General features: G+C 38.1%; 20 protein-coding genes and 1 non-coding gene across 36 annotated transcripts; 11 read left to right on the forward strand and 10 right to left on the reverse strand.

Annotated features, from left to right (window-relative positions):
• Positions 1–20,476: 20,476 nt before the first annotated feature.
• Positions 20,477–29,935, reverse strand: LOC126372449 (protein arginine N-methyltransferase 7). 2 transcript variants are annotated; one of them, XM_050018217.1, is made up of 9 exons: positions 29,827–29,935; positions 29,483–29,718; positions 28,865–29,110; positions 27,276–27,454; positions 25,064–25,289; positions 23,580–24,367; positions 22,985–23,133; positions 22,120–22,276; positions 20,477–20,983 (listed from the first exon to the last, which is right to left on the reverse strand). In XM_050018217.1, exons 2-9 carry the CDS (start codon positions 29,694–29,696, stop codon positions 20,798–20,800), a joined length of 2,145 nt encoding a protein of 714 aa, XP_049874174.1. In that variant the 5' UTR covers positions 29,697–29,718; positions 29,827–29,935; the 3' UTR covers positions 20,477–20,797. The 2 variants fall into 2 exon arrangements, with proteins under 2 accessions (XP_049874174.1, XP_049874173.1); XM_050018216.1 differs by having other exon boundaries at positions 29,792–29,928.
• Positions 29,936–30,302: 367 nt separating this feature from the next.
• Positions 30,303–39,414, forward strand: LOC126372535 (cytochrome c1, heme protein, mitochondrial). The gene is made up of 7 exons (XM_050018352.1): positions 30,303–30,451; positions 30,761–30,811; positions 31,509–31,657; positions 36,833–36,959; positions 37,335–37,452; positions 38,108–38,289; positions 38,829–39,414. The coding sequence occupies exons 1-7, from the start codon at positions 30,383–30,385 to the stop codon at positions 39,057–39,059; spliced, it is 927 nt and encodes a 308-aa protein (XP_049874309.1). The 5' UTR covers positions 30,303–30,382; the 3' UTR covers positions 39,060–39,414.
• Positions 39,415–40,240: 826 nt separating this feature from the next.
• LOC126372498 (folliculin) lies at positions 40,241–43,744 on the forward strand. The gene is made up of 7 exons (XM_050018296.1): positions 40,241–40,654; positions 40,780–40,965; positions 41,455–41,590; positions 41,848–42,107; positions 42,418–42,625; positions 43,354–43,456; positions 43,565–43,744. The coding sequence occupies exons 1-7, from the start codon at positions 40,388–40,390 to the stop codon at positions 43,701–43,703; spliced, it is 1,299 nt and encodes a 432-aa protein (XP_049874253.1). The 5' UTR covers positions 40,241–40,387; the 3' UTR covers positions 43,704–43,744.
• A 1,419-nt stretch (positions 43,745–45,163) lies between these two features.
• On the reverse strand, positions 45,164–46,572 carry LOC126372565 (60S ribosomal protein L18). Its single transcript, XM_050018391.1, has 4 exons — positions 46,533–46,572; positions 46,318–46,404; positions 45,936–46,197; positions 45,164–45,389 (listed from the first exon to the last, which is right to left on the reverse strand). The coding sequence occupies exons 1-4, from the start codon at positions 46,533–46,535 to the stop codon at positions 45,190–45,192; spliced, it is 552 nt and encodes a 183-aa protein (XP_049874348.1). The 5' UTR covers positions 46,536–46,572; the 3' UTR covers positions 45,164–45,189.
• A 600-nt stretch (positions 46,573–47,172) lies between these two features.
• LOC126372466 (kelch-like protein 10) lies at positions 47,173–51,705 on the forward strand. The gene is made up of 7 exons (XM_050018243.1): positions 47,173–48,015; positions 48,092–48,273; positions 48,612–48,823; positions 49,513–49,661; positions 50,205–50,391; positions 50,966–51,088; positions 51,515–51,705. Exons 1-7 carry the CDS (start codon positions 47,173–47,175, stop codon positions 51,703–51,705), a joined length of 1,887 nt encoding a protein of 628 aa, XP_049874200.1.
• A 993-nt stretch (positions 51,706–52,698) lies between these two features.
• LOC126372549 (15-hydroxyprostaglandin dehydrogenase [NAD(+)]-like) lies at positions 52,699–402,178 on the forward strand. Of its 2 annotated transcripts, XR_007567169.1 has the most exons (7): positions 52,699–52,863; positions 53,642–53,765; positions 54,349–54,455; positions 54,782–54,955; positions 55,456–55,610; positions 55,987–57,925; positions 402,005–402,178. XR_007567169.1 is itself a non-coding variant. In XM_050018370.1 (6 exons), exons 1-6 carry the CDS (start codon positions 52,771–52,773, stop codon positions 56,090–56,092), a joined length of 759 nt encoding a protein of 252 aa, XP_049874327.1. In that variant the 5' UTR covers positions 52,699–52,770; the 3' UTR covers positions 56,093–58,851. The 2 variants fall into 2 exon arrangements, 1 of the variants encoding a protein (XP_049874327.1); XM_050018370.1 differs by lacking the exon at positions 402,005–402,178 and having other exon boundaries at positions 55,987–58,851.
• On the reverse strand, positions 58,907–70,547 carry LOC126372476 (protein LSM14 homolog B-like). 6 transcript variants are annotated; one of them, XM_050018263.1, is made up of 10 exons: positions 70,286–70,547; positions 69,443–69,859; positions 68,199–68,308; positions 67,298–67,534; positions 65,832–65,883; positions 64,835–65,037; positions 63,175–63,335; positions 62,266–62,400; positions 61,497–61,676; positions 58,907–60,313 (listed from the first exon to the last, which is right to left on the reverse strand). In XM_050018263.1, exons 1-10 carry the CDS (start codon positions 70,404–70,406, stop codon positions 60,289–60,291), a joined length of 1,641 nt encoding a protein of 546 aa, XP_049874220.1. In that variant the 5' UTR covers positions 70,407–70,547; the 3' UTR covers positions 58,907–60,288. The 6 variants fall into 6 exon arrangements, with proteins under 6 accessions (XP_049874220.1, XP_049874221.1, XP_049874219.1 ...); XM_050018264.1 differs by having other exon boundaries at positions 61,525–61,676; positions 64,835–65,049; XM_050018262.1 differs by having other exon boundaries at positions 64,835–65,049; positions 67,298–67,531; positions 70,286–70,546.
• On the forward strand, positions 71,485–79,826 carry LOC126372453 (condensin complex subunit 2). Its single transcript, XM_050018221.1, has 12 exons — positions 71,485–71,771; positions 72,380–72,541; positions 72,922–73,122; positions 73,446–73,611; positions 74,177–74,285; positions 74,807–74,980; positions 75,184–75,308; positions 75,826–76,035; positions 76,883–77,126; positions 77,402–77,579; positions 78,105–78,215; positions 78,962–79,826. The coding sequence occupies exons 1-12, from the start codon at positions 71,646–71,648 to the stop codon at positions 79,262–79,264; spliced, it is 2,109 nt and encodes a 702-aa protein (XP_049874178.1). The 5' UTR covers positions 71,485–71,645; the 3' UTR covers positions 79,265–79,826.
• On the reverse strand, positions 79,878–99,771 carry LOC126372428 (maternal protein tudor-like). 3 transcript variants are annotated; one of them, XM_050018171.1, is made up of 12 exons: positions 97,708–99,771; positions 96,562–96,762; positions 95,054–95,247; positions 90,172–90,276; positions 89,542–89,658; positions 88,140–88,307; positions 86,289–87,307; positions 85,919–86,067; positions 85,342–85,503; positions 84,547–84,713; positions 83,897–84,132; positions 79,878–83,721 (listed from the first exon to the last, which is right to left on the reverse strand). In XM_050018171.1, the coding sequence occupies exons 1-12, from the start codon at positions 99,601–99,603 to the stop codon at positions 80,741–80,743; spliced, it is 7,395 nt and encodes a 2,464-aa protein (XP_049874128.1). In that variant the 5' UTR covers positions 99,604–99,771; the 3' UTR covers positions 79,878–80,740. The 3 variants fall into 3 exon arrangements, with proteins under 3 accessions (XP_049874128.1, XP_049874127.1, XP_049874129.1); XM_050018170.1 differs by having other exon boundaries at positions 85,919–86,079; XM_050018172.1 differs by lacking the exon at positions 88,140–88,307 and having other exon boundaries at positions 85,919–86,079.
• LOC126372571 (protein JTB) lies at positions 100,210–101,671 on the forward strand. The gene is made up of 4 exons (XM_050018398.1): positions 100,210–100,490; positions 100,580–100,731; positions 100,981–101,074; positions 101,248–101,671. Exons 1-4 carry the CDS (start codon positions 100,435–100,437, stop codon positions 101,411–101,413), a joined length of 468 nt encoding a protein of 155 aa, XP_049874355.1. The 5' UTR covers positions 100,210–100,434; the 3' UTR covers positions 101,414–101,671.
• LOC126372526 (tRNA (cytosine(38)-C(5))-methyltransferase) lies at positions 101,641–103,083 on the reverse strand. The gene is made up of 3 exons (XM_050018335.1): positions 102,753–103,083; positions 102,200–102,678; positions 101,641–102,103 (listed from the first exon to the last, which is right to left on the reverse strand). Exons 1-3 carry the CDS (start codon positions 102,811–102,813, stop codon positions 101,642–101,644), a joined length of 1,002 nt encoding a protein of 333 aa, XP_049874292.1. The 5' UTR covers positions 102,814–103,083; the 3' UTR covers position 101,641.
• Positions 103,302–114,981, forward strand: LOC126372470 (sphingosine kinase 1-like). Its single transcript, XM_050018250.1, has 3 exons — positions 103,302–104,176; positions 111,631–111,730; positions 112,481–114,981. Exons 1-3 carry the CDS (start codon positions 103,302–103,304, stop codon positions 113,327–113,329), a joined length of 1,824 nt encoding a protein of 607 aa, XP_049874207.1. The 3' UTR covers positions 113,330–114,981.
• Positions 115,126–116,370, reverse strand: LOC126372548 (ankyrin repeat domain-containing protein 54). The gene has a single exon (XM_050018369.1). The coding sequence runs from the start codon at positions 116,206–116,208 to the stop codon at positions 115,414–115,416; it is 795 nt and encodes a 264-aa protein (XP_049874326.1). The 5' UTR covers positions 116,209–116,370; the 3' UTR covers positions 115,126–115,413.
• LOC126372459 (armadillo repeat-containing protein 8-like) lies at positions 116,577–143,019 on the forward strand. The gene is made up of 14 exons (XM_050018229.1): positions 116,577–116,684; positions 116,791–117,004; positions 121,555–121,761; positions 122,567–122,810; positions 123,182–123,316; positions 124,269–124,371; positions 125,690–125,905; positions 127,763–127,834; positions 128,752–128,887; positions 130,080–130,171; positions 132,247–132,426; positions 133,130–133,276; positions 134,075–134,244; positions 140,966–143,019. Exons 1-14 carry the CDS (start codon positions 116,661–116,663, stop codon positions 141,003–141,005), a joined length of 1,980 nt encoding a protein of 659 aa, XP_049874186.1. The 5' UTR covers positions 116,577–116,660; the 3' UTR covers positions 141,006–143,019.
• Positions 134,614–140,616, reverse strand: LOC126372431 (uncharacterized). The gene is made up of 2 exons (XM_050018177.1): positions 140,104–140,616; positions 134,614–140,027 (listed from the first exon to the last, which is right to left on the reverse strand). The coding sequence occupies exon 2, from the start codon at positions 139,909–139,911 to the stop codon at positions 135,085–135,087; it is 4,827 nt and encodes a 1,608-aa protein (XP_049874134.1). The 5' UTR covers positions 139,912–140,027; positions 140,104–140,616; the 3' UTR covers positions 134,614–135,084.
• LOC126372434 (uncharacterized) lies at positions 186,828–190,680 on the forward strand. The gene is made up of 2 exons (XM_050018185.1): positions 186,828–187,758; positions 190,545–190,680. The coding sequence occupies exons 1-2, from the start codon at positions 186,951–186,953 to the stop codon at positions 190,556–190,558; spliced, it is 822 nt and encodes a 273-aa protein (XP_049874142.1). The 5' UTR covers positions 186,828–186,950; the 3' UTR covers positions 190,559–190,680.
• Trnal-caa (transfer RNA leucine (anticodon CAA)) lies at positions 250,191–250,262 on the reverse strand. Its single transcript has one exon. It is a non-coding gene; the product is annotated as a tRNA-Leu (tRNA).
• Positions 317,753–395,470, reverse strand: LOC126372482 (cyclin-dependent kinase 14). Of its 3 annotated transcripts, none has more exons than XM_050018275.1 (11): positions 395,254–395,470; positions 364,741–364,827; positions 350,194–350,352; positions 340,298–340,500; positions 333,433–333,524; positions 330,798–330,972; positions 328,887–329,011; positions 327,196–327,332; positions 324,549–324,688; positions 322,932–323,193; positions 317,753–322,188 (listed from the first exon to the last, which is right to left on the reverse strand). In XM_050018275.1, the coding sequence occupies exons 1-11, from the start codon at positions 395,336–395,338 to the stop codon at positions 322,121–322,123; spliced, it is 1,533 nt and encodes a 510-aa protein (XP_049874232.1). In that variant the 5' UTR covers positions 395,339–395,470; the 3' UTR covers positions 317,753–322,120. The 3 variants fall into 3 exon arrangements, with proteins under 3 accessions (XP_049874232.1, XP_049874234.1, XP_049874233.1); XM_050018277.1 differs by lacking the exon at positions 395,254–395,470 and adding an exon at positions 385,750–386,283; XM_050018276.1 differs by lacking the exon at positions 395,254–395,470 and adding an exon at positions 381,615–382,086.
• LOC126372501 (islet cell autoantigen 1) lies at positions 396,080–400,661 on the forward strand. Its single transcript, XM_050018299.1, has 4 exons — positions 396,080–396,748; positions 397,452–397,700; positions 398,205–398,468; positions 398,861–400,661. The coding sequence occupies exons 1-4, from the start codon at positions 396,179–396,181 to the stop codon at positions 399,071–399,073; spliced, it is 1,296 nt and encodes a 431-aa protein (XP_049874256.1). The 5' UTR covers positions 396,080–396,178; the 3' UTR covers positions 399,074–400,661.
• Positions 402,179–404,879: 2,701 nt separating the features above from the next.
• Positions 404,880–482,234, forward strand: LOC126372446 (85/88 kDa calcium-independent phospholipase A2). 3 transcript variants are annotated; one of them, XR_007567164.1, is made up of 16 exons: positions 404,880–405,013; positions 405,109–405,319; positions 405,779–405,869; positions 407,227–407,394; positions 411,797–411,928; positions 413,151–413,319; positions 414,024–414,465; positions 415,089–415,262; positions 415,820–416,088; positions 416,649–416,792; positions 417,337–417,469; positions 417,923–418,068; positions 420,051–420,166; positions 420,927–421,147; positions 421,983–422,049; positions 482,216–482,234. XR_007567164.1 is itself a non-coding variant. In XM_050018212.1 (15 exons), the coding sequence occupies exons 1-15, from the start codon at positions 405,001–405,003 to the stop codon at positions 421,984–421,986; spliced, it is 2,433 nt and encodes an 810-aa protein (XP_049874169.1). In that variant the 5' UTR covers positions 404,880–405,000; the 3' UTR covers positions 421,987–425,266. The 3 variants fall into 3 exon arrangements, 1 of the variants encoding a protein (XP_049874169.1); XR_007567163.1 differs by lacking the exon at positions 482,216–482,234 and adding an exon at positions 468,664–468,682; XM_050018212.1 differs by lacking the exon at positions 482,216–482,234 and having other exon boundaries at positions 421,983–425,266.
• LOC126372473 (protein cueball) lies at positions 426,443–465,359 on the reverse strand. Of its 3 annotated transcripts, XM_050018255.1 has the most exons (8): positions 465,166–465,359; positions 436,927–437,323; positions 436,102–436,764; positions 435,818–436,018; positions 435,340–435,543; positions 433,451–433,559; positions 430,823–430,874; positions 426,443–429,789 (listed from the first exon to the last, which is right to left on the reverse strand). In XM_050018255.1, the coding sequence occupies exons 1-7, from the start codon at positions 465,227–465,229 to the stop codon at positions 430,839–430,841; spliced, it is 1,674 nt and encodes a 557-aa protein (XP_049874212.1). In that variant the 5' UTR covers positions 465,230–465,359; the 3' UTR covers positions 426,443–429,789; positions 430,823–430,838. The 3 variants fall into 3 exon arrangements, with proteins under 3 accessions (XP_049874212.1, XP_049874211.1, XP_049874213.1); XM_050018254.1 differs by lacking the exon at positions 430,823–430,874 and having other exon boundaries at positions 465,166–465,358; XM_050018256.1 differs by lacking the exons at positions 430,823–430,874; positions 465,166–465,359 and adding an exon at positions 437,412–437,496.
• Positions 482,235–484,792: the final 2,558 nt, after the last annotated feature.

The following is a 484,792-nucleotide window of genomic DNA, read 5'->3' on the forward strand; positions in this document are numbered from 1 at the left end:
ATAGAGGCGGCCGATCAGCTCGCGACAACTAACACTTCAAGACCCCGATACCGACCCCGCCGGCGTAGTCGACTATTTCCCTCAATCAGCGCTTATCGTCGATTAATTCTAGGGTCGATTAATTCTTTCAAATATTATTCATCTCAGACGACGCCCTTAGCCGAGGTTCGCACCCAACTGGGCACCCTCAGGGCTGTTGTCTTAAACGTTGTACCGGGTGAGCGCATTTAGCGCTCCCCATTTGTCCGGCCAAGTAGTTAATGCCATCTGCGGCAAATCTACAATAAGTCACGTCAAGAAAAATAAAAAAAATCGATGCGGTAATATACGTCCATCGGAGTCCACAACTCGGAATCCCGTTTAGAATTATAGTTATTGTAGAAAAAGCGAGAGAATGTTAAATGATCGCCGCTCCGAGTGTTAGCCCCATCAATAATTGCCTTATAAGGATAATTGAGAAATACGACGATTTAACGAGCCCCGGGCAAAAAGCGTATTTAGCTTCCTCCGACGGATCTACTTTGGTTTGTTTTGGTTTGGAAAGCTGATTATTTATTATACGTACCTATACAAGCTCTCATCTCACCTGTGGCTTGTTATAGCACCAGTGGCATGTTTTAAAAGAACATCTAGGGCCCTGTGCCGAGGTTTTCCTTGCAGCTTTTTTTCCCCGGCTACACAGGTTGTGAGCAGCAGTAGTTTTAGGCGGATGAGACGTTGTTTATGTAAAAATGACGATTCAAAGTGTAACTATGTTACCTACTGAATAAAGATATTTTTGAATTTGACAGATACCCGTATATCGCGCGATCAATAAACCGAGTACTTATCGCGTCGCGCGTGATACACAGGTTGCGTGTAACGGCTACTGTAGTAGAACAATATGAGATTGACATAAGCTAACAAATTGTCACGTAATTCGCTTATTTCAATCCAATACATTCATTCTATATCCCCGTATGTCATAAATCATAATAAGTACATGTTTTAGGACTTCAAAACCGATGTGTGGCTGCATGACTGACTACACTGACCTGAAAACACAAAAAAATCCTTAATAATATCATCAAAAAGTTAGATGATCCGTGCTTTGGAAGTCACGTTAAGCCGTTGCTCCAAGTTACTACTTACTGATGTAAGTAAGTAATCGTTACATGAGCCATGTTAGGGGCCGTTGGCGGCTCAATAATAACCCTGACACCAGGGTTGATGAGGATGGTAATTCACCTCACAACCCACGCGACAGAAGAAGATGTCATAAACAGCACTAATGGGGTGGGCAGAGCTACAAGTAATAAAAAACTTGCAGCCACTGTTGGTACGAAGTCCTAAGATAGATATGATGAACCTTATGGTGACAAAGGATCAGCCTATCGCCCATAACAATAACAATTGTCCATCATGGCATACTACTACTGTGTTATTGCAACAACAAAATTCACATCTGGAATGACGATCGCATAAGAGGTCAATTCAGTGTGGAAGATCCGTGGAGGCTGGAGTGGAACATATTCGACGGCACAAATTCGGAACTTATTCGGGATCCTGCGCGGAGGAACCCTGGCTTTGACTCCAAACGAAAAATCTGGACCCGACTGAACCGGTGTAGGACCAACCATGGAAAGTCGAACCATCACCTACATAAATAGGGCTTGAAGGAGTCACCATAATTAAAGCACACAATAACGGGTTCTTAAAAAAAAAATGGGGTTATGAGACTCCCGATATTTCGACACTGTTGCAAGTGCCATGATCACGGGATGACTATGATGAGATTGATACTGTGAATATGGTCACCCGGATCGAACCCTATCTCACATAGTGAACGAGTGCCCTCTACACCGGTTCCCAGGTGGCATAGCCGAGCTGCATTATGTGACAGATACGGCAGAGACTTGGCTAGGGGATCTTAAGCTGGATTAATGATCCACGCAGGATATTTTATTTTTGTCTGCCATACACAATCTTCTTCTATCGTGTGGGTTGTGAGGTGGAGTACCAACCTCATCAACCCTGGTGTCAGGGTTACTATTGAGCCGCCAAAGGCCCCTGACATGGCTCATGTAACGACTACTTACTTACTTCAGTAAGTAGTAACCGGGACCAACGGCTTAACGTGCCTTCCGAAGCACGGATCTTTTTACTTTATGGACAATCGGGTGATCAGCCTGTAATGTCCTAACCAAACTAGGGATCACAATGTGATTTTTGTGATTTGTCCCCACCGGGATTCGAACCCGGGACCTCCGGATCGTGAGCACAACGCTCAACCACTGGACCACGGAGGCCATACGCAATAATAACAAAATTCACAAATCGACTCTGTTGAATGGATCACACAAAGCAAAACACCAATATTGCATAATTAATATACCTGTCTACCCAATTTGCGAATGTTCTCGATCAGAGACAGGAACTAATAACAGGCATATTTAGCCATAACTCTTGCTTGTACTGCGGTGTACGCATTCATAATCACACCAGTACCAATTCAGTATTATATCAAAAATGAAGAACTTTCCAGGCTTCGTTCCTCAAAAACATTATAGATGGCGTTTCACAGATTTTCCTAAGATTAACCTTCTAATTTCATGCATAACAGACATATGCATCTTTTTATTCTGATCAAAATAAAGAGAAGCATTATAGGTAGCGATATAATTCTATACATCATGTATTGTGTTCCAAATATCAAGCAACAATTATTTTTATATAAATATGCTTTTGCCATTACATAGTACTAGTTTTCACACTACTACTATAAATTTCTGTCCTGCTGTCTTTGTGCTAGTCAGAGGCACATCCATCGCACCCACGCTTCACCTGAACTTCACGTTGGTCTTACAGAAGCTCAGGTGAATTTTGTAGAATGTACCTAAGTAAATAAAATAACTCGGAGGAGCTCGGTGGCGCAGCGGTAAACGCGCTCGGTCTGCGATTGTTGAAGTTAAGCAACTTTCGCAAAGGCCAGTCATAGGATGGGTGACCACAAAAAAAAGTTTTCATCTCGAGCTCCTCCGTGCTTCGGAAGGCACGTTAAGCCGTTGGTCCCGGCTGCATTAGCAGTCGTTAATAACCATCAATCCGCACTGGGCCCGCGTGATGGTTTAAGGCCCGATCTCCCTATGCATCCATAGGGAAGGCCCGTGCCCCAGCAGTGGGGACGTTAGTGGGCTGATGATGATGATGAAATAAAATAACATTATTCATCTTTTATTCATGTTTAAGTTCTATACAAATACATATCTTATCGTTTGTATGAACCCACAAGTGCCCACTAGGTGTGGATACTTTGTCTAACTGGCCTTCTACACAATGTTGCCAGCTCATTACTATAAAACTTAACGATCCAAATAAACTCAACGTTGTAAAAGCTGCTTATCAGAAAAACAGCTAGAGCAAATGTCAATACGCTGCTATTATCATTGCTAACAAGAAACTAACAAACATTAACAAATAAACAAGCTCGTAACTCCACATTGTTAGAATTGAAATGGCCGATGTATGTGATTACTCAGCCACAACTAAAGCTCAGTGTTGCCATAGTCATTACTTCAAGATTTAAGCTCTCATATCAATATTTCAAGTAGATTAGACTGCGCTATAAATAGTGGGCTGAAAGGTCAGGTGGCGATTTATGTTGTGCGCAGGCGCAAGTATGAAGTGATAACAGTAAATTAGTTTGATAGAGGGGAACTGTTAGTAGAGCTGGGTAATCTAACTCGTGGGGGGCTATTCGGAGGTCGATCGGGGAAGTAATAGAAAATTTTATTACAATCAAGTATTTAGAATGGGACATGATAAAGTCATGTGTGATTTAATTCGATTTTAGGGTCATATCTCACCAGGACACCATAGTGGCACCACTACTGTCGCGCCACGAACAAAATGTATGCAGTTGACTCCTGGAGTCTTGTTGGTTGCGCAACCTTTCGCTTAACACTTTGCTGGTGCGCGATCGTGGTTACGCCATCATAGCGTCCTAGTGATTTAAGGCTCTTATTCCCTATTCCCTGCTGATTCATTCCAATTTCAGATTAAGGACTCTACTAGGTCAGAACCTAAGGCATCTTAGGCCACTCATCAACCAGTAGTCATAAGATAAACATAAATACTACATGAGTAAACTTTAGAGGTCGTCAACACAAATCTTTCCAAAAATAACATAACAAAGAGCCTATCCGTCCCTCTGATGGGCACAGCCCCCCCCCCCCCCTCCCCCCTCAATCAACTGTATTCCAAAAATAAATCTCTAATAAAAACAACGGTGTCGTTAATGAGAACCTTAATATATCACAAGCCGCAAATAACTTATATCTCTGCCAAAATGTAATGGTTTGAGTCAATATCTGACAGGTTTGACTCTATCAGTTACAGTCAAATCATTAACCTGAGCTAACCTCATATATTTTAACCAAAGGTCCCAGAGGTCAACAATGATAGATCTTTTATGGTGTTCTTAGTTATTTTCTCATTGCTGTAAAAGGGTTATTAATTTTATGTCTCAATTACTTTTAAAATGTAATTTATGGCTTGGATACTATACGGTTTTCTACTCTCTTGTTTAATTTAGTTATAGGAACTAAATATACGTGGGTCCATTACTCTGGAATATATTGTAAAATAATATTCATGCGTTAATAAAGAAAGAAAGAAACATTTATTACATTTAATACCTAGTATAAGGTGTTAGTAGATTAGTAGCATATTAGTAGAATACTGAGAGGGATTTATTCATGCCTTGATTCTGAGTTAATGTCAAGTAGAATTTTCCAAGTGTAATATTTTTTTGTTTTTTAATTTATTTTCAATTTTATACTTTTGCGATGGAAAATTCCACTGATACCCAGAATAATGAGCTGAATCATCAAGTATTCGTTACGATGTCACTTACACTCCGTACAAGTAGTTAGGTATGGGTGTTAGTGACACCGTAACGAATACTGAGGTGGATGATTCAGACCATGATTCTGAGTTGATATCAAGTGGAATTTCCTCTCGGAAAATTCATGAAAATTTTAGTGTTTTTTTAATTATTTTAAGAATAAGAATAAAATAAATTTATTGCCAGTAACATACTTTTGCGACCGAAAAACTGAATCCCCCTCAAAGTTTTCGTCATCAAAAATCTCTCACCGAGTGATGTTTGTACCAAATATGATAATATATTTCAGTTTCGTCCGACGCACGTCCTGGTCTTGGCGCCCGGATTCTCAAGTAGCCCTTTCAAGGGAAATCTACAAACGTCACGCGCCCTCAAAAATCAAGGAAAAAATAAATCAAATCAAATCTTGTAACAACCAATTATCCAAGCAAATAAAATTATTCTATTCTATTCTATCGTAGATGCTAGATCTATTTATTCACTGCGATAATTCAAATTCCAAAGGATTATGACAAGCCAGGAGCAAGTAGATCGAATGATTTAAAGAATATATCCCCAATTTACGGTGATCTGGTTAAAAGCGATACATAATCGAGTGGTTGTCATAAAGTTAAGCACGTCAACCTGCCATCGAGTGGCTCAAGTAAGTGAGTGCTTACACCTCGGTACAAGCCAGAGTTATGGCTAAGTAGGCCTGGTATTATAGTTCCTGTATCTGAATGACATCACAGCAGTGTGGTGCAATCATAACTTTATTATAAGCTCCTAAGCACATAAAGCAGCGTCTGTAATTCCTAATGAGGTAGCCCTTGACGTGTGTAGTGTGTAGTGTACGTAGTTTAGCAGGCCAGTGGACATAGAAATTCGTTCCAAATGGATAATAGTATACAGGGTGGCCCAGAAGTTCAGGTTCAAAATGAAAAATTAGAAAGAGGGGCTCATTAGCTACCAGAAACACCCCCATGTATGTTCAGCAATTATTTACGGTTTAGGAGATATGACCCATTTTGTACCTTTTTCTAGATTTTCTACCTTACTTCAGAAATAATCATTTTGTCGCTATCCTTTTCTTAATAATTATTTTATTTTACTTTACAACTATGCCTAAGTCTGTGTACCGCTCAATCAAAGATAAATCAAAGTGAAATCAAAGATAAAAAAAAAGTTATCGGAAATCAAAGTGAGAATTCGACCAAAATTGTTACAGTTGTTAAAATTTCGCCGAAGAATAATAAACACATGAAATTGTCATGGACACTGAAAGTATTTCTAAAAACTGCTCCATTTAATAGGCTTTTAGAAACATTAATAAAAAGTACCCTTAATACGGGCAAAAAACTAAGTAATTAGCCCTCAAAGATTGCAAGACAGACAGATTTGAAGGAAAATTTGTCATTCTCATACAATGTAGCTGCTACTTTCTAACGTTGTTAAAGGTGCTCAAAGACACATTTACAATTAAAAGTAAATAAAAATCACGCTTATAATCGCTAACAGGGTAGACATAGCAACAATCCGAAGACAAAACTTGCAGTCACTTTTGGTATTCATAGTATTCAATAGTATGAATCACCAACAGTGTTTGGGGATAACTTTTTCCTTGAAATCAAATTTATAAAGTTAATAATGTAATTAATAACTTTATAAAAGAGTAACACGTTTTAAGTTAACGTAAGTTTAGTTTTAAGTTAATGTTATAGCGCTCTCCAATTTCTTCTAATTTCCTTTATTGCGGTGCCCTTATCAGGTGTCACGTGCATTCATGTAAGTGCTTATACCTACAGGGTGTTCGTGACATCGTAACAAATACTGACGGGGATGTTTCAGACCGTGAATCTGAGTCAATATCAAGTGGAATTTTCCGTAGCAAAATTTATGTATTTTTTTGTGTTTCATTAAATTATTTTCAATTCTCAAAGTGTTCGTTACGATGTCACTAACACCCTGTATTGTAGCAACTGTAATACCATGTGACTTGCAAAATAAATAAATCAATCAATGGTAATTTGAAAGGTAAAGGTTTGATAACCTAACATGATGGTAACAGGGCTGATTCCCAACGCCCAAATAGAAAACTTCATCGTTTTAAAAAAATATTTTACAACCACACTTGGATTTCCCCACAGTCCTCCAATGGCAGAACTCTTTAAGAAGAAAAGACTATTGAATCCATTCCTATTCACAATGACGCGCGGGCGCAGGTCACACGGAGTGAAGGGCCAACTGTATCTAATCGATTCATCTGCAGTCGTGATTGCTTATAAATCTATTTATCAATTGAATCAATGTTCCATTCATGTAAGATGTATTAAGATTTGCCGTCGTACGGTTACGGTTGTTTGTAATTGCAAATAACCAGATATGTACCAATCTTCTTCTATCGTGTGGGTTATGAGGTGAATTACCAACCTCATCAACCCTAGTGTCAGGATTATTATTGAGCCGCCAAAGGCCCCTAACATGGCTCATGTAACGATTACTCACTTACATCAGTAAGTAGTAACCTGGTCCAACGGCTTAACGTGCCTTCCGAAGTACGGATCATCTTACTTTCGGTCAATCGGATGATCAGCCTGTAATGTCTTAACCAAACTAGGTATCACAGGGTTTTTTGTGCTATGTCCTCACCGGGATTTCACCTCGGGATCTCCGGATCGTGAGCCTCAACGCTCAACCCCTGGACCACAGAGGCCGTTATGTACCAATAGATACGTGTGTATGTATTTATGGGTGGAAACCGTGATATCCCAGTTGAGACAATACGTGGGTTACGTCATAATGCTACCAGTTCGTACCTTCTTCCTTAGCGGGACTTTTCGTTGGCGCAAATGGCATTAACTACCACTGAATCCGAGTTTGTTTTCGAATTCGTGTTTGGATCACCCCTTAAGTTGAACTACGCGTGAGTGGCGTATAAGTACGTTAAAACTAAACAACTTCCAAGGTAAAATATATTTTAGAATTAATGGTTCCATAGCCAACTGATCACCTCAGGCATGTTAAAAAAACTGACTTCAGAGTCATGTCGTGTCTGAGCATGACAGGCATCTTGAAGGGCAAGACAATCTCTCTCATAATAATATGATGATTGCGCCATCACCGGGAAACAAATTGGTTGTGCTACCGCATACATTTTGTTGGTACCCACCTTATTCTTACCGTGTGCCGGCCAAGAGCAAATCCAGGGGGAGGGTCAACACACCCCCCCCAAAACCCTGAGCGACAGGATGGGTCATGTGTAGCCACTGCAATTTTATCTACTTAATTCTCTTAACGGAGATGGGTTGTCTGCGACCTGGTAAACCCATGACATAAAAGCTGGATCCGTTTTTGGTGCCGCCTTACCGCGGCGTAAGTGCGAGCGACGCAGAAAGTCCTCGCGTTACTCCTTAGGGCTTACGATCATTTCAACTAAAGTAAGACCCAGAGGTGGTGAGGTAAATTTAACTCAGCGCCTGATACGAATTGGTGCGGGGCGGAGAATTGTCGTTCTATACGTATTATTCTTTATTCTATAACGGCACCATGGTGTCCTCGTGAGATAGCACCCTTACATGTGACGGATTGGTAACCTGTCACTCTACAGATCATTATTTTATATGGCAACATTTACCCTTTATAAGAAATCCATTACCCTATCATAATTCCATAAGATAGAAACTTTAGTGGCGCTGTAAAATCGACGATTTTATCACGATGTTATCTCCATTATAACTAAATACCGTTATTAATCGAATCAATTGACCTTTTGTGCAATACGATACTATCGTTTTGCAACACGTGGGTGACTTTGTATACTTTATGGCTTTATGCTGTACTAGTGAACGCCGGTGGCTTCGTACGTGTAAATATAGGCTGTAATACAATGAAAAAGGATGTGGCGTTAGACTGATAACCATACACACTTGATATCACACCAAATACCCCTTTAGGTACGCAGAGGTCCTCGAATTATACTTGCTACTCTCTGCACTCATCAGTCCTCTATAAAATTTACTTTTTTGTTAAGGAAGTATACAGCATTATTTACAAAATAAATTACTTATAATAAACTAGCGACCCGCCCCAGCTTCGCTCGAGTGCAATGCTGAGGAAAAAATAAATTATTTACTACATCGCATTGAAAACCTCAAAAATAACAGTATATCTCCATTATTTAATGGATGTTATTATACATATAAACCTTCCTCATGAATCACTCTATCTATTAAAAAAACCGCATCAAAATCCGTTGCGTAGTTTTAAAGATTTAAGCGTACATAGGGATATAGGGACAGAAAAACCGACTTTGTTTTATACTATGTAGTGATGATGACAAGTAAAGGCTGATTGCAAACAAATTTAAGTCATTAAAATTTTGATATGCTTACCGGTATATAGGTACAATTCTCTTGACTTGAGCTTCCTTTAAAATATCCTGAAGTAGAGATCAGAAATCCGACTCCACCTTACTTACATTCGACTCATAGATCTGTTTACTTGATGAATCAAACAAACAAATCCGTCTACACAAATGAAACGAATTCAACGTAATTATCATGAGTAAACTTATTGATAGTCAATTTTACTTTCTTTGAAATTTACGTCATTTCCCAAGGCATGGCCATAGAGATGAGGAGAAGAAATTACAAGAAACTTTTAAATCAATACATTGATTATTATACATTACAAGTTATTTAATACTTAGAGGAACATACCTTACAATAAGTTTTTTTTATATAGTGAGTTTGTTAGTGACATCGTAACGAAAACTTTGAGGGATGATTCAGACCATGATTCTGGGTTGTTATCAAGTGGAATTTTACGTCGCTAAAGCGTGGAACTGAAAATAATTAAAAAAAAACACAAAAATCTTTATGTATTTTTTGACAGGAAATTCCACTTGATTTAAACTCAGAATTATGGTCTGAATCATCCCCCTCAGTATTCGTTACGATGTGACTAACAATGTATCCTGGCCTCTATATCTGTACCTAAACCTACCTAACTCTATATGAACAAATTGACCTTAGTTTTTTATCATAGTACCTTTTTATATCTATGTATATAATATAAAATAGACTTGACTTTAAAATTAAAATATTCTTCGTTAAAATTGTAAATTACTTAGTTAATTATACAGAGCAGTGTTTAATAATGCCAATCGATCATAGTGCGTAAGATAATATCAAATAATAAATAGCTATTGAAGTATTTATTCTGTTTTAATAGCTTCATAAAGACTTGATATTTATAAAAAAGACTAGCTGTAAGTATAAAATGTTTTTCATTTATGGGTCACTTGTTAGGCTGTAAGAATCAACCTAATAGAAACAGGAGATACCTACACACTATGTTTTTATTTTTCTTAATACGCAGTAGGATACGGTAGTTTCCAACTAGTCAAATCAGTTACTTTTTACTAAACGTCAAAACACAAATGTTACTAAGATGGAATTTGTATGAAAAAGCACACTGTGACGTCATAGATAAACGAGATAAAATGTCGGACTTATTAAACTTATGATTATATTTTTCTTGATTAAAATTCATAAATAAATTAAATAGAAAAAAGAAAATATTTTTCGTTAAGACAGATCTGTCTTTATTTAGTACTAATCAGAATTTCATAATTTATCTTGACCCTAGTACACGAGCCAATTAGAAAAACTGAACATAGGCCTCCTCCAAGGCTCGCAATGACCATCAACACGAGATTTCCAGATCAGATCGATGACAAGAGCCTAGTCCAAAATACGGTACCATAATAGTAGATATTACATTAAAGATAAAATCGACCATTCAAAAAGCATCGTTAATTTTATCCCAGTTAAATATCTAAATATCACCTGAGGCCGCGAGATATTCAATTTATAATATCAGAGATAAATAAGGTTCTTCGCCGGAGGCTGTGGCAGAGGTTAACTCGGGTTCGGTCTAAACCCATCAGCTGTGACCTCCGATGTCGACATACTGGCGCATTGGGCAACCTGCTTAGGCTGCTCGCATACGAGAACTTCGCCAACAAACTTCTCAGAGAAATGAGGGCCTTTTTAGGCTACGGTCTTCAACAATATAGCACTGTAAAGATTTTCCTTCTTTAAAGCTTCTAATTTAATGGATAACAGACAGATCGCCCTTGAACTCTCATTAATTTTCTGATTCCTTCACTGCACTTTCAAGTCTCATATAAGTAATGTAATAATAATAATCATCGTATCAGTCAGTTTAGTTTGTCAGTTTTATTACATTGTAACTATACCTACAAATTAATACACGCACCTACCACATAGTGATAAGTCAGTCATATAATTAGTCGCCGTTTAAATTTTTATGTTATTTTAAATTATACCTGTCATGTCAATTGAATAAGACCATCGAAAAGAAAAGGGACGGGACATTGACAGGCCTAAAATTTAAGGAACACACGCCAATTCTAAGCACAAACATAAAACAACCCTTTAACATATCCCGACAAAAAATAAGATGACAGCACACGTTTTCACGTTACATAGGTATCTCACCTATTTAATTTGCCCGGGCTATTCACTCATTCAATCATTATTTTTAAAATTAATAGCTGTCAATCATCCGTCCCATGACAGGTATAACTTAAAATAAAATTAGGAGGCGTCTGCAGGAATCGGGGCAATTATTGAAGCAAAGTAGAGTACCCATGCATAGCTACTGGTCCATACCTATATCTTAACTTTTTATAAGGAAATATAATTATTGGAACTCAAATAATATCTACCTATGTGCTATTTAAATAAAGTCCTTATCTATTGCAGCGCATCAAGACAATTTATATAATAACCATTGTCGCATGTCGCAGCGTCACGCAGCACCGTGTAAGGTAACCTTACAGGGCAACTACACTAAAGTTTATGGTCGATAATGTTGCTTTTCTCACCTTTGCATGTAGCGGGCCTTTTAGTGTATAAATTCTGTGCTTTTAGTGTAACAAGTGAACCTTTAAACAGGTCCAGTGGTGTATCTATTGTCCAACTTTCGCAAGAAAACTACACGTGATTCTCGACAGCGGATGTAAATCTTTGAGGAATACAAATTCACGTTATTTCACAATGTTACAGTGCTATTTCCTTAACATTAGCTCTCGACTATATCCCGATCGGGGTAGTCAGAAGTACATTCATCGTAAGATGAACAAAGTACCCACACCTCACCCAGCCTTCTGTTAACAACGTCATAGGTTGAAGAGTCGTATCGCCGTCAATAATGGTCAGCCAACTGCGTTAGTATTAACTGCACTTAATAAATTAATAACTCATAGGTGCAAGTATGGTGCGGCACGCGAGTCCCTCTCAAATTCACCGTCTACAGGTAATACACAATCGTTTCATGCGGAAAGCCACGGGAGCTCCGTGGTTCCTTCGCAATGAAAATCTGCACATTGACCTAGGTCTGCCAACCATTGCCCAATGGCTCGAATTAGCTTCCAAACGTTTTTTCGATTCTGCTCCGCACCACCCAAAATCCCCTGGTAGTTGCGGCTTCCGAGTACATTCCGCTTAGGGACGGTACTGAAAAGTATCGGCGTCCGAAGGACGTAATATACGATCCCGACGACCCGATTACTCTAGCCATAGAGGCAGCCAATCAGCTCGCGACACCAAATACTTCAGGTCCCCGATACCGACCCCGCCGGCGTGGTCGACGATTTCCCTCATTCAGCGCTTATCGCTATCGACCCACTAGGGTCGATTAATTCTTTCAAATATTTTTCCTCTCAGACGACGCCCTGAGCCGAGGTTCGCACCCAACTGGGCACCCTCAGGCCTGTTGTCTTAAACGTTGTACCGGGTGAGAGCCTTCAGCGCTCCCCATTTGTCCGGCCAAGTAGTTAATGCCATCTGCGGTAAATCTACAATAAGTCACGTCAAAAAAAAGCTTCTAAAAAATCCTACGAGTATTTCAATCACAACAATATTATACCTACTGATGTCTACTGAAATCAAATCTGCAATAAGTCACGTCAAAAAAAGAAGGGATTTTGAACCGGCGCGCCGCGGCGCTTCCTGATTGACAGCCCGTGAGCCACAGGACCACTGACTTAGTGTAACTAGTGAACTGTAGGTATGGTTATCTATTGTCCAACTTTCGCAAGAAAACTGTACAATACATGTTCCTCGACAGCTGATGTAAATCTCTAAGGAATATCTTCCCGAAGCTACTGTACTAATATTTCAAATAACATTGAATTTATACTGTAAGATGTTATTTTTAACGCCAAAACCAATATGGACTACAAACACGATGGCTACAAAAAGACGCTATGTGTCGTCTTTCTTTAAACCTGGAACAAAATTATTTTGCGTCATTTAGCTGGTTAGCATAAAATGCAGACGCTCTTTCAATAGCTACAGCGGGCCGTATTCCAATCATTGACATGTTTGGTCAACTATTACACGTGCATACCTTGTACAGTCACAGGAAATAACATTCTAACATATTCCACAATATTATCATAACACTAGTACCTAAAGAATGCGTTTAGCTCATTGATATACAATTATCCTATATACAGTGCATCATACCAACTTGTATATCACCCGATCGACGATTACGATCCTGACAACCCAGTTTCTCTACCCATAGAGGCTGCCAATCAGCTCGCGATAACAAATACTTCAGGACCCCGATACTGACTTCGCGGCGTGGTCGACACTTTCTCTAATTCAGCGCTAAATGCAAATAAATAGTGTGAGAGTGAGAAACAGTGTGATAAGAGAGAGATGTGGTGTAAAACACGAATAGTGACTAAGATTGAGAAGGGAATATTGAGTTTGTTTGGACGCGTAGAGCGGATGAAGGATAATAGGATTACGTAAGCAGTATGTAAAGCGAAGTTTGGTGGTAGGGCTGGCAGAGGAATACTTAGAAGGACGTACATTGACCAAATTGGAGTTCAGTATGATATAGGTACTCTGAACCGGCGTCGTATGAAACTATTGATGAATGTGGAGGAAGCAAGAGAAGTGTGTCAGAATCGAAGGAAATAGAATTACATAGTCTCTGCTTACCTCGGTGGGAAATAGGAGTTTATGTATGTATGTAAATGTAAGTAAATGATTGACTACATTTTCTTCCTACCGACTGTACATTGCAGCATGCGCCGTTGAGGTGAAGCCATCGGAAGTCTAAAAACGGCGCTGCTATTCCAAAAAAAAAAATATATACGGTCGAATTGAGAACCTCCTCCTTTTCTGAAGTCGGTAAAAACGTCTGTCATCTTACCGCTACGAGCTAAAATCACGAAATACTTTAAACGATTATGTACAGACTATCCTACCGAATGAAAAATCGACCATATCTGTTCTGTGGTCGACCATGTAAATCGGTTTGGGACTCGCCATGCCTGCTTCCGTACCAAAAATGTACAGTAAATACTTATCGATATCGTAATCTACCTATGAACATTCCGCTTTACGTACCTACGCTCCGTGGTCTGGTGGTTACAGCGTTGGTCTTTCGATGCAGAGGTCCCGGTTACGATTCCCGGTAGGGGCACTAAAATAACTCTGTGGTCCCTAGTTTGATTAGGACACATTGCAGGTTGATCACCTGATTGTCCGAAAGTGTGATGATCCGTGCTTCGTGCACCAGAGTTGGTGAGATCGGTCATTCACCTCACAAACTACACGACAGCAAAAGAAGAATGTCCTATTCAACATATATATAATCTTGGAACAAATATCAGGAGTGGCTGCAGCAGACTTGTGGCTCTGCCCACCCCCGTAGAAATACGCGACTATAATATGTATGTATGTTGATTTAATCCGGGATAACAAGCATACCTACGTGTTTTAGTCTCGGATATTTGTTCAAGACATGTAATTTATTTTTTGTCCCGGCAACCCTGTCCCTACATAGTATTCTTGACCAGTCGTCACATCGGCATGCGAGGTGCGCAAGCGCTGCATTATTCACAACTACCGTACGAACCTTACACCGCACAAGGCGTGCCGGAAAAACACAGAACGAACGAACATGACAAATTGCGACTATTAGCAGACTCCTGGCTAATTATGGATACGTTATTTATTGCGCCTGCCGTCGGCTTTTTAGCTCAAAGCGCTTGGTTTAAGCTGAGAGTCCAATGGATGTTTTGTTTTGGAAATCTATATCTTACACGAGTACCTAAACTTACTTATTGTAGTGTTTATACCATATCTGGGATTGGTTTACATAAGACAGTAGATGGTTTTTAGACTTCATATTAAGGCGAAGTATTCCAGCAAGGCGTTTTTGAGTTTTTCATAACCATCTCAGACATAAAATATAATGTTTTATATTCTGAAAACAAGATATATATTAGTTAAGGATCTACTCTAATCAAAGTTAATCATAGCTCAACTACTGTTTTTTTTTTCCATGACGTATGTAACGCTGACTTCAAAAAAAAGCGCAGGAAGTGCAAAACTCGATGGCGTCCCCCACACCTCACCCACTAAAATCATGTCTCTCGTTGAAATACCTGGCCTTAACTAGTCACGGTGTGGTTCATCATATCCATCCTCCCACCTGAGACGTATTTCTTCATATTTCTGCCTTCTTCACATCACGAATCTTCAGGACCCCGATAGCGACCCCGCCGGCGTGGTCGACGATTTTCTTCAGTCAGCGATTATTGCCACTAGAGTCGATTAATTCTTTCAAATATTTTTCCTCTCAGACGACGTCCTGAGCCGAGGTTCCCGCATAACTGAGCATCCTCAGGCCTATTGTCTTAAACGTTGTACCGGGTAAAGCCTTTAGCGCTCACTAATATAAGAGCCACGCTCTTGTCGGTGTAGCATTTTCCATGCTACTTTTTAGGGAGAAATATGGCAGTGGTTTCCCTCTTGCCTTCTGCCCCGCAGTACTCTGTCTAACGCGAGTGGGATGGCGCCCAGAATAGTCTATTTCAAAGCCGTACTAGGACTCCTGACCTCTGCCTTCTTAAACATTTAATTTTTATATGGTAAGTTACTCACGTCGAAATAAAAATAAAAAGCAACGCACTAAAGTCGAAGATGTTTGCATACGAATCTCTAGACTTAAGTGGAAATCGCAGGATACTTGGCAAGACGGGAAGACAACAGATGGACATGCGATATCGAGGCAAACCGCCAGCCCGATGGTCGGATGACATTGTGAAGTACGCCGGAAAGCAATGGATGAGACTTGCACAGGACCGGAAAGAATGGCGTGAAAGAGAGGAAGCCTATACCCAGCAGTGGGTGGATACACCACAGGCTGAGGAGATAGATCAGTCATAATTAAAACACATAATAACGGATTCTTACCGCGTTCAAAGCAGGAATATGAGACTCCCGATATTTCGACACTGTTGCAAGTGCCATGAACGCTATTATTATTTGTTTTAATTATGATAATAACCGCGTAAACTTAAAACAATGGATAGATCAGTCATATGCACGTGTAAAAGCGCAAATCGAGTCCATTGTATGAAGTATCCGCCCTGTGCCTATAGTAAGCATAAAACAACCCAAGCACAAACTACGTTGTAGATTATCTACTATATCCTCACTTCACCAGCTCGAAGGTACCAGTTGTCGTAAGTTGAACAAATAATCTTACATTACACATCTTGAAGTCTCCGCCTAAAGGTCTTCCTTTCTTGAAATAGTCCTAACGACATTACAAATCTGACAAAAACATGACTTTATCTCCCGTATCTACTTAGGAAACACAGGTTTTGTACACCTCACCTTGCGAGAAACACTGCCGAGACATTTCTGCCTTTGAAATAGATGTTTGCGATTGTGAATTTCATTGTGTGAAGCTGTGTGGTATGTTGTAAGTTGGATATGCATGTCGTGTTCTACACTAATGGAACAAAGTAGGCATTCGTTCTCATCAAGGCCAAAAAGGGGTATTTAGGGGGGCTAGTTAGTGGACATTATAAGGATTTATTGGACAAACTCAAGATTGAAACAGACCTCGCAACATAGTAACTATTACCTACCATCTTGTGTATTTTGCCGCTATTGTATTTGTAAGCTCGTAATGAGTTGGACATAAGTTATTTTCTGTAGTTCAGTATTCAACAAGAAAGAGCAATAAAGTCCTATTATTCTGTAGTTGTTTATGTAACTACACATGAGTCGTAAGTTAGTGTTATTCCATTGAAGTAAACATACTTAGGTAGTACCTATGACATTAACTGATAGTTCGCACTTCCTATTGAATTTACACTAAAATTTTCCACACACAGGGGCTAGGTGGACAGCATTGAGTCGCAAGAGTTTAAATATATATTACATGAAGCTCGTGTACACATAGGTAATCTAACATTCATTGACAAAAAAAAATAAAAGTTTAAAAACTAAAACCCGATTACGGAATAATCGCGCTCTGAAAAGTATGAAACAAGAAATAGGTATTTTTATGACATTGTCCGAATAGTGATGTTTAGGAGATAGCCGTGGTCGTATGCCGTGATAAAACTCATAGAACAAATTGAAAAAAATACCCTTGAAAAAGAAATTTTTCGTTCTCAGTTTATGTCCTCTAAAGGGCGCCACATTGATTTTTATGCAACGTCACTAAGCCTATAACCACCGGACGATCAAAATCAAAACGCTTCTAATGCCACCTCATTTTTTTAAATTATGACACGTGCTTTAGAAGTTAGGTAGTAACAGACATACATACTTAGCGGTCGAACACTTAACCCTCCATTTTGCTTCGCCGCAGTCGGGTAAAAATGAATAATAACCATAACATTTATTTGTCTGACCTAGTACTTAAAAGTAACGTAAGTAAGTACCTAGAAGTAAAAAATGGTGTCCGAAGCAAATCGAAACCAAAAAAGCAGCTTGCCTTCTGGTAAGAAAAAAGTACTACGTAAAAAAATATCATATAAAAAGTTGTAGATATTTTCACAAAAACTGAGAGCCGAGCCAATTGTAATCAATCAATCGATGCAGAAACAACTCTGTCAGACAGTCTGTCGCACACTTTCATCAGAATTTTTCTTACTGCTAAAACGGGCCTTTATACTTGCAAATGATATGGATAGTTCTCATAACTCCTCACGGAATGGTTCATCAAGTATCGCCATAGCAACTAACTACAAATCACCGCGTTTACTGCGAACTATAAAGTAATACTTAGGTAATAACCATACAAATACCGGCAGGCTAGTAGCTTAAATGGAAACAGACTAAAGATTCAATATAGGTATTCACGCTCAGAGATCGCTCCCGAACGGAACAGCTAACACATACATAATAATCACGTCAGTATCCCCATCGGGGTAGGCAGTACCACCCACCATTACTGCACAGAGCCGGGAAAGCGAGACAAGTGAAATTTAGTGTAAAACCGGAAACTTTAAAAAAGTAAGAACAAAACATTATAAACATTATGTAGTATGAGCAATATAATGTACCGACTTAAGGACTCTGTCGCACTAACATATTTGACATTTAGAGAGACTTACAGTTCAATTTGTCAAAAAAGTTAATGTGACATGGTACCAAAGTGTATACATATTAATGCTCGTGACTGAACCTACGTACTATCACCATTAGGTTTATCGTATCTATCGAAGGACTTCAATATTTCCGAGACTTCTCTTTCTGTCTATAAGTAGCCAAACTGCTCATATACAACGCGAACCAACTAAAAAACCACCACCTATAGTTAGTCTGATAATAGATGGTATCTAACACAGATACGATTGGCCAGTGATTTTCTAATAGTCGATAAATAATTAATTAGCGGTCATGGAGAATGCGTAATTCTAAGATTGCGTGAAACGGAGGGCAAAAAGCGTGCTGGCCGTACGACAGAGGAATTACAAAGTTGTCATTAAGTTTTTAGTTGTGTATGCGGTAGGTAGGGGCAGGATCGTCGCGACGAGAAGTGGATACCAGTAGGTCTATCATGCGCAACGTGATATAATTTTGTCACGGTCATTTTATCGATTCTGGCGATATAATTAAGTACTTATGTCGTGTAGTCGTTTGACGCTAACGTGTGAACCCAAATAAGTCATGTTCTGTCAAAATACGAACAAAATCACCTCGTCTTGCCTATGGATGGATAGGGAGATCGGGCTTTAAACTATCACGCGGGCCCAGTGCGGATTGATGGTTATTAACGACTGCTAATGCAGCCGGGACCAACGGCTTAACTTACCTTCCGAAGCACAGAGGAGCTCGAGATGAAAACTTTTTTTGTCACAGTTGTGGTGGTTTGGTAGATGTAGGTACCCGGCACATAATGTGATACAACAGTGAAAAGGTCACGAACTCAGCATTGGGTCCATTTCTAGAGAAATTGACACTGTTTTTCAGTTGCTTAAACATACATAACTACATACGATCACGTTTATTTCCCTTTGGGGCAGGCAGAGATCACGGAATTCCACTTATTTAATTGATAAACTTTACTTTAGACTAGAAAACGTTAACGGCCTCTGTGGTCCAGTGGTTGAGCGTTGGGCTCACGATCCGGAAGTCCGGGATCAAATCCCGGTGGGGACATACCACAAAAATCACTTTGTAATTCCTAGTTTGGTTAGGACATTACAGGCTGATCACCTGATTGTCCGAAAAGTAAGATGATCCGTGCTTGGGAAGGCAAGTTAAACCGTTGGTCCCGGTTACTATTTACTGATGTAAGTGAGTAATCGTTACATGAGCCATGTCAGGGCCTATGGCAGCTCAATAATAACCCTGACACCAGGGTTGCTGAGGTTGGTAATTCACCTCACAACCCACACGATAGAAGAACGTTTATTTTAGGTGGTGGCGCCATCATGGTGTCCCAGCGAGATGCCCTTACAAGTTTGGACTAGTCTTGCCATATTCGAAAACCATTAGGTTATATTTACAACACTTGCACACGCGCCAGTACATACTATGTTAAATAAATCGCCACTGGTTTCCACGAAGGTTGTCCGGAAGAAGGCTGATTTATTCCCATACTCGTCACTCAATGAGTGAGTTAAAGGAGGTACTGGTGCAAATTACTATGTGGGAGTGAGCAGCGTGGGACTTAGATCTGTAACTAAGTACTTACTATGTTAGACCAACGGCAGTGGTCATAATACAAGAATAAATTGACTTCCATCACATCACTAATATAAGAGCCACGCTCTTGTCAGTGTAGCATTCACCATGCTACTTCTTCTTTCGTGTGGATTGTGAGGTGGATTACCAAGCCCATTAACCCTGTTGTCAGGGATATTATTGAGCCGCCATAGGCTGACATGACTCATGCAACGACTACGTACTTACATCAGTAAGTAGTTTCCACTGACGCGGAGATGAGCAGAGATGAGCGGATATGTGCAGGAATCGACCAATCACCGTGAGGGAGAGTGTCAGAGCGTCTTCGTTTTCCGCTCTCTCGAACGCTGTGATTGGTCAAATCCGCACATCTCCGCTCTTCTCCGCCCGTCTCCGCGTCAGTGGAAACCCGGGCTAGATGGCCGTAAACCACTAAGAAGTAAAGGGGAGCGCGCGCGGACTGTCTGTCTCTCTCGCACTTACGCGGCAAAACGGCACACGGTCAGAATGACATTTTCGTATGTAGTGCACGGGCTGTGCTAAATGATAAATAAAAGACAAATAGTATATAAGTCACTAATAATTTAATTGTGTATGTAAAATTGAATACATAATTATTAAATGCATTTCATATTCACTATAAAACTATAGATCGTGCGTTCTGTGCATTATACCACTGTATAATAAGGCCGCGATCCTGCCTGCAAATAAAACCTGCACAACACACAAATAAAAAAATAGACACCTACAATTAGGTGGCGCATTTCTTGTATATTTTTCTAAAGTGTTAGCTACATATAAGGACCACATAGAACAGTCAATTTGACCGGCAAAAATAGGTAGACGTGTACACTTTAAAAGATAAACACATCAACCAAAATGCAGTTTAAAAATATGTCCGGGAGCTGGTTAACCGAGTGACACTAGATGTGGTAGACATCTTGCCTAACTTGGAGATAGGTTTGTGGTTGGCTCCCACCAGGTCGATACTCATGTTGAACTGCCCTGAGGATAAGTCACAGGCCACCTGGAACTTCCACATATCCGAACACTTCACTATAAAAGTGTTTTTCTGTAACAAAATAATTATAAAAATATTATTTAAAACTTGAATTGGTTAGATGCATAGACGAAAAGAAAATCTGCCCTGATTCCTGCAGACACCTCCTAATTTTAACCTAACATAACAAATACTTTATTGCACAAACAGGAAAAAACAAACATATGATTATTATTTATTTTATGTTATATCACCGAAAAGGAACGAGACGGATGATTGACAGCTATTCATTTTAAAATAAAATAGTGAATGAATAACTCCGGCGAACCAAACAGGCATCTTGCTGATTCTTAACCCGTTTAGCGTGTGCTGTTGTCAACTTAATTCTGTCAGGTTATTGGCCAATATAAAATTTTGAGAGGTTTCTGTCTAAAATTGACGTATGTTCCTTAAATTGTATGCCTGTCCTTTTCTTTTTCGCATAACCAATAAAATAAAATTGTGTCGTTCTATTTTCTAGGTTCAATCTGCACCATTGGACTATCCACAGATTATTTAAATTTAACCGATAAAAAATATATTTTAATGATTAGTATTTTCTTTTGAACCTTGACGTTGGCAGAATCATTGTTTCTGAACGATGCAGCCATAAACATGAAAAGTTGAAGAAATATAAACGGGGCTTTTTGGCGGGAAACGGGAACGGGACAGTTGCTTTCTTCATTGAATAATCTAAATAATTAATACAAAGTGGTGTTTTGCGGTTAATGATCGCATTAAGTTAGTCGGAAGACATTCGCGAGTGTTGTTATGTCGGAGTATTCAATAAACAAAGTGTATCTGCCTATTTTCGCTTCGTGCCAGGAAGCCGCTTCATAACTCGAAAGTTTATGCGGACTTTTGAGTTAATTCGTTTGGGGTTCGGAGTAGGAGTCTACTCCGAGGGTAGGGGCTTAGGTTTCATCATCATCACCTTTCATCATTTCATTAATCATCAAGAAAAAAAATACGTAAGACATGGCTGTATGGGCATAGTTCCCTTTGCCTTACCCTTCGGGGAAAACCAAAAAAAAAATGTAAACGGTGTGTAGGACCACTAAACTATTTTCATTCTTCGTTTTTCTTCCGAAACAACTTCATCTTTACGTTAAAATATTCAGGCACTTGCCAACAAAAGTAATTTAAAAAGTAATCTGTGTTTGACTTACAAGTATTTTAACGGCCTGTCTTGTATGGGGGTCCCATTTGATACGGTCGCCGACCTTGGGGGCCTCAGTGGGCCCCGTGCTGTGCTGCTTGTCCCCGATGGTCCACACCGTCCATATCGCGAACCCGTTCACTACTTGTTCACCGTCTTCCGGTTGCCTGTGGGTACACAATAAAATTAAAAAGAACTATACTGTAGACGAATTTTTAAATGATAAGTTTTAATTTTAATACACATTTACTCTCTTCCCTTCAACGTTGCTGTGCCCTACAGGGTCCATGTTATAGTTCTTATGCCTATGTAACACCCCATTGTACTACATGATTCCATGTAGTACAATAAATAATTGAGTATTGAGTATCTATTAAGATATAAAAAAAATAATTGCTGTTCGTTAGTCTTGCTAAAATTCGGAAACGGCTGAACCGATTTGGCTAATTTTAGTCTTGAAATATTCGTGGAAGTCCAGGGAGGTTAAACGTTGAGCAAATATGGAAAAGGGTGATACGAAGTTCCAGGCGAACTTCTAAAAGTCATCTAGTAATAAATTAATCAAATGAAAATGAGATATACAGTTCTCATACAAAAAAATAGAAGTTTATGTTTTGTCTTAACGTTTTTAGTAACCGGGACCAACGGCTTAACATGCCTTCCGAAGCACGGAATCATTTTATTTTTCGGAGAATGAGGTGATTTCAGCCTGCAATATCCTGGCCAAACTATGGTGTCTCAAAGTATTATTTCGTTAAACTTTTCCGCATCGGAAGTCCAATGCTTAACCACTGGACTATGGAAGCCTTTACATCTTTAATGCACAGATAAAAAAGAAGGAAATAGAAATAAGAAGAATAATAACCAATACTCACGCGAGTTTAAAAGATTCGTTATTGGCGTAGGTAGCCTGCAGATCTAGCATATCGATTTCCAACAGCTTGCGCGGTACACCGCGAGAGAAGCACGGGTACTCCCAGAGTGGCTGCGCTTCTAATTCCGCGTCGCTGATCTGACGGGACGACTGCAAGGAATACTTGGTTATTAACACGTAGTAACGGCCTCCGTGGTACAGTGGTTGAGCGTCGGGCTCACGATCCTGAGTTCCCGGGTGTAGATATTGCCCACCATATTTTCGATTCTCGCTAGAGAGCTCGGAATATAAAACTACTTTTGGCAATCTGTTGTCATCAAATTCAAAAATATCTTTATTCAGTAACTAACATAGTTACAATTTGAATCGTCAATTTTTACATAACGAACGTCTCATCCGCCTAAAACTACTGCAGCTTCTCACAACCTGTATAGCCGGGGAAAAGAAGTAGCAAGAAAAACTTCGGCACAGGGCCCCAGACGTTCTTTAAAAAAAAATCCTTTCGCAAGACGTGACCGCATCATCTCGTAAAGCAACAACTGAGATCAATGTAGAAAATATATGTATAAAAGAAGAATAAATATTCAGACACATACCTCAACTAGGTCGTCAAAAATCTTCATGTCAATCCCTTCACATTTCCCTAGCGGTATCCTTATTTTGTGCAGATCCAAAAATTCTACTGGCATTGTGAAGAACTCGCATTTCTCCGGTATTATCACTATGTCGTGCCTTAATTTGTTTTTGAATTGGTATAGAATGTGGGCCATTCTTAAGTTCTCCCACGGGAGAATCGCACTGGTAAAGTTCGGGTCACAAACCACCATTGAAACGTCTCTCAAAATATCGTCATCAACATCCTTTTCAGAAATAAACTTCACATTATTAATTTTATTCTCTCTCACATACGCTTCCAAAATGCCCAAAAACAGACTATTTGTTTCTATAATGTACACTGATTTGGCACCAATTTGAGCTGTAGCCAGACCCATTAAACTAGTCCCATTTAAATCCAAAACAACCGGATTCATAATCTCCTTCATTTGCTTCTTTATTTCTTTCAAGTACATTTTACATCTATCCTGGTTATTCAAATATCCAACGTGGGTTCTTGATAATGCTACATGCACTCCACATTCACAATTTGGTCTTTGATAATTATCTGGTTTGCTTTTCCCGTCTTCCAAGAAGAACCAGAAAGAATATTCATCTTGGCAACAGACTAAGGTATATTCTGTATCGTATTTGACAGGTAGTGGTTGGGCGAAGTAGTATATGGCTTGCATCCAGTGGTCTCGCCAAGGTATGGTGTCTTCGGGGTGCTCTGTCGCTATGTTCGCCGCCGGATGCGACCACCACGGAGCACAGCTTAGGACTATCTTTCCTGAAAATACATACATAAAGTCACGCCCGTAATCCCTAATGGGCAGAGCCACAAGTAATCAAAGACAACTTGCAGCCACTGTTGATACGATGTCATAAGCTGGATATGATGAACCTTATGGTGATAAGGGATCAGCCTATCGCCCATAACATTAGTTCATCATGTTAACTAGAGAACATAATCCCTCTGACGGATTTTACGACACGGCCGGGAAGCGTGTTCTATATTTTTTATTTGCTCCCAGAACATCATAGAAGCAAGAGAATAAAAACGTAAGTTTTGATTTGACAAGTTTACAGAGACTATTAGAGATAATATTAGATATTGATAATGACAAAAAATAAACCAGAAATCCACATTTCTCCTATAATCCAATAAACATAACTTCATCAAGTTCTGTTAGAAATGTCTTGTCTCTTTCGCACTAGTAGTAGTTTAGACTACGTACTATATCTCTTTCCTGCTGTCAGTCTAATTATTATACGTTTATTGGCCTCGAACCTGCAGGTTGCAATCGAGAGATTGGCTGCAATGCTGCAGGTTCACTCCTGAGCTAATTACACAAACATAAGATTGGTAAATAAAATATGTTTACTGCACACAGAAAATCACAATGATCGGCCTTATTGCTAAATAGCAATCTCTTCCAGGCAACATTTTTGGTATATGAGATATTGAATAATACAATTTCCGTACCTTCAGTATCCATATTGAGGTCCCACCATACAAACACCATCTGCCCAGTCCCCGAGGTGGTCGCCGTGAACTTCTGATGGACAGTGCGTTTCATGTCTATGGGGGTGCGACCCGACCAATCGTAGTAGAATATAGCTAATTGTTCTGATAACTCCGTGAATGTACGTCGAGGCAGTTGGGAGAGTTGCAGGTCATGGACTGACGCTATACCTGAGCAGTCTTTTATCTAGAACAAAATTAAGCTAAAGTTGGTAAAGGCGGCCTTATAGCTCAAAATTTCTTTTCAAATTGTAGTGCCACACCCCGGACCAATCAGTTGAATTGAATGATCAATTAATTTTTATTGATGCAGTAATATACACTTCTCATCAAAAAAATCGAAACACCTTGCAAGTTTACGTTTTGTCAGGATTATCAGAAAAATGTGTACATTTAGGAATAAATGTTAAATGTCGTTTAATAGTGAGTAATATGAGCTTATCAAATCTTAATGTTAATGTTCTAAATTTAAATGAATTTTTCATAGGTTTCGTATTTTGTTAAATGAGTCATTTTTATTCCGTATGGAGTATAAAGGAAATGGATAAAACAACACACGTAAATGAAAAAAAAAGCTAAAAAACGTTTATTTAATAACTTGTATTCCCTCCCCGAGCTCTAATTACTGCTTCCATACGGTTCTTCATCGATCGGATGAGAGTCACGATCACATGCTGTGGTATATTGTCCCATTCCTCTTGGATTGCATCTTGCAGTTGGCTAAGTGTTTCTGGGGCAGGATCTCTTGCTCGAATTCGTCTCTTTAATTCATCCCACAGATGTTCAATGGGATTCATGTCCGGGCTTCTTGCTGGTCATTCCATAATAGAGATATCGACTTCGTTAAGATAATCTCGTACGACGCCCGCGGTGTGAGCCCTAGCATTGTCGTGCATGAATATGAAGCCGTTGCCAATAAAATGTGCATAGGGCATCACATGAGGCTCGAGACACTCTTCGACGTACCGATGACAGTTTAGTGCAGGCCGACGTGGCCCAGACACGAAAGCAAGCTCTGTCTTACCGTCGGCGCTAATTCCTCCCCAAACCGTCCACGAACCGCCACCATAGCTGACCTTTTCTTCAATGCAGCATTGTGCATAGCGTTCTCCGTCTCTTCTGTAGACCTTGTTCCTTCCGTCGTTACCATACAGCATAATTTTACACTCATCAGAAAAGAGAACTTTGCTCCACTGTAGGTATGACCAATTTAGGTGCTCACGTGCAAAGTTAAGGCGCGCTCTTCGATGGTCTGCAGTTAATTTCGGCCCATTTGCTGGCTTATGCGGTACCAGTCCACGATCCTTCAACCTTCTTCTAATTGTAGAGTCACTTACAGCCACCCTTCGTACAACACGAAGCCGCTGCTGCAGTTGAAAAGCGTTAAGGCGTCGATTTCTTAAAGAAGTTGTTACAATAAATCGATCATCTCGCTCAGAAGTGACCCGATTCCTGCCAGATCCTGAACGGCGCGTGAACAAACCAGTCTCCCGATAACGTTTATAGACTCTATGAACAGATGACAGGCTTAGATGCAGTCTTGCAGCCACAACACGCTGACTAAGGCCAGAATCCAGCAATGCCACAACTTGGGCGGCTTCTGTGGGCGAAGTATCCATACGTTTTAGAAAAAAAACCTTTTTTCAGACGTCCCAAAGTCACAGTATTGAAATAAAAAACAAAAAGTTTAAGGATAGGCGCCAATTTTTAGTTTTTAAACGCTAAATGTACTCCAACCCTAAACACACATTTGTCTCAAAACAGTGATTCATTTCGTTTATAAGATAAACAAATGAAATTCTAATTTTGAATTTAGAATTTTCGCTTATTACTGTAATGGCCAAACTGCCAGCTATACATTTATGTATTTTTTTTCATCGTATGAATTCTTTTTTGTGTTAAATTCGGACAGAAACAATGAAAACGGAAGTGTTTCGATTTTTTTGATGAGAAGTGTAGTTGAGTACTGTTTGTTTAACCAGCAACACTACGCGAATGGGGGTTTCATCTCTTTGTTTGTGTCTGTCTGACTGCGCCATCGTAGCTCCAGAACGGATGGTCTGATTTTAATGTGATTTTCTCTTTCGTTCCATCCAGGATCTGAATAATGATAGGACCACAACAGTAAAAAGAAGCAAGTTTGGGCTTGTCTGAATTATTTTAAGTGACTTACATTCTGAGGAGTTTTGAGGTGTAAGTTCAAGATCTCGTCATTTATGTCTTGCAGCTTATGCCATTTCTCCATAGTAGGACAGTCCACCACTTGAGCGTACACCACAGCTGAATCAGGCACCACTATACAGTCTTCTTCTAGAAGATATTTGTGTGCATGGGAAAATGTTGAAAGGGCTCCTGAAAATTTAAGAAAATAAAATCATATTTTGTGAGAATGGTATGATCTAGCTAGTCAAATAATCTGTACAAAAGTGCTGCAAAAAAAGAATTCAAGAAAGTTATCACTATTTATGTTTTTAAATGTTAATTTCAATTATTCTTATAAAAGAGTTAAATTGTAAACTTTAGCTTCTGTTATTATTATACTCAGTACTGTATGTATTATGTATATTTTATATTGTGTTTGAGTGTACCGCTGTTGAGCCACATAATAAATAAATTAATAAATAATTCTTGATAGACTAAATGAGATATTGTCCCCTAATGAATATCAGTTAATATAACATGTTCATTTACAGTGTGACATTTGACTGTAGATCTTATACTGGAATATGTTAAAAAGAAACCTCTTGGAATTAGGTCATAACATAACTCATATCATAAAAAAGAAATCTCTGAGGAATTAGTTCATAACTCATATCATAAAAAAGAAACCTCTGAGAATTAGGTCAAAACTCATATTACAAAAAAGAAACCTAGGATTTGGTCATAATTCATATCATAAAAACAGAAATTTCTGAGAATTAGGTCATAACTCATATCATAAAAAAGAAACCTCTGAGGATTAGGTCATAAATCATATCAAAGAAAAGAAACCTCTGAGAATTAGGTCATAACTCATATCATAAAAAGAAACCTCTGAGGATTATGTCATAATTCATATCATAAAAAAGAAACCTCTGGAAATGAGGTCATAGCTCATATCATATAAAAGAAACCTCTGAGAATTAGGTCATAACTCATTTCATAAAAAAGAAACTTCTGAGAATTAGGTCATACATAACTCATATCATAAAAAAGAAACCTCAGAGAATTAGGTCAAAACTCATATTACAAAAAAGAAACCTGGGATTTGGTCATAATTCATATCATAAAAACAGAAACTTCTGAGAATTAGGTCATAACTCATATCATAAAAAAGAAACCTCTGAGGATTAGGTCATAAATCATATCAAAGAAAAGAAACCTCTGAGAATTAGGTCATAACTCATATCATAAAAAAGAAACCTCTGGAAATTAGGTCATAACTCATATCATAAAAAAGAAACCTCTGGAAATTAGATCATAACTCATATCATATAAAAGAAACCTCTGAGAATTAGGTCATAACTCATTTCATAAAAAAGAAACTTCTGAGAATTAGGTCATACATAACTCATATCATAAAAAAGAAACCTCTGAGGATTAGGTCATAATTCATATCATAAAAAAGAAACCTCTGAGGATTAGGTCATAACTCATATCATAAAAAAGAAACCTCTGAGGATTGGGTCATAACTCATATCATAAAAAAGAAACCTCGGAGAAATAGGTCATAACTCATATCATAAGCTACAATGCAAATGGTTACAAACATTTTAAGATTACCTTCACCAATCAGCTCAGTGTCAAAGACCTCTGTCACTAAGATATTAGCTTTCTGTTTCATATCTCCATCTTCACCCACTGTCAGGTCAGTGGACCTCTTGGGTATGAGGGTGATTTTATTGGCGACACCGTTTTGTTCCAGAATCTTACGGCAACATTCTGCCATAGGCTTGAAAGCTTCGCAGGCTACGATGGAGTCGGCACCAGCTCTCGCTGCCATGATAGAAAGTAGACCTGTGCCAGTGCCTGGAAAAAAGATAAAAGATTTTTAAGAATTTCATGATTCCAAAATATCTTAGGGTCCAGTGTGACTTAGATGATTATCTACTCAAGTAATTTTTATAAATTATCAACCCAACTCATCTGCTTATAGTCAATGAGACAGATTGCAAGATAAAAACATAAAAAACTACACATTACAAGAATAAAAAAAGAAAAGTATTGGATTCTATAATTAATTACTTTATATATTTTTATATGTAAGTGCTTTAGTTCAATAGCAACTGAAACCTCATTGTGATTTATCTTTTGCCATGGTTTATAATTATTATTCAAGACTGGACTCAAACACCACCTCAACCACCAAATTATGTTTTTATTACAAATAACCAGAAATACCTATGTCTAAAACGTTAGCTGGTTTTCCAGCTTCGTGCATTTTCTCTATAGCTAGCTGCAGCGCCCTATGGTACTTCTTGTTTCTCTCAGTATCATGAAGCATGTCGGCAAATGCGGACCTTGCTATCTCCTGATGATAATCATAGTCCTCATGTTGCATGTCCCATTCCGTAGCCCCGGTTATAGGATTCCTCTTCTGGGTAAACACGTTCATCTTCACATCGACAGATTTAAACCTAAAAAATAAACAAAACTTCACAAAACATGGTCACCGCAACAAAACCCAAACAACACTTAAAACGGTTTTACCGTTTAAATGAATTAACTACAAAAACACTACACACTTTATGTATTATACTAATGCTCATTTATTTGCTAGCGCTAAGAAATATTCGCCGGAAAACCAAAATAACCTAAAAAGTAAAAATCTATCTGTGTGACATTTGTTTTTGCGTTTAGGAATTTACTTACGGAACGACTCGGAACGAGCACACGTGTGTTTACTACCACCATGTAAAAAAATAAATTACCATTACATTTTATGCATCACAAAACATATAAAATCCAACTAGACATATAAAAGCCTTGTATTGTACAAAAAATACCTCAAAAATACCATAATAGCCAACACAAATATTGAAGAAAATCGACTGTAAGGAGGTAAGAAAAAGGCTGTTCAATGCAATCTTACCTTTTTCAGCCAGCTACATGTTATGATTGACGGGATATGTCACAGTAACCTGTCATTTGGAAATCGGGAGATTAATTATTGTATAAAAAACATTTTAAATAATTTAGTTAGATTACCCCAAAATTAAAACCACTCAAAGCATTTTTTATAAATGGCAGTAGTTGCGTAGATGTCACTATATTCGCTCTCCACTGCGACATTATACTATCATGGCGGCCGCCGTAGGCAGGATTTGTGGGACACGACTTTTGAGAAGTTATGGCCTCGGTGCCCCTCAGGTACTGAAAATCATTATAAGTATTAAGCTCCACTAATAGGTCTATCGGTGTTGCGCTTTGGAGGTGTCTACAAGTTATGAAACACGAAGAAACAGTAGTTTCGATCATAGCGGAAAACCAGTGTATTTTATTAATTTACTGCCTTTATGGGGAGTTATGACGTGATTTAGACCTTGATGAGGATGTCCTGAACTAAGAGAACATGAATATTCATCAGTGATTCGTTAAAAAAAATAACTACCAAGTGATAACCTATTCAACATTATGTAACAAGTACATAGAAAATTTAATGAAGATCATCCATTGCAGGTTTGTCAGCTGTCCACCAGAACCCAAGGATGGACAAAAAGCAGAAAACTGGTGAGTACACTTGGTTTAACGTGGCTTTGGAACTTCTGTCACAAATACATTTCTATTTGTTAACATAGGTAGCCTGAATTTTCTGCTTGTGTAATATTATCAAATCGCCTTGTCAGCATTCTAAGGGCCGATACCATCACAATTCTATTTAAAAAGACTATTGACGAAGTTTTTATTTATATTATTCTTATTTATTTAAAGAATGTGTTTGTTTTTTTTTACTATGCCATTGATATAATGATGTATTATAAGTAAATACTGAGATTTACGTAAAAAGATACAACCCTTGGTTGCACAACAAATTCTGCAGAAAACACTTAATTAGAATTAGACTTAAATATTGCCTCAATTGCTGCAATTAATAATGAATTGAATAGAAATTAAGAAAACCATTTGTTCTTTTCTGAATTGTGAAATAACCTTGCCAGAGTATCTTGGAAGGAAGCTAACCAGAGAGGCAAAAATCCTGGGAGGGACACACCCTCGGGCTTATTAAGGAGTTAAAGGTCAAATCATTCTTCACACCTTTTTTTACTGGACTTTCTTTGCACTTCTTTGAACACACATAACTCAGAATTTATTGAAATAATAGTCTCTTTTCTCCAACTTCTTTAATTATTCTTTTATTGTAGCCAAAACTTCATAATATATATAATATGTGCAACTGTATTTTAGTAATGTGACATTATATGTGCAGTTACTGTCAACACTTGGGGTGGTAGGAGGCGGGGTGGGCGCACTTCTGTTTGCATTGGAGCAGTCAGTTCAAGCATCTGGTGGGGAAGCACACCCCTACCACCAGCCGTGGAGTCATGATGGATGGTTCTCTGCACTTGACCATGCCAGGTAATGTAATGTTTTATTTTTATTTTTTTTTATTTTATTTGGGACAACAACAGTCTTATATCTAATTGTACAATGTATGATTTCATTTACAATATGTAAGACCAATTACAGCTATCCACATAATTACATACCTAGTAAAAATATAAAGAGGATGCCAAAGGAAAAAAAAAAAAAAAAAAGAAGAGTTAGTGTGTGTGTGTTTATGTGTGTGTGTGTGTGTGTGTGTGTCTGTGTGTGTGTGTGTTTATGTCAATACAATTTATGTCAATACCACACAACAGTCCTTCACTTTATAATTTAAAAATGTCTTAATATGATAGTAAATAGAAAAGTAATTCAGTTAAGTACTTCAATTAAATATAGTACATTTAATATTACGTAAAAAAATTCGTTTACTATCCGTAAATAAATCAATTTCACCGAACCGTGCATTATATGTATGGACTAATCTCGTAAATACAGAATTTCGTCCGTAATTAGTAGAGTGTAGGGGAACATGGAACAAGGCAGTGTGTCTTGTGCGGCGACGGGGTACATTGAACCGAAAACGCTCCAGCATCTCAGGGCAGTCAAGACGACCACGCAAAACATCGTACAGAAGACCCACATCCAGTATTACTCTTCGATCTTCGAGAGTTAACATTTTGTTGTTGCGGCAATTTTTTTGATAACTGCTGACAGGGACAGAGGTGCGACATTTGTAATTAAGATGCTTTATGAATTTCTTTTGGATCCTTTCTAGTTGGCTGACATATACGCCATAAACGGGTGACCATACTGGGGCGGCATATTCCAGAATACTACGAACGTAGCTGTAGTAAATAACTTTTAAGCTCATGGGACATTGGAACGCTTTACAGGTACGAAATACAAAGCCAAGATTTCTGTATGCCCTGTTAGTGATGTTATCAATGTGGTAAGAAAGGAGCATCTTGCTGTCAAAATACACGCCAAGGTCTCGTACTACATTGACCCGCTCTATGACATTATTATTGAAATTGTATGGATAAATAATGGGGTTCCTTTTTCGGGTAAAGCTAATGCACTGACATTTACCGATGCTGACTGTGATTCTATTACGTTCGTAATATTTATAAAGTTCATCAAGATCATCTTGCAGAAGTTTACAATCAGTGACGGATCGGATTCGCATAAAAACTTTTTTATCGTCCGCATAAAGTAGATGTTTAGCGTTTGTTACGCACGCATTTATGTCGTAGATATACGCATTGTAAAACAATGGCCCCAGATGCGACCCTTGGGGTACACCAGAACAAATACTAACAAAGTCAGATCTATAGCCGCCAAGTATAACAGCCTGTGAGCGATTTAAAAGATAAGAGGCGATCCAACGTAACAGGTCCCCATGAATCCCTAAGACTTGAAGTTTGTTGAGAAGGATGTTGTGATCCACTCGATCGAATGCTTTTTCGAAGTCAGTGTAGATCACGTCCACCTGCCCTCCGCCCTCCATTTGCTCTAGAACTGTATCAACAAATAGAGAAAGATTAGATGTTGTAGACCGCCCTTTTAAAAAACCGTGCTGTGTTGATGGAATGCCTCTAGTTATTAACGGATAGATGTCGTTATATACGAGCTTCTCGAAAACTTTACTTATAGAATTTAGAATGGAGATGGGGCGGTAATTACGTATATTACTCTTCGAACCCTTTTTGTGGATCGGAATAATTTGGGCTTTTTTCCATAGAGTGGGGAAAATACCTTCTTTCAATGACCTACGAAAGAGAATAGTAACGGGCAAAGCTAGACTGTCGGCGCAAGCAAATAAAAATACCGGAGGGATCCCGTCCGTCCCAGCTCCTTTATTTACATCAAGGGATTTTAATAACTTCTTAACTACATCCTCAGTACACGACACATATGATAAGGTGTCGCCGCTAGAATAATTATAAGATGCTGTAGCATGTGAAGTACTATTTGATTTTAATATATGATTATTCGAATTCAAAAATATTTATTCATTAGGTAACATCTGATTATTTCCGAACACTGGGAAACCGATTCGTGACTGGTGGAGATTGGAATGCCAAACATACCTTTTGGGGCTCTAGGCTCACTACTACTAAAGGTAGGCAATTGAAGCTTAGCACTGAGATGAATAATTTAAATATTTTGTCAACTCCTAATCCTACATATTGGCCAACGGATCCTAATAGAATTCCAGATGTGGTGGATTTCTTTATAATAAAAGGACTGAGTAGACACTACTTCAAGCCAGAACACTGCCTAGATGGATCATCGGACCACTCCCCAATATTACTAACAATGAGCACACAAATTATAGACAGTGAACCTCGTGTGACATTATATAACAAACATACTAACTGGGATTCTTTTGGGGAATATATTGAGGATGCTATCGAGTTAAAAGTAGCCCTTAAATCTCCTGAAGATATAGAGAACGCAACGAAATACATCACCTCCCTAATCCAGGAAGCCTGTTGGGAAAATACTCCCACACCAAGCTGTGTTAAGAAAGTTTCCAATTATCCTCTGGAAATAAAAAAAGCCATCCTGGAAAAAAGACGGCTACGTAGAAATTGGCATCTTAGTAGACATCGCTTGGATAAAACAGCATTCAACAATGCTGCATTACGCCTGAAGCACATGCTGCAAAATTGGCAAAACAACACACTCAAGGAAAAACTACATTCTCTCACTGCAACAGCTTCCACCAATTACTCTCTGTGGAAATTTACAAAAAGCTACAATAGACCCGTAGAAGCCAAGCATCCAATCAAAACAGGAGGAACCATATGGGCTAGAACAGCACAAGAAAAAGCGAATATCTTTGCCTCACATTTGTCACAAGTCTTTACAGCTAATGAAACAATGGACGGGATATTCGATAAAACAGTTGACGACATTTTAGAACAAGATCTGCAGCTTTCAACCCCTCCAAAACCGGTAACAACACGGGAGGTCTGGAATACCATCAAATATCTAAAAGACAGAAAAGCACCTGGCTTTGATCTCATTACCAAAGAAGTGCTGATACAACTACCTAAAAAAGCTGTAGTGTTTCTGACCATGCTCTTTAACGGAATTTTCAGAGTACAATATGTCCCACAAGTGTGGAAGGTGTCACAAATACTGATGGTGCACAAAGCTGGCAAACCAGCTAATGAAGTCACTTCCTACAGACCTATCAGCTTATTACCAATTTTGTCTAAAATCTTAGAAAAATTACTTTTAAGAAGAATCCAGCCAATCCTAGAAGAAAATAATACAATACCTAATCACCAGTTTGGGTTCAGGCAAGGTCATTCTACAGTAGAACAAGTGCACAGAGTATGCGACACTATAAGAAATACCCTAGAACAAAAGGAGTACTGCTCATCTGCATTCCTGGATATTCAGCAAGCTTTTGATAAAGTCTGGCATAAGGGCCTACTCTGCAAGCTGAAAACTAATCTCCCACATAGCTATTTCGGGATCTTCAAATCGTACTTGTCAGAAAGGCTTTTCCAAATAAAATATGATGACGCGACATCCTCTCTGTGTGAAGTTAACGCTGGGGTGCCACAGGGCTCTGTCCTCGGCCCGATACTCTACACAATCTATACTGCCGACTTGCCACAGGTTGAAGGTGTAACGACTGCTACGTTTGCCGACGATACAGCAATTCTCTCCAGTGATAAAGATCCTGTAAAGGCAACACAAAAGCTACAGAGAAGCCTTAACCAAATCACAAAGTGGCTGCAAAATTGGAGGATAAAAGCTAGTGCAACGAAATCTGTGCAATGCACCTTCACTTTACGGAAAGGCAACTGCCCGCCGGTAACCTTAGAAAATACCATGTTACCCCATTCAGAGAGTGTAAAATACCTCGGCCTTCACCTTGACCGACGATTGACCTGGAAACAACATATTAAAACAAAAAGAGAACAACTAAATATAAGATTTAAATCTCTACACTGGCTTTTAAAACGTAACAGCAAACTGTCGACTGATAACAAACTTCTCATCTATAAAATTATCCTGAAACCAGTCTGGATGTACGGTATCCAACTATGGGGAAGTGCCTGCAACTCAAACATCTCAATTATACAGAGAATGCAAAACATGATCCTGAGAACCATTTGCAACGCTCCTTGGTTCATAACAAATGCAGAAATTCATGACAACCTGAAAATGAATACAGTGAAGGATGAAATTAGGGGTTCAGTCCTAAACTACCAAGCAAGGCTGAAAAAACATCCCAATGAATTGGCAATCCAGCTTACCAGTCAAACTTATAGGAAGCGACTCAAGAGAAAAGATATACTGGAGCATTCAGAAGAATGAGTGGTCATAGATTAGCTAATTATGAGTAGCTGTCTTCGCTGGAAGACACAATCTACCTGACAATTCACTTATACCAAATCTGCTCATAGTAAACAAAAAAAAAAAAAGATACTGATTGCAGATATAGCCAGGAAAAAAAAAAAAAAAAAAATTAGGTAACATAGGTAGTTACTCTTTGAATCGTCAATTTTTACATTATAAAGGTCTCATCTGCCTAAAACTACTGCAGCTTATTAACATTACATGATAGGTCATGTTATGATTAGATAATATTTATTATGTTAGATGTTAGCCATTGTTTGGAGTCTTAGTCTGATTTGAAGTCCAATTGTCATACTATTTATGACAGTACAAACCTTTCTGGTTTTTGTTACACTTTTTTGTTTGTGTTTTTGTATATGTTTGCATTTTTTAACCTTTGCCCGAAGGCACACAGATTGGTTACCTTAGATTAAGGAAAATCTTTAAAATGTAGCTTCTATGTCTGATAAAAGGCTATAAGTAAATAAAAAAAAAATGTCAATCATAAATTATAAATAAATAAAAAAAAGCTGGGTATATCTTTTATAATTTATATTGGTGACTTACTTCATATAATCAAATACTCCTACCAATTAATGTAGTTAGTGTCCCTCATTAATGTAATGTTCGGATCTGTAATGTTTTACAGGCAAACGCTCATGGTGAAGGAACACCTTTATACACTTCCATATTTAAATTTTCCCTTTCGCCTGCAGTCACCTAAAGAATCAATGTAAATTTTCTGTGTTTGCATACATACATAAATTCACGCCTATTTCTCACTGGGGTAAGCAGAGACTATGACAACTATCAGGTTATAATGAATAATTAATTCTTTTGTTACAGCATTCGGCGAGGCTACGAGGTATACAAACAAGTGTGTAAGGCGTGTCACTCGTTGAATTTCGTCGCGTACCGAAACCTGGTCGGTGTCTCCCACAGTACGGAAGAAGCTAAACTTGAAGCAGCTGATGTTAGTATTTGATTTGGCTACTTTTATACAGGGTATTAGTGGCACCCTACCGAATACTGAAGGGGTGAAGGGGCTTGGGGATGATTCAGCTCATGATTCCGAGTTGATCCAGTTGAATGTGAGTGAATTTTCATTTCCATACTTTTTAAAATTTCCCAAAAAGTATGGAGATGAAAATTCAAAACAAAAAAAGACATGACTTTTATTTTAAAAATTATACTGACATAAATTGTGTACCACCATGCTACCAGGAGAATTCTTTAATAATTAGCTCATAGATCGCCCTAGTAGTAGTAGTTTAGAAACAAAAAGGTGAACTCTGAAGATTTCTCCAATAAAACAATAAGCATGAATTTATTTTTTGTTTTATTGCAGGTGATGGTCAAAGATGGACCGGATGAGGAAGGCAACTACTTCGAGAGGCCTGGCAAACTGACGGACTATTTCCCCGCGCCCTACCCCAACGAAAATGCGGCTAGGGCTGCAAACAATGGTTTCTATTTATAATATATTATGTATTCATATTACACACTTATAAACTAACGCCTATGAATGCATACGAGTTGCAGCAGAATGGGCATAGATCTTCAAACAATGGGGATCGCTCTTGAGAACGCCACAGGAGGCTTCTGAGGTTCTGGAAGGAGCTAGGTTGGCTAGCATACCTACGAATAATTACACGGATTATTGAATACGGAATATAAAACCCTCTACCATACCACAGCATACAAACTAATGCCTGTGATCTCTAATCGGGCAGAGCCACAAGTTATCAGCAAAGGACTAATATCCACTTTAAAATGGAGTCTCAATATGGATGTTATTAGATTAGATGTCGAGTCAATTATGTTTGCAAACCGTTTCGCCACCGGATTGATATCTGTAATGCCAAGAATGATGGAACTTTTAGCTTTTTCACGTTTGTATATCGCAGATAATTTTTTTTTACAACACGAAATCATCCTTTTCCGTTCTGTGAATATAATGAACCGTTATGGTGAACGGTGATAAGTAGTACTTACTATTTTTCTATTTATGTGTGTTTGCAGTAGTAAAGCAATCCAAGAGCAGCGCACAATGTACTAGAATTTAAATCTAGTTAAAAACTAAGAAAAATAAGTTATGAAATCAATTTTTTTTTTCTCCAGGCGCGTACCCGCCGGACCTTTCGTACATCGTCTCCGGGCGCAAGGGTGGCGAGGACTACATATTCTCCCTACTCACTGGCTACATGGAAGCGCCGGCGGGAGTAGTTCTGCGCGAGGGGCAAAACTACAACCCCTACTTCCCCGGTGGTGCTATCTCAATGGCACAAGTACTTTTTGATGAGGTCAGTAGCTTGTTTTAAAATATCTTTATTCAGTAGGTAACATAGTTACACTTTGGATCGTCAATTTTTACATTAGGAATTTTTAATACAATGATGCTGTCATTAAATTAGTTCATCTTTTTCTTTGCTAATTCCCATTTGAGTTACGTTCGGTTCTTCTGTTCTTTGCACCAAGTCAGTCTGTCTAGAGTTGACGGGTCGGATACATTTTCGGTTTCAATTTTCGGTTTTCGGAAACAACTTATAGTTTTTGATACTTGTCAAATTCTATGACCAAGTCACGATTTGCCTTTTTAAAAAGCTTACTGTCTGTGTGTCTTCTGTTCAGCCATAACAAGTTTCGAAGCAGTGTTAAATAATACAAATATAACAGAATTTTGGTTTTCAATAGGTGTCAACCCTACATTGAAAATATACATTTATAAAAATTCAAATTCTAAAATATCTTTATTCAGTAGGTAACATAGTTACACTTTGAATCGTCAATAAATATATATAAATAAATAACAAAATTGAATGCTTGTGGTTGGTGTTTGCAGGCGGCGGAATACTCGGACGGCACGAAGGCGACGGCGTCGCAGATGGCCAAGGACGTGGCGACGTTCCTGCGGTGGTGCTCGGAGCCGGAACTGGACGACCGCCGGCTCATGACCATCAAGGCCATGGGCATCTTCGCCTTCCTCACCGCCATCTTGTACTACGGCAAACGACACAAGTGGTCCTCCCTCAAGTCTAGAAAGCTAGCCTATAAACCTGTCTCTAAGAAATAAAACGCCAGCATAGAGAGTACAATGTTTTAGACAATTTTTCGATAGGCACAGTAACACGTTTCATTGTATTAAATTAATTTATTTTATATCATATTTTTGATTTCTCCTTGTTTTCGAACTGTTTGTCTGCTGTTTAGAGACGGGCTACGTTCAAGTTGCGCATCGCCTCGCCCGGGGCTGTTACTTATTGTAATAATGTAATTTTATTGATAGAGCATTTCGTCATCGTGCGTCTGTTGTAGCACAGTCAAATTAATTAATTTAGTTAGTTGACTAATATATATGTGCTGGTGATGTACCGTGAAAGATTATAACTGTGAATCAGTGTACAGTTGAATAAATGAGTTATTCAAAATCGGTCTTTCAATGCAAATAATATTTGTGTAAGTTTCTTATTACTTTCAAACAATGTTTTATTTCCTCTTGTAAAGTCAAGTAAAGTGTAGGGCGTAGCCAACGCGTATCAAAATATTCCATCACTTTATTGACGTGCCATAAAAACGAAGCGATACTTTTTGAAATATATTGTGTCTCGGTAGCACATTCAAATATGTTACTAGGCACATTCTTTGATTCTCTTTCAAATATCCTATAAACGTATTCGTATAGTACGTATTCTAAAAACTGGCAAGAAATGGGTGTTATTATGCTATTATATACCTTGCCTACCCCTTCAGGAGTACAGGCGTGATGCTATGTTATGTGTATTCGTAGTGTGTGATTCTCGCTAGAAAACTTAATGATTCCAAGCCATATGTAATGCAATTTCTTTCATTTAAATCGTTATTCTTCTAATCGGAATCTCAACTTCATAACGAGGGACTTCCATTGCACAGAGTAATGGTGGTGCTTCTCTTTATTATGGGCAGAACATAACATAGGGCAAAGGACCTCCACGATCAGAATAATAATGGGTGGAAAATGTGTTGGGCCTGCATGTAATAACAAGGGTCATAATTTATACCCAAAAACAAAGATAAAATATTCATTATGACAGTTATCCATGAAATTAGGCGGTCAAATGAAGGCAACTCTATACAGCGCCATCTATGTTCTTTTTAGGGAACGTAGCCTGGAATATCCCTCATTTCTTGTTTTGGCCCAATATTCTTGTTACCAGACCAGTAAAGTAAAAAAAATACACCTTTTGACAACTTTGACATTTTTTTTTATTTGTCCAAATGAAAAAACCAGAAAAAACAAATAGACTCGAAACGGACGTTACTCTTTGCTCGAAACTCATTTGAGTCACTCAAATAGTTTTATTCATGTTTAATTAAACGAATTCTATTTGAATAATATTCATTGAAAATAAGTGATAAATTAAAATGAACGCTATAGTCGCGCTGTGCCATTTCTGCGAAGCCCATGGGCCAAGACCACTATTTTGTACATTTACTACAGACGACGAGAAACATACAACGGAATCATCTAAGTCTTGTGTCCAGTGCAGCGGTTGCTCTTCCCTGGGCCCGGAGACAGTGTTCGTGTCAAGAGATGACGATGGCACGGTATATTGCAGCAGAGAATCCGTACCAAATGCCGACGTCACTGCTTTTTTAAGACAGGCAGCTATTAGAAGTATAACTTGTGAAGTAAGTCATTATTCAGCTTAGTTGTTTTTACTGTCTCTTCCCGATTATAATGGTGTTTCACAAATTGAACATATTACCTAATACTTTAAAAAAATAATCTATTGTATTTTTTCCTTAATCTTTAGGTGAGTTGGAGCAAGGAAGGTGGTGTGGTTTACTTCAGTGATACATGGGGTCATGTACTCAGCTTGATGTTCCAACTGGCAGACACAAGAGCCCGAGGACTGAAGCGATGGTTCTCCATTATAGTCCTTATGAAAGACAAGATGCTCCTGCTAAATATTACACCTTTGCTTTCTGAACATATGCAAGTAAATATTGTTATTATCATACCAGGTACAGCAGTTAGCTGTTTTTTATTGAAAATATTTATTAAATGATTATTTAACATGAGATACTTGGAAGAATATGGGGGAGGCCTTTGCTCAGCAGTGGGATCATATAGGCTAATAATAATAATATTTAACATGAGATGATTCTGTGCTTCGGAGGGCACGTTAAGCCATTAGTCCCAGCTAATAGCCGTTAAAACATCTCCAACCCACAGTGGAGCAGCATGCTCCATACCCCCTCTGGTTGATTGAGGGAAGGCCTGTGATTGAGGGAACATATAGGTATGGGCTGTTTATGTGATTATTTAACAGATTTTGCCAGTCCCTTTTCAAGGTATCTTATCAAAATTATACAAAAGCTATAACCACAAGCATAATAAACCAATATTACTTGTGTTTTACACAGTTTCACCATAAATGATCATAAATAAAAAAATATATATAATTTAATTTAATTCTATGTTTTAGAAAATAGCAAAAGAACTACAGAGCCTTGGTGAAGTTGTCTTCAATGAGGAACAGAAAGTGTGTTCACAAAGAGCCCTCAGGCTGAGGACTGGAAGGAATGACTTTGGTCCCTCAAGATCTTTACTCCAGTTAACAGGTATTCTTATTAATTCATTAATAAGTAAAAGTCTGCTTTGTAAAAAATATAAAATTATCTTATTCATATTCAGTCATTTACTGCAAAGTCACAGTTTAGCTGTTACATGGTAGTAGGTACATGTGACGCCCTAAAAGGGCACATCAATATAAGAGGTAACACCAACTGCTTCCATTTTTACTATACATTATTCTAGATCAACTGTCCAATATTAGGGATAATATTTTTCTCTAAATTTTGGTATGATCTTTTTTCAGGAAATGAAGACATCTTCAAAAAGCTTCACTCACATTTCATATGGATGTTAAAAGCTGGTAGTCTGAATTACACAGAAACACTTTACACAAGCCAGAATTTGCTCCAGAAACTGGATCCACAGGCCAACAAAGGAATATTTGAAGAAAATGCATGCTCCATGTCCAGTGAAGAGGAGTGCATGTCTTTAAGAGCTTTAGAAAACCTAGTCAGCAAAAATACATTCAGGATATTATTGTACTGCACATTAACAGGCATTGATGTAAGTATAAAATCCACATTGTCATTTCATTGCTAGGAGCCATAGATGATAAGATGCTAATTATTATAATATCGAGAAAAGAATTATAATATCGAGCCCTCAATATAATTCGCGCCGCGCGCGGTGTGGCTGCCGGGCCGCGAGGGCAGTTATGAAAAAAAAAATAGTTTATATTATATTTATGTAAAAATTCAAAGTGCAACTATGTTTCCTAATGAATAAAATTTTTTTTTGAGTTTATAAGTATTAATTTCGGTTTAGAATTTAGAAATATTATTTAGTATTTAATAGTAGCACATAATATTTTCAGATAATAATAAAAACAAGACAAACCGACTCCACAGCTATATTGAAAGGACTCTCTCGACTTCAACCAGTATCAAGCTTTGATAAGTGTTCCCATATGAGAGCAATGAGTCACAATGACCAAGTCATGTCTTGTACTAGTGTTTGTGTGCTTGAAGAAACAGAGAACAGCAACTTCTGTTGCCAATGGCCTGGTGTTTTACCACCAAAATGTAAGTGTAATCTTTAGTTCTTCAATGAGGGACTATTCAGGCTAAGTTTCCCCAAAAAAAATAGATGGCGCTTTATAACTCCAATGGTATAATTTTCTCATTGCTTGGGTACATAGGTACTTATTCAGAAATAAAGTGGCAGAGGCACATAAAAATAAATGTTTGATATTTGGATCAATTTGTATAGAATTATATATATATATTATTATGTTGTTACCTATATTACTTCTCTTTATTTTGATTACAATAAAAATGGTTGGAAGAGGTATTAGTCTGGGTCATGATTTAATACTCAAAAACAAATATTAAAGATGTCTGAAATCCATGAAACTAGAAGGTTAGATGAAGCCAATGTTGTATAGCTCTATCTATATTTTTATTATGGAATGTGGCCTAGAAAGTCCCTCGCAGCTCCATTAAGTTTTATCATAGTATATTAGTTTCTTTAACCTCTCATATGCCGAGATACCAGACACAATAGATTTTACATTGTGTCTGGTCGAGATCCGCGTTCCGGCGTTCGAAAGATTAATTAATATTTATAGGGTTGAAATTTATTTTTTGTTGAAAATTTGCAGCAGTATTATAATATTTATGGTTGTGATCTTCAAAAGCTCATTAAGGTGCAGCCTCATACTTAAATTTAACGAGTCGTTCATACTCGCGGGGCGTCAAGCGGCCTAAGAAACAAATGTATAAATGGAATGTCGTCATTTTTTGTATTACAGGTCCAACTGTAATGAACAGGATAGAAAGTGCAATGTCTAATCCTAAATTCAATGATGCTGTCCTTCATCAGCATGTGAAGTCCTTGCTTCTGGAATGGTTGGGGTAAGTTAACTACTTCCTAATTCAATCAAATATAAGTTCCCAATTTCCTTTTTTGAAATTGAAATCATATTGATTCTAGCAAAGGTAATGTGTAATATTTTTTTACAGAATAGCAAAGGCAATAAAATCTGCAGTGACATCATCTGGACCTAAATCAGATGCTGTTGTGAAGTTGTCCCAAGTCCTAGGAGTTACACCTCAAGATGACTTGCTTGTTAACTATTGGATAAGTGCTTTTTGTAAATAGTATATTGTAATTAGTTATTTTGTAAATAGTTTATTTTAGAAGCTTAACCCCTTAAATGCCGGAACACGGATCTCGACCAGACACAATGTAAAATCTATTGTGTCTGGTATCTCATGTCCGTATACACAACAGGACCCTTCGTCTGATTCGATCGACAACCAGAGTTTCACTTTCGTAATATTTAGTACCTTCCGAGTAGTGTAAGAAAAATAATAGTACCTTTACAGTTAAACAAAAAACTTGAATTAATTTCCAGCAGGACCCTCCGTGGTTTGAAGGTCTTCAGACCATTGGTGTATATCCCTGTATAGCGGTGCATTAGTACCTTCAGATTATCTTCGTTTTCTTTTAAAACAAATATTAGTTTATAAGAAATAAATCTACAAAATTTTTATACTGCCAGCAGGACCCTTTTTTGTTTTGGTGCTTTCAGTCCAGACATTCATATTTCCTAGCAGCAGTATATTAGTACTTTTCAAAAAAATATCGCTTAATTAAAAAAAAATGTATTAAAAAGTAATAAGACTGATTCTTTATCAGAGAAAATATTCTAACACTTTTATTTATGTGATGCAACCAATGATCTACTATGATCTTTATTAACCCACGCTGAACAACGTTTGATTGATAATTTCTATTGGTAATTGTAATTTTGATTGGTAATTGTAATTTTGATTGATAATTCCTAATGTAAATTTTTGTAAATATAATTTATTTTTTGTTATAATTTTCATTGTGTTTTCCTTTTTGACGATATTAAACTACGTACCTACCTAATATAACATGAAAACTGATTTTTATTTCATTGGTTGCATCACATAAATAAAAGTGTTAGAATATTTTCTCTGATAAAGAATCAGTCTTATTACTTTTTAATACATTTTTTTTTAATTAAGCGATATTTTTTTGAAAAGTACTAATATACTGCTGCTAGGAAATATGAATGTCTGGACTGAAAGCACCAAAACAAAAAAGGGTCCTGCTGGCAGTATAAAAATTTTGTAGATTTATTTCTTATAAACTAATATTTGTTTTAAAAGAAAACGAAGATAATCTGAAGGTACTAATGCACCGCTATACAGGGATATACACCAATGGTCTGAAGACGTTCAAACCACGGAGGGTCCTGCTGGAAATTAATTCAAGTTTTTTGTTTAACTGTAAAGGTACTATTATTTTTCTTACACTACTCGGAAGGTACTAAATATTACGAAAGTGAAACTCTGGTTGTCGATCCAATCAGACGAAGGGTCCTGTTGTGTATACGGACATTGGTATCTCGGCATATGAGAGGTTAAGGCAATGCTGTGATAAGAATATTGAAAATTATATTGTGTAAAAAATAACAAAACGGAAAATGTGTATCTTTTAGTTCTCCATCCTATTGTTTGTGAGCAAACAACACCATGTTATTTTTTAATAAGTATTTGGATTTAACTAAATAAAATAAAACCACAAAATAGGCTGTAGTCCTTATATTAAGAAATTACACGTTGGAGCGACGGCTGGGCCGTGCCTTCTCGTGTCCCTTAGTGCGCACGTAGGGCTTGGTGTGTGAGCGTGGTGCACCAGGGGCGGGGCCGAAGTGACGCACAGCCTCACGGGCGTTGCGACGACCTTGGATCAGCACGGTCTTGCGACCGGTGGGGGCACGGAGGGCCAGCTGATCGAATGTTAGGATCTCTCCTGGAAAATAAGATGTTTTGTATTACTAAAAATATAGATTTAAATGTAATTTTAAGGGAATTTCGTATGTTCAGTGATAGGCACAATATGGATAACCATATTGTGCCTATCACTAATCATCTCATGTCAGATGTAAGACTTATGACCTTGAACAGTCCAGGCTTCAGTTAATATTGAACTGCCACAGGCTTCTGGATGTGGCTCATTTATAAATAATGCAAGTTAACAATATTGGAGAAATATAAGTTATTACCATAACTGAAGTTCAAAACTGTCTAGTAATAGCATATTGTAAGCACTGGCTCGATTTTGCCTATTCAGTTTATAGACGATTGTGAACTGTTATTGTTGATACTTTACATGTGTGAGTGATGGTTCTAAGACAACAAAGCCTCACTGTACACAGTTGAGTATTACAGGTCTAATATGTTAGAATTCATTTATAGCCATAACGATTCTGTTTCACAAGTCTACAGTTCCACCTCACTACAATCTAACCTAAAAATATCGCTCACACTGCACTAGCATAATAAACACTGAACTAACCTCCAGCAGCCAAGATACGGGCACGAGCCTTCTCTGTGACGTGGAGAGCGGCCACTGTCATCTTGGGGACCGTGTACAGCCTCACATCATTGGTGATTGTACCAACCACCACGGCGATCAGACCTTCGCGTCCGGCCTTCTTCATGTGGCGGGACACACGGGACAGCGAGATCGGAGGCCGGTTGATGCGGCTCATAAACAGCCGGCGTAGGATGATCTGGTTGAACTTGGCATTTGTACGCCTGGCCAAGTATCTGTATAGCTGTCAACAACAATAAAGGTTAGGTTATGTATGCCAGTTTTTTCGAATGTTTTTGTGAAAACTTTCTCCTGCAACTTCAACACGAGCTAGGGACAGCAATAAGTTACTCATTCTACTTACTTTGACCAACAATCTCAGGTAGACATCCTGAGATTTCACTTCAGTACGCCTAACTTTCCTGTCGTGTTTATGGTTGATGTCGATACCCTGAAATAAAGAGAGGAACACATGTTGATCTCACTAATATAGTTATAAAACACTGAAAACTTTCACTTATCACTTTATTCACTGTGATTTTTATAGATTTTAATTATTTTTCTCGCAACGAAACTCACCATCTTGACAACCGGAAGAAAAAGAGACTATAGACAAAAAACTATTTTGACAGCTGAGAGTAATGTTGCCACTATCAAATATGTTTTTTTTTTTTTTGGAATTTTTTGGCCTGGTTACATAGATTTTTAGGCCACGTCTTAATTTTGGAGCTGGTTCCAGCAAATACCCCCCGCCGCCTTAAAGATTTATTAAAACATGTGAAGTGTTTCCAACCCATTTATCATTACAACATTCAGTCATTACGAAAACATTTCAAAAAATATAAGTGCATATTTCTGTGTCAAATATGTTCAGGAATTTGAACCATAAACAAAAACGGATATTTTTCGTAAAATAGAAAGCGCGAATTTTCAAAATAGTTTAAAAGTTTTGTTTTAGTTTTGAAATATATCATCATCGTGTGAAGGTTATTAGATTAGATTTATAAAAAATGCTATAAAGAGTTGCTCAATAATCAATGATCTTCATTTTAACATAGCAGTTTTCATATGTCATAGGTTACAGGCAGCAAATCATAGCTATGGAAGCCACGAAGATTTGAATTTTTATGCCATAGGGAAATAAACAATTGAAAATACCTGTCGCGTAGTCTGTCATCGCGACAGATAACAAGTTTCGACCGCCGTTTTTTCGAAAGGGATGGAATTTAATTCGAAACATCGAAAATTATCCAAAACTAAAAATTCTGTTCGTACTCCTTCATCCTCGAAACCCCGTTTGACTAAAAAGAAGGTAGTGACTCGAAAACGAAAATGTGTGTGCCTTCCTGAAAATTATTCGGTAGTAGAGTTTCCAGCAATATGGAATGAACTGCGACAGAATGGCCAGCTTTGCGATGGCACAATTGTCTGTAGGGATATGAAATCAATACGAGTGCACAGGGCGATATTGTCAGCCGTTAGTCCTTACTTCAAAGCAATATTTATAAACTCATTGAAGAAGGGAGAGCCAGAGGAGACGGAGATTTTCGTCGATGTTCCCAGTTATTACATGAGTTTGATCCTTGATTATGCGTATACTGGGACATGCACGGTGACGGCTGAGACTGTGGAGTTTTTATTGCCATACGCGGATCAGTTCGACGTGGTCGGTGTTATACAGCTATGCTGCCAGTTCCTCTTATTAGAGCTGAGGCCACACAACTGTCTTGGAATATTTAAATTCGCTAGGTGTTATTTCTGTGGGGAGTTAGAAAAGAAAGGAAAATTGTATATAAGACAGAATTTTAGCCGAATACTAAAAGAATGCAGCGAATTCAAATCACTGTCTTATGAAGAATTAGAAGACGTGCTAAGAGATGATGAGTTAAACGTTCGAAATGAAGAGATAGTATTCCAAGCAGTAAAAACGTGGGTAGAGCACGATTTGGAAAACAGAAGGAAATATATTCCATCGCTGTTATCTTGCGTGCGATTCGGCCACATTAGCTATAAATATTTTAAATCAAAAATATTACAATGGCAGCCCGTTGTAGAAGACGAGGTAATATTTTTAATTTTCTTTTAATACGAAATTTTTTTCAACTTGCTTAAATGTTTGTACATTTATCTCTTTTCAGAAATGCCAAGAATCATTGTATCCAGCGGTGGTATTTTTAACATTGTTGGATTCAAGACCTGGCACAGAGGCAGACCTTAACGATCCGCTAGCGAGGCCTCGAATACCATACGAAATACTCTTCGCTGTGGGTGGTTGGAGTGCCGGCAGCCCTACGAGTTTTGTCGAAACTTATGACACGAGGTATTTGCAATTAAATTATTATTATTATGATAGCAATCCACAGGACAGGAATTTGAACAATGGATGATACACCTATGTCTTTTTTAAAAACTATTAAATATAAATCGGCAGTGAGAGCGAGCAATATTAAACATTATAATACATAACATATCTCACGAAAAAGAGAACGAAGAGTAGCAGACGATAATCTTAAAAAAGGCTTTTATAAAATAATTAAAAATCTACTCGTATAATTATTATTACGTACCTTACTTTTATGGCAACATTAAGATTAAAAAAATGTGAGTTTGGGCGGCATTTTGTCGGATTACCTACGATTTTACGAACAATAATTTCAGGGCTGACCGCTGGTTCCTCTCAATCCACATGGATCTGACCCCGCGTGCGTACCACGGTCTGTGCACTCTGAATAACTTGATTTACATGATTGGCGGGTTTGACGGCAGCGATCACTTCAATACGGTACGGTGTTACGATCCCGTCGGGAATACTTGGCACGAGCGCGCCTGTATGTATCAGGCGAGGTGCTACGTCAGCGTTGTGGCTCATGGTGAGATTTTACGTTATTAAATGGTACTTAATAATGGTATTAAACTTTCATCGAGTCTGATGCCTAGGGCAGCAGCGGTTAAATTATTGAGATTGTGGCACCCCTTGCCACATGATGACTATGTTGGACATGGGTAATGACTAATGAATGAAGGACATGGGATTTGACTTTGCTTGTCCCAGAAAAGAAAAAATTGGGAGATGTCCCAGAAAAGAAAAAAATGGGAGATGTCCCAGACAAGCAAAGTCAAATTGTTGCACGAAACCTTTGGAATTCATGTTGCGTTCTTCCCACGAGAAAGTCAGGATATGGCGACCTATCCGATTTATCATAGCACTTAAGTACCTACTTAGTATTCCTGGTTTTATAATAACAAAATACAAAGATACTTTTTATTGCATATAAAATACAACAATTACAAATGGTCAAAAGAACCACCATAGAATTTGATCCGCTACCACGGTTAGGCGCCCCAGAGCGCGATCTCTTTCATCGTACAAACTCACAAACATCTTCCTCATCAGATGGATTAATCTACGCATTAATTTAGCTTAATGTGATCCATGACGATAAAAAGGTCAGTTTATGATGGCTGCAGATAATTCTTACCGGTTTAGTAGTTAGGATTGGCTGCCGCAGCCAGGTCTGCTGCACGGTCTTTCTCATCCCACAAACATCTTACCCGCCAGACGGACTAATCTACGCGTTAGGGGGCTACAATGGGCGTACTCGGATGTCGTCTGTGGAGCGCTACTACCCGGACAAGAACCAGTGGGAGATGACCACGCCTATGAACAAGCAGCGCTCGGATGCCAGCGCCGCATCTCTGGCCGGGAAGGTAACCTGCGACACTTCACTTTTTATTATAGTGGCTTTTCCATATTTCAGGACTATGGCATCCCAGACTTGAAAAGCATGTGGCGGGCCCAAGCCGACTCGGAGGCCCTTTAAAACACTTTAATCTAAAGATAATTTTGACAGAAACCAACTGCGACCACTCCTCCTGTGCATAACATAAGCTCACGACAATATTCCCAATAAGCAGATGACTGGGTCAAAAATAAATTACAAAATGCTAATCAAGAATTGAAGCCATAGTAGCCATATGTCTTAGAAAAAAAGGGCTACCTACTTAGGCTAGGTTAGAAACTCCCTTGACCCACCAAAAGGGGCAGGCAGAAACACTGTTGGGTTTTAGTCCTTAGGTGGAAACTTCCGGTGTCCCACATACCTCCGTATAGTTACCCCCATAACGGCTGGTATGCATAACTGCATTTGCCAACGATTAAAATGATTGGAAATTCTTATTTATCACCCCAAGCGACCCAGCGCTTGAGGGGAATAACATTTCTGGGAATAAAACCAGTTCCAATCCCAACAGATTTACATAGTAGGCGGATTCAACGGCCAAGAAGTGTTAAGTTCAGCAGAAGTGTTTGACCCTGAGACGAAGCAGTGGAGTTTCATCAGGTCAATGCTGTCACCGCGGTCGGGCGTCAGTCTCATAGCGTATCGGGAGTGCTTGTACGCCCTCGGAGGGTTCAACGGATATAGCCGGTTGAATACAGGTAAGTACCTGAACACAGAGCATTACATTGTAAGTACATGAACATTTACAACATCATCATGAATCTTCAAAGCATTTACTACGGAAGCTTGCAACCTCAGACCATATCCTCACTTACCATCGGGTGAGATCCTAGTCAAAAGCCAACCAGTTTGTTTTGATATGTCTTTTTAATACTTTTGTAGAGCGTAAATTGCAAGGGGATTTTGATGGTGTTCGCTCACAGTCATGGCGTCAGCAAGCGAAGAGAATCCGCAAACGAATCAGCTCTTGGGACATGTCTGTCAAGTCGCAAGACCGATATCTCTATGTCGGTCTACAACCCCTGGGACATCCGATTCCGATGCATTCTTTTGAAATAGATGCTTACGACCTTTGCGCTTTCAAGGCCTTTCTTCATCATTTCCTGAAAAGAAACTGATTTACCGTTACTGCTACACTATCAGATCTGATACTTATCCGCAGACAGATCTGGACCCTGAAAGGAAACCTTGGGCTTGTATTTCCGTTCATCATTATTGCAACGAGTTTACGTTAGTATTCAGTACGATAACTTTAATGCTATTTCTACAAAGGCGAGAGATTCAACCCGAACCGCGGCGGGGACTGGCAGGAGGTGACGGAGATGTTCAGCGCTCGCAGCAACTTTGCCACTGTACTGCTCGACGACATGATCTTCGTTATCGGAGGATTTAATGGTAGGGGGTTCATTAATAATTACACGCAAGGGCACCTAAGTCTTCTAACGGCCTCTGTGGTCCAGTGGTTGAGCGTTGAGCTCACAATCCGGAGCTCCCGGGTTCGAATCCCGGTGGGGACATATCACAAAAATCACTTTGTGATTTTTAACCCTACTTTGGTTAGGACTCTACAGGCTGATCATCTGATTGTCCGAAAGTAAGATGATTCGTGCTTCGGAAGGCACGTGAAGCCGTTTTTCACGGTTACTACTTACTGATGTAAGTAAGTAGTCGTTACATGAGCCATGTCACGGGCCTTTGGCGGCACAATAATAAGCCTGACATCAAGGTTGATGAGGTTGGTCATTCACGTCACAAACCATACAATAGAAGATTGGAATGTTCATGACTAGTCAACTGAACTGACGCGTCCGTATGTCGCAGGGTCGACAACGATCCCGCACGTGGAATGCTACGACGGCGACACGCTGGAGTGGTACGACGCGGCGCCCATGAACCTCAACCGGTCCGCGCTGAGCGCGTGCGTGATCGCGGGCCTGCCCAACGCGCGCTCGTTCTCGTACCTGGCCAAGGCCGTGCCCGCCGCCGGCGCCGACCAGGCGCACCACTCCTAGCAGCTAGCACTACCAATCTAACCAACCAAACCCCCACACTGGCGCCCACAATCCTTCGCTACAAACATTGCCGCGTCAAAGAATCTTCATTTTTGGATTCTCGATTCAAATTCTCGCCAGTCAATTAGTCACGGGAATTGGCCCGACTAAGTTAACGTGATAGAACTGTGATATTTTAAATGTACATAGCTTTTTATGTATTCTATTTTATGTACTTCTCTATCAGAAATCATGGTGGAAATCGGTGTATATTATTATTGTACATGTACAGATCGTGTCAGACTTATTTTGTATTTATTCTTTTATGCCCCGATGTAAATATAACATACAAAAGGGAAAAGCCCTAAAATGGTTTTAGATAATGTTTTAACAGCGAGGGATTTGTTGTAAATTTTCCAGTTTTTGTATTGTGTAGTTTGTGATAAATTTTATTTTGGTATTTTTGTGTACAGTTCGCGTCCGTCCAAATCAGAGTGGTCGCGTTTTGGATGTGTGTACGATATTGCGGTGGGAGAACCTTCGTGATATTGTTATATCTGTGATATTTTCACTGATCTTAAAAGAGAAAATTCAAAAAAATGAAAAATTGTTTTTTTATTGTGAAAAATTTATTGTACTCACTGAAATATTGAGAAATTCACAAATAAAGAAAAACAATACTAGTACATAACTAAGTTGTTTCAATTGTAAATTGTTTCTTAGTTTAAACAGTAAGTAAGTACGTAAAAAGCTTACTACGTTCCACTAAGACAGACAGGATACCCCCACGATGCACCCCCAACAAAAAAATAAGTACCTACCTACCTACTCGATTCTGCAATCGGACGCATACCATGTCACGACATAGGTACTTTGTCATACAAGTGGACAGCCCATACGTATCCATACTGAGGTGAATCAACGTATACAGATAGCGAGAGTGCCGTTCATGCGTATATTTACTACCGGAGGGGAATATGGGGGGAGGCGGACACCCCGCCTCCCCTGTTCCCGACCGATCGAACCACAGCCGGGGCGTAGTTACCGCGCCGCTTCCGAACCAACAGTTTATCAACACACGACACGATGGAATTAAAAGGAAAGGTGGCTCTCATCACTGGAGCGGCCGCTGGAATAGGCCTGGCTTACAGCGAAGAACTACTCAAACAAGGAGCGAAGGTTAGTGCTTTTAATACACTCTGTAAACAAAACGCATGGCCTAGTATTACGAAGTAGGTAATCTTGAGTTCAAGGTAAAATAACTGTTGAATGGAGTGCCCTGGAGTGAGGCCAAAATATCTGAAGCTTTCGGTAGTAGTTCCTTTAACATGAGCTGGGAAGTAGCGGTTAGTTCCTACCGGCATGTTGTATTGATTTTCGCCGGCGCCACCACTCATTGGCGAGATTACGTACTTTTCCTTTTAAGTTTCTTTGTGTATTGTTATAGATACGAAGTAGGCTATACACATAGGTAAGATATCTTCATTGCTTTCGTACGAAAACTCTATTTCTGAAATACAATCGATGTTACGAAGGTAAAAGATGATCTTCAGATCTTTACGTTTACAATAATTCTAATGAATGAATTTGCGCACTGAATATGCAACATACAATGTATTTTTTAGCTATTAATTATCACTGACTCTAGGTATAAGCATAAGAAGCAGGTAGGTAGGTTACGTAGGTAATTTAATTATTACTCACAGATAAGAACTTACGAACTGAGAAAATCAAATCAAAAATCTACTTCACCAATTATCTATTGCCAGAAAGCTGTCAGCTCTGAATTATATTTCGCCCAAACGAGGACTTTCCAAAATTAAAAAAAAACTTAAACAAGGAAAGCAGGGTTCTTTTCCCTCGTATTCGCTGACTAGACATAATATTTCACCCCTTCCGCATAATTAACACGAACCACCGAACTACTGAACTGTGCATAACATGTAAACCCTTATAGGTTTCCCTTTGCGATATCGATTCGGACCTCGGCGAACAAATATCTGATGAGCTGGGCGCCAAGTATGGCCGGAAGAACGTACTCTTCTGTCAGTGTGACGTCACTGACTACCCGCAATATGAAGGTGAGTACTAAGTAGCTACAGTAATATAATTTCTAGAAAAAATCTCATTACGAACGAGTTACTTATTAGGTATTGGTTTCTTCAATTGTATATAATTAATTTGACTGATTATTAGCCAAGAAATTCGAAACTGTTGGCTAGAGGATATCCCTTTTAGATTTATATTTTATGGCCTTATAGTTTTACCTATTTGTATATGTACAGTTGGCACCCAAATTAGGCTCAATTCGTTAATGGACATTTTTAAACATTTACGAAAATACCATGACCTGTCGGATAACGCCGAACAGAGTAATGTCCTCACGAACCCTTTTTAGAAATCCGAGATAGGATTGGTAGGATCTATTTCGGAAACGGAAAAGGGTTGACTTTGAAGGATTTTCTAATGGAATCTTTAAATATAACGGAAATGTGAGCGTTAGTCCAGCTCAAATTGAGAGCTTAAACCTGTCTATCTTAATTTCATGTTTTACGGACGGTTCCGTTACACATTGGTCCGATCGAAACATTGGCAAATTAGTCACCCCCACGTTGATATATTTTCATCTCTGGTGTAATAACTAGCAAAAAAATGTAATTACAGAGGCGTTCGAGATGACGATGAAGGTATTCAACCGACTGGACATCGTCATCAACAATGCAGGAGTCATGAACGACCGGTTCTGGGAGCTCGAAGTCGATGTTAATTTGGTAAGTTATTACTTTTTCACATGACAAAAGTAATCTGTTCTTCGGATTAGAAAGTCAGATCATTTCAAAAACGAACTTTTCTGAGTGGTTGTCTTAGAACAGTTTGATGGAGCATGCATGCTCCGTATATCCAAACCCAATCAATATGCAGGGTTGTGCCCAGGAATGGGTTTTACAGGGCCACAAATCATAAGACAGCCTAAGACAGGATTTTCTACCAACATGCTTATGATACTGAACAACATTGTTCAAGGAACAAATTGTCGAGCTTTAACAAAGTTTCTTTCAACCAAGCATTAAATACGTAAAAACGTGTGCATTTTCAGAATGGCGTGATCCGCGGCACGCTGCTCGCGTACCGGTTCATGGGCAAGGACCGCGGCGGGCAGGGCGGCACCATCGTCAACACGGCGTCTACCGCCTTCGCGCGCCCTCAGGTCTCCACGCCCATCTACACCGCCACCAACTACGCCGTCGTTGGTCTTACTAGGGCTTATGGGGTAAGTGTCTCCAGCGTTGCCATTTCACAGGGTCCGCTTGTAACCTGAAGATTTGACAGGTCGGTCGAATCGACCGCCAATTTTACCTTCCAACCTGAAGGGAACACTAGCCCAGTAGTCCCAGTACATAAATTAGGCCTGTAAGAAGTAAGGAGGGGATACAAATTCAAATATATCTTTATTTATTCAGTAGGTAACATAGTTACACTTTGAATCGTCAATTTTTACACAACGAACGTCTCATCCGCCTAAAACTACTGCAGCTTCTCACAACCTGTATAGCCGCCGATATTGGTATGGAGTGTTCGGGGTGTGTCCATGATATTGAAGATGCAAGGCACTTTCCACAGGTTCATAACACGCCATCGACACGAGGAGTAATACTAAATCGCATCATAAGTCAAAATTGCCAGCTGACAATCTGTCCCAATACCAGAGCCAAGCTATAAGAAGCCAGTTAAAAATGAGTCCAAAAATATATTTTTTGTATCATATTTCAGGATCAATACCACGTGAATCTGACAGGCGTGCGGAGTATGGTCCTATGCCCAGGGTTGACTGACACTGGGCTGGTGAAGGAAATACGCAAACAACTCATGTCTTCGGAGTACGAAGCTGCCTGGCAGAGGGATAACGCTAACTGCAAAACTCAAAGGTGAGTATGAATATTGTTCGATTGATCCCTCTGTGGTGTAAATGGCTAGGTAGGATCATAGATTAAATTATGTGCTTTGGACCACTAGCCCTGAGATTCTGGGTTTCATTCCCGATTTGGCTGTTTCTCTCCCAACGGCAACAACCCCCAGCACACATACCTACCCTTTTACTCATGGGCAATGCTGTCTCCAGCAGCAGTGGGACGTACACAGCAGATACATAATCCAACTAAAGATTTGTGGTTTCAATTCGACATGACAACGCCCGCTGCGGTTTAGTTTTATCTTCTTGTTTTAGCCGACAGAAATGAATTTGTATATTTTACCTGCGTTTGTTATTTTGTCATGCGTTTACAAAATTGTCGCATATTCCAGTGCGGAGCATGTCGGTCGCGCGCTGATCGACATCCTGACCAAAGGCCAGACGGGATCCGTGTGGATTGTGGAAAATGGGCAACCGCCGAGGGAGTGGCGCGGTTAAGTTTATATCGGAGTCTGTTAAGCCCTGTCCTTGGGAAGGCTATTGAAGGATTGAAAGACGGAAAAACATACGAGGAGGATTCTTTACCTATTCTGGCATACAAAATAGTGAACTATTTTAAGATTATTGGCTCTGCGGAGTCTATACGAAAACGCGCAAAGTATATTGAGAGCTTCGACCAATAGCCGTACGATATTTATCCACGTAGATAACATTCGCTGCGTGTATTGGTCGAAGCCCTCGATCGCCGTGCGTAACTCGCGGTTGATGTGCAGACCCCACAGTCAAAAAAAAAAGTGAGGTAAAAAAACTAATAGTGTTGCCAGTTAATTTGTCAAAACAATTTGCTAATTATAAGCAAAAAAAGTCGTAGATTCAAGCCCTCTTATAGACAGTGTAAGTAGTCATTATCAAAAATATGGGCGTAATGTTATAATCATTGATATTATAGGTATATACGGTTGGATAATATGGAAAGGTCGCCATTCGGTGTGCGTCAAGCTAGCGGCCTCAAAAAAAAATGGGCACGAAAAAATAATTTGACCATACCAAAAAATAGTACTCTTATTGAAAAAAATAGTACCTGTTGTAAAAAAATTAGTACCATCACGGTTCTGGATTTATAGCCATGTTTTATTGCACTTGCTAGCTTGACGGTGAGCGAAATTTGGCGAGAGTTAACGACAAGGTCTTTCGCTTTGATTTAAACGCCAAAAAATAGTATCGAAATAGTACTCACCCCCTGCAAAATACCGAAAGTAGTACTTCAACGGTTCCAAAGTTATAAAGGTAGTTCTTTGATCCCGCTAGCTTGACGTTTTGAAAATACCTATTATCTGGGGAATGCTTGCATACTTCAGTTTGTAACTAATGTCAATAAACTCGTATGAAATAGTACTCCCTACCATCATAATTTGGACCTGATTCTCTTTGTAGAAATATGTCAAAAAGTCATTATAACCTATGTCATACATTTATCAAGACAAGTACAGTCGCGAACAAAATTATTACACATGGTCAAGAATGTTGTCAGATTTCAGTATTTTTCCCCATTTTTGGGTAAAAATTGGTGAAGTGCCAGGGTTGTTAGATGAAAGTAATATCATTGTTGAAACTCTTTGAGTTATTCTACAAATACTGCAAATTGTTTATTAACAAACACTTCGATCCGTAACAAATTCAACATGAAGGTATAAATTATAAAATAAAACAGCAGATTAAAAATGTATTATGATGTATTAAAATCACAGATTGTTTTCGATAAGAACTAGACCCATGCAGCCATTTTCTATTAAAATTAGTGCATATGGGTGTATGCAATAGGATTTTTTTGTAATAGCAGCACTGAAGTGCAAAGAAATGGTAGGGTAGACCTCCAAAATGGCAATACTTACGAATAAATTGTGAGGTTATGTAATTGTCTACGTGACTGTATCAACAACAAATGTATGGCATAGGTTATGATGATTTTTTAACATTTCTACAAAGAGAATCGGATCAAAATTATGATGGTAGGGAGTACTATTTCATACGAGTTTATTGACATTAGTTACATACTGAAGTATGCAAGCGTTCCCCAGATAATAGGTATTTTCAAAACGTCAAGCTAGCGGGATCAAAGAACTGCCTTTATAACTTTGGAACCGTTGAAGTACTACTTTCGGTATTTTGCAGGGGGTGAGTACTATTTCGATACTATTTTTTGGCGTTTAAATCAAAGCGAAAGACCTTGTCGTTAACTCTCGCCAAATTTCGCTCACCGTCAAGCTAGCAAGTGCAATAAAACATGGCTATAAATCCAGAACCGTGATGGTACTAATTTTTTTACAACAGGTACTATTTTTTTCAATAAGAGTACTATTTTTTGGTATGGTCAAATTATTTTTTCGTGCCCATTTTTTTTTTGAGGCCGCTAGCTTGACGCACACGCCATTCGTAAAACCTAGTAGTGTCTGATTGGGAAAATCGTTATTTTAATACTAACTTTAAAGTTATGAGTATAAAGTTAAGAGGGCTATAAACAACAATGTTTATGATACTAAATAAGAACGTATAACAGGGTTAAAAAGGCCACATCGAAGCAATTCATCTAAAAAAGCAATATTGCAATTTGACATTTACGCACATAAAAGTAAGTGCGCAATGCAAACAAATGTCAAATTGCAATACTGCTTTCTTAGATGAATTGCTTCGATGTGGCCATTTTAACCCCCCAGATATCAGACAAATGTAATGACTAACATGCTTAAAAAAGAATGAAATTGACAATTGTTTCCCCATGTATATTTAAAACGTAATCTTTTCGTAGTAAATAACGATCTGGTTGTGTAAATATTTCCTTCGTAGTGATACGATAGGCCTCGTCTAAGGGAGCAGATTTTTTTAATAAGATATTTTATTAAATATGTATAAATGCTTAAATCGTAAGCACGTAACTATTGTGTACGTACTTACATAATTTTAACCCATATATACCCTGAATACCTATGTAAGTATTTTATAAGACATTTTGAATTTAATGCTTTAAAACGTATGTTACGAATGTAAAACATTTTGTTTATATTTTGTAATGTTACATTTTAGTAATTTACCATTTGTGAATTTAATTATTGCCAAAGATATTATATTACCTACTTTTGTATGTTTTTTATACTTTTTGTAAAAGTTTGTTGAGGAGTCACATAATAAATGCTATTGGCTAAGTACATTGTGTACAAGCTTCTGTTTTAGTTTGCAAATAAAATATTTAAAAAAGAGAATTGTTTTTTCTTCTTTAAATTGGGTGTGAATGTGATACGTAAAATCAAATGCTGCTTTGGAAGATTTGTAGTAAATGTATATTTCCATATTAATACAATCACCAGGTACAGTTTTTGAGTTACAGATTTTTTTACAAATATAATTCTTGTCAAAGGTTTGTTTCGGAATTTGAACACGAAAAGGACTTTTGCCAATAACTTTTGAAATATATTTTACAACAAATGATTCCGATATTTGTATAGAAAAACTAAAATTCGTCCTTTTCAGAACATAAGATTTACAAAGTACTAAAATTTAAACTTGTGTGATAAAACACGGGAACTTCTCAACACGAGTTCACAAGATCGTATGACGGTGCCCCCTGAGGCACTACACTCAATATTTCATAACAGTTTAAGCCAGTTATTATACATTACTCATTCAAAATTATCTCTATCTAACTGGTTCGATATACTTAGAGAGGTGTACACTGCATTCAGTGGCACTGCCATCAGATCTCATCAGCAGTCCTACTATCACATTTTTAAATTCTATCACTAACATTAAAACAGACAGTCAATAAAACACTTCAAGTCATACAATATTTTATTTTATTTTGGGTCCCTCACAACAATTTAGAGTGCCTTGTTTACCTAGTGATTAGATTAATCATTTATTTCAAACAATCTGCCAGCAGATCAACTATTTCCTCGAACTTGTGTAACAGACCCAAAAATATATTTCACTATTGTGTTACATTCTAACACTTAGTAGGACTGCTGCTAATAACACCTATTTCGTCATTGCAAACACGATAAAAAAAATGGAAGTGCAATGACCCGAAATAATAACATCGATCACATTAATCTACCTTTCGTTACAACTTTAATAGGCACAGACTGCGCATAATTGGTGAGAAGCTTTAGGAAAATATATTATAATTCATTGGGCATGACATAAATAAAGATTCAATTACACTATGCAGGACACCTTACTACATAGCCTCAGTAAAATTTACAAGTGGAGGCATCTTTACATGGCTCATTCTCACCCTATGATACATTGACATATCGACATAATTTAGCCTAATATCGTTACTGTCGACTTGTGACATACATTCCAATTTAGATGCCAATGCTTGCCCAATTAGCGTACGTGTTCGCCCCCTATACTATACTTACATTACACTAACGGTGAGCGGCTGGACGAATACAACTTGTTCTGTAGCATGCTTACGGGAATTTCCATCTTACTCCTTCCATTATATTGGATACAACACTATCACACCAAAACTATGTCCTTCAACTTATATCTCTCACCACGATAATACTTCCCGCAAAACTCTTTTACTTTAGAAACGATTATATTTAACACTTCAATCACCAACAAACACTTTTCCGTTACTTTTCCGTTTGTGATTAGTCCTTGCGATAATAAATTAAGATTCAGTGTCGTGTTCATAGGACAGCTTCCCCTACTTGGCTGAAACAAAACATTATAGATAAGTATTTGAGTATAGACAGACTTCTGAAGCCAGATTTTTACTAAATTAATACATGACATAACATAATTAACAAATTAACATTTGTGTAAAAGGTCGTCATTGAGGTTCTGTTCACACTAGCGATTTGTCCGGCGATTTTTTAGCGATTTCACGGCGAGACGAGATTGCGGCGAGAATAAAGCGATATCGTGGCGATGTCGCTGCGATCTCGCCTCGCCGTGAAATCGCTAGTGTGAACAGGCCCTTAGCATTGCAATTTTATAGGTTTGTTAATAAAGGAGATTTACGTTAATCTAAATAGTTAAATTAAATAGTTACTGTATATATGTAGGTGTATTTTCCCATATCTAACAATAGTAAACTAAAGTGAGTTTGTTGCATTTATGCCCAAGACAAACAAACACCAAAGTCATTGATATCTCGTTCTTTTGAGTTATAGACGCACGCACATAACTAAGAAATATTCACAAAATGACACCAAGTGAATAAATTTTATCGTTAAAAGTGAGGTTACCATCAAGCATTTATTATTTCGATTTTGTTCTGCTTCCAATACTCTTAGTAGATAGTTCATATCACATAACTGAGTGAATGATTAATTAGATTCATATTGGATTTGTAAAACTATTTTTTTCTTTTTTGCAATTAATATTCAACTGTCTTATAAGGCCAGTAATTTTCTTTTTTAAATCAGAATGTATGAATTAGAATCTAAATTATATAATTTGATATCATTCGTGGACACCTACAACTCACTACTTTTTTATACTAGATCGCATCTGGTCTACATAACGTCATTAAAGTTTTAATAATTCATTACATTACAACATTGCAATTAGAGTAAAACGAATAGGCACCTTATACAATCATACCTATTAGAATATAGAGTGACTCCCTTGAGCGAGTGAATCATTCACTTGAAACAAAAGTTTTCCCATCCTTAATTATGTCATAAACATCCTTGACGGCCATATTTTTTTACAACTTGGGCATAAATACAGTTTACGTTTTAGCCGCGGAGCACCTTTATACATATTCTTATTGGATACCTCCTGAGGATACCTCGCATCCTAAATCTAGCTTTTATTCGCTCCGTTAAAGTTAGTATCGAGATTAGTATAATAATGACCGTCCCCTGCGGGGGTGCGGCGAGATGCTTACGTATTAAAAGTGGATAGGGAGTGGTTACCGGCGGCGGGCATGGGGTGCTGGGCGTGCTGCGCGTGGTGCTGCGCGTGCGGCGGCGGCTGCGTGAGCGCGCCGGCGGGGCGCGCGCGCGCCGCGTGCGCCGCGTGCTGCTGCGGGAAGCCGCGCCCGCGGGACCCGCGCATGCCGCGCCAGCTGCGGGGACCACATGCACTGTACACCAAGTGTCGGCCCACGCCTCTCTCGTGGGCTTAACTTTGCAAACTTTGATTCGTCTAGTTGCATAAGACGCATAGTTATCTAGGATACACCAGACAGATGTAACTATGTCGGAGGATGTAATGAACTATGTCGCTCGAGGACGCAATTCAGTTGGGGGTTTTACTATGCAAGTACTCTCGGACAGAGTGCACTAGTTGAACTACTTGTCTACACGCTATGAGTAGCGTCCGAGTAATTCGAGCGCACTCGGTCCAAGAGTACTCATATAGTGAACCCCAGCTTTAGCCTACGTTCTTCACTTATTGCAAGATAGACGAAATCCCAAAAAAAGGAGAAAACAACAGAGATACTAACAGAGGCTTGTGGCCAGCAAGGAGTCATTATAGTGTGTTACTTTGAGTAGTATCGCCTATCGATCAGCCACCATAAACAGCCTATTGAAACTCGATAGTTCTTACAACAGTCAGAAACAATAGTTTCGATAGCACAGATGATTTTCAAGGTTAATAACTACAACTATCGACAGTTCGGCAACGGTAGTATAGCGGTGTAGTGTACTGACTGCTGCTGCTGCGGGTTGTGCCGCCAGTTGGCCCGCCCGCGCCAGGCGCCACGGCGCGCCATGGCCACGCCGAACGTCTCCGAGTTCAGCTTGCGCTCCGTCCGCCAGTCCGTCCGCTGCGACCGACCTTTCGACCTGCAACCATTCACATTATACATACATATTACTCACAAAAATATTTTCATTCAGTACCATAACAGATAACCAAAGAATATAATTATATGTATACTATAAGTACGTAGGCGTTACATGAGTCATGCCAAGGGCCTTTGGAGGTTGGTAATCCACCTCACGACCCACACGACAGAAGAAGACCAAAGAATAAAATACTACGTATAGAACGGCAACCCTCCGCTCCCCACCAACTTGGTTACGTCAAGCTACATTTAACTCACCCCAGGGCATCAGACGTCACACACACAGACGCGCGTGTACGATAACGTCAATGTGTAGTGTCTGTGTGAAACGAGGTGTTTTATATGAATAGTTCTGGGTAGTCAGAGGTACATCGATCGCAAGATGAAATAAATACCCACACCTCACAGAGCTTTCTGTTAGACCAACGTGATATATAGGTGGTGAGCCGTATCGCCGTCTATAATGGTCGGCCAATTGTGTTAGTGAAAACTGCGCTAAAGATAAGTAGTAACTCATTGGCGCAAGGTTACTTTTTAATTTGCGTTTTGGCTCCTCATCCGCACTAGAACCGTCATCCAGGGGAGCTTGCTACGGCAGCTACGTGACAAAGTCTATTGCCATTAACCGGGCACAAAGTCTGGAAACCACGTGATGTCAATTATCTACGATCCAAACATGGATTCGAACGAATTCTATGGTTTAAGAGTCCAGACAGGACACGACCCCGTGACTACGATGTTAAAGTACACGTAAATCAGTAATTATGGGTACCTCTCAACAGCCTCGCAGGAGATGTTGTCAAAGAAGCTCTTGTTCTTGTCGTAGCCGGTGAAACCGTCGTCGTCGACCTCGGCCTCGCCCGCGCCCGTCTCGTTGCCAGAGTCATCCTTCTTGTCAGTCTCACCAGCCACCGCCGTCACGGGTTGCAGTTCCTGAATAATCACATAACATAAGCTCACAACTACTTCGCTGCGGGTAGTTAGTCACGCCTCACCGAGCATTCTGCTAGATCAGGGGTTCCTAACCTGGGGGTAATTACCTCTCAGGGGTAAAATGGAGATTCTAGGGGGTAACACGGGATGGCACGAAATAGTATACTTGTTACATTAAAAACAAAAGCCAGAAACCGTCTGAATGTTGAGCATGACATGAGATGCGCGTTGGGTGAAACCGAACCTAATATTGTCAAACTTGCGAATGCAAGTACTAGTTACCTAAACCTGCATTATCTTACTTACATAATAAACATATATTATATTCGTTCGAATTTGTGTGGTTTTAATTATTTTAAATTAGGGGTAAACTCAATTTCCATACTTGTTCACAGGGGTAGTGACATTAAAAAGGTTAGGAACCACTGTGTTAGATCAACGTGATAGGTGGTGAACCATCTATAATAGTCAAACCAACTGTGTTAGTGAAAACTGCACTCAAGGTAAATTGGTGCAAGTTTGGTACCGGGGTATGAACCGGCTGTGAACCACAGGACGGTCATGGCTATTCCAGAATAATCACATATTATGTAGCGAATTGAACAAACAATATTACTGTGTTCGAAGCAACAATTTCAGTGTCGCATTATTACGAATAAGGGTCTCATCAGTATAATTGTCTTTGCATCCAGTAGTCTCGGGTCTAAAGAGTGCGCAATCTACCCGATTTTATTTTAATTTTCTCAAAATAGCGGGTAGATTAGACCCTCTACTAATCATCCTTAGGCTTAAAAACGAACTGTCTAAAGTTCAAGTCTTACGTATGTTTGCGTCAACATATTGTATAGAAACATCTGGATAAACATCATTTTAAAATCAAAATACCTCATATTGTCATTCGAGTTTCAAGTCAAATATTATTGTAATAACATTACATGACCTTACACAATCATACTTATCTTGTTTTGTATTCAATGAGAAAAACTACTATATGAAGAAATGTAGATGATAACAGAAAAAAATGCTTGCAAATCCATTCAGTGGTTTTCGATAATACCCTGTTAAAGAGGACAGACTTCCAAAACATAACATTGGTTCAAGACTATATCAATCCCTTTTACATTGTTCCCGATTCCTGCAGACACATTCTAATTTTATTTTGTTATACCTGTCTTTGTCTTATCCGCCAAAAAGGAAAGACGGATGATTGACAACTGTTAAAACTTAATGAATAACCCGGGCGAATGAAATAGGCATCTCGCTCATATGCAACCCGTTTGACGTGTATTGTCAACTTAATTCTGTCGGGTTATTGGCCAATATCAAATTATGGAAGTTTTTAAATTTCTGCCTAAAATTGAAGTGTGTTCCATAAATTTTATGCCTGTCGATTACACATCCCTTTTTTTCAGTAGATAATAAAATGACAGGTATAACTTAAAATTAAATGTTGGCTACAGGAATAAGCATAAAAACAATGAAAAAGATGTTATATTTACCTCATTACTATTGGCCTCTGGCTTCACTTCACCATCAGAGATCTTGGTCTTGGCCAGTTGACTACGTAGCTCTTCGAACTCGGTGTTGGCTTGCTCGAAGTCGTAGTCGTTGTCGAACTTGAGGGTGTTCTTGTTGCGTGGCACGAACCCGCGCCCGCGCCCGCGGCCGCGTCCGCGCCACCCGCCGCGGTTGTAGCCTTGCCCTGCCCCACCGTCTGACATTCACTTTTTGTATAACTCTACTCAAGTGCATTTTTACAAATGTGCAAATTGTAATGCTAAATATGTGACAATAATGGCATGTAGATGGGAAGCAAACCATATATCACAGTTTCTCTTTCAGTTATTACTAGCTGCTCTGCTCTGGTCCACCACATTGAAATTCTTGTGTTTAAGTCTACTTAGGTGCATTTGTGCAGCAGAAACTGCTAAATATGGGATAATGAAAATGGGAAGTGTATCAAATTGTATTTTTGTTTTAAGAATGTCTAAGCATTGAACATTTTATATTATACTGACGGATCCAAAAACTCTTACTAAATAAGCTCCATTGGCATGGCTTGCCTAGCGGCAATCTTTACCTAATAATTAAATTAGTTATTATTTTTTGCAAAATATTGTTGCCATATTCGCTTTGGCCCGACCTGGTTACGGATATGGCAATGGCGTAAAGATGCATCCAGGCCTGGCAAAAAACAAATACAGCAGCAATATACTGTTTAAAAAAAGTAACTATTTCTTATACTTCATGTTTATAATATTTTGGGTATTTGACTTTCGCAAGGTAATCGTGAAAATATGTATGTACGTGTCTTTACAAGGAAAGAGAAAACGTGACAATAACAAGACTCAATTTTAGGCTTTAATGGTGGATAGATAAGCTTCATAACATGATAATGTGGGTACATGGATAATATGGATATATCGAAGGTGAAACGCATGATGAATATAGTATGCGTGAGTGTAGTAATATGTATGATAAAGCAAGTATACTCACCAGGCTGGTGGTGCTGCGTGGGGTGATGCTGTTGCTGATGATGCTGCTGGTGCTGTTCAAAGAATGAATAAATATTTATTAACATATTGAACCAAAAAAGAAAGCAGTAAACTTAAAGTCTGTCAGAAGGGGATGGAAAGGAGTATACCGAGTGTAAAACTGCGAGACAAGTGGACCCTGGCGAAAATAAGAGACGTAACAAAAGTCGCAGATGTGACGAAAACAGTGAGAAGACTCAGGCGTTGGACAGGACACAAGATGAGGTCTAGAATAAAAAAGTGGACTAAAGACATCACAGAATGGTACCCGTAAAGCCGTTGGTCCCGTTACTACTTACTAATGTGAGTACGTAGTCGTTACGTGAGTCATGTCAGGGGCCTTTGGCAGCTCAGTAATAACCCAGACACCAGGGTTGAAGGGGTAATCTCAACCCACACGATGGAATAAGAATGGCAAAGGGCTAAAAGGGAGACCAAACAAAAGGTGGGAAGACGATCTACCACAAGTTTGGAGAATGTCAACAGGCGACAGACAGGTGTGGCGCAATAAGGAGGAGGCCTATGTCCTAGGGCAGCCCGACATAAAAATGAACATATAGAGAATGAATTAATAAAGTAAAACTATGTAATATTGAATAACATTTATGAAACAAATAAAAGAGAAGGTGCAGGTCGTGTCGGGAGGTGAAGGTTTTAGCGGGAAGAAGAGAGGAATGGCGATTACTCCACCGACAAGAGCGCAGCTCTTAAATAGAGAGAGAGATGTAATATTGTCGGTGAATAAAGGCTATTTTTATTTTATTAACATACTGATTAAAGATACGCAGAATAAAAGCGAACTAAAACAAATCTACACACGTCACCTTCACCCTAAGGAAAGGAAACTGACCATCAATTACTCTGAATGGTGAACAAATTCCACACGAAGATACTGCAAAATACCTTGGCATGTGCCAGGACAGAAGGCTAACTTGGCAGAAACATCTAGAATAGAAGAAAAACTGTAGACACAAAGTTAAAAAGAATCTTATTTTCCATATTTTCGGTTTAATTTAATTTATACCTCAGTTTTAAGGTATAAATTAAATTAAACCGAAATTACCTACTTGAAAAAAAAAATACTAGGAATCCACCGCAGGCTTCTTTAATAACTACCTACCTACTTGAAGTGGTCTACATCAGAATTAACGCCGGAACGATATTTTGCTTGATTTCTGCATGGAACTGTGCATCTACGATTATCAGCGATGTAAAGCACAGTAACGACTTAAACATAAACACCCAAAAAAAAAACATAACAGGTGTCACATAGCACAGGCCAGTCATAAAATATATAAAAGGGGCACTCTCCGCCCTGCACCGTTACGAACTTGAAGTAACTCGCCCACATTTTTGTAATATCTGTGTAAGAACGAGATTTCCGTATAGGGTGTGTCAGGGCACTGGTAATGTGGAAGCTGTCCTAACCTGTTGCTGATGGTGCTGTTGCTGTTGGTGCTGTTGTTGGTGGTGCTGCTGCTGGTGGTGCTGTTGCGGCTGGTGCTGCTGGTGGTGCTGCTGCTGGTGGTGCGCGGCGGCCTGCGCACCGCCGCTGGGGTACCGCTGCCGCGAGCGCGAGTCGGCGCGGCCGCGCGCCTGCTGCTGCTTGCTGCCGCCCCGCGCCTCGCGCTGCTGCCCCGACCCGCCCGCTACCGACCCCACCTGCTGGCGTGTACACGGGTTAGCTAAATACCTCCACAACTCTACTGCATGGTTTAGGCTTTACGATAAACGGAAGTCAAATTTGAATTCCCTCATCTAGCCCAGTTTTATAGACACCATCAGCCAATGAAGATTGAATTTTAAAATGAAATTTAACTGGTAGACCTTAGAGGGCCCTACATGATCATCAGCGTCTTAATATCCACTGCTGGACACAGAACTCGCATGCGTTATCATTACAGCAGCCAGCTGATAATTAACCCAGGACTAGAACAAATTAGATTCAAATTGAAAGACACCCTAGAAATAGTGTGTCACTGAAGGTAGAAGAAAAATAAATTACAAATATTAAGTATAGCTAGATCTTACAAATTACAGATCATGCTGACTTTACAGTAATAAAATACAAAGAGACTACAGCATAGGGAATATTACCATATCAACATAAGTAAATAAGGAAAAAACAACAATGATATAATTAATACTATTATAATACTATTTCTTTTTTTTATGTGATTTAAGTGCAATAAAGAGTTTTTGTATTGTATGATATTGTGTATAACTATCTCTAAGAACATTACATAATACAACCATGTTCTATTTATAATTTGAGGGTAGGACTTGAACACAGGTGGTCCGAATGAAAGGTAAGGTGGACGACATTTACCTGGGTGCCCTGGTCGGCGGTGGGGCTCTTCCTGTGTCCGCCCACGGCCGGGGTTCCGGACCTAGACGCATTCTGCTGCGACCCTCCCCCAATCAGATCCAACATCGAACCTATATTCACAAAATTGAAGGTCCATTACAAAAATAAAGTGTGAAAGGTTTGGAATACTTGCTTTTGCCTAAGCTCGATCTGCATGGTTTACAAGCCTAGTAGGATAACATTAATTTGACAAAAGATAACATTTAAATTGAAACTAAATCACAAATAAAACATTTATAGGATATTGAATAAATGAAGAAAATTTACTTGTTTACACATAACAAATGTTATCCTACAAGGTAAGTATATAAAGTGAATTACAATAATTTGCCATGTAATGTCTCATCCACATTTTTTTTTAATTTTCAGGCACAGGTTTTATGTTTAGGCAGTTATTTTTTCATTTTTTTCAACCACAAATTGACCAGATTTGAAAATTATTTTACATACACCAATATAAAATTGTGGATAAGACATAATAATGAAATTTTAAATGGAGTAATGGAAGGTAAACAAAAAATAAGAAGCATGAAGCACAAACAAAGCCATATACACATTTTTTATATAATATTCATGTATAGTTTGACTTTAAAATAATGCTGGACAAGTTACAGACCAAGGAACTTGTATGCACATTGCGATTTTTTTTCTATTAGTCTTAGTTTTAATAGTATTTTTACTCTGTTAGTTTTTTAGAATCCAAATATCTGTAATATTGTTAAAATATATTGCCACAGCCAATTGTTTGTTACCCTGTGTTATGTTCCAAATACATGTAATTATATCACAACCACCTATTGTATGTATGTATATATTAGTTACACTGCTATCCTACATAATATAGTGTTATTATAACCAACTTTCAATGTTTGATACAATGTAGATACCTAATAAATTGTCATCCATTTTTAAAGTTAATACTATGTTAGTTATATTATAAGGGAAAAGAGTAATAACAAATATGATAAATAGAAATAAATAAATGAAAGAAGAATATAGACAGGATGTTAAAGCATAAACCCTATCTTAGCCAGATACTTTTCTGTTATATTATGAGAATAAACACTTTTCCCAATAAATAACATAAGGAATCATGTTTGTTCAAATTTCCAATAGGAATTTATTTTCAAAGTATCTGCCTAAGGATCTAAAAATCGCAAAGCGGCATATATGAAAGCTAAAGCAAAAAAAAACTAGAAAAAAACCTTGGTCTTTCACTTGGTTGGCATGATGTGCCACACCCGAGCCAATAGGAGCCGTGGCCGGCTGTGGCTGTGGAGCCAGATCCACCGACGTTTGCGGGGACAACTCACTGGTCTTGTTGAGGCCAGGCGCATGCACGCCTGCCGGGAAGCCGGCCATGGGGTGGTACTGCGGGTATGGGGCTTGCCCCACCACCGGGTGCGTGAACTGCCCGCCGAACTGCGCCGGCGCCGCGCCCCCGCCCAGCGACGGCGGCACCGACATCTGCATGATGGCGGGGTCGTTCGGCAGTGATGGAACATTGTTCAGCACTCGAATGTCCTTTATATCGGAGCCTCGGAACAAGATGTAGTCGTACACTTGGCTCTGGGGCGCTACCGGGTACTGCGTCTCCCGATCCTCCGTCCCAAAAGATCGCACTGTACGACACAAAAAAAACGTAATTACATCGACTCTACTACATCTAATATCGAACGGGGACGCGATAGCTGTTTACGAGGGAAGAATCGTTATCAACGTCATCAAAGTGAAACTGCGGTCACTTATGAGAATCTAACAACTTTCCTATGGGGGTAGAACGAAAACAATGTGCCACGTCTAATAAGATGCTCGATCCCTCACAAATTACAGGGAAAACACGTAATAACGGATAGATTACGACCGCTTTCCCAAACAATAAACAAAGATTGAGTTTGAATCACGAGAGGGAAAAGAAATCTTTCTAGAGAGGTCGAATTAAGTTTCTGCACAAATGCAATAAGAGGGTAAAAGTATACGAAGAGAAAAGGCGAAATATAGTAGACGGGGGCATATTATACGATGACAGTATCCATTTGTCAACTTACCGCTAGCCAAAGCGATAGTACATTCCTGAGGATCAACGGTGAAAAGTCGGCCTTCATAGCGGATGTCAGCTTTCGATATTAGGCTTATTTTAGAGCCCAACTCAGGCATGCCAGAACTCATTGTGACACTTTAGAAATTAACTGCAGATGACAAAGATTTTTATAGATATCGTCGACCGCAAAAACTCAGTCATCGACAAAATGACTGACGGAAAGTTAGCACAGAAGTTAGTAACAAGCCCGGCGTTTACAAACAGCTGTGACATGAGCAAAGAGAAAGGAGCAGTTTCACAAGATGAAAAAAAAGACATGCAACTGTAGCGCCATCTATCGGCGCGAACCTCGGTTCCGGGCGTCATCTGAGAGGAAAAATATTTGAAAGAATTAATCACCGCCGCGGCGGCGATAGCGGAGCGGGGAGCGGCGCGTTCAAATGCTAAGATTTATATTGACGTGTTCTCGATGGCAGCGGCGCGGCGAGGGAGGTACGAGCGGTGCGCTCTAGTCGAGCGGTGTCTCTGCGTTTGAAATTCGCCTTTTTGTTTCCTTTGTTCATTATAGGGATTCAGATCTTCTTTTGCCCATAATAAATCGTACGAAACAAAAGAACTACAATCGAAAATGTGTTGTCGCCGTTTCGATATTGCGTTCATTTGAGACACAACTCTATACAGCCGCAACACCACGCGATTCGGCCGCTGGCATCGAGAACAGAACAGCGGCCGCCGCGCCGCTCCCTGCGCCGCTATCGCCGCCACACCGCTGCCGCTGTCATCCAGTTTGAACCTTAATGGGTCGATTGCGATAAGCGCTGATTGAGGGAATCAATTTTACCTAATCTGAACATTTGATATGGTATGGTCATTCAATGAAATCTGTAAATATAACTAATTCATTTAACTGAATACATATAAAATATAAATTATAATGTTAAACGAAGAAAAATCTTTACAGCGCCATCTATATTGGTATTGAGGAATGTGGCCTGCAAAGTTCCTCAGTTTTATGATACCCTTCTGTATTTTTAGCTTTAATTATCTGTGGTTATGTTTCGAGCATAGACAAATCATTATAACTTTTTAAATGGGACCTTTTTGACAAGTTTTGGACCTTTTGACAATGTCATCCGGATAAGAATAACATGACGTTCGTGCATTTTGCATTTTGCTTGGCGGCTTTTCTCTATAGTCTATGATTGTTGACGTCCGTTGAATTTTGATTTCTGACGGAAAAATACGAAAACAATACGTAATTTCGCTAAAAGCAAATAGATTATAATAAAAAGTGCATAGTTTTGTGGAATTTGTGAACAGGATATTATTGGTTATATGACAGGCGTGTGTATGGCTTGTTTGCAAAAATGTTAGAAAATCCAATAACTTCAACTCCTCTGCAAAGGCAGAGCCTTGGCGGGAGCAGCGGCAGCTCTATAATAAAAAGAAGGAGTCTCATACCACACACTCGAGTAACCAGAGCCAGAGATGATGTATGTATACATAAATCCATTATAATGATAGTCAACAAACACCAGTTGGGGCATAATTCTATTTAATTTATTCCCACACAATTCTTCCAGTTTTCCTTTTATCTTACACATTTATTTACCTTCCAACTATGTACCAGGATGAGTAGTTAGTGCTAACATTTAAAAAGCTTTCTAAATTTTATATAATAAATTGTCTAGCAAGTTCATTTAAGTTTTGTAAATAAACACTTGTTGCTTAGCACTTTTTTCTCTTGGTAGCATGATTTACATTATCTTAGTGACTGCTTTAGGATAGTACTTTAATTGAAACTTTTAAACTCTACTTGCATTAATATGTCTACTTGACTTTCTATTTTTGTTTCAAGTGATTGTGGCATTGAAATGATACTCTACTGGAAGAAGTGTAATTGTTCACTCGCAGCGCACTAAAGATCTAAAGAACTTGCCATTCAAGTTATACTAAAATACACTCTTAAACACTAAGATAATGTAAATCGCCCATAATCATGATGAAAAAAAAAAATTCACTCAAAAATTTACGTAAAATCTTTATTATTGCAAGAGGAACGCTTGAACATAAATGTAAAGAGTGTTTATTAAAACTTCAGGATTGCAACGATGATGATGCTGAGAGGTCTTCACTGGTGGCATCAGAGCGCGCGGTGGCGTCGTCGACGCCGACGCAGTCCCCGCGCCGCGGCCGTGAGACCATGTCTTCATCGCCACAGAAGGAACACTTTCAAGGATGTTTGAAACTCTATGCTGAAAATGTAAGTACATAGATTCATAAAATTATATTTATAAACTGAATTCATTGGCCAGCTCTAAAACACCTGCCAGGAATTCTGATGTTGGTGCCTTACATTTAAGGTTCAGGGTTGAATTTCACTTTTATTTATTAGCCATAAATTCAGATACAATACTTGTTTTTTATATAATTTAATAAAGGGCAAATTCCATTATTCGGTGGTAACGTTTAGGTAGGTATCTGTGTGCCATTGGCAAAGGCCTCCCTCAATCTATTCCACTCCTCTTTGCATATAGCCGTTCTAGTCCAGGTTCTTCCGGTCATTACAATTTCGTCCTCCCGAAATTCACTTTAAATAGAAATAAATACATAACTTTAAAGTATGTACTCTTTACATTCCAGAAAATAAACAAAGATAATGCCTGGAACCTGCAGTTGATAGACTTCATGACATCAATGTTGAGGAAACATGACTCTAGAATGGAAAACTTGCAGACAGCATCCACGGTGGTGGATGCTTCAGCCAGGATTTACTCATTCAGGGTGGATGCTGTGCATTATGATGTGCTCAAGATGGCTGGAGGACTGAGTAAAGCTGCTCAGGTAATGTGCTTTTCTTAATAAACCTACAGCTACAAAAGCTGGTTAGCTTGAAGCTACAAAGGTATTGGGAATATTAATTTCTGTTATGTTTTTGTTTGTGTCAATGACTTGCTATTATAGAAGAGGATTACATTTCACTGACCTCAGGGAATAGAACAATTTAATTATGACATGGAAGTAACAATCTCCTTTTTATTCAGGCTCTGTCATGCTACGCTTCTTAGGAACACTTGATAACGTAATTAATTTGGATGATCTAGCCTCTAGCAGACATTCTCTACATAAAATCTTTTTTCTTTTTATTTATTCTTCTTTTTCTGCAGACTAAGAGAGGTAAGAAGGACGACGAGGGTTGCACACAAGATGAAGGCGCAGTGGACGGTGACGTAACCACGGCGCCTGTTAAAAAGAAGAAGAAACGATCCAAGGGCGCAGTAGCCGCCAACCCTGACGTCTTCAACGGGGATTTTGATGCAAATGATTGTATAGGTAGGAGAAGACTACAAATACTTTTAAAAATAGAACTTTTTCCTTGATTCTCTCAGCAGATTTTTGACTGTGTTACATACTCGTCCTTTGAAATTAGCCATCATTTATAATCAAGTCTAATATACTTTATTGCACACAAACAGAACATACAAAAATTATACATTTTATAAGTAACTTCAGTAGGTGTGCATTTAAAATTTTGTTATCAAAAGGTGTTCCCAAATGTCATGTTTATAGTGTTCAAATGGAATGGTTCTTCTCTTTCCAATCATCTCTACCATGGGGATGGGTGAACTACATAGTTCGTACTTTATCCTATGTTTCTATCCTTTTCTGTCACTCAGAACTGCCATTTGCTTGAGCGAGACAACGCGACGGAAGGATATATCTATCTATCTAAATCAGCGTAAATGCATATCCAATTTTGGACGTAGGCCTCTACCATGTTTTTCCACTTCCGACGATCTTGGGCTATCGACATCAAGCCATCTCATTAGTGGTCTTCCACGCGCTATTTCCTGAGGTACAAACTTAGATTTTTAAAATTAAATACTTTATGTTACAGACCCATTCTTCGAGAGACTAGCAGCGACCACGGGCGACGTTACTTCATCGAACCGAGCGTTCAACGCGACCTTACCAATAGACGACAAGACACTTGGACTCATTTTACGGTAAGAAAATTATCAGAATGCAACTCAACCACGTAATGTAGTAGCAGTCGCCGTTGTGGAACACGGCAAGGATGACATTGGCCCCGATTCCTGCAGACACCTCCTAATATTATTTTAAGTTATACCTGTCATTTTCTTATCCGTCGAAAAGGAAAGGGACGGATAATTGACAACTGTTAATTTTAAAGTGAATGAATGAATACCCGGGCAATGAAATAGGCTTCTCGCCGATATGCAAACCGTTTCACGTGTGCTGTCGACATAATTCTGCCGGGTTATTGTCCAATATAAGAAGAAGAAAAGAAAAGAAAGTGTTTTGGGAAGATTTCTTAACTTTCTACTACGGAAATCTGCTGCTTATCTTATCATACCAGGCATGTCCAATAAGTTGACTGCGAGATTATGTCCGACATGAATTCAGTTCATGGTTAACTTTGTCCAACATGAAGGACTATTCATATGGGCCGGGTATCCATTGGCTAGGAACACCTCAGTGATGCCAGACATTTTTTTTATTACAGAACAGACGACCTATTCCTAGAGCCAATAAAGGAGAATGTACCAGAGGACATCGACCTGACGGAGCGCATCACGATAGCCCTGAAGCTGCTACCTGCGTTCACGAGCAGCGATCAGATCTGTGAACCATTTACTGGCTTCTCTATCAGCAACTGGGACCCAGAGACCGAGGATACGTGAGTCTTCTTCTATCGTGTGGGTTGTAAGGTGCATTACCTATTTCATCAACCCTGATATCAGGGTTACTATTGACACGCCAAAGGTGTATGGATGTATGGATGATTCTTTTCTATCTTATCTATATGTGTCTATTTTTGTATGTATGTGTATGTGTGGCTGCGGTTCCTAATGGGTTAATAGCTGACGATTTTTTTACCAGTGATTCTCGCGTGAACAACTGGGTGGAGGACAACCGCCTGAACCTGTCTCAACAGGCGTTGGCCTTCGACGTCAACGCTGAGGTGGAGCCAATACCTCAGGATGAGCAGCATAACGATTTATATGGTGTGTACTATAAGCTTCTTATCTGTTCTAGAAGCTCCTTATTAGTTCTGGTGGTTTCTTTCTCGCACTCCAATTCGTGTTTGTAATAAAAGCCATAAAGTCCCCGAAAAACCATGTAATTCTACTCTGCTTAAAATTTACATAACTACAAAAACGACTATGTTCGTAGAATAAAAACCGGCACTTAGGGTGGCTTTTAGTGGCCCACTAAACATGTTTAAAGACCCTTACGCAAGCCACCCTTACTAGTTTCTTTAGGTTTTGGTTTAATTGGAGTAATTTAAGCCGGTGAATGTTTATGAAGGTTGATAAAAAACATCATATAAAATTTTCATGAAACAAGTACAAGAAAGCAGGTGGTGGACGTCCTGAGATAAAAGGGCCTCAGCACCGTAAACACGCGACTCTTTCTCGTCACGACAGACGTCTACTGTCTCTTTCTGTGCAATGCTGCTCGAGAGGGACGGGTGACGTATGTCGAGGCGAGAAAGAGGTATTTAGAGTGCGCGCCCCTCAGACGAGGAGCCGCTGGGCGGCATCTCGAGCGGCGAGGAGGCGGACGTGTGCGTGGCGGCGTGCGTGGCGCGCGCGGCGGGCGGCGCGGCGGCGCGCCTCACGGACATGCGGCCCGCGGCGCGCGCAGACACGCGGCTGGAGTACTCGTACTGCGGGGCCATCGTGGCCGCCTGGGCCGGGCCCAGCCACTGGCGGCTCAAGAACAACAGAGGTGACCACTTGTATAATAACTTAACGTTATATATGTATGGCTGCCCACCCTCTTGTCTGTGACGAGTTAGTTGCCTCTCAATAAATGACAATATAAAAAAGAACGTTTTTGTTATCTTCAGATCTGTCTTTATTTAGTAATCACAATTTCATAATTTATCTTTGACCTAGAAAGAGCCAATTAGAACAGGGTAATAATTCAAGTCGTGCCCCGTATATCAAAACTTACAAGCCCTGTCCCACAACAAATTTTCTTGTAAAAATTTACAAAACTACACATGTAAATTTCATGTTACTAGTGTCAATATTTCACAAATATACTTTACAATCCCTCTACTTTTTTTTGATAAACGTAATTTACACGTACTTGTGAGTAAATTGTAGCTTGTGAACGTGTAGACTTGTAAGTTTTGATAAACATGGCACAGCTTGGATTATTGTTCCCTGTTCTAATTGACTAGCATCCTAGGTCAAAGATAAATTACGAAATTCTGATTACTAAATAAAGACTGTTCTGATGATAACAAAAACGTTCTCTTTTTTCTATTTAACTTATTATACCCAAAGCTAAAACACCCATTTTTCACTATACGCAATAGGTATGTGTGAATCATTCCACATAAAAGTCAAGAATCAAGATTGACTTGATTAACATTTTTTAATTTTCTTTAAAAATATCAAAATCCATGTTCCATTCATCATAATCATTAACCGGAAATCGTCCACTGCTGGGCATAATCTCCCCAATCCCACAATGACCAATCTTCTACTACCCATATCCAAGAGTTTCCCGCGACCTTCAGAAGGTCATCTGTCATGTTACATTACTCTTTACTATTTCCTTACAGCATCAAAACTATCGGAGCGCACACAATCAACGGGCGGCCGCCTCACAGTGGACGGGACCACCAAAAAGCCCCCTAGAACGAAGCGCCAGCTGGACTTCCTGGGCGCAGGGCTCGCCTTCGACTGCAGGGCCGAGCCCACGGGCGAGTACGAGCCCACGCAGCCGGCCAAGATTGTCATCAGCAGGAAGACACTCGCTACTGGACATACCTGGAATGAAGCCAACTTTAAAACTCCTATAGATAGGTGAGTCTCTCGTTTCTACTTCGTTTTGAAAGATCGACGGAACATAACCTCATGACTAAATCCCAATTGGTTGGGGGATTCACCGCAAAATGAACTGAGTACCCACATATCACCGAACTTTTTGTTAAAGAAAAATCGACTTTAAGTTTTCTATGGTATACAGTATACATGATATCAACTCAGATGGTCTGAATCATCCCTCTAAGTTTTCGTTACGATGTCACTAAAACCCTGTATGTATATTTGGATTTTTATATTTTAATATATTTTCACAGAGGCCTAGACGAGTCCCACTTCCGCAAGTTATTCCTGCGCCGTAACGTGATGCTGCCCCGCAAGAGGTCGCTGGAAGCCAGCAAGCCGGCTGACGTCGAACCGCTGGAGGTGGACGCGGCCAGGGATTACGACTACAACAACGAGAACGACGCCTCCTACTGCGTCAATAACGTACCGGTACGTATATACATACACACACGCACCTAATCTACCTAATGAAATATTTTAAAAATGTCGTTTACGGCTGGCTACCCATTAAAAGAGGTCTAATTCACAAGGCAGGTGTGCCCAATCCAGTTACTCCCCTGTAGATCCGGGGCTGCCAGCCAGTATGGTCCCGTCTTGGTTGATTTTGGCGCACCCCTAAAACGGCGCCCGGTGCGGTCGCACCGCTAGTATCGCCCCAAGGCCGCCACTGACCTCCGATGCGCAGTGTCTAATTAATCGAAGTGCGGTATCTCACGCGCAGCGCGTAACTAGTCATAGTTACGCGTCCGCCCAGGTACCAGCGACGCTACCTTGGCGGACGTCCGCCATTTTTATTCAACTTACGTACAAAATATGTACTATTTCCTTTTGGGGTAGGCAGGGACCACGGAATCCCACTTACTACTATCCTGACACACCACCTGCAACTACCAACCTAACTTTACACCAACCTTGTATTTTTCGTATGTTGAAATTAATGTTTTGTTATTTTAGGATGGCGACGAATGGGGCAATGAAGACGCTTTGGCTGCAGGAGACCCGCACGAGCAGATAAAGGCTGCTGAGCCGGAGGAAATTGGTGACATGCTGGAACCACCCACTAAGGTAATATGTTGTGAAGACTTTTTTTTTAGACTTATTTGTTTGGCGGTTTCTTGTAGGACAGAGTATTACACAAGACAGACAAACGCTTTAGCCTTTTTCTAGTAGAAAACTCTTCCAACAGATTCCAATTCAAAAGCCTGTATAGCCGGGGAAAAGAAGCTGCAAGAAAAGCTTCTGAACAGGGCCTGAGCCAGGGCTAGAAGTTCTTTTTAAAAAAAAACGTATAATCCTCTTATACAATTTATCAATTTGGCAGCCTAATATCAGTTCCCAGACAGCTAATCCCATGCATTAATATCGTCTAGATAATCACTAATCTTATAATAACCTTTTTTACCGGAAGAGACCGGGAAACAGGTATATATTAATCCTTGGAAAGTAGGAACGATGACTTGACGACTTGCGTCCAAACCAAATATCATGTAGGTTGTGACGTGGATCACCAACTTCAGCAACCCTGGTGTCAGAGTTATTAATGTTATTGAGCCGCCAAAAGTTCATGTAAGAATTACATTCTGTCATCAGTAAGTAGAAACCGGGACCACGTGCATTCCGAAGTATCTCGTCATTTATAAATTCATCATTAAAACTTGAAAATTAAAAAATTGTCCAAGCTCTTCTTGATGATAAGCAGCATGACAATAAGTTTTCCTTTCACCCCAATTCACAGCCACTGTTGATAAAAAAGTTGGTTTTCTTTCTATATACTTAATAAAATTTCCATCAAGTTAATTTCGAAATTACAGATCGCGAAAATCTTCATCCCATACGCAATGCGAGCGAAAAAGGTAGACATGAAGCAATTGAAACACTGTACATGGAGAATGCTAACTGAAAAGACTAAAGAGGGCGAGAAGGAAGATGTTCACCCGACGACCTTCTTCAAAATATACACGAGGTTACCTCACAAACTCACTCCCAACATGAGGGAGTCGCTCAGTGTGCCATTAGCCTTATTGTCCGTCCTACATCTAGCCAACGAGAAAGGACTCATTTTGGAAAAGAAAGACGACCTCAAGGACATCGGTATTGCAGGCCTTATAAAATAATTTCAGTACAAATTAGTTTGTAATGAATTGCATGTTTGAAAGAATTGTCTGCGTATCTACCATTGAGAAGAAAGCTTTTGTTTGTTGCTCAACTTGTGCATTTATAGATGTAAAAATCAAGTCTTGCATGTAATAAGCCACTAAGCTTGTTAGGTACAAGATTTCGCAATTTTTTGGATGAAAGATGATAATAGTGGCGATTCGGCAACCACCAACTTAATTTGACAGGACTAAAACTAGTTCCATTTCTTTCTTGCACGTATTGTTAGTGAAGGACGGCACTAGTTTGAGCTGTCAAACTGTTAAGGGTAAGTTTGTGCCCGCCCAAACAGGCACCAATGAGTGGTATAACAATTTGTTTGTCTTCTAATATTTTTCTCAGTGGTAGATAGTCCCAAATGCTGGGCATTAGTTAGTAATAATGAAAATGTACATAATCACATGCATTATTTTCCATTTCGTGAATTAATTTGATAAAGCCAATGTCATATTGTACAGACGTTTTATAAGTCGTATATTTTAATAATTATTTTACTTTTTAATAAACTAGATTTATTAAGCATTTCTGGCTTTTACTGTGAATCTTAAACCTATATTGAAAGGAAACGAATCATACTTTTTATACAGAACTTTTATTTTTTAAAACAAATAAACATTTCGCAAACATAACTATTTTTATGTGTATTAATCAGCTGTTAAACAATTTGTGAAAATAAAAAAGTATTTGGATATTAGTGCGCATAATGAAGATCACAAACATATTGTTTTTCTACAAATATATGCGGGCACTTGTATAAATACAGACCTATGGTTAACTATGTTTATATAAATTATGCTGCTTCTTGAGCATGGGCAACAAACATGATAGTAATGTGTTTTACGACCCTTCGCTACTGCGAATTGCATAACACCACGCAATGAGTGGATAACACAAGATATTTATAAGTAATAAAGAAAAATTAAACAAATACGATATACTATAAAATAAAACAATAATAAAAATGAGTATTAGCACGAATTATCTTTACGTCTACATCTTTTACAAGACATTACACAATGCTTTATTTCGCAACTACTGGATAAATTACCATTGTTTTTAACAAAAATATATGAAAAGAACAAAATAATGTCTTCACTTTTTAAAGCAAAATAATAACCATCGAAAACACTTCCTCCACTCAATCAATTATCAAAACAATCGTCATATCAACAAAAATCAACGCACCTTGAATAAAAATACTTAAATATTAAAGATAAAATAACGTCAAATGCTTTAAAATGAATAGAGAAACCACCTTCATTAACATCCTAATACTTACGTAACTCAGTCGTTGTGGTTTCCCTAAACACCATCAGTGTAGGTGGCACGAAGTTGAATAGTAAATAAACACTAAGAAGTAATCATCACAAAATGCATTGCTTTGCAATAAGTTCGATAGTTACATTATAATACAAGTAGGTAAACAAAATCACAACTCACTCGTCTGATTTGACCGCGGTATTTACAACATTTTTATTATCTTCAGTTTTTTCCTTAATTTCAACCTCTACTTTATCACCATCTCCAACTACCCCACTTTTTTCTTTACTTTCAATCTCCACTTTGTTTTCATCGACCTTAGCTGGCTCAATATTTTCTTCGACCGGTTCTTTAGCAGGCGATACTGGTTCTTTTACAGGAGAGACTGGCTCTTTTACAGGAGAGACTGGCTCTTTTACAGGAGTGTCTGGGTCTTTAACAGGCGACACTGGTTCCTTTACAGACGATATTGGTTCCTTGACAGGAGTGACTGGTTCTTTAACAGCCGATACTAGCTCCTTTACAGGAGAGACTGGTTCTTTTACAGGCGAGTCGGATTCTTTCACTGGCGAACTAGTTTGTTCGTGAGTTGCAGATTTATCTTGATCTCCACAACTGGTATATCCCGTATCTGTGTTCAGGGAGTCTTTCGAGTCGTCACATTCGGGAGTTTTCATTGTGTCATTGGAATTCTCTAGCGTATCCGAAGAGGTGTCTTTCTCGGGGGAAGACGAAGTGGTATCTTTCGTTTCTTCCGTATAGTCGTCATTCAAACTTTCTGCTTTCGCTTCAAATGACTTGTTTTCTATAACTGTATTACTGCTATCTACGCTATCGTTCAGATCTTGTTGGGACGTATTTAGTTCACTCTCTTCCTCGACATCATCTTTATTATCTTCCTCGGTTATTGGCTCTTTTACAGACTCTGTATGGGAATCCACTTTGGATTCCTCCTTTTCTGCTTGTAAATTGTCCCCGCTTGTGTTCTCAGAATCTTTAACTTGACTAGTTTCTGCTACAGTTGTTGTCACTTCAGGTGTTACGACAACTTCTTCTTTCAGTATAGTATTCAATGCAGGGACTTCTACATTATCTGAAATGATGGAACAGATGTCTTTGCCATCAATGAACAGTCTTACAAGAGCAGGCTCTTTAGTGCTGTCTAAGAATTCAATTTGGAATGTTGCTGCTTCGGCAGAGCAGTCATCTAGCTTGTTTTTAGCGCTTTCAATAAACAAACTATCGTCGCCTAGTCCAGCTAAGCGACAACATTTTGCTGCTGGTTCTATCACGATTACATCTTCAGGAAGTTGCCTAAACTCTTGGCATTTAGCCTTATTTCCGTAATCGATAAATAGTACGTGATACCCTCCATCACAGAATTCTAATATTTTCGCTCTGTACCACTGCTCATCTTCATCCCAGAAAGCTGCGCACAGTGATCCTACTTTCAATTCGGTAGCTGCATTAAATTCAGCAGCATTGGATAATCTGTCTATCACCTTATCGATTTCAGCAGCAAAATCGTCTAACTGGACATAGAACTCGTCTAAGGAATTGACATAGCAGATTTTGCCACTGCTGTGCAAATCTTGTCCGACGGGCGTTGGTCTTTCTGTCGCTGGTTGTGGTTCGCACAACCCTACCAACTCTTCTGTTACTGATTTACCTTCAAGGTACAGTTCTACAATAGATATATCTCCAGACGCAATAAACTGGACGTTGAAAATCGTCGCCCCTTCTGCAGCTAACTCGTTGAATTTAATTTCAGATTTACGCGACCAAGATTTTATGTCGCGGGGTTTTTGTAAGGCACATTTTCTAGACAAAGCTGGTTTTGATTTCAGCTCATCAGGCAGGCTGCGGAGTTCATTGGCAATAGATGCGTTACCGTAATCCATGAACAGAACCTCGGTTCCCTCAGACCCGTCGACAATAATTTGTGCTCTGTACCAAGCACCGTCTTCGGGGTACTTCGCAGCGCAAATGACGCCTTCTTCCTTTTCACTAAGTTCAGGAAAGTTTTCAGCGTCAACCATTGCCGCTTCCATCGTTTGCAGTTCCGGTGCAGCTGTTTCAAGTTGTATCCAAAACTCAGATGGAGAGTTAATGTGGCTGGCGAAGCAGGACGGTAGGTCGCCACATTCAGGCTCCTCTGCCTTAGTAGCGTAGCCTTCAGATACTAATTTGTCAGTAAGGTTGTGCCCGTTTGCAAAAATATCTACATAAGTTGTGACATCTTTGAGCACGAACAATGCGTCGACTGGCGCTGATAAATCACCAACTAACTGTGTGAAATACTCGGACGCCGGCTCAGACCATTCTCCAGTGCCTGTGGGAACAGCGTTTACGCTGGATTTCAGAGCGTAGCGTTCAACGTCCTTCAGGTGGTCAGGCATCACCTTTATCAGACCAGGCTGGTTATCTAACACATCAGTATTGCCGTAGTCGATGAAACGGACGGTTGTGATGTCAGAATCGGAATCAAGGATCTCCGCACGATACCATTGATCGTCAGCTAAATATTTGGCAATGCACAGGGTGCCTAATTCGCGATTTTCGATATCAGCGTAGGTACCGGCGTTGGTTTGTAAATCTGCCTGAAGCTCTTCAATTGTGTCAACTTTGTCGGACATTTGTAGCCAGAAGTGGCCAGGCGTGTCGATGTGGCTGATGTACACTTGAGTACATCCTGACGGCAACGAGGTAGGTTCTTCGACAGGTGTCTCAGTAACAGGCTTGGCTTCTTCTTCAGTAGAGCTTATTTTGGGTGTTGCTAACTTCTCGTTGACAAGTTTCATGGATAAGTCAACGCCATCTAGATGTAGACTGGCAAGCCACCCGTCGGTGCCGAAAGCCAGTGTCACTTGGACTTCTTTATCGGTGGTCCATTCTGTCAGTTTAGAAAGAGCGTCATCCTGTAACGCTACGAGGCCTAGGCTAGCAACCAGAGCTAGAGCACAGGGTTCAAAGAATTTCGTGTCGAGTTTCTTGACTGAGTCCTTAGAAACGGTCTCAGAGTTACCGTAGTCGCTGAACTGGACTTTGACGTTGTTTTCTTCGGCGCTGATGACGGTGGCGCGGTACCAGTTACCGTCAGAAGACTTTGCAGCGCATAGTGCGTCAACTTCGAAACCTTCCAAGGCTGTTGGAGTTCCTGTTGGCGAAGGATAATATTTAATATTTTTGTCGTAAAATATTATAGATAAACGCTAGGTTTTCGACAATATTATGCTCAAAGTATACAAACAACTTCACTTGTGATCAACGTTCAGAGGCAAAAACATGCGTATGTCTCAAACCCAACATATATTTTCAACATCAAGACATACCTTCTTCATAGAACTTGTACAAGTCATCTAACAGCTGCGTGATCTTGTCGGTATCAGAGGTTTTCTGCAGGTAGAACTCGTTGAGATTCTCCGCATGCGATATGTACGCCATGCCGAAGTTGTAGTTGAAGACCGCGCGCGTGCACAGTTGGACTACCTCGTCGTACGCGCCTTCATCCGGCTCGAATATTGCGATCTTTTGACCAGTCTCGATGTCGTAAAGCGTTGACACCAATCTTGAAAGAAATAAATTGTTTATTTCATATATAAATTAACACACAACAACCACAAAACAAGAGCGTGTAAATTAGTGATGAATACATGAATTATAATTACGCTTGTCATCGATGACTCATCTCTATCGGGAGAGCAAGAAGGCCTACAAGTCTTTTCTTTTCAACTTTATAAAGATCCACAAGGGTTTACTTTTACCGATTCGGGCAACCACCAAAGTAACTTTAACTTAATTTGACAGGACTAACACTGGCTCTATCTCTTTCTTGCACTTAATGTAAGTGAAGAACGACACTAGTTTAAGAGCTGTCAAATTAAAATTAGGTTAAGTTTGTGTTATGCCCGAATAGGCACCATTGGTACAATTTGGTGAAACAATCCGATTGCACGAATAGTATATTCCGTCAAACACGTACCTGATGCCATCGACGTAGTTGATGTAGATGATGAACTTGTTGTTGATGAGTTTGTCTTTCATCTGTTCGAGGGTCATCAGCGTCTTGCTGTCGGCCGTGTAGTTGTTCAGGCCACACTCCAGCGACTGGTAGTAGTACACGCTCAGCTCCGTCGGGAGAATCATTAGCTGTGAAATTAAAGTTACGTGTAACTTATAATTACAAGTGAATCTCATGGCCGTAAGCCCACATTGCTAGTTGCAAGTAATCGATTGACAACTTACAGCCACTTTTGATACGAAGTCCTCAAATGATGATGAACGTATGGCGATAAGTAATCAGCCTGTACATACATACATACAGGATGTTAGTGACACCATAACGAATGATTTAGACCGTGATTCTGAGTTGATATCAAGTGGAATTTTCTCTCGGAAAATTCCATTTCATGTCAACTCAGAATCATGGTTTGAATCATTCCTCAAAGTTTCCGTTACGATGTCACTAACACCCTGTATTATTCATTCCTATATTCCAGAAGACAACTTGCAGCCACATTTCATACGAAATAGACTCATCATCAATAAAAAGGGTACAAACAGGAAGATGAGTAGCAGAACGCATTCTACGTTCAGTAATTGAATCTCATAGGATTAAAGATTAGTGAAATGATTTTTTTTTGAAGGCGTGCTCTGATGATCTTACATTGTAAATCTTATTTAGCCCAGTCGATACCACTGCTGGGCAAAAGCCTCTCCTAGATACATACACATTGAAAATAAACGATTTTTTTATTATATTAGTACTGTTGCTTACATTAGCCGATGTGGTAGTGATGGAGAATCCGTAGTCTGGCAGCACGGCTCGTATCTTCTCAGTATCGCTGACGTCTTCTAAGATAGCGCGGTAGATCTTATCGTTATGTTTGACTGTGCAGTGCACACCTTCTGTCAGACTGTCCGCTGCTATGGGCGTCAGCTGAGGAAAGATTTTAGATTACGAATACTTATAACACCAGAAGCGAGAGTATATCGGGCGTAACGCGACAAATAATGCAGTTTTTTGCTGATAGTACGATGACGGGGACGAGCATATTTATAATATCTTGCACAGGCCTTTGCTGTGTCTATTTATTGAAATCCCTGCCATTTGTCGCAACACGGATATCATAGCTACTACGTTTATTAATCTAACACTCTGATTTTATCCCGTACTATTCGAAATGTGAAGGGACTGCAATGTCCATTGCGGTAACAAGTTTGAAATATCGTACCTTTCGTTTGAAGTATCCGAATCCTTGCTGGGTAAGCATGTTTAAAAAATACAAGTTGTATTTCTGTGCTCAACACGCTTGGGGCAAGTAAAGAGAAATTAGATGTACGGTTATACTCACTTTGCTCGTATCAAAGTTAGCGATAGCGCTCTCGACCAGCGCAGCCTTGTCCAAATCAAGCTGAACGTAGAACTTCTCATAGGACTCAACGTGAGTCACCTTGCACAGAATTTGTTGACCCACGATGATCGTCAAGTCGATTGCTTCGTCTGAAAAATCAACTGTCTCAATTATTATTTGGGAAATATAGCAAATGTTAAGGTGAAATCTTCGAGGGGAAGATTTTAAAGAAACAGATGACAGTTGGCGCAGACAGCATTAAAATCTTGCAGTTTTCAAGGCCACAATGCTACTTTGTTATTTGACAATAAATGAAATTGTGTTTAAAATTAACTTACAGCAAGGGAAAAGGCTATAGTTAATATAATACCTTTCAGTGCAACAGACGACTGATGATCCGACATGACAGCCAGCTGCTTCTCGACCAACGTATCAGCGACGTTGACGCCGTTGTTCCACAGGTACACCTTCCATTGTCCGTCTTCCAGGCAATCTTGGAACACGCACTGGTATCGTGGCGCGTTGAAGCACAAGTCAATCTCAGGGTTAGCTTTCCATTCCCCGTCTTTTGGCGCCACGCCGAGCAAAGAGCAATGCACAGCCATCTTTGGAAGCTCCATCAGTTGTCTATCCAGTTGCCAAATATCTTTAGCATCGACAAGTTGTTTGTTGCCAAAATCGACGTACCTCACGATGAATTTCGAAAACGGTTGCACAGACACGACCGTGGCTCTGTACAGTACGCCATCGGCTGGGTACCTCGCTAGAACTGACGCCCCAACCGGGACTATACCAGTGTAGGATTTGACTCCCTTATATAGTTCGGGTATTTTATGCATCATCTCGAGGAATTTGGGTTGGAGTGACAAGATCTGAGTGTAGAAGCTTTCTGGGGAGATTATCCAGGTGACCGACACCTCATGTTGAGCGCCGCTTTCGACAACAGGCTCTTCAAATGTAGTCTCAAGGGAAACGGGTTGTGAAAGTTCTTTGTATTGGACTTGGGTGAACTTGCTTCGGCTTTTGTACGGCGGGGCGCGGCCGGCGCGGCCCCCGCTGTCTTGTGACTTGAAGCTCTTGTCCGACCTCTTATCCGTGTCGGAGCCAAATGACCGTTCAGCTCGATCTCTAGGAGTAAAGTTACTTCTGGTCCTATCGCCCCTTTCCCGGTTGTCTCGATTGTTGTCCCGAAACTCTCGTTTCTGGAAGTTCTCTTTCTTGTCTCCCCAGGTGTCCCGTCTATCACCTCGGTTATCTCTGTTGTCCCGATTATCTCGGTTATCTCTATTCTCCCGATTTTCTCGCCTGTCAGGACGGTTGTTGTTTCTGTTGCCCCAGTCATCTTGTTTGTTATCATCTCGGTCGTTTTGTTGGTTAAATGAATTGTTCCTGCAAATGGAATAATCATCTTAGTGATGTTAAATGAGGACCTCTTTCGCTTTCTTTTCAAGATTGGCGAAAGAAGTACGTGTATCTGTGGAGGTAAGGATCAATTGAAATATTATGTGCATAAAAACAGTTCTTAGTACAACCACTATGAAAAGGAAGATTTTCCAAAACGAACAACAACCACACCAAGCAAATACGACAACGAATATTGATTGTAGCATGCCTGGCATGCCATGTAATCAGCCAAACAGAGTGAAAGTCGTCGAACGCTGTGACAGTGTGCTGAAATGAAGATGAAAACGAAAAAAAAACCACACCGATTGGAGTTGGAATGTGCAAAACAATCACAGAATTACTAAGTGCGTATATATTGAGTCGCCAAGTATGTGCAAACCAAGCGTGGTAAGCAAATAGAGCGAGGAAATGAGAACGCCGATTCAACTATTAATGCTTGTTACTCATTTAGCAGGTATAGTTAATAGCTATAAGTTACTTGTGTTTCATGTTTTGTAATTGGTATGATTTATTGATTCTGCGCAACAAACGAACATTAGTGTTATTTTATTGTTTGTAAGATCATTTTATTAGTTGCGAATTGTTCTAATTAAAACATTTGGTTTAAAATGTATATATTTAACACTTTTAAGATTACGTTAGTACCTATTCTCAAATTTAGTACAGTTTACAATAGGCTAAAGTAAAATATGATTAATGTTGATGCAGCATTTTACATTAAAATCGGTATAAATGTAACTAAAATATGAACTTGAAGGTAAAGCATTAATAGTGAACATGGAAGCATGAATCCTATACCAGGCACACCACACTGTACCGTTTGAGTCGGTCCTGGATCGAGAAGGACTTTTGCGAGCTCTGTGCGTCAGCGGAGGCCGCCTCAGCCGCCTGCCGCAACCTCTTGCCAACCCCGGAGTCTTTGCCCTTCCACCCCGGACGGGGCCCCTGATGGGGCCCTTGATGCTGATCCGGTCGCGGTTTTCTTCTGGGGTTTAAACATGCTGTATATTTTTATTGTTCATATTTTTTTAGAACAGGCCAGTTGATAATTTTGCTAAATTATTATTGCGTATGGCAGACAAAAATACAATATTATAAACAAAAATTGCGAAATGAGACACTTTTTCTTTTTTTGAATGGGGTAGCAGCAATTTAAGAAATGATTTTGGAAATTGCCAAATCTTAGTGTTATTTATAAGCTAACAACGTAATATATCGAATTGGGGAATTCAAAATTAAGTTTCGTAAAATAGAAACTACCTGGTTAATTTTCAAATAGATAATGTATTTTACTTATCGGTTTGGCAACAAATACAGGATTGATTGTTTTAGTAGAGTTTTCATAAGTATAAAACCTACACAGAAAATATTCTTAAAAAAACTCGACTTTTTTAAGTGTTAAGTATTCATTTGGCTTATTACGAATCATTTCCTTTTTGGTAATCTTTTAAAAAGCACGCGGAAGTTTTCCGTACCACTGAGCTGATAAAATATTCAGTAAGTAATAAATATTTTCATGAAACGTTTTTGTTAAAACGCTACCCTACCCTAAGTGCGACGTCATTGCATTTTTGTGAAACTATTCCTTATTTAGTAAGAATATGATTATATGAAAAGTAGTTTAACGGCCTCTGTGGTCCAGTGGTTGAGCGTTGGTCTCACGATTCGGAGGCCCCGGGTTTGAATCCCGGTGGGGACATATCACAAAAACCACTTTGTGATCCCTAGTTTGGTCAGGACATTACAGGCTAATGATCACCTGATTGACCTACAGTAAGATGATCCGTTCTTCGGAAGGCACGTTAAGCCGTTGTCCCGGTTGCTACTTACTGAGTCAAGTCAGGGGCCTTTGGCGGCTCAATAATAATCCTGGCACTAGGGTTGATGAGGTTGGTAATCCACCTCATAGTCCATGCTTCGGAAGGTATGTTAAGCCCTTGGTCCCGGTTACTAATTACTTAAATAGTAATAGCAGTCATGACGTGCGCCATGTTAGGACCCTTGGCACCTCAGTTAGTGAGGTCGGTAGTAGTCGTAGTCGGGTCTATTTTCCGTATTCAGACTCATGGATGGCCCATTATGCGTGTAGTAATTCGTGGGTATATTGACCAACCTAGGTTCTTGCAGAAGCTCAGAAGCCTTGGGGCGTCCGCAGGCTTCGGTTTATAAAGTCATTGATCTAACTCACACGAGAAAAATACAATTTATGAGCAGCTTACCTGTTGGGTTGGTTGTCTCGGCGCGGCGGCTGGAAGGAGCCTTGCGGGGTGGCGGGCGCGGGGGTAGATTCCTCCCAGTCGTCGTCGCCTCCCACTGCGGGCTTCGGAGGACCGCGTCTGTTGTAAATATAGTTGGGCTTACATATTACACATTTCATCTAACACCGTACAATAAAAATACTACGTATAGAACGGTATTTTGTATCGGACGACGCGCTAGATTTATCTCATCCCTTCTGGGTCTTAGTCTAAATGGCCGTAAGCCGCTGAGGAGTAAAGGGGAGCGCGCGCTAACTGTGTCTCACTCGCACTTATGCGATAAGGCGCACATGGTAACAATGTGATTTTTGTATGCAGTGCTATCGCTCACTATAATATTCGTCCTTCATGTAGGTATATTTATGATCAGAAAATGTGTACCTACAATTTCACTTTTCAAATCCATTTCAAAACCTGTTTGTTTACACTTTTATTTCGCAAATAGGATGTGGGTAGATTTTGTATAATAATTAAAACGACGCAGTTACACAATAAAGGGTGATGTAAAAAACGCAGCCACAATATTTGCTGTTTCATATTGCCCGGCCTGCTTGTCTCACTTTCCCGGCTGTGTGCAGCAATGACATTTACCTTTCTCCTCTATCAGGTCTGCCATCCTGCCTGCCATCTGGTCTCCCGCCAAACTTCTCGCTGTGCCGGCCCGGCCCCGATCTGTCAAACGCTTCCTTATTCTCTCTGCACAAAACAAAACATTCCTTCTATAACCACTTCAACCCAACACTTCCAACACTAGAATATAACCTTAATTACTACCAAAAACTTGTTATATGATAAATTACACCAGTTACCTCCTAGACCTGTACATTTTACAGTCACAAATCACTCTAAGATGTAATTTCAAGAGAGCAGAGGGTTCAAAGACCCGAGGCGAAGGCCAAAAGCGTGACTCAGATCACCACTATTATTATGTTTTTGTGTGAACATAAAAAGCGCAGGCGAACTGTCAGTACCGGCGTTACATCGTAAAAGTTTATAAATTTTAATTCACAGGTAACAAGTTATGCGTGGAGTAACGTTACTACTTTCCGAATTAAAACTTAAAACAGATTGCGTATCTGAATTCCTCGCGAGAAATGATAACATTCCCGTGACATATTTAGAATGTTTATTTCTTCAATAGAACTATACGTACTTTTTAGATCTTATCAAGTGTTAGAATATTTTTATCGCAGATTTTGATCGACAGCTAGAATCTTGAAATAGCCAAAATAAACAAAACTAAGAGATTAGATAGATGACCTATTTTTTTATACATCAATTTAGTTCACTGTTGGCAAAAATAATAAGTATACTAAGTCATTTTTATAAGTTTTCATATCTGTATCGATTAAATTATACATAAAAAAGATGACTTCCCTCCACAAGTATATTAATTAATAATGTTTACACGATTGCTGATAAGCGTCATACGCAGCTGACTTCTAAGATTCGCGACACACGATATTGAGTAAACAAGCGTGCGTGTGATGCGTAGATAAATATTTATTGGCTTAAGCATTCGTTTTGTATCACGAAGAGGATTAAAGTGTCTACTTGGCCAGACAACAACCTATAATTTCTCATCTACTTTTTTTTTTTTTAACAACAAGCCATAGTAATAGTAAATAATAAGAATAATAATGAGAAGGTACAACAACGGCCTCCGTGGTCCAGTGGTTTGAGCGTTGGGCTCACGATCCGGAGGTCCCGGGTTCAAATCCCGGTGGGGACCGGGGGATATTTGAACCAATAAATTATCGCGCAGCCGATAGGGTTGGTTCACATATCGCGCCCCACGCGACATGTCACGGCTGCCGAAGGATATATTACAATGTAATTACAAATTATATTAGATTCCCAATTCCCACATTCCCGAGAAATGCATTTTCGTTGATATTTCACCTAACATGTATCGGGTTGGTTTTCCCTTCGCGGGTTGGAAGGTCAAACAGGCAGTCACTTCTGTAAAAAAACCGGACCTGTCAAATCTTCAGGTTAGGTAAGCGGATCCTGTGAAAAACGGGATAATGCTAGGGAGATGATGCATTATATTAGCATTGCATAACCAATGTTTAGACTTAGACGATAACCGGGGGAAAGTTTATCAATAGCATTCGGGTCTTGACTTACTAATTAAACATTGTTGCACAACACGACTAATAAAGGTGGAGTTTCGGCCAATGTCTGGCTATTACGTCTTATGCGTTACGATAATCACATACATTCATTCCAGTAATCCCTACAGAGGTGGGAAGAACCACAAGTAATCAGAAGACGATCTTCTATCGTGTGGGTTGTGAGGTGGGGTACCGACCTCATCAACCGTGGTGTCAGGGTTACTAATCAGCCGCCAAAGGCCCCTGACATGTCTCATGTAACGAATACTTACTTACATCTGTAAGTAGTAACCGGGACTAACGGCGTAACGTGCCTTCCGAAGCACGGATCATCTTACTTTCGGACAATCTGGTGATCAGCCAGTAATGTCCTAACCAAACTGGGGACCACAAAGTATTTTTGAATTTAGAATAGTAATTTTTAATTTAGAAGACGAGTTGCATATATCGTATTGAGTTCCCCGATACCGACTCCGCCGGCGTGGTCGACGATTTCCCTCTCATCGCGCTTATCGCTATCAACCCACTAAGGTCGATTAATTCTTTCAAATATTTTTCCTCTCAGATGACGCCCTGAGCCGAGGTTCGCGACCAACTGGGCACCCTCATGCCTGTTATCTTAAACGTTGTACCAGGCGAGAGCCTTCAGCGCACCCCATTTTTCCGGCCAAGTAATTAATCTGCGGCAAATCTACAATAAGTTACGTCAAAAAAAATCATATTGAGTTTTGGAGGATTAATTAAATAATATAATAATATAATAATAGTATAATATCGTTTGTTTGAAGGAACATATTAATCTTTTATTGCATTTGTTCCTTTTTATAATTTGTATTATGTGCATAATTGAGTTGTAAACAATAAACAATTAACATTTTCGTTAAAACATTTTTTGCTCATATTTTTTTATTTCTTGTTTAAAAAATCTAAAAAAAAATATTTGTTTAGGTATTGAATAGGTACTAAATTTGTGTGTAGGCGAAATTACATTTCGGAGCCTTTTTGTGGAGATTCTAAATGTGGGTGGTCATTCAGACATCAGAATGACTGGCCATTTTTTAAATAAATTTTCTTATTTATTAATTAGGTAGAAAATATCTATACAAAGGTATTAAATAGTAGCTAAAAGGTATTGGATGTTAGTAATATTTTAAAGCTGATCTGTCATTTTGGGCAGTCATTCTGATTGCTCACTCACTCTCGATACCAAATTTTTGCCCTTTTTAGGGTTCGGACCCTCAAAAAAAAAACTGAACCGTTATGCATGTGGAATGTATACAAGGACCTCTTTGTGTCTTACCCTACTTGACCCACTTAGAATCGAGTCTATTTTTTACAACAATTTAATATTTCTTTTAATGTTCCTCTTCTCTTGTAGGTTGTTTTCGGTTAAAACAGTGGTGTCAGTGTTACTATTGAGCCGCCAAAGGCCCCTGACATGACTCATATACAGTCATGAGCAATCTAATGTACCCGCTTTAGGACTCTGTCGCACTAACATATTTGACATTTAGTGAGACTTACAGTTTAATTAGTCAAAAAAGTTAATGTGACATGGTACCAAAGTGTATACATATTAATGCTCGTGACCGTAACGGCTACTTAAGTAAAAAGTAGCCGGGACCGACAGCTTAACGTGCTCTCTGGAGCACGGATTATTTTACTTTCGGACAATCGAGTGATCAGCCTGCAATGTGCGAACCAAACTAAAGATCATTAAGTGATTTATGTGATGAGTCCCCAACGAGATTCGAACTCGGAACCTTCGGATCGTGAGCCCAACACTTACTACGACACTGGACCACGGAGGCCGTCGGCCGTCTTTGCTATTTTGAAATCTTTATTCCACATCGCGTACGAAATAGGAATCCAATTATAATTGTACCGAAATCCGGTAGTAAAAATTATGTATTTATTTATTTATTATGGTACATCAACAGCAGTACATACACAAACACACAATTATAAAATACACATAGGAAAAGTTCCGGTATGCCTGCCAATTATAGACGCACACAACACTGATAATAAAAAGTATAAACTAAAGTTAGCTTAAAAAGAACAATAATTGAAAATAAAATTTAAAAAAGAAAAAACATAAATCGTCTAATATAACACAACAACGTTTAAATGGTATGAAAAAATCAAACGAAAACTAAAACTATCGCAATAAAACTTAGAGATAGGTGGTTAAGTACATAAAATTATTAGTGATGTGGATAAGTTTCAGCATTTTACTTTTAAATTGAATAAATGAATCGTTGTGTATGTCCACATCACTGTTGTTTAATTCGTTGAACTTCAACAATATTCTAGAAACCGGATTATGTAGGCCTAGGTTAGTTCTAGAACGGGGAACACTAAAAATTCTGCGGATTGGGTGCCGAGGATACTTGTACGGAACACTAATATTGATTTTGTTGAGCAAATGAGTGCATCTGATTTGTAAGTATGAAGAAATAACATATCTGTCAGCGTCCGTCTAGTTCGTAAAGAGTCCATTTTATATTTGTGATAGTTTAATTATGTTAGCACACGTAAAAAAAAACTTAACAACCAGTTTAACGGCTCAGCACGTCTGTTTTGAAACGAATTTTGCAGTCTCTTATGTTTTGTGAAATAAAAAAGTTGCATACACACACACACACACATGAACTCCCATACTCCTAAGTTTACCTTTGCTTTTTATCGGAATATGTTTGCGTGTGTGTCAGCATATATCATGGTACATGCAAAACAAAAGCCGACACAAGTCTCGTCCTATAGGGGTAGGCAGAACCATTAAACTGGTATCCACATTTGGTATTGACGTCCGATGATGATAGGTTTATCACTGAACCATATGGTGGTAGTATCGCCCACAATAGCATAGTAGGAATAGTACGTATAAAATGGCAACTCTCCGCTCCCCACCAACGTCTGAGCTAGGTTTACCTCACCCCCTCGAACATAGTTTAGACTTGAATCGTATTGTGTCAGATGTCACACATACACGCGCGTTTACAATAATGTCAATGTGTAGTGTATGCGAAAAACGAAGTTGTACGAAGTGTCCGGGGTCTGCCATTAGTTCTTGTTGGGAAAAATTCCTTAGTAGACTTTCGCGATATGCTCGGAACGATATCATTACTGTGGATTACATTTTAGCCCAATAAGGATGTGTATTCTGAAGATAACTGGCGGTATTAATGTAATCCGTGTCTGTGGTGTCCTAAAATAATAAGATTCTTTCTACTACAAAAAAAAATAGGACACGGTACGAATTCGACACGTACATTCGTAGACATACGAATACTTGTATGACGACCAGCACGCACAAAATGCAGCCTACAATTTTAATTTCCATGGCGACTCACCTTCCGCGGAAGCTGCCTCCTCTTTGACCAAACTCTTCATTGCACTCTCGAGGCTCCCGTGTCTCCCGGGGCGGGCGACGTTCGTCCTTAAAGCTCTTCTCGCGTCTGAAGCTCTTCTTCTTACTGTCTTCGCTGCCTTCGGGAGAACTGAACGACTCGGGCGCCTCCTTACGAACCGGTGTTGTTGCTTTTGGCTAGTGAAAAAAAGTTTTTACTCAACTAAGGAGAGTGTTAGCATACAACTTTCACTTGCGGCTTAAAAAGTTAATGAACGCTGTTATCTAATCAGTCTAATTACAATGCGATGCAATAGTGTTGAATTCAAACAAGTTATGTAGGTAAAAATAATGCTAACATCTTATGTTTAATGAGGGTAAAGTAAGCAAGCAAAAGTGGTTATTTAGATGACTTTTCTCTATGTGACATTATTTCTGTATCTAAGAGCGTACTTTGCCCGTTTCTTTATATTTTATAGACTATAAACGTACATCCAGTACGACATAAGCCAAATTATACAGCCACAGGATATTATGTATCGTGTTTTTTCACGTTTATCTATCAAATACCATTTTCTTTTTTACTTTATCGATGGAACACATATGGCATTAGTATGCGGTTCTGCCTTGTATTTCTTTTTTGTAGATAGGTACTTTTTTCCAATATAAGGATCTAAATTACTATGATGCTTCAATGTCTCTAGACTGAGTCGAAATTTTTAAGGACCTGTTTCCTGTCAAGGAATTAGCTCTGCATGAATTTCGCACGCAATAATGGATCTTCTTACAAGACTTTTAAGTGTAGTATCAATGACGCAACAACACTTACAAGAAAATGCCTATGAGTTAGCATAACAAATAGTTACCTAGACAGGAACCCACTCGAAAAGAAAGTTACTAAACAGGCATCTACTTACAAAATAATAAGGTTCATATCTGAGCTGTTAAGTGTTGATAATAGAATTGATTGTACACTCGAGAGAAAGCGAGTGGGCCCACTAACAATCAAAATTATAGATGCGGCCGGCATGCTGGTATCGGCACAAAAAATCTTCGCGTTTCAACACTCGCGTGATGATCAAAGAAAACACATCAGGGTTATAAAATAGACCTCTTTCTACTTCACCACTAAGTGATTGCCTCGCTTCATCAGTTGCAAACTATTTGCTATGGGTATAAAAAAAGTTAAATCATTTTTCTTTGTGGTATTTACAGTTAGGAATTCTTAGACTCAATTAAAAAGAAAGCGCGCGCGATTAAAATACAATATAGGTACCTATATGTTTGGTTGATGTTGGGCAGGAAGTAAAATGTAAACAAACATTCTTGAGACTTGAATAACTGGGATATTGTGACTATGTATTATTATTAATTTCAATGTACTTTCAGACAGTTTGTCAGAATAAGTTTTTTAGAAGTTCTGTATAGGTACCAAAATTTCTCCACTTACGGACGTGAGAAAAAGGCGTGATTTTATGTATAATGTATCCTATAATCTAATATAAAACAAACCTCAATATTGCTCCGCGGTGTAGACAGCTGGGTCATCTTCCTAGCAATGTCCAATGGGGGGCTGACAGTATCATCAACCAAGGTGACCAGCATTGTGTCATTGGACAGCACTCCAACTACATGCGCCATCAAAGTCTTCTCTAGGGCCAGCATTTCCAACTGATTTGAAGTCTTTGTCTCAACTGGTTTGTTTTCATATCCCTGACAATACACTGTATTTTTAGTACCAATTACTCTTACTCTTTGCAGATGACACGAAAATAATGGGGAACCCACTTATTAGTCATAATATAATCCAAGATGACCTCGATAGAGTAATTGCTTGGACCCGAGATTGGCTAATCACATTAAACGTGGACAAATGCACTGTGTTGCATGTTGGCAGTAACAACCCCTCGTTGAGTTACACCATTGACTCCAAACCTCTCGAGTGTGTTAAAAAACAGAAGGACCTTGGCATAACGATAACAAATAATCTAAAGTGGGACGAACACATTATTGGAATCACTAAGAAGGCTAACTCCCTCCTATACATGATTAGAAAAGCTTTTTATCATATAGACAAGGAATTGTTTCTTAGGCTTTACAAAACTTACGTCAGACCGCTGTTAGAACATGGGTTTCAAATATGGAGTCCTTACTTTCGGAAGGACATTGCATTATTAGAGAGAGTCCAAAGAAGAGCAACAAAAATGGTGACAGTCCTGCGTAATGTTGAATATGAGCTTCGACTATCTACACTTGGTTTAACCACCTTGGAGTATCGTAGGCAACGTGGAGATCTCATTGAAACATTTAAAATTCTTACTGAATACTATAATGTTAATGCCTTGAAAGACATCTATGTACTGAACCAAAACATCAATCTGAGAGGACACTCGCTAAAACTCTCACGCTCCAAAGGTACTAGCAACCCTCGATATCACTTTTTGCCCAACCGTGTAGTGGACGCGTGGAATGAACTGCCAGAATCTGTGATCAGTGCTCCCTCAGTGAACTCTTTTAAAAATAGGCTTGACAAATATATGAACAATCATGAGCACAAGTGAAGTGATAAGCACGCATCAGCACAAGGTGCTGTCTGTGCTTCCAATAATAATAATAATTACAACAATGAATAACAAAAAAAGCAAAACTGATACTTACTTTCAAGGCACATTTCATGGCTTGGGCAGGCAGTTTAATCAGGTCTGGTGTGATGGTCCTTAAATCAGCAGCATCAACCTCTTGCTCATTTCCATAATCTACATAAGCAACCACTATTTTCTTGCCCTTGGTGCCTCTCACTCTGGCTCTGTACCAATTGTCATCATCAGGGAACCTTGCGCAGCACGCAGCGCCCACCGGCAATTCTCCAGGAGATGAACTGCTCTCACAGTGGACTTTCACAGCTTCCATCACAGCATTCAACTCATCAATTTTTTCTGATAACTGCACATAAAATTTGATGCAGCTGTCCACATATGAAACAAGAACAGAATTTCTGCTCCCCAAAGGCAACATTTCCATCCACTTGAACTGGAGCTTATCCTTCATGTTTGCCAGCAGCAGCTCCAGAACATTCTTGTTGTCCAAATATAACTCTCCATACTGGATCAGTGGAGGTCCTTCAGGTGACACTACCCTCAGAGTCAATACTTTCCCATTCACAAGTTGCTTGAAAGTTTCATTCAAATGTGGCCCCTTTTCCAATTTTTTCACTCCAGACAAACAGAATCTCATAGCAAAAACATTTGGCTTCACAAACTCTTCAGGGATATCAAAGATGTCATAGTATGATACCATCTCTGTGTCACCAAAGTCTACAAAGAACAGCTTGCATTGTGATCCCGAAAGATTCATTACTATTGCTCTGCAAATTATCCGGTCACCAGACATCCTGCCTAGACACACAGTACCAATCATAGGCGGCTCTGCAAGGCTGCTGTGAGGCCTCCTGTTTATATCATCCATCATATCCTGAAGTTTTTTTGCATCTGTTACAAGTTGGACTGCAAATAACTCAGGTCCCTCTTCCGCAAATGACACAAAGACTTTGTGTTGAGAACCTACTTCTAGCAATCTACTTTTATATGTTGTAGATTTCTTTGGAGACAAGGGCTTATTTGCAACCGGTGTTTGAGGTGGAGTCCCGGCCAGTGGTGCTGCCATAGGTGCAGCGTGTTGCGGTTGGCGCATTGGAGCTTTAAGGTTTACTTGGTTCCTGGGGACCTTGTTTACTAACAACCTTTGACTTATCTGAGATGGAGGCATGATGCCATTAAATGGCAATGATACATTTTGCTGCAGTCGCATTGCTGATGCTGGATTTGAGGGAAAATTCTGATTTACTAGAAAAGGTACATGCTCTGTGTAGGATGGAGTTTCACTGACAAAGGTTGGCTGCCAGTTGGCCCCTTGTTTATTGCTACCTGTTAACATTTGCAGTACTTGAACTTCCTGATTCTGAATAGATACTGCTAGAGCAAATCTGCTTGTAACCAAATGGTTTGAGAGATCAGTGCCTTTGAATTGAATGGCAATTAAAGGCAGAGTTTGTGTATGTGCCTCTATAGTTGCAGGATACTCATTGTAGCAGAGTAAGCTCTGAAGTTTTGATAGCAGTGTTTCCTCCCATTTTGCTTGTGGATGCGCCACTCGAGCCAAGTAATAATCAACCGCTTGGCCTCTCAACTGAAGGAACAAAGGGTCGTAGCTATCCAGAAGTCTTATAGTGCTCAGAGAAATCATATCTTTATTACCATAGTCGATGAAATGTACTCCAACTAGGCCGCGGGCAAGATCCGTTGTGCTTATAATTTTCGCTCGGTAGTACGTACCATCTTTGTATTTCGCGGCATAAATTTTGCCTTCATGAATAGCTGCCGGGGACACGGCGCCAATGCCGTTTTCCAAGTCCTCGCGGGCTGCCTCAAATAAACTTTCCAACATCAATGAAGATTGCTGATCGAGTTGACCACTTATTCGCAGCAAACGATGATCACCATCCACATGGGTCACATAAAGTCGAAAAGATCTTGAAATATCAGTTGGCAGAGCCATGTTTTTTGTTTGGTGTGATGACGAAAAGATAAAGAAAAGTTAGCACAACTCACATAACTCTTACTGGAAGCAAAAGTTTACTACGTCCTCTTCTGTTGAACTTGTATATAAAAAAAGCCGCTTTCTTTTCCGTTTACGTTTTCAACAAACATGGCGCCTCTTTCTCATTTTTCGCAGGAAAGAATATCTTGTCTATGGTAACAAATACAATAAACCTTTTTATCTTTTCTCTCTTTAGATTAATCTGTTTAGGCATTTCTTTTTATCATAAGCATTATTATGAGATTGGAACGCGCCTCACTAAAAAAAACTATTGTCTATGGTGTTTTTTGACGGGAATCTCGCAATAGGTAGATTGTCGTTATATTATAGCTTTTGTACATTTTGTTGGGTACTTTTTTACTCAAATGGAACCTCAGAATGGAACTTCATGCATGTACAGGCAAAGTATTCAATACAAATTCAATATGAACGGATTCAATAAGAGGGGAAATAAATAACTCTTTCGTCACGTCATTGCCGACAGCCTGCATTCCATGCCTGGTTATGAATATAAAACTTTGTCTATGGTTTACAAAATGTCAGTCACAGTGACGTGCCGTGAGATACGATACGATTTCTGAAACTTGAAAAATTCCTATGATGATAATAATAAAAAGGCCACATATTTTGCCAATTTTTGCAGAGCTTTATAACATTTGAAGTTAATTCTAAAATAGTAAACGATACTCTTGGTGTACACGACGTTTTCTACTATGTATGTCAAAGTAAATTAGATACCTTTCCACAAAATATAAGGATCTTTGTGTAAGAAGAAATAATCATTGCAAGATGTTTGAAACATGTTCAAAACGCTGTATGCTGTTTGGGACTGTTAGTTTAGGAGTGTGAGTATAAACAGACAAGAATTATATGTGTGTATAACTTGAAGTTGAGATTTCATCATGAGTCATTGTTTATCATCATTTTCTTACAGACTGACCATAGTAGTGCTGATTCTCGAATCGCAATTGGCCGACAGTCTCTCTGGTAGCCAGAGAAGGAATAAGACTTTCCCTACAGAAAATAATTCAACATGTTGGATGCACCAGCCGTATGAGATCATTAATGAATGTCATCCTTGCTCAGGTATTGTAGATTATTGTTTAGCTCTTTTAATCATTAGCAAAAAGCTTTTACACGATGTAAAAGAAGCTCATTGTTAACTCAATGAAGTTTGTGTTGTAGAGTTTCTGTAACTATTGTACTTTACCTAAAATGAGTAATAAGATATTTTCCTTTTGCTATTTATTAAAGCCAATACTTAAAATTGGCAACAAGCTTTTACTAATCACGGTAAGTTATTTAGGTCCTTCTTCTATGCATTTTCTGTTACAGATTTTGAAATTCGAAGTAAGAGTATAGGTGTGTGTATACATACAAGTTTCAAGGAAATATTGAAATGCAAAAATGGTGAAACTGTTACAAGAAGGTATGTGTTGCAGATTATTATAGATAAGTTTGCATTCATACTCTTATTATGTGAATATTGAGTCTCAAATGTTGTAAAAAACAAACACCCTTTATTTTTAATTAATATATAGCTTATCTTTATGGAAATGTGCAAGTATTGATAAGGTTTAATAACAAATATTATTGTTTCAGCTGTGATAGAGTGGCCTACTTAGAAGAGAGGGCTTACTGGAAATTCACAATATGGTCATTTGTGATCGGAGTTACATCTGCGTTAGCCGTTATGTTAAGAATGCGAACACTTGACCACAAAGCCAGGATGAGAGCCCGACAGGTTCTAAGTAACGGGACTATTTAGTTGAGCTCAGAGTTTGATAGTAATACACCATTTCTGAAATGGTAGAGGCAGAAAGAATGTATTGAAACATATACCCTTTTCTCGTCTCTTTCACACTAGGCGATGTATTATACCTCTGTCCTGCTGTCATTTTAATCATGCTATGTTAGAGGTATAGATAATGCAAATGTGCATAGTTCCATATGAAAACTTTTGTGTTTATAAAGGTGTAAAAATTAAATGAACTATTTATTCATCAAACAATATTTTTAATAATTCCGTTATGACTTTCACATTTACACTATTACCTAGTAACCGGTAACATTGTCTTAGGGAAGTATTTTCAGGGAAGTTGTAATGTTTAGGAAAACACATTAAGGATAAGACTTCCTTTGGTGTAAAGAACCGTAATTTTAAATCTCTTACACAGTTAACAAATTTGTCACTGCCTACTTCAAAAGTGTTTGCTTTTTCATAAGTTAGTTTAAGTGTCTCTGGGCTAGCATCAGTGAATACTGATCCAGTGCCTTCAACATAATGTGCATAAGCTTTTGTGATGCAGCATGATCTCCTAGAGTCTTTGTAGCAGATATCAAAGATATTCGCCCGTTTCAACAATTTGTCTGGTATTAGAAATTTATCAGTAATATTTAATTCAATAATACTTTCAATGGAATCTGGTGTACCATAATCCTTTGGCAGCTGTTCAATCTGAAAATAAAAATACTGAATTCAATACCTATATAAAAAAAACTATTCCAGTAAGAATGTATACAAAAAAGCATTTGTTCTATTCAATTTACTTACAATTCCATCTTTTCTTCTGAAATTCCATATTTTCTCAGTTCGCCTAGCTATACAGTAGTATCTTAACCTTGAATTTAGTACTCCTACTGTAGAGGGACACAACAGAAATTCCTGATATTCAAATCCACACTCTTTTAGTTTATCTATAAACAGATTTCTAACTGCAGAACATTCAAAACCTTTTACATTTTCCATAAGAATGTATTTAATATTGTCAAGCTTATCCAATATTCCAATTAAATACACAAATGAATTAGTTCTTGGATCGTTTTCGTCCAAAAATTTTCCGTTTCTGGTAAAGGGCTGGCATGGAGGAGACATAAGTATCGTGTCTACGTTAGATTTCTTTAGTTCCTCTGGAGTGAGTGATTGGATATTTCTGTTTAATAAATTTGTGTCAGGAAAATTGTGTTTGTAGACTTCATTAGCAACTGTGTTGATATCTACTGCTACAGTTATTTCACCTTGGAGTCCAGATTCTGGAATACAAATGTTCAATGTTTACAGTACAGATAGCATAAGCTTCTACTAGATTCTAGCAATTTATATTTACCGTTCCACGCACAGTGCATGCCTCCAATGCCGCTATACAGCTCTAATATTTTACAATACATAGTTTTGTGATCCTTAAACAGTTTTGAGGCAAGAACTCACAACACAAATGTCTTTGAGGTTATAAACATCATCAAACCAGGTCTTTGTCAAACCATCATCAAACAAAACTTTTTTTTTTATTTATTGCGGCTCTGATTACTAGACCATTGGCAAAAAGTGGTATGTAATTAACAAATGTGAGAAAATTAATGATAAAATCTAGACTACTATAAAGCAAAGAACTTAAAAAATATGAAAAATATACAGATCAACTTAATAAGCAACTAATATAAATTAGCAAAAACAAAAAGTGAAATGAACACGTAGGTACAGGCAGGCGTACTTTTCAAAAACCATAGACATTTTCTTTTTCCTTGGCATAGTAGCGTTGTCCAGGCCAGCGTATCCGTTTCGTTTATTTTCGGATATTGTTGTACTTTCGCATATCGATAAAACAATAACATTATGGTAATACTAAATTAACAGTGAGTGAAAAAAAAAGTCAGTCATGGCGGATCCGAAGATCGGGAAGGACGTGTCAAACGGTGTTGAAGGCGATCATGCCGATTTGAAAGATCAAGTTTACCTCGAAGAAACGTTTTATATTCTTTCAAAGAAGAATTCAGTGTTTCGAGTTCGACTTACGTCTAAAGGATTATCCTTAACAAAAGAAACAGATGGAAATTCAAAAGAACAGACGATCCTTTTGCGCGATATCATCGGCGGTAAATGTATGAGGAGTAAGAGACGACGCCCCGGAGCTGGCTCCTGCGTCTGTAGCTCGCTGGTGGGCCATCAACAGCTCAAAGTCGTGGACGAAAACAGTGGAGACCTCGACGAGAACGACATCAGCGCGTACCTGTATATTTATGCATACATATTGAAACGCAGCCGCCGCACTCTGAAGAGGGAGAGAACAACAATAACACTGCGGTTTCGGTCTTTCGACAAATACGAGGATAACAACAGAGAAGCGCAAAAGTGGCGGTCGACGATAAAGTGTTTGATAGCGGGGCAGTCGATTACGTATGCGCCACCTGCGAACGATAAGAAACTTTTAATTCTTTTGAATCCAAAATCCGGGCCAGGCAAAGCGAGGGAACTGTTCCAGTCAAAAGTGGCTCCTATATTGCAAGAAGCAGAGGTTCCTTATGATTTGCATGTGACGAAGTACGCGAATTACGCGCGAGAATTCGTCAGGACGCGAAATGTGTACAACTGGAGAGGGATTGTCGCAGTAGGTGGTGATGGAGTCCTGTTTGAAATCCTCAATGGCATGTTTGAACGACTGGACTGGCAACCGGCATTGGCAGAAGTACCCCTGGCAATAATGCCTTGTGGCTCCGGCAACGGGCTGGCTAGATCCATCTGCCATTTGTACAAGTGAGTACTTTTTAATTCTTAATTGATTCTTATAAGGAAATACTTATTTGTTTTCCAAATCTTTTTCTTGCTACTTTTGCCAATAATTTGGTAGTTTTAACTGGAGGCGGGGTTTTTGGAAATTGGTGGTAATAATGAAACACTTTATTGCACATTTTGATCTTCTTATCCTATTTATCCTATTCGATCCCACTGCTGGGCAAAGGTTTGTCCTTGGTTTTATCTATGAATGCTTAATTACTTGTTAGGATATCCGCTATACTAAGACACATTTTGTGAAAATTACAAGTGGACTGGAGCCTATCAAAGTTTTTCGTAGGCTAACAGCTATACGCGCCCACTCTGTGCCCTATATCTCTAGAGCAGTGAAATAGGTATATAAAATTTCGCCCATAACCAAACTTGTAGAAAAATATGTACTTTCTTATTCACTTCAAGGTTGTTATTGTCAAAAAGTTTTGTAGCGCCATTTTTCAAAAAAGGTACCTACGGGTTGGCAAAATTGAAATTCGAGAAACCGGATGAAAATCCATAAAATCACCAATTTTTAATTCTTCTGGTAAACTTTCAAAGCAAAAGTACCCAATTACTTAGTTGTATAGTAAAATGGCTAGGTAAGAAAATAAGTTTTGAATAAGATTTTTCCTGAAATCGTTTTACTTTACAACAAAACTACTTATTGACGACCAAATGACTCAACTGACTGTTGAAACTAGAAAATACTATAATTCATTTATCTCACCAATACTGTTGTTTTAAAATACCTGTCTACTTAGATTATAAAACAACGAAGTCAGGCGACTGGACTTGCATAACTTTGAAATGACCAGTTAGGTAATTCGCTGTTTCTTACTAAAGGTTACAGCAGTTTTCTCATGCTTTGTATGTGGTAAACTAAAATATTTTTTATTCATTTTTTGCCCATGACATCGTCCGCGTGGATTTGGATTATCGATCGGATTTTTTTTTCACTCCCCTTTTCATCCTTCTGACTTTCTCTGGAACTCAAATACTTTCACATTTGTAATATTAGTATGGATTGGCATGGGCTGGTAATATTCTGGTGAAAATTCTCGCTTTCCTTAAAATGTACGACTTGGTCATGGTCTGTCCGGGTGTAGGTTTTACGGTTAATCCTTCGGACACGTCACGGATGACTAAATAATATCATAGTATTCCTTATTCTGTGGTACATCTTTAAGTAAATACCATAACTATTCATTCTCTTCAAGTGCCGCCTTATGAAACATTAACAAGCAATTAGCATTCATAAAGGTCGTAATATTTGGGTACAGTCGAACGAAATGAGTACCAAGCAAATCGTTACTTGGTTGAATTTATAAGTAGGTATTGTGGTTGCGTACTGTTTTGTTACCACAGGGATTTTTTATTAAATAGACTATTGGTGCCTTGGTTAAGGAAAACGAATTAAGGAAAGAAGAATTGGAGATGTCCTTAGAAAAGGTTCAGTACGATCTACTCTGAATCGGCGTGCGTGTATGAAACGATTGATGAATGTGGAGGGAGCAAAAGAAGTATGTCAGGATCGAAGCAAATGGAATGGAAATGGGTAGGAAATAGGCGTGAGTTTATGTAAGTATGTAATTAAGAAAAGCACGAATTGGACTTGTCCCACGTATGAAAAAAGGTAAGAACTACGCTGTCTGTCGTGGGTTGGGTTTGGTAATATAACATATATAGGTAATGTATATATTTAATTTCCTTCAAAGAAAATTATACAGCCTTGAATATAAAAGTATCAACTAACTTTTCCTATTAAGTACACACAGATTTAATAAATTTTCCTCAACATAACTACAGGTAGCCGAGGTGAATAAGAAACACCGGGAGATACAAATTGCAAAATAAGAATCACAAAGTTTCCTTAATCCAATATTGAATCCTAGAAAGACTGAAAATATAATAGTTCCATCTATAGTAATGGTAGCAATTAGTACAATACACTAGACAATGCTTCACGATTGCCCGGTGGACTTTATTTTTACCTTTAATGTGTTTGCTCTTGGCCCTAGACTTGCCCGAAGGCATTGACGAGGCCTAAGATGGAGCAAGCTCGCACAGAAGGTGCCTGTTCACTCTGGCCTTGAAAGCACCCGGGTTATATGCATTCGGAAAAACAGAAGACGGCAAAGAATTCCACGCCCTAGCAGTGCGCATAATGAAGGACGATGCGAAGCGCTTTGGATTTGTAAGACAGCACACGTGCGTGGTGTGGTCGCAGAGGCCGACATGAGCGGCATCATACATAGAATTTAGAATTTTTCGCCGCATAAAGTGGATCCGCCCTAGCAGACTATGCAATAGTCCGCGTAAACGTTTGATTCTGAAAACAACCGCTGATTGGCCAACACTACGTTCAATACACGGCGACGTTGTCGGATTTTACCATTTGGCCATATACTTATTTTTTAGATAACTGGTTCCTAAACTAGTAATAATAGCGGTCAGCGGTCCTGTTCGGAATCGAACCTTACAATGCGCACACTCGTGTGAGTGGCTCATTATGATGCGGTTCGACATAACGTACATAAACCTGAAGCTTGTATTTTATAGACAACAATAGAACCCTGCAACGATTCCTAGTCAGCGGTCATGTTCATGTCAATGATCGTGTTCGTAATTCGCAGTAGGTAAATAAATATTTCCATTCATTCAGCAGGTATTGTAGGATAGGTAAACAAGCTTCGATTAGAAAAGTTGCATACAGCCATTTAAAACGTTTCACAAGCAATATAGTGAAAAACCTTATTGAAAAGTAGTCCTGAGTCTAATAAACATTTAAACAATAGTACAGGTTGTCCCAGATTGTGCCCAGCAGTGGGACAATACAGGTTAAACAAGCAAACAAAAATAGATTATCTGATGAATGAAATAGATAAGACATAGATACGGTTTCCGCGAATAAGTTTTTGAATATAGTCGATCGTTTGCTTTTGTTTGCGAAAATGGTGAAGTAATAGGGATCTGGTTGCCAGATGGAGTGGACGGAGATAATACAGTAAAGTCATAGGAAACTTGAATTAATAACGTTATCATCTTCATTAACCTTCGAATGTTGAATCGTACATTTACATGACTTGGAATCTCGATTTTCGACAGACCATGGACTTAAATTCAAAGTCTGACTTACTACATAATAAATATGATTAGTGATTAATGTTTCCACGGCTTAAAATTAACTCTAATGACCATGTGAATAACGGTAATGGTACTTGACATTGATAGAATTTTAATTGCTCATATCATAACTTTAAGACAGTGCATAAACGTTAAAGCGTCATTGTTTACTTTGGTGCGATGGCGCCTTTATCCTTTGTTGTGTACAAATTGAAACAACTCTACTAAGGTTATTATAGGAAGCAGGGGCGACGGTCGAGCCAAGAGACTAGTTTATAATGACCAGACAAGTTTCAATTTCCAACTATGACGCTTTTAAAATGAGCTGTCAACTTTCCTTAGAAAAAACTTGTTCCAGTCACAAAAGCAACCAGATTTAAATGGTAGAGTCAAAGTAATTACTGTTTAAGTACAATAAGAGCCGTTTTATAAGAATTGAATGAACGAATGTTTTGCTGGATAGGATAGCTGCTAATTATTTGTTTGGTAAACAAATAGTAACCTCGGCTGACCTAGATTTCAATGCATTTGTAAGTGTGACCTACTATTCCACTAAACTAGTATTTTGTGGAGGACGTTATCAAATTATGGCATTAGGGGTAGTAGAGACGCCAGTAGATTCAGTATACAAACCTACCAATGTGTTGTGGTTATGCTATGAGGGTTAGAAATGTTGGAATACAGAGAAGGTAGTAATACAAACGTTAACAGACGAGAAATAATTAGAACGCTGAAGCAAGACCCAGTTTTTCAACAAGAACATTTTTGAAGAATGGTAAAAGGAAAGAGTTTTATTTAACTTTATGGGTAGTTAGTTTAAAAATACATGGGTTTTTATAACTAGTTTTACTTGTAGTTAAACAATAGTTTAGTGGTTTGATGTTAAACTGATTACTTACAAGTTTTATACCTTTATTTGATAGTCTGATCTAGTTAAGACTGACAAACAATTTACTACTCTAAACCGAAATACAGCTCTACGTATGGATAAGTCCACCCTTGTAAACGTCCATTTCTTGTTTGTGATGTAACTAGTTGTTAAGTGCAATAAATAAAGTATATTAAATTTTTGCCGGACAGAATAGGTAGGTTCAAAGTGTGCTAGTTTATAGCTTATTATGTTTCCCGCGGTTCCGTTCGCAGTGGAAGGAAAGTAATATGGGAGAATCAAGTTACCACCATGATAAGCGTCGATTGTAATCCGCTCAAAGTAGATACCTGTAGTAGTGTATAATGTAGACGGATATAGACGTAGAATGTAGATTATTAGAAATTATTTGCTTCGCTTTATCTTTGAGGATAATAGTTTTATACTCACACGAAGAATTAGACGTTGGTCTTATCATTTACGAGTGTCGTTAAATTATCTGTGACTTATGTGTACTACAGGTGTACGGTACTATCTATCATTTATATACTTATTACTCAATGTACGTAGTAAATTAGGCGAGACAAATGTGGAAGGAAACCATGGATGCTTTTTCAGAGGATAAGACGATGAAATGACGATAACAACTGCACACGTCATGATTTAAAATGGACTTACGTATTTACATTATTTGCAGTTCAGATTTTGCTCGTTTAATAATCTTATCTTCGTCACGGTGTTGATGTGAAATATATATTTATAATTAAATAATGATTTCTACTTAGTAACTGTAAGATCAACATGGTGTGTTTACTGTAACCCGTAAAGGAATGGTGTTATGGAGTGCGCTCTATCCAACTGTCCTATATTTACCTTTTAATTTTGATGGTTAATGTATGAAATAAGATTGAGCAATTTTCCATTTCTCAATATCAAAACATCATAATCCTTGCTCAATGATTCTTTGATAACAGTTTTTTTAATTAATAAACCTAATCTAAATATTATGTTGCTTACTTTATCAACAATTATCTTGTGTACAAATTACCTATTGTACGTAATTAACTAGGCGCCAGAATTTTAAAAAATATATAGTTTCCTATACAATCTTCCATCACAATCCGATGTCATTATTACTATTACTAAAGGTGTTAACCATTTCAAAATGGTTAGTCTGAAATAAAATGGTTGTAGATATAATGGTTACTTAATAGGCTTAAATATGAAGGTTATTTACATCTAGACTTTAGTTAGTAGTACTTTAGTTATTGCTGAAACCTCGCAATGAGCAAACAGCAAACACACGGTTCACTGCAAATATTGTTCAAGACCTATAGAGAGAATGTCGTGCTCTACAACTCCTGAAATAAAAAATAAAAGTAGAGATAACTACAAATATAATTTCTGCATGAAGGTAATGATATATTTTCTAAATCCGTTTCTGAATGATTTGTCAGCTTCGTGTGCAGGAGATTCTATGACATATTAAATACATAACCAAAGGTGAATTAAGCTAAAAATGTTTAAGTACGCAATTTTCCGAAAAGATAAAATAAACTCTTAGTTCATACTGGTAACTATAACTACTTTATAGTGTTTCTTGTTTACATTTCTTGCTATGTCGATCATCTCATCGACGCTACACTACAGATCCGGTTTATATGGAAAACCCAAAGCCCTTGAATGACTTCCTAATCATAGTTTTTTGTTTAATCAAGATGAGTTTAAATTTCTTCTAACAATAACTTACAATATGTATAACTAAGAAAACCAAAGTCAAATAAAATAGAAGTGAAGCAATGAAGACAATATTGCTAATACGTAATTATCAAAATAATAAAGGTTTGGTTGGTCAGGCGACGATATTGAAGTTAGTTGAGTTCAATTGTCTCGAGCCTTTGATTTATAGCTCGGATGAGTAATTGTAATACCATCACGAACTTTTCGATTGGTAATTTGTTTTTGCAGAACTTTTGTTTAAGTACGGTCACGATCATTAATATGTATAAACTTTGGTACCATTAACTTTTTTGACAAATTGAACTGTAAGTCTCACTAAATGTCAAATATGTTAGTGCGACAGAGTCCTAAAGTGAGTATATTATATTGCTCATGATTGTACTAAATCAATATTTCCATATTGATTTATTTCTCATTACATTAAACACCATCAATTCACTTAAATAGTGTTTCGTTTTACTTTATTAAAGTCTGGAGAAGTTTGTTATTTTGTAATAAGGTCCACCTATGTACTTCTATTTTGTAACTTATCATTAATACGTAAATTTTGGTTGCAAAAAACATGTTTACAACGATTTGGCCTCACCAATGACAATAACAGTCATTCAAAACTTATGTAAATGAGTATGTTGTCTGGAACCATCAACCACATAATGATAATAAGGTTTGCGTCTTAGTTGTGTTCGTTAGTAACAATGACGTCAGCTCATTTATTTTGAAAATGCTTGTGAGTTGTGACTTTCAGGATATGTTCTACATTTTCCATAAACATGAATACTGTTATACAGGGTGTTAGTGACATCGTAACGAATACTGAGGGGGATGATTCAGACCATGATTCTGAGTTAATATCAAGTGGAATTTTCCGTCGCAAAATTCATGATTTTTTCTTTAAATATTTTTAATTCTATACTTTTGCGATCGAAAATTCCACTTGATATTAACTCAGAATACTGAGCTAAATCAACCCCTCAGTATTCGTTACGATGTCACTTACACCCCTTACCAGTACATACAGGTAGCCATACAAGTAGGTATGGGTGTTAGTGACACCGTAACGAATACAGAGGGGGATGATTCAGACCATGATTCTGAGTTGATATTAAGTGGAATTTCCTGATGGACAATTTATGATTTTTTTTGTTTTTTTAAATTATTTTTCGTTCCATATTTTTGCGACGGAAAATTCCACTTGATATCAACTCAGAATCATGCCCTGAATCATCCCTCAAAGTTTTCGTTACGATGTCACTAACACCCTGTATAGAGAAAGGATAGGTTTGAACAAACTAACTGCAAATGAATGAAACAAAAAAACTAGCATTGGTTCATCAGCGATCAAACTAGAGTGAATAAGGGCAGTGTGTTCATTCAATTCATTGGCAAAGCATAGCAAATTGTTTAGCCTTGGTTTTACTGATAATTTTGTTTACTGTGCATAACAATAATTTCGTATGTTTCGTCTTGTTTGAACCCGAATCAGTTGAACATTGATATTGTTGTTAAAGCTTTGGGTTTAACAGTCAGTACAAAAAATAATTGTAAACATTCGTCTTAATCATTTGAGTTAAAACATCAAAGTCGTAAAACAAGAACATGTAGAAACTACTGATCCTTGACCAGCCGTAGAAGTAGAGGACAATACGAGAAGAAGTTCCGAAACCTGACGTTTATTAGATGGTATTAATGTAATTTTTTATTGTTTCAGCGAACCCTACATTAATCAGAACCTAACCGGACTCACAATGGCGCTGGCAAGAGGCAAAACAGCGCCAATGGACGTAGTCCGAGTAGAAACCAAATCCAAAGTAAGTTATATTTCAAACCTCAAACTTCGTGAACGGGGTATGGCTGGCTAAAAAAACAGTTTTGAATGTTAATTATTACTTATAGGTAATAACAGAATCTCTGGGCGATTAAAGGTTATCAAAATCTGTCTTAAACATAAATATAATTATAATGATGTCGCCGTATTGTTTGACGCTTTTGGCTTATTTGCGTTTGAGTAGTTTGATTGTTCACTTTACATCACACCACACGTTAAATAGTTTTAGCTTTGCTTGATATGACCATGGAGAATCAATAATTTTAACGCGCATTAAACGCGGGCATTGTGCAACCACGTTAAAGACCAATAAAATATGGAATTGTTACATTCTTATGCGCTCTATTGTGTTCTAAGCCGATTTACCTTCAACAAAGATAACGCTATACTATTTAATTGACTACGTCCGTCACAACAAACAAGGATCTCTGGTGGCGGATACAATTAGCCCCTCAGCCGTTGATAGCGATGTCGCTTATCGCCTGTATTATCGTGGCAATACCGCTGATCGTTTAAATGCAATCACGCAAATCGCGACAAATATTATTCGAGACACAAAATCTGGCAAACAAGTATAACAAATACAAGCAGTGTTAAGACCGCTAAGCGCAATGTGTTCACGAATTTTTTTATTAATCACAAATTAAATTAATTAGTAATTACATTTCTGTTACAATGAGGTATTTAAATGCAGTACTATGTTATAATTAAATATGTATTTTTTGCTTTCCAGATAATGTTTTCGTTCTTATCAATTGGCTGGGGATTATTGTCAGACATTGATATAGAAAGTGAGAGACTACGAGCGATTGGGGGACAGAGGTTCACACTTTGGGCGCTGGCAAGGTTAGTCGGGCTGAGGAAATATAAAGGTGTAGTGAGCTACGCAAAAATAAAGGATGTGGGCAATCTGCCCAAGCCAAAACAACCGTTGACGCTCAGTCACAGTGTCAGTCAGGACGGCGCGCTCGACTCCCCCGACGCGGAAGCATTCATTGACTGCGATGAAAATTCAGACGTATTTACCAACGCTATGAACGGTAAACACCAAAGGGTAGACTCTTGGTACTCGGTCAATTCGCGGAGGAGTGCGTTCTACAGCACGCGCGGTTCAGAGTACCACAGTGTTACAAGCGGCGGCTCTGAAATGCGGTCACCGGTGCACACATGCATGCACGGCCCAGCCTCGCACCTACCCTCGCTCATGTCCCAGCTGCCTTCGCATTGGGTGCACGAGGAGGGTGAATTTGTCATGGTACACATTTCATATCAGTCTTATATCGGCGAAGACTTTTTATTTGCACCTCGGTCGCAACTCTCAGACGGAGTTATGTGGATGCTGATTATAAAAGCCGGCATTCCGAGATCTCAACTGTTTTCATTTTTTATGGGCATTAGCCAGGGTACACATGCTGAAGTCAACAATGAGTATATCAAAATGGTACCGGTGAGCGCATTTAGGATAGTGCCCGAGGGCCCTCACGGGTATCTGACTGTGGACGGCGAGTTAATGGAGTACGGGCCTATTCAAGGGGAAATATTTCCCAATATCGTCAATCTTCTGGTGCCAGACACAAAATAGCATCACATCACATGTCGCTACTTTTAAGAGAATCTATTGATTTAATTGATTTTTTCTCTGAACGACTGATTCAGTTACCTGATACTTAACCGAGCCGATGAAAGTGAAAGTGCAATATTCTGAAAAGATAGAAGATTATGATCGCGAAGGTTGTGCCAGATAAATGACTAAATTATTCAACCAAAGTATATTATTGTAATAGCAAAAATGTATTGATCATTCCGTGAATGTTGTGATTTAGTTAATAAACTTATATCAAATTAATTTATTTATGAGCCGATTCAAAAATAACATTTGTGATAATAATTTTATAAGTGAACTATCATGTTTGGAAAATGTTAATTTAGCTACTAGTCATAGCTTTCGACAACTGGAAGCCAGTGCCAAATATTCTGCACTCTAATCTAAAATTGTTCACTTCGTGTTATCATTGTCAAGGAATTGATTAATTTAAAAAGTGTAATTGATTGCTCAAATCATCAAATGAAATGTCGAGCAGTCTGACTATTATAATCATGTATTACTAAATTGTTATTCTACTTTTTATGATAAATTACAGATGAAGAAAATCATTGCGTACTGCAGTATTGAGATTGCTCCATGTTCTCTGTGTGCCAATGAAAACTTTTCTCTAGGCTCAAGTGAAGCTTATTTTTAAGGTTCAAAATGCACAGCAACAGGCAAACTATAAGTTTTAATATGTGGAAGACAGCAAATTGCTTTATAGTATAATAATATAATTACTAGTTTAAAACAATTAATATATTTCGGCACTTTTAGAAAAGCATCACATTAAACTGAACTGCAAGATTCAGTAAATAAAAAATAGAAGCTGTTCTGTTAGTTCAATTTATGTAAAAATTTTACTTGCCTTCTTTATAATTGTAATTAATTATAATGGTTTATTTTGTAACATTTTATTTTTGTAAGACTGTAAGAATTATCTAATAAATAGGTAAACACTGGGTTGGGGATGAGGTTGATCATTGCTACTACTTAATCATGGTATTTAACCAGTATTAAGGTGAAGTTAACTATTATGTTTAATTGTTTCTGTGATAGTATTGAATTCTGCCATATTGATTTATTAAAGGTCCAAAATTTGTACAATAAATGGTTTAGCATTGAAATTAACAAAGCCCCAGTACACGCCTAAAATTTTGTACAAGAATTTACAAGTAATTGATTATACATTAGTATATTCCGGGCCTGATAGCTTTGTAATAAATGTGACGGTTATTTTTTCTTGCCTTGTAGTGTAAATTCTATACTATGCATAGAATTACGATAATATATAAAATAAGCATGTCCCAGGAAGTGAACTACAAACAGTGAAGCTTCTCATATGGTTTTCTATATATTTATTATGCATTTTGTTTAATTCATTCCATTTTGCACAATTATCCACCACGCCGCAGCTCCGTGGTGCGTGCACAACTCTGTATATTGCTTGCTGTGTTACCAATTTTTGAAAATAACACTGTTTTGTAGTACATTCCATTTTCAAAATATCTGTTTTATTAATATAAGTATGAGCGTTATTAATAATAGTGAAATTTTAAAATAATTGAAAACAGTTGTGTAATAAAATTATTAAAGTTATCCAAATGTCAAGTTTATGAAACTGTTGTCAATAAATGATTGTACAAATATACTGGGTTTTTATTTATAAATATTGTTGAAATCAAAGAATTTAATTATTTACAAATATTTATATATCATAAATGAATCAAGTAGTACATATTATATTAAATGAATATTAAATTAGAAACATTATCCAATGATACAAAATACAATTAATTGTGTGAATTCATTGCTATAAAAATTACTTGTAAATACCAAACAACATTTATATAGCTATTTAACCTCGCTTTTAATCTTAATAATAAAGTTTACAATAGCAAAGACAAATCGAAAATGCTTATTATGGCAACAAGCAAATAATTTGCCTTAAATATTTATTTAAAAAGTCAATAAAAATTCTCGTACTTTAAATTGCTTAATCTAATAAATTGTGAGCTCCTATTCTTAGGCAGTTTTATCATTTGTTAACAGTCTTCAAATTACTTATGATATTAAATAAATTACCTCAGTTTCAATGAGTCGAGACTGTCCAGTAAGTTTTGTACTTCTGAGTCCACTTGTTCACGGGTACTGACACCTTCCAGTCTTTTCCGAACTGATTCTAGCTCTCCTGCATCTGCTTTTTGCATTTTCATATATTTCAACATCATTTCTACAACCATACAAATTTCACCAATCAGTTGCCTGGTCTCCTCAAAGTGGCCAGCACCGCTCGGACGCATTTGTATCAGTTTTAGTTTACTCTGAGCCAACTCTATTGGATTCTTGCCATTTTTGTCATGTGAACTAACATCTGTTCCCGCATCTAACAGTTCAATAACTACAGGAATGTGGTTGGTACAAGCAGCTAGATGTAAAGGTGTATTGCCAAGAGTGTCCTTTATGTTTGGGTTGGCTCCGTGCCTCAACAGCGTTCTTACGACGTCGACGTATCCCCGACAAGCTGCTAGATGGAGAGGACTTCTTTTGTGCTCATCTGAAGAGTTTGGATCTGCACCTGACAGCAAAAGTTTCTCTACAAGTTCAGTATTATTCGTGGATGCAGCGAGACGAAGTTTATGGTTCCTGGAGGTGCAAATTACACCACCATAACGGTACTTTAGTCTGCAGTGCCTGGCTTTTGTAGAACATTTAATCTTTCCGATGTGATCGTGGGGCTCGTCGAGAAAGTCGATAGGCATAGGCTGACCAGCTTCGTTTATGGGTATAGCTGGTGGACTGAATTCCAAGACACAGTTGTCGAATAAGGGATTATCACTACTCTCGTTGCTGGTATCTACTCCAGAGTCGGTCATGGTATTTGTGAAATACAAGGCCACCGATCAAATTACATACCAAATTCGCGAAATAGTTCTCAGTGATTATCAGTCACAAACAACACAAATAAAGGTAAACGAGTAAAGTGAAGTCGATGCAAAAACTTGTTTGGACGGGAATTATGTCAATGGCGCGTTCCATTTGTATTAGTAGTCCACAGGTGACAGCAGGATAGTTAAATATATTACGTGCAAGAGTGATAGAGATAGTATGATTATTTGGTAAAAATAACATTACTTTATGGTTTGCTAGAGTGGTAACATTTACGGACATTTTCATATTTCAAAACTTTTTACGGATAAGCTAAACGATCGATTTTCACATCACTATATTACAGTGACAGGTGGTGCTTTGACAGCAAAATCGGCCTCGAAAGGCTATTCTAACGATATTTTTAACAACATTACTGCGTAAATCTTATTAATAAATCATGCAACAAATAACAGTTTTTATGGTGAGTATAAGGAAAGCTTTTTTCATGGCTTATGAGGTGTATATGATTAGAAGTATGATCTTAACCTATAAGGCTGATGGGTGATATTTTTTGGCTTTCGGTGCAGGATATAGAGAGTTCGCGGTCGTACGTGGACGAGCTGTACTCCTCGGATGGAGCGAAGGTTGTGGAGGCGTTGGTGACGCTGAAGAATTCTGTGATCGGAAGTAACCGGCAGAAGAGCTCAGTGATACAGCAGGGCATCGTCCCGCGACTTCTACAGCTCATGTCTGACGACACACTGGATCCCAATATCAGGCTGGAAGCAACGATCACTATTGGTATTTATAAACTTTAATAATTAATGTAAATCAGTAGTTAATGTTGTGGTCCTATGACCTTAACCTTGTCATGTGAGTGCTGATGTGATTCACAGGAAGAAAAAGTAGGTCATGTTTCAAAGTTTCATTATATAGTCCTCCTTGTCGTATCCGACAACGGCGACCTCAGTCTCTTCTCTCGTGCGCTCGAATGTGACTGGCAAAGCCAAACTTTGTTCTGAAAACCCGGTCACATTGGAGGCAGAATAGCTGTCCATCCGAGTTAAAGGTGTAGCTATAGGTGGGTTTGGGACGATCCTTGCGTTTTTGGCGTTTTTCATCGAGCTCTTTCAGACGATTTTGTTCAAAGTTGGCCACCCCTGTTTTGACACAGTGACGCCAAACAGGTCTTAAAACAGCAAGGTCCTCCCAGCGTTCAGTGGAAATATCGCAGGCGGTCAGGTTACGTTTCAAGACGTCCTTGTACCGCAGATATTGTCCCCCACGTTTACGCTTTCCACTCGCTAGTTCGGAGTAGAAGACGAACTTTGGGAGTCTACAGTCATTCATACGGCGGACGTGACCGCACCATCTTAATTGACTGTTCATCAGCAGTGCCTCCATGCCAACCATGCCCGAACGGCGCAACACTTCAGTGTTAGATACGCGATCTTGCCATGTGATCCGTAGGATATTACGGAGACACCGCATGTGGAAGGTGTCCAACTTTCTAATGTCGGTTTTGTACAGGCACCAAGTTTCCGAAGCATACGTCAGTATAGGAAGCACCAGGGCCTTATACACAGAAAGCTTGGTGTGCAGCTTAAGGTCGTGAGATTTCCAGACTCTCTGTGTTAGCTTCCCGAAAGTTGCAGCAGCTTTGGCTATTCGGGTGGGAATTTCAGATGATAAGCGATTGTCACTCCGAATCTGGCTACCGAGGTATTTGAAAGTAGAAACTTCTTCTAAAATCGAGTCACCCAGAGTGACATTCAACTGGTCAGCGTTACAGCCTCTAGGTGGTTGCTTGAGTACTTGGGTCTTAGATACGCTAATAACCAAGCCAAATTTGGAGCACGATTCGCTGAGAGAGTCTAAATAATGCTGCAGGGCTTCAAGTGTATTGGTCATCAGGCATACGTCGTCGGCATAGAGGATGTCCACTATAGAACTGCGCGTTACTTTATTTCTGGCTTTGAAGCGAGAAAGGTCAAAGACACCTTTGTCCGTGCGAACATTTAGATGGATTTGTCCATTGCAGCGAGCAAGTGCGTCGCTCATAACCGCGGCGAAGTACAACGCAAATAAGGTCGGGGCCATTACGCAACCTTGCTTTACGCCTGCCGTGACTGGGAAGTAGTCCGAAAATTCGTTGTTGTGGTGCACCTTAGCCATCATGTTGTCATGGAATTGCCTTATGAGGTTTACGAATTTTGCGGGACAACCAGACTTTGCCAGTACCGTCCAGAGAGCTTGACGTGGAACTCGGTCGAAAGCTTTCTCCAGATCTACGAAGCACATGAACAGCGGTTGATGCTGTTCAAGGCTTTTTTCTTGGATTTGCTTGACGACAAATATTGCGTCCACTGTACCCCTGGATGGCCTAAACCCACACTGGGTCTCTGGCAAAACTTGTTCAGCGAGATGCGATAAGCGTGCGTTGATAATGTGTGCTAAGATTTTACCAGCAGAAGAGAGAAGAGAGATACCTCTGTAGGACCCACAATCTGATATATTGCCCTTTCCTTTATAGAGTTTACAAATAGAGGCATCTCTCCATTCCTGAGGAATAATTTCCGACTCCCAGACTCTTAAAACAAGTTCGAAGAGTCTGCCCTGGATGTTCACGCCGCTGTACTTGTAAACTTCCGCAGGTAGACCATCAATGCCAGGTGCTTTAGCATTTTTTAGCCTCATTAGTGCTTGATTAAACTCATCAGGTGAAGGAGGATCAGCGAGATGTTCGGCGACAGGTAATTTTTCGAGGTTATTGACGTACTCAAAGTCAGTTGTTTGAATAGCAGGGTTCAGGACCTCATGAAAATGTTCAGCCCACCTACGCAGTATATCATTTTGGTTGGTAAGGCGTTCATTACAATTACGAGAGAATACTGGTGCCGATTTCCTGCAAGTTGGACCAAAAACGCCCTGAATGCTCTCGAAAAATTTACCTGTTTGGTTAGTGTCAGCATAGTGCTGAATTTCAGCTGCTTTGTCCGCCCACCAGCGGTCTTTAAGTGCGCGCACTTTGGTCTTAAACAGTTGATGAACAGATTTGGCGTCATTACCCGGATTACGCAGAGAATGCCGGTGATTCTCAAAAAGAACCTTGACGTCTGCGTCACAGGCATCAAACCAGTCTTGGCTCTTCTTGGGAGGTTTTCCCAGAATTCGCTCTGCGCTCTCCCTAAGATCTTTGGAGTAAATCGCCCAGCTGTCATCTATAGACGCATCCGTAGTATCCGAGATTAAAGCGCCAAAATCATCATCAAAAGTTTTACCCAGTTCTTTGGAATGCATCAAGTTCGAGTACGCAAGTTTGGTAGACTTTTTGTGGTTTGCTCGTCGGGGAAATTGGAGACTGATGCGTAACTTAGATCTTATAAGTCTGTGGTCAGTCCAACCTTGAGCACCCCTCATTGCTCTTGTTATAAGAACGTCGCTCAGATGTTTTTTGCGTACGATTACGTAGTCCAAAAGATGCCAGTGTTTGGAACGAGGGTGCATCCATGATGTTTTATACTTTTCGGGCAAACGGAAAAAGGTGTTAGTCAGGCACAGTTCAAACTCGGCACATAGAGTCAGCAAATCAAGGCCGTTGGCATTGCAGTTACCGACTCCATGACGGCCGAGGATCCCCGCCCAAGAACTGTACTCCGAACCCACGCGAGCATTGAAGTCTCCTAGCGCCCCCGCGCCCCCGCGAGCGTTGGGGTGTAACGGGGGCTCGCATGGCTACTGCTCTGTAGTAGTGCGAGGCTCCTAAATCTCTTCATTAGTGGCTCCTCGTAGCTGTATGGTACCTACAGCGGCCACACCCTGGAAACCACGGTGTTCCGTGGGCTAAACCTAATGAAGGGGGCTATAGTGTATAGCTAGACGGTCGTCTCCCTAAATCGTACCAAAGTCTGTGTCGGTATGGCAGGCGAGCATCGTCGATAGACAAACGCTTCCGGCTACCATAGCGACATAGCAGGGCGATGCAACACGCCTTAAAGGGCGCACGTTGGAGTCTTTTAATAACGTGCGGCCAGTTGCTGCATCTTCTGGGTCCTATCAGTCGTACCGGTTCTCCGGTCCACTGATGCCCGGATCCTGAAGACGAGAGGGTGGATATGTGGCTGCGCAATCACTTATGCACCTAAAATACACTCACGCGCAGTTGACCTTGGCTGTTCTCTTTTGGTACTCTGAACAATAAAGCCCTGCGGCGATGGACGGTTGGTGGTGGGGTGCTGGGTCTGATGTGCCCGGGCCTTAGCTGACTTTCTGCACGTAGGCGGCCGGACGAGAGTGGTCGCTCCTGAATCCGAGTGGGACGGGGAGACGGGTTCGGCAGCACGTCCGGCGGCAAAGCAGCCCTATTTAGGATCGCTCTGCTTTCCCCAATCAGGGGAGGGGCCTAGAAAAGGTGGCCTATACATAGTCCGTTCCGTTAATACCCCCAGGTGGCTCACCGCGGTCGCCTGGTCATCAATTTAATGCGGTCGAAAGAATTTAAGAAATAAATATACTAATATTAAGGAAACAGATCTCATAATAGGAGCGTGGAACGTCCGAACTTTACTTGACAGTGACAACAACCTGTGTCCTGAAAGGAAAACTGCCCTTATAGCCAGAGAGCTGGCGCGGTATAACATAGATATCGCTGCTATTAGTGAAACCCATCTTTCCGGCTATGGAGAATTGTGTGAACAACTTGGTGGCTACACCTACTTCTGGAGCGGGAAACCAGACACGGAAAGAGCATCAAGCGGTGTAGGTTTTGCCGTTCGTAATAGCTTAGCGCGTTCAATGCAAGATCTTCCCAAGGGGATTAGTGATCGCATCATTACTCTGCGCCTTCCTCTTCCAACTAAGAAACATCTACACCTCATAAGCATCTACGCACCTACATTGCCGTCGTCTGATGAAGTCAAAATTAAATTCTACCAGGATCTGCGCGATACCCTACGTCATATTCCATCTCATGACAGAATTGTCTTGCTAGGAGACTTCATTATATGAAATACTTAGTGATGTGTAAAAAAATGTATTTGGGTACAACAGTATGTGTAGGACTTATAAATTGCATTTATTCTATTATAAACTTTTATTTCTTTAAAGATTGTTTTCAAACAATTCATATTATCTTAATTATTATCGCTCCTAAAAACAACATTTACTTTATAGGCACTTATAAGGCTTTTCTGATTTTTTCCTACAAAGAAGGTATATTTGTAAACTTTAGTTTTTTTACATTTATCATAATATTTGGCACAAATGTTTAAGGAATCATTATAACAAAAAAGTATCCCATACATGTATAATCTAGATCCAGAACATATAAATATATATATTTTTTTAAATAGGTTCCCTAGCAAAAGGTACAACAGAGAATGTAGCATCACTAATAGAACAAGGCACAGCATCAGCCCTAGTGGAACTCCTGAAGACGGTTCCTATTGGAACAAAGTTGGCTGAGGCAGCTCTTTGTGCACTGAGGAGTGTGTTTCTACACCCACCAGCACCCGTCAGTGCTCTGCCTGCTGACATGAGACTGTTGACAAGACTGACCCGTAAGTTTGCACTGTATATTTTTTATTGTTATGCATCATTTTACAGTTATAGTAAAGTGTTAATGCTGAAAAACATATAAACAACATCATAAAAATAAAGAAATGTAATAAAGGCTATAGTATTTCTACCTAATAATATCATACAAAGTCAAAATCGAACATAATTTTAGATAAATTTGGCTCATAGTAAGAAGAAGAAACAACATATACCCAAAAGAAAGTTCATGTATTTAGAACTCATTTATTTAGAGTTTTACAGAAATAAAACTTTTTATTTTATTATTTTATTTATTTATATACATTATAAAAATTATACTACTTCTCTTTTCTCTTTATTTGTACTTAATTTCCACTTGGATATTGTCTACATGCAAGGCGATATCGGATGACGTCACCAGACTTTGCCAGACGACTACTCTATATGACAAAGTCGCCAGATTAGATGTCGGGCGTAATCTACCAACGTCGACATGTCATCCGATATCTTCAGGGACACATGTCATTTAACAAATGTCACCTAGTGCCTCTTAAAAGATTCTTTCTTCATACATATTCCTGACCTTAAATTTTTTCAGTCACGGGGGCTAAAAAGGCCACATTGTAGCAATTCATCAAAAATGTAGTATTTAGTGCAATTTGCTATTTGCGCATATAAAAGTGTCAACAAAGGTCGAATAGCAATAATAAAAACAGTTTTTTATGTAAATTGTGTCAATGTGGCATTTTTAGCCCCCCTTGACGTTCTCAGATTCTGCAGTCATATTTTTCAAACTTCACAACTATATTTGTATTTTTTTTTATACAGAGATAGCCCGAGAAGGTTCTCCGACAGCGCGATCATGCGTGGTTCGCATCCTGTCCATCTGGTGTGGCGGGCCGGCGGAACAAGAGGTGCTGTCGGCGGCGGGCGCGTGCGCCGCCGTGGCCGTCATGATCACCAGCAGCCGCCCCGCCGGCCCGCCCGCTGCCAGGGCGCTGCCGGCACTAGACCTGCTCGCCGCCATGTGCTTCGAGAACGCTAACGTCGCCCAACTCGCTTTAAATACCAGGTGAGTCTAACACCCGTATTCTAAGATTTTAACTCGAAACTTCCTCCACTGAGCTCATTATCAGCTAACGATTTTGGTATTTTAAGTTGACATTTACGTCCTTGACTTTGGGGACTTTACTCACTGAAGTTTTATACTGCCAACAAAATAATACGAAAATAATGACATCCATCACGCCTCTATCTAACCTCACTATTGTCACAAGTCTCTGTACCCAAGGCGCGGTGGTTGAAATTTGCGACTACCCTCATTAATTGATGCATATTCATAAATTGTAGCAATAAAATTAAAGGACTGTGAAAAACTATCGACGATGTAGTATTTTTCTTTTGCTGGGATTTTTCAATGCGCAATTACACATATATTTTCAGATACGGCGACAAATCAATACCAGAACTGCTGACATTCTTAGTATCGAGAGACAAGCCGCTCCCGATAGCGATGGGCGCGGCGCGATGTCTCACATTCATACATAGAGCGGGAGCATTGCCTGCAGACGACAACAGGTATGCTTAACCCCTTCTAAAGGAAGTTTTACATAATGGACCATGAGCGCTCAGCAGATAGAGGAAAATGGTATAGATCTATACAAAACCTACCAAATATGAAAACTCGGTTTCACTCGACTGGTCTGCCACTCTAATTTCGGCTTTTAGAGTTCGTTCTGGTTATCATCATCATAATTATCAGCCGTACGACGCCCACTGCTGGGCATGGGCCTCCCCCAAGGATCTCGACGACGATCGGTCCTGCGCTGCCCGCATCCAGTGGCGTTCTGGTCACATGCCACTTAATAACTTTTACTTTTGAATGAGGGGACTTACCCATATTTACACGTCGTGGGACTGTCGAGGACCTTATGCATTTCTTGGTGTAGTGTGACTGGAACAAAGAGATTAGAAGGAAATTATTCCACCAAAATCTACATACACTACAGGGTGTTAGTGACATTGTAACGAATACTGAGATGATTCTGATTCTGAGTTAATATCAAATGGAAATTTTCGTGTTATCATCATCATCATCATCTCAGGCCTTTACATCTTTATCAGATGATTCAAACAGCGTTTCTGTGGCAGCTTTTAAAATGGCTGTAAAGTCCGATGCGACAGCGACAGTAGCGGCCGCACGACTGGCATTGTAGTTGATCATCAGGAGGATAGAATAGGGTAGTTTCCAATTAGTCAAATCAGTTACAAAAAGTGAACGTCAAAACGCTAAAGTACGGAAAGTATGGAATTTGTATGAAAATACAACCTGTGACGTCATAGAAAAACGTGACAAAATGTCGCACTTAATATATTTTTTTATAAAATTCATAAATAAGTTAAATAGAAAAACGAAAACGTTTTTTGTCACCTTTAGATCTGTCTTTATTTATTAATCAGATATTCATAATGTATCTTTGACCTAGGAAACTACCCAATAGTTGGTGAATAGTTCATTATTCCGTTTCAGAGTGGTATTTGGGGCGTTGCCCTGCCTAGCGAGGTTGTGCACTAAAGAAATTCCGGAGGACATCCGAGCGACGGCAGCTGAAACATTAGCCTATTTAGCAGAGGTATGTGACGAATAATATTGACATAGCTTCACGCCCGTATCCCGAGGAGGTTAGCAGAGGTGTATGGTACACCCACTATTCGCCAGCTATGCCCAATACTTTTATAATAAATAACATGGTTCTCGTGCTCCAGTGGTCGAGCGGACATAATTACAAAAGACATTTCGACCCTAGTTTAGTTAGGACGTTACAGGTTATAACCCGATTGTCCGAAAGTAAGATGACCGGTGCTTCGGACGCCTAAGCAGTCGGTCCCAGCTATATTTTACCTAAATAAGTATGTAGTTGTCACAAGGGACTATGGCGGCTCATTAGTAAGCCTGACACGAGGGTTGATGAGGTGGGTAATCCACTTCACAACCAACATGATAGAAGAAGACCTGTGAATAGTAGAAAATTGTTCCTTTTAGGAACTGAACTGGGAGCGAATGGAAAACAGAACGTGCTCAGCTATTTATTATCTTTCGGATCGCGTTCTTTCAACACAATAGTTCATTATATGGGTCATAGATCTCAGTAATTAAATAACTTTTAATGTATATCCTCATTGATTTAAAAGATGTGTTGCTGCAGTTTGTTGCAGTTTCTTGTAATTTCTTCTCCTCAGCCATAACACCTTGCGAAATGACTTAAATTCAAAAATGTTACATTGACCTTCAACAAGTTTATGCATGATAATTATGTTGAATAAATGATTCTTAATACATAATTATAACCCACACGAAAAAAAGTAAATCAAGTTCGCTCCAAGCTCGTATTTGTTCGCGGCAGAATGTCCCTTCTGTATGTAGTATTATTCTCAATTCTATAGTAATGGGTAGCCAATATAAGTTGTTAGCTATATACAAAATGTTATCTGTGTAACATTGGTATCAATATACTTTGTAACTGGTATCTTATTGCATTTGCAACAGTAATCTATGTACGTCAAATATCATAATGTGATTATGATTATAAGGTCATTGACATTTCCAGTAATCGAAGCTAAAAGGCAAGATTAATCATGTGACAGATAGTGGTGCTAATTCCTGTTGACACCATCTAATTTAATTTTATGTTATATCTGTCATTTTCATATCCGACGAAAAGGAAAGGGACGGGTAAAGATCTTTCTTTACCCGTCCCTTACTACCGAAAGGGGTTACTTTTTGACTAGTGCAGTAAATAGCACAGTATCGTGTAAATTGATTGTGCAATTTGTTTGTGTAAATTATCGTTATTAGTTTTTATAACAGGAATTTTCCCAATTTGGGAACATTCCCGGGGCACATCACTGGTCGTGAGCTTATATTGTATTATGAATTCTAACATTGTTCAGGTGGACACGTCTCTGCAGAGGCTAGCAGCGATATCGAACCACCTGATGTCGTCACTAGCAGACATAGTCAACTGTCAGTCGCCGGCCGCGAAGCAGGGCGCGTTCAAATGTTTCGCCTCCCTCGGGGCCAATGACGAAGACATTAGGAAAAGGATCATCGAGACACACGGCTTGATGGTGCACGTCGTCAATGGAATGAATAACCCTGAACCTTCGGTGAGTATTACCCGTGAATAACGACCTCCGTGAATAACGAATAACGAGTTTTACCGTGCATTTTTTCTATCCACACAGAGACCGTGCATTGCAGATTCGTTGAGTATCATAAGTAACAGATTAACAATTACTTATAACAATAACAAGATGATGTACACATATAGTAGAACACGTATAAGTCATAAACGCACCGTGGTCCAATTTCCGTGGTCCAGTGGTTGAGCGTTGGGCTCACGATCCCGAGGTCCCGGGTTTGAATCTCGGTGTACAGTGAATACGGTTCATTTTATCAACCGTAGGACTTCAATACCATCCGCCTTACCAATAAAAAATAAATATTTGGCAGCAGCCAAGCAAAATTGAAGCCAATAGGTATTTGACCGGGTCAAAGATAAATTATAAAATGCCAAAGAACCCAGTTTAAGATGATCAAAATGAAATCTTATTTTGCTTTTTGAGTGTTTTTTGAATTTTCTTTATGAATTAAGTAACGTAACGTAAGTACGAGTACGACGTTTGACCGCTTTTATTGATGACGTCACAGGACAGTATTTTCATGCAAACTCCAAAGAAAGCTTTTGTTTTGACGTTTCGTAAAAAGTGTCTCATTTGACTAGGTTGTCAAGTAGCCTATTACCATATAATATTGAACTTTGCTTAGCTGTCAAATACTTAAACATAAGTTCACCGCTTGTTTATTTTTTATTGGTAAGTAAGCAAGTAAGTAAAGCGACAAGTGTTCAAGCAAGTTTTCTGATGATTTAGTGATAGGTAATGAGTACGTCGCATTTAGTAGTCCTCTATATGTATAGCGAGTGGGCACAAAATTACATAGCTACTCAAATATTGTAACTAACCGCTTTCGGCCGACCGGAAGAAAAACTGCAATGATCGACTAATTTCGTACTAATTTAGACCTGGCCTAAGTCCAAATTGCTTCTAATACTATGCTAATGACTGAAGACAAAATACATTATTTCAGCGCCAAAAAGAATTACACTACAGAATTGCAATTATATTGTTTTAAGCGATTCCTTTCAGACTACTTTATGTTATTGACTCATGTAGATGTACACCACTAACTTAGCAAATCATGGCTCATAGCTTCATTTGTATGCACTGACATACTATAAAGAAATAGTCTCACAAAAACTAACATTTTTTTCTAATATAGCGTCCGAACCGTGTTGTAAATACGTATCATTAAATTATGTAGGTAGTATAAGTCTTCTTCTTCTTATCGTGTGGGTTGTGAGGTGGAATACCAACCTCATCAACCCTGGTGTCAGGGTTATTATTGAGCCGCCAAAGGCCCTTTGAAATGGCTCGTGTAATGACTACATACTTACATCAGTTATTGTAGATTTGCCGCAGATGGCATTAACTACTTGACCGGACAAATGGGGAGCGCTGAAGGCTCTCACCCGGTATAACTTTTAAGACAACAGGCCTGAGGGTGCCCAGTTGGGCGCGAACCTCGGCTCAGGGCGTCGTCTGAGAGGAAAAATATTTGAAAGAATTAATCGACCCTAGTGGGTCGATAGCGATAAGCGCTGATTGAGGGCAATCGTCGACCACGCCGGCGGGGTCAGTATCGAGGTCCTGAAGTGTTTGGTGTCGCGAGCTGATAGGCTGCCTCTATGGCTAGAACATCTATGGTTGGGTTATGGGTTTGGATCAGTAAGTAGTAACCGGGACCAACGGCTTACGCACGCACGAACTGAATTCTTACGAAATAAATGATTGATTGATTGAAAACGCGTCTAAAATGCTGCTCACCCAAAAGGTCCCATTGTATGCACTAGGCCCCATCCCACAAAACTTAACAACACTTTCACAATTGCCTTTAATCTCCAGGTAAGATTGGCCGCAGTAAGATGTCTGCATTCGCTGTCGAGATCAGTGCAGCAACTCCGGACGACATTTCAGGTAAATTCCAGGTACTATATTGTTGTCCATGCCATTTTAATACATTTAGTTCTTTGGGTAGCTATACTAAGTGTTTGTTGTCTTTTTGATGCATGGTAGAGAGAGAAAGAGAGTGTTTGATGTTGCTTCTCTTTCGTGCATGTGGCTGTAGAAGCAGAACGCCGGCTTTGGACGTCATGGAGATAGATATCAAAGAGGTTGAATTTTTTGGTGTTCCCTTGGATCGCAAAATAATGTAATTTTCAGTTACCTTTTATTTACCTTTGGTAGCTTACTTCACTTTTAGCGATGATTTCACCTTTCAACAGATAATTCTCTTTGCGAGTTTCCCTAAGTATGGGTGCTATAAAAGCAAAATTCCACCTGTCTCCTCAAAATTGGAAATATCTCGAGGAATTAAAAGAGTTTATTTTTCTTATTTCTTGTTTTTTAACACGTTTTGGAAGATAACCTTCATAGGTGATGTCCTGATTTCAAGTGTCCAGTGTACTGAATGAAGGTCAATGGTCTGTGGTCACGGAATTTGTTGAAATATAATATATGTGCGCTAACGGAGAGCGCCGGTTCTAACCCCGGTACCAGACTTGCACCAATGAGTTATTCATTAATCTTAAGTGCAGTGTTCACTAAAACACTTGGCTCGACCATTATAGACGGCGATACGTCTCGCCTTTTAAGTTGTGGGGTGGGTACTTAGTTCATCTTGCGATGGATGGTACAATCACGAGTATCAATATGCATACACTTTGGTACCATGTCACATGATGTTTTTTGACAAATTGCACTGTAAATTTCGCTAAATACCAAATATGTTAGTGCGACAGAGTCCTAAAGTGGGTACGTTATATTGCTCACGACTGTACCTGGATGTACCCCAATTGGGTTATAGTCGTGAGCTAATGTTATTTGCGCTATAGGACCACGCAGTATGGCGGCCGCTCATGCAGCTTCTGAATGACTCGCCCGGCACCGAGTTGCTGACGGTGGGCTCCTCAACGCTATGCAACCTGCTGCTCGAGTTCTCGCCGGCCAAGGAACCCATGTTGGACCAAGGTATTCTATTTGTTATTGTATTTGACCACGCGGTATGGCGGCCGTGGTGTTGAACTAAGGTGATTAGACTTTTAGAGAGTGATTTCTAGGCAGTTTCTTGTCATTGCTTCTCAGCCATAACACCTTGCGACATGACGTAGATTCAAAAATGTTGAAATTTACCTTCAACAAGTTTATCCGTGATAATTGCGTTGATTAAATGATTTTGATTTGATTTGAGACAATTACAGTTATACGGATTTAACCCGTCATACCACATAGAAAACTTATTATTATTATTATTAATAGCCCTCAACGTCCCACTGCAGGGCAAAGGCCTCTCTTCCCTTCTTCCACTCCTCCCTGTCCCCAGCTTGCTCGCACCACCGTTTCGAGAAGCGGTCTAACTCGTCGCGCCATCTTTTCTGTGGCATTACCCGACGTCTGACAGCACTTGCAGGAACCCACTCTGTAGCTTTTTTGGCCCAGAGGTCATCGGGCATTCGGGCAACATGTCCAGCCCAGTCCCATTTCAAGCAGGCAGCCTTTCTCGCTACGTCTGCTATTTTTGTTTTGGAACGCAGCGTGGTGTTTCGGATCCGAACTTAAACGAAACCGAACGAAAACTTATTATTTATGAAAATCGTCTTTTCATGCCCTCGTTGACAATTATTTCCGCACAATATCCCAGGAAGATAAAATGACTGAAAACCAGCGCTGGATGGCGCCATAGCATGGCTCCATCACAGCACAAGCTGAGCCATCCTTTTGCCCGTATTCGTAATATTCATAATTACCTAGTACTTATAGCAAATGTAAATTGTTACTGGCAATAAAATTATTTTATTCTTATTCTTAAATCGCAGATTGCCATGCCGTCATAGACTAAAGAATAACACTGCGTGTAGAACGGCAACTCTAAGCCCTATGCCAATTCGTATCGGGCGCCGACCTGTCCCCCTCTGGTTTTAGTCTTAAATGGCCGCAAGCCGGTAAAGAGTAAGGGAGAGCTTGCGGACTGCGTTTCCGCCGCGATTACGCGTGAGGCGGCGCACGGTAACAGTGAGATTTTTGTGTAGACTCGGGGTGTGATAGAGTTTAACCATATGACAGGACAAAGAAAATTTTCGCGATCATCGATTTATGTGCTGCATTGTGTGTACAAAGCTTATATTATTATTCTTGATTCTGAACATTTTTATGTGTGTTTCAGGTGCTGTAGAAATGTTATGTAATTTGACGAAGAGGCCGGAGGCGGCATTAAGACTGAACGGAATATGGGCGCTGATGAACATGGCTTTTCAGGTAATTGATCTTCACGGATGGTTTTATAAATGTTTATTTATTAATATTACTTCTTATGTATCTAGTAAGAAACAAGAAACAAGAAACAAGCAAGAGAAGTGTGTCTGGATCGAAGTAAATTTAATTCCATAGTCTCTGCTAACCCCGGTCGAAAATAGGCGTGACCTAGTACCCTACTACCTCTTGCGCATAGAGTCATGTCATATATTGTAAATTCTCACGGTTGCTTCTTCTCGTCGCGGGCGAAGCCCGCGACGGGGAGACGCCCTCGGGGCTATGCCCCCTTGGCGTGGTCGCACTCGCCGCCCGCGAAAGCGGGCGTGGCACGGGGGTGGGTCACGGCGGGCGAGATCGCCCCTCCCTGAGCCCGATGGTGTGTCAGTCCGTGGAGCCGCTAGCGAGGTCGAGCCCACCGGGTGATTCCCCGTTGGGGGAGGCCCAGTGAGCGCCCGTCAGCTAGCGGTGGTGTCAGGTCCGGTGAGCTGCTCCGTTGCCGGGGCAGCTGGTGTCGAGTCGGCTGGAGGGGGGGAGAGGACTGCGTCAACTCATCCCCCGGGGGGTGGCCACGATCCTAACTACTCGACGGGGAGTAGTGGATGTGGGCAGCCCCTGTCCAGTCCGGTAGTTGTGGTCAGTGCCCACCGGTGAGTTGACCCAGCAGTGAAGCCAGGCCTCCCACGATGATGGGCACTGGGTCAGTCCTAGAGCGGATGGCGGCTAGGATGTTGTGGAGCAGCTGTATGGTCTGCTCCAGCACTTCCAGCTTCTCGCTGGAGGGAGCTGGGGGTGCCTCCGCTCGGGGCCTCGCCTTCTTCCCCTTGGGAGGGGCGGCGGCTGCTGTTTCTGACGTAGAGGGCTGCGGTGGGACGGGTTCCACGGCGATGGGCTCGGCGGTGGCGGTGGCAGTGGGGGCAGGGGTGGCCCTTTTACGGGCGCGCCTCTGCCTTTGCGGTTTGGGCCCGTTTGGGCCGTTCGCCGCGGCCATGAGCGAGCTCCTCGCTGTCGGTTCGCTGCTCGGGTCCACAATGGAGGTCGCAGGTGCAGCTCTTCTTGCACTGGTCAAGGGCGCGGTGCCTGCCCTTGTGTTGCGCAACTCGCGCGACTTCACAGGGCAAGAAGGGCTGTTGGCAGGGTGTGCACCTCCGCAGTTGCAGCACGTGGCCGGTACCTCCCGGGGTCGCTGGCAGTCCTTCGCTGCGTGGCTTTCGCCACAGCGAACGCAGGCCGCCGGGCGGTGGCAGTTGTGGCTACTGTGCCGAAACTGCTGGCAGCGATGACATTGAGGAGCTCCTTTTCGTCCCCTCCAGGCTTCAATTTTGATACCGGGCATACAGAGTAGCTCGGTGGTGTTGTATATAGACTGGAAGCCCAGTGTCCGCCGGATCTCCACGAAGAAGATACCGCCCACCCTGCCCTGGATGGGACGGATGTACTGGGGGTCGAAACCGCGTCTGCGCAGCTCCTCCTCCAGTTCGGCGATATTGGTCTCCACGGGCAGGCCTTTGATGGCCAGCTTCAGGGCGCGTTCCGCCGGGGGGGCGTAGGCGAACCAGGAGAGTCCCGTCGCTTTTTCCAGGCCGGCAAGGTAGCGCTGGTAAAGCCGGAACTCTTCATTGGTCTTCGCCATAAAACGCACACCCTTCCCGTACGGGCGCGCGTTGGGGACGTGGCCGAGCACCTCCCGCAGCTTGCGGAAGTGGTGCGGCCAGTCGGGCAGCTGGTCCACCACGATGGGCGGAATCTTCTTACTCGCTGGGGCGAGCGGCGGCTGAAGGCGGACGGGCTTCGGCGACGGCGTGGGCGTCGTCCGGAGGGACGGACGCGGAGGCGCGTGCGGCGGCGAGTCGGGGTTGGTATTGAGCACCGCCGCGTATGACCGCGGCGGTGTTGTCTCCATGTGCGGCCTGGACATGGAGGGCGGCGAAAAGGGGTTGGTGGGCGCGAATGAAAAAGTAAATGTAAATTCTCAATTATTTTTCAGCACTTTTATCTCAATGTTCGACCCCCCCCCCCCGCCCCTCGAGAGAGGCTTTATCGAAATCCCCGATATATATCAAAAAATCTTCTACTTTCAGGCGGAGCAAAAAGTAAAACAGCGTATACTAAACTGCCTGGGCACGGAGCAGATGTTCCGACTGCTCGGCGACTCGGACACGCGCGTGATCATGAAGACGCTGGGCTTACTGCGCAACCTGCTCTCCACCAGACAACACATTGACGCCATCATGAGCGAGTACTCGTCACAAGTTATGCAGGTATGACTTTTACTTTAAATTGAGACTTGTTTTTGATTGGATCACAAATGATTATCAGGTGCTCAGCGGTGAAGGAAAATACCGTGAGGACACCCACATTCCCGAGAAATACGTTTCGGAGATATGTGACTTAACCAATATTGAGATTAAGGTAAGCTGGATTACCCTTCGGTTTAGCAGATCAAACAGGCAGTCGCATCTGTAAACAACCGGACCTGTCAAATCTTCAGGTTAGGTAAGTGGACCCTGTGAAAACGGGATAATGCTATGAAGATGATAACTTGTTTTTATATATTTAGTCTTAAAGTTCCACGTATAAAGCCATGATAACGCCTTCGGGTTGGAAAGTGAGACGGCATTCGCTTCTGTAATGAAACTGGACCGGTCAAATACTTCAGGTTAGGTGAGCCGACCCCCTTCTTCTTGTGGACGCCAAGGAGATGACGCTACCTCATACACAACGTAACAGAACATAAGCATGCGGCTATATAACCAATCTTGCTAGTGAGCCGTATCGCTGTCTACAATAGTCGAGCCAACTGTGTTAGTGAAGATAGCACGTTAGACAAATTAATAACTCATTGGTGTAAGTCCAGTATCGATACATTGGCGTAACCATGACAACCACGCTACCTGTGGATGGTTGCGACTTTTGTTCAACTTACACGCCGTTAATTGTAATTAAAATTAAGAATGTTTCTAGGCAGTAATAGTAGTCCTAGAAGGCTCGTACCCGGCGGAGGTGAAGGAACAAGCTCTGTGTATCCTGGGCAATATTGGAGACGGCGAGCGGGCTAAGGACATGATCATGGCCAACGAAGATGTGCTGAGGAAGCTCGTGGATTATCTGGTGAGTTTGGACACTTTCTTTTTCATAGTAATATTTTTTTTACGTGACTTCTTACAATTTACCTCGTTAATTCCTTAGCCGCAGAAAAGAGGAACGATTATCCGCTAAAGGTTTTATTCCTTGTGTCGATTTCAGTATATTTAGGGCTCCGAACTTCAAACGTAAAAACGGAACCCGTACAGGATCACTTTGTTGTCCGTCCGTCTCTTTTTCTCGAGAACGCGTAAGGTAAGTTATAAGGGTTCCGTTTTTCCTTTTTGAAGGGGAGGGTATGTTCCTTGTGCTGTAGCATACAGGGTGTTAGTGACATCGTAACGGAAACTTTGAGGGATGATTCAGGCCATGATTCTGAGTTGATATCCAGTGGAATTTTCCGTCGCAAAAGTATGGAACGGATAATAATTAAAAAAAAAACACAAACATGTTCATGAATTTTCCGAGAGAAAATTCCACTTGATATCAACTCAGAATCATGGTCTGAAACATCCCCCTCAGTATTCGTTACGGTGTCACTAACACCCATACCTACTTGTATAGCTATCTGTATGTTCTGGTACGGGGTGTAAGTGACGAATACTGAGGGGGCTGATTCAGCTCAATATTTTGAGTAAATATCAAGTGGAATTTTCGATCGCAAAGATATGCAATTGGAAATAATTTAAAAAAACTAAAAAAAGAAATATGTATTTTGCGACGGAAAATTGCGCTTGATATTAATTCAGAATCATGGTCTGAATCACCGCCCTTAAAATTCGTTACGATGTCACTAACACCCTATATGTCCCTTATGTCCGGCAGGCGCACCCGGAGAGCAAGCTGCAGGAGGCGGCGCTGTTCGTGGCGGGCAACCTGGCGCGGCGCGGGGAGGCGGGCGCCGCCGCGCGCCAGCAGCGGCTGGCCGAGCTGGGCGTGCTGCGGGCGCTCAAGCTGCTGCGGAACAAGGACAACGCGCACCACTTGCACGACCGGTGCGTGCGTACACGCACATACACGTACTCACACGTACACCTACATACATGTACAATACACGTACACATACACACGTAAACGTACGTACACGTACGCACACGTACATACACGTACATCACGTACACACACGTATACGTACATACACGTACAGGTACACACACGGCCATTTATGACTAAAGTCTATCAAAGGCCAATTCGCGCAAAATCCATTCAATTAAGAATGGAGAATGCTACACCGACAAGAGAGTGGCTCTTAAATTAGTGATGATAAGACTAAAGTAGAAAAGGTGATGTAAATGTAGGTCGGCGCCCGATACGAATTGGTGCGGGGCGAAGTGTTACCGTTCTATGCCATACGTATTGTAGCGACCGATGTGTAGTTGAAGACTCGAAGACTCGCATCCAGCTGCGGCGATCAGCTTCCTCCGGTGAATTTAGCAGGAATCGTAGGAGTCATCAAATTAAACCACGCAAATTTAAAATACGTGATTATAATAATGATAATGAAAATAGAATTACAGTTCTAGATGATTTTTACAAATTTCGCGAATAAAAAAAATTGTGAAGACATAAAGCTTGTACAACAGTCGATTCGATATATTATCGTGTAACGAACTTGGTCTGACGTTGATCTCCACGATTGGTCCATGGAGCATTGCGTTGGAGCATTTTTATTGGCTGTCCCGGGTATGTCGTCGATTGTATGAAGTTTAATTGCGCCTACTCGAATATTGAAAGCAACATCAATTTCTTGCCGCGCGCTGCTTGCTCTTTATAATTTGTCAGGCGTTAACATGCCCCCGGCCTTGAAAGCTTCAGTTTTAAATACTCCTTAGCTTCTAGGACGTGTCTGCTGTAGTGAGTGGAAGCGGACAGATTTTTGCATAAGCGCGCTTGATGACTCCGGTTGACGTTTGTATACACGCCACTCTAGCGATTCCATCTCGCCCAGGGATGTTGGACGTGACTCGTCCGAGTTGCCATTTCAACGGCGGAGAATTGTCATCTTTGATGATCACTAGCGTGCCTTCCTTCAGATCCTGCGTCTGGGTCCTCCATTTCATGCGTGTTTGTAGCTCAGAGACGTACTCCTTAGACCAGCGCCTCCAGAAATTCTGCTTGATTTGCTCGATCCTCTGGTAACGTGTCAGGCGATGTACTGGTGTCTCCTCCAAGTTAGCGCTTAATGAAGAAGTCAGCGGACGACCAACCAGAAAATGGGCAGGACTAAGAGGTTGAAGGTCGTTAGGATCATGAGACATAGGAGAAAGGGGTCTGGAGTTGAGGATGGCTTCCACCTGTGCCAATACCGTACTAAATTCCTCATAGGTCAAATACGCATTACCTACCACCCGTCGTAGGTGGTATTTACAAGATTTTACTCCTGCCTCCCACAGACCACCAAAATGAGGCGCATAAGGTGGTATAAATGTAAATTTGATATTTCGCTCAATAGCGTAATCACTAATTTCTTTTGAACAATTACTAATAAATTTTGAGAACTCGTTCATTAGACCAACGAAGTTCCTTCCATTGTCGGAGAAAATTTCGACCGGTTTTCCACGACGAGAAATAAATCTTTTTAGCGTCAGTAGGTAAGCATCGGTCGAGAGGTCACACACAAGCTCTAAATGCACTGCGCGCGTAGTGAAACATATAAATACCGCAACATATGCCTTTACCGTACGAGCACCCCTGCCTTTTCGGTTCAATGTCAGCACAGGGCCAAAATAATCTACTCCACAGCGTAAGAAGGGAAACCCGGGAGTCAAACGTTCTTCTGGCAGATTACCCATGATGGGCGAAAGCGTCTTAGCGCGTAGACGTGTGCATGTGACGCACTCGTGAACAATCTTACGAGCGAGATCACGGCCGCCTACCGGCCACCAATTGTCTCGAATGGTAAATAAAAGCATTTGTGGTGCCGCGTGCAATAACTGTTTATGCATATGTCGAAATAACAGAACAGTGAAATGATGCTTAACCGAAAGTAGGACTGGATGTTTTTTATTATATTTAAACTCCTGCGAATTTCCTAACCGGCCGCCAACTCGTATAATTTTCCTCTCATCTAAAAACGGATTAAGTTTCAATAAATTGTGTTTTTTATGAAGCGTTTTTTGTGTTAACACACTGTTATATTCGTCAGGATATGACTCCATCTGACATAATCTAGCCAACATATTTGTTGAATCCTTTAGTTCATCTACGCTCAGGCTGCCTACACGTTTGTTTGTCTTATTGCGCGAATTATAAACAAACCGCAACACATACGCGCAGGCGCGTTTCATTCTATTGAACTGCGAAAATCGCGCAAATGGGAATAAAGATAGCTCTGTAGTGCTAGCGACACAGCAATGGGTAAGGGTCCCTTTGACCTCTGGAAGGTCATCCTGTGTATTGTGTACGTGAACTTGGTTATCTTTAAAATCAGGGTCATGAAGGAAAGATGGCCCTTCCCACCACAACTGAGACGTACTTAGCGCATTCAAGTCTAAACCTCGCGATACTAGGTCAGCTGGGTTTTCTACTCCACTAACATGACGCCATGGTATGTCATTAGTCAGCTCATGTATCTCGACAACCCTATTCTGGACAAAGGTCTTTAACAAGTTAGGAGCCATGCGCAGCCATCCTAAAACGATAGTGGAATCTGTCCAAAATATGATACTATCAAACCGACACCGTAACGACTCCCTTATTTTATGAAAGAGCTTAGCACCCAACAATGCACCGCACAACTCAAGTCGCGGAATAGTTACAGGCTTTAATGGCGTTACTTTACCTTTAGCGAATAATAACCTCACACATACATTGCCATCAGCTGTTATAGTGCGAATGTATGCGCACGCGCCGTAAGCTGTCTGTGACGCATCGGTAAATATATGAAGCTCGGTATGTATCGGATCGTCGCAGGTTACGTAACGCGGCACTCGCAAACTAGATAATACAGATAAGTTGCTTGCGAATCGATTCCAAATACATACAACATCTTCTGGTACCGGGTCGTCCCAACCTAGTTTCAGCAGCCATAACTTTTGCAACAGAACTTTCACAGTCATGATACTAGGACTTAGTAATCCTAGGGGATCATATATTTGTGATACACTAGACAAAATAATGCGCTTTGTAAGTTTTGTCCAGTCATGTTTAAATTGCGTATTAAAGTGAAGTTCGTCAGATACATGCAGCCACCCGAGACCGAGTGTTTTACATTTGCGCGATTTGTTTGATGTAGTAGCGGCGCTCGCGTCGAACACAACTCGCAGCTTAGTCGTAGTGCTATGCTCGCGGAATACTCCATGGTGGGGAAGAAAGTAATTAAGCGGTTTGTATGTGTCCGTGCGAGTCATATGACCTAAACTTTCATACTCCTTTATAAAGTCGCTATACATCTGTTTGTAGGAAGGCGAACGTTCCAAACGTTTTTCTAGCGAAATAAAACGTCGTTTGGCTTGCTCGTATGATTCACCTAACAAAGAGGGTGATTCTTTAAATGGAATCTGTACACAAAACCTTCCGTCCGACTCTCGCTTAGTAGTTTGAACGAAATGGTTTTCACATGCACGTTCCTCTGTAGTAAAAGTATCATTCGGTTTTAGGGCGGGCATTTCTTCCAACTCCCAAAACTGTTTTAATTGCGTGTCAATAGAATTTGTAAAATTGCAGTTAACGCGGTTACTGCTTCCGTTTAGCGCATTATTTAGAATGGGACCGGAAATTATCCATCCTAATTTGGTGTTTTGCAAAAACGGCCCGTCAGCAAGTTTCATTCTCCCTTCACTTAACAGTTCCCAAAACATGTCCGCGCCTATGAGAATGTCCACCTTGTGACATTCATGAAAAGAAGGATCGGCTAACTGTATATTATGTGGGATGGAGAAATGAATATCGCGCGTAGTAATAGCTGAGAGCGTCGTTATTTGGGGTAACACGAGACATTGTATGCGTGTGGCATAGGTATTTGTCACAGACTTGATTAAAACATTACATGTCTGTGTACTTTGCGTTACAGAATTACCTACACCATGTATTTTATGGGTGGACTGTATTATTTGCGTATTTAATCGGTCGCATAATGATTTTGTAATAAAACAACGTTGACTACCGCTGTCGAGGAGAACGCGCGCTTTGTGATATTTACCTAAACTATCACATATCTCCACCAAGGCGGTCGATAATAAAACTGGTTGCACGGACGACTGTGCGCATTGTATGTCGATGTGTGCATTATTAACCTGTACTGTATCAATATCACGTCGCGGCTTTTGTATAGAATCACACATTGATACACCTAATGACGTAGAGGGGCGTGCAACAATCCCCGGTTCCTCGTTTAGCGAGAGGAAAGCCAGTGTGCAGCCATCGTCACTCGCGTCACTATGTAATAATGAGTTGTGCTTCTTGTTACATTTCCTGCATGGTCCGAACCTGCAGGTCGTAGCGGAATGTCCTGCGCGCATACAGTTGTAACACAGCTTGTTGTCTTCAACAAACTTCACTTTATCTGGCAGGGGCATATCGATGAACAACTGGCATGAATAAAGTGGATGGTTCGTGTTACACTTTAAACATGATCGTTTGCGAAAAGGTTTGTTAGTGTTGGTGCTATCGTTATTGGTGTTTGCGACGTGACAGTGCACTTTAGCTGCGTTGAGGTTATGAGCGTTAGGCTTTTTATCGTGCGTATTCGTACTACGTGTTAACGTTTCCAACATCTCGGCCCTGTTACGCAAGAAACCTAGCAAATCATTAACTTTTAGTGTCAACTTGGAATTATCAGTGTTTCTCAATAATATTGTACGCTTGTATTGTTCCCATTCGCGCTCTGTAGTGGAATCTAGCTTTGAAACAACCATGTAAATAATGAGGGTATCCCAGAAGTCAGTAGGTTCCCCGAGGACAGTTAAAGAGCGTATATTTTTTAAAACGGTATCAATAAGCTTTCTTAACAACACTGATGATTCCTTAGTTATTGTCTGTATGGAGAAAAGAGCTTTAACGTGATTATGCACCAACAAACTGCTATTATTATACCTATTCAATAATAGCTCCCATGTAATAGGATAGTTATTCGATGAAAATTCTAGCGATTTTATTACAAGTTCTGCACTGCCTTTTAGCGATGATTTTAGATAGTGAAACTTCTGAATATTACTAATATCTCTAGAATCATGTACTAGCGATATAAATGTGTCGCGGAACTCCAGCCAGTGCTCGTATGAACCGTCGAATGAGGGTAAAGAAATGGTGGGTAGTTTTATGGATTGTTGCGAACGATTAGTGGATTTAGAGCTTCCCGTGGTATCCTGATCAATGCCTAGATGGCAAGTAGCTGCTGCCCGCATTGAATAATAACTGGATTCAAAATCATCTCGCGCTTCAACTTGCTTATCAAAGTCAGTTTCATATAACAACTCATCTAGCTGATTTTGAACACCAGAAAATTCCTCAAGCAGGCTAGAAGCTCCCTGCATGCGTAACTTTAACTCTATACACTTGCTTTCGGAAAGAACTTCCTTTTCTAATGACAATGACTCAACATATTTTATCAATCTAGTTAACCTCGCCTTTATAAACCCTCGTTTAATATTTAAATCTCTAATCAACTTAGCGTCAGGATTAATATTAGGAGATTTAGGTGGTCTATCATCATTTACGCTCATCTTGGTAGTGTGTGAAAGTGGAGTACTCACTGTTTATCACCCACACGAACGTTGCTAGCGACGGCAAACTTAGACCCGAAACGCGCTTAGGTCTCTCGTTAGGATGCAGTGAAGCACTGAAATTACACACGGACACGGTATTAGCACAAATGACTGGATTGTAGACGGGATAGACTGGCTGGTCTGTCTCACCGAGGTTGCGTTCTGCTGACGGTTTTCTATGGATACGGATTCTTCTGCGTATCTTCTTTATATGGAATCCGGCTCGAAGGACCAATGTAGCGACCGATGTGTAGTTGAAGACTCGAAGACTCGCATCCAGCTGCGGCGATCAGCTTCCTCCGGTGAATTTAGCAGGAATCGTAGGAGTCATCAAATTAAACCACGCAAATTTAAAATACGTGATTATAATAATGATAATGAAAATAAAATTACAGTTCTAGATGATTTTTACAAATTTCGCGAATAAAAAAAATTGTGAAGACATAAAGCTTGTACAACAGTCGATTCGATATATTATCGTGTAACGAACTTGGTCTGACGTTGATCTCCACGATTGGTCCATGGAGCATTGCGTTGGAGCATTTTTATTGGCTGTCCCGGGTATGTCGTCGATTGTATGAAGTTTAATTGCGCCTACTCGAATATTGAAAGCAACATCAATTTCTTGCCGCGCGCTGCTTGCTCTTTATAATTTGTCAGGCGTTAACACGTATTCTTTATTAATTTATTAACCCATTTTTGTAAGGTCAGGCTCGTTTCCTTTACTGGTCTCTTGGATAGGTACCAGTACAATTTTTTTTACCTTTGGTGGGTTTACTCTTGGCCCCAGACTTGCCCGAAGGCATTGGACGAGGCCTAAGATGGAGCTCGCTCGCCCAGAAGGTGCCTGTTCACTCTGGCTTTCAAAGCAGCCGGGTTATATGCATTCGGAAATACAGAAGACGGCAGAGAATTCCATTCCCACTCTCATATTATATTTTTATATTATTAGAGCGAGAAATAATAATTTAGTGTATTCCTAAAAGTATTATTAGCTATTTTTTTGTTTCAGAGTCAAGACGGCGTTGGCGCAATTCAATGACTTCACATAATATAAGTGTCCCAAACGTAAACGTATGAGGAGGCAGTGAGGGACTGCTTAACGCTTGTGATCGTCTGCGGACAGTGAGCTATCGAGTCATACGTTATTTACTAGTAGGCGCTTTTGGTGACGTAGCAAGCTTCATAGAATAATATCTTAAGACTTAACCTGGACATGTATTTAATACCGTAAATATAATACAGGCTGTTAGTGACATCGTATCGAATACTGAGGGGGATGATTCAGACCATGATTCTGAGTTGATATCAAGTGGATTTTTCCGTCGCTAAATTCCTGTTCTTTTTAGTCTTAAATTATTTTCAATTCTATTCTTTAGCGATGGAAAATTCAATTTGATATCAACTCAGAATCATGGTTTGAATCATCCCTCAAAGTTTTCGTTACGACGTCACTAACAGTCATATCCTCAGCTGTAAGCTTCTAGCCACCTGCAAGTCGACCCACAGCCCAAACCAGCTGAGGATAGGGCTTTGTGGTGCGCCTTGGGAAGAGCCTATGTCCAGCAGTGGACTCCAGTGGGCTGATGATGATGATGATGATGACGATATGGAGTCATTATACCCAGTAAACTATACCTCTTATCCAGGATAAAATGGTTCCAAAAAATCTCAGTCTCGTATCTCATAGTCGTAACTCCATTAAAAAGAAAATTAGTGCAAAGTAGTCCCAATATGGTTACGATGATGTCAGGCACCGTATGGTCACAGGCAAGCCTCTCATTTTACAGGACACAACCATAGAATGATGACCGGCTAACCCCATCATCATCATCACCAGCCCATTAACGTCCCCACTGCTGGGGCACGGGCCTCCCCTATGGATGGATAGGGAGATCGGGCCTTAAACCACCACGCGGGCCCAGTGCGGATTGGTGGTTATTAACGACTGCTAATGCAGCCGGGACCAACGGCTTAACATGCCTTCCGAAGCACGGAGGAGCTCGAGATGAAAACTTTTTTTTGTGGTCACCCATCCTATGACCGGATAACCCCATTCTATTCTATTTTTAGTTCATCTTGCGATGGATGTGCTCCTGACCACCCTAATTGGGATAAAGTCGTGATGTTATGTTATGACCCCATCATCGATTAAAAAGGCCACATCGAAGTATTTCATCTAAAAAAGCAACATTGCTTTTTGACATTTGTTTGCATTGCGCACTTACTTTTATATGCGCAAATGTCAAACTGCTTTTTGGATGGATTGCTTCGATGTGGCTTTTTTATCCCGTCAGTGGTATAATATACTTATTTACCAGTTACATATAACTATTAAAAAAACAATATCGCAGTCTCTATCGCCAACATATTTATATTTATAATGAAACTAATTTATATGAACGAAGCTTGCTCCGTCGCCGACCGCGCCAGTAGACGCTAAGTAGTGTAAATAGCTAAGTTCGCGTCGTATTGACAACTAGAAGAGGAGTGTTGCTCGAATTATTTATTTTAGTATTTTTAAAGGATTTTGTTTTTATAGCACTCATTCGTGCTTAGGGAAACTCACTAAGAGAAAATTAAATCATCAATTCTTCAGACTTCTTCGTTCTTCTTCTTGATACTGGAGATTCTTGAACCCACAGCTCTTGTTAAACCATTACGAGCGTGTTAACCGTTACACCACGGGGTCCTCCTCCTGACCATGCAATTTTTTTATTCTATATCAGCATAATGACAAGGGTTCAAGTCCCGTCCGAGTCAGACTTTTTCGGTTTAATTTTCTCCTTGTTAGTATTTTTAGTTCTCTCCAAACATAATGACTGTGAATTTTGCTCGCCGTAATAATATATATATCTATAGTAATGTTTTCTGTTACCTTGTATATGCGGAATGGTCGTTTAAAGATTATAAGTTCAAGTACCAATTCCCAATTCTGACTAACCCAATTGGGAATATAGGCGTGAGCTTATCTTACGTTAGAGTAATCGATTTGTGTATATTTGCATCTTATATCGATACTTTAATATAATATAATCGATTTCTTTAACATATCAAGCTCACTTACAGTATCGTAAATAATCCGATTACATTCTCATGTAATATTATAAAATCAAAGACAATGTTGTATGATAAAATCTATACCATGTTGTTTTAATGATTAACGAAGGTAAGTAAATATTCTGCCATTGCTTACTAGTTCTATGACCATAAACCCGTAATAAACATTACCGTCAAGTGAAGAAGTTACTACGTATAGTTTTCAAACAGTGTGGAATATGGTTATTGATGACATTCAGTTACTTACATACATTTTATAAAGCTACCAATTGTCACGTGCCGGTCTCACGTGCGCAACGTGATAAAATTTTATCGATTTTGACGATATAATGTCGTTTTGTCGATTGGTGCTAACAAAGTCATGTCGTTCTGTCAAAATACCACAACGTTATATATTGTCGACGTAACTTACAATAGATAGGACGTGATCCCTTTGTCCACTTTTCGGCCCGGGATTGATATATTTTTTCTATCTTTTTTTTCATTAGCCAGCACAAATATTACTAATCCATGTTAATAAAGTATTTGACTGGGTTAAAGATAAAATTACAAAATGCTAATCTTGAAATAGAAACCAGTCTAAGATGACCAATAATCAATTTCATATTACTTTACGACTTGTTTTCGAATTTTATCTATGAATTAAGTAACAATGAGTACGACGTTTGACCGCTTTTATTGATGACGTCACATGACAGTATTTCCATATAAACTTTAAAGAAAACTCTCGTTCTGACGTTTCGTAAAAATTATGTATCTCATTTGACTAGTATGTCATGTAGCCTATTTACACTTATTTGTCAAGCTATAATGTACAATATTACTAACATTTTAAAGTCTTTACTCGACCTTCCAATCTATTTATAAACGACAAAAAACTATATCTTGATATTCTGTATCCTTCAATACTTAAAGCTGTGTGTCCACTTAAGCAGAATGGTGGCCAGCCGACCGTACGGAGAGTCGGCATTTACGAATTGCTATGAGTTGCCATGGCAACGTCTGGCGCGGATTTGCCTAACTAGTGAACGCAGTTCTCTAACACCCTTATTCTAAGGGTTGTATTAATAAACTAACCTCAGCTTCGAGACTGCTCTCAAGATCGTGTGACAGTTTTTATATGAAAACAGGGACTTGAGCATGGTCTTGAGGGCAGTCTCAGCTGAGATTTGTTTATTAATACCACCCTAAGATGTTAACTCGACTCCATTCTCAGTTGAGGCGACCTTAAAGACCTCGAACTCAGTTAAAAAAAAAATTCTTAGATGTCGCCTCAACTTTACCTCGAATGTACTCCAGCGAGGTTGAGTGGAAGCATTACGTCATTATTTTCATATTATTATGTTGGCAGTATGATATGCTTGACTCTAGCGAGTAAAGTTCTCTAGTCGAGTACGTAAATGTCAACTTCTCTGCTCAGCTGATGCCCAATCAAGTGGAGGAACTTTCGAGTTAACATCTTAAAATACGGGTGTATAAGAATCGATAAAAACAATAAATTCTAGCGCTCTCTCTGCCCCGATTGTGCTAAATGGACGCACAGCTTTCTCTTGTACATATAGCGACGTAAACATAACGTAACTTTGGACGTATCCAAATACCACGCCACCATTACAACAAGTTAAGATAAGACGAAGTAAATGTTCGTATTTGGCGCACGAAACGACCGAGGTGCTTATATCCTCAAAGAATGATATTTTTGTCGACTGTAGTTAAACTACACAATAGAGATACTAGTATGTAGTTAGATTTATTATGGCTATGCGAATGGTTTCTTTTGGGCTTCGTGTGAAAATAGTATTAATATCTACACTTGCAACATTTTTGGACGGTTTTTGATAAAGGCAACATAAATTTTGCACGAGGCGCAGAAAATACCATAGTACTCAGCCATAATTGAAATCACGCTAGAATGAGATGTCATATAATGATGTATGAATTGTAGCTTTTGATAAATCATTGTAAGTTAGTTGTCGTAGTCATACGGCCTTTCATGACGCGTTTGGGTACTGAAAAAATAAATTAAGTAAAAATATCGTGAACGGAAAAATCAAATGAAATCATTGGAATTTAAATAATATCAAGGATAACATTTTTAATCTTAAACTTATTGATTACGTTAAAAATGGAATATAGTTTGTACACGGAGTAGAAAAAAGAGGTTGTAAGGGCCAAGTGAGCGCGAAACGCGCGCCATACTTAATCTAACGAAAAGTAATGGTACAATTGGCAATTACAGCTTAATCACATAAAATATACATTGCCGATAAAGTGACTATGGAATTTGAGAAACAGTAGAGCTATCGTAGTCATCTGTTTGCAGGAGTAGTAATAAAATAGAGCGGGGTTGAACCGGCGACAGCGGTTCTCATACAAAATGCGCGTTAGGGCCTTTCCAACCTCTTTCTTCTATTCCGTGAGTTTGTACAGGGAATTGTACGTAAACGATCTCTCAAGAATCTGTGTAAATTATTACTGTCGTATTTTAATGTTAATGTAATAATTGCTATTTCATTTTTAATGTAATCGAACCAATTTTCTGTTTATTGGAATGCATGAGGTGTACATTTTGCATAAAATAAACTTAGAAAACGTGCTCTGACCTTGTTTATATTGGTGTAAAGTGTACAAAGAAATACTCAAGAATAAGTTGGTGTTCAAATTGTGTTGTATACTTGTAACTATAGACTATATAATTGGTAAGAATTCGAATGACTGGTCAGTGTAGAATTGAATTAAGCATTGTTGTATGTATATCGTAGAGTGGAATCAATACAAGCGTTTATATTGTACAAATAAATTATTGTCTAATTATGTTACTGAAGTAGAAACATGTGTGGTTAGGGTTACCATTCGTCGTTTTCCCGTTTTGACTTTTCTTTGTACTTTGTCTCGATTTTGACTCCCCTCAAGCACCGCTTTCCACTCTTCAACCCTGTAAAACGCGATACGGGTGAGATACAGATTTTCATTCTGTGGCTTATAAAGTACTGGCTTTTTGTCGGAAGTTTTCAAATTTCGAAATGGTAACTCACCACCACAACCAATATTGACCACCAACACACCACCAGCGTGAAATTGGTTGTCATTTTCGACCTACGCTCCCGAGAAATACTTTTCAAAGGTATGTGAACTAACCTATATTGGGCTGGTTCTTTTGCGGGTTGGAAAGTCGGTTAGGTAGTCGCTTCTGTAAAAATCGGACTTGTCTAATCTTTAGGTAAGGGATCTCTGTGATAGGGGACAACGTTAGTTGATTGGTTGTAATTTTTGATACTATCCCAAACTACAGCGACTCTCAGTCCTTCTAGAACATTTACTGTGCTGCTTGGGAATGTCTGGCCAAAAACTTCAAAGAAAGTAAAGATTTATGAAAAAATACATAAATCGAAAAACATAAACATAACGAATAAAAGCTTATATTGATTCCTCTCTAATCGTAAATTTCCTATGGACTGATAGGCTGTATATTAGATTACTACAATACATATAGCGATGAGTACATTGCATGACTCATGAATTCTTTTCCTTGATTATATTATGTAATATTTATGTTATGTTCATACGCCTAATTTGATTGGCATATAATAAGAATCGCTTCATTGACATTAAAACTTTATTGATGTACGTATAATGTAATATATTATTTATAAAAGAAGTTACGTTTTTTCCTGTTAATATAAATGGCTAATGAAAATGTGGTTTTATTCCTCTTTTTTTTTGTTTTTTTTTATTTTAATTAATTATTCTCATTATCCTTCGATCTTTTCTTTTTCTAATCCTAAACATTTATTAACAAACAATTGATAAACATCCTTCATTTTGTTCTAAATGACACCTTACGTTATTATATTTAAATTAATTTTGGGTGGCATGCTTTTATAGGCCTTGCAATCGTTTTTGTGTGTACTAACCGGGATTAGAACCGGAGGCCATCAACGGAACGCAGGCCACAGTGGCGTTAGAGAGATCCTCTGATGCCCGCATCCAGCGTTTTCCAGCGACCTTAAGAAGGTCATCGGTTCACGCAGGGGGGATGTCCACGCTGCGCTTTCCAGTCCGCAGTCTCCACTCGAGAATCTTACGGCCCCATCGGCCGTCCGTTCTACGAGCGACGTGCCCCGCCCACTGCCACTTCAGTTCAACAATTGTTCACCCTCACCCTATTCTATCCCAAACTTCATTCAAATTAAATTATTGTTAGATAGAAAAGAATCGATCGACCTAATATCGACTGATACATCACTATGCCATAAACGTCACAACACTGGCTTACGTACTTTGACAAATGTAATTCTTACCGCGTATTGAGACGAAGGCTTTTCGGCGGGAAACGGGAATGGGACAGTTGCTTTCTTCATTGAGTAATCTAAATAATTAATACGAAGTGGTGTTTTGTGGTTAATGATCGCATTAAGTTAGTCAGAAGACATTCGCGAGTGTTATTATATTGGAGTATTCAATAAACAAAGTGTATCTGCCTATTTTCGCTTCGTGCCGGGAAGCCGCTTCATAACTCAAAAGTTTATGCGGACTTTTGAGTTAATTCGTTTGGGGTTCGGAGTAGGAGTCTACTCCGAGGGTGGGGGCTTAGGTTTCATCATCATCACCTTTCATCATTTCATTAATCATCAAGAAAAAAAATACGTGAGACATGGCTGTATGGGCATAGTTCCCTTTGCCTTACCCTTCGGGGAAAACCAAAACAAAAAAAAAAAGTATTGAGACGAATGTAAAATGTTATCTTATTGAAATATAACCAATAATCGAACCGAACTAGTCGTTCTGTTTAATATTATAAATGTTGATTTACCCACAATGAGTTATTATTATAGAGAGAGCCGCAGAAGCATAGCCGGAGGGACCAATATATGCACAAAAGGAGTATAGTATAATGAGGTAGCGATCGTAATATAAAACTTTCCACATCGTTCATTACTTATTTAGTACCGCGCAAACATAACTAGTGCTTGTGTTACTACGTAATAAACGACGTGTAAATCGATGTAGTGGTGCAGCCTGAAATGTCTTGGCGGTTTCACACGTCGACGTAAGTCGTCTGAAGCGTACTCGTGTAATTTAGTACTGAGGGCATATCATCCTTGTTTCTATGATTAACGTACTATTCCATTAACGAAAGCGTTTAGCTCTAACAGACCTATCAAAATAACCACTTTCAATTGAACATTTATCAAATTTTCATAAGATACGCACTGAATTACGCACTAGGTATTTTAACTATCTGAATTTAGCCGCACTAAATTAGTAGCTCCAGTGCTCGGTCGGACTATTGACCATTATCTATTGCCTAGTTTGAATGCCTATGGTACAGTATGCAGCGAAAGTTAGTAAGGGCTGAATTCGTTGAATGTATAATTTTACTTTAACAGTTCACTGAGCTTCAACATGATGTATGTACTGTACATACACAAGCAACAATTATCCCTTTTATGCTTCTGCCATTACACTGTATTTCTGAACCGTAACCGAGTAATGAGAAATTAGGTAATTATCACGTTAAAGATCGACAGTGCCATCTATATTATTTTTGGGGAACGTATCCTGGTGGAATTCTATAGGCTCTGCTCACCCCGATGGGAAATAGGCGTGAGTTTATGTATGTATGTATGTATCCTGGAAAGTCTTTCATTGGTGCCGATTCTTGTAGACAACACTTCTTGTAATTATTTCTTTTTATTTTGGTGCAATAAAGTGGTATCTGTATTGTATTGTATGGTATTATGCATAACTAATGTTATGCGTTAGAATCGTCACCTTTGTCTTTTCGTCACGTTTCTGTGCCTCATCAGAGAAAACTCGTCTTGTGTCCCTAATTCACTAAAAAAGGAATCCTATTTGAGACCCTTGAGGTTACCTTTTTATTTATTTACGCAGGCGTCTATCTTACTACCAATATAAGCCCCACATTTCAGAAGTCGAGTAAGGGACAATGTCTTGTCGTGTTTTACGTGGTTTACTTATTGTATAGGACGCTAACAACAAAATTGGGTAAAAAAAATATCTGATTTGTCCTTAGTGGTTCTGCCAATTGGAATATTGCTTTGTCCGGCCAAGTAGTTAATGCCATCTGCGGCAAATCTACAATAAGTCACGTCAAAAAAAAAACTGAATATTGAAGACAATTTTGTTCTTTTCCGCCCGTTCAGGTGGAAAGTAAGAAAGAGCAGTTATAACTCAAGCCCGATGCACATAGAGGTGGCACTAGGGGCTTACCTGGAGTTTGATATTTTGTTGTTTGAATACTCCAAATGCATCTTCACTTTATATAAAGTAAAGTAAAGTATGTAAAGTTTATTATTAGAATCCACAAAAAGACAAATACAGTAACAATTGACTTATAGTTAAGAGTACAGCATCTCTTTGTGGAGGGCCGATGCCTATACTAGGTGGAAACCTGTATTATAGGTCATCGCCCTCCCCCGGATGACACAGCGTTGTTGTACCTTGCATTTATACAGTTTAGACACTAAATTAAAAACAAATGAGAAGCTTAAACTTAATTTTAAGTCGTTGAAGACAGGCAGACAGAATTGATACATTGGTTAATTCTTAATTCAATATATACTTTACTATATATTTATAATATACTTTACTATATCCCTGGAGCGGCGCGGTTCCTTTATGCACTAAGCTTTACCGTGTTTATATTGTTACGGGAAAGCTTAGAGTACCTATTTTATGTGTGTAGACAGATAATTTATCTGCGGACGGTACAAGCGTGCCGGCACGTATCTACTAGTAGGTCTCGAGAGAATGCAGCGAGACCCGGTACGGTTTGACCCATGTACTTGTACCTACAGATACTCCTTATTCGATTACTATCGATCCCCACCTTACGCTTCCTGTGAAGTTTTCCGTGTTAACCATTTGATTTGCTACTAAACAGTACCTTCAACTATGGGACTAGAAATTTGTAATCTATCATTTTCATAATTCATTTCAGAAACACATCGAAATGTTTGGCTACTTTAGCATCTAGAACATTAGAGTCATACATGAGCCATGTCAGGGGCCTTTGGCGGCTCAATAGTAAACCTGACACCAGGGTTGATGGGGTTTGTAATCCACCTCACAACCTACACGATAGTAGAAGAACATTAAATCCTTGTTTAAGTAGTTCAAGGCTAAAGCCATAAAAACTCCAGAAATAGTCCCATAGGGAATAGGGTACCTAGTTTCCAACAAATTCCAACTACTTAGTCAAATCAGTTACTTTTTACTTAACACGAAATTACTATGGAATTTGTATGAAAAAGCCACCTGTGACGTCATAGAAAAACGTGACAAAATGTCGCATTTTTATTAAACAAGTACATTCTTCGTTATTAAAATTCATAAATAACTTAAAAAGAAAAAAAGAAAACGTCATTTGTCACCTTTAGATCTGTCTTAATTTAGTAAGTAAGTAATCAGAATTTCATAATTTACTTATTACTGATGTGAGTACAGTCGTTACATGAGCTATGTCAGGGACCTTATTATGCGGCTCAATAATGACCCTGACACCAGGGTTGATGAGGTTGGTAATTCACCTCACAACCCACACGATAGAAGAGAAGATAATTTATTTTTGAATTATTGGATATGCCCCGATCGGAATTCAATATTTGGCGGGACAAATGGGGAGCATTGAGGACTCCTGCTAATTACGCCACTGTTGGTATAAGTTTCAGTTACGTAGGTATAAATTTCGTTAGGATGTAAACCATAGACTTAGATGTTTTCGCGCTTACGTCACAACCACTGCATTAAGTTGAAATGGCAAAGGTCAAGAAAGAACATCCTGAACAATAAACTGGATTAAGTGGTTCTATTCAAGATGAGCAGGTCCGGACTCCGGCTGTAGGATAAGCCAGTGGTACTCAATGAAGTGGTGCGCGTATCTAAGTTGTGGTGTGGTTGCTTGAAGACCCTAGTTCTCATCTAGGTAAATAAGTAGGTGCGCGGAATTTTTCAAACGTCTACCAGAGTCAGTCAGTTAGATTTGTCGGAGTACTGCAAAGAGCAACTTGCACTTTCATGAAACTTACAATGAAGCGTTTATACAGGGTGTTAGTGACATCGTAACGAATACTGAGGGGGATGATTCAGACCATGATTCTGAGTTAATATGAAGTGGAATTTTCCGTCGCAAAATTCATATACTTTTTGTGTTTTTTTTTTTAATTATTTTCAATTCTGTGCTTTTGCAAATTACATACAAGTGGCCATACAAGTAGACAGGGCGTTAGTGACATCGTAACTAGCGTTGAAAATTCCGAAAGAAATTGTTTTTTTCGGTGAAAAAAACGTCAGTTCGTTTTTTACCGTTTTATTTGTTTGTTACATTGAAATATATCAGAAACCTTAGGAAAAAAACGGGTATTTAATGAATTTTCGCCGTTTAATTCGACAAATTAGAAAAAAACGATTGAAAAAAACAAGTTTTTATCACCAAATTTTAAAACAATAATGCATATTGTATTTCTATCTTGCTCACAAATCAGATACAAAGTCACTGTCGCTTTCTGAAGAATCAGTATTACAAGGCTCAAATTCAAAAGATTTAGATTGCATTAAATGTAAATTTGATCTAACGTATACTAGCACGTGAATTGTTAAAATTATTCAATAAGACTGAAAAGTACCTAACTACTAAAATTAGGTAATACATGTAATGATTGCAGTAGTGCGTGTGTGACATGAACTAAGTATCTGTGGGTCGGAATGAGCGTATGACAACAAAACAAGAAAAAAAACATTCGACCCTCCAAAATATAATAAAAATATTCTTCTAAAAACATTAATACTTTCCGTTTCTTTCATATTTTCCGGTTTCTTTCGTTTTATTCATAAAAAACATGAAATATTTCATATTTATTTTTCTTGAAATTTTCGAATAAAACTTGTATAAAAACGAAAGAATTTAAAAAAAACGGGAAAAATTCCCGCTTTTTTCAACGCTAATCGTAACAAATACTGAGGGGGATGATTCGCACTATGATTCTGAGTTGATATCAAGTGGATATTCCTGTCGTAAAATTCACAAAAAAATATGTTTTTTTAAATTATTTTCCGTTACATACTTTTGCGATGGAAAATTCCACTTGATATCAACTCAGACTCATGGTCTAAATCATCCCTCGAAAGTTTTCGTTGCGATGTCACTAACACCCTGTATACCTATATTTTTTAATAAAAATGGCTAATATACCATACAAAGATAACAAGTTATATTTCAACAAAGTAAATAAAAGGCGACAAACTGATTTTATCTTTTGTAGCCACAGCTAGTAAAGATGTGTAGGTACCTACGCCAGTCGAATTCTTCCCTTAGAGTGGTAAGTAGAAAAAGAAGAATTGGGAACCACTGCTCTAAGCCATTCCATTCGAAACTAGGTCAAACAATTTATTCCGTCTCCAGCTAGCGAAGGAGTTAAAGAATCCTGAATGCACCTCAAAAAGTTTAATAAGTACCTACTACAACCCGGTTTAAAGTTTGTAAGCTAGGAATATGAATTACTAACACATACACTATGCACACACACACACATATATACATATATACTTATTAGGTTAACACTTTCAAGGACAGAACGTCTAATGTAATCCGATTCCAAGATGCCATACTACCTTTTATGAACCATCCATGACCCATGGTTTCTGTCCGTGTCCGTTCACGGTCATTAATATAATATTATACTAATGACCCCTTACTTCAAACTTTCTTTCACAATTTTTATGTGGAAAACTAGCAAAGAGAAGAGAAAGGTTTTGTTAACAAAATTCACATTCGAATGTGATATAAAAAGTTTTACTTTTTGAAAAATAACTCCGGTGTTCTTCAACAAAACCTCGATAGCTTTCAATTAATTTCATTCCGGGTTGAAAATTGACACCACATATTTTTACCTGGATTACTAGCTTGTCTATTGTGAGGTTCACTCATCGCCATTTCGTAAAAAATATATTACCCACGACCAATATTTCTAATTTATTTAGCAAGGTAATTTTGAACTTATTTAGCTATTTTTATATATGTGACAAGTAATACTAATTAAATACATTAGTCAGTAATTCACTAAAGGGTTATGGTTAAAGAGAATTTATTTCTTATTTCCAACATATTAAATGTCATTTACATAAGAAACAAAGTACATACATTTGTATACTTACATATAAGTTCACACTTCGCATAATATGCTTTCCACACATACAGAGACTGGTCCGCAGAACCAAGCACCACACTTTCAAAATTACCAAGCACCACACTTTCAAAATTGGGTGGTAAAAAGGGTGGTATTAATAAACGAATCTCAGCTGAGACTGCCCTCAAAATCATGCTCAAGTCTCTGTTTTTATATGAGAACTGTCACAATGACATGATCTTGAGGGCAGTCTCGAAGTTGAGATTGGTTTATTAATACCACCCTTAATTTTCAATTATGATATTTAAGTACGTTCAATTACGTACCAATTTAATGGTAACACTCATGTGACAGTTGCGTCATCAGACAGCTAACAATGGCGGCTTTTCATAGGTTCACTATCAGGTGACGATATATATATGGTTCACAAATCGATGACATTTAAAGCCTGGCTACGGGCGGCTAATCTCCTCCATATTTGACGTGATAAGTGGTTCATTTCCTCCATACGTAAGTACGTCCGTCCATCTAATTCGTGGTTGACGTCGAATTAGAGTCAATTCGATTATAGAGTAGGTCAAACGAGAACAAACACAAATCAAATCAAATGCATAATATAGGATAACAACAAGGGGATTGAAACACCACACCACACCAAACATACCACATCTGAAGCAAATCATCTAAAAAGCAATATTGCAATTTGACATTTGTGTGCATTGCGCACTTAATTCTATATGCGCAAATGTCAAATTGCAATATTGCTTTTTGCCCCATGTGGGTCGATACGATATTAGTCGAGCGTTTTTGTTTGAAGTCTTATATTTTATATACTTATGTTCACATTTTTGTAACGTCTTAAACCTAAATAAAGATTTTATTCATTATTTATTTTATTTTATTTATAAAGGTACATACAACATTACAGTGTAATCCAATGCGCTGTATGACGAGAAAAAAAAATATAAAAACTAATATAACACAAAATAAACAATGAATGAAAAAGAAACAAAAAGAAAATAAGACTATGAACATGAAAAACACTAAAAAAAAACAATCTATCTATCTTTTTAGATGAATTGCTTCCATGTGGCCTTTTTAACCCCCCAGGTCTCCTGTTCTTCTCTCGGTTGGGTTGTGATTCAAAAATCCATGACTGATTTCATTTACTTACCCCAGTGGCAGGATTACTATTGAGCCGCCAAATGTCCCTGACATGTCTCATGTACTAAGTACAGAAATAAGGACATCAGATACGAAAAGGCCCAACAGGCGGCCTTGAAATATATCGGTATAATGTTTTCACGGGACCCTCAATCTAGCACAGACACGGTTTTTTAATTGTTTACTATTTAAACGAGGTTGGTAATCCACCTGACAACCCACGCGATACAAGAAGTACATACTAGCCGGGCCGACTGCTTAACGTGCCTTTCGAAGCATGTATCATCTTACTTTCGGGCAATCGGGGTGTTCGGAGTGTAATGGCCGAGCCAAACTATAGATAAAAAAACTAAGTGATTTTTGTGATGGGTCCTTAACGGGAACTCAAGACCTCCGAACACAAGACTTAAACCAGAGAGGCCGTTAACACATTCACGGACACTGACCACAGGTCATAAATCTTTCATTCATAAATGTATGACACTTTGGATTGGAACATCGCCTGTAGACCTTCTGTCCTTGAAAGTGTTAAAGTCTTGTATTAACCACACACGGCCACAGTTACGGTATCAGATTATGTGGCTAAATCACGTCTAAATAGTAAACCATTAAAAAAACCGTGTCTGTGCTAGACGAGGGTCCTGTGAAAACATTATACCGCTAGGTAGATAGATTTCAATTGCTGTAAGGCCGCCTGTTGGGCCTTTTCGTATCTGATGTCCTTATTTCTGTATCTTGTGTCCGTTTCGCTCAATTAAGTATAAATTTATGTTATCTTCTTGGTGATTTCGAGTCAATTGAGAATAGGTAAAGAATTCATAAATTCCTATTTCAACACAGTGCCTATATCTGACATGGAATTGAAACCTCAATTCAATTGTAAAGTGGGTCAAACAATTTGCCCGTGGCGCACAACCTGGGAAAGAGTTCTACGATTCAAAGCTCCGCAAAAAGTTTAATGAGCCCAGTTTACCGCATTCGCATCCCTGGAAACCGTAACTTCTTCGGATAAGCCCAGTTATTTAATTAGCTAGGTAAGTAGAAATTGTTATTGTTTAACTTGAAATAAGTCATATTGAATTAGGAAGACCTTGAAGGAAGTACATTAGCCAAATTGGAGATGTCTTTAGAAAAGGTTCAGTAATACTCTGAACTGGCGTGCGTGTATGAAACGATTGATGAATGTGGAGGAAGAAGAGAGGAACGTCAGGAGCAAATGGAATTCCATAGTTTCTGCTTACCTCGGTGGGAAATAGTGAGTTTATGTACCTATGTATGTTTAATTGAATTTGTCCCTTACATACGTATAAACTGGTGACATGACTAAGGGCGACCGACGTTGTCGTAACGTCGCTGCTCTGTGCGCACTAACTATGGTATAGTCACTGTGGTACATTGGCTTGCTTCTCAATCGGGGAGCGCCGCTTCGAACCCCGGTACTGGACTTGCACCAATAAGTGCAATTTTCACTGACACAGTCGCGAAAAGTCACGATATGGGTCATCATTCATCATTACTTACTTCTAAAGACACTTGTGCCGTGTTTATCAAAACTTACAAGTCTACACGTTCACAAGTTACAAGTTACTCACAAGTATGTTTAAACTACGTTTATTAAAAAAAATACAGGGATTGTAAAATATCCCTGTGAAATAAATAAATACATTTGTAACATGTAATTTACATATGTACCTATTTTTGATAAACTCATTCTTATAATAATGAAATTTTTTACAAGAAAATTTCGGGATATTTGTTTTTTTTTTGTTGCGGACGGCAAGAGGGAAACCACTGCCCTATTTTTCCCTAAAAAAGTAGCATGGAAAATGCTGCACCGAGAAGAGCGTGGCTCTTAAATTGATGATGATGATGGTCGTCTTAAACCTTGTAGCTTCATAAAAGTATACTCCATTAGCCTTCCATTTAACTATTGGATGGTGATGAATTTGTCAATGGGACAAAAACAAAAAGGTACTAGGTACTATAGAGCCTAGTTGAAAACTTCGTAGTTCTGACTTCTAATAGGTAAGTAGTTTACCTGCCTTAACAGAAAACGTGTTGTTATGTTTGACTAGGCTAGTAAGTAGGTCATCATCATCAATTTAAGAGCCACGCTCTTGTCGGAGTAGCATTTTTCCATTCCAGTCTATCAAAGGCCAATTCCTTGACTTCCCTACATGACACGACGTAAACCTTTTCTTTAATCTGTTTCATGTAAGCTCTTCTTGGTTAGTAAGTAGGTACTTATATTAAATCCACAGACATTAGAAAGTATAATTACGGTTTAAGTTCTAACAGCAGCTGTCAAATCAATCATGTTTTATTTAACATTCATTATAAAATTTTAGGAGAAGATACGTTCATTCCCGAAGCATCTACAGCCATAATTCAGCTTGCATGAGTAATATAGTTTTAATGAGTTCTTAAATGTTTGGCAAGTTGCATAGAGTTTGGCGAACATTTTGCAAGGAGCGCCGAAGTTTGGGATAGCTAACGATCTCACGTTTGCTGCATTCGTTGTTCCAATCTTCCCCCTTCCCGGTCGAAGGGGATAATGAGAGCTAAAACTGTCTTCTGATAGAATTAAAGGACGAGAATTCACTTTCGAACATCCGTTATCCGGTCGCGTTCGATAGTTCTGATTGTATGGATTTTTCTAGAAAGTTCTTGAAGAAACTATTTTGTCGTAGGATGGTGAATACTTTATAGACATATAGGTAAGTAAGTAGGTATAACTTTGGGCATGCGGGTCGCTAAATCGTAAGTGAAATATCTGATGTGAAGGAGGAGTAAGGAGGGTATAAGTAGGTATTTTATAAGCAAACATCAAAAAAGAAGCACTTATCTGTAAAATCAAGAGCATTAACATGCTTACAATTTACTTGTTTTTTCCCTTTGATTCCGTGATAGCCCTGTTCAGAGAACGCGTGACTTCATAGTGTCACGGGTTTGAATCCCAGTTCGGGCTCTAAAGCACTGAATTCGATTTTATGAGTTTGAAGTCATGTTTAGATTATAGATAACTGATATCCCGTGGTTTCCAGGATTTTTCATCTGCCAATTGCAATAGGCTCGCTTCTATTACATGGGATTTCAACATAGCCGGCTAGTAGTGGTGTATACTATACACCTCTGCCTACCCCTTCGGGGATACAGGCGTGATGCTGTGATATGTTAAAAGCCACAATTTGAGCATCGAAAAGATTCATAGACTACCTTTCGCGCTAGTCACTTTACCATTTTGTACGGTAGCAACTGTGAGCAAAAATCGTTTGAGAGACGTTCACATCAATGTGATTACTCTCCCTTTGACGTCGACACACGTTTAACAAACTAAACCCGTTTTTGATCACTACAGCACACCACTCTACATATAGATAGTACCGATGAATAAACAAGTATGTAGGTACACCACAGTACGTACCTAAAGGATGAAACAGAATACTAAATAGAGAAAATCCTTTTAGTGTTAGCGATTCGTGTAATAATCCATCATAAAGTAGAACAATAAATCGCGTTAACCTATTTATGGCGTGGTAAGTACTTTTGAATTAGAAATTATTAGATAGTATTCCATATTTAAACATTTTATAATCTTTTTCTATTTAATTACTTGATATAAGTAACTAGGTCGGAGTTTTTACGTCGCTTTAAAGTTGAAATTATAAATGAAAAAATATTTTTTATCTCGTGTTTTCTCTTACAAATGTACGTTTGCATTTTAGCACCTACAGGTAGAATTGAGCGTTAATGGAGTGTCTTTTAGCTTAGACTTCCAGCCATTAACTGCAGAGAACCCGTACAAAGCCGACGCGTGGAAACAAGGTGAAAAATAAAGCAATTTCCTTAGTAACGTTCTGGCTTCACGTAGGTACTGGAGAATCAAAACAGAAAGGTGCTTTGCTATAGGGACTATGTGATTTATTTTATTTAAGTATACGAAATCACATCCAATTTCGTTTGACTTTACTGCTGTGGAACCTGAGTCTCTCATCACATCACTAATTTAAGATCCACGCTCTTGTCAGTGTAGCATTCTCCATTCATGTCTATTAAAGGCCAATTATTTCACTTCCTTATAAGGTGAAAGTCTGTGTGTCTTCTCTTTAATCTGTTCCATGTAAGCTCTTCTTGATCTTCCTTAAGTGTCCAATCATCTTGCCTCTTCTGTCCTTAATAACTTTAGAATAGAATAGAATAGAATAGAATAACTTTATTCCCAAAACAGTGCAGTACAATAGTAGAGAAGATAAAGATAAGTATACAAATCAAAAATACACTGCCAGGGAAAAGGGACTGACTCAGCATGTTGTTGCGAAGGATAGTAGAAATACCACTCTTAGCAACACTGATATTCTGCCAGTACCTAAGTTACGCTTATAAATACTTTGAACTATCGTGCCAACAAAAAGTGTCGGGATTTAATTACAATAAATAAGAAAATAAGCAAATTTAATTATGAAGAAAATATATGAATTAAGGGGTTACGAAAAATATGAAAGTATTAGTCAAAGGTAGATAGTATGCCAAGGGGTTAAAGTATACATAATAGATACGACAAATAAACAGATGTGTGACTTTCAATATTTACTTCTTTCCCCTTACTCTTACTAGCACTTCCTCATAAGTAACTCTTTCTGTCCAACTCATTCTTTCCATCCTCATCCAACACCACAGTTCAACGGCCTCTGTCCCTCTGTATCAGTGATCAAGTTGCACATCCATAGAGGGCTATACTCCATACGAGTTTTCTTGCATTGTTTTCAGATTGCTTTGGCTATCTTAGCCTTGAATATGCACCCCTTGTTATGGAAGGTTTAAGTCTCTACTTAGTAATAAATTATTATTTATTTATTTGACCTTATGCATTGGCACATTTATTCGATTGCGGCGAAGCAAAAACAAAAGTTATAATTACAATAATTACTTTTTGGAGCGTGATTTTTCCCTCGGGTTTTATTTTCGATATTATTTTTTTTATTTGGCTGTCTAGAGTGTAGGGAAATCAGGGAAAAACTATCTAGAGTTCGCGATACGATAGAAGTTCCGCGGATTTTACAATACAAATACACTTTATTGCACCAAACTAAAAATAAATAATTACAAAAAGTCTCTTAATTCATTGGATTTTATTGGAACTAACTAATTGAAGGCATAATAATTCATGGAAATACTGCCACACTAGCGCACTAGCCAAGTCTTCATTCGAGTCTTGGACTTTAAATATAGTGGGCCTAAGGGCGATGGAATGATTTGGTTTTGCCAAAGCAGGAAAGACAGACTTTTTCAGAGCGTTCTGAGCTAAGTACTTGTACGAAACAAAAAACCCACATAATACTTGTAATGAATCTGCTAAATAATGTATAAATTCACCCTAATTACTGCAACAGCTTTTACAAAAGCAATTATTACACTTTAAATAGCTAAAGTTGCGCGATAAAAAGTAATAATCTTCGCTCGTCTTCGCGGCCCAAGCTTTTATTTTCCAACAGAGTGTACCATCAAAGCAATTCCCTTCAATAAGCAAACCACTAACGTTATAACGTTGAGATATAGCGTTATAATATCGCTAAGAAAAACGAGAGAGATATTTTTAACGAGCCGTTATTACGCTCGATGGTGGAAGTTAGTAAATGCTTTGAACTTTCTTAATGCTTGTTTTCTGGCCTAGTTCTTTGTTCGGCAGATTGCGAGAGTTTCTTCTGATGAGATGAAGATTCATTGTACAGGAAAAAATGTTTAAAATATTTTTCTTTGTCGTAGTTTTAAAAGGAAGTGTTTTTAAAAAGTTCTTTACGAAAATAAGCACGGATGTTTGGGTAAGCTGTTCTGATAAATACTATTAAACAGAATGACTATTTCATTACAATTAGTGTTTGTATTTCAACATAGATAACTTCTTACAATAGCTTCAATGCGCGTACGAATTAGATCTGTCGTAGAATTAAAGGGCGAGAACTTGTCGAAGTACAGAAGCCTGTGTTGTGGCGTTCATTAGCATAGTGATGTATCGGTCAAGATCCGATCGATTCTGTTCTATCTAATAATACCTATTTTATTTCAAGTCTTATGCTTAAAGGGATTTTAGTGTGGAGAATCCTGTAGTTAGTTCACTTATGGTGTTTCTTGACAAACCCTATCACACGATCTTTATATAAAACTAGTTTTCCGCTTGCGACTCCACCTGCGACTCCACCTGCGACTCCACCTGCGTGGACTAAGTAAGCACCCAATGTATTCTAAGTATATCCTTCGAAAGTTCCTTATAACTCCGTTCCTCAGTTTCAATCTATCTAACATAATTATTGCTGCGGTTTAGGTTTAAGAAGGTAACATACTTACAGACAAATTTACTTCCGATTTAAAAATACTAGTATGGACTAGTATGGTAGCAGAGAAACTTAAAAAAAAGTCCCAAACCCTAGGTAATATTGATAATAATGGTAAAGGCGAGTTTACACCTGCAAGGCCTTCGCAAATGGTGTTTTATTCGCACCTTCGCAGCCGCGGTGCGGTGCGGCATGAAATACGGAACATCCGTGATTCCGGGTCCCGGCGCCGGAGACTCGTTACTAGAGCTGCTCGTTCCGATATTGAAAAGACTTCGGACGTTTGTGTTTTTTTTTGTAAGAATTTTTACATCGTGAGGAAACCCACATACTCGAAAAATGCGTTAACCTGTATTGTGCTCGTTTCCCTTCGGGTTGGAAGTTTGGAATGTCAAACAGACCGTTGTTTCTGTAAAAAACGGACCTGTCAAATCTTCAGGTTAGGTAAGCGGACCTTGTGAAAACGGAATAATGGGAGATGATAGTTTTTACTGAAGCCCGTAAGACCGTCGTTTTCGGCTGTAGACTCTTAAGCCGCGGGTTAGGGTTAGTAAGTCCAAACATCAAACAAAACAGGCCCCTGGCTCATGTAACGATTACTTACTTACATCAGTAAGTAGTAACCGGGACCAACGGCTTAACGTGCCTTCCGATGCACGGATCGTCTTACTTTCGGACAATCAGGTGATCAGCCTGTAATGTCCTAACCAAACTAGGGATGAGAAAGTGATTTTTGTGATATGTCCCCATCGGGATTCGTACTCGGGACTTACGGATCGTGAGCCTAACGCTCAACCACTGGACCACCGAGGCAGATTCATTCTAATAAATCTGTATTGATTTAATAAATACTTAGGTACTTACCTACTTTAAAAGTATACTTTATTTTCAGTTTTTATTTTATTAATGTAATCAAATAATACTAAAAAATAATAATAATAAAAAAACAGAATGTAAATCCACCACAGGCTTCGTCAGTAAGTACCAACATTCATATTCAAAAAAAAAGGGAAAGCATATTCAAATCATACATAATAAAATCCGCACAAGCTTCGTCAAAAATTTTCAGTTCAAATATAACACACGTGTAAAATTCGATAATTTTAGATAATTAAATTTACAAAATGAATCTTCCAATTCGCATTGGGAAGACAAAATCTTATTTCGCAGCCGTACCAGCGACCCTATCACCTCAGTCCCGGCAGCAGTAGGTCAGAATATTAAATAATGCAACGTCCCGGTACACAATCCTTGTTTATTCGTTCGTGAACAAAGACAAATAGGCGCGTAGGGCCCAGGGAGCTTGTTTAGTATTTATTTTCGGCCCCCGAGTCATTCCTGCATTAGCACCGGCCTGTATCGAGCAAGATTTTTTGACCTGTTGTAGTTTTTCCGATGGTAGTAATTAGTCATTTGGCGGGACAAGAATTATTTCGAAGATTAGTGATTATTTAGAAGATATGAATGCATGGGATTAACTGTCTGAGAACTGATATTAGGCAGCTAAATTACTCAATTGTATAACAATATTTTATGTTTTTAAAGAACGTCCCTGTGCCGAGGCTTTTCTTGCAGCTACTTTTCCTCGGCTATACAGGTTGTGAGAAGCTGCAGTAGTTTTAGGTGGATGAGACGTGCGTTATGTAAAAATTGACGATTCAAAGTGTAACTATGTTACCTATTGAATAAAAATATTTTTGAATTTGAATTTGATTATTTGTTTCAGTCATTAGATAACAAAAACCGTGTATAAGCTAATGTTGTGTTTGACGAGAAGCTTAGGCAAGTTACAATGGCTTAAAAAGCTTAGCGTATTGACACGACTCATAGCTGAACGAAAGAATTCGTTGTTCGACTAAACGTCATGTTAGTACGCTGACGGCCTCTGAGGTCCAGTGGTTAAGCGTTGGGCTCACGGTCCAAAGGCGCCGGGTTCGACAAAAATAACTACAAAAAACACAAAAATTACTTTGTGATTCCTAGTTTGGTAAGGACATTACAGGCTAATCACCTGATTGTCCGAAAGTAAGATGATCCGTGTTTCGGAAGGCACGTTAAGACGTTGGTCCTGGTTACTACTTACTGATGTAAGTATGTAGTCGTTACATGAGCCATGTCTGAGGCCTTTGGCGGCTCAATAATTACCCTGACACCAGGGTTGATACTAATACGATAGAAGAAGAAGAAGTACGTTAACCTTTTTAAGCGATTGTAACTTGTTATGTTAACGCATAGATGTAGTTGTGTAATTATCAATGTGTTAACGCTATCGTTAACACTATGCATCTTGACTAGGCCCGCTGAACACTAAACTTCCAGCAAGTTTTTTTTAAACCGGTCTCGGTTTATCTCTCCGAGTCGGGAGCAACCCTTTTATGTGCGAAATAAAAATAAATCAACAAAATAACGTCATAACCTCCATATTCAGGTCGTGTATCAAAGTTTTTGCCCGCACAGAGCTCTGTAGCGTTGCTGCCCGATAAATCAGAGGGGGCGAGCTATAAATAACGGGAGAGGCTTGAAATAGGCCAGTGGAGACAAAGGAATGTGCTGACTTGTGAAGTACCAGCACATACATAAATATATATAATAATGATACCGACCTAACTATAATTAAAAACAAAAAAAGTCTTGTTCCATTTTTAACAAATTATAATTTAAGTTTGTCTTTTTACGTAAAAAAGAACCTACCACTTTATAACGTTCATAATATTTATAATTTTAATGGAACAATCTTAAAAGAGGAAACTTATATTAACTAGTTGTTAGAATATATTTTTTGTAACAAGACCTTGTTTTAGGGGTGTTCTCAACCACTCTTTTTTAACGTTTTTTAACAAGTACTTACTTAATTTTACAAAAAATACATAAGTATCCGACTAAAATATTGTCACGGTACATCGTGGGTTCCTGTAGGATGGGTTTTCTACCTAAACCATCATCATCTCTCTAGTGCTATCCCGTTTTTCACGGGGTCGGCTTACCTAACCTGAAGATTTGACAGGTCCGGTTTTTTTACAGAAGCGACTTGCTTGTCTGACCTTCTAACCCGAAGGAAAAACCATCCCGATCACACCTCCGAAACGCCTTTTTCGGGAACGAATGTGTTATAACGGGAGCGAGGGTGGCTAAATGACACACGGCCGTGTGTGAGGACCACGTATAATCGACTGACGCGTGGTCATCGTGTGAGACGCAGCTCATCTATCTCTACCCACATACAAAAATAATGTTTCCTCATGATGTATTCCTTCACTGCTGAGCACATGATAATCATTTACGATCCAAACATGAATTGGGAAACAAATTAGAAAATCATTCGTAGGGTCGTGCTGAACCTGGGACCTCACAGTGAGTCTACGACGTTTTTATTCCTATACCAAAAAAAAAGTAAACAAAGTATAAAACACGTTACATTTCCATAGTGGGGTGCTGATGAGTGTTCCACACAGTCTAAGCATTGTAACACTCTGCGCAGATAAATCAGTGAGAGCACGTACATAAACCACCGGGAACGAACTGTGGAAATGGGTTAGGAAGCCAACCAGACTTAGATGCATTGACTGCTTGCGGATTGAATAGTTTTGTAGCAGTAAAATATAAAATAACGAATATGTAATATATACACGTAGCTTCTGTAAAAACTGGACCTGTCAAAGTCAGGTAAGCGGACCTTGTGAACACGGGATAACGCTAGGAGATAGATATCATTGAATATTTTTTTAAATTTAATGTACATACGAAACTACTATCAGATTATAAAGATTATAGCTATCAGACACACACACGTTACTGTATCAAACATTTTATTTTATGCAATTAACATTCATTGAACATAAATATTTAAATTTAAAATTTTTGCTTAGGTACTATTCCGTGAAACGTGTACTAACTGAAAATATATTTTTTACCTACTGCCTACACAATGTACTGAACATTCCAGTGACGTAACAAAAACGTAAAACAACATTATGTTTGGGTCCCTAACAAACTTTATGTATGAGGCTCTTGGAAAATTAAGCTTGGGTCGGTCAGATTACACGACATCCATACATAAATAGCCTAAGGTTCCATTACTGGGCAGAGGTTTCTCCTCATTAATGGTACGGCCTGTTACTAGCTAGATTAAACGACAAATATAAAGTACACTTTTCTTAAATGGTCTGTAATGAATACAAATTCCTCCACCAACCCGCATTGGAGCAGCGTGGTGGAGTATGCTCCATACCCCCTCCGGTCGATTGAGGGGAGGCCTGTGCCCAGCAGTGGGACGTACATAGGCAGTTTATGTATGTATGAATACAAATTCAGAAGTGCAATATGCTCCTTAATCATGTATGTTACTCAGGCATAGCATAGAAGTCGACATTATGTCTAACATAATAAATTAATGGCTATTTATTATTTGACAACGCCATCGAAAGTGATTTTTAGCTGTATTCTGACAACTTGCCGTACTGTCGCTTTATCTATATTTTGCTTTTTTTCACAGGGTCCGCTTACCTAACCTGAAGATTTTACAGGTCCGGTTTTTCACAGAAGCGACTGCCTGCCTGACCTTCCAACCCGCGAAGGGAAAACCAGCTCAGTACTGGTTAGGTCACATACCTCCGAAAATGCATTTCTCGGAAATGTGGGTTTCGTCACGATGTTTTCCTTCACCGCTGAGCAAGTTTCACGAGCACAAACATGAAATCGAAAACAAATTCGATAGTCATTGGTTTAGGCGTGTGCTGGATTCGAACCTGTGCCCAACTGGGCTACCACGGCTCCTTAATTTTGCTTTTTTATGTTGTCACTTATTGTAGATTTACCCCAAATGGCATTAACTTCTAGGCTGGAGCAAATGACATTAACTATTTGGCCGGAACTACGGCCATCATTCTATACTGTATTATTCAACGAAATTCCTTTTAGGAACTTTAGGGTTTAATTCTCTAGAGGTGAGGCGTAATTACACTCTATTAACAAATGCCTGTCGTACGTTACGCGGTGGTTCGGACTGCCCGGAGTTGGTGACGCAGCTGGTGAGACTGTACGTCCCCAACGTGCCCACACACAACCTGCGGCCGCGCAGCCACCCGCTGCTGGCCATGTCGGCGGCGCGCACTGTGGCGCGCACACACTCGCCACTCCTCCGTGCTGTGCACATGCTTAATGCACTCCTTGCATCAGCACCAGAGTGTGATCTGTTTGTGAGTGAGTGGACGTATGTGTGTCGCGAGTGTATGAGGTTCTGCGAGAAGATGAATGATGTGTGAAAATTAAATGTTTTTATATTGTTTATACCTAATTTTTCATAATGTTTAATTATATTATTGTTTATATTTAAAGTTTCACGGCGCATTGGCGCCTCTGCACTGTAATGTCGTGAAATGTAAATAAATAAATAAATAATAAATAATTATATGGAGATAAGTCTATTACTAAAACAAAATACAAAAATACAAAAAAATACAAAAATACAAAATACTTTATTTGTAGAAAACCAATACACTATTATAGGTGATTGGAGCCTCCTTTTAAGCGTAGCGCCTGTATCAGGAGACACCGCTCTTCCCGAGAAAACACATTGTAGTTACTACAAATAAGTAAAACAAACAACCAAATGAAACTTACATACTATAGGTAACAAATGCGTGAAAAAAATTTTAGGTGATTGTGTGTGTGTGTGTGTGTGTGTTTGTGTTTGTGTGTGTGTATGCTTGAAATAATCCTACTCTTTTATTTTTTTTTTTATTTTTTTTTTAAAACGATTAAGAAACAATAATAATGTTCACACACGTGAAAATATGATTCCCGTAATTCGCGTGCGAGATGATTCCGTGCTTTGAAAGGCACGCTAAGCCGATGGTCCCGGTGTACTTACTGATGTTAGTATGTAGTCGTTACATGAGTCATGTTTGGGGCCTCAATAATAACCCTGACACCACGATTGCTGAGGTTAAGGACCAGCTATCCACACGAAAGAAGGAGAGTGCTTGACACTGGCAAGTTCTTAAATAGAATGATGACGTATCTACAATGAATTTAAACTTTACCGTCATGTTTTGTTTTTAAAATTCTTTATTTCTTCATATGTACAACTTAATTTGATAACATGACACAGTCTTGTTGGCAAAAATCTTTAATAATTATAACGTTTATCAGGCTAATAACACCTATTAAAACTTATACTGTGAACGTTATCAATACATTTACGATGTTGTGGTTGCTAAATTTTTACCGTCAAGTGATTGGATTCTCATAAATCCTGTAATTTGTAGTGGCCCTTCAAACCCCGGAAATTTAACCTAGTTCAGCCCATATCATCAGGGGACAACGAGCATACTGTATTACATAGAGGCTGTTCAAACTTACAGGTAGCCTGTGAATATTCAGATATACACCTATGCAAATGTGAGTTTCGGGCACAGTGCGTGCCGGTGCATCGCTTGTGTAACATGAACGCAACGCTCATAATACACAGCGCAGCCGCGGTACAGGGGTGGCTGGGAACATGCCATATTTTGTAATGTAGGAGTTTGTATAATATATGTTTGTTTACACAGAAATTCGTGCGAGAAAAGCGCGGTTTCAGACAAGCTACCGCTTCCCGCTCCTGAGCGGGAAGTGACTATGCCTGCATAGTCAAGCTGAAATCGCTTAAGCTAAGCGCAACGCTTAGCCGAACAAAAAATAAATTAAATATAGGGAATAAATGTATGATCGAGGACCGGTATCCACCATGGGACGTATATAGGCTATTTATGTTATACTTTCTTATTATGTGGGTATATAAGCCAATCACTTGACATTTCCTTATCTTATATCAATCTCATACGTACTTGTAATTTCTGTTATAATTAACATTACCCTCCTTTTTTGAAGTCGGTTCAATGATTTCTATGTATGCTGTTATGCTGTTAGGTACGTTACGCAAAAATAAATTTAGCTAAATCATCTGAGCGAAGAACACGAGTGCGTATGAAATTGTTTCTCTTTGAAGACCCCATCATACAAACTTCACGGAACGCTTTGAAACGCCCCCGCGCGAGTGTGTAGAGACCTCAAGTAGCATCCCTGACTGTGCATGTTGTCCTTCACAATTTATGCGTCAGTAAAGTGGCGGCTTTTGTCATAGAATAAAAAATAATATTACGTATAGAAAGGACACTTATGCCCGCACCAATACGAGCTGGATTTACCTCACCTCACCGTCCCGATAAGGGCCGCTTTTGCTATTTATCCGTAATTCGTTAAGGAATAAACGCGCGTGGATTCTGTCTCGCTCGCACACACGGGGTAAGACGGCACCAGTAAGAATGAGATTTTGTACGGAGTGTTCAGGCTGTGCTTTTATGTGCAGATGTTGCTTGAATTTAGGGTACGATTCTGACGTTTAACGTCAGTGCGAGCGAATATGAATTTAGCTATTGTGACGGGAGGTACGTTAGGTGACTCGCAAATGCTGTGCAACGCTTATTTGCAAGCTTCGCATGATTTGTATGCATACCAGTTTTAGCTAAAATAATGTCACTACGTAAGTAAGTTAGGCGACCAGGGGGTTAAAAGGCTACATCGAAGCAATTCGCTTTGAAGCAATATTGCTATTTGACATTTGTTTCCATTGCGCACTTACTTTTACATGTGCAAATGTCAAATTGCAATATTGCTTTTTAGATGAATTGCTTCGATGTGCCCGTTTTAACCTCCCTGAATGTAATTGGTACAAGTATAATACATATTTAGGAAGTAAGTACCTATTTAAAGTCACGCGCGCCTATTTCTTACTTGTGTAGTATAGAAGAGATACGATCTACTCTGAACCAGCGTGCGTGTATGAGACGGTTGGTGAATGTGGAGGAAACAAGAGAAATGTGTCAGGATCGAAGTAAATGGAATTCCATAGTCTCTACTTACCCCGATGAGAAATAGGCGTTAGATTATGTATGTGAAGGAGAGACAGTCAAATTCTTCGTGATACGGTCCTGATACGCCATTTTCTTTCTCATCAAAATTTTGTCTTTCTCATCATCTGCGTTTTGGTTTGAATAAATGTTCGCCTGGCCTTTTTTGGCCAGTTCAGTACAATTAGTGATTATATTTCAATAACGTTTTACAATCGTCTCAATGCGCGGTAAGAATTAGATTTAAAAGATTTATGCGTTTGAAGGGAAACTAGAGTTAGTCAAAGTTTAAGCTAGTGTTGTGACGTTTATGAGCATAGTGATGTATTAGTCGAAATTAGATCGATCGATTATTTTCTATCTAACAGTACTGAAGACTTTTGTGAATGTTTGACTACTGGTTAGATAACCATACCAATTCTAAGTCAGATTTTATCAGTAGACCCCGATTCTAAATATTTTTAAACTTATGTTGCTATAAGTAAATACACTTATTTTTTGATATAAGGTACTTATAAAGTTGTTGCTAACTCCACTCATTACTTCTTCCAAGGAGTAAGCTTTATTCAAAAGTTATTAAAACTAACTCAGTCATATCGATATTCAAATAAAGGCGCGGTTACCATGGAAATATCGATCTTGAAATGCCTCCACAATCGAATGTTTCCAAATGATTTGACGTGACTCCTCTCATTTTACAATTTTGATTGAATCTGAACATTGAGATGTTTACACCACAATACTATAAGTAAGTATCTAAGTACGTGCTCGTTACATGAGCCTTGTAAGGGGCCCTTGGCAGCTCAATAATAGCCCTGACACCCGGGTTGATGACCTATACGAGAGAAGAAGACCACAATACTCCCAAATCTCACTATTTCTTATTCTATCATTTAAAGTCACCCGACTCATAGGTTGTTAGGCAATACTCTCATTTCCACTGTAATTTTTCTACTCTAACATTGACATACTTTAATTACATTGGTAATTATCTTCAACTCACGTTTGTAGTCGTTGTGGCGGTAGAGGTAGAGACTGAAATTGTATTACAACATTTTTTATGAACGTCTATAGACGGTCCTGCGCCGACGGATAGGTTTCTGCGCCGAGCTTTTTCTTGCAGCTACTTTTCCTCAGCTATAAAGTCTGAGAAGCTACAGACGTACTGATATAACATGTTCGACGTATACAAAATGAAGATTGAAAGTCTTACATAAATAAGTTTTATGTTACTAACTGAAAAAGTACATTTTTGAGTTTGAGACCAACTTGCACTCACTTTTATATTGCTACGACAATAAATTTTATTAATAAAATACTTTGCCTCGTCCATTTTAATGCGAACAGGGAAGTCCTGAAAGAGCCGAACTCTATGTTTCCGAAACATTGTACTTACTTAATCTTTTAGATCTCAGGGCTAGAGTAAACAGACATTAGCTAGATAAACAAGTATCACCTTAGACCGCATCCTCACTTTTTGACAGGTGATATTGTGGTCACAACGTATCCAGTACAAAAAAACCCACTTCAGGTAAATAGAGACATGATTTCCAAATTAATTATTACACGCACCCTCGCCAAATACACGCAGGTACCTAATGCGACATCGTTTGTGGAGAATTGTACGCTGTAGGAGGCAAATTGTATCATCACCATTCAAAGAACAAAGGGCAATGAGAACAAGAGGCAAAGGGCGTGGCTCATTAAGGACAGGAATCGACTGTGGAACTCGCTTTGTGAACCAAAGCAACCGACTCTACGGACATTAGGTTCGACTCAACGGGAGCGTGAAAAAAAAAGTTAAAAGAAAAACAAAATAAGTACGTGTTCCAATTTCAAATTCCTCATTACTATGGATGAATTCAAAAAGTTTGCCTACATTTAGGAATATTTACTATTTGCTTTTTTGTATTCTAACTTTTTTAACACACGTAAATACAGGCACTTGGCGTTAAAAAAGTTTTTTTGCAAGCCAAATAAAATTAAAAGTAATATAAGTAATCTTTTTCATTTTGCTAATGGCAATTAAAAACATCTGTTTGTCAAATACAGCCAGTTGGCAGGTGTGTTCCATTAAAAAGATAATTTGTTTACATAATTTTATTTTTAAATTATTGGTAGGTAGGTAGACAGCGCAGTTATAAAATCTCTTTTGATGTAATGTTTTTTTTTATATCAAATTGTCGTGCATACAGTTGGTCTGTGTTTTTAAATAGCATAACCTATGGCCTACATGCCAAAGAGAATATAATTCACTACGTTTTACCCATGCAAATAAAAATATTCCCTTGAAAGTATGTAAAATAAGTTGTGAAAGCTTTTCTCTTTGTAGATATGGTAAAGCAGAATGTGAGAATTACATCTACCGCTACACACGAGTTCGAACCCACTTACCTGAAACTTTGTCTTTCAACGCTGTTGTGGCGGTGGCAGATAATTTACTTTGGCTGTTTCTTCGTTTGCTGACTTCTTTGAATGTACTTACCCACCTACATATGTACGTATGTTGTAAGTTACCTGTAGAATCGTTGGAAAACATTAACAGACATTTTTCATACCTATTCACTGTTATATTCTTCATTTTATTGATCAGTTCATTCCGTGTTTGAAAATGTTAATTAATTGGTGAACCATGGGACTCGTTCACCATGCAATGGTTGTACCTACTTTAAAGAGGAAAACGGTTGGAAGGGCCAATTGAGCGCGATTTATTGATGTGACTTATTGAAGATTTGCCGCATATGGTATTAAACTACTTGGCCGGACAAATGAGGCGTGAGAGATCTCACCGTCGGTACAAAATTTAATACAACATGTCTGAGGATGCTCAGTTGGGCGGGAACCTCGCTCAGAGCGTTTTCTGAGTGAGAGGTTTATTTTAGTTGAAATAATGAATCGATTAGCGGTGAGCTTAATCAGTATGTAAATTAATCAATGCATAACTTCAACAAGTTTATTTGTACGGTCACAAGTCACGAGTACTAATATGTATACACTTTGATACCATGTCACATTAGCTTTTTTGACAAATAAAACCGTAACTCTCATTAAATATCAAATATGATAGTGCGACAGGGTTCTAAAGAGGGTACATGTTATTACTCATGACTACATTTTTGCTATGCGATGCTTTTACAGCAGGTACTGAAAAGCAAAAATATTATTTCTTCAGTGCCATAAAATAAAGTAAGTACATTTTATTATTTTCAAATTACACTATGCGCCATCTCTAGATAATAGTCATAACTTTAAATTCAGTCAAACTCACGCCCACGTATTACGGTTGCGCATTTACATAATCGGGTGAGATGGGACGTCGGGATCACGGGGGTATGGGGGTTTGCATTACGCAGCCGACCAGTCTAGTCTATTTAAATCGAGAGTTTTAATCGTCATGTATCTAGGGTGCGACTGTGCGTTGCATTTTGATAAATGTCTTAAGCTTATAATGGTACCCAAATATACAGGGTGTTAGTTACGTACATCGTACCGAATACTAAGAGTATACAGATAGGCTTGTCGCCATGAGGTTCATCATATCCATCTTATCTATATTTATGTTCTCCAGCATAATATATATTTTACTTTTTGTATATATATTAATTGTATTTGTATAATTTAGTTATATGCATAAACGATTACATTGTCTTACACTGCAAATGTTGTGTGCACCTATAATTGGCTTATGTAACAGTGCTTATGTAAGATGTAACTTTTACTATATTGAATGTTTTATTATAAAAGCGTATCAACAGTGGCTGCAGGTTGTCTTTGATTTCTTGTAGCTCTACCCAACCCACTGCGGATTGCGGGTCTTAGTTTATGTTGAAGATTCTTAATTCACTATAAATCAATAAATAAAATAAAAATTGTTTATTACATAATTTCTCCACTTAAATAATTAATTAATTAAATTGAAATTATCATTAATTGTAATTGTAATTATCATTAATTGTAATGAGGAGCTCGGTGGTGGAGGAGCTCGGTGGCGCAGCGGTAAACGCGCTCGGGCTGCGATTGTTGAAGTTAAGCAACTTTCGCAAAGGCCGGTCATAGGATGAGTGACCACAAAAAAAAAAGTTTTCATCTCGAGCTCCTCCGTGCTTCGGAAGGTACGTTAAACCGTTGGTCCCGGCTGCATTGGCAGTCGTTAATAACCATCAATCCGCACTGGGCCCGTGTGATGGTTTAAGGCCCGATCTCCCTATCCATCCATAGGGAAGGCCCGTGCCCCAGCAGTGGGGACATTAATGGGTTGATGATGATGTAATTGTAATAATTATCAATAATAATAATAAATAAGTAACACTATTACATTACATAAGTAGTATCTAGTAGTAACTATTACATAAGTAGTATCTAATACAATAGAAATAGAACCCTAACGAGATGCTGTGAGACAAGGGTGTGACACGGGGGCACCTTACTCCTGTACTCTTTGACCCAGACGTTTTCAATTTATCCCAAGCAGGTGTAATCGTATTTTTAAACATAAACCCGTTAAAGCCAGTGGACACTCTACTATGTAGAGGAGGGTAAAAGTCGGCTTATACCTAGAGTAGCAGCGAGGCGACCACTTTCTGATAATAGTGAAAAAAATATTCTAATACCATTCTAATAAAGGGCAATGCGTATTCTACCAAGTATCGGCAAGCGCGTTTGGAGCCCACACGAGCAGTTTGTCGTTATCGGGAAATATTTCACTTTATGTAAATGGAAATCATGTACTTGTTTCCGTGTTATAAGAAAATATAGAATAAAGAAAAATATTCAGAAAGCATACGACGACGTGTAGTCAGACAGGGATAGAAGACGTATCGCTCGATAAAATCTATCGCTCGATTTTTTTATATTTTTTTTTAACAGACTCAAAAAGATTAGGAGATTAATAATATTCGTATATATTTTGTTAGTCTATGTGGGCTTCGAAATAGGTACGTGTACCAAAGGAGTATGTAGGTATGTATGACATCAGCCTGGGAGCATTGGTACCTATCTAAAAGAGAAAGAAAAAAAAGAAAAATAGTTCCGAAGAAGAAAGTTCTATTTTTGAAAGCACACACAGAATTACAAGAAGAGTGTATTTTTTTTCAATTTCTCTAAATAATATTATTAATTCTAATATGTATAGTGAGCTTACATTGAAATTCGTTACTTACATACCTCTATATTCTTTAAAATTATTATACCTATAATATATTCTTAAGCCGTTTCAACTGAAATTCCAAATTTATTTACCCTTAATTCTGTGTTGTAAAATAAAGTGTAGCGAAAATGTTAACGCGTGAAATGAATTCTTATGAAGGTAAAGTGGTTATGTATGCGAAATGTTTACTGAAAATGACTGTCGTTTATTACCTTTAATGGCGTTTTATTACTGAAATGCATGTAATTGAAGTTTGTTAAGGTAAATTGGGAACGAAATTTCAATTATCGACGTTTCATGGACCTCACTCACACACCACATTACTTATCGTGACTGTGAATGACGTGATTGCTCGGAATAATTACTATAAGATCTGAAAATTTTAATGTAGTTTCAGAATAAACTATTTATTATAAAACACAAACAAAAACAATTGGAAAACACAAAAAAAACACAAACACTAATAATATAACATAATAATATAGGTAAAACACAAATTTAAAACACAAACAAAAAAAATATAACATGAAAATGTTCGTGGAAACGATCATAAGGTCGCGCTCAGCATATGTCGCGGCGGGAACCACGACGCTGGTATTTTGTGGACTCCTTAATGTTTGGTTAGGCCATTAGTGTATAATACGTTACTACACAGTTACGTAGAGGTTCCTATAATGTTGAATGGTTATGGCCATAGACAAATGAAACAGACAATGTACATCCCACTGCTGGGTACAGGTCTTCCTTCAATCAACCACAAGGGGTATGGAGAAAAATCCACCACACTGCTCGACTGCTGGTTAGTAGAGGTGTCTTTTACGTTTATCTTTTAAATTTAATTTCATTCTGGAGTTCCTGGGGCCCTTTCTTCTCGCACTCGCCTTCTCTGTGTCACTCAGGAACGTCTTAAAGACCTTTCCGCGCACGTGGCAATTGTTCTGTTGCGGATGTGCTTTGCTGTTCCGAAGATTACGTACCTGCTACGGACTACCCCAACCTGGAAGTGTCCGGGTGATGTGGCTTCATTTGACGAGGCCCTAAAATTGACGGTTGAGTCTGTTTTAAACGTCTCCTTTGATGAAAATCAATGGATGCAGGCGACTCTCCCGATCCGGTATGGGGGTTTAGGGGTGCGATTATCTCGTGATGTGGGCTTGCCGGCTTTCTTGGCGTCGGCGCATGGGGTTGCAGACCTTGTCGCTACTATCCTCCAATCTAATGGCGGCGGGGAAAGTTTGCCTTATGTGTCCGATGCCTTGTCAGCATGGGGGGCCCTCAACGCGGGAGAGTCAATCCCTGTTGAGTCCGATCTTCAGCGTGCGTGGGATGATGTCGGGGCGAAGCGGATCCAGGGGCATCTTTGGCCAGACTCCGGGCGGTTTCCCAACCTGAATCTGGGGCATGGTTGCACGCGTTACCCTCCCCTCACTTGGGCACCTTATTAGACGACGACTCTTTGCGTGTGGCGGTGGCTTTTCGCCTGGGTTGCAAGGTGTGTGAACCCCACATATGCACCTGCGGTTCCATGGTGGAAGCTGATGGCCATCACGCACTGAGTTGTCGACGTTGCGCGGGGAGGTTCTCGCGTCACCATGCACTCAACGATATTATCCGGAGGGCCTTACCCAAGTAGCAACCGATTGTCTTAAAAGAGAATTGTAGATATCTTGAAGGCAAGTAGACTAAATCAAACCCTTGTCTTGGATAAGTCTTATATGTCTCCAAGATATCCCTCAAGATATCTTGAAGATACAGTTTAGTAAAAGTGGGCACATACTTTAACTCTTATACAAGACAGACTTAAGACAACGCTAAGTCAGACTTAAACCCTACTTTAGACAATGTTCTTGCATATTCTAAACTTAGAATTCTTGTAGTATCACTTAATACCAAGAATGTATACTTGAAGATATCTACAATACTTAGTTAAGACTATAGGATTGAATTGCACTGAGTCAATTGTAACTTAACGAAGTAAAACTTCAGATCATACTAAAACGATTTTTACTTCACGCGTCTTTATTTTAGAATATAATGGCGAACATTTATATTAACACAAGAAATGAAGACTGTAAGAAAATGGCGTCTAAAATATTTGTTAAGTTGTTTTAACAAAAGGTTATTCTGCCGTTTCACATACAGGAAATTATAAACGCATGATTGTTTCTCGTGTAAAATCGATAGAAAGTGTTAAAAAACAGAAGGGCCTTTAATATATCAGAAAAATAATAATAAAATTTGGATTGATTATTCAGCAAATAAAAAAAATGGTGACATATAGTATAGAGAAATTCATTTTCTATTAATATGTGACAGCTGAACGCAGTAATTGTTACTACAACAGGAATATATATTAATTTACTTCAGTTTTTGACGATAATATTGTCAAAAAAATATTACATGTTTTCTTCCTGTAAATGCAAAATGGCGTTAAGTAATATTTTTTCTAAATGAAGTAAGACTTTAGAAACAATTGATTTCGTAAGAATCAGTTTAGAAAAGTAAAGTCAAGTTGCACTTCATCAAGTACTAGTTAAGATAAATTTTACTTCAATTGTCTAGGAGTATACCAACTTAAGACAAAAAGTATTTAGTGAATTCCTAGTTAAAACTCTTATATCTAAAGTGATCCTCTATTTTGATTTAGTAAAGTAATGTCGTAAAATCATGTTTGTTTATTCTGTGCCAGAATCATCTATGTAACAAGTAACAATTAAAATCGAACAAGCTTAAAACCTATGGAAAGTATGTTTGTTTGAGAGGTAAGTTTTTCGACTCGTGGAAGATAAAAAAATATTGTTATGCTGAGTTCTTACTTGGATAGGAATGTGATTTACTTAATTATTTAATATTTATCACAATTGGAACTAACAAACATAAACTCAATTTGCTAATGAGTCTCCGTGCATACATTCTCATAGGTACCTACATGGTTCGCTGACGCAAAGTAGGTACGATCACCGCGCTTCTAATTGCCAACGGAAACAATGTGATTATTGTAAAAATTAACGAGTATCCGTTGAATATTGTATATACGAAGAACCCTTGCAATTTGATTAACGTCGTGTGTGTGCGCGGTAGTTTCTAATCCCACCTAAAACATTATTGTTAAAAAAGGCGGCCAAATTCCCGATGTCTTTATCAAGCTAAAAAATAAAGGAATCAAATCTAATGCCCACTTTAAATGCATTTAACCATACACAAAACTTAAAATAGATATGTTTTGTTTATGATTGTGAATAAAGCTTAGTTAAAAGTAGGTACATTTTTAAAATTATTAAAAGAAAGAATGAAAGAAGAAAGAAAAGTATCTCGCGCGTATCACGCGGTAGCGTGTCAAGCCAAGTTCAAGAAATAGAACTGGCGAGCCGCACCGTGTGTATTATTACACGAACCATTTGGAGCCACTTTTGACCCCCTCATAAATCAAAAACTATTTCACATAAACGTATCAAATTTGTTTCATATATTGAGACTTGTGAGATACATATAAGTGTTCTAAATTTCATAAGCTTATCTCAAACGGTTATTTAGATATTAATGTCCAAAATCCTCATTTTTTGACTGACTGACTGACTCATTTTTATCAAAACTCTAACCCAGTTCCAGATGACCTAGAGAGTTAAAATTTGGTATGCAGATAGGTAATTAGATGAATATAAAGGAAAAAATAAAAAAAACTGGCAACTTTTTAATAATTAGATTCTATCATGAACGCTTAACATAAATACCTAATTAGTGCCTGTACCTAACTATAGATGTAAGAATCAGTAAGTAATCAAAACTCATGACAGCCGGTCTTTTTGTGGTAGGTATGTAGATTAACTTAACATAACATACAATCACGCCTATATGCCCTATCGGGGTAGGCAGAGCACTAAGTGATCATAAAACCACTTGATGCCACATTTGACAAGTACTTTAAGGGTAGGTAAGCAAGTTGGAACATGTGTTTAGCAGTGATAGGTTGTCAGCTTTTCGCCCACGATACAACACAACTCTCATCCATTTTACTGGCATATTATTTTACCTATAAAGTCGACTTTTAGTTTTGAATTTGTCTTTTTAAAAGGACCCACGCGTTACGAAGATATGTACTTACCTACAATAAGACAGATCTTAGGCTACAATATATTATCTTATGTTATAAGAAGATATGATATGTTATACTGTTACTTATAAATAAATTTCAGGACTGACCATTGAACTTGGCTCTCATTTCACGTCTATGTTTTTGATTGGATTTATTTATTATTAGACTAATAGGTACCTAATTTTATATTTGAACTTAGCAGGTTTTAATATAAAACTCGATTTTTCATAGTGTAGTGTTGCCGTGCGCTTAGACTAGGTTAGACTAGCTTAGTCATTTTTGAGAAGATTTGTGCGAGACGTAGGTACCTGGGCCGCCACGCGCTGGATCGGATTTGAAAAACAGGAACTTACGATTTTTTTGCCAAAATTAAATGATTGTGTTATACCAATCGATATAAAAAAAATTATGGCAATGAAGAAGATATCGCATCGCTAACAAAAACAGTGGGATGTGCATTATCACAGGTTAGTTTTCTGTATTTAATATTCTGCCTTCGAAAACCACCAGATCCTTTTATTATTTGGACTTCATCCATCTTTCTGCTTGCTTCTATTTCGATTTTATCGTCCATTGAATAGACTTTTCTTATGTTTTACTTATTGTAGTCAAAAACGAATAAAACAGTCTTGTATAGGAGCAACAAATAATAAAAATTGTCTTAAGTATATCTAGGCAATCAATTTTTACTTTACAAGACTAAACTGATACTTCACTAAATCAATTTAGTGTTAAGTGAGCCTTTAAATAATCTGAGTAAAGTAAAAGAATACTTGTAGACTTAACAGTAGGCTGAGATAAGACTAAATAGTTTTGTGAATACTTAACTTGGTTTTGTGTATTCTAAATTATCTAAAGTAGGATTTTTTGAAAACTATATAGTATTAAAGAAGGAAATGAATTTATGAAGTCCTAATAAGTCCTATTTGATTTGGATAAATCTCACTTTAGCTAAAGTTTAGACATATATGACTTAATCACAATTCTTGATTGCTACTTGGGTAGTGTCAGCGAGCGTACCCTGCGTGCTTGAGCCCCCGGGCCTGTGTAGGTCTGACGGGAGGAGACCGGATGGTTTGACTTTGGTGCCTTGGAAAAATGGCAAGTGCCTGGTTTGGGACGCTACTTGTGTCAGCACTGTTGCCGCCAGCCACCTTGGTCGAACCATCCACTCACCGGCGGCAGCGGCTGAGGATGCCGCTGAGAAGAAGAGGGAGAAGTATGCAGCTCTATTGCCTGCATATAACTTCGTGCCCGTTGCCGTGGAGACCTTTGGTAGCTGGGGGGCGGACACCAAAATCTTTGTGTCAGAATTGGGTCTCAGGCTCAGGGAGAAAACAGGTGACTCCCGCTCCGGCTCGTTCCTGGTCCAAAGGCTGGCCATTGCCATTCAACGCGGTAATGCGGCTAGTGTTGTGGGCACCTTTGCTCCGGGAACAGTGAGGGGCGGGTTATTTAATGACTAGTTTTTAAGTTTGTATTTAAAAAAAAAAAAAAAAAAAAAAAAAAAATTTCATTCTTATTCTGAGAATGATAACAGTTCTGCGGAGTAATAAGTGGAAGTAGGTCACGAGAGGACCCCTCACATCCTGAGATCAGAATATGCAGTTTACTTGGCACACCTCTTAAAGAAATTACCTTTTTCTCCACAGGGAATAATATACCTAATGGATTTTAAACATAATTTTTCATTTTATAATATATTAATATATTGAACGAAGCTTTAGGCCGCTATTTGCCTTGTACTTTTTTCTTTTATTTTGGTGCAATAAGGTACATTTGTATTTCTAAGCTTTTAGAACGACTTATATTATAAATATAATTATATTTTTTTGTCTAGGTATACGTTAATCATTTGCTCAGCGGTGAAGGAAAACAACCTTAACCAATCGTAAAGAAACCCATATTCCCGAGACATGCGTTTCAGAGTTATGGTTATGACCTAACCTGTATTGGAATCGGAAGGTTAGACATGCAGCCGCTGCTGTAAAAAACAGGACCTGTAAATATTTCAAGGTAGGTATGCGGACTCCGTGAAAACGGGATAACGCTAAGGGAGAAGATGACAAATTAAATTAAAAGTAAGTAGACCTTGTTAAAGTGATTTAATTCGTTTTTAGCCAGCTTCATGTCCGCTTCTTTTATTTTAATTTTAACGCTAGAGTTGCTCTGTGCCTCTGATTCCTGCAGACACCTCAGACTCTTCGACGGATAAGAAAATGACGGGTATAACTTATAATAAAATTATATGGCGTCTGCAGGAATTATCACCAATAACTCTTGCGTTTAATTATCTATGGTAGTCGAAAAGAAAAGGGACGGATGATTGTCAACAAGTTAATTTTAAAACGATTGAATAACCCGGGCGAATAAAATAGGCATCTTGCTGGTACGCAGTCGGTTTGATGTGCTGTCTACTTAATTCTCTCGGGTTATTGGCTGTAAAATGTTTAGACGGTTGTTTTAGATTTCTGCTTAAAATTGACGTGTGTGTTCCATAAATTCTGTGCCTGTCGATTACCCGTCCCTTTCTTTTTCAGCAGATAAGAAAATGACAGGTATAACTTAAAATAAATAAAAATAATTATCTATGGTAGTCTTGTGCATTTCATATTTCGAAGCGAATGGTCCATGCAGTTCCGCGTGGTCGTGCCATCCTATCGGGCAGTAAATAGGTCACACCTGCAGTAGGACGTGCTTCTGCTTGCGAATAAGCCGCTGTGCGGTAATTCGGTGCATTAAATTTTAGAGTTTAAAAAATATATCTTAGTGTTGTTCTTCGCAATTTATATTGTACAACAAGCTTTTAACATCAATTTTCGCCCCGAAAATAGAGCTGCTATCATCCGGGTGTTAAATAGGTCACACCTGCGCGTAGGTGCTACGTATCTACACGTATGAAGAATAGAAGTTGTGCTTTTTCGCGCTACTTTTAAAAAACTTTCAACTTTTACGTCGCGTTTCGCGTTGCATATAGGTAAGCTCTGTGCCGTTTCTGCTGGAATAACCAACGTCCAGTTGTAAGTAGGTCACTCCAGAGACTATATGCTCCCTCTCTATTTATGACGCGGGGACTTTATTCGTAGCTTTCAAAATCTCCAAAAAATGTTATACAAAATATTTATTTATCCGCTAGACACGCTTGAACGTGTGACCGCTTTCTATCTAATAACCTAGGTTTAGTTAGGTACATAGCATCACGCCTGCATCACAGAATAGGGTACGCAGAGGAAAACAGTACACCCACTCCTCGCCAGTTAGGTTAAAGTCCCATGTAGGTGGCGAGCCCCTTGCCAGTAATCTAGCACAAAACCTAGAAAACTATCTATAATCCAAACATGAATTCATACTCAGTGGTTTAGAGGCCGAGTCGGGATTCGAACCAAGGACACTACGTTGTCAGTCACGCGTTCCGAACAGAGAGATATCAAAATTAAAACCAAAAATAATACGGGGTTTTTACCGCGTTTTACTTGTTACAGTGTAGAAATATCAGGAGTCTCATATCCCTGATTTTAAGTTTGTAAGAATCCGATATTATGTGTTTTAATTATGACAATAACCGCGTAAACCTCAAACAATGTATAGAGGGATATCAAGTAAGGTAAGCGTGATCTTAACATGAATTTATTGTTACAGAAATATCCACTAGTTAAGTATCTCCATTTTTCAAGAGCAAATGTAAGACCAAAGGTCACAAACACCTGCAGGAATATTAAGTATTACGTGTTTATATCTAAGAACGAGAAGGTTATCCTTTCGCGTTAGCGTCGCGTCGCTAGCTTAAAAAACCATTGGCTGATACTGTTTTTTTAATTTTATGCTTTTTAATTTAAACTTTTACTGGAAAGCGCTAAGGTTATAAATCCGTTGTAAAGCCACTTCTGAAACAAAATTTTATTTGTTCAATATTATCATTTCTTTGCTTTTTTTTTAAAGAATCTTCTTCTATCGTGTGGGTTGTGAGGTGGATTACCAACTCCATCAACCCTGGTGTCAAGGTTATTATTGAGACTCATGTAACGACTACGTACTTACATCAGCAAGTAAGTACTAAACGGGGCCAACGGCTTAACGTGCCTTCCGAAACACGGATCATTTTACTTTTTGAATAGAAATAGAATAGAATAGAAATTGTTTATTATAAAAGGCCGCCACACACAAAGACAAAACAATAACATCACTTAATTTTTTTTACAGAACAATTACAATATTCAGAGGAGGGTGATCATTATTTTGGACAATCCGGTGATCAGCCTGTAATGTCTTAACCAAACTAGGCATCACAAAGTGATTTTTGTGATTTGTCCCTATCGGGAATCGAACCCGGGACCTCTGAATCGTGAGCACATCGCTCAACCACTGGACCACAGAGGCCGTCAATTCTAAAGAATGATACCTAACTATTTACGTCAAGATACAAGTAAGTAACTAATGTTAAGGTCATCAAATATGAAAAAGTACTTAAGTACTTAAATCCAGAATAGATAAATCTCACTAGTTGTTTACCAATGACTTGCGATACTGCCTGTTCTAATACTTATTACGTTTTTTTAGACTGTGGTGGGCCTTAAACTCTTGCCTACCGTCTACTAGGTCAAGTCCCTTCGTGTGCGTTTTACCGATCATTTTCCAATGGCAGAAGTGCTTCTATTTCAATGACTGGCAGCCATTTTTATTTGCGCGGGAATCACGCAATGAGGCCCCAGTTTGGGCGCCATTCTACTACCCATAAAAATGTTTCAGCAATTTTGATAAAGTCACGAATTTGATTTTCGCTTTTTATTAAATCCGTAGCTTTTTTATGGTTTTGGAGTAAGCATGTTAAATATATAGGTATTCGAAATTGTGTGAAATGGCAAAAACAGCCTCCGTGGTCTAGTGGTTAGAGTGGTAGGCTCACGATCTGGAGGTCCGGATTCGATTCCCGATGGGGACATTGTCGAAATCACTTTGTGAGACTGTCCTTTGTTTAGTAAGGACTTTTCAGGCTTGATTCCGTGCTTCGGAGGGCACGTTAAGCCGTTGGTCCCGGCTATTAGCCGTAAAAAACACCTCCACCAATGCTCCATGTGACTTTTCATGTAGACATCGTAAGACTGAGTATACTACTCAACTGCGGGATTGTGTGGAGGACCATACGTTTCATGTGAAGTTTTTTAGAATTAGGTGAAGTACCCCCTCCGGTTGATTGAGGGGAGGCCTGTGCCCAACAGTGGGACGTATATAGGCAGTTTATGCTATGTATCAGAAACACGAAATTGGTTTTAATACCTGCTATACCGGAAAATAACAATTTTCGACGACTTATCATATTTATAACCTAATGTTGCGTTATCTATCTTAAAATACATTAATTATTATCTTAGCTGAAATAAAACTGTAGTATACGTATTTTCCTATTCAAAGAAGCGCTTTCCTTCGAAATAGGAACCTAAGAAATAAAACGACACTAAAAAGCAAGTAAGTACCAAGTAAACAATAATACGAAGAGACAGCAGCTCAGAGCGTCGGATGCAAGGTTCGCAAGAGGTAATTTAAATAATTCGCGCACAGCAACGGGGTCGCCAATAAAAATTAAAACGCTTTAATAAGCCGGGCGTTCACTAGAGCGGAATCGGAGCGTTATAAACGTTGGTACCTATTTACAAGTTACTATGACGACGTCCCGTGTCAACTTGTTGATCTAATGTACGCTATACTACATGAAAGCAAGATATAGAACAGAATAGAAATTGTTCATTATAAAAGGACGCCACACACAAAGACAATCCGGCCAAGTAGTTAATGCCATCTGCGGCAAATCTACAATAAGACAGGTTAAAAAAACACAAAGACAAGACAATAACATCACTTGAAAATTTTCACAAAACAATTAGGTAACAAAAAGCATAGAGGATGTTCATTAGAATGATTATAAGGTGGTGGTGGACGTCCTGAGATAAAAGGGCCTCACTCAGCACAAGTCGCGTGAACCACGACGCTAGTATTATGTGGACCCGCTGGGTGAGGCACGAACGTCGTGTTCCATAAATATGCGTTATATCTAGGCTTCGTACGCTCTGAATCCACTAAAGTGGATGTGCAGCTGGATGTGATGTACGTACATACAGAGTCGGATAAGCGGGGCATCCGGGCCAAATTCAATTTTTTTTGACGTGACTTATTGTAGATTTGCCGCAGATGGCATTAACTACTTGGCCGGACAAATAGGGAGCGCTGAAGGCTCTCACCCGGTACTACGTTTAAGATAACAAGCCTGAGGGTGCCCAGTTGGGCGCGAACATCGGCTCAGGGCGTCGTCTGAGAGGAAAAATATTTGAAAGAATTAATCGACCCTAGTGGGTCGATAGCGATAAGCGCTGAATGAGGGATATCGTCGACCACGCCGGCGGGGTCGGTATCGGGGTCCTAACATTCAAATTCAAATTCAAAAATACTTATCTTTATTCAGTAGGTAACATAGTTAAACTTTGAATCGTCAATTTTTACATAACGAACGTCTCATCCGCCTATAACTACTGCAGCTTCTCACAATCTGTATAGCCGGGGAAAAGAACCTGCAAGAAAAACCTTGGAACAGGGCCCTAGACGTAAAATATTGTTTTACAACTGAGTAATTTAGCTGCCTAATATCAGTTCTCAGACAGTTAATCCCATGCATTCATATCTTCTAAATAATCACTAACTTTATAATATTAACCTTTTTTGTAAAGTTTCTGTTTAACTACTGTCTTAAAACAGTTGAAAGGCAATTTCTGAATGTCAATGAGAATCTTGTTGTAAAAACGTATACACGTGTACGTATGCAAGAGGCTACAAAGACTCTAACCTAACTTAAAAAGAAAACCACTTACGTGGTACTCGGTGGTTGTCGTAAGCGTACGGGGTTACGCTTCGCCCTATATCTGAAGCTCAATGACTATAGAGTTGGTATTGGGAGCGCATCAAGACGCACTTGGCATTGTGGTGTTTTAAGGCTAATATCCCGGTATGGTATGAATTGCATAGCGGCCCGGTGTGGTCGGTTCGGGGCGCCGGGAAAGTTGTGGATGAGGTTAGCGCAGGACCGGAAAGGGTGGGGCAAAATGTTTCTTTCTCTCATTTAAATGCAGCCTGTACCCAGCAGTGGGATGATGTGGGCTGAATTATGATAATAATTGGGAGCGATTTCGACTGAGATTTAGTAATGTTCTTGTATGCACTCGTCCATACAAAAATCACCCCAACGCGACGCGACTGCGGTTTCATACAAACTCAACGAACGCGGTACCGCGGCTGTGTGCATTAGGTGTAAAATTATTTTTATTAATATCAGTATCATTCTCTCTGGCTAAAAATGGACTTTGCCCTTGGTAAAACAATTAGAGTGCGGCTCACAAAAAATGTTCGTGGGTCATCAACTATAAACGAAGAAAATTACTCGTGGCAATGGCAAAATAATTTAATTATTTACCGAATTTCGTTATACGGATGACCTTTGTAAAATATAGCGGAAACAAGCAGCAAAGTTATGATTTGTCATTGCTGTTAGCTTTATTAATTGTATGTCAAATATTTTGAAGGTTTTTCTGCTTTGTGATTCCCAGTTGTAGGTGGAATGATGAATTTTATATAAGCTCACGACTAGATCCCAATTGGGGTAGTCAGAGGTACACCCATCGCAAGATGAAGTACCTACGCCTCACCGAGCTTTGTTAGACAAATGAGCTTTTATTTAAGAATGATGACACTTCTCCAACGAATTCTTATCTTTTGTTGTGCAAATATTATAAAGGTACAATTAGCAGTGGAAGCCCAGTTGGTAGAACGCTTGCCTCACTTTGAGGTCGCATGATTGTCTTGTTTTCAAATTCATGTTTGGATCATAAATGATTATCGCATGCTCAGCGGTGAAGGAAAACATCGTGAGGAAACCCACATTCCCGAGAAATGCAGTTTCGGAGGTATGTAACCTAACCTGTGTTGGGTTGGTTTTCCCTTCGCGGGTTGGAAGGTCAGACAGGCAGTCGCTTCTGTAAAAACCGGACCTGTCATTTGATTTGAAGATTTCTTCAGGATAGGTAAGCGGACCCTGTAAAAACAGGATAATGCTAGGGAGATGAATTAGGTTAGTTAAAAAATATGCCAGTTGCCTAACAACCCTCTAAATAGGTTAGCAAGCCCACAGGACGTCAGGCTACTCAGAGTGAGTATTAAAATTAAAACGCTCGGCTCGGAGGTAATTCTGTAATTAAAAGAGTCGCCTCGCCCCGCAGTCATTCACATCGCGTCATGAAATATTACTGAATCGTTCTACTGAAGCGATGGTAATGTCATTCTTGTTAGAGATGTAGATAGTAAACTTTATTTATTTTTCATTTGACTGTTTGTAGATGGACGATCTGGTGAAGGTCGCGGGAAGCCGCTGGATGCGGGCAGCGCAGGACCGATCGTCGTGGAGATCCTTGGGGGAGGCCTATGCCCAGCAGTGGGCGTCGTACGGCTGATGATGATGATATGGATACAATCAGTCACATGGACACAGGATACAAGGTTAGGTATTATATATATGTTACTCATTTAAAAATACTTAAGTAAAAATGGAATAACACAAAAAAGACTAGATTTACGGCTTTACGTCCCTATTTCCATAGCAGCATAGTAGGTCTAGATAAACAGAAGTACTTATCCTCATAATACCAAGGTCGTGTTTCACGCCGCGACTTGTGCTGAGTGAGTGACCTTTTACTTTGCTCCACCTTATGATCATTTTCTTTATGCTATTTAGAAATTATTTTGTGATTTTATTGCCTTGTTTTTGTCCTTGTTTCCATCCGTAATTTCTATTCTATATGTTATTTTTACTAAGAAAGAGAGAGGGAGGGGGTTGGGGGGTTGATGGTTGGGAATTCACCTTACAACCCTCACGATAGAAGAAGACTAAGAAAATTCGATTGAAGCAAGGTGCTTGGTAAGGCAACCTGTCACCGTAATAAAATAAAGTTCAACACATTTAGGCATTGTTGTATATGTAAGTAGACCTACATACATCATTAGGAGAACGCGCCTCGCGCGCATTGAATAAACCAGTCTGTTTGTAACCACCGGTTGTTTCACTTGCGTACCGTCGATACCTAACAGTGGCGACGAGCATACTTACCCGCGTTATATAGTGAGAAAAAAAAAATGTCTACTTCTGTATTTGGAATTCTTACTACGTTCGACCACACTGTACAAGACTGGAAAACCTATCGCAGTAGATTGACACAGTGGTTTGTAGCGAACGACATAACGAATAGTACGGACGTAAGTGGAATAAAGAGACGAGCGATATTGCTAAGTGCATTATCGGAGGGTACCTACAGACTCGCTGCGGATTTAGCCTTACCTAAAGATCTACAGTCGGTGCCGTACGAAGATATACTTGGATTACTCGATAAGCATTTTAATCCAAAGCGCACGGGGTTTGGTGACCGACACAACTTTTATGCCTCGACACAACAGCTGGGTGAAACTCACTCGCAATGGGCGGCAAGGCTGCGCGGTTTAACCGCGAATTGCTCTTTCAGTAATGTCGAGGAGACATTGCGAGACCGATTTATAATGGGGTTGCGACCCGGTGTCGAAAAAGAAAAACTGTATGCAATGGACATGACAGATCTTACACTGGCCAAGGCTGTGGAATTCGCAGAGAACTTGTGCAGCGCCAAGGCCGCCGCTGCGGCTAGCGTGGGCGCTGCTGCCGGGACACTCGTTGTGCACTCGGACATAGTAAACAAGATTTCGCAGGGAAGTAAACATGTGAAAAGTGGAGTACCCGGAAAGCAAAAGTGTACAGTGTGCGGTTATACTAATCACAAGTCCTCGGAATGTCGGTATTCTGATTACGTGTGTCGGAAGTGTAATTCTAAAGGTCATTTGCGTAGGATGTGTCCATCGACCAAAGTGAACTACGTAGAAAATGTAGCCGGAGGGGAGGACGTCGGTGATGATGGTAAGGTGTTCAACATTCGTTCACTGAGAGGCGAACCAATGGTAGAAACTGTATATATACGCGGTTTACCCCTCAAATTTGAGATAGATAGCGGATCAGCTGTTACTGTAATTCCTGAAGTCATGTGGAAATCGCATTTTAAAGACGTGCCATTGTTACCTTCACGGAAAAAACTAATTAGTTATTCTGGTGATAACATAAAGTGTGTTGGAATGATACGTCTGGATGTGTGTTATGATGGCTGCACGCACACGTTGGACGTGCATGTTGTGTGTGATGGCGGCCCACCCCTTCTAGGCAGGGATTTTATCTCGTCATTTCAGTTAGAATTAACTCCAGTTAAGTACTGTCAAGGAAAAAACTTATTAAGTGTAACACAACTCAAAACGTCATTTCCACACTTGTTTTCTGATAGACTGGGATGTTTTAATAAATATCAAGTGCAGTTACGTGTAAAAGAAAGCACAAAACCCGTTTTTTTTAAAGCACGACCGATCGCGTTTGCGTTACGTGCTAAAGTTGACAAAGAACTGGATAGGCTCGTCAAATTAGGTATTCTTGAACCCATCGACCATGCCGAATTCGCGTCACCAATAGTACCGGTTTTAAAGAAAAACGGAGATATTCGTATTTGTGCCGATTTCTCAGTCAGTATTAATAAACAATTAGTGGTTGAGCAATTTCCTCTGCCAACAGCAAACGAGCTGTTTTCCAAATTACATGGTGGTAATAAGTTTACAAAGTTAGACCTGTCTATGGCCTACAATCAGTTCGAGTTGGAAGAGGCATCGCAAAAGTTGACTTGTATAAACACACACCGCGGATTGTTTAAGTTTACACGTTTAGTCTTCGGGCTAGCGAGTGCTCCGGCAGTGTTCCAGCGAGCCATGGAGTCGCTGCTGGCGGGGATGGAGGGGGTGCTGTGCTTGCTGGACGACGTGCTGGTGACGGGCCGCGACGATGCCGAGCACGCCGCACGTCTCACTAAAGTACTGCGCACCCTGCAAGAGGCCGGCCTCACCTTACAGCAGGAAAAATGCGAGTTTTACATGGATGAAGTTAGCTATTTGGGCTATGTTATTAACAAACATGGTTTAAAGAAATCACCGGAAAAAATTGAAGCAATTGTCAAAGCCAGTTCACCCGCTAATGTCACACAGCTTCAATCTTTTTTAGGTTTAGTTAACTATTATAGAAACTTTGTTCCTAATGCATCTTCTTTACTTAGTCCTTTATATGACCTTCTTAAAAAAGGCACTAAATGGTCGTGGAATGACAGTCACAAAATAGCATTTGAAAAAATTAAAGAATGTTTGTCTTCAGAACAAGTTCTTGCCCATTTCGACCCGGATGCAAAACTCATTCTTACTGTCGATGCTTCTCCTACCGGGTTAGGAGCGATTTTGTCGCAAAAAAATAAGGAGGGTCAGGAAAGGCCAGTATCATTCGCATCTCGAACGTTGAACTCCGCAGAAAAACGCTACTCCCAGATTCAAAAAGAGGCCACAGCTATAATTTTTGGTATACGTCGTTTTCACCAATACCTATATGGTAGGTCAATACCGTTTATACTACGTACCGATCATAAGCCGCTTATTTCTATATTTGGGCCGTACAAAGGAATCCCCGAAGTAACGGCTAATCGACTGCAAAGATATGCGATGTTTCTAAGTGGTTACAATTATGTAATAGAATACGTGCGTAGTGCTGACAATATAGCAGACTTTTTATCACGCGCGAATCAGGTCGGTTCCTGTGAGAGTGAGCGAGAGGAAATAGATTACAATTCGAGCTCCGAGTTATGCGACCGCGCCGCTTACGTTTGTTTTGTGATTGACGGAAGCTTACCTGTGACCTTGGCCGAGCTGAGTCATGCGACTAGTAAGGATGCTATTTTATGTGAAGTTGCGAATTACATCACGAATGGTTGGCCACGAAAAGTGCCAAACTCGCATATTGCACCTTACTATTTATGTAAATCCCAATTATCAGTAGAATGTGGATGTATAATGAGAGGTCACAAAGTGGTGATTCCTGCCGCGCTAAGAGAACGAGTTTTATTAGAAACTCATCGTTCACACCTCGGTATCGTTAAAACGAAAGCAGAGGTTCGTTCAAGGTTCTGGTTTCCGGGTGTGGACAAGGCTGTAGAGGAGATGATCGCGTCGTGCAATCTGTGCATACAGTTGCGGCCGTCGCCGCCGCGCGAGCCGCCCGCTTCCTGGCCATACTCACCGCGCGCATTCCATCGAGTGCATATAGACTTTCTTGGGCCATGCAATGGACGAATGTATTTAGTGTTGGTGGATGCGTATTCAAAGTGGCCAGAAGTTTATGATATGGCAAATACAACTACATCTGCGGCCGTCATAGATAAACTGTCCGATTTCATGTCTAGGTACGGAATACCAAGGAATATTGTGAGTGACAATGGCACAGCTTTTTGTTCACATGAGTTCAGAGCTTTCTGTGATTCCAATGGCATAACACACATAACATCACCACCGTTTCATCCAGCCAGCAATGGCCAGGCTGAAAGTTATGTAAAAATCGTTAAAAAGGGAATTAAAGCAAGTTTGCTGTCTAGTTCAAATATTAGGGAATCAAAATTAAAGTTATTACAATATTTATTTTGTTACCGCAATTCACAACACAGTGCTACTGGTTCTTCTCCCGCACAGATATTGTACGGCCATAAACTGAACTCTCGTTTAGACTTAATATTGCCTACATCATCACTCGCATCCTCGCCTACGGATTCACATTGCTTTTTGCCAAACCAACAGTCTACACAACTTAAGGCGGAGATAAAAAAACAATATGAACCAGAAACCAATGTATTGTACAAACAGTTTTGTAATAACAAATTCAAATGGAAATTAGGGGTTATACAAAAACGCATAGGTAACGTATTGTATTTAGTTATGGACAAGGAAACAAAAAAGTGTTATCGTAAACATATAAATCAATTAGTATTATATAAGGGAAAGATCGTAGATACAAGGGACTGTGACAAAACGTATACACAAATAAACACACCATACTCACCACCGTCGTTGCCGTCGTCACCGCGTTCCGTCACGCCGCCGCCATCACCGCCGTCGATGCCACCGCCGCCGCCACATTCTCCACAGCCATCTGTGTCTACGCTATCACCTACCATGGCTGCCACAGACATATTCAGTCCAAATACGCCGCTTGGACCATCGGCACCTCCGACATCATCACTAGATACGCCGCTCAACGCAAGAGAACAAGAGCAAGGGGAGAGGAAGGAAGAAAATGAGACGGGTGTGACAGAGGATTGTGTCTCGGCAGATGAAGACTTCCATGAGGCAGAAACAAACGCAGATAATGATCTAACTGCAAATCCTCAAAGAGTGTTGCGTTCACGTCCCAGGATAGATTTCAGGCGCTTTTTCTGAATTGTTATATTATTAGTAAGTCCTAATTAAGAGAGGAAAGATGTTGTATATGTAAGTAGACCTACATACATCATTAGGAGAACGCGCCTCGCGCGCATTGAATAAACCAGTCTGTTTGTAACCACCGGTTGTTTCACTTGCGTACCGTCGATACCTAACAGGCATATACGCGTTATTTTATGTATATATAATGTATAATATATTATAAGTACGTAAGTAACGAAATCGAAATCGTGAAAATGAGTACAGTGACAAAACCGCATTGGACTCTATACTCGTAGATATTAACATGCAGAAGTTTTTCAGGAATATGCAAAATCATCTGAGGTAAGCAAGATAGAAAACTTCCTAATAATAAAAAAGCGAAGACTCACGGAATTATAAGCGAGAGACGACGTCTAGTCGCAAAATAAATTGAATCTCAACGTAGAGGACGCAAACTCGGGAACAAACTATTCTGTACATACGTCTCGTTCAGGATGGGATTAGCGGAAGTATTAAGATCTAAGATATATTTATTTTAGACCGTTTATCGTCGACAAAGTTCTTCGAGTGGTGCACACACGGCGCAATAAATTAGTCTGGCCAAGTAGTTTGAGGAAACAGATGCTGGATATCTTTAGATCTACACCTACACCCGTCGAGAGTAGTCCTTCACTTGACAGCTCACTGACAGCAGTGACAGCTATTCTGTCAGTTAAGGGGTGCGTTCACAAACTGAACGCCGCCACAAGTTAATACCATCTGCGGCAAATCTACAATATGTCACGTCAAAAAAAAAACACAATAAATATCCCTGTTTTACCCACGCGACTTACTAGTGAATTTAAGTACGCGAGTTGAAGGCACAGTAGCTCTGCTTGCACTGGTTTCTTTTAAAATATACTAATCAATGTGTGTGTGTACCCGCACATCATACATAACACTTAAGTACTTACCTATCGTTTTGCCTTGGATGCCATTCACGAAAGAACCAAGCTCTGTTGATTTAAGCTGAAAAGGGACAACGAACAACTAGTTATCGCATTTCTCATTATCTCCATAGCGTTATCCTGTTTTCGCAGTGTTCGCTTATCTAACCTCAAAACTTGACAGGTCCAGTTTACTGAAGCAGCGATATCTGACTGTCTGTCTGTCTGTATGGATAATCCTTCGCGTTGAGGAAGCTAGAGGGAATGATAATAAGTATGTTACGAGTAACATACTTACAGCTGAACAGCTGAATGATTTTCTTTACTCTTTTTAAAGTTTCCTTTCGTCGTCAGAATAGCATGTTCATCGCACTAAGCGTCTCAGAATACGGTCGCCTGTTGGCTTTTAAATTTTTCACAACGTCTGCTTATGTCCGGCGTAATAGGCTAAGCTAAAAGGCGAGCGGAGGATTGTGGAATTAAATGCTTTACATACTTGAGAGATACATGTCTTTGTACTTTGAAATTCTGGACAGTAGTATGGGCTTTGAAAAATGTAATATCCACACATTTTGGAAATAATGCTTTATGCGCGTAGAATAACTATTACATTAATATACCTATTATTATATTAGAGATAAACTGTACCTGCTATTGTTATACTCTGTGTGAATGTACTGCTGCTTATGCACCATAATAAATAATTAAAGAGATAGTAGACGAAATGGTATGAAGCCTCTAGCATCAGGATTTACAATGAATTCATGTATACAGGATGTAACTGACATCGTAACGGATATTGAGAGGGATGATTCAGACCATGATTGATGATTCTGAGTTAACATCAAGTAAAAATTTCCGTCGCAAAATTCCAAAAGTATTTTCAGTTCCATACTTTTGTGACGGAAAGTCCCACTTGATATCAATTTAGAATCATGGTCTGAATCATCCCCCTCAAAGTTTTCGTTACGATGTCACTAACACCCGGTATAAATATTTATATGAACCTACTCGTATAAGTCTTGGTATATTATAACGACAAAAAATGTGCAATATGTGTTATGTATATTGTGTGTGATAGAGTAATTATCTCTACTCTATAGACTATAGACCGTATTGAAACATGTACCTAACAACTTTATTTTTAGAAAAATATAAACATTTACCACCCGAATGGTAGCGATTTCCATACCCAGTATTGTATCCTCACTGTGATCCCAGTATGTAGTATGCAGGGGTAGTTTTCGCTCACGCGAGTCCCTCTCAAATTCACCGTCTACAGGTAATACAAAATCGTTTCATGCGGAAAGCCACGGGAGCTCCGTGGTTCCTTTGCAATGAAAATCTGCACATTGACCTAGGTCTGCCAACCATTGCCCAATGGCTCAAATTAGCTTCCAAACGTTTTTTCGATTCTGCTCCGCACCACCCAAATCCCCTGGTAGTTGCGGCTTCCGAGTACATTCCGCTTAGGGACGGTACTGAAAAGTATCGGCGTCCGAAGGACGTAATATACGATCCCGACGACCCGATTACTCTAGCCATAGAGGCAGCCAATCAGCTCGCGACACCAAACACTTCAGGTCCCCGATACCGACCCCGCCGGCGTGGTCGACGATTTCCCTCATTCAGCGCTTATCGCTATCGACCCACTAGGGTCGATTAATTCATTCAAATATTTTTCCTCTCAGACGACGCCCTGAGCCGAGGTTCGCGCCCAACTGGGCACCCTCAGGCCTGTTGTCTTAAACGTTGTACCGGGTGAGACCCTTCAGCGCTCCCCATTTGTCCGGCCAAGTAGTTAATGCCATCTGCGGCAAATCTACAATAAGTCACGTAAAAAAAAAAAAAATGTGATCCCAGTCCCCATAGCTAAAGTACCAAACAAATGCTCGGTAGTGAGATTGGTTTAAAATTTTCACGCAGCCCGGTGCGGCGGGGGTTAGGAGGTAATTTTTTTTATGAAATTGCTACTTCTCGGCAGGTCGACTTATAAAATTTTGATGTGACCCAATTCCTCCCGGACGACAAATTGCAGCTAGATCTGTTGACATTTGAAAATATTACGTTTTTTTTAAGCTGTAAAGTTAGCTGTTCGTTTATGATGACAGTCAACCTTACCTATCAATATTTTGACTGTGAACGTATTTAGCAAGAAAAGCATTTTCTATATAACGTACATTGTGTGATGATTGTGAAAGTTGTGAGAATTAATTTGGATGGACATAGGGGCCTACCCCGACGACCCAAGAAAGTGTGGATGGACTGTGTACAGTCATGAGCAATATAATGTACCCACTTTAGGACTCTGTCGCACTAACATATTTGACATTTAGTGATCAATTTGTCAAAAAAGTTAATGTGTCATGGTACCAAAGTGTATACATATTAATGCTCGTGACATTCAATTTCAAATTAACTGCTGTCAATCATCCGTCCCTTTCCTTTTAGGCGAATATGAAAATGACGGGTGTAACTTAAAATAAAATTAGTGTTTACTGGAATCAGCATAATTGTATTGTATTCTACAAGCATGTTGCAATATAGCTGATTCAATAATATAGGTACTTACTCGTGTACTAATACGATTATTCGACCATATGAGCTTAATGCCTGAATATATCTAATATTACTTGGGTGCCCAAAAGCAAATAATTTAACGCGGTAATGCATTGTTAGTTATATAATTGCCCCGATTCCTGTAGACGTCTCCTAATTTTATTTTAAGTTATACCCGTCATTTTCTTATCCACCTAAAAGGAAAGGGACGGACGATTGACAACTGTTAACTTTAAAATGAATGAATAACCCGGGCGAATAAAATAGGCATCTCGCTGGTATGCAACCCGTTTGACGTGTGCTGTCAACTTAATTCTGTCTGGTTAATGACCAATATATCAATTTGGGAGGGTTTTTAAAATTTTTGCCTAAAATTGACGTGTGTTCCATAAATTGTATGCCTGTCGATTACCTGACACCAGGTTTGATGAGGTTGGTAATCCACCTCTCAACCCTCACGAGAGAAGAAGATGACTTTAGTTATAGAGCTCCTACCCCCCAACTTACAATGGCCGGTAATTCAGGGCGACTGAATCTAATCACTGCACTCTCTATAGCTTGACAGCTGGTAGTTCCGGGACGGTGTAGGTTTCTTGGTACTTTTTACGGTAAAAAGTACTTTTATTCTAAGATTGGAAACAGTAATGACAAACGTAATTAGTGGATGGATTTGGCTTCACATTATTTGCTTTTGTTCGAATACTATTGTGGTTAGAGGTTTAAATCGGACAAACTTAAAGAAAAAATCTTCATCATCATCAATTTAAGAGCCACGCTCTTGTCGGTGAAGCATTCTCCATTCTTGTCTATCACGACGTTCGCCTTCTGTTTAATTTGTTCCATGTAAGCCCTTCTACCTAAATCTAAGAAGAGTATATAAAATAAAACCGTATGAAGCCAGCCAGCTAGCAGCCAGGTAGCTAGGTACTTGTGACAGGTACTTGTTTGGAAAAATACTTACATAAACAGACTATAACCGTCCCACTGCTGGGCACTGGCCTCCCCTCAATCAACCGGAGGAAGTATGGAACATACTCCACCACGCTGCTCCATTGTGGTTTGGTAAAGCTGTTTGACGGCTAATATCCGGGACCAACAACTTAACGTGCCCTAAGCACGGAATCATCTTACTTTTTCGGACAATCAGGTGATTCAAGCCTGTATTGTCTTTGCCAAACAAAGGACAGTCTCACAAAGTGATTTTGACGATGTCCCCATTGGGAACCGAACCTGGACCTCCAGATTGTGAGCCTGACGGTCCAACCACTAGACCACTGAGGCTGTTACTACTAGTTCTTCTTTGTTAAGTACATACTTCTATAACTGGTATAAAAAATAACAAATATCAACTCAATTCCCGTGCAGTGTAGTGTACTTATATCCCGTGATGGATGGCTTCAAGCTTGATTATTGGAATTTCCGCTCGTCGGTCCGTCCGTCCCCTATTAAACCGCTCGCAATGACTTTGGCTTTGTTTCCGACGTGTGGTTAATGCAACACTGATAATGTATGCAGATTTGTTGCTGCAATTCCATATGAATTGCAAATACGATGCTGCTATAAGTTGCGTATGTTACAACGTAGGTATTGCGTTTCAGTGGCCATCAGTAGGTATATAGGTAATATTGTTGTGACTGAAATACTCGTAGGTTTTTTTAGAAGCTTTTTTTTTTGACGTGACTTATTGTAGATTTGCCGCAGATCGCATTAACTACTTGACCGGACAAATGGGGAGCGCTGTAGGCACTCACCCGGTACAACGTTTAAGATAACAGGCCTGAGGGTGCCCAGTTGGGCGTGAACGTCGGCTAGAGAGGAAAAATATTTGAAAGAACTAATCGAATCTAGTGGGTCGATAGCGATAAGCGCTGATTGAGGGGAATCGTCGACCACGCAGGCGGGGTCGGTATCGGGGTCCTGCAGAGTTTTTTTTAGAAGCGAGGTTCGAGGTTTGGAGGCACCAAAACGTGTGAGATCAAAACCGCTCCTTATTTGTCTTGTCAAGATAATAACTAAAACTAAAAAGAACAAGAGTCACTGTGTATAGCTTGCTTCTCAAACGGGAAGCACCAAAGAGGTATTAATGTATCTTAAGTGCACGCTAACACAGTTTGCTCGAGCATTATAGACGGCGATACCGCTCACCACCTGACACGTTGGCCTAACAGAAAGCTCGGTGAAGCGCGGGTGCTCAGTTCATCTTGCGTTGGATGTACTTCTGACTAGTCCCATTGGGAACATAGTCATATGTTATGTTTTACTCCTCTCTTGGACTGTGTACAAAAGAGACTTCCTAGAAATTGTTTCTGTGTACAAAATTGTTGAAACAGCGAAACATATTTCGTAATATGAATTCTAGTCGGCACCGCATGTTGGTACGTAGCAGCTGACAGTGCTAATTAAACAACTTTCCTCGCTACACAAGGAAAACTGTTTGAGATATAAGCACAGAACAAAAAATTACTTATTTTCTGCTATGAATACTCACTCATAGCATAAAATCGTAATTTTTACAACACACGACAACATTTGTAGCATATACTTGTGTTCTAGCAGATAATAATGTAAAATATGAAACCTTTAGTGATATAAAAGCTTGTGTTTATAGATGTTTGAATATCGTCCATTAAGATATGTGCAATATTTTGTAGTTATTTGGTAAAAAGTCACTGAGAAGACTTCTAAACTCATATACTTACTACTGTTGCTATATTCTTCTCTCGTGTGGGTTGTGAGGTGGGTTATTACCAACCTCACTACACTCCACTCTCTCTCTCTCTCTCTCTCTCTCTCTCTGTGTATTCTTACTATATACTATATTTATAGGCTAGGTTTCTTAAGTATAGACTAAAGAAGCGAGTACTAACCTATAGTCACTAATTACTTAATTTATCATATATAGGTATTTACTTAAGGAATTAGGACGCCAAAACCAAGAATGGCTGCATGATTGCAAGTAGTTGATGCCGATTGTACTTCTGGAGGTTAAAACGAAGGCAAAGCGGAAGTCATCTGTTCAATTCAAAACGCTTTATTGCACATATCACAACATAAAGGATAATTATAAAATGACAGCAGAGGGTCTAAAAAGGCACATTCATCGTCATCTTTACTTTCTCGTTGACTTATTTGGGTTCACATATTAGCACCAATCGAGAAAACGACATAGTTATATCGTCATAATCAATAAAGTGATCGCGGTAAAATTTTATCACGTTGCGCATGTTAGTCCTACAGGTGATATATTAAGGACGAACCGCGTGTTACGTGTAACCGCGTACATTTACGTACACTATACAATGTACGGTCACGAGCATTAATATGTATACACTTTGAGATCATGTTACATTAACTTTTTTGACAAATTGAACTATAAGTCTCACTAAATGTCAAATATGTTAGTGCGACAGAGTCCTAAAGTGGGTACATTATATTGCTCATGACTGTACATTATGTACAAGAGTACATCGTCATATAATTTCCGTCACACGATGTAAACAAAACGCTGCTTTTGCGACGTACTTTAGTGCAATATGCCTGAATTGAGAACGTGGGGGAAAGTTCGCCAGATTTAATGACGTTTTAAATACCCCGCCTTTGTTTTCATAACACGTTGTACAAGGCTAAAAGAAATTAAAAACAGTGTTTTCACGGTGCATAAAACTTGTAGGTACTCTTGTATATGAAATGTGAAAGAATAATCACTTTTGATGTAAACATGATATGATAGAGACTCATCTGTCATTTGAATGAGAATAATCAGTTTTTGAGACACTCTTGCATATATATCAATATTACCACAAACTACTACTAGGTACTACTTTTACTATAAAGGAGTTACCATTGCCAATATTTAAAAGCAAATTAAAAAATATCTTATTCACCATACCTTTTATTCAGTGAAATAATATTTAAATGTTTCACAACCGTTTATTTAAATTAAGGTTAATTGTTTTTTGTCTATTTAAAATATCTATTTTTATTTATTTTTGTTCAAGACAGATTTATTAAAGATTAAATGTTCCTTTAATTATAAATTATTTACTATTTATATTCGAACGCTGTATGGTTGAGTGATGGACTTTTTTGATATAATATATATTTAAGATCTGTTTTACTAGAGGGAATAAATTTTATTTTATTTTATTTTATTTCATTTCAATGAGGGACTTTCCAGGCTACGTTCCCTTAAAAAAATATAGACGACACTGTTCAGATTTAACGTGATAATTATCTATTTTGTCATTGCTCGGGGTATATAACTATCGAAAAATATAATGTAATGGTAGAGGCATTTATAAAAATAATGATTGCTTGATATTTGAAGCGGATACGTATATAATTATGTTGCTACTTATATTGCTTTACTTTGTTTTGATCAGAATGATAATTGGTGGAAGGTGCGTTTGCCTGGGTTATCATTTATACCCAAAAGCAAATATAAAAGTTGCTTCTGTCTGTTATCCATAAAATTTGAAGGATAAATGAAGGCAAATCTGTATAGCTCATCTATATATTTTTTTGGGGAGCGTAGCCTGGGAAGTTACTCATTAAGTAATTGGTTATTGGAATACATGATTCCGCAATAACGAAAGCCGTTGGTCCCGATTAGTACTTAGTTGTCGGTAGCGAGTTATGTTCTCGATTATGAACTCCAAACGTAGCCTTCGCCTGTTCAAAAATAACCCCCTGAGACCAAGGTCTGACTGACGGTCTTTGGCGGCTCAATAATAGCTCTGAGGGTTGCTGAGGTTGGTTATCCACCTCACAACCCACGCGATAGAAGAATTAAGAGCGTGTATGAAATGTCACGTACATCGTGTATTAGCTTGCACAGCCATGAAAAAAGTGCACGAGCCTGCGACAATGATACACATGAAACTCATGAATCATTTGAAACAGACGTCATTGTCGTTTCATATTATAAAGTAATATAGTTTAAGGATTCATTTTGTAAGTATATCGATACGTCGTAAATTCGGGTAAAAAATCGTGATTTTCAGGGTTCCTTGTCTCGATAACGAGCCGCATCTGATGCTCTTGCATTTGTTATACTTACTTTAAAAAAACACAAATAAAAAAACTATGTCACAAAAACAGGTTTCATGTCACACTGTTCGCTGTTTAAACCTTCCAACCCTCGCTTAGTGCCCCATTTTGTACATAAATCGGCAACGTTAAGCTTTTCATAAACACATTAAACATAAGCAGTTGTGTGGGACACTCCGACAATAGCGAATAACGTATTCAGGTCTGCGTAAAGCGTTTTCGCATGAAATAATAATAAAAATGATTTCGGATGGCACTAGCGAGGCGAGGAATCATATTTGTTTTAGAGAACAATAAGGCTTGTACGCAGGATACAAGGTGGAGCAACATTACAAACGGACGCCTGATTTTCCTACAAAATATTCCTCTATGGTCCAGTGGTTGAGCGTTGGACTCACGATCCGGAGGCCCCGGATTCGAACCCCGGTGGGGATATATCACAAAAACCACTTTGTGATCCCTAGTTTGGTTAGGACATTACAGGCTGATCACCTGATTGTCCGAAAGTAAGATAATCCGTGCTTCGAAAGGCACGTTAAGCCGTTGGTCCCGCTTACTATTTGCTTATGTGAGTGAGTAATCGTTACATGAGCCATATCAGGGGCTTTTGGCGGCTCAATAATAACCCTGACACCAGGGTTGATGAGGCTGGTATTCTACCTCACAACCCACACGATAAGAAGAAGACTGTTAATTTATAACAAGGCAGAGATATTAAATTTGTAATTTTCATCAAATTAAATTTGGAAAACAACCTGTTTTTTATTTCAAGATGTTAACTAGTCTATATAATTGAAATTGGCTATATACACGGCTTCAGTGAGGATGTAAATATATAATATAATTTTATTTTATTTGTATTTGCACCTGTATTTGTATCTAGCCAAACCCACGCAGCCTGTTGACTAATGTTTACCAGATATTTGTTCTGACAGTTTCTCCAATCACAATAAACACGGGTAACTGAACACAATTTGCTGAAATAACAAACAACTCTCGTCCATCTGAAAATACGTAATCCAACCTTTTCTGGTTATTGCTTAACTTGCGTGATATGGTATCGAACAGTATATATTACACCAGGGTAGCTGAGGTTGAGGTTGGTTGGGAGTCAAGACAAACCTCTGTGTTTGAAGGCATCATTCAAAGTCAAATCATGTACAATCAAAGAACAAAAGTTCAGTCACTGAGCAAAGCGAATTATTTGCAAACAGTGGTGAAATTATAAATAAATGTTTTTATTAAAGGTAAAAACCCAATGATTACAATGTTAATCATGATAATAATATTATTATAAATACAATTGTATTATACAAATTACTTAAAGGTACAATAGTACCTACCGTCTATAACACAAAAAAATAAAACAACACAAAATAAATGTGGTGCGATCATTCTTTTTTTTTTGGGATGAACCATTAGTTGTCATAATTATAAAATTTACGTTTTTTTAGGTGTTTTTGTAACCAGGTGGTCTTAAGTGCAACCAGTGAATTTATGACTTTGTAAGAAACTGATTGGACTGTTGCAGCAACACCTCATAACCCACATGATAGAATACAACATTTGTTGTATGACGAGAAATAGATAGTTTTGCCTGTAGTTTATTACGCGCACACCTCAAACCAGGTTTAAAAGATACAATTTTGCATTAAAACTTCCTCTTTAAATATAGGAAAGACCTAAATGGCTTTTTATAATTTATATCACAATTAAATACTTACGTAATGAATTCCTGGCAACACAGCTACTTCACATCCCTGTCCCATCCCCCTAGCAGTATCACGTTTTTCACAGGATCCGCTTACCTAACCTGAAGATTTGTCAGGTCCGGTTTTTTACAGAAGCGACTGCCTATCTGACCTTCCAACCCGCGAAGGGAAAACCAGTCCAATACAGGTAAGCTCGCATACCTCCTAAAATGCATTTCTCGGGAATGTGGGTTTCCTCACGTTGTTTTCCTTCACCGCTGTGCACGTGATAATCATTTATGATCCAAACATGAATTCGAAAACAAATTCGGCAATCATTGGTTTAGGCCTTTGCTGGATTCGATCCTGTAACCTCAAAATGAGAGGCAAGCGTTCTACCAACTGGGCTACCATGGCCAATTGTACCTTTATTACTTCTCAGCCTGATACCCATTGTAAATATTTTAATTGCCAAAGTATCAATTTCACATAACTTTGAAAACAATTTAAATTAATTCCTGTACTTATTAAAACATTTGTTGTTCAAAATTGTTAACGCATAATGAAAATAAGCGTAGGTACGTTTAAAATTAAAACGAGTTCCGAGGTTAAACTTTATAAGGGGACCAATTTCGGACCTTAAATGAGTAAGGGTCAGACAGGATGCTTCCGGAATATGCCACGATATGATTCAAGCGTAACTTATAAGTACATACGGTCACGAGCATTAATATGTATACACTTTGGTACCATGTCACATTAACTTTTTTGAGAAATTGAACTGCAAGTCTCACTAAATGTGAGTGCGACAGAGTCCTAAAGTGGGTACATTATATTGCTCATGACTGTAATTATTATACGAGTACTTACAACACAAACGGTGGTGGTTAGTAATTATCTAATATTAAAATAAATATCCGAAAAGTAAGTTGATTTCATCTTTCTGGGGTCCCGGCTCCTAACATGTTAGGGGGTTTCTCGGCTCAATAATAACCCTGATATCAGGATTGGTGAGATAGTCATCGACATGAACCGACACGACACAGAACGGGACACGAAAGAAAAATAAACACGTGTTATGTGTACTTATGACGAATATAATGTCTAGGTCTAATGGGGAACGGATGAAAAAAATAAATGTACTTGATAATAATTAAATGTTTCAGATTTTTCGGTTGCGTCAAATCATTATAAAACACTAAAACGTTTTCTTCGCGTCCTAGGTCTATTATTACGTCTGCATGAAAGATTTCCATAGGTTATCACTTAAAAAATGCTCATTGACAACCGACAGTGACATATTATAAAGATAACCATAAGCTACGTCGTAGCTTATCGTAGACGATTGCTACGAACCTTATGAGTGGACATGCTTAAACTCACGACTATTTCCCACCGGGGTAAGAAGAGATTATGGAATTCTATATGCTTCGATCCTGACTCACTTCTCTTGGTTCCTCCACATTAATTCATATAAGTGATAGTAGGAGGTCGTTACAATGGGAAATTCGAATATTAAAAATTTGCTTTTTTATAGTTTTAATTGTATAATATTATGAAATTAAGTACGTAAACAAGATAAATCTACCTATTCTGAGAAGCTTATCATCAAACTGGTTCTCAAAAGCAAATTAAAACCCACGAGCACGACATAAAAAAACAGACACTATACCCGTGTGTATTTTGTTACTGCCTACTCTCCACACAGCGGTCACAGAGGGCCCACAATTTTACTTGCGACGGAGAGACACATGTCCCCCTGAATAACCCAAATATCCCTGAATATTTCACCACAGCCCGGAGACAATCGAGAGCGAACCGAAACATAAGAGTTAAAACGTAATGGAATTCAGTCGTGTTTACTTTGTAAGGGATATCTATTTGTTGTCTTGAAAAATGTTTTGTTTGTTTTTATTCAACGCATTAATTTAATATTAATTGAAGGTTTACAAGTGTAATGATCAGCCATTGGGTACTTTTAAATAGAACCTGTAGTTCAGTACAATTAGTGATTATAAATATTTCAAGCTACATCTATCAAATCATGGTATAAGAAAACCAGGTACTTATGCTCAATCATAAAACAAGTCGCCATTGATAGCCCATTGATGACGTCAGTGTTGCTATTCAATTGGTATCTCCAACATTGGAATGTCATTGGATTGGAAGGACGTAAATGTTATTATTGAAAATTAACTGAATTATTGAGTAATATATTTAATTATTATTATTTAATAAAAATCTTTAAACCGGTACGTAAGGGTGGCTTGCGTAAGGGTCTTTAAACATGTTTAGTGGGCCACTAAACATGTTTAAAGACCCTTACGCAAGCCACCCTAAATCTTTTACTAAAAGTACAAAATTTCCTTGCAAAGTAAATTAAAAACGTTGGAGAATTTATTTTTTACGAAATGGCAACATAGGGTCGGATGACGTCAGCTGGGCTAACCTTGAAATGCTAGCTGTCAGTTTTGAGCATACCTGGTCTTCTTACACCATGTGTCAAATTGCAAAAGCCAGTGTTGTGACATTCATTGGTAAGGTAAACGCTCCTATTAACGCCACCCAAAAATCGACATCGTTTACCGCCACCTTTTTTAAATTGCGGATATTTTGAATTGTGTCTGAGATAGAAAATTAATTCAAATGTCAAAAGATACATGTATTAATTGACCATGAAACGAACATACCCCTGAGCGTGGGCAACAACAGTCTAATTTGTGATTGGTCTGTAAGTGTGCAGTGTCCGCGCAAGCAACGCGCTCCATACAAGCCACTACTGAAATGCATAAGCATACAACATTTTTTTCTTAAGGTTTTGTGTCCGATGAAACATATTTTTCTTCACTTTAGTAATTATAACTACTTGTTAATACGTTTAAGAACTGAGAAAGCATGCTATATTTGACATTTGTGTTAGTTTTAACTGATTAATTTGAGTTTTAAAATGTGGCGGTGATAGAAGCATACATTTGCAGTTTGGTTACTATTACCGCCACCTATGGCGGCGATCGATATTTGTATGATATTTGTATTTTTTAGTTATTTAAGGTAACATGCCCAATCATTCATAATGTTATCATCTTATTTTATAGTATGGTTCATGAACTATATTAAAATCTATTAACGCCACACATTTGGTGGAATTCAAGTATCCTGTGCTGCATATAAGTTAATGTATTTTTTTAAGAAATGTATGAACAAGTAGTTGAAGTAATTATGAATTTCTAATTTAAATACTTTATATATTTATTAAAATATGCTTTGAAACTGGTTATTACATACGTAGCTCTCATTTTGAATATTTATTTGTTTTCTTAAGGCTAATTTTTATGTGGCGGAAATTGAAACACAGAAATTACATACATGTTTCTATTACCGCCACCATAGATTCCCTCTTATGATTTACGTATAGACAGGGTGATGCATTATTCTTCGGACTGACAGAGACGGACGGACAGACCGAAACGGACGGACAGATAGAGACAGACGGACGGACAGGGACAGACGGACGGACAGAGACAGAAGAACATACAGAGACAGAAGGACAGGCAGAGACAGACGGACGGACAGAGACAGAAGGACAGACAGAGACAGACGGATGGACAGAGACAGATGGACGGACAGAGACAGACGGATGGACAGACGGACGGACAGAGACAGACGGATAGACAGAGACAGACGGACCGGCAGAGACAGACGGATAGACAGAGACAGACGGATGGACAGACGGACGGACAGAGACAGACGGATGGACAGAGACAGACGTCAATTATCTATATAAATTTATGAAACCAAAAGATTTTTCTGTAGTTTATGTCATAATTCATTTAATAAAAAAATAACAATAATAATAAAGTTTATTGAAAACTCCTCATACAGAATCATTTCGTCAACTCCCGAAATCCTGAGGGAGATTGAGAGTTTCTATAGACAGCTATATTCCACGAAAACATCAGGCGAAAGCATGGCTCGAGACCCTCGAGCGAAGCTTACCCGACACTACACTGAAGATATCCCGGACGTCAGCCTGTACGAGATTAGGATGGCCCTCAAACAGCTCAAAAACAGCAAAGCGGCAGGAGATGACGGAATCACAGCAGAACTTCTGAGAGCGGGCGGAACGCCAATACTCAAAGCCCTCCTGAGGCTCTTCAATTCCGTCATATTTCAGGGCAAAACGCCGAGGGCATAGAGCGGAAGCGAGGTGATCCTGTTCTTCAAGAAAGGTGATAAAGCCCTACTGAAGAACTACAGACCTATCTCGCTTCTGAGCCATGTCTACAAGTTGTTTTCGAGGGTCATTACGAATCGTCTCGCTTGCAGGTTTGACGACTTCCAGCCTCCCGAACAAGCCGGTTTCCGAAAAGGCTTTAGCACCATAGACCACATCCATACGCTGCGGCAGGTTATACAGAAGACCGAAGAGTATAATCTGCCACTTTGCTTGGCGTTTGTGGACTATGAGAAAGGGAGACCTGAGCGGTGTTGCAGTCTCTTCAGAGGTGCCAAGTGGCCCATAGGTACATCGAAAAGCTAAGGGACCTCTACCAAAATGCCACTATGTCAGTTCGAGTACAGAACCAGAGCTCTAATCCGATCCAACTGCAGCGAGGAGTGAGACAGGGAGATGTCATCCCTCCGAAACTGTTCACTGCTGCATTGGAGGATATTTTTAAGCTTCTGGACTGGAAAGGATTTGGCATCAACATCAACGGTGAGTACCTGACGCACCTTCGATTTGCCGATGATATAGTCCTAATGGCTGAGACTCTGGAAGACCTGAACACCATGCTCGAGCATCTCAGTAACGCATCCCAACGAGTGGGTCTTAGCATGAACATGGCAAAGACAAAAATTATGTCCAACGACCATGTCGCACCCACTCCAGTTCAGGTTAGGAACGTTACACTCGAAGTTGTAGACCAGTACATTTACCTAGGACAAATAATCCAGTTAGGTAAGTCCAACTTCGAGAAAGAGATCTCTCGTCGGATCCAACTCGGATGGGCAGCGTTCGGGAAGCTGCGGAATATCTTCTCGTCCAAAATACCAGTGTCTCAAGACGAAAGTCTTTGACCAGCGCGTGTTGCCAGTGATGACCTACGGCAGTGAGACGTGGCCGCTTACTATGGGTCTCGTGAGGAGGCTCGGTGTCGCTCAGCGGGCAATGGAGAGAGCTATGCTCGGTATTTCCCTGCTTGATCGAATCAGAAATGAGGAGATCCGCAAGAGAACTAAAGTCACCGACATAGCTCGGAGAATTGCAAAACTGAAGTGGCAGTGGGCAGGACACATAGCGAGGAGAACCGATGGCCGCTGGGGCGGAAAGGTTCTGGAGTGGCGACCACGTGTCGGACGACGCTCAGTGGGTAGGCCTGCTACAAGGTGGACCGACGATCTGGTGAAGGTGGCGGGAAGCCGCTGGATGCGGGCAGCGCAGGACCGATCGTTGTGGAGATCCTTGGGGGAGGCCTTTGCCCAGCAGTGGGCGTCATACGGCTGTTGATGATGATGATTACTGAAAACAGTTCGTTTACAGTTTTTGTTGGAACGCTGTCTTTTAAACTAGGTGAACCTGTATTTTGAGGGACAGTGCCTTCCCAATTTATGTATCTATTAACTACATTAACCGTGGTAAAAATACGGTATTAAAACAACCTTTTTTTAAATAAAGTATTTTATTGTATCTGAATAGTTGGTTAGATATCTCGTTGGCGGTATTCGATGCAGCAAAGGCGGTAATAGAAAAAACCGCAATTCATGTGGCGGTAATAGAGGAAAGTGAGTTTTCGGACATAAAATTATTTTTTATCCAAAATATTCACTCAAAATTAAAAATTCTTGATGTATTTAGCAGAAGACAGTCATAACAATACAAATAAAATAAATAAGCTGCACTAGCAAATACAGAAGTACTTAATTTCTGAGAGGTAATCAGAGCATAGCTTAACCTGGCGGTAATAGGAGCGTTTACCTTATAGTGATGTAAGTCAGTCGAGATTCGGATGCTCGATTTTGTTTTATATAACAGCACGTATGTAGTCGCTCATAAAATCCTCGTCTTCACACCACATCCGTCACATAATTTGGGACGACAATAAAACACTACCCGCATCTGAGGATATTTCATACTTCCTGATAGTAATAATAATAACTTTCATCTCTTGCCGTCCAGATCTCGAGTTACTACCAGGGGCCTTATTTTTAAATCGCTCGCTTTAATCTTTCGGAAATATATACCCATTTTGCGTAACCTGTATTGGGATGGTTTTATCTTCGCAGGTTGGAAGGTCAGACAGGCAGTCGTTCTGTAAAAAACCGGACCTGTCAAATCTTCAGGTTAGGTAAGCGGACTCTGTAGAAAACGGGATAATGCTAGGGAGTTGATGATGCCCATTTCACGTAACACATCAGAATTTGTCATTTGCAAGATGAGATAAGTAGGTATACATTTTCGCACACGAGTTGAAGGAGGGCGATTCGAAAATAAGGCCCCAGGTGGGGCGAATAAAAGCAAACTCGTATATTGCTGCGCGAACTACCTGCAGTTTTGCCGTTATCTATGTTTGCTTTTCCTTTGGCGTTTCCGTGAACTAAACTAGTGTAGTACATACAGCATACAGTATTTTTCTTGTAATAGACATCGACCGAGAGGAAGACCACCAATGAGATGGAAGGACGACATCGTGCGGCACGCAGGATATAGCCCAAAATCGTCGGAAGTGGAAAAACATGAAAGATGCCTACGTCCAAAATTGGATATGATCTTATCGTGTGGGTTGTGAGGTGAATTACCAACCCTATCAACCCTGGTGTCAGGGTTATTATTGAGCCACCAAAGGCCCCTAACATGACTCGTGTAACGGCTATAGACTTACGAGTAAGTTAATTAGATCTTTTTGTCATGAGTGTAAGTCGTGTTAGTTTAAAATAATATTACAAATCATTTAGTGCCCGGATCTCACTACTAAACCCACCTCATACTTATGTCAAAATATAAACACGTAAATCTATACCCACTTCACTCTTCCGTTGTCAAAAAGCGGATAAAACAAAGAAGCGATCAGTTTACCTCCTTGCGTTGTGTTGTGTTGTACAGCACACAACACACAGGTTGTCCCCGCGTTGTGTGTCGTCGTCGACATCCACCTTCTGTTTACTCGTCTCACGTTTCCTCCGAGTAGGGTGGTCATCCGTTCTCTTTTATCTGGACACGACAAATAGAACACTCTTTTTATTTTCTTTTTTTTAACTATCTTTATTAATCCACTGCAATACAGGGTGAACCCTAGTGCAGGGCTCACTGTTAATCAGTTTAAATTGTACTTTGTCTGATTTATGAAGATTTTTTTTATTTATTATAATTTTTGTTTTATCAACCCACACGAGAGGAGAGGTGGAGGATTAATTTTTGGTTGTAAATGTAAATTATAGCCGATTCGTTCAATATATTTTTTTATTTATACATTGTTTTAAGTTTATGCGGTTATTATCATAATTACACACACTGGCACTTGCAACAGTGTAGAAATATCGGGAGTCTCATATTCCTGATTTAAACGCGGTAAGAACCTGTTATTAATGTCCGTGTTTTAATTATAACTTTTTATTTACTTTCGACCCAGGTCCGTATTTTAATGGCGTCCTTAATAAATGGCAGGAATTTCATCCGTTAATTCTATCGAAATTAAGCAGTGATCTGTGCCCAGTAGTGGGTCATTACTTGTGGGCTTGTTTCTGTTTTTTATGTTTATATGTACGTAATTCTATTGAAGGGCATTTGTGTGTTCAAACAAATGAATGGGATAAGTATTGCCGCTGTAAGTATCAAGATTTGTACCTGAAATAGTTTTTGATGACGTTCCTTAGCGTGTTAAATTCCTAGCCACCCTTCTAGCGAGGGATCAGGTAATTAAGCCTCAGTAGCGGTGACGCAAACAAATAAGTCAAAATGTCGCCTGTTTATTGCCCTGTATAGATTACAGCGAATGTGTATAGATCCTTAGAAAAGGTTTAATACTATCCACTCTGAACCGGCGTGCTTGTATGAAATTATGTACTTAATGGTGCTAACTCCTGTAAATACCATCTAATTTTATTTTAAGTTATATCTGTCATTTTCTTATCCGCCGAAAAGGAAAGGGACGGGTAATCGACGAGCATAAAATTTATGGAACACACGTCAATTTTAAGCACAAATCTAAAACAACCGTCTAAAAATTTTACATCCGTCAATAACCCGACATAGTTAAGTAGACAGCACGTCAAACGGATTGCATACCAGCGACGTACCTTTTGATTCGCCCGGGTTATTCATTCATTTACTCATTCTTCCTAAAATTAAGAGCTGTGAATCATCCGTCCCTTTCCTTTTCGACGGATATGAAAATGACGGATATAACTTAAAATAAAATTAGGCGGTGTCTGCAGGAATCGGGGCCAATTAATATGTATGATATTGATAAATGTGGAGGAAGCAAGAGAAGTGTATCAGGATCGAAGCAACTGGAATTCTATCTGCTTACTCGGTGGGAAATAGGCGTGAGTTTTTGTATGTAAGTATGTATTTTTTAATTAACTTCTTGTAGCCTCAGACGACTTTCGAGAATCAAAATTCAAAAACATCTTTATTCAGTAGGTAACATAGTTACACTATATATTGTATTTTTTTTTACAATATTGCAGTAATGGAGTAGCGGAAAATATAAATAAACATGTCTCACTACTGGACTTAGCCTCCCCTCAATCTATTTGAGTGTTGAGCATACTCCACCACGTTACTCCAGACGATAGATTTTAAAAATTTCTACCAAGTAGCATTTAGATACACACTTGATCTATACAGGGTGTTAGTGACATCGTAACGAATACTGAGGGAGGTGATTCAGACCTTCATTCTGAGTTAATATCAAGTTGATTTTCCCCTAACACCCTGTATGGTTAATCATTATCATCAATTTAAGAACCATGCTCTTGTCGGTGTAACATTTTCCATTCCAGTGCAGTATGGTTAATATACATGCAATTTAAAAATATATGTGTAAACATATTATATTAAATTAACTTCAATAACACATATCTTTCATGTTCATGATTCCTTTACATTTGTCCTTGGTAAAATTATATTACATGCAGAGGTGTCAGCCATGAATTATTAATTATTCACTAATTTTATAATTAACAAAAACCTAGAATAAGTACCTGATCAACACACAGTATTCCTTGTTCCATTTCTCATAATGTAACACCTAGAAGTTATGAAAAGTGGCGTAGTTACATGACATGACGTACTTAATTTCGTAACAGGATTCCATTCTCGCCGTTTTCCTAGGATTTAAAAGCTTGAATTTTACATTTAATTGTGAATTCAGTACAACAATGCGTTGCCGCGGGTTCGCTCGGACAAGCTCTTTGTTCTTGCAATTTGTCGTACCCGAGTTATGGTCGCTTATCACGAAACCTCAGACCACAAAGGAATTTTCTCGTGCTGTCCAAAGCATCTTGTTTTGAGAAGACGCCGTTTCTTAAAAGAATTACGGTTGTTCGTGACTTTTCTACGTTTTAAAATATATAACATGCTATATGATATTATGAAAAATGGACATAAAATTGGCGTCTGTTCTCGCAAAAATTTGAAAGTGGATCCAGGGATGGTGATTCACAATCAGATCCGGCAAGTATGTCTTCAATCGGGCATACTAAATGTACGGTTATAAGTATTTTTATACGTCGTCTTATATAAATTAAACATAGTACTTACGTTTGTATCTACGGGGTATAACGAAGAACTCTTACCCAGGGATACGGGTGAAGAAATCAACGGTTGCAGAGGCGGAGATGGGCGCCATCGGTACGGCAAAGCAGGACGGAAGGGGCAAATCAGGCCTGTGACTACAGTACCTGTAGGCGTGTGTACAGTTCCTACTGTAACCTGGAACCTGACAGAGGGCAGCAGTAACTGTCAGTACCATTCAGAGGCGGAGGACAGGAGTTCTACGGCTTTGAAATAGACTACTCTGGGCGCCATCGCACTCGCGTTAGGCAGAGTACTGCGGGGCGGAAGGCTAGAGGGAAACCACTGACCTATTAATCCTTAAAAAGTAGCATGGAGAGGAATGCTACACCGACAAGAGCGTGGTTCTTAAATTAGTGATGCCTTACGTTTTATACCTTTTAATTTATTAAAAAATGCAATTAAAATAAAATTCAAAATTATAGTCAATAATAAGTACATTATAAATTCGAAAGTAAATGTAAGAGTTTATTTTGTCCAGGCATGTTTGAGGCTACAATAAAGTCAAACGGAAATTATTCATATTGTACCGTATTTTATTACAATCGACACTTTTAATTCTGTTCTCTCGTCGCATAAATCTTAGCTGAGGAAAAATATTGTAAAGTGCATTTAGATTTACAAGCCTGTGGGTGTTATTTTATTGACGGGGCTGCGGCGGCGGCTGTGGAGGCCTAGCTAAGCAGCTGCAGGCATTGTGGAGCACGTTCCCAATCATGGGATTGCGTCGCTCTGATATTTATTTCCAGACAGATTTACTACAATGCGACAGTGGTCTAGGGAGCCGTAGGTACTTCTGAGAAACAATGTGGATTTTCTTGTCGAGAGAGGTATTTTTTAGTTGCAGTGGACTGCATCCTTTATATTGCGGCTGGTGTAAAAACGTCAAATCTTTATAATAATAATAAATCAAATCAAATGTATTTATTGCATAACTATAGGTAAGAAAACAAATAGTAGGCCTTTTGCTAATAGTGTGACATTCTCTATAGTTTACCTTTTCAGGTGTACAATATTTAACTCTCGCTCTCTCTTTTTTTATTTCTCTCTCATTATTATTATTTATTTCATTCATGATTTTTTTTGTCGAACTTGATCTTGCGAAATTTGCTTATAAGCAGTTGATTGATATGTGAATGAGTGAATACGAATAGAGTCATTTATTGGTATGTGTATTATTATTCTCTGCTGTCTTTTAATTACGATTAAACAATTTGTTTTCCGAACACGGACCACCAGATCGTGAGCGTAACGCTCTAACCACCAGACATATCGTCCAGTCGTCGTCGGGGTCTTCATGGAGTCTGTAGCAGCGCGGTGGAGTATGCTCCATACTCCCTTCAATTGAAAGAGGGGGGGGGGGGGTATCTACCAGTGGGAAGTATAATAGTCTGTTTATGTATGTTATATCATTACATTGATGTACTTACATACTTAGCTCATTATCTAAAAGCCTGTCTCGGATCAATATACTAAACGTCCTTAATTCCACACGCGCCACTACTAAACACTTATACATTTCGATGCTGTATTGCATAAGAACATGTTAAAAAATAACTTTCCCAAGAGAAAGTGTAATAATACTTTAAATCTCTAATATTCTGCGAGGTGGTATCGAAAAAGTTTTAAATTGCCTGCGGGTTCCGGGTCGATGGCCTGAAGTTTTGCACCTGCTCTCATTTAGGATATTCGCTCAGCCAGATCTGAAGTGATAGGTACTTAAGCAGAATAAGCAATTTTCTTTTAGGTACTAAAATGTGTGAACCTTACTAATAATTTCTAGACACTTAATTTTTTTATAATGGAAAGGTTTGCGATTGACTAAGGTAAGGAAGATTGACTAAAGCTAATCAAGACGTGGCCTAAGGTCATAGATTAAGGAATAATGGAATAATACGTATTGAACGGCAACTCTCCGCTCCCCACCAACGGCTGAGCTACGTTTACCTCTACCCTGCCCCTCTAGGTCTTACTTTAGTCTTCAATCGTACGATGACGTCAATGCGTCGTATCTATGTAAAACGAGGGATTTTGTACGAAGTGTCCTGGGTGTGCCATTAGTACTCTTGTTATTGGCTTATGTATTTATTGAGTTTGAATTTATGTTTGGATCATACATAAATGATATCACGTGGTTTCACGTGGATATTTTATTACAATGGAATTAAACATAGTTGACGAGGAGTGAGTGTATGTTTATATTATGCTATACACCTCTGCCTACCCCCTTAGAGTCCTATTATGAGTCCTAGTAACTTGAATAAAGAATTTAATTTAATTTTATTTTAGGGGATATAAACGTGATGCTATATGTTGTTATGTTAGTATTTATTTTATAGAGTCCCCTGATATAAATAAATTACGTTGTTCGAAAAATTACCATTTCGCATCTTTTAAATTACTTATTATTATATTATATAAAGCTACAAACCCACTGACTGACTGACTGACTGACTGACTGACTGACTGACTCACTGACTCACTGACAGGGTTGTTCTCCTAGAAGGAGTGTCGGGGGGTCAAAATGATGTATGGGGGGTGTGATCAGGACCTTCCGGTGAGTATGGGAAAACTTCCAGATCTTGGAAAACTGCTCCGCATCAGGGAGACACCCTACGGCCTGGCGAAACAATCACACCTGGAACAATTTTTTTTTCGCAAAACCTATTTAAATCTTGGTTAAATTTTATCGTGGGTGAAAAAAAACCAAAATGGCGGAAAAACAAGATGGCCGCCATACAAAAAATTGTTTTTACAGAAAATGTCTCGGGGGTAAAAACTGTGTATGGGAATGTAATCGGAGTGGCTTGTCGAGTTCGGAAAATGTTCTCAATCTTCGAAAACTGCTCCGCATCAGGGAGACACCCTACGGCCTGGCAAAACTATAGCACCTAGAACATTTTGGTTTTCACGAGACATATTTAAACCTTGGTCAAATTCAATTGCCCGTGAAAAAAAATCAAAATGGCGGAAATTCAAGATGGCCGCCATACAAATTTTTCGTTTTTCCTGAAAATGCCTCGGGGGTAAAAATGATGTATAGGAATGTGATCGGATCATCATGTTAAGTATTTCAATACTGCTTGATCTTGAAAAACTGCTCCGCATCAGGGAGACACCCTATGGCCTGGCAAAACTATAGCACCTAGAACTTTTTGGTTTTCACGAGACATATTTAAACCTTGGTCAAATTCAATCGCTCGTGAAAAAAAATCAAAATGGCGGAAATTCAAGATGGCCGCCATACAAATTTTTCGTTTTTCCTGAAAATGCCTTGGGGGTAAAAATGATGTATAGGAATGTGATCGGATCGTCATGTTAAGTATTTCAATACTGCTTGATCTTGAAAAACTGCTCCGCATCAGGGAGACACCCTACGGCCTGGCAAAACTATAGCACCTAGAACTTTTTTGATTTCACGAAAACAAGATGGCCGCCATACAAAGCTTCGAACTAATACAGGACACGCGAGCAGCTTGCTGCGAGCGAACCACGCGACATCTAGTTATATTATATATAGCTGCAAACCCACTGACTGACTCACTCACTGACATAATTGTTCTCCCAGAAGGAGCGTCGGGGGGTCAAAATGATGTATGGGGGGTGTGATCGGGACCTCCCGGTGAGTATGGGAAAAATCCAAAATCTTGGAAAACTGCTCCGCATCAGGGAGACACCCTACGGCCTGGCCAAACTATCGCACCTGGAAAGATTCTGTTTTCACGAAACGTATTTAATTCCTGGTCAAATTCAATCACCGGTGAAAAAAATTCAAAATGGCGGAAAAACAAGATGGCCGCCATACAAAATTTTGTTTTTCCAGAAAATGTCTCGGGGGTAAAAATTGTTTATGGGGGTGTGATCTGGACCTCCCGGAGAGTATGGGAAAACTTCTAGATTTTGGAAAACTGCTCCGCATCTGGGAGACACCCTACGGCCTGGCAAAACTATTGCACCTGGAACGATTATTTTTTCAAAAAACCTATTTAAATCTTGGTCAAATTCTATCGTGAGTGAAAAAAAATCAAAATGGCGGAAAAACAAGATGGCCGCCATATAAATTTTTCGTTTTTCCTCAAAATGCCTCTGGGGTAAAAATAATGTATAGGGTTGTAATCGGAACGTCTTGTAGAGTATGGAAATATTTCTCGATCTTGAAAAACTGCTCCGCATCAGGGAGACACCCTACGGCCTGGCCAAACTATCGCACCTGGAAAGATTCTGTTTTCACGAAACGTATTTAATTCCTGGTCAAATTCAATCACCGGTGAAAAAAATTCAAAATGGCGGAAAAACAAGATGGCCGCCATACAAAATTTTTCGTTTTTCCTGAAAATGCCTCGGGGGTAAAAATGATGTATAGGAATGTGATCGGATCGTCATGTTGAGTATTTCAATACTGCTCGATCTTGAAAAACTGCTCCGCATCAGGGAGACACCCTACGGCCTGGCAAAACTATCGCACCTGGAACTTTTTTGTTTTCACGAAACCTACTTAAGTTTTGGTCAAATTCTATAGCCGGTGAAAAAAAACCAAAATGGCGGAAAAACAAGATGGCCGCCATACGAAATTTTCGTTTTTCCCGAAAATGCCTCGGGGGTAAAAATGATGTATGAGGAATATGATCGAAACATCATGTTGAGTATGGAAATACTTTTCGATCTTCGAAAGCTGCTCCGCATCAGGGAGACACCCTACAGCCTGGCGAAACTATCGCACCTGGAACTTTTTTGTTTTCACGAAGCCTATTAAAGTCTTGGTCAAATTTTATCGCCAGTGAAAAAAAACAAAATGGCCGAAAAACAAGATGGCCGCCATACAAATTTTTGTTTTTCCAGAAAATGTCTCACGAGGTAAAAATGATGTATTGGGGTGTGATCGGAACGTCATCTTGGAAAACTGCTCCGCATCAGGGGTCACTCTACGGCCTGGCAAAACTATAGCACCTAGAACTTTTTTGATTTCACGAGACCTATTCAAGTCTTGGTCAAATTCTATCGCGGTAAAAAAATGGCGGGAAAACAAGACACGCGAGCAGCTTGCTGCGAGCGAACCACGCGACATCTAGTTATATTATATAAAGCTACAAACCCATGTACTGACTGACTGACTGACTGACTGACTGACTGACTCACTGACAGGGTTGTTCTCCCAGAAGGAGCGCCGGGGGGTAAATATGATGTATGGGAGATGTGATCAAGATGTTCCGATGAGTATGGGAAAACTTCCAGATCTTGGAAAACTGCTCCGCATCAGGGAGACACCCTACCGTCTGGCAAAACTATCGCACCTGGAACGATTCTTTTTTCACGAAACCTATTAAAATCTTGGTCAAATTCTATCGTGGGTGAAAAAAAATCAAAATGGCGGATAAACAAGATGGCCGCCATACAAAATTTTATTTTTCAAGAAAATGTCTTGGGGGTAAAAACTGTGTACGGAGGTGTAATCGGAACGTCTTGTTGAGTATGGAAATACTGCTAGATCTTCGAAAACTGCTCTGCATCAGGGAGACACCCTACGGCCTGGCAAAACTATAGCACCTAGAACTTTTTGGTTTTCACAAGACATATTTAAACCTTGGTCAAATTCAATTGGCAGTGAAAAAAAATCAAAATGGCGGAAAAACAAGATGGCCGCCATACAAAATTATACTATATATAGCTACAAACCCATGTACTGACTGACTGACTGACTGACTCACTGACAGGGTTGTTCTCCCAGAAGGAGTGTCAAGGGGTAAAAATGGTGTATGGGGGATGTGATCAAAATTTTCCGGTGAGTATGGGAAAACTTCCAGATCTTGGAAAACTGCTCCGCATCAGGGAGACACCCTACGGCCTGGCGCAACTATTATACCTGGATCAAATTTTTTTTCGCAAAACCTATTTAAATCTTGGTCAGATTCTATCGTGAGTGAAAAAAAATCAAAATGGCCGAAAAACAAGATGGCCGCCATACAAAAAATTGTTTTTCCAGAAAATGTCTCGTTGGTAAAAACTGTGTATGGGGTTGTAATCGGAACATCCCGTTTTATATGGAAATTTTTCTTGATCTTGAAAAACTGCTCCGCATCAGGGAGACACCCTACGGCCTGGCAAAACTATAAAACCTGGAACAATTTTTCTTTCGCGAAACACCTCGCGAAATCTTGGTCAAATCTAATACCCGCTGAAAAAAAACCAAAATGGCGGAAAAACAAGATGGCCGCCATACAAAATTTTCGTTTTTCCCGAAAATGTCTCGAAGGTAAAAATTATGTACAGAGATGTGATCGGAACGTCATGTAGAGTACGGGTATACTTTCAGGTTTTCGAGAACTGCTCTGCATCAGGGAGACACCCTAAGGCGTGGCAAAACTATCGCACCTAGAACATTTTTGTTTTCACGAAACCTATTTAAATCTTGGTCAAATTTTATCGCCGGTGAAAAAAAAACAAAATGGCCGAAAAACAAGATGGCCGCCATACAAATTTTTGTTTTTCCAGAAAATGTCTCACGAGGTAAAAATGATGTATTGGGGTGTGATCGGAACATCATCTTGGAAAACTGCTCCGCATCAGGGGTCACTCTACGGCCTGGCAAAACTATAGCACCTAGAACTTTTTTGATTTCACGAGACCTATTCAAGTCTTTGTCAAATTCTATCGCGGTAAAAAAATGGCGGGAAAACAAGATGGCCGCCATACATAGCTTCGAACTAATACAGGACACGCGAGCAGCTTGCTGCGAGCGAACCACGCGAAATCTAGTTTGGTTATATAGCTACAAACCCATGTACTGACTCACTGACTGACTGACTGACTGACATAGTTGTTCTCCCAGAAGGAGTGTCGGGGGGTGAAAATGGTGTATGGGGGGTGTGATCGGGGCCTCCCGGTGAGTATGGGAAAACTTCCAGATCTTGGAAAACTGCTCCGCATCAGGGAGAGACCCTACCGTCTGGCAAAACTATCGCACCTGGAAAGATTCTGTTTTCACGAAACCTATTTAAATCTTGGTCAAATTCTATTGTCGGTGAAAAAAAAACAAAATGGCGGAAAAACAAGATGGCCGCCATACAAAATTTCGTTTTTCCAGAAAATGTCTCGGGGGTAAAAACTGTGTATGGGGATGTAATCTGAGTGTCTTGTCGAGAACGGAAAATGTTCTCAATCTTGAAAAACTGCTCCGCATCAGGGAGACACCCAACGGCCTGGCAAAACTATAAAACCTGGAACAATTTTTCTTTCGCGAAACATATTTAAATCTTGGTCAAATCCAATACCCGCTGAAAAAAAACCAAAATGGCGGAAAAACAAGATGGCCGCCATACAAAATTTTCGTTTTTCCCGAAAATGCCTCGGGGGTAAAAATGATGTATGAGGAATGTGATCGAAACATCATGTTGAGTATGGAAATACTTTTCGATCTTCGAAAGCTGCTCCGCATCAGGGAGACACCCTACAGCCTGGCGAAACTATCGCACCTGGAACTTTTTTGTTTTCACGAAGCCTATTAAAGTCTTGGTCAAATTTTATCGCCAGTGAAAAAAAAACAAAATGGCTGAAAAACAAGATGGCCGCCATACAAATTTTTTTTGTGGTCAAATTCTATCGCGGTAAAAAATGGCGGGGAAACAAGACACGCGAGCAGCTTGCTGCGAGCGAACCACGCGAAATCTAGTTATATTATATATAGCTACAAACCCACTGACTGACTCACTGACTGACTGACTCACTGACATAATTGTTCTCCCAGAAGGAGCGTCGGGGGGTAAAAATAATGTATGAGAAAAGTGATCGGGACCTCCCGGTGAGTATGGGAAAACTTCCAGATCTTGGAAAACTGCTCCGCATCAGGGAGACACCCTACGGCCTGGCGCAACTATCGCACCTGGAACAAATTTTTTTTCGCAAAACCTTTTTAAATCTTGGTCAAATTCTATTGTGGGTGAAAAAAAATCAAAATGGCGGAAAAACAAGATGGCCGCCATACAAAATTTTGTTTTTCCAGAAAATGTCTTGGAGGTAAAAACTGTGTATGGGGTTGTAATCGGAACGTCTTGTTGACTATGGAAATACTTCTCGATCTTTAAAAACTGCTCCGCATCAGGGCAGCACCCCACGGCCTGGCAAAACTATCGCTCCTGGAACGATTCTTTTTTCACAAAACCTATTTAAATCTTGGTCAAATTCAATCGCCCGTGAAAAAAAATCAAAATGGCGGAAAAACAAGATGGCCGCCATACAAATTTTTCGTTTTTCCCGAAAATGCCTCGGGGGTAAAAATGATGTATGAGGAATGTGATCGAAACATCATGTTGAGTATGGAAATACTTTTCCATTTTCGAAAGCTGCTCCGCATCAGGGAGACACCCTACAGCCTGGCGAAACTATAGCACCTAGAACTTTTTTGTTTTCACGAAGCCTATTAAAGTCTTGGTCAAATTTAATCGCCAGTGAAAAAAAAACAAAATGGCCGAAAAACAAGATGGCCGCCATACAAATTTTTGTTTTTCCAGAAAATGTCTCGGAGGTAAAAATGATGTATTGGGGTGTGATCGGAACGCCATCTTGGAAAACTGCTCCGCGTCAGGAAGACACCTTACGGCCTGGCAAAACTATAGCACCTAGAACTTTTTTGATTTCACGAGACCTATTTAAGTCTTGGTCAAATTCTATCGTGGTAAATAAATGGCGGGAAAAAGCTTCGAACTAACACAGGACACGCGAGCAGCTTGCTGCGAGCGAACCACGCGACATCTAGTTATAAAATCTAAAGCTTGAGTTTGAAACTCCTAACAGCTTTCAACACGCCACTTACCTACTACTTCAAACTTGCAGGCATTTGGCCTTCAAGTACAGTTACTGAACAGTTTTACCTACTCCCTGTGTATTAAGGGTAGTCTCCATTCGCTCGGCCATGTAGTGAGTGGCGACCTTATCTGTTCTGCAATAGTGATTAAGGTCAAAATTAAATGAATTATTGACCAATGTAATTAATTACTATTACTTGTCACATAAGTATATAAAAATCATTAAAACTAAGTAAATCTTTTAATAAAAGTTCAAAATTTTGTTGCAAAGTAACATTGGTCGTGGGTAATTATTTTTTTACAAAATGGCAACGCAGGGCGGGATGACATCAGCTGAGCTAACCTTGAAATGTTAGCTGTCACTTTTGAGCATACCTGGTTTTCTAATACCATGCCTGCGACGACCTCAGCATCTGACCCATATTATGAAAAGGTTGCTAAATCAGGGATGTCATTATCCAATCCCACCCAATCACTCAGAAAATTACCAATAAAAAACGAATTTAATTTTCAAGTTGACGAAATGTCCGTACCCTGAACCCATCAAATTTAATGGGTCGTCTCTTGGATAATGACATTCACTGCCCTTGTATGAATACGGTAAGTTTGGTTACATAGTCTGCTGATGGTAAGCGCGGATGGCCAGCGTCGCGGCCCGCGGGTATGGAATTTCTCAATCCTCTTAAGGCCCGGTTTATCCGACAAAATGCATCTTGGCCTTACGACCTTGAAGTTACATAGTTGAGCGTGGTCTCCGTGGTTCAATAATTGAGCGTTGGGCTCAAGATCCGGAGGTACTAGGTTCGATTCCCAGTCGCGCAGTTTATCCGCCCGCTTGCCAACCACGCTTGCCATCAACGTCACTATAACCAGCGTTATATGGTGTAAAATAGCTGTACTGGCGACGTCGAGTAAAACTAAAGCCATTTTCAGGCGAAACTAATTTTACGCTTGGAATTTATACGTGAAAGGATTTAAAGCGGAATTGAAATCTGTTTATTGCAAAAGTTGTGTGTTATGTTTTGTTTTTGTAAGTTTAGTTTTTAGGTATATGACGATTGTTTTGTATAAATCACTAGCTGTAATGGAAACCTCATTAATAGTTTAGAGAGGGTTTAAATTTCTGTATAAAATTTACGTGCGTTCCGTACATTTATGCCTGATTGATAAGTCCTTTATTTGCTTTTCGGCGGAAAAGAAAATTACTGATAAAAACTTTTTTTTTTAAATTAAGATGGGTTTGCTCTTGACTTAATTCATCCACGAGGAGAAGAAGAGATCGACGATTTAAGAGCTGTCTGCAGAAATCAATGGCCAATATAATGGTCAATAAAGAACTTATTTGCCTTAAATATAATATTTTTTCTACTCCTCTACTTTAATCTGGCATTTAAATAACCAAAAAGTCTAATATAAGTACATACATAATTAAACTCTTTGAAAAAGTGTACGCTCTATGGCCTATAAAAGCATTGTTTACAAAGTGTAACTGTACTATAATGTCGCCAAAAAAGCATTGTTGTTGTTTTTTTTTTTGACCTGGAAACTGGCACCTTTACTTTGTTTGGTGCCATAGATATACTATAAAAAAAAAGTATACATTTGCCGCCATTTTCCCGCGCGTTGGAAAATAAATTGGAAAATTTTTGTTTCATTTAAAATTACGTCGTCGTAGAAAAAGTATTGTATGCAACGTTGTATGACTAGGTCAAAAAATGTTCGTGGCGTCTCTTATTGCGATGTTCGCCAAGGCTCACATCGCAACTCACGCCACTCGCATTTTTTGACCCTTCTTATACAACTGTTGCATAAAATACTATAACGGACCATCAACCAACATTATTGCAGAACTTAGTGGTTTTAACATTTAGTTTTCATTATCTGCTGCAAACAGCATTACTATGCAAGAGACATAAAACTAAATATATTGTGACTATTTATTCACACACGAGCACTTAGTGGATATAATTCAACCGCCAACAATGGTTTGTCGCGTGCATATAGTTGCGCTTTCTCCCGTTTGAATCTGGCTAATGGCCCTGATACCTGCAGACACCTCCTAATTTTATTTTAAGTTATACTTACCTGTCATTTTCTTATCTAACGAAAATGGGAGGGTCGAACGATTGACAGCTGTGAATTTTAAACTGAATGAATGAATAACCCGTGCGAATCAAATAGCCATAAGTAACCCTTTTGACGTGTGCTGTCAACTTAATTCTTTCGTATTATTGGCCGTAAAAACGGCCTCTGTGGTCCAGTGATTGAGCGTAAGCTCACGATCCAGAGGTCCCGGGTTCGAAACCCGATGGGGATATATCACAAAAACCACTTTGTGATTGATCCCTAGTTTGGTTAGGTCATTACAGGCTGATCACCTGATTGTTCAAAAAGTAAGATGATTCGTTCTTCGGAAGGCACGTTAAGCTGTCGCGGTAAGTGGTCCCGGTTACTACCTACTGATGTAAGTAAGTAGTCGTTACATGAGCCATGTCAGGAACCTTTGGTGGCTCAATAATAACCCTGTCATCAGGGTTGATGAGGTTGGTAATTCACCTCACAACCCACACGATAGAAGATAATAAAATAGAAGAGCGTCATAAAGCCATAAATGTAACAGGTTCTCATTTAAACAAACTACTTAGGTATTCAATAATCACTTACCATTTTAATATTCAGATGACGAATAATATTGAAATTCCTTCCTCCTTTATTATTAAATAATTTTCCTCAAGACAAATGGCTGAATTGTTAATTATTCTCGACTTTCGTTCGTAGAGTTACGGTGGAGTTGGGAAAAGGGACGAACGGTCACGGCGCAGAATTTTGTATGAGACCGCATTCAGAGACGCGCGGGGCGTCAAGCGGCGCAGGCTGCCGGAAAAACAAACGTATGACAATGTACTGAGCGTTCACGGAGAAGCGTTTTTGCACGCGTTCGTTTTAATTGTAGCGTCACATTGACCCCGATTCCTGCAGAATACGTTCTATTTTACTTTAAGTTATACCTGTAATTTTCTTATCCGCCGAAAAGGATAGGGACGGTTGATTGACAGGTCTTAATTTTAGATAGAATGAGTAAATGAATGAATAACCCGGGCGAATCACTGGTATTCAAACCGTTTGACGTGTGCTGTCAACTTAATTCTGTCGGGTTTTTAGCCAATGTAAATTTTTTATACGGCTGTTTTAGATTTGTGTTTAAAATTGACATGTGTTCCATATTTTTTTGCCTGTCGATTACTCGTCCCTTTCTTTTTCAGCAGATAATAAAATGACAGGTATAACTTAAAATAAAATTATATGCCATCTGTAGAAATTAGCACCATTATAGAGCTTATTAGTCCTTTTCGACAGGCTATATGCGTCAAGGGGACGTGGTTACCATGGTTACTTCCCACTAACTCGCTCGAGATCGTGGTTTCCATGGTTACGACTCGCCGATTTGCTATTAGACTTCACAGTCAGGGCTTAAAAAAAGCAATTAATTTAAAACACCAATATTGCTATTTGACATTTGTTTGCATTGCGCACTTACTTTTATATACGCAAATGTCAAATTTCAATATTGCTTTTTTAGATGGATTGTTTCGATGTGGCTTTTTTACCGACTTCAAAAAAGGAGGAGGTTCTCAATTCGACCGTATATTTTTTTTTTTTTTTTTTTTTTTTTTTTTTTTATGTTTGTTCGGGCATATCTTCGTCGTATATGAACCGATTTTGATAATTCTTTTTTTGTTTGAAAGGAGATATACCCAAGGGGGTCCCATGTCAAGGAAGTCAGGATCTGATGATGGAAGACCAGAGAAATCGAGGGGAATTTCCAAAAATCGTAGGAGCGACTAGTGCGTTTGTAAAGTCATATTGATCGGATCGATCTTTAGGCTTCGGGAAAACTTCCCGACCTTCGAAAACTGGTCAGCATCAGGGAGATACCCTATGGCCTGGCAAAACTATACAACCTGGAGCAATTTTTCTTTCACGAAACGTATTTAAATCTTGATCAAATTCAATCGCCGGTGCAAAAAAACAAAATGGCGGAAAAAAAAGATGGCCGCCATACAAAATTTTGTCGATTTTGGAAGAAGCCCGTTTGGGTAAAAATAATGTATGGGGCGCTTACTCAAAACGTCATGTAGAGTACGGAAATACTTTCTGGTCACCAAAAACTGCTCCGCATCAGAGAGATACTCTACGGCCTGGCAAAACTATCGCACGTGAACCAATATTTCTTTCAGAGCACTTATTTAAATCTTGGTCAAATTCCATAGCGCGTAAAAAAAAACAAAATGGCGGAAAAACAAGATGGCCGCCATACACAATTTTGTTTTTTCAGAAAATGTCTCGGGATATAAAATATATATCGGGGTTGTGATCGGATCGTCATGTTAAGTATGGAAATACTTCCCGATTTTCGAAAACTGCTCCGCATCAGGGTGACACCCTACGGCCTGGCGAAACTATCACACCTGAACCAATTTTTCTTTCACGAAACCTATTTAAATCTTGGTCAAATTTAATGGCCGGTGAAAAAAATACAAAATGGCGAAAAAACAAGATGGCCGCCATACAAAATTTTGTTTTTCCAGAAAATGTCTTGGGGGTAAAAATGATGTATAGGGGTGTGATCGGAACGTCATCTTTGAAAACTGCTCCCAATCAGGGAGACATCCTACGGTCTGGCAAACCTATTGCACCTGGATTTTGTTTGTTTCCACGACACCCATTTAAATCTTGGTCAAATTCTGTCGCCGGTGAAAAAAAACAAAATGGCGGAAAAACAAGATGGCCGCCATACGAAGAGGGACAGTTTCGAATAAACAGGACACGCGAGCTGCTTTAGCAGCGAGCGAACCACGCGAAATCTACTGTATCTATATGTATGCGTGAGTGTGTATGATAGCAGCTTCCACTGACAACCACATGTGTGAATGTACACATACACATGTGTGTGTGTGTGTGCGTGTGTGTGCACGCGCGCGCGCGTGTGTGTGTGTGTGTGTGTGCGTGTGTCTGTGTGTGTGCGTGTATCTGTGTGTGTGCGTGTGTACGTGCGCGTGTGCTCGTGTGCGTTAGCGCGTGTGTGAGTGTGTGTGTGTAAACATGTTCATCAATAATAATTGTGATCACTACTAATAATATATTATATTATTATATATGAATATAAATCAGAAAATCTGTCTGTCTGCATCCTTGCTCGGTCTAACCATCACTTAAAATCGTAAAATAAAATAAAATTTTTAACAAAAAAAAAACCGACTTCAAACGCAAAACTAAAAAGCAATAAATAAATTTACTTCGCACAAAGTAATTAGTACGTATTTTCAATTAGTTAATTAATTTATAATTCTGAAGTCGGTGCCAAGTAAATGCTACAACAACCCTACTACAATATCAAATTACTATGTACACACAATATTGTTTAATACCTATATCAAAGCAATTACAAAACAATGTCAAACAAAAAATTACAAAACAATCAGTATTGAAAAATATATGAATCGGTACTTCGTTGTAGCATTTCCTTGGCACCGGCTTCAGAATTATAAATTAATTAACTAATTGAAAATACGTACTAATTACTTTGTGCGAAGTAAATTTATTTATTGCTTTTTAGTTTTGCGTTTGAAGTCGGTTTTTAACCTGCCTGATCGGGAAACGGGAGTTGGTGGGGAGTAACCGTGGCAACCCCCGTGACCTTGACGCATCTAGCCTGTCGGACAAGTAGGTGAAGTAAGCCCTTATGGCGGGTGACGACGTGGGCGACGCGGTGGCGCACGGGCCACACGGTAGGTGACCCGCCATGAACCGCTACGTCACTGAACTGCGCGCGCCGCTTGACGTGCCGCCTCTCCATGAATAGAGAAAACGCTTGACGCCCCGCGTACTCGTGCGTGAACGAGGCCTGAGACGTCAAATAAATTCTCTCTCCTTCTCTCTCTCATTTTCCTGGCTCTGTTTACAGCTAGTATTATTTCCCTAACACGAAGTGGTCAGTCTTTATACATTTTTGTTTGTTTGTATTAGTGTCTATTGGGCAGTATTTATTATCTGCATCGTAATAGGCTGTAAGTACTTTTAGTGTTTTATGATGATAACAGAGATAAAATTGTATGTACATGTTTACGTTAGATGTAATCGAAAATTGATTCGTAAAACTGAAGTATATATAATAGAGAAGAAAAAGAAAGAAGAAGAATGGGAGATGAATAGTGAATGTAAATAAATACATAAGTACATAAAATCACGCCTATTTCCCACCGGGGTAAGCAGAAACTATAGAATTCTATTTGCTTATATCCTGACACACTTCTCTTGCTTCCTCCACATTCATCAATCGTTTCGTACACTCACGCCGGGTCAGAGTAAATCGTACTGAATCTTTTCTAAGGACATGTCTAATTTGGTCAATGTACGTCCTTCTAGGTTTGCCAACCCTACCAACCTTCGCTTTCGTAATCCTATTATTCTTCATCCGCTTTACGTGTCCAAATCAACTTAATATTCCCTTCTCAATCTCAGTCACTATATCGTCTTTTACACCAAATATCTATGGATATATACACTATACACTACATTAAGTATGTCATATAAGTACAGAAGAATAGTTTAAAAATATTCTTGTCAATCTTGTCGTGTTCACAAAAACTAGCCTTTTTTCAATTGACTTAGATTTTTTAGTTTATATTTGGCGTAAATGGCTTTAACTACTTGGCCAGATAAAAACTAGCTTTAGAGAAAGTAGTTTAGGACACAAATGACTACCGTTGGGCCCTCGAGACGGGCAGTCCTGATAACTCGGCCCGTCTATGAGAAGCATCGTTACAGGAAGTCACGTACTAAGAAACTTGTCTCGGGTTTATACCACCCACAGCCCTCTCGAATGCTACGTTTATTTATATTTAATTTTAAGTAAACTTTGTTTAGGATAATGTGAACAGCTTCCGTGGTCTAGAGGTGATTCGCGATGACAACGTCGAAAATCACTTTGTGAGACTATTCTTTGTTTGGCTAGGAGATTGCAGGCTGAATCACCTGGTTGTCCGAAAAAGTAAGATGATTCCGTGTTACGGAAGGCACGTTAAGCCGTTGGTCCCGGGCTACTAGCTCAAACACCTTCACCAACCCATTTAATATACAAAAATAAGTTTGATGTGCCAGTCATATTAAGTCTATATTTAGTAACAACAGATTTCTCTCAGAATCTGGGGAAATATGCGCTTTAAGTAATTACTACGTCGTTAACTGCCTAGCATTATAATTTACATTAGCTATTACCTGCGGCTTTGCTCGCGTTAAACTCGGGGTAACACCGTTCCTCTTTCCTAAAGTACCAATTTTTAGCTTCCGACCTTGAAAACTGCGCAAAGTCCCATATAAAATTTCACCCCTCTTTGAAGGAGTTAGGGGCAGAAATAAAAAAAAAACACGTTTTTTTGTTAGTCGCAGATAGTCCGCATACCAATTTTTAGCTTTCTACCTTGAAAATTGCGGAATGCTCCATACAACCTCTCGAGTGGGAGGTTAGAAAGAGACAAAAAGTAGCCTATCACTGTCCATGCCTTCAACAAACTCCACTTAAAAAATCATGCCAATTTGTCGCTCCGTTGCCGTGAAAAATAGACAAATAAACAGATAGACACACATACACTTTCCCATTTATAATAATTATTAGTATGGATTATAAATCACCGGGGGTAGCAGCCGTAGCGGACCGTAGCTGCTACGGCGTAGCACTACGGAGCTGTAGGCTGTTAGGTTTACCGTGAGGCACAGTTCGGTTAGAAAAATAATTTAGTTGGTAGTAAGTTATTTAGTATATTTGACTTGTAACAATTGTTCTTTTAGATTTTAGTTTTTTTTAGATTGGTATCTATTAATTATATCTTTAATAACATACATTTTTTTTAAATTTAGGTAAGTAACTATCGCAATTAGGGGTGTTAAAAAGGCCACATCAAAGCAATTCATCTAGAAAAGCAATATTGGTACTTATTTGACATTTTGTTTCATTGCGCCTTTTTAACTCCCCATTATCTCTAATAAAATTTTTCGAATCTACGAATAAAACTGCCGAACTTCAATCAGCTATAGGTACTTATGTTTTTTCGCTACCATTATTACCCGTAACGTATAAATAAGAAGGTTCCTATATGTACATATATTATTCTATATTTAGGTAGAAGAAGATTTATTAATACTCGTTTACACGCAAGCCGCTCAAGACCAGATGTAACTCGCGAGAATCGTGGGAATCACCCTCCGGTGATTCGCGACTCCGAGTTAAATTCAGATTACTGCAGGATGACTCCGCTTGTCTCGGCCCAGCCGCGGTCGAGCTGGGCCGAGCTGGCTTTAATTATGAAAAATGCTAACTTCGCTGATAAGCCTAATTTATTACGGAACTGTGTTTCATTCAAAGAAGATGCGAATGTAATTTGTGCGTTGTTATACGCTTCATTCTATTATTTTTTCATTTCTTAAATTAAGTTTGAACAGTTTCTGCTTCAAATAAATATGATGATGTCAGTGTCAGTGATGGTCATTAGTATCGGAGTTATTTCATTAAGTTTGTTAACTGCACACTCTTAACTTCATATTAGTAGGTCTTCTTAAAGAACTTATTAGTAGTTAATGCCATTGGCGGCAAATCTACAATAAGTCACGTCAAAAAAAGGTGCCGTGGTTACACTACTATGATGCGCTAGTCATTCAAGACCTAGCTTCTATGCTGTTCTGGGAGCGAGTAAAAAACATCATCATCATCATGGCATCCAAGCCGTGTCCGGCGACGGCGACTCCTAAATGTCTATCCCAGGTCGTTGTTACGATAGGCTCAGCTAGGCTAGCGAAACCGAACTTCGATTCGAAGGTTCGGCCACATGGCGGACAGAATAATTGGCCAGCAGAATTAAACGTATAGTTGTAGGAGGGCTTCTGTCGAGTCTTCCGTATTTGGCGTTTTACGTCAAGATCTTCTAAACGCTTCGTTTTGTACAGGTCCACGTTTTTGTGAACAGTGAACACAAAACATAGAACACGATCAGCTGCTTGTCTTCCCGGGCATGTCGTAAAATCCGACAGAGGGGTTGTGTCCTCTAACATGATGGACTGATGTTATGGGCGAAAGGCTGATCCCTTATCACCATAAGGTTCATCATATCCAGCTTACGACATCGTATCAACAGTGGCTGCAAGTTGTCTTTGATTACTTGTGGCTCTGCCCACCCCATTACGGATTAGGGTCGTGAGTTTATGTATGTATATTACAGATGTAATTTCAGAGTCCAAATTCACGAGTGCGCATGCGAACATATGTCCGAACTCTATGATATGTGTCTATATAGAGGGGTAACATTTTACCCCTAGATTCTAGGGGGTAACACGAGATGGCACGAAATCATATATTTACTAGTTAAAAAAACGTGCATTTTCTTACTTACATAATAAACATATATTCGTTCAAATTTGTGTGGTTTTAATTATTTTAAATTAGGGGTATACTCAATTTCCGTGCTTGTTCACAGGGGTAGTGACATTAAAAAGGTTAGGAACCACTGTGTTAGAACATAGTCAACATTTTATTAATACACGCTAGTACAGCAAAATTGCGGTTGTATTATTTTTTGGGATCTGTCTGTTCGTTCATCACATCAGCTTTTTATCAGTAAATGTAACAATGGTTACGGGCAAAATAACAAACCAAAATGGAATTGTTATTTTCGTTTTATTTATTTGGTTTTGTTTATAGGTCAAATGTAACCAAAGTCGCTCCGAATTCAATTAATTTTATTGTATTGTACAAAAACTACATTGACAAATTAAAGGTTTAATTTGTAGAAGACATGATGAAATAACAGCCAGAAATGAAAAGTGGTAGATTTTTAAATAACATATCACAGCATCACGCCTCTATTCCGGAAGGGGTAGGCAGAGCTGTTTAGAAGGCTCACTCCTCGTCTGTTTAAGTCCCATTTAATAGGGGGCGAGTCTATTGCCATTGTTATTTCCTAATTCATTCATTTATTTTTGTCAGGACCGAAGCAAATGGAATTCCATAGTCTCTGCTTACCCAGGTGGGAAATAGGCGTGAGTTTATGTATGTATGTATTGATATTTCCTTTTGAGTTTTAAATTGCTAATACAAATCTCGCGGTGTGAAGATACATAGTTTACCTGTATAAGTATGTACAGTCTCTCTTTACCTACTCAGTTTACTGTTGGATTTGTCTATCTATGTTAGGAAAGTGAGTAGAACGGAACGTTAGATTGATAGAAAGTAAGAAAAGGAAGGATAATGAATGGGGATTTGATTGTTTATAGTATGAATAAAGAAGGAAGTATTTTTAAAGAAGATATTGCCTATGCGTCGGTATATTCTTTTTTTGGCACGGACGATGTCAAGGTGTTGAAAAAGTTATTGTAAAAAATAAGGAGAAATAAAAGAAGTGAGGAACAATATCCCTTTATATTCTATATCAAACAGTTTCGTTAATTAAATATTAATATAACATATCATCAAACTACGAAGAGCCAATTATACCATTTCATAAAACTGTACCAGCCAGTAGGTCATAAAATAAATGACTGTACATCAAAACAGGCAGGCTGATAAAAATGATTTATGACACCAAAAACCATCCACGTTGTCCAATCTCCCAATCGCGTTCTGAACATAAGTTTTACCTTTTTTATTTATTAGCCTGGCGGTATCGGCACAGATATCGATATAAATTACAAGATGGCGAAACTTTGCCACAAATCTCGGGAGCCGTCATTTATCAACTTGTCAAAAGATGCAACAAACAGGTGTATTCTGAACAAAGCACCATAGAGTAAACAATATTACGACGTATAGAAGGGACAATTACTGAGAGTTATTCTTCTTCTTCCATCGTGTGGGTTGTGAGGTGGATTACTAACCTTGTCAACCCTGGTGTCAGGGTTATTATTGAGCCGCCAAAGGCCCCTGACATGGCTCATGTAACGATTACTCACTTACGTCACTTACAACAGTAAGTAAGTAGTAACCGAGATCAACGTATCATCTTACTTTCGGACAATCAGGTGATCAGCCTGTAATGTCCTAACCAAACTAGGGATCACAAAGTGATTTTTGTGAAATATGTCCTCACCGGGATTCGGACCCGGGACCACCGGACTGTGAGGCCAATGCTCACTGGACCACAGACGCCGTTATCGAGAGTTATTGAGGACAGAAGAGGCATGATTGAACACTTAATAAGAAGGGAAGATAGAAGAAAAGAGAATAAGGGGAAAACCAACAAGAGCTTACATGAAGCAAATTAAAGAGAAGGCGAACTTCGTGTCTTATAAGGAAGTCAAAGAATTGGCCTTTGATAGACAAGAGTGGAGAATGCTACACCGACAAGAGCGTGGCTATTGAATTAAAGACGATGATAAATTCAAATTCATAATTCAAAAATATCTTTATTCAGTAGGTAGTTACACTTTGAATCGTCAATTTTTACATAAGGAACGTCTCATCCGCCTAAAACTACTGCAGCTTCTCACAACCTGTATAGCCGGGGAAAAGAAGCTGCAAGAAAAACCTCGGCACAGGGCCCTAGACGTTCTTTAAAAAATAATAATCATAAAATACTGTTATATAATTGAGTAATTTAGCTGCCTAATATCAGTTCTCAGACAGTTAATCCCATGCATTCATATCTTTTAAATAATCACTAACTTTGTAATAACCTTTTTTGTAAAGTTGCTGTTTAACTACTGTCTTAAAACAGTTTAAGGAAAATTCTGAATGTCAATGGGAATCTTATTGCAAAAACGTATGTACATTGCCCCTTAAAAGATTTAGTGATCTTATGTAATCGACTGACTTGTAAAGCAAGTTTATTTTTATTTCGGGTATTAACAATGTGCCGATCGCTTTTTTTTTGCAAATAATCCTATTGCTAAATCAAGCTTGATTTAGCACACCCCCGTGTGTGTTGTTATGTGTTCATGATTATCATAGATAACTGTGGTTTCCAGGAATTGGGTAGTTTCCTACGACAAAGATATAGTAGTAGTAATAAGTGCGACATTTTGTCACGTTTCTCTATGATGTTATAGATTACTTTCTCATATAAGATTTGACTAGTTGGAAACTAGACTACTAGGCGCTGTCCTATTACATGGGACTTAAAAAAAGAGTGGATGTAGATACTGTACACCACTCTCTACCCGTTTAGGGACACAGTCTTGGTGTTGTTATAGTGGTTATGTATCGGATGACAGTTACTATTTGGCAAGGACAGGCAGTTTCGAGTGTTACCTCCAGTTGTTCGCTATCTTCACACCACCCACCTCATTCCGTACAGTATCATGTTTATTACTCGGCCAAACCACTTCAAAGTGGGCTTAAAGTCTTGCAAGTAAGGTCGAATGTTTGGAGGTAAGTTTGGCAAACGGTACATTACTCCCCGGAGATACTATCGTCATCATATTTCCTCTGTTTTGACGCGAGCTGCGCGCCCGTATTCGGGATATTTAAGGAAATTTATACAAAGCAACCAAATTGCTATGTGAGATAAGAATTTATTTTTACATAACAAAACAGACAAAATAGGTCATGTTTTGTTAATATACTACATCAACCACAGACTCCAACCAACATGCATAAAAGAAATGCATCAAATATGTGCAATGTGCATTGAATTATATAATAATCTGCCAAATGAATTGAAAATACTGACTGGAAACAAGTTCAAGAATAACCTAACGAAATGGCTTATGGACAAATGTTACTATAATTTGAAGGAATATTTTGAACATAAAAATAATTAATGTAATGTTTTAATAATAAGTGTATTTTCAATAATTTTCTTTTCAATGTACCATTTCTTTATTTTTTATTATTTTATGTAAGTATATTTGTACGCCTGCATGCAGGCCGAACACATCACAGCATTGTTATTTGAATTATTTTGCCACCTTTTTCGTATTCTATGCGTTCTCGCAAATAAATTGATTTGATTTTTTTATTTACCTTCGTCTTCCTTGTCCGTTAGATGTGAAAAGTTTGTTTGTGACGGAAAAAATACTATACTCATTCAAGCTTCGGCTATAGGCACAAATAATGTCATTTTGCACGAGTACCTAAGCTTGTTGAGAAAATTTAATGTTGGTACTCTTATAGGATCTTTGTTGTTCGTCCGTCTGTCCGTCTATCTGTCTGTAAAGATCCTTTTTCTGGGGAACGCGTGGATATATCGTTGTTATTCCATCACAAAAAAAAAAATGTTTTTACGATAACAAAGTTATTTGCAGTTGGTAAAACAATCACACTATGACGATGACGATGATTATGTCGATTTACAGAAACCACGAGGCGAACTTGCGCTTGATTGTTTTTTTTTTTTCAATATACTTAGGTAAAAAAAAGTTGCGGAAGCGCTCTATACGTACTTACCTGCTTATATCTAAAAGCAATCGTAATAAAATTCTCAAATAAGTACTAAGTCATTTCCGAGAAAAAGCAAACCTATTTATCAAATTGGTTCATAAAACTATTTCCATTTAACGTCAAAGGATTCTCGCAATTGTATGGAAAAGAACAAACTTCTGACATCTCTCCCAATGTATTGTCGTAAAAACGTAAAATAATAAAAATCCCTTACTACCTGAATCTGACAGACTTACGGATATATGTTCACCAACTCACCTACACTTGTGTTTAGAGCTGGGGATCATAGTGATGATCAAACATACATTTTGAGATCTTTAAAACTTTACGCAATTGATATATTTAATTTACTAAACCCACATTTTAATTAATTTCAAACAGTACACTGTAAACTGTCGCAATTTTATTATAATAATACAATTTGTCGCATAATCAGAAACATACGTAACTACTACTACTCTTACTATTCGTACATTATCATTATTTAATGATAAAACATAAATAAATCATATATAAACATAAACAGCCTATATTATATCCCTCAACTGGGCTGGGCACAGACCTCGCTTCGAACAACCGGACGAGGTATGGAGCATATTCCATCACGCTGTTTCACTGAGGGTTGGTAAAGGTGTTTTTTACGGCTTAACACTTTCAAGAACAACGTCTAATGACGTTCCGATTCCAAGGTGTCATACTATCTATTATGAACCATCAAAGTCCCATGGTCTATGCTCGTGAAAGGGTTAAGAAGCCCTCCAAAGCCCTCAAAATCAGGTGAAACATAACAATATATAATATATACGTACGTTCCACTGCTGGGTACGCACTTAATCAACAGTAGGGGTAATGAACTTTTTTTTTACTTATTGTAGATTTGCCGCAGATGGCACTAACTACTTGGCCGGACAAATGGGGAGCGCTGAAGGCTCTCACCCGGTACAACGTTTAAGACAACAGGCCTGAGGGTGACCAGTTGGGCGCGAACCTCGGCTCAGGGCGTCGTCTGGGAGGAAATATATTTGAAAGAATTAATCGACCCTAGTGGGTCGATAGCGATAAGCGCTGAATGAGGGAAATCGTCGACCACGCCGGCGGGGTCGGTATCGGGGTCCTGAAGTGTTTGGTGTCGCGAGCTGATTGGCTGCCTCTATGGCTAGAGAAATAGGGTCGTCGGGATCGTATATTACGTTCTTCGGACGCCGATACTTTTCAGTACCGTCCCTAAGCGGAATGTACTCGGAAGCCGCAACTACCAGGGGATTTGGGTGGTGCGGAGCAGAATCGAAAAAACGTTTGGAAGATAAAGAGGTAATGAACAAGCACCATGTTGCTCTACTGTGGCGTTAGTGAACCATAACATCTATAAGCTTGTTACTTACACAATGTTTCGAAACATTCCCACAGAATGTGTTGCCGACCGAACATCGAGTTGTTTTCGAATACGGTCACGTTCTTGAACATATTAAAGATTTTTTTGACGTGGAAAGCATTAGGAAATTGATTTTGTTTTGACACGGAAATGTATTTAGGAGAATAGCAACGTTCCGTATTATGTAAGTATGTGGAAGCTTTGTCTGTTACAGTATACAGGATGTTAGTGACATTGTAACGAAAACTTTGAGGGATGATTCAGGACATGATTTTGAGATGATATTAAGCGGAATTTTCCTATATGTACTGGTACGGGGTGTAAGTGACATCGTAACGAATACTGAGAGGGCTGATTTAGCTCATTATTCTGAGTTAATATCAAGTGGAATTTTCGATGGCAAAAGTATACAATTGAAATTAATAAAAAAAAAAAACATGAACTCAGTATTCGTTACGATGTCACTAACACTCAGTATTATGGAACCGTAAAATGATTGTTCTTTCAAAAGAATACCTTAAGTATAAAAACCCTTTAGAAGATGGTATTTTCCTTACAAAGCGACGTGTAGAAAAATTTTGACCTTTTGATTCAAATCAAATAAATTCAATGCCTTGATATATCTACCTATGCAAAAATTTTCACTAAGTATATACTGAGTTCAGTTCTATGTGCCTTACATAAATACATAGTTAATAAGTTCTTGGAGTAGTTCGATGAGGGCAACATAGAAAAAGGCGGATTTATAGAATCACTGAATATATGTTATGGCTCAAAACAGTTTACACCATTTTGTATTAGAATGAGTTTTCAAGGTACAACTAGTTTTATTTTTTATTTTCCCCGAAGGGCATGGCAAAGGGAACTATGCCCATACAGCCATGTAACTTTTCTTTTCTTGATGATGATTAATAAAATTATGAAAGGCGATGACGAGGAATGATGAAACCTAAGCCCCTATTCTCGGAGCAGACTCCAACTCCGAACCGAATTAACTCAAAAGTCCGCATAAACTTTCGAGTTATGTAGCGGCTTCTTGGCACGAAGCGAAAATAGATAGGTAGAACTTTGCTTATTGAATATTCCGATATAAGTAAATAACACTATCGCGAATGTTTTCCGACTAACTGAATGTGATCAATCAATAACCACAAAAGACCACTTGGTTTTAATTATTTACTTAAGTAATAGATTATTCAATGAAGAAAGCAACCATGTCATTCACTTTTCGCCAAAAAGCCACAAACATAGACATTCTGTACGAATAATTTCATATCCCGATCATATAGAATAGTTGCACCACGTACCTTCTATTCAGACAAAAAAAGAAAATCTTGTAATCTGTACAATTTTTATTTTTACTTCTCAATGAACTAGTTAGGCTCATTCGTCATTTTCACAATGCTATCGTACAAACGTATTTGCTGAAAGCCGGTTTTTATATTTACAAAAGCAAATTAAACTTTATATACCTTCAAGCTTAGAGATTAACAAAGAAAACTACCGGTCTTTAGAATTTTCGCTTTAAAGCTGGTACCTACTAGAAAATTCAATTATGCTTCTATTCTGTGTAGCATGAAGTGGTTCAGTGTAAGAGTAACTAACTCCTCAACATATTGATGGGAACTAAATTCTCTATGAAGGAACACTCTCAAAGCTTTAGCAATATGGGCGGCTTTGTATAATAATTATATTAGGCTAAGGTTAATGAATAGGTAAATATTTTAAATAGTATAATCATATTGAATTTATATATATTTTTTTAAAGAACACCTGGGTCCCTGTGCTGAGGTTTTTCTTGCAGCTTCTTTTCTCCGACTATACAGGTTGTGAGAAGCTGCAGTATTTTAGGCGGATGAAACGTTCTTTATGTAAAAAATGACGATTTAACACGTTAACAGTCCGGTGTACCGTATGTGGCACACGGGGAGCGGTTCCGCCGAGTTCGTGTACCCTATGAGGTACACGAGACCAGTGCAGCTTTATGGGCTGTCAAATCACGGACTCGTAAAATTTGTTGATATTTTCATAAAGGACTTGTAGCCAAAGACCTTATAAATAGAAAAAGTCAAAAACATGTCACATTGAATAACAAACGAAAGCCAAAAAATATAATATCTCATTTGGACATATGGCATGTTTTGAAACGCTTGTATGGGGACTGTTAACGTGTTAAAAGTGTAACTATGTTACCTACTGAATAGAGATATTTTTGAATTTGAAGGACGTGATGTACGATCCTGACACCCCATTATACTAGCTATAGAGGTCAAAAGTAAGCTCGCGACAACAAGCACTGCAGGTCTCCGATACCAACCCCGCTGGCATGGTCAACATTTTTCTTCTTTTACCACTTATCTACCGATCCATTAGGGTGGAGTGATTCAATCATTATATGTAAAAAAGCCTATACGACGCTATAGTACCAATCTAAATATATAAAAGGAGAAACTGACTGACTGATATATCAACGCACAGCCTAAACGGCTAAACGTAGGCATTTGAAATTTTGAAGGGACGTAGCTTAGGTACCGTAGAGGTGCACTAAGAAAGGAATTCCCGGAATTCCCACGGGAACGGGAATTAGCGGGAAAATCCTTTTGTATGAAAAATTTAAACCGCTTAAGTTAGACGCCTGAAATTTGGCATTCAGGTACCTTAGTAAACTTAAAGCTTAGTTGCAACAGGATATTTCAAAATTCCCACGGGAACTGGAGTTAGCGGGAAAAAACATTTGTATAAAAAATATTCTCATCTCTGAATTCCAGACGAAAGCATATAGGTACTTTAAGGTTAGCCTCCACTGTTCGTATTTTCCTAAATTTATATCAAACCATTTTAACTCAGCTACTTATACTATAACCTCATTTAAAAATAATAAAATTAAGCATTTTATAACCTTTCTCTCTCACACACAAAGATCTATCTTTTTATAACACGCCACGCGGACGAAGTCGCGGGCAAAAGCTAGTACTAATATAATACTCAAGGGCCATTGATTTAAAAATAACAATTTATTCGAATGATTACTATTATCATTTAAGGTATTCGAAAGATCATTCGCAACTAGAATGAAAAGTAACCACTTGAATACTATTTCGATATATGTGTAGATAATTTTCATTCGAATAGCATAATTATTATAAATATTGAACAAGTATATACTATTTAGAAACATCATTTTACATAAGTAATTACTATAGTATGTCAGTCTACTAATTGAACGAACAGAGTGATTAAATTACAACTTACCACAAACCACAACTATTTATTACAATTAGGGTCTTGTCTAACTCATCCGAAACGTTTCATCATTAATTTAATAAGGTTAATTAAATATTAATATACATTTTCTGTAATATAATATTGTTTATGTTATGTATCTATCGATGTATTATCGAAACGGCAGTATTGTCATAAATGATTTCTATGGTTTTTATATTATTTATTTAAAATGATTAGCCACAGAGTAATTGCAGCAATGTTACGAATATTATCCATACTTTTTATAAATAGTACAGTAAGTAGTAGTAGTGGTATATATCATATCGTATTACTGCCAAGCTTATATATACCGGCCTTTTATAGGACGCGAAAGGGGTATGTTTGAATGGACCCTTATGATACATTATTAGAGAATAGAGCCGCGAATGTGTAGTTTATGTTTAGAAATTGAATTATAACTAGTCAGTAATTTATTGTACAAAAGTGAAAAGATATGTTTTATTCCTTTTTAGTTATTCTATTGATTAACACATCACCTCCTAATTTACTAACTCATTCCCTGATGATTCAGACCATGATTTTATGTCGATATCAATTAGAATTTCCTGTCATGTGTAATTTTAGAGTTTTTCTTATTATTTTCATTTCTATATTTTGCGACGGAAAATTCCACTTGATATCAACTCAGAATCATGGTCTGAATCATCCATCAATGTTTTCGTTACGATGTCGCTAACACCGTGTATAAAAACATATACTAAACATGTAACTTTTCTACCCTCAGACGTAAACAAATTTTCAATTCTACAATCACATCTAGATACACGAAGTCTACAGCTATAGGTGTAAAAGTGAAGTGTAATTACAGACGCAAATCAAAACGCTTTCACTCGTGAAAACGCCCGTGGAAAAATGCGTCAAAGCGAATTATTACGAGGGTGACTGCAGTGGATTGGAAACTGATTGGAGTGATTGCTAGACAGAGGGCCTTATACCTAACTGTGTAAATGACGAGGTTATGTGCAGGTAATAGAAAAATCGCTGCTCAGATTAAATGTAAAAGTTGAAAGTACTTACTTACAAAATTCAATCTTGATATACTTCTCCACAGCCACCCACTAAAAGATTGTGCACAAAACTTATAGGTATTTTCGTTAATAGGACGGTCAATATAGAATGTACCTACTGCTGGATATATAATAATCGATCGACCTAATATCGACTAATACATCAATATGCCAATGAACATCACAACACTGGCTACGTGCGTACGTACTTTGACAGATTTAATTCTTTATTTGGTTTTGGATTTAATTGGTTATTGTAAAATGACATCTTTATTGAAATTTAATCACTGTACGGGGCGACAGGGTTCTAAAGTGGGCATGATATCGCTCATGACTGTACTGATCCACACACACACACACACACACACACACACACACTCCCGTTCTGTTTAGTACTACATAGCTACCTACATGCTGCGTCTTATTAGCATATAGATCTACCATCCATTACATGACGAGAATGTAGATATTTATAGGGCAATTATTCATTATTAAGTAAGATTGCAATGAATCTTCGTTTATCGATACGATAGGCAAGTTGACGAAGGACGTTGACGATTGAATTACTGCGGGAATTTCAGATGCAGATATACATCAGGAGCTACAGGATGGTATGCAGGACCCTTGGCGCAGATGGTTTGTGGTAGATTACTGAAACACCAAGCTTAGGATAAAGCCCAACGCACACAATAGCGATATGGGAAGCGAGTGTTTGTGTTCAACCGCAATATACCGCCGTACTCTCACTTTGAGGTCGCAAGTTCGAGACGAATATTTGATGAACTATTACAATTGATTGTGTTGTGCATTGTACTTATTCGCAAACAACGTTGAACTGGCGCTGCGACTACGCGACGCCAGCGCCGCGCACGCTCGGTGTTCGGCAGCCGACCAGCGCTGGCGTCGCGTCGACGCGGCGTCGACGTTGCGCGGACGCTGGCACGATGACGACGCTCGAAATACGCTAGTGTGGGGGGTCTCTCTTAGAATACAATATGCGCCTAAACGAGATTGTTTTCGAATTCATGTTTGGATCATAAATGATTATCACGTGCTCAGCGGTGAAGGAAAACATAGTTAGGGATCCCACATTCTTGAAGGTATGTGACCGAACTTGTATTGGGCTGGGTTGGTGTTTTCTTTCGCGGGTAGAAATTGAAAGGTCAGACAAGTAGGCGCTTATATAAAAACCGACCTGTCAAATCTTCATTTTAGGTAAGCGGATCCTGTGAAAATGCGATAATGCTAGGAAGATGATGAAGTTAAGCCGCGGTTATGTTCTAAAATATACTAGAAGACAAGTAATCTTTATAATAAACATCCTATATACTCGTACGTCCCACTGTTGGGCGCAGGCGTCCCCTCAACCAACTGGAGGGGATATGGAGCATACTCCACCACGCTGTTCCACTGCGGGTTGTATTCAAATCTTTATGTTCACCATTATATTGTTACGACGTTTTCCTTTCTCGACAATTCAAACGAAAGACTTAAATCTTCCTTATGACCCGTTGACTGGAAAATAATAGTTTTACGACTACCCGCGCCTTTCACGATATTTGTATTCATAATGCCGCCTACATAAAACCGAAACAAAATAGATATGGTGGATAGGACCTGGGTCCAATGAAAGAGTTTATTTCCTATATTTAGACATATACACAGAAATTATTTTTGGGTAATAAAAAATACACGTCAATTAAAATAGTTACTTATTACATAAACATAAACTCAACAAGACATTTTTAGGTTTTTAGGTTCGTTAGATGTATTTCATTGGGTCATTTGTCTACATATGTTACTCAAAGAGAAGATTAGATTACATGCAGGGATTAGTGTGTATTCAAATTCCTATTCAAAAATATCTTTATTCAGTAGGTAACAGAGTTACACTTTGAATCGTCAATTTTCACATTACGAACGTATCATCTTCTTAAAACTACTGCAGCTTCTCACAACCTGTATAGCCGAGAAAAGAAGCTGCAAGAAAAATCTCGGCACAGTATAGAGTGTATTGTATTTGAACCTATTATGTGTAGTCTTCATCTATAACAGTACTTGTCTATGGTCTAAAACAATTGCTGGTCATCGCCATTGCGTTCGATTTCCAAATTGAAATAACTTTTTAAATTACTGATGAGATTTCAATGAATGCCAATATTTTATATACGTAGAGGATTTTAACAAAGTTCGTTATGCTAGCCTTATCAATCAACACTGTCTAAAACTGATAAAAATCAAATTTAGTTTATGCCCCCACAGCTGCTGTTGTGAATAAAAGCATAAATCAAATATGATTCTCTTCTCGTAGGATTTTGATAGAAAGGCCTGCAAGATACCTATATCACTACTTTGACTCCTAACTTTTAGTTGTTGAAATAAACCCTGCCTTTGTGAGGCATTCCGGGTAAGTACATTCATACCTATACGATATAGAACGTATCTTCCCACAAACTTCGCAGTTTGGGGAAGAGTTTTTTTTCATTAGGTAAGCAAAGCTTTTTAAAGGAATGTGCCCAGATCTTAACCAAAGCAATTTTGAAAAGTTCCCTCTCGACGTCATATCTTTTTAAATTACTGAGAATATTTCAATGAACGCCAATATTCGTAATTTTGGTATTCTTTATATACTTACCGTCTTGTGAATCTATGAGATCGACATAAGTTTACCCATTGACATATATTATGTTAACATTCATGCACACAATCTATAAGACCGGTAATTGATTCCAGGGTTATCTCTTGATCTGGTTTGACAACGGGATGGATGTATGGTTCTCGTGACGTGATGAAGGGCTTGTGTTTAATTAGCGACTGACAGATTGCCGCATCGTACGCCGCACGTCTCTCGACGACAAATTGTGTGGGGTCACCTTTACACCCGCACTTGAGATGCGCTTGGTAAGTATATAAAGTTATTCATTGGTATTACAAATTCAAAATTGACTCTAAAGTCGTGATTTTTCATTATTTGTCCCGAATTGGGTTGTTCATATTTTTCTTTTCATTCACAATGGACAACACTTTTACATAACATGTCATATTAAAACATAAAACACACAAGTTATGTAACATTTGTAGCAACCTCATAAACATACTTTCTCTTCTCTTCTTTTCTGTGCCTTTCTGTTTTAACAATTGAAAACGCTACTCCAGTTGATAGAACGCTTGCCTCTCACTTTAAGGTCATAGGTTCGAATCCAGCACAGGCCTAAATCAATGATTGTCGAATTTGTTTTTGAATTCATGATTGGATCATTAATAATTATCACGTCCTCAGCGACGAAGGAAAACATCATGAGGAACCCACATTCCCGAGAAATATATTTTCGGAGGTATGTAACCTGACATACTTATATTGGACTGGTTTTCCGTTTGCGGGTTGGAAGGTCAGACAGGCAGTCGCTTCTGTGAAAAACCGGACCTGTCTTCAGGTTAGGTAAGCGGACCATGTGAAAAACGGAATAATGCTAGGGAGATGATGGTAAAGAAATACATAATGGTTTCGCGGTAGTCGGCTAAAAAGAATTTGAAAAACATTGTTTTCAGCACATGTTGTGACGACTAATGACTAACGAGGCATCACTGCAAAATAAGTTCATATCCGAATTATTTTTTTCCCACAAACAATGAAACAAACACGTCATATAAACTTTAGTGATGTTATTAAAAATTTAGCTGACATTCCGCACGGTGTAAAAGCCAACAGTCAGGTCAAATACCCGTTAGTTGCTGAAATGAACTGAAATACTCGAGCTAGGTCATACTTTTAAAATTATGAAGTATTTAAAACAAACACATCGTAAAACCCATACCACAGAATAAATATTAGTACTACCCCATACTTGCACTCGTAACGTCGAGTGTTAGTGACATTGTAACGATAACTTTGAGCGATGATTCAGACCATGATTCTAAGTCGATATGAAGTGGAATTTTCCGTCGCCAAATTCAGGAGTTATTTTGAGATTTTTTAAATTATATAAAATTTTATAACTTTGCATTAAAAGTTTTACTTGATATTAACTCAGAATCATTAGGCGATTCATCCCCCTCAGTATTAGTTACGATGTCACTTACGCCCCGTACAAGTACGTGTGGGTGTTAGTGACACCGTAACGAAAACTTTAGAAGATAATTCAGACCATGATTATGAGTTGATTTTAAGTGTAATTATCTGTCGGAAAATTCATGAAAATTTTAGTGTTTTTGTTAATTATTTTCAGTACCATAATTTTATGACGGAAAATTCTACTTGATATTAATTCAGAATCACGGTCTGCATCAACCCTTAAAGTAACCTCATACTATAGCTGACTCGTGTCTTCACGAGACATTCATTCCTCTTTTACTACAAGGTGGCGCCACCACGGTTGCGTTACCTCACGAAACTTTCCTATTTCATGTGTAACATTTGTATTATGATTGTTTGACTTGACTTATATTGAGGATTTGCATTTGCTATTTGGTCGTAAATTTGACCTGTTTAGTCAAAATAAAAAGCGGGCTTTTAATACGATATAAACAGGCTCTTTGGGTGGCTTACAACAAGATTTTAGAGTTTTATGAGCGACAATGCTGGTTCTAACATAACATAAGCTTTCGACTATATCCGAATGAGTTCAAACCACAAGATGAACTAAATACCCAACCCACACTTCACCGAGCTTTCTGTTAGACCAACGTCATAGGTGGTGAGCCGTATTATAATAGTCCAGCCAACTGTGTTAGTGAAAACTGCACTTAGATAAACACTAGAACTTCTAGAACGCTGTCTCTTTATACTTACAGGGTGTTAGTGACATCGTAACGAAAGTTTTGAGGGATGATTAAGACCATGATTCGGCGATGATATCAAGTGGAATTTTCCGTCGCAAGAGTATGGAACCAAAAATAATTTAAAAAACATTCCGACGGAAAATTCCATTTTTTTAACTCAGAATCATGGTCTGAATCATCCCCCTGAGTACTCGTTACGATGTCACTAACACCTTATTGTCGTTGCCTGTTCTTTCTGTGAGCTAGCTGCAGTCACTCAAACATCGCTGGAGTCAGGTCGAATAAAACGTAGCCATGAGAAATGACTTTTTAAAACAAAATTCAACTCCCCTCAGTGTTTCGTTGAAATAACAGGCGTAGGCAAAGAGTGCTTTTGCTATGTAAATTATGACGGATTTATGTAGTCACCATTACGAGTATTAACATTTTTAATACGAAAGGTATCATATATTAGTACAATTCCTGTTATGATGAAAGTGCGTGTTTTGTTGAAGGTTGACTGGGAGAGTTCGCTCTTACCGATAAGGCCGCCGTAATTTTTTTATAAATTTGTGTGCAATAAAATGTTTTATTATTATTATCAGAGTACAAGAAATAACAATTTACTGTGTTGCATTGTATGGTATTGTAAAAGTAAACTAACCGGATTCAAGTTATTCATGCGTTGTGTTTGTGACATTATTATGTGTACATAAACATAAAAATGTAAACAGCCTATATACGTCCCACTGCTGGGCACAGGCCTCCTCTGAATAAACCCGAGGGGGTATGGAGCATACTCCACCACGCTCCACTATGGATTGGTGGGGGTGTACATTATCATGTACGCTTAAAAAAATAATCCGGTTACAAAAGCTCGCAGTAAAACAAACTACAGATTTCGCCGAAATCCCGTTGATTTGTTTGCAGGCCGACTGTTTGCGAACGTCAACCGGAGTGGACTTCAGGTAAATCACATCGAATTGTACGGATACGAACCCTGCACGCTGAATTTACAGTAGGTTATAATACCAGGATATATGAAGAACTAGCTTTTGCCCGCGACTTCGTCCGCGTGGCATGTTATAAAAGAAAGATCTTTGTGTGTGGGAGTGCATATCAAATTTCAAGCATCTAACTTATGCAGTTTAAATACTTTTTTCCCGCTAACTCCCGTTTTTCAAAATACAGCCATAACTAAACTTTATATTTACTAAAGTATGCATGCATGCTAGATTTAAAACATCTATCTTACGCGGTTTTTTCGATTTTTTCATACAAATGTTTTTTCCCGCTAACTCCCGTTTCCGTGGGAATTTTGCAATATTCTGTTGCAACTAAGCTTTAAGTTTGCTAAGGTGCCAAATTTCAAGCGTCTAACTTAAGTGGTTTAGATATTTGTGAGCTACGATGGTAGCTGATGTATATTATGTGGACTGCATTACGACATGAATAAATAAATAACATATACTTAGCTTAGAGAGAGTTATTTAATGTATTTTCACCAAAGTTCACCAAAAAAGCACAAGACGTAAGCAAGAAAACAAAACGAAGATAACAAAACGTTGTTAAAAAAGAAGAAATATAAAAACATGTAAAAAGATTATAAAATCTGCGAAGATTTCGCAACAACATTGGTATATATCTCTGTAAAATACAACAATTAAGTACACTTTGGACAACTGGACGTCAGCAGGCATTTCATCCTTACGTTGTATGTATATACAACCAATCCACACTAAACGTTTTGCCTCTTCCGTTTTGATGCGAACAGCAAAGGACTGGAACTGTCTGCCGTTCGTCTGTTTTCCCAACTCGTTATAATCTGGGAGTCTTCAAGGCTAGAATGAACAGGCATTTGCTAGGTAAACGTGACCACCCTAGACCACATCGTCACTTACCATCAGGTGAGATTGTGGTCAAACGCGAGCCTATTTTATTTAAAAAAAAAGAGTAATTACGTACGTCAGAATGTGCGGTCACCTCTGTAAGTATGTTATTTATATAATTTGCAAAATAAGTTAGAAGCAATGATTGAGCACCAACTCTAAGTATTAGGGTTCGAATCCCGGTGGGGACATATCACAAAAATCACTTTGTGATCCCTAGTTTGGTTAGGACATTATAGACTGATCACCTGATTGTCCGTCAGTATGATGATCCGTGCTTTGGAAGGCACGTTAAGCTGTTGGTCACGGTTACTACTTACTGATGAAAGAAAGAAAGTATTTATTATTTATTACTGATGCAAGTATGTAGTCGCTACATGAGCCATGCCAGGGGCCTTTGGCAGCTCAATAATAACCCTGACACCAGGGTTGATGAGGTTAGTAATCCACCTCATAACATAACCCACACGATAAGAAGAAAAAAGAGAAATCTAAATACGCCGAGTGATCGGACATTTTGGAGGTCACAGACAATGTTGAAAAGATAAAGAAAAATGGAAGTCTTTTTACTAAAAAAGTAATCATCACTGCCTTGCTTACCTAAATACTTTGTCAGTTTTGTTATTTAATTGAATATTTTAAACATAAATCAATATGCATGTTACATAATATAGGTTACTAATATGGATTATGATTTATGAGTCTTTAGACCAAAAATAAATGAATGGTCTCTAAAAATAATCTATAAGTAAGTATAATAGATTTACACAACTTAAATATTGTTTTAAACATAAATTAATAAGCATAATTTGGATTATGATTTCTGAGTCTTAGGTCCTCTCTACCAAAAATAAATGAATAGGTAGCCTCTAAAAATAATCTACTTATATAAAAGATTTACACAACTTAAAGATTGACAAAAGTACGTACTTACGCTGAAAATGTATTCCATTTCTCCAACAAAACTGCGGGTGAAGTTTACCTTTGTTGTAAAGTAAGTTTGACAAAAACTAGTGTGAAGTCTGTTCCAAGTTAAGGTTTCAACACAAAATAAGGCTGGATGTTTTCACAGTAACCTGAGCTAGCGCTGGCCTCGCAATTTGGTAAATAACGTCTTGAGGGTGTTAGGGTGACCATGGTTTTATAAGTTAGTCGTACATTTACACAAATAATTATAATGTCATATGTTTTGTGGTACAATTTTATAAATGGAATTTGACATAAAATTTACTTCTTATTGTGTCGATTGTGGTGTTTCAAAACATTAAAAACCTTTCGTTTTAGTTTTGTAATAGAGCTAGTTAACTAGACCATAGAGACTAAAGGTGTTAATTCCTGCAGACATCATCTTATTTTATTTTAAGTTATACCAGTCATTTTCTTAACCGCCGAAAAGGAAAGGGACGGGTAATCGACAGGCATAACATTTGTGTTGGCTTCGGCCCCACGCACGCCTTCCAAAAGTCCGGGTCTCCATAGGCCCGAAATATGAAAAAGACATACAATAATAATAATAATATATCGTTTATTTCAGATTTTAAAATCCATACTTACATTAAAAAAGATACCACAAACAATTAAAATAGTAAAAATCAAATTCAAATTACAAAATAAACAATTTAAAATTAAGAATCAATAAATAAAAACGAAGTGGTTCTATGCGGTATGGCGGCCTATCCACACCTTAAGAAAAGGCGAGTCCCACCGGTCCACCAACGCCCTCAGGATGCCGTTAGGGCTGTCGCGCGTCCTCGCTAGAAAGGAAGCGCATCGCTTTCTAATAATGGCTGCAAAGCCGTCAATATGTGCTTCCGCGAACATTCCCGACGCACTACAACGCCGCGGCAGCCCCATCAGGACCCTGAACGCGTTGTTGTATTGGACGCGCAGGTCGCCGTATGCCCGTCGCGTACAGTCAGCCCACAGGCTGCACGTGTAGAAGCTCTGACAATACGCCTTGAAAAGCGCACACACTATTTATGGCACACACGTCAATTTTAGAAAGAAATCTAAAACGACCCTCTAAAAATTTTAAATGAATTAAGATGTCAGCACACTTTAAATAGGTTGCATACCAGCGAGATACCTATTTGTTTCGCCCGGGTTATTTATTCATTCCCTTATTCATATTAAACGTAACAGTTGTCAATCATCCGTCACTTTCCTTTTCGGCGTATCAAAAAGTGACAAGTAAGTATAACTTATAATAAAATTTGATGGAATTAGCACCAATGTGTAGTTCAAATCAAACAAATCCTGTAACCGTAGACTTAGCTTAATCTTTATAATTTTTTTCTCACCTATCTTTAACTATCATCTAAACAAACACTCAATTTAACGATAAATTCCGTTATTAGCAAGGAAAATAATGCATAGGGGAAAACTGTGTAATGGTAATACCATGGTCGGTTTCCCGGGTGTTAATCAATCTTTGGGTTCATGCGACTTAATGCTGGGGGAGCTAGGAAGAAAACAACATATGTGTAACGAGAACCAGTGCGATTTAGGGGGGAAAACCTTAATGATGAGGTTCGTCAAAGTAATTAATAACACGTGTAAATGTAAGCTTTTTTGGAGTTTTGTTTATTTTGTAGTTAAGGAGAGTAGGAACATAAATTATGTCTGGTCTGTTGTGTACGGCTCACAAGTTGGTCGAACAGAAAGCTCGGTGAGGTGTCAATACTTAATTTATCTTGCGATGGATATATCTCTGATTACCCCAATTGGGATATAGTCGTGAGCTTAATATTATGTTGTTATATCTGTTCTTAAATAGCGAATTTTGATACATGTTTTATATTCGGCAAAAAATACTTCATTAAAAATATTACTATATAACTGTTCGCTTAAATTCCCAAAAGTTGAATGAATTTATAAACCTGACAACATTTGTACATTTAGTGGTACATTTAAAAAAAAACTATTAAAAAGATACTTCCAGCATGATTCCACAAAACTGTGCAAAGCATGGTCACCCTACAGAAAATAGTCAGCACTCGTACGTCTGGAGACGAGCCAACTGCGCTGGACTGCATTAGACGGTGATCTATCAAACATTCTCCAATATTCCTCTCAGATTGTTGTCACCCTAATACTGAATTACTTTAGAACCTTTTTTATTAGGTATACATAAGCTGCGTCTGTGATGCAGTTGTGATATATTTTTAAAAAAAATTGTGTTACTAGAGTTATTAGCTGCAAAAAACTAAGAAGTAGTTTAAATCTATCTACTTCCGATCTGTTGGAAAATATTTCTGCTAGAAGTTGAATTGTGGTCTGTCTTGTGTGTCTGTCTTTTTATATCAATGTCATGTTCCGTAAACAAAAGACTGTTAAATAAATCGTAACGTATACCAAATTATAATCTTCTTCTATCGTGTGGGTAATGAGGTGAATTAACGTCAAATTATAATATTATGCTTTATCATAAAAGTGTAATTAGGAAACCCTTTCACACCGACCGCGACCTTTGTCCTAATTTCGAACGCAACAATACCCAAGTTACGAAATAAACGCTGAAAAAGATTCATTAGCGTCCCACTGACTTCTCAACTCTAGTAATAATTAATCAAGCATTTGAAAGGGGTGAAAGAAAAGTAGCTTTTTATTTTTAACTTTAGGCGTCGAGTAAAGAACAAGTTTGTTCGTGATTGAATAGAAAGTAAAAGTTCCTTTACTGTTTCTTTGCGTGAAAATGGAGTCTATAAAGGCCGTATTGAAGCAATCAGGGACTTTCCAGGCTACGTTCTCCCCAAAAAAAAATAGGTAAGTAAAGTAAAATGTTTATTTTTCATGAGAAATACAGAAAATATGGGTACAATAAAAACCCCACAAAACCAATTCGTCGGTTTGTCTGTGGGAGTGGAGTTCGCTTAATGTTATTATGTTTAAGATACTTAAAGTTAACTTACAGCTAAGAGATCTTTTGCATGAGATGTTTAAATAAAGATTTCCTAAATTTATTTATATTGCACTCCTGACGTATGTCGACCGGCAGCATGTTGTACAGATACGGTATGCGTTTACGAAGTGTTCTGTCACCGAAGTAGTTGTTGACTCGTGGTGGCGCTGTAAAGAGTTGCCTTCGTTTAACTTTCTAATTTCATGGATAACAGTTGTATGCATCTTTTTATCTTTGTTTTGGCTATAATGATGACCCTTGTTACACCCAGGCACAACACATTTTCCACCCATCATTATTCTGATCAAAATAAAGAGAAACAATATAGGTAGCAACATATTTAAGTACTACTAATTAGCTATTCTTATAGCTATTTATAAAATTTTATTATTTTTTTATTTTATTTTTTATTTATTTATAATAAATAAATAAATAAATAATGATTCTATACCATATCTGTTACAAATATCAAGCAGCAATTATTTTTATATATGCCTCTGCCATGTAACGACAGAGCCTGTAATGTCCTAACCAAACTGGGGATCACAAAGTGACTTTTGTGATACGTCCCCACCGGGATTCGAACCCAGGACCTCCGGATCTTGAGCCCAACGCTCAACCACCGAGCCACAGAGGCCGTCCTTATCCATGACAAGCCGGTTTTCTAAAAGCCGGTTTTTTCGTAATGATCACAGTTTGTAAACTTTCTAAAGCATTTCTTTGTAATTTTAACCTTTTTCTTCCTGTACTTACCCATTTCAACTTCGCCGGGTCAGCAAAGTGAGGTTATTCAAATCGTTAGCCCAAAAATAATCAACATCGTTTATCCGCAAAACAAACTTCTCATCTTGAGCCCGGATTTCCTATAATCCCTTTCAAACGGACGGCAGACCTTTAATTTGTTACACGCATTTATAATTCCAATTCTCAAATATTGTATCAAGCTAGCCTTTCAGATTTTCATTAAAATATTTTTTAAGTATCTTCTTCTTATTCAAATGTTCTCTAAGAATAAATTACATAGGTACATCGTTTGATTTGTTCTCCCGTAGCGTTCTTCTTTGGTTTGTGATAATATTTTTAATTCAATTTCTGCATTCTCCCGTCTCGATCAACTTGTATTTGTTTTATTTGCGTTGATTTACTCTTGTTTGTAAAAGTTTTTGACTTGAGTTGTATTCAAAACTTGTAACAATTGTATTAGAAATGTAATTTCGAAGCAAACAAGAAAACGGACCAAAAATATTTTAATAAACTATTTTTTTTTGGTATTGTCCCTATTATTACGTATTAAATTCCTTTTTAAAGTGATATTAACTACTTGGCCAGATCAATGACATCAATGGGGAGCGTTGAGGGCTCTTACCCGGTACAAAAAATTAAGACTAAAGGCCTGAAGTTGCCAAATTGGGGGCGAACCTCGGCTGAGAGCGTCGTCTGAAAGGATTATATTTGAAAGAATTAATCAACTCTAGTGGGCCGATAGCGATAAGAAATCGTCGACCACAGGAAAAGTGACTGTCCTTACTATCCTAAGTTAGGTACATTACGTATTTTCCAAACCACAATATACACACTCACACAGCAACCCTCAACCTAAGTATACAGACCCTTAGCACGAACCCTTTCGTCGATCCCGAAGTATTGCCTGTAGCTTCAAACGCACGATACAGAGCTAGATGCACGGAATGTTTCTACACTTTATTTTACAAAGATCAAACGTTTAAGTCAAGTGGCAAGTTTACCTGAGGGGAAACGCCTCTTGGTCTGAGTAAAGTGGCTGTTTTGAAATCCCATTGATTTTCTTGTGTGCCCTCAAACGAGTAGTCGTATAAATATGATAGAGGGGCTTTCTTAAGGATTCGCACGCATTTGGTGTGGTCGTTTTGCGTGCAATTTGCAGTCTGCACGTTACTTTATATAGGTACTTAATAAATACGTACGTAAACAGTAACGCACGTAGTAGTGTACGTAGTGTGTCAGGATTGAAGCAAATGGAATTCTATAGTCTCTGCTTACCCCGGTGGGAAATAGGCGTGAGTTTATGTATGTATGTATGTAAAAGAGTAAACTAGTTAATTTCTATTATAAGTAAATATTATTGTATAAGTAGCTACTTAAAGTACTTAATATCATTATCAATGGGCCCCATGAACCAAAAAGATAACGAGCTACGGAGTGGAGGGCAAAACTAGATGGCTTTATACCAAAGATAGAAATCTTGTCCCTAAACATGAAATAACAACTTAATTTAAGGTAATTTCTAAGAAAAGATTCGGAAATAAAACCATTGAAGACATTTCCGAGATGAGGTCTGCTTATTTTAATATTCAAGAAACGTTGTAATAAGGCAATATATATCCGCCATTTTGATATTGTATACAGTTCACAAGTACTACTAACTTTACAACTTACTTCCTCAAGCGTTCAAGTAGCAAGTCACAAACAGACTGTGTTTAACTTATCTATTTATTACTTATTCGACGATGTTCAACCTACTGTGTACGTACGTAAGTATGTATGTTCGTCGTAAGTTGAGCATCGCATGGGCGCCACAAGCACACCCTGAACACTTCATACAAAAAACCTCGTTTTACACAGATACTACACATTTACGTCATCGTACACGCGCGTGTGTGTGTAGGTACAGCGTCCTGTCGAACATGATGGATGATGAATGTTGTAATAGCGATAGGCTGATCACCTATCATCATACGGTTTATCATTATCCACCTTAGAACTATGTATCAAATAGTTTCTTGCTTATTTGCAGTTCTGCCCACCCCTTCGGGGAATACGGGCGTGAGTTTATGTTTGTATATATGTGTGTGTCTATTTGTGTGATGTATGACGCTCATACAATTGAAGACTAAAGTAAAACCGAGGGGGGGAGGTACACCTAGCTTAGCCGCTGGTGGGGAGCGGAAGAGCCGTTCCATACGTAGTATTATTCTTTAATCTATGCCACAAGTCTTTAAAAAGGCAACGCGGTGCCTCTCTTCATAGGTTTCGTTGTCTTGAGACAAATATAATATAGACATGTAAGTACCTATGTTTTTTTTATATGTCACCTACCTATAGGTACCCATTGTACTCTAGCTGCCAACTTTGTTGTCATCAGAAGGTTCGTCGACACGCATTGATATCATTTCATCTAGCTAAGCCTGTAATGCAAACATAACCAAACAAACTTCACCCTTAGCGTAAGGCAGTAAGGTCAATTTGGTCATATTTGCAGCCAGTTGACGTAGTTTCTGTATAACAATGGAGGAATCCGATTATGTTTGTACAGGCGGATAGTATGCTGTGATCGACCGACTAGTGTCTGACGACCCGACATGTTTGGTGGCGTGTAGTGATTATTTGTTGGTCAAAGTATTTTCAAGAGTGACAGAATAGCCTGTGGCTTAGTCACGGTGGTAAGCGTAGCCAGGAGCTGCAGAAACTTTTATAAGTAAAATATTAGAAACATTTCAAAATTGACCAAATTGGAGATGTCCTTAGATAAGGTTCAGTACGATCTACTCTAAACCGACGTGCGTGTATGACCAGATAACAATATACAAAAATAAACAATGAATGAATAAAGAAACATAAGACTATAAATAACATGAAAAACACAAAAAAGTATAATATATAGATATTACAAGTTAGGTAAGTACAGTTGATGTTAGAAAAAAGTAAGATTACTTACATATATTCTTCACTAAAATAAATTATTGAGTAACTAATAATTCGTTTCTGAATATTTTTAACTACCTTCATCATCCTCAAATCAATAAAAGTTGTTATAGTGACACCGACATCGACATGAATCAGACTCGACTCGACCGACGGCCCGACCGACCCGACAGACGACCCGACTAGTCACGGAGTTGTGTCCGGTGATTGATTTGTGACGCCAGATGCAGGGTGTTTCGTCCCTAAGGACGTGTTGTGACACAGACCGGCTTATGTGTACGGGAGTACTATACTGCGTAGGTATTTAATAAAAACGCGTTTCATCTTGTGATTGATATGGCAATGTAGAAGTTGCCTTATTTTTGTTAACACAGAGAAAAATAAACGAGAACATTGTAACGGCCTCTGTGGTCCAGTGTGGCCCATTTGTCCGACCAAATAGTTAATGCCATCTGTCAAACAAATCTACAATAAGTCACGTCAAAAAATTGGTTCTGCCTTGTTAGAGATGGGCGAGAATTTATTTTCAAAAGTTAGACGAATTGTCTATATCCGTGATGATCTGTGACTGAAGGGAATTGAATCCATCATTGTTTTGAGATATTGTTTCATCCTATACGTATCTAAAAATAGGTATACATCCCGAGTTGTATTGAGGAGGACACAATGTACGGATTCAATAGGCTTGATGACGCCATATTTCTCGTAAAATATCCCCAATATTACGGCCGCGCCGTGAAAATATGTCATTTATCTCCGGTCGCGAGATAAAATAGCTTTTTATTTATTTAGTGGTCATCATACGAAGTCGGTCTTATTATCTCCCTCATTCAGCGCTTATCACTATCGACCCACTAGGGTCGATTAATTGTTTCAAATATTCTTCCTCTCAGACGACGCCCTGAGCCGAGATTCGCGCCCAACTGGGCACACTCAGGCCTGTTGTCTTAAATTTTGTACCGGCTGAGAGCCCTCAGCGCTCCCCATTTGTCCGGCCATGTGTCTACACTCAGCGGGATCCCCTGCCTGGGAGACATAAGAGTGATGCAGAGAATTAGATCTGAATTTGTTCTACTGAATTATCCTGAAAACAGAATTTGTTCCGTTAAAAAAACGGAAATACAAAGTTTTCTAACCGACCTCCAGCCAGCGGGATATTTCCCAAAGTTAAGTCTGATGAAGTATAAATTGGTATTAACTTTTAGATCTGTATTTATTCTGTTCAACAAAACAAAAAAACTACTTCTGACGTCCTTACTTCAGCTACAATCAAGCTGCAATGAAACCTCCAGTCAGCGGGATATTTTCCAAAGTTAAGTCTGATGAACTAAAAATTGATATTAACTTTTAGATCTGTATTTATTCTGTTCAACAAAACAAAAAAAATACTTCTGACGTCCTTACTTCAGCTACAATCAAGCTGCAATGAAACCTCCAGTCAGCGGACTTTTTCTCTCAATGACATTCTTTTGTAACTTTTACACTAAAATAATATCGTTCAAATTCTATACTTTTTAATTTAAGGTGATGCGTTTCAGTCAGCTAGGTAACGCTGCGTCAACAGATGGCGTTACTTCTGCAGTTGTCGTATTTTTTTCCATTTATTCGTTTAGTGTTGAGTTCTGACCCAGTGAAATGTTAGGTGGCGAAATCTTACATACATTATCTTTAAGTTAAGCTACAATTTTGAAGTATTTACTGCAGATATCATATTGAAACATTGCATCAAAAGTTGGTGTCATTTCAATTTGTGTACAAACACGAAGCTGTCACACACACATGCGAACTAGGTTAGCTATTAAAAGAGATGCATAATTTGAAGTCTACTTCTAACTTCTAAATGGCGCATTTGGTAAAGCAGTCGCCGCCATTCTTAAGTTTCACGGTTCAAACCCAAGTGCATATTTTAATTGTTTTTACTTTTTGTATTTTTTTTCACAATTGAATTTGGCGAACCCGTCTATTTATTACGGAATTTTCAAAAAGTATCACTTTTACCAATAATATTATAATTATACAATAATGTACTTTGCACTAAAGTACCTTCCGTAATTTCCGTATTTTTTATTTTGTAAAATTCTAACAGGCATTAATCGCATCAGTAAACATGCGGCTAACTAAAAAACTACTGAACGGATTTTCATACGGTTTTCACCAATGAGTAGAGTGATTCATGGGCGTGCTTTAGGGTATATAATTTATACAAGTTTTTTTTTTTGTATAAAATGGTTCAAAAATGATGATGAATGTCAAACATAATTCTGTACCGTCGGTGAAAAGTAATACAAGTCCAAAATTGAAGTTTTGAGAAAATCGAGTTTAAAGTTAAAAATATTCTAGCTCGTGACTTATAAGGAATAATGGAACAGAAGTTAGATGTGTCGATAGGTGATGATGGAAGGTTTCTTTTCTAATATTTAGTTATATTTAGAACCTAAACAGAAATGGTAGAGGATCAAAATAAATTACATGTATCAGTTGACACCAACTTTTATACTGTGTAAATTGATACAAGTCTACATATACCTTTTTACACACATAACTATACAAAAGTCATCGTTGATATATCATATTTTCAATTAATAATTTTACAGTCTTATTGTACATAAAACAAAATGTCTTGGAAGAAAGTTTATTTTATGAAGTTGTAGAAAGGCAAAATTCTATTTATTTTCTTTAAAAAGTAAAGAAACGTAACTTATATCAATTGACACAAACGATAAACTATAACGAATTTGTGTCAAGTGGTATAACTTGATTTATTTTTTCGGTTTCATTGTGTAAAATGATACATGTTTTTACGAATTTCTAGTAATAAATACATATAAAGATGGTACACGTATATATAGTGTAAGGTGGCGATAATAAAATATTTTGTTATGATTTTACTCTCAAAACTCATAAATAACCGGTCAAAACCACCACTGCTGCCCGCTACAAACACATTTTGTCCACCACACTACGCCCCTAATCAAAACCATTGTTGGTTCATCTTACAAATTCAATTGTGATAATATTTCCACCCCTAACAAATAAAGGTAAGAGGAATCATATTAAGACTGGTCATTAGGAATGTTTCGGGCTAGCCTGGCAGCACGGCCTGGAGATAAAAGTGATGTACCTACGTACTTTTAAACCAAAATCACACAAACTGGTTAGTGTTACTTCATTCCTGCTGAAACTATTTAAAAGATTACAACTCATTCCACAATCAAAATCCCCTAAAGTATACATATCACGAAGAAAATGAGCAAAGCTTGCCCGGCGATCGAAGGGCGCATTTCCACAGAGGTTTTGATAATTCAATACTTCGAATTATCAAAATTCCCGGTCTAATGGTAGCCCGCAACATTGACAAAACCATAAACGGAGTCGAATCAATGTTGACGATAAGAATAGGTAGAGAAAATGAAGATCATTGATTCACCTTCAAACCTATAGGTTACACAGGGCTATCCTCAGGGTAGGTCTTATCACCTTTACCATGGTCTGTTATGGTTAAGCTAAATGAGTTCGTTTCCACAAAACTTTAGACGTAAGCACACGTTCCGCGTATCCTCGCGTATGGACCACTATTGTGAAGTGGGCAACTTCCCACTATATCATCATCATCCTCCAGCCTTTATCCCACTCTAGTTGGGATCGGCACAACATGTATGGACAAATGTCCCATAAGTATCTAATGTTACTTTAATGGGCTCAGTTTTCCACATAAACGCAAGTGGTCCATTATGCGTGCTTTTGTTGACTATGTAAGCCAACCAGCTCCTTTCAGAAGCTCAAATACCTCCTGGGATTTCTACAAACTTTGTGACCTGGTTTAATTAAGGGGTTGTGCCCGTGGTGTTGCCAATTATTTATTCTAATCTATTTTATCCTACAAGATCCCACTGCTGGGCAAAGGCCTCCCCTTCCTCTTTCCATTTTTCACGGTTCTGTGCGTAATTCTCTCTTATATAATCAAAATACAGAAAAAACAATTTAACGGTAGTGCACAGAGTTCAGAGTAGTTGTTCCCTTTATAAAGACGAGAAAGCTCAACCAATTATTTACACCATTCAACGCGTTTGAGAAACTGGTAATCTTCTCTTGAGAAGATGTGGCAGATCCCGATGCTGCCGATGCCAAGCTGGATCCCAGTGGGACCTTAAACCCAAAAGTATGTACGATCATCTACAGCTGTGTAGGTTCAAAAATACCACTACCGGCGCTTGCATCAAAGATCTAACCAGCGTGTATTGAATGGCTTGCATATTAATTGGCGCTTGATAATATTTGGAGCTATTATTTCACGTCTACAACCTCCTTAGCAATGAAAGCAGCGTTCAATCTGCCACCGCTTAACCTGCATGTAATCAAGAAAACTATGTAAAACAGCTATGCTTCGAGCTAAGGGAAGGAGACTAATGACAGTTATGACAAATCTCAAATACCTCTTGACTAACCCTGCCATGGTGATATCGACGCCATGATCAGGACTCACAACTTATTGAGGTACTATTATTAAGTACTACAAGGCGGTTATAACAGAAAGAGAAAAAACACGGTTTGGTCTGAAGTACTAACGTAACCTATACCCATTCGCAATGCGGATCAGATATGGTTTGCTGTGGCTCTAGACAAAATGGCTTCCCATAGACAGGTTTATGCGGAGGTTACCCTAAGATACACACTGGTGGCGCATAGAATCGAACTTGTATGTATCATTATACACGATATGTTATTGATATCCAAGATCGTATTTTCTGAAATATTTTGATATATATTAATTTATATTACTTTTCACGAAAAAATAAATTTGGTGTTTGATGTTACAACTAAAATTATATCATTAAACACGGACCGTGAGAATTCAAGCATGGCGTGTATTTTAATATATCTTGAGTTGCATTTACTTACACCAAAATATTTAATGAAAATCTTCATTTCACTTTGATGCAAGTTAAGATGAATTATGTTACACGTGTTATAACAGCATGAATCCTTCACAAACAGTACTTATATCACTTTACACAAAAATTATCTCCGTATTTATAATAGCTACAGTTACGAGAATTAGACAGAAAGAAAGAGAATTTTTCGAACATGAAGTGTGTGCTAATAACTCAAAAGTGATACAACTCGAGTTGTATTACTTTTCACCGACGGTACAGAATTATCGTTACAAATATAGCCGACTTGGAGCTTTCGGCGAAAACGCTGCCTGAGCCCATTGAGATATAACAAAACAACGTATGGTTGAATTGTTCCTTTTTTGTAGGTCTACCGAAAAGTCCACAATATGACATAATAATTATATTGTGTATAAAGAATTGTGTATATGTATTGTATGATTTTACAAATAACGATCACAGTGCAGTAATAATAAGGTAGATTTTTCCTAAATTGCGTGGGTTCAAACTTTGTCGCATCGCGTTTGAAAGATGTAATAGCGCTTCAGGACGCAAGCACGGCGCTGATGTCGCAGTATCCGCATATAATTATTATGACTTGTCATTTAGTTCCAATAAAATCCGCGGGACTTCATTCGTATGTCAGTGACAGCTGGTGATAGCATGCGGGACACTTAGCAGCTAATCGAATTCTATGTTGTTTTCGCGCCCAGTCCAGACGACTTGCAGCGCATTTCTGGACTTATATTTACGCGTGGTGTTTATTGTTAGGTTAGTTAGTTCAGGTTAGGACGTCTTTTTTTAACGAGGACGTTAAAAAAAGACGAGGCTGGGACGTATTGAAGTAGTATTTCCATATATACGCGGCCTGAAATGGGCTGTTTCGGGGACCTGAACTGGTTGCTGTCGAACTTATTATCACGTTTTCTTGATTAAAATTCATAAATAAGTCAAAAAGAAAAAAGATTTTCGATAGTTTTAGATCTGTCATGATGTCTGTGATGTTTGTTTATTATACCTACATAAGAATTTCAAAATATATCTTTTTTTTTCCCAAAGAGCAAGGCAAAGGGAACTATACCCATACAGCCATGTCTTGTGTTTTTTTTTCTTGATGATGATTAATGAAATGATGAAACCTAAGCCCCCACCCTCGGAGCAGACTCCTACTCCGAACCCCAAACGAAGTAAGCGGCTTGTTGGCGCCAAGCGAAAATAGATAGGTACACTTTGTTTATTGAATATTCCGATTTAATAATACTATCGGGAATGTTTTCCGACTAACTTAATGTGATCATTAACTACAAAACACCACTTCGTATTGATTATTTAGATTATTCAATGAAGAAAGCAACCTTCCCGTTCCCGTTCCCACCAAAAAGTCCGCGGCAAAGAGAATATAAATAAATCCGCGGCAAAGAAAAACAATTAATTATAAATGACTACTATTTAGGCCGGCAAATGCAACAACTTTTTTTTTGATTTGGTTTTCCCCGAAGGGTAAGGCAAAGGGAACTATGCCCATACAGCCATTTCATTTTATGTATTGATTTTTTATTATAATATATGTCCTCTTTTAAAACACGGTAATTACCCATTATTTAAAAATGTTTAAATAATATGCGTTAAAACAAAAATATTTTTCCAATATTCCTTTTCTCAGATTGTAGTATTTTTAGTTTTTTATTTATATTTATTCTCTTCATACAAAATCTCTTTATAAATTGTCACTGACATTCTATTACACTTGTCAATTAGTCAAAGCCTTTAGAGAAAAAAAAACTATCACGCACACAAACTAACATTGACACCTCTACACGCTCAGCAAATACACTGTAATCTGCACCACTACAAATGTAGAATTGATCAAAATTGAGGGTCTGAAATATGGTACTTCTCGTATTCGGAACCTAAATTTTTGTTAGTTTGCGAAAATAATACACCAAAATATTACTATTTATCGGTTTTATAACAATATTCCTCTATCCGTTTTCCTGTAGCACTGCATCAACTTTTGTATGGAAAACGAATCACCTTAAGCACTAGATGTACGAATAGGTAATTTAAGTGAAATTATAGTCGTAAATAGGTAATTTTTTATTAGATTAGTGTAAAAGTTACAAAAGAATGTCATTGAGAGAAAAAGTCCGCTGACTGGAGGTTCCATTGCAGCTTGATTGTAGCTGAAGTAAGGACGTTAGAAGTAGTTTTTTTGTTTTGTTGAACAGAATAAATACAGATCTAAAAGTTAATACCAATTTATACTTCATCAGACTTAACTTTGAGAAATATCCCGCTGGCTGGAGGTCGGTTAGAAAACTTTGTATTTCCGTTTTTTTAACGGAACAAATTCTGTTTTCAGTATGATTCAGTAGAACAAATTCAGATCTAATTCTCTGCATCACTCTTATGTCTCCCAGACAGGGGATCCCGCTGAGTGTAGACACATTGTCCGGCCAAGTAGTAAATGCCATGTGTGTAAATCTACAATAAATCACGTAAAAAAATAAAATATTATTTCCGATAGATTTGGTGTCATTTGGATCAATTTCTTCTGTAAGAGGCCTAGATTGCTACAAAGGACTTTGGGCTTTAAAACCATAGACCTACATTTAGCACACTTACATACGTAGTATAAAATAAACTATATTATACCTACCTGTGAAATCCATAAAAAGCAAACTACATTACTAATAATTACATTTCCGATGTCTACAAAAGTAAACTGACAAAGATTGAATTAATGATGAACTGAGTACACGACCGAGCTTTCTGTTAGACCAACGTGATATGTGGTGAGCTGTATCGCCGTATATAATGGTCGAACCGACTGTTATAATGAGTACAGTTAAAATAAATTCATAAGTATTCGATGGAAGTCTGGTACCAGATATCGACGGCGTTCTACGTTTGGGAACCAAACCGGTGACACACAGGACTACAATGGTATACCGATCTATACATACATACATACATACACAGCCTATATACGTCCCACTGCTGGGCACAGGCCTCCCCTCAATCAACCGGAGGGGGTATGGAGCAGACTCCGATCACCGATCTATAAAATAACACATTTTCTAAATCAGAAGACAACAATCTTTGTAACTTTAGCTACATTATCTGTTATTTCCTTTCAAGAGTCCAACTCCAATATATTTACAGTACACTCGTAAATAAAGTGCAATAAAACTCAACAGAAAAGTGCAATGTAAGTGCAGTGGTGCTGATAAAGGGGCAATAACATACGGCAGGGGTTGTAAACTGGGCACAATAAAACTGCGCTCGGTTTGCACTAACTATCAATTAGGCAGAGGAGATCAACCTTCGGACATTGTGGTCAGACAGAGAGGAAACTTCGTTGATACTAGCAGTTGTGTAGTTTGTATTTATTTATTTGTAAAGTACAACCACATCATATATAATTAAACATTTTACATTTATAAGGTTACGGTATTGTGACTAATATATATGACAATTACGCCGTACATAACTTATACAATTAAGGGTACTTAAGTATTTAAAAACACAGTTTACCCGGCGATTGTTAAAATTGCAATGAATGGAAAAAAAAATGTAGGTACGTATTACAGGGTAAATTAGTTACGAGATAATATTTAACTTGTGCATTGTTAGTAAAAGAAACTTCCTGATAATTTTAAGTTAATGACAAGAGCTGCTCTAAAAATACACGTGTATTTTTTTTAATTCATTTATATAACGACAATTTGATTTTGCATGCTTACGTGTAAGCTGACAGCACTGGTGATATTTGGAACATCGTTTTGTACTGTTTTCTGGCAAATAAACTATTATATCCCATTCCATTCTATTCAACTCTACTCCATTCCATTTAATTATATTCTATAATAATAGCTCATTTTGTAAATTGCAAAATATTAAATGTCTTAGTAGAGCCTAAAAAAAAATCACAGAAGCTCTTCGTAAGTAGGTATTCATGTTATTAAACCTATGGTTGGTAAATTGAAATAAGAACCAAGTATACAAAACATCCTATATACTTACTTATGTCCCACTGATTGGCACAGGCCTCCCCCCAACATTGATGCCTATGCAGTGTACATACATATATATATTATAGCTACTTTATCATACTTGAGGCAAACATTCCTTTCCTCGGACACGTGTATATTCAATATAAGTCATATCAGGGTTGCTATTTACAACTATTAACTTACTTATATTATAGGAATAGAATTGATTTAAATTTCCTGTTATATTTATTTTCCTTCACTGTGTCTATACTAGTGATGTGCCAGATAGTTAAAAATGTACATCTGTATTTTCTTATCGGTTACTTTCTATTATTTTGATATCATTATAATGATAAAAAAACGAAGATATGAGTTTTTGGCTTTCTCATTTTCCCATATTAAAAAAAAAAATGTTATGACTTGCTATAATATTGATTTCATTATAAAGATAGTTATATTTTCAGTTGCGTACTATTGTCAGAAGACAAAAAACGAATCATTTATTCAACGTAATTATCATGGATAAAATTGTTGAAGGTCAATGTAATATTTTTGAATTTTGAATATAAGTAAGTACGTCATTTAGCAAGTTTGTTATAAAATTATAAATGTAAATAATCCGCGTGAAAAGTAACGGATACGGATTTTTCATTTCCCTCGGATATTCGGATGTCTGGAACCGCACTAGTCAATACATATTATAAAAAAGGTTTATGTTAGTATCCTTATCATCATCAGGAGTCGGCTTCCCTAACCTCAAGATTTGCCATGTCCGGTTTATTCAAATTCGACTGCCTATCTGACCTTTCAACCTAAAGAAAAATCCAGCCCAATAGACGTGCCTACAGGCCTACGTATATATACGTATACTATGTGAAAAAAAAAAACACTCTCGTAGACCCTAATCGGACGGGTAGGGAAATTCCTGTCGGAAAAGTTATGATTTTTTTTTTTGGAATTATTTATATTTCACACTTTTGCGACGGAAAATTCCACTTAATATTAACTCAGAATCATGACCTGAATCATCCCCCTCAGTATTCGTTACGGTGTCACTAACATCCGGTTTGCGGTGTTTAGTAAGTAATAAAATAGATCCTTATCGAATGGGTTGTGAGGTGGATTATTACCAACTTTATCAACCCTTGTGACAGGGTGTTTCCACCGAGTTTCGAACCCGGGAATTCCGGACCGTGACCCCAACGCTCAACCTACTATTAACTTAGGCAATTTTGCTATTCAGTAGAAACCCTGACACCTGTACATCAATGCAGGTCACGGTACACGAGAAAGAAGGTGAAACGTAGGATCTTTATGTGGGTAGGTACACCATTTACCTCCATATCACGCAGCGCAGGTGACAAATAAGGCAATCAGGAACCAATATGGCCGCCATACGTCACTGTCGCCGTCACGTGCTGCCAAATATACTGCATGACACGGTCATATGAATCCAGGTTGTATTTTTACGGCAATTTTGTTATAAAATTAATAATAAGATGCATATTTTAGCAGTGGCCCAAGGTGGATACTTACATGGGTTTTCTTTGAAAGCGAGTATCTCTTTTAATGAGGGACTATATTTTATGTCTTGAAATAGAATTACTTATTCATACTAGCACTGTAAGTGCACGCCTTTTGCCATCTCTGGTGAGTAAATAAAAAGAATATACATAAACTCACGCCTATTTCCCACCGGGGTAACAGTAACTATGGAATTCCATTTGCTTCGACCCTACACACTTCTCTTGCTTCCTCCACATTCATTAATTGTTTCATACACGCACGCCGGTTCAGAGTAGATCATATTAAACCTTTTCTAATGACATCTCCAATTTGGTGAATATACGGTCGGTCTTCCTCTGCCAAATTTGAAATAACTTTTTACATTATGCATTGAAACCCCGCTTCCCATAAATCCTGTCTTCAATAAACGTTATTAAAATTAGTAAATAAAGATAAGCTTATTAACTCAAAATATGAAATAAACATAATTAACTGAGGTATTTGTCACCCGCGCAATATTCAGGTGACCTCTGCTTGTCCCCGTGTATAATTAGAGACCCTCGTACAATATTGGAAATTCAAGGAGAGGGAAAGGGCGGGACCTTTCGCGGACCAGTATAATTCGCGTCCCTAATTTATAATCTCTAACTTAAACCGAAATATTGTTGACTTTACGCTTTATCCCAAAAGTAGGTCAAAATTAGGTCACGTCAGGTAAAAGTTAATTTGTAGAGACAATTCACGCCACTAATCCCTATCGGGAGAAATCACACAGACCCACATTCCCGAGAAATGCATTTTCGGAGGTAAGTGACCTAACCTGTACCTATTGGGCTGGATTTCCCTTCGCGGGTAGGAAGGTCAGACAGGCAGTCGCTTCTGTAAAAAACCGGACCTGTCAAATCTTCAGGTTAGGTAAGCGAACCCTGTGAAAAACGGGATAATGCTAGGGAGATGATGAATCCCTACCGGGAGAGATACAAATCGCCCGAAAACACATTACTGAACCATTTTTAGTAAGTATTGAAGTTATTAGCCAGTATGGACCTAATTTTTTGGACTATTCTTTATTTTTAATATCATTTTCGAATAAGGATGTCTACCGATAAGGTCGACGCCGCCGTTATCACTATCTGCCATATATCTCCTGCAAGCTAAGATGCGCAACGTGATAAAATTATCGATCGATTCAATTAATTTTGTTCAAATCGATAAGTTTGTTTTTTTTACCTGACTTGTGTGGCACGTGATTTTGTTGGTATTTTGACAGAATGAAAGGACTTATTTGGGGTCAAATATTATATCGTCAGAATCGATAAAATGACCGTGACAATTTTTTATCACGTTGCGCATCTTAGCCCTACTGGACACATTATCAAATATTATATAATCAGCAATAGGTTAAACAGGCCCTAGAAATTTTACCAACAGCATTAACTTCACAAGATCTAAACATACTTACACAATACTACAGCAATGAGATTGTGCCGTTGCGAGGCATAGATTTACTACTACCGTAGATTGAATATCAGAGCTCAAAAAGTGGGTCTCAAAGTTGCTGTTAATATAGCGACTTTGACAGTACTTTACCTCAGTGCGCGATTAGGCGCCGAACTGGCAACATGGGGAAGTGCGTGGTAAAAATTTGCAAAAATAGAAGCTGGAACATCATATTTCTAATAAGTAATAACATTATGCATGTATTATAAACATTTTAATTTTCGCAGTAAAACCCACCAAAATTATTATTTTAGTTTCAAATACACTAAAACAAGTACTCCCAGTCAATCCGAGTCCCAATATAACCCGACCGCGTTACGAAGCACCACGCGCTAATATACGTAATAAGACGATACGTACTTTCTTAATTTGACACGATTTTATTGAATGTATATACCGCTGTGTTAGCTAAACAAGCGCCAAGTTTTCGTCGCATTTTTATATCAAACGCCGTATCTACGGTAGTGGTAAATCAATGGTGCGAGACATTAGGGAATGACTGTCACGGTGACATCCCAGAGGACGGCGACACGATGCGACTTGTCACGGTTTTAATACCTGGCGGAATTAAACGGGTTAGCAGATTGATTGAGGTGACTAGAGATTTTGGTATATTTTATAACAATAATCTAAAGTATGGTATAAAATGTGTATAAAATGTTAAACTAGAAATAAAAGCCAGTCTAGTTTGATCAGAAACTAATCTCATTTTCTTTTTGTTTTATTTTCGAATTTGAATTACGAATTAAATTGCAATGAGTATATATTCTATAGTTACGCGAAAATATTCTATAGTTTTTCCACACAAATTCAATAGAAACTTTTTGTTTTGACATTTCGTAAATCTCATTTGACTGGGGTGTAAATAGCATCTTGTATGCATTGATGTTACGTTGTTACGTTATTATTTGATTCTAGGTATGTTCTTCTAAGTAAAGAAGCATAATGGGTGGGAAGGAGTAAGTACTCCTTCCATAACTTACACAAAAAGATGATAACCTGCAACCACGGCGTTCAAAGACATTTACCGTTTGTCGCATTATAGGTCACAATCTATGTGTATAAATAATTAGTAAAAAGTAACTAATTTGACTAGTTGGAAACTATCCTATTACCATATTGCGTGATTGCAAACTATAATTTTAAATCGATTTCAGGTATCACGCCTACTTTGGGTAAACCCAAATGAACCAGGCTACCACAAGTTCCTATGTAAATGAGTCACGCTATCCTCGACCTACAGCGAACAAGGTTAAGGCAAAGGTTACATGCCGTCTCTTTCTTTCTTGAGAATAATTCAAAGGAGTGAGCGGAACGAGTATGTCTGGGTCAGAGCTGCCTAGGAAGCGAAGTGGCACTCTACTTCCAGCTGCATTTGGTAATGAATATGGAAGGTTGTAAAGGAAGTGAAAATATCAAGGTAAAAACGAATATTGCAGTTTTTAGTCGGCATTCCGTGAATAGTATTAGTATTAGTGACATTGTAGGTAACTAATACTAAGGGAATGGTTTAGCTCATCATTCTGAGTTGATATCAAGTGGTCGCTAAATTAATGTTTTTTTGTGTTTTTTAATTAAGTATTATACATTTTGCGATGAAAAATTCTACTTGATATTAACTCAGAATTATGACCTGAACCATCCCCCTCAGTATTCGTTATGATGTCACTAACTCTCCGTACAATTACGTACAGGTAGCCATAAGGGTACGTATGGGTGTTAATGACCCCCTAACATATACTGAGAGGGATGATTCAGGTCATTATTCTGTGTTGATATCAAGTGGTATTTCCTGTCGGAAAATTCATGAAAATGTTAGTGCCTTTTTAATGCTTCCATAGTCCAGTGGTTGAGAGTTAGGTTTACGATCCAAGGTCTTAGGTTCGATTGCCGACCGGGACTTTAAAAAAATACTGCCCTGTGAGGCTATCCCTGGTTTAGTCAGGACATTTCAGGGTATAATCACCATGAGATTGACCATAAATGAGATAATTCCTCCCCTCTGAGCACATGATAATTGATAATCATTTATGATCCTTATATGAATTCGAAAACAAATTCGAATACCTATCATTGCTTTAGGTGCGTGGTTTCAAACCCGCGACCTCACAGTGATAGTCAAACTTTCTTCGAACCGGGCTACCACAGGTCTAGTATGCATGTATTTAATCTCGTGTTAATTATAAAGGCTATATAGGATGGCTTTATCCATTAACCATGTTAGTATTGTATCAAATTGCGCGGTATACGCGTTGTAGCAGACTAGCGACGGTATCTGTCTTAAATTATAACTGCGGTAACTCACTGGTATCTCATTTATAACAATGGGGAATGGATGAAAAAATTAAAAATACTTGAATATTTTTCTATGAGTAGGAATAACCCTTTTCATGAAAATAAAAATGTTTCAGATTTTTTGGTTGCGTCAAATCGTTATAAAAAATTAAAACTATTTTTTCCTACCATTAGGTCTATACTACGTTTGTATGAAAAATGTCCATAGGGTATCACTTAAAAAAGGCTTATTGACAACTGGCAGTGACATTATAAACACAACCTTTTCAATCTCTCACGATCCGGAGCTCCTGGGTTCGAATCCCGGTGGGGACGTATCACAAAAATCACTTTGTGATCCCTAGTTTCGTTAGGACATTACAAGCTGATTACCTGATTGTCCGAAAGTAAGACGATCCGTGCTTCGGAACGCACGTTAAGCCGTTGGTCCCAGTTACTACTTACTGATGTAAGTACGTAGTTGTTACATGAGTTATGTCAGGGGCATTTGGCGGCTCAATAATAACCCTGACACCAGGGTTGGTAATCCACCTCACAACCCGCACGATAGAAGAAGAAGAATGGGTACTTACAGTAAACATCACATTCTTATGTGATTATCTTCAACAAAACCTCGATTTCTTTCAAATAGATAGATAGATAGAATCTTTAATTAGGTTTAAGACGTTACATCAATTTCTTAATACTAAAATTTGAACATATATGAAATGTAAGCCTTAAAACTAAAAAGGGTACTAGCTCGGCTAATGTCGTATCGACCCACACGAGGGACAATACGACGCCGATTTTCAGCCAGACCCCTAAAAAATAATACAAATAACTTCAATTCTTGTCAATGGCGAGGTTTTGTTGCAAAAAGGTGTGCTATAGAGTACTTTATATGTTATATTGTTTACAATTTTCGATTTATATAAGAACACAATAATAGTAAGGGGCAAATTGCGTAAGAGCCGCGTATATTAAATAGCTATACGGTAACAGGTATTGTTACTTAGCTGTTAATTGACGAAACGCGATTTCCCTTTGTCGACCCGATACTACGTAATTGGTTTATCTTGGCACTGATGAACCTCTACGTATACTTTATACTTAATATACTGTAAAAAAGTAACATAATTATATCTTAACAGACAGACATAACGCGTCTTTAGTTCCCATCGGGGTAGGCAGGCCTATAAAATGCCAGAAAACAAATTTTATTTACCGCCGGCCCAGTGTTCAACCTAGGTTCGTTTCCCAGTGGGGGTTTCTGAGACTGCCAGGCCACTGTATTTGTAGGCAGGGCAATATCCTGACGATTCCGTGCTTCCGTAAGTATTAATCGTTAGATGAGCCATGTCAATGTTCTTTGGCGACTCAATTTTACCCTTGGCACATGGTTGTTGAGATTGGTCATCCAACCCACGAAATCTCTGCATTTTACAATGCTCGCATTGCCATAACTAAAATAATAAACAGAGACTTACTTAGAACTAAATGTACTTACAATAAAATCGTGCATACGCAATTCAATTATATCGTTCTCAATTTCTGGTTCCAAATTCAAAGTGGCCAAAGCCCAATCAGGAATTAGTACTGAACCGCTCAGTAAACACCACAGGCTAGTCAGTACAGATAAAAAGTGCTCTGAGGCCAGTCGTAGTTGCGACTCCATAGAAACACGCTTTCTTTTTTATATTTTTTTTTTTACTTTTTCAGTGGTCGAGTGCACGGGCGTAGATTTCGATTCCACTATGGAGAGCAAACGTACCCGAGATTTGTTTGTTTTGTGGAGTAGGTACGCTGAGATATTGTAATCCGATTTTATTGCTATTGGCCTTTTTGGTGTTGTCCTTAGTGAGTCGTACACTGGCTGTTTGTTTTTTTGTTGAATTGGCACATGTTTTAAAATTCAGTTTGATATAGGTTTTTTTTTGGCGGGAACGGAAACGGGACGGTTGCTTTCTTCATTGAATAATCTAAATAATCAATACGAAGTGTTTTATGGTTAGTGACCGCATTAAGTTAGTCAGAAAACATTCGCAATAGTGTTATTATATCGGAATATTCAATAAACAACGTGTACCTATCTATTTTCACTTCGTGCCAACAAGCCGCTTCATAACTCGAAAGTTATGCGGACTTTTGAGTTAATTCGTTTGGGGTTCGGAGTAGGAGTCTGCGCCAAGGGTGAGGGCTTAGGTTTCATCATTCATCGTCATCACCTTTCATCATTACATTAATCATCATTAAGAAAAAAATGCGTAAGACATGGCTGTATGGGCATAGTTACGGCGTATGGCGTAGAAGTTAACTAAAGGCTCATGGTATTTCCTTTTATATACAATTGGACAGACAAAAGAAAAAAGAAAACCGACAGCACAGCTTACCTCTAAGAAAGAGATTTCTTTCAGCTGACTATACGCGTACAAATTTGGTAATATTTAACTTGATTATTTTATTTTGATTGTTTAAATATTATATAATATGGAACCGTGGTAGCCCAGTCGGTAAAACGCTTGCCTCTCACCTTGAGTTCGCAGGTTCGAATCCAGCACAGGCCTAAACCAATGATTATCGAATTTCTTTTCGAATTCATGTTTGGATCATAAATCATTATTAGGTGCTCAGCGATGAAGGAAAATCGTGAGAAAACCAACATTCCCGAGAAATGCATTTTCGGAGGTGTGTGACCTTACCTATATTGGGCTGGTTTTCAGAATCAACCTACATACAAAAGAAATCAAGCAGTAATAAACGATAAAATGAAAATAACGTTACCGTAAACCGTTACCGTAGCAATGTTCAATAAAAGTCACTCTCGACAAAAGTAACAATCAATTAAACAGTGCGAAACTCGAGATTACTTCCTTTCGAGTTGCCCTTCGACTCTGTCTGGGAAAACCAGTTTTATCGTTCAATAAATAAGGTTTTTTATTTATACAAACGACAAAGGCAATTCGCGTTTGCACTTTGGGTTGCTGTTCCCAGTCCGTTTGTTGACTCTGAGCAATGAAATACGGGTTTATGTCTTTTTGAAATAGTCAATACGTGTACCTATTTCATGCAACCATACATTTTCATCCAGTATCATTGATATACTGAATAGTTTGCCTGAGAATATCCTTCTCGAACCAAATAAAAGTGAATATCTTACAGTTCTCGAACACTTCATAATTGACATTTCAAGTTGAAATTGTTTTCACCAAAGTACTTTATTCAGCAGCGACATACTTATACTTACTACGACACATCGAAGCAATTCATCTAAAAAACCAATATTACAATTTGATATTTGCGCATATAAAAGTTGTAAGCGCATTGCAAATAAAATAAATATCAAATAGCAATATAAAAAAAAAAAATAGCAATATTTCTTTCTTAGATGAATTCCATAAGAAGTATTTTTTTGTTTTGACGTTTAGTAAAATGTAACTGATTTGACTAGTTGGAAACTAGCCTATTACACAGACATGCATTTGCCTACATCAATGTAAATTTTATCACCCGACTTAATAATGTGAAAGGATGCACGTAAGTGCCAATTATAAAGCTTTCTAAGACCCGAAGCGATAGTAGAGCGATTCTTTAGTAGTAGAACGGAATATCGACATTGAATAACAGTACTTACCTACTGTAATCAGGTTTAATTCAATAATTGCAATAAAAATAAAAACCAAAAACCGACTACGTAAAAATCGCGCTCTAAAAAGTATGAAATAAGAAAATTGGTATGTTTCTCTTAAATTCTTCCGAATAGTGATGTTTAGTAAATAGCCGTGGTCGTATGCCGTGATAAGCTCTCACTACATGTCAAATATGTTAGTGCGACAGAGTACTAAAGTGGGTACATTATATTGCTCATGACTGTACTTGTTTAGTAATTTTGACACGGCATACAATCAGTTTTAAGCACTAATCTTACGAATTATTTATCTTAAGCGATGTCGTTATTTAGAAATGCTTGGCCTGAAGCCATTGTCTATCTGTTAATGGGTGATAAGGATTTCACTGGGTTTTGAAATGACAATTACATTTCTATTGTTCTGGATTAATTTCACTTAAATGGCACTTTGAAGTCTATAACTAAAGTATGTTTAAATATCATGTAACGGGTTCCAAGAGTTCCAACAATTTTGGAGGTAGTAGGTAAGTATTAAGAATTTCGTGGACGTTATGTCTTATTCTCGTCTGAAATTCTTCATCTAATTATTACTGTACTAATGTTATAAATGCGAATGTAACTCTGTACCCGTTTAGAGCAGAGCTTATTACCCGCTAGCCACGAGTTGGTAGTGTGACTAGGGATCCACGATAACAGTGTTATGTTGAAAGTTGTATATATGCGTCACGCTGTGTAAACTTTGATAGCGCGTTTCAGGACTGCATTATTGAATGGTCGCGCCATCTGTTGCATGTGAACGAAACTAGCTAGTCCACTAGTTGGGTCCGCCACATGGATGAAACTAGTACATCGATGGATCAAAACCCATAGACGGATATAGACCCTAGAAACGGACTTAATGTAGGTACTTACACGTGTACGAAGTCGCGAAGGGAAAGCCAGCTCTTAATAAAAACTTACATAAAGATTCGATTTTATTCTTTTGATTACGACTAAGTATACTGAAGTTTCCATTAAGAGAATTTGCCGGGTTGATAAATTACCTTTAAGCGAGTTTGCCCTTCTGAGAAGTTGCCCTTTAGGATAATAAATAATAATGATAAGTTCTGAATAAAGGTATAACTAGCCATGCGAAAACGCTTGGTAAAAAATATTTTACAGAAGTCGCAACGAAATGTATGTAAAACTTTCGGGTCCTCAAAAAACTATCCGAAAGTATTTACAGCCAAGTGTTATTCGAGTATATTTCGGGAAACTTTCGCCGGGTCGGGTACAAGTGCAGTAAATGGTAAAGAACTGTAAGTCGGTACAGGGCCGTAGTTAGAGTTGGAGAACTAGAAATAGTGAAATTAAAAAAAAAAATAGCCACTGTGGTCCTGTAGCACACCGGCTTGCTTCTCTTCTTCTGTTAGACTATCGTGATAGGTGGTAAGCCGTATCGCCGTCTTTAATGATCGAGTGAACTGTGTTAGTGAAAACTCACACGGTCAAGATTCTTCTTTAGTGAAGTTTGTTTGGCTGAAAAACGGCACAAGAAACTCCTCATTAATTTTTACTAATAACTTGTTTATTTTCGGTGGTTGGAAGTTGCTTCCTGATAATTTACGGCTCTATGCACCTCACTTAGTGACAGGTTTGCTAAATGTGTATTTAAAAAAATAAACCTTTTATCACCTAATTACGCCCCTGGTCGGAACCGCCTCAAGCCAGATCTGTCAGCAGTACTTTGATATGCTAATACTGGGTACCTTCTTCTCTATCTGCTTCTAATAAACTTGTAAGGGATGCCGTAGAATTCCATTTATCAGGAAACGAAACGGTTTCAAATGTCGACTTTATAGAAAAACTTTCTGTAAAATATTTTTGTAAGTATTTTGGTGATCTTCCATCGTGTGGGTAGCAAGGTGATTCAGCAACCCTGGTGATACTACCTACGTACTTAAATCAGTAAGACTGGGACCAATGGCTTAACGTGTCTTTCGAAGCACGGAAGTTTAATAAATAATTTAAGAATAATTAAGTACTTTATTTATGCAAAATAGATGCGTTAATGACGTGATGTTAGTGTTATTTTTATGTCAGGTTTTAATTGTCCCTTCTTTTTTACGTCTGAACGTGCAAGAATTAAAAAAAAAATAACAACATAAACAGAACGCCTAGTTCAGTACATATATTTAATTAATATTAATTTATTTTTCAATAAGATAACATTTTACAATCGCCTCAATGCGCGGTAAGAATTAGATCTGTCAAAGTACGTAAGGTAGTGTTGTGACGTTTATGGCATAGTGATGTATCAGTCGATTTTAGGTCGATCGATTCTTTTCTCTCTAACAATAAAAAGAAAATTGAGAAAACCATGATATACATCTGCAATACAAAAACATAATAAAAACATATTCTTCTCCTATATACCTACATAATAGAAAGAATAAAAATAAGTAAACTAGGAAGCATTTCACAGCAGAATAGTATTATTAAACTTTTAAACGGAAATTATGAAAGTTGCATTTCAGTAGTTAAAGTTTAAATTTATTCCAAAAAATAACTTTCGGAACTGTATACTATGCAAATTGAATACCAAATTCTGAGGTTTGCTGACTACGTAGTACCTAGTACCAAACGAAACGATTGTATACTTACTCGACATAAAACAATTGAAGATTTTTATTTTAATTCTTTTAATTCTGCAATATAGCATGGGTGGAACGTAGGAAAAAAACATGCTTTCTCACTTATATAAACACACGCACGTCGGGGGGAATCCAGGCCGCAAATAACCAGAAGACATTGATCAAAGATCAGCCCCTCGATCAATTTAATGCCCAAAACAAATCCTTAAAATAACTAATTTGCCTAAGTTGTCATGTAGCCTACTTGAGTCATTTTCCCAGATAGGTATTTCATTAGTTCAAAATATATATTGTGTTGGCAACCCAACAAATTTACTTTTTTTGTTATATTTTAATATGGCAATGTATTCTCTCTCTCTGCTACCAATTATCATAACGACGACATTGTGCTCCTCCATTTACATAAACATACATAAACTACCTATATACGTCCCACTGCTGGGCACAGGCCGCCCCTCAATCAACCGGAGGGGGTATGGAGCATACTCCACCACGCTGCTCCATTGCGGGTTGGTGGAGGTGTTTTTACGGCTAAAAGCCGGGACCAACGGCTTAACGTGCCCTCTGAAGCACGGAATCATCTTACTTTTTCGGACAATCAGGTGATTCAAGCCTGAAAAGTCCTTACCAAACAAAGGACAGTCTCACAAAGTGATTTCGACAATGTCCCCATCGGGAATCGAATTCGGACCTCCAGATAGTGAGCCTAACGCTCTAACCACTCAGTAACCAGTGCGTGTCATTGAAGTAGTGCATTAGTGGACCCACAACAGTGCTACAATCCAATATAATTATACAAGTTCGGTGCACCTAGTACCGTACGTACATATTGTATGTAGCGTCGCTATAATTGTATTTTGAACTGTACAAACGAATGTCGATCGTAAATAAATTGTTTTAAGTTTACGCGGTTATTATCATAATTAAAACACATAATAACGGGTTCTTACTGAGTTTAAAGAACCCGTTACGCGGTAAGAACCCGTTATTATGTGTTTTAATCGTAAATAGACTCACTAGCGGGAATTGACGTTCGAGAACTCACTGTCAACGCCATAATTCTACGTAACAACATAATATATAACAGCATCACCTGTTTCCCTGACGGGGTAGGCAGAGGTGTATAGTATACCCACACAGGTATGTTAAAGTCACATGTAACAGGGGCGAGCCTATTGCCCTCCACTTCCATCTACCTTGTGGGTATATTGTAATAAGTTTCCTCTTTTCCACCAACCCTAGTATAATTATAAAATCTCGCCGAGTAAGTATAGTTTGGCGCTATTTGGCACCGGAGAGACTTACGTAACTAAATGTTGTCTGCGTCTGGCTGCCTGCTAAACGAGCCTAGACTTTACACTGGAAAACGTCTCAAGCATAGTTTTTGTAAAATTCTTATTTATACGAGAAACATTAATATACTTAATAAAAAAACTAAAAACTAATAAATGCTTTAATTGATGTTGCCATTTATTTCATCCATTATCTCCTCTTGAGCACAGGTCTTTCTTTGTAATATAAATATAATAGTGTATGGTATCCATGTAAAAAACTTTAGATTTACATGTCTTCTAATTAAAATTTTATTATTGAAATTAATCTTTATTATAACTGTCTTTGTTTAAACTAACAGGTGCCTCCGTTATACTGTCGTTATATGAAATACGAACTGTATAACTTTCATATATAACTATCATAACTATTTAATTAAGTAAATTGTGGGCACTCTTTGTCTACACTTATCACTATGTAACATATAAATGCTGTATTATTTATTTTTTATTTATTTATTAACACAAATTACTTAGACATTACAGGCAGTCCCAATTCGACTATGTAATGCAATTATAACATTAGTACCTATTGTGACTGTCTATTGTTCAAAATAAATTAAAAATAAAACTTTTGTCAACCTCATTGCCTACTACATACTACACACTTCGTAGCACTTAGCTACGGCAACCGTAGCAAACCACCAAAAATTAGCTACGCCGCATTGCTTCGCAAAATTCAATTCATCTTATAAACATTGAAATACTTCGTAATTTCATGACATGAATGAATGAATGAGTATTTATTCGCATAACAATTACAGGAATTGTGTTCGAAATACTGTAATAGACAAAATAGTAAAAAATAAGTTTAACAACGCAAACCTCAATTATAGAAAAGAAATGAATTCAACATATAAAATTTATTTTTTAATTAAGTATGATAAAAATTTAAATATTTTATGATATTTTTTATTATTTTATGATATTTATTTTCTCAGCTAGCTCAATAAAAAATATACTTATTGCCCTTTTAGTTTGTAGCAAAATTAAAATTGCTTCTTTTAAGTACATAATATGATCATCATCATCCTGGAGTTATCCCGTTTTCCCAGAGTCCGCTTACCTGTCCTAGAGATTTGACAGGTCCGGATTTTGACAGAAGTTAATTCAATTTTTTGACGTGACTTATTGTAGATTTGCCGCAGGTGGCATTAACTACTTGGCCGGACAAATGGGGAGCGCGGAAGGCTCTCACCCGGTACAACGTTTTAAGACAACAGGCCTGAGGGTGCCCAGTTGGGCGCGAACCTCGGCTCAGGGCGTCGTCTGAGAGGAAAAATATTTGAAAGAATTAAACGACCCTAGTGGGTCGAAAGCGATAAGCGCTGATTGAGGGAAGTCGTCGACCACGCCGGCGGGGTCGGTGTCGGGGTCCTAAAGTGTTTGGTGTCGCGAGCTGATTGGCTGCCTTTATGGCTAGAGTAATCGGGTCGTCGTGCTCGTATATTACATCCTTCGGACGCCGATACTTTTCAGTACCGTCTCTAAGTGGGATGTATTCGGAAGCTTTGACAGAAGATACTGCCTGTCCAACCTTTTAATCCACCAAGAAAAAAGAAAAAGAAAAACTAGCCCAATACAGGTAAACATATAATAATATGCAGTATACATAGCATAACACTTAGCATTCGGAGATTCTGCCCTTAAGTAATAAAAGCTGTCGATTACAATAGGCAGCAGCGTGAAAAAAGTTGAAGTTCGTCTCACATGTTGTATACACCCATCATTGCCACAGAGTAAATATTTCCATACGCCTTAACACATATACAGTTAGTTGGTAATATTTCGCTATAAATATTCAATATACTATGGTGAATTTTGTTTGCAGATGTGCTATGACTGTACGAGAAGTTAATAAAACGGTTGGAACGGTTTGTCGGTACTCGGACGGAATATTGATGAAACGCGAAGTTAAATATCACATATGGGGCCACAAAACTCTACTACTTATATAAGTTTTTGTGGTTAGGTTAGTTTAGCTGAAGCTATGCTGTTTATTTGTGTGTAGTGTAGGGAGCCTTTTTAGTGTAGGGATTTTTTTGTCGTAACTTGTAGATTAGCCACAAATGTCATGAATTACTTGGCCGGACAAATGGGTTTGGGGCTAGTAAAGATGGTGCAACTTAAGCTGTCAAGTTTCCCTAGTCAAATTCATCATCATCATTCTTTGTCTTTATCCTATTTTTTTTTTCAGAAAGGGATAAGTCAGCATACAGCATACTTCTGGGGGCCAAGTACCATGTCCCTTTGGCCTTCGGGATGTTGGGGATCGGACGCCCTTAATTTTGTCAAGGAGATTGGGCGTCGGTTACCAGAGGGGATGTGATGCTCGCCCCGGGTCCTACCTGATGCAAAGGCTGTCCATCGCCATTCAACGTGGCAACGCGGTGAGTGTTATGGGGACCTTTGCGCCGGATGAGGCGACGGGGGGCTGTTTGACTAAGCAGGGATCCCTGTTACAATGTTTATTTAAGTAGCTATTTTTTGTTATTATTATTATTATTTGATTTTTTTTTGTATATTATTTTGTTTTTTAAGATATAAAGAAGTGTTGTATCTTTCATTTGAAATAAAAAGGTTTGTTAAGCTTTTTTCATAGTCTATTTTTATCTATTCTTGTGTAGTCCTCCACGCGTAAACGAATTTGCTTCAGTGTGGGAAAGTGTAGAAAAGTTTCATTACCGTCACACGTGAGGGCCATATTGTAGCGCTTACAGAAGAAGAAGAAGATTGTAGCGCTGATTCCCTCAGATCTGCTTTGAGACATTAAACACAACATTTTCATACTAAACTGCTTTTGCTTTTGACACACTTTTCAGTAAACCAGATAAACTAGGCACTAAATTAGGATAGCCTGCTAAAAACTTGATACAATTTGACGACTACATAAAAAAACAACAAAGGAACCTCTCCTGCACCACCTGTACCTGTACGGTCACGAGTACTAATATATATACACTTTGAAACCATGTCGCATTCAGTTTTTTGACAAATTAAACCGTAAGTCTCATTAAATGTCAAATAATGATAGTGCGACAGGGTTCTAAAGTGGGTACATCATATTGCTCATGACTGTACTATATGTTTTGTTTGTATGTTCCTTGTGTCTGTTTTATTGTGTACAAATAAATAAATAAGGAAAACAAAATGAAGCCGTCAAAAATCTGAAATATATACCTATATATTGATATTTGTAAATAATATTTTAGTGATTATATTTATTCATTTATCGCTTTAGTACACTTACTAAAGCGATAAATGAATAAATATAATTTGAATATAATTTGACCACTGTCAAAAAGGAACAGCGTATTTCACTTAAATGAATGCCTTTCATTCGTTGAATAGTTAACTCATTACAAGTAAAAAAGAAGAAAAGAAAAGAAAGGAAAAAAACAAGAAAGTTCTCCTGCCTAGAGAGGAACTCTTACCTTACTTAAATAAAGTTATTTAACTTTAAGTTATTCTTCCATTCTATCAAATCAGTAAGTATTAAGTATGTTGAAAAATTGGAATGTAAATAGTTTTAAAACATTTGGCGTTCCTTTTATAGTGACACCTTAAATATTTGTCAATGTTTGTCAAAGTTCAACGAAAACAGACAAAAGCTTTTCTAAAAAATTGAACACATTTTTCCTTCAATCAAATTGCAATAACGAACTGTTGGGAAACCCAATTTTTGGTTCAATTTGTTTCTATTCCCTGACATACGTACACCTTTGAACTGATGGCTCTCCAGGGTACACCGTCAATTGCTTTTTTGCAATACCAACTTTGAAATGTTAATGAAATGGCTATTCGTAGAATTTCACATTTTACTTATATGTTTTGGTAATTTGCATCCTTTGGCATTTTGCAAGGTATTGAAAAGAAATAATAAAAAAGCACTACTTTCGTGAATTTTCCTACAGGACATTCTACTTCATATCAACTGAGAATCATGGTCTGAATTATCCGCCAAAGTTTTCACTACGGTGTCACTAACACCCATACTTGTACGTACTTGTACATGGTGTAAATGTCATCGTGACCAATACTGAGGGAGGTGATTCAGCTCATAACTCTGAATTAATCGCAATTGAAAATATATAATCATGAATTTTTAAAAAATAAATATTATGAATTTTGCGACGGATATTAACTCAGAATTATAAGCTGAATCATCTCCCTCAGTATGCGTTACGATGTCACTATCACCCTGTATATCTAAGGTGGTTGTGGGTTGGTAGTTTACCAAGATTTAAATCAGCTTTAAGCCTGCATACTGAGCCGGGAAAACAGGACACATCTACTGACCGGTCATGTCTGCTTAACCCGAATCTGTCTTCACTCGTGTGGGTTGTGAGGTTGATGACCGACCTAACAGCCCTGGTTTCAGGGATGCTCTTGAACCGCCTACATAGTAGCCTGAATCGGCTGCTTAAACGTGCCCTCCGAAGCATGGATCATTTTACTTTCAGACAATCATGTGGTCAGCCTGCAACGTCCTTAACCCTGTTAGGGATCAGAAAGTGATTTCTGTGATATATCCCCACCGAAATTACAGCCCGGATCGTAAGCCCATCGACCTGAGCCCTGATCCCTGAGTCTAGAATCAGTGTGCAACAATTTTAGTTTTCGCTATTGAGAAAACAACACAAGTGTGGAACACGTCTATCCAGTTAACACTTGAACCACTCAAGCATTTTACTGTGAATAGGCAGAGAGCAAGCAGTCAAGCGAGATATTCATAATATTAGCACAACTGGCAGGACACAAACAGGTTGGTAGATTCGAATTGAGCCCCTTTGACCTTTCAGGCGACGTGAAGCCAATTGCTTGTGACCCGATGACAAATGTTAAGCTTAGCAGGAGACCTTTGAACCGTTCAAAAACTACTCAAGTAGGTGCTATAGAATACGATACTTTGAAATTTTTTCGGAGACAGTGTTATGTACGGTTATTACAACTCAGGATCCAGATACATTTTTATTAAGTACCATGTGTAGGGTACCTAAGTTTGTATTGTTTAAAAATAAATCGATTAAAATGTACCGATTCACGTCCCATTACCCGATTGGGCTGGTCAGAGGTACATTCATCGCAGGATGAACTAAGTACCCTCACCTCACCGAGCTTTCTGTTAGACCAATGTGATATGACGTGAGCCGTATCGCCGTCTATAATGGTCGAGAAGAAATGGTGGTGGTACCAAAGTTCGAACCGACGCCTTCCGATTGAGAAGCAAGCCCGTGTTTAATTTGTCAAAAAGTTAATGTGACATGGTTTCAAAGTGTATACATAATTAGTACTCGTGACCGTACCACAGTGACTATAGACCGATTCAATCAAAAATATATACGGAGTTGTGGCTTTGTCAATTCCGGATAATCTATTCGGTATTTATCGTACCGTAAAATATGGGATTTAGTTCAATCATCAAACAAACAGAAATAATAAGATCTTAATCAGGAAGGAAGATTTGTAATATTTTTGTACAAATCCACTCGTGAGCAAATTACATCGATGCTCTAAACGGATTGAGCGGATTGAGTGAACATCTACATAAGTAGGCGGGTATTTGATCCAGTCGCCTTCGCGAAATTGAGAATTACAGCGTAGGGTTGACTGACGTAAAATAAAAGAAGTGGTATTGAATATACGTAGCTTCAATATAGCTGGCGAGTAGTGGGTACACGTATATACTGTCTGCCTACTCCTTCTGGGGTATCCACTGTGTAGGCGTGATGCTAGGTTATGTGTTTCATAATTGAGATCAACAGATGTTGTGAATAGAAAAACTATGTTAACCCTTACCTACTCAAATGTATTTCACAATAAAATTTGTATAGCAAGTTTATGCTATTTTGACAAATTGGGATGACAAACTTAGATGACATTTTTGTATTTTATGTGTTCTCCGCAAATAAATCTGTTTAATTTGATTTGATTAATAGAAACATGATAACAATAATATTAAAAAGCGTGGTACTCGAGATACGTTATTCACACTACTTCCAAAGGCATCCATTCGTCGCTATTTACATGGCATTACAAAACGATTCCACTGCGCGTCAGACTTTTCAATTCTCCACATTCAATTTGAAAATTCGAAAATGGAGAAGAACCCAGATAAATCCTGCGCAAGGCCCTGGGCGGTGCAGTCAATATTTCATATTTCGAAGCGGACGACGCTTGAAGACGGCTCGGTGCATGAAATTCCATTTTGCATCATTATTTTCGAGTGGGCGAGGCTCTATATTTTTATGAGAGGTATTTGGACAAGCAATTTCGGCTTGATGGCCGGTCCCGGCCGTGGTGGATGCCAGCTAAAATTTCATTCAATACTTGTTTGGGAGTTGCCGAGTAGTTGTGGAAAATATTCAACTAGGAGGAGCAATTTTATGCGGTTTTTCGGGTTATGGGCGTTAAGTACAAACAGAAATGAGGTGCCTTTTTTGTAAGTACATCGTTACATTTTATACTTACTTAGTTATTATATTATGTTTTATGTTTAATCCGTGATATCTCTGTTCATAGAACGCGTGACTTAACGGACGAATCCCCGGCTTGCGGCTTTAAGGACAGCCGCGCACAACGAGTATTTCGCCGCGTTGCAGAAAAAAGCAGCGGCATAATGTCGCACTGTAATACTGTACCAAACAGTTTTAAATTGTATTGCGCGCACTTGACAGCAGAGCCACCGCAGCGGCGCAGTATTACAGTGCGACATTAGCCGCTGCTCTTTTCTGCCGTGCGGCGAAAAACGCGTAGTGCGCACAGGCCAGGGCCTAAATCACTGACTTTGACTTTATCAGTTTGAATACATTGTTTGGATCGTAGACAATTGATATCACGAGGTTTCTAGAATTTGTACCCAGTTTGTGGTAATAGGTTCGCCCCCTATTACACAGGTGTTTACACTATACACCTCCGACCACCTCTTAGGGTATCTATATAATCAGACATACCTTTTTCAAAAAAATGAAGATGGAAACGAATTTCAGTGATATTTCTTATAAGCTCTTTTTGTTTAATAAAATGTCTCATGACATGGCTTCATGTAAAGTGTTTCCCTGTGATATAATTCACCGGTAAACCTTTGCAAATCCGCTGACAGCTAAAGTTATGAAAAACGACAGCATCCTAAAATTGTGGCGCCCACTCGAAAGCTCAAAGGGTGGAAAAAGTGCAGTAAATCGTTTTTATTGCATTATATTACGTTTGGGCCCCTCCGAATTAATGGCTGGAAAGTATTTGCATATGAAAACTGCCATCGACGGTGCGGGAACGCTAATATTAAAGAGATTATCGTACCACGTTTGTCTGGGATGGGATGGTTGGGAAGCAGATTTGAATTTTTACCTGTGATTTGAAATCGAAGATCTTGTCTACTTTCGAATTTCATTTCGGTATTGATGTGTGGCATATTATGTTGTCTTACTAAATTTTCACCACCATGTGAATACCGAGGCTATCCAGCTCCTCGACCACACAGGTTTAGGTAGTGAGAAGATTAAAAGACCAAAACTGTTTGAATTACTGTACTTAGTGAAATAGATGACCCTCACGGATACTGCTGTATTTTTGGGAATTACTTTGGACGCTAAGTTGCAATGGAGTCCTCATATTGATAAGTTGTCCAAAAGGCTCAGCTCAGCAGCATTCGCGGTCAAAAAAATTCGTTTAATAACCGATGTAGAAACCGCGCGATTAGTTTATTTTGCCTACTTCCACAGTCTAATGTCGTACGGCATCTTGCTGTGGGGTCATGCTGCAGATGTGAACAGCATTTTTGTTCTGCAAAAGCGGGCCATTCGGGCGATTTACAAATTGGGACCCAAGATGTCACTTAGAAATAAATTTAAAGAAATTAATATTTTAACTATGGCATCACAATATATCTTTGAAAACTTAATATATGTAAAAAAACATATAGGATTATTTGCAAAAAATAGCGATCGGCACATTGTTAATACCCGGAATAAAAATAAACTTGCTTTACAAGTCAGTCGATTACATAAGATTACTAAATCTTTTAAGGGGCAATGTATACGTTTTTACAATAAGATTCCCATTGACATTCAGAATTTGCCTTTCAACTGCTTTAAGAAAGTAGTTAAACAAAAACTTTACAAAAAAGGTTATTATAAAGTTAGTGATTATTTAGAAGATATGAATGCATGGGATTAACTGTCTGAGAACTGATATTAGGCAGCTAAATTACTCAATTGTATATCAATATTTTATGTTTATTTTTTATTTTTTTTTAAAAGAACGTCTAGGGCCCTGTGCCGAGGTTTTTCTTGCAGCTTCTTTTCCCCGGCTATACAGGTTGTGAGAAGCTGCAGTAGTTTTAGGCGGATGAGACGTTCGTTATGTAAAAATTGACGATTCAAAGTGTAACTATGTTACCTACTGAATAAAGATATTTTTGAATTTTGAATTTTGAATTTTGATGGAACAAAAAAAAAACAGTGACAGTGATGTGTATAAGAACACGTGAATAAAGTGTCCTCTTCTTAAATTAATCTGAGTCAGTGGACAAACTCTTAGGAAATAATATTTTATTTATATAGTTCTTTAGGTTACTTAAAGATAAATTGCTTATTAGCTTGTAGGCTAGATTGTAATATTATGAAGCATATGTTTAACCCTAATGCTTTATTTAAATAAAAAAAATGTCTTACTAAATACCTACTCGTAAGTAAGACGCGTGAGCCGCAAGAGTAACATAAAAATAGGCACTTTACACACTCTCACGCACACACTTTGTTGGTGCTGTCTTCGTAGGTAGGCTTGGCTTGGCTTTCGCAGGTTGCCTCGTAGGTCATTTTTCCTAAGTACGTAAGGATCTTACCTACTTACTCATCATCATCAATTTAAGAGCCACGCTCTTGTCGGTGCAGCATTTTCCATGCTACTTATTTAGGGAAAAATACGGCAGTGGTTTCCTTCTTGCCTTCCGCCCCGCAGTACTCTGTCTGACGCGAGTGGGACGGCGCCCAGAGTAGTCTATTACAAAGCCTTACTAGGACTCCTGTCCGCCTCTGAACAGACCACTCAGAGGCGGATCCTACTTACTACTTAATATTAAATACCTACTTTAGCACGCATGTTTGTAAGTGTCGGATTTTTAAATTCATTTCGATTACATTTTATGAGTGTGTTATTAGATATTAAAATATAAGCAATTTTTAATTAAAATATAATTCAAAATAAATTTTATTTTTCTTAAAAACCTTTTTGAGTGCTTTCGTAACGAACCCTGCAATTCGTATTACTGAAGCCGGATGCAGTCAACAACACTACACTCCCGTGCTAGTGCTATTACGTGTCCATGACAGGATATTAGCCCGTACCCGAGTGCTTTATAACTAAGGTAAAAATATCTTTTTAATGTGAACTTTCTAGCGAACAAACATGGCGGCCCTAACAATTAGTTGTAGTGATACGGGTAGAAGTAATTATTTTAAAATATTATTATTTTATCAAAACAAAATGTGCCTTATCTATTTTTTAGTGACTTTAAAACATTTTATGAGCAAAAACAGCGTGGAAATTTGCTTTTTAGAAGGTTCAATCTTAAAAAGTTAAAGTGCTTTAAATCTGCGTGCTTTCCCAAGACATCGACTCTAGTTAAGTATATTTTAAGTTTTAAGAGTGATTTTAAGTTTAAGAGTAGTTTAGTAAATGAATTAGCGCTTGCTGAACTTCGTAAAAGCTGACATGAAATAAAATGATCTTATGCTTGAGGAAGACCGGGAAAAGTGGAGGAGATTATAGGAAGGCGGATCTTGGCGGCATCTACCGGGAAAACGCCAGGCAGATCCAAGTAACCACCATGATGGAAAGAGTTTTTTTCGACGTGAGTTATTGTATATTTGCCGCAAATGGCATTAACTACTTACCCTGACAAATGGGGAGCGCTAATTTGTTAATACATGCATGGTAAGAAAACCAGGTATGCCCAAAACTGACAGCTAACATTTCAAGGTTAGCCCAGCTGACGTCATCACACACTGCGTTGCCGTTTCGTAAAAAATAAATTAAAACAACCAATGTTTTATATAAACTTTGCAAGGATTTTGAACTTTTAGTAAAAGATTAACTTACAGTTTAAATGTTTTTTATATATGTGACAAGTAATAGTAATTAAATACAGTCAGTAATTCACTTAATATTCAATAATAAAATTTATGTCCTTGGAATATTGGAGATACCAAATTCATGATAACACTTAATCGTCAATAGGCTAGCAATGGCGGCTTGTCATAGCTTGAGCATACCTGGTTTTATTATACCATGAATACATGTACAAGAACTTGTAATAATTTGTGACAGAATATTGTCTTCGCAACAATTGTCTATATTGTCTTTGGTCTAGCAGAAAGCTCGGTGAGGTGTGGGTAGTTACTTAGTTCATCTTGCGATGAATGTACTTCTGACTACCACGTATGTATGTATTGTCTTCGCAGTTGTACGACTTCCCATAAGTAAATCCCGGATGCATATTGATAATGAGGTCAAAGAAGCGAGTGCTGTGTCCGGAAACTTCACTTTAAAAATGTTGTCACAATTTGTGAACGGAAAGCCGAAGAGACCATCCCCACGGCGCGATTGGACATCGCATAGATGAGCGATTGTAGGGTAAAGGGTAACGTTGCCAGGTTAGACCACAAGACAACTAAAAGTTTTTTTTTAAGTTCTGGCTACGGATCGCTTAATCTTACATATCACCCAGTGACATATCATATATGCGAAGTGATCGGAAAACAAAAATCGTAGTAGGTAGGTAGGTTTTTTAAACAAGATCAACTCGAATCACTTGCAACAAGACAAAACAAGACATCGCGAAAGAGGACATCACAATGAAATATTTAAAAGTAATTTACAAATTATTTTAATAAAAGGAGGTTGGTGTACTTTCTTTCTTTATTACTATATTTTGATGACGCCGACAACGTCATAACACTATATTTTTCACTTTCATAGACAAGTTTGACAATTTGGAAAAAGTAGATAAGTATTTAGGTTGTCAATGATGTCACCTACCCTATGCAAAATCGACAATTCTTTCGATATACGAATTGCATCGCGCCGTGAGGGTGTTCGCTTATCCTCAAGCGCTCTTTGACAATTTCTCTTTGAAAATTTAATTCATAATCTAGGTAAAAGCTGAAGTTGGCATAAGTTTTTGTATATTAGCTCGCTTTAACTTCAAATGAGTGACATAACGACTAAATTATTTACAATTAAAGTACTTAGGTTCACACAAATTAGCTTTCCAATATGAAGTTTTGAATGGGAAAACTTTTGCTTTTAAATGTTAATTGGTATCAAAAGTAGGCCACTACGTAATACTACGGCAGTATACCTACATATCGTCACTAAAAAGACAACGGGCCAAAAGCCGGTTTTCGTATTTGTATGAATTTTATTTATTTTATTTTTTTATTTCTATCATAACATGAATTGCTATTTTAGGATATTTTGGTTCTTACGTATTTTTTCCTTTCCAGTGAACATAATTATTTAAAAGGAAAAAGTTACGGTACCGGCGTATATTTCAATAAGAAAATTGTCAAATACAAAACACTTTTTCTTTAAAACATTTTTTTCTGTCTTTCTAACAAAACAGCACGCCAAAATGTCCAATTCAGATTATCTTTTACGTCCAAACCGGGGGTCCCCTGAGGTAATAAAACGTTAAAGGAAGCAAACATAGTTAAGGAGGCTGTTTAAAAAACCAATTACTGGGACCGGACATTATGACCCGCAAATTGTGTGACTGCATTTTTATTAGACCTTAGCTAAGCGTCCTCAAAAATCGTTATAGTTCCCACAGACTACTTGCAGATAGACACAATAATTACGACTTACGACTCAATCTACTACAACGTTGTTTACAGTCAAGGCAACACTGCTTTTTTTGTTACTAATTATTCTAGTTCTATCTGTGAGAACCTTTAACTGGTTCTGATGTTGTTACTTCAGTCTATAATTTGTTTTTGATAACTGTTGGTCTCCTAGAATTAAAAAATAAAAATAAAAGAAACGCCTGTAATATCTAGTGCTAAAATTCATTAGTAGACCACTCTATTTAAAAATGTTTTTCCCTAGGTGTCCAACTATCTGCATACAAAATTTTATCGAAATTGACAGAGTTCTCTTCGCATTTCTGATATTATTAAGTGTGGAAGTATCCAGTGTTGCTGTTGCAATTTCTTGTCATTTCTTCTCTTCAGCCATAACACCTTGTGAAATGTTACATTGATCTTTAACAAGTTTCATCATCATCAATTTAAGAGCCAAGCTCTTGTCGGTGTAGCATTTTCCATTCCAGTCTATCAAAGGCCAATTTCTTGACTTCTCTATAAGACACGACGTTAACCTTTTCTTTAATCTGTTCTATGTAAGCTCTTCTTGGTCTTCCCCTTCCTCTCTTTACAAGTTTATCCATGATAATAAATGATTCTGATCTTCTTCTTCTTATCGTGTGGGTTGTGAGGTAGAATACCAACCTCATCAACCCTGGTGTCAGGGTTATGATTGAGCCGCCAAAGGCCCCTGACATGGCTCATGTAACGACTACTTACTTACATCAATAATGATTCTGATTTCTGATTACTTCTGATTACCAAATACTTACTCACCTATAATAAAATATCACATCAACAGAGTTTTTTCATGATTAGTGTTCACAAATCGCACCTTTCTTGTATGCGGTGCGCAATGTTTTTTATTTTTTATATGCTTAGATTGAGGTAATCTGTGGGAGTGCCCCCGGGAATTGGGTCATGCTGCAAACCTACCCGGAACTTCATATGGGAGAATTTTTCCATGGTTTATTGGAATGCATGTTCTGAAGCGGCAGTAAAATATCGATATTCAATAAAAGTTCTCAAACTTGAATTCGAATCTACACAGGGAATTTCTACATTACGTACAGGAAGGGTTACCAGAAATATGATAATCTACTATTTAAAATTAATAAAATATAAACGAGCACAGTATTTTGTTCCTGTTCCACTGCAAACTATCAATCAATAATTCTTTATTGCACAAAACATATATACATACGAATAAAAATAAGCACAATAGGCAAAGAAGTTTATGCATTGGAGCGCGGGATGGCGCAATAAACGTATAATGTTATCAACATAACTAAAATATATCGTAAATATATATATATACAGGGTGTTAGTGATATCGTGACGAAAACTTTGAAGGATGATTCAGGCCATGATTCTTAGTTGATATCATATGGAATTTACCGTCGAAAGAGTATGGAAAATAATATAAAAAAAATTCATGAATTTTCCGACAGGAAACACTTGATATCAACTCAGAATCATGGTCTGAATCATCCCCCTGAGTATTCGTTACAATGTCACTAATACCCTGTATACATACACATACATATAACACATTTATACAAATACATACATACAAATCGCTTATATAATATAATACATATAAGGAGGATAAGAAAATCACTTCAAAGTTATGCCTGCAGGAAAAGCGCCTTCACTCAACTATTAACGTAGGTATTAATTAAATATGCATACAATTTGGTCCAACGCCTATTAATGGCCGTATAACGCGCTAATGCATAGCAGAAAAGCAATCTTCAGTTATTTATGGGTACCTACTCAAGCTAATATCCGTTCTAACAAAAAAGTTAATTTTTCATTTAAAAATATTTATTTCCAAATTAAAAAATATCTTTATGCAGTAGATTACATAGTTACACTTGGAATCGTTATTTTTACATAACGAACGTTTACATACACATACATAAACTCACGCCTATTTCCCACCGGGGTAAGCAGAGACTATAGAATTCCACTTGCTTCGATCCTGACACACTTCTCTTGCTTCCTCCACATTCATCAATCGCTTCATACACGCACGCCGGTTCAGAGTAGATCGTATTGAACCTTTTCTAAGGACATCTCCAATTTGGTCATCATAAGTCCTTCTCGGTCTTCCTCTGCCAGCCCTACCATCAACTTTCGCTTTATATACCGCTTTTGCAATCCTATTATCCTTCATCCGCTCTACGTGTCCAAACCAACCTAACGAACGTTTCATCCGCCTAAAACTAGGTACTGCAGCTTCACACAACCTGTATAGCCGGGGAAAAGAAGCTGCAAGAAAAACCTCAGCACAGGGCCCTAGAAGTTCATCAAATTTTAGCGACAGAGGTGCTCTGCAGGTAAGCTAAGCAAATATTAGGTAAGTATATGTTAAACAATCAGAAACCTACGAGAGAAAATGTAAATGAATTTTAGTTCTCAAGCGCGTAGTTTTCAAATTAAAAAAGTGCTAGTGAAACTCGCTATATTATTATTACAGTTAGTCTAGACGTTTTTATGAACGGTAAGTATCTTTATTATTAGATTATTGTACTGTACAGTACCTTGGACCCCGAACACTTCATACAAAACACCTCGTTTTACACAGACACTACACATTGACGTTATCGTACACGCGCGCGTGACGTCTAACGCCCATACGATTGAAACCTAAAGTAAGACCGAGGGGGTGAGGTAAACCTAGGTCAGCCGCTGGTGGGGAGCGGAGAGTTGCCGATCTATACGTAGTATATTATTGTGTATCCATAAGTACCACTAAAATAGTTGTAGTATTATGTACATACATTTTTGAAATAAATATTTTGGGGAGAACATAATTCCAATAAAAGCGTTAACTTTTAATTGAGGGTCATTTATTACATACCTATTGATGTTACCCAAATTCCATTTTCGGATATGAAAAAATGGCAATAAAAATTGATGCTATGACAGGAACCGGATGTTTATGTTTTTTATAGCGGTTTTCCGATTAGGGAATTAAATTGGACTCGAAGGGATCAAAGGAGGACACGGGTGGCTGTTTTACCCTTTATGTCATCTGGGTAAGTAAGGCTGCGATCAGGGACACGCGGGGCGTTACGCGGGGCCCCATGTGGCTTGGTGCGAGGCGTGGTGCGCGGGGCGCCAAGTGTTTTCTTCGTTCATGGAGAGGCGGCGCAAGAGGCTCCTCAAGCAGCGCGTGAAGCGGCGCGTCGCCTGCCGTATCGTTATTTTTTATTTTTTGACGTGACTTATTGTAACTACTTGGCCGGAACCGTGTCGTTCGCCACGTTACCCCGCCATATGAAACGCTACAATTCAAACAAACTCTTGCGAAAACGCTTCTCCGTGAACGCTTAGAACATTGTCATACGTTTGTTTTTCCGGCAGACCGCGCCGCGCCATATGACGCGCCGCGCGTCCCTGAACGCGGCCTAAGCATGTCTTTAGGCTTGGTCGTTAAATATTTTAATGTCTATTTACGCATGTACTTAAAAAATAAATAAAATATTTATTACCACCAATAACCATCTACCAGAGATCTTAGTATGTCTTACAGTATTACAGTATACCCATGTAACATTGAGTTAGCTGTATCTAATTGTGTTTACTAACATTTTGCTTGCGTCCTCTTATGGTGAAAAACACGTGCTTTTTGAAAATCACAATCGGATGTCATTTTTTGTTATCAAATCCTCGCAATAGACAAGCTATTGTAAATACAGGTAAAAGTTTCTGCTCTATTTTTATCCAGAATTACATGAACTTAAAGAAATCGAGAAGGAAGTTTGTTGAATAGTAATTTGTCAAAAAGGCACTTAAGTACTCGGCTTTCATTATAAAGCGACATAACGCGAAATCATGAATTGACTATTTGACAATTGTAACAATAAAATATGAAATATGTCGGATATGGCAGTTTATCTTTTTTATTAAGATCAATTACAATTACATATTATATTTTTATAAGATAAGAATGCGTTTTTTTATCTTTGTATTAACTTCATGTGACGTCACACTTCACAAAATAAAGAAACACTATTCAAATTCAAATTCAAAAATATCTTTATTCAGTAGGTAACATAGTTACACTTTTAATCGTCAAAACGAACGTCTCATCCGCCTAAAACTACTGCAGCTTCTCACAACCTGTATAGCCGGGGAAAAGAAGCTGCAAGAAAAACCTCGGCACAGGGCCGCAAATAAAAATTTAACTACTGTCTTAAAGCAGTTGAAAGGCAAATTCTGAATGTCAATGGGAATCTTATTGTAAAAACGTATACATTGCCCCTTAAAAGATTTAGTAATCTTATGTAATCGACTGACTTGTAAAGCAAGTTTATTTTTATTCCGGGTATTAACAATGTGCCGATCGCTATTTTTTGCAAATAATCCTATAAGTATGTTTTTTACATATATTAAGTTTTCAAAGATATATTGTGATGCCAAAGTTAAAATATTAATTTCTTTAAATTTATTTCTAAGTGACATCTTGGGTCCCAATTTGTAAATCGCCCGAATGGCTCGCTTTTGCAAAACAAAAATGCTGTTCACATCTGCAGCATGACCCCACAGCAAGATCTGTCAGGTTTCAAGTGATACTGTTTGACAATTTCTTTGTTTGTTGAACTGTGACGTCAATGGGCAAAATGTCACGTGACCAACCGTTTACGCGCGAAATTTAAAATAATTTAAGAAAATTTTGTTTTTTATCAATTATATATAGAACTTTTTCGAGAAAATAAAATATTTTAAGAGGTATAAAATATGCAATTTTTTTTTATTAAAATACTTATCCGAAAACTGTCAAGTAGCCAAATGACCAAATTGTGAAACTATGACCAAAGAGCCCCGACTCGTAACCGCGCTATCTATACCTAGAAATAGTTGTAGAAAGCGGGGTTAAAAGTGGCTGCAAACTTTTGCAACTGTTTGTAGCTCTGCCAATCCTAGTAAAGGCTAAAGGTATGTGCAAGCTTAACCCGTAAATTACAGCTCAATGTCACCCATGTCTCAGGTGTCTGCCGCGAATGTCCATACCGTTGTCTTATAGTCAAAACCACGTAAGCGCCTCTTTGAAAATCACATTCTGACGCATTTTTCTTCGACAAAACCTCGCTTTCCTTCAATTAATTTCATTCCAGCTGAAATATAGGCTATATTTCTATACCTGAATTGAATGTAGCTTGTCCATTGCGAGGTTTTATTAGCTAAAATCACATCTGAATGTTATTTCCAAAATTGGCGCTTACGTGGTTTTCAACATAAAGCGACGTTAAGTGAAGATGACCACTTATCATTAACACGATATCTGTGCAAGTTTGCCTTCACCATAAATAACTGTTGATGGACACTGTGTTTAGTAGTAAGTACAAGTACGTCTTTAGTAAGCCTTCTGTGTCGCGTAGTAGGATAGTTTTATTGAAGCTACTTTATCACGAAGCGTTACTCCATTCCGGCCAATCAGCTCGTGACAACAAACACTTCAGAACCTCGTTACCGAGCCGTGGTCGTCGATTTCCCTCATTCTATGTTTATTATCACCATCGGCAGATTATGGTGAAGTAATCGCCTTCATTACTCCATAGATAGGGCGTGTAGAACAGTGGTTGCCCGAATCGCCTTCCGTTCCGCAGTACACCGACCAATTTCTCAATCGGTGATGTTCTAGCTAGAGCCCTACCAGAATCCATTTCCACAGCCTCCAACCAGTACCTACTGAAACCGCTGCTGCCCGGCATCAGGGGTACTTATCAAGTACTTATCTATTGACTCTCAAGCACCCATTTCCCGCCTTCCGCCTCATGGATAAACCCAATATTGCATTTAAAACCGAACTTCCTATAATAACTTTCAAAGTAATGCAAAGATAACGTAGCCGATGATTAAATTGAATCGCGGTTTTAAATATAATCCCGGCACTGAAAGTTTTTCTTTAATTAAACACGTCTCGCGTAGAATTGTGCCAAAGGATTCAATTATATTCTATTGAGGAAACTTCGTGGGCTAGGAATTGAATTTCCCTGTTGGTGAAGTCCAGCCTTATTGAATGCTGTCTGAAATGGTAATTAAAAAAAGTATTAATCTTTAAGAAAGTTTAACGACGAAAAGTCTGTTTGTTTACTTACAGTAATGTATTCAGTCTCTAGAAAAGTAAGTCAGTAAAACTTAAAATGCACCGTCCGAGAAATGTTAACCAAGAGACTGCGATATCGTAATTAAGTAAGTCATCATCATCATCACCCTAACGTAAGCATAGCTAACCTGAAGATTCGACAGGTCTGGTTTTTTACAGAAGCGACTGCCTGTCTGACCTTCCAACCAGCAAAGGGAAAACCAGCCCAATACAGGTTAGATCACATACCTCCGAAACGATCTTTTCGTACACAGCTGAGCACGTGATAATCATTTATGGTCCAATCATGAATTCAAAAAGGATTTCAAAAAGCTTTAGGCCCGTGCTAGATTCGACCTTACAATGATACTCAAGCGTTCTTCCAATTGGTCTACCACGGCTGGATGAAATAAGTACCTAAGTACCTACTTAAATAAAGAAAGAAATGTTTATTATGTGATAAATATAATCTTCCTACGATACTAGTACAATACTTAAGTATTGTAGTTTTTTTTACAGTTTCCTCTTGCTAGTTGGCTGGAAGAAACTCCTGTCAAGCAAAAGGGCCGCCAAAGGCGTAAGGGCGGTAAATATCACTTACTATCAGTGGATAGTAAGTGATATTTTAAGTGCTTGTACTGATATTAGATTGATTGAGTGTACATTGTGAGTTTTCCCTGAATCCATCCCTGGCGCGGCAGATCGTCGTTAGATGGACCACTTAGCATGATTAGTTGCCCGAGGCCCCGGGCCTCAGCGGGCCTCATAGCCGTAATGCGGGATTGTCCGAACTCGCAAAATTAAATTAATATCGATTCCTTGTGAGCGCCATAATGCCGCATTATCGCTATTTAAGATAAGTATTTCGAATTGTTTTTTATAATATTCTGCTGTGACAGCTTGCATATAAGTAATCAGGTTATATAATAAAAATATAAAAAATATTTACTTATTTGTAAATAAACAGGGTGTTAGTGACATTGTTGCGAAAACTTTGAGGGATGATTCAGTCCATGATTCTTAGTTGATATTAAGTGGAATTTTCCGTCGCAAAAGTCAGGAACGGAAAATAATTTAAAAAAATACTAAAATTTTCATGAATTTTCCGACAGGAAATTCCACTTGATATCAACTTAGAATCATGGTCCGAAACATCCCCCTCAGTTTTCATTACGGTGTCACTAATATATATAACGTATGTACTTGGACGGGGTGTAAGTGACATCGTAACGAATACTGAGGGGGATGATTCATCTGATTATTCTGAGTTAATATCAAGTGGAATTTTTCATCGCAAAAATATAGAAAAAAAAATAATAATAATATTCAAAATAATTTAAGAAAACTAAAAATAATCATGAATTTTGCGACGGAAAATTCCAATTGATATTAACTCAGAATCATGTTCTGAATCATCCTCCTGAGTATTCGTTACGGTGTCACAAACACCATGTATAGTAGCCGGAACCGACTGCTTAACGTGCTGATGTGAATGCATTTATCCGATATTCTTCTACCCCGCCGGCGGCGCGGCAAATTCGACGATTTCCCTTGTTCAACGCCTATCGGTATAGACCTACTAGGGTCGAGCTGAGGTTCGCATCTTGAATACCCTCAGGCCTGTTGTCTTAAAAAATATACCGAGTGAGAGCCCTCAAGGCTCCCCGTTTGCCCGGCCAAGTAGTTAATGCCATATGAGGCAAACTTACAATAAGTAAAAAAGATACAGCACCTACCTATATCACTCTGAGAGGCTCTATCCTTGCATCCTTAAAGCTGAAAATAGAGGTAAAGAACTTAATCCACTGCACTACCCCACTGCGAGTAGCTCATTTACTATTCATTCATTCATTCAAGAAGTGAAGTAGGTATCGAGTAGTCTTTCATTCACGTCTCACTATATTGAAATGAATTTACTTGGAGTGCATTGAGTGTAGGTATGGTACTTACTTCTGAACATTTGACAGGTCCAGTTTTTTACTGCAACCACTGCTTGTCAGACCCTGATGGAAAATCAGCCCAATTACAGATTATGTCACAGAGGTAGGTACCTCCAAAAACATTTCCCACATTTCTTGAGTATGTGGATTTCCTCGCGATGTTTTCTTTCTACAAACATGAATTCGAAACAAATTCGAAAATCATTGGTTTAGGCCCGTGTTGAACCTGCGACCTCACAATTAGACTCCAGCATTCATCCAACTAGGCTACCACGGCTCTGATAAAACTACATAATAATAGTTTAATTGTATAGTTTATAGATATACACACCTACAACACAAGGTAGGTATAGTACGATCTACTCTGTAGGCGTGCGTGAAGGAAGCGATTGATGAATGTGGAAGAAGCAAGATAATTGTGTCGGGATCCAAGCAAATGGAATTCTATAGTCTTTGATTATCCCGGTGGGAAATAGGCGTGAGTTTATGATGTATGTATGTATATACACACCTGTGTAGACAGTTGCCGACTCTAGTAAATAAATAACATTGGTAAGTACTTACAACAAACGTTTGAATAGTAAAAACAACTTATCAATGCCATCGTTCGTCGTTCTCAATATCTTTTTGCAATCAAAAAGCTTACTTATGGAATAGAAAAACCTAGAAATAGTATGAAGATACGGTCGGAAGAGGAAATTTCCTGGCGTTGATCGATTCAGCAGACAAATTGAATCATAGCGTGTACGCGACGGCAGGCACAAATTAAATCCTCAGCTCATGTTCATGCTTCGATAGTTGTATAAAGGATTCAGATTCTGTCGGCAGTTTTATTCAATATCGCATTCAGACGCTATTCGACAGTCGCGATTCTTCGATAGACGTCATTTACATAGTCATAGCACAAGAAACGGTTATAACTAGCGTTTGTTTCATACATAGTTTAGAGTGGTACACGATTATTTTATGGGAAAAAGGGAGGATGAAGTTTATGTTTATAGTATGCTGTTTATTATACATACAAACTCACGCCGATTTCCCACCGGGGTAAGCAGAGATTATACTATTTCATTTGCTCCGATTCTGATATACTTATTTCTTTTGCTTCTTCCGCGTTCATCAATCGTTTCGTACACGCGCGGTTTCTGAACAGTACAACCTAGAGTAGTCTCTGCTTACCCCGGTGGGAAATAGCAGTGAGTTTATGGTATTAATGTACTAGAGTAGATGGCTGTACTACTCTGGTATATCGCACTAAACCTTTTTTAAGGACATCCCTAATTTGGTCAATGTACGTCCATCTAGGTCCTCCTCTGCCAGCCCTACCAACAAGTTTCGCTTTATAAGTATACCGCTTACGTAATCCTATTATCTTTCATCGCTCTACGTGTCTAAAACCATCTAAACATTCCCTTCATCCATTATAACAGGATGTCTCAAAAATCAACCTTCGATAGTCGTATGAAGGATTCATAATTTGTCGGCCGCATTCAGACGCGATTCTTCGGTAGACGTAATTTTCATGTATTCTGTTGCATAGTTATAGCGTTTGTTTTATGAATAGTTTTGGTACAGAAATTTCACGAAAAAACGCGAGGTAGGGAGAGCTTTTGTCCTGTGACCATGATATTCATAATAACGGGATGCCATATAAATCTATTGCGTTTGCGTAGTGTCTCAAAGTATTTAAATATTTTAGACGAAACATGAGAGTGATAGAACATTAGCAGGTATATCTGAACATTGTCTTAATTCTGCTAAAATGAAACCTGGTTTTTATACTAAGTATTTGTAAATGACCAGGATAGTAGAGAATGTATTCAAAAGCGAATTTATATGTAATAATAGCGTACTAAGTATATTCTGGTTTGAAAACAGGATGGAAATGCCAAATGAGTTCTTAGAATGTTTTTTGAAAGTATTCGATTTGCACCGGAAAAGCCACTTCGGCGGAAGTCCTTTTTTTATTTTTTTACAATGAGGCGTTCGGTCTTCTATCGGAATCCGGACCGAAGGGGTCTCTGAGCTTGAAAATATTTTTAGCAAAACGCCGATTTAAGCACACAAAGAGCCTTTTAGCTGAAAGTTTTTGTAGCGATATTACCTAAGTTGAATAGGTAGCTGTGGAATATTATGTGCTGGAATAGATAGTGATGTGCTAGATCGTGAAAAATATATATCCGGATATTTGGTGTCAAGATACGGATACGGATACGGATACGGATGCGGACCTTTTTTCTGCTTCAATCGATAACTTTCTATTAGGTATTTTAATATGATCTCATTATAACTATAAAAAATCGAAGCTTTGAGTTTTTGGTATTCTCATGTTTATAAAAAATATATTATAACTTGTTTTTTAATATTGATCTCATTATAAAGATAGTTAATATCTAATACTTTTCAGTTATGTACTTGTTATGGCAACTATGCCTATGGTGCCAAATATTTGATTTTAGGAAATGAAACATAACATAGACAGCCTATATACGTCCCACTGCTGGACACAGGCCTCCCCTCAATCAACCGGAGGGGGTATGAAGCATACTCCACCACGCTGCTCTAATGCGGATGGAAATAAAATAATGAGGAAATAAAAAATAAAGATTTTTAATTCTGGCTAATCACCTATATAACAGCTTTCGAGCTATCAATTGAAAATGATTAAAGATCTGTAAAAGATCCGCATGATTAGTAACGGATATCATTTCCGTCGGATGTCCGCGGATACGGATATCCGGAACATCACTATAGTGGTGTTAACTTAAATAATGGTAGATACCAAAGGTTATTCGGAATGTATATTTAGCTATACTTTAGAGCTACGTATATTATATACCTACCTATATCTATGTATGAATTCATACACAAAATTGTTTCTGAATATGTTCAGGTTAATCTTTTTATTATTATAAAATAGGCTTACGTTTGACCACAATCGTATTTGATGGTACTAAGGTGATACACGCTTAACTAATGTATATTCCCAATTCTTTTGACGTTTCCAAGATTGTAGATTAATATCGCGAATCACAGAATGTATGTATTTTCATGCGGTTAACATTTGTTATTAAATATTCTGCATTGCATGCTTTCTCTAGGAAGACCATAGAGTAAAAATTCTACCTCTAGACGAATGATACAATGACCTGTCGAGATTTTCCTGTTATTTCTTGACTTCAGACATTTGACATTAATTAGAACTCATACTGAATATTACACTTTAAACTCATGCTTATATTCAAAGAAGTTACCTGATAGTCAGACTTCCTTGAAACGTCTCCTGCCCCCGAACATTCGAGAATATTCCAGGGGCGAATTAAAATTTTATTACAGCGTTATGTGGGGGCGGCGGCGCGGGAGTGGGTTGCGCCGCGCCGTAATCGAGTTCCGCCCAATTAGCACAGGTAATCGTGTAATTATGACGCATTCTGACCTAGAACTCTTTGTAAAGAATGCGTTGTTGTGGCCTTTCTCTTGGGTTATCGTCGCCTTATGGTAAAGCACGTAAGCGCGTTTTTGAAATGACATTCGGACGTGATTTTTGTGGACAAAATGTCGCAATAGACAAGCTAGTCTCAATTCAGGTAAAAATTGTGGTCTACATTTTTAACCACATTGAAATTATTTGAATTCTAAATAAATCGACGTATAGTTGAACAAAATCACGCCAAATGTCATCATCCCACTAGCATTATCCCGAATTTTCACAGGGTCCGCTTACCTAACCTGAAGATTTGTCAGGTCCGGTTTATTACAGAATTGACTGCCTGTCCAACTCGCGAAGGGAAAACCAGCCCAATACAAATTAGGTCACATACCTCCGTAATGCATTTCTCGGGAATGTGGGTTGGTTGCCTGGAAGAAATTGCTCTAGAGCAATAAGGCCGCCCAAATTGTACTGTATTCATGTGTTTTGTCTGATTGTTTAAATTTTAGTTCTGCGCAATAAAGTATATTTGATTTGATTTGTTTCCTTACGACGTTTTTTCTTCATCGCTGAGCACGTGATTATCATTTAATATCACGTCAGAATGTTATTTTACAAAAGGGCGCTTACGTGGTTTTCACTATAAGTCGACGTTATGGATGTTACATACTAGCCTCAGCTGTTTTTCCATCCAATTGTGGAATGGTTAGGAACGAAGTGAAACAAGATTACATCAATATGAAATCCTGACAAGTGATGTGCCGTTACCGGGAATATTTCCATAGGCGCAAAAGTTATGTAAAAAGTTTAATTTGTGTACTTATATTCATATTTACGGTATTTTGTTATGTTGGTATCATTGTATGTTTATTGCACCAGCCCGTGCTCCAATGCATAAACTTCTTTCACCCTAAGGTTGCCTGGCAGACATTGCTGTTTAGCAATAAGGCCGCCTATTGTGCTTATGTTTCTATTCGTATGTTTATGTCCTTTGTATACTGGGTGTTAGTGACATCGTAACGAATACTGAGAGGGATGATTCAGACCATGATTCTGAGTTAATATCTAGTGGAATTTTCCGTCGCAAAATTCATGAAATTTTGAGTTTTGTTTTTAATTATTTTCAATTCCATATTGTGCTTTTAGCTGCATAGAACCCAAATTTCAATAAAAAAAACAATAATGACAAATTATCGAAAATTTTCGATGTAATGGAGACAACAGCTGCTCGAACGGGTCAACGGCCACACGCACCGCGCCGCGCGCCCCGCTCCGCACGCCCCGCTCCGCGCGCCCCGCGCCGCACGCCGGCGGCGCGGCTGCGGCGCGGCTGCGGCGCGGCGGCGGCGCGGCGGCGGCGCGGCCTACAAAGTAGGCACTACGAACCGAACCTATTTCTTTCTCTGTCTATCGTAAATTATAAATTTATTTTATTCTCATTCTTAAATGGACGGATAATCAACAGGCATAAAATTTATGGAATACACGTCAATTTTAAGCAGAAATCTAAAACAACCGACAGAATTAAGTTACCAGCGAGATACCTTTTTGATTCGACCGGGTTATTCATTCATTTACTCATAGGAATCAGGGCCATTATCTACCTAAAACAGTTGAAACAGTAAATAATTGTATTCTTTGTTGTCATTAGAATAACTAACACGTTCTCTGCCGGTAGTATAAAAAATAAAAAAAAACAAAAAAACTTTTTGGTGGAAATATAAGCGCTAGATCAATATATACATATATATATATGAAGTGTTTTGATTCGACACTGGATTCCATAGATATTTAAAAAAAAAGTTGCGAGGTCATAATTGACCTACGCGGCGCTGTAATACTTATAAGTGAATATCCGTTATGCAGGCGCCGTGTAGTGCACGCCTCCGGTCACCCCACACCTAAGAGATTGAAACATGAATTGCTGAAAAAAGATGGACCTGTTGCTAAATTGAGACGTTTCTGCGTCGGTTGCTACAAAGAAAATGTTAAAATACATGGGTCAAAAGTCGCTCGGAATAAAACTAAAAAAGTAGTTACATACTGTAAGAACTGTCCTGGTACAGTATATTATTGCTTACAATGCTTCAATAAATCTCACCGTTATTTGTAGTTTGTTTTTTTAATAATTTAGTAGCGAACTGTGTAATAATTAATACAAATAAACATGATTTATAATGGATGCATTTGTTTTTTCCTAATTGCTTTGCAATTTCACCCATATAATTTTCATCTTTACGATTACTCAAACACCATACTAAAGGATTGGTCTACAGCGCCATTCCGGTCACCTGCTATAGAGAAATGTTCAGTAAACATGGCCTACGGCTCACAAATCAGTTTCAAACTTAATCCTACCGTGAGGTCACTGATGCCCTACGCGGCGTCTCGATCTAGTTCAGTTGAGGTCACCGATGACCTACGCGGCAGAGAACGTGCTAACAACCAACTAACACAACCACCACATATTAGGTAATTAGTTACCTACTATGTCAACCATCCACCAACTTAGTATGTAAGTACCTACGCAAAACCTCGCTACACAAAAATCGAGCGAGATCGCGTCTAGAATTGGGCGGACACTCCGCCAGAGTGTTGCCTATCGATATTCTATCGATATCTAGTTAAAAAAAAACCAATAGTAGGTACCTATCGATAGATCTTTTAGATCAATACCCATTATTGTTACAAAGCAAGACCTATCGGTACTATCGCTAGTATCGATCTAAATGTACTATCACTACTTTCGATAGTTTAGACAATTTTCAAGTTCAACAATTGATAATCTACCTATCGATAGTTCGGCAACTCCGCCGCGTAGGCAATGTCGGCATGTTCAAAGAAAAAAATTGTCCGAGAGGAGTGATCTTATTTTTCTTGTTACATGTTGGTACCGTACCGAGGTACTAAGTACTAAGTTATTCGTGGTTTTAAATCTCATTGTTAAATCATCAGTAAAGAACTAATTAAACCTATCCTGTTCTGTGTACAATATTCATGTAACGGCTACGTGCTTACATAAGTACCTAGTAGACGAGAGCAACGACTTAACGTACCTTCCGAAGCACGGATCATTTTACTTTCGGACAATCAGGTGATCAGCCTGTAACGTCCCAACCAAAGGCCTTATAAACAGATTTTTGTGATATGTCCCCACCGGAATACGAACCCGGACCCTCCGCATCCCATCGCTCAACCACTGGACCACATAGGCCAAGAAGGTTCTAAGACATAATTAAAGGATCCTGGGACGCAAGACCTCCGAGTTAGGGCTTGTTTGATCTGTCTTGATGGATACTCGGACGTGAATAGCCTCACGGATCAAGGGCAACGCGCGCCAATAAAGTAGGCATTACGAACAGATACTAGGTATTTCTTTGAGTTGAAAGGTATCAAGTGAAGTTTCCTGTCGCCAAATTCATAAAAAAAATAGATTTTTTTCAGTCCCATATTGTGTTTTAAGCTGCATAGAACGCACATTTAAAATAAACAAATAAAAATTACTAATTATTAAATTTTATCAATGTCATCAATAATAATAATAACGTATCTACAACTTCAGCTATGCGCAGGTGAATAGCCGGCGCACGGGTCAAGGGCAACGCTCGCCAATAAAGTAGGCATACGAACAGATACTATTTCTTTCTCTGTCACTTGCACCATAAACATACTTCTCTCTCTCTCTCTAGTCGTCGGCTCGACTCGGCCGCGGCCGGTGCGTCGTCGGCGCCCTTAGTCGGCGCCTTTGATGCTTTGCGCTAACGCCGCCGCCGCGCGCTTCCGCTCAGTCGAATACTAAGCTTGACCCGAATCGCGTGATGTTTTTCGAGGATATTTTTTTCGTGTTTGTGAGTGTTTGTTTCATTCTGTAAATGAGTAGTGTCGACTATGATGATAGATCATAGACCATTTACTGCGCAAAAGTATGGAAGATTGTTGATGTTTATTAAAGCAGCAAGGTGTTGTGTTTGTGAGTGCGTGTGATACCTACCTACCGCGGAGGAAACGCGATGTTGCATACCTACGTGACGTGACATGTTCTAGGATACCTACCTAGGTACTTCATCCGAAGGAATAACAATTAAGGTAAGGCAAGAGTAGGGTTTTTATTGTTAATAAGTTAGGAACGTTTTAATAACTGGTAGGTCGGTACCGTGCGTGAAAAATCGTGGCAGTAGGTGTTCTACTTTAACAAACAACATTTTTAAACGTTGAACCACTAAGCATCTAAATACAAGAGAATGAAAACTCCTACCTAGATATCAACATCGTATCACGCACGCGTAACGTAGCCGCGCGTAAGTTTAGCGTCTGTGTGGCGCGTTGTTCGACTTACATTGCGGCACAGTAAAAATTTAAAATCTTAATTAAACATTTGCGACAAGAAAAACACCCACCATCGTTTTTAGTACAATAAAATAGGCGTTCCATTTTTTTTTTCGTTACGATGTCACTAACACCCTGTATGTCGTTGTGCAATAAAGTATTATTAATTGATTGATTGTAAAAAGCCTGAGCCTTTAGGAATATTCCCAAAGTTCTAGATCTGTCTTTATTTAGTAATCAGAACTTCATAATTTATTATGGACCTAGTACACGACCCAAGTATTGTAGATAGATAGACAGATAAAATCTTTATTTAGGTTTAAGACGTTACATTAACTTGTTAATATTAAAATTTGAACAAATTTGAAATGTAAGACTTAAAACTAAAAAGGGTACTAGCTCGGCTGATGTCGTATCGACCCACATTAGGGGCAATACTATGCCGACTTTCAGCCAGACACTGTACTATCAACAGAGTTCTTATTATGGAGATTCCGCGGCAGGATAGCCGGGACCGAAATATGTATAAATCCAAAAATTTTACTGAGGAAACGATCATATAAAACTCTCTACGTCATTCATTTTTGGTATCGCGGAACCACAACTAGAGTTTGTGTTACTACGCAATGAAAAGAGGGTAAATGAATTTGAATTAAAAAGCAATATTGCTCTTTCATATTTGCGCATATAAAAAAGTTGGTGCACAATGTCAACAATGTGGACTATTTAGACCCTGCCGAAGTTCTATCGATGCCGGCAATCTTTCTCCAGCATTGGGCATTGGGACGTTAGATAGGGAAGTCAATGATCGACATCATCAACCCTGGTGTCAGAGTTACTGACGTGGCTCATGTAACGGCTACGTACTGCTTAACGTGTCTTCCAAGGCACAAATCATCTTACTTTCGGACAATCAAAAAATTCAAAAATATCTTTATTCAGTAGGTAACATAGTTACACTTAGAATCGTCAATTTTTATATAACGAACGTCTCATACGTACTCGTGTAGCCGGAGAAAAGAAGCTGCAAGAAAAACCACTGGAGTACAGAGGCCGTCAATGAATGATATATATAAATAGTTATAAATAGTTTAAACCCGAGTAAGTTATAATTAATAAACATAGATTTACTACTACCGTAGATTGAACATCAGCGCTCAAAAAGTGGGACGCAAAGTTACTGTTAATATAGCGACGTTGACAGTATTTTACCTCAGTGCACGACTAAGCGCCGAACTGGTAACACTGGGAAGTGCATAGTAAAAACTTGCAAAAGTAAAAGCTCAAAGCGAAAAAAGCAGAATGGAACAGCATATTTCTAATAAGTAATGACATTGTGCATGTTATCATACTACAACATTTTAATTTTTGTAGTATAACCCACCAAAATTATTATTTTAGTTTTAAATAAGTAAGTACACTAAAACAAGTACTCCCGGTCAACCCGAGTCGCAGTATAACCCGACCGCGTTACGAAGCATCACGCGTTAATATACGTAATAAGACGGTGCGTACTTTCTTGATTTGACACGATTTTATTGAATGTATATACCGCTGTGTACGAATGTATAGCTAAACAAGCGCCAAGTTTTCGTCGCATTTTTATATCAAGCGCTGTATGTACGGTAGTGGTAAATCAATGTTAATAAAGGATCGTGTAAAGTTATATTTCACCACACTACAACTAATTACGGTTTGGCGTGCGAGGGGCATTGGTAGATTAGAGTTACCTGCTAATAACAAATCCTGAGGTGTTATTACTTGCTTTGTTTCTTATATCACAAGGTTTTGTTAACACCTTCACAAGCAATGGTACTAGCATAATTATTATTATGAAGTTGTTGTACCAACATTATTGTTTCATTCTATATTATCTAGAAGATTATTTTTGTAATATATGAATAGTTGTATTTATTTGTTGACTTATATGTAACAGTACAAACACGTCACCATTACAAGCGCACCCAATGCGGTGATGGAAAACAATTCCTTGAAAACCTAATGGGCATTTCTACGGAAGGGTCTATTTTTTCTCAATTCGGTGCCGAAATTGAAATTAGGCTTTTATGAATATTTTAATAACAAATACTGAACTTTATTCCATCTTGAATCTAATGATGCAATTGGGACCAGATTTGGTGAAGTGGTTTATGAGAAAAGTTAATCACCGAATTGGGCAACCATCGAATTGAGAAAATGAAACATCGAATTGAGAAGCGGCTCAGTGAATTGAGAAAATGAATCACGGAATTGAGAAATAAGCCAGCGAATTTAGAAATGCTGTCAGTTATTATAGAAATAATGCAATGAATGACCAATAATGATGTGGTATGGGCATCTGATGAAGAGGAATGGAAGTCATATTAGATGGTATGTGGTGAGTATGAATGTGCATAGACATAAGGGGTAGGAGACGACCGAAAAAGGTGTGGATTGGATTGCGTGAGGACGGATATGTGTATGAAAGGTGTATTAAGATGACGAAAGACAAACAAATGAATATCGTAAAAGATAGGAAACTTTTCCCCACGAAGGGAAGAAAATGATATATTTCATGTCTTGCCTAGGCTTGACCATGTGAGATTACACCTTCCTCACTTCCCTTTGACCTGCGTATCCACGCTGGTGGAGGAAATACCCAAGCTAGGTCGAAGTCCCATGTTTTGCTGAATGCATCTATGAAAATAGCACCTTTGTCCCTCACATCTCAAGCCACACAAATCGGAATTACTTTCGAATGAGAAGTTGCGAAAAGGTCTATCTGAAGAATTCCCCGCTTTTTGAATAGAAAGTTCGTCACTCGATCCGACAGATGCCAGTCCGCTAGAGATTTCTGCCGCGAGAGGCTGTCGGCAATCTCGTTGAAAACACCTAGAATGTATTAAGCAAAAATTTCTGTTCTGTTCCTTTGAGCAAGTTCCAGAAGTTTTGCTACTAGGTCTGTTAAGAGACTGGATTTTGTTCCCCCTGATTCTTTATATAGGACACAAACGTTTTGTTGTCGGACTGAACTCGTCGTTCTCGTAGTTGGGGTAACGTCATCTGAAATGCTCGGTATACTGCATACAGGTCTTTGCGATTTATATGCCACAAGGTTTGGCTCTTCTCCCAAACTCCGCTGATTAGAGACTCGTTGACATGAGCACCCCATCCGTTGTCTGAAGCATCTGTTGTGATGAATACTGTGCCCTGATATGTGAAAATTGTTTGTCCTTTGTGAAGGTGTTCCAACCACCAAGAACATTCCTGTAGAGCTTTTGTCGGTATTAGAAATTTCCGTATTTTCTGGTGTTGAGGAAGACAAATGGCTGCACGTTGAAGACGTCTGATATGTAATCTTCCTAGAGGGACCGTGAAAGATTCAAAACCCAATTTCCCTACAAGACTTTTTCCTGTGACCCAATTCCAAGTTCCTGATTTCAATACTTCCATAAGGATAATCATAATCATAATCATTTATCCCTTTCCACCCGATATGATACGATTGTGAGTTTTAACTTTAAAAAAATCTGTACAAAAAAATACTTTGATTTTCCGAACGCAACCGACGTCTCACGATCGTTGCGCTAACCAAAAACGCGGGAAAAAATAGTGCAGGCCCCTGCATGCGAGTTTGTGCCTGTCAGTCGCCCGGAGGCTGCGTCAGGGATGGCTGCGTTTTTTGACCGTCAGACCCGCTCACGTAAGTACCATATTTTTTGTGAAATTATATACATTATTGTGTTGCTTTTACATTAAATACACTTATTAATCATGCCTGTATATAGAAACATGCTTATTTACGTACATTTTGTGGTATAATATAAGACAAATCGAGTTTAAAAATGCACTCGCACGATCATGTGGCTTCGGTTGTTAGGTGCATATTTGGTTACTTCTATGTGTATGACCTTTTTATGGTTATAAGGCTTACAAAATATTTTTTTTTGTTTTTTAAGGGGGTCATATAACTGACAAACTGATAGCGGCAGTATTAGAAAACGAAAACCTTTCGGAGAACGAAGATTTAGATGATGATGACCTCGATTTAGTACAAAACCATCTCTTTAGGGAAATGGATAACTTAGATATAACAGACGAGGACCCTGAAGAGTAAGTGGTAGTAGAACGATCGCCTGCACCGGAAAATATTTCAACAGTATCTATCGAAGCCGGGTTCTCCAATTTTACCAGGGTCATCAGCTAGACCAACAAGAAATTTTTGTCAAAAAGAGTCAGCCTTCGCACCGAGCCGTACGAGCCCAATTAGTCTGTGCCCATCTATTGCAAGTGCACGAGCAAACATGTCAGCATCCGTATTACGAGGAAGAAGGCCTGCATCAACAACAAGAGGAGGAATGTCCACGCGTGCACTAAGAGGAGAAAGAGGAAGGTCTGCATCTATTATACCTACAGTTCAACGGGGTAGGTCTACGTTGCGAAAAAGATTGTGGAAGGAAGCTCAGTTCCAGGATAAATCCTATGACTATCCAACTCTGCCAATAGAACCAGTAAAGCGATCCATTGATTATTTTTACGAATATTTCAATGAGGACTTTCTGGAGGAGATTAGTAGCTGTACAAATACTTATCTATTATTTACGTTCTAATGGGCGTGAACTAAAAACTACTGTGGCTGAGATAGCAAAGCTATTGTTGATTCATATAATCGTGCAGCATTCCCTACCCTAGATTGGCGTGGCATTGGAGAGCTGGTATCAAACTTGATTTAGTTATAGCGGCGTAATGACCAGGGATCGATTTTTAACACTTCGCAACGCAATACAAGAAGCAAAAATAAAACTGCTATTCAAAATTCTAGATTAAGTAAATTAAATTCATCTTTTTTTGGGGTTATGTACACGTTTTTACAATAAAATACCAGATAATATTTGAAATTTGACAGAAAATTTTAAAGCTCATGTGAAGCTTACTTTATGTAAAAAAGCTTATTATAATATTAATGACTACCTAAATGATATAAATGTCTGGTATTGAATGTGTTCCTCTAGTTATAAAGTTATAAATAACTTGTAATGTATATACCTATACCCTCATTGGTTTTTAAAAGATGTGTTGCTGTTGCATTTTTTTGTCATTTCTTCTCCTCAGCCATAACACCTTGCGAAATAACGTAAATTCAAAAATGTTACACGAAGACCTGTATTGTGTTACATTTTTCTTAATAAGAAGTGGTCTAAGACTCATTTACTATTACTATAAAACAATTTTCGCATACCAAATGTGTTTTATTTCCACTAATAGGATAAAATATTATGCAAGTCGCATAGACTCACGATCGTGCGACTTACAAATTATTCCTACGGCTCACAATCGTGAGGGTCTGATTGCTGAAGACCAGCTAAGCTGGGATTTTTTTTGTATTTTTCCCGGGGTCTTTGCATGGCATAAAAAGCTGTCACTAACATTTTATAGGCCTACGAAAGATTTCGTTTCTTCGGTTGGAAAGGGTTATTGCAAGTCACAGTTTTACATAGGTGGTATACAGGATGTGGTAGGTACATTATGACGCCCCGTTGGGGCACAGCAACTTAGGCATAACATTTGTTACGTGGTCAGAATTTACATTTATACAATAAGCTTTAACCAATTATCTACTTAACAATTAATGTAACATATTATATATATTCTAGTATAAATATCTAGTATATTATTAACATTTTATCAAGAAATAACTTTTAATAGAATTATTACAACAACTTTTAATAGAATTATACGAGTAGTCTAGTAATAATAATTAATATTCGTTCAACTTATCAGAAAAAAATTCTTTGTTAAGTTGTCTATTCTGCTGTCCGGTATAAAGGTTCTGTTTTTCTCTGTGTCCCACATTATCCCCAAGTAGTCTAGACAATGGGTTGGTGGGTTCAGAGATTTATTTCTGTTTATTTTCCATCCAAGCTTTTCCAGATAATTTACCACGTATAAGGTGTCTTCCTCTAACTGGTCTTTCTGTTGATTGGCTAAGAGGAAATTGTCGAGGTAAACTATCACTCTTATCCCCTTATACTGGATCGCTGCACAGCTAAGGGTTTTCCCTTAGCTGTGTTTGATACCCTTGCAAATGTGAGCGGTGCAGTCGATAGGCCGAAAGGTAGGCAAATAAACTGAAGTTTTCTGTGTTGTGTACTATTGTCAAGAATTTTCTATGACCTGTCTTTATAACTTTATATCTATTTTAATGTAGCATGGTATTCATCTTGTGGCAAGATAGCATTTCTTCTCTGCTCAATAGCTTCTACCTTGCGACCGCATACATATTGTAGGACATCATCCGATATATTTTTGAAACCTGAGTTTGATCCCAAAAATGTATCCTTAAGATCCTGTTTCAGAGTAGGATGTTTGGTTCAAAGTTCCTTCATAGTATTGCCAAGCGTTTCTCGTTGCAATAACAAGCCGTGTAAAGTCGTCCCGAAACCGGTTTCCTGCTTTATCAAAAAATCAGCTGCGGCGTTTGACGAGTTAAACTTCTTTAAGCAAGGGTTAACTCAAAAGACGTGAAAGACGAATAATGTATCTGCTTTTATGCTAGTTCACCCAACCTCAAGCACTTGATTCCCTCAAGGATCTTGTTCCTTAGTCATGGAAGCGAAATCAAAATCTTCTACATCTTCTTCAGGGAATAGATCCGGAACTTTTCAGGTGAATGATTTCGTTGTATCCTCCTCAAGAAATCCTTCATGCGAACGACATTCATCGTCTGAAGTATTATCGAGCCTCTTTGAGTTGTTGGAAAGCATGTCCTTCATCTCACTAAAGTTCTGTTCTAATTTATCGACCCTGGACAATTTCTTTGACTTCGATGATGAGGACCGAACTGTAGATAGATCGTCTGTATCTTCACTATCTGCTAGCTCCTTAGACGCATCCTTACGGCTTAAAAGCAGTGGTTTTAATTCAGCGAGTGAAGCCACTATCAGCTCATTTAGAACAGCTGATCCTCTGATCCTTGAACTGATTTAAGGTGTGCCAATTATGAGACCTACACAAAAGGGTATTTTAATTTTCATATCCCGGTGGGTCTTCTCCAGGAGGGATGTACATTCTGAGCAATATGCTCTTGCAAGCTCGACTGTCGGGAGAGCGAATCTAATTGTGTTCAGAACAAGCGGGTCCAAGTTTGGGCCTAAGAGGTCTTGTCTCGTGTGAGGAATGACTTTCCACTGGAGCCATCCCTCCGGCAAATACGTTCTGGCAGTTGGCTTTATTCGCTTTAAATTTTGATTGAATTATTACATCTAATACTAATAATGTTCTCATAATAATAATAAACTAACCCTCTCCCTAACCTACTCCTTCGGAGTAACAGGCGTGATGCCATTTGTTATGTAAACATTATCAAATCTCAATTCGATGCAAGTAATTCTCAATTCGGTGCCCCATTTTCTAGGGAATTGAGACCCATCGAATTGAGAAAATATCACATTTCATCAATTATCTAGTAAAGTTATCAATTAAATCAATTAATACAAAACATACAGTCAAATATCACCTAAATACTTAATTAATTTAGCACATATATTATTAAATACTTCATAAACAAAATTAATATCTTCCACCGATTTTAGAATTGACCCTACCCCAAAAAAAACCAACGATTTCGACCCTTCGAAAAACTCTCCTCTATGCAGCAGTCCGCCCATCCACACATCTCGGGCACTCGGGCGCACCTGGCTCTCCACGGGAACCGGGTAGTGGTGATAGTACTGCGCGTAGTTAGTGATGTAAGTTGACAAAACTTAATTTCACCGAATTGAGACACATGCTGGCTTCAAAATTAAAATATGTTATTGTACTAAAACTAAAAGGTTCACAATAAACACAATTACGTATTTAGCTTTATTAACTATCCCTTGTTCTGTGAACGTTGGAATTATGTTTTGGAAACTAGTAGTTTAGAAGTTATGAAGCAATAACGAGTCAATTCTGGAATGGCTTCACGTCATTTTAAGCCAAATTCTGCCCGTTTTCAAACTTCGGGATTTTTTTTGACGCTTTTATAAAACTTTACGGTCTTCTAAATTACTCTCCACGAAGCCAAGAGTCCTATAAATACGTGAGTATTTTTTCCAAGTACGTAATTAGATGCTACAGGTACTTTTTTCACTGGAATCACTCAATCGGCTCTTCCCGTAGAAATGCCCTAATAAATATTTAATATAAAAAAATGAATAAAAAATATATGACAGAAATTAACAACTTTATTAACATTGTTAATAAATAAAAAATATATCATTTTGTATGGTACTGTACTAACTTACATAATTGATTTATTTCCAAACGTTTATCCCGCGGATTTATTAATGTTTAGAAGCTTTATTAATAAACCATCTTACGAAAGTAATCGTCGTTGTATTTTGCCATACATCTTAATCTCAAACTTCTGTATACTTTGTACTGCTTTAAAACAAATACTATTAATCTTGTCTAAGTAAGTTAGGTTCCTAGTTAGGACTTAGGACATAGACAAATCGTTTGGCCTACGAATACCTTAAATAATAAAAACTAATATTATATACAAATTGGTGTAAATTCTATTTTATCAGTAGGTAGCAATGAACAATTCAACGTAGATAACTAAGAAAACTGATTGTACTTTCGCAATCTAAAAATAGCACATTAAACAGCTAGTTACCATGACTTTCAAGTTAATATCTTCAAATGAAGACTGATCTTTTAGTGAATTAATGATCCTCGATGATCGTTATCTTACACTGCAATTGGTTTATGTAACAGTCGAATTCCTGATGTAACTTTTATTTTATTTAATGTTTTATTTATTATATAAGCTGTCGGTGTACTTTTTATAAATAAATAAATCCTCATATTAGATTAAAAAAATTAAAATGTATTTACTTGCTACGCCGTAGCAATCACGTAGCCCGTAGCTCCGTAGCAAATGTATACCGCTTTTCACTGCTAATTTGGAAATGTCATACAACGTGTAACCACAATACGAACGAACCACAAACCGCATTTAACTGTGTTATATACGTATATAAGATGTATATACATGTATGCATTATGATAAGAGTGGAAAAAATATTGAGTCAGAATCCTAGTAAGTACGTGGTATTCAGTGGTTTCAGCCACATTCAAATTCAAAAATTCAAATTCAAAATATTTATTCCGGAAACTAGTCCATATTTAGTTAGTAACTAAAAGCTTAACCTAGTATTAGTAACAGATTCAAAAGACTACTTACTGTTGTAAGTGAGTAATTGTCTCATAAGCCATGTCAGGGGCGGCTCAATAGTAACCCTGACACCAGAGTTGACGGGGTTGGTAATCCACCTCACAACCCACACGATAGAAGAAGAAGGCCTGAGGGCTGATTTTTCAATAAACGGATAATTTCAAAATTATCCAAAAGCCATATCAAAGGTATGAAACATTCAAAGGAATACTTTATTATTATATGTATGTGACTGTTGGTTACCAGCTAGCATGTCGCTGGTATAGAACAAAACATTGTACTGAGGGTGTTTTTCGACTACATCCGATCAGTCTGGATAGTACAAAATTACATAAAAAATATTAAATTACATCGGATGTTACGTAAGTAAAACACTGTACTTTCTTGACCTCGTCGACTAAAAGTCAATTTAGTGAGTTATTGAAATAAATAAAAGACGATTTCTTTTCCAAAAATGAAAAACACTCTCAAAGGTGAAGACTCATACTGAGCCATTTATTTGACGACATTAAAATGAATGAATAAACCATATTTACCCTAAATCCCAAAGGAGTGGGGTAAGGGGTCCAATGAAAGACTTGTGGGAAAATCTCTGCTGTTTGCCTGTTCAGAGACGTACCCAGTGATCAGGATAAAATGTGATCTTAAATTCTAAAAATCAATTTCTTTATTCCGTCTATCATCATATACATTATATGGTGGTTTTCAAACAATTCAGTTATCGTTATAAAGACATGCTTTTCATGGCGACACAAAGTCGCCCTATTTAAATCTTCTGCTTGAGCAGAGAGCAAGAATAGCAACAGCATGATTTCAAAAATTGATTTTCTAAAAAAAATACAGCTTAGATAGGTATATAAACGCTTTGGTGAAAGTATTGCAAATTGAGAAAAGGTAAAACAACGTATTTATTTTTTACAAACGTAGGAATCTAGGAAGGAAGGAAATCTAGATCAGGTTGATTATCTTTGTTAGAGATAATCTTACCTATATTCTTTGTCAGTTAACTTTGTATATTATTGTCTGTCCAATAGGACAGTAAATAAATATATTTACTACTATTTAAATTCAATTCTTGATTAATGGGTTCTGTGTGATCACAATAGGGTAGTTTCTAACTAGTCAAATCAGTTACTTTTTACTAAACGTCAAAAAACACGAAATTACTATGGAATATATCGTATGAAAAAGCAACCTGAGACGTCATGGAAAAACGTGACAAAATGTCGCACTTAATATTACATTTTTTTTTAATTTATAAATAGGTTTAGAAAAAAAAAACATTTTGTTATCTTTAGATGTGTTTTTATTTAAACTACCCAATTCTACCAGAGTCACCTTACTTACTTCTTAATCTCTACTTCCCCCTGGTCGGTTCTGTAATTCGACCCTGTAATTGTCGTTAGCATTGTGAATTATGAGGGGGAGGTCGCTAATTGGGGTGGATAGATATGATTTTCTTGTTCTGACTTTTGATTGATGCCACTCGCTCCAAGTACTACCGATCTGTAGGTGTTTTTCATTTATAGAAAGTTGGCGTGGCTGTTTACATAATCCATTTCAATTTAATTTTGCAAAGAAGGAAACGTTGATATTTAAGTCTCTCGTGTTTCAGAACTTTCAGACGTATATTTAATTAATTAAAACTCTGCAGATTTGAACATAAAATCAATGGGATGATATAGAGTACGTAAATAATGATTGGATTCATTAGGACCCGCCTAAGTGGTACGGTGGGTATTTTGAACTTAAATAATACCACAGTAATGACGTAGGCGTGCTTTTATGAGACATTTAATTTGATTTTTATTAATACCTATATGTATATAATGTCTGTCTCTGTATTTTTGGTAATTGGGTCGGTTCAAGATAAATTATGAAATTCTGATTTCTATTTAACTTATGAATTTTAATCAAGAAAATGTAATAATAAGTCCGACATTTTATCACGATTTTCTATGAATTCACAGTGTGATTTCGTGTTTTGACGTTAAGTAAAAAGTAACTAATTTGACTAGTTGAAAAACTAGTCTAACTTCTTCTATCGTGTGGGTTGTGAGGTGGATTACTAACCCCATCAACCCTGGTGTCAGGGTTACTAGCCTATTATACCTATAATATTATAGTGCTTGCTTTGTTGTTTTTACTAAATGCATTTCGTATAACGAATACATGTAACTTCAAACGACTTCATAATACTCTCCTATACTTATAATGATCATTATCTATTGCTACGAATATTTATTTCGCGAATTCTCTCGACGACATGTAGGATAATAGAGGTAAGTTTATTTAATATATTCCATCTTCATTTATTATTCTCTATCTAAAGTTGTTAAAGCCTTCGTATCAATATAATAGTTATATCTAGGCAATAGAACTTTCAAAGTCAGAGGGCGAATTAAACTATGTTGGCACGAAGCCAGGTTTCTGGACAAAATTCTAAGTTCGTCTTCACATCGCTTCGTATGTCAACGATTTCTTAAAGTTTTCTTTATTTTTCTTGTCCAGTATCTCATATTGTGTCAAATAAGCACAATGGACATGGACACTTTTCCAAAGTTGTCTTGCCACTCTTTCTAGAGCTATATTATGGCTATAAATAATATGTATGTAATTATAATATCTTTACTATTTATTTTCTTCTATTTCTAACAGACTGAGCTGTGGTAGCTCAGTTGGTTAAACGCTTGCCTCTCACTTTGAGGTTGCAAGTTCGAATCCAGGCACAGGCCGAAACCAATGATAGCCGAATTTGTTTTCGAATTCATGTTTGGATCATAAATGATTATCACGTGCTCAGCGCTGAAGGAAAACATCGTGAGGAAACCCACATTCCCGAGAAAAGTATTTTCGGAAGTATGTGACCTAACCTGTATTGGGCTGTTTTTCCCTTCGCGGGTTGGAAGGTCAGACAGGCAGTCGCTTCTGTAAAAAAACGGACATGTCAAATCTTCAGGTTAGGTAAGCGGACCCTGTGAGAAACGGGATAATGCTAGGGGATGATATTTCTGACAGACTCGTCCATTTTAATGAGCTTATAAATAGATAAGAAGGTACTCAAGTAGAATCAATATAATTATTGAATATAATTTGGTTGGAAGCTGCAAACAGAACTCCAAAGGAATCCCATCTTCGAAGATAGTACTAAGTCAAGTACAAATAGATAATTTAGTCGTATTTCCTAGGCCTAAGATTATAGAAAACTTTAAAGTCGGAAATCTATACAAATATTATACTATGCTTTGTAAGTTTTACGTTTATTTTATGTGTGATTTTTGTCTTATGACGTAATGTTATCGTCATGTTTCTGTGGCGTCCCAAAACATGAGTACTATAGGTGAACTGACTTAATGTGGATGGAATAAGGTAGCTTTTTAATAAACACCTACAACCATATTACTCTTAAGACCGCAAATTTTCTCGCCAGGCTGAAAATTTAATTAAATATGTACCTACCAATAATTTGTCTACGCGTTCAGAATTCTGGCATGCGTTCGTAGAATTCTCATAACTCCGCCGTGTTATTTCCAACTTTTCTATTTCACAGATAAATTATAATAAAATCTTGTTTATAACCGATTATATATGTAGTAGTTTTTAGTATCCCGAGTTTAGGGTTCGAATCCCGGTGGGGAGATATCACAAAAATCAGTTTGTGATCCCTAGTTTGGTTAGGGCATTACAGGCTGATCACCTGATTGTCCGAAAGTAAGATGATCCGTGCTTCGGAAGGCACGTTAAGCCGTTGGTCCCGGTTACCGGTACTGTTGACAGATCATAAAGGTGCAGGTCGTGTCGTATCGGGAGGTGAAGGTTTTGGCGGGAAGAAGAGAGGAATGGCGATTACTCCACCGACAAGAGCGCAGCTCTTAAATAGAGAGAGATTACCTAGTCAATTGAATACTTGGGCAATGTCTAATGTCTCACTGTAGGTTTATGGAACTTCCGCATATTTAGTAGGTAAGTATACATTTATGTATAGGTAAGTAAATACCGTTCAAAACATCCTCCAAGGAATCCTTTGTTGAACAAAATTCGCAACTTGACAAGTAATCTCCGGAGAAATAAATTGAATTAACTATGTAAATAAGTTAACTTTGTCAACAAGATGTTCTCAAACAAGACTACAAAAATCTGTTTTAAACTTGAGGTAATTCTTTTGGGATGCTTTCCTTGAGAGCATGCCTGAGCTTAGAAATTAATAGCATGTTATTTTTTCATTACAGTAAATACTTATACGGCATAGCCATTAGAGCACCACATTTTTTTTACCTATGGTGAAAGATATTTGTTGACACTGTCACACCCCGGACACTCCATACAAAACAACCTCGTTTTACACAGCCACCACAAATTAACGTTATCGTACACGCGCATCTGTGTGGGTGACGTCTGACGCCATACGATTCAAGTCTAAACTATGCCCGGGGGTGAGGTAAACTTAGCTCAGGCGCTGGTGGGGAACGGAGAGTTGCCGTTCTATATACACAGTATTATTCCTTATTCTGCGACACTGTGATTAAAAGTCAAAATCTGTATGATTTGTACGACGACCATGTGTATAAGTCTACATGAATTAATTTTGTTATGAATGAAATTTGTAGTTCTGGTAAGTACATTACTTACACCACGACCATGCGGAAAGGACTGATCTAGAAATAATAAAGTACAAGTTGTACAGATTTAACGTGATAATTACCTATTTTTTCAATGCTCGGCTCAAAAATATTATGTAATGGCAGTGGCCGCAGTGGAATATATGAAATAACATGTAATATGTTTGCCAGGCCGTAGGGTGTCTCCCTGATGCGAAGCAGTTTTCAAAGATGACGTTCCGATCACACCCCTATACATCATTTTTACACCCGAGACATTTTCTGGAAAAAACAATGTTTGTATGGCGGCCATTTTGTTTTTTTGTTACCGGCCATTTTGTTTTTTTGTTACCGGCAATTGGATTCGACCAAGATTTTTAATAGGTCTCATGAACACCGAAACGTTCCAGGTGTGATATAATTGTAGTTTGATATTTGGATCAGAAATAGTATAGAATAATGATGCTACCTGTATTGTTTCACTTTATTTTGATCAGAATAATAATGGATGTACCTGTCTGTCTGTGTCTGTGATACATTGTTTTAACCCCCCGTTATTATGTGTTTTAATTGTGTCTGTGATGTCCGGAAGTAATAAATGTTTCTTTCTTTCTTTAACATGGGTTTTTCCTGGTTGTAATAACAAAGTTCATAATTTATACCCAAAAACAAAAATAAAAGATGTATACTTACGCCTGTTATCCATAAAATTAGAAGGCTAAACGAAGGCAACTCTATGCAGCTCCATCTATATTTTTTTTGGGGATCAAAACCTGGAAAGTCCCTCATCAAAAAGTCCCATGGTATTTGACTAAGAAACAAATATAAACAACGTATCAACCGGTGGGGGTAAGGAGCATACTACACCACGCTGCTCCACTGCGGGTTAGCGCGTGTTGACTTAAATTATTTTATAAATTAACATCTTTCTCTAGTGAAATGTTTTGTGTTAAATTATCATAATAAATAAAAGGTACCACGACAGACCTTTGTAAAAAGAGAAATTGTTAATTTTATTAGGTATACAACCCTCCAATCCTATTCAATATGTTTTAATTATAAAACGTGTGTTTCTGACGTATACTTATTTAATTTTACAGAACAGTGGAATATATTATTATCCAAATTAAATTTCAACTAAGGAATGTTACATGTTGAGTTTTGGTGGATTGTGTTTTTCTGTACCCGGGCAGTTTGCGGGCGTTAACCTGGAAAACATTTGGTAAGGAAAACACGGCATTCATTAAGAAATAAAAACTTTTATTATTATCAGTTCAAATATCGTATTTACATTGTATTAAACGAGTAAAAGCACATTTTTTATACATTCAGAATAATAAAAAAATTGTAATTTATACCAGTAGCGGGACATTTTCGTGATACGTAAATTAATAAAATGAAATTATTGATTAACCTATGATATTCGTTAATTAAAATTATAAAATAAATCTCATGTACACTGTGGTGTACTTCGGAACTCATACAAAGGGCGATGGCAACTCGTATAGGACTGTCATTAATAAGAAATCGTAACAACTAATCAATTAATTAATACCTATTTACACAATTCGTTCCTCCGTAACATTAATGTATCCACAGCGACATCAACATCAGTTCTTCATTACCTATACAAATGCAAATTATTATAGTATGGAGCGTATCTCAACCATGGACTCACTCGAAACTCACCTTTAACCTTTTTGATACAAACTTTTTACTGTCACTAGAGGCGTAGTAACAGGAATCTGCAGTAGACTCTCGGGATCTCGGGATTCGTAAAACAAAACTATTTGCTTCTATACAAAACGGCCATTTTATAATGGAATCTGGTTCACATCAAAATTGGTCCTTACTACAGTCACACCCTCGTTTTACACAGACACTACATACACATTGACGTTATCGTACACGCGCATCTGTGTGTGTGACGTCTGACGCCATACGATTGAAGACTAAAGTAAGAACGAGGGGTGAGGTAAACTGAGCCCGGCCGCTGGTGGACAGCGGAGAGTTGCCGTATTCTATACTACAGATTAATGTACAATTACTGATGGGACCTCTAGAGCTCACAATACGAAGCAAAACTATCCTTATATTCTGCAATGGTTGAGATGCGCCCCATAACCCTATCCTCATTCATATAAATGCTCATACCTATCATTTATACAGCTCGCTCGGTGCCTCACTCAACGGGTGAATATTTCAACGTCCGAAAACCGTGCGCCAAGCCGAAAGTTTACACCACGCATTATCTTTTATTACATGGATCTAAATTCGCGACATTTACTTATTGTCGACATATAGCAAAAATCCCATAAGCGTCTTTATAAAAAAACACATTTGGACATGATTTTTATTAACTAAACCTCGCAATAGACACGTTTGTTTCAATGCAGATAAAAATTGTAGTCTCAATTTTTACCCGGAATGAAATAATTGAACGAAATAAAATGTGATTTACAAAATCAGAATGTGATTTTCAAAATCAGAATGTAATTTTTAAAATCAGAATGTGATTTTGCAAAAAGGCACTTACGTGCATTTTACTATAAGGCGAATATATATGACTCCCCGACAGTAGGTATTATTTTATCATATAACCGAAAACAACTACAAGTGCAAACTTATACTTGTTAGCATTGAAACTCCACTGTAAGTTTAAATTAATGTTCATTGCATCGTGTTAGTTTGTGATGATGATGAAAATTAGGCTAAAATGGATCATTGAATTACAGTGGTTTTTGAACACGATAAAACAGTACTGATTATGAAATATTCGTTAATTTCAAGCGAACCACAAAACCTATGGAACAATTAACGTGTTTCGTCTTGGCACACCCTTTCAGCGACACATAATTTCACATTCCTTATTCTATTTATCTCTAGTTAAAAATCAACAACTCATGTACACATCAAATATTGCGCTCGACATACAATTACGTACTATTTTGGTGTTCGGAACCGAATTATGTTAGCTACGAGGCCGTTTGATAAGCGACACTTGCTTTTGTGACTTGATTTATTTGAATTCTTGGATCGGTTTCATATACATACATATTGGCATCGTCGGATTTTAGGTCTTCAAACACGTAGTCAGCTTTTTATTTACAAAGAACTCTTATTTTAAACGAGTTTAATATTAAGAGCAATTTTCACCAACCAGTTGACTCGACAATCATTGACGGCGATACGGCTTACCACCTATCACGTTGGTCTACTTAACAGAGAGCTCGATGAAGCGTGGATACTTTGTTCATCTTGCTCGTACGTACCTCTGACTGGCCCAATTACTTATGTTAATACTTATTTAGGTAGTTTATGAGAATCATTACTGTCTGCTTATTGAATGATTTTAACTAAATTCAAATCGCACAATTCGTTCTTAAAATTATTCGCAGTGTAGGTAAAATTTTATCTCGAATTTTGTGATGATATTGTGCGGGTCTAAAACAATCCCGGTTGGGGGCGTTTCTTTTTTATTTCAATTTCCCACCTGCGGGGCACAGGCTGCGGACAGGCAGCCTCCGCTTTTAATTTCCAGACTGTGTTTTCAGGAATAACTCTACCAAACAGAGGTTACTAGGATACTGCGAGCTTTAACAGTTTTCATCGTCTTTTTGCTTTGTTCGCATATTATGTTGGGCGCTTCGAGCTTCGGTTGGTTATTAAAGATGTCCGAAACACACAATACCGATTCTATGCTTTATTTTATAATTTCATTTTAGAACACACCACCGATCCTTTATAATTTTGAGCCTAAAACATTGATGCAAGTGTCACCTATCAAACGTTTTTTTCCTAAAGCTCGGTACACGCACTACTCTAAGGTTCTACTCTCATAGTGTGCCGGACCACACTGACAACTCGACTATTATTTTATTACTAGTTTTTCACTAGTGGCAGTGCGATATTGTTGCGTTTGTACCCAGAGGGCCTTCTACGCGTATTGTCCTTTACTAGGTAATCTACAAGTATGAAACGACACCTCGATAGCGGCGACCATTTTGTATCTGTAGCAAAGAACAATGGCCGTAAGCAGCAAGGCGCCCACGAGTTCGTTAAAAGTTAGTGTCATAATGATATTAGCGGCACAACTTTCGTCAAAGCACAACTCCGCTAAAGCTATCGGAATATATTTACGCGAACTACGACTTTATTGCTATACGACAAAGACCATTTTAGACTTTCATCGACATCGTTCAATTGCCTCTGGACTAGCTTAATCTTATCGAGTAATTTACTCTTATAGCAAGCGTAAAACGTTCAGTAAATGCGATTCAGTGATCGTCTTGCTTCAGCAATCGGCAAATATTTTATTCAAGCGTTTATTTAACTGTTGGCACAAATTGGTGTTTACTTTATCATAGACTAACTATTATCAAATCACAGACAACTTTTGAATGTCTACACTAGACAAGACGACAGCGGAACCGCATTCGACATTTACCTACGTACGTACGTCTCAAGTTGCCAATGCTCCGGTCCGCTACTTTACATTGCACTCCTAACCTTACATTGTGAGGGACCACTAAAATTTGACTAAACTGGTTAATTCACTAGTCTTTAGGCTAGACGGAACTCCCATCAACTCTATTCTCTTGAACAAACAGAGACTTCAGTAAAAGTTTTACAAATCGAATTTCCCTATCACGTTAATTTACATTAGGACGGTCCCACACTTCATAAATTTGAGATCTGTCGTGATATTAAATAAATTTTGGTAATAGATTTAATTTATCTCCGATCAATTCACGTCGTATCACTGGATGCAGTTCATCGCGTCACGCAGTGTGGTGGCGGCCGGGGGCCACATCCTCGCCACACTAAGCTTACTATTTGAGCACCGTGGAAGGAATGTGCATAAGATTCAGATAGACGACAAGAATAATTAGTGACAACCCCAACTTCCAGCTCCCGCAATCTACAACCTGCGCATTATTGATTGCATTGCCGGCAGTAATGAAGACTACGCGCAACTGTAGCGGGGCCCGTGTTAAACCGTATATCTCTCATAAGACTGCATGTTCACTTCATTGACAATAAACCCTTAGTAAATATAAATAAACATCTTCAAAATTTTTACCAAATTATGAGCATATATCCAGCATAAAAATCTTTTAAAATAACACGTCATACTCTTCTCAATTATAGATATACATGGCACACTGCTCTGTTTCTATATTTATATTTATAATTCGTAAACTCGGTACCTATCAGTTCACCTTGTCACCATAGAATAATTGAATTATATGGATGGATATTATCAGAAGCTTATAAGCGCTAATACAATAATAAAGTCGAAGCATTCGACGGATGGACAAACAACATACGTAAAGGGTTTTCAAATTAAAACGAATACTGTCGCCGGCATTCGATGCCCGTTCGAACGTTTTTAAACTATATGCGAGAACTATCACGAAATTTTGGTCCACCGAAAACGAGTCAACCATATTTCGACTGTTGATTAAAACTATAGGAATTGAAACGTACTAACTAACGAATGACCTCGGCAGGCGCGACTTCGGGGGTCGGCAGGAGTCGCAGTCGTGTGACGTCGACTCGAGCCGAGAGCTCGCATCGTAACAGATTCAACTAAGTCGGTGGCTCTCACTTGAAGGCGGCGTGTCGTGTCTCCGGGTGTAAGCTCACACCCTCCACTGTGAAGATGGACACCTCTGCAACAACATTATATTTGGTTATCATTTTCTTCTATTCTCAAATAGGAGCGACGAAAATACGTACAACAGTAGTGGGCACGTGAAAGTAAAGTGCAGACATCACTCTACATTGTGCACAATTCGTATTTTATGGTCAATCTCTTGACAATGTATTTTACGAGTGTCGCTTTGATCTTGACAGTATTTACAGTGACCAAGTGCGGACCCCGTCATAACTGAACTGCGAGCTAGGTTTAATAGCCAGCCATAAACCCTGGTGTTTATTCTATTCTAGATGCTAGATCTTTGAGGATAATTTTGGAGAAGCCAAACTAAATATTTACGACACTACAGTAAATGATCACTTACGAACTGAAAGTTGTTTTGCTTTAAAACAGATACCTATTATTTTTTTGGTTTAATGACGTTAGATATTAACTTGAATTAATGTTTGCTGTTATTATTATTTTCATCTGTGGAAGATATTAAAGACGACAACCGCGACGATAAAAAGGATAAGCCCACGTGTGGTTGCGTATGATATAGGGGATAGTGTGGGAGAAAGAGGGTGTGTATGGTATCAGTGTGTGTGGTGTCAGTGTGTGTAGTGTCAGTGCGTGTAGTGTCAGTGCGTGTAGTGTCAGTGCGTGTAGTGTCAGTGCGTGTAGTGTCAGTGCGTGTAGTGTCAGTGCGTGTAGTGTCAGTGCGTGTAGTGTCAGTGCGTGTAGTGTCAGTGTGTGTATACTTATATGTACACTCACCATCGGGCAGCTCCCGCAGCCTCGGCGGTAGAGGCGCGAAGTAGGAGTGGTGCAGGGCTCTGTGCGCGGCGAGCCGCCTGCAGGGGTCGGGCTGCAGCAGCGCGGCGGCCAGGCGCTCCGCCTCGCGGCCTCCCTCGCGCAGCCGCGGAAACGCCGAGCCCAGCGGCCGCGCTGGGCAGGTCCCCCATCGCGTTACGTGTGTTCGGAGCCCTGGGAGCCGACTCACGCCGGACCAGCTTTCTTCTGTTGGTGTGCCTACGACCTGGATGGGACAATCGGGGTTGTAGTAAAGAGTTACATATCATAAACTCACGACTATATCCCAATTAGGGTAGTCAGAGGTACATCCATTATAACATAATAAATATATTATTTTTGTCCATCCTATTGTGAACATACATACATAAACTCACGCCAATTTCCCACCGGCGTAAGCAGAGACTATGGAATTCCATTTGCTTCAATCCTGACACACTTCTCTTACTTCCTATTGTGAACCAATAAATTATTAAGTTGTAGGGCTGCAGATTTAGCCCCAGGGACTTCGCATGAAAAAGAGACGCAAACACTGTTTATCAGACAAATATATAGTGTCCGTTGCGGATATCAAATTATTTTATTAATAATATGACTTTAAACATAACTTATGAAAGGCCTCGCTCGGATAAATTAATTGAAAATATAGCACTAAATATAAATCTAAATATTCAACGCAATTAATTACGGATGTTTTTCAAAGCCATCCGATCATCATCGTTACAAATTACTCGTGCGGATTACGAGTAAACTGATACAAAAAGTTTTCGTAACTCCCACATCAAAGGATATAATGTACGTAATCTTTCAAGAAGGATCAGAGAAAAAAATATCTCCTACAAAATATGGCGGGATATGCACGCGTGATAAATTCTTGGTGCGTACAAAAGAGATTGGATGTAAAATGTCCGGTGGAGCGTTAGTTCAGTCAGCTTTTAGGATATTATTCGAACGGATGGGAACCCAATACATTCTAAAACGCTTCAATTTAAAAATAACATTGCAGATCATGTATGTAGCTGCTAGTAGATCGAAGTGTAACATATCAGCGAACTAAGAAAAATACATACATACATAAACTCACGCCTATTTCCCATCGGGATAAGCAGAGACTATGGAGTTCCATTTGCTTCGATCCTGACATACTTCTCTTGCTTCCTCCCCATTCATGTTTCACACACGCACGCCGGTTGAGAATAGATCTTATTGAATCTTTTCTAAGGATATCTCCAATTTGGTCAATGTACGCGTATGTAATCCTATGTATAGAACTGCAACTCCCCGCTCAGCACCAGCGGCTGAGCTATGTTTACCTCACACCCCTTCGGTCTTACTTTAGTCCTCCATCGTATGGCGGCAGACGTCACACACACAGACGCGCGTGTACGATAACGTCAATGTGTAGTGTCTGTGTAAAACGAAGTTTTTTGTATGAAATGTGTGCCATAAGATCCTTCCGGTTCAATTGGACCAATTTCCCAATTCGCCAAGTTTCCCAATACGATCACTTTCCCAATTCGTCTATTTCCCAATTCGACCACTGTCCCAGTTCACCTATTACTAAATGCGTGCAGTGGTTACCTTGAAGATCTTGTCGAGCTGGTCGTGCGTGTCGCGCACGCCGGGGAAGGTGGGCACGCCGCACAGCATCTCCACGAAGATGCAGCCCACGCCCCACATGTCCAGCGACGTCGAGTACTCCGTGCTGCCGAGGAGCACATCTGATGGCAAACGTTATAACATAAACATAACGGTTTAACGGTGGCACGAACAAGCTGGGGACAAGGAGGAGTGGAAGAAGGGAAGAGAGGCCTTTGCCCTGCAGTGGGACATTGAGGGCTATCATTAATAATAATATAAGCTCACAATTATATCCCAAAAATGTAGATTATTTACAAATAGGTATCTATTACGATCGGTTTATAAAATAATCCAGTATCGGGTGGTAGTTAGAGGTACATCCATCTCATGATGAACTAAGAGTATCCACACCTCATCGAGCTTTTTGTTAGACCGATATTTCCGATATACATATCAGTAAGTCCTGACTCACTCACTGACTGACATCAAACCATTCCCTACAACCAAACCTATAAAAAAAATGCTGAACACAATAGATTAATTGGAACAATTAAATCGTTAGCTGTATTAGATTAAGGAGTCCACTCACGGAATGATGGATCATTCTGAGAAGCCGTAAACAATTCAATTACAGTATCATATCGTATATTAGATTATATCATTTTCGTAGTTGCTTCTATACTGTCTTAGGAGTAAATAAAAAACATAGAACATAGACCTGTTTGTCTTCCCAGGCATGTCGTAAAATCCGACAGAGAGATTTTGTTCTCTAACATGATGGTCTAATGTTATGAGCGATAGACTAATTAATCCCTTATCACCATAGGGTTCATCATATCCAGCTTACATCGTATCAACAGTGGCTGCAAGTTGTCTTCGATTACTTGTGGTTCTGCTCACCCCATTAGGGATTACGGGCGTGACTTTATGTATGTATCATTTTCGTAATATAAAATGCTCGATAAGCATAAAATGTGAGGAATGAGTGAGCTATTTTTGAGTAATCGAACAATTGACAGATTTTCTGTGTTGTGGGTTGTGAGGTGAATTACCGATCCCATCAACCCACGTAACGGCTCATGCGATGCTTGTTTTCTTAGATGAATTGCTTCGATGTGGCCATTTTAACCCCCCTGGTTAGTTTTCATTATAATGAAGATACGCGTAACTCACGCAGCGAGGGCAGGATATCATTATGACATATGACATAATTTGGCCAGCTAACCCAGTTGCTCGATGTAGGGCACTCGATGCACTACTGCACTCCGTCACCATGCATATTGCATTGACTGCAGGCGCGGGACGGATGCCACTTTATCGTATTTCAAGAAAGATTATACTGAACTTTTCTACAAAGTATACTGGGTGTTAGTGACATCGTAACGAATACTGAGCGGGATGATTCAGACCATGATTCTGAGTTGATACCAAGTGGAATTTCCTGTCGGAAAATTCATGTTTTTTTTAAATTATTTTCATTTCCATACTTTTTGCGACGGAAAATTTCACTTGATATCAACTCAAAATCATGGCCTGAATCATCCCTCAAAGTTTTCGTTACGATGTCACTAACACCCTGTATATATTGGAACGTATTTTTGAGTTTATTTATGTACATCACGATCTTCTATATTTCTACTTAGCCGAAGTTGTAATTAGGTATTTAAATATTCGTGATTTACGTACTTTAAGAGTCATAATTTGAACTTACTCAAATGTTATAATGTAAGACAATTGTAATGAAAATACTCAAAAATATAACCCTGCGGTTTAGTCTGTCTTGTTTTATAAAACATAACATAAACAGCCTATATACGTCCGTTGCTGGACACAAAGCCTCCCCTCAATAAGCCGGAGCGGGTATGGAGCATACTCCATCACGCTGCTCCACTGCGGATTGGTGGAACTGTTTTACAGCTAATAGCCGGGACCAACAGCTTAACGTGGGCACGTTAGTTGTAGGTTCCGAAGCACGGAATCATATTACTTTTTCGAACAAATCAATTCTTTTTCTTGTTTTTTATTTTATACCAAACCCTTAACCCTTATTCTGCAGAAAACGCAAAGGTATAACTAATGAAAAAATGCACTAAATAATGATATGCGCTACAGTTACAAGGTAAGAGTACAAGCATGTTGTCTAAAAGTCTTAACCCTATTAAAAATGACAAATCGTCTCGAATGAATCGTCAGTTCATTTGCACATTATTGATACATTTTCATTTCACTACCAACGATATTGGCAGTGACATTTGTTGACGTCACATTATTGCGGTTTTACGAGACTGATCGATGGTACTGTAATTATTCATTTGGTAATAAAATAATAAATATTGGATGCAAAAAGCCGTGATATGTTCAGTCGTGAATACACACAGTGTCAATTATTTTGATTCCCAATACGTTTGATTTCGTTATCTGTACTCTTTTTGAGAATTTATGTATGTAATAAGAAGCACGGATTTCGCACGCGCTAACACGAAGTCCGCTTAATTCAGCTGTAGGTTTGATAAGTTGACAATAAGCTAGAGACTCATCGGATGACTACATCACAATGTACCATTTCGTGCGAATACGGGTGGTTGAGCACGGACTTTCTAGACTAGAAAAAAGGTTCCGATTGATAATTTGTAAAATAACAACTCACCAGGCGGCCTATACCACAGCGTGACCACTTCGTGCGAGTACGTGTGACTAGGCACGGACTTCGCCCGTGCTAGCCCGAAGTCTGCCAACTTCAGTTCCCCGTGAGAACTTATTAGAAGGTTTTGAGGTTTGACGTCTCTGTATGGAAAAAAAATCTTATTAAATGGAAATATTTCAAAGGATGGAAGTATTTTCAATTAGATTTTATGGAAAAGAAATGCGAGATTGATAAGTACAGTTTAGTAAAAACTGGATACAAATTGAAGTGTTAAAATAATTTCTGCAACGGCTTACTCTATCTATTACATTGTACTATTTTTACTGGATTGTAGATTTGAGAACAGAAAAGAAAAAATATCAATTAAAAAATACTATGAGTTTGCTCGGTCGAGTCTTAATAATTCCATAATAAAGAAATACAGAATAATTAGGATAATTATTTCATTTTGAAAGCAAATTAAATATATTTCTAAGTACAATACAATAATATGATGTGTGGAAATTATCCTGACCGAGTTGTGAAGAAAAACGATAATATATTTGTGTGTTTGGTAACTCCCAAACTAAAATAGAATCGTAATCCCAACACTTTGGGAATAACAAAACCCTTTTCTTTGTACCCTTATCACCGTAGAGTAGGGATCATTGTGTCAATAATATTCGCAATCGAAGAATAAGTGCTGTTCACGAGATTGATTCTAATAGACACGGTGAAGGAAAATACACGAGTTTCGGAAAATAAAAAAGCATTAAGTAACTTTCTTTCTTTTGAACTCTCCACTTTTAATATTGAATTATGTTCTATCTATTATTCTGATTATGCTCTACTTATCTACTTTATTAACTAATTCATTGTTATTTAACTTGGAGATTTGAAATGGATATGTATACATTATTTTTGAAGATAAAATTATTGAAAAAATAAAAATATAAGGCGGAATAACCTAAATGAACGGTAAAAACGGAACGAGAATGTGAATAAAAATACTCCTATATTGTCAAGTACCCATCATCCTGCTGCTGAACATTAGCTCCAATTTAATAAAAATAACGGTTTTATTATAATACAGAGCAGGTGAATTCCAATCAATTTTATAAAAGATTTGGCAATTTATATACGCATATAGGTTACAGCCCGGCGCGATGTTATATCGAGGGCTTCGACCAATACACGCAGCGAATGCTATCTACGCAGGTAAACGTCGTAGAGCTATTGGTCGAAGACCCGATTATAATAGAGTAGTTTTCAACTAGTCAAATCAGTTCGTTTTTACTAAACGTCAAAACTCGAAATTACTATGGAATTTGTATGAAAAAGCAACCTGTGACGACTTACTTACACCAGTAAGTAGTAACCGGGACCAACAACTTAACGTGCCTTCCGAAGCACGGATCATCTTATTTTTGGACAATCAGGTGACCAGCCTGTAATATCCTAACCAAACTAGGGATCACAAAGTGATGTAAATGTCGCAATTATTATTACATTTTACTTTATTAAAGGTCATAAATAAGTTAAATAGAAAAAAAGAAAACGTTTTTTGTCACCTTTAGATCTGTCTTTATTTAGTAATGAGAATTTCGTTATTCGTAGGAAACTACCCAATTCGGGCCGCGCGCAGCCCTGCTATTACATATCGAGTTTGTTTCTTAACTTTCCAATTACTATTTAGCGTATTTTCAATGACATACCTGTGTAAAACTCTTCTCCGATGACAGTAGGACAGCCCCCGGAGCAGTTGGAACATGAACAGCCTGACGTTGTGATGGTTTAGCCCGCCTGGATGCCTCTCCATGTATTGTGATAGGTCCGTGTCCTGTACCGAGGGAATAATCCTATTAGACCACTCTCATACAGGGTGTTAGTGACACAGTAACGAATACTAAGAGCAGTGTTGCCGATCTGTGGGGAATTCCCCAAACTGCGGGGAAAGCAAAGCTGATTGGGGAATGTGTGGGGAGAGCTTCAATTCGGGGAAAATGCGGGGATTTTAAGTATGAACACAAATACGCGATATTTAACATCAAATTTCTGCTAGTCTTGATTGATTTCCCTGATAGCCTTTTATTCCGTAAGTTGACATCAGAATAAGTGTCTAAACACACTATACCGAAAGTACGCGACCGAAGATCCGCGGCTGAGTTTACGTTCCGACCATGTTCCGACGTATTCGGGTAATATGACACACCATAAGCGCCGAACTTACGCGGCAGAAATTCAGTTGCGTAAACTTGCGTAACTTTGTTGCCTCCCCGCTGCACCCCGCCCCCGGATTTTCGTCGGCAATCGAACCGAACTTCGGTCGCGTAAACTCGCGTATAATGTGTGCTCTACAGACTAAGTTGCCGCTGAACTTACGCCCGACCGAAGTTCGGCTGTACGCTATAACGCAACGTAATTTCGGCATAATGTGTCGTCGTTTATTCAAATAGCATTGCTGGCGTAATCGTGCCGAACTTCGGTCGCGTACTTTCGGCATAATGTGTTTAGACACTAATGGTCAAGTTGCCGTCCAACTATTGCCGTATATTGACGTCAAGTTTACAGCAGAATCTGGAGAGTAAAATTTGACGGAAACTTGCGGTGAATTTAACGTTAAGTATTATCTATTATCGCCGCCTAGTGGCAGAAATAAAAATCACATGGAATATGTCGTGACCTACCGGCAGAATTTAGCTTTCAAGTAGCTCTACCTAGCGGGAAAAAATAAATTTTTTAATTTCTGTAAAAAATAAAAAAATGATGATATTTGCTCTTCAACGTAACGAAAAATATAATTAGAAAATATAGATATTAAAAAGAACTTTACAGTGAATGTGACACTAGTGATATCTGACATACGTCAGAAATGCATTCTCACAGAGACCGAACTTTACCTACATTTTTGGTTGTTTTATTTCTGTGGGGAATATGTGGGGAATTATCATTTTTCTTTCCCCAAACGTGGGGAATTTCGACAATGCGTTTGGGGATTTTAGCAAATTACTGTCGGCAACACTGACTAAGAGGGATGATTCAGACCACGATTCTGAGTTGCCATCAAGTGGAATTTGCTGTCGGAAAATTCATGAAAAGTTTAGGATTGTTTTGAATTATTTTCGTTCCATACTTTTGCGGCGTAAAATTCCATTTGATATCAACTCAGGATCATGGTCTGAATCATTCCTCAAAATTTTCGTTACGATGTCTATATTGCTTTTAAAACATAAACTTTCCTAAACGATTACAATTGATGCGCAAGTTGGTTAGATAATGCTGTGTATCCTCTAGAGTCATTCTTTAAGGATATCATGTGTGTTTGATGAGTTTGGTTTTTACAATACTGGGGGCTTTGTAAGGAAATTGTAAGCGCATCCTTACAACTTTCCATCCAAACTTTCCCTCATTTTTAGTGAGTACTGTATGACGATACGTGTGCATAATGTCGTGCAGTGTGACGATGTTGGCGCGTTTTAGCTCCTTGCGTAGTAATGATTCCTGATCACTAAAAGGTGAGGTGTTCCCACGTGTGAGGTGAGGTTTTGGTGTGTTTAACTCCTTGAATGGTGATGCTACTTCGATCACTTGAAGTCTGATCTCTCAGTGCTTGTGAAGCCACTTACCACAAACTCGAACACGAAGGTGAGAGTTTCCCGTGTGTGCACGATGTCGTGCAGTGTGACGATGTTGGCGTGTTTCAGCTCCTTGAGTAGTGATGCTTCCCTGATTGCGGTGAATGGCGCGCCTTCCTCTTCTTGAAGTCTAATCTCTTTCAATGCTACCACTTGCTGCGTTAAACTGTTGGATGAAAAGTATTTTGTTAGATGCCGGTTTTTTAATGTTCATTGGAGTGCGTTTGAACTACAATACCTGTAGCCACAAAGCTTAGAAAAAGCAAACTATGTAAACTAGAAAACTATGTAAGTAAGTATAATATTAAAATAATTTCCATTAATAAAATCGATCAAGTGTAATATTATAATATTGACAAAGACAACGCCACATCCAATTATGATGAAATGTTTCCGCTTTGTATAACAAACTTCTGTTTACTTGGGACAACTTTATCGAGAAAGCACTTTCAGTTTTGAAAATCTGGAGTTTCATCAAAACATTTATCCCAACACAAATAAGTCACAAACAACTTGTTTACGAAATTGTAACGCAAACCCCTGAGCTTGAGCTTGTGCTTTGTTATTGTAATTAAATCCACATTGTTATATTTCACAAACCTTCGTTCGCATTCATCAGTGTCGCGAGCGATACGTACGTCCAAGTTTCAATAGAAGCGGTAGTAATTACTGTATCCCAAGTATTCCTAAACTAATTTAGTTGGAAGTATGCCCATGTTCGTTCATTGAGTCGAGCTGGCTGTGCTATAAAATTACTGTAACACGCCACAATTCGCTCGGGAACTCACTAGCTCGCTACCTTGAATACGGTCGGATGTAGAACAACCTTATTACTGTTTTAGCAGACCGATAGAGCGGCATTAACTATTCAACAGTCCAACTGTAAGTTCAGTTCAACTCCGACCTTGTTAAGGTAACCTCAGATTTGCATTGGCTTATTAAATTCGAAACTGTCACTTAATGTTAAGTCAAATCTTTTGAAATGTACGGCTACATTCAGACTTATATATTCAATTGATTCAATTCCCTTTCTTTTTAAAGTTGAAGTCCGAAATAAGACTTTAGAAGGGAAGGGAATTGCTCAATTGAATATTCTCTTTGAAATTTCCTAAGGAAATAAGTGGAATTGAAACTTGTGCTTGAAAATTCTATTTTGTAGAGTATGTTTGTGGCGAAGTTTTGTGATACGAAGTAGGCTAAGAGGCTGGAGCTTTACATATCGAGTGAGTTCGAGTGACGTCAGAGGTCGTTTCCAAGTGGCGGCACAAAGGAACACCGCGAAATGTCAGAGGTTATGGTATGTCGGCTAGGGGTCGTGCAGCCAGCGAGCGGATTACCGCAACGTTCGCTGCGATTCGCTAATACGTTTAAATACTAGTAACTAATTAAAGCCGCCTGAGAACGACAGGTCACCAACGATCACGCAAATTGCAATGCTGTGTCGTCGTCATTCATTTGCGCTTTAGTTAATTCATTTTTTGAACACTACTTCACTATTCGTACAGTTCCATTCATAAATTTGCCCTTTAGAAGGCTATGTACTGAATTTAGCCACTATAAATCGGGACGACAGTAATCATGAATACTGCAGGATGTACGAGGCCTTAACGTGGCTACTCAGGGTGAAGCTGCGCGGCAATTAGTCTGATGAGGCCTCATAATCTCGCTTCCCGCCTCATGTCTTTGTCAAGGTCGCCAATTAAATGTAATGGCACTTATGCGCCCGTGAAAATAAGGTTAATTTTAGGAGTTCTAACTGACAAGCTATAGACTTATTGCGAGGTATTAGTAACAAAAATCACAAACGAATATGATTTTTAAAAAGGCGATTACGTGGTTCTCTATAAGGCGACGATATGCAAATTTAACGTTTGGTACTTAAATAAAATTTGGAAAAAAGATAGTTGGCGTAAAATTGAATCAAAAGTTCCGTAATAAACATTGGAGTCATTCACAATACTGATACTAATATTTCTAAACATTTTCTGAGAGTTCTTGCCGGAACCGTTTAGGACGAAGAAACGCAAGTGTTGTCTTGAGAGGAAGGCAATAAACCCGAACGATTCTAATATAGTACCAACAGTGCGGCGTTCCTAGTTGTAAAACGGAACTGACGACGGAGCGGTATCCTGTCGCTATCGAGTCGCAAATGGAGGCGCTCTTTGGAGCAAAGCCGTGGAGATTTGTACAAACGAGACCTGAGAATTTCATTCACGAGAATTTACTGGTACCTCTACATACGTTCATTACTACAGGATTAGTTCCGCAACATGTGTAGCAGTACAATGTTTGTTGGTGAAATTAAAACTTTCCGCGTAACCAAGCAACTCCCTTGGAAATTTATACCAAATTAAATTTAACAACAACTCTACTCGATTACGGTGCGTGTTCAACTTTTTGTTTACGCAAATTTGAGGCTTTTATTCCCATTGGAGTGTGGGAAATAACTTTTGAAATGAAAAAATGGTTTTGAGGTTAACTTTGTAAGAAATTGGAATCAAAAACTGCCTATCCTTTTACCACTATAAGCGACACGAAATAGCGGAGTCAATGCGACATTTTCATACAAAAAGCTGCCTGTGAATGACAAAGAAAACAACAAAGAAAGACAAAGCATTTCACTTACTTGCTATAACCTTTATAAACGGTGGCGTAGGAGCCTTCTCCTAGCTGCTCCAGTTTTATGTATGCTTCGGATTTCCCGAAAGGAGAGTCTCCCTGCGGACAAAGACAAAAATGCCCATTTATCACACTCGCACACAACGAACATGCTCTAATCCTATAATTTACGATAGGCCGCACTTGTGAAAAATGTGGGCCCATTGTAGGATTAAGGAATTGGTCAACGAAGCTGCGAAGCTATGTCATAGAGGAATTCTTCTCTGCTGAAATTTAATTTGAATAAGTGAGTGTCTGTGGTAGTATTGACAGAAAGTTTGGTGAGACGCGGGTATTTAGGTCACTATGCAATGGATATACCCCAATCGGGATCATAGGCGTGAGATTTACGTATGTATGTAGTGAGAAAGAATTTTCACTGTCGATTTCACACCTATGTGTACTTATTATTGAGAATGTACAGTAACAAATTAATAAATACGTCACGTCAATTTCCCGTTGGGGTAAGTAAAGCCATCAGAATTCCTCTTACTACGACACAACAAGTAATCACTGCCTATAAAATAGCCAATCACATTATGCGATAGACAGTAAATCTTCGAACGAAAATGAGTAAAGCACTTAAAGCGTTTCGTATACTCACCTAAGCGCCTGAGTGCAATGACTTTGTTAATGCTATTTTTATTCTGTTTTCCTCAATTACGTTAAAGCTACGCGCTTAATACAAACTGCATATATTTCCTGTTACTAATGTTTATAAAAGGGACGTTTCTTTTTTCCTCTGATTTACAACTACGTAATTAGCTTGAGGTAAATGTTTATCTACCATGTCACTTACGTATTTATGTAACAATTTATCATGCACGCGGAAGTCGGAATGTTTTTATGACAATTCTCTTTTCATCAATCTTCCCTTTGTGATTGTGCACTATAAAGTGGTTCTTTTCTTATAACGGCAAAGATGTCAATTCTCTCTTTTGTGCTTTTTAAAATCTCTTAAGACACTTTGACATAGATTCGCACAGTCCTGCGACTGGTTTATAGTTAGACGTATATTATAGCGCAGTGGTACGGAAGGGATTGTTGGCGAGCAAATTTACGACAATTTTCAATTAGACGGTCTTATATCTCTATTTAAGAACAGTTTTCAGTTAGGCTCGGACGTCGCCACTCGTTCCCACCGCTGTTTATAACGATTAACTTGACTGAGATTGTGAAGTATGCCTTGGTAAAGTATCTCGCCGTAGCGTACACCGCTTTGCTCTCTTCGCGCACTCCGCCTGTCTAAATATTTGACTAGCCTAATGCATCGATACTTGAGAACTCCAATGCGCTTCTACAATTCAACTGAATAGGCAAGTTACTAAAATAACTTTAAGGAGAAAGGAGATATTTTAATTGCTTTAAGGACTTTCGTATACTTACATGTGTAGAGTCACAAATTGTTAAACGACATTTTGCTGTAGCCACTTATAAATAATGACAAACTGTACAGTGACAAATTACCCCTTCGCTTGTAAAGAAAGTCGGTTATGGTACACTGATGTCTAAATGCGACTTGATCCCTTACATAAAAACACAAAAAACATAAATATCCTATATAAGATCAATCAATCGGAGGGGTATGGAGCACCACACCATATTGCACAACCCACACCCGAACGCCTCCACCAACCCGCAAGAGTGTTCCGTAATCAGCTTTTCAACCCCAATAATCATCTTCGAATGTGACCAACATACTGTGCCATAAATCATAATATACTTTCGCACAATGATTAGCTGAATAGACCCGATTTCATAATCGTTTTTTTAAACCCTTGAAATATGATACTTCTGTAAAGTACCTCGGCGTGGTATACACCGTTCCGCTTTCATCGTTCACTCTACCTGTCTAAATATTAGACTCGGCTAATGCTCAGATGCGGGCTCCAAGCTGGTACTCGAGAGCCCCAATGCACTTATACGGATGATTAGCTACTTTGTTTGTAAAAATAGACGTAACTAATATACTTATACTTGCACTGGAGAGAAAGGGGTTATGAAGATTTTCTAGCTTAAATACTCGTGAATACTTTTACAACGAGATAACAGTCAGTACTCTAACTTAAGTAAACGAGTAGGTGGTTAACTCGTACAAGTGTGACGAGTTCGGATGAGACACATTCAATAGGTAAATAATACTTTTCCTGTAGGCAACTAGTCAACAACAATGTAGTCGCTTTATTTAGAAATTAAGGGCAAAGAGTGTTAAAACTTAAGACTAAGATGAAAATTGTATTATTCTTTTGAGTAGGACGACTACTACTGGAAAAAATGTTACTTATTGTGTCGACTCGTCCCATTGGGACGAGTTCATCACCGCCTCAGGTATACAGGCATATTGGGGCACTTTTAGGCAGGTGGTTACTTATGCTAGAGAAGTGACTGTAGTAAAATGTAAAGACAATTTAGCGTTGAAATTGTAGACACAAAATAGTAATGTGAACAAATGTTTCGTCATGCTCATGTACTAACAACAGAAGACAATAAAAATCTCTTGTTTTTTGTTTTACTAAGTAGATCTTACCACTTTATTTTTTTATGATGTTTACAGAGTAGTTTAAGTCAGTGCCTGTTGTAGATTATTTACAGGTATGTATTGCGATCAAATCACAAAATAATCGAGCATCGGGTTCTTGCTTTCGTTGTGATAATTCGTTCATCTACCAGTCAATCGTGAAATGAACGCGCCACCTTTCCACTAATTACCAAACAAAGCTAGCTCCACTAACACTGTATCATCTATCCCAAACCAAGTTCCCCGATTCCAAGCACGCTATGACTTTTGATCTCTCGCAACCGTCGCCATTAATTTGTAGGAATTCAAATCAAGGCAGTCAGCCTGATTTACAACGGCTGAGATTGGTTACGTAACCACAAAAGCGTGGTACGTTGTACGCATCGTAAATCTACAGCTAACACATATGTATAGGACTATTATCTGATAGTAATCTGGAATGCATTCGTACGATCTATCACTGTCAGTGAAAGTCCTTACTCGTCCTATTTGTATACTAGGAGTAGTGAGCCGGCCGTCCGCACACAACGGTCATCTATCATTATTCTTTGTACCCTAACGCGATAAGAACTTCCAATGACCACTAGGAAAAATGGATTTTGTTTTAGGATGACGTCAAACATTAAGGGACATTAAGGAATCTAGTTAATTGTTTCCTGTTGTGTTTTTTCGTTTGTTGCTTGGTGGAGATGTGAATATCTGTCAGCTTATTACTTACAGAAAAGAGATTTACAAACAGTTTATATCTTTATATCGTCGTTAGTTGTATGTGGCTATACGGGTGTTAGTGACATCATAACGAAAACTTTGAGGGTTGATTCAGACCATGATTCTCAGTTAATATCAAGTGGATTTTTCCGTCGCAAAAGTATGGAAATGAAAATAATTTAAAAAAAAAACATGAATTTTCCGACAGGAAATTCCACTTGGTATCAACTCAGAATCATGGTCTGCATCATCCCCCTCAGTATTCGTTACGGTATCACTAACACCCATACCTACTTGTATGGCTACATGTATGTACTTGGACGGGGTGTAAATGACATCGTAACGAATACTGAGAGGGATGATTCAGCTCATTATTCTGAGTTAATATCAAGTGGAATTTTCCGTGGCAAAAGTATCGAAATGAAAATAATTTAAAAAAATCATGAATTTTCCGACAGGAAATTCCACTTGATATCAACTCAGAATCATGGTCTGAATCATTCCACTCAGTATTCGTTACGATGTCAGTAACACGCTGTATACTGATGACGATTTATCTACTCTATCTACTACTGACAGATCTATTATCCTTCATGACATCTTCAGGTCTGCCCATTACTTTTCGACGGACCTTAAACCTCCTAAGGTCGAGATTTCCAGACACAATAGTCAAACAATGACGCTTGAATTTTTCGGACATACGGTTTTACGACTTTAAGATGTTACCCAACCACCAGGTCGGTTTAGAGTGCGGTGTTATAACGCAGTGCTTTTAATTCGGTGTTGTTTATCCCTCTTATATAGATATACGCAGAAGTAGGAGTAATCTACCTATAACATAACTCTATTTGTAAATGTAAACACATGAACGTGCTATAAATTAATCAATTCAACCTGTCAATATTATATTGTTAGTCATGATTCTCTATCAAAGCACTTTAATGATTCCCGTCCTTGAAACTTAATATAATTTCGAAGTGCTTCATATTAATAATATTCACGACATTTAATGAATAGCGAACTAAGTACAAATTTAAATTCTGTAGACACCTCAGAAGCACAACACTGGAAGCCCAGTTTTTATTTTACACGCAATTTATCTCCCAATTATCGCAATATATATTTGTACCAATTATGTTCTAGAATAGTTTATTTACATATTAGTCATACAAATAATGAGATAGATGAGGTAAATGATCCGTGTTTCGGAAAGCACGTTAAGCCGTTGGTCCCGTTTAGTACTTACTGATAGAAGAATGTTGTCGTTACAACCGTGTCAGGGGCTTTTGTCAATACTAACCCTGACACCAGAGTTTATGAGGTAGGTAAACCACCTCACAACCGACACGAAGAAGAAGAGTCATACAAAAAACATATACATTAATAAAGTCCAAACACAGACAATTTTCATACAAAACTATCCATCCTGTCAAATAATTGTTTTGGCATTTACAATTTAATACTTCTGAGAAACAAGAAAAAATGTTTTATAAGTATTTAATAATTGTATAATCATGTATTCGTATGAATGCCTTGAAACTAATTAGTATTTCCCATTCGGCTGCCATTCAGGTCTGTCTAGCGTGGAATTAATCCGGTCGAAGACCTAGATTGGTGTAGGTATTCGGGCCTGTTTGATTGGAAACCGATTTGTGCCTTGATAGAGAATTTATTACACAAGGTGGGAGACTGCGGGCTTTTGACGGTTTAGGACAGAATTTGGGTCAAATTAATTAAATGCTAAAGCTGTACCTACCTATTAATAAACTCATGTGTACCTTGTAAGTTTATCACGAATAATGTTTTTAAAGATGAAAAAATTGAAAAAGTGCCTGCTACATTTGAAAATTCGAGGAAAAACTGAACGTGCTTTTTGAAAAGTCTGTCGGGTCACGTAGGTAGGTATACCAAGCTTATTCGCAATATTTATTTATTTAATATGCTTGTAATTTTCATCATATCTAATAGGGTACCCGACTGGATCTACGATAAACTAAAAAAATGCTAAACTAGAAATAATAGCTAGTCTGAAAAAAACATTTTTCTTTACGACTCAATTTTCGATTTTTATTATGATTAAGTAACAACGAGGAGCTCGATGGCGCAGCGGTTAACGCGCTCGGTCTGCGATTGTTGAAGTTAAGCGACTTTCGCAAAGGCCGGTCATAGGATGGGTGACCACAGAAAAAAAAAAGTTTTCATCTCGAGCTCTTCCGTGCTTCGGAAGGCACGCTAAGCCGTTGGTCCCGGCTGCATTAGCAGTCGTTAATAACCATCAATCCGCACTGGGCCCGCGTGATGGTTTAAGTCCCGATCTCCCTATCCATCCATAGGGAAGGCCCGTGCCCCAGCAGTGGGGACGTTAATGGGCTGATGATGATGAAGTAACAATGAGTACGATGTTTGACTACTTTTATTGATGACGTCATACCGTAGTATTTCCATATAAATTCCATAGTATCTCATTTGAATACGTTGTCAAGTAGCCTATAGTCTACTAAAGCACGAATAGGTACCAAAGGAGGATGTACATTATCTTCTGATTAACCCGTCGTGACCTTATCCACCCTAGTAGGGATTTAGAGCGTGACTTAATGTATGTTTTTCTTACTAAGTACTTCGCTATGATTAGTTTCGCTGTTTCATCATAACACCCTCCGTGGTCTAGTGGTTAGAGCGTTGGGCTCACAATCTGGAGGTCCGGGTTCGATCCGATGGGTACATCGTCGAAATCACTTTGTGAGACTGTCCTTAGGTAACGAGCGTGCAGGATTGAATCACCTGATTGTCCGGAAAAGTAAGACGATTCCGTTTTTCGGAAGGCACAAGCTATTAGCCGTAAAAATCACCTTCACCAACCCGCAGTAGAGCAGCGTGGTGGAGTATGCTGTTGGCCTGAGCCTAACAGTGGGACGTATATAGACTGTTTATGTTATATAAGTACGCTGTTTCATTGTTATGAAAGTTATTTAGTCGATCGTTTATTAAGAACATTACCCAATGAACTTATCTCTAGTGAAGTGATCTTGATAGAGAAGTGTTTGCGAACCAAAATACCTACAGTAAGATAGATTTTGGTGCGTGGAATGAAGTTATCAATCTTTTAAGATTAAAATAGGCTTAGGTAAATCTGATTAGATTTGGCGGCTTTTCGTACCGTATATGTAACACAAATTTCTTGACATGTATGTCATGGAGTATAAGATTTAAAGGCGTAAGGCCCGAAATCTTTTTAAATTCTAATGCTAAAATAAGCTAATGCTGTAAATATGTATCTAGTACTGTAGGTATCACTACGAAAAGTCGCCATGTGCAAGGGCTCTCAAGAAATACCTACGCAAGGATCGCGTTAACGCATTTATAATAAATACATTTACAATATGTCGTAAATTCCTATGTTATTGCTTCCGCAGTACAGAAATGTGTTAAGTATTTCTGAGGACCATTACACGTTGCAATATCTGTAGTTTTGTATCAATCTACCTGTACAACTTCTTAAGGCTAGTTATGAAGCACAACCAATTAGAACGGAACTTTTGATGACTTGTGGCTCTGCCTACCCTGTTAAGGAATGTAATTTAAAAAAAAAAACTCTAAATATACTCACCCCAAAGGCACTAAACCGCTTGGTGCGGCGGTTGGAGTTTTCGTGTGGCCCTAGAAAGGCCTCGGACTTGGGCCGCGGGGGCCGCTTGGGCCTCATCACGACCCTCGCGTCCTCCCTTGCGCCCTCGTCCAGAAGTTTTGAGTCTGAAGACACTGACAGCTGTCTTCGAACCCGGTACTCGCCGTTACCGCCCCCGCTCCAATCTGTTGGCAATATTTTTACTATTAGCTGGAGGTTTCATGATTTTGTAAAGTCGAGGGATGTGAAATTGGTATGGAAGTAGGTAAGGTTGCTCTAAGTCTGGATGCTAAGAGGTACTCGTAATTTGCGCGCACGTATGGGAGTCATCGATAGTCGGAGAGCAAAAGCAAATCTAGTACTGAAAATCAGTTCTCTCATTTAAGGCTGAACAATTGTCTGACAGACAATAAGTTCTATCATCAGACGCAAATGAAAAGCTGTAACTTTCAATAAATGCGCTAATAGACACTGGTATATTTTGGCAACATAATGGGGTAGGAAGGAAAATGTTTGTTTTCCTGCTAAACGAAAAAAGAAATATTTGAGACAGAGATTGACAGGCTGAAAACAGAATTTGTAACTTTAACAGAGCCGCCCGACATTTGAAATTTGCAATTCTGCCTTTTCCAATAAAAAACATTTCACACACTTTCTCCCGCGAATCTGAAGCGACACAAAATTATCAAAGCACTCCGCAACACAAACATTTATATTGAATATTCTGGCACAATTCCTCTCCCCGTGAGCACTTAGTAAGCAAATTAATTCACGGGAGAAAATAAAAAATGCGGCGCAGAATCAGAGTTGTTTGTAAAGAGCCTATTTTTCTCGTGGCGTCGATATTTCAGCATCGAGAGTTTGAGGGCACTTCGGAATCGCTTTAGCGTCACAAAGACGCGATATCGAAGCGACGTAAACACCGAGCGAATAAATCATCCATCGACGGCGAGAACGGCTCCGAACAAATCGATTACGAAGACAATCGATCACGCCGATTAAAAAGTGCAAAAAGCGGGAACAAGAGTACCGATTCCGATTGACATGTTTTATTGCGTAAATAAAACACGGCCTAAAAATATCCACGAGCCCGGTAAATACAAGCGGAACTCGTTGTCGCTAAAGGTTTTCCGCTACTCGAACAAAGACAAGCAAAGAAAATGAGATCTTTATTGAATACCTACCTACAATTGAAAACGTAGGTAATATTTTGTCTTTGAGGAACATGAATAGAGGAAGATTCAATATTAATAAATAACTTCCTTCCACGTGCCATATTTGGTTTTCAAATACTTATTACAACTTGCCTACCCACTTCACTGGGAACTTTAGGCAATTCCCTAGCTGCGCAAGTATCGGAGAACAAAGTATTTATGCGAAGATTAAACTTTACCGCCCACGTGGAAGTGAGGAAACTCCAGAGAGCGACCAGACCACACCAGGGGTCTGAACAAGCCTCGAGTGTTCCGGACAAAAGCGACATTGTACGCGAGGACTTTGTTTGGGAAGAAAGGCGCTTGATGATAATGCGGGCAAGGGTTCTTCAGAAGGAGGATGTTTATGCATTTCATTCAACTGCGCTCATTAAGTCGTGTAATGTCTACGTTTGAAGATCACACAACGTCCACACAACTAGAAGTTTATACGTTTTCATTAAATCAGGCAGTTCGAGAGTATTTAGTCTTTCTAAATATATTTACCTACAGCTACACTAAAAGTTCGTAGGTATCACTATGAAAATAGTGGAATTGATTTAAAGGATAAACAAACATGTTACCATTTTTCATCGCCTGATATGTTAGCATTTTCATATAAAAATTGAAACGAAAAATATCTCTGTTTTTTCGCAATGCTTTACCAGAGTTAGCCTAAAAGCAAATAAGTTTTTTGGGCAGGTGGTTCCAGTAAAAGCCGGAATTCGCCTACCTATTTCGGCGTTAGGGTAAATATTCCTGACAATACACGTATACGAAAATGACAATTTCGCGTGTAGCATCCGTGTCACGTACGACACAAGTGGGTCAGGGGGGCATAGGGCGGGCCCTCGCGGCCAATACTAGGATAGCGTATCGTGGGGCCGAGTGACACTCACGCCACTCATTGGACCTTAATTAATTTCAGGCGATATTGGGAACCGGCAGTGCATAAACGGAATTTAACACATTACCGGTCGCGTGTTATGTAAGTTTACACTCGCCACGTTTATAGCGCGTCATGCTGAGAATGGATAAAACCGAGCCAAACTTCTATGTATGTAATTATCGCTACAAGCGTGGGGTAAAATGTGTTTCTCATTAGTCAACAAACAGATTTAGATGTTTACCCGTCTATGTACATCTACAACTTGATTCTAAACAGATTTGCACGTGACGTATATGGAGATAACGAAGATAAAAGACTTACGTCTCTACGTAATCAAGATTACTGACCCTACTAACAGAGTTTCCTCGTGCACAAAATGTCACAAATTACGTAATACAAGCTATACCAAGTAAGTAATACTTATTGAATGGCAAATGTACGGAAGTTGCAGTAATTCACTGTAACAGCCTTTCTATTTGCATCACAATACCGCTCCTAAACGTTACATACCATCAAAATATAGCATTACGGAGCCATTATTCACATTAAGGCGGTCCCCGTACATCGAGCGGTCGTATTTTATGATCGTAGCCTTTTACCGTGAGCCCAATGCATACTCATATATAGCCCATATAGCCCGTAGACGGCTTTACGCGCCTGTCATTTTTCATAACTTGGAATAAAAATGTTTACGGGTCCTAAAACGCCACGTCATCCCGGCCGCGCCCGAGTTCCCAATGCTCGTAATTAATATGGACACTTGGGCAGACGTCTTCCATTCCATATTATGAGGTTATGACGGTTACAAATTACAAACATACGACAATTAACCTGATTAGCGTTTTGATTGTGTTGAATGCTGAGTGGCTATAGCAGTAACTTCTCGTGCGCTGAATCGGCTCGTAAAGCTCTTATCAAAACGTCATTCATCTTCTGAAATATGTTTGACGAGGTATTTAGCGTGAAGGGTGCCGCTTCCCGTGTCGGATCGACGTAAATATTAGTATGCGAAATGTTTGTTCCGGATGAAAGGACATCAGAGGACTTAGTTGATGTGTTAAGGTACAACACCTTAATGTTAAGGTAAGGATTATTCTAGGCACGTTTTCAAAATGGTTTATTAGCATGGCAGAATTAGATAGAAGGAAGAAGAGGAAGGGGAAGATCAAGAAGAGCTTACATGGAACAAATTAAAGAGAATGCGAACGTCATGCCCTATAAAGAAGTCGAAGAGTTTATGCAAAAAACAGTGGAGAACTCTACACCAACACGCTTGACGCTTGGCATTATTGTGATGACATTATCATTTGACTGATACAATATATGTAAAAAGTACGATGAAGATAGAAATCATTCGTTCATTAGAACTATAAATCACTTTTTTTAACTGTTTTATAAACACATGTGAGTTGCCGGAAAACGAATGGATAACTAATGAGTTGACACATTATATTCGTCACCTCGTCATCACCTATTTTCAACTTTATAGCTCCTTTATTATTAGACAGATGAATGTAACACGCTTAATTAATTTACGTCATTCATATTTGTTATTTATTGTTACAAATGACAGACTTGGGGATTCCAAAACGGCGATGGAACACGTTTTCCCTACGCTGAAATTATCATACTGACGTGCATGTTTCAGTTAGGAAAGTTCGGGAATAATTCTTGAAATTACCATAATTATTCATGTATGTAATTATGTAAGTATTATAAGGTACATTATATTGTCTGAATCTTAATTAGTTTTGCGAAGGATTCGAGAAAACACGATAACCACGGGGTGCAGACGATCTTCTAAAACTTTGCTTTTGCGATAATGAAACACCAACTATGCAGGTACTACCTTATCATTATATACCTAGTACCTGTGGGATTGAAATTCATTTTAGTATAAATCGTTGTTTTTAGCTAACATAACAATCTTTACGCGTACAAGCTCCGAAGCTGTCTCTTAACCTTTTGAATTCCGGAACGCAGATCTCGACCAGACACAATGTAAAATATATCTCTGGTATCTCAAATTGGAAAATGCTACACCGACAAGAGCGTGGCTCTTAAATTGATGATGATGATATCTCAAATTAGGGGTTAAGCTTAGAAGAGTATGAAAATATTTAGGGCAATAATTTATTATGACTATTTGGGAGTTTATACGCGTAAAGATTGTTTTGTTAGCTGAAAAAAAATAACCTCTAGGGAGAGATTACTCTACTAACCTTCAATAGATAGAGTACCCATGCTCTACCGAGGAGGGGATGTGTCTACTCGCGTATAAAGGCTGTTTATGCTACGCTATTTCTATAAATAGTCTAGAAAAAAATGGCTCATAATGTAGGTTACAGTAATTGTATTAATAATACCGTTGATTTAATAAGGAATTTAAACGCGTCATAAAAGATTTATATTACCTATACAAAGAAAAATAATCATACATGTGACTGTTCATGAACCAATTCATGTTCAAGGTACTAAATTGGTGTGTTCAGTGAGTAACTGCCTTGAAATGCGTTCTTAGAAGCGTAATTGCAGAAGATAACCAGATTCTCAGTAAATGAAATAAGGATGTTATCAATTTATGATACTTTATCAAGTGTGAATATTTATGATTTATTTTTGCTTCGAAAGAATGATAGAGTGATTAGATAATAGGGTATCCATACCTACTTGTACTTATGAAATAAAATTGTCCATTTCCAATCTATAGGGAATATGATCATACCTAAAACGACTTTCAAATACGTTGGTGGCAAATGATCGTAGCACAATACATAAAGTACTAGCAATTAATTTATTTCAATCAACTAGGCTAACTAATTTAGTCTCCAATCCACAGAACGGTCGAAATAAATGTCACTGAACTCTGGCCACTGATTAACCGCGCCAATATAAAACATTCATTATATTTTCAGTCACTGTATTATTATAGTCACTGTGGTCACAGACTTGCTTCTCAAACAGGGAGCGCCGATTCGAAACCCGGTACCGTATTGTACCAATGACATTAATTTAAGTGCAGTTTTCACTTCAATTGGCTGGATACACCGCTCACCACCTATCCTTGGTCTAACAGAAAGCTCGGCGAGATGTGGGTGTTTAGTTCACGTTGCGATGGATGTACCTCTGATAACCTCATTGGGATATAGTCGCGTTATTTTCAGTCCGCAGACTACAAGTGCTAATTTACGACACATCGTATAGCCAATTATGGCATATTCGCCACATAATATTGCGTAATACGTAGTTGATTAATAACTGTGGTTCCGCAAAGCCGGTGTAGGCGTAATCAGTGATATTTGCTGAGCCACAGTCGTCTTGTCGACGCGCGCGAATTTGGCAACGTGTTATGTGCATATTTAATTAATACACTTGGTAAAGACAGGCGAAGACGAGGGCGTAAAGGAAATTAACGCCTTTAAAAGATTCAACTACTCGGGTCCATTATGCTCTATATCTCCTGCGGTTGATTGACGCGAAGCCTGTGGCCAACAGTGGGACGTATCTATATGTGCACAGTTTATGTTTAAAAGATTCAAGCTAAAGGAAACAGAGGATAGAGTTATAGAATTGAGCCCTCGTCCAGCACTAGGATTATTGAGGGTAATAAGGAAGACAGACGAGATGCTAATGTTGTATTTGTATTCACCTGTAGTGCTTTGATTGTCCTGAAGCTCATTCCGCGTGACCCTAATTTAGCATCAACTTAACATACTATATGGTATTTGAATACAATGAATTTACACATTTGGGCTCATTGTGTTCTAGTCGTTCTGATAATGATAATGAAACTGATAATGAAACTGCGAATTTTAAGATTATTATTTTCAATATTACCTCCACTAACCCGAAGTGGAGCAGCGCGGTGCAGTATGCTCCAAACCACCACCGGTTAAGGCGAAGCCTGAGCCCAACAGTGGGACATATATGGGCTGTTTATGTTATGTTTATTAAAGATAATTATGTAGCATAAACGAACGGCAAACATACAAATATATCTGCATGAAAACGAACAAACAACACAGTGAAAAGTAACAAAAACCGATAACGTTTAAGCTGCTAAAACACCTAGTACCTCCGCCTGTAAAAAGACTCCAAACTCTTTATTAAAACAAGCCAGTATCCGATAGAAAAATAAACACAGCTTTTCTATCTCCGAACTCAAACAAAGAAGCAACTGCCGCTGGCCGCATGTAAAACAGTGTCCAGCGAATGTAAACAACCCCATATTGCGTGTTTATTCATTCATGGTTTTATAAGATTCCCCTCGGTGGCAAAACAATAACTTGTTTACATACTAAACTGAGTACCGTAAAAGCAGGAAGATATCGGATTTCTTAAATAATATATTTTGAGGCTTCATCATGATTGATTAGCCCGCATGGTCTCTCCTTAACGAGCAGTTGAGAACTGTAGATAAAATTCCAGGAGGTGAGTAAAATTATGGAATAGGTAATAAAATTAAATATCTCACATATTGCCCACAAGTATTTTTTAACACATTTGGGTGCATTGGCCAAGCAAAACTGCTGGTTCTTAGACAAATGTATTGTGATTTTAGTCTTCTCTAACATCTTGACTTGATCCTGCGAATAGCGCAACTCGGAGAGCTCTATGTCAATAGGTATACTATCATACAGTTCCTAATAGTACCAGTATCCACAGTCAAATAGTGCATCTTAGCTTTCAAAATTGCTACTTATATCACAAATTGGAAGTTTTCGATAGATAATAATCCAACCTACAAAACGAATTAGCGGCAAATCTCATTACTCAAACATAATTCATTCAGAAGCATAACAAAACCTCACCTTTGTGGTTCAACGAACACCCTCCAATGACTTATTCATCGCCACAAATTCAGTCCAATCTAGGGTTATGGCGTGCACTGATTGTTCATAAATATTTATATCCAAACGTTTATTTACACGTGTCAAACAGGGGTGAGTGTCACGCGTCCAACGTACTCCATTTGTTTGGGCTGGCCCTATTAAAACACTGTCATCAGAATTTGAGTGAAGTGATGGAAAACATCAGCCTGTGTCTAAATTTACGACGGCAACATGTTTTCGTGTAAATAAAACTACAGCGTTGTAGCTATAGCCATATACTGTCTATGGAGGACGGATATTAACCTACATCACCTATAGTACTGTAAATTGTTTTGAATAAATAAAAGTATTTTGTATTTTTTGTACATATTGAAGGTGACTAAATCGAAATCACATGATATTCAATTAACTATTGTTTTTGGAACTTCTTCCGCATTTTCATTTCATAACGTTTTCTTCATCGCAGCGATATACAAATGAACGAACACCATCGAGGACTTATCTGGACGTTGATCGCATTAAAGTTACTGCTACTCTTTGAATAAAATCGTGCTTTAACTCATATTTACATAAAGATCTGTTATTTTGATACCATTAACGTATTTTGACTGTTTTCTCCATTTCGTAAAGTGGCCCGCAGAACATACGTAACATGAATACATTATCCTTACCCAAACTTGTTTTTGCGAAGATAACGTATTCAGCTTCAGCGATGGAAAAGATTTTTATATCGTGTATTTCCACTACAATGAATTTATCGCGGTAGCTAATATCGTATGCGGGAACAAGGGTGGAAATAATTTCCTGGGGAGATAAACGTGATAATGTCAGGGCGTCTATTGTCGACCGACCGTCGCGACCCGCGACAAAGGGAAAATGAAAGTGATGAAGTTACTAGAGATAACGGGTTTAGACTAGAACGTCCGACACAATCAAGCGATTACGTTATCTTCAATCAGAACAAAAAGGGAAACGCGGAATTGCCGGCTCATCACTTGTCAGCTTTAATAGTACACTTTAACTGCAAATTGCGTGCATACTACTTAACCGTATTCAGCACAAAGTCAAATCTATTTCGCTAAACATTGCATGCTTATCTCCGCATCTCAACACTCGAATCGTCATTCAGGCGATTCGGATGGTCCTTAACACGCATGCAATTTATTCGCATCGAAAATTACGTGTTTTAGTCGTACTTGATACTACTCGCGCGCGGTTCCACGCAACGCGAGTTCGAATGGAAATCATGCCCATCTGCATGTATCTGGTACAGTGATTAACCCGATCATACCCTTATGTGGCGCATTGCGACAGTGCGGGTCGTAGTGTGCTCGACGCGAGTGACACAAAACACTACGACAGTGAATGAAAAGTACGCTCAGGTGAATGGATGATACTCGTGCATTAGCACAGCATTAAAGTCGCGGATTACAGATGAGTTGGCTCTTGTGGGTGAATGCGGGCTTGTGAGCTGACTCGTGTCGTTAGTCACGTTGAAAAGAACAGCAAATTGGGCCACGCGAAATCGCAAGGTGCTAATACCAACTTTCAACAACAGACTGTCTTCATTGTATTTACTTTTGGATGCGTCGCGCCATCTTGGTAATTGGTTGGTGGAAACTTAATGCTAATGAGGTTACAAAGTTTTCAAATGTAGTTTAAACTGAACGTTCAGCGACAACTTCATAGAGAATATCCATATTGTTTCTCTAGCCTCGAAAATTAAATGAAATTAAATAAAATTTATTGTAGTAAATGTGGGTATCCATTGTAAATAGTATTATGGCTCAGCACATTCAGAAAGAAGATTTATTGTTGTTATAGTACCAACTAACTAACGAAACTGTAGCGTGAGATAGAACTCATTGCATAATTAAAAACAGTCACAGCGATCTCTTCTCATTATTAGCTTTGACTTTCTAAACATCAATTTTACAGCGATCCTTTAGCCGACTTATAACACTCATAGCTCTTGAAGATGAGACCCCACTACATCTGCTGTGCAGCTGTGAGGCTCTCATACATAGTAGAAGCCATACACTTGGGGGCCACATAATGGACCCCCAGGAAGTCATGGAGCTTTCTCCCAAAAAGACGTTGGATCTCTTCGAACGGATCGGTCTAGAGGAGGATTTTTAAATGTAGGGATTTAGGTCCAGTAGATTTGTCAAGATCTCGCGGGCTGTATTCAGTCCGGCCCTCACAACTCTCAAATAATAAATAAACACTTATAGCTCTCGACTTTGCAGTCACGTCATTGATACCAAATGCAATAGCGATTCTGATATTTGTTTGACCCAATGGTAGCTCAGTAGTGCCTCGTATTGTAAGACGTGGACCTCGAAAGACGTGGACAGGAAAGATCACAAACGTGTGTGCAACGATATTAAGAGAACAGCTGAAGTGAAATGGATTGAGATTGCACGTGACTGAGGGCAGTAGCGTACAATAAAAGAGGTCTACCCTCATGCGGTCAAGTAGCTCGGATACAATTTCTTGCGAATTCGACTATATACGAACACCGGACTAAGACGACTAACAGTGTGCATATTTACCTACTTGGAAGGATGGCTGCTTGAACGTGTACGTACGAGCCTAATTCGTACGAGAACGTATAGGTACGGCAAATAGAGATGTATCGATGGGATTTGGACATTTTGGAATTTGTGCGTTTTTAACCTTCTGGAGACTTTGTAATTTGAACATTACAACCCATAGGTTAGACCCCTTAGGTGCCTCCGAACTTAATGTTAAGAAGAAGACGCATAACATAAGCTCGCGACTTAATCCCAATTGGGGTAGTCAGAGGTACATCCGTAGCAAGATGAACTAAGTACCCACGCCTTATAGAGCTTTCTGTTGGACCAACGTGATAGGTGATGATCCTTATCGCCGTCTATAATGGTCGAGCCAATTGTGAAGAAGACGCAATGGTATAAATGTCATCGTTCATCGGATACTGACCGTAATGTGAGTCCTTATCGTGCGGGATGTTGCCGTTGGGTTCGAGCCTGTCGAGGCATTCCTCCGAGTAGCCGTTGTAGGTGAGCTTGCCCCGCCCCCCGCCGTTCTGCTGCCTCCCCCGGCACTCGGTGGCGTCCCCGTCAGGCTCGTCTTTTGTTGCTGTAACAAGGGAGACATGGTTATGTTTTATGTCTACAGATGGAAAGATTCTACCGTAGTATCTATAAGATAAAGACGAATAGACATAACTTAAGCTCACGACTATATAGTCTACCTTGGGATATCCCGATTGTGGTAGTCAAAGGTACATCCATCGCAAGGCAAACTAAGTACCCACACCTCACCGACCTTTCCGTTCAACCATGTGTCTGTGTCGACCATGTTCTGTCATAGTACCTATAAAATTGACGAACAGAAAATCGAAAAAATCTGCCTGTGACGGGATTTGAACTCATTTTATGTCAAGCGGAGACGAGTACGTTAACCGAATTCCATCCTGTGTCGCGCATTTTTAAACCTGCTGTAAGACTCGTTGTTCAGCTTTTGTTGACGTTGAGTTGCTCTTCGTCGGGATGTCGAAATAAATAATGCTTCTTGTAATTTGTGTTTGTATATACTCTGACTCTTATATATGTTGAAAAAAAAAAACTATTTCTAAAAATAAAATACGTCTAAAATTAGAAGTGGAATGACGAGGAACATTACATCCTAAAATGAACTCCAAATTGTAATCAACTGTCAACAAGGAGGTAGACACTGTTACATGTCTACATTTCCTGTGAAAGCTTTCAGAAATATACCAAGACCCAAGGAAAATAAATGTGAAACTTTACCAACAATCTATTACATACTAACGACCAGGGAGACATTGTCAGCACAGCATAATGATGATGACGTGTAAGGGACGGCTTTGTCCCTTAACCAACCCGCTATTTATAATACTAATAATGTGACCTTCCCCAGATTCGACCTGCGTCCGGAAGGAATGATTTACACGTGCTATATAAATTATATAAATTAGCTCTTTACAAATACTGATAAATTAGACACTCAAATTTTAGTAACGGTAATTAATAACCAAAGGATTTCTAAAACCCCTCACATGCTATAAATAAAGGCTGCAGATTTTGGCACGGTTTTAGACAAGGCTATAATGTTTGAAGAGCCGCTGAACAATGTCGTTAATTAATAACGAGAAGTCGTTATTTGGGTAGCACAGCACGCCCATCATTTATATTGCTTTGCAAGCGACACCGCGTCGTGGATCATTAATGAGTTCCTTTAAAAGATGACAACTGAAGCTTCAAGGGTTCAAACCTCTCAAATTGATATAACTCCTGCAAGTGACGCTTAAGAAGTTTTAAATTCAGTAGACTTCAAATGGCCAAGGGTAATCACTGAACTTTTAAAGGGACAGAATGCAAATGACCGAAATCTGCAATTAAATTAAGCCCCCATTCAGTCGGCCCGTAATGAAAACATTAACGTATCATGAAGATTGATGGTAAGACTTTAAAGGCGATTAAAAAAAAATCTTCAACTTCAGCTTTCCGTTTTTTAATGAGTGAACACCTTTAGCATCATAATTGATTCATAGCAATATTAATGGATTTCCAAAACAAGTTCATCAAACGCAATGGGATTAACCTTTTTCAGGAAGCGAAATATAAATTACGAGATATGGTATACAAAATTTATCTCCGGATTCAATTTTGTCGCGAGCGGTTCGTTTTGGCAGGTTAATTTATTGAATTTGCATCAATGAATACAACGGAATGGTGGACCGCAGAATAACATTTTATACGTGTATTTTATCGGAATAATTGGATTTTATGATGATATAACAAAGTGGATTTACTGCAGCATCACAGGCAAAACGACGACAAGTTTTTATGGCTATTGGTTCGCGTTTGACCATAATATCACCTGTTAGTACACTTTTGAGCCTATTCACTGTAGTCATAAAAACTCCAAGATAATATCCTCATAAGACCCGGTTTTTCAGACACATAGTTAAACAATGGATATTTAATTACTAAAAAAAGACATTGGGCCTAACGACTACATAATGTTTTGGAAACAGAAGTCTGCGGCAACCCGTTCCAGTCCTTTGCTGTTAATTGCAAGCCTTTATCAATTGCTTTATATTCTGTGACAATTTGCCAACTAATTTGCATGTAGTAGACGCTCCCGCTGCTCAACCCGTCCCCGGCGTATTGCAAGACAGGATATGAAGTGACAACTGGCGCCTCGGGGCACCAAACTTTAATTGACTGCACCCCCATATTCAACGCAGAAGCGACAGAGCGTTCAAATTGCTACTTCCTATAAACACTCGTTGCTCATATTTTAATACATACGTAATGCTTTATATTGGTTAAGTAAGTATAAGTTAACTTGTCACGGGAAATTGAGAACCTTCTTTCTTAAATCCATTAAAAAGTAAGAAATTGCAGGCCATTACTCTCAGAATCCCTGAAATACAGAATATTCCAAATTTCTCGGATTGATTTAACCTAGATCCCACATAAGACTGAGCTACACGTGGACACGTGTTTAGCACTTATTTACATCGGATTATCCGCACGATTTAACAGGTCTCCGCGTCAAACGAGCAAATTAAGTGCACAGTGCACACTAATTTATTATACATGCCCGCCCGGCTTCATGCTTCCCAAAAAAGAGAAGCTGCCATCTGCCGCTCAAGGAGATTACCCACGCCAGCTTTCTCCAAGAAATATATTCATCATTCCAGCAGCAAGCCTCTTAATTTGTAATTGTAATCATTTACCGTGAACCTTACTTAAAGTCAGGCAAGACACATAAACTTTTTAAGACTTAATTTCGAGGCATGCGTGGAATTTATTCGAGTCAAAGCAGGAGAGTCGTGGAATAATTTTCAAGTAAAATCTGACCTGCCGTGATTCTGAAGACAATCCGGAATAAATTACGAGGCCCTACTTTTGTTTCAACCGTTCACATGCAGCTGCTGGCTGGGAGCGGAATTTCTAAAGCACTATTTCATGTAGACAAAGTGTGGCGACAACCGGTGCCCCGGGGCGCCCGGGCTTAATTGAGACGCGGTTGAGCATTCATGCCTCGAAAAGTCGCAACTCACGTGAAATAATTCAGCGCACACAATTTCACCAACCACATACCTTCCATTACTGTGTACTTGTGCTTAAAAGACGACCTCACCGACCGGAAAGTTCCGAGGAATAAGCCATAAGAGTCAGATTAGGTTGTTAAAACATGATTGTTCACACAAACGATAATTCGTGCAAACATCCAGTGAATTCAGAGTAAATACAGTCGTAAAACAATGGTTATTGGTTTTTTCCGGGTGGGATTAGAGGAGAGTAAGCTAGGAGCACGTGCGCGAGCGACCGCGATAAGGGTCCCCTTATAAGCGCAGTCGCGGAGAACAATGAGTGCAAAAGTTAGCGTGTGCACGTACGGTTCCGTAGTTCGTCTAGATGTAATCAGATACCGCGGCTTTGTTTCCGTGTTTCCACACTTCGGTCGATTCCGGCAGAGAAACTATTTATCGCGGTAAATGATCAATCTCAATTTCTCGCGTCAGTTTGACAAAGGAAGACAATTTGTCAGCCGGAATTGCATTTGCGTGAGGGAGTTTGGGAGATTGCTGCATACTCGTCAAGAGATTGCGCGTCCGAGGCGTTTTGAATTATTTAGGCCAGACTTCGCACCGAGGGTTGTGTAAATTAAAACAACCCTGAGGAAATCTCGAGATAAGTTACTCAAAATAACATTTTGTAATATCAACGTTAATATAAAAATCATTATGAAAAAGCATTCCCATGTGAGTAGTGAACGATAGACAGACAGTTAGAGATATTAAAAAAGATTCTTTATTCTGATACGGAGGATAAGACGAAAAAGATTTGTGGGACTTTTAAAGTCTGTCTGCAGTCTGAGTTCATATAAAGTGAAGATTTGCTCCCGACCGAGAACGACCGACAAAATGACTGCAACAACCGCACGTTGCGGTGTCGAATACGAAGAATGCCAGGCTAACGCAAGCTGCGTCCACGCTATTGCTTTCTTTTCCAGAATCTTTAATCTTACCATCTCGAAACTATTGCAACCTAACGCCAACGTGACTCATAAAATGAAACCACAATAATAAATGAAACTCGAAAACTATTCGACCTCAGGTTATAACACATAACTGAAGTGATTTATGGCCTGATTGTACAAAAGGAATATAGGACTATTTATAAAGTCAATTCAGTTGATTGTTGAGGCGAAATGAGACAAATAAATATAGGAATAGGAATGTTGAAAATGACTAGGTTATAGCAAGATTGCATCGAACGTATCCTGTTACGGAAATGGATTGCCTTATGGAGGACCTTGGGTCAACGGTAGATTCATAAATAACATCCGAAATACATATTTCATTTTGAAGATAGCTCCGTCGTACGGCACTGTGAACCAACTGTATTATTATCTTACGTATATATTCAAGACCTACGTATAAGGAAGTAAGGAAAAATAATCTAAGCAATTAATATACATTCCACGATGAAAACAGTTTAGTTAATTACTGTAAAAAGCTAAGAGAAGAAACAGAAAAAGCTTTTCATTAGACGAACGAATATGACCCATTTATTTGCAACTTCAAGAAAAGGCAAAAGAAGTAAGAAATGAATATTAATGTTTTGTCTCATTAGTGAGCCGACTGATAGAAACGAAATGAATGCAGACGGATATTTAAGAAGCAACTCAAGACATTGTTATCGATTTATTTCGTAACGCACTTCTTTTGCAAGGTAAATGTCGTTGACCTTATCTTGAAAATGTTTGAGACCGGATTTCGATATTCATTCACTGAGGAAAGTGGATTGTGAAATGTGAGTAGGGTTAGACACGCGTCACAACGTCACGAACGAAACTCCTTGTATCGGGTCAAAAATTTGCTAATTCATCCGAATTTCCAGTCTATCGATCTTCAAGGGCTGACCTTAGTAGAAATAGCAGACCTTGCTTGACCGAGGCTTCGTCTGAATAAGCCTTTCGTTTCGCGTGTATATCTGTATCGGGGTGGGGATTGTTCGCAATTTTGGGATGCCTGTGTCAAAGTTGACGAGGGTCCGATCGACGCCCTCGCGGTCAGCACTGCTTTCGACAATGGCGGCTTATCGACGGCTTTGCGGCTGGATCACATTCACCCGCCCCAAACTTGCACGTGTACCTGTAGCGCCTACTCCATTGTTTGATCACAATATCGCACTACAGTTGACAGATTGGATTTGCAAAGGATCAATCTTTGTTGTTACCAGAGCTCGATTTCAAATAACCTATTTTCGAACGGAAATTGACGCTCAGGCTCATAATCTTTAGACTGATTAAGTTATTTCAACATGGAGCGTAATAGGAAAAGCTGTACTTAGCTGATGTAATGATTAATTTCCTTTGCAAGCGCTTCTATAACGGGTTTTCGCTAACTGAATTCTGGGTAGTACAATATTGTCGCGGGGTAAGGCGTTGTTAGTAAATGTTAACGAAATTAGCGTCAGCTTTTGCTGGCTCTGCGGCATCACAATTGGGTGACACAAAAAGGCACGGAGCGACATTTTGCGCGCCACTTTCCCCGTCAGTGGCGATATAGGTCAGGCCAACACCTAGTCTAGACTATATCTGTTCAGACCGGAGAGATTGCGCGCTAATGGCTCCAAGACTTAAAATATCCCAACGAAATTAGAATATACTTTCACTTTTTATCTTAAGGCGAAGTAGTTAACTTGTTCAACATTCCTAAGCGGGTGCTTAACATAAAATCGTTAAAGAAGGAGAACAGATTCAGTAAATTAAATGTAAACAATTAATTTCTACTTTGTAACAAACGTGAACAGTTAATTAGTTCCTGGAATGAAAGATAATATTTAATATAGTAAACTGGATAAAATTAATGTTTATATTCAAATGAAAAGCTTTGAATTAATTGGAGATCCCGAGGGCTAAATTGAAATTAGTAATTTAAGTACTGAAAGTAAAATATGGTTTAAAATCTAAATGATTGTCAAACTCAGATGCACGACAATAGCGCAGTACAGTTTCGAGCTACAAATCACTTTCCCGTAACAAATGGCTCAGGTCAGCAACCACCTGACTATGAATAATGGGGATACAAGGAAAGATACGGAGACCACGAACAAGACTAAAACTTTCTATTTGACTCCAATACTCACCCCTCGTATCGAGAAACATATTCAAATAACACAGCAAGTAATACATCGGCTTTGAAAAATCGCTACCAAAATACACTTCCGACAAATCTCTTTGAAAATAAAATCCCATACATGGTAAATCCGCATCGAAACGTAAATTCTGTTCCAATTGGTATATTTTCTTCCCCTATAAAATTTATTTCGCAGCACAATCGTGAATGTATGTACCCTCAAGAATCCTTTCAGAATTGGGTACACTCGACTTGACAATGTAAGAGGTTTCTATCGAGATAAAGCATTGATAAACAGAGAGAGAGAGTAAATAATGAATTCAGATTGACTGAAATATATTCTGTACTATTTGTAACGACCGTGACGAACGGAGACTTGAGAAGCCGAAAATAAATTCATTGAAAATTAATTACATTATCAAAGACGATCCAAAACGTTGTTTCAATTAACAGGAGCTAAATATAGTCGTTGAATTTCCATAGACTAGATATGGGATAACACATAATTGTCACATTATCATCTAAAATGTATACGTTATATTCACTTCACTTCAATTACGTAATCTCAAAGAGACATTAAGGGCATAAACCTCAAGCATCTTGTCGCAATACCAAAATCCATTACTTAATGTAGCCGACCTATTTCCCGAAAGGGAGGGCAGGCGACCGAAATCGTAGGGATAAGGTTAAACTGCACACAAACGCCCCTCAGAAAGCTATAAACACCAGCTACTGAAGGCTTATCTAAACAAGTATACGTCTTTGTGTGAACATTGGATGCTAAATTTATATTAGCTCGTATATGATTACTACAGAGTTATAAAATACGATTGGGGATGAGGAACTATTTAAAAAGACGATTCCTTTTAAATAGAAAACGTAGGCAACCATGAAGTGTATTGACCGGTATCGATTCCCAGAAAGGTCACGTTAGACTTTGCCTCGATATTACCGTATCGTGTGAATATTTGTGTATCACAAAATACACGCTCTATTGACTCGGAAACGTCCTTTCGAAAAAATCATTTACGGATAAAGCTGACAACAGTTAGATATGTCATGCAAAAGATGAAATGTTGTAAACATTAAAGCGAGAAATGTATAGCGAAAAAGTTATATCGAAAATGTGCAGCATAAACTGGATTGACACAATTTCGTAGGAAGACAGTTAACGTAATGACGTATAAAAATGATGTCAACAAACTTTCTCGAGGGGAGGGCGCGGAAGGAGTCAGGGACAGTCATTAACCCGCAGTTAAACAATTCAGGCCAAACAATCATCTTGATGATGGGAGACAGTTTAAACAAACGGCTCGATATGGCCCCACCAGACATGTGTACAGTGACTCACTCGTCGGTTCATCGGTGTCACTGCGGCCAGTGCTCGACACGTTAATTTAAAACTGTGCAACTTCGTCTGCGAAGTTTAATTTAGTTCAACCGAGCGTCATACCTGAGAATAATTGCTGCGAACTCTACCCCGCGCATGTCATGCATAGATATTACGTTATAATCAACATGTTTGTATTTAGTGGTACTAAATATAATTCTAATAGGAGCTAATTTTGAATGATTCTTGATGAAGTGCCAAACGATGTATCGCGAAAAGCAAGAGTGAAAACAATAAAAGAGTTCAATGAACCAAATAATGACAAGTAATAGCGCCTGTTTACGACTAAGGAGACAGATATAATTTATGCAAAATGATTCAATGAATAAATCAAGCAGAGATAAGAGCAATACAAGTTTAATAAGTTATGAACGCAATAAATTCCTACAACTATCATTCAGGCCTGCGGCAGTCAATAGCTAATCATAAGGCAAGTGATCATGTGAATGCATAATGGCTAATAGATTTATATCTAGCGTAAATACGAACCAAAGCTTAGAGCAAAAACATCCTATAGTAATGATACTACTTTAAACATAACTTATATCAGTATGATAAATCATGCAAACGCATTAGAAGCTTTTAGAATTCTCGACCGAAAGGTAATCGTAAAATTAAGGCATAAATAATAAATTATGTACTTAGAAAATAATGTTTATGTTCTGGACATCAGTCATCAGTGTTTGGAGAGTAGTAAGTGCATCGACCCTACGCACGACATTACAAGGTGCTTACGTAATTGTCCGAGAGTGGAGCAACAGACAATTGAAGCAATAAAAACGAAAACATTCTTAAGTGGGTAGGATCCAGTACTAATGCATATGTTCGTACGAGAAATTTTAGAGCCGTAAATAACAAGTTATGTACGTTTGAGTAACGATTATGAAAACTTGTTTTATGGTGTAAACTTGAAGATATGTTTTCGCTATCGTGTAGATACCAATGCTATAAAGCGTTAAAACCACTTGTAAAAAGTCGACGCCTTTAGTATTTCAGTAGGAAGACAATAGGGCAGGTCGACAAAAGACCATTCGTCCAGAGTTCATGGCTGTGATGCAGAAAAACAATACAATGTTCCTATGCAGCCGAGTGACTCAACATACAGACACAATGTGACATAATAACGAAAAGTTAGAATTTTTCTTTTAAATATACAGCTCAGCATTGTAAACTAACATTTAATGGAATTAAAACATGTTCCGAGTGAGACTCAAATGGCCGAGATGAACGTTATAGAGCTAAGGAAGCGTATAATGTTACAAATCGCCACATATAGATGAAACACGATATTTTCCTTTACATGACGTGAAATGTTACAGGAGTCAGGACTTTGGTATAGTCGAGTGCTATTTAACGACGAGACACGTAGGGCAAGTAGGACAAATAACTATTATCTGGGCCCGCGCGGAAGTCTGCTATCAATCAACGGCCAGATAATGGTGACGTTGAACCTCTATGATGTGTGGTGGAAGAGACTTCACCAAGTGTGAGGTGAACGTCATTATTTGTAGCGTATTAACGGTGCTGTGTACGTCATTACACTTGTCAGTAAATTGTGGAAGCGATTAACATTTAATCAAAGCGCTGATGTATATGTATAATGATCAGGCAATAAGGAGTCGACAGAAGGTGCCATAAACGGAGACAAGAGTATGTATTATGGCACTGCTGAGTCACGGCTTGAAGGTCGCTCCCACTCGGCTGCTCGCCTGGTACTTCCGTCGCGGTTACTCATTGTTTTGCATTAATTTTATGTTTTTGAATGTAATTTCCTACAATTTATAGTCAAGTACGAGAAGTTTTATATCCCTGGCATTTTATTTGGTTGACTTCTACATAATGACAGCCTTTTGACGATAACAATGGTCATCGTGACGCGATCAAACCTTATGTAACATAACAATCGTGAGTGTATGAGCTGTTACTAAATCATTTAAATTTACTACCTGCTGATCTATGGTCGCTCTGTGACTATTAAAATTTAGTTAACGATTCTCATGCATTGACATTGCTATAAATTGATCTACTTAGTTTTTACTCATACTCAAACTAGAAACCAAACAAACACCAACAAAATCTTAACTTTATTGCAAACCATACAAATTCACTTCAAAATCCAAGTGCAAAATATGCAGAAACACTCCCTAGGTGCAAGATAATTATTCCACAAGACTGGATGATGAGGTAATTTTTAAAATCTCATAATGTGTTGGGAAGCTGTAGTAAATAATAGATATTAGGCGTAATAAACACCTGTAGTTGGTTAGTAAATGAAGCACTCGTAAACATAGCAGTAATGACTGTGAATAGCTAAGCGATTCATCCGTTCCTAGTAATAGCCTCGTTCGTTAACGTATTGTTTTGCGTTAGATAGACAGGTTAGATAGACAAAAGTTCAAAATAATTTCGGAGTATAGAATCGATACAATTTGTGCCTATAAACATTTTAAGAGCTAATATAAATATTATGTTCCTATAACTTAATTATCGTTTCATCTCGATCATTCTGTCAATAAACAGAAAAATATTTAGATAAAGTATATCAGATTACACTCCAGTCCCGAAGTTCTTAACAAGCCTCTTAAAACTCAGACGTTCAAAGGACAATATATCAAACTCGTATTATGCGTAGTACCGTCTGCTAAACAAAACTCGTAATATTGTAAATCCTAACAGCAACCTCAACAAAGCCTAAGTATTCTCCAACATCTGTCTCCCAACGATTATTTTACGACTTCACCGAGAACCTTCAAGGTCTGATCTCTTCAATGAGAGGCAGAATAGAACGGCTTTGACATCAAAATAAACTGGTACTGTATTGATGCGTAGTACTTGAATAGTCTGAATGGGCTCGCATCCTGTAGCGTCATAGCTTAATCGACCGTATCAGAGTGACTGATAAGGGTCAGCGGGTGCGGCTAATCACCTCACTGCGTTTCTAATCGGTGACTATAATAAGAACGGATTTAGTCATTCAAATAATATCCAAATGAATGAATGCTTAGTTGCACGTAAGCATGAATGAGTCAAATCGTACAAAACACCTCTGTATATTTCATTTGGCTACTAAACAATACACCACCTACATTGTAGTAATTTGGTGTACTTAATAAATAAAAGGCATTTGATAAAGTTACAAGATTTGTAGTTGCTGGAACTTCGAGTACAAAGGTAGTAGTTATTTATAAAGCCACTGGTATAAAAATACTTGAAAGAATTTTGATTAAGAATTTTTTCCTTGTAGCCGGAGAATATACAGAGATGCAAAACGAATAGGAAAAGTTGCGGGAACAATTTATGAACTGGAGATCGCATTGCAAGGAAGCAGCCAGAGAATTTATTTTCGAAAGTGCCACGGCGTACCATAAAGATTTTATCTCAATAGTAACAACACTTTACGTAATGCCATATCGGTGAATCCACGGAGACACTCTACAACAATGGTCGTTTAACGGCCACAAAATTAAAGAAGACATTTTAAAAGATCGTAAACAAGACACCTTGATTTATACGTAGGTATGCTCTCGTTTCAGTAATATATCATGTTCTTTAGCGATTCTCAGCTTATATAAACTCTTGCTTTTTTACAGTACCCCGCAGTCGTATTTCACACGAAGGATAATATCGACATCGAAGACAGTAATTTCATTATACCGACTGGGAAATATTTCCATAAAAGATGCAACGTTATAGGAAAACGCCTTTATAGGAGAGGTGGGTTTGATAAAATATGCCGGTCGCCCACCAAGTTGACTTTTAAGTTACATTTTTACAATAGTTAGTAAACGACGGGTAGCCGTTATAAAGTGATTTAGTGGCACTTTTTTGATGCTGTAAAAATATTAAAATATACAAACTTGGCTTTCACATTTAGGTGAAGTGTTGTGATTCACGGAATAAATGTCACGCTTACGTTAGTTCGTCGTCAAAAGGAAAAATAAATCTCATGAAGATGTTACTAAAGCTTAAGTCAGAGCTGGCAAAACCATCAGAATCACTTACGTCGAAGAAAACACTTTTCCCAAATGAGGAAGAGTATTTCCACCGTATAGATGTACTTGTAGTGGGTTGCTAATGGTTTTATTAGATAGAGACGTGTTTGGGTCCTCTGGGGCGAGTGGCGCCTTCTGGGGGAAATCTTCATCGATTGCGGAAGCGGGGGAAACAACAAAACGTTTTCGGACGGAGAACAGGAAATAGCTATTAAATGATACAAATGGCTCCAATGTAACGCAATACTACACTTCATAGAAATCCAATTTGCGCAAAGCCCGCACTAAACAAAACAAGGTCACGTTATGGAAATAAACATTTGAGGAATAGACTATCTTTCTCAAGTGGGATTTAATTTAGGTACTAAAAATAAAATGTCTTTTTTTCACGTACCAGATGGTAAGACCTTTATTCAGAAAAAATGAATAATCTGTGTATCCTTATCGAAACGATTGCCAACAACACTAAGTTATTCAACAACTGAGTCACACCGCAGGAATTCATTGGATATCGCAAGATTACACGAAGGAAAACAATTTCGCGTACGAAAACAAAAATAAATCGAGCGTTGAACACTCGACGTAACAGGCTCGAATGTAGAGTGCATTAAACCGATTAAAGCTAATCTAATAAGTTGCATGCAAACGACGCTAAAAATACATGCACGCGTGTTTCATAACAACAACAACCTCGGTCTTGCAATATCTGATGATCGATCATGCAGGGCTCCAGTGGTTAAAGGCGCAATCACATTGTTCCATACAATTACGTCTAATAAAGCATTCCTTAAGCTAACGACTTCACTACATCTGGATCTGGACAATAGAAATATGAATTTGTTTTGCAAGTTATTGTTTACTGCTTATTGCATGGTAATCTGAATTGTATCACTTTGTAGATAAATGCAAATTCAAGCAACAGCTGTACTAAAACTAAAACTGTCAATTCCCGCTACACACATTTAGTTCTATCCGTACGACTTAAAATATCATTATCCACGATTTATCGCAGACCACAAACAATATATTGCGTATTTGTTTCATTTGTTATTGACGTTATCTTCACACGGGGTTATCGGTCACAATAATATTTACTCTAATTGAAAATTTTGATAATGTATTTAGTTCATGTGTAATACTACTTTCTTTATCTTCGTTTGCTTTAGCTCTATATTCTGTAACATGTTTTACTTGTATAATTTTATTGAAATGAAGTACAGAACAATGTGAGTACACCTTAGGTATGTCGCATCGAATTACCAGTAGGAACCTGATCCAAGCCTTGTGTACGTAAAGCTAACGTGGGTAGCTGTTTGTACCAACTTACAATATACTACGTCCTACGTGGCCTCCAGATAACCTCACCTACGCTTGTAAACTATATCAACTACGAAAATTACGTGTGCTTTGACCTAATATGTTACATCTTCTCCTCTAGTCCCGTCTTCATAAAAAAAGAAGTCTACATTTAAAGTTACTTTTACTGTTAACTTTACTAGGATCATATTAACTTTCGCCAAATTCGCCATCGCCGGAAACAACTTGAAATTCAATTTAAATCTCTGCTCTACAATATACTTGCTACATCATCATCATCATCAATTTAAGAGCCACGCTCTTGTCGGTGTAGCATTTTCCATTCCAGTCTATCAAAGGCCAATTCCTTGACTTCCCTATAAGACACGACGTTAACCTTTTCTTTAATCTGTTCCATGTAAGCTCTTCTTGGTCTTCCCCTTCCTCTCTTTCCTTCTAGCTTTCCTTCTATGATGTTTTTAATGAATTCGTCGTGTCTTATTAGGTGTCCAATCATCTTGCCTCTTCTGTCCTCAATAATTCTCAGTATTTGTCTCTTTTCCCTTACTCTTACTAGCACTTCCTCATTTGTAACCCTTTCTGTCCAACTTATTCTTTCCATCCTCCTCCAACACCACACACTTGCTACATAGTTGTCAATATTTAGTTTCAGAACTAGAACTATGTAATAAGGATTATAGCCAGGATTTACTAAAGGATTTGGATATAAGTACGAATTTAGCTAAAGTTGGAAATTTCAATGTTCGGAATAAGCCGCTGCAATGCAGAACTATACTGCGCTCGAAATTCAAGATAGAAGATAAGAGGAAACAATCACATTATGTAAAGTATAAAATGAAAGCAAGCGAACTCTCAGAGACATCTACGTAATCCATGTCGGAAACACTGCCCATGGATAAGAAACATTTTAGTAGATGAACTTTGCTATTTCATAATGAGATCAACTTGTCAAGTTGATATTTACAATAAAATTTTTCACAAATGTGCTAAAAGCAAAATTACGTACAAGTGTTAAAATCAATGTAAACCACATAATCATGAAGTGACAATATAGTGCCTAAACAGTCGTGAAGGTAAAATTTAGATCAATCTTATTAGAGGTAAATTTTAATAGTTGCCAAAAACGTCATGTGCAAATATTATTTGTTGTTGTTATTTAAATATATTAAACACAATCACGACATTTTATTGACTTGAACGAATACATATTTTATTAGGTAAATGAACCAAATAGAATACGACGAATTGGAATATTACTGAACAAAACTTGACAACTGTTCACGAGTCAGTAAATCCATAGATTTAGATAGGTAAGGTACATAATTATGGTTCATTCGATTCGAGTCTCTTTAAACCAACACGGTGAAAGAATTCACCAATATATTCTGGATAAGCCGTCTTAGCAAATTATTTGTTGTCCATTTGTTCATATAACACAGAAAAAAATGCCAATTACTAGCATGAATAGTGGACACTTTTCTTTCAGGTAAAGAATGTTATATGACACGGAATAGGTATAGTATTCCAAGAGCCACCTGTGAAAGGTTTGTGGTTTTTCCGGTGGGGTTGTTTTGCTAGATTTTTAAGCATTAATTTGCCTGTATGTTATAGGTATATAAATGGGTTTTATAATGAATACTCACATAGTCTACCGAAACTAAGGGACAGGCGCTTTCTGAGCTTTTGCATTTTGCTCATAGCGCCTCCCCTTTTCTCTCTCATTGTCACGCCTGAGAACAAAGAAAATATATTTTTAGAACATGTAGATAATTATAATAGGCACACATTAAATTATAAATCATGCACATAATTATACTACAATAAAATAAATAGGTTTATACTTCCACATAAGAGCGATACTAAAACACACAAATTCAGTTATATTAATCATAAGTTTCATAACATAAGCTTATGAGTATATTCCCAATTGGGCAAAAAAAAAAGTTTTGCGATATGAGAAAAATCTAATCTCAAGCAAAACTTCGAAAGAATAAAGATACGAGTTGTAGCTGGTAGAAATATAAATATGGCTAATAAACATCCAAAAAAGATTCAACGCATACTAAGTAGATCAGCAAACAAATAACAAAATACCAAATTCATCATCCTCGCTACAGTACACTATCAGCAAAACACCGACATTTTGGTGTCATAGATAGCAGACGTTATTAATAAAACAATATCAAGTCTACGATATAAACTAATAGGTCACCATTTAACCGTAATTATAAATAGGCAATTAGAACGCTTGCTAACTGAAATCATTACAAAGAGTTGCAATCAAGTTTAATGATTAAATAATAGATTAATTGTCACTGAAGGTTTTCTTGTAACAAATTGATTTAAATTGCGAATAATAATTAGACATTGTAGAACGGAAGGTGGTTTGAAATGTACAAAATCAAATTGTAACTATTATAGACAAATAAAATTTTACATATTTATATTTGGATATTTTTTGTGACATTCCTATTTTATATACGCGTAACAGCGTTCACAACGAGAAAGAATAATTAAGATTTGTATACTTCACAATCCATTTTCTTCCGGCTGCGTCAAAAGTAACCATAAAAAAGAATTTAATGCGAAAAATTAAGTGCTAAATGAATTATTTCACACCAACGCAGTTTTATGACAATCGTAAAATGTCGTCGGTTCATCTGTATTGCGTCAGCATAACCCGGTAATGAAACATTTTTTGTGGAATACGCTGGTAATTTGTGAAAACCAAATTATTTTAGTTAACACGGGTAATATCTAAACAATGTGATATTACAAGTAAAAACTTACACCTATAAGGAAGATTGATCAAAAACTTGAACATCCAATCGCAGTCTATAAATTAATATTACATATAGTCCGGAAAACAAGAAGAATTTGTAGCAGTTTTACAAGTAACCCGATTTTCAACAAATTCAGTATTAACAAAACTCTTAAACATGTCGACATCAGAAGATAAACAAATCAATATGATACAAGTTTCAAACATCTTGAATTCAAATCAAATAATCATTTTGCTCATGGAAAAAGGTGCCGCAAAGAGATACTGTTTAAATTATCTTAACTGAATAAGACGATATTCAAAATCATTTCAATATTCCTATCCAAGTACCTACGTACATTATTTACGTGTATATTATTAGCACAATGAGTTAATAAGCCGTCGAGGCTTACTGGCATTACTGGAAGTAACAAGTGTTGCGGTGAGGATGGTAATTAATTACAGGAGTTATAAGTCGCAGTCACGCTAACCCCCGTTGTACCGACGGTAGAATATATAAAAGACATTAGATATGTATACCTAAAAGAAAGCGCCTTTGTATTAAGCTTAGAATAACAATTAGAAGAAAGAAGTAAATCAAATAATTTTTAAGACGCAACTTTCGCTTTCAAGAATTTTCAGATAACTAAACCTATTTTGTCGCGGTTCGGAACCCTAAAAAGACGTCGTCGTCTATAGAGACGAAACATATGTAAGCTTTCACCTACAGTTTCCCCTCTTTTTTGTATTTATTTAGGCTTCTCAAAATATAACAACAGCAGTATACCAATACCGTAACATAGTCTAATACCGTTCGCCTTAACAGGTGATCGCGTGCACGCGAAAATTCAACCTTCTAATTAACTTAGAACCAGTAAGTGATGTATCGAGACCGATATTTTGTTGACTCAAGTAACTCAAGTCGACAGGTTTACATAGAGACAGGAATAGATTCTAACTATTTAAAAGTGGAGATCCTTGGGGGAGGCATAGGGCATAGGCCCAGCAGTGGGCGTCGTACGGCTGATGATGATGATGATTTAAAAGTAAAAAGTAAAATAAAGCCTCCCCACAGCAATAGAATTTATGAGTCAAACACCAAAAAAGGTGTCCAAGCCAATATTGATAATCTAGGTTACGCGAACAAATTGATTTTGTTTGGATGTAGTTGGATATAAAATAACAGAATTTTGGAAGCCGATTTGAACGGATTGGAGCAGATTCAATTCGAATCCATGAGTTTCATATCTGAACTGGTAACATCACTAGGTTTGCAAGATAGGTGCTATGTATTGCTTTGAGAAGTGGTATATACCTACTAACTCATCTATGTTGTTTGGCAGTTAAATTATAGGTTATCAGGCGATGTTTGTTTGTGAACGACTTACTAATATCTGTTTATTTAGTTGGTTCATCAATGTTATGATTATCATGATTAGACAATAGATGTTTATCCTTAATATTATCTAATTCTAATGAATGTTGTTGCATCAATCAATGAGATGGTCCGAGCAACAATCATATTACTCAATTCTTCAATTTCAATTAAAAATGTCGTAAAAAAAAATTTACATCCGGTTAATTCATCAAATTGGGCATAAGAAATACAAATAAGTAGGATTTTGCCAAAGCTAAAATAAATTAAAGTAGCGTGTTATGAAAAAGGAACATGCTATAACCAATAATTACCAAACTAATTACGTTGGAACGTGACTAACAGGGTAATAACCACATGCCAACAGTAAGTGTAAGGAATCACATCGAATCGCCATGCCGGCATGCAAACACTAAAAGGAGGAAACACGTCGATAGATTTATTGAGTGTTTACGGAATCAGAGCTTGCCAAATATTCACAAATCCGCAGCTGCATTTAGCATATTGGACACACGTTTTATACTCTGAATTGGTACATTTAAGCACCGCGAAACAGGAGAACATAAAAGCAGAACATCAATCCAGTAAAAAGTGGAGTGTATTGGAACAGAAATAGAAAATAATCCGTTTGATGTTAATATCCCAGAACATCTAAGGGGCTGGCAGATTTCCTCACCACGATCCCTGCCAATAACATAGTTAAGATATATTATGATGATATCTGAGTTCAAACAGTATCAGAATTCAAAGGAAAAACAACGAATAATCTCAGCTGAAGAATCATCACTACTATATTTTACACTGCGGTTTGCGTAGATAAGCAAGATAAATCTACACCGATGCTTTCATTCAACCCTTTAGTCGCTGAGTCTAGACACATCCATTAGTATAATCAGTTGATTTCCAATAAGCATTCAACCGTTGCTAAAATATTGTAATTTGAGCCGTAAACTTATTGGTTTACGTATAAAAAAATTTGCTTAATGGATTCCAGTTTGTTTATAGCTTCAAAATAAACCTGCAGGTTTTACACTATGGAGTAACTTTACTGCCAAACCCGTGTTAGTATGGTCCAGGGAAAACATACACATGGTGCCACATAGTTTGCATTTTATGGTCTCTTTGAATTGTTAACACACAGAGGGGTCATTCTGAAACAATAATCTTATATCAGTTACAATACCTACAATAAGAAGAAGAATACTTACAATGTCAACATTGTATAGTCAAATTTTACAAGGCCGGGAACGAGCGACATTATAATAATTTATTAGAGTTAAGCGGATCAATTCGGAAGCCAAGGCAAGTCCTGGTTTAAGTTACAGTGACGCTCGGTAACAAACCAGGGCCAGCTGAGGCAATCAATAAACACTTTTTACGACTTATTAATTCCCGCGACGCCAGTTTATCAGGGGCTTAAAATAAGAAGCTTCATTAATCTGACGTTCTGAGAAAGCAGTAAATTTGAAAATTAAATATCTGGTTTCCTTCAACCGCTTGGCAGTTGGCACCCGTCCCAATATAAGAAGCCGCAGTCCGCAGCCATTCAGTCGGGTCATCACCGAGACGGAACTGCATCCAATCTGATTGCACTGACCTACAAAACGAATTAGCCGTTTACAAGTTCTTCGGCTACTTATAATCAAAATCTCTCAGTTTCATGGCTTATCCGGAGGTACCTACTGGAACCGGAAAACCAGCAGAAGTGCGTGAGTAACAGAAGCATGTATACCGTTAAATTAATCTTCTCTACACACGCAAAGGGTACGGGACGCATAATTGAATAAATTCATTACATGTGTTTGCACATGTGGGACTAGAGTTTTACCTGTCCCACACAAACGATAAGGTTTAGATCGAGTACATCGACAGAGGTGTGTAGATTTATGTCGTGTTATCGTAGTGATAAGGTTCAGTATAGGAGGTTGTATGAATTCGGCGCCAGTTTCGGCGTCAGTCAACAACCATGAGCCTTCACAAACACGACCACCATGGACAAACACTAACTGTCAACGCTATCTAATCTGGAAAGCGACAGGATGGGAACAATATTACATAACGACAACGCGTTATTATAACGAGCAAGTTACCCATTAGGTAACACTTATTACAAAGCGCAAACATAGAGTAATACGATCGATAAATTATACGTAATCTATTTTCATTACCATTGCTATCATCTGTCTGCAACTTCAGATAAGAGACATGTAAGAACCGAATGTCATTTCAAAACTTTATCAAATCAAAGTGTTCGCTATCTAATGAATAGAAATTACCGCTGTTGAAATAAAGGAGATATTTTTAAACAACGTAGGTCACATTACACGTAAGATAGTTTCGTAGGACATATTAATGCGTACGTGAATTTTGCTCATAAATAAGATACAGGCGTCCCTAAAGATCGGCCCTCATCTCAATATCGTATCTCACTTAACGGGATCGTTTCAGCTGCCAATTCAAGACTGTTATCCGTTATTAATGATGTAAAGCTCACAAAACGTTTCGGTTAAGGCAGTTTATACAGGAATTTACGATTCATAAATCTACCGCAGCGTGGTGGTGTGAGTTACCGCAGCATCCTTGCTGCATAGAATTAGGTCAGACACTTATCCTGTTGTTATGACAGGTACAGTTACTTAATAAAAAAAATATTTTGGCAAGCGGCTAACATTTTTTTTCGCCCACGACAATCCGTATCAAATATTTCTGTAGTATATTAGACTTAACTGTATTTGTAAGCAGTAAATAGACATATTTGCGTCTTGGATTTACTAAATTATAGGGAATTATGACTCAATATACAAAATAAACGTATGTGGAGGACAATAATGATGAATAATTTACATAGTGTTTACCTGAGAAACTCGTAAAGCTACCATTACATGCCACTAAGTGCCTTAAAAATCATCTATTTGAAAGATTAAAATACCTAGAAAAACTTGAATTATAGTTTCTAAAGCGCTCGTAAATCGTGAATTGGAATCTTTTTGTTTGGCATCCGATAGGGCAGAACACTCGCGCGTTCGTGTTTGACAAAAGGTCGAAACCGTTAAACGCGAGTGAAGTTATGAAGATATAAACTGGAAAACATTTCCGCATGCCGGGATTGTCCAATGAACTCATTCCGGCACCCACGCCCGGCCGGCGCTGCAATCCCAACAAATATATCAAAACTGCGACAAATCAACACATTCTCCTCGAACTCACTGAAAGAATGCCTTTAATAGGAACAGCTGCTTTCAGTTAAATAGAACTGCTATTGATTTTTCTCTTGAAAATTGGAAAAGTATTTTCCGCTAGATAATGTGCGAGCCACGTCAGGGGACTTTGGCGGCACAATAATAACCCTGACACCAGGGTTGATGAGCCTCGTAATCCACTACACAACCCACAGGATAGAAGATGTGTGAGGATATTTCCCAACGAGATTGGCTATGATGAAAAAAATTTAACCAGTCTTCGGAATTTTATTAGATATTAGGCATACTATAACACAACATAACCTCACGACTATATCCCAATAGAAGATGAACTAAATACTCGCACCTCACTGAGCTTTCTGTTAGACCAGCGTGATATGTGGTGCTACTACTCTTGTGCGTTTATAAGCAATGCCGTTGGTCTATAAATTATCTGGTGATTGCAATGTCAAAAGGCGAGGAGTTATCAGTTGGCATATTGCCGTAAAAGGCGCTGAGAACTGAGCTTTTGACACAATAGAGACAGTCGTGGGCGCTAAGATAACACCTACGCAGCCCCATGACGATGTTTTTATATTTATATTGCAGTTACGAAGAAAATGATACACGTATTCATGTTGTAACACCTACCTACGCCCACGGCTTCATATTAGGTATTATGTAAAAATGTTGACTAACTTTGGGCTGATATGATAGTAATGTTTGCAGTTTGGCTTCATTTATTGATAACGGACTGTTATAGGTTTTATTTAAATTTAAGTATTAACCAACCCGCAATGAAGCAGCGTTGTGGAGTATACTCCATAGTGTTTACTCCAATTGATTGAGGGGAGGCCTGTGCCCAAATGTGGGACGTATATAGGTTGTTTATGTTAAGTATTGGGAACATAAAAATAACTTAAGAGGTAGGGTATAATAAAGTAAACTTTGTTGGCTGCAAGCGTTATTCCTATTACCGGCTTTCTCCATACACAAGTAACTACACTACAAACACACATCCGCGGCTAATCAACCAGTGAATAAATTAGTAGACAATAAAATGTTCCCAGGCAGATTCTCAAGATGTGGCATAATTGATAGTACAAGATATAGCTGACTATTATTGTAGAAAAAAACCTGGTCGCAGCAGGTTAGAGTTGGAAGCTGATCGTGCGAAAGTCGTTCGTCGACCTTGCCGCAAGCGCCGTCGGCGTGATGTCGCAGCGCGCACGCGCACAGTGTGCACTGAGTTGCGCTGCGCCCGCGCACCGCGTGCCATTCCGCCCACTGCACACAATTGCGCTAACCGCAGCCAAACAAACCGGTGCATTTATGTACTTTCAATACTCATTTGAACCAATAAACGATATTGCGAGCAATTCGCACAAATTTGTAAAGTGGTCCATAAAAAGTTCGAAAGCCATTATGTGATTTGAAGCAGCGCCAGTTTGAAAAGATTTTTACGACTGGAAAGTTTAAATCTAGCAATCGCGGTGATTTAGCTTTTGTTGTCGAACCTGAATCGTTTTCCCATTTGCGAGTTTCAAACTACACTAATGTTGTGTCAGATTCAGAATTCACATTTCTGCGAAAACACTATCAAACTCTGAGTGAAACATAAAGAAACACGCGCGTTTAGCACCACATATTTAGCGGACATTTATTACCCACAAAGACTGGCTATAACATACCTCTTCCTAAACACCTTGTATATTAAACAAACTGCCAGAATATACTGTGAACAGTGTAATATACTGGTCAGCAATGTGGTAAACTAGATGACAGAACTAGCGCCAGTGCACTGATGCAAGCAGGTTTGAACGGAAGCCAAGAATGTGCACTATTCCCTCACTCACGATGCATTCCTTGGGAGCACTTCGCGTGAAATTCCCCAGACTAACCTACTCAGTCTAAATGACTGACATTAACACACTGACATTAGTCATTGTCTACCCGCGGTGTATCTACCATTTTACAGAGTGTGAGAAAAGTTTTGAAGTTTCATCCTACTTGATAGTAGCTGAAACAAATAAGTAGACGAGATCCCGTTCATGTCACATCATTTTAAATGCAATGTAAAAATACATGCATTGTTTGAAATTGTATGATAAAATGGCAGCATAAAAGGTAATAATAATAATAAAATCGCACAACAGTCTATTGTCTGTGTCCCATTTCATTAAAATTTCCCGTACTCCTTGTTGTGTTCTGTGGAATTTCATTTCCATTTTATTGTAAGTAAATCTTCGATGACCAAGGACATTTTAACTTCAACTGATTAAAGAGTAAAAGGCAATTTGATGATCGATTGGACGTGGAAATTCTAATACGATTGATGATTCTTCGGTCAATTAATGTGTGATTTGCGCAATTGTATTACAAATTGTATTCTGCAGTTAATTCACGCATAATTGAAGGACCAGTTGGATCAAATTGCTTACTCATTCAAATGGAATCTTAAGATACGTTGATTTGTGGTACAAGTGAGTTAGTCAGACCACGAGTCATCATTTATGGTCAAGTTGGTAAATAAAAATTGTACTTATTTGTTTGAAATAAAGATTCACTATTAATAGCTCGCACTGAAGGATACAAGCATGCTCTTTAAATGAAGATCACATTACTGGCCGTAGGTATACGTATATCAAGCTATGTTATAATCATAAATCATATTATAAAGAACCATGGAAGGGTGGAAGGGTGGGCTTGGAAGAAACTCATCTAAAATAAGAATTGCAAAAATAGTTAAATTTGATTTCGAGAGGACAAACCTAAAGGTGATGATTAGATAAGAGACCTAAACCTTAGAAAATGGTCAGCAAGTAGACCAACGACCCGATGACGAACGTAGAAGACGAAAAACGTTTGATTCTAAAAAAGAACTAAGTACAAAGAAGAATGACGCAAAATGAAGAAGGCCTATGTCGTCACCTTATCTTGTTTAGTAAATGTGATTTTTCAAAAAGGCGCTTACATGATTTTCACTGTAAGGCTACGATATACACGTGTGTTAGGCGACCGTTAGGGGAACGTTTTTTCCGGAACAATCAGAGCAACTACCTATAATCCACAACATTGTACTCCACGCTCCATTTCCAAAGAGGCTATGAATAATAAAATGGATATATTTTTCTTCTCATCATATCCTGCTTATTGAAACATGTGAATAATAAATCAGAATACATGATTTGTAAATGAGCCAGTGATTATTTTTAATTACCCAACATGACACAGTTATCACATCAAGGTCTATTTAAGAGTGCTCAAACGAGGCTGTTTGCACAGGGTTTTAACTATCTTATATTTACTGAGCTTTATTTGAATTTACTTATATATGTATTTTGAAGTTTTATTTCATAGAAAGTATTTTTATCAAGAGATACCTAAGAATAACCTTTTCATGTGCTACGATTTGATGCCATTGTTGCTGAAATAGACATGTTTGTGACTTGTTTTGGATTCAAAGCAAAATGTGACCACATGATCAGTTTTGACCAGTGAGCATTTAGGTATCTGATCTATCCTGTCTAGGATTTTACGCCATCTGTCTACCTACACTGAAAGAGGTATGTCGAGGTCATTACGTCAAAACAATGGTGCCAAACAATCGATATAATGAGACCCGTGGAATGGCATGCAGGGTTATACTCCACAATACCAGTCCAGTTGTTCCAGAAACAAGGCGAAACAAGAAAATATACAGCTTCGACAATAGACAAGGCTAGTGTATACAGTTTTGAAACAATTGTCATTCGTAGACTTTTGGGGCAAGGTGACCCGCCCACACTGAGACAACAAACAGAGTCTTACAACAATAAAGTAGAAAAAAAAAGCAATTTTACACGGAATGAAAACCCGGCTGTTTCGAAGACGCTAGCGGAATATTAATCGAGTTCAATTTTAATTTCTGATTGCGCTGCAGGTGTTTCCAATGAGACTGGTGGGCTGAATTACATTTACATGGAGTGGTCGGAATGTGATAAGAATGTAGATGGCGTTGAGTCTACGGTCAAAGACCGCGTAATTCGTCTTTGGTATAACAATGGAAATGGTAACATGAATGTTGAGGGTCAACAAGCTCTTGTGAAACACCTATAAAGAATGCAGCAAGGAAAAAATCGACTCGTTGCTACAATAAACTAGTTTTTCTGCTCTGCACTGACCTTAGAAAGTCCTGACTTGAACTTCAAACTTATCAAAAGCTAGATAAGACTCCGCTTCAACAATCAGGGCCCTTCATCAAAATATTGAGCGCACAAAGGCAACGTAGAGTCGTCTAAGACAGGTCGAAACGCAACAACCGTTCATTGAAGCAAGAACCGAGTGCACACAAGTCGTGACCTCGAACCTGTGACCCTGCTCACAAAGCGAACAATTGTAATGTAAATGCGGATTTAACCCGCTGTGCCACTCGCGCTCTGGTACCGATTGTTGTAGTTCATAATAAACAGCTCAATGAGGCAAACGACGGCGAAAGAAAATACTACTGACTCCGTTTCGTAGCCTCAAAATACTCAAAACGTTGACAATGTAAATTTTAAAGATTTATTAACCATTATGTATCACTCGCACCTCAGCGAATTCAAGTTCGAGCATTGAAAACAAGTATTTATGCGTTGCGACACAATTCACACAATCTATGCAGTAGGGTGGTCCTTAAGTGGCCAAAAAAAATTTTTTTTTGAATTATTTAGTGGACACCCTCCTATTATATTCTATGACAGAAAATATTAACATGGTATTTTTGTCGGATTTTTTATTTAACTTTTAGGGGTCGCTACCGCTCAAGGAAAATCCGGAATAATAACAAATAAAATACTTTCAAAAAATTTTTTTATTGATACCAAAATCAATCTAGAAATTGTCAAAAAAGTCATAAAATGGGGTCAAGTAACTTAAATAATATTACAATTAATAATTAAGTTGACAATAAAGTCGATTTCTTGGTATCGGGAAACTTCTTCCGATAGTCTTTAACCAATAACAACAGGTATTGTTTTTGGTCTTCATTTGTGGTGTGTAACTTATTATACTCCTCCATGAGCGCCACACCTCGCTCTGCGATGTCGTTAACAACACGCATGTTCTGAACTATTGCCTTATTTTTGATATAACTATCGTCGTTATTCCATGTATCCACCTCATTCTTTAGAAAATCGGGCGACATTCCAGTTATGCGAAAAAATCTGTATGTGTTACTTGATACGAAATCTTCAAGGTTTTTGTTGAGAACCACATCACTCTCTAAGGTTATTCGCTTAGGGCAGTACTCTAAACCTTCATTGTTCAGTGCTTTTACCATATTCTTTTTGGTTTGTATGTCTATTTTGTCGTCGAAAAATGCGAAACCTACAAGTTCTTCCGATAAATACCATAACTGGCCTATCATTTTTTTCAATGCAGCTTTTGATATTTTTTCATTGATCCTCTCATACATTTTGAGATCTTTTAAAAGTTGCAGATCATTTCCAGGTGCAGATGCCGCAGAAGGTGCCGTGTACCAATACTTTGCATAAATTCTTACGGTGAATAAGCAAATATCTTTTATACCTTGCAGCTCTTTCTTGGACATTCTGAATTGATCTCTAAATAAGAAAATTTTTAATGAATAAATTGCTTTCGCCATCCAGCGAGCTCTATGTAAACCGGCAGGTGCTCTGAATGTCATTGGTTTTTCAAACGTACCTCCCAAGAATATCACAATCAGCTGCAATAGTTCTTTATAATCATCCCTTGGCTGATATGTCGTTAACTGTTCTTTTGCGAAAGAATTGATGTCATCCGATATGGTTTCACAATCTTTAAACAACGAAGTGTCAGTAGATACAGATTTGAAATGCTCTTGCTTAATATTTGTCCAATTGTTCTTGAATCGCTTAAATATTAGAATATCAGGTCCACTGGACGGGCCTAAACTTAGAAGAACCACGGCTTCTAGCATTATTTCTAAAATATGATGACGGCAAGCCAGCCAGAGTAAATCCTTTTCTAATTTTTGTTCCAAAAGTATGCATGCTCCATTTCTATGCCCAGTGTTCGATGCGGTGGTATCAAAACTCATACACTTTACTTTTTCGCTTAAATCCCATGACATTATTGTTTCAAAAACAGCTGTAGCAATAGCTTCACCTGTTCCGCGGCTAAGCTTGGGAACACCTAGAAGCTGGTCGACACCCTGACCCGAGACTAATATTGGTAATCGGTCTACAACCTCGTGTCCAGTGATATCTTCACACATTTTGCCATCCCAGTGAGCGGTGAGGGGTACTTCTGGCTTAAATTCGGACTTTAAACATTGCGCTATTTTCTCTCTATGTTGTATTCGTTGACGACGAATGGAAGACTTGTTTATGTTGTACTTTTCAGGATCGCATTTAGCACTTTTCAGTGCGGATGTAAGGACGACAGCAGCTTTTCTATCACTTAATTTGGCTACATCGAGACTTACAGCTAAACGCTGATCTATTAGATTTTTCCTGGACCGTTTTGCTGGTGGTGCTCCCGAAGTAGACGGACCTGGTTCTTGTGAAACGACACAAGTCTCATCCTCGCTGCTGCCCATTAAAGACGGTGACGTGGATGAGGATGCTAGAAGACATTTTTCAGTTAATCTTTTCAGTCCTTCCTCTTCTCGCTGTTGTAAGCTTTTTAATCGGTCTGTTCTGCCTTGTTTTTCGAGCACCTTCTTCGCATGTTTTTTATCTAATTTTCCAATCTTTCCAGATCGATTCTGTCTTTGAGCTAGCAAAAACTTCTTATCTTCCTCGATTTTCATAGTTTCCAAAGCATTAGCATGAGCTATGTCAAAAAGTTCTTCAAGTGTAATCTGCCATGTTTTTTCTTTATCTTGCATTGATTCGGATCGCTTCTTCTTATTTTCCTTATTTTTTTTGAGAGATTGCCATTGATTAAAGTGTTTCAGTATTTTTTCTTTCACGTGCTGTTTTTTCCGAGTAGGTATGCTCGCTTTTTCCCATACAGCCAAGACTTCGAGAGCAGTAAACTCCGCAGAAGCACGGACGGTTTGCTTTCTCTCGATTTTATGGTAGAAAAACAATTGTAATACTTCTTTGGTCGAAGGAAGCTTTGTCTCTAACAAAGCAGGCAAAGTTTGTCCTACTAACCACACGTCCGTTTTACTTCTTGTACATATAGAACCACTTCTAGTCGATGCCATGATGTAATAGCGAAACACTCGTAAACAAGGTGCGTACGGTAACATGCGCGTCCGTCCCCTCTAGAAGCGATTTCGGCACTGTTTGGCGACGAGTGCGCTAGCCTTGAATGCGATATTGGGAAGGGGGTAGGGGGAGACGGGAAGGATAATGAGTGCATAGTTCTCTTTAAACGTTCATTATATTGTTATCGTGATCGTAGAAGTATTACAATATTATTTAACCTGAGTAGTACTACAGGCGTAAAATGACAAAATATTGATTTTTCAAAGTCCAGTAGCGACCCCTAAATACCATTTAAAAAAAAAATAAAAAAATACGGGTTCATTTTTTTGTGTATAAGAACAATATTACAGGGTGTCCGGTTGAAATTTCCAATCTACGATTTTAAGGACCACCCTACTATGCAGCCGTCCTTGCACCGCTTGCGGTTACCATTTTCAGTAGATCGATTTAACCGGTAATTATAAGAATAATTTATAAGAACTTGCATATCCTATGATCAGTACAGCTAATGTTATAATATCAGCGAGCGAGGTAATATCAAGCTATTTATTAGATAAAAAAAGATAAAACAAAGATGAACGTTTCACATTGGGAAGAAAGCGAGACAGCACGCGTGTTTTGCTTATAGGCCGCGTCGCTGCTAAGATTGTAATTACCACGCGAGCGAAATTATTATAATGAATCGCTCATTGTTGACTTGATTGCAGTTTAAGTGATACGGCAATAAAAAATCTCGTTAGTCTGCCTCCGTTTCCTCCAGTAGAATACCAATTTAGACCAAAAGTATTCCATTTAGTCTCCATCAATATTAAATTCACCCATTAAGATACTCGTAATGATAGTTTCGATTCAATTTAAAATTTTAATGTGCAAACGTCAAAATGTCTTCGTTGTGTAGTGTTGAGACAGTAATTCCAAGAGCATAACTCAAATCACGATCTTCATTTCACAATTGAAGTAAGCGCCTGCACTATCTTGAATGCAATGCGCTTGTTCTTGTGACTCTAGATGTGTAGAGGTATAGCGGCGATACAATGGTTCCATATCATTTGGAGTCGCCGGCGGGCCGACGAGGCGGGGCCGCTGGACTGCCGCGTGCCCAGCCAACCGTTCTCTCTATGGAGCTCAACGTTAGGATAATAGATTTTGGAACTGCCATATTATTCATAACCTGACTCGATGCTATTTTCGTTAGTTCCACTCGGTGAACAAATTAGACAAAAGCACTCCACTGACTTTACAAAGGAATAACTTTCTAAATCTTGTTACGATGAAACCCAACTAAAAGCAACTTAGGTGTAACGCTTAGTGCCAAGGTCTCCCTACTGCATTGGTCGGGCGAATTGTGTGCTTGATCTCACGTCTCCCTAACCAAATAAAATAGAAGCGTACTCCAATTCGACCCAACTTTACGTAAGCCACGTAAATCTGCGGTCGGATTGGACTAGATGAACGTAATGGAATGAAGTTGGAAACTTTCAATAGCTCTTCGATACTATCCTATAGGCGATGCGGATATTAAATTTAATCCATGTGCAAATACGACGTAGACTTCTATGGAAGTTTTTATTAATTTGCCTAGTCAGATGCTGTGCAATTAAAACCCGCTTTGCAAATACCAAGAGGACGTTAACAGACCTAACTGTAAAAACGACTGGAAGCACACAGGTTTTTGTCGTCTTGAAAATTGCCTATAATTGCTCTGAACAACTTCCTGGTTCTACGTATCTCTACACACGTCAGCCATCACAAGCATGATCTACCGCGGTCACCCAAGGTCCTAATATAATGGCACAGGTGTGCGTTTTTATTCACAGCGACAGTTGAATGAATGTTGACGTTTGCGCGTCATCAAGTTAATAGTTGCCGCATAAAAACAACGTCAGCAAACTTCTACAATCGGTTCCCTATTCCTTTTTATAAAACCCAAACACCAGAAATACATTTTACTTCTGAATTGTAGCATTTCCTGGACGTCATCATTTCCTGGACGTCATAAGCATTTTACAGGCCATTGTAAATGATAACGAATTCAAATGTATGCACGATTAGGGTGGTTCAGGAAATTTGCATACAATTTCTAAACAGTGTACCGTTTGTCAGACTTGATGCACAAACTGATCCATCTGAAGAGATGATGGGTCTGAGGCAGAACGTGAATTGGGCGACATATTAACGTTGGCAATCATTAAGGGCGATAAAAACTAGCAACCATCGGGAGTTGACGAGGTTCTTGAAAAGAACGTGCACTTTATACCAGAAACAGTAAAACATACTCGTTATTTACGTACATACATGCTTACATACACAAAGAGAATAAAGACAAATAATGTAAGTATATAAATATTTGTTTGACTCGGGACACAACCACGAAAACGCTCAAAGTTTATCAGGAATTTGAACACACGTACGAACCCAACAGTTTTAAGAATAGTAAATATATACTGATTGAATTTACAAAAAGGAATTAATCGTTGGCTGGTTCAGGGCGTCGACCCCGGCGCCGACTGGTCGCACCTGCTGCGCCTGAGTCGAATGCCATCTGATCTGGCGGATGGATCCAAGGCCACAAGTTTTTTTAAAGGTCTAATTGATAATCTGTTCAACTTTTGTGCACCTGCCCCTAAACATTATATTTTGTCTACATTAAATTCAGGTAGCGCAAGGAATGTTAAATACATCGTCCGAATCGAAACGATTTCTGGTAGTCAATTTCCTGTTTCCTCAATCGCAAATTGTAAATTTCCTTACAGTTGGTATACGTGCACGAAAAACACTTCAACGTTAACAAATTGCTTCTATGAGATGTCAAATGAATAGTTTCATAATTCTCTGCATCCGTCCGAATCCTAAATGAGAGGAGCTGTTTGTGAAATAAAAAAGAAAGTAAACTTTCGCGGACAAGATGACTAAGTAAGACAGCATAATGTTACACTGATGAATGGACCAGGTAGTTTTTAATCAAAACTTATTTTCGGTTTTGCATAAGAATATTAATGAGCATTCCTTGCAATAACTTATTTTTAGTGCGATGCTGTCAGGAACATATTGAAATAAAATACTAAAATATTAAGGCACATAGGTACCTACATAGTATCTGTTATTGTCTAACAAAAACTATATGACGCTATAAAAGAACACAACAGTAGCAATAACCGAATGAAATTGAGGCGTTATTGGAAAAGAAAAATAGATTTAGCATTCAAAATAAAATCAGAATTAAATAATCCAAGAATAATGGCTATGAAAATAAATGTAATTTTAAAATACAAAGACTAACGTCTTTAGCCGTCTAAACACAAAAAGCGTTAGATTTGAAAACAGACTAGAAGCGAATAAAAAATTGTGACAAAAAGTAGCCTTTCATGAACACAAGTTTTGATGAACTTGTGACTTATATTTTGCTGTTGACGAGAAAACCGCGCTCGATATGGCACTACAGAACAAGCTGTTTTGTAATTCTAAAGAGGACGGAATAAAGATGTATTTAAATAAAGCCACGGCATAAAAGAGATAATCTAATCACATTACATTGCAGCTTGCAAAAGCCCGGCGTAGAAAGGAATTTAGAGACTTAACCTACAATGAACACTATAATATATATAAGAGAAAAATCTATAAAATGAACACAGCGAATAACGGCAGGATTCAAAAGATACTAAAAATAGGTGATGCAAGGGTTCTGGTTTCTAATACGTAACAAGATAAAATGCAATATGTTTTGAATCACATCAAGTGCACTTAATTCTACTTGTTACCCAACTGACCGACGGAAAATCACGTACTAGCAAGTATAGTTTATAATTTGATATTGTACGATAATTGTTTTTAAACAATGGAGCATACAAATTCAAAGTTATTGAACGTGTTATGAATACGGTTTGTTTCGTTTAAATTCTATTAAGGAAGATACACTATTTGGACTGAAACAAAGGGAAGATTACTTTTATTACACGCTCGAATTTGTGGTCGAAAACGATAAAGTTACGTAGAACTTAACAGATGTTAAGAGTCGATTTACCTTCAGAAATCGTAGGCAGCACGTTGACGAAGTTGACAATCCCGACGCCTGTTAGCTGACTCATTCACCAAAACCAATTACGAACCTTCTGAGAACCGTCAGTAACGGACAACGTCCGCTAAATATGATAAAATAGAAAACAAAACACACTCGACACTATCACGTTACCCACATAGATAAACGGTACAATTGTGATTTTGACACTTGAATGTAGTGATCACTGACACATTAGTTAGGAAACTTGTACGGTATACCGTTAGGTATTACGATGGTAAGAGCACACTTTCCGTAATAATCGAGAGAAAAGTGAAGTATGACATGCAGCGAGAGTGGGCCATGGATGCGCACACGCCGTGTCGGGTCGGAGCGCCGGGGCTGACTGGCGGCCGACAGACAGACAAGCCAACGCCCGTTCACCGGTTCACCTACTCTTATCGCTGATGACGACTGGCGTACTCGCCTTTCCGCGGACCTTATTCAACTGCTCGCTTGCTTATAAAACCTGTAGACCAATCTCAAGTGGTGTTTGCTAGTGTTGTTTTCTTTAAAATAGGTTGCTATTTGCACTCTGAATGTAGAGACTGTTTTATGTAAGTTCTCTACATTTCTCTATATCTTCTCCGACAGTAACAACAAACGAATCGAATGATTCAGTTGTACATACAACATCAGGGGGCTTAAAATGGTCACATCGAAGCAATTCATCTAAGAAAGCAATATTGCTATTTGACATTTGTTTGCATTGCGCACTTACTTTTATATGCGCAAATGTCAAATTGCAACATTGCTTTCTTAGATGAATTCATGTTGACATGAATTGGGGGTGGTTTGCACATTTGAATGAGCAGATCATTTAACACGGCATCCTCAAGTTGATTTATATGACCGTAATGTTGATTTACTTTTACTGTAGAGTCGTAAACGTCTCGAGTACGTCAAAAACTGACGTCTCCATAGTATTTTTCATTTAACATACTTAAAACTCTTAATCCATCCAAGAATTCTTGCAACGGAAAAAGTTAAACTTACTAGTAAGACTGGAAGAAAACGGTGTAGCCATAATTAATATTATGAAAGGTATTATAAATAACCTAACATAGAAAAGTAATTAAAAAAAATTTGTAATCCAAAACAGATAACTAAACCTATTTTCAAAGCCTTAAACGTCACAATATAAAAGTCGCAATTTCCGCCCATCCAAACTCGGAAATTGAAGTGGAGAAGATTAAAGGAACGCACTCTCCAGGACGCACAATTTTATTAACATGTCAACGCGGAAGAAACAGACACTAATGTTAAAGGTAAAGAAATGTTAATTACTAAGGCGATTGTATTGTGTCGCCGTGCGTGATATGGAATCTATTGATGGATACATGATAGCCGAGGACCTAGGACATAATACCTCTTGGTCACACGCTTATAATAACCAACTGCGACATGTAATTATTAACTTCACATTATTAGAATTTATAAACACGTCATCGTGCTAATATTAGAAGTATAAAAAATACACATTAATGTTACTAATAACAATTTGTACTATGCTGAATTGCTGATATGGAAGCGATTGAGGAAAAAGGTGATATAAATAACTGGAAATACATTACGTTATTTTTTGATAATGATAATAGTTTGTGCAACAAAATCATTGTTTAAGAACTAATTACCGAGCAATCAATAGATGATAAGCCTATGTAAACAGTAGGTACGTATTGTTATACAATTGGAAGAATCATAATACGTATGTAGCCATGTATAAATGACCACTGAGTTACTTTTTGTTTGTTCCATTCATCAATACAGTTGGCACAAACGAGATAACAACAAGTAACAAAATAATAAAAGAAGGTAACGTAGACGGACTTATTAATCCTAGTACATTCCGCTTAGGGACGGTACTGAAAAGTATCGGCGTCCGAAGGACGTAATATACGATCCCGACGACCCGATTACTCTAGCCATAGAGGCAGCCAATCAGCTCGCGACACCAAACACTTCAGGTCCCCGATACCGACCCCGCCGGCGTGGTCGACGATTTCCCTCATTCAGTGCTTATCGCTATCGACCCACTAGGGTCGATTAATTCTTTCAAATATTTTTCCTCTCAGACGACGCCCTGAGCCGAGGTTCGCGCCCAACTGGGACCCTCAGGCCTGTTGTCTTAAACGTTGTACCGGGTGAGAGCCTTCAGCGCTCCCCATTTGTCCGGCCAAGTAGTTAATGCCATCTGCGGCAAATCTACAATAAGTCACGTCAAAAAAAAAGGGCTTATTAACGTAATATGATTGATAAACAGAACCCTTGCCCATAAGTAAACCACATAACAGAAATAAATGTGCTACTGTATATATGTAATCATTTATTGGCATTGATTTTGCAATATTATAGACTTTTTTTCCCAAAATAAAGCAGATGATATTTTCGCAAAACATTGGCAAATCAACCGCAGGAGAATACTCCATATACCCTCCGGTTGATTGAGGGGAGGCATGTGCCCAGCAGTAGCACGTATATAGGCTGTTTATGTTATAATAAGTTGGTAAATGTTTTCATATAACACAAGAAACAAGATCGCAGAAAAAAATAAATTCCAGAACTTTTAATTACTATTCCCAAGATTAGACCGATTTGCAATACATTCTGTAATTATCAGCAGTACAGAAGTTAAACAAGACCATAATATTCCAATATCCAATAAAGATTACAAAGTAATCTTAATTGCCGTTCCAATACATCTATTTATTTTAACATCTAATATTGGTAGAGACATCGACGTTCGACAGACACAATAACAATAATGTCACAAGTGTCTAAGAAAAACACATCAAAAGAATGGAACGACGCAAGTAACAGTAAATACAAGTGTGTCATCAATACACGGCCATCACAAGACGTCAATCAATCGATTGTAGTCCAATAACATTAAACTTTCATGAGACGAAACCCAAGGCACGACGAGCCTTTCAGACGCGCTTCTAGTTTCTGGAAAATGAATCGTGATGCATGAAGATGCATTGCCTGCCTGCCTTTATCAATTGGCCATGCTACGATTTTTTTATGTATTTGTTTTATAATTTATTTTGAAAATATAGTCCATTTTAAGGAACCAATTTCGATATTTTTGTGTTTTATCAATCCTATCTATTTTTTAGAAACACTTAAAATTTCACCCTTGGTGACGTCACTAAAGCAAGAATTAAAAAATGCCTTTGCCTACAAAAAAAGCGTCAATATCAATACTGTCAGTTCAATACTGAACTGTCAGTGATTGTCAGTCCAATTCAGTCCATCTCGCCAAACTCAGATGAAACTTGTTGAAACGTTACTTTATGTGTACCTAATTACATATTTAAATTACATATAAAAATTACAGCAATAAATCACAATTATGTATGTATTTTTATGAGCAACTAGGTATAATTATAACACTTACAATACATAAGAGCTTTCGCTCCTCTGATCTCCGAAATATTGTGGTTGCTGGAGTTGGTCATAAACTCTAAAATCATGACGTTGTTCACTCGCGGTAAATTACGAGAGTCGGCTTTTTCGAAATTAGCTGTTCTAGTCGCCATCGCAATAAAGAATACAGACAGAAACAGAATAGCTTGTTGAATAATTTGAATATAACCTCATCAACAACTTGTGTCAACTATCAATACCACTTGTCATAAATGAACTTTTTGTAAGCAGGCAAAGGCATATTTTTATACATCTTGTTACAAAGGTCAAATAAAGGTCAATCATTTTAATAAAATATCTTCAAAAATACTGAAAAATAAAAAAAAGTAAATATAGGGAGTTGTTTCAAATTCATTTATCTCGAAATGGTTTTCAGCTTTCTGTACTTTTACAAAAACCGAGCATGGCCAATTGTTCAACAGATGCTGTAAGCAGGCTACTTTATAACAATTGCTGGCTATTGAATAGTGAAGAGTAAAGTAAACTACTGACATAAAATCATACTGAAAATAAAATAAGTTTATTAAGTGTATCTACATAGACAAAGGATTTCTAAGTGAAACGAATACGCGGAAACTGTGCTATATTGTTGTACTGTAAGTAAACATATATCTAGTTATCAATGATGTATAAAAACTACACAATCATGCGATAGTGACAAAACCAGACTCACTTCTCTTGGCGGTCCCAAACCCGTCGTCATCATGTCCATTGAACATTCTATCTTCATCGTACTCGTAAACCTTGAAGCTCTCAAAGGAATACAGTTTGCCGGCTTTTACGTCCGTTTACACTAAAACTACAGACGACTTCTTCGAACTATTCTTAAACTATGCTATAAATATGGCACTAGCCAAAGTATTTATTTATAAACTAATACAGAGCAATTACCAAGAACCACTTAATTTATGTAACACCGCCCAAAAGTACACAGCACTTCCTAAACCAGGATACAGTTTCAATTCCGACTGTCTCCAAATAATGTCCAAACAAGAACTTTCGTCACTCGTTACGCGGACGATCGAAATGTTTACAAACGCTTCAATAACTTCCGAACATTGGAAATAGGATTACGCACAAGCTATTGTATCGGAACAATGACCAAAGCAACGTTCGGTATTTGGAAGTGTAGTGAAAAATTCGTAGTGGTTTACGAGAGGTGAGACGGAGCGCCGAGACGAGAGGGACAGGAGCGTCCGGGAGCGCGGTCGCGTGTCGTCTGGCCGGGCTGGCTGCAGCCGCGTCGCGCCGGCGCCCGGAACTATGTCAGCCGCGGCGCCCAGCACCCGGCCGCCATACACCCAGCCTTCCATACACCTCTCCCGTGCCCGACGCATCAATACAATCGTTACCGCATGCACGTCTGGCAAATTGTAATTGCCGCCTCCCCCATTCAGCGTTATTGTCGATCAAATTAAAATTATAAATGCTCTCGACTCGCAATTAATGTCGACATTTTAATTAAGTACAACCGATATTTACCAACATTAAGCTGAGAATCAGTGCATACATTTTACAGGTTTGTTAACTAGGAAAGGAACAATACTTAAAACATTATTAATCGACCTAAAAAGCTTATTTTTAAAAACAATTAAACGGGAGACTGAAGGGGATGAATGAAAGAATGGCGCTTTCAGCGGAAAACGCTGAAGTTTAGCGAAAAGAAAAGACTCATGAAGTATATTAAAAGAAAATAAATGGAGCTGTATTAATACTTCTCTTTGAACGTATGTACTATGAAAGCTTTAGTCGAAGGCAGTCTAGGTCTGCTTAAGAGATTAGTAGAGTTGGTAGACCGTTGTATCATTTATCGCTTCAGCGCTGCAAGGCGAGGACTTCCATTGATCGGCTCAAGCTCCGCATTTAGCGCTAAATTGGATGCTTTTCGCGCCATTCCTCTCGCCCCTAATAACGACTTTTTCTGCTTTACCCAGCTACGATAATCCTTAGAGATTATTACAGATTTCTCTTCTTCATTATTGGTATAAATTCTGCTTTATTAAAAGCAAAATATGTAAGTAGGGCATACTTTATGTAATACTTAAATAAAGTAGTAGAAATATAGAGAACGACAAGGAGTGTATTTTATAGGTAAGCATTATCTACTATACGACCATGGCATTTATTGATCGAACAAGGTCTGAGACAGTAAACAGTGGAGTAGGTAATTAAGACTGGAAAGGTAATAAAATACCTTCCTTTCGTTATCTTTATAGACAATTGATAGAACTTAGAGCTTTTGGTTCGAGAAATTGGGCTATTCATTTCTTTGTTTCGATGTAAACTTAAAACAAGTGACATCTGTTGGACGTTTTTTTATTAAGCTTAGTTAGAATATTTATAGGTTGCCAGAAATGGCAAGCTTGGGTTGGCCGAATACATGCCTCCCCTCTATCAACCGGAGGAGCATACTCCGCCACGCTGCGGGTTGTGGAGGTGTTTTATGGCTAAACATTGTAAATGATCAAAATATATTTTTACGGGGCCTTTGGCGATGCAATAGCAACCCTGACACCAAGGAGGAATGAGGTCGATCATTGACCTCACAACCCACAAGAGAAAAGAATAGAAGATTATTATTTATGAAGAAGGAATTATGAATCAAAGATGAGTATATAATAACAAATTAAAAAAACTAGTGCTGACAGGGTACGTCAAATGTGCGTACAGTATGTATAGGAATAAGTCAATGAGGATATGTTATGTCAGTGGGCTCTGTTTTCCGCATTTAGACTCTAAGATGGCCCATTATGCGTGTAATTGTTGACTAATAAAACTAGAAACTCAAATGTAGACGGCAGCACTGTTGAATGTTTCAAAATTTTGACAGTTCTCCATAATGTCACATATAAAATGTGGAGCAACGCATTTTACGAAAGGTACATTACGCGACTGAAGGAACGTGGAGTGTATCCAGTCTGAAGGATTAGTTACGAAAAAGAAAAGCCGTCAATAAGTTCGAAAAAGGCAGTTTTGATTGAAAATATGTTTTTCTAAAGTTACTTATTTCCGGTCTCTAGGGAATAAATGTAACACTATGATCATGCAGCTAAACGCTGCGCACCGAGTTATAGTGTAAAAATATAACCAAAACAATGTTTGTTTACTCAAATAGTATGGGGAACTGTCAAAATTTAAGAACAAATTCAAATTCAAAAATATCTTTATTCAGTAGGTAACATACTTTACACTTTGAATCGTCAATTTTTACATAACGAACGTCTCATCCGCCTAAAACTACTGCAGCTTCTCACAACCTGTATAGCCGGGGAAAAGAAGCTGCAAGAAAAACCTCAACAGTAGCGACACCTGATGGGAGAAATAGGCATTTTTCATCCACATTGTCGTCTACCCCAATGTAATATGGTATGAAGTTTATGATCATGACACGTATCATCTCTAGATATTCCCATTTATGTAGCGACATACCTAGCTTTATCGAACTGTCCATAATTTAAGTACCTGAGTATTATTATGTGAAGTTTATTGTACGAGTATATATGCTTTTATTTATTTATTTATTTATAGGAAAACCAACAGCTACATCAAATAGTATAAACATAAATATAAATCACAAAAGAGCCAATTATAGGTTTCCACAGATAGACTTCGGTATTATGTTGGTCATACAGCAACAATAGATAGCAAAATAAACTAGGTGCCTATACAAACATAGCAAACACATTTCACGAAAAAATCAACCAGTCGCCCACAATGCCCGGGATAGAAATCTGCAAGCAGAAAAATGCCTGCGATCACGTAATTACAACGCATGATACTCCCAACCAACTAATATCTTTTTGCCAATTTCCGCTTCACTGATGGTATACTACAGTTGAAGATATCGATATCAAGATCTTTCATTATGTTATTAAGGTTTCTGCCTGCTCGCCATAGAAAACTGTCCTGTCTATAGTTTTTAGATGCTAATGGTAGTGAAAATGGTGGATAAACCCTTCGTGATCTAGTGGGAACGTTAAACAAAAGCTTACCTAACAGTTCCGGACAGTCAACAGTCCCATTGGTTATACTCAGCAAGTACGATAAATCCGCAATCTCACGCCTCGCTTCAAGGGATAAGAGGTGATGCTGCTTGCATATGCGAATATAGGATGAAGAACAATATGGTTTCTTTAATTTAAAGCATAAAAACTTTATAAACTTTTTTTGTATCGATTCAATTCGATCAATATATTTCTGATATCTGGGATTCCATATTTGAGATGCGTACTCTAACTTGCTCCGCACAAAAGCACAGTAAAGTATTTTAAATGTTTTTGCGCGAGTAAAACAGTGAGAAATACGCATAATGAAACCCAGAGCTTTAGTGCTTTACATAATCTACTTAACATATTAGACAGTACAAAGTAAACAGAATGCCTTTGTGCAACGATTAAGGCTATTTGTGTCGCCGCTGGTCGAAGAGTCAGATAATAATCATATCAATTAACATTTTTTTTTGTTATGGATACCTAAATAATAATACTGCATATAGAACGGTAATTCTCCGTCCCGCACCAATTCATATCGGGCGCTGATTTCACCCCCTTTGGGTCTTACTTTAGTTTTAAACGGCCGTAAGTAGCTAAGCTACTGCTTAGGACTGTGTCTCACTCGCACTCACGCGTTAGGCGGCACACGATAAGAATAAGAGTGTCCTGGGTGTAGTAGAGGTAAGCTTGATTGGGAGTAAAGAGTACGTAAGATCTTTCAGCTGCTACAGCAAGTGTTTTATACCTAAGTAATGCATGATTAGGTTTGACTGTTAAGTTGTATTCTTTTAGCGTGTGGCTCTACCCATCCCGAAAGGACGATAGCTGTGAGTTGTATCTGTCTGTTAGCTACAGTAAGTTTGCATAAAGCTCGTTTAATTGGTTAAACGTTGCCTTTCAGCCTAATGTCCCCAGGCATATATTAACATGCCTCACTCGACGATTGCCGATTGCCTACGACATACATAAAGCAAGACTACCTACGTCATGACGTGCTAAATTATGTACTATTACGTTCAAGGCCCGATCGATTTATTTGTATTTAGTCTTTACTGGCATCAACCTTCGAGCTTAGCCTTAAGTATAAGCCTTTTGATTTATTCTTTATTTCTCGTAATTAAGGTCTATGCTTGGTAGATAGAATCGAATCGATCGGACTGATAAGTACATCACTACTTTAATGAACGTCACAACACTGGCTTCTGTACTTAGACAGATCTAACTCGTTATATCGTTATGTTCTGTATAATATTAGCAACATCTTAGAGAACAATATTCAATTTTTTTACACAAAAATATACTTATTAATTATATTTTCCAACTTGTGTGAATTGACTACAAATAACAAACATATATTATGAAGATGTACGATCCAAAAAAATTAGGTCAGAAAAATATTGGCCATCATAATTGAAACTGAGGTCAATGTCTATTCTAGTATATGAAATGTAAATAAATAAATAAATAAATAATAATAAATAAATAATATAATGACCTAGAGTATTATATGACACCTGCAAATGCAAATATGTATTTCCCGACTTCCATCTGTGTCTGCGAAAGTTCCTTCCTGCTGTTATCGCGGAACTGTTCGACCTCTGACATTTGCGACTTTAGCTAAAACAGAACACAGTTGGTTGCTTTTCACTAACACGGCGGCGGTAAGGCTCACCAAGTCGCCGCCTATCACGTTGGTCTAACAGAAACTTCAGTGAAGTGTGGGTACTTAGTTCATCTTGCAATGGCTGCACCTATACCTGTATTTTATCTATATAATACAGCTATAATACAGAAAATATATCGGTAATCTTCCAGCAGCCCATTCCATTTTCTTATGTGGCTTGTGGAACACTAATCCCTAAGCCTTTGGGCCTACTCTTACTTAAACTGCGGTAAACCCTAGAGCCATATAATACTCGCTGAGCAGAAGGAATCGGATGCTGAATGAACCAAATTGAGCCTTAAGTATAACTCGTAAAACCTCGTACATAATCCTTATCCATTCTAGTCTATACTAATATTATAAATGCGAAAGTTACTACGTCTGTCTGTCATCTTTGTATGCCTAACCGCCGGAAAGATTTCGATGAAAATCAAAACACACACGCACAGATCAATACTAGGAACTATTCGAAGCCCTGTGGAGAACATTGTACGTAGTAGTACTTTCCAGAGGTGAATTTAAAGAGTACTTTTCAGTGACATAGTACTTACCGCGAAAACCGATGTCTTTCTTCCTAAATATTCTTCGACGTCGCGGACCAAGTACGAGATTTTAATTTTCATTGATTATTCCTCATTCCACTTCATTAGACCTTCGACTTGAGTTCAGCCGAGAAGTTTGTAAGGCAAGTTTCAAGTGGACGCTTACACTTGGAAATTAACTCTTAATAGGCAATATTATTAACTATTCATGCGGTAAGCGTGTTCGGAACACATAAATCACGCCCGTATTCCTTAACGGGGTAGCATGGCAGGGACACAAGACGTTTGTATAGTGACAGATTTATCAGCCCTTAATTGGCTTATTACATTAGACAGGACATAATACACCATTTATAATGTACATTGTATCTAAATTCTAAATACATACTACTAGATTGTTTTTTTTTTGATTGATTTACTATTGATTGAGATTGCTACTTAGCAATAAGGCCGCCTATTGTACTAATTCTATTTCTCTTTGTTTTGTATTTTGTTTTTTCCTGTGTGTGCAATAAAGTATTTATGTTATGTTATGTTACATAATATTAAATCTATACACTCATCACAGTCTCAGAAACTAAAAGTGCTAGGAGTCTCAAATTTAACATAGGGGTTCTTAGGATGTAGATGCTCACTGAGACGGGATTTTGCGAAATTCAACCCCTAAGGGGTTAAAAGTTTGTTTGAAACTTCTATAGTTTTAATAGTAGGTTTTCACGCGAGCTAGTTGGCAATATAAGTCTCACTGCTGGTCAAAAGCCAGCTAGACCTCTCATGATACTGCGCAATTCGCAATACAGCAGTTAAGCACCTCTATTGCCAAAAAACAGAGTACGTACATCAAATCTAGCGTGATCTACCTACTTGTTACAGACACCAAGTCCAAACAACAACACGCCCGCATATCCAACGAATGTGTCGCATGGGATCTCGTGACCTGGGAATCAGCTCCCCGCATCGTATACATGCTAATGCTATGCTAAAGGGCTCCTCGCTCGAATATCTGTTCGGGAATGTGTTACCTATATTATGCAAGACGGTCGATAACACGGCAAAGACACGCGAGACGCGACTCCAACGGCAACCTTGACCCAGCGAATGCTTACTGAACTTTTATGCGATCTGCCTAATAATACCGCGAGTCACTGCGGTAACTCGGTCGTACTACCATCTATTGTTATGTCTGCTCTGCTTTCTTCGCAACTTCGCAGACTTCGCGCCACATTAGATGTGGTTCGCCACACCGAAGCTTTGAATGTAACCGCGGAGACAGCGCATTTTCTATTTTTGATCTATCGCTAGAAGTTTGCAAGCCGTAAATCTGTGGGTGTTCGCCTGGGAAGTTATCTACCCGCTAGTATCGACAGAAGTTCAGCATTGTTATTATGGAAAATACCATACAAAGAGAAGGCTAAAAATACGTACATAGTACACAATACAACAATAGGTCCAATCCATGTTGGATCGAGATAATCTTTACATTTATTCTTCAAACTGCGTATTAAGACTAGCAGCAATCCTATTCTACAAAACTACCTCGACTTCCATCCCAGTTATTGTTATATAAAACATATTTGTCTTATCGTCATTATACTAACATAAACAGTAGTTTACATGACAATAAATTGACATTGAAATACTTTAGAGTTATAGGTACGTTATTCGACGCATTAGCGACGTACATGAATGAAGAAACATCAATAGATTGCTTATTCATTATCGACGGGAACTTTTCAGGCATGGATTTGAATTACATATGATTATCAACTAGAGAATCACGTCGCATAGTCTCTAATATGTCTTCACGTATTATAGGCGATGGGCATACAACCTGCCAACTATATGTTATACTTTATACCTGTACACATTATTATTTATTATTCATAGATACTGAAATGTATAAAGTGGTTGAAATAAAGTAGTCTGTCAACTTGTTATTCTGTCTATTCCAATAATGGCATAGGCATGAATTCATACAACAACAACATAACATAGCATCACTCCTGTATCCCCAAAAGGGTAGACAGAGGTGAAAAGTGGTAGTGAAAAGTGATCTAAGTGGGTGAGGTGGTGGTGAAATTATATAATAGATACAAATGTAGATATGAAAAATATTTTGAATTATTTTTGAAAAGATTTTGACCTTTTATAGCATAACATTAAACAGAATGACAGGCAGGAGAGCCTTTTTGTAAAACTCTTTATGTATAACACATAATCACATCTACTGGCGCTTTAAAATATTATACTTTGTATATAATAAGTAGAGTAACTTTTTAGCTAGTCTTTTAACAATGAATGTTTAGTCATTTGAATGAATTGAAGCACACATAAATATTTTAATTCATAATTGAATTCATATTACCTGTTTTTTACAGTGTTGTAGAATGTAGAACAATGGGTCACTCAAAAGTAATGGAATAAAATCATAGTAAATTTCACTTGTCCGTATATGTGCCATATCAGATACGGACAATATTACTCCTTTCAGTTGTTTTTTCTCCAATATCCATTATCTCAAAATTTCATCACCAACATTACTTATCAATGAACGGTAATAAAATATTGATTTTAAAAGTTCTACTTTCCAATCATGACACAAAATTATTTCTATGTGAAATACAATACTATTCACATGAAAGAAACACTGTAAAGATAAGAAAACAAAAGAAAATAGCCAGCATTTTTATGTATCTATTGAGTTACCTATTATGATGATGATGTACTAAAAAATAATAGGAATTAGATATGTCACAAATAAAGTCAAGAACAATGATGAAACTATAAAAACGTTACTTCCTAAAATGATAATGTAGGTTATTATAATATTAAGATTAAGAGGTATGGTAGGTATGCAGTGAGAAACTGCATTGTACTAACTAATTATAAATACCCAAATGAATGAACAGCTATTTCTGATTTCAGTGCCAAATGGAGAAAGTATGACTACATACCTACATGCTTTTTATCATAATTCTTACCACATTTCTAAAACACTGTGTACACACATTTTCCTTGAATTTAATATCATTATTAATTTATACAATGCAAACAGATATTATTATTTTTCAGTAGTAAACATAGCAGTTGATGGCCTAAATAGTCAGTGAGTCGGCTTTATAAGAGAATGTTCATCCATTCTGACTAACTTGTTCATAAAATGGCTTTGGTAGTATGAAATATTAGCCTCAAAACAAGTGTTGTGTGAATATAAACACATGAACCTGTCACATAATTAATAAGATTATAACTTTTCTACACGCCCTAAAACAGTGGTTGACAGTAACTTAAAGATATTTATAGACAAGATAAAGTTTTTCAAGTAATTACGAGATTTTATGGACTTGGAAAGTGCTTAAAAACTTTTGACACAAAGGCATTTTATTCACACCGCAGTAACTCCTACAAGAAAGACAACGTTAGCTCTAGGCTCGTTGGAGACAAGATAAACGATCAGATAACATAACCACAAAATGTGTATAATAGTATTTTATGCAACAGTTGTATAAGAAGGGTCAAAAAATGCGAGTGGCGTGAGTTGCGATGTGAGCCTTGGCGAACATCGCAATAAGAGACGCCACGAGCATTTTTTGACCTAGTTATACAACGTTGCATACAATACTTTTTCTACGACGACGTAATTTTAAATGAAACAAAAATTTTCCAATTTATTTTCCACCGCGCGGGAAAATGGCGGCAAATGTATACTTTTTTTTTATAGTATATCTATGGCACCAAACAAAGTAAAGGTGCCAGTTTCCAGGTCAAAAAAAAAAAAAAACAACAACAATGCTTTTTTGGCGACATTATAGTACAGTTACACTTTGTAAACAATGCTTTTATAGGCCATAGAGCGTACACTTTTTCAAAGAGTTTAATTATGTATGTACTTATATTAGACTTTTTGGTTATTTAAATGCCAGATTAAAGTAGAGGAGTAGAAAAAAATAATAATGATATTATGACAGCCAAAAACTTACCATCTTTGACATTCTTCGAAGACTGAGACGACGACACTCCAGGTATTGTTTTATCAGTAGCACAATACATCGTAACGGCGTCCATCAGTTCGTGCTAATAATTCACTCTCATCTGGCGAAATTGTGCATAATATTATCATATAATCGATTTGATAACACAATACTTTTGCACGAAATGCGAAACGCGGCGGCCATTCCACATTCCGGTTGTAAATATCATACCATAGATAAAAATGCAGGAAAAAAAAAATAACAATCGTATTTGAAAATAATTAAAACTTGTGGGACACTTATTATTTATAATAATGTACAAAAAATAATTTAAAGAGGTAAATTATTTTTTTCATTTTCAAACCAATATTTTAGGAGGTAATAATAATAATGTTAAGTCTTCTTTAGTTTGTGGTTTGTTTGGTTAAAAATGTTGCCAAGGTAAAAATAAAATTTGCCGATAGTCAAAAAAATATTTTTCGTTCATATGAAAAATATTTGGTTCGAATTTCGAATGAAATAACAACCCGGACGAAACAAATAGGCATCTCGCTGGTATTCAACCCGTGTGATGTCGACTGTCTACACTATTCTGTCGGATTATACGCCAACGTTAAAATTTTGAAGGCGCTAAAGATTTTTACGTAAAATAAACGTATTCCAAATCTTCGCCTTCAAAAATTTTTTTTAGCTTATAACCATGCACTTGTTTCAAATAAAATTTAGACTTAGGTGCATGCTTATTAAAACTTTTCCTACACTATGAAAACGTTTCCTTTCTTGTAAGCAAAATTATTTATTACAGCAACACTCTGTTCATAACATAAAATGTCAATCAAAGTTATCAGCTTATCATCTGAATTCCTTTTTCACGTAAAAATATTATAATATTGTTAATAACAGTGATTTTGAAGTATATATTTAGTGTATAAATATGATGCGACATCAGTACTGGGTAACCAAAAAGACTGTTTTGAAAAAACTAGGAACTAAAGAAGATGAATGTATAGTTGCCTCGGATGCCGAACTCGACGCGAAATTGGAGTTATTTCGATCAATATCGGACAGTTGTTTGCAGTTACAGAGAGTTTTAGATCAGTATCAAGAACGCCTGTGTATCTTGGCCCAGGAGGAGAACAGTTTAGGGAAGTTTTTACGCGATGCGGGGAAGAATGCTGACGCGTCAGGAAAACATATGGTATCAGCTGGCAAAGCTATTTCTTATTGTGGTCAGCAACGATTGTCGGTGAGAGGGCCTTTATTGAGGCTTTACCACGAAGTAGAAACGTTTAGATGTCGGGCAGTGAGCGATATGCGGTCTACTGTGTCTTCCATGGAGAAGGCTCGTATTGAGTATCGCGCGGCGCTGAGTTGGATGAAGTCTGCGAGTACTGAGCTAGATCCCGACACAGGACGTGGTCTCGACAGCTTCCGGAAGGCACAGCGACAAGTGCGCGAGAGCAAAAAACTGTTTGATAAGCTCACATTAGATGTGTTACAAAAGGTACAATGTTATTTTACTGTTAGACAAAATAACATATACCTTGGTTTTATATAATCTATGAATTTATCTCTTACTATTCAGTTTATGAGTCTTGTTAATTGTGTAGTGGTTAAGCATTTATGAGATCTGATTTGAATGTAGGTAGCCTTGAAATTCTAAAGAGGTGACAGTGTTCCTCCTCTAGTATGTTTAGGATAAAATTAAAATAACATTGGCAGTAATGATTGTCTCTTCGATATGACGACCAGTTGCCATAAAACCATAAAGTTCAAGTTGAAATTAAAATAGTGAAGAGATAGGTAGTAGGTATTTATCCAGTGCTCTTTAAATATGTCTGAATTTATTTTGTAGATCATTGACTCTTATTAACACTCAAGTTGTTTATATAGAACTAGCATCCATAGAGGTAACGGGAAATAGGCATGAATTTTTGTATTTGTGCAGTTTATTTTGCATATAAATATAAACTCACGCCCAAAATCCGTAATAGAGTAGGCAGAGCCAGTAGTCAAAAGACAACATGCAACCACTGTTGAAATGAAGTCCTAATACGATGGATATGATGAACCTTATGGTGACAAGCGATCAGCCTTTCAACCTTTCATGCTTAACCGATGATATGTTACTGCGACAGATGATTACGCTCGACGCATTTTCCGTTTGATATGAACAGACCCTATGTAATAAAAAAAAATGTTTCCAGATTGACCTGTTAGCAGCGGCGAGATGTAACATGTTCTCCCATGTCCTGACAAACTACCAGAGTTCCTTCCTAAACTTTGCATCGAGAGTAGTTCAAACATTGATATCAACAGCTGATTCTATGAACACTGCACCACAATACGAATTTTGTATCCTGAAAGAGCTTTCTCAAAACTTAGGAGAGGGAGAAGCTGAAGGGAAGAAAGAAGAGATTGTGCCACAAGACAAGGACCAAATGTTGTTTTTCCAGGTACTTATTTCATTTAATATTTTGTCTTCTTAACTTAAAATAATTTGTTAAAGTAATTTCTTGAATTGAAAGTGGTGTGTCAGGCAGTATTGTATTAAGTGAAATTCCATGGTCTTTGCCTAACCCAACGGAAAATAGGCGTGATATTATGGATGTATGTTTCTTAAAGTAGTATGTTCCTCCACATACATAAACTTCGCCTATTTCCACTGAAGTAAGCAGACTATGGAATTCCATTTTGCTATAATCCTGACATACTTCTGATGCTTCCTCCACATTCAAACATACATAATCTTTATCTTAATAGCTAATAATTACTAATTATTTCTGAAGGTTTTATAATTGACAAATGATTACTTACTTCTTCACTAGAGGCTAAAAGGTTCTCTACTAATTTACTCTCCACAATAACTAATAAAAAATAAAATATAAATGTTACATATTGGGCTGTCCTATTTACCTATAGTACTTACCTATTAATTTAATATCTCATTATCTATACAGGATGAATATAAAGACGACAAACCAGTCAACAGTCAAAAGCCAAATACAACAGAACCATTGCAAAACAAAGAGAACCCACCGTCCAGTGAAAATAAAGATACGTCAGAACCCACATCATCTGTTAATCTGATAGACACAAGTCTATTTGATACTGAAGGAGCCAGTAATGGTGCAGGCATCAGTTCGGATTTAGCCGGGCTACGCTTAGACTGCGGCAATATGCCGTCCAACTTCGGGTCTTTTATGCCTTCTCAACTGTTACAGGTATGTTCTGTTTTGATCCTTTTTTTATTTAATGTACACTGGTAATGTGTCATCTAATTCCATTTATGCCACTTACTGAAGCAACTAACTTTTGTGCAATCACTTCTGTCTGATAATTAATAAATAAGATTGCGAGAATTACAAAGTCTGTATTGAAACAATTTACTTAGAAAAGCAATATTGTTATTTGACAGTTGTTGACAGTGGCCCCAATTATACGAAAATTGAGGTGTTTTCCATAAATTTTATAACTTAAAATAAAATTAAGTTGTGTCTGCAGGAATCGGGGCCATTGCGCACTTACTTTAATATGCGTAAATGTCAAATTGTAATTTTCTTTTTAGATGAATTGCTTTGATGACGTAATCCTAAGTCTTAAATTTGTGTTTCAGGATCTAAATGTTACGAGTCTCTTTAATGAAACATTGGCGCCAGCTCCTGATGCTTCGTCATCTCCCAAATCTCCCAGACCAGAGTCAAAGCCTGTAGGAGCTCCTAAAAGAGAAGACAAGGCAGCCTGGTTCAAGCTGTTTGCCGAATTAGATCCACTGGCCAACCCTGACAACATTCCTGGTGCCACCACCAATCAGAGCCATGCTGCTTAAAGTAAACAACTTTCAAATAAGCATTCCATTTTGTTATATTTAGCATACATAGAAAGCCTAATTACTATAAAATATGCTCACTGACAAAGATATAATTATTCCTTATAGTTTCTTATGCACCATTGTATTGTTATTGTCAGTTATCATAGATATAGAGACTATGACCTCTAAACGACGTAAGGGTATAAATATAATAGTGTAAACGTTTATATCTATATATCCATGACCTATATTTGACTGTTGTGTGTTTTGTTACGTATCCGTGCTATCACGTTTACACGATCGATGATTGCATTGATCGTTAGTTTTGCAGGTTCTAATGGACATTGCTCGACACATAGGGCTATTAATTCGTGAGACTACATCCTAGTAACTGAATCTTAAATAAATCAATTATTAAGTAATAAAATGAAAATAATATGATTGTCTACCTGATACGACACGATTCGTTTATAAAAAAACATCATAGAAAGAAAAAGGAAAGAGAGGAAGGGGTAGCCTTAGGAGAACATTTATGAAACAAATTAGAGAAAGGTGCAGGTCGTGTCGTATCAGGAGGTGAAGGATTTGGCGGGAAGAAGAAAGGAATGGCGATTACTCCACCGACAAGAGCGCAGCTCTTAAAGAAAGAGAATAAAATTAAGTCCATCTGAGGTTACTCTTAGTATTCGATCAAACTCTGCCAAGCTGATTCAGGCGAACAAAACTTAATTTTAATTTAGTGTGACCATTTTAAGAATAGTGCTGTCCTTTGCTTAAAATAAGTACAAGAAAGAGATAGAGCCAATTATGGAGTCGGCTAACGATCATTGATGTGTAATAAATAGTAATAATGTTACTATAGTACAAAGACAAAGATTTCTGAATACCAAGATCATTGTCTACCATCGATCATTGTTACCAAGATCAATCGCGAAAGCCAGAATATAGAAAAAAGAACAATATTAAGTTTTGTGTGACAAAATCGGCGCCATTGACGATCGTCCATTAAAACCGATTCAATATCCATATCATTGGTCGTGTAGAATTGATATCACTATTATTGTATCCGTTATGTGCCAGGGTGTACCGTGTAAGAACTATAAAGTATTTTATTTATATAAGAATCGTAATATATAAACTTGTGTATCCGCCAGCCTAGTTAGTTAGTTCGGTAAAGAAACATGCCCTGCAATGAAACTGGCTAGATATATTTTATTTCTTGCGTACTTAAGTTCGTAATTGTACTAGTCATAAAGATCTGTATTTTATTTCTTTATTATATTTTGAATTAGGACTTCTTTTTTACATTGATGTCTCGCGTTTGTATTGAATTAAAATTTTAGGATAAATATAATATATTTTATTTTCTATAAATGATAATGTGTAATGGTAAAGTAATGAACGACTTATTGTATTGAGCGTACAACTGTCCTGACATCTTCGACAATAATATTGTCTGTTATTTTCTTTTATGTGTAATCAGTCATTTAATATAATTTTCTAATTTAAAAGTATTTACATACATTCCTAGTCGCTTGAATTTACCATAAACCAAAGATGAACTACGAGTTTACGACCAAAGATTTTATTTAGGAGTATTTTATTCGTGTGCGTCAAGCTAGCGGCCTCAAAAAAAAAATGGGCACGAAAAAATAATTTGACCATACCAAAAAATAGTACTCTTATTGAAAAAAATAGTACCTGTTGTAAAAAAAATAGTACCATCACGGTTCTGGATTTATAGCCATGTTTTATTGCACTTGCTAGCTTGACGGTGAGCGAAATTTGGCGAGAGTTAACGACAAGGTCTTTCGCTTTGATTTAAACGCCAAAAAATAGTATCGAAATAGTACTCACCCCCTGCAAAATACCGAAAGTAGTACTTCAACGGTTCCAAAGTTATAAAGGTAGTTCTTTGATCCCGCTAGCTTGACGTTTTGAAAATACCTATTATCTGGGGAATGCTTGCATACTTCAGTTTGTAACTAATGTCAATAAACTCGTATGAAATAGTACTCCCTACCATCATAATTTGGACCTGATTCTCTTTGTAGAAATATGTCAAAAAGTTATTATAACCTATGTCATACATTTATCAAGACAAGTACAGTCGCGAACAAAATTATTACACATGGTCAAGAATGTTGTCAGATTTCAGTATTTTTCCCCATTTTTGGGTAAAAATTGGTGAAGTGCCAGGGTTGTTAGATGAAAGTAATATCATTGTTGAAACTCTGAGTTATTCTACAAATACTGCAAATTGTTTATTAACAAACACTTCGATCCGTAACAAATTCAACATGAAGGTATAAATTATAAAATAAAACAGCAGATTAAAAATGTATTATGATGTATTAAAATCACACATTGTTTTCGATAAGAACTAGACCCATGCAGCCATTTTCTATTAAAATTAGTGCATATGGGTGTATGCAATAGGAATTTTTTGTAATAGCAGCACTGAAGTGCAAAGAAATGGTAGGGTAGACCTCCAAAATGGCAATACTTACGAATAAATTGTGAGGTTATGTAATTGTCTACGTGACTGTATCAACAACAAATGTATGGCATAGGTTATGATGATTTTTTAACATTTCTACAAAGAGAATCGGATCAAAATTATGATGGTAGGGAGTACTATTTCATACGAGTTTATTGACATTAGTTACATACTGAAGTATGCAAGCGTTCCCCAGATAATAGGTATTTTCAAAACGTCAAGCTAGCGGGATCAAAGAACTGCCTTTATAACTTTGGAACCGTTGAAGTACTACTTTCGGTATTTTGCAGGGGTTGAGTACTATTTCGGTACTATTTTTTGGCGTTTAAATCAAAGCGAAAGACCTTGTCGTTAACTCTCGCCAAATTTCGCTCACCGTCAAGCTAGCAAGTGCAATATAACATGGCTATAAATCCAGAACCGTGATGGTACTAATTTTTTTACAACAGGTACTATTTTTTTCAATAAGAGTACTATTTTTTGGTGTGGTCAAATTATTTTTTCGTGCCCATTTTTTTTTTGAGGCCGCTAGCTTGACGCACACTTTTATTCTGATGTTGTTGTTTCATTTAGTTGAGTTTTAAAAACGTTCCATTTTTCCTTAATAAATCGTGTATTTCAAACTTGATGTTTTCTTTCGAATATTTTGAATAATTCCTTAGTGTTACGGTGCATCTTACCCATCTTAGGAGTCTAAAATCAACTATAGCTTCAAGTTCTAGATCTGCCCGCATTGGGATTTCGAGCTTGAGTGATGTAGCTCTTAGTATTGGGATGAACTGTAGCGTTGTTTCCGTTACCTGCCGGCTCTGTGGGTGGTACCCGTGCTGCGAGGGTAGGTCACTACCGACGCCGGTTTAGTAAATCACGCCAGTCAGTCATAGTTGAAATTCTAAGCCCTGTTTATTGGTATACCTAAATTGCTAAGGCGCGAAGGGCATTTCAGTTAAGCGTAAAACGCCATCTATTTATTGAAATATTGAACTTTCATTTTTCTATGCACTGACATCTACCAGACTTTACATTTGATTTGGTTAGAGTTCGCCCCAATAGATGGTGGTATATTAAAAAAAAAACAGTGTGACTATATGTGAAAGAATTCAACTCTTTTGTTAAGTCAAGCATCTGTCACTGAGAATATTAATTTCAGTTAAGGTGTACAGGTTTTACATAAACTCAAACTTTTTTTGACGTAACTTATAAGGTGTTACAGATTTATTGCCGGACAAATGGAATGAATTTAATACCAAGTAGTTACCTAAGTACTTGGCCGAAAAAATGGGGAAAACAACTACGTTACTGGACCATTGCCAAGATGCCACCACGAACTAATAAGAGATTGATTTCTTGTTATTTGTTATAACTTAGCTATTGTGACGTTTTGTTTAGTTTTTTCGTCTTCTATGCTGTTCTGGGAGCAAATAAAAAACATAGAACACGTTCAGCTGCTTGTCTTCCCGGGCATGTCGTAAAAACCGACAGAGGGACAGAGGGAATGTTATGGGCGATAGGCTGATCCCTTATCACCATAAGGTTCATAATATCCATCTTAGGACTTCGTATCAACGGTGGCTGCAAGTTGTCTTTGATTTCTTGTGGCTCTGCCCACCCCATTTGGGATTGCGGGCGTGAGTTTATGTATGTATGTATGTATGTTGTTTAGTTTTCAAAATTTCATCGAAGAAAAACACAAATAATTGACGTTTCGTTCCTTGTAGTACCAAGTTCAGCACTACACTATCCAGCAGCTGGAAAAAAAGAAAATGAAAATCCCTTTTTTTGACGTGACTTATTGTAGGTTTGCATTAATTACTTGGCCGGACAAATGGGGAGCACTGAAGGCTCTCACCCGGTACAACGTTTAAGACAACAGGCCTGAGGGTGCCCAGTTGAGCGCGAACCTCGGATCACGGCGTCGTCTAAGATAAAAAATATTTGAAAGAATTAATCGACCCTAGTGGGTCGATAGCGATAAGCGCTGATTGAGGTCAATCGTCCACCACGCCGGGTCGGTATCGGGGTCCTGAAGTGTTTGGTGTCACGAGCTGATTGGCTACCTTTATGGCTAGAGTAATCGGCTCGTCGGGATCGTATATTGGAAAATCCCTCATTTATTGATATTATTTTACATGATTGATCGGGTACGAGGTTTTGGGATCGGGCTTTGTAAATTATTACATAACATAAGATAGCATCACACCTATATTCCTGAATGGGGCAGGCAGAGGGTACAGTATATACACCCACTTTACGTTAGCTATGTTTAACTTCCATGTAATCTTTATGTCAATGTGAATATGTATATGGCCTATCTTAGGGATCTTAGGATAGGATTCTATCTGTCAAGAGAGAAACTGAGTTACACAAATCTTCTTTTAACATCGCGTCATCGGTAACTTTGACAGTTAGATATAGCAGAATTTGTTTTACAAAGTTGGTCACACCTAAAGGAAAATCTTCGTCTGTACTGTACTGTACTAGGGATGGCGATCCAATCCAAAAAAGATCGATTTTTAAATCGATTCGAATCGTGACCTGATGAATCGATCCACAAAAAAATCGAGATCTAAAATATCGATTTCCAAAAAATCGATCTTTTTTCCAATTTTCTATTACAATGGTGCTAATTCCTGTAAATACCATCTAATTTTATTTTAAGTTATATCTGTCATTTTCTTATCCGCCGAAAAGGAAAGGGACGGGTAATCGACAAGCATAAAATTTATGGAACACACGTCAATTTTAAGCACAAATCTAAACCAACCGTCTAAAAATTTTACATCAGTCAATAACCCGACACGTTCATTTACTCATTCTTCCTAAAATTAAGAGCTGTGAATCATCCGTCCCTTTCCTTTCCGACGGATATGAAAATGACAGATATAACTTAAAATAAAATTAGACGGTGTCTCCAGGAATCGGGGCCATTATAAGTATTAATCAATTTTATTCAAAATAAGACGAATGTTATAATTAACGATCTTTAATCGAATGATGTGATGACGCAATCACAGAACAGATAAAAAAAGTCACAGATTATAAACGTAACTTTTTTCTATTGAAGAGAAGTGAGGCGAAGGAAACTAAACACACAGCCATCTCGTAAGTTTTTGAGTAATTAACCGGCAGCACTCTTGTAATACGGGCACCTACAACTAATTGTATGGTTAATACAAAAACAAAAAAAATCGAATGTCGATTTTAAAGGGTGATGTATCGATCCAATGAATCGATCCAGTACTACATATCGATTTAAAAAATCGATTTTCCTGCCTCGAAAAATCGATTTTTCGATTAATCGATCTCAGATCGCCATCTCTATACTGTACTGTATCGTCTGTTGTGTTGTGTCGCAAGAAGAAAAATGCTGTCAGATTTCAGAACTTAATAACTAGAATTTATATATTTTTTAAATCAGACTGCGAATATCAAATCAACCGACAACATGTTGAACTCATGTAAGTATGGATACTTTTATGTTAAATTATAATTTTCGTATGAAAACATTTTTTTTGTTGCATGTCTTTCATTTATTTTTCTATAATTTCTACAGTTTTCCGTGGCCTTCTCGGTACCGAGGAGTCACCAACTAAAGTCCTGGAGGTGCGGTCTGACAATTACCTCTCAAGGCCGATACATTACCGTGAAGATTCCATGTTATTATACGGTCCAAAGATTCCGCCAGACAGTAAGAATTCCAAAGATAAATATTTCGAAATTGTGCTACATAAACCCTTTACAGAAAGCTTGCATCAGATGTACAGGTCAGTAAGTCAATATTATTATGATAAATGTTTAGTTACAGGCATTTACTACCGGCTAAATAATTATTTAGTTGCTTTTGCCCTTGTTTTTTGCCCCAGCTTATTTGGTGTGCTCTTGTAGATATTTGTTTTCAAAGTTTGTAAACAATTTGTAGTTTAACATTAGAATGATTAGTTTTTATGAGTCTTGGTGTGTTCAGTTAAGGTCTATGCATGAATTGTGAAGATTTGAATCTGGTTTTATTCATTAAAATAAATACCCAGTTACCTATTCAATGAATTTAACATTACCTATTTCAATTATTATCTATGTAGAGTATTGTAATTGATAATATAGTTAGTATGATTTTTTACATTGATTTCATGCCTAGTAATAATAATTTAATAATCCACCTACCTACATGTTTTGTATATTATATTTCTATTTATCTTTACATTGTATTTATCTGAAACTTACAGTTTATTTCGCTCTGAAAATAAAGATATTGCCGAGGAAAGGTTTATTGTGTTAAAAGAAAGAGTTCCACTCTACATTAAGATCACGAAAGAAGTAAGTGTAAAAAAGTATGATAAACATTACATAATCATTCATCATACCATTTTACATATAGGTAGGTACCTACCTACCTTCATAATATTTACTCAACCAACCTGTATGGGGGAGTATGCTCCATACTCCATCCTGAGAGATGTGCCCGGCAGTGGGGCATATATGGGCAGTATATGTGTATGTTATATAACTAACATTTAGGGGTTAACATTCCTTATGTTACAATGTTTGGTGTATTTTATGTTGGTATCTTAGTTAATCATTTATTTACCTAAGACAGTATAGATAACATAATAGTATTTTATGCAACAGTTGTATAAGAAGGGTCAAAAAATGCGAGTGGCGTGAGTTGCGATGTGAGCCTTGGCGAACATCGCAATAAGAGACGCCACGAGCATTTTTTGACCTAGTTATACAACGTTGCATACAATACTTTTTCTACGACGACGTAATTTTAAACGAAACACAAAAATTTTCCAATTTATTTTCCAACGCGCGGGAAAATGGCGGCAAATGTATACTTTTTTTTATAGTATATCTATGGCACCAAACAAAGTAAAGGTGCCAGTTTCCAGGTCATAAAAAAAAAACAACAACAATGCTTTTTTGGCGACATTATAGTACAGTTACACTTTGTAAACAATGCTTTTATAGGCCATAGAGCGTACACTTTTTCAAAGAGTTTAATTATGTATGTACTTATAATTAGACTTTTTGGTTATTTAAATGCCAGATTAAAGTAGAGGAGTAGAAAAAATATATTATATCTTTGTACTTCTTTTTAACAATGGTTTGGGTGATAGCTAATAAAACAAACTGATTTTTTTGACAACATCTTTTTGCTTTTATAATCTTATTTATTTAAGGAGGTTGTAAGATTTTTTTTTATTATCAATATAGATCATTTCACTTGCACCTCATCTTCATGTGTCACATGCCTTATATTCAGTGATTGGGATAGGTAGTGCCATATCGGGTCAATAACCCTGAATGTGTGGATATGACCATGAGATTTTTGAAATTGCGTGATTATGTTATGTTATAGGTAATATTATCTTCTTGTAGTAAATAAAAGTAAACTGTATGAGATATCACAACTACAGTCTTGCTAATATTATAAATGTGTTAGTTTGTTGATCCAGACAATTACGTAAATTAATAATTATACTTAAACAAAAAAACAATACAAAATAAGAATAAAAGTTTAGTAATAATTTGTATATTGTGTTTCGAGATTCAAGATTTGCAGGCATATCCATGTTCAGAGAAAGTTGCAAATGTCACTACCTATCCCAATCGCTGCTTATATTATTATCTACTTTAAAAAAACTTTATGACTATTTATTTTCATCTCTAGTGCACCGTCCCGAGCCTTCAGAAATTATGCGATCTTTTAACGGAGCATCAGTCCTGGTCAATAGCACATATAGTGGCGCATTTTGGCCAGTACGAACTATTCAATGATGAGGAAGTGCAGAAACGCATCGACGAGGTTGATCCACTAACTGGAACAACACCAATAATGGTAAGTACACCCTATCTATTCTTTTAAATATTGCCAACTGTACATGTACACACATTATAACAAGCTCATGACTGATCCCAATTGGGGTAGCCAGAGTCAGAGGAGTATCCATCGCAAGATCAACTAAATACCCACGACTAAGACTACAAACCAACGCACCGCCTGTTATTGGTTTGCTTCCCCGAAAGGGTAGGCAGATGTTTATATGTATACATCCACTCTTGGTGGCAGGTCCAAGGCAGCTTTGCTAAAATAATGCACCTATATTCGTATTTGTACATAGGACGAATTTTTTTTAGCAATGATCAAAAGTCAGACTGTGACTTGACAATATTCAAAACAGGTAAATGGCGAAATGAGCGACCCACTTATTCTATATTCTTAAGAAAAACCACACGTACCACAATCAAAATATTCCGTTTTCCGTCTCAATTCTATACACCCTACAGGGTACGGTATGTATGTACGTACGTAGTCGTACAAGTACGTATGGGTTTTCATGACACCGTAACAAATACTGAGCGGGATGCTTCAAACCATGATTCTGAGTGGATATCAAGTTCAAAAAAAAAAACACAAATATTTATTTTTCAAAATTGGCTTACAAAGTTAGCGCTTTTTGAACGTCAAAAAATTAAATTACATATTATGTAACTAGCTGTAATACTACTACCACATCGGAATCTGTAAAGCTGAGGGAAAGACGTGGCCAGAAAACCTCCCAGCACAGGGCCTTAGTCCTACTGTTTAATGTTTTCCTTTCTTTTCTTTTTTTTTAAGTGGAATTTCCTTTCGGAAAGTTCATGAAAATTTTAGTGTTTTTTTTTAATTATTTTATTTTCAGTTCCATGCTTTTGCGACGGTAAATTGCACTTGATATCAACTTAGATGATGGTCTGAATCACCTCTCAAAGTTTTCGTTACGATGTCACTAACATCCTGTATATTGCTACTTTATTGAGAATGCCCATGCCGTGGTCTCTCTATGATCTACCACTTTTCTCGTGGCTCGCAACGACTTATAACAATTCTTCATAGTTATCTTATCATAGATCGGCGCACTTAGCATGTAGGCAATAGGTGGGTACTAATAAAAATGATTGACGTAATTAACTGACGCTTTCATAACAATGAAACAATGCGTCTTATACACCCTCTATATAAACAGATTCCCATTCTATTCTTAATTGATTGCCAGCGGTCTGATTACGGTTATGAATCATACAGTGTTAGTGACATCGTAACGAATATTGAAGGGGATGATTCGGACTATGATTAAAATAATAATAATAATAAAAAAATATTTAGTTAAGGACGTGGTTTTTTTTGAACTAGGTCATGCGTCAATATTTTCGTCATAAGATATTATGATTCACGATACAAATATTGCGTAATAAGTGCATCTTCAGACACGACTATGACTAAGGATTCCGAGTTTAATATCAAGTGGAATTTCCAAGTGGATCATTCATGAAAATTTTCAGTTCCATACTTTTGCGACGTAAAGTTCCACTTGATATCAACTAATCATTGTGATCTGAACCATCCCTCAAAGTTTTCGTTACGATGTCACTAACACCCTTTATTTTTTCTTGAAATTGTTTACGTAGATATCTATCTACTCAATTAACTACATCCTCAGCGTTTATTCCGTTTTTCACGGGGTCCGAAATGTAATCTTATGTATTTGATCTGGCCTGTATTGGGCTGGGTTTCCCTTCGGATTGGAAGTTCAGTCTGGCAGTCGCTTCTGTACAAGACCGGACCTGATAAATCTTTAGGTGAAATAAGCAGGCCGTATGAATAATGGGAATTGTTGATGTACATAACATAACATAAACAGCCTATATTACGTCGCACTGATGGGCACAGACCTACCCTCAATCAACCGGAGGGGGTATGGAGCATATTCCACCACGCTGCTCCACTGCGGGTTGGTGGCGGTGGTTTACGGCTAATAGCGGGGCCAACCGCTTTACGTGCCCTCCGAAGCACGGAATCATCTTACTTTTCTGAACAGTCATGTTTTATATAATATGTTTTATATGTATAGATATAATATCTATACTAATCTATATCTTAGTAGTTTGAATATGGGACAACTTACAGAGATGTAGGTGACTAAAGTGATAAGAGCGAAGTCCAACGCCATAATGAGACCATGACTAATGACTAATGACGATATACATAAATGTTTAGACATAAATGACATAAATGTTTAGACATATAACTGCCTCAGAGGTCTAGTTAGAGCGTTGGGCTCACGATCTGGAGGTCCGGGTTCGATACCCGATGGGGACATTGTCGAAATCACTTTGTGAGACTGTCTTTTTTTGGAAAGGACATAGCAGGCTCAAAACATGACTGTTCAGAAAAGTAAGATGATATAGATTAGTATAGATATACTAATCTATATCTTAGTAGTGTGAATATGGGACAACTTACAGAGATGTAGGTGACTAAAGTGATAAGAGCGAAGTCCAACGCCATAATGAGACCATGACTAATGACTAATGACGATATACATAAATGTTAGACGTCCATACATACACACAGACATAACCTCACGCTCACAGTTACACGGATTGCCGACCGTGTATGAATTTTTGTATAACGTCCCCTTATAGAGAAAGCCAAAGAAGCACCTTTTTGAATAATCACATTTTGATTTGATTTTGTTTTACTGCTGGAATGTTTCCCATTGTTTATTGACCACTATTTCTCGGCTATGGAACGTGACGCCAAGTGGCTCGCGCTGGCAAGGTCAAAGTTGAAGCTAAGGTAGTTATGTATCGTTTGAAGTACAAAATAATATATTTCTTGCATGACTACAAATACCTACAATTTAATACTCAATTATTTATTGCATTACTAGTCTACGTAGGCATAGGATCTAAAACATAGACCCTGGTGGGCACAGCAACATTGAAGGGTAGAGAGAAAGTGTGTATGAAAATTAAAACTTATAGTATAATGCTGCTGATTCCTGTACACATCATCTCATTTTATTTTAAGTTTTACCTGTCGTTTGCTTACCCGTCGAAAAGGAAAGGGACGAGTAATCGACAAGCATAAAATTTATGGAACACACGTCAATTTTAGGCAGAAATCTGAAACAACCCTATAAAAATTTTACATTGGCCAATAATCTGACAGAATTAAGTTGACAGCACACTTCAAACGGGTTGCACGCCAGCGAGATATCTATTTGGTTTATTAATTTCTTTTTAAAATTAACAGCTGTTAGTCATCCGTCCCTTTTCTTTTCTGCGGATAAGAACATGACATAACTTAAAATAAAATTAGGTGTCTGTAGGAATCGGGGCCAATAGCTGTTTTTAATTGGCATTGTTTTTAGATTTTTTTTGACTTTGAGACCTTATTGTCTCTTTCTCTCTCTCCCCCTCCCCAAGTCTCCCCCCTAATGGTCTTAATACGTATTCCCACTTGATGGTCGGATCCACTTTCTTCGTTTTCCTTTCCCATGTCGCTCTATGGCACATGTTGTTTTCAGAATCATTGCAGAGGCCCGGGTTTTCTTGTCCTTTTTGACGTGTGAATTTTTTGACTATGCGACAAATGTGTAAATATGTGACCTAACTTGTGATTGGGCTAGTTTCTCAGACGGGAAGTCGCTTCTAAACAACTATGCCGGACAAATGTTCAGGTTAGGTAAGCGGACACCGTCATCATCTCCCTAGCATTATCCCGTTTTTCACAGGGTCCGCTTACCTAACCTGAAGATTTAACAGGTCCGATTTTTTACAGAAGCGACTGCCTGTCTGTCCTTCCAACCCGCGAAGGGAAAACTAGCCCAATACAGGTTAGGCCCCATACCTCCGAAAATGCATTTCTCGAAAATGTGGGTTATTCGCTGAGCACGTGATAATAATTTATGATCCAAACATGAATTCGAAAACAAATTCGACAATAATTAGTTTAGACCTGTGCTGGTTCGAACCTGCGACCTCAAACCTTATGTAAGGGGACCCTGTAAAAACGGGAAAACCCTAAGATAGTAAAACGCTAAGACCGTAGTGATTATTTTTTTGTCTTTATTGCAACTATATCCCTGTGGGGATAGAGGTACATCCATCCCAAGATGAACTAACAACCCACGCCTCATCGAGCTTTCTGTTAGACCAACGTGATAGGTGGTGAGCTGTATCGCCGTCTATAAAGTTTGAGTCAAGTGTGTTAGTGAAAACTGCACTTAAGATATTTTTGTTTGTCTATGTATGACCTTCCCACTCGCGTCAGACAGAGTACTGCGGGGCGGAAGGCAAGAGGGAAACCACTGCCCTATTTTTCCCTAAAAAAGTAGCATGGAAAATGCTGCACCGACAAGAGCGTGGCTCTTAAATTGATGATGATGATGTATGACCTTAACCTATTTTTGCAGGTTGCTGTAAAAACAGCCAACGTGCGCATGGTACAGAGCCTGGTGTCTCTGAAGTGCTCTCTAGACAAGGTGGACTTGGAAGGTAATACTGTGTTCCACTACGCCGCCGCCAGTAATAAGGAAATTATTAATGTAAGTACCGTTGCGTTTATGACAGTTATAAGGGGACATCGTTCAATGAGGGATCCAGGTTACCTTCCCCAAAAATAATATAGATGGCGTTGAAACACATAATAACGGGTTCTTACCGCGTTTAAAGTAGGGATATGAGACTCCCGATATTTCGACACTGTTGCAAGTGCCATGATCACGGGATGACTGATGATATTGGAGTGGAGTAGGTAGATCCCTATTTTAAACGTGGTAAGAACCCGTTACTATGTGTTTTAATTATGACAATAACCGCGTAAACTTAAACAATGTGTAGATGGCGTTGTACAGATTTAACGTGATAATTAACCATTTTCTCATTACTCGTGTACATAATTAGTCAAAAATACAATGTAATGGCGCTCGGTCTGCGATTGTTGAAGTTAAGCAACTTTCGCAAAGGCCGGTCATAGGATGGGTGACCACAAAAAAAAGTTTTCATCTCGAGCTCCTCCGTGCTTCGGAAGGCGCGTTAAGCCGTTGGTCCCGGCTGCATTAGCAGTCGTTAATAACCACCAATTCGCACTGGGCCCGCGTGGTGGTTTAAGGCCCGATCTCCCTATCCATCCATAGGGAAGGCCCGTGCCCCAGCAGTGGGGACGTTAATGGGCTGGTGATGATGACAATGTAATGGCAGAAGCATAGATAAATATAATTGTTGCTTGATATTTGGATCACATTATGTATAGAATTATGTTGCTATCTTTATTGCTTCTCTTTATTTTGATCAGAATAATAATGGGTGGAAGATCTAATTGTGCCTGGGTGTAATAAAAAGGGTCGTCATTTATACCCAAAAACAAAGATCACAGATGCATAAGTCTGTTTGTTATTCATGAAATTAGAACGTTAAAGGAAGGAACATCTTTACAGCGCCATCTACATTGTTTTCGATTAACGTAGCCTGGAAAATCTCTCATTGGATAGATTAGGTTTTTCATACGTGCGTTGAAAAACGTGACAAAATGTCGGACTTATTACGTTTTTCTTGATTAAAAATCATAAATAAGTTAAATAGAAAAAAGAAAATGGTTCTCGTTAGTTGTAGATTTGTCTTTATTAAGTAATCAGAATTTCATAATTTATCGTAAACCTAATACACGACCCAATTGTTATAATTTAAATAACTAATAATGTAGACCAAATGTTAAATGCTGACCTGTGAACTGTTTAATTTTTATTGCAAATAAATGAATTATTACAGGCTCTAGCCAACAAGACAGCGACATCGCTGAATCTGTTCAACAAGCAGGGGTACACACCGCTTCACATGGCGTGTCTAGCCAACGCGCCCGACTGTGTACGAGCCCTTATACTTGCCGGGGCCGACGTCAACCTCACTGCTGCTAAGCGCTCCACCAGTTCTCTGCCCGGTGAGATATTTAACAATAAATCTTTATTTCAGAGAATTTTCCCTACGTACACAGACAGAGCATTGCGGGACGGAAGGCAACAGGGAAACCACTGCCTTATTTTTCCCTAAAAAGTAGCGGTGGAGTAGTGGTAGAGGTGGAGAATGCTACACCGACAAGAGCGTGGCTCTGGACATCACTCTGTATTAGAGAAGATAATTATGACAGTATAAACAGGTTCCAGTTACTATAAGCTGTAGGGTTTGTTTCCACTGAAGCGGATCGGAGATGGGTAGGAATTGACCAATCACCAGGAGCGTCAGAGCGTTATTCCTTCTCGCTCTTTCGCCCGCTGTGTTTGTTCGACTCCTGCACGTCTCTCGTCATTCCGCTCCGTATAACAGGGTGCCACTTTGACAGAGTCTAAACGAGACAGTGACAACCCTCAAAGTAATCATCATCATCATTTCCCTAGCGTTATCTCATTTTTCACAGGCTTACCTAACCTGAAGATTAGACAGGTCCAGTTTCAAGCTCAATCATTAAACGAATAAAATATGTTAGTACCTATGGTAGTATTCATGAATCGATCAAAGTTTGTTCAAACCCCATGAACAGTCTCTGTTGAGTTGTCATGTACTTTCATGACTAACTAAACGCTAATCAACTATTCTTGCGTAAATTGTGCTCTTCCTTTCACTAACCAATACCCATTTTAATTCCAGGTCTAGTAGGCGACGTCCTAGAAGACAACCGACCTAAATTATACCAACAAGACATGAAATATGGTGGCACACCGCTCCATTGGGCAGTATCGCGCGAAGTCATAGAAGCTTTAGTCGATAAAAATTGCGACATGAACGCTTTAAACTTCGACGATAGAACTGCTTTACACGTACACGTATTACGCGGCCGATTAGAGTGTGCCATTGCCTTGTTATCAAGAGGTGCAGAATTAAATATACAAGACAAAGAAGGCAACACACCTCTTCATTTGGCCGTGAAGCAATCGAATATAGCAATAGTACAAGCGTTGGTGGTTTTTGGAGCTGATTTGGAAGCGGTGAACAATATGGGCTTTACAGCGAGACATTTGACGCCAATAGATATGTCGAATAGTAATTACGATAAGATCTTGTATATTCTGCATGCGGTTGGTGCTAAAAGGTAAGTAGATTTTCCATCAATTTATGCCAATTCGTATTATGAATTATTTCGCTGTCTGTTCTTCTATACGTTATCAGTAACATTTTTCTTTTTCTGAGAATTATTTCTAATGATTACATGCGGCGTCTTCTAGTAAAATGGTGGTCTTTTGGAAGGGAATAAAATGATTACATAACATAGCTTCCCCGAAGGGGTAAACAGAGAAGCTAAAGGCGAAGGGGTTGTTTAGTACACCCGCTCCTCGCCAGCTGTGTGTTATATAAAGTATGCTTAGAATCTTGTGATTCTTCTATCGTGTGGGTTGTGAGGTAGAGTACCAACCTCATCAACCCTGGTGCATCAATCTTGTGATTGATAACTATCATTATTGGGTAGTTTCCTAGGTCAAAGATAAATTATGAAATTCGATTACTAAATAAAGACAAATCTAAAGGTGACAAAAAACGTTTTCTTTTTTCTATTTACCTTATTTATGAATTTTAATAATAAGTGCGACATTTTGTCACGTTTTTCTGTGACGTCACAGAAACGTATTGCTTTCGTATTGCTTTTTCACGTTTTGTTTTGACGTTTAGTAGAAAGTAACTGATTTGAATAGTTGGAAATTACCTTATTGGTGACAGATGCCCACCAGAGGTCGCGGAATGCGGCGTGGGGTGCTCGGCGCGCGGCGACTACAATGGGGTGCCTCCGCCTGCCATCCCGGGCGCCGCCACGCGTGACGTCATCAGCCAGATGCTCTCCGTCGCTGCTATGGAGCGTGCCGCTTGTATGGACGCCAGTCAGAAGCTAGGCCGGTGAGTGATGCTGATTTTACGCGTAGCGATTAAGCCAATGCGGATAGGCACCCTATTCTTACGAACTTGATTATGAAATTTGGCATGTCAACATATACTTTCTTTTTACTTTCGATGGGTTTGCTCTTGGCCCCAGACTTGCTGAAGGCATTGATGAGGCCTAAGATGGAGCGAGCTCGCCCAGAAGGTGCCTGTTCACTCTGGCTTTGAAAGAACTCGGGTTATATGCAATCGGAACCACAGAAGACGACAGAGAATTCCACTCCCTCACACGTAGCGGAGGTGGTCGTCCCTAAGGACATGACGGGTCACACGAAATTTGAAGGGTGTGGGAATTTTGAATGTGTGTTCTGGAGATATTGTCAGCAGGGCAACCAGCCAGGCCGTGGAGTCAGTGGAGAGGTTGTTTGCGTTACAGTAACGATCAAATATCAACTTACGTGGGATATTTGGTTTGTTCTTCATGACGTCAGTAATATAGCATTTTTTTTCAGTGTTGTCAAAATGTGCTTGGCCAATCATAATATTTATTGACTAAACTATTTCTTTCCTAACAGTCTTCTCTGCCTAGACGGCGGCGGTATTCGAGGACTAGTACTCGTGCAACTCCTCATAAGCTTAGAAGAGGTTGTAGGCCAACCCATCATCCATTGCTTCGACTGGGTAGCAGGGACCAGTACTGGAGGCATTTTGGCGCTAGCCTTGTCTTGTGGGAAGACCTTGAGAGAATGCCAGAGACTGTACTTCAGAATGAAGGAGTTCGCCTTTGTCGGGATGAGGCCCTATCCGTCTGACGCTTTGGAGACTATCTTGAAGGAGTGTTTGGGTAAGAATTATTTGTTGATTGAATTTTTTAATGTTTTGATATTTATGCACGTTATTCCATCAAAATATTGTAGGTATTTCTGAACTGGGTTAAATCTTGCAAGTTTGAGTTCTTATAAGAATATCTTAGCATGGTGCTTGGTAGTGGTACGATTTACTCTGAACGATTGCTGAATGTGGAGGAAGCAAGAGAAGTATGTCAGGATCGAAAAAAATGGAATTCCATAATCTCTGCTTACCCCGGTGGGAAATAGGCGTGAGTTTATGTATGTATGTAACATGGTGCTTTAAAGCGGGTTGTAATAGCTTACCCTCTTGACCTTACGTTAACTCAGATTTTCACTCACCTCCCGGACACTTCATATAAAACATCGTTTTACACAGACATTACACATTGACGTTATCGTACACTCGCATCTGTGTGTGTGACGTCTGACGCCATACGATTGAAGACTAAAGTAAGACCTATGAGATGAGGTAAACCTAGCTCAGACGCTAGTGGGGAGCGGCGAGTAGCCGTTCTATACGTAGTATTAATTCTTATTCTACCTTCATTAACAGGCACAGAGACAGTGATGGCGGACATCCAACACCCGAAGCTGATGATCTTGGCAGTGCTGGCTGACCGCAAGCCGGTGGACCTTCACATCTTCAGGAACTACCAGTCTGCGCAGGAGATCCTCAACTTGCATAACGGGACAGCAAGTTAGTATTAAACATCAAAAACGAAAGATTTTTTTTAGAATAGAATAGAATAACTTTATTCCCAAAACAGTGCAGTACAATAGTAGAGAAGATAAAGATAAGTATACAAATCAAAAATACACTGCCAGGGAAAAGGGACTGACTCAGCATGTTTTTGCGAAGGATAGTAGAAATACCACTCTTAGCAACACTGATATTCTGCCAGTACCTAAGTTACGCTTATAAATACTTTGAACTATCGTGCCAACAAAAAGTGTCGGGATTTACTTACAATAAATAAGAAAATAAGCAAATATAAATTATGAAGAAAATATATGAATTAAGGGATTACGAAAAATATGAAAGTATTAGTCAAAGGTAGATAGTATGCCAAGGGGTTAAAGTATACATAATACAGCGCCATCTATATTGTTTTTGGGGTCGTAGCCTGGAAAGTCCCTCATTCAACGATGTCCTCATATGACTGTCTTAAACGCAGCGTATTTACATTAATAATTTCCTTCTTCTCTCATTATACTCTGTATGGTATGCAATATTGGTGCAGGTCCGCGCGCGGAGGCAGGCGACAACGTGACGGTGGTGGCGCTGCCCGAGCCGCCGCCCCCTGGGGAACAGCTGGTGTGGCAGGCCGCGCGGGCCACCGGCGCCGCGCCCTCGTACTTCCGCGCCTCCGGCAGGTAACGTGCGCCTCGCCTCTTACCAGACACTTGCAAACAATGACTCCTGACAAGTCGGGAAATTCAACATACAAATGTCTTGGCCAGATCTTAGAATTGATAATTTCTTGATGTGTTCGACTATTTTTAGTTCGATAATAGCGCCTTATCTATATGTATATATTTTATATATTTTTTCTATATACTTTCTATTCAACGGCCACTATTGGCCAGGGTTGGGCTCACGATCCGGAGGTTCCGAGTTCGAATCCCGGTAAGGACATATCACAAAAATCACAGTTACAGGCTGATGACATGATTGTCCGAAAGTAAGATGATCCGTGCTTCGGAAGGCACGTTAAGCCGTTGGTATCGGTTACTATTTACTGATGTAAGTGAGTAATCGTTACATGATCTATCGGCTAAATAATAACCCTGACACCAGGGTTGAAGACTATTTTCTATTCATCTCAGGTACCTGGACGGCGGTTTGATGGGCAACAACCCTACTTTGGACGTACTGACTGAGCTAGCAGAGTTGCGATTGGCGCTACGAGCGACCGGTCGGGAGGAAGAGGCTAAACTGACCAGCTTGAAGGTCGTTGTGTCGTGTGGAACAGGTTGGTTATACAGGGTGTTAGTGACGAAAACTTTGAGGGATGATTCAGGCCATGATTCTGAGTTTATATCAAGTGGAATTTCCCTTCACGCGTTTTACCAACTGGGCTACCAGTTACGTGGGTTACGGGTGGGGTTGGTTGATTGGTGGGTTATTGGTTGGTTGGTTGGTGGGTTGGTTGGTGGGTTGGTTGGTGGTTGGGGGTTGGTGGTGGCACGCTTGCGTCTCACTTCGAAGTCGCAGGTTCGAATCCAGCACAGGCCTAACCATTGATTATCGTATTTGTTATCGAATACATGTTTGGATCATAAATTATTATCACGTGCTCAGCGGTGAAGGATAACATCGCGAGGAAACCCACATTCCCGAGTATAATAAAACTCACCTTCTATATTTATCAACATATTCATTCCTCTTCTTTAAACATAATTCTCTTAAGCCTCTTATCCAATTTTATAAACATCCATGACAAAACCCCAAAACAATTCCCCGTCTACCAACATTTTTCTTTTTAACCGTATTTCTAATTCCGGCCAGTGTTGCAATCTCACGTAAGATTTTACTCGATTAGAATTGACCTTACACTCGTCCATCCTGACACAGTGCATGTCCTCATGCACTATATCTAAATTTAAATGACCTTACACTCGGTCGGTGGATAAATTCAACTAAATAGTTACAATAAAATTGAAAAAGAAAACATGCTCAACATTAAATACTTATTAAATATAACAATCCTCCAAAATAAAATAAATCCTCCTTTTTAATGGCTATGAACCCATCAATTCTCATAGCCCATCGTACAACATATTCTAGTTATAAACCAATCCATTCTTACAACTAGAATTGTTACTTGCGAACCCATCCATTCTCGCAAGTTCCCTATTATTAAAATATCCTTAAAATAAAATAAATCCTCCTTTTTAATGGCTATGAACCCATCCATTCTCATAGACCATTGTACAACAGATTCTAGTTATAAACCAATCCATTCTTACAACTAGAATTATTACTTGCGAACCCATCCATTCTCGCAAGTTCCCTATTATTAAAATATCCTTCCTGTGAACTGCTGCCGCGGAGAACACAAGTCGCTCGTCCTCAATCGGCTGCACTCCCTCCGTAGCTCGTCTTCACGAATCCGCACCCTTTCCTTCTCGCGATGAAGCTTCCATTCTTGGTCCAAAAGAACTCGCGAGCGGCTTCGACTGCGAATTTCTTTGCCTTCCCGCCTGGTAGTACTACGGCTTCGCCGGTTCAGGCCATGGGTGCGTCGCTGATCACTTTTTTCTGGCGTAACCAAACGTCGTTGCCCAAACATCTTATCATCGTGTGACATGATCTGAAACTCGAAATACAAAGGTATATATCACGTCTTAAAACTATATATCCTATATCTTTAAAAATGTGCTCTTGTAGCGCTTTTTCCCTTATTTATAAACAAAACAATAAGTAATCGTTGTAACAGTTCATGCACTCGTTAGAATTCCACCAGTAAAATGTATATCAAGCGGTTTTAATAGCTAGTGAGCTTACCCATCCCACTTCTGAAATATAATAAAACTCACCTTCTATATTTATCAACATATTCATTCCTCTTCTTTAAACATAATTCTCTTAAGCCTCTTATCCAATTTTATAAACATCCATGACAAAACCCCAAAACAATTCCCCGTCTACCAACATTTTTCTTTTTAACCGTATTTCTAATTCCGGCCAGTGTTGCAATCTCACGTAAGATTTTACTCGATTAGAATTGACCTTACACGAGAAATGCATTTTCGGAGGTATGTGACCTTACCTGTTTTGGGCTGGTTTTCTTTTAGCGATTTGGAAGGTCAGACAGGCAGTCGCTTCTGTAAAAAACCGGACCTGTCAAATCTTCAGGTTAGGTAAGCGGACCCTGTGAAAAACGTGATAAAGCTGGGGAGATAGTAATTTTCTGTTTATGTTTTATGCATGTGATTTTAATATTTATTACAGGGCTAATACCAGTGACGAAACTAAAAGACATAGACGTGTTCAAACCTGAGAGCTTGTGGGACACAGCTAGGCTGGCCATGGGTTTGACGGCTATTGGAAGCCTTCTTGTCGACCAGGTAATTAATAGCGAACTTTCATTGTTTATTCCTTATTGCAAACATGTCAATCATAAAGACATAACAACACAACATCACGCTTGTATCCCCGGAGGGTTAGCCAGTGGTGTATAGTATATACCCCCACTCCTAGCCAGTTATGTTTAAGTTTAATAGGGGGGGGGGGGGGGGATATTGCCATCAACCAGGCACATATCCCGAAAGCCAAGTATCTATGTATGTTCTATACATTGTTTTAAGTTTACGCGGTTAGTATCATAATTAAAACACATAAGAGGAGTCTCTTATCCCTGATTTAAACGCGGTAAGAACCCGTGGGGGGGGGGATATTGCCATCAACCAGGCACATATCCCGAAAGCCAAGTATCTATGTATGTTCTATACATTGTTTTAAGTTTACGCGGTTAGTATCATAATTAAAACACATAAGAGGAGTCTCTTATCCCTGATTTAAACGCGGTAAGAACCCGTTATTATGTGTTTTAATTATGTATGTTCTGTTTGAGTGCAATAAAGTACAGTTGTGTTTTTTACGACACGGCTTACCACCTATCACGTTGGTCTAACAGAAACGGTGAGGTGTACGTACCTCTGACTACCCCAATTGGGATATAGTCGTGATCTTATGTTATAAATGAATGAATAAACACTTTATTGCACACACAAACAGAACGGGTAGAAGGGACAACTAAAAGTGGTTATGATTTATTTTTTATTTGATTTTGAAGAAATATAACTTAATAAGATCTTTTTCTAACAGGCCACCCAATCCGACGGGCGCGTGGTGGAGCGCGCACGGGCGTGGTGTAGCACGCTAGGCGTCCCCTACTACCGGTTCTCACCGCGCATGTCTCGCGACGTGGCCATGGACGAGAGATGCGATGAAAAACTAGTCACCATGCTGTGGGAGGCGCAAGCGTACATGCGGGAGCACAGGGACCGCGTCGCTGAACTCGCCGCTCTGCTCGTACATGACAAGCGGTTAGTGCACTATTGTCCAATGGCTCAAATTAACTTCCGCACCACCCAAATCCCCTGGTAGTTGCGGCTTCCGAATACATCCCGCTTACGGACGGTACTGAAAATTATTAACGCCCAAAGGACGTAATATACGATCCTGACGACCTGATTACCCATAGAGGCGGCCAATCAGCTCGAGACAACAAACACCATCGATTCAATAAATCTTGTCGATATCGATAAGTTTGTTTTTTCCCTAACATGCGTGTCACGTGATTTTGTTTGTATTTTGACAGAACGACGTGACTTATTTGGGTTCACATATCGACAAAACGACATAATTATATCGCCAGAATCGATAAAATAACCGTGACAAAATTTTATCACTTTGCGCATGTAAACAGGACTCCAATACCGACCCCGCTGCTGGTGTGGGCGATGATTTCCCTCATTCAGCGGTTGTAGTTGTCATGGTGTGGGAGGCACAGGCACACATTCGGAAATACGGGGACCACATACAGATGACCCTCTAAAATAATACGATCCTATGAAACATTTCATGTTCTTCTCTCGTGCCAAATAAGGAATAATACTACGTATAGGCAACTAAAGTAGGGTTTTATCTCAACCCTAACCCTTGAAATTTAGTTCTGTGCAATAAAGTATATTTGATTTGATTTGATCTTATTTTCCTAACCAAATTTGAGCTGTGAGCCCACCGATCACTGACCTACGTAGACCATTTCATGGTGACACAAGAGAGCAGCATACGGGCAGTTACCCACTTAAGTTTATTATTACGAACTTTGTCTATTTCAATGATTTGTAATTTTTTATTTCCTCCTGTTTGTTTCAGATGATCCCAAACACTACGAAGTCCTAGACGGGCACAATTTCATCCTAGCTAATCTTCATTTATACAGGTAAATAACCTGTATATTGTATTCAACGTGAATCATGCAATTAATTCCGTGTTACATAACGCTTTACTCGGATGTTACGAATTGGTGTACGTATCGTATAAAACCGTATAATACTATTATATATCATGTATTTCACGAATTACGAATTACGATTTGGCTGCGTTCCGAAAAGGGTTTACAATAAAAAACCGAATATGCAAATAGCAACATCACGAACAATCGGAAAAAATAAGTGGATCCAATTTTACATTTATGATTGTTTATTTTAATGTCTACTAAACGTATTCAAGTCATATTTACAAGTAATATTTAAAAAAAACAGGGATGTAGAATTTTTATTTAATGACAACTGTGTTATTAGATTTAGTTATTTAATTTTACATAATTACTAAAATATTTAAGTTTAGATTTTATCAAATGTTTTTAATGTTATTGTTGGTTGTGTGGTAGTGTTGTGTTTCTTTTTATTTATTAATGAAATTATTTGTTCAAAACACGTTACATCACAAGCAAATATATTTAATGCAATCTTCTTTACAATGTACTTTATAGGAATAATATTTGACAATATTGACATTAGCATTATATACTGTCGAACTTTATACAAAATTACCTAAGTATTTATAACAATCTAGTATATCAATGTATGACATAAATATTCCCCTTTTCAAGTCCCTTTCATAAATTATCGTCATACTTTTCTCTTCGCTTTAGTGTCGTTTGAGAAACCTACTGTCTATATAATTTATTTCAAGAGAAATCATACAAAAATATTCGTGTACTGTATACGTATATAATATCGGCTCTCTTGACGCGAAGTCACTTTCACTTGTCTGGAAGGTTTTTTATTCAGTAGTTGTGCTCTCCAACAAACATGAAACGCAAAGGGGTCGAAAAGACCTGGCGACGCTCGGTTGACCGGGAATTTCAAGCTCTCGGCATGTCATGGGAGCAAGCTACAGAGGGTGCAAAAAATCGCGAGGAGTGGAAATCTTATTCGAGCCCTATATCCCAACAATAATAGGATCAGGAAAGAGAGAGAAATGTTCTTGGATAAACGATTTCTTGAAACATTGCCGTATATAAGTGCACAAGAAGTTGATAAATAAATCGGTCAAAACGATATTGTGATATGCAAATCGTTTCGTTTTAATAAAACAGCCAAAAAGTACATTATTAATTACCTTCAGTTAGTAGGTTTTTTAAATGAAGATACATGTTGCTCTAAATAATGTATATGTACCTATCTACGCTTTAAGATATCTTGACCAACATACCTATCTGAACTTAGTCAACTTAAAAACTATTTTATTGTGCAGATCACAAATAAATCGTAATTTTAATTTAATTAATATGAAAGTAATATATAAATAAATATCATCTACCAATATTAGTCCAAATTTGGACATAGATCTGCATCAGTTACGGGTAGTCTGTATTCCATATAATATATTGTAAGTATGTCAAGTGCTCAGCGGTGAAGGAATACATCGTGAGGAAACCCACATTCCCGGGAAATGCGTTTCTGTGGTATTCGACCTAACCTGTCTTGGGCTGGTTCCCCTTCGCGGGTCAGAAGGTCAGTTAGTCGTTTCTGTGAAAAACCCGGACCTGTCAAATCTTCAGGTTACGTAAGCGGACCCCGGGAAAACAGAATAACGCTAGGGAGATGATGATATTATAAGTTTGTAATTTATCGTCATGTCTTATGAAGAAGTCAAAGAATTGGCCTTGTACAGGCAAGAATGGAGAATATTACACGGACAAGAGCGTGGCTCTTTAGTTAATCTTCTTCTATCGTGTCGGTTGTGAGGTGGTTTACAAACCTCATCAACCCTGGTGTTAGTGTTATTATTGAGCCGCCAAAGGCCCCCTGACATGGCTCGTTCAATTAATGATGATGATGTAATTTATATATTATTAACTTGATGGCTCTGTACAATTTAAAACTTAAGTAAGGCTAAATAAAGAATATTTACAATTTGTTTCTTTTTGACGCTGTTTCATAATTTGAAACAAATAGGGTACTTGATTGGGTCGAAGTTAAATTATAAAATACTAATCTAGAAATAGAAAAGCAATCTCATTTTATTTTCGAATGTTATTTATCAATTAAATAACAATGAGTACGACGTTTGACCGCTTTTATTGATGACGTCACAGTACAGTATTTCCATACAAACTCCAAAGAGAAATTTCGTTTTGACATTTTGAAAAAAGTATGTCATTTATCTATTGTATACCAAAGGTTTTTAATTGTACAGAGCCTATAATTTTCTGTATTTATATTGTACTTATTTTATGCCGATTACATATTTATATTTTAACTCAAATGTACTGTAGAACGGTGGTTTTTAATGAGCACAATGGTTCCAGAGCTACCAACACACCAAGATGAGCGTCTACTGTAAACTTTTGATTGGTATATATATCCAGAGGTCAATATCCATGTTTTTACCGCAATTTTTTTTTGTTATGTTTTGTATATCGTCGCTTCATAGTAAAAACTACGTAACGCCTTTTTGAAAAATCACTTTGTTCAAAAAATATCGATTTCTTTCAATGAGGGACGTTCCAGGCTATGTTCTCCAAAATAAATTACAAATTTGCCTGAAAGGCGCTGTACAAATTTGCCTTCGTTTAATCTTCTATTTAAGAATAAGAATTTGAATTTTTTTTTTCATTTTTTTTTTTCAATTTTAATTTTTTTAGAACCAAAGTTGGTTTTTGTTGCACCGTCAATTGTAAAAAAATGTATTAAGTACTGTACTTATTTTTAATAATAATAATATTATCTTTGTTTTTGGCTATAAATGATGACCCTTGTTATAACACCCAGGTACAATACATCTTCCACCCATTATAATTCTGTTCAAAATAATGAGAAGCAATATAAGTAGGTAGCAACATAATTCTATACATGTATATCTGATCCAAATATTTCTATTGCTTTATATGTCTCTATATGTATCTGGTCCTTGGGGTAGTGAGGCGAGGGAATTGATCAGGGAGATCGGCCGGAGACTCAAAGTCAGAGGGGGTGACCCTAGGTCTGCGTCTTACCTGGTCCAACGCCTGTCTGTGGCTGTGCAACGGGGCAATGCCGCTAGTGTAATGGGTTCGTTTGGACCAGGTCAGATTCAGAACACTTAAACGCCTAGTTGGACGTGACGAAGTTACGTATGTTCTGCCATTACATTATATTTTTGAATAATTATATACCCGAGCAATGAGAAAATAGGTAATTATCACGTTAAATCTGTACAGCGCCATCTATCTGATTTTTGGGGAACGTGGCCTGGAAAGTCTGGGTAAAAAATAAATTAGGGTGAAGGTTTTGTTAACAAAAATCACATCTGAAAGTGATTTTTGTAACAGGCGCTTATGTGGTTTTCACTATAACGTGACTATATAATTAGCCCATTAACGTCCCCACTGCTGGGGCACGGGCCGTCCCTATGGATGAATAGGGAGATCGGGCCTTAAACCATCACGCGGGCCCCGTGCGGATTGATGGTTATTGACGACTGCTAATGCAGCGGGGACTAACGGCTTAACGTGCCTTCCGAAGCACGGCGGAGCTCGAGATAAAAACTTTTTTTTTGTGGTTCCCATCCTATGACCGGCCTTTGCGAAAGTTGCTTAACTTCAACAATTGCAGACCGAGCGCGTTTACCGCTGCGCCACCGAGCTCTTACTATAATATAATTATTCTACAGGAAAAAGAATTGCACGCAAAATACTACCTACGTTTTTTTTTTTCAAAAGACGCATCAAGTGTGTTGGTAGGCGGAATAAGCTCTACATAGATCCGTGCATTCGCCTTTAGCATGTTTAATTTCATGCTTATCTGCATGTTATTATTTGTATGTAGTAATTATTTTACATAAAGTGACAATTGTTTATAATAATGAATATTATTAATTTGATACCGTGATAAAGCTGACGTTTGTGTTACAATAATAATTATATGTTTTCACTGTTAGTAAGTTATAAATAAATGTAGCAATATACAAGGAAAAAGGAATTTTATTTCATGGATAAGGAATATGTTTTCAATCCCAGTATATTTAGTTCTTTTTATATTGATTTTATGGATGGTTTTGGGTAACCTTGCACGCTAAAACATTATTTAATTTTATAAAACAAACTGATCTATATGTTATAATAATATGTGCAATATAGAAATATTTGATTGATTTAAATATATGGACATAAGTCGATATTATGAAGTTTTTAGACGAAGGAAAAGATCGTGATAAAAACCTTAGGGTGTCCGAGATGTTAGGAGAAATTTTGCGCCAATTGTCTATATCCCGTTAGTGGTATAAGCTTTATGGCCATAGAACATTATCGGTCGATTACGAGTATTGGGAATATTTAAAAGACAGTATTTTTGCAAAGCATTTTTATTATTAAACTTAATTTCCCTAATGGAGGCTTATACAAAGACTCAATAATATCACATTTCTGATGTGGATATTATTAATCCACGAACTAAGCTAGAAAACTAGAAAATTATACACTAACTCCCTATAACTACATGTCTAAGTACCGCCGAGTACCACAAAAAATTACGAGTGTCAATTTCACAGGTTTATTGGCAACATTGTTTATAGACTTTTCCATAGACACTAAGACAAAGTTCTAGTACCTCCGTGATAAGGGACTTATATGAAAATATATCTTTGTTAGTCCCTAGACATGTTTGTGACGGAATTATGGCGATACGATTTTATTATCTGTGATTTTTTTGTCTATGGTATAACCAATGTTGCCAATTATTGTTGAAATCACGGGAGGAGCCCATTATGACAGCCGCGGACTCATAGTAAACTGTAGCCAGGTAAGGAAAATTAAACCATGTTACTATGACGTTAAGAAAACTAATAGCGGACTTCGGTTATGATTTTTACAATAACATAAAACTTTGTAAAATTGCAACTCACAATTTAAAAATGGCCCCAGATGTAAAACCAAATAAATGAATTTAAATTTGGTGTAATTTTAGTGCCTCCTCAAGATAAAAATAAACAGTCTGTTTGTTTTATTCTTGACAATTTTACAACCGTTATAAGGATGAATCTATGCTTCTCACTTGCACTTTTAGGACAACTTAAGAGAGCGAGCGAGAGGGTTATATTTTCCCTTTTATATTTTCACAAATCTATAATAAGACGGAATGCTCACTCGTGTAAATTATGATTAAATATTTGGGGGTCTTTTTTAAAACATAATAATGAGCTAATACTTAATTTATAATAATCATTAATCAAGTTCCCCACAATAGGATAATAAAATTTTGAATAAGTACTTTTATTAAGTGAGATTCTACATAAGCATTTGTGCCTCAAATCGGCTACAAGTTTATTGTTATTATTTTAAATAAATATTTAATATTTAAATATAGGAACGTAAAACTTAAACTAGTTTTTCAAATTGTTTCGAAATCTTAAACTAATCCAAAGTAGAGGCACCTTTGAAAATAATAATTAAGTATACAACCTTTCATTCTGCACTGAGAATTTAATGAACTTTTGAATACTCTTATTATCACGTAAGTACATTGAGTAGTACAAATTGTGTTTACATAAAATGTACTCAAAATATTCTTTATTTTATGACGATAGAGTATTCATTAGTTCGTACATCTAGCATCTTATTTTCTTTAGGTACTGAAATCGTTTATCAAGTTCGCATTTTCGCTAGTTATATGCATAAGATATATTATATATATTTCCATATTAGATATTAAATGTAATTAGGCAGTGAAAAGATGTCGATTTGTTAGTAAATTAATGTACTAAATTATCAATTTCAGTACCCAAAAAAATAATTTCAATTTTTTACTCGTAAAACATTTAGAATTAGTCAACAAGGATTACGTAGGATTTCACGGAAAAACACAACTGAACGAGACATAAACTAAGACAAAAATACACAATAGAAATGAAAATAAAACAATAGATTGGCAGGATTAAGAAAAGTCAAATTAAAATTGCGCGTCCAGTTGAGCGGAATCTGAGCGGGGGGACCGTCCTGAGTGTGCGGACACTCAGGAACTCAATCGGCAACTCAATGCCGGACGTGGCTCAAAGCAACTCGTAAATCCGCATTTTTCGTACGTCCGGCATTGAGTTGCCGATCTTGTGAACGGGTGAGTTACAGAGCACGGAACATCATTAGTGACACAGCAAAAAATCTTTTGGCTTTTTGCAAATATCCTGTTGGAACTTATGTACGTTACCAACTTATGTGTATTCTAACTGGGTATTTTCAAAAAGACAAACGATTCTAGGATGTTTTTGTGGTAACACTAGTGATATTGGCTTGATATTCAGATTGGAGCAAATCGAGCATCTATTTGATTCTGTCGTATTGCGTAAGCAGCCAAGATGGCGCTCCCCGATTCGTGACGTCACATGAAGTTCGGCAAGCAGGTGTTTTGAAAGTCACCCGAGCACATTTTTATAGCAATTAATATGAAGAAAAAATCTTCCGTTCAAGTGAACGAGCAGCATATAGGAACGAAAAACAGCATCATAGTCAAGTAAGTAAATAAAATTAATCAACTTTTCATATGGTAACGCTCATCACTTGGGTCCCATATTTTTACAAAACACGGAACTTTTGCGTACAATTTGGTTCATACACATTTCATATAAAATTTAATCTATAAATGCTTCATTTTCTGGAGCCAATTAAATAAATAAAACTAAAATTTGGCACTTTTTGTAGCTACTCTTTAGCTGATAAAAAATACCAATTGATTGATAAAATGTTTCAGCTGATGTAACGTGTTTCGATAAGATGTAGAGTTGTAACGTCACATATTTTTACTATCTATAGCAGTCAAAAGCAGTGATTCTGAACATAACACGTTTTTTATTATCTTTTAGATACCTACCTTTATTTAGGCATATTATATATTATTTGCATTATAACAAGGCACTGTGTGAATATTGCTAACATTTAAAGCATTACGGAGAATCTTATCAAAACACGTTATTTTTAAATGGTTCCAAACACCCAATGCGAATTTCTTTAGAACATGTAAACACAAAATACGTACGTGTGCTTAATATAATTTTAAATTTTTGTTATTCGGTGCAAAAATACATTGGCGCCCAACGACCTAATGTATATTTAGGTAAAGTAATTATGTTATTTTAGAATCACATGAAGAATATTCATTTTATACTTTTTCTGTATTAGACGTATTATACTTTTCTTCAATGGCCCTCAAATAAAATCAATGTGTCAACAGTTCCGAACTTTGCACATAGCTTATAAAGTTGATAAAATTCTTCTTGGAGGGCTTTGAAATACTCTAGAAATTGTATAAAACGGAAAATTTATAATATTATTGAAATTACTTACACGAATTTATTGTTACATTTTATGTGTACACGTTATAAAGAAAACTCATTTCAAACCTTAAAAAACCTAGCCATGGACAAAGATTAAACAGTCCTACGACAGCCAATTCAATTCAAAAATGGAAGTCGATTTTACCTACATCGAATATCACATGTAAACTTTGGGTATTGCCGCATTGTACGTAACAGCGATATGTTAGGGCCGTCCGGTTCCGGAGTTCCGGTTGTATCCGGGGTCGGCCGGCGTGTTTCAGTAGTCGTCCGGGAGTTCCATGTTGCTGATCAGGTTCTTCTTCTCTTCTTTACCGGGTTTCGCGTCAAGGAGGCTTGGTCGAATAGTTGATCTTGGCTCGAAACAGGGCTGCAACAAACATAACAGATTTTAAATACTTATTATGGATTTGGGGGTGCTTTACACGTGAAGCGATTTATGTCATAGTTGATTATTAACAAAACATTGAAACACATAGGTACTCATTGATACGAAAACATTGTCATTTAAAAGTACGTACTTAGTATAGAGATTCGATTCGCACATTTTTACAGCTACACTTTTTTACATTATTCATTTAAAAATGTAGATATAGGTAATGGATTTAGCCTAGTGTAAGGCAAACAATTACTTTTGCAAGTTTATTACAATGCTAAAAGGGGTCATCTTTAGGTTAATAAAGGCCAGACAAAGTGCATCTTTTGTTTACAAAACATTAAATACCTACTCGTAAAATATGTAACCCTATAGGGTCTGCATGGCGACTACGCCGCGCGCGGCGCATATATCGAAGGCGTCCGACCAATAAACGCAACGAATGCTATCTACATAGATAGACATCAGACGGCTATTGGTCGAAACCCTAGATATAATTCAGGCCTTGAGGGCTGGTTGTAGTAATACATTGTGTTTGTTAACACTATATAACGTGTAGTACGCATTGCTGTTTTAAACATTTACTGTCTTACCACAAAAGAAGTAAAGACTTGGTTTGAACACGCGTTGACATAAACTATGGTGCTGACCTCTTGATTTTATTTTAAATTAAACAATAACCGGCACGAATCAAATAGCCATCTCTCTGGCATGATACCCGTTTGACGTGTGCTGTCAACTTAATTTCGTCGGATTTTATGCCAGCGTTAAAATTTTGGAAGGGTTTTTTTAGATTTCTGCCTAAAATTATGGAAACCAGAGAAAAGGTATGTAGCTAATGAATTGTTTGTAAGATTGACGAGAAAGGTCTAGCAGTTTCAAAAGTGGGACGTATATAGGCTGTTTATTATTATTGAACGTGTTCAAGTCTTGCATTTTTCGTGGTAAGGCGTTTAGTGACGTTAGTATCTGCGTGAAGCCCAGTTACATGCGGGGCGTAAGCTTAACGTAGTTTATAGTGGACAACCTTGTGTAACCCCAGCCTAAATGTCGACGAAGTCCCGTTGAAGCATATTTACCTGCGTGAAAACAATCTTTAAGCACACTCACACTCAAAACACGACAAAAGAAAAAGGTGCAAACTTTCGAATGTCAAGCTGTGTGCGACAAAAACATTTCATAGGTAATCATTTGTTGCGAATGAGTTGGACAGAGATAGAAGTAATAGGCAAAGAGTAGTCGATAGAGTAGTCGATGAAGCAAGTAAAAAATAGCTAGCAGATTTGTTTGATTGCATGGGACAAATAAGGCGCATTGTGAGCGTTTTACCTGCTAATAAAAAGGAAAAATGCTACGACTGGAAAGTTCAGGTCGCGATAGACGATTCAGGGCATCGCCTGAGAACGATACGCCAAAAAGAAATCTAGATACTTGGTAATATTTTCTTCAAGCAAATTGTAATTGGTTAAATGTTATAAAAAGTGCAATCATATTAATTTATTACAGTTGAAGAGGAAACCCACGACAACAGTTAACATTGTTTTGAAGAGATAAGACCACTTTATTATTATATTATCCTTCTGATTATTAAATAATTGTAATTATGTAAGGAATACAACACTGTTGATTGATAAATGAGACAACTGTAAACGGTTTATTCTTTGAAAGAGTCATTAGTGTGTAATAAATTATTAAGAATAATTTATTTGAGCGGCCAACCAGATTATGAGCTTTACTTATTTGAATTTATAAGTATCACAACATATGACTACTTTTTCTTAACTAGACAAAATAGCACCGGGTATTGGTAGTGATTCCGGTACACACACTATCTATGTTTATTTTAAGTTATAAGTAACTGTAATTTTCTTATGCCCCGAAAAGGAAAGGCTTAGGGACGGGCAATCGACAGGCATAAAATTTAACAAAAAAAACCCCAAAATTTTATATTGGGTAACAACCCGACATAATTAAGTTGATAGCACACGTCAAACGGATTCCATATGGACGAGATGCCTATTTTCTTCGCCCGGGTTATTCTTAACAATTATTTTAAAATTAACAATTGTCAATTATCCGTCCCTTTCCTTTTCAGCGAATAAGAAAATGACGGGTGGGTCGTTCTTCTTTTTTATCGACAATAAAAAGACATTTTCTCGATTTATCGGATTTAACATCTTTAAAATTATAACGGCAATAAATATTTTAAAACATCATATAAAGATGTGTCTGTAGAGGACTATTTAGTGGTTCTCTTTATCTTGGTAACATACTTTTCTTTGCAGGCGCATTCCAAAAAATATTGTGACAGAGTGGCCCTTTTCATCGGAGACAGCATTTCAATTTACCACTCTGTCACAGAATTTTGTGAAAAACGATCAAGCTATGTTAATAACTAATTGAGGAACCGATTAGTATTTTGCTTGTATTTTGAGTATAATAAGATAACTATATTTTTGGACAATCAAAACATGAAATAAAATTCTAAAACATAACTTATCAGAAGCAGAATGAAGGACAGATCATTGTCGATAAAAAAGAAGAACGACCCGGGTATAACTTAAAATTAAATTAGGAGTTGTCTACAGGAATCGGGGCCACTATAATAATATTAAACTACTGTCAGCTTTATGACCGCACTCAAGATCATGTCAATGTGACAGTTCTTATACAAAAAGAGGGACTTGAACGCAGTTTCAGCTGAGATTAGATTATTAATACCACTAATAATTGTTGTTGTAATAATTGTTCGATAATGTCTAAACGCTAGACTAGCTAATTTTAATGATATCCTGTTGGCTTAAGTGTTATCACGAAATTATGATTCTGTTAAAACATTCCTACAAGTACCAATCTTGTTTCTGTCAGTTAATCAAAGCTGATTTCACACAATATTACTTATACATTAATTGCTACGTGCATATCGTGTTTTTATTATTACTAAACAACTACCGAAGTTATGTGAAACCTTGAGAATGGTTTAGGTTTTGCGGTTACAAGAGATTAGGATTACAAACTACATGAATTCATTATGTGGTTACTGATTTTCATGCGATACTAATGATTGAGCACCATTTCAACTTTAAATACTTACGTGATTTTTTATACGCTTTTAAGGATACGAATTACTTGTACACTTCTCAACAAAATAATCGAAATACTTCCCAATTTTTGTTCAACAAAACACGACTTTTATTAATTTTGAATTTCGAACAGTGACATTAGAATTGAAAACCTTGCAAATAATACCCATTGTGAAAAACTTAAATAGTAGCCAAATTCTAAGAAAAAAAAAACTTAAATAGTACCTATTTTTTTTTCCTAATTTAAGCGAGGTGATTCGTTTTTTTTGTTGTTTTATAATATGTAACTTTCTATTTACAGAGATAGGTATTTCTCAGTGAATATGATGCCATTATTTTCAATTAGAAATAGCTTCAGACAGCTCTAAGAACCATAGACTAAGAATTTTTTCGCGGTTAGTAAAAACTATACATTTTCTTATGTCTCTTTTGCTCAGGCTATATACTATTTTTCCGTCCTACTGACATTAATCAAGCTAATTTAATGGATCTTAACAGTTAAAAAGCGTTTTTAATAGGTTTTTTAAACATTCTCTGCTAGCTGGTCAAGTAAGCATTTTGTGTATACTTACAGTTTCGCATATGTTCATGTTACAGCAGTTTTCAATGGTGATCTCACACTGGTCCGGCCTTGCGGTGAGCGGCGTTGAGTTTTTCTGGACTATTATTCGTTTCTTGATCCTGTAAAAGTTTTATAACTCTATATTATAATTCAGTTTAATTTTTGTAGGGACGAAATAATAAAAATGTTATGAAAATGTGGTCTAGTGGTTTGAGCGTTGGGCTCACGATCCAGGTTCGATTCACTGTCAAAATCATTTTGTGAGCATGTCTTTTGTTTGGCTAGGATATTGCAGGCTGAATCACCTGGTTGTCCGACAAGCCCAACGGCTTCTAGTCCATAAATAGAAGACTTTTCTGTTAGAATAGACGATATTTATAATAATTCAATTTAATCTTCTATACATAAAAATCTATTACTGTTCGTTTGTGTATCATCTAGTTTACAATAGATTTAATAAGATAACTTAACCTTAACCTGAAAATCGATAACATTATTGCAAGCGATATTTCGTAAGAAGACAATTGAATGAATGTTTAATCATCTAGAAAGGAAAGAATCCGAGAATGTTTGTTAGCATTGCCGAGAATTTACAAACAGTAACATCCTTAAGATCGTTCTTACATATATACATACATAATCCCTTGTCGGTAGTCCCTATATTACACACATCCATACATAAACTCACGCCTATTTCCCACCGAGCTAAGCAGATACTGGAATTCCATTTGCTTCAATCCTGACACACTCCTCTTGCTTCCTCCACATTCATCAATCGTTTCATACACGCACGTCGGTTCATAAATAACCAATGAGTAATTAATTTATCTTAAGTGTAGTTTTCACGAACACAGTTGGCTCGACCATTATAGACGGCGATGCGGCTCTATCTATCACGTCGGTCTAACAGTGAGGTGTGGATACTTAGTTCATCTTGCAATGGATCTACTTCAATTGGAAATTAGTCGTGAGCTTATGTTATAAATAAACATGCTAAACCAGATCGCGGGATTTTATTGAGATTTAATCCAAATTCTCTCACCCAAAGTCGCTTGTTCCGCTTCACACACACTTACACATAAGGAATGCAATCCCGAGATCGGGATCCCGCGAGATCTCAAATCTCAAATTTTTCGGGATAAACCCCGAAGCATAATATGACGAGATCCCGTTCGAGATTGACGGGATTGGGTGAATCTCCTTTAGCTAAAAAAACTTTTTGTTTAGATAATGCTGATTTCCAAAGAAAACTTAATTATTTAGTTCGCAATATAGAAGAATAAAGGTTTTTGTTTTCTGTCAAAAAATATTTTGTTGAAACTCACTATCACAAACAAGCAGTTTGCATCGTTTTCAGCCATCCTAACTTTACATTTTTTTATATTATTATTATATTATATAATATTTCTAATCCCGCGAATCTCGAATTTGGTCTTTATTCTCGAAATCTCGAGTCGGGATTGCATTCCCTACTTACACACAACACACTTTAATCTTGTGATTTGTTTTATTAGTATATTCATTACTCATTCATGTTTAAATAATAGCTTCTTTCAAATTCAAAAAGGATAAAAACAAGATACATGATAGGTACAGGCTTTCTGACACAAATCTCTAAATTAAGTTTAATACTTAGGAAGTCACAATAATGGTATAGAAGGTTAACGCACTCTGAATTAAATAAGAGTATTGAAGGCTAGAGTGAACAGGAGCTTGCTAGGTAAGCAAATAAATATATATTTTATTTTTTATTTATATCCCATCTTAAACCACATCGTCACTTACCAACTTGTGAGATTGCGGAGAAAGGCGATCCTATTATAAATAAAGAATTAACTATTTTGTATGTACATTATGTAGGACATGTAAGACGGGTGTTTGTAGATATATAGTTCTTACCTCGGCCGTTTCTTCAGCTGCAAGACTTTGGTGATGAGGAAAGCACAGGCCACACACAGAAGCCCGCTTAAGGTTCCCAAGACCATGATAATGGGGTCCCGCAGCGGGTCCCATCCATTGTTGCAGGTCTCGACGAAGTCTCCATCATTTGCGATAAGGTTCTCAGACGCTGCGAGCTTCGGAGATGTGTTGTTGTTTGAACAGCTGGAATGATGAGTTGTGTCGTTAAATTTTGGTCCCTTGAAAACTCTCATTCGGTTTTTAAGGAACTTCCGTGGGTAGTCGAGATCCAAGAAAAATAATTACTTACTAAATAAACACAGGTCAAAAGAACTCTTTAATAAAGCCACGCCACGTTGCCGAGTTTGGGCTTGATTGACTTTTTATTATGGATTTTTAGAGAAAACGCAACGTTAAGTTGAACATAACCTAATCACGTTTGAATGAGTGAGTACATTTATAAAAAAACATATCTTACTTGCAACTTTCTTCCTTCCGATCGCTAGTTGCTACTGGGACTACGTTATTATCCCTTTCAATTTCGCATCGTTCTCCCTTGAAGTCCTCAATGCATTGACACACTGGTATAGATTCCTTCACCACACATCGCCCATTGTTTAAACATCTGTTGTTGCAGATGTCGACCTCGCAACGGGCACCAGCGAAGCCTTCTTTACAACTGAAAAACAAATCATAAAGTCACTAGACTTTCTAAGTTGGTAAGAAGTTAAAATTTTACTAGAATATAAAAAGAAACGTTACCTGCATTTAGCTTGACCTTCAGGCGTCACAGAACATTCACCGTGTAGACAATAGTTCTGACAAACTGACATCTCACAACGCTCTCCAGTGTATCCTCGAGAACATTTACATTCCGACTTTCCAGGCACCTTTACTCCATGCAAGCACAACACCCCAGCGTCGGTAGGGATGTCGAAGGAATCGTTTATAACCGATTGGTTCACCGAAAGTCTGTGCAACGCTTGACATTCTTCAATCCCTTCAGTCTGATCAGCTATAGAGTAATTAGCTACGATGCCAAAAGGCGTACCAACGAAAGAGAATAACTGTACTGGCTCCACCTTATCTTTGCTTTCTCTTGTCGTTTTGGGCAGCTTCCAAACTTTCGAGTAGCCCCAATCAATCCAATAAAGATTGTCTTTAGATACCGCTAAAGCATTAGGGCTATGATTAGTGCCTAGCACTACAGTCTCTTGGTTTTTCCCGTCTAGATCTGCACTTTCAATGGAGTAGTGGATGCCTTCTTTGTCGTCAGCCCAGTAAATTTTCCTAGCCTTCTGGTCGATGGTTATGCTCACTGGCATGAATATGCCGCTGTTTACGACGACTTGTCTGTCTGAACCGTCGAGACGTGCTCTCTCTATTGTCGGCTTGCTGATGTTTATGTTGGTCCAGTAAATGTATCTGCAAATACCAAAAACGTTAACTCATTATTTGCTGAACCGTACACAAATGTAGGACTATTCATTCAGACGGCCGGCCGGGGCCTTTGTTAAGAAGTTTCAAGGCTAAAGATTCAGATAAAAAACTCAATTGACTGAAATTAAATTTGAATATAATACATACCCTCTACAGCTATCCACAGCAATAGCTCTTGGTATTTCATTATCAAATTTGAACAGAAGTTTTCCGTAGACGTCGTCTTTGGACCCTGGCTTGAGAGATTTCCAGTAGATGCTTTTATCGTATTTATCTGTCCAGAACAGTTTTTTGGAAATTGGATCAAAGGCAAGACCTTGGATGTCTTCGTAGATCTTTCTTCTAACTAGAGGTAGGAGTTTGTTTGTTGTTAAATGTTGACCAAAAATTGATGCATTGTCGCTTTGTTTGTCGACGAAGAGCAGCATGTTGTGGACTGCATCATATGCTAGAGCGGTGAGTCCTGCAGACTTAACACCTTTATCGTCAGTTGTTTTTCCATCACTGTAGAATTCTATTTGGTCCCCTGTGGTTAGCGCGATATCTGCAACAAGGAGAAAAATTGTTAGGTACTCATAAAGCAGGATTGCTTCAATATTGACAAATATATTTGGCATAATTATGTTCCTCGCCGATAAGTCTTGTTGTTTTACAGCGGGAGATTTCGTTGAGTCTTGTAAGTTACTTAACAGACTAGAGTAGGCGTCAATGTAGTGAAAAACATTGCTTTTATAAATAGCCTACGCCGCGCCTCCCACCCAATACAAACACCTAGGTTACATAGTGTTTGTATTTAGTTTAGCGACGATCATAAATTCACGCCCATATACTTTGTCACTATGTAATTTCTCAGTCAACTAACACGCCACACTACTCTACAATCAATATGGACAATACTATATTGAACACTACACCTACTGAAGTTTTTCGATTTTGACTTTGCAGAATACTTATACCTCAAGCCTCTTGCGTTATATTATAGCATAGTGCGGAGACTGCCGTCTGAATAGTACATTTAACAATATGATTAGCATGATATATCTCTCATCTCTTTCGTACTAGGCTGTACACCGTTAGTGCGAAAGAGACGCTCTAGGCGGTGCACCATATCCCTGTTCTGCTGTGAGATGCGTCGGGTGTAGGTATAAAAAGTATTGCGAAATCGTTGTTCCTATCTCACGTATTATTACACTACCCGATCAAGATGGATTGTGTAGTGTACTAAGGTTTTACGTTTAACAGGGCATAATTATCCATTGTCCTTCTTAGTAACAAGAGATATTCATGTCATCATCATCATCATCAGCCCATTAACGTCCCCACTGCTGGGGCACGGGCCTTCCCTATGGATGGATAGGGAGATCGGGCCTTAAACCACCACGCGGGCCCAGTGCGTATTGATGGTTATTGACGACTGCTAGTGCAGCCGGAACCAACGGCTTAACGTGCCTTCCGAAGCACGGAGGAGCTCGAGATGAAAACTTTTTTTTTGTGGTCACCCATCCTAAGACCGGCCTTTGCGAAAGTTGCTTAACTTCAACAATCGCAGACGGAGCGCGTTTACCGCTGCACCACCGTGCTCCTCAATATATATAGATATTCATGTAACGAGGTGTTATTTGTCTCTTATTATTAGTACAGTTAGTATTTTCTAGGTTTGCGAATTTTTTGGCACTGGTCGAAAGAATCGTCGCGTGATCAGAGGTGACTTTAAAATTGTATTATATATCAATTATGTAAGTATTACGTAAGTTGTACTGTTTCGACTGTTATCTCTTAGTTTGTGCAATATCAATGTATAAATAGTATCAAAGTATAATATTATGACAATAAAGTGTTGAATACGTATATACGTATAAATAAGTAGGTAACCTATTGGAACAGTTTTTTGTTATAACAATTGTACGAACGTCATCTATGTAAGAGAAAATATATCGTACAGAGTTTTGAAAATGGCTCATCTTACTATATAGTGCATTTGCAATGACAGGTAGGTACCTACTATTTGTAATTTGAAGGAGATGCCGAAAATAATATGATCCGTGCTTCGGAAGTCACGTTAAGCCGTTGGTCCCGGTTACTACTTACTGATCTAAGTAAGTAGTCGTTACATGAGCCATGTCAGGGGCTTTTGGCGGCTCAATAGTAACCCAATAACCCAATAGTAACCAGGGTTGATGAGGTTGGTAATCCACCTCACAACCCAAACGATAGAAGAAGGAGACGCCCCTATGCACCAAGACAATTAAGAGCACAATAAAATAAGCCAAAAGGTCTTAAAATAAGCCAAAAGGTCTTTGTCGTATTCCATGATTGCAATCTGAAGTACAAAAAAAAGAAGGAAAATCTGAAGTAAAAGTACATGTATCTTCTTACATGGAAAAATTAAAAGAAATGAAACTATCAATGAATGACAGACATGATTTTGAATATTGGTCGAACATGACACGAGACTGCAAAATATTCTCGGAAAGGTTCACGATCACGAAAATATATGTAGAAAATATGTTTATTTCTTTTCTTTTGACCTTTGTAAATGTTTGTTTGAGAATTCATCAATTCACCTTCACGGTTTCACATTGTTTATTTTAATATCATTATCATGAAGAGCCACGAAGTCTGGATCAAAAAAAAAAAGAAAAAAATTAAGCAGTTGCTATTTTACTACTTAGTCAAATGAGATACTTTTTATGAAACGTTAAAACGTTTTTTTTCTATTGTATGTGTATGGAAATATAGAGCAACACGGACCTCCACGGACCCGGCTGTCCGAGTGACGTCAAATAAAAACGTCAACGTCATCAATAAAAACGGTCAACCACCGTTCTCATTGTTACTCAATTCGTAAATGAAAAATAAAAGGAAAATGAGACTGTTATATAATCATCTTAGACTAGACTGGTTTCTGTTCCTAGATTAAGATTTACCGAAAATCAAATATCCTACCGTTTAATTAAGGAAAATATCTCTTTCGTCGTAACACTTTGGTAAATAAATAATATTTATAATATTTTTACTTTAATTGTTAAGTTCGCACGCAACAGTGGTTTCCCAGTCTTTGCAAAAAAAAAAACAAATGACGTTCGTAATCGGAATTAATTTAAATAAAAATTACTTCTGATGCTGTTTATATTCTGTTATGCGGACTAAAAAGGTTGATTCATTTCAGTATTCTGAAATAAACTTTGATCCGCGGAGGTTCGTGTTGCTTTGTGAAAACAAATAAAACCTATTTTCCGAACTTTTTATTCTTGGTATATAAAATCTTAGAGAAATTCAGATCATAACAGTAAAAACGGCATGGCAGTTTTTTTACCCGAGTTGACGCCTAATCCCTTTTACATTATTTATTATTTATTTATTTATAAAGGTACATAGAATATTACAGTGTAACCCAATGCGCTTTATGACGAGAAAACAATTTAGTGAATTATTCATGATTATTGCATTGGTATGGCGTATCACCTTATCTTCTCCTTCCTTAACATTTGCTTCATTACCTTATGATCTGGAAAATGAGTATGTTTTACCTTTACTCGTAATTCAAAAATATCTTAATCAGTAGGTAACATAGTTACACTTTGAAGCGTCATTTCTTACATAACGAACGTCTCATCCGCCTAAAACTACTGCAGCTTTTCATAATCTGTATACCCGGGAAAAGAAGCTGCAAGAACAACCTCGGCACAGGGCCCTAGACGTTCTTTTAAAAATAAACATAAAATATTGTTATACAATTTAGTAATTTGGCTACCTAATATCAGTTCCCAGACAGTTAATCCCATGCATTAATAGCTTCTAGATAATCGCTAATCTTATAATAACCTTTTTTATAAAGCTTCTGTTTAATTACTGTCTTAAACTGTTCAAAGGTGAGAGAGAGAGAGAGAGAGAGAGAGAGAGAAAATGTTTATTCAACAAAAGTAAATTATGAATGTCAGTCGGGATCTTATTTTAAAAATAATTTTTTTTTGTCATTATCCCGTTTTCACAGGGTCCGCTTACCTAACCTGACAATTCGACAAGTCTGTTTTTTTACAGAAGCGACTGCCTGTCTGACCTTACAACCCGCTAAGGGAAAACCAGCCCAATACAGGTTAGGTCACATACCTCCGAAAATGCATTTTTCGGGAATGTGGGTTTCCTCACGATACTTTTCTTCACTGCTGAGCACGTGAAAATTAATCATTTATGATCCAAACATGAATTCGAAAACAAATTCGTCAATTATTGGTTTAGGCCTGTGCTGAATTCGAACCTGCGATCTCAAAGTGAGAGGCAAGCGTTCTACTAACTGGACTACCACGGCTCTGTTGTAAAAACGTATACATTTTATTTTATTATATAATAATATCTTTAAGTGTCTAGAAGTATGCGGCATCACGTTTTACTTATCATTCGTCCCATTATAGATCATTGGGGTCGCATACTTGTCGATCAATGCACATCTTAGACCCAAGTGAGATTAATAATAAATTTATTTCAGTTAGTAAATGAGAACGAGTTGTAGTTAACCAGTTGTAATGGGCTTTTCACGAGGAAGGATTGTTTTTTTCTGAAATAGGTACTAAAACACACGGCAAAAAGTTTATTGATCTAATAAGATCAGAAAAATGAATGAATAAACACTTTTTGCACACACAGGCATAGAAAATGTGGTATACTAGTTACAGACAACACTATTGAGTTTGTACTATATGGACAACACTAGTGGATATATATTATCTATGGTTACGATGGGCTTTTTGACGAGAAACGGGAACGGGACAGTTGCTTTCTTCATTGAATAATCTAAATAATTAATACGAAGTGGTGTTTTGTGGTTAAATTTTTTTTTTTTTTTTTTTTTTGACGTGACTTATTGTAGATTTGCCGCAGATGGCATTAACTACTTGGCCGGACAAATGGGGAGCGCTGAAGGCTCTCACCCGGTACAACGTTTAAGACAACAGGCCTGAGGGTGCCCAGTTGGGCGCGAACCTCGGCTCAGGGCGTCGTCTGAGAGGAAAAATATTTGAAAGAATTAATCGACCCTAGTGGGTCGATAGCGATAAGCGCTGAATGAGGGAAATCGTCGACCACGCCGGCGGGGTCGGTATCGGGGTCCTGAAGTGTTTGGTGTCGCGAGCTGATTGGCTGCCTCTATGGCTAGGGTAATCGGGTCGTCGGGATCGTATATTACGTCCTTCGGACGCCGATACTTTTCAGTACCGTCCCTAAGCGGGATGTAATCGGAAGCCGCAACTACCAGGGGATTCGGGTGGTGCGGAGCAGAATCGAAAAAACGTTTGGAAGCTAATTTGAGCCATTGGGCAATGGTTGGCAGACCTAGGTCAATGTGCAGATTTTCATTGCGAAGGAACCACGGTGCTCCCGTGGCTTTCCGCATGAAACGATTTTGTATTACCTGTAGACGGTGGATTTGAGAGGGACTCGCATGAGCGAAAACTACCCCTGCATAGGTCATGATCGGACGGATGCAAGTCGTGTAGATTTTCACCTTATTCCTAAGGGACAATTTACTTCGCTTGTTAAGGAGACAATGAAGACGGCCCATTACAAACGCGGCGCGATCGCGCACACGTTTGATATGGGCCTTGAAAGTAAGACGTCTATCTAAGACTACGCCGAGATATTTGACTTGCTCCTCCCAAGGGATCGGCTTGCCAAACATCTTAATGATTTTAAGTTGACGGCGTGACCGTGGCGTGTTATAATAGCCCTTTGAAAAGTACACCGCTGCACTTTTCTCCGGGTTTACCTCGATTCTCCATTTGCGAAACCACTTGCCCAAGGCATTGGCCGCGCGTTGGAGGATTCCGGTCATCATAACTCGACCACGGCACGAAGAATAGATGGCTGTATCATCCGCAAATAAAGCTAATTCGGTATTAGGGGATTTGGGAATGTCACTAGTATACAATGAAAATAGTAAAGGGGAGAGAACGGAGCCTTGTGGGACTCCGGCATGTATAGGGTGCGGTGACGAGAGCGTCCCTTCCACGCGGTAGCGAAAGGTTCGATTTGAGAGGAAGTCTCGTATGATGTGCACGAGACGGTCTGGCACTCCCAGTGAATAAAGCTTGTAGATCAAGCCGTTGTGCCAGACTTTGTCGAACGCTTTCGCCACATCGAAGAAGAGCGCTCCCGTTTGTGGTTAAAGATCACATTAAGTTAGTCGGAAGACATTTGCGAGTGTTATTATATCGGAGTATTCAATGAACAAAGTGTATCTGCCTATTTTCGCTTTGTGCCAAGAAGCCGCTTCATAACTCGAAAGTTTATGCGGACTTTTGAGTTAATTCGTTTGGGGTTCGGAGTAGGAGTCTACTCCGAGGGTGGGGGCTTAGGTTTCATCATCATCACCTTTCATCATTTCATCAATCATCAAGAAAAAAAATACGGAAGACATGGCTGTATGGGCATAGTTCCCTTTGCCTTACCCTTCGGGGAAAACCAAAACAAAAAAAAATATCTATGGTTACAATGTAAGCAAGGTGTGCTGTTGTGTCTCGGGTCTTTATAAAATAAAACTACAAGTTCTTTCAGCGTAATTGGTTCCGTTTATATTACAGAACAGGGGGTTAAAAAGGCCACATCGAAGCAATTCATATATAAAAAAAAACAATATTGTAATTTGACCTTTGCCCTTGTAAAAGTAAGTGCGCAATGCCAACAAATGTCAAATAGCAATATTGTTTTTTTTAGAGGAATTGCTTCGATGTGGCGTTATCAACCCCCCAGGTACAAGGAAAAACTAAAAATGGTCAAAGGAGGCCGTACAAATAACATCACCAACCATCTGAAATGAAAATAACAATGCTTACAGTATTCGTGTGTTTCTCTGGCAATACTCAATAAAACAAAATAAATACTAGATGGAAATCTTTCCAGACAAATTGCTTGTAACCACAGGCCTTTCTTTATCTTGTTATAAAAAAAAATCATTACTAAGAATTGACACGAGCTGTTTACTGGAAGAGCCAGTCAAAACAACCGTGCGACCGACGCGCGGCGTCTGCGCATGTGTTGAACACACACGTCACGTGCCCGCGTCAAAATTGTTGAATTTTTTCGAAGCAAATATTGAATTTGGGGACACTAGGAGACAATGAATGAGAATGCTGAGGTGTTTTTAAACTTTTACTTTTACACTAGATGTTAATATCAAATTCTTTTATCATCTCCTTAGCGCTATCCCGTTTTTCGTAGGGTCCGTTTACCTTAAGATTTGAGAAGCGACTGCCTGTCTTACCTTCCACCCCCGAACGGAAAAACCATACCTCCGAAACGTATTCCTCACGATGTTTTCCTTCACCGCTGAGCATGTAATAATCATTTATGATATATTTATTCGTTATGTACGACAAATTATTTAACTACTACAGTACCTATTTAAACAAGCATTCGACTGTATGAGTTGCGATGATAAAACTATCGCTGTAGCTATATATAACATTAAAACAAAGTTATTCTTTGTAAAATAAAATAACAGGTCGCTTTGTAAATCGAATCATTAAAATTCTTGCTTGATAGAGATTAGTATTATGTTGACGTCTGTGCGGCAAAGTGACGTATTATAATAGTTTTGACGCAGTTCATAGGAGTGTATTTCGGTGAATTTATTAACCTCAAGTTGTATAAAAGTAATGTCACTGACTTTTTAGGGTTCCGTAGCCATGGCAAAAACAAAACCCCTATGGATTCGTCATGTCTGTCTGTCCGTCCGTATGTCACAGCCACTTTTTTCCGAAACTATAAGAACTTATATATACTGTTGAAACTATATTGTACTGTTGGTAAGTAGATGTATTAAATAGAAAACAAACAATTTTTGGAGGTTGCCCATACTTAGACCTGACACTCAAAAATTTTTTTTCATCAAACCCATACTTGTAGTGTATCTATGGATGTCTTCAAAAATAATATTCAGGTTTCTAATATCATTTTTTTTTTGCTAAAATGAATAGTTTGCGCGAGAGATTCTTCCAAAGTTTTATAAATATTTCTGTACATGCTATAACTCTAATAGGTATACCTACTATGATCTTAAACTTACATTGTGTTATATTATAACGTTGCATCTAAATTGCGCCATAAGTTAATAAGTTTTATAAAAGGAAAAATCCAATGTAAAATCTTATCTTACATCATGATAAAATTATCAAGAGAGTAGGTATCTAATTAGTTTGGAATGATAACATTTTAAATTCCCAACCAACCAACAATTTTGAAGTCTTCGAACACATCTTGTTTTGCCCGTGAAACTGAATTTCCCACAATTATATTCAAAAAATAAAGACATGAGAATTATAAATTCGCAGATGCAAGAATGGCCCATAATTAATTATCCATGAATAATCGCATCCTTGAAACTGCTTGTATGCGGACAATAATGAACTTTGATACTAGTAACTTCACAATAGGTCCATAAATTCAAGTGATAATGAATGTTTACATTAAAATCGAGACTTTTGAAAGTTCGAAAGTTATATATCATCTATAGATAACAAGCTGTTTTTCTTCTTTCGTGCGGGTTATGAGATCAATGATAGAGTTCATCAACCCTGTTGTCAGGGTTATTAGTGAGCCGCCAAAGGCCCCAGTAGGAATTTGAATGAATGTTAATCCAATGTTTTATCACCGGTAAATACCTTACAAAACCCAAGTGGTGGTATATGCCTCATATTAATAATATTAGTTTGTGACAGTTACAGGGCTTGTGTAGCCATCAAGTAGCGTGTATATTTATATCCATATTTATTTATTGAACGTCACAAAAGTAATTGGGTCGTGTACTAAGTTTAAGATTAATTATGAAATTCTGATTACTAAATAAAGACAAATCTTAAACTAAGGAAAAACATTTTCTTTTTTCTATTTAACTTATTTATTATATTATCAAGAAAAAAGTAATAATAAGTCCGACATTTTACCGCGTTTTTACCAGTGTGATTTTTCATACAAATTCCATAGCAAAATTACTATTGTTATATTATATTAAACTACTATATGTTTTGACATTTATTAAAAAGTAGCTAATTTGACTAGTTGGAAACGAGCCTAAAGGGCAGTTGTGATCCGGGGTGTTAAGTGATAAAGCCAGTTTGGAAGATGTGTAATGGGGAGTGCCGACTATTCGTAAAAAAATATGTACCCATCGTCCAACAGCATCTTCCTTGCATTTTCACTCTAAGAAGCTAGTGATACAGGTAGGTGCCTACTTACTTAGTCGCTGTGCATAATATCGGAAACTTCGACATTGTCAATTACGGATATGGTTGTAAAAAATAATGTAATGATATGAGTCAATGCGTTACTCAAGATATATAATAAGTAGTGTAACATAATTTATGCACTAAAATGCGGAACTAATATAAATCTTGACACTAGCATCTATATCAGTGAGAAAATAGTTGATCAACCGGACATTGCGAACGTCATAATATAGGGAAGTGTAAAAAATACGACAAGTATTTTAGTATGCGGATCATTCTAAGTCGGAAACATTGATTGTGTACTATTTGACCTTGACTTTGCCAATCCGTTATAGGTAAGCACTTATTTAGTCAGAATCTCGATAAGACTAGATTTATTAACTCTTACGATATTCCCCGCCGTAAAAATACCTCCACCAACCCGCAGTGGAGCAGCGTGGTGGAGTATGCTCCATACCCCCTCCGGTTTATTGAGCGGAGGCCTGTGTCCATCAGTGGGACGTTTATAGGCTATTTATGTTATGTTATGTACGATATAGGTAAGTTACCTATAACATAACATAACAACACACGTAACGAACAAATGCGTCCTCTTCAGTTTTCGTTACGATGTCATTAGCACCCTGTATAGAACAATTTGATATTTCAGTAGGTCGATTTATATCGAAGTTCAAAGTATAGATAAGCCATAAAGCGACGACAAATCCATTAATATCTTCTAAAGATTGTCAAAAGTGATTATGACATTTGGCGCCTCGATATCATACCGAAAGTACAAGGTAATGTACGTTTTGTGGGATATTCACACTTTATCGCCAAAGCCTATCTGACTGATCACACGATTACTTAAATAATTTAAGGAAGTATTTTTTATGTAAGTATGTGTGGTATTTGGCTACCGATTTTATATCGGCTTTTGCCAGATATAATATCGGATACTATTTCATATCTGTTTTTCTAATAATAAACACAGACACCTAACAGTAATCTAGATCTTTCTAGACAATCTATAGATCTTTCCTTTCTGTTTGTTCTCAATAGTTCGATCGTTGGTCGTTCGAACCCTGACACCAGGGTTGATGGGGTTGGTAATCCACCTCATAATCCACACGATAGAAGAAGAAGTTCGATCGTGGAACTATTGAGAATATTTTTCCCATTTAGGTATTCGACCACCGAACTAGTGATAATTAAAAAAGTCTCACAACTTACTAGTTCTTACCATTTACGTGAATTACTGCTTGGATTACGGCTTGAGCGCAGCAGATTTTTACCCTGGAATATTCTGCAACCTTGACGTGTATGCGCAAAATTTTACTAAATACTTTGAAAAATATTTAAATGCTGTAGAACTGAGACTACTAGGGAGTTAAAAGGGCCACATTGAAGCATTCATCTTAAAAAAATCAATATTGTAATTTGTTATTTTGACATTTGCGCATCTAAAAGTGCGCAATGCAAACAAATGTCAAATAGCAATATTGCTTTTTTAGATGAATTGCTTCGATGTGGCCTTTTGAAACTCCTAGTTCGACTATCGAACAAATGGGAAAGAAATTTCACTACTTAGACGATCCAAGTAATGAAAACAAACGCACTTTTACACTGACTATCCCGCTACGCTTTCATTAAATTCCCTTTTCTATATCTACATAAAGATTGCCTGGAAGAGATTGCTACCTTAGTAATAACTCCACCTGTATTTTTATTAGGCACCCAATAATTTATGCATCGAATCAAAGACATTTTGACGCTCCATGGGTGTATTGATATATCATTGTCTAACAGGATGTTGAACTCATAAATAAAATGATAATAAAATCCGCTTCTTTAATCCAAAGATTCTTTTATAAACCGGAATTATGCAAAATTTATAGCAATAGTAGTACTACGGGTGACTGGCAAGTGTGTATGATAATTTAATTAATTTATTCATAATCACAATACCTACCTAATGAATAACTTTGATTATTAGATAATATAATAAAGAAGAGATACACCTTTATCTTAGTAGATTATAATAAAGTATTTACCCATCTGTATTGTATTGTAATTATTTTTGTTTTTATACTTAAGTAATTGCGCAATTACCAATCAACCTTTTATTGACATTTAATTACTTAATCAAATCATTAAATTAAGTAGTTCGATTCTACATACAAATAAAAACTCACGCCTGTAGTCTACAACGGTGTAGGCTGAGCCACAATTGCACAAGTAATCAGAAGACTTGCTGTCTCGCTTGTTGAGCGCAAATATATTTAATTGCGAACAACATTTTAACTAGACAAGACAAGAGGCAAGACGGGAAGACAACAGATGGACTAAGGTTGTTACTGAATGGTGCCTTGGCCACCATGGTATGCGATACCGAGGCAGACCACCAGTCCGGTGGTCGGATGACATTGTGAGGTATGCCGAAAAGCAATGGATGAGACTTGCACAGGACCGGAAAGGATGGCGTGAAAGAGAGGAGGCCTATACCCAGCAGTGGGTGGATGTATCCACCTGAGTAGATAAATAGATAGTAGAACATTTTAACTAAGATTTTTTTATCGCGCTTATGTTTCGTGCGTAATAATGGCCGCCGGCCGTCTTGTTTGGTTCAATGATCTGTGATTCAGGACGGGAGGCCGAGGCATCCAGTCATAGATTTGGCGAGACGTGAACTCATTTTAAAGTTTAATTACTCCACAGACAACAACCACATTATAACATATAAATAATAAAAAAGTAAAAAAAGCCGTACCGACTGAGGCGGGTATCGTAATCTGTATATTTATGTTGGAAATGTCGAATCCCGGTGGGGACATATGACAAAAATCAGTTTGTAATCCCTAGTTTGGTTAGGACATTACAGGCTGATCACCTAATTGTCCGAAAGTAAGATGACCCGAGCTTCGGAAGGCACGTTAAGCCGTTGGTCCCGGTTACTACTTACTGATGTAAGTATGTAGTCGTTGAGCCATGTCAGGGGCCTTTGGCGGCTCAGTAATAACCTTGACACCGGGGTTGATGAGGTTGGTATACCACCTCACAACCCACATAATAATAAGAAGTTGGAAAGTGCATGATTCCAAAACGATAAGAAAAAAAAAGATCTGATTTTTTAGAAATCGATTTCAACTTAAGTATCTCAGAAATTACATGACAAATCCCGTCGTATACCGACAGACGCATGCAATGTAGGTATTGCAAAAGGTGTACAGTGCTACTGAACTATTTTTATGTCAATCATCGTATAATTATCATGTACCCAATGAGAAGGCGTGACTCTACTACCTCTAACCTATCTATATGTTCAATACTTTTTTACTATTGGTTGAAGCATTCAATATAATTCGCCACGCGCGCGGCGCGGCGGCGAATTCTGTGCCGCGGGGTTTGATGGATTTGTGGATATTGCGAAGGTCATCAATGAAATAAATTAATTTAGAACCAGAATCCCAAATAAAGCACTTAAATAAAGTGAGCAGAGCTTCAAGTAATCAAAAGGCAACTGGCCATTTTTGATACGAAGTAACTACTTATTTTTCTAGTGGAATTATTCTTACGAGCATCACAATTACAACAGAGGGGTGAAAAGGCCATATTGATGCAATTCATCTAAAAAAGCTATTTGACATTTCTTGACATTGTGCACTTAGTTTTATATGCTATTAACGAAATATTTAACGAAAGGAAATTAAATAGGCACGTGTGATGATCAAAAATACAGTGAAATTCCACTTTTCCAATCAATCCTGAGACCTGTGTTTGATAAGGAACAATTTGTTGGGATTCTCTTAAAATGCATAAATGTTTTTTTCATAATTTTAATTATCATAATCCTTTTTGCATAACGTTTTTTAGCATAATAGTACTTTCCCATAATAACATCTAGGAATACTGTTTTGTTAGGTATAACTTATTTTTGGACTAATATTTGTTGGTATAAATTTGATTCGCATATAAATAGGTATCCATAATTCTTTTTTAGAATAACAAATAGTGTTTTGTCATAATTTTTACAAGGCATAACATTAGGTTAGGGTGCGGCGGGGGTGGCCCTTGGGCCACCCCTAAACCGCCAGCATGTTTATCTTACACACAAAAAGTATACTGAATGATGACCAACAGCATGAAGTAGTGGCAAAAAATATAAAAAGTCACAATCATGAATCAAATGCAGCCAAGGAAAAAGTAAGTTTCGAAAATGTTCAAAGTTGCGTCAAAACTTTTCTTATTCGGAGTATAGTTTTTATGCTTATAATAATTATGCTTATTTATATATCATTATTGCCATTAGTTATTATGCTTATAGCCTTATAGTAGTTATGACTTTCAAAATTATGCTTAAAAAGTTATGACAAATTAATACTATGCGAAACTAATAATAGGACAAGTAACAGTATGCCATGGTAAATTATTACATGAAATTTTATGAGTTAAAATAGAGAACCCAATTTGTTTTATGTACAAGTTCTAATCAAAAGTCAATTGTTGCTATAAATTAAAAGCTTACCTTTAAATTGAAAATATTCACGTGGCATTACTGATATTGTCAAATAGCAATAAAAAAAATTTAATGCGGTTGTTTAGTTACATAAGTATATTGGCAAAAGATCGTAATTGATTTATGTATTTTCTTATTATTATTTATATAGGTAATGGAGCTGATTCTGTCCGACAAAACTTTAGTTTATTTTACTCTTATAGGTATAGAAATAGTACCGTCCTTCACTTATGATGAGTGTAAAAAAGAGACAGAACTAGTTTTAGAACTATCAACATAAATTGAAATCAAGTTGGTGTCTGCCAAAATCAGCATCAATAGTTTTCTAAACTTAATTGCAAGGAGTTAAAAATTTTGGAATTTAAAACTGCGTAGGCAGTATGTGTAGTAACCTAGTAAATATATTTTTAAGTCACGAAGCTCTGAAAATATCCGCGTTATGTCAAATCTATTATCATCTTCGGGTCCCTGCGATACAGGCTTATGCTTAGTGCAGGGTCCGCTGTTTTATCTGTCTATATGTAGATTTTCTGAAACTACCTCATAAAACCAGTTTTTTGTAACAGATTACTTTTGTAAATCTCTTTTTTTGAAATAAATATTTTTCTATTTCTATTTTCTATTCTATCTACTCAACCAGTTTAAATGAAAGGTCAGCTTATGAGTGTACGAGTGACGATGTTTAATGACAACTGAGGACCGCTATGTACATAAGTCTTCTTCTTACCGTATGGGTTGTGAGGTGGAATACCAACCTCAGCAATACTGGTGTCAGGGTTATTACTGAGCCGCCAAAGGCCCCCGACATGGCTCATTAAGTAGTAATCGTGACCAACGGAATGACATTCCGTCCGAAGCACGGGTCATCTTACTTTCGGACAATCAGGTGATCAGCCTGAATCAAACTAGGGATCACAAAGTGATTTTTGTAGTATGTCCCGGGATTCGAACCCGGGGCCTCCGGATCGTGAGCCCAACGCTCAACCACTGGACCACGGAGGCCGTACATAACACGTACGTACGTGTACGTAAGTACGTAAGTACGTAAGTAATAGTAAATGCTATGGAGATTGTCCTTTTTTGGCTAGGATATAGCAGGTTGAATCACCTGATTGTCCGAAAAAGTAAGATGATTCTGTGCTTCGGAAGACTCGTTAAACTGTTGGTCGCGGGTTACTAGGTAGTGGTGGAGTATGCTCCATATCCCCTCCGGTTGATTGAGCTTATTTCCCATACGATCCTGACGTCTCGATTACTCTAGCTATAAGTATAGAGGCGGCTAATCAGCTCGCGACAACAAACATTTCAGGACTCCGATACCGAGACTCGAGGTTCCCTCCCAACTGGGCACCCTCAGGCCTGTTGTCTTAAATTGTGTACCGGGTGATAGCCCTCAACGCCAATTTGTCCGGGCAAGTAGTTGCCATCTGCGGCAAATCTACAGTATATCACGACAAAAAATAACTGAAGAAGCAGAAGAAAATAACTGACTATCGCCAACGAAAGCCTTGTAATAAGAAAAGGAAAATTAACATTAGCATTATTTTCCAAATCTGTTGTGTCCACTTGCTATTTTAAGGCGCACGTATGTTTATGTATAAGTATTTTAGGTATAATCTGTCAATCTTCGGCTTATCTTGGGTACATAAATAAATCTCCCAGCGTGTGTGGTCTATGGTATACTGTGTACGTGACTTATATCACGTCGACTGACTCGTCGGGTCGTCTTTCATTAACGCTATTACCAATTGCCGTGGACAAAAACCATTGAGCCAATAAGCTATTACCTATGAGTACTTTGTACTGACACCGGTCTTGTTTCTTTCCGGACTCTTCTTCTATCGTGTGGGTTGTGAGGTGAATTACCAACCTCATCAACCCTGGTGTTAGGGTTATTATTGAGCCGCCAAAGACCCCTGACATGGTCAGGACTTACAGTGAACGTATCTGGGACAAATCGTTAATGGCTTATGAAATGAGTCATGTCAAAAAAAAAAGTTTTTAACTTTAGTTTATCGACGTTCGTTATTTGAACGTTTTGTGGTTTAGTTTCATAATTGCTCTAGTCGGTTGATCACGGGTGTCGTGGAAGCCTCTCACTTTGAGGTTGCAGGTTCGAATCCAGCATAGGTCTAAACCAATGATAGTCGAATTTGTTTTCGAATTGATATTTGGATTATAAATTATTATCACGTGCTCAGCGGTGAAGGAAAACATCGTGAGGAAACCCACATTCCCGAAAAATGCATTTTCGGAGGTATGTGATCAAAAAAAAAACAATGTGAAATAATCAAACAATGTTGTATCAACGCCGTAAGAATTGACTGTAGTATAGGCACTTAGCCTAATTTGTCAGTGGAAGCTTACAAAAGAAAGCTTTGAGTACTTAAGCTTATTCTTTGCAGACTGACAAATATGTACTAGCCAAACAAAGGGCAGTCTCACAAAGTGATTTCAACAATATACCCAACGGGAATCGACCTCCAGATCGTGCGCCTAACGCTGAGGTTCTCATTTTAACGGCGCTGACGTCGGTAACTGCCGTTTCTGACCTTTACCTTTTGTTATCATTATATATAATATAAAACAAAGTCACTTTTTCTGTCCGTATATCCCTATGTACGCTTAAATCTTTAAAACTGCGCAACGGATTTTGATGCGGTTTTTTTTTAATAGATAGAGTGATTCAAGAGGAAGGTTTATATGTATAATAACATCCATTAAATAGTGAATAAATACTGTTATTTTTGAGGTTTTTAATGTGATGCCGTAAATAATTTCATTTTTTCCTCTGCATTGCACCCGAGCGAAGCCGGGGCGGGTCGCTGTTGTCAATAAGACACAAATTTTAAGCAAAAAAATACAGATACGTCAATTTGCAAAGTTAGCCACGATAAAATCATTTAAGTACATAACAAACATGCAACTATCTACTTCTCTTACTATCTCTCTAACTATCTCTTACCCACTCCGTCGGAAACCGCTGAAAATCCGTGAATGAACTGAGACACCCACGTGCAACTATATTAGTCTCATCTCTTGATGGAAGAGTATGACGTCACTGCATGTTATTTAACTTGGGGATTCAATGACAAGATGGCGTAAACGACCCGTTGCCGTGACAACAGTTCATTTGTTTGATAAGGAACTTTGTATGTCAAGAATGGATGGATAGAGTTTCTATTCCGCCTATAGGAATCTATCTATCACACAATGCCTAATGTATATGTATTTTGTATATTATTATAGTATAGGATATTACACTATGTATATTTAAATATACATATTTATACACTTGTGTTTATATATATTATTATATGTATACTTATACATTTTTATTTGTACACTTTATTGACCTCTCATACCATGCGGGGTTGGCTGAAGGAGATCTCTTTTAGATATAAGTTCACCTTTTGTACCTATTTTATTTTTTTGTCGTTAATTTAATTATTGTGTACAATAAAGAGTTTAATAGGAATAGTTTCCAGATGTGATGATATTTATAAGTCTTTACGTAGATTTAAAAAGAAACAGATTTACAATGCGAATGAAATCGGAGAGTTAGAAGGGGAATGCCTAGTTAGAACCTTTGTATGGATAAATGCGTTTAAAAATACGTTACGTAACTACACGGGCATATGCCTAACACCCCGTGGCGGCCCTAGCAAAATATTTAGGCGGTGCGAGACCTCAAAGTGGCGCCAGTCAAAATACAGTTTTTTTCGATTAATTTACGGCCACCGAAATATACTTACCTATTTAAATCTTTTAAAAATATCGTTTACGGCCACCCGTTAAGTGTAGGAGTTTTATGTGGTTAAGAGGTTAATAATCAATTTACAGGGCAGGTGTACCCAATCCAGTTACTCCCCTGTGGCTCCGGGGTTGTCAGCCAGGGTGGTCCCGTCTTGGTTGATTTTGTGCCCCCCTCCGCCCCTGAGGCTATTGCACAGCTCGCACCACCCTAGGGCCGCCACTGCTAACACCCATTAATTATGCGACTTATTGTTTATCTATACAAGGAGTGACAATTACAGATAGGTAAGTAGGTACATGATGTACATAAAAATTCTAAATGTCATCACGAAATACTTAAACTCAAGACATCAGTATCCATAACGATAGGTACCTACTTCTATAAAGATAACCTCTAAAGTTCACTTTGTGAACAAACTACGTAAATTGAAATTCGGTACGTTATATTTATCTACTTTTCAGCTAATACGATTTGAAGACAAGAAAGACAACTACTTAAAATAATATTGCCATAACATTTCATAGGTTATCTCGGTTCGCGTTTAATAGCAATTTTATCAATGTCAGTCCAGCTGTAAATAGAGTGATGTTAGGTTGAAGTTATGGGAAAATTTCTATGGTATTATATAAGAATTGTAACTATGTGAAAAGATAATTAGTTGCACCTTCAGGACGCCTTTTGCACCTTCAGGACGCCTTTTGCACCACTTACTTGTTTGTAATTGTTTATATTATGTTTGTTTTAACGCCTATATCCCTGAAGGGGTGGATGTGTATAGTATGTTTACACCTGCTCCTCGCCAGCTATGTTTTAAGTTCCATGTAATAGACGGCAGCGGCGAGTATACAGCGATAAATAGTATGGTTTTGTAATGAGATGAATGTATGTCTCATCATCATCACTAATTTAAGAGCTACGCTCTTGTCCGTGTAGCATTCTCCATGCTACTTTTTTAGGGAAAAAAATAGGGCACTGGTTTCCCTCTTGTCTTCCGCCCTTATGTATGTCTGACTATCTCAATTAGAAACATAGTCGTTATGTAAGTAAGTTGTTATGTGTGTTGTCTATGTATTTATTTGAATCAATATGCTAAACATTTTCCTCGAAGTTGCCCTGTGGTTTAAATATTGATATCGATTTAAATATTAGGTTTTTAGATTGCGTCACATCACACGCAATTGAATGTTTTCTTCGGCTAAACCTCGGCAAGTGTACATTCTATACATTAGCACAGGCCACGGAATTCCACTTACTTCGTAGTCCTCTTCTTCTTCTTCTATCGTCTGAGTTGGATTACCAACCTCATCAACCCTGTTGTCAGGGTTACAATTGAGCCACCAGCCTACTTACTTACATCGGTAAGTAGTAACCGGGACCAAAGGCTTATCGTGCCTGCCGAAGCACAGATCATCTTACTTTCGGACAAGCAGGTGATCAGCCTATAGTGTCCTCACCGAACTAGGGATCACAAAGTGATTTTTGTGATGTCCCCACCAGGATTCGAACCCGGGACCTCACAGGCCGTACTTTGTAGTAAGTGGAGCGGTATGTCATTATCGATCCTGCCACACCACTTTCGGTTCTTCCACTCTCATGAAAGACTATTAGTATAAAAAAATATATTTAAACATTATTACATAAAGGATAACAAATGAAATCCCTAATCAGAGAACGTTGAACTTATATTAATGTCATTAACAGTATTGTTTATATATTTATCTGTCTATTAAGGTTGATGAGTCATTGTAATATCAAGTGTACGGAAATTTTAACAGTAATAAATATAATAATAATAATATATATCCAAATTAATATCTGGGTTTATGTCATATCTAGAACATTCTGAATTAAGTTGGCAATTAGCAAAACGTTTTATATATTTAGTTTTTGAGGTTACTATACCCGTTGTACCCCTATAAACATTACTTCTATGAGAGATAAAGAAATAATAAGTACTTATACTTTAAAGGGGTGCGTCACAGGGACTGTAACCTGGAACTTGACAGAGGGCAGCAGTAACAGTCAGTACTATTCAGAAGCGGAGGACAGGAGTCCTAGTACGGCTTTGAAATAGACAACTTTGTCGGGGACTCTGGGCGCCATCCCACTCGCGTCAGACTGAGTACTGCGGAGCGGAAGGCAAGAGGGAAACCACTGCCCTATATTTCCCTAAAAAAGTAGCATGGAGAATGGACACCGACAAGAGCGTTTCTCTTAAATTAGTGATGATAATAATTTATTGAGCACAAACAACACAGGGTACGGAAAATAGGAATAATATAAAAAAAATGCACAACAGGCGGCCTTATGGCTTACGCAGGAATTTCTTACAGGCACCCGAAGCCTATTTCCTGCCTATCCTATTAAAACCTATTTTCTTCTATACCTGAGTACAGGAAAAAAATCTACTAATTTGGTATTGGAAACTAATATACTTTTTCTATCGTGTGGGTTGTAAGGTGGATTTCTACAACCTCGTCAACCCTGGTGTCAGGGTTATTAATGAGCCGCCAAAGGCCCCTGACGTGACTCATGTAACGACTGCGTACTTATATCAGTAAGTAGTAACCGGGATCAACGGCTTAACGTGCCTTCCGAAGCCAGGGTCATGTTACTTTTTGGACAATCGGGTGATCAAACTAGGGATCATAATATTATGATTTTTGTGATATGTCCCCACCGGGATTCGAAATACTAATATACTTGAAATATATGTATAGTTAAGTGTAGTGTTCACGCTTAACTGGCCGGGAATGTCGAAATCCCCTTGTCTACGTCGAGTAGGTTACGCACTGGTGCACTCTAAAAACAGACCTCAAAGTGTACTTGAATCAAAAATTTATACCATTCATATTAATTTAGGTAACAGACGAATGATCAGCAAACATTTTATATAACATTGGCCATGCCCTAGATAAAGTTAGACTTTGATCTTAATGTTGACAATAGTAGAGGTTATTTTTAAACAATATTTTTTGGTGGAATGTTCGTTATCATCTTTTTATACGAAACGTTGTAGTTGGTAAGTTACTTTCGTACAACAATGACCAGTATAGTATAGGTATATCACACATACAGTCGCACTAACGTATTTAACATTAAGTGAGATTCACAGTGCAATTTGTCAAAAAAGTTAATGTGACAAAAGTGCATAGGTACATATCAATGCTCGTGACCGTAAAATATTTCTACTCGTAAATATTATTTATTCTGTAACTTTGAGCCGTTAAAACAACTCCACCAACCGGTCTTTTTGCAATTATTTCTTTTTATTTTGGTGCAATAAAGTGTATTTGTATTGTATTGTATGCTCCATACCCCCTCCGGTTGATTGAGGGGAGGCCTGTGCCCAGTAGTGGGACGCATATAGGCTGTTTATGTATGTAACTTTGAGAATAATTTAAAAATCAAGTGTTACATATAAATTAACGTTATAGACATACCTGCTACCTATCGTTGTCTTAGAGTCCGCGTCGGCTTAATGACAATATTATAGATCGGAGAATTTCGCATGGTCAGAAGGAGGACCCGATGTAATGGTTAACACGCTCGTCTTAGCTTGACAAGACCTGCTTTAGGTTCAAGTCCCGTCTGAGTCAGAATTTTTTCGATTTTATTTTCTCTTTGTCACCCAACACCACGATACATTTTCGATTTGATGAAAATAAAAAATAAAATAAAAGAAATGTATAAGCAAAGCTGTTCAAATCATTGTACACAGATAAAGTAAGCATACCTAGTACACATAATAGTTGTAAGAGTTGCTTTGCGTGAAGCGGTCAAGTTCGTATTTCAAGTAATCAATCTTCAAACTACTTGCCAATGGGAATATTTTGATGACCTCATTCTGTAATGCTTTCGACATGCCTAGTAACTACGATGTCGTATCGAGTGTTCGACATAATTTTCGTTTCACGGAATATCGAGCTATTTCAAATCAGATGTAATTTTTATCTGAATTTTGCTATAATAATACAGGGTGTTAGTGACATCGTAACGAATATTGAGGGGGATGATTCAGACCATGATTCTGGATTAATATCAAGTGGAATTTTTCGTCGCAAAATTAATGATTTTTTTTTAGTTTTTTTAAATTATTATCAATTCTATACTTTTGCGATGGAAAATTCCACTTGATATTAACTCAGAATAATCAGATGAATCAACCCTCTCAGTATTCGTTACGATGACACTTACACCCCGTACAGGTACATACGGTAGCCATACAAGTCTGTATGGGTGTTAGTGACATCGTAACGAATACTGAGGGGGATGGTTCAGACCATGATTCTGAGTTAATATCAAGTGGAATTTCCTGTCAAAAATTCATGAAATTTTTGATTTTTTTTAAATATTTTCCGATCTATACTTTTGCGACGGAAATTTCTACTTGATATCAACTCAGAATCATGGCCTGAATTATCCCTCAAAGTTTTCGTTACGATGTTACTAACACCCTGTATATACCTAGTGATAGTGATGATGAAAACTGATAAGATTTTGCTTTTAAGTAAATAGCGAAACCAAAATGGCGCATTATAAAAAGATAATAACAGGTGCTTCTGTCTCGGCTCAATTATTAACTACTTACTAAAGTTTTAATTAGGACATATTCGTTATATTACTTATTGGTTAATACCTGATTCCTGTAAGACACCGTCTAATTTTATTTTAAGTTATATATCTGTAATTTTCTTATCCGCCGAAAAGGAAAGGGACAGATCATTGACAGCTGTTAATTTTAGGAAGAATGAGTAAATGAATAACGCGGAGGATTTATTTTTGATTTTAGTGATATATTTTTCAATTAAGTAGGTTTTTAACCTATACAAAGACTGAGACTACTTCACCTTATAAATTGTAGTCGATAAGAAAAAAATAACACCGATTAGTTTTTCGAGGAAATAAGACATAATCTTAGACCTAGCTCCAACCTTCGTAACTACTTCAGCGCAAATTATCAGGGTCGATACAAATGGAATGACAAAAGAAATTATGTAACTGTTAGACGTAAACCCTTCGTGTTCGGGTCTAGATTTTCTCAACTAGATCCATTAACTTGAGGGCGTGAAGCTATGCTGTAGCAATCACGCAAGTCGCCCTAATTCCTCGGAATCAGTTGCTATTGTGAATCGTAACCTCTGCTCTCTATTGTCACTTCAATGACCAGAAAAGAAACTGGTACATGGTCAACCGACTGTCCTATATTAAACGTGTCTCCCCTTGTGAGTCTAGCATAATCTAGAATAAACAAAACAGGGGACATAGAATAACGAAGAATACTACGTATAGAACGGCAACTCGTCGCTCTCCACCAGCGGCTGAGCTGGGTTTACCTCAACCCCCTCGGTCATACTTTAGTCTTCAGTCATATGGACGTCAGACGTCACACACGCTGATGCGCGTGTACGATAACGTCAACGTGTAGTGTCTATGTAAAACGAGGTGTTTTGTATGGAGTTTCTGGGATGTGCAGAGGGTTAGCAAAATTATAAATGGTTATGACAATTTAGGATTGAATTTGTCACCTTACGTCGATACCTTTACATGTCATAATCGTTTGCAACTTGACTAAGGCCCCTGGTATTGGTTAAGATTAGTCTTAACACGGGAGAAAAGACTCGTCACACAGGCGAGGAATGTCTAAGTATAGCATATACCATTGGCAGTTTTGTGTCAATTAATCATCGTGTAAACTAGGGTTATTATTGAGCCGCCAAAGGCCCCTGACATGGCTCATGTAACGACTACTTCCTTAAATCAGTAAGTCGTAACCGGGACCAACGGCTTAACGCGCCTTCCGAAGCACGGATGATCTTACTTTCGGACTATCAGGTGAGCCTGTAATGTCCTACCAAACTAGAGATCACAAAGTATTTTTTGTGATATTTCCCCACCGGGAAAATCCGTTATATAAGCAAAATAAGTAATAGAAAATACCTCTAATTTTGTGAAAATTGTGCAAGTTCGGGTTTCACGTCACTCCATACTTCTTCCGACATTTAGAAGGACTCGTTACTCTTTTGTTTCCCGATTTTTTATTGGTTTCTTTTTTACATTTTGTACGTAACACCTTTCCAAATAAAGTTGTGAAATTACTTACTGTGAACACGGCAAAATGAGCTCTATTATACGTCCCTCAGAATATCAGTGGAATATGATCTACACTTCTTTCGGTTGATTGACGAGGGTTGCGCTTGTAGGGTTACTAGTTTCAACTGTGCTTGAAACAAGCGTTACAAATGTGGTTGTTCTTTCTGAATGTCATATTTATCAGATTTTTAGTTATTGTTACCAAATATAGTGACTATTGATATTTTTATTAGTAAGTAACATAAGTGTTTAGTTAAAAAAATATACATTTTGATAAAATATTAAAAGCTGTTATAATACTTAGTAATACTTACATAGTTCATTAGTCATTGTTTTTCGTAAACAATAACCAAAGTAACATTTTTTTTTTCAGTGCTGTTTCAATATTATTTGGTGAGGTGTGCGTACTCAGTTCATTTTGCGATTGATGTACCTCTGACTACTCCATTTGGGATATAGCCGTGAGCTTGTGTTATATTATAATGTACAATATTATTAGATTTGAATTTCATGATGTTGTGCCAAAAACAAAAATCTTAAACTTTGACATATTTTATTATAATAAAATTCTGATTAGTTTATAGTATCTAAAGACTTGTCAACATTAATTTAGATCATTACCATGGTTGTAAGGATTATGAACATGTTATATATATTATGTAAACTTGATTATTAACATTGACATACTCCGGATACTTCCTACAAAACACCTCGTTTTACACAGACACTACACATTGACGTTATCGTACACGCGCATCTGTGTGTGTGTCGTCTGACGCCCATACGATTGAAGACTAAAGTAAGACCGATAGGGGGAGAGGTAAATCTAGCTCAGCCGCTGGTGGGGAGCGGAGAGTTGCCGTTCTACACGTAATATTATTCCTTATTCTATGATATTGATCAAATATTGAAATAATTATATTTTAATCTAATACCTATATTGATAGCTGTTTAGTGTTTATGTCTCTATCAAGAACAGCAAGCTAATTATTTAATCACTCGAGACTTTGTTTATTAATAGTTTATTTACAAACATAACTCATGACATTACAATGAATAAATGACATTTGTATTAAAACATAAACTCACGCCTGTCATCCCAAATAGGGTAAGCGGGGACACAATCAAAAGAAAAATTACTGTAACTTTTGATACGTTATCTTATGATGGATGTGACGAACCATGTGGTGACAAGTGAAAATACATAAGCTAAACCTAATCTAGCCTACAAGATCCCACTGCTAGGTATAGGCCTCCACTTCGTCTTTCCATTTTTCGCGGTTCTGTGCGCACTCCGGTCTTCGCGCCATCTCTTTCGAGGTCTACCACGACGCCTGTATCCGTCATGACTCATGAGGCACCCAATGCGTGACGATCCGTGCCTACCGCTCAGGGTGCATGCGACAAACATGTGGGTATGGGCCGAATTTTTTAATATAAATTCTACTTAGTATTCGTATATCCTCGCCTTATAGTGATATCCACGTAACCGCATTTTGAAAATATAACATTGTGATGTGATTTTGTTAACAAAACCTCAATATACAAGATAGTTTTAATCCAGGTCAAATTTGTAGCGTTAATTTTTATCCGGAATGGAATTAATTGAACAAAAACGAGGTCTTGTTGAAGAAAACAGATAAACAGATATCAGACTGTGATTTTTCAATAAGGCATTTACGCGATTTTCCCCTTGAAGATACTTTTGAATTCAAATTCAAAAATATCTTCATTCAGAGTAACATAAGTACGCTTTGAATCGTTAATTTTTACGTAACGAACGTCTCATCCGCATAAATATTGCAGCTTCTCACAACCTGTAAGTATATCCGGGGAAAAGTAGCTGCAAGAAAATCTCGCCACAGGGCTAGGGCCCTGTTCTGTAATGTTCTTAAAAAAACTAAAAAACATGAGAAAGAAACAATTCCTGTGTCGGGTTTTAACCCTGCCTGGAAAGATTAGGAGCTGAACGCGTTGTATGCTTCGACTGCGACGAAGCAAAAAGGAGGGCTATAACATGGCTTATTGTAGTTTGCCTCAGATAGCATTACCTACTTGGCCGGAATGGTCTTTAATACCGTATTTCGACTATTTTCATCAGTAAACTTAAAGGAAGTTTGTAGTACTTATTTATGACTTAATCTTAGCCTAGTTTTTAGAGTTCCGTACCCTAAGGGTAAAAATGGGACCTTACTACTATGACTTCGCTGTCTGGTCGTCTGTCTGTCTGTCACCAGGTTGAATCTCAAGAACCGCGATAGCTAGACAGTTGAAATTTTCACAAATTATGTATTGCTGTTGCCGCTATAACAACAAATACTAAAAACAAAATAAAATATTCTTCGTCTATCGTGTGGGTTGTGAGGTGAATATAAAATATTTAAGAGGGTTTTCCATACAACAAACGCGACTATTTTGCCCATTTTTCGACATCTATAATGGTAAAAAGTAGGCAATATGAAATTGTGTACCTACTGGGGCTTAAAATCGCCACATTGAAGCAATTCATCTAAGAAGGCTATATTGCAATTTGACATTTGCGTATATAAAAGGAAGTACGCAATGCAAACAAATGTCAAATAGCAATATTGCTTTCTTAGATGAATTGCTTCGATGTGGCCATTTTAACCCCCCAGTCGTTTACCTGGTCAATGGTACGGAACCCTTCGTGCGCGAGTCCGACTCGCACTTGGCCAGTTTTATATTATATTATACGCAATCTCCTTTACGGTTGCAAGGTTCGCAGATTGTGCAAACCGACTTTATTTTGTCACGACTTTAATAGTAAGCACTTCTTAGTGTAAACACTGATATGAAATACATTTTATTTATTATATACTCTTCGACTTGGCATCCCTTTAGTATCAGAATCGTTATTAGATATTCAGGCTGATCCCCTGATTGTCCAATAAAGTAAGATGATCCGTACTTCGGAAGGCACGTTAAGCCGTTTCTCCCGGTTACTACTTACTGATGTAAGTAAGTAGTCGTTACATGAGCCACGTCAGGGGCCTTTGGCGGCTCAATAATAACCCTGACACCAGGGTTGATGAGGTTGGTATTTCACCTCACAACCCACACGATGGAAGAAGATATTATTTTCGCGCTTACTTACTTACTTTTATATGCGCAAATAGCAATATTGCTTTTTTAGATCTTAGTGAAAGGATCATTCTTCCTCCAAGTTTTAGATGAATGTGACCTTTTCAACACCCTAGATTTAATCTGACCATAATGAATTATGTTATGCATCATGGCAACGTAAGTTAATGTACTAAGTAGTGTACTATACTAAGTAATAAGTATGTTTCAATAGTTAACAGCTATTAACTTAGTGAAACTCATTCGTTTAGTAGCGGTTATTACAAAGTCATTGATTTATGAAAACGTTTTAAATACGCTTCGTGTTAAGGTTTAGATTCTTAAGATCCAGAGGGTATTTTAATACACTATAACAGATAGGTAAATATTAGTATAACAGGTATTAAAATATTTTTAAGTTTTTACCAAAGTTATCATAGATGTGTATTTTTTATTAGTCTGGATTGTCCCACTGCTGGGCAAAGGCCTCCCCTCTGAGTTTCCACTTCTCATAACGGAAATAAAAATATGTGAAGTATTAGTAAATATTTATTTAGGTATTAGGTAGGTATCCTGTCTAACCTATTCCCAAGTTTTGTGACATTGATAGGTATTTTTTGCACATTTTGATAATTATTTTGTTAGATTAATAATTTAGTAGGTAAATGATGTAAAGCTTACGTTATTTAAGAATAAACAAAAAAGGAAAAATAATAGATCGTGATTGCTAAAAATGTACCTAACCAACTAATACTGGAAATATGAACAAATGAACATCATAATAATCCATTACGAAATACGTATATTTGAAAAATTTAGAACAACAAAATTATAGAAAAAAAATCGCAAACAAATACTTTCAAATATTTTACCTAACTAATTTATTTACATCAATAGATAAGTTGGTAAATATACTATTTACATTATTTAGGCTTATAACAAAAAGAAATCTATTCTCTCTTTTAAAAATCGTATTTAAATAAATGCCACGATGTTTGTACCTATTTAGTTGCAATATTAACAAAATAAGTTTCTTTGATTGTAACAGTAGGTAGGTGCGTCCTTAGAACAATTGCAGCTCATAAAAGTGACCCTTTTATGTCACTTGAAAACAATTAAACTCAATAAACATTGTAAGTACTTAAGTACCTACTAGGTATATAATAATACTCTGTATTTTCTAACCTAAAAAAAATGCAGCTCAGGTAGGCGGCACGCAAGTGTACGGTTCACCTAAGACCACATTTAACCCAGTTACAATTCTATGACAGGTAGGTACATATTAATTTTCGCATAAAATAAGATAATTAAATAAAAAAACAATCCACTACTATAATTTCAAAACTTTCAAGACATTTGCTTACAATGTTCAAGGGGCATTAGCTGTAAAATGCCGCAACCGTTTTCCACATTTCAGGAATGTTTAACGTGGCGAATTTGAGTAGGTTAGGGATTGTTTGCAAGCTATGCGGCACCCGCGTCATCCGAACGCGGTCGGGTTACCCTGGGTGGCCTACGTGACTAGCGGCCGCCTCGCAATGGTGTCGTGGCGCCAAACGAATTCCCGCCTTATTGACTTTTTCCATCACGTTACATAAAACTCTAGATCACAAATTTTACACTGAGTATGAGATAACGTCGCCCTCAAAGGACATATAAAGTGTTAACCTGTTATATAACCGTCTAAAAACGCACGTGTTCAAAAGTCACGCATCAGCTGATTAGGATTACTTAGTACTTACCCCAGGAATTAACATAGCCGATGGAAAGTGCAAACAACGCGAGTAAACACTGTGACCTAAACATTTTGTCTCATGAATTTTGTACTGTTGTATTGAAACACATTGGCGAATGTTTTGCGAGTTTCTGTCCAATGACAGATAGAGGGCGCGCCGACGTCCGCGCCGACCGCGTGCCGATCAGAAACTAAATAAAACCGCGCGAGGAGCCCGCTCGGCTAAATAGCTCCATTGAAGACGAATCGCATGCGCGCTATCTTATCACTGCGAATCATAACAAGTCGAAAATTGCACCAAGTTTTGCACGCCCTTGAATTGTAATTACCTCAAGTATCATTAGTGTATTTTTACCTACTGTTCGTTATATCATTTCAAACCCATATTCTATACCTACTATGATGTAAAGGAATGTGTGATGCGAGTTTAAAGATGAATGACCCGCGTACGTGACGGGTTAAGTTGTGGTATTTGTCCTGACATTTATAGATGATGTTTCATTCATTAGCCTATTTGGAAGATGTTATATAATTATAATACCTATGTTCATGCATATAAGGCTTGAAAGGTTGATTATTGATTGGTACAGGCATTCGGTCATTACTTGGAATTATGGAGTAATTGCGTTAGACGATATCGGATCACCAGCCCGATGATGGTCGGATGGCCTTGTGAGGCAGTGGATGAGCCTTGGCGTGAAAAAGAGGAGGCCTAATACCCAGCAGTGACTGGATACAGGCTGAGTATATAGATAGATAGATGTATGACAAGTGTGTACGCTTCCTTTAAGTGTTATTTAGGTAGACGATGTTACTTTCTCTAAGTTAGATGCTTTGTAAAGTATGTAGGTAGATCTTCTATCAACAAATGACGGTTCACATTTGAGCTTTCTATTAATGGTAGTGAAATTATTTACAAATATTCAATTATGAATGGTACATTATGTACCTTCATGTTTAGTTTCCTACTGGAGAAGCCATAGCTGCAGCTAGTTAGCTCGCGAGAACAAACACTTCAGAACCCCGATACCGACCCGGCCGGGGTCGAAGATTTCCCTTATTCATATTGCTGTCGCTACTAGTCAATATTATCTTCTGAGACGACGCTTTGAGCCGAGGTTTGCCTCAACTGGGCACTCTCAGGTCCCTCCGTGTTCCCCATTTGTCCGGCCAAGTTGTTTATGTCATTTGCGTCAAATCTACAATAAGTCACGTCAAAAAAACCTACTGGAGTAAAGAATATAACTCACGTGGGAAATATTTAAAAAAGTTCCTTTATAAGGTGCCTAGTGATTTGTACCCCAATATAATATTATCAGCATTTAATAAAGCAGTTTCAGACATTCAAATAAAAAGTAAAAAATATGAGGTACTTAATTCAAATTTTTGGAATTTGCTCAAAACTAACAAAAATACAATTTCATTTAAAATATCGAGCCATTTTTAAATTGGAATCATCTTAAAACACCTACTTATAAAAAATAAAGTTGATTTCGTATCGTATTAAAAAATAATGTAAATAATTAACGTAACTTTTTGAAATAATCGTAAAAGGATTTAATCAATTAGGTAACAATGAATCGTAACCTACTTAATGACCATTAAAATTAAGTTATATCTAGGTCAATGGCAGTTATAATAAATATACTTAATCTAGGTATATAAATCACAAAAACACGGATACGCACTTAGAGTTCAGTGATGTAACTTAAATTAAAAAAAAAAGTTTAATAACAGCAAGATATTATTACTTATGTTTAAAAAATATGGTTATGATATAATTGACATCATAAAATAATAACATACATGACTTACGTATTAAATTAAATTAAATGTAAATACGTATTAACATAATTTGGGGTCTAGTAACGTCGATAAAGGGATAATGAATGACCTCTGTAACATTACCTACTTATATTTTTATTAGTAAGTGACGGGATAGTCATTTGTCATACTTAATTTGTGGGTTTTCATTTCAATACAAATGTCCAAATGTATACCCATTACCAAAACTTGTCTCTTCGATACCAAATGTGAGTGCAAGTCGTCTTTTGGTGACGATCCCACAAGTCACAAAACTTGAGGAGCGTCTTTTTACTTTTTTTCTTTTTTAATTTATTTCCATTAAATTATGTAAATTCGTATTTGTATGCAACTGTAATTCAATTAAACCAAGAGAATAATGACGCCGCCGTTCGTTGATATATTTCGGTTTTAATTTTGCAATATTTGTATTTAATATATTATTTATATTCTATTTTGTCGTCCTTCCATCTTGGTGGTTTTCCTCTCGGAATTGTGAATGTTCGTGGGCGCCACTCCAACAATCTCCGGGTCCATCTTTCTTATGGAAACTCACAAAGAGATAATTTAAATCGAAAAAATCTGACTCGGACTTCGCCCCTGCTTGAAAAGAGCTGCGAGTTCAAGTCTCTAAGTCAGAAACTCTTTCGATTTAAATTTTCTCTTTGTAAATATTTGGAAATGTTGCAAAATATTATCTTATTAAAAAACAATGTTTTATTGTAGGTATCTAACTATTTTATACTGAACTGGTCTGCGATTGTTGAAGTTAAGCAACTTTCGCAAAGGCCGTCATAAGCCAGGTCACAAAAAAAAGTTTTCATCTCGAGCTCCCTCCGTGCTTCGGAAGGCACGTTAAGCCGTTGGTACCGGCTGCATTAGCAGTCGTTAATAACCATCAATCCGCACTGGGTCCGCGTGATGGTTTATGGCCCGATCTCCCTATCCATCCATAGGGAAGGCCCGTGCCCCAGCAGTGGGGATGTTAATGGGCTGATGATGATGAACTTATATAAATAAAAGATTATAAATAAAAGAAAGAAAGAAATTGATTTATATAAATAAAAGAAAAATATCCTATTACACATAAAAAAAAAACATTATAAATAACCAAAGCCTACATCATTGAAGGCTTTCACCCGTTTATAAAAAGGTAACAATATAAACACAGAACCCTGAGTGGGAATAAATCTGATTCAGGGATTAAAAAGGAAACAATGCGCCGGAGACAAGTAACCCTGAGTATCCTGAATTCCTGATTGTTCTTTGACGCTGAAAGGCAAAAATTGCCGACCTCGCGTCTATTAATTAAAATTACTTACATAAAAAGATTAATAAATAAAAGGAAGTTTTTTACAACACTTACAAAATTACAATTGTAATACGTATAAAACCTGTCCTATTTGCGAATATATTTCCTGTATTACTCTAATTACTTTTCAATACTGATAAGACTTACAAAATATATACAAAAAAAAACGCTTATCTTTTTTATAAGTCATAAATTATAAGTCGGAAGGTACCGACAGTTTTGTCAAGTCAAGACAATATAAATAACGACTTATTTTATAATAGACATGTTACTTCCGGTCACGACCGGTCACTTCCGGTTCACTTCCGATAGCAAACAGGTTCAAAATGTGAAGCTGATATTATTGCAATCAAGCTCGTAATGGTGCTTTTTTGACGTGACTTATTGCAGATTTGCAGCAGATGGCATTAACTACTTGGTCAGACAATTGGGGCGCGCGTCATGTGGTGAGTGTCCCTTCCAAACGTATTATTAGATTCTATCTTAAGTGGTTGTATAGCCGTGGTAGCCCAGTTGGTAGATGCCTGTCACATTAAGGTCGCAGGTTCGAATCCAGCACAGATATTTGTAATGTTACTCCCTTTTCATCCTATATTCTTCCCTGGGTTTCAAACTATCTCCATACTTTTGCGGTTGAAATGTGTGAAAAGGTAACAGATAAACAGAGTTATTTTCGCAATTATAATATCAATACGGAAGCTGTAAGTACGGAAGCATAAAATTAATATCTATTTTTTGAAAGTAGTTTGGTATTCTCATAAAAAAAGTGAAAGAGCACGCTTATCTGCATCGTATTCTTCTTCTTCTATCGTGTGAATTGTCAGCTGGATTACCAACCCCATCAACCCTGGTGTCAGGGTTATTACTGAGCCGCCATAGGCCCCTGATATGACTCATGTAACGACTACGTACTTACATCAGTAAGGCAGTGTTCACACCAAACTGACTGTCAGCCGCCGACAGTGAGCGAGCGTTACGCAGTGTATTGTAATTCCATACATATTCGCTTTTTCGTTCACACCAAACCGACAATACGCCATGACGCTATGCGTAGACGCTGATAGTCGGCGGCCGACTAATAAAGTGCGTCACTACCGCCGCGGACGCTGATTGGCTACGCGGCTGAACGCCAGCGTATTGGATTCAAATCGGCCGGCGGATTGTTTTCAATTCAGTTCAGTCAAGTATTTTGCACGGAACATACGTTAAGTACTATGTTCGACAGCGAAAAATTTATTGCCGAAATACATACAAGAGAATGTATTTGGAATACAAATTTAAAACAATATAGTGACAGAAATATACTGCGCGAAACTCAAGCCACTCAGCTCTTTTATATGAAAAATAGTCGGCCGCTCAGCGTACGCATTTGGTGTGAACGTATACAAGCCGACTGTTTTGTTCACACCAATGGCGTATTGTCAGCTACAGCGTATTGTAAGCTTAATGTGAACAAAAAATACCATTTATTTTTACGTTCACACTGAGGCTTATAGTGAGCCTGCGCACAATCGGCGGCTGACTATACGTTTGGTGTGAACACGCACTAAGTAATAACCGGGACTAACAGGTTAACGAGCCTTCCGAAGCACGGATCATCTTACTTTCGGTCAATCAGGTGATCAGCCTGTAATGTCCGAACCAAACTGGGGATCACAAAGTGATTTTTGGGATTTGTCCCCACCGGGATTCGAACCCGGGTCCTCCGGATCGTGAGCACAAAGCCCAACCATTGGACCACAGAAGCCGTTCTGCATCTTATTGAAGTGTGCTTGGAACGAACAGTAACTAAGAAGCACTTATCATCAATTTTATAACGTCACTAATGCCATAAAAGTCACCTTCTACTTGAGTTTGCTATTAAAAAAATCTTCGTACGAAGAAATGATTAGCATTGAATCGAATCCAATTACAGTTGTCGCTATTGAAACTGATTGATTTGTTGGAATGGTTACTAAAGTTCGTAAGTAGCAGCCATACTTTTATAATACTAAGGAATCAATCATGTATACATAGATTACATAGTCATATAATTCCTGCAAACATCTTCTAATTATATTTTAAGTTACAGGTACCCGCTATTTTCGTATTAATTTTAAAATGAAAGAACAATCCGGGCGAATAAAAAAGGCATCTCGCTCATAATAGGCATCTTTAATTCTGACGGGTTATTGGCCAATATACGATTTTGGAATGGTTTTTTTAAATTTCTGCCTAAAATTGACATGTGTTCCGTAATTCAATTTTATGCCTGTCGTTTACCTGTCCCTTTCCTTTTCGGCGGGTAAGAAAATGACATGTATAACTTAAAATAAAAGATGGTGTGTACTGGAATCAGCACTATTAAAGACTAATACTGCGTAATAGAAGGGTTCTCTCCACCCCGTACCATCGTATCGGGCGTTGAACTAGATTTACCTCACCCCTTTTGGGTCTTACTTTAGTCACACCCCGGACACTTCATACAAAACACCCCCTTTTAAACAGACACTACACATTGACGTTATCGTACACGCGCATCTGTGTGTGACGTCTGTCTAAAGTAAGACCGAGGGGGGTGAGGTAAATCTTCCTCATCTGCTGGTGGGGAGCAGACTGTCTGTCTCGCTCACTCTTACGTGTACACGGTAACAATGTCATTTTTTTCCCGACCTCTGAATTTCAGCTGATGACCTTCCGGTAATGACAGACCTTGTCCACCAAACCAAAAGACCTGGGTTCAATTCCTGGTCAGACCAATTTACGCTAAAAGCTATCAGCATTATGCATGGTACGTGTTATATTTATTTTGGAATGGTTAATTTCCTTCTCGCGTGTGTAATTGGTCGCTTTACAACCCGAGTTCAAGGGCAAGTTATTTAGCAAACTCAATGGCGTTACTGTTGCGTATTTTGCATTCGTTTGCACGCAAAAGTAATCCCTAATGGGGTAGGCAGCGCCACAAGTATTGTTAGATAAAACAAATTCGGTCGGCGGAAACTTGACTGCTACTGATTTAGGCTCCAGCCTCTATAAATATTACCATGTATTTCCGTGGTCCAGTGGTGGAGCGTTAGGCTCACCATCCGGAGGTCCTTGGTTCGAAACCCGGTGGGAAAATATCACATAAATAACTTTGTAATCCCTAGTTTGGTTAGGACATTACAGGCTGATCACCTGATTGTCCGAAAGTAAGATGATCCGTGCTTCGGAAGGCACGTTAAGCCGTTGGTCCCGGTTACTACTCACTGATGTAAGTAAGTAGTTACATGAGTCATGTCAGGGGCCGTTGGCGGCTCAATAGTAACCCTGCCACCAGGGTTGATAAGGTTGGTACTCCACAACCCACACGAGAGAAGAAGACCATGTATTTTTGTAGAGGAAATGAACCACGAACGCTGGTATTGACTTTTGTTGGTGACTTTTATTTTTCTGCGCTTTAGGCTGATCACCTGATTGTCTGAAAGTAAGATGATCCGTGCTCCGGAAGGCCCGATAAGCCGTTGGTCTCGGTTACTATTTACTGATGTATGTGAGTAAATTTAATCGTTAAATGAGCCTCCACACGATTGAAGACATGGTCCATTGTGCTGGAGAGGACACTAACCCTTTCAAGGTTTTTTTACATGCCCGAGAAGGTATGCTGAACATATTCTATATTTTTTATTCACTTCTTGTCCAGCATAGAAGCGAAAAACAGCTTTTTTTATAGAACACAGCGCCCCCTTTCGTTAATGTTTGTAACTACTATGACCATGGTACTTAGGTATAGAGTAACAGATGTATCTTTGTGACTCTTATCTTCGTTCATATACGTGTCAATAGATGGCGGTGGTAGTATCATTCGAGGATTTTAAAGTTGGAAATGTCGGTAATAAAAATAATTAAATCACAAAGAATTTAAAAAAAGTTTTGCTAAGAAATAAATACAAATTACGTTACCTAATTACTTATTGCCTATCACTATTTTATTAACAAAACTGTGCAATAAAGTGAGTATAGCTACTCAATACTATTTATTAAAAGTAATTTAATCATACAGAAATATTAAGAATTTTACTTAGTACGAGTAGAATTTTTACATCAAAATTTGGTCAGTACAAAAGACATCAACGCGTTTGCAATTAGCATAGAAAACGTGAAATAATTTTAACATAAGTACTTTTACTTTTATTACAATACAATACAAATACACTTTATTGCACCAAAATAAAAAGAAATAATTACAAAAAGTCTCTTAACTAAGTACATGGCAAATGGCGGCCTTATCGCTTTTATTCATTAATCATTTATAAAAAAACAACACTTGGCTCATATCAGTGCGAAATAATAATACACTTAATCCTACAGTTGGGAGGACCATAATTTAGACCATACACAACTGTTAATTCATTTCACACGAACATACATCACTGACTCTCGTACTAATCCCCAGTCTCGTAATCTATGTACAAATGTATAATATATAAAACTAAATTTACACTACATTGCTTCGCTACTTTTAAACTAACAACAAGTAGCTCTTGGCGAACAAGCAATGGATATTAAAATGTATGCTAACATGTAGTACACCTATACTAGAATTATAAAGTAAGGGTCTGACCCTATGGTAAAATCGTATAGTTATTGAATTAACGACACTTGTTGTAGTCCCCAAGGATGTAAGGGTCGAATTAATAGAAAAAAAAAGTATTTGTGTTACGCAGATGTGATGTTCTCAGAAACTTGTATAGGTTTGTTATCTCTAACGTTTTGGGATTAGAGTAGTAACAAAATTGTGCTTACAATACAATACAAAAACGCTTCATTGCACATATAAGTACAACATTAAAAACATTTACAAATGTGACTAGAAGAGCTTTTTGCTTCTATGCTGTTCTGGGAGCATATAAAAAACATAGAACACGTTCAGCTGCTTCTCTTCCCGGGCATGTCGTAAAAACCGACAGAGGGATTGTGTCCTCTAATATGATGGACTAATGTTATGGGCGATAGGCTGATCCCTTATCACCATAAGGTTCATCATATCCATCTTTGGACTTCGTATCAACAGTGGCTGCAAGTTGTCTTTGACTACTTGTGGCTCTGCCCACCCCATTAGGGATTACGGGCGTGAGTTTATGTATGTATGTATGTATGACTAGAAGAGCACAATCAGTGTCCTGTAACCTTAGGGTGAAAGAACTTGCTATTAAGTAAGTATGGAGGATTAGACAGTGTGGAGAGAAAAAAGCAAGTGAAAATATTGGTCGAAGCCCTCGATATAATTCATGTAAAAGGTGCCAATTAAAATAATTTTTAATTGGCTATTTGAATTGCTTGCATTTATTCATGATCATTTTAATCTTTTTAGTTTCCTGGACACTATTGATCGTTGTTTTTTTTTATGAAAAGATTGACCGATGCGATTGATATATATCTTTTTTTCACGATTTTGTCCCTTTCGGAGGGATAAATTAACCTTTCTGCTATGTTTGTACGTAGTTTTTTGGCATCAGCAGTAATACAACTTTACTTTCAACATCCTTACAGAATCGCTTCGCCACAAAAATTCAAGCTATATTAATTTAAAAGCTGCTTTTCTTCTTTTTTCGAAGTATCTTTCTTGTCTATGTTTTGTAGGTACATAAACATAAACCGGAGCAGGCCGTGAATCAGACAAGACGTTGTGAATATAAAATTTGCAAATCCCTCTTTTAGACCCCAGATTTTATGGTACAACTTGGTACGGAACGACTGAAGTTTGCCTTTCGCGTACAAGCCTCACGTAGAGCCTTCTGAAAAAATACTATTATCTTCATACCAATGCAATTACTTTCCAACAGTCTGTACTTGGTGAAAAATCATTTAGTCAAAAAAAAGATTTAGTAGTATAAAATTCTAGCACAAAATATGCACTTATTGACTCTGTTAATTCATCGAAATATGATTTTAAATAACGACTTCAAACGAAAAAAATAAATCTAGATACAGGTTATTATTATTTATTAAAAAATAGGTTTATAAACAATAAAAACGGAGTCCATTTAGTTTTGTTTTTACTGGGACACGAGCCTTGCGGAAATCCATCTTGCTCTAAGGCTCAAACATACATCAGGCAGACTTTTTGCTATTTTTTGTAACATGGTTTGGGACCGCTTAAGTTTTAACTTTTCATGAGGAATTTTATATATTATGCATAGTGTATTCTTTAGTATTCTAGGCTTGTATACTCTTGAGAACAAATTGTATGTTAAGTCGTGTTAAGAGGTACTATTAGGTAAAGAATAAGATTTCGCTACGGAATCGAATGCGTACTAAACGGTGAAAAATTATGCATAATTGCCTCAGTAATAAAATGGCGTGAAAATACTCAAATAGAGTGATTCCAAGTTTAGGAAATATAAGACAATCAATGTAAAAGCTACGTGCTTCTGCTTTATTCTTTTTGTGGGCAATCAACTTCCAATTTTGGCTTCCAGATGCCCTCAGGCTTCGCAATCAGGCAAGGAGGTGTGGTCCACTTTGGGCTTCATTCTGCTGCTGACGATCTATCTATTGTGTAGTTTCTGAATTTGATTTACATTACTCGAGTAATGGTACCCTGTTATGAAGTGGTTACACTTTCGTCCCGGCTTGATAAGGCTGTGGGTTCAAATCTTGTCCGAGTCAGACCTTTTCGATTTAATTTTCTCTTCTATGCACGGATGAGTGGTATAAAATAAAACAATATATAACTATGTAGTAATATTGAGGGTTACTATTACGAGTGATGTATATTGTTTGAGAAATACATACTGTTGTATTGTGTTGTAATTTAGCACAGCTATTTTCATTGCTCTGCCAAATTGAGCATTGTATAAATAGCTAGTCATTAATTATATGAATATGCCGTCAAGTATTGCACGTTGGTCTAACAGCTTCCGTAGTCCAGTGGTTAGAACGTTCATGATTATGATCTGGAGGTTCTAGTTCGATTTCCGATGGGGACATTGTCGAATCACTTTATGACTCTTTTGTTTGGTAAGGAAATTGCAGGTTTGAATCACCCTATTGTCCGGAAAGTGAGATGATTCTGTGCTTCGGAGGTCCGTTGGTCCCGGCTATTTGCCGCAAAAAAACACCTCCATCAACCCGCAGTGGAGCAGCTAGCTATGCTCGATATCTCCTCCGGTTGATTGAGGGGAGGTATGCCCAGGGACGTATATAGGCTGATAATGTTATATTATGTATGTATATTGCACGTCGATTACTCTGGTATTTTCTTTTGTATTGTTTTAAGCCTGTAAAAATAACATGAAATGTTACCAAATACCATTATGGCGATACGGCTCACCTATCACGTTGGTCTAACAGAAAGTTCGATGAGGCGTGGGTACTTAGTTCAACCTGCGATGGATGTATCTCTGTCTACACCAATTGGGATATAGTCGTGAGCTTATTTTATGTTATTATAGGCCCCGATTCCTGCAGACGCATCCTAATTTTATTTTAAGTTATACCTGTCATTTTCTTAGCCGCCGAAAAGGAAAGGGACGGATGATTGACAACTGTTAATTCTAATATGAATGAATAACCCCGACGAATAAAATAGGTATCTCGCTCATATTCAACCCGTTTGATGTCTGCTGTCAACTTAATTCTGTCGGTTTATTGACCAATATAAAATTTTGGAAGGGCTTTTAAATTTCTGTTACAATTTACGTGTGTTCCATAAATTTTATTCCTGTCCATTACCCGTCCCTTTCTTTTTCAGCGGATAAGAAAATGCCAGGTATAAGTTGAAATAAAATTATTGTGTACTGGAATCGGCACCATAATCGGTAACTATTATTTTAGTTTTCCGATAAACAGTATCAATATTGTTTGGAAGTGAGGGTAGTTACACCCATAACTATTTCGATATAACAATCGCCTCGCCAGTCATTACGCGACTGGAGTCGCTGCAACGCGTTTTCTTTTCTTTTTAACGTGACTTATTGTAGATTTGCCACGAATGGCATTAACTACTTGGCCGGACTAATGAGGACCGCGGGCTGATTTGCAACACGATCGACACGTCTGGAAAACATGCAAATAAGGTAAGCTAGTTTTGCTTTCTAAAGGACGTATCTATTTATTTTTAGCTAAAGTGATTTGTGTTTTATTGTCAATTTTGAATGATGCAAATCAGGCCAAAAATTTAAACAATAATATGTTATATATTAATACTAGTTTTTCGCCCACGATTTTGTCCTCGCCAACTTAGGTTATCGCGCTCGGCGCGTTCTTTCCATCCCCTTTTCATCCCTTTTAGGGATGTTTTTCACGATAAAAGCTATCCTAAGTTCTTCCCTAGATCTTTATCCATCTTCATACTAAATTTTATCTAATTTTCTTCAGCGGTTTAAGCGTGAAAAGGTAACAGACAGACAGAGACGAGACTTTCGCATTTAAGTATAATATTAGCGTAAATATGGTTTCTAGGATTTGTGCCCGGTTAATGGCAATAGGCTCTTCACTTACATGAGACTTAAACATAGCTGGCGAGGAGTGAATGTGTCTCTGCCTACCTCTTCGGGGATACAGGCGTGTTGCTGTTATGTGGATTAGAAACTCCTACTGAAACCGGGTTAGTTACTAGACTATTCTGAAGCTATCGGAAGGAAGTCGCTCGAAGGCCTCCGATTTAACTTACCAAGTGTTTGTCTACAGTTGATACGGTCTTGGGTAACTACAGTAACTAGGTCCGCAAAGACAAACATAGACTCGTCTTTAACTCACTAACGAACTTGAAGCAAAGCTAGTTAACACGGTTACCGAGATAAAACTACGTGTGTGCCATCAATTAATATTATGTTTCCATGATGCATGAGCATAATCTTCAAAACACTTTATTGCACATTGACCTCAATTTAAGCATTTAAATGATTTCTTCTAAATTGAGAATTTAATAAAGGGCAGGTTAAGAGTAGGTTTTTTTTACCTTTGATGGGTTTGCTCTTGGCCCCAGACTTGCCCGAAGGCATTGACGAGGCCTAAGATGGAGCGAGCTAGTCCAGAAGGTGCCTTATCATTTGGCCTTGAAGTACTTTTTAATTCTCATCACAACCTACCTTACCTGGCTTGGTATGGGGATTGTGATGAGAGTGGAAGCAGCGAAAGTGGTGGGTCAGGATGGCAGTGATACCAATATTCTCTGTCTCCCTCAGTGGCAAAATACTCGTTTAGTGTACGTATGAGAATTGGCTACTTAACATTTGTAGCAATAAAATATGAAATATGTCGAATATGGTAATTTATAATTTAACGATAATTATCCAATATTTTATTTTTATTAAGATCCTTTTTAAATATTTTATTTTTACAAAATGAGAATGCGATTTTTTATCTGTGTCTTACAAGACACACATTTCACAAAATAAACAAAAACTACCTGTCAGGTTTCGAGCTACACTGTTTGACAGTTTCTTTGCTTATTGAAATGTGACGTCACTGGGCAAAATGTCACGTGACCAACCGTTTCCGCGCGAAATTTGAATTTAATAAGTAAGTTTTTTTCTATTATACAAAGCTTTTTCGAGAAAATAAAATACATATTTTAAGCGCTATAAAATATGCGTTTGTAATTTTTAAAATACTTATCCGAAAACTTTAAAGAAGGCAATTGTAAATCCCTTGACAACTCAGCAATGTACTTCAAACATAGCTAGCATATAGATCTATGCGAGTAGTATCAAAATCATGGTCCTACAATGTTCAACGCGCGTGTTCGCCCGAGGCCGAATGAAGCCTGAATGTCCATCACCTGTGCTCAAATTGACGTCAATTTTACTTCGGAATGTGTCTGCCTGGCTCATCGACTAACAGACGAACGGGCTCTGGCAATACATCTGACTAATAGATAAGGTGTTGCCGTGGTGTTGTCCGACAATGTTCGACCAATCACGATCACTTCTGTGACGTTTCGGCGTGTTTTGAACCAATCAGAATGCAGCGTTCCGCTTCTATCGGTTAAATTATTTTATGTCACCGACAAATAATTTTATTATATACAAAACGAAGAGAAAAAGATAAACTAGGTTTAAAATATAGTCCGTTTTACGATAGAAGCGGCGCTACTGTCGCAGATTCTGTATAGAATTATTATAACTTGTCAATTAGTTCCATTAAAATCCGTCGACTTCTTTCGTGGTACGGATTATTATTTTAAACCTAGTTTATCTTTAGACTTGTTTTGTAGTAACACAATAGTAAACAACCAAATAGACCCTATTTGGTTGTTTCCTCGATATCATACCCTGTGCTTTAATTTACGTCAATTTTACTTTGGAATGTGTCTACATGGCTACTTTTATTTTTGTAACTGTTACCGTCTGGGACTAGAAAGTATGGGCTAAATTGCTAGGTTGAAATCGCTTGATTAAGCATAAAACTGGTGATAGTCTTTGGGTATTTTTGTCACTTTCTCCTTGGTATTTGTTTTTATAATGAAGAAATGGAATGTATCTATTCTGTTATTGAAAGTTGATCGAGATTTAAAACATAATATGCTCATCATTATCTGGTCAAGTATACAACTAAGATAAGAGCGAAAGTGGTGTGTCAGGATCGTAATAAGTGGAATTCCATGATCTCTGCCTACCATATTAGATAATAGGCGTGATCATAACTACACACGCAACACCTAATGAGTCCCATTGCAGACAAAATATTTAACAAGTCATATCAATTATTACCGCCGCGCAGGTTTTCATAATAATCGTAAACGTTGCGCGGACGCTGGCACGACTACGAGTATGGGGGGTCTATAAAATAAAATCTCATCGCGGTAGAAAAGCTTTCCTCGATAAAATGAGAAATAAGTTGGTTTCGGTAAGCTTGTTCATTGTTTCGGGCCACATAGTCACTTAGGTACCATCAAATGAGATTGCAGTCAATAGAGTACGTATAAGCCTCATGTGACAGCAACATTATTCTCACAATTGCATAATATTTTAATCGCAGGAGCATAGAAACTGTTTACATAATCGCTGTTATAGGAGACATCCATCGCTGTACGAAGTCAAAACAACATGACACTATTGAATCCCGGGATGTTATCACTGCTTGTTTTCAAAACTTCTCATATTCCCACTTGCACATTACGCCATCAAAGGTATTTTGTGATAGATACTGATACATGTATACATAATTAATGTTAGATAGAAAAGAATCGATCGACCTAATATCGATTGATACATCTCTGCGCTCATAAACGTCACAACACTAGCTTACGTACTTTGACAGATCTAATTCTTACGGCGCATTGAGACGATTGTAAAATGTTATCTTATTAAATCAATAATTGTACTGAACTGGTCGATCTATTTAATATTACACTAGCGACCCGCCCCGGCTTCGCTCGGGTTCGGGTGCAATGCTGACGAAACAATGAAATTATTTACATCACATTAAAAACCTCAAAAATAACAGTATTTCTCCACTATTTAATGGATGTTATTATACATATAAACCTTCCTCTTGAATCACTCTATCTATTAAAAGAAACCGCATCAAAATCCGTTGCGTGGTTTTAAAGATTTAAGCGTACATAGGGATATAGGGACAGACAAAGCGACTTTGTTTTATACTATGTAGTGAGGAGACCACGCCTATTTCCCGTTGGGGTAAGCAGAGACCAGGGATTTAATTTCAATTCTTTTAACTATGCATAATAAATAGCAGCTAAATACTTCTAGAACGAAGCCGTTCTATTGATGATAATTCTGGCTATAATTATGTGATATACCTAGTGCGTATAGGTGCCTATATATTTGCTAATTCCGTCCGATGTCATTTATTCGACAAAGTTTACCGAGTGAAAGCATTCAGCCATTCGCATTTCATCGATCTACCTACTAGTGCAATCCAAATCGACGATAGTGGCAAACTAGTAAAAATAAATGCTTGTAAAGATAAATAAAAGCGAGCAATATTTGGGTGTAGCAAATTCAATTTTCTTACAACATTTCTACGAAATATGTGCGTGCTATTTACATTTTATTTGGCACATGCTGCCGTGTTTGGATACGTAACGTACTATATTACTTATGCTCCTTTTCAGGAAGTCAATTGCGTAAAATTATTAGAAACATTCTATCCGCGCATTGAGGAAAATTATTATTTTGATTTTAATATTTAAAAACTCTATACTATACATATAGGTAAGGTGATGAGAATATTACTATGCCTTTAATTAGGCACTTAAAAATATAATAAGTAGGTACTTATACAATTATGAATAGTAAACTAACAAACGCGATGTTTCTTCGTTGTCTGATTTTATGTGACATCGCAAAGCAATCTACATATAATGTTTTTCTATTTTAAACTCTTTGATTAAGTAACTTTAATTATTTTTTTTCTGTAGCCTAGTTAGTGTCCCACTGCTGGGCAAAGGCCTCCCCCTTCTAAAGTTAATTAATTTATTTGATAATAATCATTACGCGGCATACATAGCGACAAATCACGGTATCCTAATTTTCTAGTTATCTATAGCTATAACATAGCTAGTTACGTTTACGTTACCTATAAGTATGTCGGTAAACCGCAATTTGAGTCCGACATGGTTCGTAATGTGCCAAAATTATTAGTACAATACAGCCCTGGGCGTCTACAAATACAGCGAGTGTTTGAAGCCATTAGTTCACGAAGTTTGACCAAGTGTAGCACTAGCGGGATGATAGATGTGCATGTACGTGCTTTGAACGATCCTATGCAGTTTAGAGAGGTTATTTAAGACAGGGGGGTAAAAGGCCACATTGAAGCAATTGGCTAATTGACAGTTGTAACAATAAAATATGAAATATGTCGGATATGGTAGTTTATCATTTAAGGATAATTATCCAATAGTTTTTTTATTAAGGTTATTTTTAAATATTTTATTTTTACAAAATAAAAATGCGACTTTTTATCTTTGTATTACGAGACCCGAAACACGGGCGGACATGATTGAGCTCCGTGTGACGTCACATTTCACAAAATAAACAAAAACTATCTGTCAGGTTTCAAGTTTACTGTTTGACAGTTTCTTTGTTTGTTGAAATGTGACGTCACAGGGCAAAATGTCACGTGACCAAACGATTTCGCGCGAAATTTAAAATAATTGAAGGAAAATGAAGCATTTTAGAGAAAATAAAATAAAATTTGTAACCCCTTTTTTTTACTTAACATATACCTAGATATTTTTGAAAAACATTCTTATTAAATAAGACGCGTAAAAATAGATAGTTTAATTCATACAGGCAATATGCAGGGTGTTAGTGACATCGTAACGAATACTTTCTAATTTCATGGATCACAGATATCTTTTATCTTTGTTTGTTTGTTGTAAATTATGAACCTTGTTATTACACCCAGGCGCAACATATCTTCTACCCATTATTAGTCTGATCAAAATAAAGAGAAGCAATATAGGTAGCAACATAATTCTACACGTATCTGATCCAATTATCAAGCAACTGTCTCTGCTATCTTCTTCTGTCTATGCTATTAAATTATATTTATGAATAATTAAGTAACTCGAGTAATGAGAAAATACGTAATTATCACATTGAATCGGTACAGCGCTATATATATATATATATATATTTTTTTTTTTTTTTTTTGGAGACTGAAGCCTGGAAATTCCCTCATTAATTCCCAGATTTTAGGCCTGGTTGCTGAAACTTTAAGGCCATGTCTTCACTAAGGTTTATGCGCTCGGGATTATTTATATCTTAGAGAATATATTACTAATAAAGTAGGACAGATTATAAAAATAGTGCATGCAGGTATTCTGGTGTGTTTCCGTTGTACAGTCGTTAGCGGCGGCCGTGAAAAAGTAAATATATTTACGATGGCTTACGAAACCCGGTTATTTGGAGATGACCTCGGAGTCAGACGTGTTAGAACTGGACGCCCAGGGGTTTATTGTTATGAACCACAGAAATATATTGACCCGGGTATTTTTTTGTATTTATAGGTACATCAACAGTACAAGCATACTTTAAATCTTATAACATAAGTAACTACCATAACTAACATAACTGATGTAAGTAAGTAATCATTACATGAGCCATGTCAGGGGTCTTTGGCGGCTCAATAGTAACCCTGACACCAGGGTTGATTAGGTTGGTACTCCACCTCACAACCCACACGATAGAAGAAGAAGATCTTATAACATCATCATTAGCCTTATATTTATGACGTCATTGCCTCGAAGAAATGCACTTTCTTTCATGGCTGTGCAAGCCAATCCTAGAGCGGCAAACTCTACCACACACTCTGCAGGAGAAGTCTCAACTGGTGGATTGTTTTCGATTTGGTTTGTCCTGCTTGAAGTTCACAACTTCACCACTATATCCCCATTGGATACAGAGGTACATGTATTGTTAGATGAACTAAGTACCAAAGTATCACCGAGCTTTCTGTTAGCCCAACTTAATAGGTAAACGTGAACGTGGTAATTATTAAAAATTAATAATAAATATGTAATGACTTGACCTAATTCTTATACCTAATACATATGTGCACAGTTACTTAAGTGCTACTACACTTAATAAGTAAGGTAGCACTTAAGTTCACTATTCGTGAGTAGTTTAATCACAAATATTTTGCAATAGTACTACAGTTACCGTGCTTTTACAATTGCATCATCTCCCTAGCATTAAACCGTTTTACACTGCGTCCGCATACCTAACCTGAAGTTTAGACAGGTCCGGTTTTTTACGGAAGCGACTGCCCGTCTGACCTTCCAACCCGCGAAGGGAAAACCAACCCAATACAGGTTCGATCACATACCTTCGAAAATGCATTTCTCGGGAATGTTGTTCGTTTCCTCACAATGTTTTCTTCAGCCGCTGAGCACATGATAATCATTTATGATCGAAACATGAATTCTAAAACTCATTAGTTTAGTCCTGTGCTAGATTCGAACCTACGACCTCAAAGTGAGACGCAAGGGTTCTACCAACTGGGCTCTCAACGGTGCTTACAATTGCAACTTATTAAATAGGTCCCTGTTAGCTCTATAAAAGTTGCTTATCGCTTTTAGCGATAAGACCGCCTTTACACATTTTACTTGTGTGCGTATTCTTTAATTTATCCGATCGATTTAATAGTAGAAGGTACCTACTTAAAACTAGAAGATAATCTGCATTGATCAGGGGGGTTAAAATGGCCATATTGAAGCAATTCATCTAAGAAAGCAACGTTGCAAATTGACATTTGCGCATATAAAAGTAAGTGCGCAATGCACACAAATGTCAAATAGCAATATTGCTTTCTTAGATGAATTGCGTCGATGTGACCATTTTAACCCCCCCAGGGCAAAATAAAGAGTTGAATAATGAAGTTCTACTTCAGCAGTATAGATTAGAATAATACTAATATTTTGAATGATATTAATGGTATGATTTTCCTACTAAGTATTTTTTTTGTTAATGCTATTTGCGGCAAATTTACAATAAGTACAATATGAATACCAATGTGATGTTAATGATAAAATAAAACGTTGCTGAAGAATCCATTTGACTGAATTCTGAAAAAAATATATATACAAATTCTTTTCATTCGCAAACGAATTTTTAATATCTGGATGCCTATAGATTTGAAATTTGGCGTTAAATTGTATTTTATGAACTGGAACATTAAATAATGTTTTTTCGATATGTATGGATAGTACGCTTCATGAATTAATGGACAAATGTTACATAAATAAACATGTTTCATTAAACAAATAGTTAATAATGCTGAGTAGAGTTAATTACACGAGTGCGGTATTTTTTACATTATCTGCCTATATATACGTCCCACTGCTGGGCACAGGCCTCCCCTCAATCAACCGGAGGGGGTATGGAGCATACTCCACCACGCTGCCCCACTGCGGGTTGGTGAAGGCGTAAAAACATTTATGGCTAATAGCCGGGACCAACGGCTTAACGTGCCCTCCGAAGCACGGAATCATCTTACTTTTTCGGACAAGTAGGTGATTTAAGCCTGAAAAGTCCTTTCCAAACAAAGGACAGTCTCACAAAGTGATTTCGACAATGTCCCCATCGGGAATCGAACCCGGACCTCCAGATCGTGAGCCTAACGCTCTAACCACTAGTCCAGTGCGGTATATTGTGGGTATATTAATTCTTAATACAACTTTTCATTGTTTAAAATATTTATTAATTATTGTAGATATTGGACAACTTTTAATTCTATTCACTTCTATAATACTTAATGAGCTAGGTAGAGTCACAAGAAAAAAGATAGTTAAGTATTTTTATTTTTACTTTAAACTTTATTTGAATCCTATTAAAAATCTGCAATATTTTAACTTTTCCATATTTCCTCGCCTTATGGTTGTCTGGAAGAAATCGCTTTAAGCTATAAGGCCGCCATTTGCCATGTACTTAGTTAAGAGTCTTTTGTAAATATTTTATTTTGGTGTAATAAAGAACATTTGTATTTTATTGTATTGTATCCAAGTGTAATAAATGGTTGTTCTTTAGAAATGACAAAGCAGATAAACATTCGCTGTATTGTAAAAAAAAAGTTATACAATCGAGCT

The sequence above is a fragment of the Pectinophora gossypiella genome, chromosome 14 (genome assembly GCF_024362695.1).
Source record: "Pectinophora gossypiella chromosome 14, ilPecGoss1.1, whole genome shotgun sequence".
Taxonomy (NCBI): domain Eukaryota; kingdom Metazoa; phylum Arthropoda; class Insecta; order Lepidoptera; family Gelechiidae; genus Pectinophora; species Pectinophora gossypiella.

Excerpts from the sequence above, each read along its gene's own strand:
- LOC126372449 (XM_050018216.1), bottom strand. The coding sequence starts at position 29,850 with ATGAGCATTAGTATAATACATAAAGTGTGTAGTGTTTTTGTAGTTAAT. Across the intron at positions 25,290-27,275 it reads ACCTCAAAACTCCTCAGAAT|ATAAAAGACTGCTCAGGTAT; the intron begins GTAAGTCACTTA and ends ATTTTGTTCTAG. Across the intron at positions 20,984-22,119 it reads GACAGGCCGTTAAAATACTT|AAAAACACTTTTATAGTGAA; the intron begins GTAAGTCAAACA and ends ATTTTGTTACAG.
- LOC126372498 (XM_050018296.1), top strand. The coding sequence starts at position 40,388 with ATGAACGCTATAGTCGCGCTGTGCCATTTCTGCGAAGCCCATGGGCCA. Across the intron at positions 41,591-41,847 it reads ATCTTTACTCCAGTTAACAG|GAAATGAAGACATCTTCAAA; the intron begins GTATTCTTATTA and ends ATCTTTTTTCAG. Across the intron at positions 43,457-43,564 it reads TTGCTTCTGGAATGGTTGGG|AATAGCAAAGGCAATAAAAT; the intron begins GTAAGTTAACTA and ends ATTTTTTTACAG.
- LOC126372459 (XM_050018229.1), top strand. The coding sequence starts at position 116,661 with ATGCAACAAATAACAGTTTTTATG. Across the intron at positions 117,005-121,554 it reads GGAAGCAACGATCACTATTG|GTTCCCTAGCAAAAGGTACA; the intron begins GTATTTATAAAC and ends TTTTTTAAATAG. Across the intron at positions 128,888-130,079 it reads GGAACCCATGTTGGACCAAG|GTGCTGTAGAAATGTTATGT; the intron begins GTATTCTATTTG and ends TGTGTGTTTCAG.
- LOC126372571 (XM_050018398.1), top strand. The coding sequence starts at position 100,435 with ATGTTTGAAACATGTTCAAAACGCTGTATGCTGTTTGGGACTGTTAGT. Across the intron at positions 100,732-100,980 it reads TGAATGTCATCCTTGCTCAG|ATTTTGAAATTCGAAGTAAG; the intron begins GTATTGTAGATT and ends TTTCTGTTACAG. Across the intron at positions 101,075-101,247 it reads GGTGAAACTGTTACAAGAAG|CTGTGATAGAGTGGCCTACT; the intron begins GTATGTGTTGCA and ends TTATTGTTTCAG.
- LOC126372549 (XM_050018370.1), top strand. The coding sequence starts at position 52,771 with ATGGAATTAAAAGGAAAGGTGGCTCTCATCACTGGAGCGGCCGCTGGA. Across the intron at positions 53,766-54,348 it reads TGACTACCCGCAATATGAAG|AGGCGTTCGAGATGACGATG; the intron begins GTGAGTACTAAG and ends ATGTAATTACAG. Across the intron at positions 55,611-55,986 it reads GCTAACTGCAAAACTCAAAG|TGCGGAGCATGTCGGTCGCG; the intron begins GTGAGTATGAAT and ends CGCATATTCCAG.
- LOC126372431 (XM_050018177.1), bottom strand. The coding sequence starts at position 139,911 with ATGAGCGTAAATGATGATAGACCACCTAAATCTCCTAATATTAATCCT.
- LOC126372526 (XM_050018335.1), bottom strand. The coding sequence starts at position 102,813 with ATGTATTGTAAAATATTAGAGCTGTATAGCGGCATTGGAGGCATGCAC. Across the intron at positions 102,679-102,752 it reads CATGCACTGTGCGTGGAACG|AATCTGGACTCCAAGGTGAA; the intron begins GTAAATATAAAT and ends TTTGTATTCCAG. Across the intron at positions 102,104-102,199 it reads TCAGAAGAAAAGATGGAATT|ATTGAACAGCTGCCAAAGGA; the intron begins GTAAGTAAATTG and ends TTTTATTTTCAG.
- LOC126372535 (XM_050018352.1), top strand. The coding sequence starts at position 30,383 with ATGGCGGCCGCCGTAGGCAGGATTTGTGGGACACGACTTTTGAGAAGT. Across the intron at positions 30,452-30,760 it reads ATGGCCTCGGTGCCCCTCAG|GTTTGTCAGCTGTCCACCAG; the intron begins GTACTGAAAATC and ends CATCCATTGCAG. Across the intron at positions 31,658-36,832 it reads TCTGCACTTGACCATGCCAG|CATTCGGCGAGGCTACGAGG; the intron begins GTAATGTAATGT and ends CTTTTGTTACAG.
- LOC126372501 (XM_050018299.1), top strand. The coding sequence starts at position 396,179 with ATGATGCGACATCAGTACTGGGTAACCAAAAAGACTGTTTTGAAAAAA. Across the intron at positions 396,749-397,451 it reads CATTAGATGTGTTACAAAAG|ATTGACCTGTTAGCAGCGGC; the intron begins GTACAATGTTAT and ends AAATGTTTCCAG. Across the intron at positions 397,701-398,204 it reads ACCAAATGTTGTTTTTCCAG|GATGAATATAAAGACGACAA; the intron begins GTACTTATTTCA and ends TTATCTATACAG.
- LOC126372446 (XM_050018212.1), top strand. Across the intron at positions 416,089-416,648 it reads TATCTTGAAGGAGTGTTTGG|GCACAGAGACAGTGATGGCG; the intron begins GTAAGAATTATT and ends CTTCATTAACAG. Across the intron at positions 420,167-420,926 it reads GAAGCCTTCTTGTCGACCAG|GCCACCCAATCCGACGGGCG; the intron begins GTAATTAATAGC and ends TTTTTCTAACAG.
- LOC126372466 (XM_050018243.1), top strand. The coding sequence starts at position 47,173 with ATGGAATTTAATTCGAAACATCGAAAATTATCCAAAACTAAAAATTCT. Across the intron at positions 48,016-48,091 it reads AGCCCGTTGTAGAAGACGAG|AAATGCCAAGAATCATTGTA; the intron begins GTAATATTTTTA and ends ATCTCTTTTCAG. Across the intron at positions 48,824-49,512 it reads CGTCAGCGTTGTGGCTCATG|ACGGACTAATCTACGCGTTA; the intron begins GTGAGATTTTAC and ends CTTACCCGCCAG.
- LOC126372476 (XM_050018261.1), bottom strand. The coding sequence starts at position 70,406 with ATGAGTTCTGGCATGCCTGAGTTGGGCTCTAAAATAAGCCTAATATCG. Across the intron at positions 65,050-65,831 it reads CACGCAGCACCACCAGCCTG|ACGGTGGGGCAGGGCAAGGC; the intron begins GTGAGTATACTT and ends AGTGAATGTCAG. Across the intron at positions 63,336-64,834 it reads CAGAGGCCAATAGTAATGAG|GAACTGCAACCCGTGACGGC; the intron begins GTAAATATAACA and ends GTGATTATTCAG.
- LOC126372453 (XM_050018221.1), top strand. The coding sequence starts at position 71,646 with ATGTTAGAAAATCCAATAACTTCAACTCCTCTGCAAAGGCAGAGCCTT. Across the intron at positions 73,612-74,176 it reads TGATGCAAATGATTGTATAG|ACCCATTCTTCGAGAGACTA; the intron begins GTAGGAGAAGAC and ends TTTATGTTACAG. Across the intron at positions 75,309-75,825 it reads GCAGCATAACGATTTATATG|ACGAGGAGCCGCTGGGCGGC; the intron begins GTGTGTACTATA and ends CGCGCCCCTCAG.
- LOC126372482 (XM_050018275.1), bottom strand. The coding sequence starts at position 395,338 with ATGGACGCCGTTACGATGTATTGTGCTACTGATAAAACAATACCTGGA. Across the intron at positions 330,973-333,432 it reads GTTTATAAAGGTTATAGCAA|TTTAACGCAGCAAGTGGTAG; the intron begins GTAAGTGAAATG and ends TTCATCCAACAG. Across the intron at positions 329,012-330,797 it reads CCTTCGTGTTCGAGTTTGTG|GACACGGACCTATCACAATA; the intron begins GTAAGTGGCTTC and ends CCCTCGGTACAG.
- LOC126372428 (XM_050018170.1), bottom strand. The coding sequence starts at position 99,603 with ATGGCTCTGCCAACTGATATTTCAAGATCTTTTCGACTTTATGTGACC. Across the intron at positions 90,277-95,053 it reads GGAGGCAGCTTCCGCGGAAG|AGAGAATAAGGAAGCGTTTG; the intron begins GTGAGTCGCCAT and ends TGTTTTGTGCAG. Across the intron at positions 87,308-88,139 it reads ATCCAGGACCGACTCAAACG|GAACAATTCATTTAACCAAC; the intron begins GTACAGTGTGGT and ends TTCCATTTGCAG.
- LOC126372548 (XM_050018369.1), bottom strand. The coding sequence starts at position 116,208 with ATGACCGACTCTGGAGTAGATACCAGCAACGAGAGTAGTGATAATCCC.
- LOC126372473 (XM_050018254.1), bottom strand. The coding sequence starts at position 465,229 with ATGTTTAGGTCACAGTGTTTACTCGCGTTGTTTGCACTTTCCATCGGC. Across the intron at positions 436,765-436,926 it reads GCTGTGGATAGCTGTAGAGG|ATACATTTACTGGACCAACA; the intron begins GTATGTATTATA and ends TGGTATTTGCAG. Across the intron at positions 435,544-435,817 it reads CGGAAGGAAGAAAGTTGCAA|CTGTTCAAACAACAACACAT; the intron begins GTAAGATATGTT and ends TCATCATTCCAG.
- LOC126372470 (XM_050018250.1), top strand. The coding sequence starts at position 103,302 with ATGGCGGATCCGAAGATCGGGAAGGACGTGTCAAACGGTGTTGAAGGC. Across the intron at positions 104,177-111,630 it reads TCCATCTGCCATTTGTACAA|CGAACCCTACATTAATCAGA; the intron begins GTGAGTACTTTT and ends TTATTGTTTCAG. Across the intron at positions 111,731-112,480 it reads GAGTAGAAACCAAATCCAAA|ATAATGTTTTCGTTCTTATC; the intron begins GTAAGTTATATT and ends TTTGCTTTCCAG.
- LOC126372565 (XM_050018391.1), bottom strand. Across the intron at positions 46,198-46,317 it reads ACCTGAGATTGTTGGTCAAA|CTATACAGATACTTGGCCAG; the intron begins GTAAGTAGAATG and ends TGTTGTTGACAG. Across the intron at positions 45,390-45,935 it reads CCGTATCTTGGCTGCTGGAG|GAGAGATCCTAACATTCGAT; the intron begins GTTAGTTCAGTG and ends CTTATTTTCCAG.
- LOC126372434 (XM_050018185.1), top strand. The coding sequence starts at position 186,951 with ATGTCTACTTCTGTATTTGGAATTCTTACTACGTTCGACCACACTGTA.